Source organism: Scleropages formosus, chromosome 2 (assembly GCF_900964775.1).
Source record: "Scleropages formosus chromosome 2, fSclFor1.1, whole genome shotgun sequence".
Classification (NCBI taxonomy): domain Eukaryota; kingdom Metazoa; phylum Chordata; class Actinopteri; order Osteoglossiformes; family Osteoglossidae; genus Scleropages; species Scleropages formosus.
The window spans coordinates 29,913,737-30,379,207 of record NC_041807.1 but is presented as its reverse complement, the minus strand read 5'-3'; the positions used below and the strand labels follow the sequence as shown (position 1 = coordinate 30,379,207).

The 465,471-nt window shown below is 42.5% G+C and overlaps 3 protein-coding genes and 1 long non-coding RNA gene across 22 annotated transcripts; 3 read left to right on the top strand and 1 right to left on the bottom strand.

Annotated features, from left to right (window-relative positions):
* The first annotated feature begins 2,985 nt into the window (after positions 1 to 2,985).
* LOC108925612 (ERC protein 2) lies at positions 2,986 to 241,823 on the top strand. 19 transcript variants are annotated; one of them, XM_029249231.1, is made up of 24 exons: positions 2,986 to 3,064; positions 3,262 to 3,426; positions 8,343 to 9,218; positions 31,321 to 31,347; positions 32,619 to 33,038; positions 47,106 to 47,180; positions 49,462 to 49,506; positions 52,015 to 52,170; positions 54,468 to 54,635; positions 76,196 to 76,363; positions 95,242 to 95,379; positions 97,502 to 97,642; positions 99,261 to 99,401; positions 105,487 to 105,516; positions 106,864 to 107,057; positions 107,638 to 107,643; positions 110,212 to 110,295; positions 112,201 to 112,212; positions 122,667 to 122,802; positions 141,006 to 141,166; positions 179,726 to 179,873; positions 189,578 to 189,823; positions 197,423 to 197,488; positions 241,751 to 241,823. In XM_029249231.1, the coding sequence occupies exons 3-23, from the start codon at positions 8,574 to 8,576 to the stop codon at positions 197,447 to 197,449; spliced, it is 3,168 nt and encodes a 1,055-aa protein (XP_029105064.1). In that variant the 5' UTR covers positions 2,986 to 3,064; positions 3,262 to 3,426; positions 8,343 to 8,573; the 3' UTR covers positions 197,450 to 197,488; positions 241,751 to 241,823. The 19 variants fall into 19 exon arrangements, with proteins under 19 accessions (XP_029105064.1, XP_018593192.1, XP_018593189.1 ...); XM_018737676.2 differs by lacking the exon at positions 2,986 to 3,064 and having other exon boundaries at positions 3,137 to 3,426; positions 31,324 to 31,347; XM_018737673.2 differs by lacking the exon at positions 2,986 to 3,064 and having other exon boundaries at positions 3,137 to 3,426; positions 197,423 to 197,474.
* A 6,656-nt stretch (positions 241,824 to 248,479) lies between these two features.
* wnt5a (wingless-type MMTV integration site family, member 5a) lies at positions 248,480 to 258,461 on the top strand. The gene is made up of 5 exons (XM_018737691.2): positions 248,480 to 249,470; positions 252,576 to 252,712; positions 253,539 to 253,786; positions 255,850 to 256,142; positions 256,598 to 258,461. The coding sequence occupies exons 2-5, from the start codon at positions 252,588 to 252,590 to the stop codon at positions 257,054 to 257,056; spliced, it is 1,125 nt and encodes a 374-aa protein (XP_018593207.1). The 5' UTR covers positions 248,480 to 249,470; positions 252,576 to 252,587; the 3' UTR covers positions 257,057 to 258,461.
* Positions 258,462 to 272,227: 13,766 nt separating this feature from the next.
* Positions 272,228 to 274,151, top strand: LOC108925611 (uncharacterized). The gene is made up of 3 exons (XR_001965417.1): positions 272,228 to 272,375; positions 273,009 to 273,116; positions 273,806 to 274,151. It is a non-coding gene; the product is annotated as an uncharacterized LOC108925611 (long non-coding RNA).
* Positions 274,152 to 285,790: 11,639 nt separating this feature from the next.
* On the bottom strand, positions 285,791 to 455,097 carry cacna2d3a (calcium channel, voltage-dependent, alpha 2/delta subunit 3a). Its single transcript, XM_029259247.1, has 39 exons — positions 454,740 to 455,097; positions 454,267 to 454,480; positions 453,033 to 453,114; positions 420,280 to 420,396; positions 405,301 to 405,360; positions 387,182 to 387,344; positions 380,857 to 380,988; positions 380,264 to 380,324; positions 380,008 to 380,158; positions 377,139 to 377,213; positions 367,300 to 367,389; positions 362,885 to 362,998; positions 353,055 to 353,133; positions 351,251 to 351,384; positions 345,589 to 345,606; positions 342,043 to 342,114; positions 341,718 to 341,798; positions 341,180 to 341,254; positions 335,873 to 335,956; positions 335,326 to 335,397; positions 333,269 to 333,330; positions 332,820 to 332,887; positions 331,830 to 331,875; positions 331,547 to 331,644; positions 331,168 to 331,261; positions 330,777 to 330,872; positions 330,282 to 330,403; positions 327,217 to 327,294; positions 307,279 to 307,340; positions 306,362 to 306,406; positions 306,221 to 306,283; positions 304,945 to 305,015; positions 301,197 to 301,272; positions 300,303 to 300,355; positions 299,777 to 299,832; positions 297,590 to 297,704; positions 288,203 to 288,315; positions 286,893 to 286,975; positions 285,791 to 286,570 (listed from the first exon to the last, which is right to left on the bottom strand). The coding sequence occupies exons 2-39, from the start codon at positions 454,398 to 454,400 to the stop codon at positions 286,478 to 286,480; spliced, it is 3,288 nt and encodes a 1,095-aa protein (XP_029115080.1). The 5' UTR covers positions 454,401 to 454,480; positions 454,740 to 455,097; the 3' UTR covers positions 285,791 to 286,477.
* Positions 455,098 to 465,471: the final 10,374 nt, after the last annotated feature.

Here is a 465,471-nt window from a genome sequence, read left to right as displayed (position 1 = left end):
AAGCACAGAACGGAATAAAAGAACCCAGCAGAGCAATCTCATTGTCTGTGATAGGAAGTGGCTCTGAGGAACATGGATGCTGTAACACCACTGAACGCGTAACATCCATCGCTACGCTTTCGGGGACAATACTAACATGCTGTTGCTTCATGTTGAAATATTATTGTCTGACTGGTAGTAGGCCTGGCTCTCAGGGAGCTGTGCTGATGATCAGAAAGCAATACACACACATAACCTGAAACCACTTGTTGCATTCAGGGTCACCACAAGCTGGAGCCTAACCCAGCAGCACAGGATGTAAGGCTGGAGGAGGAAGGGACACACCCAGGATGGGATGCCAGTCTCTCGCAGGGCACCCCAAGCAGGACTCAAACCCCAGACCCACTGGATAGCAGGACCTGGTCAAACCCACTGAGCCACTGAACCCCCCAGAAAGCTACAGTGAAACATTATTCCTTATAATATCTCTCAGTTTTGACATCTGTAACAAAGCTTTTAAAGAAGTCGGTTACACGTGCAATAAATTGTGTCACTTATATAAATAAGACAAGTAATTCAGAGTAATTCAATTCACATGCAGCTGATCTCCCTTTGTATCCACTTCTTAAATACACTTAAATCTTCTCGTAGTTTTCTTATCACCTCTCTGCAGATGATGCCCAGATCTTCATCTCATTCTCTTCATTCAACCCCAAAGTCTTGGACCAGACATGCAAATATCTCCCAGGCATCATCTCATGGAAAATGACCATCACCTTAAACCCAACCTGCCAAAATCTAATTTTCTAACCTCAGCTTCTCCACTCCACAGATCTTCCGCTAAAAATTTAATTTCTGCAAACCCTCTTTTTCATCTTCACCCACTGAAACGTAATGCCCAGGATGACTTTATGACCTACTCTATTACTTCCCATCACCCTTTCGCTGTCCAAAACCTAACTCTTCATCCACTGCAAAATTCAAGAAACCCATCCCTTACTCACGAACTGTTATGCATGTGCTTCTTCACATTCTTCTTCTCATTCTTGTTCTAAGTTAGGTTTCTGTAAATTCCTAGAAGTTGGCTTCCTGTACCTGCTGGCCATCATCTCAAAACAATTTGAAATTCTGCTGTTTATCTGATATTTCAAAATTTTGCCAATTGTTTCATCTTCATAATTGGTGGATAAAATTGGAGTAGTCAGGTAAACGCACAATGCAGTTTTTTGTTTGCAAAGTGAGTGAGCTTCTGCTCACATGAGATTTGTTGTCAGTCTTCTGATCTTCAGGAGCCTCTTGAAGACCTACCTTTTGCACAACACTCTGGAACTGTTTAATCGCCACTCTATTATGTCACTCAGCGCTGTGGTTTTAGCTTAATATGTCTGTTTCCTGGAGCTCTTCTAAATGTTAAATAATTTATAATACTTTTATAAACTTTGATTTACATTTATTGTATGAACAGCTTAGATTTAATAGTTGCGTTTCATCTTGCTAATTTCTTTTCTGTTTAATTGATGGTCTTGATCTTGTGTTGACCACAGTTCTGTATTGTGTGCAAATATCACTTAGTGCAAAGAAATCATGATAGATTACTGCAAATATCTCCACAGTACACACTACTGTACTCATGCCTGGGAGATATTTGCAGTAATCCATCATGTGATTACTACTGTGTACCTTAAAAATACAGATGTATTGTAACTATCCTGACAATGTAAGTTACAACAGAAAAAGATGTCAGTGAACAAACTAACAGAAAATAATGTTATCCTTATTCTTTACTATATGAATAGTTCCTTCAATTAACTTTCATTTGCCCCTTATCGGAAATTTGTAGACAGAAACTAAATTGTGCATTACAGTTCTTCATATGTTGAATATTATGCTGGCCAGTGTCTACCACAGTAAAATGAAATGGTTTAGTTTTTGTCACACATTGAATACAACTTGGAAAGCGAGGGTTCCCATGCTGGAAGAGGCCACCTGTGATTTACAGTCAGAACATAAATCTCCATAGACATGTTTTCTCACCAAGGCCAGCGCTTAGAATTCACTGTCCCTTCTCTCTGGGTTTATGGAATGCATAAATAGTACAACGATGTTACTGTCTAACGGTCAGCAACATTTTTCTAGCTTCCAACAGTATCCAGTGACAGCATCTGACATCTTAACATGATTTGTTCTTTTGATCCATTTGCCTGTATCCTATTACCTCCCTGCACCCTCCGTACGGGAACTAGGTCAGTGGACCATGATAACCGACAGCCACTATCAGTCACTATCAGCTGCAATCAGAAGACTTTCATTTATGCTCACTCTGTGAATGTAATAATCTCTGACTTTTGCATACTACACTTCAGTACGGTGTTTTCTCTGAGCTTTACTCTTACAAGTGGTCACAGAACTATTTTCAGTTTTTTCTTTAAAACCTAATGTGTATTTCTGTTTTTCAGGACTGAAACACTTTCAATACTGATACACTTTAATCTGTATTTAGACTTGTTTTTTTTTTTTGGAAATATGAGTAGGCCTACGTATCAGTTACATAATGTGCCGTGGGGTATCACACCTTAGATGCCTTAGAGGAAGGAGGCACTGGAACAAAAAAATGTAATAATGACAATACATGGTGGTAACAAATAGGTCAGTATTCACTTTACAATGGAAAGGCCAGTTATTTCCATCCATGTATTAAATGGTACCATCTGAACAAGAGTGAGTTACTCGACTTCTTTTAGATACTGTGTTATATTGTCAGTTTTCAAACCAGAGGTTCTTCACCGTTTCTTGGCCACGGAGCCCTGAAGAAAGTGATGAAAGCGAAGGAATCCTCCAAAAAGAAATATCCATAATAATAAGATAAGTCATAGTCATAAATATTTTGAGAAGATTAATTAATATTCGCACTCGCAGTTTAGAGCGAACACAGTTGCATCAGAATCGCGTCCACGACAGCGTAGTGATATTTTATTTCACTTTTAATATATGTACTAGTTAGATGATTTCGCAGCAGCGCAAGACAAGACCCCCCAGGCCAGGTGAGGTGAGGACCCCTCGTTCCAGACGAGTCCACGACGGACAGGTATCTGACTGTCCCCTCCGGCACACAACTGCGCCGTATCAATCATTAGACGTAAAGGCCACACCGGCAGCCGGTGGAGGCTGAAGGTGACACGAAGAGGACAGAGACGGGAGTGTTTGTGAGCAGGTCGAGCGCGTCCCGCTCCGTGCGACGCGGAGGCTTCCCCTTTAACATCATCATCATCATCATCCCTACAGCTGCTGCTGCTCCGCGCCGAGGAGGAGAGAGCGCTGCGCGAGTCGCGAGCGCGAGCGCGAGCGCCAGGGCGGCCCAATGGCAGCGCGCGCCACGAGCGCTCTCACTGTGGAGTGGAGCTGAGCGGAGGGCACGGGACTGCCATCGCGCGCACACACGGTAACCCGGTACGGAGCCGCGTTTCACTCTGCTTTTACCCTGACGCCTTGCCTTTTTATTAATTTAAAGGGCTTATTCTTATGTAATGCAAAAAGTGCACGTTACGTTTGTTGATGCGAGCAAGAATGAACATTTTTATTCTCCTGTCTGTGTCAGGGGGCTCGTTTTATGTGGCACAGACGGGTGTGTGGTGAAAAAAGACACGGAAGGATGCTTGAGTAGTTTAGCCGGCGTTTTGATTCATTTTTTTGTATTTTATAAATTTATTGTGTTTTGTCTGGATCATGTGGCAGGATAATAAACTGGGTGGGGAGGATGGAGACGCTGCGTTTCCCCTCACTCGACATTTCTCTGTGTCAGTCAGTGAACCGCCCTCGAACTAACACACACAACCATCTGTGGGTGTGAGGGTCTATGTGTCTGTGTATGTTTGTGTGTGTGTGTATATAAATGCTGAGGTTCCACAGAAATGTCTTGAGTTCATTCATTTATTTAAGTTAAGCTAAGGACCGCTCCCGTGTCAGCGTGTAAAGGTGTACCGTTCGTGTCTGAAGAAGACAAATGTTAAGTTAAATTTCACTTTAGGGGAGCTGGAGAAAAGCCTTCAAGCCTGAATCAAGGGGGGGATGGCTGGGCAGTAAAATAAAATTCCAGTTGTGTGTGAACAGGATCATGTGGAAACATTTCATTTAAAAACTGGTTTGCTTTTAATCTCCCGAATGCAACGAAATTAAAACAACAGGTGCAGAAACCTTGCATTCATGCAGTAGGCATTTTAAGTAGCGTATTTGCGGCTGTATTTAATATTTTTTTTAAATGCTCATTCCATGTGTGATCACTTAATTGATGCCAGTGGTTCAAAAGCAGTATTATAGGGAGAAATTTGCTGTCGCTCACACGAACTCGGCTCTCATTGCGTTGACCATTGATATGATTGACAGCTTTATGCACCAATAAGGAAGCAGAGTTCAGCACCAGACACTCTAAAAATCCAATCATTGACGGCAATGGGAGGGACTTTAGACAGTGAGGTTGGCTACGCTCTGTACTAATGGTCCTTATATCAGTGTGAGATGCGTTTAACCCTTTAGTGTACATGTGAGTACACTTTGGGATTACACACTTTTATGCATAACGAAATTACTTACGCGACTGAGTGTGAATTAATGTCACTCTCTGAGGCTGCTGTCGTTCCCGTGAGGCACAGGTGTATGAATTCCCATAATAAAAAAAAAATTACATGATGTTGCATGCCCTATTAAAAATGTGCAGTAAAATTCACACTGAAAAATGATATTTCTCTTGATTATTTTTGTACGTATTCGTATGTAATATGAGATGTTTATTTTTATAAGATTCGGCTGAGTAACTGAATAGAAATTCATCTGATTTATAGGTAGCCTAGAGAAAGAACAATGTGACACTTTTATTGGGACTCTGGCTGACAATGTTGTTTTTTTTTTTTAGGTTCATACTTCATCTGTATGCAACCTCACATCCTATAGTTCTGGGAAAGGCTCTGGACCTCCTCATTCGTGCACTTTACACACAGTTATCGATAACGATAGCATTGTGAAGCTGTTCCTTGTTTGTGGGTGTAGTAATATTTAGTTAAACCCTTCTTGGACTGAAGACTACGTCATTCATTTCCTTCACGGGTAGTGTGCTGTCGCCCATTCTGTATGTCTGAATCCCCGCATTTACAGTCAGGTTCATTCCAATTTCACTAATCTGTCAATTTGCTCATTCCTGTGGCAGTTGTCCTCTAAATTTACCCTGGTTTTTCCTGGAGAAACGGAACGTGACTTGCCTTCTCAATGGCACACTGAGCCACTTGTACAGTGACCAGCCTGGCCTCGTTGGTGGTCCTTGCAGTTTTTTTCCAGCCCTTTTCTGTTCCACTCTCTGGGGACTACTTTTTTTTTCACTTTTTCTTTTTCGTATGAGATTCCTTTTTTTACAAGCAGAATTCAAAGCTTGTGTTAAGATGGTCTGTCATAAAAAAATTTGTCAAACACACACTGTATTTTAATGTCATTTCCTTTGTAAAGAAATAAATTGCCTGTCTGGGTTTTGCATTGCTCATAGGACAATAATTAGTTTTTTTTTTTTTTTCCTGTTGTGTGCATGTTGCATTTGTATTTTTATATTCCATCCTAGGTATTGTTATCACGTCCATTTCTGACTTTGCATTGCTGGCTTTGCAGTGAGCCGACCATTTGTCGAGGCAGATAAGGCCTACCCAGCCTGTCTTCTGCCTCCAAACATTTTTTGCATTTAATTAGTTTAGGGTTGTTATCATTCTCTGTGTACGACTTTGTGCTGTGCTGGCAACATGTAGAGACCAGAAAACTTCCAAAGGGTTACCTTTTCCAGCCATGTTTACTCACTGTTGTACTGCCAAATTTAATATATTTAAAAATCAGTGACATTTCATGTCTACCTGGATTTCATATCAGTTATTATTGATAAGCACTAGTGTGATGCAGAGTCATGGTGGTCCAGAGCCTATCCTGGCAAACAGAGACCTAGGGGACATCTCAACAGGATTTTCCAGTCTGTCTCATGTCAGTCACACCCACTGCCAGCAATTTGTAGTTACCAAAGCAAAGAAATGTACCATATGGTATTTTCAGTATTTTTTTTTTGTCAGGTGTAGTAATTTGTCTAACCCTTAGCTGTCAAAATGAGGATGCAGTAGTGATAAGCACCACTATTCCATGTAAAATTGCAATATTATATTATATAACATTTTGGTTTTTCTTACAAGTTAATAGCTGTGTGCTACAGGATTGCAAAGCTGGTGTTCTCAGCATCAGGGTTTTTGTGGGCTGATACTAGTTACACAGGACTGACAAGTATTTTAATTAGGGTGAAAATGAACAGGAATTATAAGACAAGACAGAATGGCCCATAATGTCTCATTGTTGCGATGAGTCAACATAACAAGGGATTTGATTATTTCTTCAGGACTCGGTACATTCTTTTCAGTAATTTTGGTATTGAAATGGCTCTCTTCTCAGCAGTATCGCTACAAGGCAGGGTGTGTGTGGTCCTCCAGTACTCCCACCCCCACCAGCCCTGTAGGGGAAGCATATGTAGCGGACAGCCGAAACACCTTGGCTTCAACACCCCTCTCTCCGGATGCAATGGTGGTGCTGTGAGCTGATGCACATTATGTATGCATGGTTAGTGTATGAAAGAACCAGGAAATGGCAAGTCTTGCTCTCAAATCAGGCATTATTCTTTTGTAATATTTCTGTGTGCTGGAACAGAGTGCCAGTTATAGGTGCCACAGAAAGATCACAGAAACGGCTCAGAGGCAGAAAGCCTATTGATAATTTTGGGGAAAAAAATTCCCTTTACAAATAAATTTCCTTTTTCCTTTTTAGAAGTAAGGGATTACTATAACCCTGATAAGATTTTAATATGGAAAGTGTTTAAAAAGCTACATATCCTACCTAGAAGAAAAAATTAACACTCATTTTCTTTATCAAGCTTGCTATGTTAATGTTTTATGATTAAACAAACCTTTTTGAACATGTTACTGAAGTCTCGAATGCTTGCTCTCATCCAGTGCACTACACCCAGAGGGGGATCAAACCTGCAACCTTTGCGTGCAAGGGCAACAGCTCTAACCACTATGCTACCAGCTGGCACCCGAGTTTTACATAATTTCTTTTATTTTTTTCATTCAAGTTTGAAAATGTTGGCAGTTGTTTACTGTTGAAGTTTTTTTAGTGCTTCAAGTTTTGTGTATTTTAGACTTGGAAGTCTTTCCTTTGTATGTTCTTCATAACACATCTGTGCAAGGAGCTGTTTCTTTTTTCTTGTATGCACTTGAAATTTTCTGTCTCAGATGTTAATATGCTGAATGTAAGGGCAGCAGGTTAAGCAGTGGCCTTCTAACCTAGGTTGTGGGTTCAAATCTTAGGAGACTCCCAGCTGTGTGACCCTTGAATTAGATGCCTAAAATAAATTGAGCTGGCATACCCAGTTGTATAACTAGGAAAAAACTCTAAGTTAAGTAAGTGGCTGTCATGCTGCCACTTCAGTTTTTCAGTGTATTTATGTCATATGCGAACTGTCAAGGAATAAACTAAATATTGCAGGAGGGCTGGAGCAATTTATAATTCTTCCAAGAAATGAGTGCGGTGTTTGCAAAACACTCCATTGCTTGTGGTGCCGCTTGCTATTTATAAATTTGTGATTACTAATCACTTGCTTACTAAGAACTGCTACTGTACCGATGTGCTTGTTTGCTGGCAGGAATTTTTGTTTATGTTTGTTGTGGCAGCATCTTCTGCTGTGTGGTATGGTGTTTAAGGTGAGAGAGAACATGTGGTGAAGACAGCTGGGCACACGTAGAGGAAGACAGGTGTTTGTAGGTGATGGAGGCTAGGTGGAAGCAGTGGGGAGAGGGGAGTCCTAATGACTAATTTTAAGATTTAAAACATCTAATTTTTTTTTTCCTCACTGTAAATAATGCAAAAAACAAACATTACAGAAATGCTGCTAATTTGACAGTGGGAGACTGTATTGGCTGTGTAATTGTGTTTGTTATTGCTCTAATTTGAGATAAACTTTCATTATTTCCCTTGTGCTTATGACTCAGGCCCCTGGATAGGAATTGATAGGACATGGATGCAATCTATTCTTGACGATAACTGATTATAGAGGGGAAAGAATAACACTATTAATTTGAGCAATATTAAAACATGCTGGATGCCAGATTTCATTTTTGGTCTCCTCTTGACTTGCATGTACACTTTAACTACAGGATTGAAACCCAAAAGCCTATCAATGGATTGACAGTTGACAATATGTGGTACCTTTGATATCTTCAAACCCTTATTTCGTCATGCATTGCTATTATAAATTCTTAGTGTTGTGACTGTTTTCTTTTGTACTGTACTTTTTTCAGGTCTAGAAGAAAGACTTTCTACATTTTCCAGGGGCTACAGTGCACTAGCTAACAGCAGTGAGATCTGCTTTAATGAACTGCAGAAACTCAACCCAGTAACTCAATCAAGTGACTCAACGCAGTGCCAGAACACCAAGCAGCAAAGCAGCCCATTTCCAGTTTCTCTGTTCTGTTTTAATACGAGACCTATTTTTCTGAGGGGATCCCAAGAGGAGGTGGAGACTGACGAAGATGTATGGAAGTGCCAGAACAGTCGGGAATTTGGAAGGAAGTCCCTCCAGGTCTCCCCGCTTGCCGAGGTCCCCAAGGCTGGGACATCGGAGGGTTGCTGGGGGCAGTGGTGGTAGTGCAGGCAAGACTCTGTCCATGGAGAATATCCAGTCTCTGAATGCGGCCTACGCCACCTCAGGACCAATGTACCTGAGTGACCATGAGGGAATAGGTTCAACCACCTACCCAAAGGGCACTATGACACTGGGGAGGGCCACCAGCCGCGCTACCTATGGGGGTCGGGTCACAGCCATGGGCAGCAGCCCGAACATTGCCTCGGCTGGCCTTCCCCACAGCGACACATCCTCCTACGGTGAGCATGGGGCTGGCCTGGGTCCCCACCCCCACACAGTGAGCCCCGCCCTGCGGCAGGTGCGTGACAATGCCATGATGGACCTGCAGTCACAGCTGAAGGAGTTGCAGAGGGAGAACGACCTGCTGCGCAGGGAGATGGAGGTCAAGGAGAACAAGCTGGGTTCCTCCATGAACAGCATCAAGACCTTCTGGAGTCCAGAACTGAAGAAGGAGAGAGTGCTGCGGAAGGAGGAGGCCGCTCGCACCTCTGTGATGAAGGAGCAGATGAGGCTGACACAGGAAGAGAATCAGGTAACGTTGCATGTAGCCCATTTGGTCATTTTCTTTCACTCTATGTACTACCCTGATTTTTCTCATTTTGTTGTGGCTGGCTTTACACTGTTACTGTCAGGAAGCTCTTTGGCATTTCTTTTTGAATGGCAGTGATTATTTTGTTTAAATTCTGGAAACCCCTTGATAAAATATAATATTCTTAAAAAAGGATGAAGGAATCTTTGTGTTACGATGTGGCATCTGTGAACAAATTCTGAATGTGGACTTACAAGGAGAAGAATTCCATCTTGGATAACTTTTTTTATGAAGACCATAGATCACCAAATATTGGAAGGTCGTTTCATGTTTCAACGGCTTGGAAGATAAATTATTCAGTTTTAATGAATGGTGTTTTTTCTGAATAGCTGGAATTTAGCTAAGCATGGATTGGTTGACACCATTATGGAAAGTCAGATGGACGGTGTCTCGGGAGTGGCATGGTGGCACAGCAAGACATGCTGTTTTCTCACAGTGCAGGGTTGTGACAGAGGAAGTGGGTTTGATCCCTGACCAGCCTATATGGAGTTCCTACGTTTTCCCTGTGTCTGTATTGGTTTCTTCCAGGTGTTCCGAGTTCCCCTCACAGTTCAAAGAGTTGCTGTTCAGGTGTTTTGCTGATTCTAAAATCACCCATAGTGTGTGAGTGACAAAAAGAAATTGTGTTTCACTGGTATGTGGATAAGGTGTGGGCTGATATTATTACATAGTGTTTGTTGTAAGTCACTTTGGAGGTAAGCATCTGATAAATGAATAAATGTAAATGTTTGTTATGGGTATCATATGGGCAGGCGGGTGTGGTGGCGCAGCGGGTTTGGCCTGTGCCTGCTATCTGGTGGGTCTGGGGTTTGAGTCCTGCTTGGAGTGCCTTACGATGGGATGGTGTCCTGTCCTGGGTGCGTCCCCTCCCCCTCCAGCCTTACACCCTATGTTGCCAGGTTACTGGCTTGCTGCGACCCTGCTCGGTACAGGTGTTTTCAGTTAGTGTGTGTGTGGGGGTATTGTCTGAGATCAGTCGCATGCCCCTTCTGTGTGAGGGTATTACGGTGTGGCATGGTTTACCCTTCATGCTCCTTAATTTATCCTGGGGGGGGGTCCAATGGTGCAGCGAGTAGTGATGCTGCCTCACAATGCCTGGGTTGTGCAAGAGATCATAGGTTTGATCCCCACTTCCTCTGTGTCGACTTTGCATGTTCTCCCTGTGTTCACGTGGATTACCTCTGGTACCTTGGTTTCCTCCCCAGTCCAAAGATGTGCTTCAGATGGATTGGTGATGCTAATTGTTTGCAGCACCATTCTCTGGTTAGTCAGTACCTATCCAAAGCCCAGGTAAAATGGTGAGGGTTGATGCCAGGAGCGGCATCCAGTTGCAAAATCTGTACATCAACAACACAGATACTGCGGCACTTGAAAATGCAGCTTACCTGGGTTTTCTTGAAAAAGGCACTTTTAAACTGTATAGCGGTAGTAGCGGTAGTCCCCCCATAATTTATCTAGGGTAATATTGTAGTTATTATGCTGCCCTTGGGTCTGGAATTTGAATGTGTCTATATAGGCCTGCCACTCAACTGTATGCATATGTTTTTCTGTTCCTAGAGAAGTAGCATTTTTATTCACCCATCCATCCATCCAGTTGTAATAATTACTTATCCTGAGCAGGGTTGCGGTGAATAGGAACCCATCTTGGAAGTATTGGGTGCAAGGCTAAGAGGGGATACACCCTGGATGGGATGCCAGTAGCACACACACACACCTTCAGAGCCACTTGTCCCACATGGGGTCACGGGGAACCGGAGCCTACCCGGCAACACAGGGCGTAAGGCCGGAGGGGACACACCTAGGACGGGACGCCAGTCTGTCACAAGGCACCCCAAGCGGGACTCGAACCCCAGACCCACCGGACAGCAGGACTGTGGTCCAACCCACTGCGCCACCGCACCCCCCATGCCAGTAGCATTTATTTCTTTTTTTTTTTAAATTTATTTATTTATTTTTAATAAAGAGAAGATTGCAGCTCCTTTAAACATCTCTTCTTTTATTGAATACACATGAAATCATTAAATCATAAAAATAGGAAAAAGATTGAGAAGAATAATGAATTTTACCCAGAACTACTATGAAGCTGGGTTAGTCTATGATTAATACCAACATGAGGTATGCAGTAACTGGACTTGGAATTGTACGATACAAACTGTTGTGTTTTTGAATTTTATCTGTTTAGTCGTTAGAATCTCACGGAATTGATAGGAATTACTGAACTGCTGTTATAGGATAAAAAGTGTAGCTGAAATGGTTCGCAGTATTCACAGAGGAGCAAGCAGAGGTATTTGCCAAGGAGAGTATAAAATGTTGGTACAGTTTGGTAGGGAAAGAATTGATGTAAAGCTTCAAGAGTGCCTGAATTAATATCAGCCAGGGGTTTAGTACTTGCATGGGAGTGTATTTTTTTTGTGAAACATTAGTGGTAGTAGCTAGAATTGATCTGATAGCTTCTCCTAACACAACGTGTTCTCTGGAACAGGACATTTTCAGCATTCAAAATAGTGTAAAAGAAGGCCCAGCGTGCCTGTGAGTATACATGTAAATCCTCATTTGGTTTTAGTTTCAAGTTAATACCATATGTTTTTTGTCTCACGAACAGTATTTGAAATTGCTGAGACAGAAATAGGGTACAGAAGGGAAACCTTATATTTTATCCAAATGTTTCAAGTCACTTAGGGATTATTCCTGTCTGACTAATGTTCTGTACTATTTCCTTCTTCTGTGTCTTAACATAGCAGTTGGGACAGTTATGAAAACTCATTTTTGTAATATATATCACTGGCACAAAAATGTTTCAGGCTGCCTTGTGCTTAGTGTTCCCTGGGCTAGGAAAATATTGGAATGTTTGTAGAGGTTTTTCCAGCCAAATTATCCGATTATGACTCAATCCCCATACGATTTTACTAAGGTATGTATCAGAGAAGTCTGAACGATATTGTGGAACTGTTTCATGTTGAAAAACTGCTACCGCAGAATGTCAAAAATCATTGTAATGTAGCCAAAAGAATAATACCGAACAGAATTCTTTCTTAGTCATATATTCTGTTTCCATGGGAACGTGCAGGCTTGAATATTTGTAAGTCATTTCCCTTGAAACTGACATTCAGGTGGTAATGTGAATTCCTTGTAGGATTAAAACCATTCAGATATACAATTTCTGTGAAGGGAAAAACACCAGATCTGATGCCTTAGTAAGTGGAAAATGAAGTCGAAACAAAATTTTTGTATAAGGGAGTTTCATATGCATTTCACTTGTACATTTTTATCTGGCCCAGTAAATTTCCACCAAGTTTTGATCAATACAGTCAGGGTGTGATCATCATCGTAATCATCATTATCGTCGTCATCACTTTTATTTATCTCAGTGCAGTTGATCCACAGGGATGAACCTTTCAGATGGAAAAACTATTACTATTTGTGCTTCAATAATTACAATGACAATTTTGTGAAAGAAAAGAATACACTGCATTCTCATACAGATAGACCATAGTTTTCCTTGCATCTTCCTGTTTTATCGTGTAAAATCCAGCAGCTGCTTTCAGTTTACACTCTAATCATGTGTCTGGAATGAAGTTCTAGAACAATATGCTCACTAATTGATTCTTTTTTTTAAGTGAGTATGTTTCTTTGTACGCATTTATGTAAAAAGATGTCTATTATTTTAAAGCTGTCATTTGCCCACTATAGTCAAGAGTGTCAGTGGTAACACTGAATCAGAATCATATTTTCAAGATGCCTCTTTAGTATAGCATTTATTTATGTCTGAATGGACTGCAAGGATGAATGCAGACCGTTTTATTCATGTTAGAATTTTCTGTGTATGCTGTGCCTGTATTCGAAGAAAACATCCCTCATTGGAAAATGGCTGCAAAATATGGCTGTCATTATGAAACCTCTGAAGGTAGGTGGTGGGCAGTGACAGCGGTTTCTGTCCCTCAGAAACCTTTTTGCTGAAACTGGTGCAGGTTCACTCCTCAGTTGCTAAATGTGTCGGAGACTTGGGTTCATATCTCTCCCGGTGCCCCTCGCCGCTGTAAAAGTTCCCTTCCTCCACACTTGAGTGGTCTGACCTAAAGTACGTAGGGTAGAGTAAAATCATTACCTGCGTAAGATCTGAGAACGTAAGATGTCTGCGTGCAACATGAACTTGAAAGAACAAGGCTTCTCGAATGGAACTTTTACCTGCTTTAAATTAAAATAATTATGAAAATCCCTCAAAGATATAACTTTAAATAGGAAGGTGGGATAAGGATAAGTATATAAGAGTGATAAGAAATAACATTTTGATGTCAAATCAGTTCTCAAGATTTTCTTTTACTTTGAAGTCTGCACAGACAAGTAAGTTTTTGTTTGAGACTTTGATGCGCACTGTATTTGCATATCATTTAATATCTGGTGTAGGGAGACTTATTTTCTTGTGTATAAGTTCCAAAGGGAGGTTTTGAAAGACAGGGTGTAATTGCTTGGCTGCTCCAGAAAACAGGAGCGTAGAGGTGCTGTATGGTCCGTGACCCTGAAGAGACGGACCAGAGACGGACCAGAGACGGACCAGAGACGGACCAGAGACGGACCAGAGACGGACCAGAGACGGACCAGAGACGGACCAGAGACGGACAAACCCCAGCGCTGCTCCTCCTCGCTCATACTAATTAGCTCAGCTCCTTTACCCTGCCTGCTATCGAGGGGCATCTTATCTGTCTCCAGCATGCCTTCCGCTGCATATTCGGACCTTTAATTGCCGAATGACCTTCGTGGCTGGAGTCTCGTTCGGAACTTGAGTTTGAGCTACGTGTGTCGAATGAGGGTCACCGTGAGCCGTCTTTGCTGTGCGGCCTTACCTGCTTTCTCCTGAACATACGGAAAACCTGTGCGCACGAACTCCCTCAAAGTGAGTAATCATTTGTACAATCTTTTGTATTTGTTTATGAGTTTGTTTTGCTGAACTTTTTGATAGGTTTGTGCATCCAGTATCAACTTTTATTGAAACTCAGGATTTAGTAATTACGGATTCTTGGAGTTGGGTTGTTGGGGAGTTTAGTTGGGTCACCTCTTTTGGACTCATGTCTGCCCTGGTCTTTTAAGTGTTTGATAGATGTGTACATGTTTATCTGTTTAAAAATTTTTAATAAGTATTTGTTTAATAATTGAAAAAGCTTATTTGCAGCTATTCCTGTGATATCTGCTTCCAGATTTCTCCTTCTGTTGATATAATGTATTTTTTTTTATTGTTATCGGAGATGTACGTAACTTTGGAAACAAACGTTTGCTAAATGAAAAAATGTAAACATATATATTGTAAGTAGTCAGTTTTCACTTTCAGTTTACATTAATCTCATCTGCCATTACTGTAACAATTAATTTTGCCTTAGAAAGACAAGATTTCTCTACTAGTATAAGATCATTGCATTTACTACAAACTATTAAAACTATTGAACTATACGCTGAGATATTTACATTTATAAAAATGTAATCAGAACAAGATGTGTTTGTGTAATATTTTAATTGATGTGAACATTGCTCATCATTAAAAGCCAATATGCTGCAGCCTGTCATTAGAGCACAGCTAGAGCAAAACACTCAGACACTCAGTGCATGTTGTCCTTTCACCTGGGGCAGAAGGTAATGTGGTGGTTTGAGTTTGTTAATCTGAAGGTCCCTCATTTGAATTCCAGTCTTGATCAAGGTACTTACCCTGAATTATACATAACAATACTTTGCTGCATAAGTGGATAAATAATTGTAAAGCTGCTCATCTGACACTATGTCACCTTGAACAAAGTGTCAACTAAATTAATAAATAAAAATTTAATAGGTAGGTGATATGGCAAAGGTACAAATCAAGAATAAGTTAATATTTACATTTATTCACTTAGCAGATGCTTTTCTCCAAAGCAACTTACAATGGATACTATGTAGTGTTACTAGTCCATACACCTTATTCATCAAGGTAACTTACACTGCTAGATACAGTACTAATGGGTCACTCATCCATACATCAGTGAGACACACTCTCTGTGGCACTCACACACTATGAGGAAACCTGAACAGCATGTCTTTGGACTGTGGGAGGAAACCCATGCAGACACGGAGAGAACATGCAAACTCTACAGAGGCTGAGCAGGGATCGAACCCATGTTCTCTCGTACCACTCGGGCTATGAGATGGCAGCGCTACTCACTGTGCCACCATGCCACCCTGTTATTCAATTGATACTAAGTACTTCTATTTTTTTAAAGAAAAAACCTTATACTGTAATTGATTATTAGTAGTTGCAGGTGTTTTCCCTATAAAATAAATTTATATAGTGTATGTAGTGGCATTTGGTAAATGTGTAACTTTGAATCCTGCAAACAGCTTTATGTGCATTTCCAGCAACCTTGATGGTTAAAGCAACAATGGGGAGGCTGTTTTCAAAAGATGAAAAGCAGCAGAAGCCATATTCGAGACCTAATTTCACCAATGGGAGCGCTCTGAGTGCGTCTGTTTGTTACATGGTGCCTGAAAGAGTTTTGAATGTCAGTAAGACTTGATTCATGCACAATAAAAGAGGGACAGTTCTGTGTGAAGCCTTCAGACAGCTGCCTTTCACGATAGTGGTTCATTATCAGCACTCTGAACACCAGTCTCTCTTTAAGATTAATTTCAAGACATGCTAATTATGATGTCGTTTTTGTTTATGAAATATTCGTGCAATAAAGTGCATCTGAAAAGCAGTTTTATGAACTAGTTAAAATGGTTATGAGGACAGTGGAAAATGTTAATTATTGCAGCAATTTAAAGCTGGATCACTTATTCAAAGAAAACTAGAATTATTACCGTAATCTAGTGGCTCGTTAAAATGTACATTGTTTGGTTTTTATGTAATCCTTCATGTTCCATTAAATACAGGAGAAAGCTTTATTTAGTCAAGATGACTTGTAAAAATGATTGGACATCTGTGTTATGTTTTCTTGTATGTATCTCATTGCTTTTTCTATGGTGAAAAACCTTGTCAGTGTCACGCTGTTTAAAGCGTCTCATGTTCCTTTTTTAATCCGTTTGCAATAAAACAATACCTTGTGTCTTTTGTTCAAGGTGGCTTAGCTTTCATAGCTAGAAGCTTTGAAAAGACTTGTGAACAAATACCCCCCAGGGCCTGATTGTACTCATGCAGTTGATTGTCACACCAGAACAGACCTGTGTGGAGTGTGGCGATTCAAGTTTTACCTTTGTCCTCTCTAATGTACCCTGCCAACCCTGCCCCTTTGCCATGGTGTCTCGATGGAACTTCATACCTGCTCCATTTCTGTCCTCACACCTTCTGAAACTCCTTTGATTTTGTTGTGCAGGTCCTTTTTGAATCATGGTTTCTTAATCCTGTAAAATGTCCTTCCTATCAAAGTGTCTCTTGTCTCTCATCACACTGTTAGACTTGTTTAATTAATTCAGCAACACAAAATGAAAACTCCCTGCTGGTTTGACACTCTACTGCCAGACTTCGCCTTGGTGTCCAGCTCTGGGCACCTCTGTACACATCTGCAGCTTAGAAGTCATGTGTCAGCCTTATGAAGAGGATGCAGATGATGTACCCGGTTTTACCGCTTTTTTTTTGCAACCCCCAGTCTGTGAAACTTGGAAGCCATGACCTGATTCAGTCAGTCTGGGATTGGGAAAAAGAAGGAGAGGAAGATGCAAAGGACTGCTATATTGGGGAAAAACTGGTGACGTGTCAATGTCCTTTTCTCCCCTGCCGAGAGTCGTGCCTCTCACGTATACAGAGAATTCCGGCGAAACAAATGTCGCGTAAAGATGCTGAAGAATTTGTCAGGAAACCCTTGGCATTTCTCATAGGAAAAGAGAATAGTTCACACACTGTTACCGTGCAGATAATGTTTTACAGTCCCGATGACAAGCTCACTATTTGTGTTTAACATTCATTACAATAAACTACAGAAGATACTGAGAAGACCTATCCCTACTGATGTGTTAAAATTTGTGCTTTTAAACAAGTAATAATACGTAGTTCAATGATACATTGTAACGGGGGGTGCGGTGGTGTAGCGGGCTCAACCGGGTCCTGCACTCTGGTGGTTGTCCTGCTTGGAGTGCCTTGTGACGGACTGGTGTCCTGTCTTGGGTGTGTCCCCTCCCCCTTCAGCCCTGTGCCCTGTGTTGCTGGGTTAGGCTCCGGTTTGCTGCGACCCTGCTCAGGACAAGCGCTTTCAGACTCTGTGTGTTTGTGGTACATTGTAATGATTTTAATATCTTTATATATGTACGCTTACTAAAGTTATCGTATGTGTTTCTTAGTACTGCATCCATTTTTATTACATATCTTCATGTTTATTTCTTTCTCAGGTTGATTGTGTGAAGCTTAATTGCTTCCCGCAATGTATTATAATGATTATAATATACAAGAAGCCTTTGGCCAGACATTGTTGTTCCTTTCTTTATTTCAGAGGCATCTTATTGAATCTACTTTTCCTTGTGATTTTGATAATTGTGTCCGTCCTTGACTCACCAGTAAGTGTCTTGGGTCCTAATGACACTTAGAGGAATGGTTAAAGGCCCCCATCTCTTTTATACTAGTTTCTTTGGAAAAAAAAAAAAAGAGTGGTTAAGTGGCCTCCAGCTCCTTTCGATATTACAGGTGGTCCCTGACTTACGATGGGGTTACGTTCCACGAAACCCCATCGTAAGTCGAAAATATCGTAAGTCATAAATGCATTTAATACACCTAATACGCACCTATGCGTGACGGACTGGGAGATGTGGCTCACTACTGCTGCCCAACATTGTGAAAGAGTATTGCACCGCATGTTGCTTGCCTGGGAAAAAATCAAAATTCAAAGAACAGCTTCTACTGAATGTCTGTCGCCAGCTTACCATCGTAAAGCCAAAAAAATCCTAAATTGAACCATCGTAAGTCGGGAAGCACCTGTATTTTGTATTGAATTGCTCTTTTAATGACTGGGGACAATTTTAGAACAGCCAGGGTCATGATACAGGACTAGTATAATTTTTCACTAAGATCAGAATGTATTTCTTTCCTACTGGTAACGATGGTGGGAATACTGAAAACCCGACTTAATTCTCAGTAAATTTTAACTCACATTTTTTTGTCTGAGGACTGATTATTGTTTACCACAATGCCTCTCATAATATAAATTTGTCTAATAGGGTGATTTTGCAACATGAATTAGCTACATTTCTCAAAATTTTTTAGGAATTCTTTGATTTTATAAAAATGAATGCATGTCCATGCAGGGTCATACAAGTCTTATTTTTGTTAAGTGGATAGAGCTTGTTGTGTTACCATGCTGAACCTCTAGCAGGTAATTAAACTGCTGCTTCCTTTGAGTTGCTGAGCTGTTTACAGCCAGTCACTGCACACTGCTTTGGTTGACATCTGGTTGACGTACGCTGTCAGAGCTCAGCCAAGCTTCAATACAGTACCGTGGAACATTGAGCCACCATGCTGTCAAGCAAGAACAGAGTTCTGTCAGGAATAGAGCCATTTTCCCACCATGTCTTTGGAAGGTGATGTGTTGAATGGGAGCTGTTAGGGGCATATTGACTTGTGCTGAGACTCTTAACCCACAACTTTTATGTGCCCAGCTTGTTCTTCATTTCTGTGGTGAACTTCAGGAGAGGAACAACCTCAGATGAAGCTAAATAATGTGTGTGTTTTTGTGAAATCATGCTGTGTGTGAAAACTATTATGGGTACTGTGTTGTTCCCAGGCACGGCACTATTTATCTGGGGGTACATGAGCTTTGGCATTTATCTTACTATGTTATCACTGGGGTAAGAAAAACTTTGCTAGCAAGTAATAGTTACATAAATGACTCCTAATTTAATCACCACTCCATATGTGGTCCAGTGTTTTTTTTTTTTTTTTTTTTTAGGATTGAGTGAAATTTTTAAATTTATATTCTTAGTTACCATTGTTTGATTCTCAGTGACCTCAACCTCACCATCTGCTGTCAATGCTATCTAAAGACCTCTTTTTAACCAATTTAGTTTGCCTACCTGAGTTACTGACCCATCTGCACACGTTTGGCCCTCAGCTGTTATGGTCAACTCTTCACATTGAGTAAAGAGTTTTGCAACCCTTCTTAAAAATGTAAATATGTTCTTTGTGCTGGTAGAGTTCAGTAATTATACCTCACTTATAATTATACCTCAAGTTTTGTTTATCTCCTCTGCATCTTAGGAACGGCTTGGTGGATGTGAGCTTCTTTCTTCTCTGTTTCTTTCCCTTCACTTTACCTTCCCTTTCTGGCCTGGCTCCTCAAACTTCGCCTGGTAAAATTCAGTGCAGCAATAAATCAGAGGCTTTAAGTGCATGTGTATTGACTTTGGGAGAAGAATCATAATGAAATGAAAGCTTGTCTTTAGTGGCCTTTCAGTGATGTGCTGAAAGCGTCCCTGAGTATTGCGTTCACAAGAGATCACTTGGGTTCAGTGTTTTGCAATGTACTGAACTCTGGCGTCTTTTCTCTCAATACAAGGTGAAACGCCTCTGAACCAGTGTCGTGCTTCGCTTCAGCTGATCCAGACTGTATAAACGGCAGATAAATAAAGCTCAGAATCAATGACGTACATAAACCACCAATGTAAAGAATACCAGTACGAATGCCACTAAAAAGAAAGAAAGCGAGTCTGAATTTAAATTGTTGCTCTGGATTTTAGCAGGTCGACTTAAGAGACTGGCTATGAAATGGGAATTTTAGAGGGGTTTCGGCATGGTGGTGCACCGGATGATAAGGCGAGGCTGAAGTATGTGGAGGGTTACATCTGTAGAATAAAATCGTACGGACTCTCGACCAACCTTGTGTGTTCATTTGGGAGAATAAAATATATTGAGAAATGCATATGCAGTGGCGGAGTGGGAGAAAACTAATGAAATCACACAGTCTACATTTCAACTGGTTTTATGTTATTGCACTTAGCTAAATCAGCGTGGATAGTGAATAGGTTCACTATTCACAGTGAGTGTGGGTTCAAATCCAGCTCAGTCTGCCTGGAGTTTGCATGTTCTTGCCATGTTCTTATGGGTTTTGTGCATGTGTGTGTGTGTGCTATTTTCTTCACCCATAGTCATTTCTTTCAGGTGAATTGTGGACTTTAAACTGCCTTCTGTATATTTGTGTAATGGAATGAATGTGTGTTTGTAATGAACTGGTGCCCTTTCTAGGGTCTACCCTGCCTGCCTCATGCCCTATCCTTCTGGAATAGGCTCCAAACCACCGCAACCCTGCATCAGACCAACAATAATGAATAATTATAAAGATTAATAATAATGTTGATTGATATGGAAACAGACACTTAACAGTTAAGTATCATCCTGTGTTGGGTATTTGGGTTCTTGGTTTTTTTGTGCTGTTTTTTGTGTTTTTTTTTGTGACACTGTTTAAAACGATGTCAGTTTTTAGCATCCGCAAGCTGTGGTTCGTGCGTGGACCCTCTGTAAGACACCGTCTGTACAAGGTGGCCGCTGTGCTGCTTGCCAAGAAAAGGACAGCGGAGGAGGTTGCAGAAATCTGCTATTTGAACAGTATGACGTAACTCAGACATTCCCGGATTCATTATGCCGCTCCCTTTCATTTTCAGAATATTGCCTGAAGTCACCTTTCTGCCACCCACTCACAGATGCTGGAGGAGAAGGGATAGGAATGTAGTTGGCTTGATGAAGAGCCTTTGGTGGAGAACAATTCATGACCTTTAATGGGCTTTGAATTATATTGATGTGAGTAATTCATCAAAAGGAAGAGCCTGCTTATTTAGGGAAGAGTTTGCTTAGAATTTTTATTTGGTTTTTTTCGATGCATAGACATTGACTTTCATGCTGTCAGACATGCCATTGATCCTTTGTTTAATCCATCTTGGGCTCTGACAGCTGAAGGGAGACTTCATTTTGTGCATTAGTCACTGGTAGTACTATGTTGCTTTTTAATGTCCGATCACAAGAGATGATTTATTTCAATGTGTTGCATTAAAATTGCAGGAAGTGGGTATTGACAGTGATTAACCCAGTAAGAAAAGTTGGCATATAAGAAAGGCTTTTCCTTAAGAGGATTAAAGTATTAGACAAAGTGCTAGTAGTCCGCTCCCTATTTGTTTATGGAGTTTGGTTTTGTAGTGGAGCAATTCTATCAGTAGTTTCTAACAGCTGCTCGGCTAAAATTATACCATAGGGATTAGTGTATCGGACACCGCTCTACAAGTCTCTCCACTTTCCTCTAAGGGCATTTCTTCAGCACTAGCCAGAAAAGACAAGGTGGACTCTGAGAGGGATAGGCATTTACTGTGTTTCCTACAGTATTATGGCTGTGATTTTACTCCTGGGCTCCTGTGTCGTTGTTAGCACTTGTTTTTATCCATGTTTGCAGCTTAAAGCTACAGGTGGGGATACAGAGTCAGATTTGATTGGCTGGGTGGTTGTTATCCTGCTGAATGCATGCATTGCAGATGAACTAGATAGTAAAACCTTTCATTGAAGAGCATACATTGTATCGCACCACTGTACATGTTTGCATTTTCAGCACCAGCAGTATAACCTTGGGTTGGCCTCTGCCCACCACCTTAGGACTGTGGTCCACCCCAGTTTCGCCAGTATCGGCTTAGTTTCACCCAGCCAGTAACCTCAGTTGCTGCAGTAAACTTTCTATGAATTAATTTTAAACTATTTAAAGTGTTAAGTTACCAAAAGACAAATGCCTTATTCATAAAAAGCCTACTGAAACAAATTATGAAATCTGTAATGTAATTATATACAGACACACACTATACAGTATAATATAATTCAATAACTTTGGACTATAACACGTTTCAAACAGTTGTATGTACTGCATATGTTCATACTTGTCTGTTTATTGTGTTTACATTGCATGCCGTGTCCTGAAAATGTGATATGATTTATTTAAATAAGCTAGTGTGGGGATTATTTGTGACCCTTGCTATTTATATTTGACAGTAATAGTAATCTTCATCTTACATTTCCTACATTAGTCTTTTGGACTAATCAGTGAATAAGTCACTTAACATTTTGTTGACTTGTATGTGTGTGATCACATATTCCTTTAATTATAATCATTATAATTACTGCATTTCCATGTTTATCATGACCGTTATGTGCATTTACACTTTGTTTACTTAACAGATATATATTTTTATGGTGCAGTGTGCTTTCTTAAAATTTTACAAAGATGGACAATTCTCTCACTTTATTACCCTAGAAAGTCATGATAGTTCTCTGGCTAAATATTGCATGCTTCTTGTTTTGAAATAATTTTATTTTATTCTTCAAAAAGTTGAATACATTGAATGCAAATTTTAAAAAATGTCTAAAGTAAAAATGATATTGAAATTACAAATTGTACCTGTGCCGACAGCACTGAATTGCTTGCCAGGAACTTGCAATAGTTACAGTAATTACTAGAGTCATATGTATGATAAATAATTATTCATACAAATGTTAGTAAATAAAATGAGAACAAAGTAACAGCTCATGAATTTGGCATTTTGTTATGGTCAGAACATTGATGTTGTGACTCCAGCCTTTTCAGTATTTTCCTCTGTGTATTTACAGAGATTCATTTAGCTGATGCTTTTTTCCAAGATGACTTATAGTGTTAAGTTACCTACAGTTATTTACCCTTTTAAGCAGCTGAGTAATTTTACTGGAGCAACTTTATGGTAACCTTGCTCAAGGGTACTACAGCCAGAGGTGGGGACTGAACCTGTAACCTTTGGGTACAAAGGCAGTAGTTTCAACAACTAGACTACTAGCTGCCTTCAGGCAGCTGTACTTGACATCTCTACATTTACATCAATACTTGCCATTTTTCTACTTTTGGCTATACTGACTGCACTCAGATGATTGCTGCATTTTTTTCTTTATTTGAGAAGGAAATGAATTTGTGTGATATGTTATGAGGTGCTTCATCATGCTATGCTGGGATGGAAGTAAGCTTTCACACTAAATCAGGTCACTTGAGTTGGTGAAGTGTATGGCACACTTTCATATACTTTGACCCAATATAGAAACTCCATAGCTTAACATGAGTTTTCTTCTGTCAAACCTGACAGTTCGGGTTGAGGAAGTCAAGTGTGCAGGCAAAGTCTCTGGCTTTTTTGGACCATGGTGTAATTCACTCTTTCTGTAGACGCTTTCATGCAAAACGACTAGAAAGGGGCAGCTTTTAATGTATTCGTACAGCTCGATCTTTTGTGAAAGTAAATCAGGGTAAGTGCTCTGCTGTGGGATTTGCCAGTAGAGCCCGTCAGGGAATGTGAATGTGCAACTTTTCGGTTGCAACTGCAGGAGAAGGTTTTGGCTGTAGAGTGGCTTCCTTAATGCATTACTGTAATTGCGACTGCAGGAGAAGGAAACAAGTCATACCGTAAGTAACATCATCTTGAAAACCTGTGTATAAACTGTTTTAGTTCTCCTTTAAAATTGATCCTTCAGTTTTAAGACTTTAATGTTAATGAAATAAATATTGTACCATGTTAAGCAAATAACTAAACCATGCTGTTCACTGCTAAAAAAGTGCTTTTCTTTTTCTGTCTTTTTTGCCTGAAGGAACTTTTTTCTTCTATATGCTTTCTTACTGCTTCAGCGCGACAGTGACAGTACAGAGTGTTGAGGTGTTACATGCAAATATTGTGGGAGCAGATGGTTTTCATGACTTCTCTCGCTCCCTCTGCCTCCATGCCCCATGTTGGAAGCCTACATAGTACACGTCAGTCGGGCGGGAGGAGGGAGGAATGATGGGACCCCTCTGTGCCTCTCAGACCATTGCCTTTTCCGACAAACAAAACTGCTCTTGCGTAGTTAGACTTTCGTTTATCTCCTCTTCTCGCTGGGCAGAGAGCAGCTACTTTTATTCATTTAGCAGATGCTTTTCAGAGTATGTGAAAGAGCAATTTATCTGTTACCACAGTTTTGCTGGTGCACATTACATTACTTCATTTAGCTGATGCTTTTCTTCAAAGCAACTTACAATTATTTATTGATTTATTTGGCTGGATATATATTTTTTTACTAGAGCAATTTTTAGGGTAAATACATTACTCCAGAGTGCAGCTGGAGGTGAGACTTCAACCTGTGTGGCCAAAGGCAATGGCACTAACTGCTACAATACCAGCTATCATCAATTTTATTTGCCTATTTTTACATTCACTCTTTCAGCTGATGCATCAGAGCAACTTATAGTGTTACACTACTTGCATTTATACAGCTAGATGCTTTTTTCCCCTGGAGGAATGTCAGCATAAGTACCTTTCACAAGGGTACTAAAGGTGAGACTTGAACCTACAATCTTTAGAGCCAAAGGCAGCAGCTCTAACCACTACACTACCAGCATTACATACTTAATTCCTTCGAGAGCTGACTCTGATAGGAAATGCAAATGTGATCATAACAGGTTTCGAGTTGGGTTGCAGCACGCACACATGCATGCACGCACGCCATGGGCAGTTATAACAGTTAATGCATTTGGTAAAAGCATAAGGCTGACGAATAGACTGTGCCATACACACATTTCACATTCTGTGCTGTAAGTGATGGTAAACTACTGGAAAGATGTGCATATATTAATGGAAAAAGTGCCAGTTGGAAGCTAGTTATTAGCTTGTTATTTACAGTACAGTAAAAGAGCCAAAGGGCTGTATTTCAAAATGATGGGTTACTTTCTTTTTGCATTTTAATAAGTCTTCTGTACATGCACTTCATACATATGTTTTCAAAAGAAAGGATACAAAAGAAGAAAATGAACCTGTGCAGAATGCGCCGGTAAGAATAAGGCCATCGGCAAGTCACCCCTGAAACAGGCAAGGGGGCACATTTGCATTTAAACATCACCTTTTACTTCACCGTTAAATAACCGCAGGACAAGTAACATTGTATCTATTTTATAGAGCCTTTTCAAGTTGTTACGTATAGTGATGGGTGGGTTGTCATTCAACGCTCCCTCTGAAGATGTGTAGCTTTGAAGTAGTCAGGGAGTATGATGTATTACAGTGGTACAGATGTGTAGCATGAAGACTGATGGTTTCAGTCCCAGGAGAAATGCCCGTGGTGTTCTCTTGAGTTTAGTGCAGTGGATAAAAGTAAGCAGACAGGTGTTGAATGTGGAAAATTAATATTAGCTCAACATTGTTCTCAGCAAGTTGTCTCTGTCTGCCACGCTGTAGATGTCGGTGTGAATTTTCCCTAAAGACCCTGCATTTGAAAGTCAGAGCACAATACCATGTTGTACTTGGCTTGTTCACTGAAAAGGCTGTGAATGATGCAGAAGGGAGATGGAAGTCATACAGCGACTGCAAGACCCAGTAAATGGAGGCTGTGAAGGAGAGACCGCTTCTGGTGGCGTCATCCATAAGGCTCCAGGTTCACTTGTACCAGAGAGTAGCAATTTATTCACAAGTGATGGTCTCGCTCTTTCTGTTGTCTCTTTGTTTCTCTCCCAGAGCTTCTCTCTGAGCTACGCTGTGTGATGAGTGCACTCAGGGAGTGCGGAAATGTACCTGAAGCGCAGGGGCTAAAGCCACCACCTAGCAACGTGAGGACTCCAGTTTGAATCCCAGTTTTTTTTTTTTTTTCTCTTCTTCTGCAGTACCATCATTAAGGTACTGAACCGGAATGGATACAGTAAGATAAATAATAATAAAATCAGCTGAATAAGTAATAATAATGCTATAGACCATGGCAATTTTTAGCCATTTTGCCTATATTCTTGTGCCGATTTTCTCGGAGAATTGCAGGAACACTGACAGATAATCACATTAATACTATGATGAAAGAGTGCAGATTTCCTATTTGCTTTTCACTACATCCACAAGCTATGCAGGCATACCACACATGGCACAGTGCTCTCACACACACACACACACACACACACACACACACACACACACACACACACACACACACACACACACACACACACACACACACTGATCACTTGGGCAGATGGCATTACCCAGCAACTTCCTCTCTCAGCTTCCAAAGTGAGAAATACACAGTATGTGTTTGTGTGTGTGGAGAGGGAATCGCTGTTGTGTATGCAATGTCTGCATACTGTATATGCATAATACACCATATCTTTTTATATGCTTGTGTTCATAATCAGTGTTGATTATTCTTATTGTTTTTATGGGAAAATGAAACGCTGCACTAAAAGTATGTAACGCCAGATGTATGATGCCATGTACGTGGGTTGCTTTAGTGGAATTTATGAATCTGGCAGACTGTTTAGGAATTTGGCAGCATGCGTGACTCCGCTGGGGAGAGTCACACTGTGTGACATTGTGTCCATAGCCTTCCTTGCTTCTGTGCACAGTGTGAGGACTCTGACTGTGCTGGGTAGTGTGTGAGTGTATGACGCTGTCACTGTGCTGTGCTGTTCTGTTTTTGAAAGGTTTGAAAGTGTTTGCTTGTGCTGGCTAAGGTTTTGAGACAGTTTCCAGTTTTGTGCACAAATATGAACGCTTCTCTTGAGTCTTGATATTTCAAAACTGTTCAGAGAGATTGAGAAACTCTTACACAAAGAAATCATTATATAACACTGGGTTCTTCTGTGCCATGGTATTGTTCACACTCAGAAGAGTGTAATTATCTCATTTTATCTTTCATTTACTTCTTTGTTTTCCAATCAGGGTGCCGCGGGCTGCATAATAGTCACTCCTTAATGAAGAATTGGTAAACATGGTGATAAGTAGGGGCAGCGCTGTGCTATGTGGAATATGATTGAGTGTTGGATCTCACTGTTGAATGTGTGTGTGTGTGAGACACTTTCCTGTAATAGACCGACACCCCTGTTTGCCATGTGCTTCCAGGATAGACTCTGGACCACTGAAACCCTGCACTGGACAAGCAGATAGTGGTAATGAATGAAATGGAATGAATGAATGAAGGATAGAAAGTGGGGCTACGAAATGGTGTCTCGTGATTACAATGCTGTTTACTTGTGATAATGTCTATATAATTTCTAGGGAGAGCATGACAGTATAGCACTGAGAATTGAGGACCTGATTTGCTTGGACCCCTGCTTTGGAAATGCATGTTTGCAATTCCTTCCAAATGCCTCCGTTGTTGCTGTTTGCTTCCAGCATCGCATTATGTCTAATGCACTTGGGGGAAGGTCGAAAGGAATCTTTGCCAAATATTTTCTCGAAAGATGTGCTGCTGTGTCAGGTGCTGATATCGTTGCTGGGGCCATGGTGAACACAGCCTGCTGTAACCACACCTTCTTGGTCAGGGTAGTCCTTCGTTCATGGAATTAAGTCATTTAAATACATGTGTTGGGCTTATTTAGCCACGTAGACTCAAAACACACCTTCTTGGTCAGAATGTGCATTTGTCACCAGATACAGTGCGGTTTGAGTCTGACCGCTTTGCACATTGACAGTCTACATGGCTAAGTAACCCCAACACATGTATTTAAATGACTTCATTCCATCGTTTATGCTAATCACGGTTGTCTGTAATGCTTCGATAAAAGTTAAATGACATTGAGCTACTGTATAAAAAGTTAAAAGACCAGGTCCAGAGCTACACTCCTTGATGGTTTGGTGTCTTGAAGACTGGAAATATGGCCAGAATACATGGCAGAGTGTGTAAGGGCACAATTCTTGTACCCATGCTTTTGTCTTCTGGAGGGATATCACCATCTGCTGGTCACAGCACATCTCACTGCCCAGGCAGGAGCCAGGAGAATCACAGCCTGCCTCCACAACACAGTGCTTTGTCTGCTGAAGCACAGAGCCTGAGTTGTTAATATTATCCCATGGCATCAGTGAACATGTAAACATGCATCTGGCAAGGTGGGTGCCTCAGTTTTAATGAGAAGCCTAAGGGATACTTGTCATTTGTTTGAGTAGCCCACTGGGGGCACAAAGCTTACATACCAGTGCCCTACATTTACTCATGTAGCTGACACTTTTTTCCCCTCCAAAGTAACTTACAATTATTTAGCCAGTCATACTTCTGGGTAATTTTTCTGGTACAATTGAGGGTAAGTGCTTTGCTCAGGGGTCCTACAGCCAGAGGCAGGAATCAAACCTGCAGACTTTGGGTCCAAAGGGAGTAGCTCTAACCACTACACTACCCCTTCCTTCCTTCCTTCCTTCCTTCCTTCCTTCCTTCCTTCCATCCATCCATCCATCCATCCATCCATCCATCCATCCATCCATCCATCCATCCATCCATCCATCCATCCATCCATCCATCCATCCATCCATCCATCCATCCATCCATCCATCCAAAGAAATGCTGTTTAGGATCACCCATACTGTGTGAGTGACAGAGAGAGTGTGTTCCACTGATGTATGGATGAGTATCTAGAAGTGTAAGTCACCTTGGTGAAAAAAAGTGTGGACTGGTAACAGTACATAAAAAAAAAAAAAAACATTCATTGGAAGTTGTTTTGGTGAAAAGCCTCTGTGAAATAATTGTGTGTGTGTGTTTGTGTGTGTACCTGACAGCATTTTATGCCTGAAAGCAGATGTTTCCAGTGCGCTCTAGCCATGACTCAACCCTTCTTAAAGTAAATGATGTAAAACTTCCGTTATCAGTCTGTGTTTTTGATTAGTTTGCCTTTCAAAAAGTACAAATACAGATGCCAACTGTGCCAGGGCTGAAATATGCTCTCAAGAGTTATGGGCGAGTGCGACAGGTGCTTGGCTGAAGTCCGCATGTTGGACAGGCTTATTGTTGCTTACGACTTTGACAAATGCTGGAGCCTACTGGAAATTACTGCTAAGAAGTGATCGGGTTGAAATGTCAAGTGCACAAGGGAAACAGTGCTCCTTCAGCAAGGGATTTTGGCACCGTTAAATAACTGTAAGCCTCTGAAGTAATGAAGAGCAGCACGGCGGTTTTGCTCTTCTGTAATTGAATGGGATTTTTTTATATTAAAATGTGAGCGCATGGTTTGGTTGGAAGACTTTAATGGATAAATGCAGTTGTAAATTTCCTTCTACCAATATCAGTTTGATCATTTAACTAGTTGAGGCCTTTTGCTGCACAGGAAAATGCAGATATCTGCTTTCTTCTAAATCCTTGACTGATGGAATTGTTCTGAGCTGTTGATCAGTCAGTTGAACGTGTCCAGTTACACATCACTTGTTTGTTCTGTTCAGGGAAGGTGATTTTAGGGTTTTCCGGATAGCTTCAGTTCTTATTTTTTTAATTTTTTTTAAATATCACCCTTTGTTAAGGTTTTTTTTTTTTTTTTATAATCTCTACAGGTTATTAGAGGAAGTGACTCTGAAGAAACCCCCCATTTCCACTTGATACAGAATTGGGGCTGGGTCAGTAAAATGAATATATGGCATATAAATGAAACACACACTGTCTGAAACAGTGCGGGGTCACGGCAATCTGGAGCCTAACCCGGCAACACAGAGCGAAAGGCTGGAGGGGGAGGGGACACACACCAGGGACAGGATACCAATCCATCACAAGACACCCCAAGCAGGACTCGAACCCCAGACCCACCACATAGCAGCCCCCGGTCACACCCGTTGCCACACCACACCCCTCAGGGCACGTAAATTATTAATTTCAAATATGCATTGATTAAAAATGTTTAGTGTATATATATATTAAATTGATTAAAAGGCATTTCTGCTAGGGGGTGCGGTGGCACACTGGGTTAGACTGGGTCCTGCTCTTCAGTGGGTCTGGGGTTCAAGTCCCCCTTGGGGTGCCTTGCAGTGGACTGGTATCCCGTCCTGGGTGTGTCCTCTCCCCCCTCCAGCCTTATGCCCTGAGTTGCTGGGTTAGGCTCTGTGACCCTGTATGGGACAAGCGGTTCAGAAAGTGTGTGTGTGAGTTCTGCTCTTTGGGACCAGTAACTTTATTTAACCCTGAGGGATTTTTTTTTAATTTGATCCCATGTTTTGGACAGCTGGTAGCGCAATAGTTAGAGCTGTCCCTGTTGAAAGACCCAGACTTGAATCCCACCCCTGCTGAAGCACCCTTGATCAAGGTAGTTTTCCTGAATCGCTCCAGTAAAAATTAATTAACCACAGAAATACATAAATCAGTGTAATTAGTTTAACATTTGGAGAAAAACGTAAGCTAATAAATGTAAACATGTTGTGAGGCCACATCTCCCTGCTTTTCCCTTCATAAATGTGTTGAAATGTGTTACTGTTCTGTGTTGTTCGCAGATCAGATTTCAGGAGAGGAAATGGTGCTCAGATTGGACGAGTACTTGAAAAAGTACTTGGCCTGAGAAAATTATGCCGTTCACCACATTAGGCATTTTTGAAGTACGGCTTCGCCGTCGTGTTTCACGTCTTAATTTTGTCCGTTTCCACTTGAGCTCACGTTGATTTAAATTTCAGGAATGGTGTACACCTCCTGTGGTCCTACTGGGTTTGGAAATAGGCTCGGTTAATTGTTCATTTCTGCCACGGTACTTTGAATGAAAGCGTGATCATTAGGTGAAATGCAGAGGGAATGAACGGGGAACTGGGCCCCCTGGAAAAGCGGTGTGCGGTGCATGGATATGGCATTGCTCATGAGCGAGGACCCCACGCCTTCCCGCGAGAGCGTTCCCGCAAATGAGGGCCCTGCGCCGCTTCACGAGCAATTTAATGCTTTCGTTGTTTTCCTTACATCCTGCCACATTTGTTATTCTTTTCTCTGCGAACGCCGCTATTGCGCGACTAAACGTGGCTCAGCTCCGCCGTTTTGTTTGTCAAGGGGTTTTCCTTCCAGAATTTAAACGGCTTAAAAAGTCAACACAGTTATTTCGATGGCTAATGTTACAATGAAACACTCGAAACAATTTTTTTTTTCCCCGAACGGTTTGGTGTTTTGGAGTGAAATGGAATTAACGTCTGACCACTTCGGTTTGGCCCGTTGATTATCATGCGGCCTCGGCCCGTTTGAGGCCAACGCGACGTAAGCAGCGTGCGTGGATAGTATGTTCTGCTGTCTTTCTATGCCCGTTTATTATTCTTTGTTATGTTTTGCTTGCTTGTTTGTTTCTTGTGATTTTGGTGCATTTATTTGTTTGTGTTTTTTGCTCACCACGCATAGCAGCAATTGGATGCCAGAAGGACTAAGGTTTGTTCTGTGTGTGTAACCCCTCCGTGTGTGTCGCGCATAACCCTGTAGTGTGTGCAGTCCTTAGATTTGACAGGTTGAAGTATTCTTTACCCCACATTCGCGGCATGCCCGTTCGAAATAACGGACTCGGCCGTGAGACGTCTGAGAGGTTTCTTTGCAGTAGTGTTCTCTGACACTTATTGTGCACACTTTCAATTGCAGTCTAGGGGGAAAAAAGTGAATCTGGAATAATTCAACTGTTTTTTTCTTATTACGCTCACTTTTGCTTAGCTTACAGCAAGGATAGCGTGTTGCTAGGCTTCTTCCGTACGCTGGCTCCTTGCATTAGGGGTGGTGGTGTTAGGAATTTTTGCTGATAAAATTTCCCTCTGTAGAAGAGTGAACACGATCTGTGTTTAACGGCTAAACCTACAGATGACAGTCGAACGTTTCCCAGTGGAATGAAAGTGTGGAACTGCCTTAATTGACCGTGCACATCCAGGGGTTAGTAACAATTCAACGAACATTTACGGGATAAATTGGTTAACGGATGGGACGGAGTAGAAGTTGTAGTTTTAACGCAGCTTGAAATTACTAAAAATGTTAAAGTAAAAGGTCTCGCAACATATTTTCAAGTTATTATCGCTACATCCAAGACTTTAATGGCGCAATTCCTACATAAGTTGAGGATTGTGACTTCTGTGCTACGAATGAATTGCGAACACTGCTGCTGCGATGTGGGCAGCTAAGGAGCCAGTGTATTTATCTTTTTTGTTTCGATAGCTTTTATGTGTGTTTGTGCAAGGGGAGCATAGCTTTGAGAAAGAAAAGGAAAAGAATACTTTCTCACTATTGTGTGCATTTAATGTTTCAGCATGTTTCTTTTGTTGTTGTCAATGTGTTGAATGTTCTTGACCGTATCGTCATTTCCACAGAGGTCAGCAAGTCCGTGTGAACAGTCGCTTGGTTTTTATTTTAATGTCTCAAAATACAAAAGCAGAATTAGATTAGTTCTGCACGGAATATCAGTGCAGAATGTTCAACGCTGACATGTCTTTGCTAGGTTTACTTTTAAAGAATAGCGAAGCCCATGTTTCATCATTAACTAACTCAAAAATGAGTTTTTCATTATCAGATAGGTTATCGAGAATGGTCGCCAACATCACAAACATTTATTAATATAATTTTTCATCTGTATCGAAGCACGTGAGAGTTCGTTTTCAGCTTCCCAGAGGCGGTTCTTCCAGCTCGCCTTTGCTCTTCCTCACTGATGCTTTCTGTCCTCATAGCACCTGCAGATGACCATCCAGGCCCTGCAAGATGAGCTGCGCACCCAGCGGGACCTCAACCATCTCCTCCAACAGGAGAGCGGCAGCCGCGGTGCTGAGCACCTCACCATTGAGCTGACGGAGGAGAACTTCCGGCGCCTGCAGGCCGAGCATGACCGGCAAGCCAAGGAGCTCTTCCTCCTCAGGAAGACCCTGGAGGAGATGGAGCTGCGCATCGAGACGCAGAAGCAGACCCTCAGCGCCCGTGATGAGTCCATCAAGAAACTTCTGGAGATGCTGCAGAGCAAAGGCCTGCCATCGGAACGCTCGGCCGAGGGCGACCAAGAGCGGGCGCGCCGCGTGGCCGAGGCCGAGTCACAGGTCAGCCACCTGGAGGTCATCCTGGACCAGAAGGAGAAGGAGAACCTGCATCTGCGCGAGGTACATGCTGCTGTCATGATGAACTCATTCTTCTTCTGCCTGTGTGAGAGCTACCCATGTACAGCCAGGAGGAACCCCAGCCAAGTGGTCATCAGGTGACCGTTGCTTCAGATCAGTAATGTTATTAATCTCAAACAGGCACCTGTGACTAATAACTAATTTGTTAGGTGACCATACACTTGAATATATGGGTCATACACGCTAAAGTATAAAGGATCTTGGATTGGTGCTCTCCACGCTTGAGTTTGTGCATCCTCTGTTTTACAGTCTGCTTTCTTAACCCTTTTTCCCATCATTTTTCATTTTCTTTTCATGCTCATTGTTCTATTAATACAAAGTCATTGTTTTTAGCCCTTTTTAAGCCAGCAAAATGTGGCCCCCAAAAGCTGCCCATTACTCCACTGAGTACTACTGCTAATGTAGTGTTTAAGCCCCAGTATTTGACAAGTTCTTAGTTACTGGGACTGTTGATATCTGAGCCGATGTCAAAGTTTACAAAGTGACGGGTTCTGTGACTGTGAGATTGAGTGCAGTTTTCGCACCCGCTGAACGTGAGCGTGTCGGATGCTGCCGGATTGAGCTTATTTTAAGAGCAAAGTGAGACTTTTTCTGCACCCTTTATGGTTTTAGTACGTTTTTAGTGAGAAAAATGGCCTGGTTCTGATGAGACTGAAATACACATTTTACTCTGAATTAAGGTCCAAGCTCATTAGTACCTCCGATATGACCAATGAGATTAGAACGCACAGTGGAGAATTCGAGGAAGGTACCCTTAGTGTGACTGCGCTAAGAACCACACTTTTAAAGAAAAAATACAGCACTCGTTTATCTTTGCGCTAATAATTGTCATCATTAAACTTGGCCCGGACGAGGAGACAGGCCATTTTCCATTAGGAGGTGCTGTTCTCCATTAGTTTAATTAGCTCTGAAGGAAATGAACTGCTCTGTTTTCCATTACTGTTGCCATTTCTTTTCACCTAATTGCTGCTCACTTTATTGTTTTTTATAATGGTATCAAGTAGTGTATTAGCCCTAGTGGGCTTTTAATGATGGATGACACATTTTTAATGATTTGAATTAAGAATATTTTATCTTTACTTTATCAATTCAGAATTTTCATATTAGATAACATTTGCTGTGGGAAGAATGTGTAAGATAGAGAATTCTAGTTTTTTTTAACGGCATTAAATATTTTGAAAAGCAAACGGACTTTTTTGAGATTATGACTACGATTGTATGCTGTGTGGAAGATTCCTCAGTTGTCAGTTTGTAAATACAAAATTGATTATACAGATATGGATGTATGTTAGGGAATGTTTTGGAACCCAGTACCTTTTGGATTTTTTTAAAAAAAAAAATTACACTTAACAGTAGCGGAGCGCGGTGGCGCAGTGGGTTGGACCAGGTCCTGCTCTCCGGTAGGTCGGGGGTTCGAGCCCCGCTTGGGGTGCCTTGCGACAGGCTGGCGTCCTGTCCTGGGTGTGTCTCCTCTCTCTCTGGCCTTACTCCCTGTGTTGCCGGGTAGGCTCCAGTTCTCCACGACCCCGTATGGGACAAGCTGTTCTGAAAGTGTGTGCGTGTGTGCTTAACAGTCCAATTCTATGGCCAAACCACTAGATGGTGCCACAGTACAGTAGAAATTTGTCTTCTTTCTTACCGCTGTCCAGAAAAGCCGAATGGGCATATTGTGGTTCAGGGTCAGAGAAGGTTCATTTGATAGTTCTGTTCCGGACATCCAGTAATGCGTGCGTGCAATTGTAGCTCGAACGTATAACAGCATACAGCATTACCCAAACGCAACAGCCGCAGCAACAGCACTCTTCATTTCAAGTGTTTGTCGTTCGTACGCTACAGCATCGAAAACGATGGCCCTAAAGAAACATAGTGGCCCTTGCTGTTATTCAAGAAAAGAATCATTTGTGGGCCACTTATTGTCCTGGTGACCGTGCAGGATTAGGTGATGTTTGCGCATTTGAGAAATAGGTAGTGTAATGGTTTAAAATGCTATACTGTCTATGCGTGGGAAACATTTTACGCTTAAGCCAGTAATACAGATGGATATTTACTTAAGGAAATCACGCTCTGGGTTGGAACACCGCATTCCAGTTCAATAACCAACACTCCACAATGTAGTTCGATATGTTTATTGTCAGGGCAGTCACATTTTCAACTTAATGATATGTTTACACTCACAAATATGAATGAAAATTATACCGTATTCAGTTACTTTGGGCTTACTTTCTTTGCCGTGAGCGTGTTCAAATTTCCACTATTGGATTTTTGTCCTGGGGCGAACTGTCCTGCATTAACTGTCCATGTGTGGTTTCCTTCATGGTTTCGCCTATGACGTCGTGATGTGTGTGATTTGAACATAGTGCAGAAGGTGTGCAGCTGGTGCCAAGGTCATCAGTACGGGGGCCTGGGGAAGTGGGGGACGATTCACGGCATTAATGACTAATGGGGCTCCCTGCTAGGTGATTGGAATAAACACAAATCAATAGCAACGCGAAGGCCGGGCAAGGCCCGGGGCCCCTCTGGATGTAACGCCGGTGGAGGTTCCTGCGGGCCTGGAGACGTGTTCGGCGATCGGCAAGAGCCAGCAGGACCCGCCGTCGAACCGAGTCGGCTGCTGAGGAAGAAACTCAAAAAGGCACTCAGGCTGAACAAATTGGTTCTGCGCTCCTGTCCCTCCTCTACCCGCCTTTCACCTCAGGGGGGGTCGGCTGGACCAGCATCCCACAGGAAAAGTTAAAAACCAGGCCCGCTCTCTGCTTCTTGTTCTGAGGCAGTCGCTTTGGCTCGGAACGACAGCCCTAATCCGCATGTTAAGCTCAGGCCTTCCAGGCTACACGACGACGTGGCGCGCGCCATCAACACTTCTCCCCCTTTTGCCGGCAGGAACACCGCGCTTATTTCATTTGCAGTTCATCGTCACACAGAACTTAGAGTCCTCTGCAGAAGGTCGCCGGACCTGTCGGTAGAGAAACTTATGGTAAGCAAAATACTGTAAAGAAATGTAAACGGGCCTGCAAGATACAGTTTGCCGTATGGAAATAATTTATTTCCATTAATTTTCACGTGTTTCCATTTTTGTCAGTCAGAAGTACTTAAAGGTTATAGCTAAATATCACACTTAAAAAAAAAATCTGCCAGTGATTTGAATGCATTTATGTGTTTCATAAATGGTGCAAAAAAGGTGAGCATAACAAGTGCAAATGTGATTTTGGATTTGAATATGTAATATTGGTGAGCTACGATTTTCTGTAAAATGAATTTTTCTACATTTTAAAAGAATTAATAGCCTGCTAACTGAGTTATGTTGTCAGCTAAGTGTATGTACAGCTGCAAAAGAACAGTAATTATTTTGGATATGGATAAGTGGGGCCTGCAGTGATTGTCTTCTTGTTGGTCTGGAATGTACAGTATTTACAATGTGTATTAGTTGTGTGTCGAGTACTGCCCTCTAGTGCCTGCCAGGAGTAGCACAGGCGTTATAATAGCATTTCTGGCATTGGTGTTCAGTCCAAAATTAATTTGTGCTGTATTCAGAAAAAGCTCTGCAAACATTATTAGTTGACTACGGCAACGAGGCGCGTGTTTGTTTTGAAAGCCGACTTGCTGTTGTTTTAGTCGAGCTGCCATGCCTATAATGTGTGTGGTTGTGGTTCCCGGGCAGTACCGTGACCTCAGATTCGTGAAAAAAGCGACGTGCAGAAGTTGCTTTTTGTCCTCACAAGTTCCATGTAAAAAAAGGAATTAAAAAAAAAAAAAAAAGTTGTCTCGCTTTGCGACGTTGACAGAGGGAGGAAAAAGGCTGCGTCGCAGGGCCCAGCTTTTATGTCCGTGGAGGATAAAGAGACCGCAGGATGTGGAGAGCAGGCCTGCCTCCCTCGATAAGCCATCGCGCGTCAGATCGATTCCGAAGCCCTCCTCCTCGTACGCGTGACCTCCGCTCCACAGATAGCGGGGGCAGAGCGAAGGGAGAGAGCCGAGAGCGCCGCGATTGAACCGTTTGCTTTGCGCCGGCGGCCGCCTTTCTCGGGGAAATGCCTCATTAAACACTTCTCAGCGAAAGCGCTCCTAATTGACCATCTGTTTCGGGCCCTAATGGGAAGATTTCGGCCTCTCCTATCCTTTATCTACCCCGAATGACAAATGTGGTCTAATGCACGTCCGAAAGGGCCCTCCGCTATCTGCCTTTGGCCAGCCCACCTCCTCCGTCACTCCTTTTCATCCTGCTTATTTATTTAGCTTGGAGTTCTGCCCGACACAGAAGATGCCCTTCGCCGCTGCGATTCGTGAGCTCAGAGCGCAAACAGCGACGTGTTGCTTTCCAGCGCGAAGGCCTTTTCGCGGCGAGCACCGCGCTTTCTTGGCACTCGCTTCAGACATGAAAAGCAGTCATTAATGATTTAGCCCTAGAGAAGAATAATTATTTTTAATGGGCGGGTAGTTAAGACACACGCTGGTGCTACGCCATTTTTTTTTTTTGCCAAGGTGCTAAGCTTTTACAGTGTGGTCTTTGTTCTGTATCAAGTGTCCCAAAAGTTAAAATGGCACAATCGCATATATTTATGTTACTATGCTAATGGTACAGGGCAGCGCTTAGTTTATAGACCAAAAAACCTAAATGCCGCTTAGATTTTATTTTGCTTGACTGGTTTATTTGTGCGGGTCAGCGCTTTATCCCTAATCCCATTTGGTAAGAAGGGAATAAGACGAGTCCCACAGTGAGTAAAATTGCTGCGAAAAGTTGCCGTCTTAAACGTTGACTCCGCGTCGGCACGGCGATGCTCACGCGCCTCTCGGACGTGAGATCACGGTCTACGGAGGTGGTCTGTGTGTGTGTGTGTGTGTGTGTGTGAGAGAGGGACCAGTCATGTTAGTAATGTACGCAGCCAGCGGCCCAGTTTGTAGGGGAGTCATTACGCACAGCCCCTTCTCAGCCTAAGGCCACTGAGCCGCACTTGGGTTTTTTGTGGGTGTCAAAAAAGGTGGTTTAGCACCTGCTTTTCTCAGTGTGACTAACTGATCCATGACCGTTGTTAGAAAAGTTTACCGGTACATGTAGTATTTGGTATTTATACTTCTATTCTGGACTGCAGGTGACATAATGGTTATAGATGTTGTCCGGCGGTCCGAAAGGTTCCTCGCTTGAACCTCCTTCCTGCTTCCGCCCTTCGTCAGTGTACTCACCTTGAGTTGGTACAGTCAGAATACCTTGCTCTTTAAATGGGTAAATCACTGTAAAGCTCATTATCAAACATTCTAACTCATCTCGAACTGAAAGTTAATAATTGTTACTCTGAATCATTTACACAGATTTTTTTTTTTTTTTTAAATTGTACAATTTTTGGTGTCTTACTAGTTTCTGGCACAGGATGGCAGCGTTTGTCTTTCCTGTGTATTTTGCCTTTGGCTGTTCGCTGTCTTGTCTCCATCTAGCCATCATCTTTTTTTTTTTCTTCAAGAAAAGGCCTGAACAATGTGTTCATGTCCAAATGTGAGGAGGCACTAGTCTACATTTATTTGTTTAGCCGATGCCTTTCTCCGAAGTGACTTACAATCCTTTCCCCATTTATACAGCTGGATTATTTTTACTGGCACGTTTTAGGGTAAGTACCTTACTCAAGGTACTACATGAGGGATTCAAACCTGCAACCTTTGGAATCAAAGGCACCAGCTCTGCCCGCTATGCTTCCAGCTGCCCTCTGCATGTGGCCTGAAATGTTCTAGAAGCAAATTTCCCTCACACATCATTATCATTAAGTGTTTTGTAATTTTGTAAAACCTGCCAATATAGTAAAATCAGCAAGTTCTCTCCTCTGTCTTTCAGGGAACATAGTGTTTTGATTTAGGGTATTTAGGATATTTTTAATAAAGGTTTGTTATTTAGATCCTAGTAAAATCCTCAAACGTTCTGTGGTCACTTTAATTATCCTGTTTGATGGATCTCAGTCTTTGGTTTATTTAGTCTCTGCTTTGCATGATCTTGACATGAAAACCGCTTTCTTTGCTGGAACCTCTAATAATATCTCTTTCTAGGATTTTAGTGGATTTTCTGTTCTCTGACATTCATACTGAGAATGTTTGATGAAGTGCACATTGAGCCCCGTTTCTCGATAATTTCATTTTTTTTCCCCTTTTCCATGCATAGATAAATATGATCCTTAAGCTGTGACTTCTGCGAAGAGTCATTAAAGGTGGCCAGTGCTTCTCATTGGAAACTTTTGTGCCTGTAGGTTCGAGTCAAAGAAGCGCATGAAAGCATTCGGTTGAGTTTCTTGCTATTAATCACTTGCAGATTTCTGCCCGAGCCTTTGTTCTCCGAGACTTTCCTGGACGTGCAGATGTCCGGTCGAATTTCCACGTTCATTGGTCCACTCGTGTACGCTAAAGATGGTCTGATTCCCAGGGACCGGTTACCGTACACCGTACCTGTCTGCATACATCAAAAAGGGAGCCGTTTTTTTCCGAGGCCGCTCTGAAAGCGATCCGCGGCCTTCTGAGGAAATTTTGCTTGAGTGATCGGTTCAAAACAGCGGCGGTTATTGAATTCTACCGAACCGCAGCAGCCGTGGAAAACGCCATCCCGGCACGGCACAAGGCAACATGCGGTTATGTAACCGTATCTCCTGGGTTTCCTCTGAAGCTATATGCAGATAGGATTACTCTGCTGGGAAAGCAGGCACATGGACAAGATATCATTAACGAAAAGTAATAATACAGTAAACAGACTAGTGGGTCTTTTTAGCTGCATTAAATGCCATTATATTTTTCCTTACTGATTTCGGGCTGTTGCTATGGGGCTTTTTTCTCTCTGGCAGAAGTAAAGTAGGGAGATGTCTTTAGCTGGATGTATCTCGCATTTTTTTATCAATCCCAAAGTAGAGCTTTGTTCTTCTCATGACTCTCTGGCACGTTCACTCGAACACCCAGTGTCGTTTTCAAATACTTGTGTACTTTGAAACGTGAAAATGAATTTCACAAATGTGAGCCCATCTGTGCTCTCTGGAGCCCGGGACGTTGTTCCCCGGCGGTCCCGGAAAGTCTGCGTTATTGATTGACACGCTCCAGGTTTATCATTTCTCGGGAGCCCTCGGGCCTGCTTTGTAAAGTTATCCATACTTTATTATTTGCGTACCCTGCAGAGGTCAGGACCACGTCTGCTCCTCAAAATGTATAACTGAAGCATGATGTGGAATTGCAGCAAAAGGTTTTTACCCTTTTTACTAAAGCAAATATTCTCTGTATGCATTTTAACGTGGTTTTTTTTTTTTTTTTTTTTTTTGGTGTTGCAAACACAGGAGAGCTTCTCATCTGTGTTGTATTACATTTAGAATATCTTGATGTTACCCAGTACTGACGGAAGTCACTTTTTATATAATTTCTTATGCAGACTTTAGATGAGTGGCATGAGATAAATGGAGGATTTATGAAATTTAAAAAAAAAAAAAAAAAGAAAACCCAAAAGAAATTCCTTTACTGTTTGCCTTTCCTGAACACAAAGGCAATACATGTACGTTTTTGGGCTTTTAGGTTTGCTTGGAAAGCATGTGGTATTTTAAATCTTTTTTAAATGATCTCTTTAAAATTCCCAAAGGCCTGGCAGATCAGCTCCATTGAAAGCCTCAGTTAAGGTTGTGTCAAATAAACTTTTTCCCACATTGAGAGCATGCCTTGTGGGCACCATCTCTGTGATTTTGGCTAATTCTTGGGATTTTGGTTCATAGCGGTGCAATCCACACTGACATTTCAGAAATGTCACCAAGGTACTTTGACAGAAGGGAAGACGGAGCTTTGACTCTCCGCCAACATGGACATTAGCTGCTTGACCCTGCTCACCAGAGATGCAACCAGTGGATCCTGGTGTTGACGAGATTCGTCCACATACCTTCCTTTCCATCGTTATTGTATTTATTTGCTTATTTATTCATTTAGCGATGCTTTACTCCAAAGCGACTTACAGTGTTGAGCTACTTAGAATGAATTGCCCTTTTATACAGCAGGATAATTTTACTGGAGTAAAGCAGATCTCATACCGTGGTCAAGGGTACAACAGCAAGAGGTGGAAAATACAAGTCCTTATGAAATGTGTATTGTAACAGCTGTTTAAATAGACGGAGGAGTCTCTTATATGTGCTACTTAGAGCTTTTTTCATTGAATTACATATATTTGAACTTGCTTTCGACATCTCACATCTTTTTCACATTTCGCATCGTTTGACATCTTTTTCCTGGGATGTATCTAGTGTACGTGGCGGTGCGGCGGCACAGCAAGTGGTGTTGGTGCCTCACAGCCCAGCATCTCAGCCTGGTGAGTGTGGAGCCCGAGCGTTCTCCTCTGTTTGTGTGAGGTTCCTCCCTCAGTCCAGCGACATATGTGGCGATGTTAAGGAAGGCAATGGTAACCACTCTCCTGCCCTCCCTTTCTGCGAGAAGAGTCGCCTTCAGCGTTGCAGCACTTGCTCTACCCTACCCGGTAAATCGTTCAGACAATACCGTACCGGTGTTGGATCGCGCCTCTTCTTGCCACGATCTCATGGTGACCCTTCGACCATTGCTCTCTGGCCACCTTGCGCAGCAGAAGCTTGTAAATGGTCTGCCGAGGTTGAGGCCATGAGCGGGCCGCCCTGTGTGTGAGGCTTTGAATGTCCCGGCTTCGGTAGACCAAGTTATTACTGTCAGTCCACTAAAAATCCAGTTGTGTAAACTGGTCAGAGAGTTGTGTAAGGCACAGGCTGAGCATTGTTCCCCTTATATGGGCATCTGATAAGGAAGCCTGGGGTAATAACATGAGTTGGGGAAATGGGTCACAGGATCCGCAGAGCTGCCGTTTGCCCTGGGTAACTCTACCGACCACGGATCTCCTTTGCAAAAAAAAAAAAAAAAAAAAAAAAAAGTCCATTCGTGGAATGTGATGTCAGGCCATACTGGGTAGATCTTATGGGAATATTTTTCTGGTTTTTCGGAGTTTGTTATTAGTGCCTGTTTGTCACAAGCCTTTTTCCACAGAGAACTTTCAGAGATGATTAAAAAGGCATTTGCTTATAATTTATCTGGGCTCTGTGGTGAATGCGGACAGGGCTTGTGGACGCGCGATGTAGCTACAGGAAGGTCAGCTCCCCCCCCCCCCCCCCGTAGGTGTTCATTCCCAACGCAATATAGTATGCGGACTGAGCAGCATTGCTCCCCGTGTGGGTTTCCTTCTCGGTTTATGCAAGAAGTGACAGATAAGCACTGAGAAGGCTGGGTTGAGACACGTTCCATTGTTCCATGGTGTACCTAATGGGGTACGTTGGGGTAAAAGATTAGATTGCCTTCCTCTGGCACGTTTTTTTGTGCCCATGTGCATTGCTAATTTTTCCAAGTCACATTTTTACTGTGTGCAGTATGTAAGAAGGACACATGGCACTTGGTCTCTCTTATTAAGGCCGTAATGCAGTGACTGGGACGGCGCTCTCCAACCCCCCCCGGTGTATCTGGTGCTGCATATCCGTCATGCCTGGATGAGGCTCGAGAATGTTCAAGTGGAAAAAGATCATGGTAAAACAAATCCAGCTCTTTGATTTTTTTTTTTTTTTTCTTCCCTGTACCCTTTCAAAAGTACTTGAATTAGATATGGAAGAACAATCACATTCACACATCTTTTTCACTGAAGAGAAGGATGTTTTTGGCCAGGGTTCAGTTGCGGTATTATCTTGATAACCTGGACTAAAATCAGGGCTGCGTATCTACATAGTGGCTGTTTATGTTTTGACTCAGATGAATGCAGCACACAATGTGCATTTGAATATGAAATACATTTTTAAATGTGCTGCTGTTGTCATACAGTATTTTTATCTGCTGTTTTCATATAATTTTATCAGTATGGCAGAATTAAGAAGTATGCACACTTTAACATACACATACACTTCATTTGGATGAAGTATAGGTAGTTTGAAAGTTTTTTAGTACTTTTATTGTTAACTACAATGATTACTTTATTACTATTATTTTAATTTTGTTTAATTGTCGTGACATGACATGAGTCATATGTTCCTGTCATACTGTCAAACTTATAGAAAAACAGTTAAAATGAAGCTGATTTAAAGCTAATGGCATAACCCATGTCTGCTTATTGCTGTTATATGTATATCATTAAAATTTATTTTTGATTGACTATAAAGTGCAGCAGGGATTTAAATCATGTAGCAATGTTCGAATAAGTTAAGAATTGGTTTATGGTATGCGTCGTCATACTGCAGCACAACTATAGAGCATAGCTCAACTTGATGAGAGCTGATGCTGATTTACCCTGGAGCGCAGAGGTTTTCATGAATTAATCCAAACAGATAATAGTTGTGTAAATATATTGCAGAGCACTGAAATATAGTGAATTATAGAAATGCTTCCTAAGAGAATTGTGGTTAAAAATCTGCGTACACATTCTTTAAAAGAAGAGGCGATAGATCAGAGAAGATTAGTATTAAAAAAGCTGTGTACTAATGCTCAGCTATGGACTATGAACGAAAATATAACATTTTGATCTACTAGGAATCTTTGTAATGAACTTCTTTACCCTTTTGCCTTTAATCCGCAAGCACCCGCAAGTACTGTACGTACTGTTTCGTTTTGATATGTTGCAAATTCCGTAGAGAACAACCCCATCCTCTGTAACCAAGAAATGAAATGCATTTGTTATACTATGGTAAGAAAAGAAAGCATGAATCACGCTGCTTCCTTTTGTTCCAAGTATTTCCTAATTGATTTGTTGCATGTTGGAGGTTATTGTAAAGAAAATATGGATGGTAATAAAATCATGTCTCTAAATATTTAGACTCCTATTACAGTATTTTGCCTTTAGGCAACCCAGATGTAATTGAGATAATGAAAGCACAATATGCGTTTTTATGGGGAACAAAGGTGTTTTACATCCTTGTAATCCAGAACTTGTGGAGGTTTTCAAAGCTCCTCACCAGGCTGTGAAACACCAGGTATCCAGCAGGCCGGAGGGCCGACCTGTCAGCCCGGGAGTCAAAGGTCACGGCTTCGGGGCGGCGCCCCCACTCTCGGCCACCCCCCAAAATGGGTTTCAGCTGAGCTCTGCTCATAGCTGGAATCCTAGGGAGCATTTTTATAGATGTCAGCTTCATCACAGCACTTAACATTTCTCTGGCAGGCCATGACAGTGTAATGAAGCAAATGAGGGGACACTCTGTGATCCTATCTTGATAAGATGGTGATAAGCCGCTAATGGACAGAGGGACCTTCCAGACCAGATTGGATTTCATTGCCACAAAGGAGGCTCTTTGCTGTCCTTTTGTCTGTGTGACAAATACGGAGCTGAATCAGTAGGCAACTCAATGCCCAGGGGAATGGCCTTCCATCCCAGGTGAAAACAATAGCTGTGTGGTCACTTCCAGAAACACGATTGGTGAACAACGGCCAGAGCCAGAAAGGTGTTCTTATTAATTTAATGTTCTAATTCTTTTTAATGACGCGTTTCTGACATTCTCAGTATTTTATATGAACGGTGGCTCTCACGGATGTGTTAGAATACAGATCTAGTCACGGCTGTCGAGGCAGACTTGAAACTCGTGCTTCCTTTGCCCACTTTGATTGCTTTATATTCTAGTGCTCATGAATATGCGTAGTTGGGGGGGGGGGGTTTACAAAAATATTGCCGTTGTCATAGTTTACTTTGCGCAATTATGAAGTCAGGGAGCTGCGTCTTATAACAAGCGAATACGCGTGCGCTTCCCTGTCACGCTTCAGGGAATGCGTGTGAAGGGTTTTCTCATGTGACACACGTGATTCTCAGGTGAATGATGCTGCAGAGCTGCTGCTCCCTGCTGTTTTATCCCTGTGTTATTTTGGGTTTTTTTTTTTTTTTTTTTTTTTTTTCCCTCCTCCCCTTTTTTCCTGTACTCTAGGAACACATAATTCAAAAATGTTCAGTTTTTTTTTTGCTCCCTCTGGCAATACATTGTGTGTTCTTCTCCAGTTGTTTTACCAGAACATTCTCACCGAGCGCTGTTACAAGAAAATTAATTGGTCAATAGATATAGTGTATTGCGTGGATGCAGTCTCAGTAGCGTTGTTGTTTGTATGATTTTAACATGAATTTGCACCTTTCTGTTGCTTTATCATATTGTTAAAAGGTGCCATCACATCTGATTGTGCTTTATACTGAAGAAAAACATTTTCAGCTGTTGCAGTGGGTTGGAAAATGTGACAATCTGTAGGGTACATGTACTTTCCAATGAGGCTATAACATGGTATTGGTTGGATGGCAACTGGAAATGTTTATATTCCCTTTTAACTGCTGGTGAGCTTATGTTCTACTCACCTGTGTGAGCTCTGCGTTCTCTAGAGCTCTGGCTTTTCCCTCCAACTGCTGCAGCATTTGGAAGTCTGGTTTGAGCAGAGGTTACGCGACCGCATGCCCTTCCCGACATCAACCTTCACCATCTATTCAGTCTTGGGACCAACACTGACCTGCCAGTGGCCGGAGCTACGGGCAATTGAGCGCCACCAGTTCACCTTAACTGGATGGCTTTGCACTGTGGGAGGAAACCAGAGCAAACCCCCATGAACATGGGGAGAAGGTGTAAACTCAACATAGACTGAGCAGGGATCAAAACCCTGTTCGCAAGCTCTCGCACTACCTAGGCACCACTCGTCTACATTATTATTAATCCATATTTTTCTGAAACCTTTGTCCAAACCTATCTTACAGTTTTAGAGAAATTCGCAATGATTTATCCATTTATACAGCAGTGTATTTTTACTGTGTCAGTTTCGGCTAAATACCTTGATCAACAAAAGGAGTTGGATTTAAACTAACTTCAGATTACAGGATAACAGCTCTGATAACTCTTACCTGCTGTCCCACAAATGCTCTATGTTTATTATGCTCTCTTCTGGTGCTTGTGCTGACCGACCACTGAATAAGCATAAAGAACTTTATTGTTTGATGGTTTTATGTGTGGTACAGGGACATGGTATTGAGCGTTCGCAGTGCGTAAGGGGAAGCGGGGAAAGGGATGGGCCCACAAAAGTTAGAAGGCAGGGTATTTAAAGTGATTGAGTGCATAGAAGTCAGTTACTTGGATGGTTATGAGACTCAAGACACCTGTCCAAATGTTGCAGGCGCAGAAGAGTACAAAACCAGCTACGCACCACACCTTTCTCACTCTAAGACATCCGTATGAGATCGATGCATTGTCTCCTTCGTATTTTATTTATTCATCTCCTGTCTTTTCTGTTTCCTTTTCCACACTATTGTTTAAAGGCATTACATTCATCTCGTCGGGATAAAAAGGTATTTAATGTTGTCTGTCCCGTGAAATTGCTTCTGTTGTACTAGAATCTCAGGCTCCTTGTCTGCATAAATTTTTAAATCATGTCTTGCTTTTCTGCTCTATATTTACCGAAGCAGTCATTAGTGTTGTAGTCTGGGTTCGCTAATCAGTGTCTGGGTCACCCAGATAAATAAGCCAGAGCAAAATATAGATTTTTTTTGTTCATGTTGTCATGCACTGTCAGATCAATGCTGCTTGATCCTGCCAACACTTTCATTTTTTCTTCCACCTGCTTCCTGACAAACATGAAAAGAAGAGAAACATTTTGCAGAGGAGTCTAGGTTTACAGTGTTACTTGCTGGGTGATTACTGCGCGCGCGTAACTGTGTGTATGCGCGCAAGTGTCTATGTGTCAGAGTTAGAATTAATAATTGATAGAGCCGTCCAAATAACGCATGTGCTGGCAGGCCGTGCGGTTGTGCTAGAGTGGGACGGAGACTGCAGCAGTCACCGCGGCGACAGGGAGCACCTGTAGCGCTTGTACCCGATCCGCACTGCCAGTGCCCCCGCCGCGTCGAGCGGAGCCGAGCGGAGCTGAGCGCTGCTAGTGACACGGGGAGGAATCGAGCGAGTTGCAGTGGACGAGAGAGAGAGAGAGCGTGAGAGCGATAGCAGGAGCACGGGGAGCGTGGAGGAGAGAGGCCGTCCTTTGTGTGCCTTTTTCTCTGACAGTGATGGGATCATGAGCCGACAGGCTTACTTCTACCGCGTCCCTCCCCAGGAACTGCACAGGAGGAACCAGCTCCAGCAGGAACCGGCTAAGACCAAGGCCCTGCAGACCGTCATAGAGATGAAGGTAAGAGCTCTTCTCCCCGGTTCCCCTTCCTTTTGGGTAGTGCTGGGGAGGTGGGGGAAGCCGGGCCTCTCACGACCCGCCCCGAAGCCACAGCCGGCTTCCTCCTGTTACCAAGCGCTTCATGGCGTCTGGCTTCTGTGTCCAGTGTGTTCCAAAAAGTTTGAGGCCCAGCCATTTTTTAAATGTCTGTACTGTCACTTTGTTATGAATTAAAGGAATTCCTTGAATGCACAAGCACCATATCTGAAGGATTCAGGTCTTGCATGTAATTTTTCGTATTGACTCAGCCAAGGAATAATAAAATAGCAAAGATATCCAATTTCTCCTGGAACATTTAACTTGTTACTTGAGTTTTCCCAAAATACAAATTATTGATTTCAGTTTTCATTCGAAATATGCTTCCCAAGCAAGTCCACATCCAAATTACATCCTTTCTTAAAAGGATCAAAGAGCGCGTAACACCACAATGTGTGTTTTACTTAAAGCGAATCGGTTTTGTCACCTTACCTTTTGTGCTTTCTCTGAAGGCTCCCAGACCGCAACACATATCTACAATAGGCGATGCTCAACATTACATAGCATGTAACATTGTCATGAGAAAAATACACACTTTCACAACATATACAGTGACCACTTTTGCACCATGAATAGTACAAATTAATCAAAGTCAGTAGACTCAGTAGATACGAGTTCAACCACAGCTGATTATTTTACATGCTGTGGATAATTTTTACTGCAAATGGACTGATATCTGGACACACATCAAAGGAAGTCACAACAGGACACTTAATGGGAAACGTAATTCATTTTGATACTTATGCTGCATATGGAAGTAGTCTGTCTTCAGTCTTTTGATATCAGTGTTATTAATGAAAAAAGGTCATCAGCACCCGATAGCAAATTGAAGACTTCAGACTGAGTGTCCTGGTGTAAATTGTCTTCATGTCACAGCCCGGGTCACACGTTGCCCTCATTCTTTTCTATGCATGTTTGAGATCGAACTGATCTCACCTTTTTCAAGGTGAAGAAAACCTTTGATGTGATGCTTTGTGTTTAACGTATGTCAATTCTTTGTTTTCAGACCCATGAGATAGTTTTCACAGTGTAAAAATATATCAAGGCAGAATAATGGCAAGAAAATAGTTTCCATGACAACTGAAAATGAGCTGGATTTTGTGTCAGTCAGAGATCAGCAGATTTCCCAGTTTAGTTATGCATTTGCTAGTCTGTGCCTGAAACAGGGATTAGTCCTGGGGACACCAAATTCGTCCAGTGTCCTCTCTGTTTAAACGCAGGAGCACTGTGCAAATCGGGGAGTGCCTGTGTACACACAAACATACACTAAGAAGAAAAGTCATCTGCGTGCTCACATGAATTGGAGTGCCAGCCTTTTTGCCCATCAAGAGCAAACAGTAGCACATACTCAGTGTACATGTGGAGCCAACTTCTGGCCTACAGAGTAGATGGACTGGTCCATAATGATAACCTTCTTTAATAATAATAATAATGATAATAATAATAATGAACAAATGGCTGCTCTTTTCTGACATATCTCCGCTGTTCTCCAGGCTGCTGCAATCTGTTTCATTAACATGGGTACATGCACATACTAATTATGGGAAAAAAACTGGTGACTCCCTTTAGACACTCCAAAGTGATGCAATTGGAGCACATTCTGACTTGACAGCTGTAACCTATTTCTCTAAAAATAAAGGTGTGACCTCATATGAATTGGATGCACAATATACAACAACATGCCTTCTCTCAGATAGCTGTTTTGGGTTTGGCTCTTCCTCTTTGGCTGGCTCTTGTGTACTCTGTACTGCGACGATAGCTTCTTTTCCATCAACATGCTTTAATGTATTTTAATTTATGACCAGTTTCATCATACGTAAGCTTTCCTAAACCCTAAGTAACGGAAGCCTGTCTTCCAGCTGTGTCACAGTCTGATGGGTAGTATGTTGGGAATGTCGCACGCTATACTTCCTGTGGTTTTCATATGCAAATGTGGACTTGGCATTTTCCAGGTTGTTTTGAAGCCTATCTTCCGAATTCCCTTTATATGCCTGTGTTAAAGGATAACATATTAATAAGTAACCACAGAAAGCAACTATTTGTCTCCTCTGAAAGTTCACCAGAAATTTCCAAAATGTCACAATAGATGTATGGTAGAGAATAGGTGTTTACAGGAGCTGCATATTAGACTTCCCAAATTAATTTCTCACCACTGCGGCCTTTGTCAGGGTGCGGCACTGAAACGTGTGTTGTGTAATCTTTACAGAATTCCGCACCCCCTTTCTGTTTTGATCCAGATGTGATTTGGCAGGTACAGTATGCCATTGTGGTTCTTTTATTATTTCTTTTTCTTCTGCTACCGTGAAGTGTTCTTTACAACCATCTTACCCCACTTCAACCACGTTTTCAACATATATTTGTTCATGCAGTATATATGATACCCCAGCGATTACTAACTCAGTCCTGCAGCTTTCTGTGATTGCCTAATAATTAAAGAATATAGACATATATTCTTCCTCTGCTCATGCTCCATTTGTGTTGCGCACATAGCACACGGTGTTAGCGGGTCGGCCCGATGCCACACGTGCACTGTTGGTTTTGGTCTTCATTGACTGAAACCTGAAAACACCCACCATTGTTTTCACTTGAAATGCACACTCTGTCACCCTTGTCCAATCCGCAAAGGTTCGGCCTGCATTTTTTTAAGTCAAAGTTACAAAAGTGCTCTGATTTGTAATTCATGACTGAGGTCCAGTACAAACCTCTGACTTCCCCAATGTGATTCTTCCTTCAATTTCTTACTTTGTGTGCTGGGTGATTTTGAGAAATATTTCCTTCATTATGTTTCCATTGCTTATTTGAGTGTGGTTTGATTTCATTGGCTGCAATTTCCCCCTACACTCGTCAATAGATTGTTAGTTTGCATACGTTTGTGGGTAAGTATGTTTTGTAGGTTTGTTGATTTTTGATGAAGACGATTTGCATGCATGCTGCTTGATTTTTGTTCTAATAACTAATATGTTTCCTTTTATGCAGTCTACCTTCCTTAAGTTTGCAAGTACTTTGGAACAGTTTAAATTACTGTTCAACTGAATATTTTTGTATTCAGTTTTATGCAGTGACCTAGACTTCTGACAGAGGAGGATAATGTCTGTAGCGAAGTAACAATGTGCAAGTTCAGGAGTGTCAGTTTTTTTACATTAAACTGCAGAAATGATGGTAATAAGAATATAAACGTGGAACTATTCAGTCTGCGTGCAGAAAGCCTGTGAGATACTTGGCCTTACAGGGCTGATAATAGCAAAACAATTTAAAATTAAAAGCAGGGTTTTTTTTTTTTCCAGTTTTTGAAGGTATATTTTTTCCCTAGGCCATTTATGGCCCCTGGGCACAAGTGACTTCAGATTGCAGAAAACAGCTGCTTTGCGGTGACAGCTCCTTGCCAGGTCTTTTTGAAAGGCACATGCCTGCACTCAGGTATCTGGTTCTCCTTTACGCAGAAAGAATGGCTGCAGGGCTGCAATGAATAATGCAGTGTCAGGAGCCTGGCCACGGAAACAATGGCTCTGTTTATTGTGACAGCAGGCGCTGGCATCGGGATGGGGTCACTGAACCCAGGAGACATCTTGCTTGATCGGTCCCCAGGTTCAGTTTCGTTTCTTCAGAATAATCGTTAGCATTCTGTTGCACCCCTGACCCCAACCCTCAACCAAAAATACAAACACATTGCTATTGCCATCATCGAAAGGGACAGAAATGTTTGTGCCAGTTGCAACTTGTGCTTCGAGTGTTGATAACGAAAGGTTCATTGCGTACAGCGTTTCTGGGTGCTGCAAGGGAACCACGGTGACTGCATCAGACACACAAAATGTAGAGATGTAGTTTATAGGTCAGTCTTCAAAACTGGCTGCACATAATGTTTATTCTAGAGGAAGGCATTGAAATTACATCTAGTAGTCTGATTTCCCCTTTTATCTTAGTTTATATGCAACCCAGATGCAAAACTGTAGTGGAGAATAACATTAGGAACCTTCACAGATCTCCAAACTAAATAATATGTTAATCTTCAACCACACAATTTATTATTCACTTTTCTGTGTGCCAGTTTGGAAGACGCGTTGTAGAGAAAAACAGTCCTTTTTAACACTTAGACTTCTGAAAATGTAAATACTCAGGAGTGAGAAGATGAGGCTCATGGGGCCTGTTTTAAACCTACAGGCTCCTTTGCTCAGGGTGGGCCTACAGATACACTGTGGAGAACGGTGGGCTTTCAGCTTTAAGCTGTGCAGGAGTGTGAGATGAAGCATGCTTAATCTAAAAGACGCTGTATTATTTATTCAAAAAGGGGTGAGCCGAGGCACGCCGACTCTGCCATCCGGATGCATTTGTACTTTGAGTGTGTGCTAAAGCGCGGCTTATTGACTCTCTGATCAAGCTGCAATATTTCCTCTGCATCGGGTGTTCAAGGCTCAGCACATCCAGATGGTAATTAAAAGAAGTATTTTCTCACGAGTAATATGGGATAGGAGGTGAAAGAGCAGGTTTTTATTCTTAGCTGAAGTGCTGCAGCTTCTGCTCAGCCCCGGGCTTTCAGGGATGTACAGCTGATCTTGATTCTTACAGCACTTCATGTTGTAAAACCTAACTGTGGTCCAGTTAAATGCTCCTTCAGGGTTTTCTTCAGGGATTTCAGTGTTTTTTTTTTTTTTTTTGGGGGGGAGAGGGGAGATCTGCATGAATTCTGTTTTTGGGTTTTTTTTTCCCTAAAAGACTGATAAAATACTTTACATTGTTGATGCATTTGCAAATTCTTGCACAGGATACCAAAATTGCGTCTCTAGAGAGGAATATAAGGGACCTCGAGGATGAGATTCAGATGCTGAAGACAAACGGATTGCTCAATACGGAAGACAGGGAAGAAGAGATAAAACAGATGGAGGTCTACAAGAGCCATTCCAAGTTCATGAAAAATAAGGTATTCTTTCTGTGTGTGTGTGTGTGTGTGTGTGTGTGTGTGTGTGTGTGTGTGTGTGTGCGCGTGTGTGTGTGTGCGCGCGCGCACTCAAAGGGAATGTTGGTACAGTCACAAAGTCGTGGTCACCAAGAAATGCCATCTGTATGTGTTGTGCTTGCTTCGTTTGTCATCCACAACCCGTCTTCCCTGGAGGAAAAAAAACATTTAAACCTTTATTCCCATTTGCATGCCCCCCTCCAAAAAATTAACTTTTAAAAATGAGTGTTGGTTTATGAAGCGCGCCTTCGGTAGTTCTGCTTGACCTTCGTCACTCAGAAGACTGCTGTTTCATTAGCGATGCATCGACTTTTAGTGTCCAGGGAAGGAGCATGTGTAGAGATGCTGATTTAGTAGCAGACATGCAGGCAGCTGGAAAGGAAGCCCTGCATTATTGTAAAAAGTGGTATTTGCATACTACATATGTTTTGTTTTGGTTTTTTTGTCAGCTCATTTTTGGACAGTTTGATGGACTTTGTGACATGAGACAAGAAAATTCCTCCATTTTTCAGATCTCTGTTTTCATGATATTTATTGTTCCATCACCTGCGATATCTTCGTCAGTATGCCTTTTGCCTGAAGACCACTGACTATGAAGTCTGATAAATCAGAAATTGGGGGACGATTTCCTGATAAGGCTCGAGGTTACAGTTTTCCCTACATTGGCCTCTTGATGAGAAACAGCTCAGGGTGCTATAATCCCTCATAGGGCATCATATAGAGTCCTGACCTTTTTTCAGTGAACTCTTATTTGTACCATGTGTACGAAAAGAAGCTCTACTCATTCTAATGATGTTAGGCGATGGGAAAACAGGGACCTCTTTCATGCAATGTTTTCTTGAGTCCTAAGTGGAACTGATGTATAATTTAATGGAGAAGACATGCAGGCCTGCTTTGATGGATTCATTATTGATGCTGAGAGAGCGTTTCTGAGAAGCATTACGCAATGTGAATATTGCTTTTTTCAACTTTTTGTTTAGTCAACGCTCACAAGGATTTACAGGATTTGCATATACATATAACATACTGCTAATGAGTTTATTGCTTGATTTGAATGAACGCTAAGAAACAATTTAAAATTTAAGTTTTCTTTATTCAAAAAATACCGAGAGACACAATGTAACAGAAAATTCATTTAAATTTTGCATTCATAAAAATCCCCTGGTATTTATTTTTTGACGCAGGTAGGTTCCTAAGAGTAAGCTATAAAATAATTACTCTATACCTTTCCTTGGTATGATTACAAATTTAGGCTGTTTAAAGTTACTACAGTCATGTAAATTCATCTGAAAAAAATTATGTAAAAGAATACCTCATTCCTCTGTTTTTGCCTTGCTGGCTGCCAGGAATATTCTTCAAGACACGTTTTACTGCTGGACTATTACTTAGCAATTAGCTGGACTTGTGTCTTGTTTTGTTCTTGTTTTTCTAGGATAAATTTACACCCCAGTTTTCTCTGGGGACTTCAAGGACTACTGTGAGGTCTTATGACCCCACATTCCACGTTCCTCAGCACTCTTGGATATCAGATCGTTCAGAAGTACACTTTTTTCAGTGCAGTTGGCCTTTCTACTCATGGATTTTCATGTCATGATGTGCTCCATAAACTGCAATTAAGAAATCTTCGGAATCTGGGTTTTTCAAATTTTTGGCAGAAGTTGGGAGATGACAATCTGGTGTACATTCTCTCTGAGAAACTAATTTGATTTCCCTGCTGAATTTTGAATGTAAGGCCCTTCGCAATTTTGCTATTCAAAAGAATCCTAGAATCTGCCAGATATTTGAATGTGGAAATCATCCACGATACCATTCCCCTAACCACACTTCTGTCATTACATCACGTGGAAGAAGGTGCTGGTGATGTATCATGATGATAGTCTAACTATGCGGATTGATTCCTGTGTGTTGTGCTTAAGTGCTTGGTTTGCTGAGACTCTCCTGTCTGGCTTGATTTTTTTTTTTCGATTTTAAAATGTCTATGGTGTAAAATTTTTGCATCTGGTATGGTGCAAAAGGGGATGCTGTTGATTTGTAAATAATGTCTTCATGCTAGCTTTGACACTTTAAGAGCATATTAGGACACTGAGGAATCAACATATAGTCCATTCCTAGGCAGGATCACAAAATAAAAATCCATGGCTTTTAGGAACTGAATGTCCTTTTTTATGTTTTTAAGTTAGCTGATCCAAAGGGTCTGCCCTCTGGTGAGATCTATGTCTACCAGAGTTATGCAGTTTCTTTTTTTGTTGCTTTTTTCACAGATTGATCAGCTAAAGCAAGAGTTGTCGAAGAAAGAATCGGAACTGCTGGCCTTACAAACAAAGCTGGAGACATTGAACAATCAGAACTCAGACTGCAAGCAGCACATTGAGGTGCTGAAAGAGTCGCTCACTGCCAAAGAACAGCGTGCTGCCATTCTTCAGACAGAGGTCAGTGTTCCAGGGCTATAAATTGCCCATTGTGTGTGTGTGTGTGTGTGTGTGTGTGTGTGTGTGTGTGTGTGTGTGTGTGTGTGTTCGTTCCACTGCTCTGTAATGACTGACTCACTGTAGTGTATCTAGCCCTGTGTGGAAAGATGTAGACTGAGTACTACATACCACACAGGGCTCATTGGGAGTCATTCTGGAGAAAAACATCTGCTAAATAAATGAATGTAAATGAAAAATTAGCTGGGTTTAAAAATTGGCTTCCTTTTCTTTTAGTTTGGTGTATGGAGTGAAAAATGTAATCTCAAATTGTGAGAAATTATACTGTGTGATCTTACACTGCAGAATCCCAGTAATGCTGTGGAGTGTAACCTGCAATGTACATGCGTACAGAGAAAGGACTTCTTTCAGGGTTCATTAAGGTTTGTTTTGCATAAATGCAGAAGACTGGGCAGTGTTTTCATTTTTCCTTTTGAAGTCACAAATACCTCTGTGGGTTTAATGATTTTATCTGCCTGAGCTTAATAGGAATTTTTTGAAACTTCTGTTGGGATGGAAATGATACTTAAGATCTTTCTGAATGGGAAATGGAGAACTGTTCTTAACGATGTCCACTCTTCATTGCAGGAAGCAATTTTCGTTGAAATTAGGCATAATTGTCTATACATGTGCAAAGAATTTGGGTCCATAGAGGGCAGATACATCATATTGAAAGGAATCATCGTCTGGGGTTATCAGGAAACGGAGTTTGCTGGTGCATTATGGGTTAATGCATAATTGGCCCTAATGCACCTGATACATGACACTTACTTTCAGCGCTGGGAAGAGCACAAACTTCTAAGGGTCTAAACGTTAGAAATCAAACTGTGTAATGGGATCTGTCAAGGGGAATCCTCCTCCTTCAGTGTCTTTCTGAAAGTTCTTTATTTATTTATTTTGGCTTGAGTAGAACTGCATGCAACTTCCTGAAATGAAAAGAGACAGTGATTGCTTTGGCCATTTTTCCAATATTTTTTTTTTTGGCTGATAAAGCAGCCAGTGAAGATCGAAAGGAATAGTTTCTCACTGTAAAATGCAAGATTAGAGAGGAATTTTGACATGGCGTTCAACAGCATGGCCTGCAGACTGCTGTTTCCAATTGCTCTGATGCTTTGACGTTGGCTCATGATTACTTTTTCGGGAACTGAGTTTGTACGGATTCATTATGAACTTTGTGTAAATAGTTTAAAAAGAATAGTAATTTATTTGACCACCCCAAGCTACCGCAAACATATTTTCCCACCCGTACTGGGGACAGCTGTGGTGAGAACCAAATGCTGATCTCCCAAATTAAAGGCAGAATCCCTTAACATCAGTGTCTTACACTGAGTAACTAAGCTTTGTAGAATCATGACATTGTTGTTAAAAGCCATTTAAACATTCATAAATACTGCAAGTTGCATTGCTGTTATTAACAAGTACTTCAGAATGAAACTCACACACACTTTCTGAACTGCTTGTTCCATTCAGGGTCACAGGGAGCCAGAGCTAACCTGGCAACACAGGGAGTAAGGCTGGAGGGGGAGGGGACACACCCAGCACAGGACGCCAGTCTGTTACAAGGCACCCTTAGCGGGACTCGAACCCCAGACCCACCGGAGAGCAGGACCCGGTCAAACCCACTGTGCCACCACGCCCCCTACTTTAGAATGAAACTGCTCAGACTTAAATACTTTCTGCTGGAAATCTTATTTGTAATATTCTGCTTGTCTTTGGTGAGCAGTCTTGCATCGTATTCAGGCTGTAGAGGTTAAGGTGGCAAGAATGGAAGTGCAGTTTTCTTTTTGTAGATTAGCTTTCGTAAAAAATGGCTGCATAGGGTTATTGTTGGACTTGAATGCTTTTGTGGCAAGTTGCTGTCCAGCTGTGTTCAGCAAGTTGCAAAGCGATAGTAGGGCATGTTTTTGGTGTATGCTGGAAAGAGGGTCACCGCACTTGAGAATCCATCCTGTTCATGTGAGAATGTAAAAAAGTATTGGGGTGTTGCATGATGGAGGTTTGGGAAACTGGCCAATTTTCTTCTTCCAAAGCAAAGATTTTCACTGGATGGGCATACAGTAAATTCAAGTTTTTATTTCCTTTTATGTTTTCGGCGGCAGAATATCATTGAGGAATCTGACAAAGGCGGCTCCCCACCTGCTTTTGTCCAGATGCCAGGGGGTCTTCCTGTTAATGCACTTATCTACGTGGGAGAAAGCTAGGGCCTCGTGGTTCAGCTCTGCTGCACAGAATTTGTTTGTTTCCATTCCCATGGAGCGAACTGATTCTTGCTCTTGTGTCCATGTGCATTCTTTGTTTTGCCCTTTCATTCTCCTTTCTTTTACCGATGCCTTGTAAACACTCATGGGTCAGATTAAACAAGCCACGGTCAAGTTGTTGTAGATGCAGGGCATCACAGCAAGCGCATTCCTGTTGGGAAGTCATGGGAAATGACAGCCAGAGCTGTGGATGCTTCCCCTTTTTGTGAGGCCCTGGGGTTTGAAACCCAGATGCGACATTGCTGATGTACTGTTTAAGCAAAGCACCTAACCTCAGTCATTCCGACGTAGAAAAAAATTCAAAAACCAGAAAGTGAAAAAAAGTTTGTTTTGTAATTTGGGTGTGGGGGATGGAGTTGGGAGTATGCTGAGTGTTTCCGTGTGCTGCAGTTGTCAAGGAAACTCGACCTCTTAATTGAGCCTGATTTCACCCCTCTAACCCAGCTGAGCACAGTCATTAACCAAGACACTCTTGGATCAAGTATTTCACGCAACGCTAGCAGGATATGAGGATACACAGCTCTTTGCAACAAGTGTGAAACCATAATAAACACAAGCATTTCTGTCAAGTAAACCAAAATCATTTTGGCTGCACCCTGTTTCATGGGTGGCTTGAAGAGCACAAAGACAAAGTCAGAGCCATCATCCCTGGCCCTCCCAGCCACCAGACCTCAACCCCCAAAGAGAATGTGTGGAATGGCCTGGCGGGGCCCTCCCACTGCAGTTGGAACTTCAGTTCGCTGGGTGTCAACCTGAGACATTCCTTGTAGGAGACTGTTTCGAGTTCCTGAAAGCATGGCTTTGACTCTGGTTGAGTCCAGCGTCATATCAGTGTTTGTCCTACCTATAAATCCTGACCCAGCAGGATTTCTGAGTGAGACTTCCTCACACCTTCCATTATTGATCATTGTGTAGACAGCAGTGTAGATTGCACTTGTACCTATAGTTGCTGCAGTATGAAGGGTTTTGGCTTTTGACTGAAACTAAGAGGGCTCTACGTTTATATAGAGTATTATTCATTTGTTTTAGCACACTATATTGCAAAGACTCATATTTGACAGATTACCAATGAGTACATGTCACATTGTTTCGAAAGTTTTAGTGTCTTTTTGGTAGCCAATGAGATGCTCTTAGCTGAAGAAGTTGGCGAAGCCCACTGCTCATCAAAACACAAAGGGAAAAATGAGCATCGCTATTAGTCTTTTAATTCTGCTGTCCGGGGTGCGGAAACCGTTTCCTGCAGAAAAGATCCAAACCGCGATGGGCAGCGCAGTGCCAATAAATCAGAGTGTCAGAATTGTAAACGGTCTTCGAAATGACTACCATGTGTGACACAAGTGTTCACAAAGCATTAATGAACGTGAGCGTGCAGAGGTTTGAACAGGAAGAGGGCGCTACCTGAGATGTGTTATAGTACCGGTTACAATTATGGAGACCTGCGATAATTCTGTGTTGCGGTTGAATGTTCATTAACCCCCCTCGACCCGCTCACCCCTGTTGCCACACACAGAAAGCACACGTCTTTTCTTGCTCAAAGAATGGAGCCCTTCTTCACAGCAGCCACCATCTTGTCCAGAGCATGCTTCTTCCATTCTGCTCCTCAAAAAAATCTGTTTTTTTGGTGGTCCTCAGACTTTCCGTTTGAAACTGTTATTACAGAGAAACACACACTTTCTGAACCGCTTGTCCCATACGGGGTTGCAGGGAACCGGAGCCTACCCGGCAACACAGGGCATAAGGCCGGAGGGGGAGGAGACACACCCAGGACGGGACGCCAGTCCGCCGCAAGGCACCCCAAGCGGGACTCATACCCCAGACCCACCGGAGAGCAGCACCCGGTCCAACCCATGGCACCACCGCGCCCCCTTATAGAGAAACATTTCATTATAAATGGAAGTTACATATATTTTGACACAATTTTTCATAACAGGAGTCCATTTGCTGTGCCTTGGCTATCTGATTTTCAGTCTGCTGTCTTTGTGTTGGACACCCCTACTTTTAGGGAAGTAGTCTTTCCTAGGGGTAGTGACTTTTTTTTTTTTTTTTTTTAAAAAACAAATTGCACTTTATTACCTGTGTCAATGACTGGATTGAAATCATATAAGGGATGATGTCATTTGTGTTTTAATTGGTGGAACTGCTTTGCCAAATTAAAACCTGTAACTTCATTGACGTGTTTTATATTCAGGTAATATGCAGCGACAACCACAGGGTACTGAACAGGAAACACATTAATGTACTGATATGGAAAAATACACTCATTTTTGTTCAGTTTATTGCATTCAAGACTTAAACTGATGGAAAACAGACTGTTGGATAGTTTTCATAGTTTGCTTTACAAATTCAAGCCCACGTGTTACAAGCTATGGTTATTATAGCTACAAAACTATCCAGATGAAATGCAATCCAAAACAGGATGAAATGTACAGTAAGGTGGAGCCAGATCTTGTATAATCAGCAGTTGGGCCTATGGGTCCAGGTTCCTGTGCTGAGATGTCTCTGCAGAAGTGATGCTGCACAGTTTACACACACTGTCCAAAACCACTTGTCCTGAGTGGGGTCGTGGCAAACCAGAGCCTAACCCGGCAACACAGGGAGCAAGGCTGGAGGGGGGAGGGGACACACCCAGGACAGGATGCCAGTCTGTTGCAAAGCACCCCAAGCAGGACTCGAACCTCAGGCCCACCAGAGAGCAGGACCCGGCTAAGCCCACCGATCCCCCCCATCCCCCACATGCAGAGCATCAGTATCTAATTGTTTTGATCTCAGTGACATAGACTGGACATGTTCCCAACTGCATGGGACACAAAGTGTAAGTACACATTTATACCAGATGGTGGTGTAGTAGTTAGAGCTGGAGTCTTTGGATCCAGATCCCACTTCTTGCTGTAGTACCCTTGTAAGCTGAGGTATTTACTTTGAAATGCTTCACGAAAAGTTCTAGTTAAATTAGTGTAGGCAGCTCAGCACTGCAAGTGGCTTTTGAGAATAGGATCAGCTAAATGAATATATGTGCATTTATTTTATCCATTCATCCATTCTCAAAAACTGTATGTCTGGACCAAAGTCTATCCTGGGAGCACTGGGCGCAAGGCTGCGGAGAACACCCTGCATGGGACTTTAGTCCATTATAGGGTGGACTGGCGACCCATGCAGGGTATATCCTGCTTTATAGGGCAGCTGTTAGCGTAGTGGTTAGAGCTGCTACCTTTAGACCCAAAAGTCACAGGTTCACTTCCTATGTGTGGCTGTAGTACCCTTGAGGAAGGTACCCGCTCTAAAAATTGTTCCAGTAAAATTACCCAGCTGTTTAAATAGTAAAATAATCTTATGTACCTTAACGTTGTAAATCAGGCCAAAAGCGTCAACGAATAAATGTAAATAGATTTAGTAGCCAGATTCGAACCTAGGCTCGGGCAGTATGAGACAGCAGCGCAACTTGCTCTGTTGCTGACATTTTTTTTAGCCCTTGCCTTTTGTAAGACAGCTTACAATGTTTGGTTTGTGTTCTAAACAACTTCAAAATGACTTACCTACCCATTTATATAGCCGGGAATTCTTTCTGTATCAGCTAAAGTAGAGTCTGAAACAATAATCTTCAGATCAGCACAGTGACCCATACACACATTCCATATCGTGATGTACAGTGTTTGTCTGCACACAACCTAGGCAGTTCGCCGACTCATTGGTTCCTTCTCCTTCTTTTGGACACGGTGAAGTACTTTTGCTGTTTTGCTCTGAATTGTGTTAAGTCTCCTCAGGATAAAAAGACTTCAGTGGGTGGAACTGAAGATGCCTGTTATTCTTCATCTGTGAACATGATGTGCAGGTGTTAAATCACAGCTGAGTGTAGAGCAGCAATTTCTGTTTTGAAATTTTTGATCATGTCTACTTTACAGCCTGAGAGAATGTCTTCTTCTTTCTGAGGGACCAGTATGACGGGATTTATTGGCCAACGGATAGACATTTTTTTGGCTCCTTATTGAAACTAGAGTAAAAACACAACAGTAACATGGGAGAAATGGAAGCAGAGCTTTAACATTTCTGGTAGTTAACATGTCATTGGCATGGAACCTGCTGCAAAGCATAAATATTTGCTTGTGACTCATTATTGGTGTCTTTCAAGTTAATAAAATATGGTTTATGGCCATTTGTTGCATCAAATTATACAGCTGTGGCAGCGAGCTGAGTTGCAGCTGCAGTGAAAACATCCTTTTTTTATGGCGTTCCGTTTCACAGGGAAGCTGAGAGTTTTGCCTGCTTAAGTTTGGGAGGCTTCTGGCTGCGGATGCAATTCCTCCTCCGATGTGTCTCTTTTCCTGGATCAAGCGTGACTTACTTAAAGGGTGGCCTATGGGTCTTGGCCTCGAGTCCCCTTTGGCCTCCGCTTCGAGAGCCCCACCATAACGTACCCGCTTTATGGGTCCTCAGGGAGCACCTTCATTTGATAAGTCCTCTTTTATAACAACCCTCCCTAATGGTGGAAGGACAGGTTTTTGGGATTCGTTCCCTGGAAAATGCCTTTACGAGTGTCAGAATTTTCCCACATTCTGCTTCCTGGTGATGTATGTTTGACTATTGGTACTGTGCAAGTGATGGATGGTGCCGAGGTGGCCAAAGATGAGAGCTAAATCACGCATAGATCAGTGTCTGCCTGTTTTTCACTGTCCTTTTTTCTACCTCGTCTGCCGGTGCCAGAATTAATCCGAGACGCAAGCCGCCATAGCTGCGGAGAGCGGCATGCTGCTCTATGTTCTCTACAGACCGGAGGACCGCATGGTGGCAGGTGGTGCAGTCATTATCACAACACTGGGAGAGCACAGCCAAACCCAGGCCCTGCATATTATGCTTTGAGGGTTCGGACAGCCAAATTATGAAGCCTGCGCTGGGCCTCACACAGATAAACTGTTCTTCAGGGATGCGTCGGACGCAACTTAATTCAAAACAGGAGGCGTTTCGCATTTTGGTGGGCCCTTTGTTTCCGCTGATTTGATCAAATCACTTTAAGGAGTTTAGTTTGTGACCCAGGGTGCTGTAATTCAGGAAATACTAGGCATTATAATATGATTAGTGTAAGTGATCTCTCTGGAACATTTTTAATCTCAAAATCTTCCCTCCAAGCCCTTTTGTTTGTCAAATTAATTGTTTAACAGAGAATGCTTTCCGTCCTACTGCATCAACTCTGCACTACGGTGTGTGGTTGCGTGTGGTGTACGGTGTTTGGGTTCTGTGTACGCTTGTTCGTCGTCTTTTAGTTTGTGTGTATGCGCTGTTTGCATCACTTTCTCTTTAAGTTCAGGGAAAAATAACTCTACGTTATATTTTTATACAGTCCAGTATACGCTAAATGCACGGAACATACATGCTGCCATTGAGACGTGTGCTGGGTGCGTGTGTTGGTTTGTCTGAAATCATGTTGCTTCTGTGGTCCTCAAAGCATCACATTTGTTCCAAAAGGTTTCCGAATTCCACGTCTGCAATCGATTCCTGCTTGTTTGACGCAATGACGTGGATGTTGGCGAAACGTCGCGACCCTATTTCACGTGGCTGCCGGCAACACTGTCCCATTAAGAGTTAAACATGTATCCCAAGCTGACCTGGCGAGACCCTGCGTCCTCCCTTGGTCTCCCTCCTCATCCCTGGGTTCTGTAGGAAAGGTTGTCCTCTTGTTGTTAATGGCAGCGTGTTCGGCCGGCTGGAAAACAAGCCACGCTCCAAAGTAAAGATTATTTGTGTTTTGGAAGCAGTCAGGCAGCAATGTGGAAAAGTCATAAAAGTGAGTTATGCGAAACAGAACTGAGATGATGAGATATTTAATGGTTTACGCAGAGGTGTGCACGCTGACATATAGCTTAACTCACACTTTTAGCAAGTTCAGTCGGAAACAGTTTCAGTATATGAATCACGCGGGCATCCCTTTCCATCACCAAAATTGCGTTCGCGTACAGATTCAGATGACTGTTTTTTTCAGTATGAAGTATGAAATAAAGAAAAAAAAAGAAAAAACAAAAACAAATTAAACCTTCCTGTGTCTTTGGTAAGAAATGGCAGACACTAAATGCCATGCAATTCTTGAAAAAGACACGCCAGCATAGGTGTGTAACAAAACCCTTCCCCTCGTTTGTTTTTAAAAAAAGCAGCAGCGAGAAACCGACGGTATGGAGCGTGATTCAGGATTTATTTGATTAATTTCCTGCTTTTGGACACTTGTTATTTTTTGACGGAATTTAAAAGTACATGTGCATATTGTTGTGTATACAATATGCACGTGCATATTGTTTATACTGTAGGTTTAAATTTATTCATTTAGCGGACATTTTTTTCCAGAGCAGCTTAAAATGTTTGTCTGCTGCTCATCTTAAAATTATTTACCCATTTATTTACCCTGGAAAATTTTCATTGTATAAATTCTGGTTAGGTATCTTGCTTAAGGGTCTACAGCAGGATCAGGATTGGAATGCAGGTCCAGCGACTACAAGGTGTTTGCGCCAACCACTACATTACATGCTCATTTGATGTTGATGTTGATAAAAGTGAAAATGGGGAAAAAAAAAACATGAGAAAGTTGCATGCCCAGGATTTTTATGACAAGTTGAGGGAATAGAGTTACGTTGAAAAACTGGTACTCTTCTGCAGAACATATTGCATGTATTAGTATACCTTGGAAGCGTATGTATGGTGTTACTACAATGAGCAGGTGTGTTTTTTCGGTTATGGCAGTAAACGTGAGCTGCGTCAGTGTGGTAGGGGGACGGGAAGGAGCAGCTTGCGATGCGATGTGGGGTGATTTGCAGCCCTTGGGCAGGATGCTAGTCCACCATGAGGCCTTTCGTAGCCCGGGGTATCAAGCAGAGTGGCAGCAGGTCCTATTTTAACAGCCATCTGAACGACTCAGATGGGGATTGAAACTCTGACCCCTCGCAGAAGATGTTTGTCTCAATCGCACCTTCATACTGAACTGTAGATATTAATTCATATTGGCTGGGGAGCAAAAAACCAAACAAAATTTAAAACAACAGGTACTGTGGCGTGCCGTGGTATAAATAGCACTTGCAACACGATCGCTCTTTCTAATTTTGGTCTCGTGGCTGGCGGCAGGGTCGGCAGTAATGTTGGTGAGGAATGAAGCGATACCGCTGCAAGGGCCCAGTCGGGGATATGATGCAGGGACCACATAGCGCAGTGTTTAATCGCTGGGGGCCACGGTGGCCCTCTTGGTGCCTGGGCTCGCGGCCCGCGCCCGCCGCTCCCTTTGTGTTTGTCTTGCCCAAAGGGGTTCCTGCCTGTGAAGGAGAGCTTGTGTGCATCACTTATTTTGTTGACATATGGTAACAATTTCCTGAGCTTTCTTCCCCCATACCCCCTAGTCCCCCCCTCTCCACCCCCACTCCGTCCCTGCGCCCCCGCCAATCCGTCGCTGGAGGCGGCGGCAGATTCTAGTGCCTCTTCAAAGTGTGCCGTGAGTCAGCCGTGCTCCGTTGTTGCCGTTGCGGTCGTGCTCGTGTCTCTCTTCTCGCTCCCCTGACCTAGCCTTGTGACTTCTGCTTTTTGCACCATATTGAACGAGTGAAAACACAGATAACACTTTGATGAACATAAAACAGCTATTTTAATCTGTTCTGATGTCCACACAGGTGATAATATAAAAATTCCACGCGATAAGGGTAAAAAAATCTAAATATCGATGATACAATCTGCACAGCAATCACTAAAAATGTTGCAAAGCCCAGAAATACTGTAGTTTTTTTTTAGGAGAATTCCAGAATTCATGAGAATTATGACACAATGTTTAAATATTAACTTTGCTAGCGGAAGAAAGTGAGACGCCTGCGTCAGTCGCATATTTGTAGAGAGCTCTTCTGGTGTGAACCACAGCTAAACATGCAAATATTTCCTTGACGAATATCTAATAATAACCAACAATAGTTCTTTAGACTTATCAAAAACCAAAGAATTTTGGGTTGCGTTTTAACGGGAATATAGGAGGAGACATATCATATAACTGTTTGTTACATTTCTGGAATAGTAAGTAATAGTAGTAAGTAATAGTAAATCTGTAAGATGAAACAATACACAGGTCAGTAGAGATTTGCGTCATTTGCACAGAAACGCTGCGGGAGTGAAGTAAGACGTGTGATTCAGAACTGTATTGTTTTTCGAACGAGAGCCATCTTGGAACCGAAACCGCCAGTGCTGGTGTTGAAAAAGTAATGTCTGGCGTCACTTTGCTCTGTCTTTTAAACTCTAGCTGTTTGAAAGGTTTTGGGGGAAACCAAGCTTTCAGCACTCAGAGATGCACGGACGTAAAAATGTAGCAAAATTGCTTTTAGGAAACGTTTCAGAAATGAAACAACAAACCTCTTTGTCTTATTGTTTTATAGCGCTGTGACATATTTGACCGCACAACTAAAAAAAAGTCAGTTTTCAGGGAAAATAAGCCAGACACACCCTTGGTAAAGAAAAAAAAAATACATGCAGTATTGAATGAAATATTATGTTCTAATCTGTATTAAGCACTTGTTTATTTAAGTGTGCAGTTGTTAATTAGTGACTTGGTAAAATTCTGCCGTGCTCCCTATAATTATTTTAAAAATATGAACGTTGGTTGAACTGAGTATGAATTTTGCAGATGCATTTGTCCAAGCGTTGCATTTGCATGCCCCCTTTGGGAAGACTAATTTTTCATGTGTTTTTTTTATACATGTGGTTTGTACACAGAAAGCACCCTTGGTCAAACCAGTGCGGAATGTGAATAATCACCCCATAGACAAGCTGTAGAAAAAAAATTGTTACCCCAGTAATTGGTATTGCTTCCTCAAGGTGCCAGTGCACACTTATTTATGGAGGAGATGACTTTGGCTTGTAGTTGACTCTCTGTGCTGCTGGAGAACGGCTGATCCGAGACAATGACTGCTCGTGGGCTTTTGCGGACAAGTCGGGGCCCTCGCGGTGTGGGAAGTGTCATGTTTGGGCTCGTCGAGCACCACACAGTGGCCACAAATCTTTGTCTTTTATACAGTTATTTGGAATAGAGTACCTCGCTGTTATCACTTGACATGTGTCACAGCCTTATTCAGAAATAACTTCTCTTTTGAGTACAGTAGCCCCCGCTTATCCATGGGGGCTATGCTCCAAGACCCCCAGCGGATGCCTGAAACTGCAGATAGTACCAAACCCTATATATACTATGTTTTTTCCTATATAGAAGAAGAAGAAGAAAGAAAACTAAGGGCCAATGCCCAGGTCGTCATGAGTATTAATTTTTATTATTTTTTATTTAAAAAACACAAACACTGCGATACTGCGGCAGTCGATCTGATAACCGAGGCGGCTACTAAGTGACTAATTGGCGTGTAGTGGATACAACGTGGATATGCTGGACAAAGGGATGATTCTTGTCCCGGACAGGACTGCGCGAGATTTCATCACGCTGCTCAGAACAGCCCGTAATTTAAAACTTATGAATTGTTTGTTTCTGGAATTTTCCATTTAATATTTTCACGGGCATCTCAAACCGCAGAAGGCGAATCCGCGGATAAGGGGGGACTAAGGGAATAGATTTATAAATGTGATTACTGTATTTTTTTACTCCTCAGGTGTAATTTAAAATGTAAAAACCTCCATAAAATCTGTCTATGAGGTATACTTTACATTATATGTTGCAGTTCAATTTTATCGTTATACGTTTAGTTCTGGTAGCATGTCATTGAGTGAGTGAGGAAATAAATTTGAAGGGACCCAGCTCTTGGAACCTTGAGAGACCTTTATCCTACATTCCTTTAGTTGTATCAGTGCTGCCTCTAATTGTTTCTTAGTTTTGGCATTGATGTGGTAAAATGAACTCCTTCTGTCCCTCAGAATTGCTGAATCCTTTCCAGCATTTAAGGACAGTCTCAAAACTCAGTTCCTTTGGACCTGTTTCCCTCATGAGCCCATGAAACCTTTGTCAGTCCTACATCACCTGCAACTTTTTTTATCTGCCTATTTCCTTATTCCTACGCCATTGGCATATGAGCACTGTGACAACTGCACCTTTAGAAGTACAAGCTATATTTTGATAATTGTGCATACGTATCAGTGTTTATTGTGGAATGCACTCCTGTTTACTCTCTTTGGAGAAAGGCATCTGCAAAACGCACCAGTGTAAATTCAAGGGTAAATTAGGTAACATTATGTAGAGTGTCATTAGAGATCCCACTTGTTTTACGTGACTACTAAACATGATTTCTGGGATTAATTAAGTTTAAATTTGCATGTCTGATGACTGATTGGGATCATTTTATGTTTGCTCATATAAAATTAATATTTAGCACAATCTGTTTTATGATATATGATTTATTTATTTTCAAGAAGGATAAGAGTTTGGAAATGGTTGTTCTTTATTGTCACACAAACCAACAAATACCATATGCTGCAGTTTTCCTGATCAGTCAATCATCAGTCATGCGAACTACAAGTTATTTAACATCAAGTAATTAAGCCATGAGTCGGCGGTCTTAAACGGTGCCGAAAATCATAGTTTTAAAAGGGATTGTTCTTGAATATGTTTTTGAAAATAGTGGAAATAATTCTAAGTGAATATGGATAAAATCCAAAATATATTATGCAATAGCTCAATCTATCATACTTGAAGTAACTTTTACTGTATTTTTCTGCATAAGGCATTTGAAGAGTACAGTGATAAAACTCTGAGCTTGCTATTCACTTATTAGTGTGACAGTCAGCTTCATTCACAACTAGTCTGTTAATAAGTAATTCAGTGTCTACCTGTAAAACACAAGCAAATCATCAACTTTTCATGTTTGCTTCCATAAGTGAATTTTTTTGTCATATGTGCATTGGAACTCCTCGTACATTTAATCGACTCTCTCTTGTTGAGAGCATATTTAGTTATGTTCGTAGGTGTGTATAGCTTTTCGTTTTGGAGGTGAGTTTTGTTTCCTAGTGGAGTCTTACATTGATAATCCATCTGCCAAACAGCATGTGCTGTACAGTAAGTACATTAAGGTTTTGGTAGTGGCCTTTGTGATAGCGGCGCCCTGGCATACCAGCTCTTCGGACACCTGCTGTAATGCCCGAACCGCATGAAGTGCTTCCCATTCTTTGAAAATGTGTGCAAAGGCCTCTTGCTGTCCAATTCACTGTGATGGTTACTCCCAGTAGAGGCTCTTTTTGTCTTGTCGCTGTTCTTGCTGGGAGCAGAAGTGCTAATGAATACCCGGGCCAGGAAACGTTTAATTTCTTTAATGAGGAACTCTAAACCCTCAGACAGGATGTGGCAATCAGCACAGAATATTTCAAAGGACTGAAGAAATAATCAATCCTTACTCTAACCAAACCCCAACAATGAAAAGGAGCCATTGTGTTTTTTTGTGCTTCTGAGGATAATGATGATAAATATAAGAAGGAATCACATTGTAATGTGTGATTAGGACTAGCTCTGATTTAATCTTTATGTGTTGAGGGAATTCCACTCCTGAATGGAAGCCCTGTTGCTGAATGAGACATATTTAACAGTTTTTTTTTTTTTTTTTAGGTTCCAACGACAATAACTTGATTATATCCACTGACCATGTGACACATTTAACAGAGTTTTATGGATGTAAATGAGTAAATTAGGGTTGAGGGCAGCATAGTGGTTCAGGCTTAAGACGAAAATTGTCAGCTTTTAGTCCCAGGTAGCAGCCTGCACTTGTACCTTGAATTACTCCTGTTTTCCATTTTTAAAGGTTAAATCCTTTAATTGAACAATGTTTACAGTTTTCATCTATATGAATTATATTTTGTTGCTTTTTATAACACAGGATCTTTTACCTATGGGAAGATCATCTTGCAGCTTGCAGATGACAACCTGCTGAGTCAAGGGATGCTGAGAAAAGGCAGAAGATCTCTCTATGTTTCGGCTTGCTTGTGATTCACAGGAGGCACTGCATTCGGCGGTGCCCCCGGGCAAACAGCTGGGCCCAGCTGGGGAAGTGCTCGAACAGTCACATTTTGCAAACAGAGCGCCAATTTAGCGCCTGGACGAGCGCAGCATTCTTAGACGATTGCACCTGAGCTGGGTGATGCAGTCTTGCTCCTCACAGCCTCACACTTGTGTGACCTGGTGCAATGATCTCATGGTTGGGCAGGGCCGGGCAGGGCCGGGTAGGGCCGGGTAGGGCCGGGTAGGGCCGGACCCTGCGGTAGGTACGCAAGTCCCGTGAACTGGAACTGCAAGCTGCATCCTGCCATAAAGTCTGTCATTACTGGGTCTGGGGTTTGATGGTTTGCGGGGCTGTTTGATGCTCGGGTTTTGGTGACTTGACTAAAGTGTGGTCTCCAGAATGTTCAGCGGCTCTGAATCTCTGCTGCTGTCATTTTTTTCCCCATTGATGTCCACTGAGACGCTATGCATGACATCATGTCTGTGGCAACTGTCTTTAATGGGGATAAAAGCTGAAGGTATGACAATACTTCCTGTGTTTACAGCTGATAGATTCCAGAGGTATATATTACTGTATCCCAAGGTTAACCATTAAAAGCCTTCTAATAAAGTAATTTGATATATAGTAGTGTATAGGTAAAATTTAGGCAAAAATAATAGGAATTATTTTTCAGTGAAAAGTTCAAGTGAAGTTCCATGTGGTTTAAAAAAAATGCACTGCATATTTTCTTATTTGATTTGTGAGTTGACAGCTGTAAGGCCTGCTTTTTGTAACTATTATAGACATTATCCTTTTCTGCCTGCTGTCTAATTTTTTCAAGGACAGGCTTTAAAAATGCGATTGACATTTACAGAGATTGACATTGGATTCGCTCTGCTTTTCTGCAGAACAAGCAGTCTTATCTCTGTGTGACATATTGGTGGAAGTCAAATGTTTGCGAAGGATATGGACAGTTTCGTAGCACACCGCATGCAGTTGTGGGAATGGAACTGTTTGGCCAAGAGAACACTACAGATGAAAATAATTGAAATTTTATATTGTCTGTAAATTGCTTTAGGTTTTCTACAACTCTGAAGACTTTGTGCTTTGCTGAACTGGACATGTGGCATCAACCACACTGTAAGCAATGCTGAAGTAGTGCTTTCAGGCTTTTCCAAACAACACCGAATTTACATCCTTACCAACACATTTTCTGGGGATGTATAACTACTGGCCACCATTAATTGAGATTGGTCAAGTAGTTAGTGCACCTTGGTGAAGCTACCGTGTTACAAAATGAATGTAATGTACCATAGACTGAAAGTACTGCATTACAGAGCAAAGAAGACCACAGAAAGAAGAAATTCTGTATTATGATGCAAAGTTACCGCACCAAGAAGAGATCCTGCACTACAGAGTGACGTTAGTTTACCACCTTGGGATGTGTCACTTGCAGATTTTGCAAGCACCTGTTGAACAAGCCCTCATTTGAGGATTCCGCCCTTGGAATCAGCTATGCTTTTCACTATGTCAGGATGGGTAATAATTAAAAGGTGTGGAGAGACCCCCAGGGGCCGGATCTGTGCTGGCTCTGGTGCGCAGATCTGTCTATGAGAGCGCTGAAATCAAAGCTGGTTGAGAACGTTAATGACAGGGCCCTGTGGCTTGGAGGAGAGCCCTCTTTACAGCTTCGGCACATCTTCACGCATCCTCTACGTACCCATGGCACTGAGAACAAATGAATGATCAAAACAAACAAATAGCGAAAGAAAAAAACCTTTCATTACTTTTCAAAGCACCTTTGAGTCACGGATACTAATCGCCTGGCTGGAGAGCGTCGCATATTCACGCATGGGGTCTGGGGTTGTGTGATGACGTCCAGCTGTCTGCAAGGGGCTGGGTGCGGTGTGCTGGACTATGTGACAGCTCGTGTGTCAGAAGTCAGCTGCTTCCTTAGGGAAACCTGCACATGAGATTACTCATAAGATAATTCATAAGAATTTTGATGAAATCCCATTTCCTGGTGTAAATACTGTATCAGCAGGCAGCAGTAGTGTAATGTACTGGGGATAGAAAGGGATGCTTCTTGTATCATGTTTTTAATGCAATGTACTTATTGGATATTAGTGCTGTCAAGTCATAGGCTAATGCTGCCAATGAAGGGAATGCATGTTAATGCTTAGAAAAGAAAATTTTATAAAAAGGACAGGGCTGCAACAAGGTTTTAGGTTTACATAAGTTACAAACCAGTTTACATTCCACAAAAAGCAGAGTTATGACTAAACTGAGAATAGTTTTGTTGCAATCTAAAATAAAAAGTACAATTTTAAAAATACTTCTGTAGAGGATTAAGTAGCTATTTTTCTTTCCCCTGTTGTACTGCCTATAACATACACAGTACTTATTGAAGTTATTGTGGTGCAAATAGAAAAATGAAAACGTAATATTTCCATGTGATACTAGCTTTTTGAGTTTGTGGATCTATTCTGTTTTGTTTTTGCCTGAAAGTAAAAGCTATAAATATTTAAGATTATGAATACCAATGCACTACTCTACCTCGAAATTTTACAGAGGTCATAGAGCCCACCCCTGTCATCATACAGGCTCCGTGATGAGTTGTTATGGATTGGAGAGAGTTGCCATAGCGTTGTTTCTGTGTCCGTGTGCTGGATACTGTCTGCCTTATCACTGACTCAGAGCCTCTAACCAAATTGTATAATCTTTAATTGGCTTTTTCCTCTGAACTAAAACTGAATTATAACCTCATTTTTGACATTGAATGATGCTTGAATGAGTATTTTTGACTGAGAAAGCCCGACTGAGTATGAGACCTTATTTTTAACATGGTTCTGTCTTGGTTCAAAAGGCTATATACGTAATTGTGTTTCACCATTGTGATTTGTAGCTCTGCAATATGATTGAAGTCGCAGGTTCAAATCCTAGGAATGCATATGGGGTTGTACTCAAGTAAATCTAATTGTACTCTATCTTTGTAGGTGCTCAAGGTAGAAGAGTACAATGTGTCCTAACACACTGGCTTCTCCTTTTATGAATGGTTAAGTCATGAATTTTTGCAGATATGAACATCTGTACTGGATTTTATTCACTTGCCTGTTTTATAAAATTTCTCTTTGTCTTAGTTTCTGTATATAGGTGATCAAGAAAGCATACTAGAAGAATTACAATGTGGGCTTTTCTCAATGCAGTCTACTTTGAATGTGTTTACGGATCATGTCTAATGTTCCTGAATGTTGGTAAGCAAAAATAAGATAAGGAGTATTGAACATGGTTAGAGGATGAATCAGTCATCTGGGACTGAATAGAAGTTTGTGACGACAATATTTTCATTTTCAGTGATTTTCAATTTATTTACATTACCCAAAGTTAGTACACTACTGCCATAAAATTATTTCAAAGCATTTTTTATTTATTGTAGCCAAATAAGGTTTTTACATTACTTGAACTGTCAATTAATTTAGGCATGCCTGTATTATTAATCTTTTATTGATTTCGGCTTAGGAGTCAAAGTATCTTTGGCATTTGACGTATTTTTGGATGCTAAGCTGGTTATGAACAGTTTTCTGAGTTCAAGTCTGGTGATACATTGAGGAATCAGTCTTCAGATTTTTGAGTAGGACATCTAGTAAACAAACTAAAATTAATTTTAAAAATTAACAATATTAAATACATTTGTTTGGGGGGGTGCCTGAAAATGGCATGGTGACAGTGGTGAAGGAAAAATAAAGAGGTCCGTAAATATGTCTGAGAAGTATTTCTTCACGTTGCCAGCCATTGATCACATGGTTATTGAAGTAACGATGGATAGGAGAACAACTGTCAAGACTGACGGCTGCTCTTAAGCTCTTCTGGCATGCATAGTCTAACCTGTTTTGTTGTTTAAACTTTTCTGAGCTCAGTAGAATAAGAAACATTGGTAAATATTAAAGACTAAGATAGACACTCTTAGTTCTAAAACTTCAAAAAGAAGTCTACATTATATAGTACAATAATACACAGGGTAAGATGTGCAGTATAGTACACAGTATATTGATGCGTTTAAGGTCATATCAGCTGTTTTGTCCCACATGAGTATACTGTTTCCATCATGTAATAATTGCAACATACAGACAGGTCATAACTTATTCACTAACTGCCACTGGACCTCATAATTGACCAACTGCAAACCCTTCATCTTCATTTAGACCTACATTGAACTACCTTGTGTGTACAACACTGTAGAGCTCAACACAGATGTCCAGAACCCTTGCATGCATAGGGAACGATGCAAAAACGTATGTACTGGTAAGGCCTAAGAATTCATACAGTGTCAGCTTTACAAGTCCATCTCACTTTGAATACAAGATGTTTATTTTGTCTTCTTCATAGTGAGAGATGTGTTTATTGCCAGGGCCAGACTGTTCCGTCTTTTATAAGGGTGATGACTTGCTGCCAGAAACTTCATTATTAAGCTGGACAGCAGCAGAGGAAGGAACATATTCTCCTGCTTTTGCTGAACCTCTGCTTTGCTTCTTGAATGGGAGTCCAGAATGAGATTTGGCTGTTATAAGAAGTATGGGGGGATGAAACATGCTGGGTGACTTTGCCAAGAATTAATAGTTTTGCGACCACAAAATCTTGAAAATATATCAAGGCCTTTTTAAAATTATGTGGCGTTGACTGAAAAGCTGGAAAGACATGGCTTTTGTATTTTTTTTAAATAAGGGAAGGTAATGTTTTTAATACTGCTGTACTCCACCGTGCCTGGATGCAGTGTTTGACTGTCTGAAACGAATTGGACCGCAGTGTACGGCTCTCCCTCCGAGCTGCTGCAAAGAGCCGATGGTCCGCTTTAATTACAAAAAAAGAACGCTGCAGCCCGGTGTCCAATAGATCACACTGAACGGGTCCTGCGGTGCCGGGGAGACCTTCTGCATACTGTTCTGCCTTTTGTCTTAAGCCATCCCAGCGTTGAAAATATGGGATTCAGACCAAAAACAACTCGCCTTGCGTTGGAGGGAACTCTTGTATTTCTGCTCCCACAGCAGACCCCGGTGCAGCTGGGCTTCTGGAAGGAAAACGTGTTCTGGTGTTAGAAGGAAAAAGGTGTTGGAAAAACATTAATTGGAAACAGTTATCGGAGTCTATTTGATGCTCTTTAAAGCATAATAATCACATTAATTTAGAATGTGACACAGGCTAATACGGCCAACATGTGGACATTATTTCAAGGTTCATTATTCAGCAAGTAGGCATATTTATGGAAAGTACAAACAATGGATATTCTGGGACCAGTGATTCTTCCCTAATTAATTGACTTGAAAATTTTTATGAAAGCAGTGAAACGCTTTTACTAAGCCAGTTTCATAAAATGCTTCTGAATGCAGTTATTTATTGCATTTATGCAAGTGACTTTAAAAGCAGAAGTGTCGTTAATCTTTGAATGCCATTTCATGCCTCAAACTGAGAGACCAAAAATTTATGAATTGTCTCAACTGGTAGTGAAGACTGAAAATCCATCAGCATGATTATAGACCTGTGAGACTCCGAGCCTGACAGGCACGGAGGAAAGTTCTGGAACCTTTTCAGCACCGGCAAACAGTCTCTACACGACCCTGTTTCGGTGCAACGGGGCAGGCCACGCCCCCTCTGTCAGCACCCCTCGGTCTTACAGCATGCCCCCCCCCCCCACACCCACACCCACACCCACCCTGCAACGGATCTAGGACCCGACGGCCTCGTGGGCGGCCTGCTGTCTTCCCGCACTCTCAAACTGGGCTCCGGACGCAAGGCGAGCCTCCAGCTTTTTCCACTGCCTCATTTGAGGACGGCGCAGTTCTGCACAGGTTCGTTAGGGACGATGGGGATGGACTGACTTTGTTCCACTGCAGTTGCTCCAATTCTTCAGAGCTCAGCGACAGTCCCCCCTCTGGGCAGCGCGGCCCGCCGTGCCTCCGACACACAGGGCTCTGCACATCTCGCTGTGGCGATGCAGACAAGGGGCGAAGGTGTGCATGCAGGTCTATTTCCAGCATTAATAAGCAGCTAATAACTCGAGGTCCTGCACAGGATCGAATGTTAGCTCGCACGTCGCCCTGAGACTGGCGATTTCCTGTGAGTCGCCGAACGTGTCATTTCTAGGTCATGTTGTGGTCGCGGCCAGGAAAAGGGAATTACAAGTGGCACTGCCCTCTCTGCTGCCAGACACTGAGACGTGGGTGCGGCGGTTAGCCGTGGCTAACAGGCTAATACGGGATAATGGCTTTTCCATCTTGCTTCTGGAGAGTTCCTCCCATTTTTAATGGACCTCAAATGTATATTACAGTTTCAGCTTTTTTTCCCTAAAGTCATCTGTTTCTCACACCTTGCAAGAAGATTTGGTACATAAACTTTTTCTGAGCTTTGATTTAATGTTTATTAATTTTGTTGTATTATTTATATTGCATTTTTCATTTCTGTATGCTGGACTAGTGGCTTTGTCTGTATTGTTTTTATTGAATCCTTTTTAGTTGAACTTCTCTCCGCCTAGGGCGACATTTAAGATTTATATTAATGCGACCGGCTTAACAAAGAAAACAACACATGGCCAGCTTTCCAGAATATGAAACAAGATCTGTAGTGTCCTGAAACACTTAACCTCTGTTATCCTCTTTTGACATTTTTCTAGGGTTCTGGTGTAACTGCTTGTTTAAAGAAGTAAGTGTAGTAGAACTAGTAATTGTAGTTTTATGAATAAAACTCAAACATGCAGCGATATGCAGAAGTACACTTGTAGGTTTCCCACACGATTCCACACATGCCTTTTAATGGTGTCATAACTGGACATTTAAATTGGGAAAAAAATAAAAGCTGTTGCGTGGCTCCCACATAAAGATTAATGATGAAATAATCACTTATGTAAGGCAAGCCGGACCGTGTCTGAGCAAATCCCCTATTTGTGCCAGGCCTTCTTTTGGGGTTTCAAAGTCATTTGTTTTGCTGGTTGTGTCTGGCCCACAGCTTGCTTTTAAAGTTGCGAGCAGCAGCAGTGCAGTTGACAACTCTCATTATTCAGCATGGAGACCTGCATAGGTGTTAATTAGCAAAGTCTGCAAGTGAAGTCTGTAATCTGGCTCTGACAGGAAGCCTCACTACATGCGGGGAAGTTTTTCACAAGTCACTGTCATCGCTTATTCTTCAGGCCGAGGGTTCAGTGTATTGGCTCTTGTGGTAATATGTGCGAGGAGGTAAACGCAAATCTCCACCGTGAAAAATGTACCGCCGTCTGACTTCAATGAGGCTGCCCGATATGGCCCTGCAATGGACCTTCGTACTGAAGACACGTGACGAGTGTTAGATCTTTGTTGTGTTTCCTGCCTTTCAGGTTGATGCTCTGAGGTTGCGGCTCGAGGAGAAGGAGTCGTTTCTCAACAAGAAAACCAAACAGCTCCAAGACCTTACGGAAGAGAAAGGGACACTTGCAGGGGAGATCCGGGACATGAAGGACATGCTGGAGGTCAAGGAGAGGAAAATTAATGTCCTTCAGAAAAAGGTTGGTCTCTGCTGGCTGGGTCGGAGGGGGAGGGCTGTGGTAGAGTTCAGCTCTTGTGTTTTGAGCTGTGAACCATACTCCAGCCGTATGGTCTTGTGGAGCCAATCTCCCACTGTCCTGTCCTTTACAGCTGGATAATCAAACCAAGGGCTGAGTGTCCCCATGTCCTTAGCTGTTTGCACTGTAAGGTGAAGCCTCTGCCCTATTGACCTGTCACTGTAAAGCCCCCCCTTAAAAGCCCAATAGCAGTACACCGAAACACACAAAACCAAGCTGTAGCTGGCCAAGACGCTGCTCTGTGCGGCCAAAACAAATGCAATTTATGTGGGCGTTTTTCCTCCCTGCTTGCTCTCTCTCCTTCTTTTTGGTTTTTCCTGAGTTCATTTGTCCTCATTTATATGTGCCCTGGTGTGTCACACTGTGACAGGAGCTGCTGGCCCTTACAGGAAGCGCAGCACCGCTGTGGATATGACCACCAGCCAGGGAATCCACGGGAAGCGTGAAGTGGAGCCACCTGCACTCGCTTGTTATCCGCACACGAGCGCACGCACGCACATCGACGATGTCTGTGTGCCCTTGAGAGCACCGTCATCAGTTACTCTTTTCGTGATTCACGAATCTTCGTAGTTCTGCCAATATGCAGAGGGTGATTCATAAAAAGTGCTTACACAAGAAGGGACACCTAATTTGACATTAAAATGTCTGTTTCAGAAATGAGGCACACATCAAGTATTGAATATTGAAATGAAGCATTGATGATTATATAGCTGAGCATCCGATGTCTACCTGTCACTCATTTTTCAGGTGTGAAGGGAACAAAACAAACTCATTAGCACTGGTGGGACAGGCTGGGGACTGCAGAGATCACTGACACCTGATATAATTAATTACACTCCATGAAAGGTTAATTACACCATACAGGTTCATACAGGTTCACTACCAGTGGTCGTTTTCATCTCTTCCAAGTATTTTCAGCATTAGTAAACTTGCTTGAAGGAGTCCTGTTGTCCATTTATTTTTACCGCTCCAAACCGGGTAATTGTTGTCTCTTTTTCCGGTCCCCCCCGCTGAGTTTTCCGATAAATCTTCCTCCTAATTTGTCATGCCATTTAAAGCAGGATGCCATCAGCTCCTTGCTGTTTGCATGGAAAACAACCTTTCACGGCGCTTTCTGCAACTCTTCCCCTCATCGTAATTGCTCCTGCTGTGAGTTCGCAACTGTGAAGTGATGTTAGTAGGAATTAATGCTTACCATGTGACATTCTGCTAATCAGGTGTCGCCCACGCTGGTCCAAGCCCTGCAATTCTCTCCAATTAAACTTCAAGAGACATGGAGAAAATGAATTTTCAGACCCCACTCCCATTTTCCACAACGCTTTGATTTAAAAATGTTTGTTTTTCAAAAGTCCCTCCCGGACCATTTCACGTTATGCAGTAGCAGCGGCGAAGCAGATGCTGTAAATTTTAGACGTGCGGTCACTGTATTGATTGTAAACGATTAGGCCAGAAAGCTGCCACTTCCTGTGGCAGCTCCTGCGAACTCCCTCCACAAAGGACGCTGCGTGCCGCCTGCTAGCGGCAAGCTTCCTGGCCGAGCTGCGCTGTCAACACCTATTCCCATTAAGCAGCGAGAGATGTTCCGTGGAGTATGAAATTGAGTGGCCTCCGAATGGGGCTTGAGGGAGTTTCCTGTCTGGCTCCCCCCTGGGTGTGTTACAAATATATATTCCTCGCTGTCTGTTTCTCTCTCTCTCACTCTCTCTTTTCTCAGTACCGTATATAGATCGGCCCTCTGAGCATGGGAATACACACAACTCCCAACTGAGGGCTCCCCTCCTCATTCCACATTTCCGAAGAGCGCGAAAGCAGCCTTTTCGCGAGTCGCACTTCATTGTGTGACCTCTGACCATGCCACCCATCTTCTGCTTCGCTGGGTTCAGTTAGAAACGCAGAGGTGCACGGTATCTCCTTCGGAGGGGATATCCGGGATTACGGCTAAAAACACACAGTACTGTGTTACGAAAGGCAGTGAAAAAGAGAAGGCAAAGTTCAAAGCTAACGCTGATTTGTAACCTGGTGGGTGAATTTTCACTTCTCTTTCTAGTACATCCTGTGAACCACACACGAAGGTCAAGAGGCCTGGGTCAGCGGAGTAAGAGCTGTTCTGTCACTTATTACCCCAAAACATCCTTCCTTTTAATTAACATTAAGAGGACTATTGTTTCGTGATGTCTCTTGCCGGATCTTACCTTTTTTTAAGGTAGTTATTTGCTAGCTGTATGAGCTTCCTTCCTGGTTTATATTGTGGAAATGTGATATGCTGTTTTGCACTATGGCTAATAGACACATTGCGCTTTGGGTAATGATGACATTAATTATTTGGTTTTGAATTTTTCTTTTTAAAGTAGTGGTGCACATAATTAAAGATGCAGTCTATGACTGTGGCCTATTTTAGATTTATAAAATAGACAGCAACATCTGAGACAATTCCCTGAGAGACTTAACAGCATTATGAAAGTTACAGAATTCAACATAAAATGACAATAGCATGTCAAAGCATTGAAAGCAGAAGTTCCCTTGTGGGCTGTATGTCTCAGAGATTCGAGTGCTTAGCAAATCTTTACAATGACCGAGTGAATGATGCTGAGCTCAAAGCACTGTTTTTGGCCAGTTTAATTACAGAAATATAAAACTTTGTAAGCACTGTGCATATTTGCTTGACACAACTAACATGCATAAAATAAACCGGGAAGCATGTTTAAGGGCCTTTACATTGATACGAAGTTAAGATACATTCTAATTCACAGGAATTTTTCTTTCAGGAGTATTTTACAGGTGTTCCAAGTCATTAATCACAGAGTAAATATTGTGCCGAGTGTTGGAAGGACCTCGAGGCCTGATTGGTTTTCCAAACTTCCTGTTTCCCATGCGCACGTGAAACCTATAAATTACAGTCTCTCCTGGTGTCGGGGTCTGGGATGGAGCAAAGACCAGCAAGTTGCTTCTAAGCTCTGAGCCGAGATATTCATTGTTCCCAGGAACAAATACCGTCTTTTCCAAACCTGATAGGAGTGCTACAGCTGCTGATGCCGGAGGTGTAATTCGCACTCTCAGAAAGGCACACATTAAGGCACTTCAATAAGGTACCTGTCAAAAGTGTGAGTACACTTAGGAAACTTTTTTTTTTTTTTTTTAACCACAAGGCATTTGTTTACCAAGTTTGATAAGGAAACCAGCTCTAATGTCTTCCCAGTTTGTCCCAAATGTTGCCCAGGTTGCCCTGGTGTACTCACACTTTACATGTGGGCTGTAAAATAGATGCAGAACAGTTTTTAGAAAACTTTAAGCAATAGCAGTGTCTCCCAAGTAAAAAATGCATCTGAAGGTTCGCTGATGCAAAATGCACTCTTGTGTTTACATCTGTGTGACTGCTTCTCTGTTTTATGCCAATGGCTTTAAGGAGATGAGTCTTCAGCTGAACTGAAATGAATAATCACGATGGCAGCATGTGGACAGCATTAGTACAGCTCTACTGAGTCCAGCAGCTGTCAGTGTCACGGGAGCAAATGGTGAAACGATGCTCTTTTTGCTATAGTAATCACAGAAATAATCAAAGTGGATGGGAGCAGCATTCCTAATTGCTCTTGGGGGGGAAGAGAAGAAAGAAGCAACCCTTTGAAAATATTACAAGCATATTTCCACCGAAAAGATAAGGCAGGAGAATGATATACAGTGTGGCATCCATACTGAAGTAGGCCAGAAAGAATCCCGCAATGCGAGGAGTCGCTAGGAGTACAGCTCTTTAATTGCCAGCTGTCTTTGTTTTATTCCGCATTTGAAGTGATGAGTAAGAGCTAAGATGCGTCCAGAAAACTGGTAATGAAGGCTTTTTACATAAATTATAAATAATGATGCGGTTACATTAGACGGTTGAGTAAAGAGAACAGCTAATCTGAGAGCATACCCCCAGCCAAGCGATGTGCTTCCGTCTCCTTAGCATGTTTTACAAATTAGTCACCCGGAGATCGTACTCGGGGCTTTGAATGTTGTTTTCGAGGAGAGAAAAAAAATGGCGTTGGCTTCTTTGAAAGAATGAAGCGCTGATTCACTTTAAATCCAAACCGGGCTCAGGCTACTGGATGTTTTGTGGCCTAGCAGTTAAACAGCTGTCTGATTGGGACAGGTTCGAATCGTGTGATGGTGTGCAAATGAGGGGACGTTTCCCTGAGCCTGGGCTCGTGCCCTCAGCACCGTTGAAAGGGGCTGTGCGTAACGGGTGTCAAATGTGGTCGCGAGGCTCTTCCCTGATCGCGAGGGCCTCCTGCGCTCCTCTGTCGTCGCTCTCGAGCTTGCCGACCTCTCCGATCCACCGATCCATGCTGTGAACAGATGCTCCGCTCGGGAAGGCCCACCTGCCTGCAGACGGTGTTCCAGATGGAACCGTCAGCCCACGCTGGAAAATAACAGCTCTCCGCATGGGCCGTCACTACCGCAAGCCCCCCCGTGCCCATGACATTCCAGCAGCACGTGTGTGTGACTGTGGCTGTGTGTGTCTGAAGAGCTTCCACAGCCTGTGATCTTTCTGGTTCGGCCAAGGGCACGGGGGGGGGGGGCGGTGAAGGAGCCGTCAGGACTTCCACTTGTTGGAAATAATAGAGTCCGTAAGAGTGAGTGATTGCAGTGCGCAGCAGCGGCGTGACATCTGGTTCGTATCTTTAGATCTGAAGGAAAAAGGTGTAATCGCACGCGAGTGAACCGCGAGAGCCATCCGCTCTTTACGGCCCTCAGCGAGTTCGCGGCAGACGCATGTTTTGCGTTTACCTGCACGTTCTGGGAAGTGAAAGACCTGATTGTTTCATTGAGGGGACGCTGAGAGAAAGAATAATTTGTGATACCTTAAAGAATCTTCTGAAGAATGTTAGGGTTTGTGTTTATATTAAGATGCCGTATCCACAAAAAATGGAGAGTCTGAGGGTAAAACGCAGATATAAAACGAAACAACTGACAAGAAGATCAGCAACAGCAGCAAACGTGGCACTGATTCAGCTCTTCTCAGGATCCGCAAATAAATTGTCAGCAGTCAATATGATGTATTTGTATTTAATAATCAGATTTGACTGGTTGAAATGTGGGTAAAAAAATTATCCCTGAATGTTATTATAATAGAGGGGGGTGCAGTGGCACAGTGGGTTGGACCGCAGTCCTGCTCTCCGGTGGGTCTGGGGTTCGAGTCCCGCTTGGGGTGCCTTGCGATGGACTGGCGTCCCATCCTAGGTGTGTCCCTTACGCCCTGTGTTACTGGGTTGGCTCCGGATCCCCGTGACCCCATATGGGACGAGCGGTTCTGAAAATGTGTGTGTGTGTGTGTGTGTTATCATAATATTTGTTTCCTCTGATTTCTCTGGCTGTTCAGAAAATGTCTTTTTTTTTTTTTTTTTAAAGAATAGCTAAAAAGTCATACAGAAAGGTATCCATAAGTCGTGACTGTCACACCAGGTAGTTATAGCCTTTTGTTTTTTTATCGGATGAGAAATTATTTTGTACATATTTGATAGATTTTTTTACTTCAGAAAAAAACAAATTCACGGAGATCTAGAAATATGTTTTATTGCGAGAGCAAACCCACGTGAGTCACGGAGAAGCTCAGATCAAATCGAAGTGCTTTGAGGTATTTAGTTACCGGTTAATGTCATCCTGTCACTGGGGATTACACAGGGAGTTTCCTTGAGCCCTTAATTACTTGTAGCTGTACTTCATTTGTTAATCAGTGGTTTGTTTAAATGAAAGCTCCAAGTTTGATTAATCCCTTGCAGAAAGAACACGTTGGGATGCCCTTCCATCATCCTCTTGTATGCTGCGGACGTCCCTGGAGGGCTTCTTCTCCTCTGGAGCTTGTGTAACTCGCATAAGCCCTTTATCGTTTGTTCATAGTTCTAGAATCGACAGGCCTTTCTTCCAGAATGAAAGTAACATGCTCCTGGAGTTGACATTAATGTACATGACATACAGAACAATGTCAGTGCTTTAGTCTGCGAGTATTTACTGTGGCAAGGCCAAAGGATAAGGTGAACTGACTGTGGTACCAAATAAGTTATGTTCTATATCCTTCCATTTACATTATTTTAGTGGGCACCTTAGTGTCACTGAAGGGTAAGAACCTCGATCAAGGATACTGCAACAGGAGCAAGGACTTGAACCCAGGCCCTTGATTGCAAGGCAGCTGCTACTCCACATACTTCCAGCAGAAGACATAAATAGTGATAGAACAAGTTTGTCTTACCTCATGTACAGCAGAAAAGGTGCTTAATTGCTGCACTGTACATCATTTTCTACACTGCTTTCCCCCGTGTGTTTATAATCCTTTGTTATAGAGAGTTTGTACCTCGAAATCTGGACAGTTAAGTTTTTTGCCCCAAAGAAAAGCAGCCACAAGATAACGGTGATGTCCCACAAAGTCCATCTCCTCTGTATAGTCACTCAAAATTCAGCCTGAAGAGAGGGACACCCCCCCGGTGGAGGGGTAGCCTCTGACAGCAGTCTTGACTCACTGTGTTTTAAAATGTACAAAGAAGGAAGGACCTACATTCAGGTGAAGACATTAGGCTTCTTGCTTGTGTCAGGCATGTCAGAGCTGTGACTTACAGTAGGAGGCCTAAGATACGGTTGTAAAACATTGGCCCTCCCACACAAACAAGTGTAAGACCTGACAGCGAGCTGACCTGATAGGGAGGGGATGCAAGATATGGGCGCTCAGCAGGGTAATGTTTACTCCTGTTTTTTCTGGGGACGTGACTCTGGCATATCATGTGAAACAAGCTGCTCTTCTTGGCCCCAACACACATATAACTTGCTTTGTAAACATACACAAAGATGAGAGCAGGAGATGTTTTATGAAGAGTGCGTCCGTGGTGTCTTGTAATCGGTGGTCAGGTAAGTCTGTGTTGTCGGCGCTCAGCAAAGGGGTGGTTCTCAGCAGCGTCCATTTGTTTTCCAAGCGAGGGGGTAAAGCCAGCTGGTTTCAAAAACCCTGTTAAGCGGAGTGATGTAATCACCTTTTTCTGCCTCAGCGCGCAATACTTTTCCCTGCTGAAGAAATAGCTCCCAGATTTTTCAGCGACCGCACGCTCCTCTCTTGGAGAAACGCAGGCGCGGACTCCGCCAAGCAGTAAAATGCAATCGCTGTACTGGAACATTTAGGCAAATAATGTAATGATCCATTTCTTTTTGAAATTGTGCTACAGCAATAACTTTGGTCTTATGATAATAATATTCCTATTCAAATGCTTCCCCACACATTTAATTGCAGATAAACACCCAAGCTGGCAGAATAATGGCAGCTTGACTAATGTGCCAAGACGCAAAGCGAGATGAGCAGCCAAGCATCGCTGCGGTCAAGGGTGGTAGTGCAGGCATGAAGGATATCATCTGTTTTTACAATACCCATAATGACTTTGGCAACACTTTATGTAATAACAATAACAATATAAATGCCATAATAGTGCAGAGTAGTATATTTTATATGTTACTTTTCTGTTTTGTGAAAGGCCCAAATATGTCTTTTTATTTGTGTCCCTTTATTTCCATTCGCAAAGGATTTCCAGGAGGTGCTTATTTTTTAAAAATACTTCCAAGGGTGAAAGGTGAAAATTTATGATGACTGACAACATTTATGTTTTAACAATTATATTATTTATGTAAGGCTGCTTAGAATACATGACCAACAGCCAAGTCTGCATGTCGAGACAGGTATTCTTGTTAACAATGCCTGTCTTTCATGCACAAGTGCTCACAAGTTCAGGTACAGTAATAAAAAGTATATATTTAATTATTGTGTTTGCTTGGCTGACAGATTATACCCATTTGTTTAGCTGGACGTTTCCACTGTAGCGGATCAGGCCGAATACCTGGTTTAAAGGTACAGTGGACTTTGTAAGAATAACTTGCTGCCTGCTGCCCTGTATGTATGTATGTATGTATGTGTGTGTGTGTGTGTGTGTGTGTGTGTGTGTGTGTGTGAGAGATGATTCCTGTTCTTTTAACACATATAGCTGAATGTGAATGAATTTATTAAATAAGTGTTTTAAGGCGTTTTCTCCATCTGTTCATATTGGTTTCCTCCGGGTGCTCATGTTTCCTCCCACAATCCAAAGATGTATTTCAGTGATGCTTAGTGACTCTGAATTCTCCCATCCATGTATGTGTGAGTGAAAGAGTGTGTGTGATTGCCCTGTGATGGACTGGTGCCATGCCTAATGTGTACCCTGCCTCATTTCCTGCGGTTCTGGGATAGACTTGGGACCACAATGTCCCTGCATTGGACAGGCGGTTAATGATAATGGATGAATGGATACATAAAATTATATAGCTTATAAACGTGCACTTAACTGTATGTGACCTGTACAATGTACTTTAAAAAATAATTCTGTCCTATAGCTGTAACATGACATACTGTGCCGGAGATGGTAATTACGTTCCTTGCATTCTGACAGTTACTGAACAATATCTTAATTTTAATTTCTGAATTACCAATTGAATAGTCATACTGTCAGCGTTCCAAACAATTCTTGAAACATTGTATGCTAATGAACTTTGTCCTGATGGTTGTGCTTTTCTGGTGTTGCATTTTTGTGGGTTCGGGAATATGGTCATAATCTGTGTGCTGTAGTGCAACATGTGAGGACAGGCATGTCTTGGTCGTTTGGCCTTTATGTGAAAAGTGCTCTGTGACTCCTTTGTCCTCTTAAAGGTCCATTTAGTCCAGGATCCTCAGTGGTAAGAAGTCCCAGACGGACCTCAGCCCACCTCTCTGGCAGACTGTAACTCATCCTGTTCCTGCTAATAGCTTTGGCTTGAAAAGCAGAGCCAGTCTGGACGGCCCACCAAACTGGGACCTGGCTATAGGGCACTGGTGTCGAACCTATTGCTGGAGGATAAGGTCTGTTTGGAGGAGAACAACCGATTCTCTGCAGTAGTACAATCGGCAGTAAATTGCAGCTTTTTTTGCCCTTGACAGGTAGTCAGAAAGTCGAATTATGGGTGCCTGGGTGTCAGTGGGCCGTGTTTTGAGCACATGCTCAGGGGTATAAATGTGTCATATTGCAAGTGGGTCTAATTTAGATCTTGCAACATAACTCTCTATTAGTTGTATATGCTGGAAAACAATAAATGCACAGTACCTACAGAAGAGTGAGTAGAGGTTTGACAAAAAAAAAAATACTTGGTAGACTTCATTATAAAATTTTTATGTCATCTTAGAGATTAATATGGACAAGAGGTGCTGGTACTCGTTTGGTTGTGATAGATGAAATGTATTTTCATATTTGCTGTTAGAAAAACATTGTGTCTTTACCGATGGTTTTTTACAAGCATGCTTATTACGATGTATCGAACAGGGTGTAGTATTTTTTTTCCACTACCTTTACGCTATAGCTAGCTATTCATTAGGGGGGACTCGGTGCTCCCGACCAGACCCTCTCCACCGTGTAAAAGGGATATTAGCTAAAATTTGGTTTAGAAGGTGAGCATTTCTCATCCACAGAGTAACAAGTGGTGTCAAACTGCAGAGTAATGAAGAGCAGTAGGAAATCCCATGGAAAACACAACCTTTGTTAGCCTGCAGAAAGCTTTTTAATCTCTGTACAATTAAACTGCAATTTATGTTGCATTCCATTAGAGTTCAGTAATGAAAAGAAACCATTTTAAAGTAATTGTTGAAAGTCCCACGGTGGACATGTTATGATAAAAAGAGCCTAAGCAGCTGAACTTCTACCTCCCGCTATAGACGCGGTAATTACTGTGCAAGGATGCGTGCGTGTTGACATAAGCGTAACATTTGTGTCCATTTTACATATGGGCGATCCTGTGTTTTTTCTGGGATATCTCAGAAGTTTGTTCCGTGTGAGCTCATTTGAAATATTGCTACATTTGCCGCTTTTCCATTTTGTGACGGGGTTAAAGACGCGTTCAAAAAATGCCGAAGTCAGGGCACGGCCAAGGTGCGGGTCTGTGCCGGTTTACCCAACAGGCCCGTCCAGCCGCGTCCCAGAAATGAAGTGACAAACGGCACTCGAGAAAAGGATATGTTTTTGTTTTCGGTTCAAAGGGAAAATCCCAGCGTCTGACAGCAAACTTTGCCCCAGCAGGGAACGGTAATGCCCGAAATCTGTCTGCATAAACGCAGACATCACGTGGCGGCAGGGCTTGGCCCGTGACGCTGTCTATTCCCATACGTAAGCTGACTTGACAAGTTCTCCATTGCCTGCAGTCCCCGTCACTGAGGTGCTGGAAATGGCAGGAATCTGGGGTGCAGATGGTAAACCTGGCAGAACACCTCCGCTGTCCTTCTCAGGCAGCCCGTAATAAATCTCACCCTGACGGCCGGGGGGCCCCTTCGGCCGTAAGGCTGCACCTGCGCTAGCCTGGCTCGGAAATCGATAGCGGATGGGTTGTGATTTGTAGGCTTCCGCAAACAAAAAGATACAGGTCAAAGATATTTTCATTCTTGACTTAATTCTGCGGGGGGCGCGGTGGCGCAGTGGGTTGGGCCGGGTCCTGCTCTTCGGTAGGTCTGGGGTTCGAGTCCAGCTTGGGGTGCCTTGCGACGGACTGGCGTCCCGTCCCGGGTGTGTCCCCTCCCCCTCCGGCCTTACGCCCTGTGTTGCCGGGTAGGCTCCGGTTCCCCGCGACCCCGTATGGGGCAAGCGGTTCTGAAAATGACTGACTGACTGACTTTATTCTGCACAGGACTCTGTGGCATCTCAATTCACAGATGCATTTATGTTTTTTCTGTGTTCCAGTCCTCTGCTCTTCGTAGTTGTCAGTCGTCTGAGTGCTGCGGCCTGCTGACTGGCTTTAAAAGCGCCAAGTGTCAGTGTGGCCTGTCATTTCCACCCGAGACTTTCTCTATCAAAGACACATTATAAGGCCACATTCTAGCGGCGTGCCAGTTTGGCTCGCTAAGCCTCTTCAGAATCTGATCTTGGCGCTTGTATTTCTTCGGCATCAAACCCCTTTTCACATAGGATTATCATTCTTTCCTTGTGTTCCTGTCCTGTTACAAATTGCGCAGCAGCTTTAGGAGATCTAGGCGGCCGTCCCCTATCTGCCACACGTCCTAGAGTTACACCTGCGCACGGGGCGGCAGCTCCGCTACCTGTACGAGAAAGCAAAAAGCTTTCTAACACACAGATATTGTTACTTTACTCATTTTAATGTTGTACTTTCAGCTTCGAGCTTTAGAAAGTTTGATAAACCAAATGAAGGATTCCCGTAGCGAAATACCAGCCTGGGGAGCTGTGTTGTGGTTTTTCTAATGCCTCCTTTACTCTGCATGGCTTTGTCATGCAGAAGGAAGCCAAATGTGAAGCAGGAGAAGCAACCGCATTGGACAGCGAGCAGAAACCTCCTGCAGTCCCGCGCCCCATCGGCCTGCTTCTCATCCAGGCTCTAATTCCAAGCTCAGTACACAGCCAGTGTATGGAATGCAGGTTTATGCAGTGATGGAGTGACACATGCAATGAAAAACGTAAAGAATATTTAAGTGAAACAGTTGTGAGGAGCCTGTGTGAAAAGGACCAATCGTGTAAGCGTTACAAATAATTTTATGAATCATTATTTTAAGTATTAAAAGCAGTTGGCCGTGATCTACATGCCATACCCGTAGTAATATGCTGCTAAAAAATTATGGTAAATATGAGTTTGAAGTGGTATTGATTTTGGTTAATTGGTTTTATGTATCTTTTCATAACTATATACTGTATCTATAATCATGATACTAGTTTCTTATGCTAGTCAAGGTTGTCCATTGTTTAAAAAAATAAAGTAATGGTTTGCCATTGCACTGTTCTAAGACCATTTTGGGTTTTATTCACCGTTCATCCAAAGGTCAACATCGCAGCAGTCCTGGGAAGAAGCAGATGGGGGGGGGACGACCATAAAAGATGGTCCACTCTTATCTTAATGCTTTCCGTCCGATCTTGGTGGGTTTGATTGGGAGAGCAGTAGCGGCATATTTGAGGACGTGGGGCCAGGCGATAACCCTTTCTGGCCGGGTTACAGCAGGGCTTTGGTATTTATATACATCAGTCCAGAGAGGGAGCGGACGAATCACAGCTGTGCACGTTAGTTGGGTGGGCTGTTTTTTTTGCCCTCCTTTCTTTCTCTTTTTCTCGCTTGGATCAAAGCCCTGGCACGGAGGCTAAAAATTAAAACTAATAGTTTGCCTCGGCCCTCCAAGCAGGCGGAAAAAAATGGCACGGTAATTACTAGAGCAATCATTACGGCATTCTTTTTGCTGAAAAAGACCTGATATGGACAAATCCACAAAGAAACTGCAAGAACTATCGGCTTTGATATTATTATTCTCAGTATCTGTACTTTTTTGAACGTCATTACACCATTTATCAGTGCCTTACTGGAAAGTAACTTATTGTCTGAATAAGCTATAAATGCTGAAGCAGTTTTACTTTAACTCCCTAACCATTTAATTGACACCTCTCTAAGAGAACCATCCGAAATTCGGGAAACATGAAGCTGGGACCCACATGTATAACATCTATCTGGGGTCTTTTGTAAGGCAGTGTCTGATAGTGACTGCTGTTACTCTGCCTGCAGGTCATTTGGGTTTTGCGATATAAATCTCCTCGCCTGATAGGTAGTAAAACAGGGCTTGTTACCACGGGGTGAATTATTCTTCCAACTTCTTTCATAATGATGGATATAAAACACGAAAAGGTTTACAAATATAGTACGACGTCAGTATAAGGCACAAGCGAGGAGCATAATTCCACTTGCTGCTAAATACTTTGCTTCTATGGGGAGTTCAGTTAATTTTAATCAGGAAACTAATCATAGAGCAGGTCTTCTCAGCTCCTTTGCAGCCCTTCCCAGAGATGCAGGGCGCTTGCGTGTCGCTCTGCTTTCACTCTTCTGTCCAGTTGCGCTCGGATTTTTAAGCAGCGCTGTAAGTTATCCAAAAATCTCAAGGAAACAGAAAACGGCCTGCATATGAGCCGAGTAACTGAATGCCTAGTCTTTATGAAATGCGTTCGGAATGAGTTTTAATTTTTTTTCCTCTCGCTGCACTGTAAAAACACGCTGAGGGTCTCCTCTGTGAGATCTGCTATCACTATCGCCCTTCCAGAGGTGGGTGGGAGGGATGTCTCCACAGTCTCAACATCAGTTACACGAGGGATCGGTCTGTTGTGACATACCTCAATAAATGTTTTGTCATCGCTAACACGAAAATATTTAATCTGTCCCTCTGTGCGGCCTCGACCCTAGTAATCCTGTGTGTTTCCCTTTCTGCAAAATAGTCACATCTGTTCTCAGATGTGACCTTCAATTCATCTATTGCTTAATCCGGTAATCTTGCATTTCTCAAACAACCTATAACTGCTACATTCCTACTGTATATCCCAAATGTGCCTTATAATTAATGAATACGTAATTTGACTCAATTTAGTCCTTTCTATAGCCTTCCAAAAAATTGATACATCATTATTACTTTTATTTTTAATGATGAAAATTTGTAATTTTTTGGGTATAATATTATGGTATTTATTTTTTTTTTTTTATTGTACATGGCGGTAATTGCTTCATTCTGGTGAGGGTCCACTTTAGATGTACTGCTGCTTTCCAGCTTCTTGTTACTCTGACTTTGAACTCACATGAGTGCCAGTCATTCGGGGCATCCAGGAACACCTCTTTGCAAGGAACGCCTTCACATTTGTTTTGAGTCTCCTGCTGTATCAAATGTTTGGTGAAAAATGATACACCTTTAAACGATTACTTTTTTTTTTTTGCTTGCTTGTGGTCTGAAAGAGGTAGATAAAACTGAATGGGAGTTATGCCAAAAGCAGGACAAGCAAAAGATTCGAAGGCCAAGGTCAAGATCAACATTTCTTGAAAAGAAAACCCTTATAGAAATCATAACGTCATCTAGCATGTGATGTTTATGTCTGTGTTGCATAGCAAATGGATTTCATGAGGTCACATCTCAAGCCAAAACCAGACTAATTTTCTGGGGTTAAGACCAACCTCAAGTCTGATCTAATTGTCTAAAGTCAAGACTGAAACCAAGACCAGGGGGGAAAAAAAAAATGTGACCATGGGACTCGGATTAAAAAGCAAAGCATGTCCATGTGTAAATGAGCTTTTGTACACTGTGACTAAAGGGATGGTGGACATGTTGTATGTCAGAGATTCAGGAGGTTTGCTGCCAGAATCTCTCTCTCTTAGTTCTTTTTTCCTTGAGTTCTTTATTGCACCAGCGTTCTGTAACATATTGCATTTATTTAATTATATCCCCTTGTTAATTTTGCTTTTGTTTTTAGTAATCATAGGATTGTACACGTAAAATAAAGTTCATTTCTGACCAGATTTGCCCTTTTGAAGGCAATGCCCTGAATTGCATGTTTAGTAAATATTCTTATAAATAACTGACTCTTTGCTGCAGCAGGTCCTCACCACAAGGTGGCGAAAGCTGACAGCTGCACCACTGCTCTCCTTCGTCCTCTGACTTGTTACCTTTTTCATGTGCCTGTGTGTGTGTGTATTTGTGTGTGTGTGTGTGTGTGTGTGTGTGTCTGTGAGAGAGCGAGAGAGAGAGAGCGCCAGAGAGACTCTAGTCTTCGCCAGTTTACAGTGTCCAGAGAAACCAGCGAGCTGCTCCGGTGACATTGTTATCCTTACAATCTGGCTCTGGAAACAACAACCGGGGCTTTGCAGGTGCTCCCTTCCCCTGTGTGTGACCCTGCCGGCCTGCTTGTCGGTGCTGTAGGTCTGTGAGACCTCCCAGCACCAGAACCCACTACGCAAGGCTTGGGACCAAAACTACAGCTGACGGGGTAACACCGTAATAATGAGTTTACCAGTATCCACCTCTGCAGACACTCTATAGGCATTATTATTATTATTGTTATTCTTCTTCTTATTATTATTACTATTATTATTATCATCATATAAACCTTTTTCATGACTTCTAAAGCAGCTTTTCAAAGCACTTTAAAAGATGTGTAGGGTACAGTAATACGACAGAAATGAATTTATAGCAATAATACCTCAGAAACATAACAAAAACATCAAGAAAAGGCATCCAAGTAATTTAAACAGGAAATTCCAAAATAGAACATTTATGTAAAGCCAACTGATGAGCGAAAAGGAGCATTCAGATGTCTAATTTCAAGGCGTTTGTAAACCTGTATGTAGTTTTTAAGCCTGGATTTATAGATGCTTTGAGAAGGAGAACCTCTGATATTTCTGATTTTGGGTGTGATGTTTAGCAGTGAGGCTTTTCTGGTTTTGTGAGATGACAACAACACTGGTTGAAGTACTGTACAAGTACTGTGAAGCTAGGCATCGACAAATCACTCAGAAGCATCTGTCAGAACGGAATATCTGGGGATTGAGGGTAGCGTCACAGCAGCCTTCCGGAGCCTCCCTGAGGGACCAGTCAGCCGTGATGAAGGCGACTGTGCATGCGCTGAGGATGAATTGAGCTCTATAACCCAACTGGCCCTTGGTCTCCTGAAGGAACTAATGTTCGACGAGCAAGGCCAGCCGCAGTTAACTTGTCCTCGTTTTCATAAAAGTCAGACCCAATTGTGTAACTCCCAGCGCAGTACACAGGGCCTGCATGCAGGCCTCTCGTAGGGGGACTGTTATTTCTCTTATAGACCTATAGCCAAAAGTGGTTTCAGTGTTTTCCTTTTAGTTATAAAGCTGCGGTTTATGGGGAAGGAGTCATGTATTCTCCTTGACTTTTAATGTTACGAATTGACACGGACTTATTTCCAAAATAGGAGATTTCTGCCTTTGTGTCATCGGTATACGTTGCACTGTTTACTTTGTGGCATGTCCTGCGCCTATTAAGATTATTAAACCATTGCATGTAAGTGTAAGTTCCGCTTGCAAGTGTGAGACTCGGTTTAGTCCCAGCTTGGCCAAACAGTCGGTAGCAGTGTAGAATAGCAGAGGGGGACTGGAAATATCGGAAATACAGAGCTGAAATGGGGGCGAAGGGGAAGAAATGGATGCTTTTCTTCGGAAAACAGGGAACTTGAAGAATTTTCCACGGTTTCGTAAATAATTAAGCGGATGAATGAGTGTCATTACGAAACAGATGGGTCACTAATATAGGTCCTGTTTCAGAAGGTTGAGCATTTGGTGTGTCTTTATTTGCTTGGCGCAAGTTCAGGAAGGCAGGGCTGGGAAAAAGGTCTTTTTTCTCAGCATAGAAGCTGAATACTGTGGCATCAACTTCCCATGTCCCATATGGTCTCATAGGAAGGGTCAGAGGTGAAATGATGTTTTCTGCACCATTGCAAGAAGGCCGCACGACACCTGTATTTTTTAGTGTTTATATACATTTCATCGATGCCAAAAGAAACTGTGGCACAGTGAGTAATGTAACCGTTTATCCAAAACCAAGACAGATATGCAGGATTTATCGCAAAGGAAAGCCCTCAAAGGTGTCTTTTGAGAAATTGTTTTTGGAAATGACAGTGCTTACAATTCTCTTTCGTCAATGTGCTGGAACTTGTGTCCTCATGGTTTTTACATTATTAAAGCAGAGTGATTGGTTTGGATAGCTTGATTTCATTAATATGTTTAACACTTCTCTCGGAAAGGATTTAGTTTGCGACTGCTAAGGAATTGCATGTTTCATTTACACTCTGAGTGCTTACTGTGTTAAATTCATCGCTCTGCTACCAATAACTTGCTTGTCCAATGCAGGGCACCGATGGTCCGGAGCCTATCCTGGAAACAAAGAGCGTGACTTGGAGGAAATTGGAGCACCTGGAGGAAACACACACAGACTAAAAGAACTTGCAAACCCCACGCAAACTGAGCAGGAATCAAACCCATATCTTAAGCCACATCCCAGGAGCTGTGAGGGACCAGCGCTGCTTGCTGCGCCACCATGCCGCCCTAAAAATGTTCAACAGTACTGAATATTTACTGCTCAGAATTAAAATTCACTTGTTTTAGTTACGCTGTCTTTTTAATCTCTTAAACTCAAACTCTTAACTTCTGGCCGTGGAAGAAGTCAGAGCATGTGAGGGGTTGTCAGGGTACCCAAGAACGCCAGTACTTGCCTCACCAAATTATTCCCCTAATTGAACAAATGTAGCACTTTGTAGAAGGTTATTAGTGTTAAAAGACAGATTTGGCCCAGGAATGAATACCAAGGCCTCAGAATGTGTTTCAATTAATTTGCTCCATGAGAAAAGGCAAATGTTTTAGATTGTTTCAAAGTGGTTCTGTAAATGAATTTAATTACTTGTAACTTCCCAGAAGCCCTCATCGCAACCATCTAATGTCTGAAATGCGGAAGCAGACAACAGAGAACACGTCTCGCTCTTTAGCTCTGCCATAATTTCCTTGAGAAATCCTAGAATGTCCGTCATTTGTGGCTCTGTTGACGTTTCAGAACAGCTCACCGAGTTTCCCAGCCGATCCCATCCGTTAGCCCGATATCGGCACATCATGTTGAATGGCTAGCAGAGGCGGTCAATTGGGATTACTAATCATGGCAATTTGGCTATCTGGACTCTTAAGGTCAGAACTCTGGCCTTCTCCGTCATTTTCTGCAGTTTTCCTTGAAGATAATATGAAACTCCCAACTTGTTTTCAGCAGGGAAAATATTAAGGCTTTTAATTTGATTCACTTGAAAATAGCCGTGAAGCCTTTTTGCATTATCTATCAATATACCCATGACTGGAATGCCCACAGTTTTCTCTTTGGAATGTTTTCCTTCTCAGCTTTGGCAATATGATTTTTTGGGCTACTGTGGCTTTTGCCATAATTTTTCTTTGGCAGTGTTTATTTTCCTCATTTTTAATGAATGGTGTATTGTTCATCTTTTGTTTCTACATTCTTTGTGTGTGACCTCCAGTAGAGTTTGCTGATTTCTTTTGGAAAAATGCGCCTGTGTGTGCAGTAGTTTCGGCTGTGATCTCGGTTTCGGGGGGCCTTCGATAAGCAGGCAAAACGTGGTTCAGATTGGAGAAACTGGGCTGTTTAATGCAGTAATGGGCTCTGCTGCGTACTAATATGGATCTCTTAAACTTACTTTGCCACTTTGTTTTTATTCTCATTATTATTAAGTATTACTTAGCTGACGCCTTGTCCAAGACCATTTAGAGTGTTATGACTGTACACTAAACTACAAGGGTACTGCTGTGGGAGCAGGGATTCAGACCTGGGTACTTTGATTGCATGGTGATGGCTCACTGCATTGCACCCACAACTTTTACCACTTACTGCTTTTTTACATCAGTGTAAGTGGTCCAAGTCTCGTACATGTGCATGGTGGCTCTCTAATTTAAAACAGTGTGCAACCTGTTTATACCGCTGACTGCTCTGCACAGCGATAAAACAGCAATGTCCCGCCCAGGATTTAGGGCTGGGTCTGTCCACAGAGCAAATAAATAGTAAAGAAAACATCTGAAACATGGTGAAATAGTAAAAAAGCGGAGGAGAAGTGCTGTATTTAATGTTTCTCAGTCGTAATGATTTAGGTATTCTTCACATTTGTTTTCCATTAAAACACTAAATAGTATAAAAGATTACCCGGGTCAGAAAGTGACTCTTACTAAATGGACAGAATTATCAAAGCCAAAGAGCTCATTAGCTGCTCTTCCAGCAGATGAAGGGAGGAATGAAGAATACAAGAGGCTCTTGAAATAAATGGCTCTCATGTTTACACCCCAATCCAAAGACCCCTTTGAATCTGTTCCCTTTTAAATACTCTACTGTAAATAGGCTTAATTCAGTCTAAGTGGCTGTCTCCTTCCTCGGGACATTTATTGGGTACATCTGCGTTGAGTTTTGCATTGTGCTTATTTACATGTTATTTATGTCGCTCTCACCACAGATTGAAAATCTCCAAGAGCAACTGCGCGACAAGGACAAACAGCTGAGCAACCTGAAGGACCGCGTGAAGTCGCTGCAGACGGACTCGAGCAACACGGACACGGCGCTCGCCACGCTGGAGGAGGCGCTGTCTGAGAAGGTAGCCCCAATCCTGAGCCAGGTCCCTTTAACTGACATCCATTTGTAATATATTTAATCTTTGTAAGTTGTAAATATCCAAAACGTTTTTCTTGTAATAACACTGATAGCCACCCAATTAATGGGTGGAATTCCGTGTTTAAAGTCAACTCTGTGCACTTTAAGTAAATAGGCTGTCGGCAATCAGTCAAAGAATGTAAACCCCTACGTTCCTAGGTACACTGTTAGGCGGGCAAACATTAAAAGTATAATCAAAGATAAGAAGCAATACTCTTTATATATCTTACAAATACATTTCACTTAGGGTTATAAAACTTCAGCATAAGCAACATTCATTCCAGTTTGAGGAAGTAACATAGTGCAGCACTTTGAAAGACTCATCTGCTGTAATGGTGTTTCTGCCCTATTGGTGTCTGTGTAGAAGGGGGCGCGGTGGTGCAGCGGGTTTGGTTGGGTCCTGCTCTCGGGTGGGTCTGGCGTTCGAATCTTGCTTGGGGTGTCTTGTGGCAGACTGGCGTCCCGTCCGGGGTGTGTCCCCTTCCTCTCCAGCCCTGCGCTGCCGGGTTAGGCTCCGGCTCGCTGCGACCCCACTCTGGACAAGCGGTTTCAGACTCTGTGTGTGTGTGTGTGTGTGTGTGTGTGTGTGTGTGTGTGCGTGTGTGTGTGTGTGTGTGTGTGTGTGTGTCTCTACATCAGTCCATTATTTCATTTTTGAATAAGAAACAGTGCTAGTGTGTCAAGAAGAAAAAAAAAAACTATGTTATCATTTTTGGAATTGAGCAATCTGTGAGAAGGTTCAAGTGATACCTGTTGTGACAGATGGCTTGTGATGAGAGTGCATGACCACAAAGGATCATTTTCCTTTTCATTTTGAAATGGAGATTAGTGCCCACCCCTCCACCAAGCAACCCAGTTTGGGGCTATGCAATTGTTAAAGAATCGTACAGCCACTGTCCCGCTGTTTGCGAAACCCCTGCGCGCCACCCGTGTGCTTGTCTCCAGGTAGATATTATGCAGGAATGCCACAGTTAGGGGATGCCTTTCCAGTGGTGCTGGCCTGCGGTAGACTTTAGAGAGGAGCACTCCTGCTATATTCTCTCAGGCCCATTCATCATGTGTTTACGGGAGGTACAAAGCGCTTTCATTATGAGGGGCTGTCAGGCACGCCATTACGTGCTCAAGGGTGATGTCAGACATTCAGAGAAGCGTCTGGTTCTCAGGCTGTTGGAGAGCGGGGCTCTTAGGAGCACCGGCTCAGCGCTCATGGCCTCATGGCAGCACCCCACAGACTAATCTGATAAGTGGGGGTCTTTCTTGAATGCCATCCTCAAGAAGCTTTCTCAACAGGTGCCCTGAGCGATGACTAAATGGGATACAGCTTAGCTGGAGCTTGGAAGTACCATAAAAAAAGAACCAACAGGGTTGGTCTCACGCCAAGACAGATTTACCACTGTCAGCATCTACTGCTCTACTCTTCCTTAAGGTGGAATGTGATAATGCTGCAAAAATGCAGAGAGCACCGATTCTGCGGCTTTCACCAGCGCTAAAGTACATACAACAATAGTTCCAACTGTTCTCAGACATGGATGCGTTTAATTCTTTCAGGCTTTGTTTTAAGGATCTAATTGCAATTTCCATGAAACCCAAATGAGTGGTTATGATTCCTGGTAACTCTTTGTTGTAAACATTGTGAAGTTTGTCTTGGTTGGATGAGCCCAGCTGTTTTTTATATGGTGCTGCAGTTATTGTTGTCAGAAGCTTTAGCGCAGTGTCCAGTCTGGGATCAGCGAGGCTGTTTGTGTTAAAATGCATCTGATCCTCTGTTCCTAATGGTATTTTAAAACAAAGTCTGGATGGACAGGGGTAAAAAGAAGCGCAGGGTTAAAAACGTGGTCTTGTGTCCCACTCCGTGTTAGTGCTGCAGTGCCTTTGAGAAAGGTCCTTATTCTGGGATACTCCAGTAGAAATACGTGGCTGTATAAATGGGCACAACACCAAAAGCTGCTAAGCAACTAATTAATAATAATTACAGAGCTGCAGGAGAAACCGTGTCTCGTCTTGTCTCTGGGTGGCTGTTGCCATGAGCAGCCTGCTATCTCCTGGCTCTGCCTTTTTCATTGAAGGAAAGAATCATCGAGCGCCTGAAGGAGCAGCGGGAGCGGGAGGACCGAGAGAGGCAGGAAGAGGCAGAATCCTACAAGAAGGAGAACAAGGAACTCAAGGAGAAGGTGAACGCCCTGCAGGCGGAGCTCACTGAGAAGGAGGTGAGGTCAGGGGAGGACCCTTGCTGTTAGAGATGGGAAGGTTTCTGGGGCTGTCTCATGGTCTTTGTCTCAGAAGCGTTGCCAAGATACCTTGCAGTGATTGAGGCTCAGGGCACGGAGGGAGGGCAGTATTGGCACAGTGTGTGGACTGTACCACTGGGAAGCGAGGTCAAAAGCCAAAACGTACTGGGATCTGGGTCCCACCTGCTATCGGAGCTGGAGTGAAACATCATGCAGCATTTGGTTTATTTGTACACTGTGTTAAAGTAATCACTGAATGAATCACACAATTAAAACCATGTTGAACCAAACACGTTACCAGAGGACTCAGTATGTGGTTTCAGATGTTTTCAGATGTATGAAACCAAATTCGTGTTGGTATTATAATCACAGAGGTGTGTTTAAACCAACATAATAGGCTGTATTTTTTACATCATTTCTTTGAACTTAGGTGAAATGGAATGAATTTGTACTTAATGAATGAATCCTTCACTTGATTGGTCGAAGACTTATAAGTCCACAATACGTTCAGTAAATGTTAAATTGAAATAATGATCAGCATTTGGATTTGAGAGATTAATGTAAACATCTATGCATCCCTTTAAATGGTGTTTTTTAAATGGATTTTAATATATGACAGTAAGTGCTCAAGTTCTGTGTTTGGTTTACAATTAATTTAGTAGCTATTTGAATTGTGCAGTTTATTCATTCAGTGGATAAATCTCCTCAAATCAAGCGCTCATCTGGAACAAATCCAACAAATCCAATCCTTTACATCTGAAATGTAAAATCACCAGAGAAAAAAATCTGATGATGCATTTACAAACTTTTTCAAGGAACTTTTGCTTTTCAACATTATTACAACAGTTGTAATATGGTGTTTGAAACCTATATTTAAAGTGTTAACATTAATTGTAAAAGTAATTCATTCTTACCACCACAAGTATTCCTGTACAACCCATCCAAAAACACCTTTGCCAAAGCTTGACCAAAAGCCAAAAATAATCTTCATTATTTTGAAGACATGCCGAAGCATTATTTTGGCACAGTATGCCAAAATTTATGAGGATATGTTCTTTAATGCTCTTCAACAGTGTACGTATATAATTTCTGGAAATTATACCTTGTTTTGTGCTCATCAAACAAGATAGTGGAACATGTGAATAACTTCAGCCATGCGAGTTTACAGGCCTGGATTACAGTATTTATTTTTAATGCACCATGCATTAAAAATAATAAATTGAAAATTGTTTAATTTAAGCATTATTATCTATGAACTTGCAATGCATGATATGTAAAATTAGAAATGAATGCACATATGTGTATGCTTGTGTGTTCCCTTTTATTATTTTCATGGAATATGTTCAAGAATGATGCCATCTCATTAAATACATAACTCTTTCTCTTGATAATGCCATATGTTTTGGATGATTGTCAGAAGCTTACTCTTAGTCTAGAGTCACAAAGGGATGTTCCACTTTGAGATACTGTGACTGATTAAAAGTCTCAGTTTTGCATTCGTGTAGTAAGACGAGAGTTTCTGAAAGTAGACTGATAGATGGCATTGACACCATAACTCCTTATTGACCTCCCTCTATGTGGATTTATGTCTTTCTAGTCCAGTTTAATTGACCTGAAGGAGCACGCGTCCTCGCTAGCGTCCTCGGGCCTGAAAAAGGACTCCAAACTGAAATCTCTGGAGATTGCAATAGAGCAGAAGAAGGAGGAGTGTAGTAAGTTGGAAACCCAGCTGCAGAAGGTAAGCACTGTACACTCGGTTCTCGCATGTGTGAGGAATGTTAGGTGACTCTAGTCCAACCGGCAGCGAGGTTTCCTTCTGTAAATACATTTTTGGAGCAGAATATTGAATGGGTTTAAAAAAGTGCTATGAGATCTAATGCTAATGCATAAGGTTCTGTAGTATGCATTGCAATATAATGAAAAAAAAATGTTTACTGGACGGACATGGGTGGGTATTTAATAGGCAAATCAGGTGAAGTGATGACCTTTGTGTAAGCAGCAATACAGGGAACAGTGAACCACTGAGATTTTCCAGTTCTGAAAAGTATAAAAAAATAAGAGTGGAAAAATAATTTTCCAAGGAGTTATCATGATGAAAGCACACAGCAGATCAACTGCTTATTGTCCCTCCATGATTGGCCTCTTTGACAATGAAGAACGTTACGATTAATATGTTGTATGAAACAGTGCAGAGATGTAATCAAGATGAATTCTTTCCCTGGTGGGTCTTTTCTTCAGTTTCGCAGTACTCTGCAGAAATACAACGTTTAGAGAAGTTAGGACCTTTCCTGTTTTCAGTTTGGGATGATGAGAAAGAGCACTGCTCACTGTCAGCCTAACAGGAAAACAAAAAACACAAAATGCTTCATGGTCTTTTGCCATGTCTCTCTGCTTAAAGGTTCACAGTGTGTTAAGTGTGTTCATTTTCCAAGAATTGTCCAGGTATGTAAATGGAATCATGGAACTATGATCTGTTTTACAATATATAAACAACAGCCACAATAATAATAATAATGTTTTTCACTTCTCTCACTTTCATTAACCACTTGTCTTAGTAAAGGTTGCAGTGGTCTGGAGCTTATCCTATAATCATTGGGCACAAGGCTTAGGCGTACACCCTGGATGGGGTGCCTGTCCATTTCACGATGATGGTAATAATAATAATAATAAGAAGAAAAAGAAAAAGAATGGAAGAAACCTTTTTTTGAATACAAACACCCCTGTTTCATTCAGCGTTAATGTGTAGTTTTTATGTATTTATTTGAAATGTAATTTAAAAAGCAGAAATTACACAGAAGTATTTTTGCATCTGTGTTAATTTGAATTAGTTTTTAAGATGAGGAATGAAGCAACAGTAATAAACTGATTGCAGGTATCCCGTTTTTCAAAATTTGGTCACATTAACATTTTATGTGTTTATCAGGGCTGTTTCACAATCATACTAATGCGCATGATTGCCAATTATTATTTTTGCTTTTCAGTTTTTTAGAGCATTGGTATAGTTTTAGACCAGGTTTGATGAATCATTTCCTTCAGACCTGACCGGATATAAAGGGCTATTGTTTAGACTATTTTTAAAGGCTATCACCACAGCAATGTTTACCAAGGAAGCTGAGAAATATGCAATAGTAAACCAATTTAATTTGGATCAACTGGTGTTTGATTTAAAAAAAAAAAAAAAGTCTGCAGCATTTTCTGGCTGATAAATGTTCCAAACAGCAGTTGGGAGGGCGAGTAGGATTCCATAGCAATGCAGCAGTAGAAAGCCCTGTGAAGTCAGACCGTGGGTGTGTGAGGTGTGTCTTCAACGTACAAACACAGCTTTATACACACTCATTGGCTTCATCCAGCCCAGTGTATAAGTTGTGTCTTAGCCTTAGCGTATACAGTATGATGTGCCATTAGTCCTTGGATGTTCTTGATGGTAGCTCAAGTGAAACTCAACGAAAGGTGCTATTTGACATTTCCACAAATTCATTTATTTCAGCATGATGCTGGAGGACATTCGGCATTTAAACATTTCCTGCCATTTCCTGTCTATTAACACCTCACACCATTTGTCTCATTCATTTCTTTGGAGGACTTTTAAGGGCCATCAGTTTTGCAACAATCCCAAACCACCCTTATTTAAGTACACAGAAGCAGTGAACATTGCTGGAAGTCAAGGAGTTAAATCTTTTCCTTTAAAAAGCTTTTCACTGAGAAAACAAGTCCATGTCCTGCATAAGTTGTCTCAGAGAGAAAAGTGTTGGCACTCCGTGGTGTCAGGCCAGAGAAGGGGCAGGCAAGAGCAAAACACAACCAGCAGGTGCACAAAATCAGTAACACTACTCACTGACACTTAATTAAACCCCCCAACCCCCATTTCCTTTCCTGCCTATCAGTCTGCCCTGTCTGTGCACTGTTTCAGTATCCAGCTGTCGAACCCCAGACATGCCGTATTGACATGTAGTGTGACTGTTATCTTGTGTCGCCATCATGTTCAGATGGACAGAATGAGATGGAATAATTATAGTGGTCGCCCTCATTATTTGGATCGCTCCTAGCTCCGTGCATCCATTTCCACCACTTGGCTTATCCTTTGTCTACATGGCCTAATATTTCAACCATTCGGACTGTAATGACCCGTGAAGGACCTGGTAAAAAAACAACCTGTTTTCTTTTTTTTGTCTGCCAAGATTATTTTTTCTACTTGCGATTAAGTGGTCAGTGAGCAAACTTTTTTGTGCATTTTCTACAATCCAGTTGTCATACTGCATTCTGTGAACATTTTTCCAACTTGCACACAATTACTTTAAATGCTCTAATACTGATGCAACACAACCCACATATGCATGAGTTTATTTAGGTTTTCTTGATATCATCCTTTGTGATTTCGGAAACAGTTCTTTTTTGGGGTGATGACACAAACAGCCAGTGCACCTGGCTCAGTATTTAGTGCCATAGTGAAATTGGTTCATTACAAACACAAACTGATTCAACTTTGTGCCTTTTCTGAGTCGGAGTAGTTCTCTTTGTGTTTTTTTACAAAGAGCTTTCCCTCCCCTGGATTGGCAGTCCACATGACGTCTTGCCAGTGGGCTTTGCCACAAAGAATATTTCTGTTCAGTGTGACTTCAATCCCGCTATTAGTTCAGCTCATTTTTAAATTCTAAAACCGGTGGAGTGGAAAAGAAATTGAGCATTAATGAAACAGTAATGCAGAGTAGGTCAAAGGTGGATGGGTACGCTTCATTAAATTAAAGACAAATGAAATGTTAAGTCTACTTAACCTAAAATGAGGCCTATGAGCCAACGACCCACAATGCTGTGCAAAAAACTAAATGAGGCAATTTTTCTTCCATATTTATTATTTTTCAACAACACAAAGTACAATTTTGTTAAAAGATGTTAAAAATAAAAAGTAATGAAATATTGGATAGTGTTGGTTTGTTTTTGCTGAACTCTGAGTTATATTTTGTCTTTATGATGAGAGTTCTAGGCTTGGGAAATACACATTTTTTGCTCCTGGAATTTATTCCTCACAGCAAACGAACCACTCAGCTGATAAACATGTGGCGGATGTTTCTCAGTTTGGCACTTGTACTCCACTTCTTCAATATTCCGTTTAGAATTCTGTCACAACACCCTTTCAGTGATCGACAAGGGTTTGGGGATGTTGATACGCCACCTCCAGCTGTTTGTAAACCCACAACAGGCATCCTCAGCCCTGGGGGGAAGCACGGTAAATGCAGAGCTCCAGGATCAGCTATGATTCACTCTGCTTTGACCTGAAAACTTTTAGTTCCTGCAAAATGAGTGCAGAGGCTCCTCCAAGCACACTCATTTGTGATAAATTACTATGTTCCTGGTTTGGCCGTGGTTTTCATGCACTTTTGGTTGACCAGAGGCCCGATGGACAGTGCAGTCTAATTGGTCTTTATGCATTTCCTCACATCAATTACGTTTCACTAAAAACTGCAAGCAAATGTTCTTTCTACTGGAAGTGGTAATGTAGTGCTTTCAAATGCAGTCCAGTTCAATTCTGGTCATTTCATTTCTTTTTTATTATGCCATTCCTGACAAGGTGTCCTCAAAGTTTTTAAGAAGAAGTTGATTGCAGAAGGGTAGTACAAAGACTCTAGCAATGATTAGTGTTGGATATTAATAATATATTGGCATGGACCTGCCAATAACCATGCCATTAGCAATAAGTCACAACACAATGAAACACATTGATTAGATTAGCGAAGCTTTTTTTAATAGATATTTGAGCTGACTTCATGAGCTGCTTTTAGCCAAGACTGAGAAAAAATTTTATTTTTAAAATTTTAGAGTAGATGTATAATACATCATATAAAGTGGATAGCTTCCTTTAACTCATAGGTTGTTTGACTTGCAAAAACTGACAACTTCTTCCTATCCAACATTTTTCCTTGACCCTTCCTGTCTGCTGAGAGGTGTTACGTGGAAATGACCTGCCTTATTTAATGGCACACTTTGTGTTTCAGTTCCTCTAGATCTGCCCAGCTGATGATTTCCCCTTCTCTCCCCCTGTTTTTGCTCCATTCCAACCCACAATCGCAATGTAGCAAGCTGAGCACTTTTTCAGTCACATGAGCAGCACTGTAAGTCCTGCACTGTAAGAGCTCATCTTCAGTGACGTTTGACAGCATGAGCATCTGCAGGGTCTACATGAGATTGCACAAAAATGACCAGTTCATCTACCACAAACTAGAATGGCTTGTAACATACAGTATGTAAAGACTGTCACATAACAGTCACAGTTTTTTTTTTTTTTTTTTTAAAAAAAATAGAGCGAAATGGTCCATGCAAACTGCAGACTTCAAGGCATATATGTTGCAGACGGTCCATTTTAAACTCCAATCTGAAATTTGTGTCTGAGGACATTTAGCTGCTGTTGCCTTTAAGTCTACATGGCATTATTGCATGCTCGCATTGCAAACTACAGGTACGCTCAAAGGAAAGATTCCTTTGTAGTGTCAGTGGGAGGATACTGAAGAAATTAGTTTATAAAAGGAGAAACAGCAGAAATGAGGTTGAATATCCTGACCACAAATGGGAGCTTGTACAAATTAAGCTTTTTGAGTTCTAAAACAGCACAACGATGCAGTGAGAACCAACAGTGTGCCTGACCTTTTGGATATCTTGAAGACCAAATGTGCCATAATAATTAGTAATAAGTATAAGAATTAGATAATTATAGTTATGATTATGGTTAAGTGAATTGTAGTCTGCTTGCCTGGGTGCATTGCCTTTTTAGTTTTGGATGATGTCACAATAGGACTCATTGACTGCCTTCAGTATCATACAGAGAATTGCTCATTGGGATGTTAACAAGCAAAGGCTTTTCTTCCTGAGGGTTCAGACAATATTATATTTGAGTTTACCTGTAAGTAACCACACCCTACCACACATGCCCTGTGCGTGCATCCATTCCCCCCACACCACCCCCCCAGTGGCACACGACGCCCTCTGTGGAAATATTCTGCACACGCTGGATTTTCACTGGTCATATATCTGTTTGGGGTTAAGAAGGTATTCATTTGATTTACTGGGGTTATTCAAGTTTATTATTGTTATTATTTTATCTGAAATTAGGACTGGGCTTCTGTCTGTGGAAACTTGTGATATAAACATGACCCAAAAAGACTTCACTAATGGTTAAAAGTCATAACAAGCAAATGTTCAACAGAATTTTGCTTAGCTGTACCAAAAAGGAAAGATCTTTTTTGTTACTGATGTTCTCTGAGGTCTTAGAAGTGAACAAATCAAAACGGTATTTGCAGCAAAATACCCCAAAAAAATGAGGTGATATTTGTGGTCTTGTGGAAGGAGTGCAGAGCGAAAAATAAAGATTATATGAAAGTATAATAATGCTGAGGAGAGAAGCAAGCTCTTGAGAGGTCCTTTTTGGTGGAGAAGCAACAAGAGGGGAAAAAACACAGGCCAAGTTTTTTTTTTCTTTCATTATTCCACAAGAAGAATGTCTTACATGATGACTTTTTGTTAATTAATTACTGTTTATGTCCAGAAACTGACAAATAACTCCATCTTGAATTGCCAACCTTAAACATGTGTTTCTTGTGCAAAAGTAGGGGAAAAAAATCTGGCGAAATTTCTAATCTATACTTGTTGAAAACCACTATTTTTTCTTTCAAGTGGGGGAAAAAATTGCATAGATGTCTTTTTTAGCGTTGTGGTAGTATTGGTGTTGCATTGTGTTGTAGCCTGTTCCTTCCGCTGTGCATGCCACATCGAGAAGCGACAACATTTTCATTGCCTTTGCTTGCCTCGTTTTCCCCTCGGCTTTCTCATCCAAGACTCCGAATAGGAATGACGGGAAACCTGCGGTAGGCTCAACACCACGCCCTCTGCCTTCTCTCACCTCATTGGCCCTCATTTCCACTGCAGCCTTTTTTCCGCCAGTCGCTCCATCATCACTCTTTCGCTTGGCCATGCACGCCTTCCAGCGTGGGGCCTTCAAAAGTGCAGCTGATTTGGCTCGAAAAAAGTGCACGCCTTCCCACTCCTCGTCCCCATCCTTCGCTGTGCAGTTTGTGTGACCATCTGTGATGTTGTTGTGCTGTGTATCACACACAAGTGTGTCAATGTGCTTGCCCTTTTTGCTGAAAGAAAGAGACAAAAAGCGTTGCGTCACAACGGCAGCTATGGTTTTGCGTGTTTGCTCATGTAAATTACTCAAGCGCAATCCCCCTTCAGTGGTAACGATTGCAAATTTTAGATCTTTTGGTTTACAGTCTTTTGGGGGAATATTGCTGAACACACAAATGTGAAATCCATACCGCTGACAGTACCTGTACTTGTTCTTCAGCTTATAGCTTTGCAGATGTAAGGGCTTTTTACAGGACTCATTCTTGAACAGCCCATTTTGCTAAGAATATATGCAGATAACCAAAGAAGCATATAGAGATATAATTGATAAATATTTTAATTGTGTGCTATGCTGAGTTTGGCTGATATCTATGGACACTATTGTTCCTGCTATTTTCTTAAGCTTAATTTGAAAATGCAATTTCACTTGGAAGTGCTGCGCCGTGAAGTTATTATTAATTATGTTATTATATTGGGTGTTTCTCAAATCCTATGATGACTTTGTGACTCTTACGGGTCGAAATGCCTTATTTACATGTGCGTTGGGAAAGCAGGTACATTATCTGATTCTAAAGTATAGCTCTTCATGTTGCCTCTTATGATGGCAATGATGTGGTTTTATAATGCACTGTATTTGTAGTTTCTGTGCCAATTGGATTCAACCACAAGGCAGTGAAATTTGTGGGTGATAAGAAAGAAAAAAAAAAAAAACAAACTTAAACCAGATTTTTATTAGTGTTTGACATGCCTTTGAATTTGCATTTTCAAAGCACTTTTGTTTTGCAAAAGGTGTGTGCTGTATGTATGCATTGAATATCAAAATCATGAAATTGATTCGAAATGTATGTTCTAAAGTTCATAAATTTGTGCTGAGCACTAAAACCCCTGCACTCATCTTAATATTTTATGCTAAATGAGCCAACAGTTACGCTCCCCATTATGGTGTCTTCATTTTGTCTAATCTGTAAGTGAACATCCCTTTTTATGAATATGTGTTTATTTTCTATTAAGTCTGTATCTTTCTCTGTTTTGTCTTTTGGAATGTGGGCATACCTTTTTGTTTGAATAACATGAAATGTGAAAAGGCCCATGAAGCTGAGGAGATGGCCAGGATGAACCCTGAGTTCCTGGAGAAGCTGAGGAACCTGGAGAAGGAGGTGGCTTACCACAAGGAGGAGTCGGGCAAGTCGCAGGCCGAGGTGGACCGGCTACTGGAGATCCTCCGCGAGGTGGAAACGGAGAAGAACAACAAGGACAAGAAGATACTAGAGCTGGAAAGGTAACAGACCTTGCATGGGACAAGGGTCATGCCATTACCCTGTGCACACACTGAAATAATGTGACTGCACATTGTTTGATGTTACAGGTCCAAATCGCTGTACTCCTGCTGAGGGGAATTAAATTAGAGCACACAGAAATACTGTTCTTTGATAAAATGTAACACACTACATTCTTCAAATTGACATCATATGGCAAATAATGAGCGTGAAAGTCTCTGGTGCAAGGCAGTACCGCTTGACTATTAAACCCAGGGGATCTGCTTGATACATCTGCCTTTTATTTTGGGAGGGATTATTGTGAATTAATAATAAGAAATTGGAGAGCGTTAAATACAGATGCCTTACCTGAGATGCACGTGAATGGTAGCGTGTACATGTGATTCTGAAATATAATCCCTTCAACAGATAACACTTGTGAACCTTTCCATGAATTTGTATGGTGCATTTTCAGGACGAAAAATATATTGTTCTGTGTTGGTGAGTAATACATATATTCACCCAGTTACCCCGCAGAGTCCTGAGGTATATTTATTTGTTCATTGTTTTTTGTTCTTTTTTTGTTTTCATTTTCATTTGCAGACCTGGGTGAGTATGTATTTTTTTCAGCTTGACATTGTTTTGCAGGTTCAAAAAGATATGAAAAAATCATTCATTGTGCTTGTGGTTCTCTCTCTTGTGGTTTGTATTTTTTTTTTGTATTTTCAAAAAGCATGCAACATTTATATTTCAATAATGAGGAGATCATTTGTTTGGCAAGCATTGAGAGCTTTTTTTGCCATATTTTCTGTGCTGCCTTGCTGAATTCATGGATGAAATACAAGAATTCAGAAGACAATTAAATTGCTGATGGCCCAAGCAGGTGTAATGGTCACCCCCTTAACTGATTGCCAAACAAATACAATTCCTCAATAGTCCTTCATTCTGTAAAACCCTTGCTTCCACTGGCCCATTACATTTTCTACCATCCCCTTGTAGAAAATGTTTGTTAGTTCCCCTCATTCTACTTGTTTCACTTCTTCCACCTCTTTATGTCTAAGGCAGAAATTCCAAATGTATTTACACTGTCTGAATTCTCGCCAGTGGAAGAAAAGTCATGTGAATTGTGAATGGATTTAGTATGCCTCTTACTTCTTTCTCATGTTTTAAGTTATTCACACAAAAACAGTACTGAAACAGGCAAAAAGTCATACTCAGCACTGAAACACTTTTCCTTCCAACCTAGGAAGCATTTTGCATAGGAAGCCTGAAACAAAAAGCAAATATACCGTATTCCAAATTTGCATAGCAGCTGTGTAGTGTACTGAATTAATTCTATTAGGTCCTTCCCTCCCTATTTGAAGTGTGAATTTCTGGTGAACGTGTTGCTTTGCTCATGTAGCTGTGTGCAGCATTAATGTAACCACTCTCCAGCTTGTTGATGGTTTCATATGGTTTCATACAAGTGAATAATTGCTACCATACTTTGTTTATAGAATTTGACAGCAAGCCAGAATTTGTTCACAGGGTATCAGGCTACCTGATCCAAGAAAAAAAATGAAAAAAAAAAAAAAAAATTATTGTGCTTCCTCTTTTATTGGCAGAACGGTACACAATTACAGTGTGATTTATAGATGAGCATCTTGTTTTACTGACGTTCCCAGGGGCTCATGCCAAACTGCCAGGGAATGCAGCTCAACGGGGCTTCGGCCTGAAAGCCAGGTGCAGAAAAATGAGCTTTGTCGGGCGCTCGTCTGACTCCAGGTTTCATTCAGGTGTTCAAATAAACTCAGCCATAATGAAGTCCCCCCTAGCTGCAGTCTAAATGAATGAAAGCAGTATAACTGTGCCAGACTGTTTGTCAGGGTGGATACAGCCCTCTGCGTGCAGGAAATCTGGGCGGGGTGGAGAGGCCTGGGAGGGGTAGGGTGGGGGGGGTCGACAATAGCAGCGGAGGATGGGGGATTAAAACAAAGTCAGGAGCCGAATGGATGTTGACGGGGTTGGTGCGAGGGGCTCCATTACCCCCCCGAGCCATGCTCCCGCTCTGCCAGTTCTGCCGAGGCTGATGTGGAAATGGGGGGTTCTTGGCAGAGGACGCGCCTCGCTAAAGCAACATCCCCTGGGCTGTTTGAGCTCTTTGTGGTGCGGGATTGCCGCTGTGCCAGCTGCGTGCCAGAAGAGGGCTCGGGCACAGTGGGTTGCACAGAAGCATGTCTTCCCTGGAGCCTTAAAGCTGCGGCTCCGTCCTTTGCGGCACTCGACCTGCGGTGTAACGTTTCTCACTCTGGGGAAAGTTTGAATCTGATCCCTTGATGGTGACAGCTGAACATGGGGAAAAAACAAGTTGTATACGTCTGTTACGTAAAATTTTACTTAGGGTAACACATACATTTCGGAATCTCTTTGAGTCCTGTTGATAAATATACATGCTGGTAGAAAGCATACTGCTGCAATTTATAATTCAGATCTCTGTATGTTTTCCTTGGAAAATATATGTATGAGGTACGGTCAGTATGTTCTAAGACTGGCTGCCATGTGATGCTGCTGTGGAAGTAAGCCATTGGCGCATGCGTGTTACGTGTAATGGTATAACAGCCCTATCTATGCATCAACTGCATGGTCGCTCGCACAGGCTTTGAAGGTGTTTAGTGAGGTTCGGTGGTAGGAGTGCTTAGAGCACAGACGCAGTAGAGAACGTCCACTTTTCAGCAACGAACGAACACCTTCTCTTCGCTCTCTATTTTTACTGGACGACCACATCAATAATGATCTTCGAGAGATTCTTTTCTTCATTCTCCACTCTGCTGGTGCTAGACAAACACAACACTTTGGCTGAGTGCTTGGTCAGCATAAGCCTGCTGTAATATCTTTACTACTCCAGTTGCTGCTTTACTGAGAAACTGACAAAAATTTATGTCGATGACACCCTGCAGCCACACTAGTGTTACACGACAGCCAGCCTTAGAACTTATTGACGGCACTGTATACGTATACAGACTACAGTAAGTGTAATGGTGTCACTCTGTCTCATGCACATGAAGTTACCACTGTGTGTTGACTGAACCATGTGTGTTTATGTGCCTTTCTCGATCATCTTGTTCTTACCCTCCCCAACCTCTCCCCCATCCCCTTTACTTGCCCCCGCCCGCACCTCCCCCGCCCACCCCGGTCCAGCGGCAGAGCACCCCCAGATCGGCACCTCTCTGTGTCAGCTGCCCCACAGCAGATAGGGGGTCTTATGTGGGATTTCTTTGGAAAGTGAGTGCTCTGCCCTGGCATGTTTCTCGGCTGCGCGACGCTGTATCCGTCTGCATCCGCATCCTCATCCGCGTCTACCCCGGCTGATCAGCATGCTGCTGCGCTCATACTTCTGTGGTTGCATGGGAGGAGCTCTGTCTGTCCGCATCTCACACGTTGCATCCTGCAGCTGCCTTCTTCGACACTTCATTCGCTCTGCGCACCTGCAGCGCTTCACACGCATTCGGCGTGAGCACGTCATCCGTACGGCAACCTTCTACACCTCAGTTTGCTCACCTTCTGTTCCTGTGTACGCAAATTTTGCACCTCTTTACCTTGCACATGAATTCTACACTCCTTCAATAAGCTCCTCAGGCTATGAATTTCTACAAATCTGGTCTCATCGCACCTGCAGTGCCTTACACGCTAAACGCAATAGTTAATGCTCTGACGAACTGCTCGATATAGTAACCCTACCTGTGTTCAGTCTCTCACTTTGCAGATCCCCCCCATGTCCACCTATCTGGTTCTTTGTAGTGCAGTTCTGCTGCCTCACTCCTTCACTGTGTGCTCTCTCTGTCCATCCGCCTGCTAAGCAAATGTCCCGTTTCCTCCCGGCTCATCAACAGTACAAAGCACAGCTTATCTCTAACGCAAATAATAATGCGCACTGGGTTCTCTTTGCCAGGCAAACTGCAACGTGTGAAGAATTTTGTGTTGTGCTGAAAAAGAAGGCACAGTTAATCTATGGATGATATCACCCCCATTTCAATACTGATAACTTGGAGAGGCAGCATTTAAATAATGATAAGTTGGAAATCTATGTTGATAATAAAAGAAAGCTGATGAGTTCCTCAGGAGCCATCCTTATCTTTTCCCATAGTTGACATCATAAGTTTTATACTGCACATGCTTGAATTTTTCTCTAGGGAGAATGTAGTTGATTGAATTTGTCCTTTACAAATGATCATGGTAATCCTGCATGACCTCATGGGCTTGGTTTGAGAAATCGCCATTTGGACTAAGGCTTGTTTTATCTCTGTAGTTGAGCAATGATCCTCTGATGGTAATTGGCATTACAGTGACATGTTTGACTGGAAATCCCATAGTTCAAGCTACAGTCATATATGTTGGAAACACAGTACAGGTATTGACGGAAACGTGGATAAACAAGAGATAATGTATGGAGGTCACCGCATGGAGTAATAAAGTAAAAAGTCTGATGATATCACAGCTTAGCTAATTGTAATTTTAATATAATTCTGTTTAAAAATTCACCATTTGTTCCTTAGTTTAAAAAAAAAAAAACACTGGATGGGCAGCTGTAGTAATGATTCACTTGCAGCTGCCATATCTTTGTTTGCAAAATCAGTGTTTCTCTAACCACTGTGTGCTATCATGTTATTTATTATATAGAGTAGGTATAACATGAGGGTTGGGTTGCAGTTGTTCCAGTGTTAGCAAGTCTAATGTGTCTCTCTTCAAAAATTGTGTAACTACATTAAATATTCTCACTAATATTTTTTGGTCCCTCAGTACCTACATAGTGTTGTCATATGTAGTACTTCAGCATATAGACTGTGGTAGAAATGTGGTAAGTTCACATTTGACCTGAATTAATGTGTTTATCTATCATTATAAAAGCCAAAAAGCCCTTCATGCACAAGTACAGCTGTGCCTTTTAGTTTATGTGTCCTGGGGAGAATTTAAAGAGTAACACATATATGCATGTGCAAGACAAGTGGTTTATTTCCTATTGGTTTGTGCAAGGCCTTTGGCACGTTTCATTCTATTTATAAAACTTGTCTAAACTTGCTATTGAAACTTAATCACCTTTTCTCCTTTCCTTTTCTTTTTTCCATTTTCTTCTTCTTTTCTTGGGTCCGAACCACCTCTATCCCGTTGTCATCTTCTCTCTGACTGCAGCTTGGCTTCCAGGTTAGTTCTTTATGTTGTGTACTCTGTCCTTTCTAACTGGCCAAAGAATCCATCCATCCATCCATCCATCCATCCATCCAAATGGCCAGTGAACTTTATTCTTCAACCCAGCTCATATTGTGAAATATAAGTGTATTGCCTTAGTAATTGGGTATGTGTTTTGTACCACTCCTTGGAACAATTTTCAGTGCTTTGTGTCACACTTGTCAAAAGAACGTTCCGTATAAATAATTTGTGTTGAATTGCGTTGTCTCTGTGCAGGCATTGTCACATAGCTAATTTCTGTTTAGCATGTGCTCACTTATTAAAATGGAGTGACAATGCTTGGCGTTTGCAGATGTATTCGTGTCTCCTCCAAGGCTCTGTGGTGAATTTGGAACTTGGATTAGCGGTCTCCGCAGTAGCGGTCTGCCTCTGACAGATACATTTCTGAGCCATTCAAAGTATTTTATTTATGTATTTCTTTAAATTCATGTTTTCATGTCACTTTTGGCTCCTCTGTCCAATGAAAATAGACACTTTGCACTTTCTGAATACACATACACTTTATAATACATAAATACTTGTCAAGAAATAAGATTTTTTTCCCTATTTTTAAGAGCAGTGAAGGGCAGGTTTTAAAGTCTGGATTCTGTTCTTACCTTTTGACAGTGAAAGGTCATACCAGTGACTGGAGACACACACCAAAAAAGACAGGCGGACCAACATATAAACACTGCATTTGTACATCTGCATACATACAGAAATGAACACACAGACATACACATGACACTCGCTGGCATACACACACTTAAACCCACAGGCACACACATGCATGCAGAGTCACAACCTTCTTGCTTTGATTAACGGTTGTCTGCATGCTCTGGCTAAGTGTGTGGGTGTGGCTGCTGGGGATTGTGTATTTAAAGTTTGATTAGTGGTGGACCGTATAAAATTTGCTTCAGCAGCCTGGATTGTTATTTGTCCAGAGAGAGCAGATGTTAGGGGGAGGCTGTAGATAAGATATCTATGCAATTATTCACAAACTTGATTTTGAAACACATTTTCAGTTGAATGATAAGAAGTAAAAATTACTGTTTCATACCACTGGCAAAAACACTGTAAAACACATGTCAGTTTTTTTTTTTTTTTTTTCTTTTTAAAAAAAAAAAAAAAAAAAAAAAAAACAGCAGTGTGGATTGATTCCTCATAACCATTTTCCCTCTCTTAAATTTGGAAGAAACAAAACACATAACCAGGAAAAATGCATAGTGTAGTGCCATGGGCTTAAAGAAGCTGTCCGACTATTGATAAGAGTCATGCATTAATTGTCTTATATTCTATTTATACAAGATATGTGTCAGCTGGCAAGTAAAGGGATTAAGTGTATTTTTATAGCAGACATGTTGGAAAGACTTCTTTATGTGCTCATAAGTAGTATTAAAAACCCTGACTAACACCCTGGCTGCTTGGTGGCAATTAATAATGCTAAGTGTTTGAAAGTGCTCTGAATGGCAGTATTTTTTAGCAGTTCTAAAGAAAGTCTTTGGGCAATGACTAGATGAAGAGTCCCTTAATGATATACTATATCAATGCATTACCCTATGTTTACATGATAGATAAATTATGCAATGCATAATACAGCTTTTTTGAAGTCATCATCCAGTAATTTGAAAGTTCTTATAGTTAAACAAACAGCAGGAACAGTCTGGTCCCAAAAAGGATAAATACGCTGTTAAAGTGTGCCTTCTCTTAAGCCAAAAGGTTGTGCAATAATAAGGACACTTTCTATGTTCCTTCATGCTCAGTTTCTTATATAGCAGTTGTCCGTTTTTCCTCTTTGCTTTCATTCTGAAAAGGGGGCAGGTGATGGAAGAGACCTCTAAAAAAATTTAACAGCCAGATATAAACTTGAGCTGCTTATTTTGGAAACTTTATGAAAAAGATTATTCGACTTGGAAGATGTCGGAGGAAATTTGAAAAATTACTTGTATTACTGATGATGGAGAGTCGGAATGGTTCCATATTGCGGTTATATCTTTAAACGGTTTAAACATTACAGTTTAATGTCTGCTGCAGGGTGCATAGTTCCTGCTTTTACAGTTAAGGGAAATCCTGTACGAGACCAGATTCCCTTTCTAAGAGCATGTCAGTGCCCCACGCATGTCTCTTCGCGACCCCTTTTCCCACATATAGCCATGGCATGGAAAAGAGATACTGTGGGACTTTGTGCGTGTGTGTGTTTCAGTTACTGCATTTGTTCACCAAGTGTAGTCCTTCCCCCTTTGAAAAGTTAGCTATAACGCATGCATTTGGTATTAAACATTAATCATCAAAAAATATTAACAATCCAGCTGAAGGATTGGGATAACTTTCCTTTTCTGCTGTATAATTTACACCCCCCTATCTCCCTTTGCCTCCTACATTTACCCTTGTTAGTTTAGTAGATGTTTTTCTCCAAAGTGACTTGCTACTCATGGTACACTAAAGTAACATCTTCTCCGACCACAGGGGACGGGAAACTCTACGGCCAGCCGGAATCCTGCACACTTCTCCACAGCTTGCAGCTGTGTTCTCTAAGTGGGTGCTGAGAGGCCCTTGGCCATATCTAGGCTCGGGGGGGGCAGGGGCCACACGGCCGCATGGGTTAAATGCAGTGGGTCGGGGGGTTCGGCGGGCCTCTCTGCCTGGCGCGGAGCTGCATGTGACATGAGCAGTACGCTTGGCTGCAGAGGGCTCTGTCCCCACTTAATCTCCCAGCCCAGATAAAATGCTTGCTGTGGTGCTTAGGGCCTCCACGTGATTTGTTTTTCTTTTTCTCTCTTTCACTCTGGCTTTTCTCTGCAATGTATTTCAGCTGGAAGGAAAAGGCAGTTAATGGAAAACTGCTGCTACATTTCAATTTGATTCTAATTCAGAAAGTGCTGTGTCATTATAGTGCACCATACTTCACCGGTGTAAAACGTGGGTAAACCCCAGTCATGTTTGTACAATGTAAATAATTGCAAATAGAATTATTTTGATTTATTTTCAAGTAGCCAAAAATCTTTTTAAGGGCAGTGGATGGCTTTGACTAATTTTAAAACAAATGAACTTGCAAGACTTCACAATTCATGTTTCCATCAAAATAGGGAAGTACATGCATGCATTTTCAAAATGCAGGAGCACGGTTTTCATACATATTTTCATGAGTAAATAATACCATATGTCCATAGAGCTATTAATGTACTTTCCATCTTCCAAATGTTCACAATATTTCAATGCAAACTGCAGATGTGTTGATGAAGGAATTCTGATGTCTTCTAGAAATCGAGTTGAGACACCAGTCCTTCAGCCAGGAGCTCTGGACAGTTAATGCACATATGCAGTGCCTAGTCAATACAGGAACGTTGTCCAGAAAAGTGTTTGTAACTTGTAAATCTGTTTGTTCTTAACTTGAGCTGAACGATACAGATGTCCCTTGATTTAATTACAAGTAAGGCTCTGTAAAAACGTTACATATTACTTCAATAAACCAAAAGTTCTTTGTACTTTATGCTCTGTAAAATTTGAACTTTTTAACTATTTTCTTCAACTTTGAGCAACGTGAAAAGTTAAACTAATTCGAAAAACCTGAAAATAAAATAACACAAGCTCCTCCACAAGGTCCCATTCAGTCCCAATTGTTGACAAATTCCTCTGATAAAACTAATGCAACATTTTTCATACTGTTAGTAAAAAACAGATAGAAATCATGGACACTGTGTAAGTGAATTGAAATAAGGCACTTCCACACTTAAATTGTGTGGGGGTGCAATTTATTGCCATCTACGGAATTAAATTGGTGGGTAAACACAGGGTGTGCCCACTCAACAAAACGAAAAAAGTGATTAAATTGATTGGCTATTACACTGGTAATCTGTACCAGTAAAGCAACAGTACAGAACAGAAAAACTGTGATTTGAAAGTTGTGCATCAGCACTTGAAGCTCTCTGTGTTGTTGAATGTACTTTTTGTTTCTCATAACTGCAAGTCCTTTTGCAGAAAAGCATCTGCAAAATTAATCTAAGTGTAAATATAATGAAAAAAGTTAAATTTCAGGCATGAGTATAAAAGTAATAGACTCTTACTAAGAATACTGCAAAGGGAGCCACAAAATAAATACTGCTGGTTTCCTGAAAACCAGCTCTGTATTTTCCAGTATTTGTGTTACACTTACAGAGTCCTTATTCTTCTTAATAAAGAAATAACCAAATGAGTTAATAAAGACATATGAATGTGGTGGAGGTGTTGGAATACATATGGGCTGTACTGGCTGGTTTCTTTTTACAGCTTTTAATGGAGCAATCCGTAGGTAGTAGTGGGAGAACTGATGCCGTTGCATGTGTGTGCAGAGTTTCTTAGCAGAACTTTTATCATGAGAGCCTCCGAGCTTCTGGCAGCAGGGCTTCCATCACCTTCCTCCCTTCAGGTCAACGGAGGGTCGTGGCCACAGTCGCCCACCCCTGTGCTACAGTGAGATATGGGAGCATGGGACAAGGGCACGCTATACCCCCTGTTTTTATTTTTCTCCATTTGTCACACCAGTCAAAAGTTTTAGTACAAATTTTGCGGTAACCAAGGCAACAGTTGTATGCAAAACAGCCCACAATTATCCTGCATCTCTTAGGTTTACTGTGAAGAGCTGAGTTCTTGGTGAGACTTTTTAACTGAATACATCATGAAGAAAACTAGTTTCATCTAAGTGTGCTGAAAATTTTCACTGGTGCTTCAGTTACATATATCTTCATAGAGTAATTCAGTGGAAATGGAGAAAGTTTCTTAGTTGACTGCTGCGCTTATCTTCAGCCAGCACTTTGGCACAATTCACACACACATCATCTGAAACTGCTTGTCCCATACGGGGTCGCAGGGAGCCAGAGCCTAACCCGGCAACACAGGGCATAAGGCTGGAAGGGGAGGGGACATACACAGGATAGGGCACCAATCTGTCGCAAGGCACCCCAAGCGGGACTCAAACCCCAGACCCACCGGAGAGCAGGACCCAGTCAAACCCACTGCACCACCACTTGGCACTATTTTTCCACAAGGAATCCTTCCATTTCATGATGGTTTGGTGGAGGCAGGACCTGCTACAGACAGGTCAGATTGATTATAAGGGTTTTGGGTGATTTGTAGGACCTGGTACACGTACTGAAGGATGACTGATCACACTGTTTCATTCTCCTTCACTACTCAGTGAGATTTGTAACCCTTGCTTCTCTGCAGCCCCCCCCCCCCATTCCCCTGCTGTTGCTCATGTACATTTCACTTCTGTTTTTGTTTACTGGAGTTGATATTAAGTCATTCAGATTGTTTGGCTGCATTTGGACAGTTTAGCTGTGCTGCTTCAACATGTAGTAGGAGCAGTTGGTACCATAGTGACTAGAGCCATCACCTGTTTGTTGAAGGACTTGGATTTGAAGTGCAAGTCCTTCTGTGTCAGCGTGAGTTGACAGACTAAGAATACCCATCTGTGTAAATCGGTGTAAAAAAAATGATGTGGCTTGGTGTAAGTCACATTGGACAAAGGCATCAGATAAATAATAACAATGTGGCTGTCATCTGACTCAAAGCACTCTAAGCAGGGCCCTGAAAAGATGAGATTGCACTAAATGTTCAGTTCAGATGACCAATTTCAGTGAAGGCAATACTGTGGTACTGTAAAATGTCTTTCTATAACTGGAATTCATGCATCCTAAAGACCACAGGATTTGAACTAGCAATATCGCTGGTCCGTAATGGTCCAGTGAGCTACTGGTTCATATGATACACGATACGCCCTCATATATAGTAAGCCCTTGTGTTTATTGGAGCACCACAGACTCAAGTGATGTTATCTTTTATTTAGCTCAACCTTCCACAAAAAATCAGGCAGAAAGGTTCTGACTAATCCAATTGCTTGGATTACACTATTTATTTTTGTTTTACCAAAATATTGCCGAAAGATTACTTTTACCAAAGTAACATCTAAAGAGTATAAAATGTAACATTTAAAAAGAAAGTGACGTCAAGGTGCTGAACAGTAATGTAACATTGACAGAATCTTACATTACTGTTCAGCACCTTGACGGAAATGTAATACATATATTACATTTTTTTGATCGGTGCATCGCTGTGTGCCGGGTCTGGGGTTCGAGTCCTGCTTGGGGTGCGTGGCGGCTTCGTGTTTCTCCTGCTTTTGCCACCCCCAACATGCAGAGGAAGGACTTGGCAACCCACCGCTGTTCCTCGCTTGACTTGCCTTGAAAACCACGCGAGTGGTCGCTATTGGTCAGGTTCGACTCGGCACCTTGCATGCATATTGTATTTATTTTACTTATTAGTTTCAGTTCTTCAAACAGATGTACAGTAATTTGGAATGTTTCACCCATCTGCACACAGTTTTTTTTTTTTTTTTTCCTTTCTTGTACTGGTGGCGTATCTTGATCACGGGTACTACAACAGGAGATGGAATTCAACTCTAACCAATATGCTGTTTGCTGCTGAATCTCAAGTATTGTATACTTTTTTGGGTATATGACAAGAGAAAGAATACAGCTGTTCAATAGTCACAAGAAGTGACCTAATTGTAACTAAAGTAGCGGGTGATATAGTGGCTGGAGCCATCATCTTCCAAATGGAGGAAAAGAGAATCAGAAAGTCCTGGGTTTGAAACTCATTTCTAATGTAGGACCCTTGATCTGCGTACTTACTCTGATTGATACACTGAGAATTGCTGAATGTGTATATCATTTTAAGTAGCCCATTATACAAAGCTAACTTTCTAAGTGTAATTGGCAAAAAGCAGTAGTTAAACAAATAAACAACTGAAATGTATTCAGGGTGCTGCCCACAAATGTTTGCCATCAGCCTTGGCATGCATTGTGTTCATTTGCTGTGAGAAACCCCCTGTACCGAAAGTGGTCTATGTCAATTGTTGGAACAGGTCTGACCCAAGGAGGGTGCTGTGTTACCTCCTGACTTATGTGATCTATACCAGCTGAGTTGGCAGCAATGGTGATTGCAGGAGGGTAGCAGGGAGGTGCAGGAAGAGCATCTGTTTAACATGGGACCCACGTCTGTCTACATCGCCATCAACACCTCCGTTGGATGTTTGCTGTTGCTCTTGGCTGTGGTCCTGCATTTTATCTTCCCCTCACCCTGGAACATAGCCTGGGAGACCACATCTGTAACGACGTGGCTTTTGTGTCCTTACATATTCATTTATTCATTTATTTTCTGAAGGTGGTGGCATAAATTACCCACCAACATTGAGTTGAGCAAGACAGGGAACATATCCACCAACACAGTAGTTTAGGGTACTTTTTTTTTTTACTGCAAATATTTGCCTAAATGTTGAAGGAACATGTACATTTTGAGCAAAGTAAATACCATAGTTTCAGAATATTGAATAATGTGTACAAATCTACACTGCCGGTTGAAATACTGTTTACAGTAAATTAACTCTTCTCTTAAAGTCTAATTTGTCAATGTCAGGTTTCTTTGCTTTTGCATCGTTATATGTGTCAAGACAGGAAGTGCAGTGACCACTTACTCCAAGGCTTTCGCTTGACTCGCCACCACTAAGTACCAAGAGCAGCAAGTCGTCTCTAAAGAGGCTTTCAGTTTAGCATGAAAGATTAGCCCTCTCTCGACTTAAGTGCTGTAATGTGGAAAATGAATGGCTGACATGGTTAAGAAAAAAAAAAAAAAAAACTATTGCCTTCGTTGAAGCTGAACACACAGGAAGCTTACATCTGTTAATTGGAGAATATCACAGCCCTCACGTTCACCTGCACTAACACTGCTACTTACAAAACATGAAGGCCGGTCTTTCATTTTCATCACGTCCCAGACTTGCCTGTAAACACGGCTTGTTGAGATCAAGGCTGCCAGCTTTCTTGGTGGACCTCCTGGTTGTTGTGCGAGGTGGTGCCCCTCTTGCCATCCGGCTCCTATTTTCCGTAAACTGCTGTACATCTTTGTCTCGTGTTCTTGATCAAGACATGTGTCATTCAGCGACGTTTGTTTGTGCTGTGTGTGAGGTTGAAGACAGCTTCCCGCTAGATGGATGGATAGGGTGGCAATAGAAGTATTGCGACTATATCATGTGATCACCATGAGCAGTATGGAGAGCTACTATGGCTCCCACAAGTGGAGCATCCTATGAAAGCACTCCTGAAAGGAGATGGACCATTAGCTTTCTGCAGAAGTTTTGGACACTAGTCTCCTTGAGATGTTTCAGGTCCTGGCGTTGAGCTCCATTTAGCAAACGTATCAGCATGTCTGTGGTGAACACAAGTGGTCCGAGTGGACTGCTGGAACCCAGTTATTCTGCATATACAAAGATTGGGTGACAAGACCAAAATTACATGTGTTTGTGTCCAAATATACAGTAATACAGTTGACTGTTTCTGCATGTACTTTTTGTGGTCAGACACTTGCTTGAGGTATGCAAAATACTGATCAATAACCTTATTTAACTATTTGGATATTTATTCATTAAGCTTATACTTTTCCCCAAAGCAATTTATGATGTTAGGTTTGTACACTAAACTATGTAACATTAAGTATTTTGTGCAGCACGGTGGCGCCGTTTGTAGCATTGATGCCTCAGAGCACCTGGGATGTGCATCCATATCTGGGTGTGAATCTGGCTCAGTTTGTTTGGAGTTTCCAGGTTTGCCCTGTGTTTGAGTGGGTTTTCTTTGACTGCTCCGGTTTCCTCCCGTAAAGTGTCTAACTTGCCAGTAGTGTGTGTGAGTGAGTGTGTTACGTTAGTCTGCTATATAAATGGTTGAATGATTGTAGGAATTATAGTGTGACTAGCACTTTTATGCTGCGCTGTACAAAGCTGTCCGCTAAATAATGCTTACTAATCGTTGTATGTTGCTTTGGAGAAAAGCATTTGTTAATTTCTCAACAGTGATTTGAGACCCTCTGGTCAACATCTACAGAAACTGGGTTTTTTAGTTGCAGTCACTACAGCTAAAGGTGGCCCAGCCAGTTATTGTCTGTGAAGGGACAATTACTTTATCACAACTATAATTGCACATTTCATTGGCTTCCTTATGAAGAAAATTCTATAAAAATGATTCTTGTCTATTTTTTCTCTTTCTTAGGATACGTTAATATACTTCCAGAACTGACAACAAGATCTGAAAAAAAAATAGTATCAAAAAGCTACAGGAAAGGGGGGGTGGGGGGATAATTGTGAAGCAATATATGTACATTCATAGTCCAGGTCTGCTTTCATATACCACATTGTATTGCAGAAAGCGTATATTTCTTTGAATTCCTCTAGAACATTATCATAAACACTTTGCACACTCTTGGGCATAGAATTTCAGACAGTGTGGAGATAGTTATTGTTGCCTAAACCATTTTGTTTTATAACTGGTTTTACTTTTCACACCAAAAATGAGCGGAGACTCATTATGCCATGTATGACAATGGAAACTAAATGGGAGCTTTGAAATCCATGAAAACTTATTGACCCGCAGATGTTGAAGGAGCGTAATTCACCTTGAAGATGAAGTATGTGGCTGTTCCATTTTTCAAATATGGAAATTCAGATCTTGTATGCATGACTTGGTCTTTAAGAGTGAAACATGGTGTTTGGTGGATGCTCCCATCGTAGGGTCTTGGCCCCACATAGTGGTTACCTCCTACTGTCAGTTTGTTGGGGCACGCAACGCTGTGCAGGGAAAGGTCAGGTCATGGGTCTTCTGTGGAGGCAAGAGGTGTGATTTGACTGAGGAAATGAGGCATGAGGGTATGAGCAAGAGAACCATAGACATCTGAGCTCTGTAAATGAAATTTAATCTGCACTGGTCACTCATGGAAGGAAACAATTTTGTGGCCTAGCAGTGATGCTGAGCTCACAGTCTCCGCGTTCAGGCATCAACATAGAGACAATGCGCAGGTGATGGAACCACGGAATAAGCCAACGGGCAACACGCCCAAGGCTTCAATGGAGAACACGTATATTATCATAAAATTTGGAAAAAAAAAAAAGAGTTTTGAAAGCTCCTAGTGACCTACAAGCAGTCAGTACATTCACTTAGGGCACATTTTCCTTTGTGGGAAATAGCAGTAAATATGATGGGAGAAAGCTCAGATTTATTTGCTAAATTAAAAAACTGAAACATTATTTCAATTTCGAGCCTGTGGAGGAGGTTTCCATCATCACTCCTTACCTGTAGAGAAAATTGTCCTGAGTGACCTTTTTCGCTCCATAGTTGGGCACGCAAATTTAGGACATTATGGAATGTTGTCACAGAATTATGTTATAATTTCCATAAGAGAAGAGGAAATTAACTTTTATTTTTCTGAAGCATTCGCTACAGGGATATACTGGGTGGAGCTGTCCTGTGGGCACTGTAGTTGCACCAGGCACTTGCTCTGTCCCTGTTGTCCCTACAGGATGGCAGGGCTGAAAGGGTGTCTTTCGTTCTACTCCATATCCCATGTAGACAAACGAAGGACCAGGACAAAAAGACGCCTGGTGTGAAGCATAACCAACAGACGGAGAAGAAGAAGAACACCCAGGTGCTGGAGGAATCGCGCATGAGGGAGGATGGCATGATAGAGAACTCCCAGCAGATACAGGTGAGCCCCGTGTTGAAGGCATTCGTCTCAGGGGAAAATGCAGTTTCCTCTCCACCTTCAGACGTACTCCTTCCCACTGTCCCAATTGTCATGCCTGCAGTATGATCCAGGTGTTGTGTGCAGCATGCAAGGAGGATACTTTTTGAGCAGTCCCATGTAATGTGATAACAAAAGTTTAATGCTATTTCTTAAGTCACTTAAGAGCCTTGTAACAAGGTAATTCCACTGTATATAGCATAGTCATAGACAGCAGGTGGTGTTGCTCTTTGAGCCATTACCTTGCAGTCAAAGGGTTCAAGTCCTGCTGCAGTACCCTTGAGCGAGACACATATCCTGAACTGACACAGTAAGAATTTCACAGCTCTATAAATGCATACATAATTGTAAGTAGTTTACTATACAAACCTCACATTGTACATTTTAAGAAAGTTATCTGCTAAATTAATTAATAATGGTATCTACTCTATCTATATGTCTACATGCAGTGTGTAGACACCTGGACAAATTTCATCAAGTGAAACAAGGGAAGGGAACTTCCGTATCCTGCTTGTGTGGGGCATTTTATTCTAAGGAGGGTGTAATATGCATACCTCCTCTTGTGGTCTCTTTCGCACTCTGTGATAAAGGAGACATCCTCGGAATTCCTGCCCGGGTGGATAATTGCATTATTCAACACCTCTTCATCCCGGGAAAAGCAGATCAAATCAAGGCTCTTTTTTCCTTCAAATGCTTTTAATGTTCTGTGCCAGGAAGGCCGCTTTTAGTAGGAATGTGATTTTTTCCGTAGAGATGTTCAGGCTTTCTGATATGCAATAACGTTCTGTGCACTGCTATCGGGATGTAATCTGAGCCTGCCGTCAGTCAAAGCGCCCTGCCGCGAAAATGAAAGATCGGCATGGATGTGTTGTGTTTTTGACAAGGCTGAGTTGGGGGGAGGGGGGGGTGTCAGGGCTGCCTTCCATAAGAAGAAAAAAGTCAGCTTGTTCCTTGTGATGTTTCTCTAGCTGTTTCTCAGACCGCTGTTTGTTGCATGAACCAGGCGTTTGTACATTGCAGTCCTGGCTGGCCTCTGTTACCATATGGCTATGGGGGAAAAAAGTCGGTCTTTCAAAAAACATTCCACTGGGCCTGTAAGTGGAAAAGACAGCAATTTTGTCAAACCGAAATGAACACCATACGTCGGAGATGAACAAAAAGCGTAATGGTTCCGTGGGGAATAGGGGAAGGTAATTTTCTCCAAAGTAGGGCCTATATTTCACTGTGGGGATCATCTCTTGTAGCACTTAGATGTCTTAGCAATTTTTTTCTCATCTGGGCCTGTTCAAAAGTCCTATTCATTGTTTTTGTGACAATTTCCATTCTACCGTTTTAGGATATGCTTTTTCCATTATCTGTGTCCCACCTTACCTGAGCATGCCACAGTGGCAGCCCATGCTGGATTTCAATTCCTTCAGATCGTTTCACATGGGTTATAGTGAGTCCCTTATGAAAAGCAATCTGCTTGCACCTGGACAGTGAATTCCACATCTCCTAGGCCCCTCAGGAGTTTTGCTTTAACATTTTTAATTTTCTTTTGCTCTCGCTTTTCAAAGTTGTGGACCACACTGAGCGGGATTTCCATCCTTGGAGCTTTTCCCGAATTTCACACTGGGTCCTCACAGGCATGATGGGGGCTGTGGCCATGCCTAAAATATATATAAAAAAATAAAAACGCCCCTGGACATGAAGTTGGACTGCGAACTTAAACAGACGTTTCTCCCGTAGCTCTCAACGTTCACCTCCACGTGTGAACCCTCTTAAGCGCGCGGAGAAATCGTTTCAAAAAGCTGACATTCTACGCCGGGTCTCTGTTTGTTCAGCCGCAAAATTGTTCTTGCCTTACGGCACGGTAGGAACCGGGTCATACCGCACCACGGCCTTTACTCCAAAAGATAGAATCCTCTGGGATTTGGCCAGGACCTCATTGTAGACATGAACCCCAAAACCACAGTCGAGAACCGGCATTCAAGCAAAAATCCAATCAGGTCAGAGGGGAGCAAAAAACGAAAATGGATGTTTAATTGCGCTTTGAGGATTACATCCACGTAACGTCTGGAAAATCTATTGAGAACATGTGTCATTGATGGACTTGGCAACACTTTTGTTAGTTTTATGCAAAAAAAGGAGGTCACGTGTGAAATGCAAATGGACCAAGTCACAGCTGAGTATTGAAATTCAGTGAGGTGATGCTCTGATTTAATGGCCCAAAACAAAGCAGCTGACACAATAAATCAAAAGGTTATTAAAGGCTATTAATATTATTATTATTATTATTATTATTATTAGTACTACTGCTAGTACTTGTATGGAACAATGCAAAATGTATGGCATAGCCTCTTATAACTGTGCAGAAGACAAATTACCCATTTTGGACAATTTGCTAGAACTTTCTGTCAAATGGAGTAGAACTCCCATCAACCATTCCATCCGATTGTGTTCTGGGAACAAAGCAAGGGCCTTACGTTATCAGCCAAGGTGTTCCAGGCCACTGCTCATGTATTCTAGCTCTTAAGCAACTCAAATTGATGGCAAACGTGTGAACCGCAATGTGTTGTGAAACAGGAGCACAGCGCTTCACCTGCGGCGCTCCGGTGGGAAGCCGGAGCCTTGTCGCAGCCCGCTGGTGTCGGGCGGCTGTACGGCGCTGGTAACACAATCCACTTTATCTGCATCTCTCCCTGCGCAGAAAATAATGGCTTGAGCTGTGCAGTTGGCTAAAGGTTAGATTGAAGGGCATCAGCATATCAAGTCATGTGTGGGGCGCCGCCTTCAATACCTTCTTTATGGAGCACGAACGTGCTGCCGCTGAGTGCTCCAACATGGCAGCTCTTTAGGAATGTTCCAGACCAACTTTCAGGGGCTTAGTGGTAAAATGACTCCGCTACCAAGAACACCGTGAGGCTGCTTTCTCGCACTGCTTCTCAAACATATTACCCCTCTCGTTTTCAGGGTGATTTTTTAAAATATTTTGTTGCTCTAAAGAATGATTCAGGATGTGTTTAAAGCAGATACCTTAAATGCATTTTAGGCCAGCAAAATGCTTTATGTAAAATTGCGATAGCTTTTATTATGTTTGATCAATGTTACAAGCTGTTCAACATTATCTAGAGGATTTTCAGCCCTTTGAATTACACCCCCCCCCCCCTTTATCATTTAACCCATCAGGCACACAGCATAGCTATAAAATAAACAATGGCAAAGAGACTTTTGAAGTTTTTGCAGTATCTTCCTCTGTTGAAAGTTAAATATACAGGATAGTTTATGTGGGCCGGACAGATAATATCCGTCTCTGTTTGTTCAAGTATGGCCCCAATGCACTAGAGCAAAACAAAATACAGAGAGCAGCAAAGTGGGCTGCCAAGCTGCAGGCGGAAAAAAAAAAACACACACCATAACAGTGGTTTTACTGCAGCAATGGTTTTGCTGTAAAAAATATTGATTATATACATCTGGAGATTGGATTTGAAACACACGTTCTAAAGTTTTTCTTTTTTCTTTTTTTTTTTTTTTTTTTTTAGTAGTAGCTCCTAAATAACTTAAAATTCAGTGCTGTCAGACTGACCTCAAAAGTCATTGACAATTGCTCTTGAAGTGTTTGTATTTTGTTTTTAATTGCATTTTCAAAATTCTAGCACTATGCTGACTGCGTCAGACAATTGTTCAGATTGTTTGAACATAAATGGAACTAGAACCAACAATTAACCCAAAAGACTGAAAAAGCTAAATTGTCCAAACTCAAAAGAAAAACGTAATGGAGAAACATAATGTGTATAACTGAAGGTTAAGAAAAGTAGTTACTGGGGAATTTGATTCCTGTAAAATTCCTTACTATACAAAACCCAATATTGTAACTTGCCTTAACCAAATGTGTCAGCTCAGGAAATAAATACATTACTTTTAGATTTATTCATTTAGCTGATTCTTTTTTCCAAAGCAACCGACAATGTGAAACTACTTACAGTTATCTTCCCATTTGGGCAATTTTGCTGGAGCAAGTTTGGGTAAGTACCTATAAATAATATAAATCAAATAATAATATTATGCACAAGACATAATGTAGGTGTTCTTGGTGGATCTTGACCAATATGAAAGATATAATCTCAGACTGTGCCCTCACTACAGGAACCGAAATACTAACGAATGTGTATTGGAAAAACATCTGGATTGCAGTAAAGAGAAACTGAAATAAATACGGGAGTTGCTCTACCGATTACAGCGGCCTCTGAGTTGCCCCTGAAATAGGCCTCCCCATATTGAGGCCGCTGTAATCGGTACAAAGGGTAGGTTCCCGATCACATCCGTGGCTGTGACCACAGCGCTGTCATGGCCGGAATCCAATATCCAATGCACTGAGAAGGGCTCTGTGGTGATGGTGGAACAGGCAGAGCTGCTGGGGGGGGGTGCAAATAGATGCAGTTTCTTCTACAAAATGAATGCAGCTTGAAACAATGTCAAAACATCCCCTCAGGCTTCTCCACAAAATGAGTGACACATTCTGAGATGGACAGGCAGCCCTGCTGGTTTTTCACTATCTCCTCATGTATTATAGCCCAAGGGAGGCTGAGTGGTCAGCTGGCCGAGACCACATCACACTGCTTCCGTATACAATACCACTGGGGAAAAAGGTGACAATAGCAAATAACAAATTGCTGACAGCTTGGTGGCCAGGGAGGTGCTGCAGGGCGACCCTGCTCCTCAGCGTTTCTATGAAAGGTACTTCTGTTTCAAAAGCGAAACATTTGAAAGCCTCATGCGCAGTGCTTTTTTTTTTCTCCTCCTTGGTTTATTTAAATGATTAAGTTCCGTGGGATGAAAAAATGAATTATGTAATTATCATATTCGTCGCAAACGCGCAATGAATTCCTGCTAAACAGTTATCTTTTGGATTTGGGAGTGTCGAAAATTATGAAAATGGGCGAGCGCTCGGATTTCACACAGAGGTTCGGCAGGGCCTCCGAAGGCCCAAGGTACAATTTGTTGATCTTGGTGCATTAAGTTACTGCTGCACTGTCAGATTCAATTATGGCAGCAGGAGCTGAAGCACACAGCTTCCCTGTGTCATTAACCTCTGGCCAAGACCAGCTTAGGGATCTGATTTGTTTTTGTTTAGGTTGCACTTTTCTCATTTTAGAAAGAGCCGTTCTGAGAAGTGAAGGAATTGCAGATCCTCAAGTACTGCAATTAACGCTGGAGAAGGTTACGACGAGCACCTTGAAGAATCACACACACACACACACACACTTTCAGAACCGCTCGTCCCATACGGGGTCACGGGGAACCGGAGCCTAACCCGGCAACACAGGGCGCAAGGCTGGAGGGGGAGAGGACACACCCAGAACGGGACGCCAGTCCGTCACAAGGCACCCCAAGCGGGACTCGAACCCCAGACCCACCGGAGAGCAGGACTGCGGTCCAACCCACTGCGCCACCGCACCCCCCCTTGAAGAATCACTTAAATAAAAAAAAAAAAAAAAAAGAAAAGAAAACGGTTCAGTCACTCAGCGATGAATCACACTCCTCATGCGTGCACACCAGAAAACCGCGAGACTCACCTTTCGGAGGTGTCTGCGTTCTCGTTGGCACGGGTCCGAGAGCACTGATTGGCTGTTCGCGTGTGCTAGTTAAGACCAATGTTTTCTCCTCTGGCACTTGTCCCATTAAGGCTGCAGGCTTTTACTTGCCACACATGTGTTTCTGCCCCATCCTGCCTTGGGAGCATCTTTCTACCTGCGCTTCCTGGAGACAAAAGAGAAAGCTTTCTTTTCTGTGCTGCAAATAATCAAAACTGCGTGGCGGTTGCGTTTTTGAGCAGACGCCTTTCAAAATCGCAGGAGTCGAGAGTTCAGTTACTAGCCCATAGCGGTCAGTTTGCCCACCAGCCAGAATACACAGACACGAAAAAACCACGTCGCCTGTGTTGTTTATGGTGATACTCCGAGATCCCAGGGGAACTCCCATTCTGGTTATCAGAATTTGACTTTGTGAGGACTTCTATATCGGGGGCGCAGTGGGCTGGACCGGGTCCTGCTCTCCGGTGGGTCTGGGGTTCGAGTCCCGCTTGGGGTGCCTTGCGACGGACTGGCGTCCCGTCCCGGGTGTGTCCCCTCCCCCTCCAGTCTTACGCCCCGTGTTGCCGGGTTAGGCTCTGCAACCCTGTATGGGACAAGCGGTTCAGACTGTGTGTGAGGACTTCTATATTATACCCCTACTTACAAGACATTTCTTCATGTTTATGAGGATCAAATTTGGATTTTGTGCACCTCCTTACAGCGAGTGGTACGAGACCGCAGCCACTGTGCGGTTTGATTCGCAGTTATTGTTTCACTCGTGCTCTGTTAAGTTCTCAACCTCCATTAAGCCTTGCTTGCTAGTTTTTCCCGTTTTCCCCAATGGCAGTTATGGCCCCCATTTGGACTATCCGAACTATGTCACATTGTATGGTGAGTGGGAAACCATTTGCATTGCTTTCATTCATTTCTTTTGTCTTTACCATTCCTTCCTTGTAAAGTTTTAACTAATACATTAACATTGATCATCATTTTTTCGCAGTCCCTGTGGTGCTGGTTCCTTCCGGGTGCAGTGACAGGAATCGTCAGAAATGCTCTACTTAACACTGTACGTGTCTGACATGCAGTTTTAAACTTGGGTAAACTGACAGTGCAGGAACTGACACAAAACTCGGAATGATAATTGATGAGAAGAAAATTACACAACCCGTAAACTCAGTTATCCATTTTTCTTTCATCGTACGGTGACACAAGTGAAGTAATTTACAGTTTTGCCTCAGCGTTGTTGCAATATGAACAGTATGTTTGTTTTGCTGGTGAGTATTAGTTAAGTGTACGATACATAATAACTACAAAGAGAGCAGAAAGACAGCCATGAGGTATTATAAAATAATTCATGAAGAGAAACTGCCATGTTGTGTTGTGTTATGAAAACTATTGTTAATTTTTTGTTCATAATTTAGCATAAAGGGGTGTTTAACATTGAAAATAATGGTAATTGGATCTTCACTTTAGAAGAATTCACCTTACGAATGATATTTCAGGAAAGAACTACCTTTGTAATGGGGGAGACTATAGTTTCAATGATGAATAAATATGCACTGAATGATGATGAATATACACTGTCAAAGCAGCTCTTAGTACAAAATTTATATTGTGGTTATTCAGTGACACTAATATTACTTTGTATACTCTATACCTGTATATATGGGCAGTGAGTGGTGTAATCGAAGAAACTTGTTTTATATCTTTACAGTAGTACCCTCGATCAAAATACTTGCCCTGAATTGATATAGGAAAAATGAATAAATGAATAAATATAAATGGCTAAATAGCTGTAAGTAATTTGGTGTACAGACCTAACCTTGTATATTCCCTTGGAGAAAATCATAGGTTAATGTAAAAATTAAAGCACCCTGAAAGCCTGTTTTATTAAATTTAGCTCCGACTCAATGTCATATACTACATGCAACTATTTATATTACAGATTCTTAAAAGTTTCATATTTCATTTTGTTTTTCCTGTTTTGACTTGATAACTTGAACTGTTTCATTTTGTGTATACATGTATTCACCTGGGTTGACAGTGCAGTAGGCCAGCAGCCTGTGTGAGCGTAAAGCTTTGGCCTTCTCTGGAATGCGGCAGTGGCTGCAGATCCTCACGGGCACCCCTTGCACCGGATCGACCTGTTTGGTCCCACGATTAATGGGTCTCCCTTAACCCCTCGGCCTGCTGTGGGCGAGTGAGTGGAAACAGAGTCCCCCGCTCAGGTCTAACTCTGATGTACAGCAGAGAAACCCCCTTCTAGGATGTCCTGCACACTGATATAGGATTACCCTACACGATCTCCGCTTCTGACTCTCAACTCCAGTTTGCAAGCCCTTTCACAGGATTGAGAGGGCCTGTTTGACTGATCGTTCTGAGGTAGACCAGGTGAGAGGAGGATAGGAAGACAACTTTTTTGCTGTTGGTTTGAAGAGGTATGACATCCTATCAAGTCTGCCTGATGTGTCAGCAGTCATACTCGGTGGTCAAATTCAGAACCTTCCTGCACTTATTACACAATGGGAGATTCACTTGTGAAGGTTGGGCTCAACTCTTCTCAGATTGTCCTGCAGACAGAAAGAATTTACATGGATAGATTTATGATGATTTTCATTTCAATTCATTTACAATTGGCTGATATTTGCGAGGGATAAAAAAAATATTTTTTGGAACAGAAGGCCAAGAAGAAAAAGAAACTAATGGGTACAGTAATCTAACAAGGGCAAAGCTCAGGAAGCTACGCCCATTCCCAGTGTCAAAGTCATGTTGTCTTCCTCCCCCCTGTTCCTTGGGCCCTCAGCCACCATACTTGTGACCATCGGCACGTTGTCCCTCTGCTCGTTCCTGAAGGCAGGGATGGGGGAAATTGTGGGACTCTGTTTTACCCGAGATAAAACGACGGTTTGGCTCCAGAGATCCGTCATCCAAGGTGCTGAATGATCCATCTTCTCCTGCCTCACTGAAGGTGTTACAGTAGATATAACCTGAATGCCCTTTCTCCTCATCTGACAGTTCTCTCACAACAGTTCTGCTTTTCTTGTCAATGTTTTACTCCATGTTTTTTCTTTTTTCCCTGGGAAGAACTTTGCCTTTTGCCAGATGGAGATGAAAGATTCCTCCTGCTGGAATTTCCTTTGTTATTAATCCTAAAAATGAACAACTTTCTTCTAACCTCCCTTGAAAATAATTTTACCAGACATTTGACATGGCCTGCCCAAGAGGGATCCCTCTGCTATTAGTTATGGGAAAGAAAGAAAAATGGTTTTAAACCAGTTCCTTTGTGGTAATCAAGGGAAATGTAGTATTTTGGTTGTATAGGGAGAATGGGCTGTTCCCCTAGATTTCTTTTGTCAGATACTGTGCAAAAGTAGAGATTCACCAGAATATGCGACTACTGTAAAGTCTGGTGGGGTGTGCGGTGGTGCAGTGGGTTGGCCCAGGTCCTGCTCTCCGGTGGGTCTGGGGTTCGAGTCCTGCTTGGGGTGCCTTGTGATGGACTGGTGTCCTGTCCTGGGTGTGTCCTCTCCCCCCGTATGGGACAAGCGGTTCAGAAAGTGCGTGCGTGTGTGCGTGCATGTAAAGTCTGGTTTGACTATGTTGTTTCGCCCCAGCACAAATAAGTGGAAGTGTGGTCAAGTCCAACTTGTTCTGATCACTTGCATGGTTTGCAAAACAATAGAGGGAGAGTAGTGGTTTATTGGTGCCTACTTCTATGCATGTCCAGGTAGTGCAAGCATATGGATTAGTTGCCAAATTAAAAAAAAAAAAAATGCCAAAATGTTTATAGAAGTTTTTATTTATTTTACTGTTGGTAATCAGAATAATGTCGCAATTATTTAGCTATATATTGTACTGGACAAAATCTCTACCAGTGAGTTCTTGTAGAATACATGGTCTTAGAATGTGCCAGAAAAAGGAGCCCCGCCATGTGGTCATTGTGGTAATTGCAAGTGTGTCCTCTTTTCTTCAAGGCTACCATGTTGACGTTAGATGGATCTGCCTTCAGCAGGCAGGGGGAAAGCAATGGAGGATACTTCCTCTTACTTCATTCTGGTGGTGTCCATTTTTTGCTTGTTAGCAGGGCTCTGAGTCTGTTCTTGGTCCTTCCCAGGTTGTCTGTGGTCTTAACTCATGATTGATTATGTAATGTTGGACTGTCCTTTTGCTGCGATTGCATCTTTCAGATTTTGGGCTGGGTGCACTGATTGCTCTGGATCTGTACTCAGACAGGGGAAACGCTTTTCCGCTTCGGGGAACTGGAGTAGTTTGTGACCAGTACAGATCATGGCCTGGCCTCATAACCCTGAAGCCTTTCTGTTCATGCTCATTGTGTGTGTACATACCATGTCCCCACACCCATTTGATGTAAGTCCTTCCAAACCACCATGATAATTTAGCTTCTATTATTTCTTTGTTTGCTTGACGTAATCCTCCGCGGGGCCTCCTGCAATAGACTGAGAATTCCCATTTTCTTGCCAAAATCGCAAATAAGGCTGAGGCCTGCTTCTGCCAAATTGATATGACCCCTTTGCAGAACAGGTTGCCATTGTTCTGGCATATTCTTATTCTGTTTGAGGAAGAGTTCATGTAGCTCTCCATACCTGTTGAATACATTGCTTATCGTTCTTAGTGTTTGACTTCATGGTAGTTTCACACTTTGTGCTTCAGTGTGTTTAATTTTATTATATATGGCTTTCCGTCCATTTTCTACCATGTGTACAGTTCTGCCGTTTTACATCTCTGTTCAGATCCTCTTTCTGTCGGTGCATTCCCCTTCTCCTCTCAGGGCGGTGCTCACACATTTTAAATGCCCTGTGCTGTACATTCTGAGCTCAACCTTGGCCGAAGATCGGATCTTGGCCTTTCCCGCACTCTGAGTGCGTTTTCCAGAAGGGAAGCTGTAAATGTTTAGTCTGTGCAATGACTTTAGCAGCACAATGGTGACCTGTATCGCTTCCTGCACCCAACCTTGCCCCTCCGCCACCCTGGTATGGTCTTCGGGGATTACTGGCACCTTGAGTCACTTTAGACAGTCTCAGACGTCAGGAGAGATCTCCACTCGCAGCAACGATGTCTGAAAGGCACAGACTTGGTGAGCTTATTACTTGAATTCCAACTGACTGGTTAAATATGGGTTAAGTGAATGGGGGGAAAGTAAAACCTAATGCCAAGACATCAAAATGTGATCTCTAGCAAAGGGACCACCTACTACGCCTTACACAGATAGACAGATTTGTAAAGAAGTCTATGAGAACTGGTCAGTGAGCTTAGCCAAATGCTTAATATTTATGGGCAAAATTCATCCTGTAGGAAAGAGCAGTTCTCACATTTATGAATATCATTTCGTTTCCTTAAAGGATTCTCCTTGCACAACCACTGAAGTTTATTCCTTAAGATGCTTGTATGATAAAAAATACTTCTTTTAAAACATCTTTGTTGTTTATGGGCATAGGGTTAGTTATAAGAGTCAACAGAGCCCTTTATTGCTTGGCTGGATTGTTTGTGCTCATTCTGGTATTAATAGGGCCAAATAATGGCATTAGTAGCAGGAGCAGCAGGTAGCATCAGGATGTCTGAACCCCATGTCCTGCAGAGTAGTACCCTTGAGCAAGGAGCTTACTCTGAATTGCTCAAGTAGAATTGCTCAGCTTTATAAAAAGGTGAATAGTAAATAGCTTAACATTGAAAGTCATCTTGGGAAAAAGTCGTAAATGTGACTTGGGAGAAAGGCATTGGTTAAAAGGAAAAATAATAGTACGTGTCAGCCTTTTAATGCACTGTCTTTGCCTCATTTAGCACCTGTCTGAAGTGAGGGTCACCGCTACTCTAAGCAGCCTGTACCAAGGGGCCCTGTGTCCATCAGAAGAGTCCTTGAAAGATGCCTGCCTGCATGTTATAACTGTAGCACAGGCAGGTGCCGGGGCGATGAGGGAGATCCAGGCCGTAGCCCGGAGCACGGGTCCTGCACAGGCAGCTGTTTCATGCTCGCTGGCAGTGAGCCTCAATCAAAATCACACATTATTTCCTACACCAGTATTTCTTTACCTGCACCCACAACCAGGTGTCTTTCATTTGAATATATATATATATATATATATATATAATAGTTCAAGAGATGTGGGGGGTTGAGTTGTGGGGTGGCTTCAGAAAAGGTTTATATCTTGCAGCTGCACTATCAGGCTTTAAAAAGTGACTACAGTTTCAGCTTTCAAGCCAAACACAACTTCAAACTGTTTTCATAGTCTGTCTAATAGTTCATAAGGCTGGCAGAGTGAGCCCACAGTGAGTGTTTAAAAGTTTTGTCTTAATTATTTACCCAAGATATTCTAAACTACACATAATTTTATTTATTGTTCAACAATATTTAAAATAATGTCACAGACCTAATATCATGGTTCAATAAATTGAAGTTCAGAATGCAAACAGGACTGCAAGAGACTGAACTGCAGAATATAAAGCAGGGACACAGAGGAGGAGAACGAAAAAAAACAAAAACGGAGTCCTCAGTGCCTCTTTGTAAGTAATAAATTACACAGTATTTTTTATTAGAAAGCTGTCTACTGGGTGTACACAGTCCTGACACTAGTCACACACACAAATACTTTATATATCAAATATATCTTCTAAAAGTGGCATTTTAAATTATGCCTTTAATAATTAAAATTAATTTTTAATAATTAAAAAAGCCCTCATTCAAAGTCTCATCCACCCCTGGAGTGTGTGTTTGTTCTTTAGTCTGATGTGTCTCTGCTGTGGGCCGGCACACACACACACACACACACACAAACACACACACACACACACACACAATGGAGCAGCACAGCAAGAGGCCACAATGACAGTTTGCATGACACCCTTGATATGTGTATGTGTTCTGTTTCCGTATGTTGAAGGTGGCAGCATGTGTGTGGGTGCGGGGTGACTGTGTGTGTTTGTGTGCTGGTCTGCATTCTGTACTCTCTTCAGTTTTGTAGCTGGGTTCAAAAGGAGCAGGTTGGGGCTCTTCTGTACATTACTGGGGTCAGACTGGGAACCACAGGAAATTGAGAGCCATCAGGGTCCAAAGGAGCGCCGTATAGGAGCTCTGATACTGAAGCAGGTCTATGGGGAACGGACCGGGGTCCCAGGCTGGAGCTCTGGATGGTATGGGGGACCCTCAGGGTATGGGGGGGTCCTAGTGGGAGCTGAGGTTATTGGGTTCATGCCCTTGATGGTGCTTCAGTTTTTTCAAAAGCTCATGGCACTTGCAAGCAAATCCACAGAAACATGTAATAAATTGTTTTATTGATGTTCTTTCCATCTAAAGGTTAACAGAAGTACTAAAGTAATGTGCATTTTTGTGATATCAGTTCTTATATACTGTAAATACCACAATATGTGTTACCAAAAAAAGTGTGAAAATGAGTCCATAGTGTCTGTAGCCACAGTAATGTAACAGGTTAACTGCCACATACTGTTCATATATTATATATCATTTTGGGGGGATGGCATTCAGTCAGTCTGCAATAGTGGCTGCAACTGGGTTATTAATATTTTCCCTCTTTTCTTTTTTTAAACATAATCAGTCTCATGATGCTCCTACATGTTCTCACTCAGTGGTGCAGTTGAAGCGAAGCGCGTGTAAAACTGTGGCCATGAGTTTTCACGCCACCATCCGATGGGATTCAGTTTTTTGAACGGAGATGTTTCACTTTTGAACCAAGCCTTTGAAGCAGCGTCCAACTCGATTGGACAAGGAGCGAATTAGTACAGCTACGAGCTCGCAATGGGATTACAGAAAGACGATTTAATAAAGGAGGGCGCTTTCCTAAACCCTTGAAGTCCAGCTGAATTAGCACGCAGGGGATAACAAGATAATCTGATTATTACCCATAACTTTACTAAAACGCATTGTATTCATTATTAATGATGTGATTTTGAAATGTACGGTGAGAAAAAGTGTTTTTTTTTCTCTTTTTTTTTTTTATTTTTCTTGCCAATTCAAGCCTCAGCTGAGGAATCGGGCCTTTGTGGATTCTGATCACAGACCAGCTGGTTACCCAAAAGCCAGCGCTTCGTTCTCAAAGTCAGCAGTCAACTGCTCTGATTATGACTCCAGCGTGAGAAGTGCAAGAACGCCATGTGATCTGATTGCAGGCTTCCTCTTGAATAACGGCCGGCGCTTTTCATTCTCCATGGGCACTTGTGGAAAATGTCGGTGATGATAACCAGCCAAGTCCACTTGACAGTTCTTTCACTGATGCTTTTCAGCAAAGGTGTTTTACTTATTCCCAGTGCATAACTCGTTGGAAAGATATTGTCGTCCAAAGTGTCAGAGCCTTAGTTTTTAATGACCCAAAAAACCATAAGGCTTGAAGTTGCTTGTCTCAAGTGGGTTCGTGGCTAGCTGGAGTCTAACTCAGCAACACAGGGCACAAGGATGGAGGGGACACACCCAGGACAGGAAACCAGTCCATCACAAGGCACCCCAAGCAGGACTCGAACCCCAGACCGACCAGAGAGCAGGCCCTGGTCAAACCCACTGCGCCACTGTGCCACTGCACCGCTCCGTCCCTTAAATCAAAATAAATAGGTAAAAAAAAATAATAAATACGTAAACCCTTGCTTAATATACTAAATAACACCTCAAAAGAAACCTTCTTTTGGTCCTCGGAAAATACGAATTAGGTGGCTGACATATGGTCCAGCAGATGGCATAGTAGTTAAGGCACTGGAAATAAATAAATACCTTGCACTGGAAGGGTACAGTTTTAAATGCTTCTCGTGCAGTAGTACCTTTGATCAGTAAAAGTCAACCAGTTGTATAAACGGATAAATCATTGTATGCAAGGTAGTTTTCAACAATTTCCAACCTAATGTTGAAGGTCGCTTTGGAGAAGTGTCTGCTGTATAACAACAATGACAAATAATAGTGACAGCAACAGCACTACTACTACTACTACTAATAATGATAATAATAATAATCATTTACGTATCAGATTGCCAGTGCTGTTCCATCATGGAGGTGATAATATTTTTGGTTTTGTTGTAAGGATATTTTTTTCTTGATGCCAGACTTCAATATTTACTGTTGGTGGAATATCCTTCTGCAGCGTTCATGAGGACTGGAATGGACATCTGCGTAGCACACACACTCGTGCACACAAAGGAAAGTCTTCTGGCACTCTTCGAAAATGTGTGAATCATTTGTGTCTTTCACAGAAACAGGCTCTGCAGCAGCACCTCTGCACCTCTGCTGAGCACTGGACCCAATATGTTGCCCTGAGACTGCACAGGGCGGGACGTTTCAAAGCCCATTGCTCTGCCACGGCCGTCAAATATGTATTTGTTTGTGTGCGATGATGAAAGAACGCTGAATGCAAATGTGAAAGCCTGCGTTGCACTTGCCGTTCTTTACATTGGAGGAGCTTAAAAGAAACTCGTTTTAATGAAAGAAGAAAAGCAGACAAATCAGTAAAGGAATTCCTGTACCGATGTCGGCTTTATCTGACGAAGGGATAAGACCACATGCAATGCTCTAAATTTTTTTTTAAAAAAGGGAGGAAATGGCGCTTGATTAACACAAAGCAGTTCTGTAATCTGTGGATCCTATTAACAAAGGAGGCAGTTAAATATGGATTTTTATTCTGTTAAGGTTAAGTACATCATGACCTAGAAATGTTAAAGACATTTAATGGCTGCAGACGTTTTCAAAGAACTGAACTGAGAATATGAATGCTGGCTGTAGAGTATAACCATGGGATTTTACGCTTCTGCTGATATTTGTAGTTTTCTTAAATTTGTGGCAATAATTTGGCATAGCTTTAAACTAAGGTTTGATCCCTGAACTGTTTTAGAGTATTTAAATATTTACCCACTGTTTAATTTATTAGTACTATTATTAACTTATCATTTAACTTGTCATTATATTACTGCGTATTTAACCATTGCACTTCTTCACAATTCCTTACTCTCATTGCTGAGAAGAATGTTAATTGTTTCTGTGAAGTTCTGTGCTGTGGAAAGTGCCATATTTACCTGTATGTTTATGATGCACATTTTTAAATTACACTTCAATTTTCATATGGGGTCGCAGGTAATGGTAAGAGTCAAGCACCCAGGGTCAAATCCTACTGTAGTAGCCTTGACGAAGGTACTGATTCTGAAATGATTAACCAAGTGCTGGATCTTTACCTGCTGTATGTCACACAGTATGTCACTGATGGTTGGGGTGTGGGCAGCCAGGTGGTCTCGCTCAGTCTCAATTCAGGTTATATTCATAGTTTCAAAGACTTTCTCACCTGTCTGTGTGTCATTGAGCGTATGAATTCTCTTGTGTGTTGGTCTGCTGGAGCCCAGGAAGTGTTTTCTCTCTATTTCGTCATTTTTTTTGTGTCAGTCTGTAGTTTCCACGTCATAAAGGAGGTCTTTAATGACATTGTTATGTCTTATCTCTGTTTATGTTTATAATCACATATATTTATTCATATACTTTTCTGTTTAGATCTTATTTGCTTGTTTTTATTATTTGAATATATTGATATCTTTTGCAGATATTTGTTGAATGGAATGGTTTGCCTTTTCTTTTATCTTTAAACACTGTGAACACAGTCAGTCTGTTTTCAAAATACTTGTATTTTCGAGTAAATGTTGCAGTAAAACTTACCCAGCTATATAAATAGGTAGCTGATTGTATATAGCTTAGGTTACAAACCTAACTTTGCAAAACAACTTTGTCAAAGCAATTAAAAGTGGGTGGCACAGTGGCACAGCAAGTAGCACTGCTGTCTCACAGGGCCTGGGTGGTGCAAGTGAATGTGGGTTTGATCCCTGCTCAGCCCGTGTGGAGTTTGCATGTTCTCCCTGTGTCTGCGTGGGGTGCTCTGGTTTCCTCCCACAGTCCAAAGACATGCTGTTCAGGTTCCCCCATAGTGTGTGAGTGTCACGGAGTGAGTGTGTTTCACTGATGCATGGATGAGTAACCCCTTGTAAGTAGTGTATCTAGCAGTGTAAGTCACCTTGGTGAATAAGGTGTGTGGGCTGATAACACTACATAGAGTTTGTTGGAAGTTGCTTTGGACAAAACTACAAACTTGCTTTGGACTACATCAGACGTGTTAGCGCTTTCCAGGGCATTCCAGTTCTCTGTAGAGGTAAAATTCCCACAGCGACTTTCTTTTCTTCCTGAAATTACCTGAAATGGTTCAAGCTGAAAATGATTTTCCTGCTCTTCAGTCTCGTGATAGATTTTCAGGCTTGAAATATGTTTCAGCTATATGATGTTGTAGCACATTTAGCTCTGTTTTCCTAGCTTTCTCATTCTTCACAAATCCATACATTTAATACTTAAATAACTGATGCTTTTACTGATGTTTTGACAGTAGCCATAATCAGCAAATAATGCCTGATAAAATGGCATCTGATTAAATCAGATTAAAATCATGGCATTGCTTGATGCACTACTGTGATTCTGTTATATTTTCCCATTTTGTTAAACCCACTTTCAAATTTCTCTGCTTTCATAAGATGGTTCTCATACTTCCCATGTTTCCAAGCGACAGCTGTTTGGAGTTCAAAAGTTCTCTCTGCTTGGTCCTTCCTGGCCCTGCCTGTCACACAATGGAGTTCTCATAGAAAAAGCCTGACCAACATGTGGAAGACATCACCTGAGATATGTCCAGATCTTGTTTGTCCCCCCCCCCCCCCATCACTGTCCTTTTACTCTGTTTTCATACAAGATGTCCAGGTTTATCAGTTTATTAAAATTCATATTGCACTTGTTCCACTGTAGCAACTGCTGAAGGATACTCCATAGATCTGTCATCGCCTATAAAATTGATTCTCCTTATTTTACAGGTCGATCAGTTATGTAAAAATGTAATTTTTAATCTATACATTTAAAACTTCCTCTGACCAGAAGTACTAAAAGATCTGTGGAGTTGCTTATGTATTCACAACTTTTTTCTTTTTGACCGGAAAAACATTGTTGAATTTAACAGAATTGAACAGAAAAGAAATGTGTTTATACAGAGCCTTCCTTGATAAGACTGTACCACTCAGACAGCACAGTAAGATACACAAAGTTGTTTTCAGTTTAAATAACAGAAACTGTGAACTGTCTTGTTGTTTAAGAAGTCTGATTCAAACATGTTTTAGTTACCCTTGCACTCTTGCAATCAAAACAATGACAACGTTGTATAACCGTTGTTTGACAATGTAGTGCTATAATGTAGTACTATACAATACTATGGAGTACCAGACCATATTAGAAAGTATGTGCAGAAGCAGCAAACTTACTGCAAATCGCAAACACACTGAGTTCCACTACCTTTACTATTACCGTTTACATAGTGCAGCCCTTTGTCTATAATGTTTTGCAGTGTTACACAGTCAACTCTACATTGATTTACTGATTTAAGCAGCTGGCTGTACTTACTGTATCAAATCACGGTAAGTACCTTGTTCAAGGATGCAAGAAAAGCATTGAAATTCAAACCCATACAATTCCTTCAGATCACCAGGCAACCACTAACCACTTTGTGGCCCTTAATAATCTAGGCCCACTCAGTAGTGTATAAAACTGTACACTTGAACTTGTGGGAGTTTCAGTGTCTGCCTGTCTCTATGTGGCAGCTGGAAGAGCTCCTTTCTGTACTGGAGAAGACCCGTCAGGAGCTGGATTCCACCAAGCAACGGCTGACGTCCACTCAGCAGTCCTTGGCGGAGCGAGATGGCCATCTGAGCCACCTGAGGCAGGAGCGCCGAAAGCAGCTGGAGGAGATCCTGGAGATGAAGTAAGTCACCTACCTCAACCCCATCATACCTCCCCTCAAGTGGCGCACTTCTCCTGAGCAGAGCAAAGAAGGATATCCTCTAGATCCGCAACTGCTTAGATTTGAGGGCAAAGACCATGGTCACATTTCTGTTTAGATGTGTAGTCCAACCTCACTAATTCATTTTTAGGGTGATTTACAACACTTGATACACTACACTAAGCTGCTTACAAATCCACCCAACAGAGGTAACACATGCACAGCTACAATCACACACTTATGCACACAACTACTGGCGATTTATAGTCGCCAACTCACCTGAAGCGCATGCCTTTGAACTGTGGGAAGCAATTGGAGGACCTAGAGGAAACCCATGTGAATACTGGGAAGAACACCCAAACTCTATACAGGCTGAGCTGGATTCAAACCCACAGCTCAGGAGCTTCAAGTACCAGTACTACCTGCTGCACGATTGTGCCATTTTTAGGGCAGTCTGTTGTGGAATAGAGTATTTCAGCTCAATGTGGCCAATTGATTGTTTTTGGATGACAGTGGCTGAGTTTGTCATCAGTGATCCATCTCAGTGTAGCGTCTTTGGACACTGTAGACATTGGTTTCCATGTGGTTTTCAAAGTGGATGAAACGGCTAGAAAGTTTGCCACAACTCTCCTTTGTCAGGCTCTGGAAGAAAAGAAGCCCCTTCTATTCCCTTAGCTTAAATAACTTGCAGAATAATTTTAAGTTTTGCAAGCATTGGGAATTACACTGGCTATTCCACGTAACTGCCCTTAAATAGTGCTTAAGAGGTATATTTTATACTTTATTTGCTTCCAAAACCTAGGCAATGGCAAACTAATAACCTCCATGGTAACTGAATATGGAAAGTAATAGTACACTGTTGTAGTGAAGTTATGCTCCATATTGACTTCTTGCTATGAGTGTATTATTTAGATGTCAGTCTAGCAGGCATTTTAAGTAACAGCAGACGTCCTCAGCTTTACAAATATTTCTGTATATTGAGGACAGGTGTCCTGGTAGGCTTTCTTTTTACACAAAGTTCTTGCGGAGTTCAAATATTTATCGCATTTATGGTAACACATGTGTTTGGTTGAGTTGTTTGACTGAATGAGTGTGTGTTGCATATCTTATTGGCATGTGGCAACAAAGAAGTGCATTTAAATTGAGAGTGTAAACTGATTTCTCTGAAAAGGAAAAAATGGCTTAAAAAAATCAAACATGGTAACAGAGGACAGAGGAGCCCCAGTTTTAAAGTAACTCGCTTTGGCAGACATCTTCGTCAGGTGTTTTTCCACCTTTTTTATTACCTGAACTTATCTTTTATTATTTTATAACTAGAGAATTGCTTAAGAGTTATTATTTGCTCCAAGTGCAGTCCAGTCTCTGTTTATTGCATATTTGAGATTTCCCCAGTTGATCTCTGGTTAGTTTCCTGTGCTTTGGGCTGCTCACAGCAACTTTAGCTGTTTCCCAGACAGGTATTCATGCCTACTGTATGTAACCCATGCAGAAGATCTCCAAAGTGTATTTTCTCATTTGTGCAGCATGCAAGCCAAAAAAAGTCAGCAATCATGGGGTACATTAACCACTTGTCTGGAACAGTGTTTCTTGAGGTGGTAGCTCCGAACGGAAAACCGAGGAGATTGTCATTCAAGTAGTGCTGGCAGTGCTAACCCTGCACACAGAGGACCCCTTGTTCCACCTCATGGCATAATTGTTGTCTCATTAACATGCCATTTCGACGATGTTTATGTTGGTTTATTTTTACATTTATCATTTTCTCAGCCTCCAGTTTTTCAACGTCCTTCCCAACCTGTGAATTTGAATTTCAAGGCTCATTTCACTAACTGTATTTTGGGATTCCTGCAGGTGTGGAAGAGAAGAAAATGAGAAAATAAAGTGCGAAAGCAAATAAACTGAGAAACTGAGTACAAAGTCCTGAGTAGGAATCAGCCGAGTTCTTGCGGAAAATCTGTTTATGATGAGCCTTGTATTTGTGGAAGTAATGAAATATGAACGTAGCACATAGCCACGCATATGTACTCTCTCCCCTTCTCTTACTCTCTGTCAGGCACACACACTCACACATATATTTTTCATATAAATACCTGAGGAAGACCTACAAGTCCAGATGCTTCAGTAAAAACAGTGTAAAGGATTTAACCAGATTTTGCTGTCAACACAATTCTTAAGCAGTAGAGCGAAACCATTTCATTTTGGGGTCGGTCCGAGTTTAGGCAGCAGTAGATGTAAACGGTGAACGGTACAAATTCTGATGCGATAATGTGCACATGGTCCCTCTGAGGGATGAGGGTGAGGATGCAGTAGGTATCCATCACGATCCAAAATAAGTCACATGTTTCTGCTCAGGGTTTCTAAAACCTGGCTTTGTTTGCTTTTACTTGGGTAAAGCTGGACAAGCTCGACCTTGTATTTTTGCCAATGCAAAGGACCCTTTAGGGTCTCAGCAAAAATTCACACCTCCACCACACGAGAGAGGGGGTGACTTAATCCTGGAACCCTTTCATCTTGTACACCTTCAAGCGCTACATTCTTAAGAGCTGGAATGTTCTGTTACCTTTATTTTCTTTTTTTTTAACCCTTGTTTAACATTACAGGGTTCAGGTGTGAATACTTGGGATGGGGTGAGGTCAGAGTGTGGAGGGAAAAAGTTTGGGGGTTTGCAAGGACAAAAAAAGAACTCGATTTGCTGAACGGCTGAGTGTTTTCTGGCGTTCTTGAGGGCTTCAGAAGCATGATCCTAGCAAGGTCTTGGGGTGGATTAGGAGCTCTGCCGGTGACAGTTAGACCTTTCCCTGTGGGCTGGGGCCTTCTGTGTGGTCCCAGGAACAGAGGCCAGCGACTCATACGGCTCAGAGGTGCTCTGGCATAGCCATGACTTCCATCACAGCTGCCTGGCATGACAGTCATCTTCCCCTTGACATCTCACACAAGCTAATGCCCCTTAATCCACCGGGAAAGGCTCCAGCATTCAGGGATGCGTCAGCCTGGGGAGACAGGCGGGGCTCCCAAGTCGACCAGCTTGTCAAGAGTATACATAGGCTGAGGGGGCAAAAGTCAGAGGTCATTTACCATTTGAGAAATATTGTAAAATCATAAGAAAGTAATCCACCCAGAAGCTGGGTTTTCTGAATGTGTACGTCTTGAATAAAGCGCAAAATATGGCAATTAACCTTCAAAAAAGGACTCTTACAAAGTATTTTTTTGTTGACATTAGTGTGGTTTCTTTAAAGAATTATCTGTGGCTTTGACTGTTCAACACAGTGAATGAAAAAGATAAATTAAAACCCTTTTCATATTCTTTTTCTCTGGGTAGGTTTACCTGATGTATTAATCAGACAGCTTAAACTCAAGCATCTTTAACCTCTTTTTACATTTCAAACTATACGTTTTACATGGAACAGGAACAAGTACGCTACAGGACTTTGCAAGTGAGAAAAAAAAAATCCAGAGTAACTCCAATGTTCGGTTGACTTCCTTTATCATATGATTATTGCTTTGGAATATAATTATATAAAAGTGTGAAGTGTGGCGATGTTTTGAAAATCAAAATGATTTTAATGTAATTGCAATTTATGATGATCAAACCCACATGAAGCATGTTACGAGTGTGACGTAGTAATCCACCCTAATATGTTTCTATTTATTGTTGACCTTCTTAACCATCAGAGTGGAATAACTTTCTGAGGAGAGTAAGTATAGTCTTTGTGTGTATCATTAAATAACTGTCACTTTTTATTTGATAGTTCTTACAATCCTGTTTCACTGAAAATGGGGAAAATTTTTAAATTTGATCAAGTCAGTTCAGCGATGCTTTGGCTTCTTACAAAAGTACAATATATAAATCTTCTTTGAAATATGACTTGAAAGAGCACATCCCTGAAAGAGGGGGGAAAAAGTGAAAAAGTAAGCAGAGCGAAGAATAGGCAGCACTAGACAGGGGGCCCCATAGGGGCCCATCTGAATCCACTTAGATGTAAATGGCTTGTCAGTATGAATTAAGGTTACTTTTCTGAAGGGACTGCTTGACTTTGTTTACCGTAGGATTTTTGACAGTCTCTTTCCTCTTTCAAGTAAACTTGGCTGGTGTATACAGTTGGTACAGCGTTAAGTAAACTCATCTTTTGTTACATTAGCGGGGTTATAATATCACCAGGGCACTTTTACAGCTGCATGACTGGAGGTCTAAACACGAGGAGGCAGAGGCCAAGGATGTGGCTGAAGAGATTTCAGGGAGGGAGGAAGGTCACCAGACAGCGTGATACAGACAGGCCTTTGGGGAGGGCTGCCCGAGGGCTGCCAGTTGTTATGGTAACATCAAGAAGCAGAATTCTGGACAGACAAGGTGAAGACAAATCACATGTCTTCCTTGCAGTGGAGTTTTGTTCCATTTTGTGATGTTCTTTCTATTAAAACAGGTTCATGTTGAATATTAACTTTTGTTGCTATAGTGGGAAGTGTCAGAATCAGATATCTGTGTACTGTTCCAAACAAAAGTAAGAAAAAGTGAAGAAAAAAGTACATTTCCCAAAGGAGATGCTCTGTCACAGGCTGCGGCATCCAGCCAAGATGTTAGGCAATCGTTTGAGCTGGCATGTGGGATTTTGTAAAGAGGAAAAAAAAGAAAAAAATTAAAAATGAATTAACACTACAAAAGCAGTGAGTCTCCACAATTGTCCGTTTTTCTTCAGGGCCTTTTAGGGTTTCATTTAGTATTCATTACCGAGACTTTCCTCAGAAGTCTAACATAATTAAGCCTGGGAATCTGTGCCTGCATAGATCTGATGTGCTTATTTTAAAAACAGTGGTGGAACTAAAGCTTTCAGTCTTGTTTTTCATTTTAAAACTAAGCCCTTCACCCAACTTCTATGCTGACTTTGTTTCCAGCTTCTAATCACTTTACTTAAGTCTCATTAACTGTTGGCAACTTTTATTAGTTACCAACTAAAACCTCTTGTTGCAATGGTGTGATATGTTGCTGGGAGAAATGTTTGACAATATATGCTGTGTAAGCTCAGCATTTAACCTGTTTTTTGTAAACTAGCCATAGGTGTGACAAAGTGGGTTGAGGAGGAACTTATCCACCATTTCTTTATTGATTTCCATTACATTTCTTTATTTGACACTTTTATCCAAAGTGGTTAATAATTATTTAGCCATGTATACTGCTGGGTAATTTTAACTGTAGCAATTCAGGGTAAATACCTTGATCAAGTGTACTATGGGAGGGGGTGGGATTCAAACCTAGGTCCTTTGCATGCAGCTCTGCAGCTCTTAACACACTACCTGCTAGCTCTATGATAATAATATGGTATTAATAATAATGTTCCATGTAAGTCCTTTGAGCACTGTTGCTAATTTGTTTTGGTCCCTCACTACCTGACTGGTTGTTACATCACTGAAGTGAACTAATTTGTGTCTAAATAAAAAATTCAGACTGACATCTAGGATGGTCTTTGCCTTTTGCGTGTCGCGTTCAGGCACCAAAGACAGCCATCTTGGCTGCCCACGTACTGCTTCATGAGTGGGTTTGGAAGCCGAGTTCTCCTTACCTGTGGGAGAAATCTCCGCTCCTTCTAAATTTGCTGCACTAGCCATCTTCTCCTCCCTGTCCTCGTACTGAAAGAATAATTGTACAGAGATTGAACATGGAAAGAGTAGCTGTAAAAACCACTTGACATCATGAGAGACAATGAGGTCAAGAGGCTGTTTTCAAACAGATGGCAGGGAATGAGCAACATATTGTGTGTGTATATGAGGCTTCAGATATCTCCTCACCATCTGAGACCAAATAAATGACTCATGTTTGACTCATTCCTCTCTTCTTCTTACTTTTCTTTTTCCTAACAAGAAGAGCTGAAGTGTGCATTAAACTGAGAGATGGGTCCATTGTACGCTGGATCCTCATCTTAATACAACCAAACCAACTTGGAACCGAAATCTGTTTAAGTCCATCTGTTCGTGACTTCAAACTCACTTTTATCACTAAATCTTAATAAAGAAAACTGTATAATACAGATGTTCTTCCATTTAGTCATAGCTGAGATTTTCATATTAAGTGATAAACAATAAAATGAAAAAAAAATTAAATTACCGAGCCATATCCAGAAGCTGTTCAATTTCGGTTCTTGACCAGTCCTCACTTAAACATGTGCACATCCCTTTATTTATTTTTTGGGTAAGGCAATGTAAAAATCTTGGGTATAAGTAGAATAAATGAAAATACTTTTAATGTTTATTAGAACCTTTTTCATGAATGAAGGCGGTCCTAAATTTACATTTACATTTATTCATTTAGCAGAGACTTTTCTCCAAAGCAACGTACATCTCATAGAAAATAGAATGTGTGCATTACATTAGGAGAAAGAGACATAGTTGCAAATGTGTAATTCTTAAGTACAGGTAGTTTGTTTCTTTCCACTATATGCACCAGTGTTCATCACACAAGTAATTGCATTAAACTCAATAGATGATTCCTGATCACCTTCCGACAATTTTTATTTATACACAAACATTTACGTACAATAGAGGAGTAACGGCTGTGTAAAGGCTTATCTGGGCATGATAGTAAAATTATGGTGCATGAACATTTACACCTTACATGAGTTTAAGAGATCAAGAATCCTTAGTTACTTTTATTTCTGAGTGTGTTTTGTCTAAAGTGTTGTCTAGTTGATGTTGATTTAAGGTAATCCTGTGGGTCAATGTCCCTAACTGTGTTTTGCTTAAGTGGCATCCATAGCTGTTGTTATTGTACCAATAATATTTTGTATCTTCCAAAATACTTGGCTCAAACCTTCACACATATTTAATTTTTATTAATTTGGATATTATTATTAATTTGGACATTTTCAAAGGTTGCTGCATTGAACATTAGGAGGGCAGAACGGGTGTTTTTCTGTTGCTCGACACATAAGGTTGTCTCAAACTTGCCCTACGCTGTGATTCCTTTGGAATGTTAAGGGCTCCCTATAAAACTGCAACGGTCCAGGAAGGGGAGGCAGGCAGAGGGCTGATGTGCTCTTGTACTCTGGGTTTTAATAGTGCCATCTCTCGGCCTTAATGGCAGGCCAGTTGCTCAAAGGCACGGATTTGAAACGCTGCACAGCGCATGTTTAAATGTTTACTTCTCTCGGCCATTGCCCATTAACGGAGAAGCGATAAGATGGACAGAGCTTTTTTCAGAATTTTTGTTTGAACTCTGGCCCATAATGCAAGCGAATGCCTATAAAAAGGTTCTTGAGTGTCTGAAAGCGGGGACATCAAAGTCAGGTTCTTGTTCCATTTTATGTTTGATTCAAAGTGTATGAAAGCCGAAATCCAGTGCTGTGCCACAGCTGCTATATGCACTCAGTCCAGAAATGCATTTCTGCTTGCTGATGACAAACCTGGTCACTGCTTTGTTGACAGCGCATGCAGACAGGGCCTGCGGTTATTGCACCCATCTCCACTCTGTATGCCCTGTAGTAAAGTCAGACTGAGGGTGCTCTGCATACACAATAAATTAATACACGTGTTCTTACATGCCAGAAAGCTGCTTTTTCTCTGTGAATTCAGTGTACCAAAGCACCCCTAGATCACGAGGGCGATCTCCACTGCGACATACCGTGCACATCCTTAAGGCAAGACTCGCATCTCCTGATCTCTTACGGTTAAGTTAGGTTATATTTAATGGGAAACTGTAGCACAGATGAGAGCTATGCATGCAGCATTTCATGCTTGAGTGTGTTGAGATAGTAAGTCCTGCTTCATCCTGGCATTGATTCCAATGAAAGGGAGTTTCCACTGCTTGCACTGCGGTCAGATCCCATGCTCCGCTGTTGCCTTGGCACCATAGGTCTTGTTTTGATTGATCACGATGTGTGTGGGCGGGGTCAGAGGGGTAGAATCCCAGTGCTCCATTCGCTGGCTAGTCACACGCCGTCATCTGTACCGTCATTTTTCCACTGCCCCTGGCCTGCCCGGGTGCTCGGGGACCCAGCTTCGTCCATGCGGGGGAGCCGGCCCATTCATCATTCCTGTCTTTACCCTGGGCCTTGTGACACGCGTGTTTTCATTGTGCATGTGCAATATTACGTCACTAGCAAGGCATGTTCTGCAGTGCCTGTCATGTGCTCCATCTGCATTCTCCATCCCTCTTTTCCAGATACTCGGGATTTTTAAATAGTTGCCAAACAAAGAGTTAAGAGACATATTGGATACGCAGCTATTTATGTCTGAGATCCTTCTGCTTCAAAAGCACAGCTCTGGGTCTTTTATCTGACTCCTCTCCTGTGAGGAATGACAGTTCAACAGAGTATGACATAGTTTATAATTCTGGAACACAAGTACCATGTAATCGGGTTCGGGTCTCTTTCGGTCGAGCCCGCGTCTTGGGGGGACTTTGCTGAGCGGTGTGCCGGACCCCTGGACGGTCCTGGAGCTTGTTGGCAAGTCTAGCACAAGGTGGGCCACTCTGTCATTTGGAAATTATGGGTACTGCTGTGAGGAGAGGCTACCTGGTGCTGTATTTCACCTCCATGGGACACCATTTATGGTCAGGCGCCTTAATTTGTTCATAATATTCCTTTTGCAATCATTGATTTATCGATCCACACATTAGGCACAAGGGACAGTCTGTCTAGGATTTGGATGCTCCTGTGGCACCTACCAAGCATTAAAAAAATTACCTTCAGTTGCTACTTCATGGAATTTTCTTATTTCCATGCAGCAGTTTATGGTAATCTGTCGTGACCAATATATGAGTCTACATTTGTGCAGTTACATACTGCATTTTTGTAATACTACTTTTGTTACCTGTTACTTTTCACACTGATTTTCCCTGAGTGATTATATCCGTTGTTTTTTCTTGTGCGATGTCCTCGTTGTACGTAGTGCTTTGCGAAGACCCCTGTGCCAATCAAACTGCGAAGGGCGGCTGCACCAGAACATTTGATGGATCGATGTTTGAAAAAGTGGTGTGTTTGAGCAACATGGTACAGGTGAAGGTCCGGGGGAAAGAACTACCTCACTATTAAATGCAAACGTCCATATCGCAGTAGAGCTCACAAAGACACATTGCCACGGCAACTAACGATGTAGTGCTGAATTTGAGGCACATGTTGCTGGTAATGGAGACACGTCACATAAATAAAACTGATGAATGACAGAAGTGCGGCATTTCTGATCTGAAGCCAAAGAGGCCTTCGCCAGCCAGACAGACATTGATGGATGTGACATCGGTTTGGAGAATGGACCTTTTGTGAGGCATCATGCAGAGTGACAGTCTAAAGGGATGGCCCGAGAAGCGAGACTGTCACAGAGCGCGGACTCTCGGTGTTAGTTACAGTGCTTTTTCAAGAGTTACGTCGCGTATTTTGAAATGTTAAGATGACACAAATGAGATCCAGACTGTTAAATAGGCTGCTGCTATGCTTTGCCCCCGCTCTTAGTTTAGCGCAGATGAGATATATGTGGGTCAGCATGGGAAGTAGACATTTACATTTGCATGGTTTCTTCATGACTTTATGCTGTATGCATATTTTAATGACTTCTTAAATTTTAAAGCTAGCTGAGTTTCAGTGGTTGGAGCTATTACCATCTAACCTAACACTTTGGGTTCAAATCCCACCTCCTCCTTTAGCACTCGTGGTCAAGATACTTACCATGACTTTGTCCAGTTAAAATTACCCAGCTACTAATATTAATGGGTAAATCAGCGTAAGTAGTGTAGTATGGAAAACTAGCACTATAAGTCTCCTTGGAGAAAGTGTCAGATAAATTAATAATTATTTTAGTAAATAAAACAATTTTTCACTGTTTACTTAGACTCTCTTTAGCATGTACTTGAGCATGACAGTGAACGTGCCTTGTCTCTTCTCTCTGATGCATTTTCTCTGCGTGGTTTGGTCCTACTTGGATGCTCATCACATCATTGTGACCCATTTGGCAAAAGTGCAAACCTTGGGCAGCGGTCAGATAGTTTAGCGGAAGAACTGTCGGTTTTCAGCTGTAGCCTTAGGTGAAACATGAAGTGAGGACAAAACAGATGTTCAAACTTTGGTTCGCTAGTGGGAGCTGCCAGGCGCTCATGTGCGGCAAATGTTTTACTTGCATGGCTTGTTCGCAAAAGAGCGTTGCCTCCTTGAACGTGAGTGACTGTCTAAATGTACTGAAAACAGCCCTTTCTTGGACATCCTGTGAAAATATAGAAGCGAGCTAAGAAAATATAATTTGGCACTAGTTCGTTTCGACCGTGTCCTCCAAGGTCCTGGCAGACCCCGGTGTAGACCTTATCTCCAGGGGGTCTGCTGTGCGGAGTTTCAATATTGACTCTGCTGTTTTAAAATACCGACTTTGACTGCTCCGTTTCAGCTCCGGTGTTGTTCTCTCACCTTTTTCCACACTCGTACCATAACACCAAATGCTTATCGTGTTCTAACTCAAACAGTCTCTGTTTTATAAAACTATCACAGAATCACACCTGACTTAAAAAAAAAAACAAAGGTGTGATTTCCCTCCACTGTCTTTTGTGCTGCATGCTGTAAAAGTGGTGTGTTACCGTGTTATCTTTCCTTCTCTCTGGGTTACTGTGTGATTGGGTTCTGAATCAGGCAGCAGCCAGCACATCGCTGAAAACACAGCACCGCCGAAGTGATCTGGCCCGGCATGGCCGAGATCTGTGTTGTCACAACCTGTGTACGGAAAGAGAAGGAAAGCCTGGTATTTATCACACATACCTAATAATTACGATTTTAAGTAGGGAACCGAGAGGAAGTAATTTACTCCCTCCGCCAATTAGCATCCTCCACATCCTGTTGTGTGACTTTAAAGATGATTTGTGCTTATGTCCTTTTTTACATAAGGTCTGCTCTGAAACCCTGCACTCTTGTTTGAATCTTGTCATTTATGTCATGAGCCCATTACTTTCGCTTTGCTCGTACCGTCCTTCACATAGCATGGCATTATTTACAGTCCTGGACAAATAGGGCCTGAAATTTTTACCTGGGACACTGCGTAATGTATGTTAAACTTCATTTTTCCTTCTACAATGCAGTGTAGAAGAATACAAAAGAAAAAGGACAATAAAGTGTCTTGAATCCGTACTACCAGTGGCACCTGAGCTACAAAAGCACCAGCTGGTATTTGGAAAAATCAGTAAAATATATAAAATATCTATTTAAAAATGTTTTCCACTGAACTAATTTCTATTAAAAACACTGTTAAAAGTCCCATATTTTTTAGTTTTGGATACTTTTTTTTTCTTTTTTTAAAAGCAAAACACTTTTTTTCTTTCGGAAGTGTAGGTTGTTAGTAAACTAATACAGTTACATTTTTCCAATTAATTTGAGCTGAAGGACCCTACTGTAAAACTACACTCTTACCGTGTTGCTGTGTTCTGCTTTTTCTTGCATAATGCATAAACTTATGGAGCAGTCAAACCTAAAATGAGGCGTATCACATTGGGAGCCCTTTGCTGTGCCTAGCGTGTCTGCTGGCATCACACGATGGCGCCAGGTTGAGCCATGCACCTTTCTACCTCGTTGGAATGTAAACACTCCACCTGCCGAGCGCATCGGCACACCTGATGTGTCAGTCAGTCGGACTGAAGACCCTGCCCTCCATTGCATTGCACTGACCCTTATTTGCAATGTTCAGAGACATCTCTAGCGAAACAAATCAACAAAGGGACACACACATGGAGATGGGGATTGCGGGTGGAGTTTGGCTTTGATGAAAGCTCCTTCTGTGCCCCACCACACCTTCATTTTCCCTTCTTTTCACCCTTCAAGGAGAGGTGGGTCTTGCTAAAACAGAGCAGCGGTGTCACCTAACCTGCACACCCTTGTGTCCCTCCCTCGGCCCACAGCAAAAACCCTTGTCTGTCAGTTCTTCCCCTGCGCTTTATTTGTATTTGTCACAGCTGAGATGGTCTGGTCTCTGTCACACATCCTGGCTATTTGCATAACCTTTGAGTGTTTTTGGCTATCATTGTGACGAATTAAAGCAGTTTCCTCTGTCGATGTGTAGATACTGACCCCCACAAAAAAGAAGCTTTTATTACCGTTGACAAGTTTTGGAATGTCTGGAGTGACCCAAAACGGGCTCGGTTTGTCTTTTTTTGGTTTTATTTCGTGTGCGCAGCAGCTGCCTTTGTCACACCAATGTGATGCTAGTGAGACAGAAGCACATGGAATTTTTTCTGGTGTTCGAAACCATAGATCCAGACTGTTGAAGCAGTCCCCTGTATGAATGGTGTGTTTTTCAATCGAGATGAAGATTCCGCTAACTTAATTGCTTGTTACGTCTAAGATCATGGTCATATATTCATGAGAGTGATCCTTGTGTGCTTGGGGTTTGGTCACCATAGAAAAAGGGCTAATAGTGAACTGCTGCAAAGAGTGACTCACTGAAACTGAGATTTTCACATGCCTTGTCTACTCATTGTTATGTCCAGGAAACCGTCTTAGTGAGGGCACCCTCGGCTTGCATAAACGTCATCTAGCAAATAATATTTTGACGTTCATCTCTGGAGTTCCGATGCAGAAAACGGATGATGTTGAAATGTTTGACACCTTATGCCCCCTTTCATTGCCTACTTGTCTCACTTGCGTTGCGTGCTGACACAAGTTTGGCGGCCTGTAAGATGGGTTGCTAAGAAAACATGCCTTTCACGAGGCTGATGAGAGGCTTATTGCTCTGTTGGGCAATTAATAACATTTGTTTGTATTTGCTTTAGATTGCGGAATGAATCAGCGCTCACTTGAATGAAAAGGTTTTAAGTGAACGCAACATTTGCCAGTCACCCAGGGTTTATTGTAAAGCAAAATGTTGTCTCATAAAATGCAAATGCATACTCTGAGAGCCTTAAATACGTGCAGCTGCGGTTTAGCAGCCAGCCGCCATCTATTGTGGAAGAGAGGGGTGAGGTCCCTTATCTCATAAAGAGTGTAGAATTACACTTTTTGATAGCATTGTTGGGTGCCCAGACCACACGTTTAAAAAACACAAAGCCATGTTTATTAAATACCCACATGGTCTGTCAGCTCACAAGGAAGTTGCGAGATGGGCAAATGTTTATAGTAACCAAGAACGCCCAACCACGGGGCACCCCTGCCTGGTCCCAGCTCCCAGCAGCAGTCAGCCTTCCTGGAACCGTCATTACAGGATGTTTGCAGTGAGCAATCTCTCAAAGTGGGGTTATTAGCCTGCGTTCCTGTCCCCGCACCACCCACCCCTTGCAACGCAAACAGGTGAGAAGACCCCGTGGCCATTTTTTTCTCACTTCAGAATGCATTCCTTCCAGATTGGTATCACCCACCCGATCTCTCCATGCGGTCGTGCCCCGAAGGGCTGTGGCAGTGTGGTGGTTTGGCTGGTGGTGGGCACAGCTCGCAGGGCGGCCACATGTCCACGTGGTAAACCAGCTCCTTTGCCAATTGAGCCTGCCCCCCCCCCCCCCCCCTCGTTGATGGCTTCAATGGACTCTCCTCTCCTTTGTTCTCCACATGTGTGGCTCAGAAACTTTCCATTCGCCATATGTGTCTGTAAGGGGTCCTTCTCGCACTACCTCACTTTTTTGTCATCCAGCGCAAACATTTTTATTCCATTCCATTTCATTCTAAATCAGTGATGGGATTTTTTTCTGTAATGGAGTCATCTCTTGTCCTCTCTGTTGGTGGGTGTGTGGGTGCTTGATTAAAAACGGTGCCTCTGCGCTCAACATGCTGCAGCTAAACCGTCATTATGTGATCGTACATGAAATCTAGTGGTGCCTAATTAATCCCAGGACTGCCTTTGGTTCGAGCATATTTGCCCAGGCCTTGCTACAATTAGAGGTTTTTTGCCATGTCAAAGGAATCTTTCACTCAAGGCAGCGACCCATATTGTACTGAACAAACACATGAGTTTTTAATAGAGAACAATAGCTTAACAAACCACTTCCCAGCATCGCAGGGGCAAAGGTATGTGCCAGTGGCAGTGCTGGAAAATGACTTGTTCATTTGATTGCCTTTTGTTTGCGCTAAGATCATCTTTTAGTCTGCTAATGAAAATAATTGTTAAAAAAACCTAATCTCTTGGCTCCCAAAGTGAAGGTGACCGCCACGATGATTCCACATTAATTTGTATGTGTGAGCGCTGTCGCTTAAAAATGAGGAAACTGTCATGTAGGACCCAAAACCCTTACAGTAACTCGGTGACCCCTGTGAATGCCAAAACTTATTTTATTCCAGTGACATATTAACTGTCTCATTCTGACTCAATTTTACTGGAAGAGCAGAAAGAGTTCTGACCGTGAATGTCGCATTTTTGAGTCACCTCTCTGTTTAACTTGTTTGCAGGATGAGGTGACCAGCATTCTCTGCAGGCATTCCTAAGCTGTTAAAATTTACGACTTGTTGTAAAGCTTTTGTTCAGTTTTACAATCTGGTTCCACATCTAAACATTTCACTGCCAGTAAACGAGCCATTTGGACCAGAGAGATGTTTTTTTTTCTTTTTTTTTTTTTTTGTAAAACAACAGGCATGGCTAAATCTTATTTATGGTTTTTTTGCAGAACATAAATGGGTTAAATGATACAGAAGCAGGATCAGTAATCTGAGGAAATGCAAATACAGATAAAAAATGCTGCACAGAAGCAAAAGGTTGCAATATTTAGCAGGGGTGGTCATATGGCAAGTTCGAAAAGGGTGGGCAGATGTTTCAGAATTTGCTAGAATCATGATACAGGTCAAATGTTATCTTTTCTAGGGGAGGAAAGTCAGACACTTGACCCAAACACATATTTGTAGAGGGAGCTTCCAGCGTGAACTATAATAATAATAATAGATTTCCTCTCCAAATATCTGAGAAATGAACGTACATTCTGTAACTTTGGTAATAACAGAATTTGGGATGTGCTTTAACAGGTATATTGATTGGCAAAAATGAAAATTTTTTTGAAAAATAGCAGGAACATAATTCCAGTAAACTCCTACCTTGTCAATATGCTTGCTAACACAGTGTTTAAAGTAAAGATTGTACATCTAGAACAAAATATACAGATGCAGTTTTTCCACTTTGCTTAGCTTTGATCAAGTCTGCTCTTTTTTAGACTTCCGTGAAGTGTCTCAAGTGTAACCGCAACACAATTCACAATTAGGTATGTGAGCAAGTAAATATTTTAACCTTTGCCTACTAAATCAGAGATCAGTCTGCGAGAGTCAGCTGAGCACCAAATAATTCAGGAAGTGTGTCACGATGGGATTGCGTTCTAATGTCTAGAATGAAATAATTCAGAGGGAGACTGTTATAGACCTAGACTTAACAAATACTTGACTCATACTGGGAGCCACTTCCCAAAGTGATTCAAGAGGACAGTGACCTGGCCATAAGGCTTTCCCTCAGTGCGTCAATGATCAACCTGATGAAAGGAAGCAAGAGTAATGACAAACGCAGGGGTGCGTTTGCAGAATCTGCGCCATAAAGCGTGGATTTATGAAATAATCTTTTCTCGACGCAGAGCAAACATGACTCAAAGAGCGGCTTGCTTTGCGTCGGGGTTGGTATAATTGCTCCTTCGCACGTCTGGGCGTTCCTGTGGTGGTGACTGTCACAGTTGAAGGCTCTGCAATGCACGGTGTGGACCGGCAGACAGGACGGTGCTGTGCGCCAGGCATCCTCTCTGGGAACCACAGTCTGAGAGAATTCAGTGGCATCCCGCTAATGAAGTTTAAGCACAGTCTCTCCTCACTGATAGGGTTCAGTGACAGTTTTTTGTTCTCTCCCCTGAGACCGCGTTGCGTGCCGGTATTGGGCTTGCCCCATGTAGATGCATTTTGTCTCACCCCACTGGTAATGTTCACACTTAGTGTTCCAATCTGTCCACAGTGGAACAGCTCACAGAGTACCAGTGTTAAGTGTGAATACACTTGGACAACCTGGGCTTGTATGGGACAAACTGGACAGAAGAGAGCAATCAAAGCAACACACGAGTATCCTACATCTATGGGAAATGCTGAAGAGCTTGAAAGACATATTTACATTTATGAATTTAGCAGACACTTTTCTCCAAAGCAACTTCCAATTAACTCTGTTTAGTGTTACCAGCCTACCCACCTTATTCACCAAGGTGACTTACACTGCTAGATACACTCCTTACACTGGGTCACTCATCCATAAATCAGTGGAACACACTCTTTCTATCACACACACATACACACACTATGGGGTAAGCTGAACAGCATGTCTTTGGACTGCGGGAAGAAACGAGAGCACACGGAGGAAACCCGTGCAGACACAGGGAGAACATGCAAACTCCACACAGACTGAGTGGGGATCAAACCCACATCATCTCACACCACCCAGGCAGTGTGAGACAGCAGCACTACTCACTGTGCCTCCGTCCCACTTTGCTCCAGAGTAACCTACATCTCAGAGAACAGTGTAAGCAGTGCATTACAGCAACAGAAGGAGACATTCAGATGTAGACACGTGAATCAATCGTGTTGGCTGGTTTCCGAATCAAAACTCGTTAACTGAATCCAACATGATAAGACATATTTTCATTTGCATTTATGAATTTGGCAGACACTTTTCTCCAAAATAACACGGAGCTCATAGTGCACCCAGCAAAAGACAGAAGGCTTACATAAACACGGCACTGCTTTCCGCTAGGGATGCTCACAGTTCTCACTGGTGCTGTATATGACGCCAAATATTTTCACACTTTTATCATATGGTCCTTTATGGTATCTTATCCCTCGTTCACTTATTCACACTGAGCATGACAAAGAGGAGTAAAGAATGTGGGAATTTGCAACACAGAGCAGATGGTGTTCATTATGTTTATTGGTATACAGACATGGCAGACTTGGCGTTGCCTTGTTACAGCAGCTGTTTGAAAAGTCTCTTTTTTTATAATTGGTATTTAGTGTCAGAAACACTGTCTGTAATGTAGGAAAATGCATTCGGACATTTTCTTGGATGTATGTGAAATAACAGAAAATCTACAGATAAGTGTTTTTAAGTGTATATTATAATTGAAAGAGAGGCATTAAATAATCTTTTCTAACGTATTACAGAATATCAACCTTTGATTCACACCCCTCCACTGCAGGGTCTCAGACATCCAAGTCCAAACCAGAGGACATAAGGCAGGGTCCATCATTGACAGGATACCTTTGGGCCTGAATATTTATTTAATTAAAAGATGCTCTGCCCTACACAAATGCAAAGAATTACAGAGTGTATATAATCACCAGTGGCTTATTGTTAACACAAGATGGAGCACCTTTTAGCTTGTGATTGTGGCTGCTTTTCCTATTTCGGCATGGAGACTGTAAAGAGGAAATTTAAATCATTATTTTATGTAATCCCCTTTCCTGGACAGCTTGGCGTGGACTTCAGAAAGAGTCCACTGTGGCCCAGAATAAACGGTTTGCACCGGTTTCACCTGCCAGTCCTTCCACTGTGACCCGCACACCACTGCCCGCTGTGGAATCCCATCCCCACCCCACCCACGCTGTCCTTACCAGTCTGTAGACCACTTTACATGGAGATCAGAGCAATTAGGGTGGCCGATAGCCTGCCAAACCAGCTGCAACTGCTTGGGGGGAGAGGTCGAATGACTCGACACGTAACTGTTAGGAGGCGATCCGACTTGCGGTTGACCATGTCGAGTCACCCTCTTATGGCCAAACGCTGTGTGGGGCTGTGCCAAACTGACATGTTGAACGCTTCCTTGTGAAGGAGAGCGTTCTGTTTCATCAGATCACCGCAAGAAGATGAGAGGGAAAAGGGCATGGTGTGCAGTGCTCATCATCTCCTTATTGTCTTCTCTCCAGACATTACGCATCTAATGCAGAGCTGTTGCCTCATCTGTGGCCTGTGTTCAGTCTCATGATGGGCCAATAATCTTCATTATTTTCGGTATATAATACTGACAAGAAAGTGCGACATTCTGGAGTAGTACTGATTCATTTTAAATTTTCGAATAATAGCGTATGTCAAAACTGAGAGATGTCTGTAATTTATCATGCGTTGCCTAAAATGGAAGGTGAAAGTAAATTAGCTGTTCAAAATGGATCTCTGCTGTCTTTTCTAGCGAAGTTGTGCATAGAGATCCTTTATTTATTTATTTATTTTTTACTGAAACCTTGCAGTGATCTTCTTTTTTTTTTTTGCAAAGGATGATTAGTTTCCCATGTAACTGGAAAAGGAGAAAGTTTAGTTGCTTTAGAAAGTTCTGCTCCTGTCATGCTATCAAAAAACCTAATTATAGAGATCCTCTGAAAAAAATAAAGTGAATTCAGCAGAGCTCCACTGTGTAAGCATTTAATAATCGCGTATGGCTTCTGTTTTGCTTTGTTTGAGCATGTCCAATATAACCAGTCAATTGAGAATTTCTGCCAGAGATAATAGACTGCAATTACGTTGCTCAACCAACATCTTTTGGTAAGATGTTTTCATGTAACACTACACTGAGCAAAAACACTGAGTAATAATTTGGCCTGCTAACTACTGCAAATGTCCTGCGCTTGCCGATATCTTGGTTAACGCATTTTTTGGTGTGCTTTGAGGTGAGCCCCACGCCCCCTTCTGTAGCCAGAACTGCTCACATTGTTTCCAATAAAAGATTTTTTTTTTTTTAATTCAGTTCCACTTACATATCATTTTGTCTGACTGCACTCCACTGAATGCCTAATAATTCAGCCGCGTTCTTTTTTATCACGGGAGGAAAGTGTGCCGTGCCAAAGGCTAAAGGTAGCTCATTCTCCACTGAGACCCCAATAACGGCTAGAGTTCTGGATGCTTTTGTTATTTGTGGTGCTTAGTAGTCAAAACAGGTCTGAAGAATATCCTGATACACTCATTGTTACCATCTGTCCTTATAGAATGACCGATTCCTCCAAATGCAATTATACCACCGGGCTTGCAGCACAACAAAACGATAATGCCATAATATTTGCTTTCTAAGTGAAACGGTTGTCTTTTTTCCATCACTAGCGTTAGGTGTAACAGCCTAGCCAGCAGAATGAACTTAACTCCTTATTTACGAGGAAGGATTCTTTCCTGAGATAATCTTCAGTTTTTCCTCAGGTGGAAGTCACTACGGCTACAGTTTTACTGATTAAGGTGCCAGCGCATTCTCTTGAATGAGACATTTCACCTCTAGTAAATCCAATTATTTCCCAGCTGCTCAAATGGGTGATTGCCAAATGGACCACAAAAGTTGTGCAGTCGACAGTTTGCACACAGTATTGACGATCAAAAAAATTGCGCTGATCGAATGGCATGCGGAACACAAGGCAGGTATGCCATGTACGTCATGCTCAGTTACTGCCAGTGAGGCTACTTATTGAATGTGTAGAGTGTGAGTCTGGTATGTGTGTAATTTTTGGTAAATGTACCTGCCAGTTGCATAAATTTGCTGTAAATATAAACCTATAGCACCAAGCTTTATTCTTATTTTTTCCATTACTATGTATTTGTCTCCACACACACACACAGGATACAGACTGAAGATATTAGATGTCCTTTACCAGGCCAATGGATGAAAGACTCTGAATTAGATATTCTTATCGTTGACACCAAAAATATTTTAGCGGAACTATAAAGCAAAGACTGTTAGTGGGCTAAAAGGATTTGCTGGAGTTAATGCATTAAAAGGCAAGAAATAAACACAGAGGATACTTCAGCTGGACTGAGGTAAAGGACAATCAAGGGGTCTGTGTGGTGTTCTAGCTTCCTGCTGTCTTGTTCCTCTGCAACCCATAAAAATGGAGGATCAAACAGGCCCAACACAAAGTTACTGGCACGTACAACAAAGACAAACACAGTGTTAGCCCTAAGGTCTTGGCAGAGCCTGGGTACTGTTCTTTATAGCGTCCTCAATAACATTTACAGTAATTGCACATTGTAGGTCCAATCAGTGCAGCACAGTCCTTTTTTTTGCCTCGGGATTTGTCTTTGTACCATCGGTGGAAGGCCTGGATTGAGCAGGTCAAAGACTGCAGGGCTCTTACTCTCTGTGCTCTTGATTACAGTGGTGGTCACCAATCAAACTCACACAAAGGTACTTTCAGGTTTTTAGGTAAACTGTCCTCCCAAAATATTTCTTCCAAGAAAAATATCAAACGTGTTGCTCATTTTCCCGGAGCCACCCGGAAAGTCGCAATTTTTAAAACTTTACCGTTTACGGGAAGACCTTAATATAAGAAGACTTTGCTGTAGTGATGCATCCCCTGATGGGAATTCTTTGAGTTTTTGTGTGCACACACTCCAGGTGCACTTGTCTCCATCGTCTTTTCATTCCACCAAAAGACTGACTTACAGAGAATGAACTGCCTCAGCACTATCACAATTTCCAAAAATCAAACACAACAGATTATAGATGTTTTCCAGGTCAAACAATTATTGTGAAACACATACATATTTAAAACAAGTGAGGCTAAGCATGATTGCAAGTGACATAATCTACAATGTGAAATGTGATAGGTTCATAAGGAACTGATTAGTTTTATTGGCCTTTGTTAGTCACCATAACCATAATCACCGAGTCCGTCTCTGCATAAAATACCATTTCGGTGACTCAGAAAGATTCTCAAAGGAAAATATTGCATCCTAGGGAAGGAAAATGCAAGTAGAATCATTAAAAAAAGTTTGTCTGAAAGATTATGTTTTGTCTGAGGAATGGTTTGTTTTGTTTGGTTTTCGTTTTACAAATATCTCTTGAGCCTCAATATATTTCAGAGAGCACCGCACAAACAGTTCTATATAAACTGCAGGGTGTTTTATGAAAGGCTGTGGAGCTCACAGCAGAACCCTAGGAGAGCATTAGCAGAATAACATTGTTTTGTCTGAGATTTAATCTGCTGAGGCCCTTTTTTGAATAGCTTTAGGACTTATCATCGTGCAAATCTGTAACTCTTTCAGCAAATTCAGCTTTTGTATATGTACTTTTAATTAAATGGCATTTTCAATCATGCTTCCAGTGACAGAAGGGTGAAAGGACAGAAAAACGGCACAAACAGGTGCTTAGAGCCTAGGGCTTGTTTGCGTTGCCAGCGGGTTCGAAGGAGGCCGATGGGAAGGACGCGCAGGCCTGTAAGACATCAGTACCTGTGCTGTGCCACTCTGACACAATGCCGCTGATTATTGTGTTTCTGCGTTTCTGCCCAGCCTCATCCGACAGCAGCCCCCGGGTGAGGAAGCTGGCCGCCGGCGCTGAAAGCCGGATTAATGAGGTGGTAATGGTGCCCTTCAGTGCGGCATGTGTGCAGCGGCATGCGCAAACTTCAAGCGCTAAATAAATTGTGTACTCTTCGGCTGCCGTAATTACAGGGCGCTGTAATCAGTACATTGGCGTCTTTATTTAGGCACCATTTCAACATCAAGGCTGTTTACTTGGACACCTTTGAGAACATAACCCGAGGGTCACGCCGCAGTTGAAATGTTTCATCACTGCCCCATGTAGAACATGGCGAGTGGTTCCCGTATTCTGGAATTTACCGGAGGTTTCAGGCCAGGGGTCTGTGCAGCTTATTCAAGCCCGAGGTGTACATTTGCCTAATTAAAGAGCTGATAGACATCCAAGCATCTCATTTCATACATCTTTGCCATTTCTTCAGGCCTTCACTGACTTGGAGGGCAGACAGAACTGGAGGTTAGAAATCAGCGTAAGCCACGAAATGCCCAGGGACAAACAATAATTCTTTTTAATCTCCCTTTTTAACACTCATCTTGTTAAGTGTGTCTCTAGTCAACTGAAACTCCATAATTACGATGTTTTATGAGCCGTGCTCTTGTTGTGTATTCAACTGTGAACGCATTTCTTTACCTGAGAAAAATTAAAATATGATAATCATAAAAGCAGTCAAATTGTTTTGTAGGGTAGCATCATTCAGACCCAGCAACTGAATGATATGATATACACACACAATGGCTATACCCACTTGATCTGAGCAAGGTCAAGACAAACCGGAGCCTAACCCAGCAACGCAGGGTGTAAGGGACACACCCTGGACAGGATGCCAGTCTGCCGCAAGGCGCCACAAGCGGGATTCAAACCCCAGACCCACCACACAGCAGGCCCTGGCCAAACCCGCTGTGCCATCGTACCCCCGATATCATGTAGTCATAATATGATAATGATGTACGTTTTTTATATTCTAAATTCCAATTTAGTATCCATGCAAGCGTATATTTAGTTTCATTGCATTCCAAAAACAGAACATTTGTAAACATTTTTGTTTAACAGGACTGACAATAAAAAACCCAATTAAGACAAAATCAGAATCAGAAGATCAGTGATTATTAGCAGATGTTGTAGGCCATACAAAAATATTCAGGATGGTGTTCCACACTTTGGTGTGGTCTGTCACGCATAGCAAGGTAGCAGTGTTTTTTAGTTCTACAGAAAATATTTGCCCAGGAAATAGATGTCTGTGGTCTTATTAACAGTGTAATCCTTAACACACTGTCCCCATGTGACCCCCGCAGCCATCACGTTTTCAGCAGACCCGTCGATATGCCAGACCTTTTATTCTGTTGTGTAAATAACATGGGCTGACTTGATGAGCCAGACTTGAAGTGTGTATCCTGTGTCTTTTTTTTTGGTACTGTTGGTTTTATATCTTTCACATTTGACATTGTCTGTCCAGCTTTATGGTGCATATCCTTTGAAAGCCGTATAACAAAATATCTTTCTCTGATCTGATTTTGGGTGAATGGTCTTTGCTGATGCTCACAGTCATGACCTGCAAAGGAGGGAGTATGTTAGATTGACACATAGCACAAGGAAACTGTGTAATGGGTAAAAAGTCGTTTGATTTTTATTGGTCTTTGTTTCTTATACAGTATATTCACTTTAAGTTCCAAATGTAATAGATTGTTGACTTGCTTTTTTTCCCTGCAAAGTTGCAGACGAAACGATTGCATCACCTAGTATTTAAAGAAAATTATTACTTGCTGCTGCAAGGTGATGAGAAACAAGCTGGCAACACATGAGCTCAAGTACAAAAGAGACTCTCAAGAAGCCCTTGTTTGTGTATCGTTTGGTGAACCGTCAACGGGCAGCGCCATAAATCTCACCGATTTCGAATAAACAACAAACCAGTGAGTGAAGCAATAAATTATCCCCATGCTGTGTCATCTAATGCTTCTGTAGCAACACTCTCAAAGATTTTATTGTTCCCATGTTGCCTCTTGAACACCTTGTGTTACAAAGAAATATTCGGAAGGAAACACAGGACACTGTAAAAGGACACTAGAAAAGAACCATTGGGCATTAAATGTCAATTTCATTTCATACGATCATAGGGTCTACTAGTGATTAATCTTGATTAATCACAAGATGGCCATTTTTGTGCGCTGGTTATGGATTGTGTAAACCCTTCGCTTCCGGTACAAATGGAGGTCTGAATCACAAATGAAAAAAGACTCGTTGTCATGCGTACCTGTTTTTCCCCCTTTGCTGAGAGACAGAATAATGCAGTGAAGTCCATTACCACAGAGTCTGTCCCTTCCTTTACTGCAGTCTTTCTCGGTTGCCTCTCTTCTGCGCTCTAATGTCCTCTCTGCTGCATGGACTAGTCAGACGCTATCGGATGCCGCGCTGTCACGTGGTCTCTGTAATATATCTTATTTGTTTCTTTATCTTATGCCTTTGTTAAGCACTCTGTGTGAGAAGAGCACTTGATAAAATTCAACCGAATTGAATATAGGACTTTGCAGTTTTCTTTTAAAACCATACTTGAAACCAACTCCTATTACCGTTTTACACCAAAATTTCACTCCACATATATGTAGTTGACACAAGTGTATCATTTTCTTATATTAGGAAAGTTAACAATTGACATGTGTGAGAAATGTAATGATTTCAGGAAAATGTGGTCACTTTTTCAGATCTTGATAGATGGTATTGCATGACCTGTCTACTGAATAAACATTCCCACTTGTTTTCCATTTACTTGTTTTGAAATGTTTTTATATTTTCTCAGTGTACTGACTCTGTCTTTTTTTTTTCTTTTATCCTGTTTGGTTATTCAGTTAGAAAAGAAAAAAAAAATGATGATCCAAAATACTAAAACTGATTTAAAAAAAAGAAAACATGAGGATCCTCAGTAGTAGACACCAACAAAGGAACAAGGACAAATCACAAGCCATGTGTTGCTGTTGCTGTTAGTCTCCTTTCAGGAATCATCCTGTTGAAGAGGGTTAGTTGTGTTTGTCTAGTTAGACACCCCCCCAAGCAGCCTGTTCAGTCCTGGATGCTAAAGGATGAATTAAGGGACCTGCATTGTGTGGATTCTGAAGGGGGAGACTGGCTGGATAATCCTCCTCCCCATCAGGTGAAAGATGTGATGGAACTGGGGGGGATCCCAAGAGGTGTTGAGTGAGACCTCGAATGTGTCAAGGTGGTGAGACAGCGAGCTGCCCAGGTCATGTCTCTGAGCTGTGTGGATCTGTTGCTCCAGGGATTAATGAGGGGACCCAGAGATGAAAGGCACCCCTGTGAACAAAAAGAGTCAGTCATTAGAAGGCTCGCTGTCCACTTCCTTTCCAGGCGCCATTATCCAGACTGTCTTGCAGCCTGCACGCTGTTTATCAATGCAGATGAGTCTCTTTCAAATAGCCTCTATACTTCCCTCCCTCAAAATTTCTCTTTCTAGGTAGTGCTTTTACAATTGCTCTTTACTGTGTGTTATCCACACACAGTGCTGCATTCGACTCCACGCTGGTAAGAGACCCCAGGTGCTTTGCATGGTAAAGTAGTAAGGGCCAGACGTACGTATACATGTGCTTATATAAAAGCAGCAGCAGAACAAATGGCGGTTCGTGTGGTACATGGCAAACAGTGGCGCTCAGTGCCTGTCTACCACACACAGCGTAGCAGGGGCCTATGTGCGGCGGAGCAATAAGTGTCTTCTGCTCGTGGACGGAGGAAGGTAGAAGAGAGCCCAGCCAATTGTAGGAAACTATGTAATCTTTAATCACGGACCCATACTGGCTTGAGTGTGTAATGAGACCTGTTGAGGCCCATTCAGGGAATGAGATAAGTGACGTGACCTATGGAGTGCTGGGCTCAAGGAAAGTTTTCTTGCATCGGGACAACCCATTAAAATCATTTCCCAAATGGACTGCATAACACGAATATGTACCGGTGGAAGTAACATTAGTGCATATGTTACCCATATTTCTTGAGAAAGCAGAATGACCGAATGAGATCTTAAAATTTGACTGGAAATAGAGCGATAGTGTGCGAAAGGGTATAATACTAGAAGTGACAGATTTATTTCTCTCTTTTCAATATACATCTTTGTGGGGTTATTGAATGTGTGCTCTGGCCGTTGCAGATGTGCTGTGCAGTTTTCTGGCGTGGTGCTGAGAAGCTGCTGAACGGAAAACTCCCCGGTCATTCTGTGTTTCGCTTCGGAGGGTTATGAGTTTGGCCCCCATTGTTAGGATACCATTGTTGATGGAATGGAAAAAGCCAGGTCTGCTCTCCCAGCAGTACCAGAGGTCACGTTCTTTGGAAATGGGCGGAGCCTCCTGCGGTTTGCTGTTGCTCCGCTGCCTGGCGTCTTGATTTTGGAATGGAAATGGTGGGCACTTAGATACGTTCTTGCTCATTTGGCCTCTTTTTTAAACCTCATCACAGCAGAAAAGATTTGGACTATCTGTTCTCTCTGTTATTGATATTTCTAGCAGGCTTTTGGAGTCTCTCTAGTCAGTTTTACAGTTTTAGACTGTAGTTAAAAGAGCTCTGTGTGTGTGTGTGTGTGTGTGTGTGTGTGCGTGTGTGTGTGTGTATATATATATATATATATATATATATATATATATATATATATAAAGAAAAATGAGAACAGGAAAACCATGTAGGGTAATTGAAGGTTTGAGGGTAATACTTAGGGATTTGATAGCTGTTTCAAAGTGTTTGCATAACCTCCTTGAACTTAATATTTGGCCACACTTAAATAAAGCAAAGAAAAAAAAAGAAAAACTCAAGTAAAGATGTATCTGGGCTGTCTTCCGGTAAATGTATTTGGCTCTTTGAAGTCTGCCAATTACCTTGAGATCCCTGCCCTTGGGCCGGACTGCCTCTATGCCTGTTACTTGTTTGACATACTAAGATTGTCTCTTTCTCCTAATGTAATGCACAAATTGTATTTTTGCCGAGATGTACGCCGCTTTGGCGAAGAGCATCTGCTAAATGAATAAATGTAAATGTAAATGCTGGCTTTTACATACAAAGTATGTCTTGAATCTCAGCCTTTGAATTTTTAAAAAAAAAATATATGGAGGTCAGTAGTATATAAAAGTTGTTATATAATCACTTCTTAACCATTGTTCCCATTTACATTTATTCATTTAGCAGAGAATGTTCGCCAAAGTAAAGTACAACTCAGAGTATACATAGGTGTGTTCAATAAGAAAAAATACAGAAACAAAACTATCAAAGCACAACTAGTTTGTCCAGTACCACCCAGCACACATTACACAACGAGGTGCCTATCGAATAGAGTACACCGGTGTACTTTTTTCTTTTGACTGTATCTCATGCTGTGTTGCATATTTAAGGAACTGTACGGAGATTAGGACAGACGTGGGTCTAAGAGATGGGTTTTGACATCCTTCGTGAATGCTGAAAGGGATTCAGCAGCTCTGAGGGCCAGTGGGTTCCCTGCTTTTTCCAGACTTTGCCAAATTTTGAAAGGACAGCAACATAGTGAGGAGAAATAGAAAAGTGCAGGTCATCCATATCAGTTTTTCTGCAAAGGATAACCAATAAGCAAGCCTTCATGACACGGACTGGAACTGCTTGCATGTGTGATCCACGTCATGGATCCAGGGGTTCAAAGCAAGGGTTTTGTAAGTGTCTCCTGATTTGTCTGCAAGCTCTTGGCTATGATAGCACTCTGCAAACATTGCCATGGCATGCTCTAATTATTTTCGCAGAATGGTTCATAGTTCAGCCTCGGTGTATGCACACAGGCCATCTGCTAGCAGCCGTTCACATCCGCTGCGGTCTGTGTCTTCCAGACTGATTCCTTGTATATGAAGTTACCGCTTTATTTCTTTTTTTGTTCTTTTTTTACTTGTAATTACTCTCATGGCCCTTTGTCCTGTTTACATGTGGCTTGAGAGCCATTTCAATTCTGTCATTTATCTCAGTGTGTGTTTTCTATAGTCCCTTTTCTTTCTATGAGAACCTTCGGGAGGGCAGACTCGCGTTTTCTTTTCAAATGAGCCTTAAAGTTAATGCCCTGCGCATTACGCGCTGGATTCAAAAGTGCTTCATGGGGTCTACCACACACAACTTCCTATTATAGAAACCCTATCTTTCTCGTCAGCTGCGCGGTGACCTTATCCCTCCCCTTTCTGTCAGCGTTTTGCAGTTTGGCCGAGGGGGGTATGAAAGAAAAACTCCTTCATTAAGCCTAGCGGGTCGGTTTGATTGCCACTGTTTGGGGAAAAATGTTACTTTTTTGTTGCCTTGGATAAAATCCACGGATGCAGTTAGATCTTTGTTTTTTAAAATGTAACGCAACAGTTGATTCAGGGGTCAGCCGAAATTGTTTCAACGTGTGTTCGTTGCAGAACAATATTCAGCTTCCAATTCTAATGTGCGCTATTTACTTTTTCCTTTCCTTTTTCTTCCCTTCGCCTTTCTTCGTTTAGCTGCCGATGTCAAGATCAGAAGAGCCTTCTAGGATTCATACTGATAAACACGTTGTTTTAGTGTCTTTGTGTTGAGTAATGAAAGAAGGCAACTGTGGCTATTGAAATGTTGCAGAAGACAGCCCTGTTTCAGCATGAAGACGTCGTTTTCAACGTGCTAGAAATCCAACACGTGCGCTTAATCAGGGATAATTAGCATTTTGACTCGTGCGCATACTTTAACAGTACTGGGAAACTGCAGTCTGCGTTATCTTGAGAAGAAATCTAAGTAACATGATTTAGAATGTTTGGGAATTACCCAGTTTACCATGATCAATGAAGACCATAATCATTTAACAAGGATGTGAAATAGATTTGGGCATAATCCAAAAAGCATTTTTCTCTCTCTTAATTACTTCTAGGTTAATTTTTTTGTGGTTTGATCGCTATTTTTGCTTCTAAAAAGCTGTAATTCAGTGAGCGTATCGGACATTTTTCGAGGCAACCTATACTCTGCTTTTTAGTTATTTTCCCTGGTGTGTGACTATTGCAGCGCTTCGACTTTAGCTGAAATTGTTACAGTCCATTTAGAATTAAGGAAGGGTGAAAGCAAATGTGGAAAAAAAAAAAACAAATATATTTTTGACTGTTCTCCCCGAAACATTTAGTGAAAAATAAGAGGGGAAAGGAAAAATAAGGAAACGCTGCTGTGAACGGTGCGCTATACATGTGGCTATGAGCATGATGGAGGCTTCGATGGAATTCACGATCCTGGCAAATTGTACAAATGCGTCGCTGGGCTTCGGGAGCAGGGGGCCCACTCCCTCTCTGTGCAGGTGGCCTTGTCCCCTGGGGCTCTGTCAACCTTCCTTTATGCACTAATATTAGATTTAATTAGAGTTATGCATTCTTTCTTTACGTTTTATATTTCTTTGGAGAGCTCTGCACGCAGGAAAGGGAGCAGTTTAGAGGCAGGCAGAGGGCAACCGGAATGCCGATCCATAAGCTCTGCTAAGCGCTCTAATTTGTAGCTGTGGTGAACGCAACGGAGAAGCTGTCCGATGCAATCGGCACGTTCACCACTCGACGGGCTCTCTAATGCCTTCTATTGTACTGTCTGCCTCAGATTCCTTTTATTTTGGGGTTGCTTCATATTACTATCACACGTCATGGATCCAGGGGATCAAAGCAAGGGGTTTATAAGTGTCTCCTGATTTGTCTGCAAGCTCTTGGCTATGAGAGACAGATGCGTGGGGGCTTGCATGCGGGTGGGGGAGTTTGGGGCCGTAGATGTTAGACACAGAGAGCAAGGGCATTTCTGTGGGGGGCCCTGGAGGGGTGGGGTTTGATCGATGGAGAATCACTCTGCAAGATGTTTACACTGAGAAGTCACCCTGGCCTGGATTCCTTTACACATGCCGTCAGGAGCAAATTTGTGTTTACACTATCAAAGATTTAAGAAAATTCTTCTCTGTTTAGTCTTGATTTTGTCTGAAGGTGCAGTAGTGTGAATAGCAGCACAGAATGTTATTCATACTTATAGTTACCCTCATCCTTTTTTAAGAAGACAAAGAGCTTCCAGCGTCTCATCTGGAATGCAGCATGAGCATATCTATCTAAATGTGTGTGTGCACATATGTGTACACCGAATTATTACATCAGGGTGTGTGTGCGCTCCCATTTGCGCACACGCACATGTGCGCCCCATCGCAGTAGCGATGTGTCTATAGCTTGAACAGTAGGGCCAATGCATGCTGTTATTGTCACATTCAAACCTTTACTGCAGTCACCTGTTTACGGTGGAGAAGGCAACTTCCCCCTGCCACTCTGGATCACCCCAGTGGAGGTGAAGTAAGGGAATATTGTAAAGCTTGCAAAAAGTAGTAGTAAAAAAAAAAAAAAAAGGTTTATTCTTTAAGAGGTAGGGTAAATTGGTAGTGGGGCAGGGGAGTGTCAGTCTTGCCATTTGCACAATGCCAGTGTTATGCCAGAGAGGAGTTGAAAGTTTGCTTTCTGACAACCCAGGCAAATCCCCCCTCCAGACAAGCCTCTTACACACACTTTTTTAAAAAATTTCATTATCTTGGTAAAGATGCTACACATCTATTCATGCTTGTCTCCAAAGCAACTTACAATGTTAAGGGTACAATTATTTACCCCTTTAGACAGTTGGGTAATTTTACTGGAGCAGTTGAAGGTAAGTACCTTGATTAAGGGTGCTGCAGCCAGAAGTGGGGATCAAACCTGTGGATCCAAAGGCAAAAGCTCTAACCACTACCCTACTGACCATACTTCACACAATGCATGCTGCAGTTCTGAGTTTTACAGGTCTGTTCAGTTCACTGTTCAGCAAATGTTTGAAGATTCCAATGAGCCGTCAATTCCCCAATTTGTTGTCTGTTTGAAAATGTCTTATATAGAAATTAAGTCCAAAATATACCCTTCCAGCCGCTAGTCACAATGTTGAAGTGCATCTCTTACTGATGGCCTTCCTTCATCAAGATGAATATATCAATCACTCAAGCGTCGGCAGTTTGTGGAGTCTCGCATGCAAAAAACGCACGCACGTTGCGGTAATTGTGAGCATGAGGGAGAACCTCTCGTCCCACATTACCATTGGGGACATCTCTGTTGTCGAACGGGTTTTCATGTGTGCAGTGGACTCCCTCGGTGCTGTCGGCAGCAAGGCGAGTTTTATGTCTTTTGACTAGATTCTGCCTCACCCAGCAATAATTAGGAGCTAAAGACGATGCGGTCATTCCTCAGACGAAGACGTCAAGCCAGGCGTGTTTTTCTTCCAGTAGATGAACCGTCCACGAGGATTTGCAGCCCAACTGCCAAACCTGTTTCCCTTTTTATTGACTGCACAATCTCCAGCTAGAGGGGCGTGAGGCTGCTGTGAAATGGAAAAAACCTGCGGGTAAAAATTGTGATCTAACTCGCCATTTCCTTTTTGCATCAACATATATTTATTTGGGTTTTGGGCTGGATTTCAAAAGATTGAAAGGGGAGAACCAGGGGAAAGAATTCAACGTGCCATTTATCTGCATCACGGCACAGACGCTGCATGTACGTTTAATTTGAAAAAATGTCTCCCCTCGCGAGAGGGAGATATTTTTCACTTTGTTAAAACAGTTTTCAAGGTCACTAGGTGGTCACGTCACCGGCCAGGAGTTTCTGTTTGGCAGTATGCATTAGCAGCTTGAAACAAATAACTCCCGTATTTCCTTGTATGAAAAAAATTAGTCGCCGGTAACAGCATGAAATAACCTCTAAAGCAGTATGCAAAAAAGCAGCAGACATTACAAGAACTATAAATTCTTGTTATTAGACAAATCTTCTGGCTGTAGCCCTTAATCGCTGCATGAAATATTTTTTCAATCAAAAATAATTGTGCAGCGTGAATGTTTCTACATAAACACTTCATTTAAATAGGCCCCAAAGTGCTTTGTAACAGTGAAAATTGTATTTCCTTCGATGTATCCACAAAAACACCAAAGTTTTTATATATAGCAGTACATTTCAAATTAATTGCTGAATTATGAAGAATCATAACAGCGTTTCTTTGTATTTAAAATAATACTACATTTTACCATATCACGGGTGTCAAGGGGATCTGTATAAATAATCACGCACACCACTGTTCTTCATTCCTGTCTCCACTACCAAAACTGAGAATTTTCACTGTATCAGCCAGTGTACTGCAGTTTGCATTTTTGTTGATGTGGCACAATCAACTATTTAGAAAATACTTAAATAGTATCATGGCTATTAATTATTTGTTTGTTTGTTTGTCTAGCCAATGCTTTTGTTCTGCTCTTTCATCCCATACAAATATTACTGGGATAATTTGCTTATTGGTATTTAAAGAAAAGTATTGAAATTCATCTGTAACTGTTGTCTGTTATGCTGGAATCCTTGGTAGATAAATTATTAAGCCTTAGCTTACAGAAGTTACAGAACAAAACAATATTCAGTGCATTTTATGTTATTGTATATTCTGGCAGCGTGAGTTATGCACTTTATTAGCAAAATGAAAAACACAAACACATCTGCTTTCATGTAGCCTATTTACAAACCCCAAACAATCAAGGTTATAATTACAAGAATTTTAAACTGCAGTGCAATTAAAGTCACTTGGTGTAAAACTGGCGGTTATCAAAGTTTAGCTTATTAAGCACAAGCAGATGGAGTTATGCATGTTTGGGATTTGGGGGAAAAAGGATTGTGTTTGGTGTAATCTGTACAAAGCAGAAATTTGTTGGTCATTTGGGTGAACTATGTTTTCCCCTGTGGCCATGGCAGTAATTTAGTGAAATAATAACACAAATTATAAACACATATCCTTCTTAAGATTTTCGGAAACAAATGATGAAATATGTGGAGCTCGTTTAGAAGTCTTCGGGAATCCTCAATCTTCATGTTTGTTTAGGCGGCGAGAGCTCATCGCACACGTCTCGCCATGCCGGGGTCATCTGCAGTCTTAGAGCTATGCGTGACCTTGACTTCATCTGAAATGGTCCGGGAATACCACAGCATCGTATGCGCTGTCTGCCCTCCGTCAAACAAGCTCAGCCAACCAATCTTCGCTGTGCCCTTCTGCCTGCCATGACTGGCATTTTCTATGTTCCCCGTTAAGACGTCTTCATAAAGAAGTCAATATGATGTAGAGCTATACACGCTGCTTTAGTATCATGTACTTAAACCATACATCACCTGCTACTCCGTGTTCCTGTCTCCAATTTTCAAAGCTGCGATGAACTCTTAATTGATGTCACATGTTGAAGTGCTCAGGAAAATTCCGCTTCCCGTCAACACTTTACCATGTACGAGTTCCACAGGTTTTATGATCTTCCTTGATCTTGTCCCATTCCACTTCTGTTAAAAAACGAAACGGAAACTGAAACGCTACAGATATTGATAAATATAAATAGGAATTTACTGCGGCCTACAATGCCGTTAGGAATTATTTCCATGGGGTATCACATTGCAGACAACACACTGGGTGTAGAAGTCGTTCAGTAACCTTTTTTTTTCCACTTGTGTTAGCGTTTGTGTTTCAGCAAAAGGTTATGTTTGCGCATTCATGGGTCATGAGTTTCACCTGTTATTGAGTTAACTGTGAGCTGTAGATACAAGGACCAACCCCCAGCAGGAGAGGCTAAGTCCAGTGTTTTATGCTGCCGTGGTCACCAACCTGACAAGGACTGGTGATTTAGAGCCATAACACTTCACTCGTAGTGCCTGTAGCACAGTTAACAGCAACTGCTTTCTGGGGATTGTTATGATGCAGAAACCCCTCATTCAGAACAATCATGAGACGGCTTTGCTTTCAGTACGCTTGGTGTCTGTATAAGAACAGCACTGAGCAGCTGTCAGCACCCTTGTGGAAATATCTCAGAAGTTCTCCTTTTTTTAAGATAATGTGGTGACAAGTACATCATCCATGACAAAAAAAAAAAAAAAAAACCTACTTAACCCACAAAAAGAACATTCCTGAATAAACATTTTGTTTGTAAAAGAAAAGTTCAATGCAATCCTGTGGGGAAAAGTATGGGTTGAGTATTTTTCTTTTTGAGCATCCACATCTTTTTCTGATCAGATATTCAGGAAACGTTTTAAGATGATCTTAAAGTATTGTATGTTGTTTAAAAAATGAACAAAGGAAGAGTTATTGAAAATTTTCAGGACATTTCAGTGCTGTTCGTAGGATTGATGTGGGTGGGAATATGGTGGACATTGCACTGTAGCATATTGTAAAGGAGTTCTTGATGCCCTTTTCACTGAAATGAAGTTGAACATACAGTACTCGGCGTCTCATCTTACACACATGTGGAGAGGAGATTCTCTCTGTCTCTTATTGTGGGAGATCTTTGGAAATATTTTAACCATTTTTTATTGTGCTCTCATGCTTTTTCTTATGTTGGGAAAATCTATCAATACTGCAGATTGATAGACTATTAGGTGGAATGCAGCAAAGCTGCAGGAACAAATTATGGAACCCATCATTATTGCTCATATTCTTTTTCTTGTACCTCCTCCTCTACCACCACGACCATTAGTTTTGCCAAACCACTGGTTCATTTTTTAAGAAATCAAGCACGCATGCATTTGGCTGGAAGTTACTCCAGTTTTTGCTCCAGTCAGTCACCTAGCTGTACCAACAAAATCTGAGTTTCAGTAATGGCTTTTTGAGACAGTAAAATGGATGCATACTGTACATATAAGTATACAGGAGGAACATCTTTGCCTTAAGAAGCAGAACTCCAACATGCTAGATTTTACTGCTTTATTAGTTTTTTTGACATCTTTCCTTAATCAGAACTATAATCTGGATAAATTTTTTGTGTCAATGGAATCTTTAGACTAACATTTCAAAAACAGATGATTCCACATCAGTAAATATTTTATAATAAACATACACATATGCTAAAAATGTTATACTAATACTAATAATAACATGCTAATAAACATATGATAATATTCTAAGTAAATGTTGTGCTCTATAACTGAGATTATGACTCTTGAATAACGGATAAATTTTCACGCAGCTACTCTTGTAGTGTAGGTGTTTAAAAAAATTCCAATGATTGCCTTTTTTTTAAACAATTTTCAGCAGACAGTAACACAGGAAATAAACATTCAGCTCTGTATTCTTATCTTGTAATGTACAGTATGTAGAAGGACCAATTTGATAACATACACAGAAATGTTTGCCCAAAATCATTAACTGGGTAAGTTACAGGAATGTCTTCAATTTTGACATTTTTAATTCTTTAATTTCTTAAAAATTGTATCTCATCAATCTGACAGCTCAGTCATATCTGTTTCTTGTTTGCTATATTCAATTCCTTATGTGTCTAATTCTTTACTTTCAGCAGAGGAATCATTCAAAACTGATCTCCTTCTAGGCTGTTACACCAGTTAAAACTTGTGATGTTGGGAAGGTGTTTAGAAGTTATTGCTACAAGCTCATGGTTTATGAATACATGAATGCCATCCTTGGAACAATGGACTATATGTGCAGAGGCAGGATAGCTATGTGTGTGTATTTATACATTTTCATTGTTTGCAATGCCTGTTTTGTGTGCTTTATTTTTGTCATTTTAATCTTTTAAAATTTTCTTCATCAATATTTGTTTTTTTTCTTCCAAAAAGAAAAAATTGTATTTTTTGGCTGCTTTCCATTGTTTCTGAAATCTGCGGATGGACTGTATTTTCACAAAATTGTGCATAATTATAAGTGTGGTTTTTACAGTTCATTTCTGTATTCAGAATTGGGCATGTTTGTAAAAACCATTTGAGCAATACTGTCCAGCATCAACAACATCTCCAAGTTCCAGTATGTTGCATTAGAAACACAGTCACCTCAACTAAACCAAATGTCATGCTATCTTTTAAATAATAAAACAGCAGTGTCTGCTAAACCACTGGAGCCATAAGAATGGTGCTGATGTAAAGTTATTCTTCCAAGTTGGTTGTCTTAGTTACATTGATTGGTGAAGCAGTATGACACCCACCTCAGCCAGTTTGGGTCCCGTGAATCTGTCTGTTGATAGACCATTGTAGTTCCACAGAACTTTCAAAAAAATTATACATTTTTGGCAAATTAAAACCATTGAATCAAATCAATTCAATTCACTTCAATTCAATTCAAAATACTGACATCACCTGCAGCTAGATATGTCGAAGTGTTGGTCTTTAAAAAAAAAAAAAAAAAAAAAAAAAATCTGTACCGAGTCCAACAAAGTCATTTTTGGGTTATGTTTTTAGTTTCCTATACAAATTGCATGTGTAACACAGTCCACTCATTGTCATGCTAATGTATGCTTACTGTTTTTAAAGAAGCTAAGTGGCACTTTATAAGACCTTTATATTTTCACATTTTTCTCGCTTCTAAAGCAAAAAATAATAAATTAGCAACTCAGCAAGGAAGAGGACCTAGGAAATGGAATTTAAGCTGTAAGACAAATATGAGCTTTGTTTTGAGTTCTTCACATTGTTCTTAAAGCTTCTCTTAAGAGATGATTTTGGCAGCGTCCAGCGCTTGGAAAACACGACAGACCTCTTGAACTCCAGCTCTTAGCTGCTTAGTGAAATTATTATTAAAAAAAACCCTTAACTCTGCTACATATTGCGCAAATGTTTATTAACCCTCAATCAATGCATGGTTCTGTGTTCCAATATTGTAGGAGGAGAAGAAAAAAAATTGCTCATGACATGTTTAGGCTGTGTGTTGATTAAATTAAGTGTCCAAATTCCATCAGACTAATTTTCGTTTGTATGAAACAATACGTATGTCCTGTATACATGTATAGACATTTGATTGTCTGTATTGTTTTTGCCATGTTTGCAACTCCTTCCTGTTTCTGGAACTTTTGAACAGTGAAACATGCCGTTTCTGTGAACACTTGGTACAAGTCCAGGAAGGTTTTTCTGAGCATTAGGGAAGAATACTGGAGGTGTTAGGAGACAGAATGATACCCACTCCAGACAGCCAAATCTGCTTGATTAATGGTACAATTAAGTTCAAATTCCACGTCAGCAGTCTTTGCTAGACACAATTAATAAAATGGGCGAATCCACATGTTTTTCTGAGATAATTGTACTGAAAACACAGTGTGGAATTTCCGTAAGAAGTTTTTTCTTTCTCCCTCTTAGAGTAAAGTTATCACAGTATGAAGGCATGTCAGGGGAAATTAGTCTCTATTGCAAGACCTGCTAGGAGATTTATAATGCATTTTTATTCTGACTTTATTTTTTACATTATTTTATAAAATTTTTAATTCTAATTTTCTTCTAATTACAGATGTGATAGATACTTCACTTCAATTGCTTCAGACTAATAATTTGTAAACAAAAGTCTAATAGTGTCTTTGTAAATTGCCAAAAGATTCAAGGCATAATGTTGAAGATTCAGGAGTAACACATCACACACAACTGGCTGTCTTTTGAAACAACGCAGAGGTTAATATATATGAGAGAAGCACAGGCGGCTCTCGCTGGTTCCTTCGCTTGTGGAATTTCAGCTAAAACCTGTTGCGGGCCACTTGGTCACTGTTTCATCTCATCAGAGCCTTCTAGCTGATGGAGTTTTGGTCCAATTTTATTTCAGACATATTTGTAATAACTGGATCTGTGAAAGAGCACAAAGGTGGATTCTGGTGACGGTTTGGAGGGAAGCCAGAGCTTAATAGATGTTATATTAAGGGGGCTAGAAGGTGGGTGGGGGCTGGTGCTGTGGTGGAATCTAGGAAAAAGGGAAGTGGCTGATAAATCTCTTCTTTCTCACTGCACCATGCTTATATACACACAGATCCCACCGTGGGCCTCAGAGCTCATTTGTAACAGACCCAGAGGTGTATAAAGAAGCCCAGAGAGAAGGTCTGTATTCATCCCAATGGCTTCTTAAAAACTCACTGAACATGGCCAGCCCCTTCGCCAAATGTTTGCTTTTGGCAAATCCCACAAGCCGTAAAGTCTTTTTTTTAAACATCTAAATAAAGCGGCAGCGTACATGAAAAGATTTATTGCTGCTAATGCACACGCAAGATTTAAGAGCGAAGCTCTCAAAATAGGAGCTGTTCTGCGTGAGATAATGCCCTGCGTGAATAGTGTCCTTCTTCCACGGATGTTAATGACCTGTACGAGGAAAGGGTGCTGCTCACCGCCAATGTGTTCTGCTACACTTGTGCTGTTTTAATGTGCTTGGCAGTTGGGGTGGAATGAAGAGGAGATAGTCAAGTGGAGTAAAACCAGCAAGGGTTTTGTCACTGTGCTCGACTTAACACCCTTATTCCATTCAGTACCAGTCTATAGTGTGAGTACATCTGGGCAGCCCGAGTAACACTTGTCCAGTATGAAAGCGAAGCAATGCACAAGTTTCCTAAATCTCTGGGAACTTCTGCAGTACGATTGGGAAGACCTGTCCGCTTATTTACTGTTCAAACTTGTTAACCAAATGCCTTGTGAAGAAAACTAGAAACTGTAATCAAACTTTTTACCAGTACTAGATGCGAAGATCCAGTACTCTGTCAGGCATTCTACGTGTCTGTTAGGCACAAAATGTACTAGTATACTGGATGAGTTATCCTTCTGCTCTTTCCTAATAGGAAGTTTAAAACACACCAACACACACACACACACACACCAGCACCGTACACTGTTTTGTGGCAGTGTTCTTTCTTTCTCCTGCTATGTTGGGATTTCACAACTTGTTGCAGACTAATACACTCCTGAGATCCACGGTGATGTTTGTTTGTCACACAGGCAGTGAGTTATGATATCCTGCCAGATGGCTGCCCCCAGCAGTGAGAATGTGGATTCTAGGGAACAGTCATCTGCTCTAATTGAAACTTCCTAATTGTTTAACCGCACTAACAAGGAGAGCATAACCTTTTCCCTGCTTCTTCTTATGTGAAGAAAAGGACTCAACATCTGATGAAAAGAATAAAGTGGAAGGGGGAAGTTTGGGGGAATGATGTTATTCTTTGACAAGGAAACCGCACAATTGACACCAGCCTTTGGCCCCTGTGTCTCCATCACAAGATCTGATATGGAAATCTGGCTTCTCTCCCATTAGGGTTTCTAATCCGCCTGGCTCTCTCTCAGCAAGGAATTTCCAAATCACTGCTGTAGAAATATTAGCCTGCAGTAATTTTCTGCAAAGATCTTAACATAAATTTAAACCAATGGATGCATGCTTAATGCGAATTATTTGCAGTGCTGTTGCATTTTTGCTTTCACACACTAAAGATTACACGAAATGTAACACACAAATGGTGAAAACAGCAGAAATTGTGTGTAAAAAAACGTGCTGTAGAAGCCCAGACGCTGGTGTTGGGTATGATGAATGTGCACAAGGTGTAGTGCAATACTTGTGTTGTACTGACACATAACACCCTTCCCCCCCCGTAGACAACAAGCTCTGCTGGCAGCCATTAGTGAAAAGGACGCAAACATAGCCTTGCTGGAACTGTCTGCATCCAAGAAGAAGAAGACGCAGGAGGAGGTGATGGCGCTGAGGCGGGAGAAGGACCGGCTGATGCATCAGCTCAAACAGCAGGTACTCCCCGATGGGGCCCGACCCTCCTTAGGGTCCCCCGGTGCCTCCCTACCACTCACAGCAAGGAGCATGTGGCTTGACTCCATCCTTCTCCTAGATTAATATTCTACATCTCCTGGACAGAAGGAGACCAGGAGACCAAACTGCTGAGAAGTGAGGGTTGTTCAACTATGGTTTAAAATAAAAACATGCACACAGATGGCTAGCATGGTATTGAATGGTGTCTTTTCTTCTCCAGCAAAAGAGGATAATTGGTAGGAATTTCCTACTTTCACAAAGATCGTTTTCTTTTTGGCAATGGTGAGTGATGAACCATTCCTAATGTTTGCGTAGATCTTCCAAGTTGCACATATAGACATTTATACACAGTCAGCAGGATGTTTGTTTCTTAACCCAGGCTAGCTCCAGTTCATAGCTTATTCGGGACAACAATTTAGCTGAAAAAGGACCAGTCTCTTTCTTCCTTCACTACCAATCCAATGACTGCATTACAGCACACCCGTTAGAACACAGTGACATTGTTTTGAATTTGATGGAGGCGTTTGACTTCTGAGGCTCACCACATTAAGCAGATGTGCTGAGAGGTCGCAGAACACCTCAGCTGTGGCCTGTGGAGTCATGGTGAATAGTCCTCCACGCAGCCTTTTCCTGGAAGTCGTTTGGCGAAGTATGCAGATGCTGTTTGTCGCAATATCGGCTGTTTGCTCACTTCTCGTAAACAGGAACATGCCGTGGAGGATGCAAATGCGGTGAGCTTCAGGGGAAGGCCCATTATCCTTGTGCGTTATTTTATTGCTCCTATGTATCATGCTCTCTCAAGGAATAAACACCCAAGCTTGTGTCTCACCATAGCTATAGCATCATTTCCGCCCAGTGACAGCAATGCCTTCGGGCCAGGGAGATAAGATATTGTGCAGATACACAGATCTCCCATGATGCACAGTCCTTGGACCGTAGCTCTTGAAAGCTAAGCCATAAGGGAGCATAAAAAGAGTAAAAGGGCCTTCTTTTCTTAAGCAGCGTTAATGAAATATTTAAGGCATAATCACCTCCAGATGACTGATCAAAGCCCTGCTCCTTTTCTTCCACCTTGCTAAAATATTTTTGAGAGGCTTTGGCAATATTGGAGTTCTATGACTACACACCGTCGATAATCCATAAGGGTCATTATCAGCCAGTCATGCTGTTTTTCCTTTGAGTTACCTTGATCCTGCAGAAGTCCACAGCAAACTAAATGGTGCACAATTTGTTGGGTTTTCTACCATAGGTATTTTGATTTAAACTCTCTTTTAGTGGGTTAAATACCCAAAGGTAAAAGGGGGAACCTTTGAACAATCATATGGTGAGGTAGCAGCTATATGTTCCTAAGATACAATGTATGTCCTTACATTTAGATATGTGTGGCAAGATTTTGTTGCTCAAATGATTACTTGCTTTAGTTTAGCTGAAACCATTGTACAGCGCATCATGCAATGTCAGATATTCAACTTTACAATAAATTACCTATTTAGAGAGTAGTGTATTCTGAGAGTATCAATTTGGAGTAAGTATCATGATCTAAGGTCCTACATCTGAGTCCCTCTCAACTTCAAGAGAGCCTCAAAACACATCTCCTACTTCTCTCTGGATTTCTATCTACTCTATAAATATGCATTTCATTGTCTGTTACAGTTCTTTTTATTTTCTATCAATTCTATATGATGCTGATTGTGTAATGCTATTGTTGATGTCATCTGATTGAAAACTAAAAATTTTTGTGCTCTCTGCCAATTCTATATGCAGCTGTACTCTAGGCTGTTTTAAACAGGCAGACTATCTGTACTTTGAGAATGTCTGCATTTTTGTCTCCAACTCTGTTGGTGAAATGCACTTGCTTTCTCTGACTTTTAAGTTGCTTACAACTGCTAAATTAATAAATGTAAATGTACAGCAGGAGTAGAACCCAAGATCTTCAGAATACAAGACAGCTGTCCTACCCACTACACCACCTACTGCCCCAATAGACTTGAAAACTCATTAGTTTTCACAAACTGGTGGTGAACTGTTGGGAGTCTAAAGATCAGAACTGCTATTACAGGCAAAATATTTGAATGGCCAGCTGCATGAATGTGTAAACCTGCCGGATATTTAACAGAGAAACAGTACCTTTGAAAAAGTGCTTGGTAAATTGATTTAAGAACTGAGCTTTTTTTAGGTTTAAGTCCCGAGAAGAGATGCTGTTTTACAGTTAAACCAGACACTTAACTCAAGCTGAGGGAGTAAATTATCCAAGTGTATAAATAGGAAGCACTGGAAGATATTTACAAAGACATTTAGGATAAAAAATGTGTGCTGGGGAAGTAGTTAGACTGTACTGAATAAAGAAAAATGCATCCATGTGCATTTTACAATACAGTAAGAGTGAAGATGTCTATAGTTAATTCTAAAATGTCCACCATGTTATAGCACACACTATCCTTCTAGGTGGTGAACTGTGTTTGAAAAGGGCTTTTCTTTGTGGTTTAGAAAATTCATAGGGCCACAACCCGGCCCACAGCGCCTGCAGAATGGATCTGCTGGGTATTAGTCTTGTGTAAAGGAATGCCACTCTAACCCACACACACACATTTTCGGAACCGCTAGTCCCATACGGGGTCGCGGAGCCAACCCGGCAACACAGGGCGTAAGGCCGGAGGGGGAGGGGACACACCCAGGACGGGACGCCAGTCCATCGCAAGGCACCCCAAGCAGGACTCGAACCGCAGACCCACTGGAGAGCAGAACCCGCTCCAACCCACTGCACCACCGCACCCCCCCGCCACTCTAACCCTTCTTTAAATTATTGAGAGAGATGTACGTCTGCTCAGAAACACTTGAAAACCCATGTGGCAAAATTCCAGAGCTTTCCAAAAATCACAATTCTTTATAGAAAACATCACTTTTCCACATCCGTTGCGACGGTAGAATTTTTCTTCAGGTACTGCATAAGCAAGGGCCCCTCAGTCTCAGGACCACTGTGTGCTTGTACATGGGTGTATGGTTACGACTTTTCACTTGGGTGGGTGAGCATACACTGTTGCAGAGGTGGTGCGTTGGGGTTCCGGCGCCTCTGGACTAGGAGGGTCTCCCACACTATGAAATACACACACACACACACACACACACACACACACACACACACACACACACACACACACACACACACACACACACAAAATGTCTACAACCGACATCTGTCTGTCTGTTGTCTGTTACACCAAAAGTTTAAAAAACTGTTTTGGGAAAAATGACAGGCGACATATAAAAAAAACAAAAAATAAACAAAACAAGACTCCCGGCTGAAGATGCAGCTGTCTCTTTTTTCCCATTTTGTGGGACACAGTAATGTATTAAGTGAGCTCATTCATTTTCTTATAGTTCACATTATGAACATTTGTGACATCTTTAGTTACACCAAGCTTCCATGGGCAGTGGATTTTGAACATTATTCATAAAACTTTAAATATCCATGATACACTGAAATATCCATGACACAGCCGGTTCAGAAACACCATTTCCACATGGACAACAGTGTGTTCTGAAGGTTACTCACCTGGATTCTCTCAAAGTGTTGCGCTAGCCATAGGTAAAAAGCTAGAAATCATTACACCATTCAAAATTCAGCACCTTTTTTTGAATCATTGAAGCACAGTATTACACACTTTTTTTTTTTATTTAGACACAGTAATACACTCATAGGGTATTTTTCTTCCTTAAATGAGCATTTCTGAAAATAGTTTAGAAAATATTTTTATGACTCCACTTTTACATGTCCATTGTACTCAAGTCCTCTGTGTGTTGTTTGTACAGTAGTTTAATTCAACAATTCCAGATGTTTCCATTTGTGAAAGTTGGAACGTATTACGTTGCACATGTGCCACCTCTAAACAGTGATAGGTTTATACCACTTTTGGGTCTCTTTCACTGTTTGTGTGCTTTTGTAAATACTAATGAATAATATGACAGTATTATAGAGCATAATGATGGTATTATACAGTATAAGTTTAAAACTTTGTACCTTGTTGATGCATTGTATTATACAAAGTATTATACGTCTGATTATGTTGTGATAATACTTTAGCGGGCACAGCTGTGGGCTCCAGTGGGGAAAAGAAGAACGTGTGGAAGCTGTTTATGACGAACATTTATTGGAACACCAGCACACGCTGAGAGGTATCAGTGAGTACGCAAGGAAATAATGCTCTCATTCCAAAGAAAGATTTGTGCGTTTTGAAGAGAAGCCTGAGTCCGAAGAAACTTTTTTTCTCAGGGATCTTACACACCCTCCAACATGCACTCACCCCATTATAGTCACTGACAGACCCCTCTGCGGTTGCACAACTATTTTATATTTCCCACAATTCCCATTATTCACAAGTATTTACAATAAACATCTGTTCCTGTTGGAAGGGGATGCCCTTCAGTAGCGCGGTTCATTACAATACTATCTCCAGTGCCCTGAGATACAGGCAAAGGTTTCTACTTGACTGATGTCATCCATATGAATGGTAATGACTTTTTATATATGACTCTGATTAAAATATTTAATAATGAGCTGTCCAGGTAGCAGTGAGAACACAGAAGTCGAGTGAATGGTGGGCACATGGGGAATGTCTGTCTGCTGTCTTTCGGAAAGGCAGACTGCTGCCTTGGGTTTGGTGTGTGCGGCGTGAGGTGCACCTGGGCGTTAGTCTGTTCCCCCTTCGGAGAGGCAACTCATGGTTTTGCGGAACCCGGTGGTCAGAGTTTGTGGATATCGAGGCTGAGCTGCACCAATGAGAAGGAACAGTGTGTGTGATTCAGCAGTTATCCATCCTAAGTGGAAACAGGAGCAGTGATAGTCTGCTACATGTTCACTCATTACATTTCATGAACATGTCTGTGCCGTTTTACCCATGTCAGCTGTCATTGTTGGCCCCATGAGTAAAATTAGTTAAAAAGAAAAAACAATACACTCTTTTTGTAACCAACAAAGAAGTACTGGTTACTGTGCTTCTCTGCCCAAGTCAGTGCTCTTGCAGTAAAAACCAAGTTAAATGCAAGCAAAAGTAGTCATTTTATTTTCATTGCTGGCTATTCCTAATGCAACAATCCACAGATGTGCACTGTCTATGCAGATCTTTCCCATCCTCACATGTGACTAGCGATCAGAGTGGCGTAACCTTGTCTCAGTCTGCAGTGAAACAGTGGCAGAACCAATGAATCTGAGTACATTGACTGGCCTGCAGCAAGGATTTGTAATCCCTACATTTTTTAAAATGTCCATTGAAAAGACTGCCCTTCCTAAGATTCCTGTGTTACAGCCAGAAATCATATTGGGCTCCTGGTAAAGATGAGGGTCCCAGCTATAGTATGCATATATATCTACAGTATGCATATATACTGTATGACAGCTGGGTCAATAGATGGCAGTAGTTAGTCCATTTTTCTTTAGACCATATTTTCAATGTATTTTATTTTACCTTACACTGCGTAGATTCGTTTATGCTGCAACTAATATGCTACAATTGTTTGGATGCTGTTTATAAATCTAAGCAGAAATTTTAGAAGTTCGAAATATAATATGCAGCTTGAAGCTCATAAGGGTTTTTGCTTTTATGATAATATTCTGTATAATGAAGTGGGGTGAGGGGGAACGAGTGTTAGATTCTTGCTAGTGTTAGCTCCTTGCAAACGGGAAAGAGGGGACATTGCAGTGGTCTAGATAGAGGGAACCACCTTTGCACAGATGGTGCAGCATGAGATTAAGGTGTGCTCGCATTCATGGAGCAGGTAAAGGCATGTTAGTCGGGGTTTTACATGGGCAGAATAGACTTTTACTGGGTGGCGACACGGGTGAAAATGAAATATTGTTTGCGGTGTTCCAGTTTGATGGCGAAGGTATGTTCATGGTGGCGGCACACGTGCGGATAAGGGCATGTTAATAGGCGTCCGTGGAAGCTGATGGCACGCACACGCTGATGGCGGAGGTGTGGGCGACAGCATTCTTACTGTGCTGCAGCAGACAAGACTGGAGGTATTACTGGGTGAGTGCAACCAACCATATCCATGAAAGTATCAGTAATTTTTAAGTGGGTGGCTATGGGTGCCAGAATGGTCTCTGAAATGGGCCTCATGTGCACTCCAGAGGTGGCTAATAATGCAAAAGGGAGGAAAGGAGTGTGGTTCTGGGTCTGGGGCCAGCGGGGGGGGGTCTGTGTTCAGTGTTCAATGCGTATGGCTAATATGTGGCAAATCCTTGATGGGGCTGTCTGGAGTGAACCTGTGGGCCTTCCCAGTTTGCCATGTATACATAACAGTGAGCACTGGCCATTGAACAGAAGACTTGTTACAAGTGGTGTATTTACACTGCACAGCCTAGGCGTAGATGAGAGATCATCTTCTCTGAGTCCTATTATTTTTATATGTATAGCAGTGACAACTGTGCTCTCCGACACCTCATTAAAAGAGACACCTCGAGCCGGAGTGTGTACGCCGGCCCCTGTGAGTGCGTCCGCAGCAGAGCGAGGGAGACGAGGCCCCGCGGCGATAAGGGATGTAATGCACGTTGCCTTCTAAGGGAAGCAAGTGGCGTCTGTGTGTAAACCCTGCTTTCTGCAGCGAGATTCATCCCTTCTCCTCACACAGAAATGCTGTTTTGATACCTTGACGAAAACTGGCTCTCGGTCACTCCGCGTCCCAGTAATTTTACTATTTTCAGCACGGGCAATTACAGGATTGCTTTTTACTGGGTCCCGTTTCTGTGTTTTTACTCCATATTTTACTCGAGAATTCTTTGTGTTGCTTTGTCTCCTAACACCTACGTGTTCAAACCAGTACGTTTACACAGAGGATCATGCCTTTTTAGGTTTTAACTCTAACCTAATTTGAATAGAAATTGCAGTAATTAGGGAACAACTATTTGTCTTCTCATGTTTTTTGGAAGAAATAAAGCTGCCACTTGAAGCAACTTCATAACTGACATAATTTTGCAAGATAACATTACAATTGAAACACACACTCGCATGGACATAGTCACACACTCAAACTCATATACCTCCTCCCATCCTCCTGGCCCCTTTTCGTCTCTCTCTCTCACACACACACACACCCACCCACACCCACACACACACACACACACAGTAGTAGAAAATGTGACATCATTGCTCACTTAAGCATGACTACAGCTTTATTCATTCAACTTGGTTGGCGGCCTGCTAAGGAGACCACGCTCCCCAGTCAAGTGTGAGAGGCCAACACTGGTGTATCCAGCTCCAAATGTCCCGGTGGTGTCCTGACGTCTCCTAATTTGGACATTCGAAGGCAGTAATCCAGCTGGGGGAAGCCAGCAGTAGCACGGTGCCACTGACTCATCTGCGAAGACGAGAATACACCCACCCACCCCTCCCCGTGTCTGATGAACTGTACTCCACACTTCCTGCTTCGGTCCGCTGTCCCGCACTGGGCCAGGGTAGGCGGGGTCTGAGCCCGAGGTCCTCTTACTACAGCAGCGCTTCGTTCGACCGCAGTTCTCACCGGATTTCTCTGGCCGCTGCTGCCGCGGCCTGCGCCGCTTTCACAATTAGCCAGACGTATGACATGTTGAGCTCAGTGACAGGCAGCCTTGCATTTACACTGTGTCGTTTTATATACAACTGTCATGAAATATTGACTTCACTAATGTAACACATTTGTGACCTCTCTCATGAGCCGTTGTACTGAATGCTGCTCTGAAACAGAGTCTGTGTGTTTGGAGCTCTGTTTGCTGGATTCTTAGGAAGATGAATTATTAAGGTTAAGGGGTTTATGGTGCTTTTGTTTATACTGGAGTACGGTGAGGTTTATTGCCTACAGATTTGCGCAGTGACCATCGTTGCCCCTTATCATAATGTCAATTTAAAAGGCAGATTCATTATTATTTTCTAACTTAGCGGATGTTTTTCTCCAAAATGATTTACGATATTATGTTTGAAAACTAAGCTACTGACAATTATTTACGCATTTATACAGCTTGTGAATATTTACTGTGCCAAATCAGTGCAAGCACCTTAAAGAGGGGTACCGCAGTAGGAGCCGGCATTTGAACCTGATGCCTTTCGAACAGTCCTGAATTTCCCTGCAATTTTATCAACAAACTGCCCAGCGAACAGCTTTTCACAGTTGCATTAATGACTTAAGAGTATTGTCGCGGCGTCATGTCGCCTTTGCGAAAGCGTCGTGCGTTTTCTGATGCGTTCAGGAGAGAAGTAACGCTGTAATACAATGCAGATGTGGAATTGAATCCCTGGAGCCCTCCGTCGCAGACAGTGTTTCTCAGTGTCTACGGCAAGGCTTACACATGCACAGAGTCACAAATAAAACCGCGCTTAATGGGAAACATCAGACAGTTTGCTTTTTACTGCTCCCCTGCATGCCGTGGAGTGGATCATTTTATATTTCGCAGGACGACCGCCCCATTCGAGTTGAGTAAACGGCAATTCGCTTTGGTTCGGCATGACGTTCATGGAAACGGCATTCTGGAATGAAGCACACGCCTTGGTGTGCGGCGGAAACGGAAGTCGCGACTGCAGGATGTATGCCGTTGGCTCCGGTCGGCAGCTCAGTGGAGGCCACTGCATTTAATTAAAGTTGAGGATCGACCCCTCCTAAACTCCCGAAGCCAAATAAAACCAGGTCTGGCTGGAGTTTAGAAATATACTGAGCTGCTAATGGAGTTAGAATCCATAACTCCTGCCTCCTTGACATGGTACGCTCTCAGGCCTGGGCCTTGACCACCTTCTCCTGGCTTTGTTTGCTTTCTGTTAAGTTTAAGAGGTGCCTCAGATGCATGTGGGCACTAGGGCAAGGTGTATGGACCCCCAGGGCCAGTGCTGGATGCTCAAAGGGTACAGGGAGGTGGCAGTGCGTGTACTAGGGTGTGTCATATGGTTGTCTGTTCCAATCCTGCTCCAGATACCTGCGTATTTACTGTTGTGTGAGGTTACGAGGGAAAAGGCAGTGAGGGAAAAACCAGACATTTGACTTTTTCCAAATTCACTGCAGCAACATGTAAAGCTTGTTTTCAGAGTAAATTAAAGTTTGCATCATGTCTTTCCACATTACAGACTTAATGTCTTTTAAATATAGGCATCAGTGAAGTCAAGTGTTGTAGAAGGGCTACAGAACGCAACTTCACGGTGCAAATAACTTCTGCTGAGAATGTGGGAAGTAAAGGGTCGAGAACAGACTGGTGTCTGACATTTGGAAATGCAAGTCATGCTTTCTCTGCTTTTATTAGTCTTTTACGATATACAGGCATAAGAAATTCGTTGTGAACGTTCACTCTCTCAACACATAGCTTTATGAGGAAAATTGCTGTCATTAATCTTTTTGGTATACATATCCATGATGCATATCGGTAATACAATCTGCTCTGAGAGAGGAGAAATTACAATAGCCCCTCTAAGGCATGATCAAATCTCATACTTTGAAGTTTTGATCATTAAGGATAAATAAATAATCTTGATTTCCAATTTGCGTATAATTATTATATGTATATCTAAATATGCTGTGTATTTTACTGTCGCCACATATTAATGACTCTGTTATTTATATGGTAAAGTCCTATCTCAAAAACATGGTTTCAGAGCAAATAAGCGCACAGCATCATTCAAGTTGTTTCTTCTGTGAACAAACAGCTAATTTTCATTCTTACTTTTACTCTGCAGACCCAGAACCGGATGAAGCTAATTGCTGACAGCTATGATGATGATCATCATCATCCCCATCATGCTCATCACACTCATCACGCTCACGTGCCGCATACACCACACGCGCATCCACAACACCCCCCTCACTCCCACTCCCAGCATCCTTCCCACCCACAGAATCCTTCCCATCCACACCACCGTGGCCCCACCCGTGCGCCAGCACATGTGCCACCCCATGCCAACCATCGTCCATCTCCTGACCAGGTGAGTACTGCCGAATCACTGTCACAACTGCAATAAGATACTGTAGCCTTAGCCTTTGTTTGTTTCAGATTTATATACAGATATATATATATATATATATATATATATATAAATATAAAACGGGGGTGCGGTGGCGCAGTGGGTTGGACCGCAGTCCTACTCTCCGGTGGGTCTGGGGTTCGAGTCCCGCTTGGGGTGCCTTGTGATGGACTGGCGTCCCGTCCTGGGTGTGTCCCCTTCCCCCTCCGGCCTTACGCCCTGTGTTGCCGGGTAGGCTCCGGTTCCCCGTGACCCCGTAAGGGACGAGCGGTTCTGAAAATGTGTGTGTGTGTGTGTGTGTGTGTATATATATATATATATACATTTCTTTCTTTATAAAATTAATGCATATTTGCGTACAAGTATTTACACATATAAATGTACACACATACGCATAAATACAAATAGCACATAAGCATTCATTCAGTAGATTTACCCAGTTGTAAGTTATTCTTGAAGACACATAACTTAAATGTTTTTTAAATCCTACATAAGCAGCATAAGCACAACAAACATACACAATGTGTAATTTGTAAAGCTTTTTTCTAACTTACAAAGTGGATATCATCCTATAAAATTGCAAAATTACAAGGGGGCCTCATCAAAAGCCAGAAATAATTACATCACACAGCGATAGTATATTTATCAGTCTTGGAAATCTGGTGGGACTGTTTAGATTTCTAAAGGAGAGGCTTAGACCACTGCTGTTCATATTCGCTGCAGAAATCCCCACTTGTTTTAAACTCTAATTTCATTTACACAAGTCTTTAGGGCACGATCTGCCAGATAGCTTTGAGCTGCATGATGACTTGCTTCACTGCCTGCAACATTTATTATGTCATAACCTTAGGGACAAACAAATACATGTACTTCAAAACCATGCCCTCATCATCAGTGCATTGTGTCAGTTCTTCTCCCCCTGCAACAAAAGAATGAAGGATGAGCTTTCAAATGTTGTGTGTGGGGCCCTTAGCCCTCCAGACACCTGGACAGTAAGCGCTTCCATCGAAAAGCAATAAACTGTGATTTATTTCAAACAGGAGAACCTGCGACCTTCATTCACCAAGACATGTAGAGTCGCCAGGTTGATCAAAAGAATAGACTTCCACACGCACACACATGTAGCCACCTCCTATTTCAGAATCATATGAGTTCTTACCTCATAAAAGGAATTCCATTTCAACTGCTGTTTTTTTTTTTTTTTTTTTTTTTTTTGGAGCAGAAAAAATTTAGCAATTCTGTTTCTAAATCCTGCACCAGATCTGTCATTTTTCCCCTGAGGAGTGTTTATGGGGAACCTTGCTCCGCTCAATTCACTCCACACTCAGCCTGCCTGCTTTCCAGAAGGGCCCCTTGGGCCACTTCCACAGAAGATGAGTTTCTTTTTTTAACTGTTTTTTTATAGTGACACATGGAATTATGTGTCTTAAAAATGTTTTGATGCTCTTGCAAAAAAAAAAAAACGGCAAACAGCAGGCCATTGGTAGTTTCACAATGTACAGTATATAGTACTTTTGTGAGAATTATATTTACTGTACCAAGATCGTTGCGGGTCAGGTGCACTCATATTAATTAGTGTTTCGTTGTAATTACAGTGTCAGTATGAACAAACACTATCGTGGCAAATTTTTTATGCCATGGGGTTAGGGCTCGGGTTAGGGTTACTTGTTGATCTTTCTCACTGTGCTCTTTAGCTTTACAATATTTTTACTTTTTGTACTGATAATCTGTTGCTTCTTGCATCAGTTTGTAATAGTTCATTTTTAATTTTGCCATGTCTTAGATTGGTCATACGTTATTTCTATTGCGTGTCTATTATTCTCTAACCTTATAAGCTCTTATATACAGTGCCAGTCAAAAGTTTGAGTACACCCAGGCAACCTGGGTAACACATTTATAGGAGGAACTGAGCAGAAGATTGAAAGCAAAGCAACATACAAGTGTTCTGCTTCTCTGGGAACTGCTGCACAGGAGCTGGAAAGATATGTTGGCCGGTTTCCTGATCAAACCGGTCAACCATTTAAATGCCTTGTGAGTTTCCAGTTGTGTGCCCTCAAGAGTTTTGACTGGTACCGTATTGTACTAACCTTACTAACTTTTCATGTAACATCACCAAAGCATCAGCTAAACAAAAGATGATAATAATGGCCGAAACAAACTTTAAAGACTGTAGAGCAGGCCGTGGCTGTAGGTGCAGCATGTGCAGTACACTGTACCCATCAGTAGTAGCCTGTGCCAAGGATTCCTACAGTGTGACTTATTTTTTCCAAACCGCATGGTTCCAGCCAGCGCAGTGAACATGCCCACAGCTACGGAAGTATCCTAATTACCTGGAGGATTTATAGTGAGAACTTTTTCCTCACACTACACTGCAATTTGTACAGTGTAAAACTGTAAACTGTGAAATTTACTTCTAACAGTAATTCAAAGTCTGTAGCCTAATTCTTTGCCCGTCATGTTACAGAATGGCATATACAGACTGGAAGGGCGGTGTCTCATAATTCCTTTACTCATTAGCTGTAGGCTCAGGACATGGAACCAAACTGGATATTGGTTTTAATTGATACATATTCTTGCATTTTTATTACTGAGTGTAAAACAGCAGTGCAGCACAGTAATCATGCCCCTTAGTTAAAAATAAAAGTGAGCAATGGCATATTGCATCTGTGATGTGAATATTCATAATATAGCTGTAGAAATGAATGTGATGTGAAAAGGGTAGCATAGTGGTTAGAGCCATTACTTCACACTCAAAATACCTACGTTCAAGTCCTACCTCCAGCTGCAAATTGATACGATTAGAATTACCCAGCTGTGTAAATGGGTAAATCATTGTGAGTGTCTCATACAATGGATAATATTGTATATCACTTTAACTGGGGGGCACGGTGGCGCAGTGGGTTGGACCGGGTCCTGCTCTCCAGTGGGTCTGGGGTTCGAGTCCTGCTTGGGGTGCCTTGCGATGGAATGGCGTCCCGTCCTGGGTGTGTCCCCTCCCCCTCCAGCCTTATGCCCTGTGTTGCCGGGTAGGCTCCGGTTTCCCGCGACCCCGTATGGGACAAGCGGTTCAGAAACTGTGTGTGTGTGTGTGTGTGTGTGTGTGTGTGTGTGTGTGTGTGTGTGTGTGTATATATATCACTTTAGAGAAAAGTGGTAGCTAAATGAATAAATAGTAACAATCACATGTCCAGCCCAGACAGGAAAGTGTGCCAGAATTGTCCAGAGTGGTCATTGTTCAGCCCGTTGTAGGTAGCATCTGTCTAACTGACCAGCCTTGTGTGGGTGGAGTCAGGAAGCGATGTCCTGGTTCTACTGTGGTCCAGACAGGAGACACGGACCAGCTGGCAGCTCCTGTGTTCACTGCTGATCAGTGTAGTACAGTCCTGTCCACACAGCCATAGGACTACTATAATTTCCAAGGCTTAACTTGTCACAACTATGCTCTTTACATTAAATATTCGTGTAGTAGATGTTTTTCTTTCAAGTGACTTACAGTGAATGCTACGTAGTATTTACCTGACTCTTTTTTTCATCCAAGGTGACTTACCATACGAAATAGAGTACCTGCAGTTAGTCATTCATCGACATTCCAGAGCAGTGTAACACAATCTCTGCCTCTCTCTGTCTCAAACACATGCAGAATGGGCAATTTAGAGCCACCACTTTACTTGAAACACATGTCTTTGGCCTGTGGGAGAAGCATCCAGAGGAAATTAACGCAGAATTGGGGAAAACATGCAAACTCCAAAGAGACTGAGTAGGAATCAAATCCGCATCCTTCTCAATCGTCCCGGTGCTGTGAGTCAACAGCACTATTTGCTGCACCACCGTGCCAAGTCTCTTTATCCCAATTGATTTTATCCTGATGTGTCAATTTTTGTGTGTATTTTACTGGAAAAAACTCCTGCTTCCCACATATTTTCATGCGTTCCATCAAATATAAGCAAAAATGTCCATATGATGCCGGCCAAACATAAATGTGATTCCTTTATGCTATTTTGGCGATCTGAACTGGTGTGACATTTCCACACTTGCCAAAAGGTGCAGAATTCCCATACAAACCATATCATGCTACTCAGGTTTAGTCTCGAGTCCACAGCAGTTCAGTTCTGGGTCCCTGGAGATCATTTCTTCTCTCCAGATGTTCTCAGAAAGCCCTGTTTATCCTGGTGCTGATGCAGGAACATCTGACAGGGGAGCTCCGTGGGCTGGTGGGCCCTCACATCTGCGTGTGGCCAGTGACCAAGGAGATCTGTGTTCAGAGTTCAACAAAAAATGGAGGCTCAGCTCAGATAAAGTGTGAGTTCCAAGAAATGAATGAACTCAGCAAGGAAAAAGATCTAATGCAATTATGTCATTCATGAGAATGCTTCTTCCTCTGCAATTCTTTGTTATTTACACTAAGTCCAGAGAACTTTGCCACGTTACTCACTATAAATAAGAACATCAACTGGGTGAATAAAGTATTTATTCAAATAATTGTAGCACAAATCCCTTAAGCTCCTAACCAGTGCGAGATTATCTGGAGACGTGTGAATGGTGTTCAGTTGGTTGCTTCACGGTGGTCACTGGGAAGTGGTCCTGACCTCAGGAGGTTCACCCAAGGTCACCTAAGCTCTTAGGTGTGTGTATTTTTTCTTTCAAGCAAAGTCAGATTTATCTCTTTTTATCTTTCTTATCTGGGGATAGATTAATTACCTTTTTTTTCTAAAAACAACTTTTGGGTCCAAGTTGCCACTTCAGCCTTTGTCAAATCAGCACCTCATTTAACTGACTGAAGTATGAAGAGCATTTGCCAGATGTGTTTCATGGTGATTTATTGAGATTCTACTGGCCCTTTTCTGAGCTGAAAGGAATGCTCCATATATATTGTAAGCCATAGCAAACAGGATTTGAAACACATTTAATTTTCATTTTTATGAATGCATTAATCACACCGTTCTTGCATTCTTGAACTTCAGTCTTGACGGCATGCGAACCTAACACAGAGGCCATCCTTATGACAGCGAGGATATTGTTTATTATTGTGTTGGGTAAACACATTTTCATTGTAAACTCTAGTCTTAAGTAGATAAGACAGTTTCAAATAATCCTCTTTTGGTTGTTTTTGAATGTTTGCCAAAATGGTCATATTGTCTTTGGATACACAAGCACGGGCTCTCTAATGCATTCTGTGTTTACTAGGCCGGTCAAAGTGAATCATCACACTTCGATGTGACTTTCACATCTTAGTTTCTGATGACAAATTGTGTATTCTGATAAGAACGGCCTTTTGGGCTTACTGCATTCTTTATCTTCCTTCTCATTTGACTAGAAAGACCTGCTACTTCTTTTAACCATTTTGCACTATTGCAGTTACTCAGAATAAAGCAAAGCAAATAGTTTGTCTTTTTAAATTGATTTATAAATCTTGTGATTTGTTTATTTTATGTAGAGCACTTGGACTGGGAAGTTCTGGGGTCTCAGGAACTCCTGGCCTTTACGAGTAGACAGAGGTTTGAATCGGGTTCAGGTGAACTTATGACTCTAAATTGAATTAGTGTATGTATGTGTGAGTGAATAAGTGTGTGTGATTGACCAATGATGGACTGATATCTCGTCTAGGGTGTACCCTCTCTCATACCTTGTGCTTCTGGGATATGGTCTGGACTACCACAACCCAACAGGAGTTATCAAGAATAAATTATTGACTCAAATATAGAGATTTTTATTACAATTTTTGGTTTCTGAATTCCTATCATAAAATAGCTTTAATTACCTATTTACTCTACTGTACTTGTAAGCTTTTTCCCCCTCCATAATGCTCATCAGTGATTTGATTCAGTATATTATATGAAATCAGTATGCCATTTTTTCTTTTTACTTTACACAATGGTTTGAATAACAAAGGCATAAATGGCCTGAGTGTTAGAAGATCATGATCTTCTCTAAAAATGTCTAAGGAGAAGAATTAGAAGGAAATACTTCCCACCTTTGCTTTTCACATAAAAGGCAGTATGGTACCAGCTAGCTTACCTATCCACTTTTTGAGTGGGAAAGTAGCTAATTTTCAAAAGTTGCATGTTCACAGGGCTGGATGTACTGTCATTCTATCCTTGCTACATGATAAAAAAAAAAATGTATTGTTTTAAGCCTATTTCAGAAAAGATCTTACATTTTCTTTTTGAATACTTTGCGTTTTGGTAAAAGTCTTTCTTAAACTAGAATCCGGAAATTTTTTCACTGAATACCCAGCTCTTAAGATGATTTTCCTTCCACAGTGGTTCTCCAACTGTGGAAATAGCTGATGCCTTTTGACCATCTTCTATGCTGACCCTTTAACCATTGTGTATGCACATTTCTTGATGAACACAGATACATAACTTGATGTGAAATGTAGTTTGTCTGCTTTTCTGTAGTCCGCAGTATCTGTAATTGAAGTCGAGTGGAATTAGTCTGGATGCCCAGCTGTAGTCATCTGATGGTCTGTGTCCTGCTGCGGAGACACCACCTGTGAAAGGGGCTGGTGCTCCAAGTGCGCACACACGCATCCCCTCAGTGACCCCCATGTTTTATTTTTGAGATATGGAAGTATTGCTCTGCATCTGACTTTGGGGCTATAGCAAGGAAATCGAAAACAGCTATAAATTATTTATCAGAGCTAGAATTACCAGGTTTTGTTTTTTTGTCCTCTTTTGCTTGCTTTTGGCCTGCCTTCTTCACGTTTATAAGAAGTAGCACATGGTCCTCTGCCAGACTTTCCCTGACTTCGGTCTTGGCCATGTTTATACTCCCTGTCAGATGTGTTCGCTAGGTTCAGCTACATGTGAAATATTCGCCTTAACATCTGGTTTTTAATAACAGACGGAACCTGCAATGTTCCGGCTCAGGCTGGAGTAATGAGCTCACAGTTGTGTATGCAAAGACAAAAATGTTGTCTCTTTCAATTAGATCTTCAATTTGAACAGTTTTTTTGGTGCACCTCAGCTTAAAGTAAACATTGCAGTTCTGCAGTAAGTTTATAATGTTAAAAGTAAGAAAATTAGGTTTGGCTTTTCTGAAATACAGTGTAAAGGATTAACAGAGCAAAATTCTGATGCAACTGCATCAAATCAAACATGTTATGTCAAAACATCAGTGGTACAATGCATTAAATATTGATAGAGAACATCATAATTAGGAAGTCCATGTTTAGATTGCTGGGGAGATGTGTTATAGCTGCCTCAATAAATCAAGTTGTGATCGATGTAGTGCTGTTGCTGTTGGCATACTGTGTAATAATTTGGAATGGCTATGCCAGATTTTTTAATCCCTTCCCTGCAGCGGGTCAGAGAGATTGTAGAGAAGGAAAGATGTGATGGTCTGTAGAAAAGCATTTACAAAGTACAAAATAAACACGTGAGCCTGTTTCTTGCAGATGGGAGGCCTTTGTGGGAACTGTGGATGATGCTTCGGGATAAAAACTTTGCTCCCCACTGGCTGTGCCCCTTACCTGAGACCCTCTCTAGCTCCAGCACATCTCTGTGGCCTGCTAACCTCTCTTCTTTTCGCCTTCTATGCGGAATCTACCCTGCCCGGTAGGACGATGAGGAGGGAATCTGGGCATAACCCTTTCCAGGAACCAAAGCTCCAGGTTTGTTCTGAGGGGTGAGTGCTCGTATGTTCTGCATGTCCTCGTACCATTGGTTTGTGCTTTACGGTGTTTGTTTTCCATCTCACCACATTCCCACTGCTGAAGGGTAAGGCTTACCCTGCTTCTCGCCACTCTGTGTGGCAGTCGGACCAGCCTGTGTTTCTCTCACTCCAGACTGGCCTGCTACACAGTGGTGAACTTTCAGTGAGATCGCAGGGAAGGAGCTTGCCATGTTTAGATACCGCAGTGGTCTTACACAAAAGCATAACTTTTGATTGTTATTGTTAAAAAAAAAGGAGCGAATCGGTACCCACTACTATATATAACTGTGAAAAAATCCATTTGAATGCATTGATACAGTTTTAATTGAGAAATTTGAATTCTGCTGTTTGCTGTAATATAAATATCAACAACAGTGGAAACGTTGAAAATGCTGATTAGCATGTTCAAACTTTTTTTTTTTTTTTTTGCTGTGTGTTCATGTGTTAGTGTTTTTACTATACATTTTTGCGTTATTTAGAAATGCATTTGTCAGCATGTATAGTAAATGGAGTTATTATGTTATTTGCATTTCTATTTTTGCTCATAAATCGTATGTTTGTTGGGTGCATATTTTTATACTGCTTATACTGGCCTTTATTTAGAAAAATAACATACATACGCACACACACAGTCTGAAACCACTTGCCTCGAGGTGAACTAGAGCCTAACCCGGCAACACAGGGCAGAAGGCTGGAGGGGGAGGGGACACTCCCAGGACAAGATGCCAGTCCATCTCAAGGCACCCCAAGCAGGTCTCGAACCCCAGACCCACCAGAGAGCAGGACCTGGCCAAGCCCACTGCGCCACTGCACCACCGCACCCCCTCATAAACAACATAATATTCAGCAAATTTTTAGAGACTTTTCTGAAAGCTGACAGGTTTATAACATGCAGGTGATTAAAAAAACACATGTAGACGTTAACCAGATGTAAATGTGTTTCCCTACATTTATTCACAAATGCAAAGTAGTTAATTTCCTTCGGGCACTTCTTGTGTGTTGGTGCGTGGGATAATTAAATACTAAAGAATGTAGTAATAGTCCACCCCCACACCCCCACCTTTTTCTAGAAAACATAAAATCAAGAATGCAAAGTCATAAACTGTAATTAACCTGCTCCCATCACACTCAAAAGCATCCTGTAGGTTTAGTATAGCTATAAAAACAGTTTAAAAAAAACAATATAAATAAACCTTTAGTTCAAAAATCTTAAATTCAGACAGTTTTGCATTTTTAATGATTCCTTTGTATTTACTATTCTGATAGTTGCACGTTCCTTATTTCATTGTCCACTTCAGGTTCAGGATCCTCCACAGCAAATAACGGAAGCGTGATCTATGTCTTTCCTTTTTGGTCACTTTTTTCTGCTCCTCCTTCCCCCTTGGGTTTGTGTGTTGATGTAATTTGGAAGGCGGACGTCAGCAGGAAATTGAAACTCGGCCCGCGCAGAGCACACGATCTCTCCAATCACTGATTAATACTACACTAGTGTAATAGCAATCTCTACAACCAATGTAGTTTCTCCAAATACTTTTTCCCATGTTACACTGTTGCCTTCGTAATAAAATAATCCGAGCACCTTTGCTTCATCATGTTAATACACAGCATGTCTCTATCTGTGGAAACATCTATCCATTGGTATTATTTTGCGTGCACTGCATGTGAAAGTGAGTAACATTTATTATCCATTTTGCCGAGCGAACACATGGAAGACATAAAATGGTGTTTTAATACTTAGGCACAGTAAGACAGCTTAATCCTGCCTTCCTGTCTTTTAGTAACCTGCCCTTAATATGAAAAAACATAGATGACAAGCTCTGATAGACAAGGGATTTTGGTGCCTGACACACAATGTCACTGGGACTTGGCTTGGCGGACTGGCATTTCCTCGAATAGCGGCCTCGCTGGTAAACTGTGAGGAAGGAGATGAGTGCTGAATGTGCCAAGGGAACAAACACAAGCTCTCCGCACTGATTGGTTTCTTCCTCTCCGAGTGTTGATTACAGACCTTTGTTTACCTCCTTGGCTTAAGGTCCAAACTCTAATGAAATAAGAATGGCATTCTCTGGATGAACAACAGTGGGAGGGAGAGGAGAAAAAAAAAGGATTTTGGAAATATTATGGACTTGCCTGACCACTGAGATATTTGTATTTATGCGCAAATGGAAGCGCCTTCCAAGCATCACAAAGAAGTATTTACTCGCAAGTTCTTTGAAGGCTCTCAGGGACAAAATTATAGCTTCCAAGTATAAGGTTCGGGTGGAAGCGGACCAATGCCGGCCCGCCGACAGCCTCTGCATCTGTCCTTGTGTGTGGTTTGCGACTGCGAAGGTTAGCTGGTGCGGAAAGAGGAGAGGCTCTCGGTGCGTCTGCAACGCTTCTCCGAAGCCAAGAAGAGCGCAGACTTTGCAGCGTGCTACAGCAACCCGAAAGCATTCAGCTGCAGTGAGAATATGTCACCCCGGAGATATATAGAATATAGAATTCAGGCAAGGAACAGAAACTGTTTCAGACTGAAGCTGAGCTGAAATGTGCACAAACACAGTATTAAGCCGTACATGTGTTTATTTAAGCGTAGTTACTTCTGTCATTGTGGCAGATCGCTTCGCGGAGATAGATTTTTACGGAGAAGTGCCAGACACGACCGATGTTTCTTTAGGTTTTGAGTAGGTTACAATGATGCTGTCACTGTGCTGGGAAGACGAATGTGGAAATGTGGAGACAAACACACGATGTTGTGACAGGTAGAGGCCGTGCCTTTGTGTGTCCCTCCTCTTGGCTCCAAGCTCTCCGCGCTTGGCCGCCTCAACATGGCCGCCTTTCTTTGACTTCCCTTTCAGGCGGCGCAGAGGAGGTCAACCGCTCAGCCATCCCTCATTCGAGTGTCAGGACCGACAGTGCTTGGGGGGCCAGGGAGGACAGGAGGGCTAGGTCTGAAGGGTGACCCTGACACATAATGGCTTCAGGTCAAACTTCATTAAACTACCTGAACTGAGGGAGCTTTTTACCTCCGTTTGTATGCCCCCCCCGGTTATGACACCTCAGGGGTTTGGAATATCCTACTGACGTTTAATTGACGTGTTCTTTAAATAGACACTTGCCAAGTTCCAGTCTTCACCCTTTGTTCCTCCCAACATCATGTCTGAGAGTGCAGACGGACCCAGCCCAAGAAACAGTTATGTTGCAGGGGAGGGAACGGACATAAGAGGGTGGCAAATTTTGAAATAACTTCCTTACTTCATTTGTGTATTCATTTCCTTATCCGGTTGGATCACCTAGATCATTACACGAACATAGATGGGGTGGTTTAGAAGGAAAAAAGAGCAAAAATTACATTTGCATGGCAAAGAGAAACTGAGCAGTGGGATTGGAGCATGTCTCCGGCAGGTAGGCAGACTCTGCCAATACTGGTTCGCTCCCGATTCAAACATGCATTTTCTTAGCACTTCTGGCTGCTGCCTCAGCCAGCACTGCAGTTCAGGGAGGGATTTGCTGCGGTCTGCTTCTTATCTAGTGCTCCTAATACCGGCTGGTGGCACCGCTCCTGAAGGCTCTTTGGCCCGGATCAGCGTGAAACCCGAGAGGGAGAAGGGCTGTCGGCAGCTGCGAAACCCCCCGCACCTGAGAGTGTCTCCCTCAGCTGCACACCGACTGCTTGTGAGCAAATGATGAGCGGTAGCCCAAAACGGCATTTTGTGTGCAAGTGGTCCCTGTGACCACAGGGGTCGCATTGCACTGCTCTGTTGCAGGGTAGAAGCTCTAAACATCCTCTTTCAAACCCTTTCAAACCCTTTTTAAAATCTTCTTCTTCTACAACTTTGAATGCTGACCTGGTTGTTTTGTGATCGCATCTAAATTTGATTTATATTATGATGTCAGCTAGTCTCATATTTCTATTATCCATATAGAAATGGAGAGGTATACTTATACTATTTATAAATCATGTATTCTGTCACAGGCCACTTCATTAGGTACACTTGCCTAGGCCCAATAGTGGGACAATTCTTTTCCTCCAAAGCAGTGTGAATTCAGCAAAAAGGTGCTGGACATATTCCACAGCTTTCTTGTTGGCTTGACAGCTTCACACTATTTCTTCAGATTTTTGGTGGCACATTCGTTGATGCTAGCATTCCATTCTATTTGATCATAAAAATGCTCTCTTGGTTGCGAGGTAGGAACTGAGCAGCCCACTGGAGTAGTAAAAACATTGTGATGTTTGTGCACCATCCTGAGATGATGTGTGCTTTGTGATATGGCACATTATCCTGCTGGAAGTATCCAGTAGACAAAGGATAGACTCACCAAGAATGGATGCACCTGGTCAGCAACAGTGTTTTCATACTTTTTGGTATGATGATTAGCTATTGTAACGGGGGTGCGGTGGCGCAGTGGGTTGGACCGCAGTCCTCCTCTCCGGGGGGTCTGGGGTTCGAGTCCCGCTTGGGGTGCCTTGCGACGGACTGGCGTCCTGTCCTGGGTGTGTCCCCTCCCCCTCCGGCCTTACGCCCTGTGTTGCCGGGTAGGCTCCGGTTCCCCGCGACCCCGTATGGGACAAGCGGTTCTGAAAATGTGTGTGTGTGTGTGTGTGTGTGTGTGTGTGTGTGTGTGTGTGATTAGCTATTGAAAAATCTAACAAATGCCAAGAAAACATCCCCCACACCATTATACCGCCACCAGTCTGTACCATTAACACCAGGGAGGATGAGTTCCCAGTTTCTGACCTTGTCATCAGCATGCCAGAAATTTAACATGAAGTTAACATGGATGAATGTTTCAATTGTGAAAAAGTTATAGGTGCTGTTCCAGTTCTGAGTTTCTGTTAAGGTTGTATTATTAGGTAATCATAGCATTTTTTGATGTGTTGGTTGTCTGTCATCTTTGTTTGTTTAGTTTGTGTCATCATGGTTATATATTTTAGACCCCCAATTGGGCTGTAGGTTGTGGCCAAGTACTGGGGTAAGAATCTGGAAAATGTTAAGTGAAAAGATTTTTCTTTTCTCTGCCTGGTCTGAATCAGTCAGTGTGTCTGTGTGATGTGTTTGTTTTTGAGTGTGTGAGTTTGAATATATAGTTGTGCGTAGTTGTTTATGTGGGAGTGCATGTTTGTGAATATATGTCCACACATGTGCGTGTGTGTATGTATATCTGCTCTGGTTAGAGTGTATGCTTGTGCTTACATGTTTGCCCCTGTGTGTGTATTTCCAGTCCTTGGACATTGTAATGGATGAACACATTGTACGAGGCCTCTGGGTTGAGCTACAAGAGCAATGAAGAACCACTCAGTTGGACAGTGCTCTCACACACTCGGATAAGAAAGCAACACGACAATCTGTGTGATACAATACCGGCTGTACCTTCCCTGCCCGATCCGTGTATTTCTGTTGCAACATGCCACTCACATTGCTTAGCTATCCTTTTTTTTCTATGCTTTTTGGAAGCGGATTGCTTTATGAGCTCTGCTATACTGTAAATCACAGGTAGACTTTGCAGAAAAAGACCTCATCGTTGCTCGCTATTGCATGAAATTAAATACAGGGAATGTTTCAACAGCACATCCACTGGAATTTCTTTGAAAGAGGAATGTGATTATAAATGACTGTCTATGTCAGATGATACAGAGACCTGCTATTCAGCCTGTCAAAAGCATTTCTGAACCACACCATTAGCGTTATTTCCATTGTGAGATCTGCCTCGGTTTATACCTTTATCGTTGTTGCCCTTCCGTGCCTTTCCTCATCATGAAAAATTTGAGTTTTTTTATAGTCTGGTGCAGTTTACAGCGAGCTTAGTGCTGGTGACTGTTCTGTAATCATCACATACTTCATCTAATAAATACAAGCTCACAAATGATCCGTTATACACATTTTAATAGGTTAGTGTCATGGTCCACATAAAAAGATAAAGCTATTGGTCATTTTTTGGCCTTGATCAGTCATTAGCAGAATGTTGAACCACAGAATGTAATAAGAGTGCGAAAGCTGCCCTAATCGCACTAGCATGTATAGTTGTGTAATGAGGGCCGTATCAGTGCTGCTAGCATTCTTAGAGAGTGCATGGAAAACTAAACGCAACGGTAGGTGGCATAGTGAGTAGAGTTGTGGCCTTACATCAGAAGGTGCAAGGTTTGAATCCCTGATTCTGGTGTAGTAGCCCTCATCAGGGTGCTTACCTTGCACAAATACAGTAAAAATATCCAGCTGTATAAATAGCTAAATAACTGTAAGTAGCGTAGTGTGCAAACATGACATTGTAGGTCAGCTGAATAAATGAAAGTACTTGTTGCACAGCCAAAAACTGGCTTCCGTGACTAGATGATATGATGTTACGATGTCTGTCCTGCAGAAAAGTTATTATTATTTTACCATGAGTCCTGCCAAAGCTTAGCCAGGGAGCTGTGTTTATGCTTCCCGCTGTGAGCTCATCTCATGTTGCTACAGGTCGGCCATTAAGAGACTGGTGTTGGTTCTAAGGAAAGGGCAAATAACAGAAAGTAACAGGGATTAGGTCTGTGTTCAGCCGTACTAAGGGAAGCTCAAAAAACAAAAAGATTTTCCCCTAGAGTGGCTTGGCACCTGGAGGTTTGGAACGTGTCTCCAAAATGGATGCTTACAAGGCGCTGGATTAAGCATGTTTGAAGTTGAAAAACTGGCACGTTAAAAGCATTCTGGAGAAGAGAAAGAGCAGAGGACGGGGAACCGGGAGGTCCCCCGTGAAGTGCCCTCTTCAGCTGTGTCTGCGTCTCCTTCTCCATTGTTTTGTTTATTGGGTGTCTCCCGTCTGCCTGCGCTACCTCTCTCGTAGGCTCAAAGCGCTCGTTCGCACCGCTCTGCCGGACCCCCTCATCTCCTGTGGCTTACGACGGTTACGTCTTCTTTGCCCCACCCCTCCATACCTTCTGGGAGGTGTCGTCTCTGTCAGTCAACCGCGGCTTTCATGTGCCGTCTCCCCCGTATGCTTATCCTCGGGGAGTTGGTGGGGGGTGAGGGGTGGGAAGTGATGGGGGAGAAGGGGGGGAGGGGCCTTATTTTTATTGGCCACTTTTGTGTTTCCTGTTAAACAGCCCAGTTGGAATTGTTACACCTGTAGGTCCTTAATGTCATGAGCGACAGAGCCGCCTTGCAGCTAATAGGCGGCGCGGGTTCATTAATCAGAGCCAGGCACTGACAGCATGCCTAGCTGGACTGCCGCTCGTCCCATGCTCAGGGGACCCTTTAACTGTTCATACCCTGGTTTTATCACCTGCTGCCCACGCTGTTTAGATCAATCCCCTCTGGGGTTGTAATTACTCCCCAGGAACGTACTGGGTACAAGGATTTTCAAAAAATGTTTTTTTTTTTTTTTTTTTTTTTTTTCTTTCAAACTGTTGGGATCTGAATCTGTTGATGGGATTCTGGAGAATGTCACTGGAGGGTGGGCCCCTCTCCCGCTGGGTGTTTTAGGCTCTGTTTGTTGCTGCCAGGAGTGGGCTGCTCCGAATGCTGCGTCTTACACAAGTCAGGTACGAGCAGAGCCCCGGGACACAGTCAGCCCTGGTTTACAGCTCCGGTGCACGGGCAATCCCGCTGCACTCACAGGGAGAAAGAAGAAAGGTCCACTTGCCTCTCAAAGGATCGTGTGACTGCTGTTACAGTGATTTGTGTGAAAAGGCCCAGCTCATGTCACCTTGGTCGCTGTGAACTAGGAGAAAATGAAATGGAGAAACTAACCAATAGCTGTACAATGCTGCTGTTGCTCTTGTTTTAGGTTGGCTTTCTTATTTAAGTTTATCATTGCACCTCATTATATGAACAAATGCTTAATAAGAGCTTTCTTGTTAAATTACAATTTGTTATTTGTTGTGTTATCTACTACAGCAGTTTAGACTAAATTTTAATTATCTTGAATTTTGACTCAGCAACTCTAAGGTTAGAGCTTTAAATGGTTAGAGTCATGTAAATCTCTGCTCATATAAATGGTTAGAGCTTTTCTCTTGCACTCTTAAGGCCTAGGTTCAAATTCCCACTCCTACTGTTGTACCCTTCATGAAGGTGCTTACTCTAAACTACTACGGTAAAAAGTACCAAGCTATATAAATGAGTAAGTTATTGTAAAAAGCTTTGAGTGAATGCTTTGTTTTAATATTTTGACATTAATGCTGGTGTGTGGAAAATTCACCGTCATTGATCAGACTGCAGGGGGTGCGGTGGCGCAGTGGGTTGGACCACAGTCCTGCTGTCCGGTGGGTCTGGGGTTCGAGTCCCACTTGGGGTGCCTTGCGACGGACTGGCGTCCCGTCCTGGGTGTGTCCCCTCCCCCTCCGGCCTTACGCCCTGTGTTGCCGGGTAGGCTCCGGTTCCCCGTGACCCCGTAAGGGACAAGCGGTTCTGAAAAAAAAAAAAAATGATCAGACTGCATTGATCGGTCTCCATTGCCATCTTCTGGTTGGAGTTTTGGAGACAATAATTTGCAGGGAAGGACACTGGATTGTGAATTGGCTTTGGAAACAACTGTCACTCAGCTCCGGGCAGCCGACGCAGACCTGTGGTCTTGCTTTACTGGCGACGAATCCTGAATGCAGGGCCATCGAAAGACGTTTTGAGTAGTGTTCTCAGACCCATCACTGCGCCGCACATCACGATCGCTTTCTTTTCCCCCACAAGTCCAGGGCTGTCTTCGCGTCCACAGTGTGGTTTGAGCAGCACTTCATTGTGTTTTATCTGTCCCCTCTAAAAAAGCCACACGTATGAGACAACATTCAGCAGCGGATTAGCTCAACCCAGGACCCGCTTTGACTTACACATCTACTGCCAAAAGGGACTCTCTCTCTCACCATCTCTCTGCTACCCCCCTCCCCTCCCCTCCCCTCCCTGCCTCTTCTGTACCCTGTGAAGGCTGTAATTTAGAATTACCCAGAGCACGTTCTACCTTGCCCTTCCCCCCTTTCCCCACACCTCTTGTTAGGGAGAGCTCAATGTGCTTCTTTATGCCCTGTGTGGACCAGTCCTCGTCAGGGAGGTCTGATCTCGGCTTAATGCACTTCACAAATTGAGAAGCAGGACCGCAACCTCAGGCTTTAAAAAGGGCTGACGGAGTTTATTCTCCGAGATGTCTTCTTCCCTTAAGTAGGAGACAGTGCCAGAAATAAGGCCAGACACAATCTGGCCTGTCTGCGCTCAGGATGAGCGTGCATGTTTCCAGTTTGCCACTGAACGAGGTTTGGATCGGGATCCTCTGCGCTTCATTGGTTTGTGGCCCCAGAATACACAATGTTGCAGACCTGATGCTGAACCGCTACTGTACTTCAACAACAAATGTTCTTATATTGAGATATTTGAAATAATCATTATGTCTGTTGTATAAAAGACTTGGCAGGCCAAACACTACAAAAAAAACCAAGAAATATATCTAGGCATCCAGTGCTGTTTGTAATGAGGTATTGATATCCATACTAGTGACGTTTTATTTCTGGTGCAGAAGTCTTTCCTTTACCCTAGGTTTCCCCTGTAGTTTGGGTATGGTAGCCTTGGTGTGGTACCAGTGAACCTTTTCAAACATTAAGGTGAGTGTCCTGAATTAGTGATGATGCATTGCTCAGACTTTGCAATAAGGGAGTTCAGCAGAAGTGAGTCCAAGCAATTCAAGATTATGGCGTCGGAGTTCCTCGCCAGTGTTTCGCAAGGCCTTGATGTGAGTTATTTGCAGGGTAATTCCTTTAACTGCCCAGGCTGAATAACTGAAAGACCGAATTTTTGTTTTATAATCACTTCTGAAAATTCTAACGAGGACTAGTGATCAGCTCATTAAGCAACCTCCCTCTGTGCAGTAGAAAGGTGGTAAAGTGGAGTGACAAAGAACAAGATAGACTTCAGGTATATCCTTCAGGGAAGGGCAGGGGCTTTTTTATTTTTGTTACCTTTATAGCCTTTGTCAATTTTTACTAACAGTTTTACCAATTTTTAACACGTGGGTGATTTTACTTCAAGAAATGTGTTTAGATACCTTGCTCAAGAATAGCATATCAAGACATTTTGACTCAAGCTACAGTGCAAGTCCTCAACATGCCTATTAGCACCCGCCATAACTTTCCTGTCTTCGGTATATAAGTGTCCAGTATGGCCATTTTAAAAATGGATTTTTGAACCTCATCTTCCACTTGAACCTCTGCTCTTCAAAACCCTTGGCCGACTATGAATCTGTTATGAGTCCAGGTTCTCTAAGCTGACCACAGGATGTTACATTATCTGTGGATAACAGTACCGCAGATACATACTTGCTACATGAGCTAACCATATTTCTTCCAGAATTCTTCTGATTATGCCAGGTAATTCCCTTTGTGCTTATGTGTGGGTGCCATATTTTTGCAGGAGATGCTGCTTCTATTGTTGTTATTTTCCCAGGCCACACTTTGGCAGAAATAGCTCTGGAAATCCTCTTTTGACATTGCTTTGTTTGACATGTTTGAGCCTATAAGGAATGTTTGCAAATTTTTTCGATCCTCTGGTGATGTAGCGGAAATTCTGCTTCACGGAAATGTAAAACAAACGACACAAGAAGTAGCCATTTGTTGGTTCACTGCAAGCACTTTCAGCTGGTTGCATCCTGCCTTCAGCTTCGGAGTCTATTTTGCTGCCATAGGGATGCCAACGCTGACATTTCAACCAGTAATCAGAGAGCAGCATCTTAACTGCGAGAATCTGCTTGTCTCGTTCTAATAAGCGTTTATGTAGGAGGTTTAATTTTACACTATAAGTGGATGCTTTGGTGACAGCTTCTCATATGAGGGGGATTAGGCTTTCATGGTGGACATTTTTATATTACTGATTCATTACCTTGGAAGAAGAAAGCTGGCCTTAAGATATTTCAGAGAGAATGCCAAATGGTTTGTCAAGATTACATCTTGCATGTGAAATGTGGCAAATATAATGTTACGGTGTAGGCCTACACCATTTCATCTGGAAAATTGTGGGCCCTAAGAGAATGGTTGGTGGATGATATGACAATGGGATTTATCCACCTGATTTCCCATACACTATATACGGTTGCTGGAAAACAATGGAGCCCACTTGCAGATGGTTCTGCTCATACATTTACTCAATACGCTATACATGATCTCAGGAGCACTTGTGTGACACTGTGTATTTAACCCATTTTCTAGATTTATTTCTGCTGGTATTATTATAACGTATTGGGTGAAGTGCAGGGGTCCCTCATTATTAACTCCCTGCAGGTCTCTGCTTTGTGTGATTGTATCCAGGCATTACAGCTCCCGCAATGACCTGCTAGTATAATACTCTTAAGTTGTATAGATACCATCTCCAGTATCATCCACAGTGAAGAACAAATATGGAGAGGGATCAACACTGTTGGGGGCACAGTGGCACTGCGGGTTTGGCCAGCTCCTGCTCTCTGGAGGGTCTGGGGTTTGAGTCCCACTTGGGGTGCCTTGTGACGGACTTGCATCCCGTCCTGGGTGTGTCCCCTCCCCCTCCAGTCTTACGCCCTGCGTTGCCGGGTTCAGCTCCGGCTCGCTGTGACCCCTGCTTGGGACAAGCGGCTTCAGCCAATGTGTGTGTGAGATAAACACTGTGAGTACTCTGAAGAACAGTTATATATTTATTAAAATGTAACTATTTTAAAAACCTTTCAACGGCCCTTCCATCATAGCTCTGGGCATCACTTTTAATTTCATTAACATTTTTACTTTTTTGCACAGGATAATTTCCCTACAGTCAGTGCCTTTCACACTTTTATAAGTTGATTTAAATGTCATTTTTGCTTTCTTTGCTACAGTTAGTCATTGTTTCAAGACAGAGTGGAGTAGCAGAACTCTGCAGGATATGACCCTTGTAATGTTCACTATGGAATATGAAGCTTTTTGCAGTATTGGTTATTATTTCATTGTACTTAGGGCATCCCCATGTCTCTTCCAGGGGCAAAGGTCAACTGATTCCTGTAACTCTCAGATGCACACTAAGAGCAAAAATGACGCACCCTGCACAAGCACACAATAACTATTAGGCCATTTAATTATGTTGCAAAACTATCATGATCCAATATGGTGTTATGTCCCCAATAAAAGTATGTGAAATAAACATTCAGGACTATGGCATAAACCCGGCCAGCATCAGGTTACTCGTGAGTCGACCTTCCCTTTCAAAGAGTAGTTCTGCAGTTTTGCCATTTGTTTACAAGGGAATTATAGCACTTTAATAGGAAAGTGGTTATAAAGCACTGGGGCGCATATGAAATCAATTTCACTCACGGCAAGATCTTAAAGATGGCTCATAATTAGCCTTCAGTCTGAGTTAGCTTATTGGCTGAAAAGCACTGTTCACAGTGACCTGCAGACCACACTGCACATCTTACCACTCCACAGGGCTGATGTTTGGGAACAGAAGAACAGAAGACACTGGGAAGGTCGCCTGTGCCTTCAGGTGTGTGTCATTTTTGAAGGAAGACTGGTATGTGTCTCTGTTTGCGGACACACCACAGGATTGTTGGCTGATGCACTTCCAGATATGCCAACAATGTGTTGGCTAAGTTCTGTCTTAATGTGCTTCATGTGGATGCATAGCTCAAGGCAGTATTGCAGTACGTGATAGGTATATTCATCCGTCATTCTTCACAGCACGTAAAGTTCACACTGGGGCTGGTGAGGAAAGTTATCTGTCTATACACAAATAGAAAGACGTAACTCGATATTTTATGTAGTATTCTCAATAGTATGATTTTATAAATGCCTAAACTAATATAGGTAGAAGTTGTTTTGTTTACCTGTTTTATTTTTGCTATGTTTTTATTATGTTCTTATTAATGTTTTTCCAATCAAATAATCCCGCCTTGTACTCAGATGGTTTTTGCAATGCATGTAAAATTGTGCAGTTCTGAAGATTTTCTTTCCTTTTCTCCTAGGACTCAATCCAGTAACATATCTTTGCTAGAAAAGTGACTGCAGTTAAGTAAATATATCTTAATTACTGATGAAGCAGGCTGTAGCCCTCGGGTCCAAAACTTCATCAGGGCTTTGGTGGTTTTTGTTCATGTGAAGAAGGGCGTCTGGATTACAGATACCTGTGAAACATTGTCCAGAACCTCAATGAAGACATGCAGCCAATAAAAGGACCAGAGCAGGAGCTTTACACACACAACAAAATGGCATGTGCTCTGCAGCTTGAAAACAATTGCTCCACTAAATTTCTGTGGAAAAAGAATTAGCTAGAGAACAAGCCTAGAACATGTGGTTTGTTTATTTGTTTAAAATTGCATGTTAACAAAATGTTTCTATGCGTACATCCCATAAAACAGAACACACAGCTGCATGGTGTAATGGCGCTTTGCCTCTTTGGGTTTTATGATTTGTTTTTTTTGGCTTAATGCTGTTTTTCTTTTTTTTTACTCTATACCTTGTCGTTCAGTTAATATTCATTGTTAATTGTGTTTAGGTTAATTTTTATAGAGTTCAGTGTTTTTAGTTTATTTTTCATTTGAGAGCCTACAGCCAGAGGAGCAGTATGACAGGCCAGGCCTGTTAACAGTCAGAGGCGTTCGCCACTCGCTGCATGTTTTATGTTAGCTGCACTCACCTGCCTTGCCTGTCGGTTAAATAATATGCTCTGTTTTAACACCGAATTTACTCGCAGTGCCCATCAAGGCTTCCCTGGCATAGCCGCTACATGATCATTGTTTGTGTTGGAGTAATGTGTGACGGTCAGACAAGACTGCTCAGGAACAGTTGTCTACAGCAAAAAAAAAACAATGCTGTCTCACGGGCTAACTGCGTTTCGGTGATTCTTTACGTTTCTTTTGCACATTCCGTTGTCGACCCATGCAAATCTCACTCTTAAAAACTGCATTAAATTATGAGAAAGCGAAAGAAGAAAAATGTGTGAGATCATGCCAGTATTAAAAATGCTAACTGTAAGAATTTAACTAACTCAGACTTGGACAACATAGCCTTAAGTAGAAACAGGCTTCTGGAGTATTTTTGTAACACAAACAAAGAAAAATGTTTAAGAGCAGGCAAAACAAGAAACAGACCTTAAAGCCCAATAAAAATAAAGTTGCAATGAATTTCAGTATGCAACTATAATATAAAATATGTCTATAAACTGAAGAGAGAAAAGTATCACTTGCATGCTTGCTTGCAAGTGAGTGATGATGTTGACAAAAAGCTTGGAAGGGAATCTGCCTACCTGCCCAGAAGTGAACTCTTTATGGGTTAATCAAAGTCTCGTCCAACAGAAAAGTTGCTTGGGATTGCCACAGGAAAACACATTCTTGAGATAAACGCATAGGGGTTAGATGGAGGCAAATCGTCAAATAAAATGAGGCAAGTTCAACTTTCCAACATTTGTTCATAGTATAGGGGAAAATACCCCCAGATATATCCATTAAGTTTTCAGCGGTGTCTTTTGATGGTAAATGCAGGCATGCACCATAACTGGATGTCAGTTGAGCCATGAAAGAGAAATCAGTGGGGGTTTTTGTAGCTGGGTTAGAGGGCAAAGGCAGCTTGTTTGATCATTGTTGAGGAGTCGGATATGGTACATATATCATGTAAATTTGCTTTTGTCCAGTGTGACCCAGCTGCCCAGCTGGAATCCTCCATGTTTGCAGTTTTTCCCAGCTTGATTGGTGGTGGTTATGTGAGTGACAAAGTGGCAGCGAGTCCATTAGCCCTACTGCGGAGACCATGGCTGACTTGGATCTGCTCGAGCCACTCTGGGCCCACGGAAACTGCAGATGGACAGCTATGGACTGTAAGGCCAAATGAAATGTAAACACGGCAGGAAGAGGTCTCCGACTGACTTCTGTTTTCCTCCTTGAGAGGGAATTCTCTGTGGTTATGGAGATGGGGCCGGCTCGAGAAAGAGCGAGACTGGGTTGCAGCAACGTGTCTCCAGCGTCATACCTGTCGATTGTACGCAGTCAGGTACCGGCAGTACATGGTCCTACATGAAGCAAGCTCCTGCTCAGTCTCATGTCTGTCACAGGGGCTGAGGCTCATGTATCCGGCTGCCATTTGGACTCTTTCTGCCCAACGGTGCAGCCCCAAGGTGTAATCTACAGAATATTTTTGTGACGTAGGCCACAACATCAATCATACTTTTTTCCCTTCCTCGAAAACATCTTGGAGGCTTTTCAAAGGCAGGCCGAGAGAGGAGCGAAAACTACTAGTAATAATTCAGTCTGAGCTCCTTTGCCTTTGCAAAAGTATGAGATAGATTAGTGGTAATGTTATACACTGGCAGGACACGAAGTCCCCCTCAAAACTCTTTGGGGCGAAAGTTTAAAGAGCGAAAAGCAAAAGAAAGGCACACTGATGGCATGAGACACACAAAGAATTCATTCATTTGCTCCCCAGACACAATACCGCAACTTATCAGCTCGGATTGGCAAATGGAATTACACTCCCTTCCCTTGTGTCATTAAAGGATTGAACATAATTCCATTTACCAATCAGCTCTATAGCAAGTCTTAGATGAGTGGCACGCTGCCCGAGGCATGACGTGCGACTGAGAAAGGGAGCGTCACACGCCGCCGGGAGGGGAGGGAGGGGAAGGCTAGGAGGGCTAGGGGGAGACCTTTTGTGTGCGGGGACAGCCCTGTGGGAGCGCAAATCCGCCCAGCGGGCAAGACGAGGCAGCGTGCAGAGTCCGCAAGCGGAGCTCCGTCTCATTAGCTCAGAGGGAAAAGACCCAGAAGCCCACAGGAGCACAGCACATGCATAAAGATGGCCTGATTGTTATCGAGCCGACTGAGACCTGTGGCACTTAGGGGTATTGGGTTGCAGCACCGTGACGAGGGGTGCAGTCAAGCCCCGGCAACCCACAGAGCCAGACGCCCCCCCCCCCCCCCCAGCCCCTTCTACGCACCTAGCGAATCCCCACACCCGCTTGCCAGTGTGCAGCCGTGCTCATGCGACTAACTCGCAAGGGCACGTGGAGTGGCGTATAGGGCCAGTAAAGGAACGCTGCATGTTTGCTAGCGTTTAAATATTCAAACGTAAGATAAAAAATTGGCCTGGCCTGTTCAACACAAAGAAACGTGCGCATAGTTAAACCTGTAATTAGAAAAAAGCTAATTAGCAGACAGCCCTCGCTTTGTCCAGCGACTCTGAAACTGCGGTCTATCTGTAGTCTCTAACTGGCAAAAATTAGTTTAGTTACAGCGTCCTAAATCAGGGGTAAATAGCCGTCCCATTGTTTCAGGGTACTTTGGCAGTTGGGAATATATGACAGAACTATTTGCCTTCAAGTAATTTCTTTTCCCCTCCAGACCCTAAATGGAACCAGGTGGGAAGTGAATTTTCCTGTTTCTATTTATGTGTGTACGTGCATTGCAATGCACGCTTGCTGTACCATTATTAATGTAAAAAAAAAAAAAAAAAAGTCCTGCAAACAAGAAATTTGTATTAAAAGCAGCTGAAAGATATTTTACAGAAATTCCACTTTAACGTAAATACAAAAAATGTTAATAGTTCTTAGAGGTTGGAACCATGTTTTTCAAACCAGGTAACCTCTCTTTGAACATGCCTGTGCATCTTTTGTTCCATATAAGATTTCATAAATAGGAAGCGGTGAAATATTTCCTGTGTGGCTTTCGGGGGCCAGCCCTCTTTGTTTGGGATAAAAGCCCCCATCTTAGGTGAAAAAAAGCAGGTGTCGGCGCTGGAGAAGTCACAAAGCGTCTTTCACACGTTGCCTTGTCAAAGCCGCGCTCATCGCATTGTGAATCTGAGAAATTTTATTTGTTTGTTTTTTTTTTTTTCCTTAACCAAGAAATGCTTTCTTCTTCTTTTTCTTTTACTCCTTCATGTGCAAGGCCCAGGTGAGGGATATTGTAACATGTTGGCAGGCTCTGCCTGCAGTCGCGCAGAGTGCTCAGTTTAGGGCAGAAACTGACAGAGCTGATCCCAGAATCATCCCTCAGATTAACTGCAATTTAACACTCCTGACAGACAAGACAACAGCGGGAGACAATTACGAAGGAGTATCAAAGGCAGGGCATAATCCGCGTGTACGCGCGCGTGAATGTGCCACCCTGGCCCGGCCACGGTGTTGAGAGAGGACCCTTGCGCAGACAGCAGCCCGCTGAGTGAGGGGGATATAGGTTCTACTTGGAGGATGTCAGTTTCACTTTTCTTAAGGAGTGAATTCCAACTGAGAGATCCCCTTTTGCCCACCTCACTGCCACCCAACCCCCAATATGCACGGGCATGTCCGTCCTCCTGGCCCCCTGCCAGGACAGGCCTTACAATAAACCGCCCTAATAAATGGATTGCTTTCTTTTGCACTGACATATATGGCGTTGGATAAAATCTTTTGCTTGCCACTTCCTCAGCACATTACACGGAAACCCGCAGTTGCTGGTTTCTGTTGGCTGAACCATCCTGCCGAAGCCGCCTAATTCTCCTTTCTTGAATGCTACGATTTATGTTCTTCCATAAATGTAAATTATGTTTTTTTTTTGGTCCTCCCATTCATTAGCTCTCTGTCAAGCATCAGGAACATTTGAGACACTATCAGTTGCTTGTTCCAGCGGTGACTGAAGTCATTATTTGCGACTATTTCTGTTGACTGCGGAGACAGTTGTTGCCCTTGAAAGCCATTGCTCCCTTTTTGGCCTTTGTTGGTGCCGTTTTGCTTTGTGTCTCTGCAGCATTGCGTTCCAAAAGTGCTAGTAATTACAGGGCTCCTTGCAGCTGAGGTCATGTGACTGAAAATCTACTAACCACCACTGATCTGCAGGAAACTGGACTGTTATCAAAATGTGCATGAGGGAAATCATTTTTGTTTTCGTAATGGGAGCATTGAACAAAAATGGAACTCGTTGCCAACCGGTTAATATTTTCAAAGACGTACGCATTTTGGCCTGAGATTTCATTGAGGTGCTCAACACAGAAGTGTTTACTTAAATTAGCTTGCATATTCATGTTAAAAAAAGCTGACAGATCTATTAACGTGTAGTTTTTAAAGATGGACTTAACTCATGCAAAGAAAGACTATTATTTGAAGTCCTTTTTTTCAGACTGATAGAACAGTAGGGCTATTCACAATAAGGCCTTTTATACAAACGTTGGTAAAGTTTAATAGTGATGAATTTACACTTTTTTGACAGTCTTCGGATCGTGCATCTCGCTTGATACCAGGCTTTGTTCTTTCAATGACAAGGCTAACGGTAATAACTCAAGGCAATGATGCCACTTCAAAGTGCAGTTGCCATTTTTACTGGCACTGGAGAGTGTACTTTACCGGCAGGATCCTGAAGCGTGTTCCAGGTCGGAGCGTTGTGTTTAATGAACTGGAGGGCATGGCTTCAAAGGAGCCTGCTGCTGAACCCGTGTTGGGTCAGTGTCTTTGAACTGCACTCGAGAGGTTTATCCAAAGTTGGCTTCACCGTTCAGCTTGCCTTGGCAACGAGCAAGGTGAGTGCACCCTTATGCTGTCGTGATACAGAAAGCATGACGGGGGAAGAGTAGAAATGATCTGTTCATGCAAACCTTGGCATTCCTTAAAGTCATCTATAGTTTGATCTTGTTAAATTGCACTGTTAGGCATTTTGTCATTTTTAAAATCCATTACAAACTTTTCTGTGGAACTTTACCATGACTAAAGGACACTGGATTTTCTTAAAGCTGCTTTCTTAAATGAATGAACACATTGAAATATATTTATTTTCACCAACCGCTTGTCCTGATCAGGGTCACGGCAGTCTAGAGCTACTCTGGATCAGATGCCAGTCTATTGCAGGGTAGCCACACGTGAAGACATTCATTCACCCATTCAAAAGCTACAGGCAATTTAGCATTACCAGTTCACCTGAACCACATGGATTGTCAGAGGAAACCGGTGTACCTATAGGAAATCCACACATACTGAGTGGGAGTAGAACCGATACCCAAACAGCCCAGGCACTGAGAGGTTACCTGCTGCACCACTGTGCTGCCCTATTTTGATGCATCTTCAATATATGATGAAAATGAAACCAGACAATCAGATTCACCTCAACTTATGGTGTATCAGCTATTTATTTTTGCAGAAGTGCAGATATTAAAAAATGCTGCATTAAACTGATGCAAAATTGACACTGTACGTGTTAGTTTAAGTACTTATTAATTAATATGACCATTGCATGTTGAAAACACTAATGCAGGTTACCTCCAGGAATTAATCAACATAAACACTTGCTAATTTACTGAATACAGTAAATCATGTATTTTGAAAATGGATGCAGGCTGGATCCATTTGGTTGACAGAAATTAAAGGTGACTTGCATTTAGACAAATGATAGAACTGCAGAGCTGACAATGAAATTGCGGGAACTTAATTACTCTTGGGATAGCGAGAACCCAGAGCTCAATTTTAAAATATTACTGCTGTTTATAAAAGTCACATTGCATTGAGCACCATGCCCTACCTGTTTTGACAGTGAAATATGGTCCTCTCTTTTAGTAATTGGCTCTCTGCTGAGTAGTTGCCTTTGGCGTTTATTTCCCTGGTACTTGAAATGCAGATGTGATGGGCAGAGGGACGCTGCATACCTCCTGAGTGCCACCTGAAAGTAATCCATCGAAATTAGTCACTTAAAGGTTGATCACGTGTGGTGTGTCTTAACTGAGACACATGTGGGTGCGCTCTCTCAATGCCCAGCTAGCTCCTCCAGAAGGCTAGGAAACCAGAATCAGAATCGCTTTCAGCAAAGATTTAGTGTTTAAAAAATATTTCAATTTTCTTCTTATTTTTTAATCGCGTTGGCTTTGAGCCTAACACAGAATCTCTTCAGGTCATAGGGAACCGCATAGTTGGATGAGCACTGATTTGGTCGCCGTTTATCGTAATTTGTTCTTGTAACGAATAGTAAACAAATACACCCCCTTCCCAGCCACTTACCCTCCTGCCCTAAAGTGACTTTTTTGCATTCGGTTCAGGGTTCTGAAAGTCCTGAAACTAATTTGCCATCCTTTTCACTGCCTTTTGTTTCAGGGACTTCCTTTGGCAAAGTAATGTGGCACTGATTAAGTACATCCTATAAGACCCTTGAGGACTGCATGCAAAGGAAATAAGATTGAGACACAAATTAACTCCCATCCTCAAGTCAGATATCTGATATTAATGCCTAAGATGTAAAAAAAGGGAAGAATTCATATTTGCTTTTTTCTGTTCTTATTCTGGTTCCTATACCTGTCTCATTGAGTTTAGTCAGAAGTTTTATAGCAGGTTACAAATATCAAACATCTGTAATGTCCCATAACTGGTTGTGGATCTATCTGTGACACTCAGTGTTGCATCACGATCCATACACCCCTTTCTGTTTTCACTACTCAAGGACTAACCCTTATAACTGACTGTATTTTAAAATAGATGCTGTGTTACCTAGAGGCACCGGCACCTCAGCTCCAATGTTAAAGGTGTGTAAAAGTTTTAACAGTAAAGTAGGCCTTTCTTTTGTTTCCCAATTTTAAATAGATTTTCTTAGCTTTTTCTTAGTGAGAAGGTTATTCATATCCTTCCGGATATGTGTCCTTTGTAGGCTGCTTTTCAGCAGGGAAACTGGCCTGGTGCCACAGGCCTATTGCAAATATTTGAAAATGATTCTGGGCCGATTGAAGGCTGCTTTTTTTTTTTTATGCCAGGTTGTTTCGTCAGCCTATGGCCTCTGTGTGCTTTTTGTGACCCTTCATTCAAAAATTATGGAAAGTGTTTATTTTATGTCTATTCATTACGTACTTTCTTTTTTTTACATGGCACACTTCAGGTCTGGAGTGGTACCATACTACCCGCTGTAAATGGAGAAAATTAGGGGTGACCTTTTGGGGGCAGGGAGTCACAAGAGGTGATTTTCACTTTAAGAAATCAATTTGAGGACTCATTGTTGCATTCTGAGTCCTCTCATTTTCTAGGGTCACCTATTTGTATAATTGACACGGCTCCCTGTGCACCATTGACATTCTTACAGCCTAAATTGCTTAATTGGTGTTAATTACATAATGACACCACTGAAATGTGAAAGGCCAAAGGTTACTATGACATTTGGAAGTCATGGCAAGCACTTGATTCTGCTGCAGGAGAATTTACCCCAGTGTTTCTTCAAGTAGAGTGCATTCCTGCACCTCTCTTTCCTTGACCTTGGCCGTCCCATGATTATAGTGAGCGAACCAGCGACAGACTGCAGCTCTGTTGGTGTGAGGCATAGGGAAGCCATTGTGGCCATGCTGATTGCTTCTATACAGAAGGATCCCATTTCATTCACTTTGCATCTGCTGACTGTTCTTGTGCCTCCAAAAGAACAAAATAGCTTGGAAGAGACCATTTAGGCAATCATCATTAGAATTTATTACTGCAGAGATGTATTATACAAAAAAAAAAATCTAATTGGTTCATTATTGGGAGCATGGCCTTTTTATGTTCTAAAGTAAATGTGCATTTGCGAAACCTCCGGTGACCAGTTACAGCTTTTAGCTCAACCCATGAAAAATTGTAACCACTTTAATGTCGTAAGATAAGAATTATAAGTCTTGTTAAAGCAGCCATGTACAAAAATGTAGTAAACATGATCACAAGGGTAGCATAGTGACACAGTGGGTAATGCCGGGGCCTCACGGTGCCTGGACTGTGTGATCAAGCATAGGTTTGATCCTCGTTCGGTGGAGTTTGAACGGTCTCCCCATGGTTTCCTCGCACACATCCGAAAATTTGTTTCAGGGAAACTGGCCACTATAAATTTCCTGTAGTGTGTGTGTATATTTTTTTGATTGCCCTATGATGGACTGGTCATCTGATCTCTTGGCTTCCACTGCAGTGGTCCAGTTGTTCCTGGTTCTGCCGGTCTGTGCCTTTCATCACATAACCCTGATTATGCTCGGTTGTGAGATGTTGTTTTCCTGTGCAGATAATTTATTTATCTCTTGGATTAGGAGGGCAAGACTCCCAAATTCTTTCTGTTTTTCAGAAACATCTCCACTGGCATTGGATCCAGCAGTTTAGTGACTGCAATCCATTGCAGTTCTCCAGTCCCTGTGCTGGTTTCACAATGAAAACAGATCCCATCCCTCTCCTCACTTCAGTAACACCCCAGGATGGCACTTGGACAGGTGGAGAACAGAGGGTAGAAGGTCTTTCTTGGTCTCTGTGGAAAATGTGCCCTTTATGGATAAAAAAAAAAGTTAAAAATGTATGCTATTACCCTTCATTAAATGTAAGGCCTAGGCTTCTGAAAAAGCTTCTGTCCTGGTATGTAATTATTTTTCCCTTACTTTCTCCTGCTACCTCAGTCTTTGGATCTCAGTCCACAGATTCTCAATGTTGTGGCAGAGTTCTTCAGGGTCTCCTTAACCCTGAACAATACAAGTCTGACCCCTCACATTTCCCTTCCGGAGATGATCACGTTGCTGTTGGAGCAATGCAGTCATGGTGTGACATTAAAACTCTGCATTGATCACTTGATCAGACACTGCTTTGAGTGGGATCCATGCTTTCTGAAGGCCCAACATCTTTACGCAGTGTCAAGGGAGGGAAGGAGAGGCAGAGCAAGATGGGGAGGAGGAGGAGGAACCCAAGTGAGAGAGCTGGTTGAGGAGATAAACAGATTAGCAGGTTCTGAAGAGTGCGGAGTTCACGCTGCCAGGTGTATGAGCATACCTGTCACATTAAAGGGGATTGTTTAACTAGTGACTGATCTCCTTATTTCCATCTCCATCTCCATCAGTCTCCAAGCAGCTTGCATGCCATTGTGATTGTGACTGTTCTCTCAGAGCCATTGCTTGTAAAGGATGGAAAGAAAGTAACGAGCTGCTCCAGTAATGCCATAGTGAAACTCCATTCATTTTACAGTAGCAAGGTAGACATTTGCAGATAAGTTCTGTTCTTTATCTCCTGAAGACACCACAGCCTGGTATTCAATTTGAGGTCACAGTAATTCAAGACAAGATTTGAATAGCTTGAGCGATCAAAGTTTTTTGCATTTTGTTTATATATTATTATTGTCATTATTGGTTCTATGGGGTTTCGGCCTCTCATTTGATATAATGAGAGTGGTATTTAAAGTGATATAACACAGACCATTCCGTACTGTTACATCAAGGAAAATGCGTCCATTGCTAAAGTAAGGCGTTAATTTCTGGTGCAAAATAGTAGCACCAACTCACTGTTTGGACAGCAACTGAATATCTTCCACTGACACGACATATATTCCACTGACATGACTGCGCCAGCGTTCCATTTGAACGGAGAGCCATTTGTGATGACCTAAGGAGAAATGCGTTTCGTCGAACGTGAGCACGCAGTTTGCACTAGGCTATTAAAGTGGCCCGTTACAGACAGTTTAATTCAAGTCGCATGGGAGCCGGCGTGCTGCTGCAGCTTCTTGTGAAACACAAAACTATGGGAACAGCTGAATAAATTCAAACACAGTTTGTTCATTCCACGCTCCGTGTCACAATCTGATAATACGGCAGAGAAACCCACACTGGCCCCCATCCCCTATGTTTTCATTATACTGCCAGGAATCTATACACAAAAGCGGGCAGTATTTAGATGAGTCGTGGAGGGCTGCACAGGCCTGGCACTCAGGATCCCTGAGCCAAAGCAGACTTGCCGCTCTCGCTCTCGGATAGTGGCACCGAAGCGGTTGCGGGTGCTGTTCGTCAGCCTCTTGCCTTCCCACACTAGGGTTGGAAACAGACCACCGTGCCACAAGGTTCTGATGACTGGGCCGGGAAACTGGACCCAGAGCGGCGTGGCACGGCTGATGGTGGCCACTTGACCTTTTCTCCTTAAAAAGCGAACCAAAGAAAAAATCTGGAAGTGTGTGCAATAAAAAAGTGATATTGTTTATGTAAGGTCTTCCCTCAGGAGTCTTCAAGTTCTGCTGTGTTGCTTCTTGGTGTCTGTGTGTGTAACGGAGAGCAACTCTGTGCGTGTGTGTGTGTGTGTCTGTGTAGGCTATTCAAGCACAGGGTTCATATCTAAAAAGCAGGACCAGGTGGAAAGATCTCCAGCCACCAGGGAACAATTTGTCTCAGGAAGAATCTCTGCGTGTGTGCATACATGTCTGTGTGTGTGTGTGTGTGTGTGTGTGTGTGTGTGTGTGTGTGTGTGTGTGTGACTTCATCACATAGCACAGGAACAGACCCATGTTTATGACCTGAGCTAAGTGAAGTAAGATGTTTTATTGAAAGAAGGAGACGTACACTTTGAGTGGAAGAGGAGCAGAAGACAGACACACTCTTACTCTTGGTTTTAACAGAAATATTGCGTCCAATTATGAAACCATATGTTTTAAGACATACCTATATTAAACCAGCTGTGAATTGATGAGGGAAAAGTCTGTTTATGTGTACTTATTCGTGTTAGTTGTGTTCATTGTAGTTGTGGTGCCTTTGATGTGGTTCGGCCTGGATTCCTTCGGTGTGAAAGAGTCCAGGAAGACGACTCAATTACAGAGCTGTGGGCAGAAGAAGTTGTTATTACCTCTTCCTTCACATTAGGCCTCTGCGCTCGACCAACAAAACCGTACGAGATGATCTGTGGGTCGCGACGGCTGGACTCGGCTGTTACCTTTGCACGAGGGAGTCTCTTTTTTGAAATCCATTGGATTGAAAACGCAGAGCCTTTAATCAGTGACAGTGCGGAGGCTGTGCGATAACAACTCCGGACTCAGGTTCAAGTTCTCCCGTGTTGCCTCTCGGTGTCTGTGCGTAACAGAGAGCAGCTCTGCACAGGAGGTGAACGCCACATGGCTAGTGACTTCAGCAGACTTTTTAGTTTCAGACTGAGTTAATTACATTCTTTTGTTATGACCAACAATGAATGCATCTCTTAATTTGCTTTTTATGTCAGCTGTTAGTAGTAAAGAGTGACATAGAGCTGTTGAGCAGCAGGGAGCCGCTCGTAGTGCCTGGGTTTTTTGCGCATCGGTTTGAATCTTGTGTGGTCTATGTGGAGTTTGCATGTTCTCCCCGTGTCTGTGTGGGTTTCCTCTGGGTGCTCTGGTTTTCTCCCACAGTCCGAAGACATGCAGTTCAGGTTACTTGGTGACTCTAAATTGCCTGTGGTGTGTGATTTTCTGTGTGTGTGTGTGTGTGTGTGTGTGTGTGTGTGTGTGTGTGTGTGTGATTTTCTGTGTGTGTGTGTGTGTGTCTGTGTGTGTGTGTCTGTGTGGCTACCTTGTGATGGACTGGTATCCTGTCCAGGGTGTAGCTTTCCACCCACTTATTCCAAGATAGGTTCTGGAATGCCACAACCCTGACAATGATAAATGGTTAATAAAAGTGAGTGAATTTTAAAGTTGAGCTACCATTTTAAATCACCTTGGAGAAAGGTGATGGTGAAGTAAAGGTAAAGGTGAATAATTTTCAAAGATTACCATTTTTCACCAATGACTGCATGTATGGTACATATACTGTATATCATTCATCATATCTGTAATTTCAACCAATTGACTTTTAGAGGGCAGATTTTTCTTTAATGCATTCTTAAAAAGAAGTGATTAAACTGGAATCCTCAGCTTGGCAGGGGATGTTTAGAATACATTTTTCAGATATGATCTTAGTGTTCGGAGGCAACGGGGTGTGGTGACGCTGCGGATTTGGCTGGGTCCCACTCTCTGGCTCGTCTGGGGTTCGAATCCTGTTTGGGGTGCCCTACAACAGACTGGCGTCCTGTCCTGGGTGTGTCCCCTCCCCCTCCAGCACTACGCCCTGTGTTGCCGGGTTAGGCTCCGGCTTGCCGTGACCCCTGCTTGGGACGAGCGGTTTCAGCCAATGTGTGTGTGTGTTCAGAGGAATTTTATTAACATGAAGAAACTTCTCTTTGCCATGGACACTATTCAGAAACACACACTGTGACAGTACCAGGTAGTATAAAGACTGGGAATACTGACGCGTAGTCCCAGAAGGGACCCTGCTGTCGTACCCTTGAGTGACGTACTTAACCTGAACCACTCTGGAAAAATATCCAGCTGTAAAAATGTGAGTCGCATTGGATTAAGGTGTCAGCTGAGCAAAAACATAATAATTATCTTTTTGTCCAACTAAGCATTAAAGAAATTGGAGTGTAACGTCAGAAAATGGTGGGAACCTCCCTATAGAGAGACGTGGGAAGAGAAGAAATTACACCTTACAGAGAGTACGTTTCCCACAAAAGCCTGTCCAGAGAGATTTGTGCTCTCCGCTGAGGAGGGGGACAGCCCCTCCTGAAAGGTTAAACAAATAACCCTTCTTATTTTCTAATGATTTTAATCTGCTGGCATTCGCTGGATCTTATCCTGCTATTTGACATGTTTCTTGTTGGAAAAACCCAACAAGCACCTACTCTTGATTTTGAGTCATGCATTCCATGCATTAATACGAATTGACGCTTTTCCTACATCTGCTGTTGGATGGTATCTAGTGACATTAAAATATTCTTCTGAGGAAATTATCATGCAGTCAATATACAGTATATATAGTATATACAGTGTGTATAATATATATATATATACATACAGTGTATTTACTGTTCAAGTATTTTGCTGCTTGTCTAAATCTGCATTTCAGATTTCCCTAGATATTTGTGCTCTGTATGTCAATTACAGATATACAGATACTTTGCTTTTATCTGGTGCTGTACATTCCTAGCGTTGAGCTGCATAAAATTAGTTATCTGTGTAAAAAAAGCCCTGCAGAAGACTGATGAAACAGTAACTTGATTTTTTGAGGGGGATTATTAATTCACTTAAGGAGAGGACTGCTTTTAATTTGTAAAGGAGTCTTGTCAGGACATTTGAAATCAGAACCAGGATAATTATTTGGAGTTTTCTGTATCATAGCTGCCAGCCAAATCGAGCCTCAGCTGTTCCTCTTCGTCTTTTTTTCTTTCTTTTTACAAACGAAGACACACGGTTGCTCCAAACGTTGGTTTCTTTCATGAGAAAATTATATTTTTTGATCTCTTTAGCACAGTTGTCAAATGGACCCTGGAGATTTCATTGTTATGGACTATTTAGACTGTACTAATTGCACGTTAAATATTTTTTGTTTATGAAAAGCGGTGATACTGATGTGCTTTACATCTTTTCATCAGTTACTCTCATATTTTTCACTTATTTATACTACTTAAGACATTAATAACGATAATGGCAAAAGTATCATTTGTTTGTGTGTTTATTATTTAAAGTTTAACCCCTAAAATTTTAAGGTAAACACTGGCGTCTGACCTTGGACAGGCCAAATTCTTCATCACATAGGCCAACGTTGTACTTAGCTGCAAATATATGATTCCATTTTATGTGACTAACATTATTTTTGGCAGGTTACTGGGGAACTAGAGAAATTAATTCAAAAGCTAATTGTAAAAGTTTATAGAAATTTTTCTGGAATAAAAAAGCTCAAGTTTTTTGAACATTTTCAGTTAAAAAGGGAACTTCCAGTTTGTATATTTGATTGTTCTTCCTGTGTATCCAGAGTTTAATCTTTAGTCTTATTTCCCTCCTCCCTTTGTTTTTGCCCACACCAAATCCTCTTTTAAGGGCATTTTCAGGTAGCCCCTTTCTAATGGACAGACTTTGACCTGCTGCTGTTGGTTTCCAGCATGGTTTTGATTTCTACAGGAATTTACTGGCTGCAAAACATGTGCAAATAGCATTTACACAATATGCTCCTCGAGGCTTATTGTTCAATACCATTTTGCAGACAATAAAAAACAAATTTCTTGGTGAAATCTCAGATCTGCATGATGAAACTGCAATAGAAATATGTTGCAGAAGTTGGTCAGAGAAGATGTTCATAGCTCATTTTCAATATGTGCTTATCGATTCTGTGGACGTTGCGTTGGGTTACGTAGCATCGCTGCAAAGAGGCGTGTCATTGGCTTGAGCAGTAGTGGGGACAGCAGAATTTATAGTTTTATATTAAATTTATAGTTGCAGCACACTTCTTTAATGTAACTCTGGCAATGTGAAACCACGTTGTGAAACCATGGGCAAGAGAAAACTAAATAGCCAAAGACATTAGAAGACCGATTGACTGTTATTATAAGACCTAAATAATGTATTGGATTTATCATGAAGGTGCCATATACCTGAGGTGAGGAAGTGTGCTATGGAAGGAACTGCGAGGAGCATTTTGGTCTTTTTCACCATGTGACAAATCTACCTCCAGGTTGAAAGACAAATGGTTTTATTTCATTGTTTAATGGCCTCTTATCCAAATGGAATTGTCATTGTATCTTTTTATTTACGTGGATATTCCAGTGAATTGATTCAGATTACGTACCTTGCTGAATAATACTATAGCAAAGCCCTCTGAGGCCTTGAACCATCATCGTTTATGGTAGCCTTTAACCATTGTTGCCCTTACAGAGCACTAAAGATTTTTCTTGCCATGGCTTTACTTGAAGAAAAAAATGCAGGAAAAGCTATGAGTGAGAAATACAGCAGTGGAGGCTGGAAGGGAAGCCAGTGATATCATATCAAGGTGTTACAAAGTGTGGCTGGTCCATGTGTCAGTGCTACAGCTGGAATGGGGGAATGGGGGTTCCTGGGGCACTCGCAGATCTGCTAATGCACACAGAGAGCCATTTCTGGGTCATTTAGATGAGCGTTGCTGATAGTAGCTGTAATAATGAGAGTGAAATAGTCTCCCTGCATGGCTCCTTCCCCCATCAGCTCGAGGTCCCTGGTCCTGCTGTTAGAGAGCAAATGTAATGGGGCATCTTCTCCTCGATCGCTGTCAGATTCTTTCCGATCAACAGTGGCTGACCCTTGGGCTCCCATAGTGTGAGGACTGCAAGGGCCCTCTGAGTCTGGCCCAGGGGTGGCCCTTTATTTGGGGAGCAGGCATTCACTCTGTTTGCAGCTCTTCCTCTGGGATTTCGCCTGCCTTGGACCTGCCGAGTCACCCTGTACACCGCAGTCACCGTGCCTGCGGCGTTGAGGCCCACTGCCTTCGCCGTGCTGCCCTCTGCCACGCTCATATTAAATTAAGCGTCGCAGCTTAGGCAGGAATGCGCCGACACACTAAACTGGATTTAAGCGTCATTTCAGGTTTTGATTGAATTGTAACAGTATATTGCATTAAAACGTGGGGCTTTGGAAATCCTAACCCCTTCCAGCATGAGGGTTCTGGTGTGTGCTTCGGCTGGGTGGGACCGTGGGCGACGAGGTGGGGGTTCTGTCAGGTAAAACATCAAAATGAGCGGTCATTTAGAAAGCAGCCCTATTGTCCAGTCTGGAGGCAGTAAAAGGACTTGGAGAGATTGGCAGATGACTGAAAAGAAGGCATGACATGGCATTATGGGGAAATAGGTTCAGATTCATACAGCACCGGTGCATGCAGACCACTGGTGGAAGCAGGCAGAAATCCCTCTTCCTGTGATCGAAAGCCTTGCTTCAGTGATCTTCAGTGGTCTTCGATTGGACACAGAGTGAGTGTGTTAGGTGTTCTACAGTGTTGGAAAATTGCTTCCCCCCTTCAACGGGTGGCCCTCATTCCACTACTACAGCAGATAAGGATCAACCAGAAAAGCGTAGGCCTGGAGTGGATGCTAGTGGTGGGAACTCATTTCTTCTACTGAACTAAAGCGACTTTTAGATGTATGAATGATACTCACTCTAAAGAGGACATCATATTTCATCCTTCCCAGAAAGTGTCTGCAGTTTTCAGCAGCACTCTTTAAAGTCTGAACACTGAGATTTTTCTTGATTTTTATCCAACATGGAATCTTATAAAATGACAGATGTTATAAATGTGAAAATGTATACCACTCTGTGCTCTGAAGTGTCCACTGCAGTGGAAGGAGTTCTTTTCATTTCATTTCAGGAATTCTGTCACCCCCTATAAAATAATAAAGTAAAAGTGAAAAGATAACAGAACAGGAGCTGCCTTTTGAATAATCAGTATTTGGAAATGAGTTTAGCTTATATTAGCTAGCTTGTTAGGGCAAACTATATTTTCATAACCAGCTAGTGTAATTTTTTCATACCCTCTATTACTAAAAATATGATGCTTTTTACAATTCCGAAAGATGCAACATGAAGGCAAAACATTATTATGATCAGATTGTCTACTTAATGTGCAGAATTCACGCTTCATGTGTTGCTCTTTTTTCAAAATTAATGTAGGCGCAAGCATGTAATGTGTAAACCTAACACGATCAGCGTGGCACCTAAATTTGTTTACCAAAGTGTTTATCCTGTGTGCCTACATAGTGTGCTTACATTGTCCCGTGCTGTTGCACCCTATAGAAAGACTGAAGCATGTGGTGATGTAAATGTAGATCAAGTTGCACAGTCCTGCTGTCGACCAGTAGTGATATCTATTTGCTGTAAATTAAAATAAATGTAAAGAAGTTCACAAGGTTCGGCACATTTCCTTGAAACAGGAAGACATGATGAAAAGAGCTATACAAAAATGGCCTGTTTATGTGGCGTAGAAATATATGTATGTTCAACTGGGTGTCTTTAAGGGCTATATTTTCATAAATAAGTATTTATGTTATTGGCTTACGAGTTTTTATGTGGCTGAGCAATTGCTTACAATCTCATTTAGCAAGCTGAGGTTGAAATAAGAGTCTATGGTGTGATAGAAACAAACCCGACATTTGTTTCCGCTTGTTCTTTCGGATCGTTTCTGTTGCGTTATCTGTGAGAAAGCACATGTGTTGGTAAAACACTTTAGACTGTGTCCCTGTTGACCATTTTACTCCAGCAGCAGCGTTTAAAGGCGCCGCGCTTCTCTTCGCTGTTGTAACACGCGAGTGTTTCGTAGGTTTGTCATCGAGTTCCCGCCACACAGTTGCCTTAAATTCGCTTTCTGTGAGACGTGATTTGTCCATTACAGACTCTCCCATCCTGTCAAACAGCACAGGCCCAACATGCGGGTGCAGTGCGCTTAGGCGAGCCGCCCCCCAGCGCACACGCTTTGCCTGCAGCCCCCACCTCGCCTCCAGGCTGGAGTGGCAGTATTAACATCTCTTTCCTAAATGGGTTACTGCTGCTCAGTGGGGGAGAGAGAGAGTTTCCTGTCATTGGAGCTCATGATTTAATTTGGAGTTTGTGGGAGGTTTAAGGTCTTCATACAGGTCATCTTTGATTTCCATATGTTGCTGAGTGCGCAGGCACATTCTTCGCTTGCCGACAGGTCTGCTCTGGCAACCGCCTCCTTCTAATTGCACTACAGGTAACAATAATTCTGTGGAGGTTTACTGATTTCCACGTGGAGTGCACTATGAGGATATGAAAATACGAAGAGGAATCCATATTCCTGCCTTTTAAATCTCTCTGTGGTCATCTGATGGATGGTGTGTCCATTGCCCCTTTTGACTCTCTTTTTATTTTGTCCGAATGCAGAAGTCTGTCAGGTTCACGAGAGGACGTAGAAGGAGTTGTGCGGCTTTGTCCATTTATTGTTTTTGTAAGACATAACTGGCTGAACTGCGAGCTCGCTGGATGTCCCCCTCTCGTGATCTCTGTGTGATGACAGTTCGATCTCAGGCATGCGTTTGATTAGAGGCCTGCTGTTGTCTCAACGGTGGTTTGACCTCGGGAACACGCCGAAAAGGAGCGGCACACGGAAACGGATCCCCGAGCCGACCTCGTCCTGGAATGGGCCGACCCCCCCCCCCCCCCCCCCGCCCCACCGGGCGCGATCCCCAAACATGCCGTATTATACAAATGATTGGCCCTTCCTGCAGTCTGCGTTTAAAAATAATGACCCGGGCGTTGGAAGGGCCCCGAGGGCGCGGGGCGGGTGCTGTTCTGTGCTGCGTGAGGTCAGCTGTGTTCTCCTAGAGGCTCAAACTCCTTCCTGTTCCACAAATGTCTTCAGAATGTTGGCGCGAGCTTGTGCCAGCCGTGGCCCCGGCTCACTCGGCTGCCAGGGCTTGTTTCTCGCCTTCTTTGCTTCTCCTTTTATTAATATTTCTTTTTTACATCACTAGCTCCAGTACATCATCTTTCTAAGCGCTCAGTGCCAGTGTTGTTACGCTGTCCACTGCGCCTGGAACATGCCGTGAGTTAGCGTCTGAAGACGTGCGGCACGTCCTTCACTCACACTCTCTCCGTCCCTCATTCACATTTCCCCTCCTGACAGCTGTGTCTTATCAGGCTCCGTTCCTCGCTGATAACGGGAATGATACATGTAGAGGTTGCCTGATGGACCAGGTGCTCCTGAATTGATGCAGAGACAGCTCCTGTGAACCATAGACACGGCCTGGATGGAAAGTACCTGTATGTGCTTTGCCGCCAGCTGCATTGCGGTTTCAATAGTTAAAATCTGAACGTGGAAAAGGGGACCTGCTTTTTTTTATCTGTTTGGCAGAGTCGCAGACTCTACGAACGCACACAGTTACCCAAAAAATTTTGGACGAGGTTTTGAAATGGTTGACGGCTTTCACGTTGTGTTTTCTGTTGCCATGGCGAGGGACCGTGAATGTATCACAGGAACGCCACCCAATAATAGGTGTAATTGATTATTAGTCTGTGTTGGTACAATCCGTCTGTGTTTGACCTGGAAGGCGCAGGTTGAGAAATAAATCGTCTCCGTGGAGGAAAATCCCCGACGAGTTCGGCGAGATCGTATCTTTCGCCCATAAATCCTTCACAATTTCCCAGCCAAATAAAAAACGAAAGGTTTTCATCCCGCAGTACGGCGAGACGCCCCCGAAGAGTCGGCTCTGTCTGTAGGTGCCGTGCGCTCTTGGGGGGGATGCGTGGCTACTGAAACGGGTGTCTGGCCCCTGCAGATGTCAAAGCAGGGAGTTCCCAAAGCCTCCTCCAGCTCCTACCTCGAAGGTGAAGCAGCCCACTCTGCTGAGCCCTACGTCTGTTTTTCCTCACGAACAGATTGAGATCTTAAGGATCAGATTTATTTTCTTAACTGGTTCAAATGATCCTAAATAGATTTGAGATGAAATGTAAATACAAACCCCCCCACCACTGCTGCCGCCACCCCCACTGCCTTTCCCTCCCAACCCCTCTTACATATGAGGCAGTCCTCCAAAATAAAACTGCAATGGAATAAAGTTGCTAAGAAGCAAAATAATCAGCATTTTCATTCAGCCTAGTCATGCTTACAGAAAGATTTATGTTATTCAAAATAGGTTGCATCTTGGTCAGCTGCCATTTTTTCATGACTTTAAAAAAAAATCTTCCTATATAGACTTTGAAATACCCAATGGGACATTCCACGAGAAGGCTGAGACATGTTTTATACAATGTGCACAAGCTATGGTTTGAAAATTGATAGGTGGGAACAAATGTGCCAAAAAAACAAGCCTTGAAAATCCATCAGGAAGCAGGCAGCACAACGCAGGCAGATCCACTGTGTTGTTGTGATGTCAGTGCAGATCCATTGTCTCTGTCACTCAAAGATTGCGAAAGAAACCAGATTGACTTGGGTTGCGTTGCTAACATGTGAGATACATCTCTTCCATATGTTTAGTCTGTTGTTCCATTTTTCAGCACAATCATACTTAACAATGTAATGCTATTGTAAGACCAGGGGGGTGCGGTGGTGCGGTGGGTTGGTCCAGGTCCTGCTCTTGTGTGGGTCTGGGGTTCGAGTCCCGCTTGGGGTGCCTTGTGGCAGACTGGCGTCCCGTCCTGGGTGTGTCCCCTCCCCCTCCGGCACTACGCCCTGTGTGCTGGGTTAGGCTCTGGTTCCCCGTGCCCCGTATGGGGCGAGCGGTTCGGACAGATTGTAAGACCGATAACAAGATGTTTTTTTTGCAGTTGTCAAAAAATACAGTACACGGTATCACATCATGATATCAGCTCCCTTACTGAAACCTTCAGCTCAGCAAAGCGACAAGGCATGTGGCAAGTGTTAGGTGCCCCACCTTTCTCGCAAGTGTACCAGCTAGGATTTAAACTCACAACCTACTGGTCCAGTTCAGGAAATCCAAATGAGCCACGTGTTTCACTACAGTTGTGTTTAAGTAGATTTAATGCATTTATTTTCACTTGAAAACATTTCAGTCCATCCATCCATCCAATTTCAATAACCGCTTGTTTTAAGCAGGGTCACGTTGAACCAGACGCCTATTCCGGAAGCATTGGGCGCAAGGTTGAAGGAGGGGGGATACACTCTGGATGGGACACAGGGTTTACCATTTCCATAACTAAGTAAAAAGTTGTACTGCAGTGACACTATAGTGTTTTGGTCAGGGATGGCTTTGAGCCTGATTTAGCTTCTTTTCATTTCCTGGTTGTACTAAACTAGAGCAATTAGAATACGTACGAATGGTCATGTGAATGGCCACTTAAATTAACTGCAGTATCTGCAGGATGGCAAATAAAGCATTTCAGCTGACAGGAATCCCTAGTATGAGATATTTGTATTTGTGCGTGAACCCATAGAGGAAGTGTACAATAGTCAGTATAAAACTAAACCTTATCTCAGAAGGTTATGGTTTCAGGATTCTTAAACCCTCTTATTTCTGCAAAAAAATCAAATATATTCATATGTGAATAGTCAGTACGTTCTAAATATTAAGGCTTACATGCTTGATGTTGCCTTGGGTGTTTGATATCAGCACAGAAATGCTGATTTGTGCTTTTTCCTCCTTTTAATGCTATGAGGGGATGCCAGTACTCGTAGCTTACTCAATGTTTGTTTTTATTTTACCCTCACTTTATGCTTGCTTCTTTCCTGTCATGTTGAAGTGAAGCTATCAAGTGTCAGTTGTTGTCTGAGTTTGAAACTTTGAGGATTTCTGCAGCAGGACAGAAGAAAAAAGTTTTGATAGGGATAAGATCCTCAAAGAGTTGCATGGGCCTTATCAAGCCCCTGTTGGGGTTTCTTTGCCCTGAAGCGTGTCGTACTGGTGTGTTTGCTGGAAGGGGAATGTATGGGGGCTCGTCTTCTCCACCACCACCACTCTTTTCCAAACACTTGGCTTATCGCAGCTTACATTGTTTTCATTAATATTTTTTCATCGCCTAGTCAACGTTTTTATCTGCAAATCACATTTAACCATTTATATAGCAGCATTATTTTCTGGAACAATAAAGCAAAGTGCCTCATTCAAGGTTGCAAGAGCAATGCACTTGAACCAACATCCTTCAGCGCACAAGTCTCTCTTTAACCACTACTCTGCTGCTGGCCAGGATATGAGAAGCGCTATGTATTAGTCTTAGTCTTTGCTGAACCCATAGCCATGGCTGTGAGTGGCACCAAACAAGGACCCCCAGCGCACCCAGTGATCACATGGAGGAGGGGCCTTACTGTCAGCACCACTCGCTGGGGGATTAATGTACGATACACAAGGAGAAGGCTGGGGAAACCCCACATCCAGGCCTCTACCTGTGAAAGTACACTGTTGGAACAGGGCTGTGAAAACACACTGGGGTGTGGCTGTCAGCCTGTAGAAACGTCTGTCTCTGTTTCTTTTTCTCCTCTGGTCCCTGCAGTCGGAACACTGTAGAACATCCATAACCTTGGTTGTGTGGGGTTTTAAACCTAGCGTGTCTGCTGTTTTCTCAGTTTCCGCTGGAATACGAGCACGGTCCATCTGCGGTGCGCTCCCCAGGCTGTCTCGTGTCATACTGACGCTTCTGCGAATTCACCCGCCGCCTTGCTGCTGTTCCCCACACTCCTAGTCCTGCTGGGAGAGCCTGCCGGAGCCATCACTCCATATTCGCTCTAATTCCAGCGTCGGTCCCAGACACAGCTGGTACCCAACCTTCCTCACAGGGAACTCCTCAATACCTGATTGGGGGAACCCTTCAGAGCTCCCCCCACGCTCGGCCCACACTGATAGTTGAGACCGACTCCAGATCAGGTGCACCGCAACTGTTCACAGCCCCGCTCATAATGGACTGGAACTTTTGCGAAATTTCTACACTTTTATGAGCCTATTTTGTTTCTCATGCTTGGCATTATTACTGATTTTTTTTCCTGTGCCCTCTCCTGCCAAAAATTTTTTTGTACATCTGCAGAAATGTCAAAACAACCTGCACCCAGGAAAGGAGTATAAGCTTCGGATTCCACCCGTATCAGTTATTAACTGGCTAACCTGAGAGCGATGCCAGCGTATCGCCGTCGGACGCAAAGCCCAAGCCCTCGGCTCATTAGAAGCTTTTAAGTTGTAACAGAGAAGATAATAGAGAGGGAAGAGTTCTGCTCTCGAAAAGCCTGAAGAAGTTTTGTCATAATCTCTTCTCTGTCTGTCTGTCTCTCGGTGTGTGTCTCTCACAAAAGTGAATGAAAAGCTTCACAGGAAACACTTCTCTGAACAGGAAGACTGGCAAACGGCAGAACGGCGATTGCGTTTCGATGAGCTATACCTCGTTGATTTTCGTGTGCTCTTTGGATCGATAATTACCCCCCCTAGTGGTGTGCACATTTACTCCTTATCATCTTGTTGGTTTCCCTGAGTCGCTAAAAGCCAGTCAGAGAGGGCAGGTACCCTACTATTTTTTGTCTATATGGGATATCACACAACTTGTACATTAATACATTTTATCAGAACTTAAATATATTTCTGTTTTTTTTTTCCCTTCAATGTTGTGCTACATTATCAACCATTATTTAGCCGGGGGGTGTGGTGGTGCAGCAGGTTTGACCCGTGCCTGCTCTCTGGTGGGTCTAGGGTTCTAGTCCTGCTTCGGGTGCCCCGCGACGGACTGGCATCCCGTCCTGGGTGTGTCCCCTCCTCCTTCGGCCTTATGCCCTGCGTTGCCGGGTTAGGCTCCAGCTCGCTGCGACCCTGCTTGGGACAAGTGCTTTCAGCCACAGTGTGTGTGTGTGTGTGTGTGTGTGTGTGTGTGTGTGTGTGTGTGTTTAGCCGGGATCTTTACCCAAGGTGACATATAGTGTTATATAATTAAATATGCGGTGATGTATCTGTTTATACAGCAGTGTTTTTTCACGTTATCAGTTGAGGGTAAGTACCTTAATAACAAGTACTACAATAGCAGTGGGATTCTAACCCATGACTCCCTCACTGCGAGACTCTAACTACCGCTATTGTACCGACTGCTCCTGTTAGATGTGTGAATGTATTTATATTTACATATTTCCACCCAAAAAGTCCAGCTGAAATGTAACGCGTTTATTTATCCAAGAATCGATCGACTGAAGTCCCGAAGAGAACTTTTTGAGATTTGTTTAAAAGTTAAATAGGGGTTTAGTGTAACTTAAAAGGCTTCAAAGGGGACAGGATTCTGGAGAACTATAATATTAATAGGGACTGTAAGGAAAAACAGCCATTTTCCTCTCTAATTCAAGAGGCCTTGAGGCCTAGAGGAATAGAAGCCTTTTACTGTTACTCTCAGGATTAGGCAGGTATTGCTTACATAAAAAAAGAACTGGGAGCAGCTGGAGGGATAATTACCTTGATTCTCAATTACATGCCATGAGGGCCAATAACAGAAAAAAATGAGTTTTGTTTGGGTTAGAACTGCAGCTCCAAGCAGGAGGAAGTTGTAAAAGTCAGATGAAAAAGCTCTTGAAGCAATTGTTCCAGAGGAGATATGCCCCTTTCATGAAGTGCCTGATGCAGACCATATTTTAGGCAGCCTTTAAATCTCCAGCATTCCACTGTGAGTGTGTTTTCGTTGTGAGACACTAAACCTGAGCAGTTCATCAAAAGTCTCAATCTCAGAAATAGACAGATGGCATTAAACCCGTCTGAATGGGAACTTGTTCTGATAGTGTGTGACGCGGCTGCTGCCAGAGCTAAATGATTTAACTGCAGCTGCTAATGTAAAAGTATTTTGCCCGAGTCCAGACGTTTCAGGGTTTTTTTTCTTTCTATAGCATTTCTTTAAGTTGCTCTGAAGTTTAGACAAAATAAGAGACGTTACCTTAACCTGTTATGCAGTTTTATTTAGAGGATTTATTTGTTGCTCAAAGGCAGTGGCATTTCTGTCTAACAAATACCTTGTATCCCGTGTGATTTATGGATATTATATGTTAGTATAACTTTGATGTATGGCAAAGTCTGCAGCATATTCTTCAAAAGAGCAGTTCAGCCACTTTGTGATGCTGGCTTAGGTCCATGAAGTGCTTTTAGGACATTTACAAATCTTACAAAAGCTTTTCAGTGTCAGATTCAATCATCCGTTTGCTTTAGCATCCTGACAATGAAATTAGTCTGAGTTTTGTTTGCACTTTTGGAAACCGTGGCTGATACGAGCTGAAGTGAAATGGCTGAGTACGTCATCCCAGCACAGAGCTCCGAGGCTCTGCAAAACGTGTCAAACGCAGCCTTCCTGTCTTAGCTGTGAGCGTGTCTACATTTCAAATAAATAGACATGAATATGCAATGGCCACAAAGGGTGGCTATTCAGATAATCAGACTGTGCTGCACCCCTCCCCCTTCGTGAAATTCCACTTTTCACAGTTTAAATAGCGGCTCCCCATAGAGCGATCTGCATGGACTCGTATTTTCAGGGAGGGAATCCATGTGAAAAAGCACAGGAACCTGGCATGCAAGTTAAATTTTTCCTTATAGCGGGACGTTGGAGTAAACAGCAATGCAGACGTCTCCCCAGCGACGGGGCACTCAGAATAAGGCCATCTGCCTCCAAGTGCTGTCCCATACTAGTACAAATGCATCCTGTCAAAGGAGAACCGTAGCCTGACACTAACAGAAATGAGGGCTTCCAGCGGGTCACTGATGACTGAAGTAGTAGAATAAGGGAATAAGGACTTGGGACAGAGAGAGCCGGACTGTGCTCACATTTATCCTCCTGATGTTCTCTTTGCTGCCGTAAGTGCGTGAACACACTGGTCGAAGTTCGCTTCAGCCATCCTCCCTTCGCAGGCTCTGAACGTGGCCAGTCCTCTCAGCCGGCCGCTGTCGGAACGGGGTCGTCTGCAGTGCTGCCACGGCCAGTGGGCCAGTAATAAGGCTGCAGAGGGGCAGCTGCTTGGTCAGCTGGTGTGGCACATTCCCATTGTAACAGCCAACCGGCACCTCCTGCACCAGGGTGGGCGCGAGATAGCAAGCTTCTCAAAGGGTAAACATGCTAAATAGCAGGAATTTGAGGTGGTAACGTCAGTGACCCTGATATGCTGCGCATACTACAGTGGTCCTGAGCAAAGGGAGAGGTTACCGGTGTAAAGGGCGAGCGGCAGCTTCCACACCAGTCGGTGTGATGACCAGCACAACAAACCATAATTCTGACCTAAAGTCTACCATTGCAACGCAGCTACATGTTTTAGCGTGTTTGTATGCCGTGCATGTAGAGTATGCGTGAAAACCCTAACACTTGCTGAACACTAGTTTGTTTTCACAAGGAATTCAGTTATCAAGTTGTACATGGAAATGAGGCAGCTCCAGAGATGTAGGACGTTTGTGCGTCGCTTTGCTTTCGCTCTTACTCTTCTGTCCTGTTCCTCCCACGCAGATGTTGCCCAGGGTCCCCATGGTGTACTCACACTTTACACTGCTACTGTACACGCACAATATACAAATACACAAATACTTGTATACATGTCAACGTATGGAACAGTATGTACTATTGTTGTATGATGCAAGCACTGTGTATTCATAATTTAAAAATATTACATTTAGCTGAGCCCTAACACATTTTGCTGACACTTTTTTAATTGTTGTTGCAGTAAGAGTTGTTGGGTTTTTTTTTTGTAAATACACACACACACACATTTTCAGAACCGCTTGTCCCAGATGGGGTCGCGGGGAACTGGAGCCTAACCCGGCAACACAGGGCGTAAGGCCAGAGGGGGAGGGGACACACCCAGGACGGGATGCCAGTCCGCCGCAAGGCACCCCAAGCGGGACTCGAACCCCAGACCCACTGGAGAGCAGGACCTGGTCCAACCCACTGCGCCACTGCGCCCCCGCTTTTTTGTAAATATAATTTCCTAAAAGAAGGTACCTTACTGAAGGTAATTCAGTAGTCACGAGTTCAAGAATGAGTACTAAGGCTTATGAATAGTGTTGAAATGATGCCATTTGTTCAATGAATTGTATATACATATGTGTGTGCTCCTTTCTGTATTTGTATTCTGAAATCTCTGAACTTTGAGGATCTGTAACTGGAATCATCTGCTGCCTCTTCCAACCTCAGCATTTAACAGCACATTTCTCTGTACCGGTAGATGCAGTGCAGAGGCTTTGTGCTGTAACTGAATTTAGTTGTTTCAAAAGAGGGACAAGAATTCCACAATAATTGGTAGTGAAAGAACTAAGACCAACAGAAAAGGCACATAGGTGGTCCCAAATCTCAGCAAGGATTCTATTTACAAGCAGTTTACATTAGTACCACTTAAATGTAAAAGAAAAAAAAAGAACATGCTGCTCTAGTTAAGCAGAGCACTCGTTCCGTAGATATTCAATACCCGGCATCCAAGCGCACGGTTCCTTATGCAGATGATCCAGGTTGGCGTTTGAGAGTGCTACCCTGAGGCAACGTTTACATTTGTGTCTGTGTTTCAAGATAGGGTTTTTTTTCTTAGCTGTGCTTCAGCATCTCACCGCTTTGTGCTTCTGCAGCACCCAGGCGTCCCTCCGCCTGGTGAAGCAAGCGGGTGATACCCACAGGGATGACCTGACGGCTCCCTGCTCCCCATCCCGCTGAGCAGATCCTGCCGTCCCCCAGACCTCCTATATGGCCACAAGCCCCCCAGCAGGGGTCCTTTTGAACGCCTGCAGACAGGCCACTCGGAAAGCAAACAGAGCATAACTACTTCCTAATAAGAAGCCTGCTATTTGACTGCCGACTTGACACAGACAATGTGCAGATGTTTAACCTCTTTGTTGCCAAGCCCCCCCCCCCCCCCCCCCACCCTGTGAAGCCAATCTCCTTTGTCTGCCAGTTTGAACTGTAATTTACGTGGCCTCATAAACTCTCAGTGGCACTTTTTCCTGTCTTCTTTCTGCAGTCTTCCCAGCACACTCGGTGTTCAGACAGAGCAGCGCAGCAACAGTAGCCTCCGCTCAGTCCCTCAACCGGAGTGGGGGCTCCGAGCTCATGCAATGACAAGTGTACAGAAAAATCTACACTCTTCCATGTTTACACTCTAATTTCTATTGGTTGAATTTATTTCAAATTATTCAAATTATTTAATTAAGCCTTTCCTGAGAATTGGATAAATTGAGCATCAAAGAAAAGCCAAGTCATTTCAAACTTTTCTAGTAATTTGTGCCTTTGACAATGGTGGCATTCTATGAAGAACGGAACGATGCATCATGGCTTGTCCTCAGAATGTTCCTGAACGCTGACATTTTGGGGTAATTACGAAGACATTTACAAGGCTAGTTCTCTACACGGTGCTGCTGCTTCCACAGACCATTCGAGAAGCCCACTAACGCTGAGAGGGATGGTAAGGGGGTAAAAAATACTCTATGTCTTGCATGTGGCTGAGGGTGTTGGCTTGGGGGTTGTGAGAAAAACACCTGATGGATCCCATGAGACACCCCCTTTGAGACTAGCGGGAAGGTCAGGTGGTCTTCTCTACTCACTCCAGGTGGTGGGCAGACAGGCGCATTGAGAGTGTTATTAAACCCCAAAGATCTCACAGGCTCTGTCCTCCATTGAGAACCTATAATTTACACCCTACTGTAAAACAAACGGAGTTTCATGCCTCTTCATCAAAAGAGGGACCATCCAACGTTATTTCATCTCTCTGCCTCTGTTTTGAGAAAGACTGTTCAAGAACAGTTTGGTTCACTGGAAACAGTTTGACCAAAATGTTGCAGTTTTCTTGTTGTTTTTTTAAAGTTCTGATGTTGTGTAACATTAAAAATAACTTATAATAATAGTAGGTAAACCAGCTCATGCAAAGACCATCTCTAAGTCCCAGAGTTGCCAATACATTTGCTGGTTGCTCCCATATGTGTTCCCATATAATTCAGTTCCGACTATTTTTGATGTTTTGGTTCTACATTGAAATTATCATCACGAAAATCACTGGATGATTTTTGGATCATGGAAAATCCTTGATTTCTTTGTGTTAGGCACAATAAACAGGACAGTACTTGAATAAAGCCATTTGAATGAATTTACGGTTTTTTTCCCTTTAATCGAGGAATTTGTGAGTCCTCCTTTCACCAAATGTGGCAAATTCCATGCTTTGTTTACCACCTGTGATGGCTCCAAGTCCTGTTGCCAAGCAAAAACATGTTGTAGACATATCAGTACTTTACAAGAGATTTGCCCATTGTTAATTTCTAAGAAGCTTAGAGAATGATCGAATAGAGAGAAGTTGGTATTTCACTTCTTTCTCAGTCAGCAGTTGAATGAGCAAATGAAAAGTAGATTTTTGCGATTTATTATGCTCTTGCTCTTGAGCATAGGAGCAGTAGCAGATGTTGAGGCTACCTCAAAGACAGCTAACAAATAAAAGCTTATTTCGGTTTAAGGATGTAGTTACATACATTAGTTTTGCTCTGCAGCCCTAGTATTAGCCTTGGGTAATGTACAGTACCTCACTCACTACTGCTTATTATTTTTTGAACTGCAAAATCATTTATAATGTTTTAGAATGTAAGTAAACTGTGGAAATTGCACAACTGTGTTTTTATGGTATAACAAATTGTGCCACTTGGTTTAATTACTTTTTATGTTTATTTATTTGTGTTCTTAACAGATTGCTCTGCCTTCCTAACCTATTGCAGATGCTTTAACATGTACAGACAGGTAAACAACTGTCCTGAATATGATACGAGTTTCCTTCAGGCAAAATATGAACAATGTTGTATTTGTAACAGTCAAAAACTAGTCATTATTTAAAAAGCTATCAGGATTTCCCAGGGTGTCCCAGGCCTTATAAAGATATACATGATTGTTTTTAGTTCCAGATACACAACATGTGTGTTCAGCGACTACTTCATTTCCCAAAATGTGCACATTCCTATAGAATTCATTACAAATGAGCATGCAAAGTTTGCAATAATGCCAAACACAGTTAACAAATTTTTAACAAGGCCTACTGGCGCAATGCCATGCTGCTTGAGGAACATCAACGGAATGCCATAAATTCAAACATTAAACAAAACTTCTATTGCCCACAGACTGGTTTTGTTTACTTCTGCAATACCTGCAAGGTGGGTATTTTTAGAGGCTACATGTATGATTTTGCCATGTTTTAATTACTAATTCTGTTTTCTAAGATAAATGGCCTGCTTTACAATTAAGAGTGGTTTGGACAGTGACAATTTGGGGCCAAGCTACAGAGAAATGCACAAGCCTTGCAGATCACGTTAAGTTGCCCACAGCTTGTGCCTGGTGTCGGTCCTCTCTTACTAATTGTCTGTTAAAACCAATCACCGTGGATGTAGCTGAAGGCAGCTGGGAGGACTAACACATTGCAAGCTTATTTTTGAATTATTGCCTCCTGTCGTAACTTTATCGCATCACCAAAATGAAATAATTAAGCATGTTAGAGGCCATGTTTGATCTCGACGACAACAGCATGACCTCTGAGGAAGCGACGGGCAGGTTTTCAGGCGATGACGAGTTAAGGATCTGAGCGTATTGTTGTGGAATTTAAGGACTGGCCCGAGGCCTGCTGGGATTTTCAGGCTTAATACCCAAGCTCTGCTGGAAACCCATTTCCTAGTGATAAAAAATCTATTTTGTCCCTCTCGGTTTCTGGATTTGCCTAATTAGCCCATCAGAAGTACAGGTGCCATGTGCTGCAGGTTAGAAAAGGGCATTTCTGCTCTTTATATTTGTCGGGTATCTGTTGTGGGTATTCCGGGTGAAGGCTTTCAACATTTGGCGAGCACATGGACCGTAATTCAGTCTATCCCGGACATCAGAAGCTGCATAAATTTTTACTGCTGTTACTAACCAGGGACGTGTTTGCCTTAGTCCACTGGCCCAGGTGCTGGCTTCTGCAGCATGCCGTCTAACGAGGAGAGCAGCGGTGTTGTAGCCATGTGGAAAAGCAGGGATGGTAGTCATGTCATTGTGGGTCCACTTTGAATATCGATGTCTAGGCAGCAGACCATCACTCAGCAAGGCTGTCACTCAACTGCCGGATGTGATTACTCTGATGCTAAGTGGCCAAATCCTGACTGCTCTCCTTTTATCATTGTTTTGGTGTGAATCAACTCGACACTGTCACCGTTAATATGATATCATAATGTTTACTGTCTGTGTTTACGTAGTCAAAGCGACAGCTGTAAGTGGTACAGTTTGTTTCTGAGCCTGTGCTGAGTGGCCTGGTTGCGAAATGCTCTCTTCCTGTGGGAGGTCTTGCCAATTGATGTGTGAACTCTGGTACCAGGGTGCATGGGAGTGTTTAGCGCTGAACTAGGGCCCACCTCATCCTTAGATGCCCATCTGTTTGTGTTTCTGCAGCCGGGGATACGTTGAAGAGCGAGGAGGACGCCGGAGGAACGACATCTGTGCAGACCAGGAGGGATCATCAGCTCATCGCAGATGTGCCGATCCTGCAGGAAGAACACAGCCTCTGTTGACCCCGTACATGACAATGGTCTCCCATCTCCTGTGTGTCCTGTATACAACAGCAGTTACCCTGCTCCCACACAACAGCCCCCACAGAGACACTTATACAAAGCAGGTCGGGTGCGTGCCACCCTCACATGTGCCATACACACTGCGTCCTTTCAGCTTTTGTGCTCACACCTACAGTCTTCTCATGCTGGAGTTCCTCCCTTGGCTGGTGTTGTGGATAACTTCTACCTTCAGTTAGGCACTGCAGTGAGGAAACACACCTGAGGCAGGTTTTTTCAAGCCTCAGTCTTCACGGAACGGAAGACCTCCTCGTCTCCAGGTTCGACCAGAGCCGTTTCAGAGTCATGCCTTAATGGGGGAGCATGGATTCCACAGTGGTCCCTTCTTTTGCCTCATGTTGACTCACCTGTGTCATCCGTTTGAAGTGGTTCCCTATCCATTCTATGCAGACTATAGTTGAAGCCATTTTTCTTAACCTTGAGTGTTTTTTATGCATAGCTTTACCTCCCCAAAAGTTCACAATCACCCCCTTCATCACCCTTGATCTTTTAGCCACGATATATTTCTGGATTAACGACAATCAGCATGTGCTCTCCTTGGCTGCTAAGGTTGCTTCAACCACTTCAGGGTTCCTCTCTGATGGCACCGGTGCTGCTCAGAAAAACAAAGCGAATCGTTTACGAAGCCATGTTTCAATCCTGAGCTGTGACAAGCGAGCAGAATAAGCAGTGCATACTGTCTTTCTTGCTTGACCCCCACAAAAAAGTATTGACGGTGTCCTGCAGAATGAGCTGGTCATGAAAGAAGGTAAAGCTGCGGTTCTGGAATAGTACTGCTCAAAATCGATACGACAGAGGTGTAACTTGAAGCCTTTCAGATGGCCTGTAGTACACCTTCGTTTGACATTTTGGCTTTCCTCAAGAGGCTCTCTGTGCTACTCTCACCCCACACGGACTCTGGTCAAGGTGGAGACAGTGTCTGCCGCTTTCGGAACGTCAAACCAGTCTGAACTGGACTAGTCCATTCTAGTGACTCCAAATGTCCCTCTGAACAAGATGGCATGTGCCTATAAAATAAAATATGTGTGTGTCTATATTTGGTCAGATACATGTATGTAAAAGAAAACAAATGTTTATTTTTTTTCAGACTTGTCAAAGAAAAGAAAGACCAGTGTTTAGTAATGTGACCACTTTCAAATGAGAATCTTTAGCTTTAAGAGAGTGTCAGTAAAACAGTACACGAATGAATGAATGTATGGAATGGTTGATTTGACATCATCAGACTGAAGCATTTTGCACATAAAGGCTTAAAAGGGTACAAGTGAAAATACACCTGGAGTCATTTGCAAATGGGGCTTATAACATTCATAACTTTGAGTGTCTTGCATTCAGCAAAATGTCTGTTGAATTGCAAATGAATTTTTTTTTTATATTTCCACAAGCTTGCAGTGTCTTGTAGCTTAGCTGATGTGATCGCTTAGAGCATGTATTGGACTGCAGTTAAGTCATCGTGTTTACAGGGCGGGAAGCGCCGGGCAAATGTTGTCGAATATTTGTCCGAGCTCAGCCCTCTCAGAGACCAACCCCAAGAAGACTGCCAGCAGTCATTCCTGAAGCCTTGCCTTCCTTGTCAAACACGCAAGGACTGCTTGGCTGTAGGTCCTTCCTGAGATTATTCTGTTTTGTCCAAAGGAATGTCCAACCATAGCTAAACCTTTGCATAAGTGGGGTAAAAAAATTAAACTGACATACTTCATTACTACTAACTTCACCTTTGAGAAAGTAAAATTACTAACAACTATCTTTAATTAAATTTAATGTTGTAGAAATTCCATAGCTGATAAAGCTTTTACTCTTTCTATTTTGTCATTTTTTAAAACATCTATGCAGTAATAACAGCAAATCTGATTTGGATTTGGAGCTAATGAACTATGTCCCAAAAGGCAAAAATTGTGATGAAGTCCTGTCATTTAATGATGCAATGACTTCCGTGGACTTTTGTGTGGTTGTCTATTACTTACTTTACCTAATATGAAGGTTTGATCAGAGCTTTACGTGTGATATACTGAAAAGAATCCAGTTTTCATTTATTGAGATGTTGTGTATCTGAAAGCATAATAGTACAAGGGACAAGACGTAACATGTCTCACATTAAAAAAGTAGCCAATGTTACGCAAGGAGCCTAACAGCATGTTCTTCAATGTTACATTAGAGGATGTTGTTCCATGTCCTCTTATCAGGTCCTTAACACTACTACAGAATACTTGAAGTAGGTCATCCTACCATAAAAAACCCCAGACCTAGTAGAAAACAAAAATATACACAGAAGTGTGAAAATGCAAATTCCTTCTTATGTAAAGTGCCAATTTTCAGCAGTTAAGGGGACAAAAAAAGCTATTCTCTTTGTTGAGTGATGTTTTTAAATTGATATTAGCATTAATAACCTCCTGTAGGTATTTAGGTTTGTTTTCTGCACATTTTTTCCTGTTTCAAGTTTTTTAAATATTTTTCCTTGGTCTTTCAAAATACATATACAATTATATAAACACTGTGACGAATGTAAATGTTATGGGCTTTACAAAAATGTATTTATTATTTTATAATTTGTTTTTTCTCATAATAATATAAAGATAAATTATGTGATTTGGTTTTTTATGTTCTAGAATAACTTATTTGGTTTAGCATTCTTTTGGGACCCTTTCCCATGTTTGATCCTTGTTGTACAGTAATGGTTTTCTACTCCTTTATTTAATTTGTTCAATGTGACATATGTATCTAGTTGGCACGCCACTGCTAAATTCTTAGTGAAAGTAGGGTTACTTTATGCATCATGTTTACCTGTTCTGGCCTTGATAATGCTGACATAAAGTACAATACCAATGTCATAGTGCAGAGTGGTGTTTGGGTGTACAGTATTGTGCTGCATCAATGGGCCTTTACTCTTCCCTGGTCTTTTTTAGATCCTTGGTTGATAGTGCTTCTTGTACAATTTTCTTAAAATGCGTGTGGCATGTTCTGGGTTGTATTATCTGAAAACGGTTTCAAATGAAAAAGACTCCTCAAAGAGTTTTAAAATGGGCATGTAACATGCAGTTGTTGTTAACCAGTGTCTTGTTGGTTGTGTAGAATGAAAGGTATGTAGATTTCCAAACTTTGTGGAAATGTGTCTCAGAATAACTAGTGCTGGCCAGCTTGTTTATATTCATTCAATAAAAGTGATTTATCATTCCAGATGGATGGCAAATGATTCCCCTGGATGATCAAGAGAAAATTATATGGAAAAGCAACATATCAATCAATCTATACATTTTTACAGGAGAAAATGTTCTATGGACCCCTGTAGAAAAATTTATCAAATCATTTGTGCTATTTTCTTTGGGATTAATAGTTTTCATCTACAGTATATAGTAATATGTGAATGTTCAAGTAACATTATCAGGAACAGCAGTAATATTAATAAAGTTAATATGAATCTCTCTTAAAAGCCATCTGTCATTTTACTGTTACTGGATGTAAAAAGAATTAACTGTTTATTTTTTTTCTTAGGATCTCTGGCCTGAATTTCAGCTCTTTACCTTATAAACTTAAACAGATGTTGCCAAGCTTTTAAACCCAAGGGACAAAAGCTCAGCCATGCATCAAGACTTGTTTCATTTATCCCAGACAGTGGCGCAGTCTGAATAAGTGTAAGCATCTATCTGGACATGAACCATTTTCAGGGATCTGCAGTGGGCCACAAGATGAGTAGTTCACTTGGCAAGGAGAGATGGGGAGATGCGCACGCGCCTTCGCTGGGGTTATCACACGATCTTCCACCGCACTCCACTAAAGTGGAGCATTTATGTCCTTTCAAAGGAGCGAAACCCCAAGGAATGGTGAAGTGTCAGATCTGTTGATGTTAGGATGACGAGATGGAGATTGTGATGTCTCTCTTGTGCTCACTCGCTTGCGCTCTCCCTCATTCACTCACTCACTCTTGCCCAGATGGAAGATAGTATTCCCGCTGAGGCTCTTCTTCTTGTTCCTCAAGCAGCATCTCCCAAATCTGGCTTGGGTTTCCAAAGCTATCACATGACCCCTATCATCACAAGTGAAGGGAATAAAAGACATTTCAGCAACACATTCAAGGACAGTAACTTAATATTCACTCAAGAACTTCTTTTTTTATTTTTAAAGATTTCATTTTGCACAGCTATATTACATGTATGTGTTCATTGTTGTACCCCCGTCACTAGCTCCTTCAGATTTTTTTTACATGACATTTCATGAATTTCTTTGTGTGTACTATTCTTTAAAGATTTTAAAGAACAGTCAAGAGCACAGATGTCTTCAGCTGAGCCCTGGACATCACTGGTAGTACGTTGAGATAGTGTGGTTCCAAAGACAGACTCTCCCCTACTACTTTCAGGATCATTTCATTTTACACTAAAAGATGGACAGTGGAAACCGATTCAGATTTGTGCTTGGAAACAAACAACACTAAACACACAATCCTCACCTCCCAAAAAAAAAAAAAACCTTAACCTAGTTTTCTGCTCTGTGGACAATTTATTGATGTTTACACTTTAAAATACTTATATTAAGCTGTGGTATTGGACATGTAACATACTATGTCCGATAGAATCCTCCTGAATTTAATAAGTACTGCTGTTATTTAAAGATGTTTACTTTAAGATTCATTATCTTAAAGATGCCCGTTTCAAATGTTGCTGGGTGTTCTTGGCTACAAAAAAAGAAAGCATGCATTTTTCATTCATGCATGTCATTACAGACTAAAATAAAAATGTGTGCATAGCACAAAGTTATATGATAGCCTTCTCTATAAATAACTTTGAGGAGAATCAATATCTTGTATTGCAAAATACATCAATGGTATGAACCATGAGGACATTATATTAATGTTCTCAATTAGAGACCCTGAAATGCTCTAAGTTTTTCATTGAAACTATACAATACACATTTTGTTTTACATATACTTGCATGTATTTGTGATGGTCCAAGGTAAATAAGGTGGCTGGACCACACTCACTGAATTGAGTCAGTGGTAATATGAAACCTGGGCCAGTAACAGCCCAAGGGTACTTTATGAGTTTATTTTTGGCTATAGAGACACTTGTTTTGTTATGCACGATTCTGCACATTTTTTTTTTTTTTTAGTTTTTACAGTTTCAATTTATTCTCAAGCAACCCCCATCCTCCCACCCATGAACCCCCTCGGGCCAAATGGCAGCCAATGACAAGGAGTAAGGTCCTATACAAACCGATATTAGCCAATAAGAGCAAGCAAGAGCCAACAGGAGCCAATGAGAGCCAACAGGAGTAAATAAAAGGAAATACAACCCAATAGAGGCAAACAAGAACTGAAAATAGCCGTAAGGAGCCACTCGGCACCGTGCTTGAACCTTCCTTGTAGTGCTGGCGCCGCAAACCTTTAAGCCTTATATAGGTGTACCGCTTCAAGGCCGCTGTCGGTGAATAACAGTCATTTAATTAGTGCTCTTTTTTCAATGTATGTCTAGGTCATTCCACATTTTAATCGTGTGTCTGATATACTTAGCTCGTTGCGAGTGCGAGCGGTGCGTAAACTCAAGTGGAAAACTCACTGGACAAATCAAAAATGGACTTCGTTAATAATTATGCCAAATATTAATTACACACAGAAAAATATGTTTTTGCGATTAGTTTAATTAACGATTTATGGAAATTTATGGAAATCTGCTGAAAATAAACATTTTTACTACACGAAGTGCCTGTAATTCATGTACACCTCTCAAGACTGGTGGTGGTAAAACGTAGCTACCCCCGCAAAATCCGACTGCACCGGGTTCCTGGCTTTTCTCTGCCCTCACATTTTTCTCTCTAAAAATTCTAATTCTAATGATTCTAATTTGTACTTTTTTGTTAAGCATATTGAGGCAGTAAAAATAAACAATTAAAAACTACGCAGCCGACAACGGACTTGTGACTTGCCTCTCTCTCTCGCTATTTTACATCATTTTCTACACAAACCACACATGTAAACATCAATTTTAACACTTACGAAAATGCAAGAGCATAATATAATGTATTTCAATATTTGTAAAATATTCTGGTTCGTTTTGCATGTTATGCGTAGTTTTATAACTACTTAAGTTACAAGAAGAAAGAGTAAGCCAAAAAAACGACGTATACTACGGGGAGATGTTGTTCATCGACCAAACTGAGCAGAGAAAATTCCAGGCTTCAAAAACTTACACGATTTTAAGAATTTAAATTACTCTGTCTGTCTCGGAAACGTGGGACAACAAAAAAATGGGAACAAAACAGGTTATAAGAAGTGGAATATACATGATATTTGGCGTAATTAGAAATCACGTAGAAAGAGAGTAAGTAACGTTTCCGCCTAAATTACCTGTCCCAACTTTTACCTCACCGTGACCAGGGCGGCACCTGACGGCTATCCCGACCCGCGCGCGGCGCCACTTCGCGTGCTGTCGCACTTTCGCGGCTTTTCTTCTTTTCTTTTTTGAGTTTTTGCGACTTTAAAAACTTAGAAGTCGCGCTGATGGGCTGCGCTATGCGCATGCGCAAAGTCCAAGTTTTTCCGACGCGCGTCCGCGAGCGCGGCGCCCAGTCTGAGGGAGAGGGCGAGAAGGCAGGTGATGAGGAGAGAGCGAAAAGCGGGGACTCGTTCTGTTTCATTTTACACGTTTTGGGGGTGAAAACACACTTTCTATATTCATTTAGTAACCCGAACGAGACCTCAGTTACGGTATTTTATACAGTCCTGTAACTGTACAGTTGCTGTTTTGAGGTGTTTTTGAGAGGACCGATCTTCTTCACCCGCACCCGGTCTCCCGAACTTCTCTCTTGGAAAACTGTTGGATTCTGAGGAAAACTTAACTTAAATCCAGTACTTCGGATTCCAGGTTTAGACGTGTGTTTTACGTGTGTTGAACACGGTGGGAACTGTGAAGGCTGGTGTCGCTCAGGAGAATGGAGGATGAGATAACGGCCCCACTCGTGGAAAGGAGCTCGCGGCGTGGGGTTCTCAGCAGGTAGACACAGTCCAAGGACTTGGACCGGGACGGGACCGGGACTGGGGCTCGAGCTGCACGGCCCCCTGGATTGCTCTCCATTCTTACACTCCGAACACCGTCACCTGAGTCTCCTCTAACAGTTCCTTCTCTGTCGGCACCAACTCTGCGGCGGACCTTGCAGGGATTTTTTTTTTTTTTTTTTTTTTTTGGAGGGGGGGCCTAAGGAGGAAAAAGGTAACTGATCGTCTTACGTTTTATTTCTGAAACAAATGCAGCAGGCAGCTGTTTGATTTGAATAAAGTTTGCTGTTGTGGACACCTCTGATTTCACTAACGCCCACGGTTTTTGTTGGCAACATTGATTTAACGGTTCAGATTTCGGACTTTGCCTGGAAATTTGAGGGCACCTAAACTGGGAAGAAGGCTGATTTCCACGCCGCGCGCCTTGGATTTGCAACATTTTGGACAACAGAAAGCTACAGGAGGTGCGAACTGTGTGCGCCAGTCCGGGTCCCTGCTTTGGCAAAGGCTTTGCTAGTTCGACGTTGATCCTCCTTAAAATCGGGGATTGCAAGACCTGTCAGAGGTAAGACCGCGCTCATCCTTTAGTGATGAGTCTTCCAGTAGTGAATTTGTTTGCTCGCGGTTTATATGTCATATGTGCACATCCTGACCTAAGCATTACCATCGCCTGCCCAAGCCTACATTCCCCGATCTTACTTTTCCCTCTAACAAAAATGCCAAAAACATTGTTCCCAAACTGGCTGGAATTGTTTTTTTCCTGCCTTGTTGTGTTTATATAATTTCTTTTTAGTCTTTAGTTTATACCTTTTTTTATGGCGACAATAGTCTTTGATGATGGCGCCCCTTGCTGGACGGTGTGGCCGCAGCTGGCTGTAGGACTCTGTATGTTTTGGGCTCATTTCGTTCAGGTATATTCTGTTGCACATTTACATCCGCAACTGTTATCGATTGTTTCATCTCTAGCAAAGGCAGGGAGCTAAGCGTTATTGCTATCGAATTAGGGCCAAACTGAAATCTTCCTGTGCATACTAAATAGTTATGAACGTCCATGCCTCCAGCAATGCATTTTGTTGGCGGTTGTTGGCGTTGGCATTGGTTTATTGGCCGTATCCCCAATTTATAGCGAATTACGACAGGAATTTAGCCGACAAATCTCGACTTGTATGACATTTCAATTTTTCAGTGTGTGTTTAATTCCTTTTGTGGGTCGTTGAGCTGTATCGGCGCGCACAGACTGCAGGAGTAACACTCTTAAGCGCATAAAGAGAAAGTATAAATACATCTCAGTGAAGTAACACAACGAGTGGAGTGAGGTTTATTTGCAAAGATAATCACTGCTGTTGTTTAATATAACAGTCGTAGTTTGATTTGCAGCTACGCTCTGTTAGTCTATATGTCCCTATCCCGACATACTCCCCAAAGCAATACTTTCTTCTACTTCCCTTCTCCCCCCAACACCTCCCTTTCTGTCCTCGGGTTTCCCCGGATTCCGAGGGGCATATCACACCTGCGCCCCAAGTTCGCTCCTACTGTGAGCAGGTGGTGTTGCCGCCGAAGGGTTATTGGTTCAAATCCCTCGACCCTTGATCAAGGTACTTACCCTGATTTTATACAGCAAGAATATCGTGCCTCCTAGACGGAAAAGTTATTGTAAAGTTGATATAACATTGTGGGTCGCCTTGGACAAAGATGTGAGCGCACTAATGATGATGACGACGATGATGAATGATTTTCCCCCGTGTTGAGATTAAGGAGCTCAGTGTTAAGTGTAGAGCGGGGACCCCGTTAACAGACCGCATTTCTTACGTGTGTTTTTCCGTAACATAACTTAAGACAACAGCAGGGCAACGAGTGATTCATTCACTGATTCATGTACACTCCAGTCAGGTCACTGTTATACACCACACGTGTATTCAATAAACAATACTATTATTTTGGGTAAAAAATAACGGCCGTTTTGTCATTTTAATTATGCATTATTCTAACCGCTAACAATGGCATGGTTTTAAAAGCAATTTTTTTTTTCCACGAACGAAATCGTAGCAAAAGATTAGTTGATTTTTATTTTCAGATATTGCCAAGATTTTCACAGAAGTTTCTGGCAAAGTTTTATTACGTAAATGAAATCTCGAAATTATGCATATTTCATTTGGGTAAGAATAAGAAGAACGAGGGGAATTTAGTTTCCGTTTTTTACAGAAAATATGTGAATACGAAAATTTTGATACCTCGGGGCAAAAGCATTAAACATGGGAACTTTGTCCCTCCAAGAGTGGTAATCTTGTGAGTTCTATTTATAACCAGGTTGTACAGTAATCGAAATTATTTGTATTACTTGACAAAACTGCATGAGCACAAGGAGCCTGTTTGCCTGTATTTTGAGACATTTTATGCTACTTTGTAGTCATTAATATTAAGTAACTCAGCCTCAGGTTCTGGGTTCGAGCGCAAAGTGTACTATGACTTTAGTAGTAGACCTACAAATTTTTTTCAATGGTCTAATTGTTTTATTCCCTGTTGAAATTTCAAGTGTAATTTTCTTTTGTCAAAATAAATTATTTGTCAGTGTTATTTCACTGCATTTGTTAATTCGTATTGCTTCGTTACATGGAAAAATTAAATTATAACGAGTTGGGAAGGGGTTTTTTAATAAATCTATTTTTCCCAAAAATTTTGTTTATTTTTGACGGGTATATTTGTAAAATTACCATACAAATGTGAAGCCTTATTTCCTAAATTTAATATTTTAAATGGAAATCTTGGCGGATCCTTCATTATCCGACAGTTGAAGACCAGGACGTCCTTTTATGTGCGCATTTTAAATTCACTTTTTTTAAGGATTAATAATACACCGACCTTTTTGCGGCTCTGCAGGTGCAAATCAATATTTAAATATATTTAGGCGTTTCCAGCTAATTTCTTCGGGGCCGAATATGAAACTCAGAATAGGCGTTAAACAATATTAGCCAAATAATGCTAATATCTATTTTTCAAAAGCAGCACGACAATATTCACAAATTACCTTCTGGAATAAATTAACTTTCGGTTTCATTCATTTCAGTTGTGGAATTTTAGCTTACGTCGTAGTTTTAAAAATAATTTTATGTGTAATTTTCTCAAAATTCGTGAATTTAAGATTTTATTTTGATTTTTGTCATGTTTCTCTGTTTGAATTTCAACCTAACCTTTTCTATATTTTTAAAGTACTCAGGTTTAATTGTACATAATAGAATGCACACAGATTTTAATTGCCGCTTTAAATATTGAAGGCTGAAAGATAATTCTGTCCCATGAATGGAATTTTCACATATATGATATTCTGAGGTTTCTGTTCAAAATTCAGCTGTGTAAAAATTAAAGACAACAGCAAGTGATGTAGCACTGAATTATCGACTGCACCCAAAAATGTATTTTGGCTTGAAGGCCATGGTGTTCTGATGGGTGCTTGTCCATCATGTCCATGTGATTCGCACAGGATCAGAGATCCAGATCACAGCTCTGTAACCAAATGCAGCCCCCTCATTCCCCAAAGTTCCAAGGTCGTCTTTAGACAACCGAAGCCTTCACCGAAGTGTGTCAAGTACAAGTCAATTCTCCACGGGCTCTGTAGTCTCTCGTTTTTAAGGGGGTCAGCTGATTACTAAAACTGTTTCTTGCTTTTCTGCAGACGTCTTTCAGAATGCTGCCACCACACAGGCTGGGCTTTTCAACATTCACCATCATTATGGATTCTAGACATTTTGTGTTCACTGTTGCCTTCCTGGCATTCTTCATGCAAGCTGTTGTGGAGGCTAGTTCTTGGTGGTATGTATAACTTTGCCTTTGGATGAGATGTTCTCAGACATCATAATGATGAAAGTATGATGCCAGTTTGTGGAGCATTTCACCAGAAATTAACACTGAATTTTCTGACTGTAAAGAGACATCTGCAAAAGTGATATGTATTTTGACCTCAATGTTCTGCTAATGGTAAAGGTGGTCAATATTGACTTTCACTGTACACATTTTCATGGGAAGCTTATTTGTGCTTTACCACATTTAAAACTTCATGAAAACAATGAAACATGCTGACTTGAGCTGAACCCATTTTTAGTATTTTTTTCCTCCTATTTCTCAGTTTGCCAAACCAAAATTATGAATATTATATAAGACTGAAAATACTGTGGTTTTACTAAATTTCCAAAAATGTTCAGACACGTATTCTGTAGTGTGTGAAAACTAACTGTCATTTTCAGCAGTTAATCTTTTCAGTAGAGTAGATATAGTCATGAAAAAATGCTCACTGACTTCTCTTGACTGCAGGTATACACTCTAAGCAAATTCTTAATGTAACACTTTTATACTGTGCCTTTCTCATACATTCATGCTTTATTTTTTTCTTTGCTTTATTGCATATGTGGTATCACTCTGTTGCAGGAAAATGTTGTGAATATGTCAGCTATATTAATACTAGTTCAATGTATTTGTACAGAGCTTGATTCAGATGCTCTCTCCATGCGATTCAGGTGCAAATGACTTCCAAAATACAGCAGTTTATCCTCCTAGCCCAACCCCCTGCCTTTCTTAAATTGGGTTATATTGAGTTACTTTCAAGACTAATTGTGATTTTCTGCAATGTTTCACTTTACAGGTCCCTGGCCATGAATCCTCTTCTGATTCCAGAGGCTTACATCATAGGCGCGCAGCCGCTGTGCAGCCAGCTGGCCGGCCTCTCACAGGGGCAGAAGAAGCTCTGCCAGCTATACCAGGACCACATGCAATACATTGGAGAAGGGGCCAAGACGGGCATCAAGGAGTGCCAGTACCAGTTCCGGAATCGGCGCTGGAACTGCAGCACTGTGGACAATTCGTCAGTCTTCGGCCGGGTCATGCAGATAGGTAAGTGGCAACTGTCTCTGTTCCACATGTGGTGGATGCCTTTTTCGTGATACTGTTTTTTGCTGGCGCCGGAGACCCATCATCCTCAAGTCCTCAAATATCTTTAAACAGAACATGTCCAGAATTACTACTGATAATTCAGAGTTCATCAGTTGTGTCCAGAACAAGGATGCTAGTGGGCCAGTTTGCTTTTTTCAATAAATAAGCTCTGAAGTCACACATCTGTGGAACTGGAAGTTTTTGCCCTTATGTTCACTATATAGGACTTCGCATGGAGTTATTTTTAGCAGCTGTGGTTAAAAATAGTTTTATGATGAGGTTTTGTGGACAAATCAGATGTGGGTTCTCTCAAAATTACTCACATTTGACACTGAATATAATGAATAATTTGGCCAGATTAATGCATGCTCTGCGTTTAAGTTGTTATAGACACACTGAACCTTAGTTTCTTCAAAGAATGTACAATGTTTCTCAGAATTTGCAGTATATATTTGGTATGGTAGGACTTTTTTTGTTGGCTCCATTCCTTTTCAATATGTTCCTGCATTTTATTGGTTATAATCCACTTAAACTGTATTGCAGAAGTGGGTTTTGTAAAAAATATTTCATGGTACCTGATCTGGCACTAGTCTAATATTAAAATCATTGCTAGTTTCATATTTAAATATAAAATTTGTAAATGATCTCATATGGGGCAAGTCAAAGTGCCTGCAAGGCTGAACTTTAGTTCATGGAGTTGCCTTTGTTATTCCAGGGCACAATATTTAGAGTTCAAAAGAGAGAGGAAAAAAGAACTCGAGTATGACAGTTTTCATGCGTTAATGTTGTACCTAAATGGCATTGCTAGAGTACAGGAATCATGTTCTCTGTGGGCCCTGCAGCTTCTCAGCGCTGCTGAACTATGTCGTGCCAGACTAACTGGGTCCTAGTTTGGAGTCTTGCGTGTCTTTGTGGATTGCAAGACACTCCCTGACTTTTGTGTCATATCACCACTTTTCTGTTTGTTTAAACTGAAAACCATACACCAACAGACACGCACTGCTTTTCATAATGTTTTTTTTTGTTCTGAAAAGACTATTGAAAGCTAGGCAAAACCTGGAAGTAGCCAGTGTTTTCGTGACAATTTAAAATGTCAATGCAAATGTGGGTTTTAATTCTGTGACAGTATATAGAAACGAGTTGCATTTCATCTTGATCCCCAGGGTGGCTGAGGAAGTTTTTCAAACTGAAAATCTATCTTTAAACTGGGGGGAATGTTTATTAACTGGGGAGCAAAAATAATTTACTGATCAAGTTATTTTAAGTGTTCAATGGAAACTGTAGACATGGAAGAGCTGGAACACACCCTAGTTTTTTGTCAACATAATGTGTGGAATATATCTTGGAATAGGTTACTGCTAGGTAGTGATGTTGCCAGTGTGCAACATGGCCACTGAGAAAGGGCAGTATGGAATGTCTGAAGATGACCAGCAGTATGAGGACAGCTCATCTGTCAACAACTCTGCTATTAGGCAATCTCCTTCAATGTGTTTGAAGTTGTAAAATGTAATGACCTTTTTCCCCCTTGGCTGACCCTGCTGTCAAGTTTTCCTATCTGGATAAGATTCAGAACCTCTGTTATTCACATTTGAAAATGGTTTCCAGGATCTACTGCGATGTACCATTTTGTTTTTAGCCCTTTGAACGTTCTTTCAGACTGTTTGAGGGGCACAGATTCACTGCATGCCCTGTCGTACAGGAAATTTCCTGTCGGTGGCTGCCAGAGGAAGTCTTCAGTATACCCTCCCTATTTTGGACCTTTCATCACCTTTCCTGGAGAATTATGAGGGTCAGATTAGGCCGACTTGTGTTGTCAGGCTACCAGAGAAGTGCTGAAATGTGCATGTTTTTGTTTGTGTTTTTATGGGAAAAGTTAACTTAATTCCTCCTTTATACTGTTATGCAGTATACAGTTTCTGTCCTGGTTTCTGTTAAGTCCCATTCCCCCCCCGATCTTTCAGTTGTGCACCACATACTGTGTTTGTGCACATCAACTGATGGCTGCAATGCTTGTACCCTACTAGGAAGCCGTGAGACAGCCTTCACGTATGCCATCAGTGCAGCGGGTGTGGTCAACGCAGTCAGCCGCGCTTGCCGGGAGGGGGAGCTGTCGTCGTGTGGTTGCAGCAGGGCGGCCCGGCCTAAAGATTTGCCCCGGGACTGGCTGTGGGGTGGCTGTGGAGACAACCTCAACTATGGCTACAGGTTCTCAAAAGAGTTTGTGGATGCCCGTGAGCGTGAGAAGACCTATCAGAAGGGATCCCACGAGAGTGCTCGTCTCTTGATGAACTTGCACAACAATGAAGCAGGGAGAAGGGTAAGTGTCCTCAATATGCTCTCTTTGTAAATCGTCATGGCGTCTTGGCAATGGTGGACACCAGCATGCAGTTTTGTCTTAGATGAAACCAAGAAAATGCAGGCTGAACTGATTTGAGCCCTATCGGTTTTCATCTGGGTAACAGGTTTCAGACATTTTCTTTCAAGGGTTTTCTTTGAACTTTGATTCTTAAGCCTTTCCTAGATTGAATCTTAATGTTTCTTTTATAATTTTTTAGGCAAATTGAACATTTCAGACGAAACTAAACATTTCCATTATTTTTAATTAATTCACTGTTGATTTTGTTTTAACTGAAAATGTTTGAGCAACCTTATTCTTCTATTGTCATGGCAGTGTGGTATAGTTCAAAGCAGCTCTCATGTGATTGTCTAAAGGAGTGAGAACAAGTTTGGGTTCAATGCTGAAACTCATGTTTCTTTTGTTTTGACATACAGGCTGTATCGGACTTGGCCCATGTCTCTTGCAAATGCCACGGAGTCTCAGGCTCCTGCAGCCTGAAGACCTGCTGGCTGCAATTGGCTGACTTCCGCAAAGTGGGCGATGCACTCAAAGAAAAGTATGACAGCGCCACCATCATGAAGCTCAACCCCCGAGGCAAGCTGGTCCAGGTCAACAACAAGTTCAACGCACCCACAAGCAATGACCTCATCTATATTGACCAGAGCCCGGATTACTGCGTGAGCAATGAGAGCACGGGCTCGCTAGGGACCACAGGCCGCCTCTGCAACAAGACCTCGGAGGGCATGGACGGCTGTGAGCTCATGTGCTGTGGCCGCGGCTATGACCAGTACAAGGCTCAGGTGGTTGAGAGGTGCCACTGCAAGTTCCACTGGTGCTGCTACGTCAAATGCAAGAGGTGCACGAAAATAGTGGACCAGTTTGTCTGCAAATAAGTTTTAAGAGGAAAGAAACTATATAAATTATATTTATAGAGTTAAACAATTATAACATTGCAGAAGACTGACATTTTTCTAGTAGTTGATACCAAAATCTATTGTCTGCAGAAACTCATTGAAATATTTATTTACAGAGATTCCCCCTGTCCCTCTTTTTTGGAAAGACCGTGGCTTCCCCATAATGTTGGTGTCCGTGTGTATAAATCAAGTGGTAAAAACGTATAACAGCCTTGTGCGTAGGCCTTAGAGTTCCACTAAACAAATGAAAGTCCATGTTGGGCTCACTTCTAATTTCTCAATTTGTCACAGGTACAGATGGGGGAGGGGCAGGATGGAATTGCCTTTAAGGACCAGGTTTGCCGACATTGGTAAAGAAAGCAGAAATGACAAGGTGCACCTAGGTGAGGTATATGAACCACTGTTGGCAGAGTAGCATTGCATCTCAGTAAGGTGGAACTACATTTAAGGTCATGTTGAAGGTTGTGTGAACTCCTGACTGGTGCTCTGTGTGGAGTTAGAGGAAAAAATCTTTATGGAGGCTCCAGTGTATGATGGATGGTGCTAAACTTAATGACTTGCCATCACCTCTCGACCTACTTCTTTAGGTTTGAGAGCCACACAGGCATTTGCACTTTTAGAGATGGCTGCAAGTTCAAATACTTAACAAAACAAAAATTTCCCCTTTTTTCCTAGATTTTCCATATCAACACAGCTAAGCATTTAAGATCATATTTTTGGATGAATATTCTTTGCTCTGTATGTACAACAATGATTAAATCATATTTTCAGCTTTTTTGTAAATTTTAGGGACCTCCCCCCAAGCTCTTAATGTAGTTGTTTAAAATAAGCAGTATTTTAATGAAAGGCATTTTGCAGGTGTTGCTGAATTCTTGTTTCACTTAAATTACAATGGTGTCACATCGACACATTCTTTAATCAGTATGAGAAACCTGGAGAAATGCATTGTACTTGATGTTGGATTTCTGCTCCGGCTGTTGGTTTTTAAAGGGAATGCACTTTACTCCTCTCATGCTGCCTACATACTCCTTCACTTTGAACACTGCTGCTGGATGGATTCTTTACAAGAGCCAAAGAGATGCACATGTTGGGGTTATTGATATTTTGCATGATTCCAGGATGGTCCATGATCCCAAACTTATATACTGTAATTCTTCTACACATTATTGATCAATCCATATATTTATTAGCTGGTTTGGTTATTGAAGCTTGCAGAAATACTTCTCTTCTGAGTGAAGCTTTTTTTAAATTAAAATTTAAACAAACCCTGCATATCAGTGTTTTGTGCTGTGCTTTGGAAGTAATTGACTTAAGTTCAGAGTTAAGTTCAACATGACTTATTTAGGCATTTAACTCTTCCCCTGTTGGGCTATTAAACTTTTTTTTTTCACCAATTTACAGGTATTTATACAGAAATTGACTTTGTACAGAAATGTTTAAAGCTTTTTTGCCAATTGTATTTTTTTATTCTTACATTCTAAACTATGAAGTGTTTACCTATTACAGATTCTGATACATTGATTTTACTATGAACCAATCAAAACACTAAATAAATGTACTGGGAATCTTATTTGGTCTATCTTCATAAATATTAAATGTGGTGCTGTTTTTGTTGTACCAGCATATGGGTGTATTTTTTTATGTATTAAAAAAAATCTAAATGCATATCTATATGAATATAAAAATGATGCGGATGGAAAATGAAATTAATGCTTGATTGGTGTTTGAGTCCACAGGTGAATTTTACATAGTCCTTTCTGTCCCCTTAATTCACACATGGAAGCCTTGGTTTTACTCCAAAATAATGCCAAGAGCCTTATTTCAGATCTCTTACAAGCTCGAGCAAGTATTCCTTGTTTTTTGCCTGAAATGTTAGATGAAACATGCCTATAGCAGCAATACAGCCTAGATAAGCTGAGAAATGTTGAAACTCATCAATACTCAAGATAAGTGTCACTTTGATTTTGAAAGTAAATACACTAGTCATATAATTCAAGTTGCTACTAAACATCTGACAGTTCATGTACTTATGTACTATTTTGCTTATCACTTACACAATGCAGACGTTATTCAGAAACAATCCTCATTTGTTATGGTTTAATTACAATACTCAGGAAGTTTGTGCATGTCAAAAGCAGTTTAGCCATACATGGAAATTCAGATACAGCATGTCTGTATTTCTATTTCCTCACAGTTCCTGAGCTGCTCACTGGCTGTAGGCATTGAATCTAAAGTCATGTGTTTCAGGTGCACCGGATGCTCTAATCTGCCCCTAGTGTGTGTCTGTAGGACAGAATGAATTTGTGTGTGTTGGATGAATGCATTCAAAGGACTGGTGTCCTGTCCAGGTTGGTCTGTGTGTCACACCCTATGCTGCTGTGATATAGGTTTAAGACCTATTGATAATGGGTGTATAGAATTGCTGCTTTAAAAGAGAAAGGTGAAATTATGTTTATGTAAAAAAAAAAAAAAAACTACAGCTTGTCTGTATTTGTTTTTATACAATATGTCACTCACGTGGCTCTGCCAAAAAGGTAAATTATACATTTACATAAAAGACTAAATAACAACCATAACAGGTAATTATTGCTTGTCAGAAATAATCTAAAATTCAAATGTTTTACTGGAAGCAAGTCTTAGAATTTCCTTCCAGGTGCCTTCTAGCAATAATGCCAAAAGTGTAACACTGAAGCCATTCACACAGTGAAAGGCAGCGATGTTGACTGACTCCAATGGGACAAGGACACAGCCGGGCTCCACCAAGTGACTTCGCCCACACGGTCTCAGCAAGCATGAAGGCGTTTGACTCCAACAACAGTCCATCATCCCTGAGCATCGCGTGGAAAAAGGGAAATCCGTTACTAGCGCACCTGCCTCTGATTTCAGAGCTCAGTGAAGCAGTGTCACCATGGGCGTGTACAGCCGCAAATCCCCATGGTGCACAGATTCCATCAAGTATGACAGAAGTCCGCTTGTAAACTACTCTTTAGTCTTTCGTTGGTCTACATTTTTCTTCAGTTCAGTGAAGTAATTAGTGTACACTGTTTATGATGATACACACACATATATATAAACATATAAGAATTTCTTAGTTTCTCTCATTTACCACTTTCCATTGAAATGAGTAATGAATTTCCACTAAACTTGGAATTTCATACCTTAGTGAAAAAAGTCAGTACTGTATGTTTCTCATGGCACAAAAAAGGCACAATAAACATTTCTGCAAAAGTGCAATTAATAAATACTGCAGCAAACTGAAGTCAGTCTCAAAGTTGACATTAATTAATCTTTGAGTTACCTTGGGAATGCAGAGACAGAAATATAAAAATGGAGAATTTAGTAGGTTGACCCACCTTCAGACCAATTAAATCAAGTCCAAACCTGTACTTTGGTGCCGCAGTAGCTAACACTGGTGCCTCACAGCACCTGCGTTTGGACGTAGGTCGGAATCCAGCTCAATTTTCGTGTTCTCCCGAAGTTTTGTGGTTAATGTTTGTATGGGTTTCCTCTGAGTGCTCTGGTTTCCTCCCACAGACTAAAAAGACAGGTTAGTCGGTGACTCTAAATTGCCCATAATGTCAAACTGTGTAACAGTGGGTGTATGTATGGCTACCTTGAGATGGACTGGTGTCTCATCCAGAGCGCACCCCTCCCAGCTTGGCATCCAGTGATTCTGGGATGGGCTCCACATTGCTGTGACCCTAACAAGGACAAGAGGTTAACAGACGTGAGAAAGAGAATAAACTGTGCTTGTGCTTGTGCTTACAGATCAGCCATGAATGAACACAGGCCTGGTGACGGCTCCACCACCATGGCCAAAAAGCCAGCATAGTTTGTGCTGGTTCGTGTGTGTGTAGTCCACCCCACCCCACCCCACCCCATACCGCAGACACACACAGACCTACACCTTCTGGCAGCTAGACGGCTACACGTGACACCCAGGCAGTATCAACGAACATACCACTTTAAAACAATCCTGATGTTCCATCTGATATTTTTCTTTTGCTCTTTTATTTCATTCCTGGCCTCTCTCATACAAGAGGCCCGGCAAATGCAGGTATGCGCCACAATGCACTTTCTGTCCAAGAGAACATTTTAATTGTTCTATTTTTCGCATGATAAAACATAAACCGTGAGTGATAAAGCAGATATGCAGAAACTTAGAAGTTCAAATAAAATACTTAGTGTACATCAGGAAAGCTTAGAGGTCCCCCCCCCGCCCCAATCTAATCTGAAAATTGCCCCAGGCATGCCATCTGATGAGTCTAATCCGCTTTTGAAGTCTGTTCAGAGTTTGTCCAAACACACGAGACAAGATCAGCCCAGCCGTCGTACGACTGAAATGAGCCCTGGCACAGGAACTACAGCAGCATATTGAAAAAATCCATCTAGCGGGAAAGAAGAGAGAGCTTTAAAACCCGATAATCAATATGGTTTGGAACCATTTTTTGCTGGTACTCGGTCAGAACAGATATATTACATTTATTCAGTTGGCTTCTTTTTTATTATTATTATTTACGAAATGCTTTTCTGCAATGCAGCTTAGTACGGTATGTTGCCTACTGACAACGATTTACCTATTTGTACAGCTAGGCTACTTTTACTGGGGCAATTCTGGGTTAGTACCTAGTATCAAGGGTGCTAGAGCAGGAGTGGGGATTTGGACCCAGAAACCACAAACTGCGACTGAAGGTGCCAGGAGAGCTGCAGCCAAAGAGAAGTTTGTTTGCAAAGCTTTTGTGTGGCTAGGAAATTGACTCCAATTTCGAGGGGGGGGGGGGCATAGTGCTGCATTAATGAACGCGTCGTCTTTGATGCTGCTCAAAGCTGCTACAGGCCGAGGTTGGTGCCACTGCTGTCACCCACAGGATGCTGTGCAGGTTAACTGGACAGGACAGCTGGACGACTTCGACCCGTTTCCGCAGGATTACCACCGACAGCGATATTTCCACCCCTGCAGCTCTGTCCCTCCACCCACCGTGCAGAAGGCGAAGCAAGCTGGACACTGTGCTGGACCCCATGGAGACCAGGGACATGGTAGCTGGGGTCTTCAGACTGCATGGGGCTCCAGGACCCAAGGCTCCCTTGGAGATACAGAGCAACAGCCCACTGTGAGACTGCACAGCACACCCTCACCCAGCGCCTGGCCACCCACCACTGAAGAAAACCATAACTTGCATATGCCAGAACCACCTCCTGGCACTTGAAGGATCTGGGTTTGAATCCCACCTCCTGCTCTGGTACCCCCGAGTAAGGAATTTACCCTGAATTGCTCCGATAAAAAAAAAAAAAATTACCCCAGTGTAAAAACAGACAGATGCATTATTGTAAGTATCTCAAGACAAGGTCTCCCGGGAGGGAAGTGTCAGCTAAACAGATGAATAAATTAAAAAGCGAAATAAAAGGGGACTCCTTACGCACAGAGAACCTGCAGAAAATCCCACGATCTGCACTCAGCCAACGACATGGGACACAAGTTATTGCAGTGTTTTTCTAGTGCTGCACACACACACACATATAACCCATCAGCGGTTTTGTCCCTGTTTTTCATATCTCATCATATAAAAACAGAAAGGCTTTATGTAACAGAGGAATGAAGTAAAACACAACTTCACTGTGTAATGTTATTAAACTTAGCAGGTCATAAAGCTGCAGAATCTGGATCAGGTCAAAGTTTCGTTACGTTATTACAGCAAGTATCTCCAACTCGTCTGGTTTCAACACTATGATCGGTAAAAGTTTTATAAATGTTACACTTTACAGATATATATTTTTTAATATACTTTAGAAGAGGATTAAAATTATGATACATGTAAGTGATGAAGTGCACTCCAGCACTGTAAAGTTAATCTTTTAAAGGCGGGAAACGATAATGTGTTTTAAGGGAAAGCAATAAGTTAAATAGCAGTAGTAAATTAGTCCCAAAAATGTAGTTGGAAAAGGAGCGTAGGCCACAGAGGAGCAAGAAAAAAAAAATTTAAACTTTTTAAATATGTTGAATTATACCGCATATTGCAGTATTTCCCATAGAAGTGACCATTTTAGTAAGTGTAACTCTAAATGGCTGCAATTTGTTAGTGTGTTTTTGTTCATATATTCATATGCAGGCATAAGGGGCCGAGTTCACCGATTCCCCCACTTCCAAGCAAACATTTGAACAAGAAATCATAACAAATGTAACGTCTTTAACACATTCCCAAAAGTGCAGTCTTGCATTTTTATGGGCCTTTTTCACTTTGATGGTTTTCAGAAGAAGGTGTTGCTGAAACACCAGATGTATGAACTCTAAACCGAGTACCGTGTTTCCGCAATCGAATGCAGCCATCTGAAGTCATCTTCCAGCACCTCAGGAGTCGTTAGTGGTCAAACACTCCGCCTCCCCCCCGTTCCTGCGGTCTGACACATGCATCTGAAAACTAAGGTAATGGCGAAGGACACGACCACCGTTTGCGTGCTCCCGCTTCCCCGCACCAGTTTGTTACTTCACGAAACGAAAAAAAGGACAGCGCAACACAGCCTTGACGAAATGCTGCAAAATCTGGAACGTATTACGACGTTGTAAACGGGGCGAAGCTTACATTGCTCTGGAGTCGTCTGGTGTCCTGTCCGGTGGGTGTCCCGCCTCACGCCCCGGGCTTCCAGGACAGACTCTGGACCGCCACCGCCCTGCGCTGGACCGATGGATGGACGGCAATACCTTCTTTCTGTCTTTCTCGTTCCAAAAAAAAAAAAAAGAGACTCGTGAAAGGCACTGCGTTCCTTTACATATTAAAAAAAGCCATTTTCTTTCAAAATATGATTAATGCTTACCACTATGTCAGCATGTGCTTCATACCAAAACCAGATTTTACACAGGCACATTGTGCCAACAACCCATATTTTCACTCCCACACCAAACGCTGCCCACTTGTATATTTATTTATATATCTTTTAAATAAAACAACTGTAGGCGCCCTTGAAATGGAAATCTAAATTAAATCCTTTTTGCCGCAGTACTGAAAAGACTAAACTTCCTTATCGGTGTCATGTGAAAATGTTGTGTCTGTGAGACGCTCAGATGACAATGGGATTAGTTTACATGCGCTGTGGCAAACGGAGAAGTTCTGCGTGCCGTTCCAAACCCGAGCGCTGCGCTCTCCCAGCGTCAGCTTTTGTTTTGGTGAGGGCTCCCCCACAAGGCTACGACCCTGCGTGTTTGGCTCTCGAGCGCTGCTGTCAGTGGGAATTCCCTGTCATTGCTAGCGCCTCGATGCAATTGTGAGGCTGGATGTGCGGCGGCAGAGTCGAATAATAAGCATCAAAATATGCGAAGAGCGCGAGCCGAAGATGAGCCTTGGCGCGAAGAAAGCTCGGCCTGCCAGGGAACGTAACGCGCGCCTCCTGCGTACGTTTCCATCGCCCGGCGGCGAGGTCTCGCGGTGTCACGCGGCGCTGGAGATGAACCTCAGAGCTCGGCCCAGGAGCCGAGTGGACGCTGAGAGGTTCTGCCACGTTTCGGGAAACAAGGCCAACGCAGGCAAACAAGGCTTTGATTTGCTTCTCAGAGGAGCCGCGACTTTGGCCTGAAATCTCAGCCGTGGCTGCCCTGTGACGGACCGGCCGAGCTGCACGTCTAACGTTGCCGTGCGTCATCGCCCGCCTCTCTCCGCTGAGGCCAAAGGCGCAAGCGGAGAACGGATCATCCTGGACGCGACCCGTCTGTGCAGTCACCAAGAAACGACATCAGGTTCATTCTTAAAAACAACAACAAGAACCTGCATCGAGTGTACAGCAACTAGAAAATGGAGCAATTTACAACTGAATGAAATAGAAAGAAGGATTAAAAACTGAAATTTCTTTAAAACAACAGCAATTAAAATATTTAATAATGCAAATGCGTGGGAAAAATGGAGGGATGGCTGTTATTCACATGCAGGGAGAATTTGTATCCTGGCCCTGTTCAGCAGGGGTGGCATTAGTTTAATGAATGACTCCTGTGTAAATATGGAGCTGCACTGGTAATTTCCTCCTTTAGGACCTCTGGAGAATTTTGTCCATCAAAAGGCACTGGATACTTTTACATTTTCTGATTTGTCATAAAAAATAAAGTAATTCAGTGATATACCATTCTAAATGAAGCACACGTATATTTTAATGGAACTTTACTTTTTTGTTGGTTTCCAGAGATTCATCTACACGTCGTTTTTGTTTTATTGGGTGAAAATTCGTTGATTGTTTCATTGATTGGTGCTGTAGCAAACAAATGCCCTTAAAATCAAAATTTTGGTGAGACCAACATCAAACTTATTATCTTGGGTAGTATGGAAACAGATTTATTCCATATAAAAGCCAGAAAAAAAAAATACATTATGCATCAATCACAGTTTATAAAATATTTCTCTCATTAAACATAATGTTAGAAACATAAAATTCTGTTGAATGCGTACAGTAGATTAAATACAAATATATACATATATATATAAAAATATAAAACAAGTCTAGTTCTGCAGAGTACAGTAACAAGAATTGTATGTTAGGATTATGACAAAGGCCCTATGGAATATTGCTGTAAAGGGCAGGTGAGGTAATTATGCCACCCACAAACGTTTACTTTCTCAGATTGATGGCTAAATACAGATACAATATTGTACCATAGTGTAGCTAATAATGGCATGAGGTCTCCAAACTATCTGGAATTCTCAGTTATGTCCCCCTTGAAACTTGTTAAACCAACACCAGATTCAAGGCATATATCCCTCCACCCTCAAAACCCCAGTTGATATTTCCATGGTCAGTACACGTTTTCCAGAGAGCGTTTCTTATTTCTGTTCATGTCTGATTGCAGGGTTGCTCAGGCATATCCACAATACATGCCATCAGTCATCCTCTGTTCAATGAAGTCAATCAATGTGCTTTAAGTACAACATCTACAAGGGCTGTTTTTAAAATACCTGAACTTTTCCCAGCTATACAGTATAAATGGAAGCGCTAAAGTCAGCTTTAATAATTTGAAATAAAGTGTCACATATTGAGGGGATACAGTGAAACAGGAAAACACCGTCTGGCACCTTTTAAATACCTGCATAAAAATAGAGTATAAAAGACCATACCTGCAACTACTTACAGTAAAACCCTACAGCAACCAGTACGAACAGTGGCTTTGGATTAGACTGACTTTATTACAGTCCATTATACTTCTTGACAGTGGACTTTAGGCTGGACCTGCATGAAGAGCAAATAACACTCATGCTTTTAGCCTTGAGGATCGAAGCCACCATTTCTGCCCTGAGCTGAGAGGCCAGATTATATATTTAAAACAAGTCATAACTCACCAGCTTTTCTTTCTTGGCTGGTATTCCTAATATAATTACTCATATAGTTTGTGGTGCCATAAATAAACCTCTTGGCCTTAAAATGTCAAAGATTGAGAACTTCAGAAGCATATGGTACAACACAAAAAATATGTATTTACTGGAGCACTAATTAAATGAAGTACGGTAATTTTTCCAAATCAAACACTCTCTTAATCATATTAATTATACAAAATATCTTCATTCTTCAGATTGTTCGATGAGAAACAGGTGGCACTGAAAACTGATCAGCTGAAGATCCATGCAGCACCATGGAACTCCAGCCTCGGTTGTTATTGTGGATACTGAAGCTGCCAGGATAGACTCGGGACTAGTGACCTTCGAGTGTGCTCTACAGTATTATCCCAGAGCACATAGGCCACCCTTGCATACCATTTGGCGAAGCCGTTAACTTCAAAGTGACTGGCTGGAGAGCAGCCCAAGACCATGGCAGGCTGGCTGCCAGCCGTGGAACTCGACAGGCTGGCTTGAGGCCTACAAACCCGGCTGACAGGCTAGTGCTATGAGGGCCTGATGAATGCTTTCTGGCAACCCATGGTACATTCTGACTTGCCATATGAATATTGTCCTGTCAGACGCAGGCAGGAACCTCCCCGGTTCATGGGCTGACTGGCAACGTCTCACCGTATAAACGATACACACGTTCACACCCAGGCTTCCAGTCCTCACCGCATAACTTTCTCATAGCGCCGTCAAAAATGTGTTTCAAAGATGGTGAAAGATAATCTCATGTCCCCACTACTTTTCAGCCCTCTGCTCATTAAGGGAACAGTTTACAGTTCCTCTTTAGTAAAAATGTTTTGAACCTCAAAATAATGCTATGGCATTACTCACTCTGGGACAAAAATAATTGCTAATATGTGATATTGAGCTGCCCTTCCATATCATTAGTATGTAAGAATGATGTCTTTGTATGTTCCATATAAATCGTATTCTTTGGATGCATTTCAAGGGGATCTTTTTCATCCTTTCCAAACTTATTAGCTGAAAATTACAGATCATACTTGACCAGAAAATATTTTTGGCTCCTCAGTTACAGACATGGCTTTTCAGAAATAACATTAACAAGAATGTGTGAGATACATTACACCTGATCATTTTTTTAGTTCTCATTTATTGTAACAACGTCTTTTCTTACCTATTGCAGAATATGCTTCTGTCCCGGTTCTCTCGGCCTGACGTGACACTGGGGTAGACTGCATTCCCAATGCTCTACATTTCGTTATGAGTACAGTTTTATATACTGTGTTGTAAAGTGTATGTGTCTTTGTCTCCATCAGCAGCATCACGGGTGCTATAATGTACAGATCCTCAGGCAACCAGAAACAAAGGTATCCCCATACAAGTCCTCCAGCTTTTATACTCCCATGACTGACTCCTGTGCGGAAAAAAAAAAAAAAAACCCCAACTAAAATGCATGTAAAATGCTGCACTTCATGGAGAACAATCTGGTGCCAATCTCTTCCTTTTTCTTTGTGAAACTTACCATGGAAAAGGGCAGCTTCCTGTTTATGTGCAGTGTGACTGAAAACAAAGTATAACCGGACTACGGAGAGATAGTGCTGCAGGCTTGAAAAGGGAGGGGGGAAAAAAAAAAAGGGAAATCACTGCCAAGCCTGCAGAAATTTGGATAATTGTAAACATGAGGCCAGCAAGCACAAGTAAACTGTGTCTTACGGCTATCTGCGCATACCTGGTTCACGCTGATTACAAGTAATTACATGTCGCGTCACAAAGAGTCGAGCTGTTGCATTTTGTCAAATTGAAACCTTAAAACTGCACGAGATAAAGAAATGGGGCTTTCAGTTTTATGACCACCTGAAGAGTTCTGGAGAGAAGCAGAAAGATAATTTGCTTTATAATACTTGACATCTACAAGGCCTGCTTAGGCGCAGTTGTTGCAGCTGAAGGGTTGAGCGCTGATGTGGTCAGTCTGTCCTTTGAGTCACTGGGCTGGCATAGAAATCATTGTTCTGTAGTGTGGATGTGGTGTTCAGGCAGAGAAAAGAGAGCCATTAAGAAGACTGTCTCTACACAAAGATGAAGGCAACTTGTCACTGTCTATGGTGTGTAATAAGAGCAGAAAGGAACACTTTTCCTAAAGGACTTTCTTTTGGATTTATTAAATAGGTCATTTGACTTCAATCAAGAAGAACCTAAGTAAAAATATGTTGACCATTTGGCATGTCAGAAAAAATAAAACGTAATTGTTCCTCCGACTACAGTGCCGATTATGGAAGGATCCACATGTTTTCCAATTAAGATCCAACATGCCTGGAGCTGAAATTAAAAGTCAAACCACTAGCCAGCTGCTAATAGCTCATAATGAAGTCTGTTCCATTAGTGGTTGTGCTGGATTGGTGGTGGGTAAATGCTAACAGAAAACACAAGCCACTAAATACTTAGGGTTTGTCACTATTGATTTACAGGTGATTTTAGACTGAAAACGATAACAATACTTCAGCATGTTCACATATATGTGAGATTTTATGTATAGATGTATTAAAATAGGCATTTTACTTTTCCTCGAAGAACACTGAAGGTAGAATAAAATGCCTATTTATATACATCTATGCACAAAAACACAGATATACATGTATACATGCTTCCTTACAAAATTCTGAAAAATGAGTGTTTTTTAATTTACGAAAACTGTATAGCAACACCCACTGTAGATACGACATTTCTCTAGGGCATGACATTACACAGTACACAAGCTGGCAGGAGCGAAGATGTCCTCGTCCGGCTTGTTGTGGGTGCCGAAGACTGCTGCCACCAGGCCCTCTTTGGCTTGCGCAAAAGCCAGGAATCAGAAGTAGACAAACCTCAGGATAATGAACAGGGGCCTGTACTGTCTGTGTGTGTCTGCAACTGTGTCCTTTTGTTCCTTGGAGGCCACTTCAGACCGTAGCTTCTTCTGGCAAACAGCTGTGAACTATCATGAATAGCTGCTATAATCAATGGAAGCTAACTATCACCAACAGCCGGAAGCTATTGTCACTGGCTGCCAACTCTTGCAAACAAGCACTAGCTATTGCCAAAAGCTGCCAACTATTGCAAACAGATGCTAACTACCGGCACAGGATGCCGGCTATCGCTAACAGTCACTAGCCATTGTAAAAGGCTGCCAATCACTGGCAGTAACTAACTGATGTCAAAGGATGCCGATCAGCAACAGTTCCTAACTACTGTCGAAGAATGCAAACTATCGGCAACAGCTGCTAACTACTATCAAAGACTGCCAACTCTCACAGACAGGGACTAACCATTGTTAAAGGCTGCCAAATATCACAAACTGGAAGTAACTACTGTCAAAGGTGGCCAATTCTCACCGTCAGCCGCCAACTACTGTCAAAGGTTGCCAGCTATAGTAAACAGGCACTAACTATTCCCATGGGCGGTCAGCTATCAACAGCTGCAGCTATGGCTAATGGTGCACCAGCATGTCCTCAAAATGTATTGCTTACAATTTAGCAGACAGAAAACCTCAATCCCAGAACGGTGAGAAAGAAACCTGTAGAATGGAGCGCAGTCTTGAACGGAACCCAGCATGATGCCCTGAAAAATCAGCATCCCCAGTACCTAACGGCAGGTAGGGTTCTGTCCTAGGAACGCTTCGTGGTGCAGCTGTTGTGGCAAATACCTGTGTCACGGGAATCAAGGGGCACCATGTAGCCAAAGCACAAAGAAGAGTCACCATTGTAACAGATGCTAAACCTTCAGTGCATTGAAAGCCTTACTACAGGATAAATCCTCACAAACTGACAGTGAGGCATGTTACCCCCTTACCAAGACCTCACAAGACAAAGCTGGTGCTGTCCTTGTCTCTCTTCCTCTCTCTCTGCCCCTGTGAACGATTGGAAAGTGAAGTCCATGCTGATCACACTAATCCTTGCTGCTGTAGCAACGTCTTAAACAATAAGAGTCTGGGCTCTGTGAAGCGAGCTGGTTCATGTTCCTCATTGTGAGCCAGGATGGCTGGCCTCAGTTCCCATGCATTAATCATACCCTGCAACCTTCAGCCTGAGCCGTTCTGATACGTCCTCTGTGCCACAGGGCAAACAGCCGTCACAACCGCACTGCTTTGGTGAGACCAGACACAGTGAAGCCTTAGATTAGAACAGTCACAGGACTCTGGCCATCTGAATGAAATATGCACCTGTGGAATAATATTTTCTTGTGTGTTGCGGTGGGGGGAGGTGGAAGATCTCTCATGGATCTCAGACCATATATCTCTGAATTATCTCTACACACATATTTTGCCATTCATCATACTTCCTCAGAAAATTCTGCTCTAATCTTAATGGTATTTCTCAAATGCTGGGGTAAAACAAATAGGTTAAAAATGTATATTAATATGTTTTTATGTTTAAAAAAGTATTTTAAAAAAGAAATTATTCAGAAGAAAGACATACATTGAAAAAAAATCCTTTAATGTAGTGTCAAATCACTTGCAATGTAACCTAAAAAGTACTGTATGCAGTTTTTTTTTCCAATTTCCTTTTATATAAAGTGTATATGATTTATGGATCCAGTACGTCGCTTTCCTGCACTGCATAAATCATTGTGTAGAGTTCCAAGTCTGAGCAAGGGAATGAACGTTTGTTCTCCAAATCACTTCAAATTTTTGTCTCAAACCTTTTACAAGCACAAGTATAAAATGGCACATAAAAATTAGCTACAGTGCTACTTAATTGATTTCCCGTTTGTCTCCTTTACATCCATGATTAAGTATAAAATAATGCACTCAGAATGTTCAAGCAGAACGGGCCAGATAAATTTAACGGTTTACAGCTTCACAGCATCATTTAGAACAACTCGCACAAGTAATACACTGTACATCAGTGTCTGACCTCACAAATACATACGTACAGCGTACAGATAGTCTACACGTACATCAGCTGTATAATATCTGGACTTGCTACGCATTCTGGTTATTTTTCTGATTTACACAATGGAAAATACGTCCAAATGAAGAACAATAGCAGAAATAAAAAAAAAAACTCTTTTCTCAGTGCTGGTGGAAAAAATGATTATTTACAGTAGGTTACATTTTTTGATGCCCGTCACTAAAAGTGACATATCCCCATCTGCCATTCTCTGCAGAGTATCGCAGCTCTTTTTCTTACTGTTTTAATGGACAGAGGGGTCTGCGGCCGTGACAAACCCATTGTCCGTGTCAGCCTCTAAATGTCACAATTTTGCACTAGGGTAAAGCATGACCGAGCTTTTGACGCAGAGCATGTGAAGCGCTCCAAAAGACCGCGTAATTCAGAAAAGATGGCCTGTTCCTGGTTTGTGAAAAGTGCTCCTTCATTTTAACCAGGAAAGGACTCGTGGGAGAGGAACAGTATGGTGTTTGTGCTGACATGGGGGGAAAACCAAATAAGAACCTTCTCCTGACAAAAAAAATGGACAATCTCCGGTTTTTCCAAACACTTCCATTGAGGTGTTGCAATAAAACCAAACAAATACCTTAAAATACAACAAGGAAATGCTGCTTTACATTTAGCTGACTCCCAGGCAAGTTATTGTATTTGTTAAGGCCTAGTGTAATAACATATCTAGGTAGTGCAAAATCATATCTAATTACTTTTGCAGTCTGTTGGTTTGGCCTGCACTTATGTCATTGAAGGCTGCCAAAAGAGTAACTCTGCCAATGAGCATGAGACGAAAAACAAAGGGGCTGTTTCATGTTCCCGCTGCCATCACGGCCTGGGCTTGTAAGCGATGTGGCACCATTAAAATAAACAGTTTAACATATTGTGAAACTATGCAGACCATCGCTAGAGAGCGCCTGTGGAAAATGTGCCGGGTGACGTCAGCGGGAGACAGTCACAGCAGTGCGACCATCCATGCGGATCGATGGGGAAGAACGGCGGAAGCGGCGGCGCTGAGGTGTTCCGGCCAGAGCCGGGCAACACAAGACCATACGGTCAGGTCTCCGGGTAAGCGAACGCGGGCAGGAGGTGCTGGCACCTCTTCCAGTGGAACTGCGTAAACTGTAACAGGTGATAGTGCCGGACAGCTGGTAGCATAGTGGTTAGAGTCACGAGTTGTACAGAGAAGTTTACTTGTAGCGTAGTGGTTAGCGTTAGTACCTTTGGATCCGAAGGTTGCAGGTTTGATCTCCACCTCTGGCTGTAGTACCCTTGAACAAGGTACTTACCCTGAAATTGCTCTAGTAAAATTACCCAACTGTATAAATGGGTCAATAATTGTAACCTTAACATCTTAAGTTGCTTTGGAGAAAAGTCTCAGCTAAATGAAACAATACAAATGTCTGGTAGGGGAAGGACACAGGTAACAGCATATGGAATGCAAACATAGCTCTTTCACAGGAAAATTCTTGAAGTCTACCTAACCCATGATAGACATTCTCTGTTGAATTTGCTGAGGCTGGAAGAGAACCCTGGAGTCACATTATGATACAAAGTCTTGGGATGCTGACCACTAAAAGCACAGTATTCTCATTAAGGGAAATAGTCTTCAGGCTGTATGGCTCTGTCTGAGGGTCTGCTGGTTTGGAGCTAGAGCCATGTCAGATGCTTGTTAGGTCAAATATGCATTGTACTACTTAGAATGAAGTAGGACCGTAAGCAGCCAGGGTATCTTGGCTGACTGCCTTACAAAACACCCCCCAGAAGGGACCTGAGGGTCACGGCTTCCCTAGGAGATGAAGCTCACAGGTATGGTGCTGTGCTAAGTCACTGGACTTCATGTGAGTACACGCTCTCTTGTTGGGCGAGTGTATGTGTGTGTGTGTGCGTTACAGAACACCATAAGTCAAAAAACAGAGCACAATTAAGTTTTGGTTAATAAATATGACTGTAAAGAGAAAGCAATAACAGAAGACAAAGGCATTAAACTTTCTTCAGCTAACTTAACATTACACATTTTTTTCTGCAGATAGAGTTCAAGTACATGAGTAATATTTTACCATAACCAGAAAAAAAAACATTAGAGATATAAGGTCAGAATTTTATTTATTTATTAGCTTAAAAGAGTTTAAGATCCAAACTATTTTTTTTAAAGTGTGTCGTGCTTTATTCTTTAGTGTTTGCCACCATACATCACAGATAAGGAGTTAGGACAGCGACCTCGTGGAAGACATAGACTGTCTACGGGAAATGCTTGTAAAATTAATGAAACTGAAAATGCTGAGGAGCTTATGCGGAGTGTGTTTCACAAAGCACTCGTAGCTATTCATCAGGAGGCCCGTCAGTGGACACCACACTGGTGGACGACGAGGCCCAGGACACGAGCAGAAGGGGGAGTGTGGGATAGGTGCAGCAAAAAGGGAAGCCGTGAGAGTTGTTTACAGGGCAGAATCCAGAATTAATTTACAAGCCTCTGAATCCTCCTTCTTTTCTATCAGGTTGCCTTACATCCACTGCAAGCACAAATCATTACCACTAAATTACAGCCGGCCTGACGTTTGGATTTCCTCCTACTGCGTGCTTCGCAAAGGAATAGTGCTGCAGAAGGACGGCTGAGAGAAACCAGATTTTCACAGCAACATTTGTAAAGCTCCACTCGAACATCTGAGAACAATCACGGGAAGTGAATCAAATTCACGAAGCAGAGTCCATTTAAAACGGCAGCAGGAGAGGTCTCCCTCACCCGTGTTTGGGTAGACCTAAATCAAAACGCTAGGCAAGAAAAGGAAGGCTGTGACATCAGACAGTGAAAATAAACGTGTTGTTCTGCATAGGTTCTGCATGGAAGGCTTTTTTGTTTTTTCATTTTTTTTGTAAATCACTGTTGCACAATTATTTCAATGGCCTTCCAGCTTATCTGTGGTTCTGGAAACTCAAGTCAGCCTTCATCCAACGTGGCAAAACACGGAAGGCAGAGGGAGTCTGAAGAAGTCGTGGAAAGCCTCGAGAAGAATGTCGGGTCACCATGTGCATGTAACACTGAACAGGCGCATTTCAGCTTGCTGGAGGTTTATACAGTGGGTCTTTGGATGGAGCCCATGTTCAGCTCTGACATACTCCGCAGTCCTGCATATTTACATTGCCCTCATTTAATAAATACAATTTATATTTTATTTTCTGTGCTTAATGTTGCTTCTCCGCTTGGTGCTCGTCCACAAACGCAAAACAGTCGATGAAGAAATATTAAATTAATGAATGAAGAAGTCCAATTTAAACTAAAAAAAATGAACAAAATTTTAGAAAGAGGAGAAAAAACAGAAACAGGTCAAAAGTGATTATTCTGAAACCAATCTCAGCAACAACCTACTGCTAAAAATCAAAGAAAGTAGATTAGTGTCTTTTTTCAAATTTTAAGGGTTCTACTTAGAAATAACTTTTATTCTATGTATAGATTTATCTGGGTATCGAACTTTGTTAATTTTTATTCTATTTTGTTTAATTTCTGACTGAGAAATTGTGAATACACATTATTTTCAGCTCAGTTTCCTCTGCCCACACTTTCCTGTGTCAGTGTTTTAATTTGAAGCACACATTAAAAGTTGATTTCTCCGCACAACCAGACCATGGTTTGTACTTAATGCTGTTTAACCTATATTACATGCATGGGCTGTAGCAGTTTCATGGGTCACCACATATCTTCCATGGAAAGGTAAAAGGTGAATTATTATAAATGACTGTACAGGAGTCTGAACACAGAGGAAACAGAGGAACAAAGCTGGTCACACCTCAAATGGTGGCTCAAAGGGATTGACATTTTTGTCCTTAGAGGAGATACAGCATAGTTTTGTTCACATGAAAATTAAGAAGCTGCCCACTGAATATTACCTACAGGAATTCAATCAATATCCACTTTACTTTCAAGTATTTAAGTGTTTTTGTAAATTAAATAGGTTCTCTTCTACCAAGTGCAATTTTGTTCATATAACAATACGCTAAAACTTTACAAGCTTTTATAACTTGATGTTTTCATAGAAACGGGGGTGCGATGGCGCAGTGGGTTGGACCGGGTCCTCCTCTCTGGTGGGTCTGGGGTTCGGGTCCCGCTTGGGGTGCCTTGGGGCGGGCTGGCGTCCCGTCCTGGGTGTGTCTCCCCTTCCGCCCTGTGTTGCCGGGTTAGGCTCCGGTTCCTCGCGACCCCGTATGGGACAAGCGGTTCGGAAAATGTGTGTGTGTGTGTGTGTGTGTGTGTGTGTTTTCATAGACAATTTCACACAAATGTCAAATTTGTTAATTCTTTCAGCACTGGAAGCAATACTTTGAGTAAAACATACCCATCTGCACAAAAGGGTCAAATACTGAAGCCACTTTGCATAAATGAGGCTACTAAACAATAAGATAAAATATTAATATGTACAAAGACTTTCATACATTGCTTTGCACTATGCTGATTGCTGTAAACACACAATGTTCTGTCTTTACACTTCACTGTTTCTTCAACCAACCAGTATACCTCCATACCAGATATTTATTAATACTTTTCTCCAACTTACAATGAGTGACCCCTTTATACAGGTGAAAAATTCTTGCTATAGAGATTTAGTATAAGTATCTCACTAAGGGGGGGTGCGGTGGCGCAGTGGGTTGGACCACAGTCCTGCTCTCCGGTGGGTCTGCAGTTCGAGTCCCGCTTGGGGTGCCTTGCGGCGGACTGGCGTCCCGTCCTGGGTGTGTCCCCTCCCCCTCCAGCCTTACGCCCTGAGTTGCCGGGTTAGGCTCCGGTTCCCCGTGACCCCGTATGGGACAAGCGGTTCTGAAAATGTGTGTGTGTGTGTGTGTGTGTATCTCACTAAGGGCAGCATGCCAGAAGGTTGGATTCAGACCTTTGGATCCAAAGGCTACAGCTCTAACCTCTATGCCATCTGCCACACCCATATTACTAGCACTGGAAAAATTTAGGCTTCTTTGCTGACCCCTTGACTAATGGGTGGCAGACCTTCCATCCAAACAGGGGCTTATTGGTTCGTGTATAAAATCAAGATAGTTCAACAAACACACCGGAAAATAGAAATAAATATATATACTCAGCTAAACTGCTGAGAAATAGCAGAAAAAGAAATGCTTAAGAGAGGCAGAAAAAAAAACACATCCTCATGTTTTTTTGGTAGAATGCAAGTTTTTACTCATCAGTGTAACGCATTATGCAGAAAAGCCGACTAGCCCCGCAGAAAGAAACAAACCTTGTAAAGGCAAAGGTGATCAATATCACCTAAATGGCTGTAGAGCTGTCCAAATACCATTAGCTTCACTGCGGACACTCAAACTGATTACATGATGAGTGTACAATGTACATCAATTTAACAAAACTTTGCATATATGTGGAAACAGCTTGTGCACTGTAAATTTACCCCGCTGTGTTGTCTATTTGTATTGCACTTGGTAAAACCCTGGGCTCGCAACAAGTGATACTTGTACCGGCGAACTCACCACACATAGTGCGTGCTTTTATCATAAATATTATGCATATCTAAATTATTAGATTTGCTTAAAGTGCCTGTCTACTGCTGACTTGGCAGTTTCTTCAGCTGACACATGACCTTGGTGTCCCTGGATCAATAAAACATAATAAACTTTACAGAGGTTTGGTTATTCCAGTTGCACTGTTGTCTCATTATTCAGTGGAATGTCTCCATGTTTCTAAAACACACTGACTCACAGGGAGGGTGGGGTTTTGTGAGGGCAAAGCCAAAATGCGTGATTAACGGCCTAGCGCTCTGTTCAGACACAGCGCAAAATGCAATATGTGTTCACAGGTGTATGAAGTAATTAGGGGAAATTCACCACTAGAAAAAAAAAGAGAAAGGCATAACCTCTGGAGACATTCGTGAAACGATTGCCCAAACAAGTAAGGGTATGAATAAGAGCTCTATTTATAACAAGGGACAAGGAAGGAGCCGGGAACGCGAGCCCTACACCGTGTTCACCCTGCCACTGAAAAAGCGGCCGTCTCCGGGACAATGGCTTCTGGCCCTCTGGCAGAGGACAAAACACGCCTGGGACAGGATTCGAAGGACGTCCAGGGCTCGCCATGCGGGACGAATGAAACATGAGCCTCGACTGTCACCTCATAATGAGAGCCCAACGCAGGCTTGCCACTTCTCATTGTTTATACAACTTCTTTAAACGACTTGGCAACTTAAAAAAAACCCAACAGAATGTCCTCTGGAGCCAATTCACCAGGAATGCCTTTCATATGATGAACAATATAAATGTCAGAAGGGGAACTGTTTCAGGATAGCTAATCGTCTTTGTGAAACGATCCGCTCGAGCCTTGTTTGTGGCATGGAGGAGCGCTGGGGCCGATCCCATTTTCGCAAGAATGTTAGCTATAACAATGAATCCGTTTCTGCCACTAGCTATGCAAACAGATGTTCTGACAGCAACATCCTGGGACGATACAGCTGCCAATGCGATGTCAAGGCCGGCCAAAATGAATGCCGCCGCCTCTCAATGCATCACTCAGATTGCTACCAAAAAAAGCAAAGATCATTACGTTACCTAAAGCACACAACCTGCTATAGTCTGGAACCATTTTGAGTCCACTGGAGATTAAGGAAAACCTTGAAAATGTGACATAAAGCATGTATGATGCCTTTTGCTTCCTCTTTGCAGAAAAAGGAGGGAAATGAAAGTTCTCCTGTTACCTGGTATTGTAATACGTTCTTGTGCTGTGCGACTGGTACTGGTTCGCAGAGGAACAACACCAAGTGGGCACTTGCACACCCAGGCCTTCAGTATAAATAGGCCTTTTCAAGGGTATGCATGAGTTGTTCGTGGAAAGGGAAAAAAAATAAACCAAAAATGTTTATTTAAACTTGCCAAGGTTGGACGTACCCAGCATTTACCAGTGAGCCTTATACGGTCTGCCTGCTCGGGCTGCATGCTCTCTCACCTCGCGCTCCGCTCGTTGCACTTTGCATGCAGTTCCTGCACGCTGGACTCGAGCTGAGGGCCGCCGAGGGAGGCAGGGGGCCACCTGAAGCCGATTTCCTTGTGCCCCGTGCAGAATGGGTCAAATGTTTCTGTCATTATTGTATCATAAATTTCAAATAGGAAAGAAATGAATGCTGAGTGCAGACCCCCCCCACCCCAAAAAAAAAAAAAAAAAAGTACCGCTTATGAAACCCTAATGCAAGCATTTCAAGACTTTGCATAGTACTTGTGTACTTCTGACACGAGTCCACGATGAACACATTTTGAAATTATCACATGCCACAAAATTGTCTAAGAGAGGAGCATTTGGAAGAAAAAGGTTATAAAGGATAAAAGTACTTCAGCAGAACTCTAGGGCCCAACTGGCATGTAGTCTATGCCCTCGACCACTATACCATGTTCTGAGCCAGTTATACAAGTTATGGATGTCAATAATTGCAACAGGTGATGTAGTGGTCAGACTATCACCTTACAGCTGAAAGTTCAAAGTTTCACTCCTTCTGTACAGCAAAAATGACCCAACTGTATAAATAAATAATTGTAAATCCCTTTGCAGAAAAGTGCTAGTTAGATGAATAAGTCAGTTTGATTAATATTACATTTTATTCATTGGATAACTAAAAATTACCCAGCTGTATAAATGTATAAACAGCTGTACACAAACAGGTTGCAAGTCATTTTAGATAAAACCATCAGCTAAATTAATGAATAGCATTGAATTGATTTCAATAAGTTTGGTCATAATGAGTTACATTAATACTGTACTGAAAACATTAGACATACTTGTGCAGTAACTACTAAAAGTATAACACGAGTACATTGACAATCATATTTGTCAACACTGGTAGTCTTTTTCTTTTTTTCCCCCTCTGACTACATTCTTCTGCATGCAAAAAGTAATGGAAAAATCTAACATTCATCAGAGCAGAGTTTGTGCAGATCCAACTGTCTCACACATTCAGACAACCCAGATACTGCACCGCAAAAGTTTTCCACAAAATTTTGAGATTTTAGAATTCTGTGCTTTAAAACAAGCTTAGTGATTAATATCAACAGAGGACGCGTAAATCTACGCTGAAGCTCACGAGCTGAAGGAACGAAATCTTCAGCATCTAGGGCAGTGATGTTTTCTTCCAAACACCAATATATCCTCTTTTGCGCAAGAAAATTGTTTTCTCAAAGGAAAGAGGAGAAAATTATAATGGAAAACTAAGACTTGTAGCTTGACAAAAGTTTGTCCAATAAAAGGTGGTTTAGTACCTAAATTTGCCTTCTCAGTGTCAGTCAAAGTGACAAGTTTGTACTGTACACATTAGAGGGCCATTGCTGAGCCTTTGCCTGGTCATCAGCAGGTCAGTACAAAACATAACATACTGAAGAATCTGTAAGTGCAGAACAGGTAAAGCACTCAACTTTCCTTCATTGGAGCAGTATAAGGCCAAAATTTTGTAAAATACTTTACATACTTACTGATTTGGAAAATTTATGTGAATACTGAGTGTACAGCCAGTCCATGTACAGAGGGGGAAGAATAAAAGAAGACTAAAAATCCCCAGCAAAGATCAGCACACCACTGCAAGCAGGTGTGAGTTTTCCCATTTGAATGACTTCAAAAAAAAAAAAAAAAAAAAAAAAAAAAAACATCTGTGGGAAATGAGTCGTAAGCTAGAATTGAAATTAATTGTATTGCTTAAACCTGTCTGATATGACTGATGACAGTTTATTACAGCACATTAGTGAAGGAATTGATTGCTTTCACAAAGTGAGTCAATGATGATTCAGACTTTATCACTCTTTAAAACGATTAGTGATTATTAAAAATGAGACCTTTAGATCAGTCACTGCTAATTACTACCAACCTTAAAGGCACAATATATGATGGTAATAAATCAAACATTTGACACAAATGAGATCAGCTACTTAATCCAAGCATTGATAGTGCAATTGGCTGCTTACCTCAGCTGGGGTAAAGGTTGGTTCATTTTCTTTAATTGCAAGTCAACTGTGGTACACTGACATATACTGAAGTCATGTGTCACTTTCATTTCACCTAAAACTTTTTTAGTTAATTTTTAACATCGACCTATGTTTCGTAAGCTTAATAGCAATTTCAGTGGGAAGGGCAGAAGTTCATATTTTTTTTTACTCCAGCAAATCAGAATTCTGCAACCTTTAAACCTTACATATGCATCATATACAGTGATGTACTTCTGAATATACCCAAATGTCAAGTTACCATACATACAGTAGAAAAAATGCTGTATTTTAGTACTAGAAAAAACAAACAAACAAGATACTTAAAATCGTGTCTATTTTAAGAGGAAATGCAAATCAGCACTGTAGGTGTTCTTTTCATAACTTATTTATTGCTGGAATGTGGGCTACTGAGGGCAGTAGCTTGGCAGGAAGGCACGGTTGAGGATTATGACAAAGAACTACAAACAAAAATAACATTTTTGGTTAGGAAAAAGGCAAGCAGAAATTGTGACATAGTCCAATTAAATATCAAGATATAAAATGATGGTCAAAAAGCAACATAAACCAAAAACTTTACAACTAAATCCAACAACAAAAAAAAGGTTGCTCCTACTAAGGTATCTCCCAGCACCACAGCCTCTAGACCAGCTGCCTTGAATCATAGCCTTCACTAGCTACCTAACGTCCAGCAGCTGGTCTGTGTAAATTGGAAAATTAGCTTGAGTTAGGCATTATAGTGCTTTCAGTCAGGGCCAGACCTGCACCATGGTACTGTCCCGCCTCCTGTCTGGTCATAGTATCCTATATATACAGTATATGCAAGTATTGTATACACTGGTCTACAAAGAGTAAAATAATGACATAATAAAATAATGAAGTACACTCTCATTTTATTTAATATTCAGAATTGCTAATTATTAGCAATGTTTCTGAACTCTGAATTAGGGTTCTCTACTTTAATATATTAACAATTTCATACATATAGAATTAGGATATTGGAACACAAAGCTAAAGAAGCCCAGACAGGAAATGAGTTTTTTATTAAAATGTGACTATATTAATGTTTTTATTCTTAGTCTTAAGCAATAAAGATGAGATGACAAGGGGACAAAGCAGGCATGAGTTCTGTGAGACGTCACACCAGACACGGGTCGGGCCCTGCCGAAGTCATGATGGAGCACAGAGCTGGTAAGAGCCGGGCTCTCGTCGTCGGACTGCCTACCCACCCGCACTGCTGCTGACCTTCCCGCCAAGTCCCAGGCACACTGTTAGTTCAGCTGGCCGGCAGATCCGGTGCTCCAGAGAACCGTCTGCCAAGCTCTCGGGGCCCTCTTCCGACCTCGCATCGGGCAGGCGGTCTTGCAGGCTGTTTCTCCTGGCGCCCAGCACGTGAATTTGTCATTTTGCTTTTATTTGATTTTCTCCTCTGTGGCGGAGATCGCTTTGTTCGCTGCAGACACGGAGATCCAGGGCAGAGTGGTGCGTGGTGCTTCGAAAAGCTGCAGGGTGAAGCCAGGATAGCGATGGTTGGCAGCTGGCATTGGGTGCAAGTGACGGAAAACACCCCACCCGCACACGATACTTACTTCCTAACCCACCTGTCAGCTGGTCTCTTTGTCTACCACATCTCTTTTTACACTCAAAAAAGAACCACGACAACTGGGTAAGCAGGGAAGCCTGGGGTCCTTCCATTCGAATTACATGCTAAACAAAAATGATATTTGCATAAGTAGGGAGAAATTAGTAAATTTGAGTCTGAATTGTTTTTGGAAGCTGAAGTCATACTTCTTTCAAACAATTTCAGCCCAGGCAGTGAATGTCATTGTTCTGGTTTACGTTTCTAATCCACTGGAAGAGTTAGTTTTTGGATGTAATGGTTGAAAACCTCGCACACAAATTCAAAACCGACTCAGATACGTTGCTGCGCTTTTATTTGGTCCCAGAAAAGCACAGCAATGTATGACCCAATGCCCAGAAACCACTTTGCTGGTGATCTGCTACTTTTCTGTGATGTTACCAGCTTTTAAACTACACATAGAGCAGCTCAAAGGCACAAAGAACTTGAACGCATATGCTGTATGCACACAGAGACACGTACGCTGACATTTCCTGGTGGCTGTAAAAAAAAAAAAAAAATTCACCCAGTAACACTGTGTCATACTTAAACGAGTGAGCTGAGGAACACAAAATCCTCTAAGTTTCCCAGGTGGCGGTCACAGAAGCTCCCAGAACTACCGCTCAGGCTAATGACACGTTCGAGATGTGCACCGCCTGCCTTTCAGCCTTGAGCGCGATTTCACCCCAGGCCAGACGAAACCAGGGCTGTCTTGCAGTTTGGATAATGAGCCTTTCATCTTTGTTATTCTTGTGCAAGACATTTTGTTCTCAGTTCTGTACGATCCAACAGCGGAATGCCGTCGTGGATGTGTTATTGAAAATTTCCCAGCTTTCCGGCGCCGCGTTCCACGGTCAAGCACTTGTGTGGCCGAGCCGTTGAGAATCGTTTCCAGTTGAACGTGACTGTGGCCCTCAGAGGACTCTCCCAGCGATGATGAGTGCTGGCGCCATTAGAGGGCTGCTTTCAAAGGGACCTCAGTGGATTTGTCTTCCATCTCAATGGCAATATGCGGATAACATCACCTGTTTGAGCTGTGGCTGTTTCTTTTCATTATGAGTGCAGTCTGTCACGCTACAGTAACTGTTACCCATAGCAGTGCATCTCCCTCTCATTGCTCAAGAACCTCCTTCCTGTCCCTCTCTTATTGTTTTTATTTAAGTGCTATATGCTGTACAGCTGGTGGCACAATGGTTATTACCATCTTTTTGCCATTGGAGGTGCCAGGTTACATCTCTAAGGCCTGCTGTAGTACCCTTCATCAAGGCACTTACCCTGAATCGATTAGTTCAAAGAAGAATCTTCACTTCAAAACCAAGAAAAATTACCCCACCAAATAAATACTTGATAATTCTACTACTGATAAATCCTTGTAAATAGCTTAGTATACAAATCCAGCACTGTAAGCTGCTTTGGAGAAATGTGTTAGCTGAATAGTGAATAATAATATTCTGGTCTTAAATTCCTTTTTCCTAAACACTGTTGAGTGGAATGCTGTGTAAAAGAGATCGAAATGAAGAGCACAGCTGGGCCATTTCAAAACCATTCATTACTGTTGTAAACCAAGTGTACACAAGTTTGCTTTAGCACAGGGGCACGTTACTCACAGTTTAATTCTGTAACATTCAGTAAAAAGACAAATAGAAGGAAACTAGGAAGTACAAAAAAATGTGATTTATTTATTTGTTTTTAGAGTGCATTTCAATACAGATTTTAAACTGTCAATATGGAGCTTTTACTAAGAACCACAAAGCCTGTTTGCATCATAAATGTATCTCTTATGAGGCAAAGCTCTGAGTTGCTCAATTCTGAAGGGCCTATATTAGCTGTGTCCTCAGCAGCCAGCGGGTGCTATTTGCCTTGTTGAAGCTTCCCATTTTAGCAAAGGCAAACAGCTTCTGTAACCCAGAAGCTTTTAGTCACTTGTTATAAAGCTCAAACAAAAATAGGAGTGTTCAGGAATATATTTGAGCACTTTTTTTTTGCTTTTGTTTTCTAGCCGTGGCTTTGCACGCGATGCCGCCCCTGTACGCGCGTTCCTCCGGAGCAATTGCTCTCGGTGTTTTTGGTTCCGTTTCATTTACCCTGAAAACGTTGTTCTCAGCACCGGGACGCAAGCTACCGGTGAAGCTACATAGTGGCAGTCTAATACAAAACCCCCACAGTGCTTGTGTTGTTGCACAGGCGTGGACACCTTTAGAGACAAGCGGTGGGCAGCAGGAAGAGTCTTTGTGCTGCTTATTCTCTCCAAGTGTGTGTGTGTGTGTGTGTGTGTGTGTGTGTGTGTACTTTTACTTCTACACTTTCCTTGAGAAAAGAACCAGAAGGAAAGTTAAGTTTCTTCAAAGACAGTGTCAAATTTCCCATGCCTAAAAAAAGGTCCTTTATTGGATACTAAGGAGGAGATCAGTTGACTACATTCCACATAACTCACTCACAAGAAGGTGTTGGGATAACCGGATCAAACGACTAACCCGAAACAACTCCAAGTCCATAACAGTATGATTAATTACTGACCCAGGGAAACTCCTTGGTCACTCAGCACCCCACACCCATCCAACCACTGCTGAATGGCAGCCTTGCTTTCCCCTAAAACACACAAATCAATTCCATTTGCCACCACAGCATTTGGACTTGGACTCGCTGTACCTATTGAACAAAACTACTTCAGGAGCCCTTTAGCCTTATAGTGGTGTGCAAATTGTAGGCAATGCTGCCATCCAGCAGAAGCAAGTTTTTTAGAGGTGACAAGCAACATGCTTCCCTCTGCCATGTTGTCTAGTTCGCTCTCAGGGACATTAAAAATCCCAAGAAAGTAGTCAAGAAAGTTCAAAAAGGACTACTTCAGACAGTTTGTACCACAAAAGTAATTCCTGTCATGTTGAGAATTCCTCAATCTGCGGGTTATTTTCCCTGGTGGTCTCGGCGCTATTCCCAAGTGTTGCCTCGTCCAATCCCGCATTAGTGCAGGCTTGAACAAAAAACGGGGGTTCCGCACCCCTTTGTGATGGGTGGCATCTCCCCGCGATGCATACTGTCCGCAGTCTTCACTGGGTTCTCAGATGATCACTGTGAGGGACAGCTGAGAGAAACCACAAAACAGTGCCTTTATCACAGAATGGAGACCATCATCAGACCATGTGTGTCCTAATGTTTCAGGCAAAAAACAAACATGGCCGCGTAGCTGCTAAATAGATCGGGACACTATGGCTGTGAATGTCTCTGTGGCACTGGGGGGAGCAGAGACGGGGTTTACTGCAAGGAACGGTGACAGTGGCGGCGACGACAGTTCAGTGAACTACAGAGGTTTTCCTTGGTTTGGGGGCAAATTTCACTGTTACATTTGGGCAATTTTCAAGCATACTTTATTCTGCATTTTGGCTCATTCTGCTCTTTTTTCCTCTCGGGCCTTCCTAAAATCATTAGTAGCAATAACCCTGCGCTATGATGGTTTGGGCAAACACAGCAACAACAGAAGGCTCCGACAGTAAAAGAATGGTCTATTTGGATGGTTGATGACTCCAAAGACAAAAATGAAAATCAGTCCCTGTTGCTGCACCGACGCTGCCTGGCAGGAGGTTATCTCACACCAAACAGTCCTTGGTGTGTTTGTGGGGCAGACCGTACCACTCTGGAGAACCAAATCTACTCCCTCTGCCCTCTCCAGTCTAAGCAGGATAAATGAAAACACACTGAAGTCTTACTGACTCCACGAATCTTGATTCAAACTTTGCAATATTCATCCATATCACATATGCTTGTTTCTCGCCCCACCCAAATAAATGCATAGGAATATAAGACAAACTCATATTCTTATAAAATACATTTTTCATCTATTTAGCATTTTTTTCCAAGCTTTCTCAAAAAATGAGTATCTTTGTATGAAACGAACAACTATCACTCTTATAAATGATATAACACTCTATATTGTAATCTTTTCACGTTCAGGCAGTCACATAATATCTTTTCTTGGGAATATGGCAGTTGTTTTTCTAAATGTTAATGGTCTACAGATGAAAATAAAACATATTCAGTTTAACATTAATTCTTCTCATGCATTCTTTTGGTACAAATTAAATGCTCCCAGCTTTGATCATCTGCTTTTTGTCATATAAATTCAACAGCCAGGCCTCCCAGAGATCAAGACTTAACAGTTATAAAATGAGCTATTGTTTTGAACACAAAACATTCCCTGTCACCCCATTATTTAGAGAGATTGTATTAACAGTACACAAATAAGACCATATTTTCATGTAAGGCAAAGCTCAAAATAATAACCACTGTTGTCTGCAAACTTATCTTATCCCCATGTCACAGTTTATGGTATTATCGATTGTAAAATTATAAATTAAACTTTTTTTTTCCTCTGTTGTTTGTTGAAAACTCTACAGAAACATAGCATTTTCACTCCAGCCACAGTTTAAAGTCATGAATGTCCATGAAATGCAGATGTTTTCAACGAAAGTGAAACTCAATTATGCCGCAGCCAAATCTCTGTCCATAAATTTCCGTTGTCCTCTGAGCCAGTCGAGCATGCCGTGCGGGTTCGGTGTTGGATAGGGAGGGGCGCAGTGGGGTCCCATCCAGGTCACCTCTCCAGCAGGGCCAGTACCAAGGGGAGTAGGGTGGCAGTGACCCCAGGCTCCAAGCCTAACACCCCGCCACACTCCATGGCATTCTCCTTCAGGAGCAAGGAACAAACATCATATCCAGATGAAGAGTTGTCAACACAACCCCCAGCTACAGATATTAACCCCAACCCGTAGTGAATGGTTTTGAACTGCATTTATAAGTACTGACTGGGCACTCAATCTTCTTTGCGGTGTCACCTAGTCAGGTCACATGAACAATGTCATGGGGAACCCAGGATTTTAGCTTTTTTTTTGGCCGACTAGTCATTTGAGCACAAGAACATCATTTGCATCTTTTTAACTTATAGCTGTCCTTTGTACCTTTGGAAATGAGCGAGAGATAGGCAAAAGAAAAAGAAGTTGATGTCCTACCTCAGGATGGAAAGGATGGCAGGAGTCAGGGCGTCTCCTATCTTTCTGAGATTTGAGACGCTCACACTTCAAAGATTCGTTATGTTCAGCCGCAGTTAAAGAACTTACGCAACTCCCGACATTAACTTAAAAGCTAATAGAAATTCCTCTACTAAACAAGCAAAAAAAATGAAGCTACTTTTATTATTGCACATGCATTCCTGCCTTTTTTAATTCAACGTCTGTTATAGATCATTTCTCCATATATGGCCATTATGAAAGCAGCCATCTGTCCACATTGAAGAAACAATTTATTGTTTCAAAACCTCAGTCGATCATGTTAAGATCTCTGAATTTAGAAAACATTTCGGCTCCTTTCATCTAGAGAGAGAAAAGGCCAAATAAACGCAAACAAATCCAATCTTCAAATTAAACCAGTTTCTACACATATTTTCCAAGCGGTCTTTTTTTTTTTTTTTTTTTTTTAAACAAAGAACAACCATTAAGTGACCAAAATATTGGCTGTCCTAAATGCTGAAGTGAAGAAAGACAGGACAGTTGTATACATTCACTTAATACTTGAGAACATTTGATCTCCCACTTAAGAAAAAGGAGTAAACAACTGGAAATTCTGGACTCGATTATGTTGACACTATGAAAACATTCAAAGCTTTGTTTTCTGCATGTTTTTTGGGAAGTAGAATTTGCACAATATAGTTAATTAATTTTACCTCAGCCTTAATTGCTAATGAACACTCCAAGTAATGTCACAAAGAATGTGGAACACATGATGGTAATAAACCAAAGCGATCACCTACAAAGTGAACATCCATGCATATTTATTATTTGAATACACCTCACTCCATAAACTGTAATCTAGACAGGAAGTGAGATGTTTTCCAATTCATGTTGTTTTTTTTTTTTTTTTTTTTTTTTTTTTTTTACATTTTCATCAACTGGTTGCCTGGGGCAGGGTCGCAGTAGTCCAGAGCTTATGCTGGAAGCACGGAACATGAGACAGGGCACAAACTCGGTGGGACACCAGTCCAGAAGTGGGCAGTCGAACTAACACATGTCCCTTCACTTGCACCAACTCACACTAAGGGCATTTTTAGAGTCACTAATTCACCTGAAACCTGTATCTTTGGACTGCTGGAGGAAATCCATGCAAACAAGAGGAGAACATGCAAAATCCACAGAGACTGAGCCAAATCTTAACCCAGGTCCGAATGCACAGCCCAGAAGTTGAGTCAGCAGTGACACTGGCTGTTCCAGTATTGGAAGTGCCACAGCACGGCCACCTCTGGACACAATAAAAAAATAAAGGATATAAATGATCTCGATGGGCTCCATGGTGATGGGTGCTACAGACTTGCAGTCACACTTGTTGTCCACCACTACCATGAACAGATTGCTGCTGGGGATCTGCTGGATGACAAATGACCTGTTGAGGGGGAAAAAGACGGAGAAGCAGGCTTACAGCACAGTCCCTTTCCTTTCACCTGGCTTTGCTGTGGTAGTAGGGCATTGTGCTGTGTTGTTTTCACTATGTTCGGCCTTGTAAATGATTTCATGGTTGGCAGCCTACTGATAGGCCATTGCCCTTGATAGGAATGAAGAACACATGTAACTTACAGATTAGGGATCACTAAACATAAACAAGTATTAAAAGTAGGTTGTGTTACTACTGCAGTTTCATTAGTTGAAGTGATCATTATAACACAGGCAGTCCCCGGGTTACGGATGAGTTTCGTGTCGTCAGTCTGTCTTTAAGTCGGATTTTGATGTAAGTCGGAACAGCATGTATGGAGTGAGATTCCGCAGCTGGGAAGAAAGTGTCTTTTGTAGCTGACTGAGAGAGAGCGAGAGAGAGAGTGTGTGCGTATGCGCGCGTACGTGCAAAACATTAAAGAAACTTAATGTTCTCTTTTCCATTATTCGTTGGCATTTCACCTTTCACTTTATTATTTCCACCTTAGTTTCAAACGTGATCGTTTCCCTTTTCTTGGATGCATCACCATCACTTGCATCACATTTACGCTTTGGTGCCATGGATAGGAGGGCAAAAAAAAAAAATAAAGCCAAATACAGTAACACACAACACACTTAACAGGTAAAGAAGGAAGTCTTTGTTCTACCTCGGGTTCATGCACCCTGCCCACGAGCCAATAAAGCGCTGTAGATGCCCATGTTTGATGCGCGTTGAAAAGTAGCGCCCGTTTATTTTTACGAACCACTGTGCATACGGTAACTCGAATTTTTAATATAATAGGCTTAATTATGAAGTTTAAATTTGATTGCCACTTAAGGGTGACAAACAAAATCAACTTCCGGTCAGTAAGAGGATGGTTCGTAAGTTCGGGTTGTATGTAAGTTGGGCGTTTGTAACTCTGGAACTGCCTGTAAGGTCTTTCTCTAGCAGCTAGGCAGTAAAGGACAATGTTGAGGAGACCCCCACAGCGGCTAGGAAGTCTAAAGCAAGGTGTTACTTCCTGGGCAACAGATTGCCAGTCTCTCTCTCTCACACACACACACACAGCCCACAGGGAGTCACAAAAGTAGGGGCTATCCACTGTCTGCATAACAATGAGAAGTTATGTGCAAATAGCAGAGTAACATCCACAATACAGTCCAGTGAACTATTTTTTAATTTTCTTTATTTTTTTCATCAGTTCTCATTGCAATTCCCATTTTTGTCACACTGAAAAGTGATACGGAGACCTTGGATTTCCTTTAACAACTGAGTGTTACAAAACATAAAACATTCAAAAGAAACAAATTGGAACCACACTCAAATTCCCAACTTTATTTCTTTTTTATGGTCTGGGGAGATGGATTTTGATTGGGGGTGGGGGTTGGGGTCGGTGGGGGGGGGGTTCTGGCACCTGATTTATGCACCTCAGTGAGGCCAAAATCCGGAGAGGCCCCGGGATGATCTCTCAGGGATGATCTCTTTTTTTTCCCCCTCCGGTTCCTCAGATTTATGGATTTCACTGTAAGGCATTCATCATGCAGCAGACAAATTCCTCTGTATTTGCCTGTCTTAAAAAAGGTCCTCCAAATGGAGACACTCGTTTCAATAAAGCAATACAAAACAGGACCTGTTCGAAGGAGACGACTAACGGTGGGGGGCTGGAGAATCAAACGAAAACACAAACACGTCCTCACAGTGACTGCAGATTGAGCAGTTGATTACGGACCAGAGGTGTTAAAAAAAAAATTCACAATGTCGCCGAAAAGGGCACCGAAAATAGGACAGAAATGTATCTTTAGCCATCAAAGCTAGTTTAAGCAGAAGGAAAAAATGAAATTTTAAATAACTACTGATGAATGAAGACAGCTAGTGAAAGTGTGAAGTATATTATCACCTGGGCATTTGATCCATCTAAAACAAAAAGTGTCCAAACATGACACCTTTAATAACTGCTTTCTCATATTTCTCCATCCAGGGCTAATTGATCATCTTATAGCTTGACATGGTGCTCAGCCTGTTGCTGGTTGTGCCCCAGTGTGCTGTGCTGGAATGTTCCAGCAGGGACTGGCGCTTACTGTGCCAGTGGGGAGTGCTCTAACATCTGCTGTCTGCGTGCCACTCAAACTATGGACCATCGGGACGTCTTCGCTGTGATCCGCAGCTTTGAACACAAACTATAACTCTTCGACTTGGTTTCTCTGGAATCTGTTTCAACACGGATAATAACACCCTTGGCCTGGAGGTAAATTATTATTATTTACTTCTCTGGCAAATTCTGCAGACAGACACTTTGCATTTAAATGTCTGCTGTTACACCTAACATATTTAGTCTGTTTTAATATGTACTGAAACAATTCAAAGAATGTACTTCGCTCAAGGGTACAAAGGTGATGCCTCTCATGTGACTTTGAGATAGAATCATCCAGCAAAAAGTAGCTTCTGCAATAATTAAATGGCATTATTGCTAACTTCAAATGTACAACAACAACAACAACAATAATATTTTATCTGATATTAAGGGGACTCTGATGACTATGGATGCTGTGCGTATCAAAGCTTGTTTTTGTAGAATAGAGCTCTTGATGCTGGGCAAGAGATTTTCAGCATATCACTTGATGGATTTAGTGATGACCTCAGCATCACCTATGGTGGTAGGGATTACTTCAGCACCTATTTTCCATCTCTTCTCTTGGAGCAATGTTATAGTCCGACGACACTAAGAAATCTATTAGATAAGTTTTATAGGTGGGTCGGTTTGTATAAAAGATGTCTGGTTGATTGGCATAAATTGTGACATCGGTTTGCAGAGGGAGTTCCCAGAAAATTTTAGGTGTAGCATTTTCCAGGAGTTTATGCTCCTCCAAACTCCATCTCTACTGTTGGGTTGACACTTGAAAATTACTCCTCTTAGCTAGAGTCCCACGGATGTATTTCACCAAGTTGTTGTGACGATATAGACAGGACATACTGGCCAGTGTTTGACAAGCACTGAGTGTGATGGATGGTCTCATCACATTTTTACAAAGGTGGCAAACAGTTTAATCACCATTTCTTCTTCTTCTTCTTATATTATTAATAATAATAATAATAATAATAATAATAATAATAATAATAACAATAACAAAACAACAATCAATTTTATTAGTGGTAGTAGTGGTACGATATATTTTGATGAGCTTTTTATTTTATACTTTTTTGTTATGAATTAATTTAGCTGACCCTTTTTCCCAAGGTGACTTACAGTGTTAGGTTTGTACACTAAGCCATGTTTAAGGATGAACCTGTTTATACGGTTTGATGTTTTTTCATACGTCACTGGAAGTATCACTCTAAGGCAGGATTACACGCAGGATTTCTGCAGAGAGCTTCCTAAGTCTCGCAGAATCACCTCCGCAGTGGCATCTGCCGACATGGCAGGCAGCAGCACTAAGACCCCAGGAACATGATGTCACTCCACGGAGCGTTTCATCGTTTCGATGATGAACGATGGGGAAAGACAGCGGTTTTGGAGTTAATGGGTGTCATTAAAAAATGCACACATTAAAGCAACCACAGAAGAAAGTTGGCAAATAGGATGCCCGGGAATGTCAAGAGAGTCTTTTATAAGATGTTATTAAGTTAACACATTCCATAAATAATCATGTTGAAAATTAAAATCACCTACTAGAGGCATATTGGTGCCACCTGATGTAAGCTACTGAACACACGCGGTGGTATGTGGCATAGGGCAAATGTTCAGGCTCTTAGAATAGTTGCAGCCACTTACTGAGTTACTGCACGTTAAAAACATCAGCAGGGACTTCAAAACTTGAAAAAAGTACATTTAAAAAAAAACAGAAACAAACCATAAGATGGCCGCACCGAGGCAAATATGCTCATCTTGAATGTCCTCAAAGCACAGCAATACGTCACTGTCAACAAGTCTCCATTCACTGCAGAAACATCCATTTCAGAATTACGCACTCCACTTAAAAGTCCTCCTAAGAAATTCTCTTGAGAAAATGACTTAAAAACCATAGCAAGAATATGACCTTCGAAAAATGCTTGCGCGCTGAACAAAGTTCTTGAATAATTAAAACAACCCTGCGTAACGACAGTGTTTCCAGTCCCCTTTCGCTTTGAACCCTAGAAAGATGCCTTTCTGGGCATGTCCCCGTCTGGGTCGTAAACACATCGCACGCTGCACTTTAAAGATGACCCGGCCTGGAAAACAGAGCCCTTGAGCTGAACAAACACACTTAACCCTAGTTTCTGCGTAACCTTTGTGAAATCGTATCTACGGCGATCAACATAAATATAGCCGTATGTACACACGACACTGTCTTCCGTGTGCTTATCGCGTTCCCATCAAGGCACCGACGACTCGCAGAACGTCGAAAGGCGACGTAGACATGCAGCAAAGAGCAGCGTTTTCGTAAAATACACAAAAATCTCGGTCTCCACCCCCGCACCCAGCTCAGGAAGTAATAAATCGAATAGTTTTGTGTAATTGCAGTCCAAGGCCAACGGCCAATGACACTATTGCGTTCAACGGCTCAGCACTTCCAGGCCAGACTCAATAGCTTTTTGGTCAGGATGTTATGGGTAAGAATGTCAAAGGATTAAACCGGGGTAAAGTGGGGATCGAGGCACGCGAGGATAGCGCGCACTCACGCACTCGCTCACTCAGCGGGCACAAAATTCTCAGCAAACTCTGTCAATGTGGGAACACTTCGCCCAACTGCAGAGACGGAGCAAATCCGCTATACAAACCCGACTCGGTCCAACACAGCCAGCATAAAGAGCGATACAGAGATACGTTATCAGTTAAACGTTTGAGTGCGCTAGATGCATAAAATTGTGTATGCACAGAATGCTGCAAATGCTTGGAAACCAAACAAAGAAAAAGCGATAGCAACCCCTAATAAGCGTATAGAATAGAATCTCACTCTCTTTCACTAACCACTTGTTCTGACCAGGGTCGTGGCGGTCCAGAGCCAGTATAGTGTTACACTTTGTTCAACTAAGATTCCTACTCTTACAGCCATATACTGTAATTGTTATTATTACATGCTATTATACGGTCTTTGAAGTAAAACCACTAACAGAATTGACAAAATGCTACTGTTTTGGAACCTTAAACTAAGTGTAACCTAATAAGTATGTAAAACACTAAAAGAATGTCATATTATACATCATTCATGTTTATAAAAATAAAATATTTATCCCTAATAATGAGGAGATATTGGGTTTTGCTACTTAAACAGACCTTTCACTTAGTAGCAGACATTATGTATTGCAGAGATAATAGATTTCACCAAAAATGTCTCCAATAATGCATTTTGAAATATTAAAACTTGACAAACAACGGGCAGAATGGACCTATACCTGTCTGCTGAAATGAAATGTTTTTCATCCACAGAAAGGAGTTTTTCTTGCTTGTAATCAATTTTCCTCATACAAACTAGATTTACTCAAAACTCAAACTTCACTACATTAATTTAATCAGATAAGTTAGACTTTGGGAAGATTTATTCAGTGGGTTTTTAGCGGCTGCACGACCACATGTGATGTATTTGAATTTACAGTTCCAGCACAGTGTTGCCATTCGCTGTAAATTTGCTAATGTGCTCGGGCCTGCTGCCATCTTCATTCCAATCGCAGGATCCATGTCCCACACTATTTGCTGTACTCTTGCCAGAAGGTCTTTTTAGTAGTTTAAATATTACCTCAGCTATAATTTGTGACAGTAGTGTTTTGATTTTCCTATATCATGACCCCTTTTCTTCTTGGCATCCCCCCTCTCCTTGGTTGGCCCCTTGACCTCACACGGATACACTCGGAGGATACACACATCCTCAGCTTATGAACAGTTTCCACAGCTGGAAGCAATGAGGGGCTTATTTGAATGATCCACGGAACACCCTGCAATTGCTTGACAAAAAACCCTAAATTGTTAATGGGGACCACACTAATTTTCTCATTTTTGAAAGCAAGCGTTTTCGAGAGGCCTGCGCTGAACTACTGACCAGAAAGCGTATCTGCTGCAAGCAATGTTCAGATCGGTAGGGTTTTAAAACTGAAAAATTTCTGATTTCTTAACTTAAAGAGGTATTACTGATGTTCTCTTAGTATCACAGAATGAAAAACCGGTGTTTGGTTCAGGCATGTATACAGAATCACTGCCGCGTACTGACTGAGTGGCTGGTTCTTCTGTCTTAAGAGAAAACATTTCATTTCCAACACAATTAAAAGCAACAGTTAACATGAACCCCATCGAGTGGACAAAGCCCTTCAGGAAGCAGAAAACACTCCCTGTTCAGTCCAGGATGTGGACCCATTAATCATCCGGTCTCCTCAAATTAATTTTTTTCCCTATAACTTTACCACACTGGATAAAACAGATGGGCTGCAGGGCTGTCACTAATATGGTCTCAGCATAAAATGAGTGAAAGGTTTGACGGGATGTCCAGTACCAGTGTAAAGTGTGAGTACACCTGGGCAACACCTGTATGGGACAAACTGGACAGAAGATTGAAAGCGAAGCAACGCACAAGCGTCCTACATTTCTGGAACTGCTGCGCAAGAGCTGGGAAGACCTGTCCACTCATTTCCATATCAAACTTGTTCACAGCCTGACAGCATCGGAACTGACTCCTGACATTATAGGTTAAGACAAAACACAACAACCAACACTGAGGACGTTCTTCCACCATCCAGACAAACCTTGAAACACCAGCATATGGGACCCGGCGGTGAGGAATTCCAGGAAGAATAGAAGGAGTTGAAGGACTTGTGGTGCAAACTCACGTGAAATGCAGATTGAGGTTGCAGAAACACAGCCCAGCTCCAGGACAGGAATCCCTCAAGGAGGAGCACGGAACTCGGAACACAGCTCGAGCCAGTGCAGGCTGGCTCCATGCAAGGCTATGGCTCTTATCTCATTTGGTCAGAATTTCACAGGGTTTAAGCAACCCATCTGAATCACCCCCGCAAGTCTTTGCCGTACGGGCCTCTCGTGCCCTGCCGTGCCGAGGGTTCTGGGTAATGGTAAATACATGTCTCTTCAGCAGAAGGGAGTGGGACAGAAGGCCAGATAAATGAGTGCCAGGAGGGTCAAGCTGAAGTAATCGCGTTGACGCTGTCAGAAGAACACATGGGGTTTGATGTGACACACTCCAGGCCAGCGGTCCCCTCCACGGCTGTGGCGCCTCCTCCTGGTTCCTCCTCAGCCTGGAGACGTCAAGCTCTGAGCAGCTACTGTGCGTATAAGTAAGTGAAAGCACGTCATGTTTGGAACCTAAGCATAAGAACACCTCTCTCCTGAAATAGAGCGTCTTGCAACTTGTCTTTGAAATGCATCTCATAGATGACCTCTTCAGATAGAAGCTTCTCAACGAAGCCTGAAGGATTTGCTTGGTTCTGGCAATACCATCTGAACTGCACCTCTCAAAATGCATGCATACTAATCTTTTCATTGCCTTTATGAAAGATTCCCTTGGGTCAGAGGTCTCACACGAAGAAGTGAAAAACCTGGAGACATGAATCAAGTTGGAGGCAACAGGTGGCGTAGTGGTTATACCCTATAACTTTGGAGCTGGAGGGGCCTGCTTCGAATCCCACCTCTTGCTGTAGGACCCTTGAACAAGGAACTTACCCTGAATTGCTCCAGTAAAAATACTCAGCTATATAAATGGCTAACTGGAGGTAGCTTAAAGCTATAAACTGCTTGGGAGAAACATTTCAGCTAAATAAATAAATGTCATGTATGTTAAGCTGGAGATCAGATCTGACCCAACACAAGCAGAGATCTTCAGACTCTCCTTGGTGTGTCTTGCTTAAAAATGCTAAGGGGACAATTCATTGTGTAGTCACATTCTGCTCCGTGACTTCCCTTACTCTTCGTCTTCAGAGGTGGTCACACACACATTCATTGAGACCTTAACAGTATATAAAACACATTATTATGGTTTTTCTTTGCACAAATTCCTCAGCACTTAGCCATGCTGAGATCCACCCTTCCCTCTTGGGAACATGGTATAATTTCACGGTTGAAATGTATTCAAGATGTCATATTGCGTGATTCCACCTTTTTGACATTGTTTCTGTGGATTAGGGCCAATTGGTGTCCAGTGTCAATCAGCAGAGAGGTCCCATTGCTCCTGATGTCACACAGGCCACACCCAGCCTTACATATTCAAATTTTGACCCAGGAATCAAAGTACTCTTAAAAATACCTGGCGACAACATTAATTTCACTTTAGCTCTAGGTAGAGCATAACCAGGGTAAAGGAATCTTTCCATACGCTATCGTGTCACTTTGTTCTCCCTGGGGTAAGAGCTGCGTTCGTCTAAACACTTGGGACAAATAAATTTGCTTCACCTAGTCCATGCTGGGGGGATTGCGGGGGTGGGTGCACATGGGGAGTGGTAGTAAAGACAAACTCCTTCACTTTTTGGAACATCAGAAATGGCTCCTGCCAAACAGCTGTGGCCCTCGGCGTTCTTTGTTCAGGGACCAGGTGATTGATTTAGGACAACATCGCTGCGAGGGAACCTCGGGGCCTTCGGCGAGATGAAGGCCTGGGAGGAGCGGGCAGACAAAGGACACTCTGTGAACGCGCTAACGGGCTGCTGGTAGGCCCCTCCGCTCCGAGAGCCAGAGAGAAAAAGGTACGATTAAGAAGACGAAGAAACTACACGCCGCCGGTGCTGCTGAGCATTACCGAAATGTCCCCTCCCTTGGGCGCAACATCGAACGACGAGTGGAGGTGAAACCGAACGTGCGTGAGTGCTAAATGGCAGCTCGCTTTCTACCAGGAACAGTCTTACGGCGGAATCACTTTCTAGTTGTCTTTTTCTTACTGGCGACGCACCGAGCGATCGAGCGCAAAGCCCTAATGCTTTGAAAGGAAACAAAAGGCGGAAAAAAAGGAGGCAAAGGAAATATAAACACGGAGCACCTTAAATGAATGGAAGCAGTGGAATCAAGTTCACTATAAGGCACGTAACTCTGTATGTTCACGCAGTTGTTGTTCTACATGCCGGAGTGTGTGTATCTGCACGCGTCTGTGTGCGTGCCCGTGTGTGTGTGCGCGTGTGCCTGTGCGTGTACATCACGCCGCGGCTCAGAGGTCTGGCTGCTTTTCTTTTGGTTAGGTGGAGGCGGGGCTGGGGATGGGGGGGGTGATGTCTCCCAGAATAATGGCTCTGGCCTGATGTGCACAAGGAGGTATGACTGTGCATCAAGAAAACATTTACACACTTGACGCATCCCTCGCAGTCAATGTTGCCCGTGTTCTCCTTGATGGTGCGTTCGGAGACGAAGGCCGGGTACTCCGTGTCGCACGGCACCAGCATGGTGCGGCCGCTCCGCTGAGCTGCAGAAGAAACACATGGATGAACCTCCCACACAAGAACAATAAACAAAGACAGCGGTCAGGCACTGGTTTTCATTACACCAAGAAATGTCGAGTTACTACATCCAATTCACTATTTTTTTGTAAAATAACAAAAGTCTTAGGAAGATCAGCACTCGTCTAATTCTATTATACAGGCTAAGTTTTCCCACCTAGTACTTAAAAGATTACTTTTCTACTTTGACTGTTTGATTTAGACAGCCCCCAGTCAAATAATCAAGACAACAAAATTAGCACATGTCACTGGCTAATAAAATAAAGAAATTTCAAAATATATTTCTTTTACAGAAAAAAGCACAAGATACAATTTTCTGGCAACTGCCAAGGGTCAATTATTAGTTTCGAGCTGCTGCCACCTAGTGGTAGTTTCTAGGAATCACAAAAAGCTCATTATTAGGTGGCCTTCAAAGGGTGTCTTTAAAATTATTCATTCAGCTGATGCTTCCCTCTAAAGAAATTTACACATGCAAGCTACCGGAAGTTGTTTGCCCATTCATAAAGTTAGGCAATTCAGGGTAAGTACCTTCTCAAGGGTACGGGGGGATGTGAACATGGTACCTTGGGGCCAAAGGCAGAAACTGTACCACCTCAGCAGCACTAGGAAATGCATAACGTGTGGCACAGTACATGAATAGTTATCCTAACAAAACTAGGCACTGAAAAACACCAGATACCGAGCCAGTACCAATATATTGTGCCGTCTCACGCACAGCAAAACATCCTTACATAAATGTGCATAAGAGCATTCTAAGTTAGTGAGGTAGTTCGTACTGCGTAGAATTCTTGCAATGAGTGTGAAGCACCATAGTCTTCTAAACATTCTTCAGACTGCTCATAAAATCATCAGAGCCACAACCATTACGCCTGGAGCCTGCAGACAATAAAAAAGTTCGGCCATTAGTCAAGACTGACTGTGTGATAGCATAGTGTTACGAAAATGCCCCGTTTGCACAGCTCGTCGTCAGCAAAGCTTTTAAATTCCAGCCCAGAATCATCCAGAAAGTCTCAGAAGAATCTGCTGCTCTGTTGCCCCAATCCTAACCCTCTTTATGCAGGTATTTTAATGGCCCTGAGACGGACCGCATGCCAGGCGGCCCTGAGAACGAGCGGGAGGGAGAGCCGATTGGTGGGAAGCCCGAGAAGCGCACCGAGCCGATCATCTGGATCGGTTTATACGCGATTGCCGGCCCAGATGTCTCGCCGTTAAAGGGCGCAGCCGCAGAACCGTGTGCACTGATAGGGTTGCGAGGGTGGGGAGCTGCACCTGGTGCTGTGTGAAAGCGCAGCCCTGTGCCAGAGCCCAGAGCCCAGAGCCCAGAGCGACGTGGCCCTTCCCGTAGCACCGTGCTTGTGAGCTGCAGCTCTGTCCGGCAGGAGCTCACTGCTCCTTGAAGGAAGAGCGTAACCCGAAGGGCAATCTGCTTCGCTGCGGGGTCCCGCACAAGACCGCTCCGCAGCACCTGCCCTTTCGACTCAGATGTCGTCATTACGCCAACTAAGTTACAGAATAAGAGTTTTAGACACGTCACAAGCTCCGGAACCGGCGCTGCATTGAGCGCGCGCCCATCGGTAGCGTTTCTGTGGCTCTTACAGAACTGACGATAATGTGGTGTGATCTGGGCATACACAGCTTCACTACCACATTACCACACCAGTAAACAAGCTTAAATTAAAGTGAGATGGAAGGACAGCAAATGAAAGAGATTTGTTGCGCACAGGTCAGCCAAACTACACGATTCAGATGATGTATGTCTTCATCTCTTTTGTAGTTATGAAACCTCATAATTGCTGTAATCCAGGGTAAGCCAGAGGAGAGTGGGGGGGGGGGGGGGGGGACACTTTCCATTAAATCAGACTGTGTTTTCCTCGGCCGGACCGACAGCGGGACCGTAGGACTGAGCAGGACTCTGGGGTTTCCCATTGCCTTATCCCACAGAAATGAGAGGAACATTTGGGGACTGAGTCATCCCAGACTCACGGCCCAGGGGCACCTGGCTGAGGCGAAGAGCCAGCGTCGCCCTCGGGAAGCTCACCTGTAGCAGCGAGATCTGAGTGCCACCAGCTGTACAAGTTGAACTCCACCAAGAAACTGGAAAGCACATGACAACGAGAGCGTTAAAGTCATTGAGAGCCAGTCGACACCACACACACACACACACACAAAGTCATGCCAGCCGCTTCTCGGTCTGGCAGCAGAGGAAATAATCTCTCCTCCTTTGCAATTTCCTCATCGACGTTTCTCGACCAACGTGTAAAATAATGGAAAAGAAAAAGTGCATTAACCGCTACCTTCGAAAACATTATGTATGTTAAGAAATGTAAAAGTTTATCCCATAATTACAAAGGGGGAGAAAAAGCTTAGAGCCATGACATCAGACCACCCAGGATTAGGGAGGAAGGTCGGCCGAGGGCACACACAAGCTAAGCGGCTTCATACGGTTGCCATTACGGCGCTCGACCGCTTGTGTGAACGAAACGCGGCAAAATCGCGCCATCGGAGTGCGCGGTGCAGAACGGCGCGCAAATGATCACGAAGAAACGAGTTAAAATCGTGCTTACATGACGAGTTCGGTCAGGAGCCATTTTACTGCAGCAAAGATGGCAAAATAGGGCTGAGGAAAGAAAACACAAACAAAAAAACAGGGAATTACTGCACAATAAATCAAGGCGCACGGACAGCAGCGCGGAGATGCGAGCTGCTCATAAACTCCTCAATGACAGAAGGGCTTATTGAATTTCAAGCCGTTATGGATGCGGCTTCCCCAATTGTCCTGTGCGGGGACCACCTCGGAGAAAAGATTTGCCCCACAGAATGGCAAGGAATAAATCAAATACCTCATATTAATAGGGAGATATGGAGTGGGGAAAAAGATCCAGAATCCACTTTTTAAAGACCTGTCACTGACTATATGGAATTTAATCACAGGCATCAAGAAAGCCCAGCCCACAAAATTATGGTTTATAAAACGACGGCTATAAATCTACAGCTGTCAGTTTTACCCTGGGCTTGTGTTCTAGTAAAACTGAGAAATATGTCTGCAATGATACTTATATGAAAGGTTGTCTACTCAGCAGCACAAAAAGTCCTTGTATATTTCTGCCCTGATTTGGGGAATTATTCCAGTTAAATGTAATAAAAACTCAGAAACGGCACAGAAATATGTAACAGTGCTTGATTTCCCCTCGAGAACTGTGTTTCCTTTAATAACTGAAAACATGTTTCAAGTTTCACTTGCATTTAGTGCTTTAAATGCAGTTCATATGAAAAATACGAGTTCAAAAAAGTCTTGCGACACATAATATCTCCACGAGGTTTCACATGCAAATGGAAAATAAAGGGCCATAAAAAAGTACATTTGTGGCAGAAGAAAACAAAATGCACTGCACATCACCCTCTTGGGACAAGGAAGCAAAAACACTTTACAAATCATGCTCATTCTCGGGAACACTTACGTCTAATAAACTGTGAGCGCTGTCGCTGCTTTCGGCATAGATTTTACAGATGGCCTGGTAGTCGTAAAGAGTGACCCTGGAGAGCACGGGAGGCACACAGAGAAACACGGCTCTTCAACACAGTCCCACTGTGACTGGCAGCCTGTCTCGGGAAAACAACATCCTTCTCCGAAATCTTACTCAGGTGGCCACTCGTTGCTTTAACTCGTGCCTTTTCCAAAGTGCAGTTACTGGCAGAACCACCTCCCCACCTCCCCACCTCCACCGTGAGCGGGAAGACCCAGCAACTATTGCTTGTCTTCTCTACCCGTGAGAACTGGACAGTTACTAACAGAAGGCAAAAGGATACGTTCTTCGTACCGAACAAATTTCGTAAATCAGGAAATATACCAAACCAAATTTGTTTTTTTTTTTTTTTTACAGTACTGCATTGTGCTCGGCGTTATAAAATTATTATAACCTCTTAACTTATCTATTCTTATATAAAACATTACTGTTATAATTACCCAGCTGTACGGATGGGTAAATCACTGGAGATAGCTTAACATTTTAAGTCGCTGTGGAGAAAAGGATCAGCTAAATGAATAAATATTAATGTAAATTATGCGACGATAAGAAATGGTAAATTAATAGTAAATTCTCGAGGTGAAAAGGCACTGGAAACACTTATACTGGCATTTCCAGCCTGTCACGAAAACCGAGAAGGATACGTGCGCTCTCATATGATTAAACTAGTCAACAGGAATTTCCAGACTTTTTTTTCTAGTGTTCAGCCTTGACACGGCTCTGCAAGTCAGTGTTCTGCTTAGTAACTGTGATCGAGTTGAAATACAGAGCTCTGAACTCAAACTTAGAGGTGCAGCTGAGATGCACTAAAATTCGGATATTTTAGCAAATATTGATCCATTGGTCAGGGGATCAGATTCAAGGGAATTTTTTTTTTTTATCATTTACATACTTTGAGTTGGACTCGGTGGTGACGACACTGGCTGAACACAAGCAAATCTGTGGCTGGACTCGAAATGTACCAAAAAATGCAAATTCTGATGGACCCATGTGAATCTGAAAATTAATGCAAACCTCTAGAAGAGAAGTTCTTAACCTGGGGTCCATGGGCTCCTCCGGGGTTTCAGGGATTCGTGAAGTGCATTCGTGACAAGTTAAAAATAAAATTATTGCTATGCTATTGTAACACATGACATAATTCTACGTACGGTAACCCATTTTCCATGCATTAAACCCAGTGCGATATTTTCTCTAAATTTCTTTGCAATTTCTAGGAGGGGTCCTTAACTTTCATAAGATTCTTAGTGGGCTCTGTGGCCTAGAAAAAGGTTAAGATGTAGAACATGTCAAACTCATTCTCCCTCAGAAGAGTCAAATAGGAAGTCTATACAGAGCTAGGAAGCTTCCACACATACTTCTACATGCAAAAGGCAGACTATAATTGTCATACAAGAGCACATGGATGGCAGCTGCAGTGAGAATGAATAAATTCATTACAGAATGCGGGTGGTGAGAAAAACCTTAATCTGGACTGCCTCCACGGACACCAATGTATAAACCAGTAGAAAGAACTTGATTTGCTTTTGGGAAAGATTTTCTGGTAAGAAAAGAATACCTTCTACAATGTGCGGTTTCAAAAAAAAAAAATGTGGAAGCCGCTTTTCATACATATGAGTCTACAGTAACATGTTGTACTGCCCAAAAGACTCTTACTGCCAGCTTCGGAAAAAATATATACCGTACAAATGTCCTTTACAGATTATCCCTTGTGAAAGACTGTTGAGGTTATTTTTCCACTTAGCTTTAAGGTTAAAGAAATAAAAAGTAAATACAATATTTTTTAACTAATATATGAATGAGTCCAACCAGAAATAACAGCGGTGCAGGCCTTGGGAGTAAACAAAAGATTCCAGTTCTGCCAGCAGAAGTCCCCCATAACTGAGGTCCCGCTAATGGAACGGCCAGTGCTAAGATGAAGGCTCTCGACATCAGCTCCACAGTGGAGCTCTTCCAAAACCATCACACCACTCACGAAGGGTGGATTGACTCGCTCCGTGGAGAACGCTGAGTGTTTATTAAATGCCTGAGGTGGGTCTTAGGCAAAGGCAAAGGCGTCTGGGAGATCTCAGCTTTTGTTTTCCCAAAAAGTTCATGAGAAAGCAGGACTCAGGTGCGGAGGGACGGCGGTGTGGAAATTGGGGGCTCAGGAGCTTATCCTGTTCAGAGGAGATTCAATCTGGAGCACATTACTAATGGGACGTCACACGCAGCTTGACACCAACTTAATAGTGCAGCGCCGTTCTGTACACAGCCGGAGGGGAAAGCTCTGATTCTCCGTCATTAGCAATGACACAGGCAAGGAATGTGGATCTTGATTCAATTAAACCTAAGCTCACAGAGCTGACAGCATTAACAGTTCATTTGACCGCAGTGAAATCAAACATTGAAGCAAGTCTCTGGCAGCAACTGTCCCTGTTCGTAGCGCTTGTACGCTGGTCCTCAGCGGCGAAGAGAAACGATGACCGAGACACGGGCACCGTTCGTTTTTCTAGCAAAAGTGATAAAACGTAACCCCCTCCCTGCCTCAGCCACTAAAAGCAGTTTTGATCTGAGCACAGTTGGAGCTGGACATCTGTTTGTAGCTCATTTTCTTCATAAAGTCAATTTTATCTGCTCAGTTACAATCAATAAAAGCTTAATGCTACATTTGTCCATCAATATATTGGACAGGATGGGTTCTGTAAAAGCCTCATATACAGTATAGCCTAAAAAGACTTGTAAGACATTTTAAAATTCTTTTTTTATTACCCTTGAGCTACATTACAACTAAAGCTGACAACATTATTAAAAAGGTCCTGATAAATTCCTATTCATTATCAATTTTTTAAAACATCCATGCCATAAGCATGTGTATTTTTTCATTGATCCTAAACACTCAGAAAAACTAGGCATTTATATTTACATTTATTCGTTTGGCTGGTGCTTCTCTCCAAGGCGACTTACAGCGTTAAATTTCTCACAATTATTTACCCATTAATACGGCAGGGTAGTGTCTACTTGAGCGATTCAAGAAAGTACCTTGATCAAGGGTGTTAAAGCAAGAGGCAGGATGATCAAGGGCCATCAGGATCAGGACATGATTTGTAAACAATGTGGAAGTGAGTTGAATCAGTGCACTCCCACACTCCCACACTCCTATTCTGTTTGGCTGAATTTAACTGCCATCCGTCAACATGGCACATAAGCACAGGTTGCTTATGCACAGTGCTGGCTCTCCTGCATGGTGTCCCCTGAACTGCAGTGTGTAAAAAACTCAGGTGGCTTGGTGGAACGGTTCGCGTCCAGATTTCAAAGTTTGTGGGCTGCTTTAGGCGAACTGCAAATTAAGTAATTACCCTTCTCTGTGGATATGGGGGGGCATAAGTGTGGAAGAAGAGAAAGAAAAAGGCCATAAAAAAAGAAAGGGAGAGAAAATATGGGGGTCCGAGGGGCAGAGGAACCCTTTCCCGTGCTATTTTTGGTTCTCTTGGGTGGGCAGGGTGTCAATTTCCACAGCCCACAGCACCGCTTCAGACTTGGAATCGGGGTCCACCCAGTCACGTCTGCCTTGCAAGAGGGTAATCCGGAAAGGCCAGGGCCAGAACTGTGATCCAAAGATGGAGTTCCATGTCTGATGAGATCACAAGTTGTCACCGAGAGCCAGAAGGTCGGGAGGGTGGTTGCCCTTACACCATCTTCTTACCTTTTGAAAGAGCCCATGGCGAGCAGCTTGCTCATCACGGCTCCTTCCACTTCACCGAAGAACATCCCCGTCTGTGAAAGGGAGAAGCAGCGAGAGAAAGGAGAGAGGAGCCATGAGCGTGAGGAGGAAGAAGGAGAAGGCGAGCAACAGTGACACAGCCCGCGGTGGGACGAGAGTCGTTGTGACAGGCCCACGGAGGAGGTTATGGAGGTCTTGCTGTGGAGCCCGCTATGAAGGAGGCAGGAGCACTGCAGTTTTGGTAGGGGGGTTTGGCTGTGCAGCCCTAAGCAAACATAAAAAGCCAAACCTTCCCCTGTTGACTGAACGGTATTACGTAATAACGGATTCAACGATTCAGATCGAATCAGGCTCACCGCGGGGTACATTGGGCAGGACTGTCGAACATGGACCTGTGTAACACAGCCCCTACCAATGAGGGACCGAAACGCACCGGCAGCAAAAGAACATCATGGTTTCTTCAGAGAAACACAAAAAAACAAAGAAATATCGCAGGATGGCATGATGGTGCAGTGGGGAGTGCTGATGCCTCACAGCTCCTGGGCTGTGGGATTTGGATGTGGGTTCCAGTGCAATTCAGCATGTGTGGAATTTGCAGTGTTCTCCCTGTTTTTGCGTGGGATTCCTGGTCCAGGTGCTCTGGTTTCTTCCTGGAGTCCAAAGACATCTTCCAAGTGAATTGTTGGCTCCGAACTGCCTGTAGTGTGTGTATGTGAGTGAATGAGTGTGGGATCGCCATGCAATGGACTGGTGCCCTGTCCTGGGTGTGCCCTGTTTCATAGTCTACGCTTGCAGGATAGGCTGCAGAGCACTAGATAACCAGATAACTGGACAAATAGTTATTGGTAATGATAGGCTAAAACTGTGATAATAAAAAAAATACTTTTAAAGATATGTTCAAGTTCAATAGTTGCGGATTTGCTAAAACAGTGTAATAAACAACGCAGGCCAGTCATATTCAGACCTACACATCCACAGAGGCACAGGTTCACACAGTTCTAGGATTAAAGTGAAAAACCACATCTTCCCTGCCAGAACATGCAAACAGCATCGAGGTCTTGAAAAGCCATCTGGGTATCTTTCTTGGATCCCACACCCCCGGCACCCACCACGCTGCTATGTGGTGGGAACTAGGCCACTGGGCTGGTTACATTATTTACTACATGAGCAACACACTAATCCAGAGCGACTCAAGCGGCAGCTGCAGCAGGCGGGAGCTCGACGCGGGCGTCAGACAGGTGTCGAGGGGAAGCCATACCTGAGAGTAATCCTCGGCCACCAGGATGAAGCCGTTGTTGTCGATGAGGTAGCAGTTGATACTCTGGGAAAGGACGACACGGCCAGGTGAGGAGAGGGCCAACAGGAGGGGAGGGGGCATCCGTGCGGCCGAGACGCTCACCTCATTATCGCAGCTTATGGAGCACTTGCCATCGAGGGCCGCGCACTGCGCCCGTCGAGTCGACCGGGGGGGAGAAAGAGAGAGCAATTCAGCTAAATAAATAATCGCCCACACATAGCCTGGGAACTTCTAAATATTTGAGAAATGCAAATGTGCTGAGCGAGCGTTGCGCAAAGGGGAACGCCAAAAATGGAATAAACAAACAATAACTTTTAAACAAAGTTACAAACAAACAGGGCCAAATTGCAAAGGAATGATAAAGTCGTTATCTAAAACAGCCTTGCGGTTAGCGCCACTTCCCGAGCAGAGGAAGCTGCTCTTCCAGTGGAAACGTTACTTGGCCAAGTCGTACCTAAAGAGAGGTAAAGGCGTAACCCTAAATCTTGGCCTCGTTCCACTTGTCGGACGGTTTTGCGTTATACTGCCGCCCTCCTCAGGTCGCACGTGATGTCGTCAGAGGAGAGCAAGCGGAGCGGTGTCCGACTCAATCCGATCATATCCCAGAATCCCCTTTCGCAGACGGTCCGCATATTCGAAAGAACTCACTAGGAAAATCCAGTGAACTGTTTGTACATGAGAGCACGGAAAGCAAAACCGGCGTTTCCTTCAGCAACATTAAGGGTACAGACATACCTGTAATGGTGGGATAATGGCGGTGTGTGTGTGTGTGTGTGTGTGTGTGTGTGTGTGTGTGTGTGTGCGTGTGCGTGTCAGGCCTATGTGAATTTACCACACATGTGCACAAAGAGGAGTCGGCCCCCCACCGTCCACTCCCCCCCAGCTCCCGAAAGCCGCCCTCCACCCCGAAGCAGCTGGTGAGGCTAAATAAATAGAGGAGCTACCCTGTTTCAAAACCTACCCCTGTAGAGCGTCCAAATTCCTTCCCACCGCACAATACCACGGGAACATGGGTTTACCTGTCGACTCGCCGTCCAGAACTTTCTTTGGAAGAACTCCAGCTTCATCTGGATCCCCACAGCTGTTAGAGGTCGGACACAAGGAAACATGAGGATCAGACCGCAGGGCCCATGGCTCCTACATGTGTCGCATATATCAGGCGATGTCAATTCCCAAGCGCCACATGTTCGGTGAAGATGGCAACGTTCACGTTTTCTACGATGCGCTGTGCAAGAAAGGCATTTTTCTTCCCGCGTGACAAGCATGCGGTAATGAAGTCCTTCCTGCCTCTGCGGATAACATTTCAAACGGGGGTCCATAAAATGCTCTGCCCTCGTGTAAATCTCCCCGGCCGCAGGCAGGGGGCAGGGTGACCGGGGGTTCTCAAGCTCGGCCCGGCACCCGTTTCGCCATCGACAAACACGCTCTAGCAGTGTGAAGGGTACAACAAACGGCCTGCTGGAAACAGTTGCTTTATAAGCGTGTCCAAGGGAAGCGCCTCACTCCCTCCCACCACCCACCCCGCTCCTTCTACTCTGCTGCTCCACAACAGCATCCATCCAGCATGTGAAAGAGTGTGCTCTGCTGCCCCCCCCCCCAACTCCCCACAAACAGCGCTCCCTGCCCAGGATGGCAGGCAGAGATGGCTCTGCCTCGCGAACGGGGGGTCCGGGGTGTGTGCGCATCCATCACCTGCAGCGCAGCAGGACAGAGCGCTGGCTTGGAAGGAATTCCCATTATCCCCATCATTTCCAGATACCTGGCACTGAATGAGAGGGATTCAGAGAAACACGGGCAGGGCGGTCACACATGGACACACACACACACACACACACACACACACAACGCACAAAATTCATAGACACTCAAGCTCGGTCCCCCGCATACTTAGTTTTGGCTTTTTGCGGTAAGAAGTCTTAGCACTACTTTTATCTATATGAAAGCATTTATATGCATTTTCCAGGGTGTGCAACGTTGGTGGGGACATTTTCCTCAGAAACACATCTCCAGCAGGTTAGAAAAACACGCACCATACTTTAGGAACCCTAAAACGAGCGTCTCCCACGCGCCGCCATTGTGACTGACACTGCCACCTCCCCCGTCACCTCTCTGGCCCCTCCTGAGAATCCTGGGAGCCCAAGAGGCCTTTTCAATGTCACAATTAGCAGGAAAACATAACAACACAAAGCATTTCTAAACACATATGGTACCAGGATTGCACGGTTTCAATAACTCGCTATTTCGCATGCTGTTTATTTTCCCTTTTTCAACAGTTAGGCCTGAGCGGTCCATCCAAAGCTCAGACCTCTCCCAGAAGGCACCGGGACTGTGTGGGAGATCTCTAAAAGCCCATTTGCAATCCACATTGGGTGGAGGAAATTAATCCAACACTGTTTCAATTAAGAACTGCTTCTAAGCTTGGCACTAAATTCAATTTCTCTAAATTAAATTTCCGAGCACAAAAAAAAAAAAAACAAATATTTCTTAAACCTCTTCAAACATATAGTCATATATTACAATGTAGCCAACAGATGGAAACAGTGGGCAGATCTTGCGTGACCCATGCTGAAACAGTAAACATTGTTCCTTTGTAATAACTGATATTTTATTTTAAGGTCCGCGCTCTCGATTTCTTCAAAATACGTTTCGTTACATGATATGCAACAAAATGAAAAACTGACAGCTGTGCAGCAAAGAAACGAATTCGACAAGAAAAAGATGCATGTGCTTATCTCCGTGTGTGTGTGTGTGTGTGTGTGTGTGTGTGTGTGTGTGTGTTTGCGTGCACCGTAAAGCAGGGCATTGCTGATTCTTTACTATCCTTCACTGGTTATTCTCAGTGATCTTTCTGCCAGCGCGATCACAGCAGAAACACGAGTGCTGATTCACCGCCCGCTCCTAAGAAGAAGCGGGAGGGGTGTCGAGGGGATGTCGTAACAGTTCGGCCGCACATGAAGTCACGTTAATAAACAAAACCCGCTCGCATTTGCGTGGTAATCAGCTTTAACCTGAGAAATATGTGCTGCTACGTGTTCTCTTTTTTTCGGAATGCAGACGTTTACTGAGCGCTCTAAAGGAAAGCCAGTAATGACCAAAACAGAAAGATATCTCCAAAATGCGAACGAATATAAGATATAAAAAACAGCCTATATAGCAGATGACTCTCGTGCAACTGTTAAATTCATTTAAAGGTTCACCGTTCGGTGGGTTTTTGGTTTTATCCTCATTTTAGAAACGTCGGCTGCATCTCTGCTCAGCACCCAGCATGGCGCCGTCGAGAAGTGCATCAAACCAGCATTACTAGCTGTTTTCAGGCACTGTTCTGGTCAGTTCACAATATGGCATGCTATATTGTGAATAAACATCGCTAAAGAAAAACCTGCGGAAAATGGGAGAAAAAGCACAAGAGGATAGAAGAGGCTCTAATGTCAACATTTCCATCAGATTGACCGCATTCATTAGCGACATCAGCTCAGTAAGAACAGCGCTCAGACTCCAGGGAAGGCACATCCATGCTATAACCCAGCATGTGGTGCGTTGAGGTTTCTGAGATACCGCTAAATAAACCACCCGCTTGATAGTTCAGCGAGGATGACCACTTCTGTTCCACAGGCACCTGCCAAAACCCGCCCACATGCCAGAAAAAGGCCCTAGGAGGGGTATCGTTACTTAAAATATCAGGCGTGTCATGAGCGGGAAAAGGTCAACGCGAGACTTTCCAAGCCCTGGGTTTAGCGCTGCGGCGGGGCCGCCCTCGTGGAGGGTGGAAATATGGCGGAGGAGGTCATCCCACTGCCGCTGCAGAGATACCTGGGTGGAGGATCCAAACGGGGGTGACACCAGCGCCCAAAACAGCACCTCTCCCAGACGTCACTGAAACAACCGCATCCCTTCAGACTGACCGACACGCCGAGCAGTCCGAACGTAGCCAGTCGCGCGTTGATTCAAGATTCAAGAGTTTATTGTTACGTGTACGGTAAACAGTCTGTTACACCATACAATGAAATTGTTACTCTGTGAATCCTCCCAGCAGCCTATGACATAAATTATAAGGACATACAGTAAAGAAAAAAAACACAAGATGTTAATTACGAATTTACAAAATTACTATGTACCGATCAATGAAAGAATCCGTAGGTTTAACCGCTCCTTACTTAGCGGCCTTTAAAAAAGGTGAAATAAACACACCTGTAATGATAAAATTAACATTACTACGTAAACAAAACAAGTGATTTTATTGTGATGAAAATGCAATTGTGCAGAATAGTTTGTTGAGGAGCAAACAATTTGACCTTTTACTATCTACGTCTGCTATTCTAAATAGCTGGGTAATTATTAACCTCTGGAAAAATTCTAAAAACACCAAATTCTTGAAATGCTTGATAAAATAATGTATATGAAGAAAAAACCCTCACAATGTGACTGGTCCAAAATGATCACATGCATCCACAGACGAACTCCGTTCCAAGTAAAGGTATAGAAGGTCCTTTCATTTTCAAAAAAAACTTAACAGTCCATAGATCCACACACAAAGCAACACTCTTAATTTTATGAGATCACTTTTGCAGCTTCTGTGTCTGTATGTGCATGTGTTCGAAGAGGCAGACCACCAGCTCACACAGATCAAATAACTAGAAAAACAAATCCCACCATCCATTAATCATACCGGACTACTTTGAGCAACACGACAGAGCGACAGCGCTCGCTGTGTGGCCGTGTCACCTTGACGGTGTCGTTCGCTGTTCACGCTAACAAACAATCATTTGTTCCCTCTTTCTCCTCAGTCTGAACCTTGTCTTTTCTAAGAACACTGATTTCGATTCAAGAGACACGTCTTGCAAAGCACTGCTCTGCTCAGCATCTCCAGTGGGATTTCCCGCAACCCTGCAAAAAACAAGAAGCTACAAAAAAAAAAAAAAAAATCTGATGGTTCTTCAGAGCTGCTGTATTTGGGCCCACTAAAACAAATTGGTTTTACACTAAATATGCTGACAGAGTGATATGTCCGGGATTTGCTTTGCCTTGGAGTCCATGACAAGGCTGACTTTGACCAGACCTGGGAAGAAGGACAGGTGCACATTACCATGCGGAAGAGTTTATCCAGGGGTCCCAGGCTGCTGTCAGCACCTTCGTGTTTATTCTGCTAAATGGTGATAATACGCCGGGCTAAGGGCAAAATCGAGGCGCGCCATTTATACATTTCAGATGGAAATTGTATCAAGCAACACCACTTTTAAAAGACTTTTAGAGCAGAAAGGTTTACAGTATGTAAGGTTCTGATAACAGCGCCCGGCAGCGAGGTTGAAACTCATTCATCTCATTCAAGTCCAACCCATTTCATGCATTTTATGTTATGATCAGAAGTAATTAGAAACAGAGACCCAATTAAACTAACGACAAATTTGGTCCACACTAGGGTTGGCACTGATGACGAAAAGGTGGAAAATATATATGGGTCATGTGCTAGGGCATAACGAGAACTTTATCTAAGAGGCTGACTTTGGAACACAATCCACATAAATCACAGTGTTCTGCGCTTGTGGCGGAGACTCAGTCTTCTAAAATGTTCCCGTAGTCTTAGACATGGGCAGAGCCCATTAGTAACATGACTGAAAGTACATCAGGTTGTGTGACAGATGGCCTGAAAACAGGGATACATGCAGTAGTGTTGTTTCAGTAGATTTCTATTATATACACTGCTTAATGTCAGAGTTGAAGATTAAGCATCTTTTTAAAAATGTTGCATACTAAATATGCACTATAAAATCAAGTTCTGTATTGACCAACTTGGTCAATTGTAGCGTGCAGTGCTCTAGGTTCAGATGGGGCAAAGAAGGATACACGGACAGCGTCCATTATGAACGTTTATTGGAACAGCAGCACACAGCGAGAGATTTAGGCACGAACAGAAGGCAATATTGCTTTTACTCCAAGGACCCCTTTCCCTCAGGGACCTGCCAGCCTTCCCAACCTGCTCAGCGCCTCCCATACTTTTCATCCTTCCCCACACTGTTGAACAGACACTCACACCCTTATATTCCCTGTGAGTCCCCACAGCGGTTGACGACTAAGTCACATTTTACCCACAATTCTGAACTATTCACAATAAACGCATTTTCCCGCTCGAGCATCACACTCCCCAGTATCGCGAGTCATTACAGTATTATTATATTACTGTATTATTAATATATTTATCTTAGATTAAGTTAGTTTCAACCTTGTTTAACTTGACTTCATTCACTTCCTAAGAGTAAAAATTAGCAGAAGTCCTATCTATTTTAGAGAGAATATAAATACCTACATCTATCAATTTAGCTGATACCTTTTTCAAAGGTGACATATAAACAGTACAGTTTCTGTACTGAGTTACTTACAATGATTTACTCCTTTATACATTTGGAGGATTTTTACTGGAGAACATCAAGATAAGCACCATGCTCTATAGCAATGTGGCAGGAACAGGGATCGAAACCCACCTGCTGCTCCTTCAATAACAGTTAAACTTCCACCTTCTAGATTCACATTAGATTGTATACTTGGAAGACACTTTAGTTTGTGTATAATGGCATTTAAGTTGAATCTTTCAGTCTGTAAAAATTATGACCATAATAACATGCTGATAGTAAATCAGCTTTGGCAAGTTTATCACTTTATTATTTCCAAACAATTCCAAGCCTGGCTACAAATAAGATTAAAGTTCACAGCCTGACCACATACTGGAGTGTGTTCACACCACACCATCCAAAATACACTTTGCATGAAGAAGGGAAATATGTCTGATTATTTGGCTGCTTGTTTCGGATGAAGAGAGGAGGTGGAATTCAATGCAGCCACAGTGTGCATGAATTAAGATGTGAACACAAGCAAAGCCATATTTTATAACCTGATTCAGTCTCCCGAGAGTTATGCCCGTTACATAACCTATGATTCTAGTTAGATTTGGGTGTGTCAAGCCAGAGAGCAACAGAGCCGCATTTAAAGAACCAATAAAAAGCTTCTTTTAAAAAGCTCACCGCCATAAAGAACCTTGGAGAATATGATACATGCAGCTACCAATGTAAACACAATCATGACGCAAAAAAGCTGCAAGCTTATCTTTGTTTGGACTGAATCCTGGGCCAGTTTCTGAGCTACCAGGCTGGGAAAGCACACTCTGTGCTTTTATAAATATATATAAATATATATATATATATGTATGCTCTACACACTCTCTGCACTCAGACAGGTACAGTAGGTACGGTGAGTCCACTTGATGGAAACTGCTGTGCTTGACGAGTTGTTCTGTTCACTTAAATATGGAAATGAGCTGCCATGTCTTCTCAACTCTTCAGCAGCAATTCCCGGAGATGTAAGACACTTGCGTGTTGCTTTGCTTCCACTCTTCTGTCCGGTTTGTCCTATAGATGTGCTGCCCAGGTGTACTCAATTTTTTGATTCAAATTTTATGGATGCCACATTAGTCACAGCTTAGCCTTCCATTGCATCGTTAAGTAAAGTCAAATCTGAGCCTTTCAGGCTCCAAAGCCTTCATCCCAAATTCTCTCCAAAGATCCTCATCTGATATTAGCTTTTAGAGAAGAGACAACTGTAAATACATGAAAATGACAAAATCTTTTCAACTAGCCCACAGATGTCCAAAGCCAGAAGTCAGTTGTGACCACTATGTGGCATGTGATACGACATTGCACAGCACTAAAATGGTAATAACAGAGTAGAGCTGAACTGAAGCATTGCAAAGGATCTACTGCAGCGTTTGGCACACTCAACTAAATCAGATGAAGTGGGCTTGCTGGTGTGTCGGCCTCTGCAAGTCCATTTGCAAAAACGTCGGAATGAAGGGTTCCGCTAAGTTTGACCGAAAACCTCAGAATGCATCATATCAATTGCACTTATAGGAACAACAATGAGTCAGATCACAATACTAATATGTAATTTGAAGGATTCTGACTCAACTCCTTGGAGGAGGACTTCTGCAGTAACTGTGAGCAAAGTGCTTTATCCAGTAGGCTACAGTGTGTAGCTGCGCAAACGGTAACTGAGTATGGATAACACACACACACACACACACACACACACACACAGACATTGACTGAAGCCGCTTGTCCCAAGCAGGGTCACGGCGAGCCAGAGCCTAACCTGGCAACACAGGGCACAAGGCTGGAGGGGGAGGAGACACACCCAGGACGGGGCACCGGTCCGTCCCATGGCACCCAAGCAGGACTCGAATCCCACACCCACCAGAGAGCCTGGGCCCGGCCAAACCCTCTGCGCCACCGCACCCCCCAGTATGGCAAACAGCATTAGCTAAATGCTACAGCTAAACCTGACACAGCAAAAACAGCTAAATAAACAGCAGACAGAGAGCACTGATGTCAATATCCCTGTGGAGCACCATGTAAAACAGTCACACATTTCAAATCCAGTACTTTCACCCACGAAAGATATGAAGGATGCAAGTTTTTGACTGTATCGCCATTCTTGATGGACACATGACATTCACATAGATACAGTAAAACATTTCAAAACACACACTCATTCACACATTATCTTTAACTGCTTGTCCAAGTCAACCTAGCAGTGAACAGGAGTCTATGATGGGACACCAGTCCATCATAGGATAACATTTCAAAACAGCTACTTTAAATTGCTTAGAGTTCATAGTAAAATATTATTTTCAACAAACCCAACAAAATGATACATTTATACTTGTGTATCTATAAGAATCTAAAGGAAAATGTCAGTAGTGTGAAACACATAACTTAGATCCTAACTTGCTACAGGGTGGCAGCAGGTGGTGTAGTGTTTAGAGTGATCACTTTGAAATAAAAACACCCTGGTTTGCATCCCACTTCTACCTGGATGACCCTTGAGCAAAGCATTTACCCCAAACAGCTCGAGCAAAACTGGGCAGATAATTGCCATTGCACACACACACACATACACACACACATACACACACATTATCTGAAGCTGCTTGTCCCAAGTGGGGTTGCAGCAAACTGGAGCCTAACCCAGCAACACAGGGCGCAAGGCTGGAGGGGGAGGGGACACACCCAGGACGGGATGCCAGTCCACCGCAATGCACCCCAAGCGAGACTCAAACCCCAGACCCACCAGAAAGCAGGCCCTGCCCAAACCCGTTGCACCACCGCACCCACCTAATTGCCATTGCCTTAGCATATAAACTTGCCATTGTAAGTCAGCTTGCATAAAGGTATCAATTAAATTAATAAATGCAAAAATTACATTTAGTGCGTGAGAAATTACTTTGTTTTCATGGCCAAGCTGTAGTCCTGATGTTCCTTTAAAAGCAGCAGGTATTACGGGATCATCATTAAACAGTGTTGAAAACATTACCACTTGTACAGCACAGCCAGAATGGACACATAGCTGCAGGGGCAGCAGATAGTGTAGTGCTTAGTTCCAGAGCCTGTGGACTAGGAGGACCGAGGTTCACAACTCACCTTCTGATGTAGTACTCTCAGGCAAGGTCCTTAACCCACCAAAAAATTCCCAGCTAGATAGATGGGTAAATCACTGCAGCTGAAGAAAAGCACAATTTAAATGAATAAATGTGGGGGAAATTACAGTATGTATAGAAGTCACTGTTTCAGAGGAAGCTCTGGGTCCAGCTTTGCACACAGCATTGTGCTCAGGGCTGTATATAGTACTGTGTGCATGCATCAGAGTTTATCAGAGCATTATAATCCACAGAAAACCTAATATCTTTTTGTGGAACATGGCCAACACACCCCGCCCCCCTCCAAATAACATGGCAAAAAGCATCGGCGCAACAAACAGAGGAACACAGAGACAGGGTGATGTTCAGCCCATCGCCGTGGTCACGCTTTCCCAGCTCTCTGCCTACAGTAAGAGAGGCCCGCGCAGAGGATGTCACGTGAACTTGCCATGCAAACAAGGACGCGGCGCTGCATCTCAGGAGATGTTATTTTTGTCTTGTGAACTTCAGGCAGATCAGAAGGAAAAGAAGAAAAAAGAGGCAGCAGCCCGAGCTATTAGTTTGTGATTAGTGAAGCACAGCTGTCCAACGCAAGCTGACACGCGGCACCAACGTATGGTCCGCTGAGCAGGGACATGGCCGGGCAAGGGGAGTGAGAGAGAGTGGGAAGACAGCGAAGGAGAGCGAGAGAAAAAGAGAGAGTAAGAGAGGGAGGAGGAGAGAGAGAGAAAGCGAGAGAGTCAAGCCTCACAGAAAAGCTGGAAGCCTGCATGTACGCTCCTACATGGAAGCCCCCAGCTTTGATGGGGCCACGTCAAGCGCCTCCCCCACGACTCGAGCTCTCTCAGCCAACACTGGGCTCCGCACCTGACTCACGGAGCTGCCCCGGAGAAAGTGCTGCTCCTCACTAGCCGAGCCGTGCATTCTTCAAATGCAACAATAGGCAGGGTGGCATCGTTTCCGGACAAAGGACTTTCCATCCGTTCGAGCCACGAGACATGACAGGTAAGGAGCCATCTAACTCTGGAGATCCTGAGCCTCAGCAGCTGTCATTCAACAAAGCCCGACTCTCCTAACCCTGAACCCTCGTCCGTGACTATGAATATCCTAGCATTAGTGGTAGCAACACTGTTATTGTCACTAAAGACGGACTCTAGCAATGAGACCCATAGCCACAGGATGGCTGAACGGTTATAAAGGTGTGTTCTTGTCCTGGAAAGAGACCGACAGATATTCCAGCTAAAATACTCTGTATTTTTGTTTGCGTTTAGCCCCAAAATTCTGGTTTACTTCCCACAATCATTAGCCAACAGAAGAGCCAGAATGATTTCAGCATGAAGCCCATATTAAATATCGCCTAGCCTCCCGCTCACCCCATTTGTTACTTTAATAATTCCACTTAACAGATGTTTTCACTGGAGGCGGTTGAGGTCACAGGCAGGAAGTGGGCTCTGGGGCTCCAGTTGAACTTTTCAGTGGGCCTCATTAACCTGATCTTCACGTTTCGTCAAACATGCTCCGTGCCAAGCTGGTGGCTAATTGGCACTGGCAAGAGCGTGAAGTCATGCAACAGATGAGAGCCAAGGCACGGATGCTGGAAGAAGGCACTACAACACCTGCAGCAGGAGTCATGGGTACCTTAAGAACGCAGCGGTGGACGTACCCAAGGCTGGGTCACCACTCTAAGATGGAGATGCAGATGAAGCAAAGCATAGGGTGTTGAGAAAGCAACGCTGCACATGTGCGCTACATCTTGTGCAATTATGCTAGTACTATTCAGAAGAAGGACAGTAGAGTACAGGTTAAAAGCTATTAACTTATCACCTTATTGGTGCTGCTTCAAGTCCAAAGGAAGACCCTTCTTGAGCATCCTGGAGAAAGTTATAGCAAAACTATGCAAATCTTTTCACAGGATGGCTGTGGCAGTAAAATACCTGTGTGATAGCAATATCCCGGTGTAAAATAAACTGAACTGAATAAAAATTCCAAAAATGAGCTAAAGAAGCTTATCACTACAGATGCTAAATAATGCTGACCTTTTGCTGAGCTTGGTGAGCCCAAACTGCAGGCAGAAAGGTCAGTGGTGCAGCCAGGTCCTATGTCCTTAGGAATATTTATTAACATATTGACCTTAAGCATTTCAATTAGCATCATTTATATGCCAAAGTATACATAATTAATATTATCATGCAAATTTCCCTTGCCACCCATTAAACAAAAGATGAAATTATGTATAAATCATAATTATAATTTTTCAAGGTCTTTGACAATCACATCTTTATAGTAAAATCAGTACTCCGGTAGTCCAGGATGTTTGGAATATGCAAATGTTTAAAGTGATTTTGTGCATTTGCATGTGTTTTAATGTTTTTCTTCTTTAAAATTTTTAAACTTATAGTCTAATAACTTTACATGGGCTTTACATAGCATGCTTGTTCTTACCTTAATTGAATGTAACACCGAGCAGAAAGCATGTGTCCAGGGTTTTGGGAAAAGGTTGTGCTGTGTCCAGTGTATGTGAGACAGCTCGCTGAGTTCACTATATGACATTAAAGACAAAGTAAGTCTATGGTGAAATTTTAGCCTTTAATGCAGTCAGGAACCTTGGGCAGCTGTTAAGGCCAGATGAGGCAATATGGTAACAGCCACTATAATCACATGTAACTTTTAGCTTGGGGCCAAAACATACTGCAGCGAGTAAAAAAGAAAATAAATAGACCATCTACATTGGAAAAATAATTCCTCCAAAGGGACTGGTATAATAATTAGCGGGCTTCTCTTGAATAGACTTTTGTAGTTAATCTCGAAAAGACTTCTCAATGTAATCAGAAGACCACAAAAGCTACTGCGTGAAAATGTACAGGACACTGTAATTAGAATCGTAAATTGCTGAAAAGCAATAAAATTGATGTCAGTCAGGTGTTGCATATGGATCACCGACAAAGCTTCTCCTACTTGCTTTTGTCAACCTTCTCTCTTAAAGTACTGGTTTGCATCAAGACTTTCTTCTGCCAAATTCAACTTCAGCAGAAGAAATTAGCAAGCATTTGGTTATTTGACGCATAGGTAACATCTCAACTAATCGGTGATAGAAAAAAAGCTTGCGTCACAAACTTGTTCTGTGAAAAATTACTCTGTGTGATACATGAGAATATCCTATAATAAAGGTGGTGGAAAGTGTCATATGCACAGTACCGGTAAAAAAGTGTGAGTCCACTTGCTGGAAAATACTTTTTCCATGAGGCATTTAGTTAATTTTGTTCGGGAAATGGGCCAAAATGTCAATTTCCAGAGATGCGGGACACTTTTGGGTTGCGTTAATTTCACTCTTCTGCTAAATTCATCCCATACAGGTGTTGCTCTGGTAGACTAGGTACACTTACACTTTACACTGGTAATGTATGGTAATCATGTACCTTTTATAACAGGTAATATTTTATGGATGCTGGCAGCCATACTGGCAATGCAAGAGGCCAGCAGCTGCCCAAAGGAGTGCGCATGCAACCCAAAGTCTAAGGTGGTGGACTGCCGAGGCAGGGGCCTCTACGACATCCCTCGCAAGCTGCAGATGGACACCTTGGAACTGTACCTACAGAACAATCGCATCCGCGGCCTGGGATCCCTGGCTTTCCGGGAGACCCCATTGTTACGTGTGCTCAGCCTGGCCAACAACTCCATCACCATGGTCTCCGCCAACAGCTTCCAGGGCCTGCGCAGCCTCCTAGTCCTCGACCTGGCCAACAACTCCATCCGGGAGGTGGACCGCAGGCTCTTCAGCGCCACCAGGGCGCTGACCGAGCTCAACCTGTCTTACAACAGTATCGGCAGCCTGCCAGCAGCCCTCACTGAAAACCTGCGCAACCTCACCTGGCTGTCGCTGCGTCATAACCGACTACAGAAGCTGGATCGCATGCCTCTGGAGTCGCTGCCCAAACTGCAGGTGCTGTTCCTCCACAGCAACCCCTGGAAATGTGACTGCCAGCTCATCAGCCTAAAGCTGTGGCTCGAGACCTTCCTTTTCAAAGGTGAACGCACCCCGTTGGGCCAGCGGCCTCCCACTGGTCTTCACTGCTAGGTCAAAAAACTGTCACGCACTGGGGGAGGGGGGCGGTCACCTCAAAGCTCCAGGGTCGTGGTCCCGAGTGCTGTTATTGGCGCGGTCCAGATTACTGTGACCCTGCCAGGAAGGAGGACGGATGGAATGTCTCTTAGACTCCTACAGTGTCCGAAGTGGGCTGTAAACCACTGCTGTTTTATGTGCACTAAAGGAATTGAGGCAGAAATTGGAATGTAAATGTCACTCCGCTCACATTCCATATTACTGAATGACATGTAATTAGCCCAGACATTCCAGTGACGGAGGCGGTGTCCGAGCATATTATTTTTATCGAGCGAACAAGGGGTACGACTGGTGACAACAGCTGCTCACGTCAGCTGACATTTCCCAACTATTCACGGCTCCGCTATGCTCAAAGAGGAAATACCAGAATATAATTTTCAGCATATATTAGCCGCAGACAAAGTTGAAATCTGCCATTTGTTTCTGACAGAAGCGAAACACTCAGTGACACGATTTTAAGTTAAATTAATTATCTCTGGAAACGGCTCTCCGCAAAACTCCGCCGGTGTCTTTATTCTGTAAACCATTGTACTGTAGCTGATAAGACTGAAAAAAGGCTGAATATAAACTCAAAATCTAAACATCACAAAGGCCTCACATTTATTTTAAGCACTTTTCGAAAGAGCAGCTAGAGAACCATTCATTTTACTATGGTTTATATCTAAGAAAAACATTTTATAAGCATATACAGTGGTATACATTTAAGAGCAGTGATTCTGAAGGAAAACACAGCTGAACACCTCAAAAATGTAATCAAGAAAGACCTTTTTGGCAGCTCTGCAGAGTTGGAAATGTCTTTCAGCACTTTCTGTTTGCCTTTAAACAATTCATTAAATTGGAATTGCAGAAGCCCGATGATAAATCACCTTTTCTTTAAGTACCTATTCCTCATAAAAGAGCATTCTTTAGTTGCCATCAGGTGATTCAGAATAACTAACGGCACAAGTGACTGGTCCAGCAGTGTGCAATGGCGTGTGTCTACAGGGAGTTTCATTGCCTTCCTCAAAAACATCAGTCAAGATTCGAGCTGAAGTGGTTTTCTTGAAAGCGGTAAAATCACCTAGTTCCGTAACATCTGACTTTTGGGGTCAAACACAAGGCAAAATAAGTTTTGATATGATGGCAGTTTTAGATAAGTAGTGCCTACTAGTGTAAAAAAATATAACAATGAAAAACAAGGGTGTAGTCAGTAGTGCTGGTGTCTCACAGCTCTTGGGTTTTGGGTTTGAATTTGCGTGGAGTTCGCATGTTCTCTCACCGCTCAAGTTTCCTGTCATAGTTTAAAGAAACGTGTTTCAGGTGGACTAGTGACTCTAAAATGCCCTTTGTGTGTGTCAGAGAGAGAGAGGTAGAGAGAGAGTGACTGAGTGTGCGTTTGATTACCTTGTGATGCAGTGGCATCCCACCCTTGTGTGGCATCACAAGGCAATCAAACACACACTCAGTCACTCTCTCTCTACCTCTCTCTGGGATAGACCTTGGACCACCTCAGTCCTGGATTGGAAATGAATTTATTGATGATGGATAACGCCAAAAACGGGGGTATCTATTTCAGCCTAGTGCTGCAGGACAGAGGTTGGATCCCTAACACTGATGGGCCTAGGGCAGAACCTATCGCATTAACATAATTAACATCTGAATTTCACAAGTAAAAGATCCAACTGTGTCAAAGGGGCACAACAATAAGTTTCTGTAGATAATAATTATAAGTAAGAAAATTTTGGTTCTCTGCTATTTACAGGGGGAATAATCGATGAGATCAGGTGTGCGCAACCAGAGGACCTGAAGGAGCGGGATCTCCGGAACATTCCCTACGAGCTCTTTCACTCCTGCCTGACGACCAGCTACAACTACCTGTTTGCCAATATCCACCACCTGGATGCAGAGCACAAGCTGTTGCGCTCCCACGCCCACTTTCACGGGCACGGCGAGGGCGGGGGTGGCGCCGAGGGCCGGGTTGAGTGCGAGCCCCGGCAGCGCCCGCGCCCTGTCAACCTGCGACACGCGATCGCCACTGTGGCCATCACGGGAGTGGTTTGCGGCGTCGTGTGCCTCATGATGCTGGGCGCCGCCGTCTACGGGTGCGCCTACGCCGCCGTCATGGCCCGCTACCAGCGTGAGCTGAAGAAGGCCGAGCAGGCGGCCCCACCAGGCGGCCGAGGAGGCGGCGCCGAGGAGAAGGAGCCCCTCGAGAGCTCGCTCCCATGAGTGGGGCCGTCCCTCCACGTACTGTAGATCCACTGTGTACATACTGAATATGCTGTATATTTTATTACACACACGTACATGTGACTCTAGCAATGGAACAACTGGACTCTCAGGGCTTTAAAGTTCATTTTACTATGCTAAGGTGGTCTGTATTTCCTGTTGTATATACAGGTTGTATAACATTAAAATCCTGGATAAAAATGTAGAAGTACCATATATAATGAACCTAAGACAGCATTCTGCACACACCACTGTAGCAAACAGCCACAAAATCATAATTCTTCCATTTTCTACAAATTACAGCGTGAACATCCGGCGTAATGAGAGATTCAAGGGCCTAAGATCTTTGGGACTGAAAGGCAGGAGGACGAGGGGAAGGGAACTACTTATTGTACTGATTACACAGCAAAGTTGAGGGATGCGCCCCTACCTTTTTCCTTGTCTTGCCAGAAATGGAAAGCTCTCACGGCCGCAATTATGAGCCTTGCCGCGGCAGAATGATTTATGCGCTGAGAAGTTTAACGGGCCAATCGTATCATTTGTCAAATTAACAATATGTTACAAGCTGTTGCATAATTACACAAGAGGAGAAATTGACTTCACGACAGCTTTTTTGGTAAATTATGTTGCTTAAACCTACGTAACCTATTTTAAGTCCAAGGACAAATGGTATAACGAAAGGTGTTGGATAACTCCAAGCAAGTCTGAATCTTATATGTAGTAAAATTAGTGTAGGGATTCCACTTCGGAATGTTGGCTTTCATTCTAACTCAGGAAGTCACCTGAACAGGTGGACCAGGTCTTCTCACGCTTTCTGATTCTACAGTATGCAGGAATGTGGCCACGGGGAACAGTCGGAGTACCATCCGTCCTCAGAGCGCCCTGAGCTTTCATACGTCCTGTGCGACCATGGGTTTCATCCAGGGGCATCTGACTGTGGAAATCCAGTGTAAACTGGTCTCTGCAAAACATGCAAGAGATTTTTTTTAAAAATGTGGCTGCGACAAGACTAACTATGAGCAGGGCCTCGGGTTGGCCGAACGAGTGCAGTGGCCTGTGAGACGGACGCTTCGAGTGCCTCGTGACGCCCTCCAGGCACGGCCCTCTGGTCCTTCAGGAGAACGTGTAACGCGTCGCTTTTACGTCAAGACACGGATTCCACCAAGGGAAAAAAAAAAATCAGAAGAAAAATATGACCAGTCAGGTGGTCCCAGTTTTATATCTCAATGAACAAGAAGTGAAATTATGCCTTTTATGTAACCAAAGAGCCACAGCGTTGTAGAGTTTAAGGAAAAGCAGGGAAGCAGAATGTTTGCAGGCTTCGTGTGCAATGACCATTAAAAACAATCCCAGCTTGAATGCAATCTGCCGGGGCTTTGTCATTATGTGAATTAGATGTGATGCTTTAACACATGATGGGCTGCAGTGACCACACTGCTGATATCAGCCTTTTCCCTTCAGGTGTCGCAAAACGATGCGGCTTCAACACACCCAAGCAATGAGCAAACAGCGTTTCTCTTGAACAACATCCCTAAACGAAATGGCTAAAAACTGACAATGTAAAGAAGAGCCCAGTACGATATAACGTTGACGGGGGCAACCCTCACTGACCCCCAGTTAACGTTTCAGCCCCATGGGGGTCTAAGAGTGAAAAACAAAAGCTGGTCTTTTTCTTTTTCAAATGGTATGTGCTGCAGAAACCACTTGGTATTCTCAAGTTGATACGAAATGCAGCCTAACACTATTCGGGGAACTAAAAATGCTTTTTTTACTCTGCAAGAATTCGTCTGAGTCAGATGCGGCGTTCTATTTGCATGATGTCACCGAGCTGTCAGATGAAGTTAAAGCCTTTGAATATTCATGGGGCCCAAGCTCAATCAGGCAGACCGCAAATGCGTAAACCAAGAGCATGCATAGTTATTAAGATGTTATCTAATGTGATTTAATGAAGCTGCGATGGGAAGCCTGAGAGCTGCTGTGCTTGCAGGTCGCACGGACGTAACGCGCTGACGGACAACAACCTCGGTCCACCGTAATTCTCCAAACCGGCAGGCTGTTTTCCCTCTGAGATCTTGGCCGAAAAAATTTCAGAAACTGCAGATTTATAACTCTGTGTGTGTGAGCGTTCAAATGCTGTCCGTTGTGTGTTTTTCAGAATAAATGGCTGTTAAAAAGGAGGACGGTGTCAGAATGTGGCGGTTAATCGGACTCCGCGCAATCCCATAAGGCTCCATATCAGAGCAAAACAGACTTTTTAGTGAAAGATCAAAATGTTTTTTCTTACAATATCTCAACAAATATTTTCTCAGTTAGGCTGAAAGAATAAACAGCGTGACAGGGTACCTGGGTAGGGTATTGAGTAAACTTAATAACATTTGACAAACATTCCTACAAAGACACTCAGAATATACTGCATATTGTATAAAACACAGTCTGTGCATCTCTTTTTCGCTTAAACACACACACACACACACACACACACACACACACACACAGAGGATCCAGTGTCTCATTGTCCTGGAGCACGACTGCTCTACTATGTTCCTGTTTTAATCATCTGATTATGTGTGTACTGCCTCTCCGTGGCGTCCTTTGTGAGGTTTGTGTGGTTTGGTCTCGGTGTTTTTGTGTGTTGTCTTTGTGGTGTTGGGCTGCGTCGTGCGCTGTTGTCTGTCTATTATTATTTGCGCGCCGCTTGTGTGGTCTGCGGTGCAGCGGGCGCGATTGTTTCTGTGCTTCCGTGTGATGATGTTTGTGCGCCGCGTCAAACGCTGGAATTAACGTGTAAAACGGCATTTTGTTTCACCGCTGCTCATACGCTTCCTTCTAATTCAGTAAGTCAAAGGACCGAATCTGTGCTCCGCAGCCCGATTCATGCAGATTATGGCCTTTTATAAGAAACATGTCATTCGGTGATGTAAAGAGCAGCGCTCGTATTAAAGACAAAATGCGAATGTTTAAGAGACGTGAGATTTTCCCCTTAAAGCTGGCCTATTGAAGCTTTTCTAAAATCTAAATCTACTTAGAGCAGCGTGAGGAGCAGCAGCAGAGCATGCTGGGATATTGCCCTTCAGCTTTCCCTGTACCCAGTGCATTAGACCACCGCAATTATTCGCTCTCCATTCCCTTCAGGCAGCGGCCAGATTTTTGCAGTCAGACGAAAATGATTCGACGTGACATTAATGCAATCATCACAATAAAAATAAAAGGTGCTTTTATTTGCGTGTAACAGGGGGGCGGCCAGAGCGGAGTCACCGAGTTCGGAGCGCACGAGGACGCGACTGCGGTCGTCTTCTGTGACCTTTGGGGGAGGACTTGAGCGCAGCGTAAACCTGACAAAAATAACATGTTGGCATGGCGGCACGTCCAGGACAGCAGGGGGTAAATGCCAGCACAACGAGAACAAACTCTATTTATACGAGTGATTCTCGGGAAGTGCATCGATAAAAACGTGTAAGTTCTGTTCACACGTGTTTAACGTGAGAAATAACCAGAGAGCAAAGCACAGAAAAAGTGTTTAGTGTTACACAGGTATAGTGGCCTTGTAAGTTTGCTGGTTTAAGACTCATTTACAGCTCCTTCTGCAGTACCTCTAGAGGAGGTGTTTACCCTGAATTACTAGAGCGGAAAAACCCTGCCCTGTTAATGGGTCAGACGATGTCAGCTGCTTGGGACTGAAGTGTCAGCTAAAGAACAAAGGGAATATATAGACAAATAGGGACACTTACGGACATGGCGCATCCTTCTGTATTTGTTTTCTCTGGCTGATCAGCATGCTAAGGCGGAGCTGTAAGTCTTTTCAGTGGTTCTACACCGGGCTCTTTCTTTCTGATCCGCGGGCAGGAGCCTCGCTTCGGTGGCCTCTCTCCCAAGAAAGACGGCGTTACGCCCAAGAGGCACGGAGCGGGAGAAGGCAGACAGTCAAAGTGAAACATGTCAGAGCTGCGAAGTTAATGAATGCGAGGAGCCGAGGTCCGGAACGGGGTGCTCTCGGGCCCTCGCTCTGCACGCCAGGGAGCATCGCAAGCGTGGCCAGCTTCACGGAGGGCTTCCCACCCTACCGATGCAAGTGTTTCTGGGGGCGCTGAGCCGCCAAGTCGACACGCTGTGGAAAATGCGAGAAGTGTGCGCGCGCGCTGTAAACCTGCGAACCGCCGAGGTTCTCCTCACATGTTTTGTTTTGTATTACGAAATCAGCAACACGAGCCTCTTCAGCAGCATCTGTGTTTTGTCAGAGAACCAGAACCGCGGGCCTTGTCGACACAGCACTCGCCAGATGGACAGACAATTCGGCAGGGGGAGATGCTTGAAGCGTTCCCGAGAGCGCCGGGGAAGGAACCTAAGAGTTCCGCACGATGGCTGGAGACGGTAGGTGGTGTAGTGGCGAGGTCTGCTGCCTTACTCTCTAAAAATAAAAAGTTCAAAGCCTCTGCCTGCTGTAGTCCCCTTGATCATGGTACTTTCCTGAATTGTGGACTCCAGTAAAAATTACCCTGCTGTATAAATGGGAAAATGACTGTTAATAGCTTTGTGTGGAAACCTAACATGAGTCTCTTTGGAAAAGAATGGCACCAAAATGAAAAACTTATGGTTTATGACACTAGAAGTCAGTTCATAACCTCATTTGTTGGTCCATTTACTTTATGTTGTTGTACATTCACTTTAACTACTATGTCACAATATACAAAATAAAACAGATGTCCCATAATTTATTCAGCGGTTAGGTACTGTACAAGTATCAGCAAAAATAAATTTAAAAAAAAAAAAAGTTTGACTCGTTCAAATCTTATTGCCGTCAAGCTACATACATTAACTAATTTAAATCAATAACACTAATTTAAAATGACTGATGGTAAAAATAGTTTCCACAAACTCCTATTCAGTGCCAACTGCTGACAACAAATATGTCATAAATATAAATGTTTTGTGAACATGCGCACTGTTCCTCCTCTTATTGACTTATTGACCAACACCAGACATGAGCTGTAAGCAATGTGTAAACGAGTTGAATTAAGACGGTTCCAAAGTGTGTTCCGTAGGAGTGCTCTTTACTGCCATCTATCTGCTTGGCAAGTGAACACAGTTCTGCGTCACACTTGTCCTTCAGACAAAGAGCAATAGAAAGAAATATAATCTAACAGTCATCAGATGAGGTCAGAAGAGACTCACCTGCAGCGATCGGGGACTTTCTTTCATCAAGAAGTTGGATGGCGGTACTGGCCAAAACAACACTTTTATTTTCAGGCCCTGAAAAAATGAGAAAGCGAGAAGTTTAAAACAAAAACAAACAAACAAACAAACAAACACACATTTTCAGAACCGCTTGTCCCATACGGGGTCACGGGGAACCGGAGCCTACCCGGTAACACAGGGCGTAAGGCCGGAGGGGGGGGGGGACACACCCAGGACGGGACGCCAGTCCGTCGCAAGGCACCCCAAGTGGGACTCGAACCCCAAACCCACCGGAGAGCAGGGCTGTGGTCCAACCCACTGCGCCACCGCACCCCCCACAAACAAAACAATAAAGACAATTTTTGAAGAAATGTAAAGAAAAAAAAGAAAAAATGATAGACTGAATTATGCATCCCCTACACACTCCAGAAAAATCTGTTTTTGAACTTTTGTTGTACAACAGAAATCTTTGAGCCACAGTTGTGCACCCATGAAGAAAAAGGGTTTTTTTTATTATATATATTTTTTTTATTTTTCACTGCAGCGAGAGAGATTTCTGAACCTGCTCTCGTTCACTGAAATGCTCCCAATCTGCAGTAAATTGCTTTTTGGAGAGATGACGCTTAAACGGGTGTACATGAAGCATTTCAGTCTGGAAGTTCATGGCACATAAATACTAAATCCCATCCTAAAATATCCAATTTCAACCCCCATTGCTCAGCATTGTCTCTTAAAGCAGCAGCCAGTATTAATCAAAATGAAGAGGACAAACTACTGAATGCAAGCGCTTCCCACAAACAGTTGTTGAATGACAATCACTTCTGTTCTGAAATGCACGTTTACACATCTCAGGTCTGAAAGCTCAGATTGTTAAAATCCCGTAGCAATATGCTGTAAGACAAACGTACACCCCAAGGTATCAACATGTTCACTTCTTCTCTGCTAAAAAAGAGGGTAAATTCTTCATTTTATGCCGCTTTTATGCATCACTTAAGCGAAAGCTCTTAGCATGATCTTCTCCTTCGGTCCATAAGGTGGCAGTCTACTCACAGCTTTAATGACATTGTTTAACAGTAGCAGGTTCCATTTTGTGCAAAATATGGTTCAATCAAAATGTTGCGAGAAAAAATAAAAAGAGGATCAATATGAGGTGAAGCATGGTTTTCGCCAGATGAATAGTGCTCAGCATCATCCAGCTTGAAGAAGAAGCTCCGCCGCATTACTTGCAGTCATCACCTTGGCAGGAAATAGATCACGCCACGAGAATAGTTGTGTAAGGCTTAAGTGGAGGACAATGAGCCATAACAAGAAGTATTTGAGACCTATATATAGCTGAGCGCATTTGGAATGCTACCAAACTCGGGCTGGTATTGAAAAATGACAGAGCTGGACTGCAGCGCTCAGGGTCAAATCAGATGTATTAATCACACCTGTCACAATGCATAGAAAAAGCACCATGGCCCTCTTCTCCATCTCCTGGGCTTTGTTCAATAAAGCTCGTTTGAAAAAAGCAGCTCATGTGAGAGGATGCTGAGGGCTAACACCAAAGATTAATACATCTTTCCTTTGCTTCACCGCTATATACAGTAATAAATGTTGTTGAGGTGAATGTTATCCTTCAAAAAGCTGAAAGACCACTATCTTCCAACTTACTGGCAGAAGTAGGAAATACTCTTTTCCCTGTGAAGGACAAACAAACTGTAAGTCCTAATTTCAACTGTTTCATGTTTTAATTCTTTCCACTAAATGAAGTTTCATGTGTAGAATTATGTCCTCTGATCAATGCTTCCATGGTATCTCCTCTCCTTATCTCTTTCCACTGGCTTCCTGTAGCTGTTCAAAACTCTGGCTGTGGCCAACAAGACCGTCAAAGGATCAGAAACCCAATACCTTCGGGACCTGATCGTATCCACCTTTGCCTGCTTGGATGTCACACGCAGAAGGGGCCTAAATCAAACTACCGCAGTTTTTCCATTTTGGCTCGATATCAGGCCAAACGAGCTCTCCCCCTCCCTCAGAACCGCTGAATCTTCATTCAAGCGTTCAAGAAGGGTTTCGAAACACATCTCTTTTTAAGTCCTGTCTCCTGACCGTCTGCCACAATACCTTAGTGGTCCTTATCAGACTCTGTTCTATGGGCAGCTACTCATGTAAACCGTATCATCAAAAACTGTGGTATCAGACAAGATAACAGTGTTTTGTCAATCATGCGTCTCTATCTAAAGCTCTTCCTTTGTTGTGAAAAACACCTTTTTTCACCCTGAGCTGTATGTCACTATAGAGAGAGCAGTACCTGCGAAAGTAATAAATGTAGAACAAGAACGCTCAGTGGTCATGGTACAGTCAGTAATTCATGTACAAATACTGGAAAACCATGATTACTAAATGTCAGCGGATATCAAGTCGTGAAGGAATGAAGAGGCCCAACGAGACCTACGGAAGAGTGTTAAAGGTCACTACGGTGATACCTTGATCCTGTGGTACTGTGATAAAAGGTGAGCAGTTCTGTTCTAAGCAACACTCTGAGTTCTGAGACTGCCCCCCTTTCCCCAGACCACCTGGAGCCACACCCCACCTCTTTGGGAAAGTGACCTGCATTATAGCTAGCGAAGAGCAACAATAAAGAGCAGTTCGAGAGAAAGAACCTGCTTAACCCACTTTGGTTGGCTAAAGGATATGGTCTCCAGCAGCCCTTACTGGGAAAGACAGAGGACCTGTGGATGGTGTCGTCACACAATGTGTTAGAGGTTTTCCTCAGTTACTTCATTTGTGATGTATGATGTCAAAATGTCTCCCACCTACTCTAAGTTGATTGTCTGACCAAATTTTAGCACTAAGGTAAAAGTGTAAAAACCCTTTAACTCTGTAAATGAGAGCAGAAGCTGAAAAATGGTTAACGCTGAAGTGGTGTATAGTCCATTGCACGGGACACCCATGTGTTTCATTTATTCTTATCGCCCATGGCGAGTTCAACACATCCTTGGCGGAGACTTTTGTGGTTCAAGTCGATGGACGGGTGTGTGCCTGTGTGTTGTGGAGGGATTAACTGAAGGACTTTTCACCTGAACTGAAGGGAAGGGAGTAGACAAATGTTCCTGGGATCTGCTCTGCAGCTCTCTTGTACCACAGGGGAAAGTGGTCCGCGTTGAACACACCTTCTTTGTCTTCGGCTGTCAGGAAGTCTCTTGAAACACATAGGACATAGAGTCGTTTAAAATGGAATAGCTGGAGAGAAAAAACAAACCATCCTCCTCCTCCTCATTGGCATAATTGCTTTTGTCATCAAAATAAGGGAAAGGGAGAAAAATATGATAAACCCTATCAATGCCATTATTTTTTTAAATTAATACAGCAGAAATGATAGATAGACAATCTATCAGGCACAGTATTATCAAACCCTCCAATGAATAAGTACTAAATCAGCACAACCATCATCATCATCATCATCATCAGTAAAACCATACATGTGTTTTTTACCAGTTTCACAACAAAGTGCCCGAAGTGAACTGTTATTGTGCAGCCAGTGAGCGTGCGGAGCCAGGATGTGCAGCACTTACTGATTGGACAGCTGCTCGGGCACCACAAACAGGTTTATTCTGGAGAGGCCGGTCCGAGTCCCCAGGAAGGCGATCTCCACCCCTTTGTCCGAATTCCTTCAAATAACAACAGGAAACGTCAATTCGGCGTCAGTCGTGGGTTGCTGCTTGTTTCCCGACTGTTTCTCCACGACACACACAGACTAGGAAACAGAGAAGTTCACTGTATTTTTGGTGAGCCGTTGCTTTGGCTGCAGGACTTCCCGATTACAGGAGTTGCAGCGAACCTGATCGCCGAACGAGACAGCACGCCCGTATCCAGGGCGCTCTTCTGCTCTCTCTTGCTCTGCAGAAGAGTTCCTGCTCGGGGTTGTGTCGAGAGGCACTCTAAAGAGAGCCTTTGCGCACGTACTCGGATTTGTTCAGCGCCAGACTGGTCCAGTAGGCCTCCAGGGGCGCCGTCACCACGGCGTCAAACAGCACCTCCTGAATCAGCTCCTTCTCACCTGCAGGAGCAGCACATCAGGGCGCTGAAATGAGCACTCCGGTGCTCCATCTCCCACACGCGACACTGATTACTGCAGCTCCTAACTCAGAGCCATCTGATCATGACAAAGCAGAAATATTGTAGAGGCATAAATTAAGATTTTAATCAATATTCTTTATCTATAAAGGACTGGCCACTCGGGAATACAGGGCGTGTGACATTGGAGCAAAATAGATAATTTCTAAAAGAGTATAACTGGTTTCTCGTCAGAGTCAGGGAGTAAACGTGAAAGGACGCGACTCACACTTCAAGTGTGGATCCCGTCCACTGAGGTAGAGTTTAATGGCTTCGATCTGAGACAGATCCGCGTGTTCCGGGTGCTCATCTGTGTTGCAGTACGTCCTAACACATCAAGACCCCCACCCCAACCCCACAAAGAAAGCACAGCATTAATAACGTCAGGCCAACTGCGACCTACGCAACAAACCAAAAAAAAAGTCCCCCATGGAGCGGCAACCAGAGGAGAAAGCGGAACCTCCAGAGAGAACCAGGTGTAGTTCTGCACACAGACCCCACGCCACTCTTACCATTCATCTGCTAAGGCCACATCTGGGTGTTCCAGGTCATGGAGCCCTGAAAACAGGAAGACACATCAGCCTCGGAACTGGTGTCCGTCAACAAAGGAACTACCACTTGTGTTGCCATGGTGACAAAATGCTCACACCGCAGGACATCAGCTTTCGGCTCTCCATCTGTGCTAGTAGTGTACATATTTGTACCATTCTTAGCTGTGCCCCAGACGGAAGGATGGGGAACTACATGTTGAATGCATCAGCTGTCATCGTGCACATGTACATATGACTTGGAAAACGGAGTACGAGAAACGGTGTGCATTTTTCTAAATATCCTCACAGTGTTCTTTCTTAAGCAAAAAGGAACCGTGTACAGTCTATGAATTTGTTATAACATATAGACCAGCACGACTAAAGTTTCATCTCTGCAGCAGTACTGTGTATTTTTATACCAAACGATGGGCATAATGTAACGATGGACAATATATCGCTTCTATCAACAGGAGTACAACTCGTTCAATTATAAATCTTCTAATAAGGCTAGTAAGCAACGACAACTCTGCAATACTTATTTTTGGTCTACATTTCTGATGATCCTCACTAAAATGGAAAACATGGGCCTTTGTGCCTGGTTTTCATTCATAATTCATTATTGTATTGCATGTTTTTCTTCATCTCATGAAAAATAGATATTTTTATAGCTTTTGACAGGTTTTACAATTGCAAAAAGTGCCAAGTCATGCGCGTGTAATTACAAACCAGACGACGTTCACATTTTGAGCAGATGAATATTAAAACCCATGATTCCTGGGAAAAAAACACCACAAAACGAACTAATATCTGGCAAACACTGCAACTAACCAAATATTTAACTTCCTTTCTAATTGCAGCCTTCCCTCGACTCAAAATACATGATGAACATGAGAGCCAAGTCAGGCAGAATCCTGCGAAGCAGGCGGCTGCAGGGAAAGTGTGGAAGCGGGAGGAGCTGTAAGCGATACCCACCTTCTTCAACGGTCACATTCCCTCTGAAGAAGTACTTGCCGTGTCCCCTGGAAAGGGCCACTCCTAGGCTGAAGACAAGGAGGCACAACGAGGCAGGCCCATGTTTACCAAGTAATGAGCCTTTCAGCACTTCGAGTAAATCATAGCCACAGCATCAAAAAGCGTATGGTACGGCACAAGCCACACATGTTGCCGTCACCATTAATCACACTTAGAAAGCAGTAGAGCACGTTGCAAAGGACTGCCGTTCCTAAAACATTACTTTCATGAACTGTCGAAAAAAATTACTGAAAATCTTACGTATTAATTATAACAGTATTTCAAACGATCCAGATTTTTTTTCCTATGCAATCCAAGAGAAAATGGTCAAAGAATACGTGCATACGTGACTTAATGGGCACGAATAGGTATGGGATGAATACAGCACGTGAAGTACAACATCGCCGTACCTGAATGGGGTTCCCTTGATATCGGTGTAGTAGTAGTCATTGTGCAACACCAGGACTCGTTTCTGAAAAATCAGAGGACCATCTGTGTTAACTTCACCCTGCAGGGTGTGCGAAATAACACATGGGAGCGACACTCCCTGCTGTCACTCGACACTCTCTGCTTTGGTACGGAGGGAATGTCACGCTGGTGCAGGAATCTCATAAGGTATACTCGTGTTCTACTGCATTTATCTGTATCGCACGCCTGTCCTCTACTTTATCTGGTACGTTAGAGAGCCACGCTGCCTGGCTGGTTTGTGTTATGAAGGCTTTGCTGCAACAAGGCCACATCGTGGGTGCCTCCTCCAGGCTCCGAGGTGTAATATCCCTTATCGTCGCGATAATCGCCGCCTCGGCCGTGCGCTCGGGAGCCGAATCCGTTCCGCCGAGCGTGAGCGGCAGCCACGGCTTCATGCTTCCGCTCGAGCTTTTGCACAATTATACAGAATATTCACAGATCCCTGAATACGGGGGGCAGATAAGGTCAGGCAGCCGGGTTGAGTTTAACGTCGCCGCCCACTTCGCCACTGAAGAAGAAGGCAGGCGTGAAAGGAGAGAAAAATGGAGGGACGGACCCATTTTTCACAGCTCACAGAGGTTTGGAAGTTCTCGTTTCAATGTAATTTGACAAAGGAAACGTCTCCGTGGATGCTCTCAATGTATCAGTATGGAAAACCAGAGAACATGGGACACTGGAGAGCGTTGGGGTACGGGGATGAGTCGGCACGTGTGGCCAGGGAGCCCTTTGCACCAAGATGACACCTCTGATGAACTTGATTGCCCTACTGACTGGTTCCCATTAAGACTGATGGTGAGGGACACTCTATGCCCAGGGTGCCTGCAAAGCTGCTGTATGCACCTTAATGCACCGCAGCCCTGGAATTCCACAAAGCATGGTGCCCTCTAGTGGCACAGAGCGCAAAACAGGACAGGATAAAAGCTACTCATTCTGGAATTGAACATTTTAAGTTAACCTACTTGTTGTAATTCGCTACAACGAACAGTTCCATAAATAAATAGTTTGCAAAAAGGGAACTCCGCTTTTACTGAATTCTGCTTAAAGGAAAAACAATGTAAAATGTGAAATGATAATATGAAACAACACTCATGTCCTGCGTGATGCAGTGCTTACAGGGGTAAATCCTCAAAAAGTGTGCGAGCGGTCCATCGCCGTCCATTGGTGGAGCTGCGGTATTTCAGACAGTAACGTAGCGCAGTGCTTGCTGTCTCGTGGCAGATGAAGTCAAGGGTCGGCTCGCACTTTCAAGACACTCGCCGTGCCAGGCTTTCACATCAACAGCAGGCGAAGACGTTCTGCCGGCCACTCTTGATAAACGTGCCGCACCTAGCGGGTAGCGATGCCGCGGACTGTCCTCCACAAGTGTTGCCGGGCCATTTCTCCGCCATCTACGGCCCAGGCCCGGTGTCCTGCTCCTCCCGACAGTCCTCCCATTAAGAGAGCGCTTGGCCGCAATCCATTCCTCCCCCAAGCTCAACTAATTTCTCACCATGTGTTGGACTGAGATAAGGCGAGCTGCCCCCTCCCCACCCTGTGGGTAACCTGCTGGCACTGTGATTCCTTCTTCTCTATTTAGTCTTCTGTCAGTCTCCATGTTAATTGCAACATGCAACGCATGCGGATATTTTCAACACTTCTGACCCTCCGCCTAAAACAAACACACGTCAATGACAAAAGTGTGCGCCACCTCCAGGTCCGGGCAGCACTCTGCTGCGCCGCTGTGAACAGGACGGGTCCATCATCCACTCTGCTCCTTGCCCCTGTCACTCTTCTCCTCCTTCTCCTCTCTGTGTCACCTTCTCACACTGCTTTGGACCTTCATCGCCAGCACTGTGCTGAGCGGTGTGAATTGTGCTGATGCCCCTGCGCCTCTCACACTCACTGATTCGCTTTTTGTCAGATCAGGGGCCTTGTATCAGGAAAAGTAAATGTAAATCGATGCCTTGTGTTTGAAAGGGTGCATTTCTCCACACGGAGCGAACGTGGAGATATCCCTTACCCCTTTATCGACCGTCTTTTTCACCTCCATGGAAAATGTGCCGGTCTTCCTGTTAACCATGGCGTTGCGAAGCTGAAACACACAAAAAAGTTAAACAAAAGAACCACAAGACAACACGATAAACAGCCAAAAAAGTGAAAATAAACAGCAAATTTAGGCATAATCAGCAGACAACTTAAACAGTGTTCCTTTGTTGAAGATAATTGGATCACGGACTTGGAAGAATCCTCTTTAAATATTTGACACAGATGAAGCATTAGGATTCAGTTTAGAGTACAATGTAACATTGCGACATCCTTGCCCAGTTATATTAGTTTGCAGTTTGCCCGTCATATTAAAAAAGGCCTGTTTAGGAACCAGATGCTGTTTTCTGTTAGATTTGTTTATTACTGTTTTTTTTTCTTGGTTTTTTTAAGGGAATTTTACCAAGAACCACACGCATGTGAAAAAGCTGAGTGAACTACGCGAAGCCCAAGGCAAGCCTGCAGTGTCCCACACATTGCAAATCGTCAAGCACTTGTTAAAATAAAAGCCGATCAGCACGAACCACATCATCCTTGTCTTCCCATTCCACTTCCGACAGATCCACGCTGCTGTAGTTTGGTTTCCTCCTCTTCTTCCCTTCTTCGTACTGCAAGCGCAAGAACATCCGTTTCCCAGTGTTTTTAACATGCAGATGTATGTCATTTTTTTTTTTTAATTCATTTAGCAGGCAATTTTTTCCAAAGCGATGTACATCTCATAGAAAATACATTGTGTGCATTACAATTACATTGGCAGAAGGAAACACTTAGATGCAGACGCATGATTTTGAGGTAGCCAGTTTGTTTCTTTACATGTTATGAACCAATGTACATCACACGAGTAGCTGTATAAAACCTTATCCTAATATCGACAATTACAAACATATATGTTACATTAGAGGAATAAGCATGGGAAGCACGGTGGCACAGCGAGTAGCGCTGCTGTCTCACAGTGCCTGGGTGGTGCAAGAGGATGTGGGTTTGATCCCTGCTTAGTCTGTGTGGAGTTTGCATGTCTGCATGGGTTTGCTCCGGCTACTCTGGTTTCCTCCCGCAGTCCAAAGACATGCTGTTCAGGTTCCCCCACAGTGTGTGAGTGACAGAGAGAGTGTGTTCCACTGATGTATGGATGAGTGACCCAGTGTAAGTAGTGTATCTAGCAGTGTAAGTCTTTGGGTGCTCTGGTTTCCTCCCACACTCCAAAGAGATGCTGTTCAGGTTCACCCATAGTGTGTGAGTGACAGAGAGAGTGTGTTCCACTGATGTATGGATGAGTGACCTGGTGTATCTAGCAGTGTAAGTCACCTTGGTGAATAAGGTGTGTGGGCTCATAATACTACATAGAGCTCATTGGATGCTGCTCTAGAGAAAAGCATCTGATAAATAAATCTGAGTATTCTAATGTATTCCTTTGGCTAAGGCAACTTACAAAACTGTTGCAGTGTTTTGTTGCATACATCTATTCATTCGCTTTTCTCCAAAGAAACTTCCAGTGTTTCACCCATTAATGCAGGTGGATAATATTTTAAGTACCTCCCTCAAGGGCACTGCAGCAGAAGGTGGAAGCAATTTTTGGAGCCCAGCACAGCAGCTATACCCACTGCACTACCCGGTGCCCCTTTGGAACAGGATGCTACAGTGATTTATCCATTCATATGGCACGGTATTCTTTCTGTGTACATTCAGTCAAGGGTAATAGAGCAGGAGGGGGATTTAAACTAACAGCATGCAGACTGGAAGATGACAGCTCAAAACACCGCACTACCTGCTGCCATCAGGTTTGCCTTATGGCTTCTATTAGGAGCCATACTAGTTTCTTGTAGGGATTTGCATGAGACAGCAGCCCGCTGAGCTGTCTCTTATTAACTGTACAGCCCATGCAACAGGGACCAGGAGTCAGTTCATCCAAGGACAGCAATGTTTTCAGCGCCGTCCTTTCAGCGTGTACAGCACTGATATAAAGAAATGCTGCGTGAATTCCCGGCTTCCTTCCCTCATACACAAGAGAATAATGCGATGGATTAACAATGGATCAGAGAGGCGGCGAACAATCCGGCTCTCTCCTTTCACCCTTTATACTTTATTGTATGTGGTATATGGCCTTTTCGTGTGCGGCAGCTCTTCAGCTCTTCACTGAGTCACAAGTGATATATTCAGTGACTGTGCCAGAGACAGTTTGGTATAAACACGCAGTTTCCTAGCACAAACACGCATTTGCATTTTCTCAATAACTCGGGATTTTTTTGTAGTATTTTCTCTAGCGTGCGCTATATACACCATCGCAAGTTTTTTCTCATACCAGATTGCTCTGCTTTACTCTTCCATCTTTGTGCGTTTGCTGTACTGCCAACGTGCCTCAACATTTTGATCAGAACTGGGTGAGAGCCATCGTTAACCTTTAGTTGATGAACTATGATCCCTCGTGCTACGCATGCTGTATTTAACCATTATTGATGCTGAGGTTTTCTCCAAAGACGTTATGGTCAAGGTTTAGGCAGATGAAGGATTCCATAGCTGCGAATCTCCAGCACTGACAGTCTGTTTAAATTGTTAAATCCTCTTAAATGTTGCTTCTCCCACTGCCCTTCATATACTGAGGACATCTTCTGTGCATACCTGGAAATAGTTCACTAAAATAAAATACAAGCCTCTGGGTTCAAAACAAAGTTGCATCGAGAGCAATGAAGTTCTCCATGCAGACAAAGGGAGCTTCAAACGCAACTGTATGCAGAAGTCAGAGACATGAACAAATTGTTTGAACAGATATGTTCCAGTTATGACAAGGTGTTTCATAATGATTGCTCTCATTCTGAATTCTGAATCAAGTACATACCTACTGAATTGTTTGTTATTACAGCATAATTGTTTCATCACTGGGGGCGCAGTGGCGCAGTGGGTTGGACCGGGTCCTGCTTTCTAGTGGGTCTGGGGTTCGAGTCCCGCTTGGGGTGCCTTGCGACGGACTGGCGTCCTGTCCTGGGTGTGTCCCCTCCCCCTCTGGCCTTACGCCCTGTGTTGCTGGGTAGGGTCTGGTTCCCCGTGACCTCGTATGGGACAAGCGGTTCTGAAAATGTGTTTGTGTGTGTGTGTGTTTCATCACTGAGGGGACATGGTGGCACGATGGGTTTGGCCAGGTCCCACTCTTTGATGGGTCTAGGGTTTGAGTCCTGCTTGGGGTGCATTGCGGTGGACTGGCATCCTGTCCTGGGTGTGTCCCCTCCACCTCCAGCCTTGCACCCTGTGTTGCCGGGTTAGGCACCGGTTTACCGCAACCTCGCTTGGGACAAGCGGTTTCAGAAAGTGTGTGTGTGTGTTTCATCACTTTGCATGCCATGAAACACACTGCTTGGCTCTTTTTGTTCCAAAACCAGAGCGGCACAAGAGGGACAAACACATAGAAAGAGGTAAGTGAATGAACACAAATGCGGGCAGCACTTGTCACCCTTTGTGCTGTCTGGACGCAGCTGAAGGCATGTCCACATCTGACCTGTTTTCATCTGGGTTCTATTTCAGTGTTATGGTAGTACACGAGATGTTGGTTAAGAATCGGACCCTGTGGTGCTTAACTCAGAATGGAGAGCTGCTCTCTCTTTGCATGAGAGAAAAAAGTATCGAGTACCAGCATAATGTGCAAGTACACCTGGGCAACACTTGTATGGGAGAAACTGGACAGTAGAGCAAAAGCAAAGCAACACAGAAGAATTGGAAAGACATTCCTGCTGATTTTCTGCTCAAACTTGTTACAGCCAGGAGAAAAAGGGCTGAGATTCAACATCTTGTGTCACTATACTACCTACTCTAAACTGTCGTCATAAAGACGGCTGAAGAAGAGCTGAGAAATGAGCTGGGTAACAGAAATGGTTTATATAGGGACACTGGTGTTGGTTCTACAGTATGAAGCAACTTCCCAAGGGAGCAGCGATCCTTCACAGAAAGGGGTTAGTGTCCAGTGTCGGGGACCAACCGTAGTAGCGCCTCTCTCAGTCAAAGAAAGGAATACTTAATGGATTAATGAGTCACTGAGGAAAGTGGTAAATATTGTCCTTTATGGCAGGGACAATGAAACACACCCGTGTGGGGAGCGACACCACCGCACCAAGGGGGGGACCCAGGACAGCATCCACATGAAAGGCGCACAGCACGAGGGCGGGAGGGAGAGGAGCTCGCCGTTTCACTTCAGCATCTTCAAAGTGATTCATCTGAGCTGAGAACCAGAGAACCCAACTCCCCTCCAACCATCAATTATCTTTTAAATATATCTAATTTGGGGTTCCTAATTAGATAGCAATTAAGTGTTCCCTCTCTGAAGGATTCCTCCGCGAGCGCGCTCGGCCCTCTTTTCAGAAAACTCAGACTACAATGGGCTCAATCACTGGCATTCAGTAGATGCCATTTCAGGTTTATTCAAAGGAACTTCCTGGATGGAAACGTTTGTCTCATTTGAATACACCCCCAACCCCTACTGCCACCCCACCCACTGCCAACCCTTAACAAAAAGGAGCAGCTGTGTGGAGGGAGGTTCGATGTTCCAGGGCCTGGGGGGTTCCCTCTCCCGAGCGACGTCAATTGCCCGCTGAAGACTATCTCAGCTTCATAGGGACACCGACGGAACGCAGTTGCGGAACCTGATGGAAAAAAACGTTCCTTGACAAAAAAAAAAATCACGTTTGATTAAACGGTATCTGTCATTTTGCCTCATAAGCAACAAGATAAAGCTGTTGGAAAGATCAGAAGCCGTTTGGAGTGCTGATGATTTAAAATAAATAAATAAATAAATTAAAAATTGTTTTGAAAGGATATTAAAATTCTGACATGTTGCTTTTTTGTGGTCTCTCCTGCTGGGAGACGCTGACGTACACCGTCCTGTTTCTAGTCTCAATCATCTTGTTGGCATAGATGCAAGTGAGGGTGTAAAAACTCCTTCGCCCAAACGAAGGTTTGCAGAGCATGCTTCTTTTCCTGGAACGCAATCCCGATTATACTTATCGCTGTACAGCAATCGCACGGGCTGCGGCTCGCCTGCTGTTCCACAAACACCAACACACACCCTACACGCACCAGACCGCTGTGAACAAAAAGCACTACCTCCTACGTTCATGCAAAAATACCAGCATAGTGGAAGAAGCCCCTTTCAGATAACACAACCCTGACAGATTAACAACAGTGGTGGACTTCTTTAAATGTCCCACTCCGCACTTAGCCTTGAAGAGAGATAAATATTAGTAATTATACATGACGGAAATGATGTTGTCCCAAAACACATAATCGTGAGAAACATAATAGGAACACCGGTGGGTTAGAAAGGTTGGTCATGTATGGACTGGTCATCGCTGTCAAAGCACAGCAGCTGTAGAATGTTCATTTAATTTATGTGTATTTAGTGGATACCTTTGTCAAAGGCATATTTCAAGGTTAGATACACAACGCTAAGCTACTTATGAGTATGGATGCATTCGAGCAACAGAGCACCGTAACACACAGTCACACACTACGGGTAACTTGGATTCAAGGGTTCGCCTGAAACACGTGTCTTTGGGCTGCGGGAGGAACCCATACGTGGAGGACGCTCAACATGCTCCACGCAGACCGAGCCAAATTCGAACCTTCAACCTCAGGAGCCCTGAAAATGGATGTAGCACTGTACCATTACAGGCACCAAGGCGGTCACTTTTTTAAGCAAAGAAATGATGAAAAAGCCTGAAATTCCAGTCACTGTCTTGTCCCTCACTGAGGCCAGTAGCCGAGAGGAATGAACATACATATATCACACTCAGCATGGCTGCACCCTGTGTTCCTGCTGGAAAACACATGACATTTGGGGAGATGATTACCATGGGCCGGAGGTCCGGGTGGGTCAGTATATACCCATTGTTGGTGATTGCGAAGGCATATCCATGAATACCTAGCTATAATTAAACAAAAAAGAAAAAAAGGCAGCGTCAGTGTTCGTGGTAAAGAAAAGAAGAAAAAGAAATCACGTACAATCAAGCCCTTTGTTGCTCTGCATACCCGTTCTTAAACATCAGTCACGTCAGTATTAATTTCAGTTCAACAAATATGAGGCTCACGCCATTCACTTTCAAATTACACCCTGTCGTTTGTAGGAATTCGAGTAAATAACATGTTTCAAAATGTCAAAATGTACATTTTACATCAGTGCTTTTATATGTATTAGTGATATTTCAAAATTAACCAATCAGCTCTTTTTCTGCAAAGGGGAATTAAAACACTGAAGAGTAAAGTGTATGATTTTGCCACCCCTATCATCGTGTAGGAAAAGGCAAAGCTACTCAATGTCTTTTCACCTCCTGAGCTGAGAGCAAATGTGAATGTGCTCTGCCTGTAGCTCCTCCACTAGCGTCACAGTACCTTGTACTTGGGGATGGTCTTGAGCAGCTCCTGGACGGGAACATCGGTACCCACTACCCCTAGCAGGATCCCCTTGTTCCTCTGCAGGTAGGCCACAAAGAAAGAAGGGGACATGCAAACATCAGTCCTACACAGAATTAGCCAAAATGAGCACATACTCAGTCTTCTCTTAAATTTCACCAATCTCTATATTAATTATTGCAATACTCAATATGCATAGAGTTGGACTTGCGAATACCTTGCCTAACAAATATGTCAGTCCAGTGTCAAATTTAATTTCATGCCTTTCCAAGATTTCACATTAGAAAGGGAATGTCGTACTCACCGTTTCATTTTTCGTGCTAAACACGGGCATGGCTACAGTGGTCATCAGCACGGGGCCTTGGTTGTCCCCAAGCTAAACAGCAATTAGAAGGGAAGAAGCTTAATAATGCATCGCTCCAGTGTCACCGGAGGGAAACACGTTCCCGCCGATCGCTCCAGATGGTGTCGGCACGTTCGCGTGATGAGGAGCATCGCTGTGCCAGTATCGCAGAAGCCGCACACATCCCCACCGACATCCCCCTTCAGGACCCACATTAACACCGTCCTCCCCAACAGAGCATCTCCCATCAACCTGACCCATTGTCAATGGCCCTGGAAATCATACAGATTCCCATCTGCCCACCCACTATTTTATCTGGGATTCTGGAATGGCTTATCCAGCCTTCAGGTAAGAGAGCAGTGTGTGTCAGGGCTCTCACAGATGGTGCTGGCTGACCAGTCTGACTGAGGGGAGGGAACGAGAGGGGTCAAAGCTCATATAGGCACACGTAAAACCCAAACACGGAAAAGTTAAATACTTCCTGAAGCATTTCTAAAAATAAAAATATTTCATAAACATTTTTAGAAACGCAAACTACAAACTTGTGCGGCAATCTCAGCGGACTGTCCATACATAAATGTAAAACACGTTTTAGTGAAATCCCATTTAAGAATGTATATCATATTAGCTTCATGTATATGCAATGCCATCAATTCGACAATTACAGAAGCAGCAATGGAAGAAACGTTGCAGTGGAAAAGGTGGGTTCTCTCAGATGAGCTGGGCATCAGCAACACAAAGAGAGCACATTAAATGGGAGACAGAAACGTCTAACGACCGGCACAGAAAAAAACGGATAACGCACGATGATAACACCCCCTCAGGTGTAACTCAACAAGACAAAGCGCATTGCATGGACTAGGAATGGAGACGCACTGACAATGTTCTTTACCTCATGCCACTGCAGTATTCTTGAGGGTCGCGGTGGAAATTTTAACACAAGGAGTTTACATAAAAACACCCGGTCCTTACTATCGCGTGGAGAGTGTTTAGTATAGAAGGGTCACCGCAGCCTATTCTGTAGGGCATGCAATGAAACGGGGCGGTCCCTGCGCACACGCTGCAGTCCGGGTGCGCTCTGTCCAGCGCAGACAGTCCTTCATGTGATGAGAAGAGGTGTGTGAATCTCTCATTACGCTGCTGAGCTGCTTCAAGGTGCTACAGCGGGGTGGGGCCGCGGTGGGGCTGTGATGAACAACTTTGCAGCGGCAAGGCGAGGACAGCGGCGGGGGTAACTGCCGGTTGTGCTCTCGTGGCGAGGTGGCACAGATCTGGGTTGCAGAGATGAATGGTGTGTCTCTCCACCTCCCCTCACCCCCGCCCCAACCCCCAGCCTTGGACCCCCAAGCGATTGGGTTTAATAGTAGAGAGGCCGAGAGGACAGGTGGACCGGCGCGGCAGCCTGAGAGAGGGGCTAAAAATACACCCGCGAAAAAGCCGAGAAGCCGAGCCAGAAACTGCCAGGCGGGGCAGTCGCGGTGCCTTCGGAGAGCCGGGCAACCTTGTCTTGTTTTTTGCCCCTGCAACTCCCCACCCCCACGGCGCCGCCCTCCTCCCAATGTCAGTCCCTTCACCGCTTCGGAAAACAAAAGCGAATGAGCCGAGGAATGATGAATGGTGCTCCTCGGCCGGCTGAAATATGGAGGCGCAGAGTTTAAAGGACAATCCGCACTTAGAGGAATTCAAGGATAACGGGAGCGGTGGGTGTGGTGGTGGGGGGGTGGGGTGTTGGGAAGAGGGCGCCAGCTGCACGCTGGCGCTGGTCGGCGGCACGGCAGTCACCGGCACAGCCCGTAAACCTGCGTGTCCTGTCGGGCTCCTGCCACTGACATGAGCAGTACCGCCGCTCAACGGTGTGATTTCACACACTCATTTCACGCACTTCATGCACACCTACTGAAGCCTGAAGCAAATACCGGAAGTATCTGGAGATCATTGTTCTATTATTATTCTATTATTCTTAGTGTCTAACCTGTGTTTTTGCTCAAAGTGACAATTTATGCAGCTGTTTTTTTTTTTTTCCCCCCCCCCCCCCCCCCCATTGGAACAATTTGAGTCGTCCTGCAACAGAGGGCTTTTTTTGAACGAGCAACCATGGGTTACGAACTGGTGTTCTTAACCACTGCACTCTTTGCTCTTTATAGTCTCACTTTCATTGGCATCAGTGATTGATATTTACAAAAACAAACAAGAAAGAAAAGACTAGAGTGTTGAAGGTCTCATTTGGATATAATGGGATTTGTGTGTTTACACATACAAACGCCAAAACGGGAAATGATCATAAGGCGCAGATGAAATTAACCCATTAAAATGACAGTTATGTGATTATCCGGGAGATGTTTCAAACTGAATGTGCTAAGCAGGGCAGTTCTGAGCATATGGCAATGCAGATGTCTGTTGAAACGTTAGTTATGGTTGCCTCTGAAACAGCGCATTGGCGTCTCCAGCCTATTCCATAAATATACTCTGCTTTGTTGTTATTGTCACCATAACTCACTTAGCAGATGCTTTCTGAAACATAATGCATGGGCATAAATGTCTGCGACAGACAGAGACAGTTCACGGTGGACATTTTGTGCCCGAAAACAAGTTCGGTCTTATGCATTAATGGATATTTCAAGAAGAGCTTTTTCACAGATTGTCTTTGTGGTGCGGAAGATGATGGCAGTAATTCCTTGCTTAGCTGGCACTTTTATCCAAAGAAAGGTACAGTATTTGATCCCTTTATACAGCATGCAAAGTCACAGGCATATTTAGCGGAGTACTTTAGGGCAGGTACCTTGCTCAAGGGCACTACAGCGGTGGCGAGGAGTGGGACTTGAACCGGCAACTTCCAGGATGCAAATGCATGGCTATAGTCAGTGCTACCTGCTGATGTACAGGATTCATCTCTCAAAGTTTTCAAATTTATCGCCTTCTCTTTCTAATTTTCTCCAGGGACACCTACCAGCCATGCTCATGCAAAAAAGGTGGTTAGCGCAAGTGTCTTCGCGGGGGCAAAAATGGTCACATCGTGCAGTGGGCAGTAGGGGGCGCCCTCGGATGGCCGATTGCATGTCGAGCGGTTTGATAACGGCTCCAGCTACGGCGCAGGTTTCGCCGGGGAGCGGAATCCTGCCGCACCTGAGCGATCCGCACTGTGAACGTGCGAGGCCTGAAAGAGGCAGCGAGAGCCGGCCAAGAACAGCTGGCACGGAACAGGGAGAGCCAGACCGCAGGCGTCGCGACGGGGCGGGCCGCGGGGAGGGAGGCCACGCACGTGGGTGCGCTTGAGAATGCGAAGCTCCATTACCAATGCAAATGTCTGAGTGGAAACACAGCGCATCGGCGAAAACGACGGAAAACAAACAAACAAACAAACAAACAAACGCTCGAACCAAAATGAAACAGAAAGCACATGAGAGAGGCGAGCGCTGGCCTGTCGGCACACAGGGCACATCGCATGAGTCTCGGCACACACGCATGGACACGGCACACGATGGCGGGAGACTGCAGGAAAAGGGTTACCTTCTGGGCCTGAGGGAGCTACAAAGAAGTGCGAAGAGAAAGAAGAAAGAGAGAACGTTTAAGTTTCGCGCAGACAGAATAATCCCAGAGCGAAATACCGGTGGGCACTCGAGTCATCTGTGTCTTCTCACCGTCATCTTTTTTTTCCACCCCTGTTTACCTTCAACGTGCAAACAACTTGCGGGGTTCAATCCATCAAGCAAACTGTGACTGCAGTTGAATCGACACCGTTACTGCAATTAATATTCATCAGTGAGAATTAGAGTTCTGCTGCTGTGCGGGCAAACATTTCAACTTCCTTTTACCAGTTTTCACTCTCTTTACACCATTCTCCCCCCCACCCACCCACCCTGTTTCATTTACTAACTTGTTCAACTCCATTTTCACTTTGCTCATTTTTTACATTTATTCATTCGACTGACGCTTTTCTCCGAACCGACTTGCAATGTTAAGGTTACAGTTATTTAACCATTTATACAGCTGGGTAATTTTACTGGAGCAATTTAAGGTAAGTACCTTGCTCAAGGGTACTACAGCTGGAGATCAAATCTGTAACCTTTAGGTCCAAAGGCAGCAGCTCTAACCACTACGCTACCAGCTGTCCCTTCAATGGTTTTGAAGCATTCACAAGGCACGTGTGCTATAAATACTTTTTTCTGCATCAAATTTTTCAGTCCATCAGAAGAATTATGCGAACCACTGTGACAAAGCGCGCTGTTACTGGTATGAGCAGAAATCCTGATCTGCACGTGACAATTACAGGTACGCTACAAGGCGAGCATACAGCCCTCCTCTTCTCTGCATTTAGCTCATCCAGTGGCTTCCGTTAGTTTGTTCATTGGTTTCTTCTCTGACTAACAGTGATGGATCGTTCTAAACTAGATAAACTATTTATTCCCACCTATCAGACGAAAGATGCATTATAAGGTGTAAAGGTGCAAAAAAAAAAAAAAAAAAAAAAAAACTGGCAGCATATAATACAAGGAAGTTTGTTGAGGAAATTTGCTTGTATTTTTTCATGATTGGGGTTAATATTGTTAGTTCATGGTTTCAAAAGTCAAAATAAGATGCATGATTTTAAAAATGAACCGTAGCTTAATGCAAATGTTTTAGTCCATGGATCCAGAACACACTCAATGACACTGATGTTGGGTTTTTGTTGTTTTCCTCCATCTAGTAATTAGTTTTATTTGTGAGCTATCCCTCCCTTTGTTTTACATTTATTCATTTAGCTGACACTTCCCTCCGAAGCAACTTACAATTATTTACCCATTTATATAGCTAGGTAATTTTACTGGAGCAATTTAGGGTAAATATCTTGCTCAAGGGTACTACAGCCAGAGGTGAGGCTCAAACCTGTGACCTTTGCAGGCAAAGGCAGTCACTCTAACCACTACGCTACTAGCTGCTCATGAGATATGAAAGTAAGGGCCCATCTTTGGACTTCTTCGGAACATACTGGTGTTCTCCAAAGAGCTTCATAATGATACAAATACACGGCTTTTAAAATACCCTTTAGACGGAGGAAAGTCAAGTGTTCGACAGTAAAGTAAATTTTTTCACAAGTAGTGATTTTTTTTTTTTTTTTAATCTGGCTCATTCCCCCCCCCAGAGTTATTTAAAATGTCAAGCTATTTCCAAAGATTTACTCATTTATATGGCCTGGCTATTCTTACTGTATCAGTTCAAGTATCTTACTCAGGGATATTATGGCAGAAGCTGTGGTTTGAACCTGAGTCCTTCAAGTGCAAAATGGCAGCTCTAAACACTGCACCACCTGCTGGCCAACTGGAACAGAGTTTTGCCCGGTCATGTGTCATGTGAAAGGCCGCAAGAAAATGGTATACCTAGTTTCGTTTAAAATTTAACAAATGGGTTCTAGACTGTTGTCCTGAGTCGCACAAATAAAAAAAGTTAACATTCTTGCTATTTTCTGTTTTCTGAAAACCCTGCTATTTCCTGATGTAAGTTCAGCCCTGGACAAAGACAAACCAACTGCAACAAAGATAAAAACACTACATTATCAGCAAAGAAATACATGACATTGTTTGGCTACGGTGTACACAAGATATACAGGAAAAAAAATATAAAGAATGCGGTACACCAGCACACAGTTTTAAAAAACGAACACACAACAATTGATGTACTTGGGGAAAAAAACTTCACAATTAAATCTGGTGTGAAAATACACTGCTCTCTTTCAATAGGCTATTTATTTTTTCGTTACAAATGCACATATTTCTACTTATGTAATGCAGTTATTTTCTTGAAGAATTCAATATGCAGGTCACAGAGACAAACAAAAAGAACTAAGCCTAACAATCAGTTGGCAGAAAAAAATACAAACTGGAATACATTTTGTCTCGGCTTTATACGAAAAACTAAATGTTTCATAAAACAGCTTTTAATGATATCTTGTTGCCCTAAAGCAAATTATGTTCTGGAGGATGAGACTTAATTTTGTTGTACTCATTCAAATTCTATTTCTTTTATTTATACCGAGGCAGTGAAACAGAAAAAATTAGCTGTCCACAGCAAATAAACACGTAAATAAATCCGTTTAGAAGGGATTCTGCAAGGACTACTTAAGGTTCCCAGTTTTCTCAAAGCAGAAGTCCAAAATGGAAAATAAGCTAAGTTTACTCATATTTTCTGAGTGGGGAAAACATTCTTAAATAGAGGTCTATGGATAAGCAAAATTACATTAAAATACTACAAAATCAATACAATCTTTAAGAAGATTAACTTGTACCGACATGGTAAGACTTATCATAGGAGCATTTTGGGAAAATAGAATAGAATGGGGAAGATTATGGGTGATCGAAACAGTGAGTTTCCAGAATGTTCCCTAACTCTTTCCTTACTGTGCCCACACTATTGCCATGCTGAACGTTTGGAAGCTTTGCACAGGAGCCGTTTTCAGTTTAAATATTACCTACTGGACCGCTGTCACGGTCCAACAGCAGCACACTGCTTACATATGTTAATGGGCAGGAGCAGAAATAGGGGGTGCCTGTACAGAAGGCCTGCTACTCAACAGGCTCTTTAAGGAAAACAGCTGGACGCCACTCATGCCGAAGTCCACCAGTCATTGACCACATACTGATGCGAATGATGCCGCGTTAACGGAGCAACGACACGATTCACAACGCAGCTCTTTCAGGCAAAAATAGCACTGATATTTGGATGCGATGGCAAAATCTTAAAGGGTGGCAGATGATGTGACTTAGAATCTGAAACCTCCAAGTGCAGCAAAGAAGGTGTGATAGTGTCAGTCACATTAAAAGTTTCAGACAAGTTACTGTTATGCAATTACAAGTATAAAGTTTCAATTAAACCTATTCATAAAACAAACAAACACACACACACACACACACACACACACACACACAATCTGAAACCACTTGTTCCAAGCAGGGTCACAGTGAGCCAGAGCCTAACAGGGCAACAAGGACACAATGCTGGAGGGGGAGGGGACACACCCAGGATGGGAGACTAGTCCACCGCAAGGCACCCAAGCAGAACTCAAACCCCAGACCCGCCAGAAAGCAGGACCCAGCCAAACCTGCTGTGCCACGCCACGCCGCACCTCCTTTTCATTAAACAGAATAAATTTATATCAGTCTATTTTGTAAATAACCCTGAAAAAACTGTGTCCTATACCCTCTAAACGTCTTAGCATATAATAGTTATATACAATTATTATTATTATTATTAACTTCTACTATTTTAACACATATTATTTAAACTCAAGGTAATCTAATTCAAGGGAAAATGTGTTAATACTTCTCTTTGTTTCGGAAAGGTGGTTGGATCCCTTGTTTGGTGTGATCACAGAAGGTACGGAGTCCACTGAAAGGGACAGCACTCAACACGTTAAACTGTCTACATCCAAAGGCCCCTTGTATGCTATGGGGGTGGGGGGGTCTGTTGCAAACACCCCCCCCCCAATAAAAGATTCATTCAATCTGGTATAATGCTGGCCCACATAGCCACACTTCAGAGAGAAGCATTCACTTCGATTCTCTTTTAAAGGCTTACACAATCTGACTTCTACAAGAAAAATCAGATCAGCTTTTTGTCGTACAGTCTTGTGCCACTGAAACACAGAATCCAAAATGCTTCTTAAGTTACAAAAATATAAATGTAATAAATTGGATGCTCAACCAGAAAGATGTCAGATTATTTTCTACATAGGCGCACACACACACACACACACACACACACACAAGTCCCTGGTAGGAAACAAACAGTGGTCACAAGGCACATGGTGACAGGCTGAAGAGGTGTCCAGTCCACCATGTGACAGCTTTGGTTTTTAGACTTAAACGTCCACCTTCTCCCGCCTCAAGGGGTAATAGCGTAGGACCGCTAGTCCTGAATGGGAGACATCACCCGGTTCGATTCGAGTGTTGCCGAAGCAACGCAAAAGACACCAAAATCAAACCAATGAGCAGCCTGTGCCAGCTGTGTATGCAAGCCTTATTGTAGAGCAGGACTGACTGCCTCACACAGAGCCCCCGAAACTGACTTCCTGCACACACCTTGGATATAAAGAGAATTAAACAAGCTCTCATAAAGCAGGTGATAATCTGTAGCGCCTCACAGGTTAATGCATCCTGTCATTTCCTGGGAGCATGCGCTGGTACCTTTCCAATCCCCATGATACACACTCTGAATTGTATCACAGAGACAACGGGGGCCGCTGGTGGGGGCAGCTTTGCCAGGACGCTAATAGCTGGGGGCTGAAAACATGCAGCCTCACAGTATGTTTCACATGCGTTCAACACCGCTACTGAGCACTGGCAGGGATATTAAACTTAATGATTCCATCTGGTGCACTGGAGAGGTCCGCACTATCAGTTTTATCTGCTCCATACTGCGATACAGAAGGCATCGAGCACCCTGTGTTCCTTATAACAAGTAGACATTTCCTTTCTCCTCCCTGTGCGTGCTCAATTTTCCATCATTTTGTCTTTTTTACACCCTGACCAGATGCCTCAAGGAGAACGGTACCAGGCATATTCCCTCCAGTGTATCACCTACAGATGTGGACAATTTGTAAAACCCAACGAGAGCTTGAGAGCGGTGGCTGCGCCAAGATGACTTGTCCCTCATCGGTTGGACCGTGGTCCTGCTGAGTAAAAACCTCACTGTGGCAGGACCTCAGCGCCTGGACCAACGGCCGTACGTCGGGGATGGCTTACTGACAGTAAATGAGCATCAGGTGTGACGACGTAATCGTGAATGTGACTCTTAAGTTTTTTTTTTTGTTTGTTTGTTTTAGCAAATATAGAGAATAAATTTAAACTTAAACTTCATTTCACCAATTACAACTAACTTCCAGAGTGAGATACGCCCTGGCATATCACACTCCTCCACCGCCACAATTTGAATAAGCTGGAGAACTTTACGGCACAGAACCTCCAAAAGGATGACACTCAACTTGACTTGGGATTGGAAACAGGTAATAAAATACTGACCCATTGCTTCAGTCACGTGTGTAACCACTATTAAAAGAGCTTGAAAAAGGAAAACTATCAAGGTATAGTAATAAAGATTATTACAACATTATTATAAAGGCATCCCAAAGATTGCATAACACATGTGTTACAAACATTACGAGTGGTCACTAATATATAAGAGCATGGAAGACACTCACTGTGCTGTCAATGTAGGCTTCGGTCCAGATGGTGTCATGCTCCTGGTCAATGACCTTCGGCCGGCTTAGAACATGGAGATACTCCATCACATTTTCCTGAACATCAGCCAGAGTGGAGATTTGGGTGAAATATCCTGTCCATAAAAAAGGCAAAATGTGTACATCACATTTAGAAAACAGTCAGAGCCAATGAAGAAAATTCTCAAAATAATTATGTACATTATTTGTTCTGTATAGCTGTTAAAATAATCATAAATCCTCATTATGAATGTGAAAAATAATCAGGCTGCTTTTAATAAATAAATTCCATGAGGGTCTGTTGTATTTAAGGCTTGCTGTACAGTATGTAAATGGCCATACTTGAATTGCATTTTGTATTTGATCATTATTATTATCATCATCATCATCAATAATGACAAAGTAACATTAATTCAAGGGGAAATATGTGTATTTTTCTCTTTGTTTACCAGGTGGCAGGATTCTGTCTTAGGCATGATCAGAGAAGTCTGTGAATGTGTTATTTAACCAATTTAAGATCACATTTAGAATTCATAAGGAATATTTAACAAAATTGCTTTTTATTAGAAAAATTGCTAATACCCAGAAATGTGTCATTTTGTCTTTTTAAAAACCTTAAAGGGATTTAACATTAATATGGAATTTATGTTTATATCTAAAGCAAAGGAAGAAGATGTAAGTGACATTTGAAGGTTCCTAAAGGAAAAAACATAGATCAAACTCCCCATGATCCATTTTCCTGGCAAGGACTCTCCTGCCCAGAATCCAGTCAACTGGAAAGCGGCAAACTGCCTCCATCAGTGCTGTGCATCCATGAGGAAAATCACTGCAAGGGAAATTGATTTGGGGGTCGCCGACCTCCCCAGGAGATCTGGGCTCGAGCTCGCTCCAGCCTGCCGCAGCGACAACCCAGACCCTCGCATGGTCGACGGCCTCAGTACGACAGGACCACGGCACACAGCTTCAGCTGCCACTGCATACCCCGAGACCCACGGGGTCACTAAACAGCTCTTCTGTTACCGTGGCGACACCCGAGGTAGAGAATGGGTGTAAACAGGTAATACGTCAATTTGCTTCTACCTAATATTATTTCTTCCTTTTACCAAAGTTACTATTCATAAATGACTGAATGGTGTACTTTTAATAGATGTTGTGAGCTGAATACCCACAATGATCAAGTATTTTACTAAAAAAAAAAATGCACACAAGCAGGTCTGTACTCCCTAATAGACGATTGAATTATTAACCTTCAAGAACTCTAAGGTCAACATTGTTATGAATGTGTCACTCTAGCCCCTAATCAGCATATCTAGCGATTTTAACCCCCTACACACACACACACACACACACACACACACACACACAGTGGATTGTGAAGTACCACTGCTCATTTTGAAGCAGGCTACATGGTACATCTGTAGCATCCAAGATATCAATTTCGTTGGCCTTGTGCAATGAGACCGTACAAAGAACCTGGTCACCCAGTGACACCCTTTTGCATTGCTGGGACCTTCATAGTTAGAACACACACCAGGCAGATACACAGCCCATTAGCACACCTCAAAACACATACAGAGAAGCGAAAGGAGACTCAAAGGATTGTTCCCACATTTACCTTTTCATAACGTGTAATGGTGCAGTAATGGAAATGGAATTAAAATTCCACAGTGTAAACAGCGATATCATCTGTGGCTGTATTTAAAAGTATTTCCACAATACTGTGTTGCTAATTTGTCAAAACTCAGGGTGTGTCATGATGGGTAAAAAAAAAAAAAAAGACGAAAACCTTTGTTGGCACAGGCCATCCATTTGAGGTTATCGGCAAAGGCAGACTCTCTTCCTATCAAGTAAGGGAATATCCGCACCTAGAAGAGAAGAGGAAAAAAACACACACACACACACACACACACACACACAGAGCGAGTCAGTCTTTTAATCAGTTCCGACAGTCCATACTTTGTTAGAAGCGAAAAACATCCAATGGAAAAGACAGCTGAAAATTCCCTACGTTGGCAGTTATTAATGAGGTTTTCTTTTTGGTTCTTGAAGTGCTTATTTCAACGATCTAACTGCAGGGAGTTTAAAGTAATTTAGAAAACACATGTACATAATATATACAACAATGTTTATTACACAGAACAATCAAAAACATTATTAGACTTAACCATTACCTGTGGCCCGTATGGGACAAGCGGTTCCGAAAAAAAAAAAAAACTTCACTACAATGGCTATGCAGCATTAACGTGCCACAAAAGTTTGACTCCGCGAAGAATTTTAACAGTCAGTCGGCTAAACCGGACATTTTTCTATGACTCCTGAAGTTCAGGTAAAATCAGTTTTTCAAGATAAAAAAAAACACTTGCTCACAAAACAGTTTTTCAAATTAAGTTGCTAAATCAGATAAAAAGAAGACCGGCAATTAAAATTATGAGGGGAGCATGCCGGGGAAATTATAGATAATCCCTATTTTCATACTGAGATAGTTACAATTCCATTACTGACCTCAAGTGAACATGAGATAACCTCTAACCTTCCAAAGGTCCTTCATAAAAAGACTCCATAATGCATGTTTCCCCAGCAACTACCTGAGGGGTACGGTACTATGGGTGTCTTACCACTGTGCATTCATGTTAATTTGCCATTTGAAACAATTACATTTTAAAATATTGCTTCTCTTGAGTTTTTAACTCAACGGAAAATTAAAAATTCTGGTAAAGTACGTCCCTTATGAGTATAAGTATTTGGCAACAGTAAGACACGACACTTGCAGCACTGTGCATCCGGCAGGAAAATAGCACATAGCGTGTTTCACTGAGCTCAGTTTGTGGACTTCATCCTCCAAATTGTCCCATTTGGGGAAACTGAAAAAAAATCGACTGAAAAATCAAAATACCAGTAAATGGAACACATGTTCTGGATAAGATGAAGAGTTTCAAAGAAAGGCACCGTTTTGTTCTTATTTATGCCCCAAGTTTTCACAACACTCCTGAAAATGGAAATGAGCATTCACTTCAACAGTTATACAGAGACAAAATAAATACTCAGTAGACAGAGTTAATTATCTCCACAACTGTTACCCACTTTCTGCCTTCAAATGGCAATAAGGAGTAAGAGGCTCTGGGGACTATCTATTAAGCTTCATCGCCAGCCTAAAAGAAATTGGAGGCTCTAATTAGACTATTGAAATTGCAAATAAATAGAAATTTTATAACGAGCTTATTAAAGCGGCGGGGCCCAGCGGGACGCGGGTTGACGGCATCTGCCCATCCAATCGCCTCGCTCCTCGAGCATCCTCACGGAAGTGCGCGTTGGCCGACTCCCCATCGTCGCAGCAACAAAATCGCAACGTCGCTCCAGCTGCTCTGCCTGGCAGGGTGGATGTGGGGTGTGTGTGGCTGTGAGACTGTCCAGAGAATACAGCTGGCTCTCTCTCCATGCTGAACAGAGGCTCCTACAGTGGCATGTGTTGCTTTCTGATTGTTTTCACCACCTCCCCAGGCTCCGCTTCCATCGCCCTTTCTCTCCCAAAGAAAAACCGCAGAGTCTTTTACTTTCAGAGAATGAAGTTGGATTTTTCTCCCCTCCTGCTGCACACCATCACTTCTCTGGATATCTGCACACAGCAGGCTGAACACAGGTTTACGTATGGAAATACCAGTCTCCAAGCCAAAAAACCTCCCAACCATCTTCAGTCGGGGCCCCCTGTATGTTTAGCAATTGTCTCTGAGGGTAACAGAATGATCAGCAATAGCTATCCAATGAAGGACAACATTGTACGTGTAAAAAGAAAAGCAGATGAACTTTCAATGTTACTGTGCTGCAAGAAAACACTCTCGATCAAATTTAAAACTTAATGCATTTATGCACGCAAGAGCAAAAGCAGAGGCCCTTCTGTCCTAAACCACAGCCCAACATGCTACCGCTTAACTAAGGGAACTAACTTAGGATTTTACCATCTCCCAGCCCCCAGTTCACACCCTTTAATTAGAAAATTGCACATGGTACATGAGTTACGTTTCAGCTAAAACTGCTAATAGCACAAATAAAAAACTATAACAAAAGGTCCATACAACTTGTAATTCCAAATTTTTGTTGTCAAATTCAGATTTATTCATTTAGCTAACACTTTTCTCCAAAGCCACTTACAATGTTGAGCTACTTACGATCATTTACCCATTTATACACATGGCTAAGTCTTACTGGAGAGATTCAGGGAAAGTAACTTGCTACTGGGTACTACAGCAGGATGTGGGATTTGAACCTACATCTTTTGAGTGGAAGACGGCAGCTCCAATCACAGCGCTTCATCATGTATTCTTATTCTTATTATTAACTTGTATGTTCCTGCTGTGATAGGCTGGATTCCTGTCCAAGGTGTAACTTGTCTGTCTAAGTCCCCCGTGCCTCCAGCTTAGACTTCGGACCACCTTGACCCCGCAATAGGACAAGCAGTTATCGACAGTGAGTGGCCACGTGAGATGTATATTCCCATTTTTTTAAATAATTAAAATTAAGCAGGAGTGATTGCTCCAAGACCCTGATCCCCTCGGTTGATATCTGTCCAGCGACCATGTTGACCTACCCTGTTGACAAGCTGTAGAAACATGATGTCAGGGGAGGCATTAAAAATGAAGGAGAGATTCTGACTTTCACGTTCCATTTGTTTCAGCCTGGAATATAAAACACAGGCGACTGAACTTGGGTGCCTCATCTGTAATTAGATATTTACTGCCCCTTTGAAAACATTATTTATTTAACATGTTTGTTTTAATCATAATGCAAAGGTGCTACTGCCTTACAGCATTTTTAGAATGCATACAGTTCTCTATTAGTTGCAAAGTGCTAGCGGTACCTACCGACTATTGCAAAACGCAAAATGCAGAAAATACATCTATAATAGATGTATCAAAAAAGTGTAATGTAAAAATTTGCTTTGCGGTGGAAAGAATGGAGGAAGAAAGATGGAGAAAAAAGGAGACGTGTGGATTCACAGTGGCGGCAAAAAAAGTGCTCCTCCAAAACAGTGGGGGGAAAAAAAAGAGAAAGATTTGAACAAGGCCCAGAAAGAGAGCAACGAGCGAGAGATTGGAGCGACCGGGGCACCCGGCAGCGTGGGTAATAAAGGTAATTACAATGATAAAAGCTCATAAACGGCTTCATTCCACACTGTCATTCACAGCTCGGGCTGTGATCATTCACGGCCACGACACGCGATGACCTCCGTCATGCCTGAGTGCCCCCCCTGCAGCCACCACCGCCACCACCCTCCTCCAGTCCCCCACCTCCCCCCGGGTCTCCCACCATCACCAAAGCCTCTTCACCCCAGCACAGTGGCCAGATGGGCCATCTCTGGCTCATTATTCCCTGCCTATGAAGTGGAAATGCCAACAGAAGGATGCATTACCGTCGAGGGAGAAAGGGTTCTCCACAAAGCTCCCCTGATTTATTGGGGCGTAAACTGCTGTTGAGACCATTACGGAACAAAGGCGTTCTACGAAGCCTATGAACTCTGGAGGAAACACAGTGCCACTACGGGGGGCCATCCATCAGTGCTGGTAACAACTGCGTCAAACAGCATCAGGGGACTCATTGCTTTCCAGCCAAAGAAATAATTGTTTTTATTTAGTTTTATCTCAAAAATTTTACCTCCAATTAATGCAAAGCAATTACGAAGGAAGTCTTGGCTTTTCATCGCATTAATGGAACGTTTCTGTTAAATGCTGTTCTGACTTCTCGCACTGGAACACTGGATAACCAATTTCAAATCTAGTGTCCAAAAACCTTCACAACATGTACAGTACAATTCATTTGCTCAATTTTACTGTCAACGAAAATCATGCTTGTGGTGGTGATGACTTTTGCACGAACCCACGAAGCAAAGAGAGTTCAAGGCATTAATGCTGGAAGTTATTTGGTTCTCCAAAGAGTGGATAGTTTTTCATTACACATGGTATTCCCTAAACTCTTTTAGACCAGTACATTTTTAACCTGGTAAATTTGACAGGAACAAACTCACATCTTAATGGCATTACGTTAAAGCACACAGAAATTAAGCATAAAAATTAAAAAGGAATGAGATGATGTCTCCATTGTGCTCATTGTTAGAACAAATACTAATGTGCACATTTTGCACAAATTAATGGAATATTTAATGCAGTGGGCATTGTGTGGCACCTCACTGTGTCGTGCAGCACTTAAGGTGGAGATGCCGGTATTATACAGTCCATTACACTTCATCAAATCATGAAACTAGGGGCCTGGAGGTGGTCTGATGTACCGCAGCTCTATCGCTGGGCTCTACTTGCAATCCAAACTTAGAAAATACTCTATCAGAGAACACGAAATTCTCAAAGAGGCTCTCAGAAGAATCACTGAAACTGAATTAATTTCCTCCATAACCATGCAAATTAGTATAAATCCCACTGGCCTTGTAATACTGAACAAATGGAAAGTACATGATGTTAAATGCTGCTTTCTTTTTTCCAGCACATAATATAAGTTCAGCTGAGAGGTATCAGAACACCAGATCGCTCAGATTTAAGAAGAAACACCAGGAACAGTAAACTATACAATAACTGCCAAGGGCTAAAAAAAAAAATCCATCCATCCACCGTCAATAACCGCTTGTCCCGAGTGGGGTCGCGGTGAGCTGGAGCCAAACCCGTGATGCCACCACACCCAGCATGTGCTAAAAATGTAGGTCTACCGTATTCCTTTCCATGGACCTTTTTAAAATTGAACTACGTGCATTGGGGGGAGGGGGCTTGGCCAGAAACCTGCTCTCCGGGGGGGTCTGGGGTTGGAGTCCTGCTTGGGGTGCCTTGCGATGGACTGGCGTCCCGTCCTCTGTGTGTGTGTGTGTGTGTCCAGCCATGCACCTTGTGTTGCTGGGTTAGGCTCCGGCTCGCCGCAACCCCTCGAGACAAGCGGTTTCAGACCGTGTGTGTGTGTACATTCATCTGACACTTTTCTCCAGAAAACCTACACCAATTTTATTCATTTTAGTTATCTTTATGGATTTCAAAATGCTTGCACCCATTTTTTTCTGAGATCTTTAGTTCCCCCATTTTCCTGATCCATATTTATACAATACATTTAAATTTCTTTTGCTGGATTTAGTAATGTTGTGAGTTGAAACTGCTTTGTTAATTTTCAGGAATTTCACAGTTCTGTATACTTTAATATGGTGTAACTGCAGTGAAATTACCTTCTGATCAAACCAGGGGTGCTGTGTTCAGTGGGGAGAGGGAGGGCCACAGGTGGTCTCCTCATCATTGCTATTACCAACACACTGTTAAGGAAATGGCTGAGATAATGGTCCACAGGTGTTAGAGGAGATAGAGAGAGCACAGGGCGATGTGTGTGCTCTCACTCCTCCTGTCACCATTTTCCATTCAAAATTATTAAAGGCATAAGAAGTGATCCAGGTCTCCCAGAAACTGGGTGCAGACAGTAGGCACCACGGCAGTTAAGTACAATGACCTGCAACCAGAAGGTTGTTAGTTCTCGTCCTCTTGCTGCATCTCTCAAAACACTCATCCTGAACTGCTTCAGCAACATTGTAAATAGGACAGATCTATATTCTGCTTTTTTGATGAAAGTGTTGGCTAAGCAATACAATTACAAACAGCATTAATGACCAGTGAGCCCTGAGCAGGTATCAGAGGCACATAAGGGCCCCATCATCGCCATCTTGACAAGGCGCTTGATTAGCTCATTACCCAGAAGGCCCTAGTGCACAAGAAACTAATGAAGCTTCAATCTGGGCTAATGAAACTACTGCCTGACAACACTGGGGATGCCGGTTTGGACTTTTTGGTTCTGTCTGCAAAAATTCCTCGTTCGGTACTTTGTGGTTATTAGGTAAAATTTGACTGACAGCAAAGCAAATTCACAACTTTGAAATTTTTTTTACAATAACACAGAATTACAAAATATGAAGAAAAATGTATTATATCAGGCATATAATAGTCTGATATACAGTATATATATAGAAATATAATATACAAGCACAACTGTCCCATAATTAATGTAAAACCTGTTCCATTATTAATAAAGACTGACAATTTACTATTATTATCTGAATTAAGGCAACTAAACTGTTTCCAGTGAAGCACTGAATAAATTTTTAATTTTAAAATTACAACATTTTGGGTATATAGAACAATATAATAATAAACGGATACCTCTGAAATATTGTTATTGAAATCAACCCAAGCTTGAAAGAGAAACTGAGACTCAGTTCTTCTATTTAATGTGTGCCACAGTTTACGTACAACAGCAGCGGTACCTCTGTTACAACCCATAAAAAATAAAACGTAAAAAAGTGACAGAGACAGAGTTGTTCTATTATTCGAGGGCTGCCTTTTAAATCGAGCAATCTAACGCTAACTTTTTCCTATGAGCAATGGAATGATCTTTTATTGTGCATGGCCACTGCAGGCATACGCAAGTACAAACTCTAGCACCCAAAAAAAAAAAAAAAAAAATACCAGACAACCATTTCTCCCAAATAACTTCTTCACCCAGAAAGAAGAATAATAACTTTGCGTTGATAACCTCTTAACGACACACACAATTGCTGCATCAGAAATGGCGTTCGGGGCAAAGTGGCCCAGCGGCTCCTTCAGTCTGAGGGAGCATTACTTTGGAGGATGTGTGTGGCATGATACAATCACTCCTGTGTTCAAGGAGGGGTCTAGTTTGATGTATAGTGCATCCTTGTCTCCCAGCGCCTCCTTCTTTGGACGAGGTATCTGGTGCGATGCACAGATGCCATTCCAGCCAGTCTAGGGAAGAAAGGCTAAGCGGAGGACACCACATCTCCTTTTACAAAACACATCAAGGTCCATTAGAAGTTTCTCTCTAAACTCCATGTGTCAAGCTCTTACTTGTTTTTTCCCTCTGCGTTTTTAATTCCAAGGGGAACTGCGTTCAGGCTTTTAAGCATTAAATGTCTTGCAAGGGCACAGCCCTTAGAGAGTAATCTATAAGTGGAAAGCTAAAAATAATAACCCCTAAAGTCAATTACAGCGCAAAACAAAGGGAGTCATTCTCTGGAGTCGCCCCTGTCTTCCTTTTCTTCATCTGAGGATCACAATAATACACCAGACAGACACCCGGGAAGAGGTCAGCGCCAGCGCTGGCCACCCAGAAGGCCAGGCAGTGGAGGGAGGACAGACGGTGATGCCCGCACCGATCCCAAGTCGGGTTGCCTTCTCAGATCGAACCAGTCGACAGTGAGAGGCAGACTTGGAAGAAAAATGTGTGTGTGCGCGCATGTGTGCACGTGCACAAACATGCTGTGAAATGTTGAGACAGTTGCTTGGAAAGGACGCGCTGCCCTTTGGAGCACGGGTCAATACGGGGCCGTGAGCAGCCTTACTGTCTCGAATGATTTGCAGACCTGCCTCCTAAACATAGAATGAGGAAAAACCACAGAAACAAAAGAAAACCATAAATGCCCTCATGACGTTAAGCTTTATGATCTCCTCCATCTCTTTAATTATATTTCCCGGCATCATCCTGAAGGCCGAGACTCGTGTTATAGAATTCCAGTCCTCTGTTGACACTATGCGCGGCACAGCGATGCAGCAGGTAGCACCGGTGCCTCACAGTCTATGTGGAGTTTGCACCTTTTCCCAATGAAAGGTGTGTTTCAGGTGAATTTCTGACTCTAAATTGCCCTTGGCGTGTGACTGAATGTGTGTGCCATGGCCCTGTGATGGACTGCTGTCCCGTCCAGGGTGGATCCTGCCAGGATGCTACCAGGATACACTCCAGACCACAAGGGCCTAGCACTGGACAAGCAGCCTAATGGATGGATGGATGGATGCCGACATTACGCGATGCTTCATTTAGGCACGGCTGTACGAGCGTACACTGCGCGTGAGTGTTTTCAAAATGTATTGTTATGAACATTTCAGAACTCTGCTGCAAACACTGACTGCAGAAGAGGGCCCTTTGTATATGGGTCCGTTATCGATGAGACCGACTGCCTGAGTCAAGATAAGAAGTGAATTAATTCTCTTTGCAGGGCACTCGGGTGATTCGCACAGCACGCTCACGGTGTCTCTCCTCTGAAGTTGTGTGGTTATACAGGATAAGGGACTGAGCTCTGCTTACATTAGTTAATACTGTATTTTTAAGTTCTGAGCGCTCCAGATCTCTGTCACCTACATCAATGCGTGATTAATCCACTGCTATTCGGAATCCAATCTTCTTTTAAAAGTAAATTAAATGATAACTTCACAATTCCCTGTCACTTCCAGAACAAAGGAGTTAGAACAGGGTTGCCATAGAGATGACAGAATGGCTTCCGATAACAAAGCCGCTTTGCGTGGATTGCGGCGGAACCAGACGGGCGCATTCAGCACCACAAAGCGCGTCCGTTATACTCGGGGTCCGACTCCGGCGGCGCGCACCTCCCGGTGCCGCAAAACCGTGAAATTGCGCGCGCAGGTGGGAAGAACGGCGAGGAGGGAGCGAGGGGAAAACACGAAGCGCTCGGGTGCTGACCAGAGCCAGGGGGCAGCGGAGGTGAACAGGCGTAAACGGGGACACGTGCGGTTGGGGAGCAAGCAGCGAGGAGCGGCACGCGGCGGAAACAGACAAACACCCAGATCTAATAAAAGGGGAAAAGCGATCGGCTGACACCAGGACAGCAGAAGCACCAGATGGTATTTAGAAACACCTCTCAAATAAATGGAACAAATAAATGCAAAATCTATGCGCCCAGTAAAAATGTGTTCCTTCCGGGGTTGTGGTGGTCCAGAGCCTGTCCCGAAAGCATAGGGTGTGAGGCACGGTCCACCCTGGACAGGATGCCAGTCCATCACAGCGCGATCATACACGCTCATTCATTCACACATACAGACGCTGTGGGCAACCGAAAGTCGCCAGTTCGTCTGAAATACAGCACCTGGATGAAACTCGCATGAACACGAGGAGGAAGTACAAACTCCGCACAGACTGAGCCAAATTGAAACCCACGTGTAAACCCACAGCCCAGAAGCCGCAAGCACCAGCAGTACCGGCAGTGCCATTGTGCCAGTCATACCTAATGTCCGGTACATACCATATTTTTGTTTTTATAGGTTTTTCGAATAAATATTTGCAATTGTGCTGCCACTTTATTGTAACAGCGTACGTACTGAGTGAAACAAGGTCAAAAGGTCAATATTATTTTACGCAGCAATGTTTTGAGCTGGTTTAATGTATTAAATGCGTGTGGTATGTTTCCTCCAGGGAAATCAGATGCTAATTGCGTCAATCCTGCACTCCTACGATATGTGCTTCACGGAACAATGCTATGGGCCACTGCCACCGACCGACAACACTGCAGCATTGCCTTGTGATTAATTATAGACACCGGGCCACGTCGGACCCGTCGGTGTCGGACTGCGGGGCAGCCCGGTGCTGTCAGCACACATGGGGTGTCAGAGCGTCACGGGGCAAAAACCCTCCCAGGTGCGACAAGGAGCGCCGGGCCAACATATTGCTTCTCAGCAGTGGAGGGATGCCTGGTTGGAGTTGCCAAGTCTGGGACTCCAATGTTGATCTGCTAAAGAGCCGGAGACGAATCAGATGCGGTGGGGGATCGGGGGAGGGGCTCACCTTTCTGTCGGGCCAGTTGTACTTTGCGAAGACAGAGTCATACGTGTCCACGGCACCATCTGTGATCAGCATGATGGCCTGACTGCAGACGCTCCCTCGGCCCGTCTGGTTGAACTGGGAAATGTGAGGACCACACACACACACACACACACAGAGCAAGAGAAATGTTCAAATTCTGCAGTCATCCCCACATCTCACACTGCAATAGTTCAAAATGCAAACCAAACTGAGTTACAATAATCTCAAAAATAAAAAGATTTGAGCAGCTTGTCTAAAATACATTTCCTCGATCAGACACCATTTCCTACCAAATTAGATTATTTCTGGCATTTCAGGCTGTTTACAGTGCAAGAGTTAATACTGGTCTCTTGACATTTTTGTGCAGATATCTGATTTTCCTGGGGTGACAAATGTATAAACAATCCTAGGTCATAGTATCAGACACAACACAGACTTAAAGACATGAAGAATTATTTACTTTGCCAGTTCAAACTGTATTTTTTTGCTAAAAAATATGTGCTTCAAGTAAGCATAAGTACAACGCCTGTCCAATTACCCTGAAAAATGAAAATAATTTCTGATTGTACACATTTCTGTAGAGCATACATGCTCAGGAGACTCACATGAAATAAAAAAATCCAAAAAAAGTAACTCCTTAGCCATTTGCTGCTGAGGACAACAGTTCTCTGCCAGACTCTTTTTCCACTGAGAACAGCTATTGGTGTTTGACTTTTAATTGCACAACAAGTGACATTTTCAATGATCTATATGAAAACATTTTTTGCATCTATCTCAAGGGTTACCTGGGAAGCACTATACACACACACACATCCCACATGGGGTCACGGAGCCCACCCGGTAACACAGGGCATAAGGCCGGAGGGGACACACCCAGGACAGGATGCCAGTCCACCGCAAGGCACCCCAAGCAGGACTCAAACCCCAGACCCACTGAAGAGGAGGACTGTGGTCCAACCCACTGTGCCACCGCACCCCCTAGGGAAAAAATAATTGGTCTTTTGTGTTTTACTCTTGTGGGAAAGAGACAAGCCATGCAACTGTGCACTTTTAACTTCACTTCTTTGCTTTCATTTCATATTACTCATCTCACAGACACACCTTTTATCCAAGGCAACTTACAATGATAAATACACTACACTGAGCTGTCTACAATCATTCACCCATTTATATACTGCAGGGCAATGTAACAATCATTAAAGCACGTTTACTGCAAGCAATTTAGAATCAGCTCACCTAAAACACATCTGACGATGGGAGGAAACCAGAGCATCCAGAGGAAACCCATTCAAAGCTGAGTACAAGGAGGCACAGGCATAGCACAGGCTGAGCCATATTTGAACCCGTGCCCAAACTACTGTGACATCACGTTCCCCTTTGCTTTCGTTCGTTTGTTCGTTCGTCCAATGCCTTTCTCCCAAAACAATTTATAATGTTATATTTGTGTTTTAAGCTACTTAAAATGATTTACCCATTAAAATTCACAATGAAAGCTTGTTTGACCACGTGCATTGTTGGCCACAGCTGCCTTTGGATGTATTAGCACCTACTTTGCACCCTTTGGAAGTCAGAGCAAATCATATCACTACTGGAAAACACTGGCAACAAGAACCTAAGAGAAATTCCCACATCACTTTGAATTGCTGCGGCTCCCAATCCCAGTGGTCGATTTCAAGCGAAGCCACTAATTACTGAAGCAAACTCCCGAATGATGAAACCAGCCAAACGCATTTTGCTAATTCTCCAAAGTCCCTTAATCAGCATGACCATTAAAGCACATTTAGGGCAGACAATTGTTTTCATTATGTAAAATCTGCCGGCATGTGTGTGTGGAGAAGAGGGACTGACACATCTCCTCTTTGAGTAAACTGCAGCAGTAGGTTTCAAGCTTATCTCCCGAGATGCATTATGGTAATTAACTGATGCGTTGACCTATAACAAAGCTGATGCAGAGCACGTACTGTTTTCCAGTGTTATCACTTGAAATCTGCTCACAAAAGAGAATAATACAAAGTAATTATATGTATTAGAGGTGATCATTAATTATTGCTCAAGGCTTTGAATACTCTGTTAAATTCCACAGAAACCCATTAATAGAACTGCATGTTCAAAGTGAAGAGTTTATGTACGGAATGAACTCAGAAAGAGGCAGCGCAAGGCCTCATTTTTTCATCATAGTAATGTTTATGCAAAAATCACTTGTAGAGTATAGCTACCATGCCTTGTTAAAGCCGTCGTAATTTATATAATTTATTCATTTTTCCGACACCTTTGTCCGAGGCAATTTATAATTTTCGAATATTGGACTGTTCACAATTGCTTACCCAGCAGGTAATTTTTTTACTGCTTCAATTCAGTGTGCTATCCAGTATATATAGTACATATTCTAAAGTGTATATATAGTTTATATACCCTATACTCAGTCACTTATTTTTTCTTTTACAAATATTATTTTAAAAAATTTTTTTAAATGTTAGCATTTTTATTTTTGATTCATTCTTTTAAATTATAGTATGGTAAGTGCAAAGTCGAAGCCGACCCATAGCAACCACTCTCGTGGTTTTCAAGGCAAGTCAAGGGAGGAAACAGAGGTGGGTTGCCAGGTCCTTCCTCTGCATGGCAGGGAAGGTGAACACAGGGAGAAAGACAGGGCCACCGCACCCCAAGCAGGACTCGAACCCCAGACCTGCCACACAGCAAGGCACCACACCCCCCTTAAATTATTGTACGTTATGCATATAGTATATGTATGTATGTAAAGAGTGCATCATCATATATTCCACAGATTCACAGCTAATACCACTAAGTTTAAGCAAAATGAGAAATACAGAAAATAATCAAATCATGAAAGGAGAAATGACTGACAAGTTAGTCTTCTGCCAGTACAACTCCCCCAGTATGTAAATACAATATAATGGTGGTCTCAGTGGTGGCTTTCCAGTCCCCAGTGAGCCCCCCTCAAACTAAATCGCCAGAGGAAATGAGCCACCTGTGGCACTGCACCTGTGCTCAGATGCCAACATTTTATTCCTGGTTCAGTGACTAGGGGGAAGACCGCATGCACACACACACACACACACACACACACACACACACACACACACACACACACACACACACACACACACGCCCACTCACAAGAAAAGCATGTGAAAAGGGTAAGGTCTACTGGATGGGGGGGATTTAGGGATGTGGACACAGAACAAACAAAGGGCGCATGGGAATTGGGGAGGTACAAGGAGTGTAGTGGGAGGGGCTAGAGAGCCAGTGGAGTATTCCATTACTGGGTCGGGTCATGAACCAAGCATGTTCGCTCATCACCAATAGATGTCTTGCACGATGAACTTCGGTGCAGCAAGTGGTAGGTAACAGATTAGGTTTACTTGAGACTTACATGTCTGCGACTATGTCTCTTTCTCTTAATATAATGCATAAATTGTACTTTTGCTGAGATGTACGTCGCTTTGGACAAACGCGTCTGCTAAGCGAATAAATGTAAATGTAAAATGTCTCCTGATTAAGGTATTAACGACAGTGCTTTAATTACGAGATTTTGTCCTAATATGTGCACCATTAGACAAACACTGAAAAAAGCCTGGTAACGGAGGCGTATAATTCTTTCAGAGCATCCGACAAACCATTCAGATACCATGAGCTCGCCCTTACTGCTCTTCCCACAAAAGACCCACTCTGTATGATCAGCTGGGCATCAGTACACAGCTTATTGAATGTGTTTAATAAACACATATTTATCTCCCATATTATACTCTCCGGGTCACAGTCGGTGTGTCCCGAAACAATGGATTTTATGCGCTGCAAATTAAACACTCCTAATGTAATTATAAAAAAAAAAAAAAAATGCTAAAGCATAGAAAAATGTTACTGGGACTTTTGGACACCCTTAACAGTGTGTAAGCATGATATGGCAAGCTGTAATGTATACTGTGAAAATTTAAAAGGGCAAATTTTATAAAAATATGTTGGATTCTACTTTAATAAATTCTGGATTTTCTTAATCAGCAGGATATTGCACATTTTGGTTGTGTTCTTCTAAACTGTAACCATCCGGTACTGTTTACTTTTCCATCCTTTGTCATGGAAATACCTACATTGTTACTTTACTTTGAGTACTTACATTACTTATATTTCATTTCAGGTTCTTATGCTCAGTGTAGGCTTACTAATTATGCTGTGGGATTCACAGCAAGCAAGCTTGCTTTTGGCTCTCATTAGTAACGAAACCAGTCCTTATTTCCAGTGTCCAGCAGACTTTTGCCACATCAGCAACGAAGGTGATGATTTCGGGACAAGCCGCAGTTAGCCGACCCCTCTCACTGCAATGGCACTTTTTGGCATGAGTGCAGTACTGGAGGTCACTGTAGTGGTCTGAGACTCACCTCACTGAGCAATGAAAATGCCTCTGTGAGGGCCACATCCAGCATTCCGATTCCCTTAGCGTACAGCTTGTCCAGATGCTCCCGGAAATGCTGCAAGACATAGAACAGTGGCGGAGAAGGTCCTTAAATCAATTGCACATAAAATAAACAGTTAATGCACTTAGTCAATATGACTGTGACTGAAAGAACAGCTGATGCGCAGTCAGATTATTATTATTAATCTTTATGTTGCCAAGGCATGTGCAGGATGACTAACAGTGTTAGATAATCAACTTTACAGTGATTTGCCTGCTTATACGGCAGGATATTTTGGATGAGCCTGAACAGCATATCTTTGGACTGTGGGAGGAAACCAGAGCACCTGGAGGAAACTCACACAGACACAGGGAGAACATGCAAACTCCATATAGGTTGAACAGGGATCAAACCCACATCCTCTCATACCACCCAGGCCCTGTGAGACAGCAGTGCTACTTCCTGTGCCACCATGCCATGTATATATACAATGCTGTATAAATGAGTAAATCATTGTAAGGACCCTTTTATACAAACCTGACATTGTTAGTCACCTTGAACAAATTTTTCAGCTAAATGTATAACCAGTAATAATAATAATAATAATAATAATAATAATAATAATAATAATAATAATAATAATGTTCCACAGCAGGAGGGTGATTTTATCCTGTTAAGGCACAAAAAACTGACAGCACAAAAAAAATGAAGGTCTCAAAGGTTTGCCAAGTAGTTCCTTCTGTTGGCAGCAGTGTAGAAAATGGTTGTTTTTATTTGCATTTTTTTAAGAGGAAGAACAAGAGAATGCATTAAAAGTTAGACACTGAAATGCCAACTCTTGATGAGAGATTACAAGCATGAATTCACTTTGCATTCCAGTTGCAGCTGGTGAATTGAACTTCTCCATTCCAATTCCGCCGAGCGAATCGAACTTTAGACAACTCATACTCGGGGCACTTTTCAAGCATGTGGTTTTGTTCCTACTGCAAACACAAGCTTTCAGAAGCAATTAATGTTATTTAATGTTTGTGGCGAACCGGTAAGCCTCGTCCGTGCAGCTCATTATTTAGAATAGCCGCGAGGCAAAAGAGAAAACAGCCTTTATCTAAACAGGCCGAACCCCTGCACTCGTCCGCTCGCAATGTTTGCGACGAAGATGGACTCCTTGAAGTCTGCCGCCTTAATTAAAATATCTCTGGGCCTTTTTCTATTACGTTTTTGACTGCTTATTAACCTGTCGAAAGCGTTTTTTTCAGTTTGGTTCTTGTCGATGCAGTTCACCACTGACAGGTGTGTGTGAGCTGTCAAAGTTTCCATCCAGCCATCGTGTGCACTGCTTTCATCATACGCATGTTGAGAAGTGTACTGTATCTGAGTCACACACCGCACCCTGTTTCTATACCCACATGACTCCCGGGCTACAGGACCTGCATGTATTACCTTCCCCTCTCTGTCGAGTATATGCATGTGTGTGCGCGTGTGTGCGGTGCGTGTGTGCAAAATGCAATTCGTACGCATTTCGCCACCGAACAAGCGGCTTCAGAAATGAAATCCCGAACAGGGAAATGGAAATGAACACTTACTTTGAAGTCTTGTAGGGAAAGGTTAATCGTTTTGCACATAAGTGGCTGCCCCAAGCCAGATCTGAGTCAGCCAGCAAACTGATCTCTCCATGCACGTGTGCGTGTGCGTGTGTGTGATTTCTGTACATGTGACCCAATATTGATTCCATTCGGCTAGTGTCCCCAGCTCTCAGCAATACCTGGAGTGAAGCACATTTACCCCCATATCAGCTCCTGCAAGCCATTGCAGAGAACACACACTGCCTCTGGGCAAGGGAGCTTGCGTGCGCTCCTTTGACTCAGCAATATGAATAACAAGGGTCACAGTACACAGTACCTCTTGCCACTAAAGGAGGCTTTACACACACACACACATTTTCTGAACCGCTCGTCCCATATGGGGTAGCGGAGAACCGGAGCCTACCCGGCAACACAGGGCGTAGGGCCAGAGGGGGAGGGGACACACCCAGGACGGGACGCCAGTACGTCGCAAGGCACCCCAAGCGGGACTCGAACCCCAGACCCACTGGAGAGCAGGACCAGGTCCAACCCACTGCGCCACCGCACCCCCCCCAGGAGGCTTTACAGTAGAAACAATTCAATACAGACTTCTGTGTCTGTCCATTAAAAAAAGCAAGCAAACGGAGAGAATGTTCCAGGCATGGCTGCAGCTTGCGGAAAGCGAACGCTACCCAGCAGTGTGATGACGGCACTCCATGCCAGACCCTAAGAAGTTGGCTGTCAAAGGACTGCTGACACCAAGGTCTCTCTGCATTTAGATGTGGCAATTTCTTGTGATACCTGCTGCAAATGGCCCCTCTTTCCCACTCTCTCAGGTAGAATATATGCATTGGTTTTCCTCAGAAGTGTCACTATTCCCATCACTTTCAAACTGACCCCCTATTTCAATTCTCCAAATTGCCAGCTCATTTTGGTGGAATGGGGGGACAAATAGTATCTATTATCAAACCTTGTGAGCTTTTTAACTTCATTTTTGGTAAGGTTGGAGTCCTCTTTTAATAAAGTCTGTGGGAAGAGTCAAAGTGCACGGAACGATGATCCTCGGCACTATCAGCCAGCAGCAAGGCCCATCTTGAGGCTAAGGATCAAAGATACCCATATCTTTGCATTCCGATAAGAAGCAGGGAAAGCACTCAGCACCACAGAGGCACAAAGTGTTTATCAAGTCCTGAAATGGCCTGAAGGGGGTGCCGTCTTGGATGCGCCGAGGATTGCAGATTAGTTTCTGCTCCAACCTTTTTTCGTACAAGTTTGAGCTCTGTTCAGTTTCTGGCAGCACCGTGAATGCATTTTTATTATTTTTCAGCACTTTCGAGGCAACTAGAACTTTTAAGTCCAACGGCACAGAAACAGAAGCTCCTCCACCGAAACGCTGAAACTAAATGCCTGTTAGTAATATGGGAATTATATTGCCCTTTGAATGCAAACAGGAACACTGCAGGTGAGTACAAAGGCAGCGGTCAGGACCTCTTCATGTCCGCACCTCTTAAGTCTAACTCTGAAGTAGAGACATTCTTGCTTGTGAATGTCTCCCGAATTTATTCAAGTACCTCTGCACCTGATTGCAGTGCCTCCTCCCCATTGCCACGGTCCTTTGTGTTGCACACTTCTTCAAGAATGCAGTGCGCCGCTCCAAAGGGAATCCGCTCTTGCACAATATCTCCGAAAGTTGGGGAGAAAATTGGTTTTCAACTTATACAGCCAGACGGGCCTCCTTCAAAGCCACAGTCGGTCGCTGTTGTCGGCGCTCTTGTCAATCTGTATGACAAAACCCTGGTATGCGAAACTTTTGTAACGGCAATTTGATTCAATAGCCTTGGATGCGTTGCCAGGGGTTGAGAAGCACAAGGAGATATTGCAGCCACGAACGACACATTTTGAAATGGCTGCGCAAGTAGAGGAAAAGTGAGACAGAGAGTTTAGATACTCCTCTGAAACTGCGCACAGGCTATAGAGAGACTTTTCATTTAGCAGATACACCTTTCTCCCACATATGGTTACATCTCTTTAATATCAGCAATACACACACACACTGGCTGAAACCATTTATCCCAAGAGGGGTCGCAACAAACCAGAGCCTAACCCAGCAACACAGGGCATAGGGCTGGAGGGGGATGCACCCAGCATGGGACGCCAGCCTGTCACAAGACACCCCAAGCAGGACTCAAACCCCAGACCCACCAGAGAACAAGAACAGGCCAAACCTGTTGCGCCATCCTATCAGCAAGAATGTTAGACCAAATTAATACATTTCAATCAACAGCTGAAAGCAGCAGAGTTGAAGCTCTTAACTCAAAACTCAGACAGACAAAATAAAGCTACTTTAGAGTGTTTCCTCTCACACTGATGTGGAAGGATCCGCTGGGCCTGAAAAATCAGTGTCACGACCCACAGGGACAGTACCCCTACGGGCCAGAGGAGGCGCCGCTCAGTGCCACTAGCCCAGACCCATGCACCTGCTGTTCACAATCTGGTGGTTAGTGAGGTATAAAAGGAGCAAGCGGGCGAGGATAGACTGCAGATTCTTCATCAGCTGCCCCTTTACGATTTCCTAGTGAAATTTAGTTGCCTGTTTGCCAAGTCTTGTTCCAGTCCGGTATTTCATCACACCTCTGTGTTCAAGTCCTACTCACAGATTCGTGTTTCACTTTTCACCTTTGTGAAAATACACTGTGTGTTTCTGTGTGCCATGTTCATCATTTCACCTCAACACTGTACTGTACTTAGAAACACACTCTGCATGTTTGGACGTAACAGGGAAGGCTAGTTTGGAGCATAGGTCCTTGAGAAAACGGGGTTCTTGGACCGTGAGTGTTATTTTCTTGTGTTCCGGTCGTGTTCTAATAAAACGTTAGAGATGAACACTGCCTGTGCGTCCTCCATCGCCCAATCAAAACCCACAGTATAATAAATTAACATTGAAGACATATAGTACTCTTGCAGAACACATAGGATCTACTAGTCTAGTTTTGAAAGCACTTTGTGTTTTCTTGTAAGTCTCTTAAGTCATTAGCTAGATAAAAAAAAATAATAACAATTCAGCCTGATTATAGTTGACAAGTGTAGCCATACCTGTAAAGTAAGGACTCTAAACATGGAGGTTTTTACCTTGGTGCTGGTGGAGTTCTTTTTTCATGTGATGATACTTGTCTGCAAAGCTTGCAGTGCTGAATTTCAACTAAGCTACTTACAGTGATTTACTCATTTAACTAGCTAGGTCATTTTAACTGGAACCATTCACACACATTGTCTGAAACTACTTGTCCCAAGCGGGTGGGGGGAGCACAGCAAGCAGGAGCCCAACCCAGCAAGACACCCAGGATGAGATGGCAGACCATCACAAGGCACCCCAAGAGGGACTCAAACCCCAGACACACCAGAGAGCAAGCGGAGGCCAAACCCGTTGCACCACCGCTCCCCCTTGGAGCCATTCAATTGAAGATAAACACCTTGCTCGAGGACATTGCAGTCGGAGCAAGGATTCAAACCCAGGACCATTTGATTGTGATGTAAAACAAGAACTGCACTGCCACCTGAACCAAAGACACTTGGCATCACATTGTCTAAGTGCACAGTGACAAATCCTGTAACTTAAAAAAAAAAAAACCTCTAGCACACCAGCTCTCTGGCAGGTCTGGGGTTTGAGTCCTGCTTGGGGTGCCTTGCGACAGACTGGTGTTCTGTCCTGGGCGTGTCCTCTCTCTCTCTAGCCTTGCACCCTGTGTTGCAAGGTTCAGCTCCAGTTTGCTTTGAGACAAGAGGTTTCAGACTCTGTGCATGCGTGCGTGCGTGCGTGTGCGCGCGCACGATATTTCTAGCACGTAATGTGAGACCTGCTCATTGAAATTGTAGGAGCTGTAGTTAAGAGATGTTTTATGTGCACTCTCATTTATTAATTCAGCAAACTACAGCAAATGGAGATCTGGTAGTCTTTCCATACTGTATTTAGCATCTTCGTGAACACAAAGGAATACTAACGTTTCCTTCATTGACCATTTCTGTTGAACCAACACTAAGAATTTGTTTCCGGTACCCAATCAGTACTCCTTTCCAACTGAATGTTGGTAATCATATATAAACTGTGTCTTGAGCTGCATAATACATTATAAATCATTGTTTTGTTAAGTTAACGTCTTATGACTATTTCTTCTCATTAAACCATTCATCCATCCATCCATCCATCTTCCTCCGCTTTTATCCGGGGCCGGGTCGCGGGGGCAGCAGTCCGAGCAGAGTACTCCAGACCTCCCTCTCCCCGCACACCTCCTCCAGTTCCTCTGGGGGAACCCCAAGGCGTTCCCAGGCCAGCCGGGAGACATAGTCTCTCCAACGTGTCCTGGGTCTGCCCCGAGGCCTCCTCCCAGTGGGACAAGCCCGGAGCACCTCCCCAGGGAGGCGTCCAGGAGGCATCCGGAACAGATGCCCGAGCCACCTCAACTGGCTCCTCTCGATGCGGAGGAGCAGCGGCTCTACTCCGAGCTCCTCCCGGGTGACTGAGCTCCTCACCCTATCCCTAAGGGTGCGCCCAGCCACTCTGCGGAGGAAACTCATTTCTGCCGCTTGTATCCGCGATCTCATTCTTTCGGTCATGATCCAGAGTTCATGACCATAGGTGAGGGTAGGAACGTAGATCGACCGGTAAATTGAGAGCTTCGCCTTACGACTCAGCTCCCTCTTCACCACAACAGACCGGTACAATGACCGCATTACTGCAGACGCCGCACCGATCCGTCTGTCGACCTGCCGCTCCATTTTTCCCTCACTCGTGAACAAGACCCCAAGATACTTAAACTCCTCCACTTGAGGGAGCAACTCCCCCCTAACCCGGAGGGAGCAATCCACCTTTTTCCGACTGAGAACCATGGCCTCGGATTTGGAGGTGCTGATTCTCATCCCCGCCGCTTCGCACTCGGCTGCAAACCTCCCCAGTGCACGCTGCAAGTCTTGACTTGATGAAGCCAACAGGACCACATCGTCCGCAAAAAGCAGAGACGAGATCTCGCGGCCACCAAAACAGACACCCTCCGTTCCCTGACTGCGCCTAGAAATTCTGTCCATAAAAATAATGAACAGAATCGGTGACAAAGGGCAGCCCTGGCGGAGTCCAACATGCACCGGGAACAGGTCTGACTTACTGCCGGCAATGCGAACCAAGCTCCTGCTCCGGTCATACAGGGAACGAACAGCCCGTAGCAACGAGCCCCGAACCCCATAATCCCGAAGCACCCCCCACAGGATGCCACGAGGGACACGGTCGAATGCCTTCTCCAGGTCCACAAAACACATATGGACTGGTTGGGCAAACTCCCACGAACCCTCCAACACCCTAGTGAGGGTATAGAGCTGGTCCAGTGTTCCACGGCCAGGGCGAAAACCGCATTGCTCCTCCTGAATCCGAGGTTCGACTATCGGTCGGATTCTCCTTTCCAGTACCCTGGCATAGACTTTCCCAGGGAGGCTAAGGAGTGTGATCCCCCTGTAGTTGGAACACAGTCTCCGGTCCCCCTTCTTAAAAAGAGGGACCACCACCCCGGTCTGCCAGTCCAGAGGCACCGTTCCCGAACTCCACGCGATGCTGCAGAGGCGTGTCAGCCAAGACAGCCCCACAACATCCAGAGACTTGAGAAACTCGGGGCGGATCTCATCCACCCCCGGAGCCTTGCCACCGAGGAGTTTTTTGACTACCTCAGCAACTTCAGCCAGGGTAATGGACGAGTCCCCCTCCGAGTCCCCAGCCTCAGCTTCCTCTACGGAAGGCGTGTCGGAGGGATTGAGGAGATCCTCAAAGTACTCCTTCCACCGCCCGAGGACATCCTCAGCTGAGGTCAGCAGCGCACCACTTCCACTGTAAACAGTGTTCGTGGAACACCGCTTCCCCCCTCTGAGTCGCCGGACGGTTTGCCAGAATCTCTTTGAGGCCGACCGAAAGTCTTCCTCCATGGCCTCACCGAACTCCTCCCAAGCCCGAGTTTTTGCCGCGGCGACTGCCAGAGCCGCGCACCGTTTGGCCCGTCGGTACCCGTCAGCTGCTTCAGGAGTCCCATGAGCCAGCCAGGCCCGATAGAACTCCTTCTTCAGCTTGACGGCATCCCTTACTTCCGGTGTCCACCACCGTGTTCGGGGATTGCCGCCGCGACAGGCACCGGAGACCTTATGGCCGCAGCTCCGAACAGCCGCACCGACAATGGAGGAGCGGAACATAGTCCATTCAGACTCAATGTCCCCCACCTCCCTCGGGACCTGGTTGAAGCTCTGTCGGAGGTGGGAGTTGAAGACCTCTCTGACAGGGGCCTCCGCCAAACGTTCCCAACAGACCCTCACTATGCGTTTGGGCCTGCCAGGTCTGTCCAGCTTTTTCCCCCGCCATCGAATCCAACTCACCACCAGGTGGTGATCAGTTGACAGCTCAGCCCCTCTCTTCACCCGAGTGTCCAAGACATATGGCCGAAGGTCAGAAGAAACGACTACAAAGTCGATCATCGACCTCCGACCTAGGGTGTCCTGGTGCCAAGTGCACTGGTGGACACCCTTATGCATGAACATGGTGTTCGTTATGGATAAACCGCGACTAGCACAGAAATCCAATAACAACTCACCGCTCGGGTTCAGATCAGGGAGACCGTTCCTCCCAATCACGCCCCTCCAGGTATCACTGTCGCTGCCCACGTGGGCGTTAAAGTCCCCCAGTAGAACGACAGAGTCCCCAGTGGGAGCGCTTTCCAGCACGCCCCCCAGGGACTCTAAAAAGGCCGGGTACTCTACACTGCCGCTAGGCGCATAAGCACAAACGACAGTGAGAGACCGTTCCCTGACCCGAAGGCGTAGGGAGATGACCCTCTCATTCACCGGGGTAGACTCCAACACATGGCGGCTGAACTGGGGGGCTATTAATAAGCCCACACCAGCCCGCCGCCTCTCACCTTGGGCAACGCCAGAATAGTGGAGAGTCCACCCCCGATCGAGTAGAGTGGTTCCAGAACCCAAGCTGTGAGTGGAAGTGAGCCCGACTATATCTAGACGGTATCTCTCAACTTCCCGCACCAGCTCAGGCTCCTTCCCCGCCAGTGAGGTGACATTCCAAGTCCCAAAAACCAGAGTTGGCGCCCGAGGTTCGGGTCGGCCGGGCACTCGGCCCCGACCACCGCCCAAATCACAACGCACCGGCCCCTTATGGTTTCTCCGGCAGGTGGTGAGCCCACCGAAGAGCGGCTCCACGTTGTGGCTTCGGGCTGAGCCCGGCCAGGCCCCGTGGGCATAGACCTGGCCACCAGGCGCTCGCATGCGAGCCCCCCCCCCAGGCCTGGCTCCAGGGTGGGGCCCCGGTGACCCCATACCGGGCGGGGTAAACGGACGCCTTGATTTTTTTGTCATAAGGGGTTTTTGAACCGCGCTTTGTCTCGTCTGTCATCCAGGACCTGTCTGCCATGGGAGACCCTACCAGGGGCATGTAGCCCCAGACAACATAGCTCCTGGACTCATTCAGGCACTCAAACCCCTCCACCACGATAAGGTGGCGGTTCACGGAGGAGATTAAACCATTCAGAAATGCAAAAATTATTTGGGTTCCTTCAATACTAGAACTCAGCTTATTTATTACACATATACTTCTGTTAATTATCTGCTCAGGAAGTGTGCGAATCAGACAAAGTTGTAAGAAAAGTCTTGCAAATGCAGAAATTAAATATTTGACTTTCAGAAGGTGGACCTGTTTTTCCATCAACAGAATTCAAAACAAAAAATGGAATCCATTCTACATAATTACATTGAGACCTTATGAAAGTTCATTAGACATAAGATTTTATTCTGAAAAATGAAAATCAATCAAAAAATAGTGAGCTGTGGCTGTTTACTCTGACCAACAGATACCCTTCTTTCATCCAAAGGCTATCGGAAACAGATGTGTTATTTGAGACATCTCACAATGGTGTGAAAACTTAGACTGAGAAGGGCTTTGCTTGTTTCTACTTTTACTTTTGTATATTAAAATATTGACCGGGGGGCGCAGTGGGTTGGACTGGGTCCTGCTCTTCAGTGGGTCTGGGATTCGAGTCCCGCTTGGGGTGCCTTGTGACGGACTGGCGTCCCGTCCTGGGTGTGTCCCCTCCCCCTCTGGCCTTACACCCTGTGTTGCCGGGTAGGCTCCGGTTCCCTGCGACCCCGTATGGGACGAGCGGTTCCGAAAATGTGTGTGTGTTAAAATATTCTAAGCAAATAAGTCATAAAAACCTGAGAAAAACATACGTCTTTGTTGCTGATGTCAGCCTGGACCAGAGTTCCATTGAGGCAGGGTTCCACATAATGTAGTTCTTCATTGTACTGTAAACACACAAATGAGACTCAATTTGGTATGAATTAGCAATATTATCAGCAATATTAAAATGACAAAGGAAAGAGCTGAAACATCACTTAAAACTGCCATATTCTGAAGAATACACACTTAATGCTATATATAATGAGATGTATAGTACAGAGGAAAAAAGAATTTTTAACCACTATTCAGTAGATGGTTTGTTCCTACTGCCTACAGAGATTTTTATTCAAGACACATTTAAAAAGTTACAATATTATACATTTTATGTTTATACATAATATGTATTTATTTGAAAGGTACAAACTGTCTAACCTACAATTTTCCAAGCATTAAGTCTTAACACAAGTCTTAACGTTATGTCCCAGCAGGAAATGAATAGAATCAAGCAAGCCAGTAACTTCCTAAAGGAACATCATCTATTTGGACTCTAAATCCTTTATCCTTGAAGGCCATAATCCATCAGTGCCTCTAAAGCTTTCTCCTGGAGGGTCACAATCAACTAGGTCTTCAAAACTGTTGTTGTGGAAGAGCATAATCTATAAGGGCTTCTAACCCTTGTCTTAGAGGGTCATAATCTATCAAGGCACCTAACCCTTATCATGGGCTGTAGGTCTACAGTCCAGCAGGATTTCTAATCTCTTGTCTTAGTGGATAAGTCTCCCAGCGTATCTTAAAAAAACCACCATCTGCCTTGGTCTGAACTATCTTACAGGCTCCCAGTCTGCAAAGACTAAAAATGTTTCTTGTTCACTTTTTATGGGAGTGAAGGTGAACCAATGGTGTTATTGCATGGTCCTTGGTCAGAAAACGGCAGTCTTTTGCTGTTCCCTTGTCCCAGAAAGCCACATTTCAACATAAAAATTCAAGATCTTATAATGCCCCTGTTCTGAAAGGTGATAATATTTCATGGTTCTTATTCTAGAAGACCATTCTGAAGGGTTGTTCTCTGGGAAATGTTCAATCTGATATTTACCAAACATTGTAAACAAAGGTCAAGATGTAGCATCAAGATGATGAACAAAAAAAGAAGCTCCTCGTTGACTTTTTAACCCAGAAATGATGAGTTGCAGCATATATCAGGAACTTCTCTAAAAGATGCATTCCCCACTACATGACAGCAATAGGCCTGAATCGAACATTGACTCTACACTATAATATAATTACCTCAGGCTATTAAAAAATATCTACTTTGCTATCTGTGAAGTTTACTGGGTTTTTTGTTTACATTTCAAGCATTAAATCAGATCATTTTAAATGACTTTGATATGTAAGAAATACGCTGCTTTGAGATGTTATCCTAACCAAATGCATCACTTCACTTTGGGATACTGGGCCAAATAAGAGAGAATGTAAAATAGCCACCTTCTACCATCAGGCACTGGCTTCAGCGATGGCAAAACTAACAAAATGCCAGTTGTTGTAATCAAAATCATTGGAAATTTTGGATGCACTGGATGCATTAAATTAATTTAACAACTTCAACCTAGATAATAATTGTGTTCATTTTATGCATGGCTTCCAGCGCTATGCAGGGGGAGATTTCAGATTCCTCAGTTAAATAGAAGCGGCAGTCTGGCTTTCTCAGATAATATTGTTCATTTAATGCATGACTAGAAATTATACTTCAAAGTAAATTAGAAAGTGATGCCTATTTTCCCAAGCTATGCATTCTATCATAATCCCTCTGTAAATGACGAGAATGTACACTTTTGTACAACTGTAGACATACTATTTATGATATTAAAACATTTGTTTTTTCTTTCCTGTGTATTACAAATAATGTTTGCACAAACAACACAAATATCTATCAAATAACAATTCCTTCAAATGGAAATATAAAGTAATTTAACTTTAAAATAATTATGTTTTGTAAAAAAATTCTTGTAACATGTATTAAATTTAAGGAGGTTTATTACATAACCAGAAAACTTCCCTAGAATCTTTCATGTATTATATTATCTGACCAAATTATGATAACAAAGGAATTAATACCCAAGGTTAAGCTAACTAAAAATATTTTGCAACTGAAACACCATTTAAAGTCACACCAACTTGGCCTGCAAGCGAAATATAACATTCGTAACACATTTCAGAGCTTTCCACGATCTAATATGAATCAGAGATGAATTTGAATGGAAGCTAATTAATGCAAATGTACAAATGTATTAAGTCCTTCGGACATGATTTTTAGGAGACCGTCCATTCAGAGATGAAGGAATATTGCCAGTGAAAGCACTGCCACATTAAAAAAGCTGATCTACAGGCAAAACAGACTGAATACAGAATGAATTTGAGTTAAAGTCCCACATATACAGGAGGGAGTGAAAAAGGGGTCTCAAAAGGGTCCATTTAAACCAAAAGGTCAGAAAAAATAAGATAAATAAGATAAACACTTATTGCGCAGGATCCATCATAGAATTCACACATTATGACTCAGTGAAAAAATAATAAATACCACATATATTATAAAAAGTTCATGTTGAAGTATTTGGTTTAGTGACAATTTTTAATACCCTTTAGTGAAACATACTCCATTAATTTAAGTACATTTAATTATTGATAATGAATAAATGCTCAGAAAACCATATTACTTGCAGAAAAGGGGAACTCCTTTGGTACGTGTTACATTATTTGAACAACTGCATCGTCTCTAGTGTTGTCCAAAAAAAAAAAAACCTCTGCCAGACTTTGTAATGAGCACACAGTGCCCTTACTGAGCTGGAAGATTATACAGATTGGACTGTGCTCCTGGAAAAAATTCTTCACCAGTAGAAAATGAATAACAGGCATAATACTCACTGCTATTATATTGAAAAAATCATCATCTCCGAGTGTGTCCAGAATGGAAGAGACAGTCTGTCGAGCAATGGTTAGACGCAATCCTTTCATGCTTCCACTAACATCCACCAAGATGACCACATCTTTTGGTGACGTTGCTGCCTGAATGTACCTTTGGAAATAAAAAAAAAATGAATGCCCTTGTGTTGTTATTTTTTTTGGGTGGGGGAGCGGGTGAATAACGACTCTTGCGTTGCTAGGCAATACTAAAGCTCACCATTTGCGGTTCCTGCAGTCGAAAGCGATGACCCCATGTTCATCTGGATGCCATTTTATACCTGGACACAGTTTTACGAAACAGGAATGACTGAACTCCATCTATAACTGGGTGGGTTGTAGCCAAAATTGAAAATCAGTTTAAACTCAAACCTCTGTCTCTATATTTTCAACAATTAGCATCTGATGAAGAAATTACTATGCAAAATGACTGAAAAATATACGCAGAGAACACTAATCCTTAAACGTGCAACATTGCACTAATTACACTGCAAGTTATATAAATTACACAAATATAAATAAAGAAATATAACATTTAAATAAGTTTGAATGCATGAACAAATTTTGGCAATGATTCTTCCTTTCACATTGAACCCACTGTTGCATTAAGGTTAAGAGGAACCGGTTTGCCTGAACCCTCCTTGGCTGCCTTTGTGTCACTCACTCCCACTCCAGTTTCTCCTCCAGTTTACCTCTTTCTGTGCTTCTAGGCGACCAGCCCAAGCGCACTCATTATCACCAAGTTGTGGATCATCACCCCGTGCAGCTTAGATCAGCTCAACCCATCATCACACCTGGTATCACCAGTCTCACCTGGATATTGCCTGAAGAAGCCCTTTGCACTGCCAAAGTACTGCCAGATCAGGGATGGATCTCGTTCAAAATTGTCCACAAACACCTTATTCAGGGCTTCTGACCAGTAGACCCCATTCACTATGGCAGAGTCTGGAAGGGAGAGAGAAATGAAAGGCTACAGGTGTATTTTGAGTTTATCAACCAATATTTAACCCAAATCACAACAGTTTCACTACCACTTGTAATTATTTATACCAGTAAAATAACTAAAAATTTAATTCAGTATTTATAGAAACCCACGTAATAGATTAGTGCGTATAGATATGAATTGGTGTGTGTATGTGAGCTGACATGTCAAATATATTTTTATTCAAAACAAAATCACTGATTACACTATAAGATATGAGTGAAGCAAAGTCCGAAATAAATAAAACTTTATCTTCCGCTGCCAAGTTTTTTTCAATTATTATTATTTTTAATTTCTCCGGTTAAATAAGTAATCTTTTTCCCAAATTTTCCAATTTCAGAAAATAGAAAAGCGTTGAGAAAAGGCGTTTGCCACGGTAAACACTGACAAAAAAGTAGTCTTCACCCGCTTCAAAGCTGCCATTGCGGTGAGTCGGAAAGCGTTAAGGGATTTTTGGTCCCCCTAAATCCTTCTCAAGCTGAGAATGAATCAGAGGTCTGAGAGAGTGAGTCTGAAAGCTAACAAATGAGGGTGCACACTGCCATCCCCGTGCACGGAAACCTCAAGAAACACGCTACTGGATGAACACACCATAATTCCTCACAATGGAAATGTATATGGCTTATTAGACCTAGGTGGCCTTTGTGGAACAAAAATATAAAAAAAAAGATTTGGTGTCTTGACTCTGCCTGAGAAGATATTAAAATGTGGTGAAGTACATTCATTTCAGACCAGGTGTGCTGGGTTTTTTTCAATTTCCTAGTTACAGGAGCTATGAATACCATTGAGTGGAGGTACGCTATCAGTCTCTCCAAGAGGACTGTCTTGCCACAGTTATCTATTTCCAGCAATATTAGCTGCAGAACGGCTTATTCCTGCGAGCTGGGCCAGATGGTTATCTGACAGTGATATGTTTGAAGGGGGAAGAGTCTTATTAGAAATATGATTATCTGATCACTGGCTTATTTGGAAGCTGCACATTCTCTGTGATGTGATGAATATTGGTTTTGTTTTTTTGTTTTTTGTTTTTTATTCTCAGTGGTGGTTGTCAGCACTGGGGTTGAGGGGTGTCCACTGGTTTTTAGTGTCCTATACTGTTCTTCATTAGTCAAAAAGTACAAGTAAAGCTGAAAATTTTTCCCATCACATAGAAAATCTGGGAAAAAATCCAGAGATCAATAATAACTGATGTTAGGCAAAATTTATCATCCAGTCTTTTTACCTACTTGCTGGGTACTTTTATTCACACTTCTTCAACTTTTCATACTGCCTTATGGATGCCTTACAGCAATTGCTCAAAGGTACTAAAGCAAGGCTTCATCTGAGATGTGAACATAGTAACTTTAGCTTCTAAGTTCACATTTTTACCCCTTTCCCCTTAGGCAGAATGTTTAAATTAAAGTCTCAAAGTATGTAAATCATAGAGCCTCCTTAAACTCCACACAGGAGACAGAGAGCTACAAACACAGGTTTCTCCTCTTCCTGTTATTGTTTCTGCTAATTCTCCAGCCCCGGTGATCATAAAGATGTAACACCACCTTCTTGCGAAATGTGGGTAGATTTTGGAGCTGGCTGGTAAGATTGTGAAGGTAGGGAAAAACTGTAGGAAAGGCAAACATAACAGCAATAAATTACTTAGAAATGGAAAATCAGTGTGAAACAAAATGTGGCACTGCACGGCAATAAAATACTATGGCCTGTAAACATGTGGGTGGCCGGTCCACTGAGGCTGGTAGACCAAAAAGTTAATTCTTCATCTTAAAAGGCACGCTGGCCTACAACTAAATCCCCGCAGGAAAGCAGTGTTCTGACAGCTTTTTAACACTGCATTAACAATTGGAAATTCATCTGTGATGCTATTTCTAAAACTTCCCTCAATTATAACACCACAACATATATAATTAACATTCAGCAGAAGCTGTACATACTGATTCATTTTGGTGTTTAGTACTTGCAGGCTTAAAATATTGAAGTGTATTGCACTTTTGCCATTAATGAATTTCCGCTAATGCTGTTTCATTCAGTTTTGTCTAGGAGAAGACCTGGTTATCAACTTCGGGATCTCGTACATTCGTGTTTTCAAAATGTGCTGCCAGGTACTGTATGTGCTTTTTATCCGAAAAGTCAATAACAAGACTTTTTATGGCATCGTTGCATCAATGCTGTGTGTGTGTCTGAAATTGGAAAGGGCACAGGAAAGGCTGAATGTCACCTGGATTACAGAAATTTCACAGCAGTGACCAATTCATGCTCATCCATTTCCAGTCTAAGTCACTGCCCATATTTGCACCTAACAGACTATATGCCGAACCTCATTTTAACATAGTGGATGGGAATTAGTGTAGTACAGGTAAATGGGGCATTACAACCTCCATCATCAAGGGTAGTAATCTGTGTCTGTGCAAATGGCTGCAGACACACATCTCTCACCTGATGACACCTGACACCATGACACTAACTGTGTGCCTGCCAGGGAGAGACACTGCTCATACGTTGCCTGCACCCCAAGGTTTCTTTAATGTACTGCATGTTTTCACAACACCTCATCTCTCTGCCAATGCTAGCTTTTGTCCATGGGAAAAAAAAAAAAAAACCATAAATAAATAAATAAATAGATGTTTATTTGAAAAAATCTGAACGACAAACATCAACTGCAACAAAAATGCCACTAGAAGGCACATTCTACCTTAAAGAACAAAGCAAAAGAACAGAGCAAATGAAACCTGGGGCGTAGGAAAACCTGCGCTACATTGCTGCCAAGTATTTTAGTCAAATAAGACTTCGTGAATCATTTGGTACATTAAAGTAAATTAATATTCTGATTTGCATGGATTTTTGTAAAACTCCTGGAACAGCCAATCCATTTTCTAGATTTGACACTGACTACAATTCTGACCTCCAAGTACAGAAACAGAGCAGAAGGGAAATAAAGTGCTGAAAAGGAAGAAAGGAATAGAGAACATAAAGACCACCTCTCGAGTTTTACATCACAATCCTAAATAAGAGGACACAAAAATAACTTGCCACAGATCGAGAAGTCTTTGCATTAATATAACCGCTGTTTAGTCTACGACAACCTTTTTTTAAAATTCAAAATGTATCTGTTCTTTTAAATGATGATCTTCCTAATGTAGTTCCATTTTACAACACAAGCAGAACACTGTCAAAACATGTAATTAGCAAAACATGCCACTACATTCATCTTTTTGACTCAAATACAATTTAGCAATTGCCGTAAATTTCACGTTCCGTGAAAATCTGCATGTTGAGCACTAATTATAGTCTTCATAATATAACTGTGCGGTGCATTCTTGAATTGTAGTTCTCCCCTTCCGCGTGAGCTGATCAATAGTTATATCTGAAATGAGTCAAACGGAAAACACAGCTCACAGCGCTACCGAGCAGTTCCTGAACAAGAAATGAACAGGACGAAAATGGTAGCTGCGTGTGCGTCTCCTCCGCTAATGAGTTCCATCATTAATCTGATTTTATTCTGTTTAGTAAAATATCATAAACTATTGCAATCTGAGTTTAGATTAAAATGTTAATTATCCATCATTAAGCATTTCCTACATATTGCCAAAGATTAATTAACCAAAGAAGAACAAATATTCGACTAAAACCTGAACTTGGAAGAGTAAATTAAATCAATCAGTGATAAAATATTCCTTTCAAATCAGCAGCTCAGCGGTTCAGCATTGACTGGGGCATATTGTATCACATACCAATTCTATGCAATATTCATGAAATACAAATACGCTAAATGAAAAGAATAGTACAGTTTACTAGGCATAGTTTCAGAACAACAGTATTGTCAGGGTGTGTCACTACGGGAAAGTTTATCGAGGTGATAAGCTAAATTATAACAGGTTAAATGCGGTCCAGATATTCAGTATTTACCTGTGTGCAGTTGAGCATCAACTGATTAAACAGATGCACAAGACTCTCAAATCCAGCAAAAGCACTGCTGAAAAATTTACCTAGATGACTCACAATGAGTGCTCAACAATTCAGTGAATGGTATTTAACTGGTATTACTGCTTCAAAGCAAAAGTTGGCGTACACAGGACTGCAACCCCTATACATAGCTCCATTTGACAGTAATTTTGCCACAGGATCCCCAGTGCATAGGCCAATAAGTGGGTGGTCCTTACCTCCTCCTTTTGTTTTCCTGGAAATGGCTTGGGGTGAAAAAAGGAAGCCATGAAACGCTCAATGGAGTCCAACAGAAAGGGAACAATAACACCCTGCAGCGGGCCTGCTAAAGCGGAACATCGCCGCACAGCCACCACTTCAAAAGAACTCCCCGCAGCCTCATTTCCCCCAGGTTTCATTTTTATCACATGCATGTGTTTACAGAAATGCCTTTAACAGGATCCCATAACAGTCCGGAGCGGTGACTGGATACCGCACTGATGTTGGCGCCTGTCGTCCACGATATGCTTGCCGCAAAGATCAATGTTCCACAGAAGAGATCCTTTGTCTCACATGCCAACTAAACCCGGTTCACATGGATCAAAACTATCAATTATCATGACTTGGTAGGACTTCATGAGCTGATGGCGATGCAAGAATAAATATGATTTCGGACCTAATAATATTTGTGGTTGTAGCCTTGACCAGGAGAAAAGGAGGACTTTTATGTACACTATGGATAGTAATCAGTGATGGTCTTTTTACATACTGTCTGCTATTTGACAATCAGCTCACTATGTTCCAAATACCTGTACTCCGTTTCCTATATTTTATAGCACATTTCTAAGACTGGCCACCATCTGACACTGCTGTGCCACATGAACATTATATTATCTTACATATATTCATTCATCTGCCACTTTTCTGCAAAGAAACTTACAATTATTTACCCATTTAGATAGCTGGGTAATGTTACTGGAGCAATTCATTTCGCAGTTCAGGAGGTACTTTGCTCAAGGGTATTTCAGCTAAAGGTGGGAACCAAACCTGCAACCTTTCGGTCCCGCAGCAGCAGCAGCTCTAACCACTACACCACCAGCCCTCACAACAACTTGGAACCATAGCAGCGCCACAATATGGCCAATCTTAAAACTTATTGACTCTATGCACCAGATACAAACATTTAATTTGTTCCGTTATTACAACCATATTTTTAAATTATGCTATAATAAATTGAATTTATAAAAAGAATCAAAGCAATAACAGAAACTTAAGTGGCAATAGGGATGGGAAAGCTAATATTTGTATGTTTGTTTGAGTGTGTGCATGTGTGTGATGCACAGAGATCAAAGTCCTTCAAAGGCTGCAGTCACGGACACCTGTAAAGAACCAGCCTATAAGAATCGTCAGTTAACCGCCAACACTTAAATGTTGTGTATATCTAACCTGTTTTTCAGTACTTTTAGAGTGCTTGTCCTGAGTGTACAGTAACTTCTGAACCATAGTGAAGCAGTGCTCTCTGTCTTAGGGAAGAAATTGTATTTACTGCCGTACAACTTTTGCAGCTATAAGTACTATGGACTGTCGCCTGCATTCCTGAGCACAAAGGGATGTGTTATACACTACAAAGCTTCCCAAAGGCCCCAGCCAATTTAAACAGATTATTCCTCAAATACGTAAGCTGATTTAAAACACTTACACCCAACTCTCCCCAGTTTGTCCTGAGCCGACAAAACAATTTCTATTAATCACTCTCAGTCAACTCTCCTTTTTTTTTCTTGCACCCGGCCTCTATTCAGTCCAAGATAATTAATCCTTTTCTTAGACTGCAGCCACTAACTTAACCCGTTTGCCTCAGCTGAGAGCAATTGCTTTTGTTACTGAAGCAGTGGCCTTTAATTGAAATGATATTCACTCCATTCACGCCAGTGTACAGGGATATGTCTTTCACTGCTGAACCTCGTGCAGCCTCGGGATTGGCACAATTCACGTTCAAAGCTGGGATACCATTCTCTCATTTTCAGACTGACTGTGTCATATTACCAAAACTTACATAATATAATACAAAATCAACACCTAAACCTGTCACATAAAAATAAAAAGCAATATCCCAGAAGTTTTTTAAAAAGATTTCAGGATATAAAAATACTATAACTCATCTACCATCATCTGAGGGTCACATGGTAGAGGGAGAACAGAACACCCAGAACAAGAGCCCCATAAAAATAATGGAAGGCATACCTTTATTGTACATGTTGGTAGGAACTTGAACGACACTGAGGCTAAGGTTCACCGACAAATTATTAAAATGGTCATTCGGCTCCAAAATGAACTCCTTTCCGAGCTCCACGTTGTTGCCCTCTTCGTCTACTTCGTTTATTAACACGGCATTGAAGTACTCATACTGAAAGGGAAAGAGACGAGAACGAAAACGAAAATCAAAACAGTTCAACACAGCCACCATCCAAACACACACACACACATACATAATTATACTTTACACATACAGGTCAATCATGCCAAAAAGGTACTGGAATATGGATCAGGCAGCCACCTGAACACTGGGACCAAAGGTAGTCATGAATGTTATGGTTCCGTTTCAACGGCAGCCTATTACATCGAGCACGTCTTCCTCTGTGTCTGGTTCTGGGTGAGTCAGCTGGTTGTTTTATCTCAAGTGATCATGTGTTCAAGGCTGCCAGTCATTCATCACCCAAAAAGAGAGTTGAACAACCCTGCTGACCCCAAGATTAAAGGCTGAGGGAGACATTTTAAGAACGGACCGGCCAGAAGTTGCCCACAGTGAGAAGACACTGGGCTGCCTGTGGACTCCACACCGCACTCAAAGTCCGTAGTCACTTTTAATCATTCCCATTAAGCTGTTAGCAGCAGATTCCCACAGAGAACTATGTGATCATACATAATACTGTAACTAATGCAGCTGGAGTCTGAAGCTTTCGTCCTTCACTCTTAAGACGCCGAAGAGATTTCCAGTCACCCGTAGTGCTGAACAGGAGGAGGGATTCATTCTACTCTTCATATGACCTTTGCTGGGGAATGCTCCTTCACACACCCTCTCATCAGTGCAGGCTGTGAACACTCTGAAAGGGCCAACCAGTGTGTGAAAGTAGAGCTGCTCAGCAATGACCTTCTTCACCGCTGGGGGCGAACAGGATGCCACGTGGGATAGCATTAGTACAGCCACTAATTTACTGTTTCTGAACAGAGGGAGAAGAAGCTGACAGTGTAAGACTACACCTGCATCTAATGCTCGATTTCCTCGTACCGCTTGCACAGGGGAGAGGGGATAGAGTCATTATTTTTAGCTCTGAGCATACTGTGGGAGATATTTATAGCCATTCATTCAAAAATAGCTGTATACACTCTGCATCATAATGCTGTGTCCTGTATTCTTAGCCTCCAAGGACAAAAAAAATAAAAATTAGAGGTTGGCAGACGAAAACTTTAAAGGCTGCCAACTACCCAAACTAAAGATAAAACTAAGTGTAGGTTAGAACATGGTTTGAATCAAAGTTGAATGGAAACACCATCATTTCAGGGTGGAGAAAAAAAAAAATCTATCTTTGCAACTCGTTTATACTAATGATACCCTGTACTGTAGATACTATTCATTCTTGCATTTTGGTTCCTACAAATACCATGCCTGGAGGAAACACAGGGAACCCTATGGATAATAAGACAAATAAAGCTGAATGTTTCTTCTGTGTTGTTTAAGTGTACCACTGAGAAGCTGACACCAAAGAGAATGGTTCACAGCATGACAACCTGCATTTTGTTGGGAAACATTTAATAACAATGCCAACTCCCCCGTAAATATCTGTTACGGTCCCATACTCAGACGTACCGGTTTGCATTCCTTCTGTGCTACCCTGATTGTACTTTTGGAAATATTTCTTCCTCGGCAGTGGGTAACCTTCATTAATTCTTCCTCAATCCTGATATGACCACTTCTTTATCATTTCCACAAGCCAGCTCCCAATAAAGCCATCAATTACGCAGACGGTGAACCCCTTATCAGTTCAATTAATCACAGCTGATGAGCCAGGTTATTAGGCGTTTATCAGGAAGATGCTGACATGGAAGGTGAAGCAGTCCGACGCCAGCGGGACCCCAGCTCCGTCTATAATGCACGTTGTTTCTGTGGCTTCCCCAGAGCTCACGAAGACAGTCCCATTTGTTTACCTTTTTAAGGGGAGAATTAATAAGCATTTTTCCTACAGTTGAACACAAAATGCTAAAAAGCAAAACATGCAATATTTTGCAATGGTTGGTGCCCCTGGCTGTCGGGAAGATTCACTTGTATTCTTCCAAGGATAAATCCTTCCCTTCCTTGCAATAATCATCTTAAAATGTTTAAAAAATATTAAAATATATAAGAAATAATTTAAATATATAAAAAATGATTAAAAAAAACAAGGGAAGCAATAATATGGTTATATGAAACATCAGCATATATAAATTGGTAATAGCAATGGCCATGCACATGAGAGGTGAAGTTAATCACTATTGACATCCTATGAGAAGGCTCTTTGGGGCCTTTCTTTAGTCTTTCCTTGCACCTGGAAGGAGAATGTGAAAATTGAATTCAACTTGATATTTCCATAAACGATGTGGCTTAACTTATAAGGACAATTCTCCTCCACAAGTAAAATGAGGATTTGCTTCAAAATATGCTTATTTTATATAAACTGACTTAAATAAAAATCAGCCCCAGACTAACAGACCAGTTTTCCCAGTATAGTCAGTGTAACTGGTGTTTACAGTAAAAATCAAACATCTGAGTACACCTCAGTAACCTGGATAACACTTGTATGGAATGAGCACATGTCCCAGGCGGGGTCGTACCAAATCGGAGCCTAACCCAGCAACACAGGGTGCAAACCTGGAGGGGGAAGGGACAGAGCCAGGCCGTTGCAGAGCACCCCAAGCAGGACTTGAACCCCAGACCCGCCAAACAGCAGGACCCAGCCAAACCCACTGCACTGCCCTGCTAAGCAGTACATTGCTGGGAATTTTTGCAGACCTGTGGGTTCATTTCTCAAACTTGTTCACCAAATGTCTTGTGGGAGAAGAAAAATAATAATTTTCAGCAAGTGGACTCATGCTTTTCACTGGTACTGTGATACTTTATCTCACTGTTCAAGCATCACATATACACACACACATCTTCCCAATGAAATTTCACACCACTCTACACTGCAGGACCTTTGAAGTGTCATGCTTCCTTCAGCTCACAAAAGAAATCCTTACATTAAAAAAAAAAAATCTCTCATTTAGAAAAAGAAAATGCCACATACCACATAGAAACCATGAACTGGAATGGGAATGCTGTGATTCCAAACAGGCATAGCTTAAAGGAGAAAATAGCGCACTGCGTTTGCAAAAGGTTTGTTGTGTCTATAGCTGCTGTGATCTAGACATGTGATTCCAACAGAATTCGCAAGATCTGTCTCACAGCACCTGGGTGGTGTGAGAGGATGTGAGTTTGATTCCTGCTCAGTCTGTGTGGAGTTTGCATGTTCTCCCCGTGTCTGCATTTCCTCTAGGTGCTCTGGTTTCCTCCCACAGTTCCAACGCATGCTGTTGAGGTTCCCCATAGTGTGTGAGTGACACAGAGAGAGTGTGTTCCACTGACGTATGGATGAGGGACCCATTGTAAGTACTGTATCTAGCAGTGTAAGTCACCTTGCTAAATAAGGTGTGTGGGCTGATGACACTACATAGAGTTCATTGGAAGTTGCTTTGGAGAAAAGTGTCTGCTAAATAAATAAATGTAAATGTAAGATCACAGAGAGGAAACTGTGAAAGAGAGCAGTAAAAAAAATGAAAATGTATGTGTATGTAGAAACAGATGCAAGGAGGACCTGTGACACACAAACACACACAAGTTGAGGAACACTCAGCATACAAACAAATTCCCACTTCTTTTTGAATAAGTTCTGTTATTTTGTTCACTGAAAAATCAGTGCGATGTTAATCCACAAACATCCAGAGTAAAAGATTTATTTCCTCTTTTGTTCACGTTCTTAACAAATCGAACCAGGGAGGCAGTGAAGGTAATGGCATACCCAAGTGAACTGTCGTTGCATCCTTTGTTAACTTTAATTAGGTTCCTGAATAAATAAGTGCACTGTTTTATTTAAACTAATGAATGGACACTCATCTTACCACTTCATTTATCTTCTGCTATCTGTAACTAACACCTCCTGCTCTTTCTCTTTGTGTGTGTGGGTGTGTGCGTGAGCTTGCGCATCTGAATGAGATAAAATCTCTATCTCTTGGACGCTTGATATATGAAAGTCTTTTAACAGATGGAGTTACAGTATTAAAATAGGTAGTATCTCAGTCAGCCCTTACATTTATCTGACACTTTTCACCAAAGCAACTTATAGTGTTGAGGTTATAATTGTTCATCTAGCCAGGGAATTTTACCAGAGCAATTTAGGATAAGCACCTTGCAAAGGAGTACTACAGCTAGGGGTAAGACTCAAACCTGCAACCTTTGGGTCCAAAGGCAGCAGGGCTAACCACTATGCTACCAGCTGTCCCTATTACAAACCCAAAACTCATTCTTCAGTGTTTCTAACAGTCCTTATGACTTGAGTGTGGTCTGTTCTAGATGCAGAATTCCCTTCAAGAAAGTAATCTGATTAAAAAGAAAAGCACTGGTAAATATGTAAGAATAACAATGGCGATGACCTCACAATAAAAATTTCTTCAGCCCATCATGTGGTACGGAACATTAAACATGTAGCACATGAACTTATATATCTCAGAAGCACAGCCCTGTATTAGAGTGCAGAAGACTCCCAGGGCTTTGTGAACCTGGCTATGTTGAAAGACTGCCAAGGCGATCAAGAGACAGCCTGACAGGGTTTAAAGACTGAAACAGGAGGTTATTACCGGCAAATACAGATCATACTCGCAAATTTGACACTTAATATTATGGCTGAGTGGTTATCTGACACTGAAACCAAAAAGATAAAAACTCAGCACAACTGACCAACTTGTCTGTTATGCACAGTGTGGCTCCCTTGTGTTGGAGGCTATCAAACCAGCTGATGGAAACCCATTTTCATGTACAGTTAATGAGACTTCACAGTTTGTGAACAGCGCAACGTTCCATTCAGCGTGACCCAAAGAAGGAATCAAAGCTTGAACTTTTAAAATGACACCATGAAAACAGTCTCCTTGAAATTTCACTCCTGTTTAAAGACAAACTGAACAAATGAAATAAATTTAATCACTAGTAGCACATTTAAGTTTGAACGCAACTGATAATATAATAAACAGATGCTAGAAGTACTGTGGTTAGAACCCTCATTTTGCAGTCTGAAGGTTACAGGTTTGAATCCTGCTCCTGCTGTCATACATTTGATCAAAGTATTTTATATGAACGCACGCAGTAAGAATATCACGCTGTGTGTGAATCATTGTAAAGTTCCCCCTTTAACATTACATGTCATCTTGGAAAAAGGTGAAGCTGAAGAAATGATAAAATGTACAACCTTGTGACTTTCCTTCATTTCATTTGTCCAAGTGGTTTAAAAGAAGCATCTTCATCTTAAGGCAGCACGGTGGCGTAACAGAAAGTACTGCTGCTTCACAGCACCGGCGCAGTGTGGGCATGGATTACAATCTAGCTCAGCCTATGGATTGTGCATGTTCTCCTCATGTTTTTGTGGGTTTCCTCTGGGTGTTCCGGTTTAATTCCAAAGTACAAAGGAGTGTGTTTCAGAAGAACTGGTGACCCTAAATTGCCCGTAGCATGAAAGTGACTCTTAAAGGACAACTGAACTCCCTTCCTTGTTCCCCTGCCCAACTCCTCATCCCCGAGTCCTGTTTCCCACGGCTTCAACCTTCATCTCGTCTCTTCGACCGCGACCTCGGATCATTCTTCGGTACAACTTTCATGCCTCGATTCTGAACCCACGCCTGTCCCCGACCAAGAGACTCACTTCGCTCCCCTTCCTTACTATAATAAACAGTCCCGCATTTGGGTCTTACCTCCTGTGTCCTGCTTTGTGTGTGTCATGAAAATTGGCCTCTGAAGACCTTCAACAACTCATTTCATACAAACTTTGAGGATGAGTCACCGTGCGGTTAGTTGCCAGAGACTTATTTTAACCAAACAAAACACTGCTCACTAAATCAAAGCAACAAACTGTGGTCAGTCTTAAGCTCAGGAAAATCAGTCAGAGAAAGTAGGTGAACTGGAAACATCCATTGCTATAAATAACAGCATCACCATTAAAACAAATTTATGCAAATCTTCAGTAAAAATATTCATCAAAGTCAAGGCAGATCGGGTTACATGAATGGCATAAAATATAATTCTTCAGCAAAACAATAGAAGGAAATAATGACAGCTTGATTCTTTTAACAGTATGAATATAAATTAATACTAAGACACCTCTCCCCCCACAGTCCCCACCCACTACCTCCACTACCTCACCCACTCAAACACACCCATTAATAACAGTGCAGAGATAAGGAAAATAACAAAGGAGGAACTAGAAACGACAGCAGTTTTCACTAGACTGGCTGTGGTTGAAAATTCAGAATTTATTTTTAAAAGCAATCTGATTTTCCAAATCCAGAGAACAATGCTGCCATGGAAGAGCTTAGCAACTGGGCTCTGTGTCTCTGCATAATATCACAATTACAGCATCCATCTTTCAGGAGCATCACTGTGTGTTTGTTTCAGTTTAGAAGGGGCCCATTTCTTAGTATTGTTCCATCCTTTTTTTTTCCCAGGCCCACGGATTTGGGGTAATTTGTCACACCAATTTGCATGAACGTGTAAGACTGCGTGGACAAATTAATTCATTAAGACAGCCTGTTCTCCATGGCTCCTGAACTATATTCGTGCACACGTTGCATTTTTAGTTCAGCATCTCTCACATTCTGTTTTTTGTCATTGATTGTTTTATGGCAGGGATACAGAAATGATCATTGCATGTTGTTTGCCCTGATTTACTTTCACTTGTGATGCTCTAGACAAACACAGCCAGCTGCTCTTGTTTCTAGAACTTACTCAGCAGCTGTGCTCATCAGCTGCTTACATGCATACACTGCTTTGCTACAATTAGTTGCATCCACATGTAAAATACTGTCAGTCAGCCTGAGAGTTATGCTGCCATTCTATTTTTCGATACATTCTGAAGGAGTTTAAATTTTCTTAAAGCGCTGAACATTTCTGTTACAAAATATTCTGAATTGCAGGTCTTTGCAAAATGTGCGTAAGGTAGGCTTCTTTCAGCCCATTGTTACGTGCAATTGACTGGTAACATAGGGAAAAGGATCTGTATGACATATGAGCGAAGGTTAAGATATCAGTAGTGTAAAAACTGCATAAAAGATTGAGTGTATATGGGTATAAAATTAAACGTTTATTTTTATTCTATTCTATGAAAGCTATTATACTGCAAGGACATGAAAAAAATCTTCAGATTCTGCATATTTCAAACAAACACTAAATGTCACATGGAGATTTTGAGCAGACCTCTGTTCTTTCTGGAGCAGAATGACGAGCAATCATAATTACATATGAGTGAAGGTTAATATCGGGTAGGCTCCGGTTCCCCCGTGACCCCGTATGGGACAAGCGGTTCTGAAAATGTGTGTGTGTGTGTGTGTGAAGGTTAATATATCAGTTATAGGTTTCACTGAAAGTTGCCATGATTATTCAAAAGATCTTACATTATAGATCTAGTTTTTAATATCAGACAACAAAAGACAAATTTCATTTCACCATTCTTCCAAGTAAAAACACGACAGATGGTGCAAGCTGGGCTGCATATGTGACACTGCTTAAAAGTGAAAAATATTAATAGTAGATTACCCTGTTTTTATATGGTGGTCTGGGAGCACAAAATGGACAGTCAAAGCATCACTATGTTTTTGCACAAACAGCCTCTTAGTTTGCAGCATGTTCCCTTTGCAGAGGTCCAGACATACAGTAACACTGACATGCTCAAACTGTCTGCTGATGCATCTGCTTGAGATGGGGAAGCAAAGTAACTGGGGACCATAGCAAAGAGTAAATTTGCAAAAGAGTCTACGTGATATATTGGTTATACAAGGAAGTGGCAAGACAAGACAACAGAAAGGATACAAGGAACCAGCCAAATTAACTCAAACATTACGCTCCTTAAAAACTGCCCAGTTGAGCTACACAACATCTGACTGTTGGTGTCGGTGAACATGAGATGTGAGTGTCTGGGATGATGAATTTGCTTAGTGTTAATGGTAAATGTCAAGGAGGTGTATAAATGACAGATGACAAAAAGGGTAAAAAAAAAAAAAAAAAAAAAACTAAGAGTTTGCCTTTAATTTAAGTCCCTGAAAGATTTGCTCTGGAGCCCCACCTAACCCATTCCAGAAGCAGCACTGGGGGAAAAAAAGGTCTTTCTATGGACATTTAAAAAGGATCTGCCACCAGTGACAAGAAATTCAGCAAACAAACTACTCGATTATTTTTATTCAAAAGTAGAATCACTATAGCTCATTGAAAACATCTCAAAACTCGTAAATACTCAAAGACCTGTGTGTAAAAGTGGTACCTCTTCTGACAGACTGGTTTGGCAGACACTTGGTGGAGTGCAGAGTGGCATCTGTGGTAATGTTTTCCGCCACATCCAAAGAGGACCCCCATCAAACAATTACTGAGCCGTCAAAGCGATTCCGCAAGCCATATTCTAGTCTGGGTAAAAGGTTGCTGGTCTTCAGAGAATGTTCCCATTTCACAATAAGCAATACACAAGAACTGAATATCTCTGACTTTCTCACTTGTGTTCTCCAGAGGAAGTATTACTAAGAACTTTCTACAATATTTTTCACACTCCCTGGCTGTCCAGTAAGAATGGCAGGCTACAGTAATTTTACCGCTCCAAGTAACACCTGTTTGTGCTGACGGTTTGTACATCATTTAATGTATTATACCTGTTTTTACCTCCGTGTGATAAAACGATCTCTGATGAAAGCTAAACCACTATTTAGTTACATAGCCAATGTTATTTTCCAAACATACCCTAATTTAACACAGTTATAGAGCTGTATTTTACTGAAGAGATTCAGGTTATGAACTTGTTGCAAGGGTGCAACAGCAGGACCCCTTCTGTAACTTCAGATACCAGATCTATGCCTTTGCTCTTTATTCTTCCTTCTTCCCTATAGATTAAATGAATAATTACACAGGTAAAACATAAATCATATCAAATTAGATTTCTGGATTTTAAATTTGATATTTAAAAGCACATAGCAAAACATAATAGCTTTTAAAAATCCCAATAAATGTTTCTTGTTTGTCACCGTGGTACAACAGGGGCTCAGAGACACACCCAAGTCACTGAGAAAGGCACGCACCGAAATCCATTAAACGTGAAGAAAGGAGCCGTCATGCGGCCTCTGCAAAGAAAGCAAGGCAGAAACAGCACAGTCCTTTTTCCAAGACTGCAGAAAAAAGTACTCAAACATAAAAGAAACATGTTTCACAAAAATTACTGTAATCATCCCCAATTTCCCAGCACTGAAGAAAACATGAAGTCTAAAAATAACACTAGAAGAAGGACAAACGGCTTCTCCAGAAGTCCATCTTATCCGAGCTTTCTGCACCTTTACAACTGTGTTCACATTTTCCTCTTACTGTTTGGTGGGCAATTGGTGGCAAAAACCGCCACAAGCTCACAGTGGTAATCACTATAGTACAGCAATGTTAATGTTGCTTTTTAACGCAATGCAATTTAAGCGAGGGAACAGGAAAGAGGCAGAAATAGGGTCAGTGTTTCCATAAAATACTGAAAAGAATGAACTGCACTCTGGATCCAGCTCACCCATTTCTGCTTTGCTTACGTGAGGGAAATGTTTAACTGGACAGTTCCCATTCTGACAACACCATGTCATACTAATATATCAATAAAAACTACAGACAGAAACATCCCACCCATCCCGTGCAAAGGAAAGCTTAGGAATACTTGAAAATAGTATTCACCCAGTTTTTAGTATCCTTGCAGTAAATTTCAGATTGATACAACTCTTGAATCAAAAGCCTGCAATGTTTAAAGAAAAGGTCGATTTCACACCAGTATAACAGCAAATACATACAAACGCATTTACCTTAGCTTTTGACGCCGGTGAAAAATGTGAAATCACCTCGATGTCCATGCCATTCACAGCACCTGTGGATATCTTACTAAACATTTGACTTGGTGTTATCTGAGTGGTTGAGTTCTGAAGAAGATGCTACACAGCAAAACCTATGGGATGTAACTGTATTAGGAAAATGTGTAATAAGGCTTGAAGTAAAAGAGCAGAAAGGGAGCGATACAGTATAATTAGCTTGCTGCAGACTCTCTGGTGGCTTTCACAATTCCTGTGTTATGAGACATGCAATCATATAATTTCCGTCTTTCAACTGCACCTTCTGGGAACTCACTGTAACAATAAGCATCATAGCTCAGAAAGTAATAGAACATGGCCAGATAAATCCCTTAATATATGTGTTTCAATATGTATAATCTGCTCTGAACCTACCATCTCCTGACATTTTAAATGATACTGAAATCATGTAGGATATATTTCTTGCTGAACTGAATGTTTACAAACCAATCACTATACTGCACTACACTAAGGAGTGATTCATAGCCCATCAGAAGTAAGGTAGCCCTTCGGTGTGCCCTGAAGCTGATGGGAATCTGTTTGAGATGTAAACCTACATGATCAAAATACCTACAGGCTCTGACTTCATTCTCAATCCTCCGTTTGAACAACACTATGAAAAGTGAGCAGCGAGAGACTTGCTAAAGTGAAACAGGCTTCTCGACAAGCAAAAACCATGAGAAAATTATTTACTCAAAATATCCCCAAAGCCCAGGAAAACTAGAAAGAAACAAGCATCATTCGTACGGTTTATTAATACAGGTGACAACTCAGCTGCGATTGCTCCACATTATACATGGAAATTTACAGTAACTTTTAAAGCATATTAAATATGTTGTTCATTATTTTAATACTCTTGAGGGTTCCAAACAGAGTTTTGACAGAGCTGCAACTTTTTAAACTTGAATTATTTCCATAAAAGAGAAAATTATAGAAAATAGAGAAAGTTATCCAAGTTTTTATAGGTCTTTTTATAAATGTATCCCTGCACGAATGAAAAATAATCATGAACAGGATTATTAGTATTTAGTGTTTGTGTATCTCTAAGATGATTAATGAGATTAGCCTTTGATACCTTGTCATAGTCATTATGTCATTTGTGCTGCAATATGCTAATTAAATAAATCAAATGTCACCATTAACAAAACAGAACTGTCCTTTGTACAGGAGTCAAATATTAACCTTTAAAATACTCAAGGTTTCACGAATTACGAAAAATTAAAGGACGTGAAAGCTTTATGTTGAAAAATTAACGATATAATAACATGAAATCCCTTTCACTCGAAGAGAAGAGGGTGAGCATAAATTATATACATTTTAAACATTTCAGATAAATGTTTGTTGTACAGAAGAGTGTTAAAGATGCCTTCCTCCTGCATTCGACTGAAGTGAACGTAATGGAACAAGCCAGCAGATGTGAGCCTACCACATGGATGAATAATACTCATTTTAACAGATGGCAGCAAATCAAGGCTTTGCTGATCAAAACTGACCTTTGTGCTGCCTTTCAGAGGACCTCGCTGGAACAAGCCTGAACAGCCAGTAGCTGAAGCCTAAACATTACTTTAAAAAGCTCCAGCATCTACAGTCCATCTCAGGCATGTGTCAAATTTTGCATTTTCTCGGTTAGCTGATTCTTTTCTCCGGGGCAACTTAAAATGTTGGCTTTATATACAAAGTTACTAACAATTATTTACCCATTTATAGATAGAGCTAGGTCATTTTTACCAAAGCCATTCAGGGTAAGTACCTTGCTCATGAGTACTTCAGCAGGAGGTGAAGTACTCACCTGCCCACAGTCCCAGGTCCTTCAATTGCACTATGCACCCTGTTGATCCATTACACTTTTACATTATTTGCAATCATTTGTTTGTGCAGACTGTCCCATTCTAGCATCACACGTTTTCTTTCAGCACCACAGAGTGTTTCTGAAAACAGCAACTTGCAAACATATCTGATCTATATGCCCTGCTCAAGATAGCAGAAACAAGATCTGTAGGAGTATGAACTGGAAGACCAGCTCATCATGAATCCCAGGAAGATACAAGTCACTAACTGCAGTCACATCTTCTATAGGCACTCACCTTGTGTAAAAACATGGACTCACTTTGTGCATTAACACACATGCTGACTTTCTGACACAGGCGCACAGACTCAACAACAACCCTAATAATAAGAACACCCACCCATTTAAAAGGTGTGCAGTGTTCCTGCATATCAACAAACATTAAAAATTGTAATTATCAGGAGCTTTTCACAATCAGCAGGAAAGGCGTAAGCATTCAGCTATTTCAATATGTATTTCACTGATTACTAATTGAGATGACAGTAAAACCCAACATCATTTTTAACATTCTTTTTCTAACAAAACTACATTTCCCTGACAGACTGGTATTTCTTAACATTAATGTAAACATGTTGGCATGTTATGCTAGAATGCTGGTATTTCCATACTTATGCATTTGAGAGATCGTTTAATATGAATTATGTTTTTAACATTTAAAGATTTAAACTCGGTCAAAGCATGTAACTGACATTCCCTAAAGTTAATAAACTAAAGTTAAAAACACAGGGCTAGGCAATATGGCTAAAAAAAAGATGGTATGCTGGAGTTAATCTCCAGTTAAAGATGATACATGGTTGGAACATACATTGATTTAAACAATATGAACACTAATAAACATAGCTTTATAGATATAACATCTTTATGTAAGCTGTCGTTTGCTTATTTTTTTAATTGAACTGGATAATTAAAATAACAAAACAGGAAAAACAGACTGTTTTTAAACTTTTTCCATAGAAGTCTGATGCTTTCAGGTTTGCTTTAAAAGGATTTAAGGCAGAAAGGTTTTATTTGTTCAATGATTGAAAAACATGCTGTAAACAAAAATCCTGTTAATATTTTTCCATTGGTGTCAAACAGTTAAACTGCAATCATTATCTGCATTTATTTTTAAGGAAAAAGAGTATCCCTACCATGTCCCATGGCATTATCCCACAAAACATGCCCAAGATCACTACTGAAATATATATAAAAAAGCTTGCATTTCTTTTAAGTCTATTTCTTTAGTAAAGCCTGGTAGGTGTCAAAGGTTGTTTTGATTTTAAAAAAGGTAATTTCTTTATCATAGTCTGAATCTTTGTATGAAAAAATAAAATTGTTTTTAAATAAATACATTGGAAAATAATGGAATCTCTCTGCTGAAGTAGTTTTCACAAAACATGACCAAATAATTTAGAGTACAGTCCCAAATTTCCAAACTACAATTTCAGTCACACTCTGCAAATAAGTAAGCATTGCCATGATTTGTGAATTAAGAATGTTGTATGGCCACAAGTTTGCTGTAAAGCTGTGTAAAGAGAACCCACAAATGTCCTCTCCAGCGGCTGCTGATGTAAAGGCGTGGAAATGTGGAAGAACAGAGCGAGTGGCTGCAGCAATTTATCACTGTCTTCCAGAAAGAGTGTGAGAGAGAGAAACTCTTACTGTGACCAAAATATTGAAATCATCCTGCCTCCTGCTTAGCATGGTAAACTGACAGTGTTAACAAAGAAGAACAAATAACCCCCTTAAGTTATTTTTATTTCTCCACGAAACCGGCTCGACTGAGTGAGGCATATGCACTACACCGAACCCTAACCCACAAGCGGCCTGTGTGCACTAGGGCACGGCAAGCCTTTCATTTCCATGTTGCCATGACACCACGCCAAATCCACAGATATGTCAATAAAACGCACCCCCTCCGCCCATTATAAGTCAACAAATTTAGGATTTTCTCTCTAAATTTTCAAGTTAATTAAACAATAAAGTACCTCACTTATTGATATGGATTAAACAGCAAAGCGATAACAGGAATTAAATATGAGGCATCCCCACCATGTAAACAGACTTCAATTTTCATTATTTTCGCTAGGTGCTGGAGGACTGAGTGCTGCAGACTAGAGACCTCAAACCTTCTTGCTTCCCCCCACAACCATTTCTTTCGATGTTTTGGGCACCCATGAAAATCACATTTGGCACTCCAGAGTCGGTTTGTAATTGCATACAACATAGTCATGGAATTAATCCAGCTGCCAAGATAAAAAAGGAATCAGAGGATGTATAATTGCCTCTGAGAATTTTCCCCCTAAAAATTTTTCTACGGGGCTTGTCTGAAGAGAGACACCCCACAACTACGTTGGGCCTTTTTCCCATCTATGTTTCCTTTGTGTTGCTGGGAAATTACTTTTCCGACTAAACAGGGGATAGCACAGACCTTCAGGTCCATCGCTATTTGCATGGCCACAGTGGGGAAGTAACTGAATAGATTACCAAGCCTATTCCTTGTGGGGAAAAAAAAACTGCTCTGGAATGAAAAGATAAGCTAATTCTTCTGCAAAAAAGGCAACCTAAATATGTATCAAATAACCAAAAGACACACAAACAATTAAAGTAAATAGAAATATAGGTTATTTAACCCTAAAGCACAATTTATTTTTAACTTAGATTATGATAATTTCCATCTATTTATGTTCATTTAATTTCAGTGGTAAATAATTAAAGGGATAGATGGAGATTTTAATACCAGCAGTGATCTTGTTTTGAAAATCCATTCATGTAACTTTCTGAAAGTTTAATTTTTTCATACAGGACCTTATGCCAGGTGTAAACCCTTAATATCCAAGGATGTCTTTTCATCGGATGAAGACAACTGCTTCACGGTTGTGCAATACAAAACGGTTGTTCTGAGACATTCACATAATTGGGAAATCCAAGTTTTTAGTCTTTAAGAAAAAAAGCTAACATTCCCTTTGCTGGATTTATTCTCTGCTATGTAATTGTTGCCATAAAGTCACCACTGGTAACAGAGCCCTGAACATAACAAGGCTGATGGTTGCCGTCCCGACCTCTCCGTGGCCTGGCAATCAGAGCCTTCCTCATTTCAAGCCTGACCAGATGGGCAGATGGGAGCTTTGATAAAGAGCAACAATCTCGAGGAAAGGGCCATGAGGGTGCTCCCGCAACCAAGATTAAGAATTGATTCTTCTTAATGGAGCGTGACAGTAATAAATGACAAGACCTTTACCACAATTTTACTGTCCCCTTACTCCTAAAGACACATAAATGGCTTTGGAGGATGGCCTCAGATCATGTACCGAGGTCCCTGTGTTAACCCAATTGTTTGTTTGCCATTTACACCAAAGTCACGTCAGTGTGACATGCCAATCGTTTACTCTCGGGGACTTATATGGCCTCTGTGCCCATGTTAGCAGACCACAAAACATGAAATTTTAACAAGAAATCTTCCACATCTACAATTTTTGTTTCAGGTCTGTCTAAAACAGCAGATTTTTCAATTACTAGCTCCTCGTATTACTAGCAGCCAAGTTTTTGTAACAAATGATTACAAAAGTTTTCCACTTAATTTATTTTTAATTACGTTTTTCACTTCACTTTATCAATTTCCTAAATTTTTTCTCTGCAGTAGAGAGCACATAACAACTGTTTACAAGCCCAGCCTATATGTGTCAGTAAAGTGCAGCCAAACAGAGTATAGCACCTGGATAACTGAACTCCAACTGTGTTTATAGCTCATCTGGTGCTTGTGGAAAACAGCAATATGATAAAATTGCACTATGCTAGTCTATGATGTTCGGTAGGTCAGGTGTATTAAATGCATTTTTGACTTACGATATTCTCGACTTACGATGGGTTTCGCGGAACGTAACTCCATCGTAAATCGGGGACCACCTATATATAGTTCGAAGTTAATGAAAATACTAGAATAATTTAAAATCATGTTAAGAATTTCGTATTTTTATAGATATATCCAAACTTTTACAGAACCTAACCCATAAGTAAAGGGACATCTGTATTAAACTTTTATTGATTGTGGCTCAGGAGTAAAAACTGAGAGAAAAAAAAAAAAAAAGAGACTAAATTACAGACTTCCAGTCGCAACTGTATCTGTAAAATGAAGAACCAACATATTCCATTACATACGAGTAAATATTACCCAACGTGAACAAATGCATGTTGAAATGTTTATACTAAATGTAATGCTAACAATTTCCTTTCTCATGCATACATTGTAAAACTGATTATACATACAGTACATACGGGACATTAATCCTGGCAAAAGAGAACATGTGCACATGCTTTTGTCTGTAAGTGTTTTTGGGGCCATTTGTAGTGAATTAAGCTCGATTTTTTTGTTTCAGTTAAGCTCAGTTTGTGTACTTGGCATGCCTGTGTAGTCTGGAAGAGCCTGATGGGCAAGTTAAGCAAACTCAATGAAGCTCCTGTCTGCAGGCGAGTCTCCCATTGCGATCCTGCTGCAAATGCCACAGAGGCAATTTTCGGTGAGCAGGGGCTTCCTTATCAGCAGACAGCGCCCCAGCCGTGTCTGCTCCCTGCTCACCTTTTCAAATTCAATCCTATCTGGGAGATGAAGGCAAAAAAAAAAAAAAACAAAAAATAAATAAACAAGTCCCTGTTTGCGTGCATGATGGAGCCTCGCTGTCAGGTCCATCCCGCCCTCTTCACGCAGTGCATCTCAGAGATTAAATGATCATACCGCACGGGAATGATCTTTTCCACATGGTGGTGGTGTGACAAAAAAGCCACCTACCCTCCATCACCCCAACCCTAACCCACCACCAGTCAGATTATTCAACAATGCAACAATTGCCAAGAGGAAGTTCCCCAAAACTTGCAAAAATGGATTTAAGCGTATCAGGGGTTGGTGGCATGTGTGCATGCATGTGTGCGTGTGTGTGTGTGTGTGTGTGTGTGTGTGTGTGCGCGCGCGCTGGGAGGAATGGGCTTCTGGAAGCAGTTTAATTTCAAAGTCATAGAGGCTGGGTCGGATTAAAGAGCTTTCCTTTCCTATACCCCGAGGTTTATTTGCAAAGGGAAAAGTCTATTAGCTGACAAAGTCAAACAGTCCATGAATAAAATTGTTAATGTTAATTTTTTTAGTTTATTTTGCAGCTGCTGGGGTGTTGGGTGTCATTACCAGTGGGGCCATTTCCCTCCTATTGCTAATATTAAATTCCGTACAATGGAAAACCATACTTCATGTCCATAGCTATGCCTAGAGATGCCTGGGGTTGTTCATCAACCAAAAACACAAAATGTATCCACAGGCTACTTATAAATGACAAGATAGGATGATAAAGACGAGCTCTTTATTCATATTGCATCAATAAACATTTATTTTTTTTAAGAGATTGGATAAAATATTAATGAAAACCATTGTTGGTACAGATTCAGGGTAACAATACACACACACACACACACACACACACACACATTTTCAGAACCGCTCATCCCTTACGGGGTCACGGAGCCTACCCGGTAACACAGGGCGTAAGGCCGGAGGGGGAAGGGGACACACCCAGGACGGGACGCCAGTCCGCCGCAAGGCACCCCAAGCGGGACTCGAACCCCAGACCCACCGGAGAGCAGGACTGCGGTCCAACCCACTGCGCCACCGCACCGGGTAACAATACATTGTTACATTGTATTTCTTAACTGGATGATGAATAAACACAGTCAGTTTTGCTGTGGTATGAATGCACAAAGTTGCTGTGATCATACACACAAATTACATTACGAATATTTAATAATGTCTTCGTCTGTACCAGTGACAAAATCCCTGTTAGTAACTATTCAGTTGCTTGTGCTTGTGTCTAATTGAGATTACTTTTTAGAACATTGCCTTCACAAAACTGGAATATTTGAGAGCTGTTCTGGGTGCTTGGATGGTGTATGGGCACAACATCATTTGTTAAAATACATTATCAGAGTAAAGTCTGAGTATAACTGGGCAACACCAGTACGGGATGAATGGGACAGAAGAGTGACAGTGAGAACACACAAATGTCCTGCATCTCTAGAAATTGCAACAGAAGAGCTGGGAAGATGTGTCACGTGATTTCTTGATCGAAAGAGTCAACCAAATGCCTCGTGGAGAAAAAAAAAAACTGGCATCGACCAAGTGTATCCACACTTCTCACTGGTACTGCATTGTATACATCATGGGTGTGGAGTGATGTATCATGCAAGATTTTATAGACATGCATCTGGTAATGTATCTCAGAGCGTCAGGACAACATTAAAATGAACGAGTCAAAGACGTGCCATCACATGCACTGGGCCAGACTTTGACCAAACCTCGCTCTACATATTGTGCTACCTGTAGGTTGGGGTCTTCTTCGTGTTGCAGGTGGGCTTCCTCTGCTGCTTCCACAAGGCGCTGTAAGTGAGACCGAAGAGGAGATGTTACAACAAATGGAAATTTACACAGTGAACCAATCAGCCGAGATACACGCTCTGTCCTGAAGGAACCGAGCAAGCTGATCATTTTCTTTTATCTTTTTCTGGCCCTAGAGAGTCTCAGAGCTGCAGGAAATGAAGCAAATTGAAACTCATCTTACATATGAAAACATAAAAAGCTCATACAGCACTCGGTGGGCAAGATTTCCAAAGGCTTTGTGAATTAAACGATCATTATGGCCATCTAACTGTGCCTGGAAACATGCTAAATAGCTTTAAGCTTTGCAACATTTCAGTTCCTTTGCATGTTACGTACCTGCAATTTTCACCTGGCTAAGTAGCAAAGAAACGGGGTTTACCCATTCATTTAAACAAGCAAAAGTATATGCCGCTTATAATAGTAAGTTTAAGCAAATTAATTTATCCGAATCCTTTTGTTCAAGGCAATTTACACTGCCGTTTGTTTCCTAAGCTGCTTAGAATAATTTACCCTTTTATACAGCAGGGTTATTATTTCTGGAATAAAATGTTTGGTATTATTAGTGGAGCAGTTCAGGGAAAGAATCATGATCAAAAGTACTACAGCTGGAGCAGGGATTCGAACCCAGTCTTCCAAGCAAAAGGCAACAGCCCTAACACCACACTGTGCACTGGCACCAGTAAGTTTATATTTATCTTTTTTAACATGCACAGACACAGTTATGATTCATAAACAATTTCGCCCCATCATACCAACAGCAATCGTAAAAAGAGGCAGCTTCATAACTACCCTGAAAAGCTTACCACAAGGCAAGGCATAATTCACCCATTTTTTCACAGCGTGAGTCTCTGAGAGATGCCGTTCTCGCAAACTCTGCCCGTCTAGACCCCAGGCAGGTGACGGACATCCTTCCCCCAGTTCAACTGAGCTGACATTCTAATTTACAGCACAGCACCACCAACACACACAGTCGACTGACAGATAAGAGGCTACGTATTGCAAATAATTCCCAGGCAGAAGTAATGTCTTTGGCCCCCTCAGGCTAGCCGGCCCTGTTCAAAACACTATCGCTTCTCCCTGGGATTCAATCTGCACTTTAAAGCAGCTTTATTTTAAAGAACACAGTTTCTCATTTGCTGTCTTCCAGTTTCCATTCTAAAGTGGGGGTTTATTCAGATGGAGGAAATTAAGGCCATCCAAAGAACAAATGTATGTCTTAAAATTCAGTGGCGATGCAGAGGACTTTTCCTTCAATATCAAAACACGGCTCTATGGGCTGTCACACACTGCATTATATTCTTTTTGTTCACTGCCACACTGCAGTGTTGTCATTTACTGGCAAAGCAGTCAAAAACGTGGCATGCTGGCCGATGGGAGGACAGCTGTTGAAGCGCTCGCTCAAGATAGCATCCTCGATGGCTCACGGCAATATCCCTGCAATGCAACTGACCTCCATGGCAGTGCACAGCAAAGAAACAGTATCAAAACTCATCTCTATCGGAGTCACTTCTCCCCTTATCTCCTATGTGCTCAATATGTACTGTGCTATTTTTAATAATTAAAATAAAAAACCTATATGCAGATGCTCGTGTAATGCGCACTGGTTCATATGGTTGTATGTGACTAACAGACTGTATTCAAAAATCACGTGTCTGCACTCAAATCTCTCTTTCTGCTGCTATAATGCACCATTTGCATTATTCTTTGAGATGTACTTCACTTTGGAGGAAAGCGTGTGCTAAATGAGTAAATGTAAATAACCAGCTATAACAATACTTATTCATTACCTGCCTATCCTAAGGCAGAACCAAAGCAGTCTGAAGCTTAGCCCAGAATCACAGCATACTAGGCCAGTCAGGGTACATTGACCCTGGATTATTGAGGTACAGAAAGGCACACACAATTACTTACATGTTTACATTCATTCATTTAGCCAATGCTTTTCTCCAAAGTGGCTTACAGTGTTAAGGTTACAATTCAATTGCGCACATGTTGTCTGAAACCGCTTGTCCTGAGCAGGGTCACGGTGAGCGGGAGCCTAACCCGGCAACACAGGGCACAAGGCTGGAGGGGGAGGGGACACACCCATGACAGGATGCCAGTCTGTCGTAGGGCACCCCAAGCAGGATTCAAACCTCAAACCCACCCGAGAGCAGGCACAAGCCAAACCCGCTGTGCCACCACACTCCCAAAAGTTACAATTATTTAACCATTTATACATCTTGGTAATTCTACTGGAGCAATTCAGTATAAGTACCTTGCTCAAGCCAGAGGTGGAGATCAAACCTGTGACCGTTGACTCTAAAGGCAGCAGCACTAACCACTAGACTACCAGCTATCCCCTGTATGGTCACACAATACAATAATTTAGAATTAAAAACTGACGTAAAATGTCCTCGGACTGCGGGAGGAAACCGGAACATCCAGACTATGTTGGATTGTACGCGAGTACGCATGCGTGTGCCTGTCACTTCGCAGGCCTTTTGGTTCAGATCAGTTCTTATCAGTTTAAGTACAAAATTAAAAACAGCCTAAAATAGGCATGACTTATCAAAACTGGTCTGTAAATCATCATTGGTATGTTGAGCTATAGCTGTCAGAACGAATGATCTTTAAAAACAGGCCCTGTTGCAAGGGGAACTTTGAAGTAACGGGCCTCTGGGCAGAGAAGTGGCACTTGTATCCAAACCGAATGATGAGGAGGAGGGACTAATGTGATTAATTCACGGGAGCAGGTGCAGGGTGTGTTTGGAGAAATAGGCAGTTAATGCAGCAGGACCATAGACCACGGAGCATTGCACAAAGGAATGTGTACAGCCCCACGCGTCCGCACTTTCACATGCAATCCGACAAACAGCGCACACAGACTTACAGCTGCACGTAAACATGCGAGCAGGTGCACTCACGCAAATGCAAACACACACACCGATGCCTGAAAGTATGCACGTATGCACATGGTCATACGCACAAGTACACTTGAATAGGAGTAACCGCTAAGATACATTCTGAGTCAGAACACATGGCTTTAGAGTGCTCGTACAAAAAAATGACAAATCATCGCACAAATACAGAGCTGTCATGACATCCTTTCATTACAAATAACGAGCTCTATTTTTCCTTTTGTTTTTGACATTATTGTTTTTTTGGAAAAATATCAGCCCTACATTTCAGTAATTTGTCTCTTCCTATTCCATAAAATGATCACCATTTGTATGATCCAGTAAGCTGTGATGCTTGTTCTGTGCATAGTGTGCATCTACATGAGCCTGTTCTGAAGCTCTTTCTGGATCATTACACTTTTATGGGAGGATGTAAAAATCCACTACAAGAAAGTCATTACCTTTTGTAGACCATGCATTGTTTCGCTGATACAAAAGCATATTTTGCATTTCTATTCAAATGTGCTTTCTGGGAAGCATTAAAACCTGTCTGTAATGCTTATTTCAGTCCATGGTCAACTTAACCTCACCATGGCAACCGAGCTGCTCATTTGTCAAATATCCGCACTGTTCATAAATAGCAGCATTGCATCTACCAGGATCTTTCTATCGAAAACTACAAAAAACATTAAGTGGTCCTCAGAGGTCACCAAATGATCTGGTGCCGCTTAGGGCTCTATTCTCCACAGATGATCCTAATGCCGACAGACATTTGAAAACATGGCATCTTACCGAAGGGAGAAAAATACTCAGATTAAGAGGAAAAAAACACTGGTTTAAAAAAGGGACACAGACCTTAACCAAGTGAGAGTGCAGTATAAATTTCCACTATTATAAAAGCCAAAGTGCCACTTGAATCATAACTGCAGTACCTGACATGAGTGACTACCATGCTTGTGGAACAAAAAGCGATCAGAGGAAAATAAACTGTAACATTTTCAAAGGTCTGACCAGTTAGTGTCAAACTCCACAGTAAATGTCAGCTTATCCACCTGATCCAGCTGTCGATAAAAACATCTGGTGAGGACACTCAGATGTTCCCTTTCATCGACACATCCTTAAAAATTATCCTGAGGTCTCTGAACCTCCTTCATATCCACTCAACTTGCCCTCTGCCCTCAAAATATAAAGCTGCAAAAAAAGAAGATGAACATTATCTTTGGAAAACATTTCACTGAAGCAATTGTGGTAGATGTCACCCAGAACAGAATTTGGAAGTACAAACCTGGGGGTTTTATTGATTAACTCAAACACAAAAAAAGATCCTTCAGTGTATAAGTCACCCAAATAAAACAAAGCTATCGTGAAAAACTCAGAAACCCAATCACCGTAGAAGCTGATTGACAGCTACCACTTAGCATATGATGTTACTCTGCAAGTCATCCATAGTCGCTTCATGCTCTTTTAATCTGTTTAAGTCCATGTTCACAGCTCCATTTAATCCCCACCAAACCTCCTGATTTGTCACAGTGTCTACAAAACTGCCAGTTCACATAAACAGACCCTCGAGTGCAAACAGTTTCCAGGCTGAGGGTCACTTCTGGACAGGTGTGTTAGAGAGGGCATCCCAGCCACTGACAGTGATGAAAAAATAAGAATGAAACCATTATCCTTGGAATGAAATCCAAAAAGCATAAATGAGTGTTATGTGGGTTTTGCCCATCTTATTGCTAGAATATTCTTCAATTCTCCCCCTTGCAAAGTACTTTCTGGATTTGAAGACACAAGAGCTGCCTTTTCACATGTTTCAGGTGAGTTTTCTACTCTATTTCTGCTTTATTTTGCACTGATTAAGTGATGTGCTAACAGCTGGAAATATTTCAGTGGTTTAAACAAAAGCGTGTTTTTTCACCTTATATATCATTGAAGAACAACAAGAGATCAGATTCAGGGAAAGATTTGACTTTCAGCAATTTACCCATATCACTGCAAAAACTAATGAGTCAAAGGCAATATTGATTTGTGACACAATGTCTTTAGCTTGATAAAACAAAGGTGAAGATGTTTCTAACTACATAAATACTTTATTTCCTTGAATATATCCCACTTCCCTTTACCTTTTGACAATAGCACCTCTATCATCCAAAAACCCCCATGAACAAAATAGACAAGACAATGTTGACCCTGCCCGAAATAGGGTTACCGGGACCTACCCCTAGAGCCAGGCCTGGGGGTAGTGTTCCTAGGCGAGCGCCTAGTAGCCAGGCAGCCCACGTAAACCAGCCAGGCTTAGCCCAAAAAGGTAACGTGGGGGGGCCATGTGGGCCCACCACCTACAAGGTCCAACATGGGGGTCGAGTGCAATGCCTTTCAGGCAGCAGGAGGGGGTGGGGCACGGTGTCACGGCCCGTCACGGCAGAAACTGACTCTTGGCACGTAGAATGTAATCTCACTGTGGGGGAAGAAGCCAAAACTGATGCAGGAGATTCAGAGATACCAACTAAATGTAGTTAGGCTCACCTCCACTCACAGTCTTGGCAGTGGAACGAAAACTCCTTGATAGGTGGTGGTCTCTCTGCTACTCAGGAGTTGCACAGGTTGACAGGTGCCAGGCAGGTGTGGGGATACTCACAAGACTCCAGTTGGCTGCCATACAGTTGGGGTTTGTCCCGATGGACAAGAGGATCGCCTCAATGCTACTTAAGGTCAGAGAGAGGAAAACTTTGACTGTTGTGTCTGCTTATGCACCAAACAGCAGCTCAGAGAGTATTCAACCTTCTTGGAGAGAGTGGGTGGGGTTCTGGACAGAGTCCCACCTAAAGACTCCATAGTCCTGCTGGAGGACTTCAACACTCATGTTGGCAATGACTGGGAAATCTGGAGTGGGATGACTGGGAAGAACGGCTTGCCTAATCTAAACCCGAATACTGAAATGGTATTGGGCTTCTGTGCTAGGTATGGTTTGTCCATAACAAACACCATGTTCGAACACAAGGATGCTCATAAGTGTACTTGGTACCAGAGCTCCTTGGGCCAAAGGTCATTGATTGACTTTAGTTGATTCATCTGACTTGAGGCCTTATGTTCTGGACACTCAGGTGAAGAGAGATGCTGTGCTGTCAAGTGATCACCATCTGATAGTGAGATGGATCAGATGGTGGGGAAAAATGACGGACAGACTGGGTAGACCCTGTCCGGAATTATTTTAACTACCACCTCCATAAGAACTTCTCCCATGTCCTGGAGGAGGTAGGGGACATGGAGTCCGAATGGATCCTGTTCAAAATCTCCATTGTGGAAGCAGCCAGGCGCAGCTGTGGCCAAAAGCTTGTTGGTGACAGTCACGGCGGCAACCCAAGAATGCGCTGGTGGACACCAGTGGTGAGGAAAGCCGTCAAGCTGAAGAAGGAGGCCTTCAGGGCATAGTTGGCTCTGGGGACTCCTGACTCAAAGGACAGGTACCAGCAGGCAAAAAAGGCGGCAGCAGCTGTGGTTGGAGAAGCAACATCCTGAACATGGGAGGAGTTTGGGGAGGCCATGGAAAATGACTTTCAGTCGGTCTCAAAGAGGTTCTGGAGAACCATCCAGCGGCTCACGAAGGGTCGGATGAGCTTTGCCCAAGATGTGCTCAGCAAAGGTGGAGAAACTCTGACCTCAGATGAGGACATCATTGGGAGGTGGAAGGAACACTTTGAGGAACTCGTAAACCCAAGAGATATGCTTCCTTAGAGGAGTCAAGGCCAGTGGGGGTATCAGAGTCCATTTCCCTGGAGGAAGTCACTGAGGAAGTTGGAAAGCTCCACAGTGGCAAAGCACCAGGGGTGGATGAGATTCGCCCGGAACTGCTCAAGGCCCTGGATATTGTGGGGCTATCATGGTTAACACACCTCTGCAATATTGGATGGACCTCAGGGATAGTGCCTATGGATTGGCAAACTGGGGTGGTGCTCCCACCTTTAAGAAAGGGGACCAGAGAGTGTGTTACAACTAACGAAATATCACACTTCTCAGCCTCCCTGGGAAAGTCTATGCCAGGGTGCTGGTAAGGAAGCTCCGGCCGATAGTTGAACCTCAAGTTGAAGAGGATCAATGCAGATTCCATCCTGGCCATGGAACAGTGGACCAGCTTTCTACCCTCTCACAGATAACTGAGGGGGCATGGGAGTTCGCTAATCCAGTCTACATGTGTTTTGTGGACTTGTAGGAGGCCTACAATCGGGTTCCCCGAGAAATTCTGTGGGACGTGTTACGGGAGTATGGGGTGTTGGGGCCACTACTGCATACCATTCTGTCTCTGTACACACTGTGTACAGAGCTGTGTCCACATACTCGGCATTAAGTCAAGGCCGTTCAATGTGGTTTTCATGGACAGGATATCAAGGCATAGCCGAGGTCAGGAAAGCATTTTGTGTGGGGGCCGGAAGCTGATGTCTCTGCTTTTTGCAGATGATGTTCCTTTTCACACATCACACGGAGGTCTCCAGCATTCATTGGAATGGTTTGCAGTTGAGTGTGAAGTGGTTGGTATGAGGATCAGCACCTCCAAGTCTGAGTCCATGATTCTCTCACAGAAAAGGACAGTATGCCCCCTTCAGGTAAGGGGAGGAAATCTGCTCCATGTGGAAGAGTTTAAGTATCTTGAGGTCTTATTCACGAGTGAAAGGAGGAGGGAGCGTGAGATCGGCTGCAGACTGGGAGCAGCGGCAGTAGTAATGCGGTCGCTGTACTGGACTGTTGTGGCGAAGGAGGAGCTGAGCCATAAGGCAAAGCTCTCTATTTACCAGTCGGTCTACGTCCCTACCCTCACCTATGGTCACGAACTCTGGGTAATGTTCAAAAGAATAAGATCGCAGATACAAGCGGTTGAAATGAGTTTTCTCCACAGGGTGGTGGGACTCACTCTCCATGACAGGGTGAGGAGTTCAGTCATCTGGAAGGAACTCAGAGTAGAGCCGCTATTCCTCCACATTGAGAAGAGCCAGTTGAGGTGGTTCGGGCACCTGGTAAGGATGCCCCCTGGGCGCCTCCCATTGGAGGTATACTAGGCACGACCAACTGGGACGAGACCCCAAGGTTGGCCCAGGACCCACTGGAGAGATTATATCTCCCAGTTGGCCTGGGAGTGGCTGGGGATCCCCCTGGTTGAGCTGGAGGAAGTTCGGGGGGACAGGGACGTCTGGGCTGCTCTGCTCTCCCTATTGAAAATGTATGGATGGATGATATGTAAATAATAAACGAAAACGTTAAAAGCACGCTAAAGGGAACATCAGAGTTTTGCATTTTTCAGGTTAGACAATCTGAATTTAAAGGTAGAATTAACTGTTTAGGGTATATCCAATACTTACATCACCTAAAAGAAACATTCATTCATTTCAGATAATTTCCTACCAAACACTTCAGTGAAGGAGCTGTTATAATCAGACAGCATAACAAGTTACAACAGAGGAAAGGAAAAGTATTTAAACAACTTTTGTTTAATCAATAGGATAATTCAATTGTTGATTGATTGAAGTAATGATTGTAATTATTTAGACATGTGCACACGCAGTGCGACTGCCACTCCTAAAACATAAACCCTCACAACAGCCAGAGTTCACTTTAGCACCAATTTATTCACGGTCGCAAAAAAAAACAGAAATGTATGCTAAGATACGGCAGAGTAATAACAGTACATTTTCTTACATCCGAAAAGCCCTGCTTGTCGGTCCCTGAACAAAAGAGCCACAGAGAAATTGCCAGAACAAAGGCACAGAGATGAATTGGTAGACATTATCTAAAAATGTGCCTGGTAAGATTCTTAAAGCAGCAACCATTGTACAGTTAAATAATATGAGAATCAGCCCGGGCACCTGGCTCTCCTTCGCTGCCTCTCTATTCTTCACTCTATTGCTTTTTTCATCCTTTTTCACTCTCTCTTCAGTAAAACTGTTAGAGAACAACAGGCCTGGGGGTGTCAGGCTGTGTTCCTCTGGGCTGAAGCGAGTTAAGTGGAATAACTTCTGGACGGCTCAGAGGGCCAAAGTTAACTGTGGACAAGTTTGGTGCAGTTTGGAGCTTGACTTTGATGCTCTCGCTGAGCTTTCCCACAGTACCCCAATTTCACATTTCACTGATTTTGTTTCTCTCCATAATCTCAAGTTCATTTCCTGATGAACACAGGGCGCCTACTGTACCCATCCTGTGTGTTTCAAAGTTGGATCGGCTGACCTTAAAAAACTCAATTCATTATTAATGTAAGAACAACTGTGTGCACCAGAATAGGCACTTTATAAAGCTGACCTATGCTAAAAGCCTGTGTTGTGGATTGGATGGGAGGTGGGTGGGGAGCAGGGCATGCATTATTGACTGCTCAGGATCCGCAGCCCTCCAAGCAGGACTTTAACTTTCCTCACCGTACGTCGCACTACAACGAACTTACAGGGGTGTAAAATACAACTGTTAAGTTCGGCAAAAAATGTTCAGAACATTAACGATTACAAATTTAAATCATAATAGACACAGGAAGCTTATATCCCACTTCCTTTTACCTTTTGACAGTAGTACATTGTGATGCAAATAAAGATCCTGGGTTTGAGTCCCCGCTCCTGCTCTGGTACCCTTGGGCAAATTTCTTACCCTGAATTGATACAGTAAAAATGCTGTATAAATAGGTAAATCATTCTAAGTATCTTAACACTGGTAGTCACAAGGAAGAAACGCATCTGCTAAATTAAATAATAATAATAGTACAGAATCTACTACTTAAGCTGGGATTTAGAGTTCTCCACTGATGGCTGTGATTGGTTGAGACTGACAGTGTGACAGAGCGGAAGAAGGAAGTATATACAGGCTTGTTTCACAAAGAAAATTCATTCCAGAAGATCTGCTCGTAAAGTGAACTCTCATAAAAAGACCTCTTCATTACTGTTAATTTAAATGTGGAAAATAGATAATGTGTTCCTGAGGAACAAGAGTCACCCGTGAGACTAAAACACAGCTGCCAGTGCGTTGCAGTCTTGATGTGTGGCCCATACCTTGTCAACACCAAAGGAACACAGTTTAGAAACCTAACATTATAAACTGCTTTGGAATGAAAAATGAATAATAATTTTTCATTTTTTAATTGATGATGTCCAAGGTCATGGGCATTAGCGCAGTTCACTTTGAGTAGGTTCAAATCTCTGCTGTACGCTTGCTGCCCCATGACCTTCATGCCACCCTGTCAGATCCCCATGCAGAGTTCCACTGCAGCCCTGCTCCCCCTGAGAGCCCTTAGTACCCAAAGCTGCTGCTGGAAACAGGCTCTGCAGCTTTCATCTCAACCCCTCCAGAGTGCTCCTCCACACCTCCCTCCCCTGCATTTAAATCCTAATGAAGTACATTATTACCCTCTTCTTCTTCCTTTGACAGGAAACTGAAAACCACCTAATTCCTGTGACTTCCAGATTCTCTAGTCCTGGTGCAGTGGCATTTTATATTAAAAATAGCTGATGTCCACTGGGGTAGTAAAAAGCACAACTCCCTAGCGACAACAACGCTGAACATAGTGTATCTGAACACGCTTTTGACATTTCTAACAATATTGGCAACTGGCTGGCAGAAATCCCGTGAGGGAAATATAGGTTATGTAGGTTAACCTTTCTATAATATTTGCAACCCAGAAATGTGCTTGGCTGTGTTTTTATGAGCACATGCTTAGCTTAGCTGTAGTCTATAAATGGGGAACAAATTTGAGTCATCAGTAGTATTTGTGAAAGCAATTAATGTAATCGCAAAAGTCTCCCGACTGTTGCGACATAAACAAAATTCAAAGGACCACAAACTGTTCTGTGACACTTTAGCTCATCTCCTTTCAATGCCTTTTGAATCAAGTCATCAATACCCTGTTGGCATTTTTGAAAAGAAAGAGGCTGATTTCTGTTTCACACACAGTGACTGGGCTGGTTTCATTGAATGACGTCATTTTTTTTATTTCAGTGCAGACAACCTGACTGTTCACTTGCAGTCATTTAGTTATATCATAAAGTGTAGAAAATGTGTACACAACGAATTTGCTAAGACTGTGCATTAGTTACAAGAGTTTAATGTGGTACAGAATTTCGCAGAAAGGCACAAAACTGAAATAAAAGAAAATTAAAATGCCCAACATAGGTAACATTCAGCATTCATGATGCTGCCTCCCATATGAGGTTGTAAAAATGGTAAAAGTTCTTGCCTTGCAAGCATAAGAACCTAGGTTTGAATGGCCACTCCTAATGCAGTGCGCTTAGAAAGGTATTTACCTGAACTGACACAGTAAAAATTACCCAGCTATATAAATGGGTAAATCGTTTTAAGGAGCCTAGTATACAAGCCTTACATCGTAAGTCACTTTGCGCAAAGGTGGGAAATAATAAATATGAATGAAGATGAAGCCTGAAGTTCTCTGCCTGGCTTATGCAATTCTAAAAATCTCCTATGGATACAGTGAAAGCCAGGCTATTGGTCCTTGACTAGTGCAAAAAACCTGTATTCGTGTCGTTAACCGAGTTGTCATTTTAATAAGGATCCACATTACAGAAAAATATTATTAATGCAATAGAGAATGAATATGACTACAAATGGGGTTGTGCACGGCTTTGCACCATGCAGGTGGGAGTGAAGAATAAAACGGGCTTTGGTGTCGGGAAAGCAGCTGTAAATCTTACATAGAAACATGCTATGGCTTCTTGTGGAAATTAATATCAAGAGATGGTTTAAAAGATGAAATGTGAATTTGCAGCACTTCTGTGCGATTACAAATTTACAGTCGGACCGATGCAACACTCATTAAGTCAAGATGCCTAGTGCAGTAAAGTTCAAACACGTTATAGGGCCCTCGGAAATCCTGTGTTAACAGATGGCTTTGGATTATTGTAAACAGCACAAAACAGGTGTATCTAGAGGAGTGATAGTGCTGGGTGGAGCCGTGGTCGGGTAAGGACTGGATATTAACAGATTTGCTCCTGCAGAGACATTTCTGTAACACATTTCATGGATGAGGACTCTAATGGTACTAACTAGCCTAGAATTCACAGTAGCAGGTGGGGCATGAGGTGATGAATTACCTTAAACACAGTAAAAGAGATGAGATCCACTTGGAGATTGACTTGTGATGTACCTGAGCCCAAGATCACACCCCTGTTTAAATCTCATTCTTCACAAAAAAAATAAATAAACGGCTGTGAAAGCTGTGCTACTCGAGAGCTGCGGAAAAACCCTTTGCTGGGTGGTCCTCACCCCTTTTTAGAGATTTTATTCAGGCCTCGTCACTTGTCCTGCCATGCCGATCCCACATGGCAGCGTGATTCCTGTTCCCCCACAACACTGTCACGGAACGAGACGCCCGCACCACGCTTGAAGTGAACTGTCGTGGAGCGTGCGGCCGCCCTTCCCGGCGTGCATCGATAGCCCCCGCAAAAAAAAAAAAGAAGCGACAATGATCCACAAAAGGCGAGGTTTGCCAGAGTGGTAGACGGGTTAGGGACCAAAGCAGGCGGAGGACAGGGCATGCAGCCGAGCTGGAAAACACAGCAAACGCGGGAAGAGAACAGCGCAGCACACAAGCAGGATGACTGACGGCTCTCCGCAAACCGTAACACAATTTCAATACATAGCAGAAATTGTGAAATTCATTCATGGTTTGATAAAAGGAACAACCTTTTGTTGCAGCTTTATTGAATTAGTGTTTTAACAGCTAGCTTCTGCTAGTCCTTTTGCAATATCATCAGGCAGTAGCTTTAAAAATCAAATGCTCTACTTCAATACAGCAATATATTTTTTTTATTGCAAAAAGCTACACTTTTCTTGTGAATTGCTTGTAAATCTTTAAAATAGCTTCCGGTTTAAAATGGGTTGCACTGTAAGATCACAACATAAATTCCATAAGGAAACTTTACTTTACTGTCCCATCTAGAGTGTCCTCTGCTTAGCCTTTCAAGCTGTGCTTCCAGGATAGGCTCCAGGCCACCCTGAACTTTGAACTTGAACAACTGGTTACATGCTACTTAATGTAATTCATATAGATATATACGAAACATTGCATTTGTAATGAATATGTTCTGTAATGCAGAACACCCTACGGCACATATTAAAAACCATGCCAATTCTGACAGCAAAATAAATAAAGGCAATTTTTAATGTAAATCGCAAAGTTTCCAATTTTATGGAAAAAAATCATTGTTGCTAAATATTTTTCATGGTGCACATCTTCACTCTTTCATTTCATACTATGTCCGTTTCCCATCACGCAAAGCTTAATTGTCTATTTCAGCAAATTACCCTGTGAAATTTCACAACAGCCTGGAAGCCAAAGATAATCTTGTCCCACAGCTTGTCAGTAAAGGTAATAATAATTAAAAAATAACAATTCTCTGTGATTTTACGGGCGATTTTTAGAGGCCTTGTTTACTGTATTCTGGTCTGAAGAGCATTTTGATTGTGTCTCTTATCTATAGCTGCAATTAAAATTGTCTGCAGCCACTGTGAAACACGGCCGCTTCCTAATAAAGTTTCCTTTCATTCCCGAGAGTCTCCATCCTTAACACCATCATTATGGTGATAACTATTTACAACACACACGCGCGCCACATTTCTGTAAAAGCTGGAGAAACCCATATCATCGCATAGAACGCTGGAAAGCCTCGCTTGACAGCAGGTGCCAGTTGGCGATAAAGAGTCGGAGGCGCAATGGAAGGTGGAGATAATAGCGTCGCATTGGACTGGCTCACGTATGGACCGAAATTGAATTACTGTACCACCGCAATTACTCCTGGCACTGCAGTGGCCAAGCAACACTGCATTGGGAAGAGGACAGGGTCGTCAAACCCATCACATGACATACAGGGTGATTTTTTTTTTTAGGCTGATTTATTGTGGATTCACAGGGTTCCAATAAAGAACCCAGATGCTATTAAGGGCCGGATTAATCATAGAAATGCCTCAAACAATCACACAATCCCTCACTTTTACTGTTTTTGTGGATCACCATTATGAACCCCCGACCAGCCTTCTCTCAAAATTGAAATCACGGTCCCATGAAGGACGGGCCGTCATGAGGATAATACATTGTTCTGGCCAGGCTACTGATAAAACAGGTGAGATTTCTCATTTTTGCAGTCCCTGTTAAATTGCACCTTTATCAGCAAGCACATCTGAGAGAAAGCCTTGAAAGCCTAGGAAGGCAAACCCCCCGAGGGCCGACACCCATCCCCAACCACAGCAGCCAGCACCACATCCCTTAAGCGCAGCCAACAGACCGCAAAAAGCCAAAGGCAAGCCATTCATGTTTCTCGAGGCATGTGTGTGCGTGTGTGTGTTTGCCATATTCAATTAACCATTGTAGCCATTCTACCTTTATAATCCTCCAGGCAAACACACAGGGTGACTGTATACTTACACATGTGAACAGTTACAAGGATTCGAGCTCGTAAAAAACCTGCAGGGTCACTAGCTGCGACATTCATTCAAAGAAGCTTGTGCGCGCGCATACACACACACACACACACACACACACACACAGAGAGAGATTCACTCAATAGGACAGCCAAGGGGAGCCAATGGGAAACCTACCGGTAAAAATCTCAGCTGCAGTGCAGCACATGTGAACAATGTCACAGTTTCCCGCTGTCACAAATTCACTTTTCCAAGGTGTGAACTCAAAATTGCCGAAGCTTTTTTCTCCAGAGATCAATAAAACCTATTTGTAAACAGCAACAAGTTGGGATTAGCTTGTCACACATATGGTTAAGTGTCTTGTTCATTATTTTGGTGCACAGCTGAGACCTTTATCCAAAGTAATCTGCAGTTTTACCCATTTATCAAATTGCATTTTAGTAATTGAACCATTTAATGTGAAGTGAGTTCTTAAGGGTACAATAGCAGGGATCCTTCTGGGAGCTGAACTGATGGGCTCTAGGTTACAGTCTATATGTCTAAAGACCATGTTATATTGTCATTTGTAAAGCATGAATTAACAGTTTCAGCAGCTTTATTAATACGTTCCTGGAAGAAGGGAGGAGGACGGGGGGATGAAAACACATACCCTCATGGCCTCAGCTTTCTTGTGGAACATCTCCTCCATGTTTTCAGCCAACTTCTTCACAAGCTTCAAGCCATCGATTTCTTCAACTCTGACAGATTTTTCAAATTCTTTATACTTCTGCGGTGAGAAAAAGGGGTAGCATTAATTCTATTCATGTCCAAACCATATTATTTAATTTCAAGATTTACATTTTGAAAACGTGTTTACTTAAGAACTTGAATTCATTCCACAATAGAAACCTTCCTTTACATTTGCAGATGATTTGTGTAAAGCAACTGTAAAGGGAACATGTCTGTCACTCTAATGACATTCTCACAATGAAAATACTTGCAGCACTATAGAATAAGAAAAAATTAAGATGGGACAAGGGTTTGGTGGAACAAATTAAATACTAGCCTTTTTAGGGCTGTCTATCTGACAGCATCCACTTGACTAAATGGATGTTCTACATCTATTTTCTACTCAGAGATAATCCCTAGGTACCTGTAAAAAAAGGCTTTGAGATTTAAAAATAAGACAAGATGATGTTTCCTTGTTTGCTACTCCTCAGTCTGCAGTACATTTGGCAGGACTGCAGGTCCGGTGTGCTCTAATGCATGGCCCATAAAGCAGTCGCCACACAGTGAAAGCCAATGGCAAACAAGAACAGGTCTATAACAAATGAGACCTGCAGCAGTTATCATCCATGTGCACACGCACTAGGTTATATTGAACCTCGAGACCCCACTGCATCATCAAAGATGGAAGCAACACTGCACACAAGAAACAGGGCTGGCACCATTGAGAAACCTTTAAAGCCACGCCCATGAGCTGTAACTGCAACCCTTGCTAAATCTTAATGGCAATACGCATCCAAAACAAGAATCTCAATTTATAGTCAAACAAAATACGTAGATAACAATACACGAAAAAAAAAATCTATGATATATATATATATATATAATATATACAGTATATACATTTACATATACAGTATATCCATATATATACATATATGTATATAGATATTTGATTTCTTCCGGGGGAGCGCGGTGGTGCAGTGGGTTGGACTGGGTCCTGCTCTCCAGTGGGTCTGGGGTTTGAGTCCCGCTTGGGGTGCCTTGCGACAGACTGGCGTCCCGTCCTGGGTGTATCCCCTCCCCCTCTGGCTGTACCCCCTGTGTTGCCGGGTAGCCTCCTGTTCCCCGCAACCCTGTATGGGACTAGCGGTTCAGAAAATGTGTGTGTGTGTGTATATTTCATATTGCAGTGTACTTCTTTACGACACTCAGAGACAATTCCTATAAAGGATTTTTGCCGGATGATCCTGATTGATAATGCAGTTAAGTCCAAGACTAGGTTCAGTCTGGCTGCAAAATTAGCATTGGAAGTAAGGGTGTGATAGAAATATGATGAGCAACACAAGCAAGACAAATATTTGATCAGATGTGTTTTTCAAATGGGAAAATAAATTGTGTGTGAAGAAAATTTCGGTACAGAAAAATTTCATGTACAAGCATGTTTGACTGAATGAAAATTTACATTGCTATTTAGCAAATGCTTTTCTCCCAGAAAAGTAAACTGATTTTTAGCTAGCATTTAGCTGACAGCTTTATCCAAGAAGACTTCCGATGCTACGTACACTACACTTTTCATTTACCTAGCAGAGCGGTGTAACACGTTCACTTATAAACAACGGGCAATTTCAAGGCACCAGTTTCCTTGAACACGTCTTTGTACCGCGGGAGGAAAGCACAAGAACACGGGGGAACACAGAAGCACCATACCGACTGACTAGATTCGCACCCACTTCTGAAAACACAGCCCTGGGGTTGCGATGCACCACCGCTACCCGCTGTGCCACCATGCTGCCCCACCACGCTGAATTATTTTCACTTCGGTAAATTCATTCATTAATTTTTTGAGAGGGAACAAAAAACCCTCAGCAGCAATCCTGGAAAGGGAAAACACAATAAAATGAATGGCATTTCTTGAAAAGATTTACATTTACAAAAATGCTGCTTAGAATGAAAGGGAAAACTATCACATGTCTGCTTTTAAGTACATCTACATTTCTATTTAGGAGCGGCCCAATCACTTGTCTTCCACGCTATTGTGCTCATGACATCTTGTGTAGAACAACAATGCTTTTTCTTTTCAAAGACGGAGGGTGTTGCGAGGGGGAGCGCGGGGCAGCCATTGTTCAGAATCTGGGAGGACCGCGCAATTGTACGAAATGCGTCATCTTCAGGGCCAGCGGAACTACGGCAAAGCACGGAGGAGGCCGGTGGAGTGCGCTGCCATTATGAAGCATTAGCATCTGCTTACAAGTCCAGGCCTGAGACAGCAGCATTCATCACAGGAAAATGTGTCGGGGGGGAGCGGCAGCCCCTGTTTTCTCACATCATTTCACACAAACACCGGGCAAAGGGAAACTGCTGCTTCACTGTCACGCCTCGTAATGCTCCGCCTTCGGGAGCGGAGAGATAGGGTGGTGTGGGGTGGGAGCCTTTTCCTCCTGTTCTTTCTCACCCCTCCTCTGGTGACTACCTGCCGGGAACCTGCCCTGGGGGGAGTGGCAGCTTGCAGGTAGGAGGGGGATGGGGCCGCATCAGCCAATCACTGTAAGACATTACCGGTGTCCTGGGTGGGCCTGGGCTCGTGAAGGCAGAGGCGGATCGACCCAGAGGCCACCGGCTGATGGAAGATAATTGAAATCAAGATGAAACACGATTCACAGATAATAATGTGTCAAGGGATGTTTTTGGGGAGTAATGAACTACATATCAGATAACCCTGACTTGGCAATTCAGAATAACCCTGAAGAATGCAAACACTTGGGACAGGGGGAGTACAGCCCATCCAAACACCAAGGACATGTATTCTTTAGGGACAATTACACAAAATTAACGTTCTTTTCCATCTCAGCTCCTCCAGGCAAATGCCTCAAACCGTCTCTCATATTCACTTGCCACGGTAAACGAATCTAATTACCACAGATCAGATCCCAAGCTTTCAGAACATGACTTCGATATAAAATGGTAACTCCACATCTCTGCTACATACAGTTATTCATTTAGCCGACACTTTTCTCTGAAGTAACTTACAATGTTAATCTACCTACGGTGATTTACCCATTTACATAGCTGGGTAATTTTACTGGAGCAATTTGGGGTGAATACCTTGCTCAATGGTACTACAGCCAGAAGTGGGATTCAAACCTACAACCTTTGGGTCCAAAGGCAGCAGCTCTAACTATTACACTACGGGCTGTGTTGTCCTGTGTGCAGTTGCCGTTCAAAAATGTACATAACTATATTATCCCCCCGCCACAGTATACCCCTTAAGTCATCAATCCATTATCACAGACACACACAGGACAGGATGCCAGCCTGTCACAAGTACCCCAGGCAGGACTTGAACCCCAGACCCACCGGAGAGCAGGACCCGGTCCAAGCCACTGCACCACCCCACCCGTAATCCATTATTAATTATTACTAATAACTAAACCTAAACTAAACTAACCTAAAGAAGTGGCATGGTGATCCAGACCCTATTCTAAAAACACTTGGTATGAGACAGGGTACACCCAAATCAGAATCTCAGTCCATCACAAGGACAATCACACACACTCATTCAGTCACACATATGCATAATGGGGGCAATTCAGAGTCACCAATACATACTGTATACTCTATATTCTAATTACATTATCAAATAGATGTTATCATAGTTTTCAGAACTCTAAATACTCCAGTCCCTGCTTGAGAGAATCCAATATATCAGACACCTTTGTATAAGAAAATTTCTATAGTTTGTATAATCCTGCAACTTCAAGTACTTTTTTGCACTCTCATTCTATTACATGCACTATGCATCCAATATATATTTGTGCATGATTTTGATGTATTTATTAAAAACAAAAGATAAAAAAATACTCATATTACTTTCCATAAGATGGAAATTGGATTGCTTATTATAAGTAATGGCTCAAATTTCAAGCATTACAGATTACATGTTCATGTTTGTATCATTATTGGATTTTTCTTTGAGGAAAAAAAACTGAGAAAAGTCATCAGCAGCTAATATCACTGGATTTACAATTTGCGTTTCCTGAAATTACAGCAATTATCTTAAGCAGGATTTTGGGCAAGAAAAAAAAAAATCTGTATCACCCTTGCATCAATTGAGCACTGCGATGTGAGTGAAACCTTTATTAATCACTTCCAGCTCTGTTGGACCAGGAGACCCAGGGGACACAGCGCTGACACATCATCTGCACAGATGTCAGTCTGCATATGCAGATAGAGCCAAACCCAAACCCCACTTTCTGAAAGCGCTGCAGCGAGACACATCTTTGCAGGACAGCCGCCATCGTTGGCTACCCTTTTTCTTATGGCTTCGAGCTGGTGCACATCCGCCACCGCAGTGCATGTGGAAAGGCTTCATTAATCCGCCCCAAATTATACTTGCAAATGCATGGAGTGATATTTGAATTCACACTACAGATTCGGTTTTGTGCTTCAAAATCTCATACAGCAAGCTATGTTCACAAGTGTGTTGTACAACATACAAGAACAGGACTTAGAGGGGAAAACGCTGCAAACTTCCTACTCTTGGTAGATTCAAAATCCATTCAGGTGAAACTGTCTCTGGTAATTTTTGTCAACTGCACTGTGGGAAAAATACACTTTTTATGGTTAAAAGAAGACTCACCAGTAAAACTTGAGGGTAAAACAGAGGAGAAATGATCCTCTGACCCCAGGAAACAAACACAGCACGGGAAGCATATGGAAATAGAGTCGCAAATTATGTTCAGATAAAGCTTCTCTCGGTGGAAACCGCAACTAACAGCTGCCTAATGCCGCCATCAAAGGACATTTTCATTTACAGTGAATTAGCATCCTTCAGCATTTCTATTCTCAAACACAACTGATAATTGAGCCAAAGGGGAAATATACGGCACACCGTGTATATGCTGCATTTAATAAATACTTTGTTCACAAACCGTACACACAAAGCCCACTATGCACTGTTGATAACTTGTTTCATTAAGGGATTTATTCAATATTCTGGTGATGTCCCTGGTAAATGAAAACTGCTTACAATTCTTATATAATTACCTCTTTCTTTCCTCCTTGAACACTTGTGTTTTCCGGTGAAAATGAAGACTTTTCTTTCCCCCTCCATGCGGCTATTTTTATTTAAAATGTACCTTGAGCTATATTGATTTTTCTTTTAGTTTTTTGAAGTGTGACTTAATTTTTAGTGTCTAAGCAGTGCAGGAAGGGTCTAAAACCCATTCAATACATCATGTTGCTCTTCAGGCAAGCTAGACAGCTCACACTTCACATTCATGGTTTTGAAACACCGGCATGAGAGAGTCAGACAGCCAGGGTTGGACTGAGAGAGACAATACCCCTGCCCCCTGACTCTGACCCCCTGACCAAGGCTCAAGAGGAAAGACCCTGTTTCTCCATCCTGCCCCAACAAACTGGACAGACAGACAGACAGGCGGACAGACGGGGTGTGTGGGAGGGACACAAAGCGCAGAGCTGTAGCTTCTCCACCGCACTAGACGGGCAACCGCTGCAGTCTCCTCACGCCCAGCCCGTCCTCTACTGCAGCTTCAGAGCCTGGAGACATCTACCTTTGAACCAGGTCCACTGTAGACATCTGAAGATTCAGATGTTGCCATGTTTAGATGTTCCGCTGTTCAGATCTTCAGATGTGAAGATGCGTCCGGTGGGCATAGTTCAGCTGGAACATCCTCCGCTGCCTGTCACATATCTTAATTGATTCACGCTCTCTGCCTTGTTTATCATTTTAGTGCATTAATAATTTGAGAGATTCTTATTTTCCATATCTGAGACACTCAGTCAGGAAAGAGGCAGCGATAGGCAGCGATAAGCGAGCGTATCCGATAATGACGACGCAGCTCAGTGTGGGTGATTAATGAACAAAGGAAACTTAATTTCACAGAGAGACACAGCCCCAGTTTTCAACTTTTAGCTAATTTTACGGTTGGCTGCCATTCCCTTTCCCACCCCCACCTTCCACACAGCTGCTGGGCTCCTGGTGCATGCCTCCTCCACATACATACACACACACACACACACACACACACACACACGCTTTTACCATCACTGTACCAGCACTGCAATTAGTCTTTGATTTTTTTTCTACATCCTTTTACTCTCTTCATGTGAAATCTTGGTTGCTTCTGTGACTGCTTGTTTGATGGTGTTTTTAAAGAGAATGTGGCCTTACAGAAGTGGTCAGATGGCTTTCACAACAACTACCAGCACACACTCCTTTCCATCACTGTGTCTGTGTATAGCTTCTCATACATCTTCTCCTACCCTTCACAGTTCATCTCCAAGTGCAGTTGTGCTCATTGTAAAAGGTGGCAGCAGGGTATGAATATAATGTGTTTTTTCATTGCAGATTTCCCGTTGAAATGCGTACTGTAATTTACAACTAATAAAAAGCTGTGTGACATATGTAATTTCTGTGTAGAATAGGAACACAATGTGCTGTGGCTTACAACGCAGGTTTTCCCAAAGCATGCATCACAACAGCAGTAGAAGCCTTCCCTGTGGGGTCATTAAAACAACTACTTTTGCTCATTTTTTTTGCCAGAAAGAGCTTGGTCAAAATGTCTGCAGATTCAAAGTATAGCTGCATGGTGTCACACACTTACTATACAGCAATACATTTATAATATATCTGCCGACTCAAGTGAGTACACAAGAAAAGTTATGACAGTCAGTGGGTAGAGTCATTTATTTATTTTAAATCAACTCTTTCATTCTAAAAGAATTTTTTTTTTTTTTAAATTTGTGATTTAATACCAGACAAGTCAAAGCATGCATAGTGGTTCTTCAAGGACCTACCACTGTTTGCTAGAAATACACCCAGAATAATGGGCCAAAAGAGAATTTAGGATATTTTAGGCAGGAAAGGTTAATATGATATATTTAATTTTAAGTGCAACAGTAACCAGGGTCCACGACGGTTAACAACCAGTGGTCAGCAAAGTTTTATGTGTAATGTTTTTTCTATGCGATGTTCTGAAAATCTGAATTTGTGCTAGTAACAGACACTTGTGAATTTTTTTAAAAAGCAGTGATTGTGAGTCCAATGTTGGGATTTTGTCCGTTACATGTTGTTGAAAATTATGCAGCATTACACAGAATAGAGAAACATGGAAATGTGTTTCTTCACTGTGTCACACATTGGCTAAAAGTGTGGGTCTAAATAAGCCAACGGTCAGTGAAGCAGCAATTTCATCCATTTCACTTTAGACAAAAATCAATAACATCATGAATAGAATAAAAGGAAATGCATTCCATCAGGAAATGTGTCAAAGCATTTGAGTTACTAAACAACTGGCACTTCGGCCCGTTCCGAAGTTCTCCATCAGAATGTAATGAGTCGTTTCTGCTCGTCCGTGAGGGTCTGTCACGCATAACGAGATTTTATTTCTTAATAAAGTGTCACCGCTGACGGATGTCTGCATGCGGGCACTTTCTCACGCATGACACTTGAAGTATTTACCGGCTTAAATGAATTGGCAGTTCAATGGGCTAAAACAGCATGTTCCAATGCCTTAATGCCACAGTGGAGACCAGTGGTTCTCAATCATTTGACTTTCCCCTCTGTCTCATAGTTACACATCTATTTACTTGTTGGAATTAACTGCTTTTAACACATGGATGAGGCCTGACTGGGACACGGTGGGACAAACGCAAAGACATGTATTTCGGCATGATTACAAGCACTGGAGTAGAATCTGAGATTGCGGAAGGCAAGGAGGACAACGTCTGACATGCGAGCGAGAACGAGCTGCAGATGGCTGCGGCTCAGTCAAATCAATATCTAGCTGGTAATCAATACTGGGTGGAAATAGCGGGCTGAAATAATCAAAGCTCAGTGTACCAGAACTACAGCCTCTCCAACTGCCCCATCCACAAAGTATAGACTGAATCCAGTCAATATAAGCATGCAGTACAGTATGGACATCCTTTCTAAATATGGTGACAAAATAAGGCAGCAATAAAAGGTTACTTTGAGTTAACAGAGAAGGGCTTGCTGAAGGGTGCTCGTGCAGCTTATCATTTAAGACTTGGTTTAGATCTAAATGAACAGAGCTCATTGAAGATGCAAGGCACCAGACCATCTCTCCATAGTCCCTCCAGCTGCAGCCTTGGAGTGTCCACCGGTGATGAAGTTGAGGAACTGCCTTGTTTTCCAGCACAGCGACTCCCAGACAGGGCGAAACCCTGGCTCTGCATCGATGTTGTGTCACTGATAACACAGAGGACCCCCACCCCCCCCCCCCCCCGATCCAACTCCACTCTCACAAACTTTCAAAGTCAGCCAATCTTCGAGAGAGAGTTGGGCAAGCAGGACGTTGTTAACTCTTCCTTCCCTGCTGCACGCAAGCTGACTGCCACAGCCTTGGCTGAACGCGTTGTAAGACACTGCAGCACATGAACATTCAAAACAAAGGGAAACAGACGTGGCTTTTTTCCTTCTAGAGGGGGTGGCAGCCTCAAACAGCCAAAACGATGATCTAATATTCATCTGAAGGCCTTGTTTCTTATCTTCTTACTTCACGGACAGGAATCACAGGTTGAGATGATGTTCCACTCAGCAGCTGCTAATTCGTCCTGAACTTTATTTCACAGCAGATGGGTTGCATAGTGCTGCTGCCTCACCGAATTATGTGTTTGAATACAGGCTTGATCATCCTTCAGTCTATGTGGAGTTTGCCTGGGTTTCCGCTGGGTGCTCTGGTTTCCTTTCATAGTTCAAAGAGATGCTTGTTATATTGCTCTGCTGTATAGTTTGGTGACCTTGGATAAAAGGTGTTGTTAAAAAGCTAGATATTACGAAGCAGTAGCCACCGAATTTTGCTTTGGAGAAAGTGTTCTCGGAAATGAATAAATGTTAATGTAAGTACTCTCTGCGTCTTCCTTCCAAATCTCAACACTCTCTCAAGTGTGGCACCGAATACCTTTTTGCAGTCAGCAGGGTAGATATGCTGGCTACATCTGAAACTCTTTTTACATTTACCTACTAAATGGTAAATGTAACACTGATAGTTTATAACAGCTGTTACCTATTGTTTGCATTGTTAAATGTCTCTGCTGGGAAAGAAATGCAAGGCTAAACATACACATTGGTTGCCCTGTGGACACTACAGTTGTGAAATGTCCCTTTTTTGTCGTTCAGGTGGTACTGAATTAGAGGGGAAGGGTAGATGTTGACAGAGCACTCAGAGCAAATTGAGAAGATGCTAAACGCGGGCTGTGATTCCACACCAGAGCGTGACAATGGCGACTCTTTTCTTCCATACTTTTTCCCCTGACGTGAGCATATTTATGGCAGTGCTGCGTTGTATCTATCTCAGTGTAGAGATGTTGCTGATATGATACCCGTAGCATGACGCTAATATATTAGCAGACGGATTTTGCTGACAATGTGAAACGCCGGAGCCAATCTGGGTGCAGAAGGAAAGAAGTGATGATTTAGGCGATAACTCCTCCACCTGCTTAACATGAAAAGTGAAATTTTCCTTCCTACACAATTCTTTCAACGTTCTGCCCTTTATATCTAAATTCATACTGAAAACATATTCTTAAGTGTTTTCTCTCAGCTGATATCACTATATCTACAGAACATGTTTAACCCTTCTGACACACTGCATCAAACAACATACCCTAAAACTCTTAAACGTAAAAGGAGTAAATGCAAGGGTATAAAGAAAATTATTCAAAAACACATTTTTGAAGTTGTTAAGCTATGGTCTACATTAACTGCAAATTGATATACTGAATTATTTACACCAAATGTTGTTAAACTTGGAAATAACTTGAGAATTGAAAATGTGCTCTGATGAATTGTACAGTGTCAGAGAGAAATATATCCTCAGACTATGAATTATGAAACCCTGTTTTGATATTCTAATGAATATTTTCTGAATGCACTATAGTTTCATGTGCAAGGAAACACTATAAAAGTGTGAGAGAACCAGTTATTGTCTATTCTTTTACAGGACATTGTGTTCCTATTAATGTAATGTGGAAGTGGAGATTTTTATAGATTGTTGTTAAAGACTTTTCCAAAGTCAGTTACTGGAAAGGGCAGCTTCTGCTTGGGGTTTAGCCCATCCAAATATTTCTCACAAAATCTCACTAAACGTTCTTTGGGGGCATCGTGAGCCTGGAATTTTCTTTCGTTAGTCCTCAAGGTCCTGACACTGTTCCAACACAAAGCCCTAACAAAATTCTCAATGTTAACAGCTGTGAAAAATTGAAAAAGAAATTTAAAAAAGACATCCCATGGCAAATATTGTCGGATAACACATGTGCGACTAATCATTTATCCTTCCACATTAAAGTGAAAATTGAGCTTCATTACCAGTGTTATAGCTGTGTAAAAATTTATGAAAACATAAAAATAAACATGCTGTAGTTTTAAAATGTTTTTAAACAGTATTTCACTCCTGTGGAAAACTGTGAAGCGGAGACCTAATTCCACTCAACGACAATCAGTATACCTAACAGAAATGCAAAATGAGGAATACAAACCTCAGACACAACTCAACATATAGATAAGTGTACATATGCCAAACATTTTCTTAAAGTTAATGTTTTATCTTTTGTACTTTTTCAAACATTAAATGATATGCAATAGTCATGTTGCAATTATTATTCGATATGTTCTGAGAAGCTTAGGGAAAAATACTGTGATGTGTTGTTATAATAAAAAATCAGCTATCTGAAGACATCTGCAGGGTGCATCTGCCTGTGTAATAGCATGCTTGTATTTACCCGGACAGGAACATTTCCAAAATCCACAAGCAAAAAAAAAAAAGAAAAAAAATCACATTGTACCTCACAAGAAGGGGCAGAAACACCAGTCACAATGCCTTCCTTCCCTGTGTACATGAGGCGACAAATTACTCTCTCAAAAGAAGAGCGTGGGCCTTAGATGAAGTGGAACAATTAATTTCACGCTTGTCCTCCCCGCCTCAATAGTGGGTTGATTTGAATCAGATATTTGTGGCACCAGCAGCCGGGGTGCCCGGACGCACCGCGGCAACGACTGCAACTATAAAACAATCTATCAATAAGAGTAATTATTATATTGATCACAATAGGTAGGCGTCTCAAATCCCAATCAATTTACAGGGTGGGTTTGCAGAATGACAGAAACCTCTAATAGCCATTGTGGGCTTTAAAGTAGCTAATATTGTGGAGAGCATCTTAATAATTACTCATTGACTCTTCGTTTTCCACTTGAGAAGATATAACAAAGTAGGCTGAAGCTGTACCTAGTGGTCAAACCTCTTAATCTAAACTACAGGCAAAATAGTAAGGCTGCCGCAAAAAATAAGAATAAATTGTAATAGACCCTTTAAACGATTGTGTTCCCTTCCTCTGATCAGTGATTCTAATTACATTTTCTATTAAATGTCTTGAAGCGAAGGAAACATGTTTTTCAGATGTAGACCTTCCCCCTTTATGTTTTTTCTCGAAGCTGTGACTACCGCCGTCAAAGATAGGCAGGGAGGGACTCATCAAAGCCACAACAGCAATTACGGAAAAGTAAAATCATTAATGCTTGAATTCTCACTTGTTCTGCTACACCTAGCCCTGCGTTTCAGCGGGGCATTTTCAGCTGGATGATGTTCTCTATAATAGGAGCCAGCCAATCTTTCCCAGCTGACAGCAGTGGCTTTCTGGGCTTCCGTTACTGTCAATCCCCTAATCGTTGCTGAAGGCTGTGGCCACTCACCTGCACACTTTTCCAGGCTAACGTCGAGTCATTTCCACTAAGTGTGATTACAGGGAAGGGAGACGGCAATCAGGACATCGGCAGAAATTGGAAATGGGAATCTAATAGAGGGTCTGCAAACACAGTGAGTTCACTATCCTGCCCCAGAAATTGCTCTGTGGTTTGAGATTAATGTTTCAAAGTTTTTGCCTGTAAGAACCGTATCACTCTGCAATCAAGCAAATCGAAACAACGGCGGAGGTTACACGACTCGATTTTTTCCACGCAAACATCAGGACTTATCGTCCAATAAAGCTCAGTGATCTTTTTTTTCTCATAAATTCACTATTGACTTCAACAGCGACCGTTTGTGCTGAAGGTCTTACACCTAGGAGGTGGACAATAAATATCAACAGTGATTTTTAAAGCAGGGGAAAAAAATGCAATTTTCCATAGAAATGGGGTTTTGTCAATGTAGTAGTGACAACCACTGTGTGAATACCATTAACGCACCCACCCAATGACACCCCTAAAGGTGTGTTGTCATGGTCACTGTTCGGCCCCTGTCATCACAATAAATCACTTTTCTGGCAATGTCTGGACAAATAACACCCCAGCAGCACGCAAGGCAATCGTAGCAGGAAAAGGACAGCTCTTAAGCTAGTGAAGCATGGTTCACTGTTGCACAGGGATTAGTTTTCATCAGGAGCCTGTCTTAACCTTTAGCAGCAAGGGTTTATTTTTACTTATTTTCAAAATATGGTTAAATACAGACAACTGTGTATCATTCCAGTGCTATGTATATTAAATAACGAAGTAGTTTGGCAGTTTAGAACAGTGCCTTAAAAGCTTAAGCTTGACAGTTCAAGGTCCTACATTTATTCAAATTTACATTTATTCATTTAGCAGATGTTTTTCTCCAAAGTGATGTGCAGGGCATGTGCTGTTGATGTTATGCAGGACGTATCTGCAGGACCAATTTATGGTATCATTGTGTTCAGAGAAGCATAGGCATAAGTCAGTCGAAACTCCCACGGCAAGACAATGAGCAAGTTGTCCACTTTGAGAGAGGAAAAGTATTGCAGCATCCATGAGCCAGAAAATATTGTGCCATAAATTGGTTAAACATTCAGTGTTTGGAAGCCTAAAAATAATAGCTTTTTGAAAGAATTTATTGTAATATATAAACAGGTTCCATTCTAAGATCATAACAAGAATACATAAACTTCATTTTTCTGAGATGGACTGGCATCCCCTCCAGGACACACCCTGCTTGGCTATGTGCCCCACGCCCCGTGCCATAACATTGTTTTGGACAAGTGGTTCAGGAAAGTCTGCGAGTGAGCGAGAGAGTATAGTAATTTATATGCTAGTTACATCTAGATGGACATCTGCAACTGTCAAAAAATGTTCAAAGGGCATTGGTTGGAGGAATGTCTTGGGTAAATGTTTGGATGCGGTCTGATCGCTGTAAGATTGGGTGACACACCTGTCACCTATTCAGACTGAGCACAGATTTTCTACAATCAGCTGCTCACCTCTTGTTTTGGATAATGTGCTCAATAATATTGGCGCCTCAGTAGTTACACAAGTGAGAAATGCTAATTCTCAGGCTCAAGCCCTTTCACAAACTGCATCTCTGGGGACAAGGTTTCCAGCACCGATCCTCTTTGGGGTTCAATTAACAGGAGTCAACGTTCTTTCTGTCTTGTTCTTACTGTTAGCAACAGTATGAGGTTTCAGAAATAGTGGTGCAGCACCAGTCAAAAGTGTGAGTACACTTACCGGGAACCAGTTTTTTCACAAGGAATTTGGTTAATAAGTCTGAGTAGGAAATAAGCAGATAGGTCTTCCCAGCTCTTGTGCAGCATGTCTAGAGATGTAGGATACTTGTATGTTGCGCTGCTTTCACTCTTCTGTCCAGTTCTTTCCATACAGGTTTTGCCAGGTTGCCCCCATACACTCACACCTTTGACTGGTACGGTATTAAAGCAAAAAATTAATTTAATTATGAAACAAAGCTAAAATAAAAAGTTGGAATTTAATTTTGTCTAGCCCTGTAGCAATGTTGTGTGATGCCAGAGCAACGAACAATGGGCTACACTTCAGGACAGACTGGCTACCTTCTACATGGTAAGTTTATTCCTTTGGGATGAGTATGTCACGCATTACATGAGCAGCCAAATGAAGAGGTAACAAAACAGGGAAACAATAATCTGTCCTTGACTCAGTCTCAGGTATTCAGGCAGAGGCCCTCATAATAATCTCACACACACACACACACACACACACACACACACACACACACACCATCTGCAACTCCTTGTCCCATGTGGGGTCGCAGGGAGCCGGAGCCTAACCCGGCAACACAGGAGGGGGAGGGGACGCACCCAGGACGGGACACCAGTCCATAGCAAGGCACCCCAAGCGGGATTTGAACCCCAGATCCACCGGAGAGCAGGACCCGGCCCAAGCCACTGCGCTACTGCACCACCACACCCCCGTAATTCATGCAGTTTAACTTTATTTGATGTTCTGTATATTTTTCCATAGCTTTTTCCATAGTTTCAGTTCGCACAAGGAGGTGACATTGAGTGCTTAAATCATGTCTGAAGACCATCTGGACAGTCAGAAAACTGGTTAAAGACTATCTGTGCGCTCACTGTAGTCTAATGGAAGCACTCTAATGCATGCCGCCATCTCCAGAATGCTACTTGGAAGTTCGACATCCCTTTGTAAACGCATCATTAACTCTCAGAATGTGTGTCAGACCCCCACAGTGTTTAATGGGTCCCATCTTTCACTGTCCTGGCGCTCGGAAAATTCTCTAACTTTCGGCACGAACAATTTTTACTGCTATCTGCGGCACTCTTATCTTTTTTCTTCCACCTGAATATCTTAAAATTCCACCCAGCAGTCGTTCAGCGCTTTATTATGTCGAGAGTTTCTCCGCTGCAAAGCTGCAGAATTGTACATATATGGAGAACAATTTTCAAAACCATGCAGTAACATTGCATTCCTCTATCCATCCATTTTCAGCACGCGCCGATGCAGTCAGGGACACCGTGATCCATACCCACTTAGGACAGGTACACTTACACCCCAAAGGCAGTTTAGAACCTCCAATATGCAACAGCACAGTATGTTGTTGGGATATTATTAATATTAACCTTTACTTAGGTGATACCTTTGCCCAAGGGCACTTACATTGACTTTCCCCTTTATGAAGCAGGGTTTTCTTACTCTACCATATCAGGGTAAATACCTCAATCAAGTCTAGCAGAGCAGGAGGGGGGGAAAGGAGCCAGAAGCCTTCAGACTGCAAGGCAACGGCGTGTGAAGAAACCAGAGCATATTGCGGGAAAAAAAATGCAACCTCCACAATGATACCTGACCCACTGGGTCCAAATATGAACATAACATAAAATATTAATCAAATATCATCAAATAGGAAAACCTGCAGCCTCTTGTGTTTGGCCTTTTCCGTGTAGCAACAACTCCGCTTTTCTCCTCTGATGATGAAATGCTCAGAGCGAAGACACAAACCAAAGAAGCATTGGACGGGCCGGTGAAGAGGACCCAGGACTGTGGACACAGATAAAGGTTAAAGGACTGCAGAGCCACAGCAGCTGATGTGTTGCGGCGAAAGCCCCACTATCATCCTGTCAGCTCCCGAGACGCCTAATTCCATTAATCTGCTTTCATGGTGATGGTGGCAGGGGGTGGAGGGGGCGAGTGGGCCGGATTTCCAACAATATTAACAGGTTAAATTGGACCTGGAATGACAGCAAGGCGGACAGCGTATTCCCCATGCATCTAGTGCCATGGAATTAATGTCACCGTGTCATCACATGTGGAGGGGGACAACACCCACTCTCTGTCGCATGGACAGGATGCAGGCACGTATATTGCGGAAGGGAAACACACAGCCAGCTGCGGCGGCCTTGGACCAAACTGGACTGATTTATTGTACAGTATCATACCGCAGTTCTAAGGATGTCTTAGCTTGGAACCAATTCGTAACATTCAAAAAGTCGAGATGCAGTCAAATGTAATAAGTTCTGTATTACTGAAACCGCAGCAGAATATGAACACTTCACCGTAAAACTATATGCATTTAAAACGGAAACGTTAAAGGGCTTTCTACCGAGTATATAGTAAATGATTGTATTTGAAGCATTTTAAAAGCCTTCCTAAAAAGACTACATCTAAGTTTATTTTAAAAGTACACACCGAAGCAAACCAGAGCCTAACCTGGCAACACAGGCCCCAAGGCTGGAGGGGGAGGGGACACACCCAGGACAGGACACCGGTCCATCAAAAGGCACCCCAAGTGGGACTCAAACCCCAGACGTGCAAGAGAACGGGACCCAGCCAAACCTGCTGAGCCACTGCATCCCACCATTTCAGAAACAGCAATCATACATTTTCATATTTTAAATATGGTTATGTTTTGTATATTTATTTTTTATAAATCTAAAAGCATTTTCTTTTGAACCATGTTGTCAGTCAGTTTTGGTAAACTAAATATAAATCTGAGACAAATGCATTATTTTCAGCACTCACTGTCATCCAAAGTGACTTACACATGTATAGCTAGTGGTTTTTCTTTTTGGATATTGCGGTTACCTTGCTGAAGGGCAACATGGCTGAATCTCTCATGAGACTTGAACCCATAATGCTTTTGATCACAGGTATAGCTCCTCAAGGACTTCAGCAGCTACTGCCCTTGAGAGGAAGGTGGGGAAACAAATCCAAGTAAGCAAAGCAGGGCAAGAGATGTAACCCAGCAGGGGAGGAGGGAGCATACACGGAAAAGACCTGACACAAAGGAGATCGGTCCTGGGTTAGACACGGGACAGAACGTGTGTCTGGGGGATGAGAATGCGATCCTCAAGATGTCCAGTTATGCAAGAGAGGTAGGCAGAAATCACCCTAAAATACAACATGAAAAACACGTGAACTCCAGACAGCCTGCAGCTTCACGGAGGGCACAATGTGAAGACGACACGCAGTCCTGTCAATCCTAATTTGTCTTCGGGTTACTCGAGGGATGTCACGCACATTAACGACACATGGTTACTATGTATAAAGACAGATCGTCTCCTTTAAAAAAAACTCGTCCCCCACCTTGGACTTCATCCTGTTTTTTACGCATCATCAGGCAACCTATCATCACAGACTAACACCATCCAGTAACAAAGGACACTGGGAAGCAACTGCAGTCATCGTGATCAATACTCATTTTCTGTCATTTACAAGCGGTGCCAGGCCTACCTGGGTCTCGCAGCCCCGGGCCATCCAAGGCCATGTTCGCAAGGTAGTAAGCATGAGCTTCTCTCAGTTCCATCAACAGTCAGAGGCCACGCACCGGCCCCCGTCAATAAATCCAGTATCTGCCAAACTACAACCAATGCACGCAATTACATTCCAGCGACTTTACCCACAACCTGACATATTTAAAGGAACTGCAGTGATCACTATATTCTAAGTGTCAAATGTCAGCCAGTTTAAGCCCATTTGGGTGGAAGGTATGAATATCCCTGTGTTCAGGATATCATATATTCTCAGCTGCAGACCTTCTTTGTATCCAGAACTGATCCACTCTGAAGGCCTGCTCCCTTTCCTGGCACTGTGCAACATTATGAATCTTATTCCTCGTTCTCTTCTTTCTGCAAAATTAAAAGCATTTTAAGTCTATGAGCAATAATCGCAAATCATTACAAATTATCCAGGGGGAATTTTGCAAATGCAAACTGTAAAATTTATGTAAATAGACACAAAATTTCCAGGAAGTCAGTGAAAGCAGTATGAATGCCATGAAGGCATCAAAGCTTGGAAATATTTCCGTTATTAACACTTTGAATATTAATAGCTTTCTACGAACATTTTTACAGCCATGGTATTTTTTTAGTTAAAGTCACAAAACTCTTATGCTTACTGCTGTGGCCACATCAGATAACTTTTAATGAGCCATTGCGCACAAAATAGGATACATCGGCGAGATGGCTGTAAAAGATGATGGCAATCGTAACCCTTGAATCACACAAGGAAAGGTGGTTACCATGTTTTTGCAAAAGATGAGTGTACAAAGCAGCTGTGGCCAGTATCTTTGGCTTCACCTACAGATCTCCTAGAAGTCGCTGGAAGGATATGCTCACACACAAACACTGGCTGAAGCTGCTTGTCCCAAGCGGGGGTCACAGCAAACCGGAGCCTAACCCAGCGACCCAGGGCGCAAGGGGACACAAAGATGGGACGCCAGTCCATCACAAGACACCCCAAGCGGGAGCCGAATCCCAGACCCACCGGACAGCTGGATCCAGCCAAACCCACTGTGCCATCGCACCCCCCTGGAATGATTTGCTGTACTGAGCTATTCTGTCTACCGGCCATTTACAATAGATGCTGCCCCCCCCAGGAAGGTCTTAGCTGAACGTGCTCCAGTAAGTAATCAAAGGACCCCAGTGAGTCCACTGTCATATCCATACGTTCAGCAAAACACTCCAAATTACAGCTTGTTTGCAAATGAAGAGATTATGAAAGTCTTACCATTATACATTTTTTTTACTTATATTTTGTAAACTCTTCTGGAAGGGCCTGCCTGTGTTACGGTCTACAAGAGGTTGAAGAAATGGAGGAAATGGGATATATATGCTGAAATTTTGAGTTCTGCAAGTTCATCGAAGGTAAAGAACGCATGCATTAATGCATAATGAAATAATGCAATAATGTCAATGTCAACTTTTCTTCTTTTTCTTCATTTTAATAAAAAGCTGATTCAGAAATTCTTGTAATTGAGGTGAAGGGGACACAGATGCTTCAGGACGTCCATTTGTCCAGGTCAAGCCAATGTCCCCTCTAATCATTCCCATTCCGGCAGCAGAACACAACTTGCGGCGGGAGGACGCCAACTTGCTGGGTCGGCTGAACTATTTTGGATCCACAATTCTCCGACGTCACACTGCAGTGTCCCTTATTCCCCTCCCATGTATAGTTTAGTACCAGCATAAACTAAAATGTATCTGATTTATAATTGAAGAGGCACAACCCTCTTTTTGTTTGCTTGGCAAAAAAATTGCAGTTCAGCCCAACAGAGCAAAAATAATCAAATACAAGAGATATAGTAGAAGTAATTCCTCTCTTAAAAGTTTTCAAGGATCTTACTCTTTTCCTGTTGCATAAAGGGAAATTTCATGTTTTCATATCTGAATCATGTAAAAATTGCTAATGATGTGGCATTAGCTGCGACAGGACGAACAGCATTTTTCATAGCTAGTCTTCAGTACTGCAAATGTAATCATAGACATGTCAGGAGTGCGATCCTCAGGTGCGTATCAAATAAAAATGTAATATTGTGTTTTCATTTATTTGGCACTGAGCAGGACAACCTCTGCCAGAAACAGGTGCATTGTACACAGGTTTCAGTAAATTTCCCAGATACTTCAAAACTTTCGTTTTCACTTCACCTTGGTCTCATGTCGCTTTTTTTGTCAGACATCATTGTGCACAGGTATTGTGTTGCTTTCGCGATTTTTACACAGAAATTACCAAAGAAAGATTATGAATTACTGGAGTATTGAAGCGATTTATCATGAATCCTGAGCAGTGAATTAAATAGTAAGAAATATTTCAAGCATGGAATATAGTGGCGTGTGTATATGAAGCATTTGAGATGTGTTTTGATGGGGTGAGTGGGCTTACTTTGGAGAGCCGTGGCACTTAGTTGTTTTTCATTCATTCATTGTCAGTTACCCTTTGTCCAATGAAGGGTCACTGTGGCGCGGAGCCTATCCCAGAAACATATAGCATAATACAGGGTACACCCTGGACAGGATGCCAGTTCTTTGCAGCTTACATTTCCAAAAGTATGCATTCGTTGTACAATCACCAAATGTTAAAATTATCTGTGGTATTTCGACAACCACGGGTTAGTGTTTCAAAGTGCCTCGATGTTTGAAGGGCCGATCTTCCACTTGGTTGCCAAGAAGCCGTGTTTTCACCAAAGCAGTACCCTGATATCCTGTAGATATAAGAATCGCTGCAGTTCTCCACATGCATCTCAGAATGTGGCCCATGTGGAAGTAGCTCTGCAGTAAACACATTCTTCCACAGCAGAAGCACTGATATCGCTCTACTTATTACCTATTAATTTAGGTAATTATGCAGGTACATTTACCAAAGCAGCAGCTCCTGTATCAAAGTGCATGTACTGTGATTTATAGCAACGCAATAATTGACTTTGAACGTCTATTCATCACTCGAACCTGTTTCTTTATTAGGAGCATCCGTATGTAATGAATTAAGGAGCAGCCCGCACTGACGGGCACAGAGATTAATGCAGTTGCACACGAGTCCTTCACAGAAGCGAGGCCGAGCTAAATGCTGTAAATGCCACTAGCTGGAGTAAATGTTCTTTCTTAACCTCCCATTACCAAAGAATACCAAAGACCCTTTTAACCATAGTAAGTCATCTAAAACACTTCTCTTTTTCCAATTTATGTAAACCATTCCTAGTACTTTCTGGCTATTATTATTATTATAACTGTAAAGCCATCACATCGCACGTCCGTAAAGTCAGCTCGATTTGCTTGTTTTATCGTTAAATGCTTTGTTAGATCATCGAGGGTTAAAACTATTTGCATTTTCGCTGCTCCTCAGGTAACAAAGGTCACGCCAAACTAGGGAGAGATTCACTCAGCAATCTCTTGAAGAAAGATTTTATTCAATTATCTCAGCTATTTAATTAATCTAGCCCTTCGAAATTACCATAACTAATTGACTGTCAGAAACAGGTGCACATTAATTTCTGTGCGGAGACATACAGCAAGAAATTCAACGGGATAATAAAGCATGGACTCGGCATCACAAGACAGCAGGGAAATTCATTCCGTATAAATTTAAGTGGTAATTCCTATATCCAGTTAAAAGACATCAGTATTTAACCTCAACCTTTTTTGCCAGTTTCAGAAAATGGAGTGATTATAGGGGGTTATCCAAAGATATGTGAAAGATTAAAATCCATGCGAGGTGTGTACTGATGACTGGCTACGTTTACAAAAGAAAAAATATCAGAATGAGCAAAAGAGACGTGTCTTTCTTGTCTATTTGAGTTCAGAATTCTGTTTTCAGGGCTGACAAAGCTTGAAGTCCACAATTCCAAATCTTTCCTCCACCGCTACTACTTTTTTCCTTCAGGACAGAAGGGAGAGATGTGGATTGTTTGCTAATATTCTAACTCATAACTCTTATTATAACACTAGTATAACACATTTTGCACTCATAGTGAAATGTTTAGTATTTGAAATGCATTGCAGATGAACCGAATGACAAGTTTCGTAGTTAACAGCACATAGACCTCATACATTTACATAATCGGGAAAAAATTAATTAATAAGAGAAATGTGACTAAGGAAAATATATCATTTCCAAACAAATTCACAGAAAATGTCTGACGAGTCTGGTGGATATCAACGATCTCAAGAGTCCTCTTACGTATAGTTTGTCCACCAACAGCACCCAGCAATAAATATACGTTACATAATATACTGCCATAGTTACGCCCAAGTAACTGCGGCACGTACTGACCCATCGCACGCTGCCAACTGCACCACATGGAACGTGTCTTCTATAACACTGCCCTCCTTTAATTCCTGGTTTCTCTTACAATAACTCACCATCGGCCAAACTGAGCGAAAACTCTCCTCTACGTACAATTTTTGCCGAGTTCACATGTTTCGAAAATATTCTGCATTAAATCTGTTACAGTTAGCAGCAGGAGCTTGTGGGAAATGACATGAAATATCTGAGAAAAGAGGGCGATGAAATATTAAAAAAGCGTGACGTTCCATAGTAGCGGCTAGTCCATTCTCAGCACCCAACGCGCCTTCACTGAAATACCCGCAGGTCACTTTCCAAGTCCTACAAGCTATTCTTTGAGACATTATTGCATGTGTTGTGGTGAGCACATATTTCTCTGAATGCAGAATTATTTGGTCAATTTTAATGTACAATTTTGTTTTCGGTTTTATCTACGAGTGGCAATACTGGAGTCCGTTCCGTACAAAAACCAAAGACCCCGAAATCAATCAAAGTGCGCTCGCTGACACATGCCGTGCTCCAACACGTAATTAGGCAGATCATTGTGTGTCGGAGATGATAATGGTGACAGGGGTGCAGGGTGTGGGATGCCAGGTTAGTTTCATTACCAGAGCCCTGAGGATTGCTTTCTTATCCATGGCGATCAGTGGGGCTGCATGAATGGCATCTGATGATGAATGCTCGTGAAAGGGGATATTTATCAAAATTGCTCACATTTATCACTGGTGAACCGGTCGCAGAAGGCGATCGGGGATGCTTGGCGCCAGGCACTCCTCCGGTGCCTTATCTCAGGCCATATGCATTTTTGTGTCAGCAAATAACCAGAGGGAGCGCCGCAGGGGCCATATATTGTGCCGTATCGCAGTCGCTTCATTCCGCTGCATCGCTCCACATGACTGCAACAAAACACACACTCCCTGACAGCAGGACTCAGAAAAAAGTCACACCAAGAAGGCTTGGAGAGGCTTTTGATTACTTTAAGGATCTTATATGCACGATCATTTCAATTGAATGCAAGTGTTTGGCTGCTTTTCCCTGCGGTATTTTATTTGGATAGTTGTCTTGCAATTTTACATTTTAATTTCCAAATTTAAATGTATGATTTAAGCATAGTCAATGGCTGCAATAGGCCTATGGGAAAAACTGGAGATTGCATATGGCATAGTGGTTAAGAAAAGGGACTTGAACTCGGTGTTATTATACCAAGCCTCAGAATGAACTCTGTATTATTAATTATTGGCAAGGTAATTCTTCTGGTGAAAAAAGTGTAACTATAAATGCCAAAAGTATAACAGTGCCTAATATTAAATTACTTTTGCATAAAAGCTTTAGCCACACTATGAAAAATAATGAAAGGTCTCCATCGAGGGAAAAAAAAAATATCTGTCATATTCTCCTTAAAAATAAAATAAAATAATTATCATAATTATTAATAATAATAATAAGAAGAAGACACTTCTCTCAAAAAAGTAAAAATGTTTAACCAACTAACTTATCAAGCTAAATATTTCACATCAGATGAAATAACATGTCAGACCATAAATCCGTCTCCTTCAAGCACAGCCTCGGGTCCCATGTACCACAGAACCACACAATAGGATAGGATAATACTTTATTAATCTGTGCACGAAAATTCATATACAGCAGCTCAACATGACGCACAATAACAAGGTATTATTTTACGTATGCCAACAAAATAATAAATAAAAAAATAATAAGAAAATAAATAACAAAGTAAATGACAAACTAAACAACAAATAAGGAAATTGAAGGTCAACCTTTACAAGTTACAATCAGACTAGAATATGATAAATGCTGAAGCGCACATCCATGGACACTAGAGCTATACATGTAAGCCCTTAAGCCAGTGCGCTGTGCAGTATCACTTCACGGTGTTGTCCCCGCATACTGTGCATACTGTCTTATGAAATATTGAAATTTTGTAAATACCTGTCTTGCTTCGAAAACACTTTTCCCCAAGAAACACACAAAGAGTTTATATTTTCATATTTACAGGAGCCATTCGTATTAAGCATCTCGCTTGAATCATCTCCTGGGATTTGAACACGGCACCAACTGGCACAGCTCCATGACAACTAGGCTACACCTAATGCCGCAATCTGTGACAGCTGTTACTAAACGGGATTAGTACATACCTCGCGGTTAAAGCACAGCATATGAAACGGAAGCCATCAAACAGGAAAAGTAATCTTTTTCTTAGTTCTGTATTTACACCAGCTGGAACCTATAAGTGAAACTGCTGATTAGCAGTGTTGCTATTTCATGTCGCAGCCATAGCAAGAATGAATAAGAATTGTCATCTGATGTTGCTTTAACAAGTTGTTTATGTAGCGTTCAAGGTATTTTTATATGTAAAATACAGAATATTGACCACTGGCAGTAAAGTGTACAGAATGTTAACAGCTGGTATACAGTATGAGGTATAGTACATGATTTAGTGTACAGTTCATTGCACAACATAAAAATTTTGGTGTGATCTCCAGACCTCCATCTTTCGTTAAATGTTTTGGAGTTTCATTTACAAATTGTCATTGGAGGTGGCACTGATCACCGCTATCACTGCATTGTTCATAGAAGAAGTGCCAAGTTGGAAGTGGTGGTATCTGCAGTACGCGGGTAGCCTAATGGTTGCTGATTCGCATTTCACTGCTACAGCACCTTGAGAAAGGTACCAGTAAAAGGTACCATAATGCCTCGAGTGCAACATGCAGCTGAATAACTATGGACAATGACCAGTCACTTTGTTTCAGCAACTGAACACTAACAAGACTTCACAATTCCAACACAATTCACTGACTGTGCAGGCACCCTAAAATACCGCTATAACAAGTTAATGCATTTATAAACAGAACTTAAAGGATTTTTGTTGATAACCACTGAAAACTGTTTTAAAGTTTAAGTTTAAATAAGGCGTATGCCCACACCTGCAAAGCCCCACCAGCCGCAATGTATAGTATTCACTCTTTAGGGTTAGGGTTAGGGTTAGGGTTCAGGATAGGGTTAGGGTTAGTTGTTAAAGTTGAAAGAGTGCTGACAGCTATTCAGTTTCATAAAGATAGATTTCATATACCTCCCGCTCACACAATAACCCGTGTTCAGTGGAGAAGGTAAATCTTAGGTGAGAGTTAACACCGCAGCGCCATGATCGCTGCTCCTCATTTCAGTACCAGTATAAGGGCTGGACTCCCAGGTCTCACTGCTTCCACCTAGTGCCCAGTGTGTACAATTGCACCAATGTCCCTCTTGCAGCCTCTCCATCAGTGACCCTATGATGATTGTGATGAAGGTGATGATGATGAAGGTGATGATGAAGAAGTTGCTGTATTTTCTCTTTGCACTGCAGAGTTCTGCACACAGGTCACCCTCCCCACAAATTTGCAGCATGGAATTCAGCAACAGGGCGGGTGTATATTTATGGAAATGAACGCTCCCATAAGGCCGCGAAAGCAGCACGCAAGCCGGTCCCTCTTCAGTCAAGACTAATTCACATGTTCGCTGGTGACGTGCAAACTGTCAGCTATTAGACACCAGTGCTTCGCGACAGGATTTAAGCCGCATCCCAAGATGTGACAAAAATCAAATGCTGCACTTGACAGTTTAAGTAATGTTATTAACAGAACGATATCCCCGCTCAGTACAATGCTCCATTAAAACTGCGTTCCCTATAAAGTGTGTGCATTTTTAGAAAACGGCAACAAAACATTTTGAAGTTGAATGCATATGATTTTCACTATCATAATGATGCAGAAATACAAATAAATTCTGCATGTAAAATATTTAATAATAAACCCTCACATATTTTTGTTGTATAATAAATTGTTGTATAAATTGTATCTTTGACATTCTAACTCATAAAACAAAAGAGCAGGTGTTCCTTTACATTATTTTTCTTTGAAATATATTTTCTAATTTAATGCGTTATTCAAGAACTCAGCATGCAGACAGAGAAACATGGAGAAGGTAGTTCATTTAATACGTGTTCCTACATATTTGTTTTGTTACACAGTGGGGGGGGTTTTACGGTTTGTTTGTAAAAGGGCCAGATGTCATTTCAATTGTTAATTATGAAATGTCCTTACAGAACAATACTTTGCAGCATATTGTCACTGTTATGGAGGAACCTCTATAGTACTGCTATTGTGTGCTTTATAGCTAAGAAAATAAAATATTGGATATAAGAACAAATTTAAAAGCATTATATAGAGTAAATGTAATAAATTAATACATTTTATATTTTTGTACTAGACATACTGATTAAAAAATATATTTTAGTATTAGGGTTTTAGTATTAGTATATATCACTGCTCTTTCTTTCTAGAAATAATCGATTCTAGGGATCTATAATTTATGAAGCTTTTATTTATGGAAAAATTTGAAAGCTGCTCATTGATAATGCTACGGGACAAATGAATCGTTATCGTAGCTGTGTACTGGTTTCTTTAACAAGACATTGTAGAGAAAATAGGTTTGGCTGACAGCATGTAGTGAAATAGAATCCCTCCAAATTCCAAAAATCTTCCCCCAAAGTATGACATTTGTAAAAAATGAGAACCTCAGTAAACAAACATGGGTGGCATGGTGGCAGAAGGTAGCACTGGTGCCACACAGTTCCTGTGCTGTTTGGATGTCAGCTCGAATCGACCTCTGAACGTGTGGAGTTTGCAAGTTCGCCGCATATTCGCATGCATTTTCAAGTCTTCTGGTTTCCTCTCACAGTCCAAAGATGTGTTTCAGGCACAACCATCCATTTTTAGTGAGAGCTTGTCCTGATCAGGGTTGCAAAGATCCAGAGCCAAAACCAGAATCATTGGGCCCAAGGTGGAGGTGGGTGCACCCTGGACTGGATGACAGTGTTTTTTTTTTTTTGTTTTTTATTATTATTATGATTATTATTATTATTATTATTATTATTAAGCTCAAATTTTTCCCAAGAATGACTTACACTATCTGCACGTCTGTGTCTAACTTGATGGTTAACCATTTAATCAGTTGGGTCGCTGCTACTGGAGCAATTCGGGGTTAGTATTTTGATCATGGGTACCATAGCAGGAGCAGAGATTCACGCCCAGGCAAGACGGTTCCAACCACTACGCTACCTCCTGGCCCACTGTGCAACTAAAAGTGAAGAAAAGTACAGACTCAGCATCATTTTAAATTTACATGTTTGGATTTAATACGTATGTAACATTACTACTACTCCATATGTCTACAGTAAATTTAAAGGAATACATTCTTATCTTTTATATCTACGTCTGCGCGTCAGTTCAGTCATTTCCGCAAAGAATTCTCTTCCCAGAGACTTCCAGCAATCACGGCAGGTGACAGAATTACCCGTATTTGAAACTCAAAACGGGAGAGTGCAAATGGCAAGGATTCAAATGGGCCGTAACGAAAGCGTGAACAAATCGATTTGCCACAAGCATAGAGAGGCGAGAGAGAGGTGGGCCACCGGTCGTACCGGGGTGCAGTGCCAGCGGAGAGAGCCCAGGTCCTCTCCCTCTGCACGCCGCATCCGCAGTTTGCGAGTAGCTGGCCCCAGGCTGGGCTTATAACAATGGCGGCAGCAAAAATGCTCCCGACTTCTTTTCCGTCCATCTACATTTCATTTGCCAGCGGCCCTGCCCGCCCCCACCTGCGGTTTGGTCACGTCGCGTTTTGAGGGTTTTCTCATCGAGGGCTTTTCTATTTACTCGAGCAACCGACCTGGATTCCCCTCAGAATTATCCACATCTCAAGGAAATTCCAGGGCATGGCAACGAGAATATAAGTATGACATCAACAGCTCCTTCCTTACATATACTCTATAATCATGGTTTTCTGCCATTCTCAATTTTGCACAGAATTTTCTCTACATTTATGAGGTAATACAAGTGTCGCAACAGCTGCAAGGAGCAATTATGGGCTGCGCAACCGTACAAAGTATTTAACGGCAAAATATTTCAAATGACGGAAGGCCGCGTTCAGTTTAAGAACAAGCCGGGCGTGGCAAAGCATCTTGGCATCGTCAGAAACAAAGCATTCAACACTTTTCAACGACTGGATAATGTGCAGAAACACTAACCAAAAATAATGGCTGTAATTTGTCTTTCTCCTTCTTTTAACTAGATCAACTGATTATTTTCTGTTGAACAGATGAATTTCGAGCTCCTGCTCATGAAAGTTTTATTTTCACTTAAGAATGTTTTTTTCAGTGCTACGCAGAAGCGGAGAAAATGAGGGATCGCTTTGCTTCTGGTGGCCGGTTTCTTTTGATACGTGTTATAGATTTTTTGCCCAGATACAGTAGCCTAAAGAAGATTTACTTAAAAGTTTTTGATCAATTTAAAATGGGGAAAAATTCAATACAAATGTCCTTGAGAAAAATTGCCCTTTGCAAGGTGGTAAATCAATCTGGGAAAAGTTCAAAAGGATCCAGTGAAAAGATTTAATATACCCCCGCCGTCCACTTCGGCTAACCTGCATCTCCCAGTATTTGCGCATTTGCTTAGTGCAAAACTTCATATTAAAAATAACGTTAAATTAACGTTATTTCTTATATGAAGTAACGTTAAATTAACATGAAGGCTTATTTCAATTTTAAGCCAAACTTGCTTTTCCCCGGATAAAACAAAGAGAAGTCAAAGCCGGCAGTGAACTGTCACCCATGAGGATTTCTGCACGGAAACCCACAGCAGATGGAAGCTGTCTTCATGCACTGTTTATCTCGCAGACTAACAGATCTGCCGATTCAACCACAGCTATCAGCACATTTCAACATTCCCAGATTCGGCGCCTGCTAATTCTTCCAGCGGAAATTAAAACACTGGATTACGAACTCTGCCACGACGGGCGACGCGGTGACGGGCCCCGTATAGCAGCACGTTGTGGGTATTTTTGGTTGCTCTCTGCGGATAATGGAAGTGCCGGGAGGTCCGGGCGCGCGCCGTGGTGCCCGGGAGCCGAGTTTCAGCAGAACGCGTTTAAAGGCCGCGGTTCCGTTCGTCACTTCACGAAACGTATAGCTCTTTGAAAAACACACCGCGCCGAGCCGAGGCGCTCCTCAAATATAAATACGCTAACAATCCGTCCAGATTCTCTTCTGCACGCAAGATCGACGGTACATGAAATGAAGGTTTCCGGAGAGCGGAACAACGTCGACACACGAGCTGTGATCTTTCGCCGACGCGCTACTACACGTCTCGGTCGTAACACTTGCAGCCCCTGGGCAGCACACAGCCGGATGTGCGCAGGTCTGCATTTTAAGATGAAGGTATATTTGCATGAGGAGTAATAATCGGAGCTTTTTTTTAAACAGGGGATCTCGTTCGGACGCCACCCGTCTCCGTCGCACGCGCGGGCCCTGTTTGCCATACGCGGTGCCTGCTCGTTCAACCTTGAAATTGTACTATTTGCCAACACAAAGAGGAAGCGACTTTTGGGCGCAGGCTCCCGGGGAACGCTGCAGAAGAGGGCCTGGCTCAGCACACAGCCACGAGCGGAGAGACGCGGCTACCTCTCTTCCTCCGTGTCTCCGAACAACACCATACGGCAACGCACACAAAGGACGGGGGAGACCTGAGCTCCGTCCAACACCCTCCCCATCGCAGTGCGTCGCGCAGCCGGATGAACGATGTAACAATAGGTTCCACCACGCACGGAATCGCAGGCAAAATCGCGAGCAAAACCGAGCTTTCGGCTCTTTTGTTCTCCTGTGTACGTGCTCGCCGGCACCAGCACTTAACACACGGTGAATAAAAATATGACACGGATTATTATTCAGAACACTAATACTGCCGTTGCTATAATTTGTCATGATGATAATGCTACACTTTTTATATCAATAAACAGAAGCAAATAAATTACCAGGTTTTTACACTACTTCAATAAAGTGCATACAACGTATTTACATATATATACATGTACAGTTGTGCATGTACATATTAATGTTGGGTAATTAATTTGCCTCTTCCAGAGATGAGTCCTTTTAGTAGCGATGCTCAGTGTCCCTCCCGCAGACTGTTATAAATATCCAGCTGAGCTCCAGCATAAATGCGGGGCTATGAACGGCGCAAGTTTCGCAGAGCGCCTTCTTCTTTCAAAAGGCCTTTCAAAAAAGGATGGCGTCAAAAAGAAATGTGCGGCAATGTCTCCGCACACAAAAATAGACCGACTGGAAGTGCCCGCTGTTACTTTGTTTACCGACATTCGGAAGAGACGGACAGCACGAAGATGAGAGCAGCTGAGCTCTGTTCGTCACTGTCGGAACTCTTAAAGTACGTAGCGGACAGACGTCGTACACGGACTTAACGGGCCGTAGTTATGGGCGAAGGCATGAAGTGTGAATATGTGAAGACCTGAGTGCGCAGCTCTCTCTTTCACGAACTGACCAGGGCCCTGATAGCAGCTCATCTGTATGTGTCATCTCATCTGTTTCACCGTATTTATGCAACGAGCCATTTTTCGCGGCGCATACAGCGTAATTTCATTTCCTGCTGGACTTAATGAATTGTTTTGCACAAATAATAAAACAGAGTGTGCGTTGTGGAAGTATGTTAGTTAGGGTTATAGATAACGCTGCAGTGTTCTGAAAGAACCACAGTGCCCAGGAACACGTTATTGTTGTGGAGGAGCTGACGGCTGCCGTAAATCTTCACCTCACGCCAGAAACTCGCACCGATGACGGGCTTCTTCAAACGCAACAAAAGCCCTCGATTCAGAATGATGCCTATTGCAATAAATATTGTCGGCGGCGCCATTTTTCTCCCATCTCTGCTGGACAGATCAAAATTTGCTGTTGTGACCTCCACTGCCATGGCCATGAAGTTATTATTACAGTCAACTTGTACGCTGGCCTTTGACTCCAAAATATCCAAAGCCAGTCTTGTGAGCAAACGATGGCTTTGAAACATACTAATAACTAAGTATAATGTCAAATATTATTGAATAATAATAATAATAATAATAATAGGATACAAATCAATAGTGTATAATGTACCATGATGTTAACAAGGAAAAATAATAAAATAGTGCTCTCAGGACTGAATACTTGAACATGATGCAGAAAAAGCAGAATTGAACATTGCAAATTATAGACAATTTATGTGTGTAATTCAGCTACTTATGTCTAATAATATAAACTGCAGGTTAATGAATCACGTTAAGTGTTTACAAATATTTGCTCAAATTCTGAGCTGTGGTAAGAAGGGCTGGGGAAAGAGTCCTGAACCAGCAGACACAGGCGAAGGCGCGCGGCAAGGACGCAGCACATCACGCTCCATCCGACAGCCGCACGTGTTCCCCGCGTGCGGCGAGGTCGCAGTGCCCAAGCCAGGAGACAGCGCGCACGTACCAGCAATCGCACCTGGCACCAGGCTCACGGGACCAACGCCAACCAGCTAAGCCACATTTCCGACCAACCGGAAGAACTGGAGACCTCACGCAGTTTTTTGAGGCAAACCCACAAAGGAGGAACGCATCACTGCAGGTTAGTAACTTATTTAATGGTGCCAAACCCCGGTTGATAGCCGTGCAAAATTCAGCAAATTAGCAACGCCGCCGCTGCAGTCCTTTTTTATTTCCCTCTTCCAGCCTTTACATTTTGTACCGCAGAATGAGCCAAAACACTAAAGGCTACATATTAATACCCAGTTTGTGTTGGATAGATTTAGGGAAAAACACAGTGATAGCAGAGAGGTGATGTCAAATGTCAAATGCAGAGACAATGGATTTGTCAATTGCATTGTTCCATTTTCAAGCGTTCATTGTTTATACTTCATGTAAATCGAGGAAAAAAATATATTATTTTCCTTTGTTTGACTGCAATAGAATAATCATGTACGCTGTCAAAAATCACTTGTGTGTTTTCCAAATTATAACCTCCATGCAAAAGATACAAATATTGCATGTAAACCTATCAGTTACCCTTGGGCTAAATAATGGATGTAACAGATGCTTAAAAGGTTACGTATCTCAACAATTAAATGGCGAAACATTAAAAAAAAAAAACATTTCTATGCACTGCAGTTTATACATTTACATATTTCTATATATTTTTTTCAGGGGTCAAACCGGTAATAATAGTGGTAATAATAAACGAGCATGTCCATCTGATTACTCCTCAGAGGACTTACTTACTAAAGGGTGCTAATCTCTTCCGTCTGCTTGTCACGTATTTTCTGTCTTTTTGACCATTTAAAAGCAAATCCAGCCCCAAGGGGTGCATTATCTCAGGCCCCCCTGGGACTGCAGTAGCCAATTAAGTCCATCTGCCAATCAAAGAGATCCTTCACAGGAATTAACCCTGACACTGCCATTCGCGCACAAGCACGGTCACCCTTTTCTTTTTTTCATTTAGAAGCTGTCACCCAAAGAAATTTTCCTAATTTACCAAGAATTGTGATTAAAGCAATGAGTGGTCAATAGCTATTAACAATGTTGTTTTTCTTCCATTATTTTAAATATTTCATATTTAGAAAGTTTAATTTTGCATTATTCATGGCATGCTTATATGTATGACAACGTGATAAAATATATATATAGTGTACAATTTGTGGCCATCCAGAGTTGTGTGTTTAAGGTTATTTAGAAGAGCCAATGCACTTCCTGATCAAGGTTTTTTTTTTACAATAAATTCCCAGCCCCTCATTTGAATTTAATAGGATGTCCCATTTTTCCAGAGAGTGGAGATGAGCAGGCGGGGTAAGACCCAGCTGCAGGCTGAGGAGAGGAGATAACCACATTCATTCCCCTTATCTGGAATGATGTAATACATCCAGGAGCACAGGCCACACGCTGGAGGAACAGGGGGATTGTGGGACTGCCGTCATGATACACAATTGCACAGTGGTGCTTCACCGCCGCCGTTCGCCACAGTGCTGGCAGGTAGGGTAAAGTCGGCATCGGCACCGTGTTCCGCTACAGCAGCCCTTCCGCGTTCGGCGGGGCACAGTACCAGGAGCGCTGAATGACGGAGGGACCGTGTTACTCGCCTAGAAATAAAAGCTGATGTTATCCTGCTGTGAACGGAAGCACAGCACCCTCCTGAGTTCTGAGAGCTGCAAATGACAGGCATTTAAAACGTCAGGTTCCGAACTTAATTTTCAGCCGACTGGGTTTTTAAAAGGAAGGTTGAAACAGAGTGTGTGCCGGCAGTGTGTGTGCGAGTCAGCTGTTACGAGCCACAGATTGGAAACTTGAAACCATTATGGGCTAAATCACACTAATACCACACAGAGCTCGCAGCGTAAGATGAGCATTTCCGGAATTCTTTTTCAAAATGCGTGTCATCCGGAGGGCCGCAGTGATGAATTGGCAGGTGCTACGAAAAGCCCCCGGTTCGAGAAACCCCACACCTTGCACAGGAAGTAAACGCAAGTTACGAGGCTTACCTTCTGCAGCAGCTGTGAACCTGAGTACTTGGCCGAAATGGATTTAATTTCACCGCCGAATGCAGAGGCCCACAACTTCACACTGCAAGCAGCAGAAAAAGAATAGGTGTGCGTCGGGGCTGTCACATGACTCTGCTTTCCAACAAGGCCAGCACATGCACATTTGCCACATTTCCAGATTTACACCCTGCATCTATACTGAACTTATCATATTGCCTTTTACACAGACACACACCACACAAAGGTGCACAAAGAAATATATATATATACATAACGTATATTTACAAATATTAAATACTTTATTTTATATTCATTATACATATATAATAAAGTATTATTAAGTCAAAAAGTATCAGCAATTTTTATCTTTATGATAAACATTATTGCAGATACTTTTTGACTCACCCACATATATTCCAGTAAGCTTATTACAGTATTAGCTTAAGAAAGTAGTACTTGAAAGGTGCATGGATATACAGTATTTCTATACATACTTGAGCATATATTAATTTATTATGTCTATATATAATACATATATAATACTAATGTACAATTATATATAGTACATAATTGTGTGTCCACTGTAATATATACATAGGTAATACATAAACATTTATAATATATAATACATACCCATGAAACACTGCAGAAAAGTTTAGAAATTTTTAAAAGTATAAAAAGTTAACTTAAATAAATTTTTAATTTTTAAAAGTGTGTCAGAATGAAATATACTCTTTTTTGCTTTTTTTAACATTATATTTATTCATTTAATTGACGCTTTTCTCCAAACATTCAACATACATACATACAACGTTATTTAGTCCTTTATACACCTGGGTAATTTTACCTGAGCAGTTCGAGCTAAGTTTAAGTACCTTGCTTGGTACAACAGTTGGAGGAGAGATTCGAACGATAGAATTTATTTACACTTTTCGCATCCCATGGAAAACGCAAAGTGTGTGCAAAAGACACCTCCGATGAAATGCGAAGTGCACAGTTTTACCGCTGCAGGCCGAAACAACTGAAAAGAGTAACTTTTTGGTGACACTAACCCCCCCGCAGAGAACTTTTCTGATTGATGTGTAGCCGTTACACAGGTGAGCAAAGCACCGTTTAGTTGCAAACATACAGAAGTGTGTGTGTGTGTGTGTGTGTGTGCGTGTGTGTGTGTGTGTGCGTGTGTGTGTGTGTGCGTGTGTGCGTCTGCCAAGTTGTAGAGGCGCCGAGCACTCACACAGACAGGGGGATGCCTTGCTGGGACCCGACTACGTGCAGCACTCCTGTTCCGAGTGTTATCCAAAGTAGGAGGAGGAGGAGCAGGACGCGGGACACCTGCGAGCGGACGATGGGGTTCGGAGCACACAGCATCCTGGTGCCTTCGCGTCAGTCCGAGATCTTTCAAGGGCTTCAGTCAGAGATGCCGGCCGGGTCTTTACGTGGTGGTGGATCTGCGACGTACAATGAAAAATAAAATAAAACACCGGAAGGCTACACCATTAAACATCAGTTCATGTTCTTTTATTTATTTTTTAATTATTATTATCCTTCTTATTATTATTCTTAGATGAGGCGGGGGAGCGACCGGAACGGGCTTCAGTGGAATAGTTGAGCCTTTCTCGGCTGCTCCAAAGTACTGATGTCCAGTGTTAAATGTCCATCGTGAAGCTGTTAGATCGCTCAGGGAGGTGCTGCTTGATGCTCCCTCACATCGCAGGTGATGACCTAGCGATGCTCCGGAGTGCCCTTCTCACCGCCGAGGACCGGATGCTGAGAGGAAGGATGTGGTCGGGCGGGTTGCAGAGAGGTAGAGCACGTTTGTTAGATCCCGCGACGCATCTCCTCTCCCTGATGCTGATGCTGATGCTGATGTTGATGCTGATGATGATGATGCTGCTGCTGCTGCTGCTGCTGCTGCTGTTACCGACGACGGTGCCCCGATGTGATGGATGTGGTACAACTCCGCCTTGGGTCCTTTTTCTCTACTTCATCCCTCAGAGCAGACACTCACAATGGGCTCTCTTCAAGCTTTTCGTGTCAGATCGAGTCAGAGAGGCAGCGGAGCAGCAGTCGGAGGCAAAGTGCTGACGAAAGGCAGGAGGAGCAGCGCGAGCGGCTGGGGCGGCACGCGCAGGAGGGGATGGGGGCAGCGGCGGCGGCGACGGTGGCGGCAGGGGGGACGGCGGCTCCCGAAAGGGGGACACAGCAAATTTACACATTCAGGAGCAAAAATCCCCCTCCTTTCGAATGGGCGCAGGAGGATGTACTTTGCTGGAGGGCTGTCAAGTGCGCGCACATACACTCCTCTCTCTCTCTCTCTCTCTCTCTCTCTCTCTCTCTCTCTCACGCTCTCTCTCTCACACACACACACACTCACACTCACAGTCACTCACACACACACACCAGGTCCTTTCAGCGCAATCCGCATCTCCGATCGGGTTACACTGCCGGGGTGAACCGCGGAGCGCAAAGTCGAGCACTTCTTCTCACACGTGTCAGCTGTCAAACGGCACTCCCACTACCAGCCCCGGCGTCGTCGCACCGTGAACTGTACACCCCCCACCCCAGAGGAACCGAGGGCGACCACCACCCCCCTATACCCCCCCCCCCCCCCCCGCTCCCCCTTTGTCCCAGCAGTGACTGCACCCCCGATCGAGCCCAACTTACTGAAAGGCTCGCAAGACGGGGAGGAAATGCAGAGTAAGTGAATCAATGCGGACTAAGTGAGTTGAGCATAAGAATAAATTATTAATTTCGTGCTTCTGTGGGAATCCCTCTGCTGAAGAAGTGATAAACAAAAAAGACCATCAGCAATCCCGTCCAGCACCACTGGAGTCCAAACCCCGACCCCTTTACTAACCCCTTCCGCTTGCCCCATGGGTTTGTTACTTTGTTTCTTTGTGGAGCTGTACTATACTGTACTGTCTTGTCAGTTTTCTTGGCCGAAGTTAAATATACATACTTAAGCAGTTATTGTAACTGAAGCAGTTTCATCCTTTTATGAAGTACGTTGAACAATTCAATTAACCAGTTCATTTTTTAAAAGAGTGGGGGAATTTATATATACATATATACATAGAATTTTTTTCTTAAGAGACCCAATGTGGAATGTCCTTTTTCATCTTTGAACATGTCCATATGGCTGGAAAGTTGATTTCCAAGTCAATCGATAAGTGAAACACTTATAAATGTAATGCTGCACCTCATGGAATATCTTCTGTATTTCATCTATAATTTTTAAAAAAAAAAAACATAGTTATATGTAAGCAAGTCTTCAGGACTGTTGTTTTTTCCAAAACCTTTGATTATTAGCTTCAAAATGTGCTTCACACAGTAAATCAAAAAATGTTATAGTTCTCAATTCAAGTCAAAATTAATGTGTCGTCTACAAAGGCAGATACAGGTAATAAATGTGTAAGTTTACCATACTTATTGGTAAATGAATTTAATATTGTTTTCTGTTATGCTAGATTATATCTTGTATATGAATGTCTAATACTGCAATAATCACTTCCAGTTTACTGAAGCAGGGACAACATGTTAGAGTACTTTTACAGTTTATACTGACATTAAATACACAACTCACAGTTTAAATAACAAAATATAAAAGCAAGTAGTTCTCACAAGTCATGAAAAATTTTTGCAGCTATTTTAAGAGCAAAGTCCACAACTTACACAACACGTCAGGGAGAAAAGATCAGTTTATAACATTATTTTCTTCACAAGTTCATTTGTTAAAATGAAGTACAAATAACAGAAAAAATACTTTACACCAAAGGAAAGTGATGTGGGCTGGGATATGGCTCAGTACAGGAAAACTGTGCATATAGTCAGAATTGTTCATATCTCTAATTATTTGTAAGTCAAACTCTTACTGTATTCACAAAAAACATATTTTGGAGGATGATACAATCAATTTTCACTTCACATTTGTTCATGCACAAATTTCACAGATTTCAAAAATCACAGAAACAATAGTGCCACAAGCTGTTCCTTAAAACCAAAATATTTTCCTTGGGATTCTTTGGTTCAGAGAACAGCTGAAGGGACTTTTCTTTGGGACAAGGGGATGCTTGTAGGCTTTTTGTTGGACACAAGTTGATCTTTGGTGACCCCACATTAAAAGCACATTTCCGAAGAAAGAGCGTACCCCGGAGGCACAGCTCTACGGTAAACTCAGTGCCCTATGCTCTTTGCTCTGGAGAACGACATCTGATAGAAAAGCAGTATTCCACTGCAAGCACGGAAATCGTCACAGCTGAGATGAGTGCTTTACATAGCCCTGGTCCTACCTTCCTTTACCCATGCTCGGGGTAACTCATATTACCATCCGTTACCCCTTTACACGCAAAGAAGCAGTGCTGCATCCCTGAAGCAAACGTTCCACCTAATTCATGGTAGGTCGGGAGAACGGAAAAACGAAAATGTCATTTATGTGGCCCGGATGCCTTGATGTCCTTCTCAACCCTTTACTGTCCAAATGAAGCCCGAGTTAGTATTTATAAAACACAGAACTTTATTAATGTGTCAGACATATTTACATTTCTAATACTGTTAATTGATTTCACCATATAAAAGATATTGTCATTTCATATATCAACAATCTGCAATATATCTAGAATAGCATGTATGGAAAAATGACCATTGTAATTCCATTAAATTTATTCCTTATCCATGTCCTGATAATTATAAAGTTTTGATGACATACAGTGCAAAATACCCATTCCTCACATGATGGGGTCAATTCATTCCATGAAATCACTTCATTGGGCAAATTCTTTTTGTGATGGCATCAAGTTAATATTATCAGTTATGTAAAAATATTTAGGTATCTGGTGAAAAATATGCATTTATATGCATTACTGTGATAACACCAAAATATTCTGTAGCACATGAGGTTAAAAACATTATTTCTAGTTTATCTTTTAATGTTATATTTTCCATCATTCATTTATTCATTATCCTTAACCACCAGTCCAATGCTGGGTCATGGAGATCCAAAGTCTACCCCAGAAGCAGAGCGCAAAAGCCAGAACATCGGCCCATTTAAGGTATAATTCTGTATTTTTCTTTACGGCCTTTTTCAATACCTTTTGCGCATTATTTTCAACAGATAAAGAGACGTTTTGGTAATATGTTTTTGATATAAAAAGGTGTTCTTTCCCTGTTGAATGTTTGTCGCGAGATGATCCATCATATGATGACAAGATTATATTTTACTATGGTTTCACTTACAGCTGTAGTCATTGTTTCCGGAGTAATATAACGAGGTTAATATATTGAATAACTGTAACTAAAAATCACAGTGGAGGGCTCAGTACAGAAAAAGGTAGGGGAGAACATTTTTATCCAAAGCAACTTGGAAAAATCTTGAGTTAACTTGTGGGAAGGTGCAGTAGGTGTTTCATCCAGAGGCAGAACGGACAGAAAGGCGCAGAGTGCAGCCATAAGCTACCGTATGAGCTCAGCATCACGCCATTGGGGGGCACTGTAGTTCCTCCTTCTCTGCGTAAACATGCCCCACGCCGTCAGGAAAAGATGTCAGCTTGGGCTTCCAAAGTGTTGCTCTCCGGCTCTGTGTGAGAGCGAGCCTTTGATCAGACAGCACTCCCAGGTATTCTACGAGGATTGAAGGGGATGCATTGTCACAGCGTGTTAGCTTCAGCGTTCCGTAGTCCTCTTGCTGCCGAGACGCAAAACGTTCGAGTCAGCCTTGGCTGGATGTCAGCTTAAGCATCTGGTGGCAAATGAGACATATCTGAGGTCTTGGTTCAAGGCCGGGCCGTTTGAAGTCACTTCTGTGCTGTAGCTCTTACACCGCTGTGTTATATGATTAATCCTCTGATCTGTCGTGTACCTGATCTATCAGTTTCCCGCTAATCGTTTCCGCAGTTTGGTGGACAATGGCAGATACACAACGGGCAAGGAGCATAGAAACACACACACACACACATTTTCAGAACCGCTTGTCCCATATGGGGTCACGGGGAACCGGAGCCTACCCGGTAACACAGGGCGTAAGGCCAGAGGGGGAGGGGACACACCCAGGACGGGACGCCAGTCCGTCACAAGGCACCCCAAGCGGGACTCGAACCCCAGACCCACCGGAGAGCAGGACTGTGGTTCAACCCACTGTGCTACCGCACCCCTTTCCGCATAGAAACAATATTTTGACATTTAACATTTTTTCGAAAATTATTATGACTCTTATTTAGCTGATGGTTTTACACAAAGTGACTTACAGTTTTGCACTATAATTAAGGCCAGTATTTACTGTAGTACATTTACATTACATTTCAGTCTCAGTACTACTACAGCATTAATAGGAAGTGTGGTTTGAATCCGCATCCTTGACGTCAAACTTACACACTAGAGAAACACAAAACGTAGTCAGATGTATATAAATTTACTCAAAACGTTAAATATTTATACACTGTATTGATTAATGTGCGTTGAACCCAAAATAATCAATTTAAATAATTCTAAGGTTTGTGAAATGAACTCCAGATAATTCTGCTTTAAAAGTAGTGCTTCATTCTGAGCGTGTGCTTTATCCAGGCAGTGGAAACTGATCAGTGTATAAGTTCAGGCCCTGGGGATCCTTTGTACTGATTGAAACGGAAGCACATGTCAAAAAATGGCGACTCAGCGAGTATTCGTGCGTCCCACTACTCTCTCTGAGAGCTGCCCGTGCCCTGCATCGTTACCTCGGCTCAGTCACCTCCTCCACGGTGCCTCTCCAAGCAGACGTTCTTCAGCACATTTTCACATTATAGTCCTTACAGGTATAGATTACGGCTCATTTGAAAAATGCCATATCCGCCTACTGAATATGAGCTGCGCGACCCTTCAACGGATGCCTTCCAGGAATGCCGCCAAAGGAAAACATTTAAGGGCAGCACCGTTAACCATTCCAGCAGCTTCCTGTGAAACTGTAGAAGAATCGACAATAAAGTATCAGCAAAGGGGGGACGGGGAAGGCAACGACATTAAATACAGTTTTCTCAATGTCCTGCCATTCTTTAATTTGGTTATCGCTCCTTTGCTTAGTATCGGTTGCACTCAGAGCCATCGAAATGCAGAAGGCTGCGATTAGCCCCAGTGCTTCAGTGTAGTGCCTTAATCCCCAGCCCACTCGCTTACTTCACTTAGGATTTCAATTTGCATTCCTAGCACCGGTTCAAGAAATAGACACGGGGTGTGAAATCGTCTGAGGGGCCCACTGCATCTTATCACACGTCTCGTGGTTTTTGGTCACGGCTCACCAAGTCATTCGGTGGGCTTCACACGTGCCAGAGGGCCTCTTGTCTGCGCCTGCAGATATAAACACTGCATTCTGACCCCACATGCAAGGCACCTACGCAACGCGCGTTCAGGGTTTTGATCCCAGAAAAAAAGGTCGATGAACGTCAAAGCAGCATCACGTCACAATATTTTTTTTTTGGCAGACACTGTGTCTGAGGGTTGGCAAGAGGGGGAGGGCAGTACGAGAAAATGTTCGTTTGTACCTTGCATATCACACACACACAATCTCTACAACCGCTTGTCTCAAGCAGGGTCGCGGGGAACCGGAGCCTAACCCGGCAACACAGGGCGTAAGGCTGGAGGGGGAGGGGACACACCCAGGACGGGACGCCAGTCCGTCGCAAGGCACCCCAAGCAGGGACTCGAACCCCAGACCCACCGGAAAGCAGGACCACACCCCCTACCTTGCATATCCCTACGTCTAACTAAGCATTTGCTGTTTTCGCTGAGATTTTAAAACAGAAACTACCGTTGAAGCAAGCAGCAGCTATGTTCAAAACCCTACTGTCAAAGCCAAAGTTCTCCTTTGTTTGTTCTGTACTGCTATAATAGAAAAAAATCAACTGTGAATATAATATTCAGATATCGTATGAAAAGTCCACTTAATGTTTTGGGAGTAACGGTGGCGCAGGAGGTAGCTCCTGAACTGCTCGTTCGGACACGGGTTAGACGTGGCTCGGTCTGTGTGGGTTTTGCATGCGTTCCAGTGGATTTCCAGCGACGGTCCGCAGACGTGCCGTTCAGGTGAATTTGTGACGTTCTGTTGCCAACAGAGTGTGTATGTGTGAGTTAGTGAGTGTGTGTGAGTGCCCTGTGATGGACTGGAGTTCTGTCCAGGCTGCATCCTGCCTCATGTGGTATGCTCTTCCAGACTGCTATGACTCTGCAATGGACACACAGTGACTAATAATGGAGGCGTGGAACATTGTATTGCATGCCAGTTAATAATGTTTCATTTCAGCAAATTTCAGACAAAAAAATCTATAGAGCCTATGAGAGAGGAAGTTAATGATGAAGCAGATGTTGTGTCTTTTGTCTGATGGAATCCTGTTGTGCATGACATGGCACTGCTGTATCTAGCCAAGGGTGTTGTCCCTTGGACCCCTCTGTTCTTCATGTCTCTGTGCAAGATGTCTCATACAAACTGTTTCAGCGCTCGCCTTTTGTGCTCACTAAGCACCCGTCACTGGTGCTATATTTTGGTGGCTTTCCACTTATGAATATTCATGCCCCCTCCGTTATAGCATAAGCGATATATATGTTGATAAGGTGCATTGTTCAGGGAGCTTGTCTTTGGAGTTGTCTCCCAGCATGCTGTCTGGACAGACATTTGGAAGGAATAAACCCTTAACTGTGTGTCTATTTGAACCAAACTTACAGAAAATCAGCAATTTTAAGGACCACTCAAAGATGTGTATATAACATTAGTATGATCATTATAACTACCAGATTACACAATTTCATTAAGCATTTAAGCAATAAAAAAATCATTGCCTATCTGTTTATAATAAGCCACGAAGTAAATGTGTAGCACATAGCACTGAGTAGTTTTGACTCTCAGAGCAGGTTATTATTGATATTACATAGTAAATTGAAGTGCACTGCAACTGGCCAGTGACCTCCAGTCACTCCGAGCAGAGCCCACATTTCTGTGCTTGCCGGCTGACAAAGACGTACCATGAAAAGGATACGCATCCTCTTTTCTCACTTCACTTCCTGCTCTGCGCCTTCTGAGAGTTGAAAGCACCACTACAAAGATCATTGAACGGAAGCCATTGTCATGCGCTTGGTATATTTCAGCTGACATAATAGATCAGCTGCTTGTGGAAATGGAACACAAACAATGTATTCAATGCCTATTGGACCAGACTGGAAATAAATCAAAGTGCCCAATAAAGTGCCCCTACCAAAAAACCCAGTATACACTGTGTTCAACGACATGGGGTTGCGGGTGGTACAGTGGTTAAAGCTACTCACTCTGGACTTAGAGGCCATAGTTTTAAAGACCACGCCTTGCTGTAACATGGCTGAACAATGTACTTAACCTAAATTGCTTCAGTGAAAAATAACCTAGGTGTATAAGTGGATACATCAGCATATGTTGCTTCACCTTGCAAATTGCTTTGGAGAACAGCACCAGTAAATGATTAGTAATATAGCAGTTAATATTTTGCAGGACGCTGATCACATGGAGTCCTACCCCCTCTCTCCCCCACATCTTTGAATACATCTCAGACTGACCTCAGGCCAGCTGAATGCACATCTAGAGGATCTCATTAACGTCAAGGTCACGCGGGATACAAGGGGCCCGAATGCAGAGAAAGTTCTGATGAATCGACGTGACGGCAGGCCCAGCTTCATCAAAGACTCGCTCCACCCTCATTCTACAGTGGGGTTTTCTCACTGTGTATGTACTGCACTGGCACAACACACTCTGCCATTAGAGGACTTAACTTATAATGGCTCATCAGATAAAAGAGACAAGCAAAAATCTTTGTTGCATGATAGACTTTGCAGCTGAAGGGAGAGCTGCGAGCGCTTTCTGTTTATTAATTTTGATCATATGTGTGTTCCTAAAGTACTCTGATCACAAGAACATTGCACTGCGTTGTAGCCATCTGCCTCGTGGTGTAAATAAACCTGTATTGTCCATTCATTCTTTAGTAAACCATTTGTTCATTGCCTTCCTGTGATGTGATTGTGACAGTTATTGTGAAGCGAAGAACAAGACCACTGGTTTCAAGTACAAATACCACCAGAAAAACTACATTTTTTGAGCATGTAAAAAACTAATCCACAAAAAATCGGAATTTAACTTGACTCAGAGTGTATAAAAAAGAATGTATTATCATTATTATTATTATTAATGGTGGCACTGTTTCATTGTTGCTGTTGGTAGATTACTCACCTGTGTCCTTAACCACTACGCTGTCGATGGTTCAACTCAGTAGTACTAAACTATCGGGCAATACCACGTCTCTCAGTTTGGGTACAAGAAAACAGAGCAATCGCAGGGAGGGGCTCAACCCCACATCACAATGTCTGAGGAAGAATGAGCTGGTGTGACGAAACCGCACCTGACGGGCCAAGTCCCGTTAGAGCAGGCCAAGGGGAAATTATTCAATAAATAATTCCGTTCACTTTCATAGGCCTACCTGCCTCCAAAAATACCTCTCCTAATTCAATTAATTATAAGGCACCTTGACACCGAGCCTGTGGAAAGAGGACTGCATAAATGCTGCGGTTTGCCTTAAAAGACTGCCACGCAACAGGTAATCGTCTGGACCATGACATCATCGCAGGAAGAAGGGACACGGAAATGCTCCTCATACAGAAACTGTAAAAAAAGCAGGAGATCTGATGGAAGCAGAGAGTAAACGTGCAATATGTGGGGTGTACGACATGCACACACCGGGTATTTATTTCAACGGGAAGAGAAAACTCGCCAGTCTTCGGTTTACACATATCGTTTTGTATTACTGGTGCCGTCTTACATTTCATGCTATTGTGGTTACTCAAGGTGACCTAGAACTCGAAGAAATTAATATTTGCCTGAAAATATCTGGCTGATGCCTTTGTCCAAGTTGGCTGGCAGTGTTAGACAATCAGTTGCACAATGATTTATCAATTTATTCTGCAGAGCAGTCTTAGAGTGCAAATTCAGGGAAAGCAGTTTGATCAAAGGTACTGCAGCATGAGTGTGATTCGAACGTGGGACCTTCAGATTGCAAGGGTTCCTTCCATCGCACTACGTAAAAGTACGTAAGCTTAAATATCAGTATCTAGTGCAGGATAATGTACAAGTAATTCAGAGTCCTGCTGTATTTGGGCAGTGATAATAAAGACAATGCATAAACAATCTAGTCATATCATAATCTTATTTACTACGCAGGGCACTCTTTCTGAAGGTCTCTCTTAAGTACCATAATGCAAGTCACGGACTGAAATTAGATCAAGCCTTTTCTGACAGAACATGAGTTATACGTTTATTATCCCTTTCGAAAATGGCTTGACTGCAACGTGACTCAACGCAGTGACACTTTCAACAATCATCTATTGCCTGTTATTCTTTATACTTGTAAACAAGGGCTTTCCGTATTTCTGATGTTTATACCTTTCAATTGTGCTGTTCACACAGCTGTTCATTTTATACAGTATCTTTATGAAAGGTACATAAAACAGCAGCTCTCAAAACAGGAGCCTAGCAGGCTTACGATCACGAGTCCCGGTCATTAAAGGCTACACCACCTGCTGTTTTGTATTTCGCCTTTGAGAAGCCATTCAAGAGGCAGCAAGGCTACTGCCATCTGGGAATATAGCGCCAGGGGGACTGGGACGGGCCTTTGTGCTTTTCAGAGCACCACGGTCGACGAAGGAGAAAAAGACAAGTTCAGCATAGGAGAAAGACTGCTTTGGGCCATCTTGGGGGAATGTAAAGATTAATGTGTCATTAAAAAATAAAATAAAAAAATAAATAGCTTAATTGCTGTTTGAGGCAATTACACGCCAGTCGTTTCCTTACCATGCAGTTGGAAAACCTGTAACAAGAAATTTGCGAAAGCATTACCTTCTACATTACATTCTGTAACTGAGCCGTCCAAACACGTAGTCCCGCTTCCGAACTTGTGTTTTAAAAAATCTTTCACTCGGTCAAGGCGGCCGTGATGCGAAACGCAGGGTTCACTATCACTAATTTACATTACATTTACATGTATTCATTTAGCAGATGCTTTTCTCAAAAGCGACTTCCATCAAACTCTGTGTGGTGTTATCAGCCCACACCTTGTTTACCAGGGTGACTTACACTCCTAGTACTGTACACTACTTCTTCCGCAATATAATACCGCAGAGTACTTAGACACACATTACAGACACACAAACACACACACATTCACACAAGGGCATTGGCAGTAGTTAGAAGTATTAGAACTGGTATTACAGGAGTGCTGGGTGTTCTTACATCTTGGCTTTGAGTGCTTGGGTGAGGTTGTGGAGCCCCCCACTGGGAAATCTTTGACAGTAGACAGGAGCTGATGGGGTGGTGTTGGGGTGCCGTGAGCAGAATGTACAGGACTACGAAGGATTGTGGGAGTTTAAATACTTCATTTGTGATGGACGGGTCTTGGCCAAGCAAAGG

Coding starts and splice junctions, on each gene's coding strand:
- LOC108925612 (XM_029249231.1), top strand. CDS start 8,574: ATGTATGGAAGTGCCAGAACAGTCGGGAATTTGGAAGGAAGTCCCTCC. Junction 49,507..52,014: donor ATCCAGATGTGATTTGGCAG/GTACAGTATGCC, acceptor ATTCTTGCACAG/GATACCAAAATTGCGTCTCT. Junction 105,517..106,863: donor GGAATGACGGGAAACCTGCG/GTAGGCTCAACA, acceptor AAATGTGAAAAG/GCCCATGAAGCTGAGGAGAT.
- wnt5a (XM_018737691.2), top strand. CDS start 252,588: ATGCTGCCACCACACAGGCTGGGCTTTTCAACATTCACCATCATTATG. Junction 253,787..255,849: donor CGGCCGGGTCATGCAGATAG/GTAAGTGGCAAC, acceptor GTACCCTACTAG/GAAGCCGTGAGACAGCCTTC. Junction 256,143..256,597: donor ACAATGAAGCAGGGAGAAGG/GTAAGTGTCCTC, acceptor TTTGACATACAG/GCTGTATCGGACTTGGCCCA.
- cacna2d3a (XM_029259247.1), bottom strand. CDS start 454,400: ATGCTGTGTGCTCCGAACCCCATCGTCCGCTCGCAGGTGTCCCGCGTC. Junction 387,345..405,300: donor AAGAAGACCCCAACCTACAG/GTAGCACAATAT, acceptor TTTCCCTTTCAG/TATGAGTACTTCAATGCCGT. Junction 305,016..306,220: donor TGGCCGAGGATTACTCTCAG/GTATGGCTTCCC, acceptor TCCCTTTCACAG/ACGGGGATGTTCTTCGGTGA.